Source organism: Stegodyphus dumicola, chromosome 2, assembly GCF_044657685.1.
Source record: "Stegodyphus dumicola isolate Sdum_Otavi_A_Nest chromosome 2, ASM4465768v1".
NCBI lineage: Eukaryota > Metazoa > Arthropoda > Arachnida > Araneae > Eresidae > Stegodyphus > Stegodyphus dumicola.
This window is the reverse complement of record NC_140769.1, coordinates 180,761,212-181,294,634: the sequence shown is the minus strand read 5'-3', so window position 1 is coordinate 181,294,634 and position 533,423 is coordinate 180,761,212. Positions and strand designations below refer to the sequence as shown.

Here is a 533,423-nt window from a genome sequence, read left to right as displayed (position 1 = left end):
CATATCCTGAACCAGATTTGTCTCATCTTACAGATAATAGACTGTCTAAATGGCAAGTTATTACCAAGTTCATTCAAGTTATTTGGAAACGTTGGCAAACTGATTATTTAAATCATCTACAACAACGCACCAAATGGTTTATTAATAAAGAAAATTTAAAGCCACATGTACTTTGATTCTAAACTAATATGTGGACTGTATAGCAAAAGAACTAACTAATTTATTTACAGTAATTAACTATTCAGATCTAATACATGCTCTGGCATGTTGCTTAGCCGAATCCAGATGGCCAAGTGAGAGTTTCTCTCCCTATCCAATAGGTGGCGCTATATTCTAACTTAACAGGTGGTAAACAGTTTAAACTGTTTCATTAAAAAAAAAAAAAAAAAAAAAGAGAGAGAGAAAACAGACTTATATATCTTGATGTCAGTTACCCCCAAAAATGCGATTCCAGTATATTCTTCGAGTTGGTGCGAAAAACCTATTACTCATGCGGTTTACGGATTCAATGCACTGTTAAGCGAACCGAATAGCAATTGTAGCACCATCTGGTGAGTAGCCTTTAAGCGACCGAAAAATTACATTTAAATGTAGGAAGAAATGAATGATTTATTCTACTTTTTTTTTTTTTTTCCACAGGTCATTGTTGCCACTTTGTGTTTGAAAAGAAAGCAAAATGCTCCCGCTATCTTTCTGGTTATGGATCTCTAAGAAAGATTATCAAACTGCCAATGGAAATTCGTTTTTATGGTCTGAATCAGTAACAATATGACTTATTTCGGTGGTGTTGGTGTATTTAATTATGGCAAAGCACACGAGGGCTATCTGCCTAAAGGGATGGATGCCTTTCGTGGAGGACTTTCTAAGGGAAACTGGCTCGTATACACGTTACACATGGGAAAAACCACGAAAACGCCCATGCAGCCAGCCCGTTCGCGGGATTCGAACCTCAGACCGAACTACCAGTGTTCAGCGTCTTTACCGCTCGGCCGCTGGTGGGCCATTGACTTATTTCGTGTCATCGAGCCCACCAGCCGCCCGTCGTTAAATACTAGTACTTCAGTCCGGGGTTCGAATCCCGATGAATGGGCTTGGCTACATGGGGTTTTTTCCTTGTTTTTCCGTATGTGTAATGTGTATACGAGCCAGTTTCGCTTAGAAAGTTTTGTACGAAGACATTCCTCCCATTCGGCAGATAGCCCTTGCATTCTTTGCCTAAACCTAAAACCTAAGTCCGTACGTAGTTACGTATATCGAAAAAAAAAAAAAAAAAAAAAAAAGTCATACCTTAAATTTGAATTACCATCCTGAATAAGAAGCATTTTTTTACAAATATTTTAAAGCAAAATTTAACAATTTAACTTTTTTAAAGAAAAAGTCTTTAATTGTCATCTGACGTGTGTCTTTTGATTCTGAATCTTAAGCAAAGTGCTATGGATCGAATTCAATTCTTGAAATGTTTTCTCGCTTCACACAAAGAAATTTCTGAGGATGTCAGTACAGTAAACATTTTGTAAAGAAGGTGAGATTATTTCATCATTTTTTCTACATCCCTGCTACTTAAATGTTCATCTGGTAAAATGTTTTCAATCAGTTCTTCAAGTGTATGTTAGTCTGACGTCATTATATTGGCATATCAGCTTATGCATTTCTTGATTGTAACGTGTAAGCCAGTAGTTTCCAATCATCTTCATCCATAATCACAGTTTCATTATTACTTTCATTTTCAACACTTTCATTTGAGTCTATTCAAAAATCCCTCTTTAATAAAGCAACTTGAGTAAAATCATATCCATAGCCTTGCAAGGTTCCTCACTGTGTAATTCTAAGTTACTGTTGGAAGTGAAGAATCTTAAGAACTGATAAGCGAATAATCGCTTGAGGTCGTGTGACAGGAAACAACAAGTAAGAAGTAACCCTTTATTATTCCAACTAAAGTTTAACAAAACTCCATCTTGAAGTGTACAATAAAGCCAACACTTGGGCTTGAAGAAACTAAATTAAACTAAACTAATCTTAACTAAAGAGATATAGCCGAAGCTATCAAAATTCTAACAGAGTTGGCCCCATAACTTTAATAGGCTGCGAAGCTATCAAGGGCCTAAAGTACGGCCGAGAGTAATAATAACTTACGAGAGAGTAGCCTAAAAAGGCGGGCGCGTGCAGCCGAAATACCTCTCTCTCAAAAACCGAAGAAGTTCGCGGTCAAATACCACTCTTCCTCATTATATATTCAGACGTGATTCTAAAGCCGGAAGTGGCCGGAAGTGGTAAGCTAAAGTTAAGAATCGATAGGAAAGGAAGTTTAACTCAAAATTTTTATAAAAATTAACATAATACTTACAGCCTAAAGAATAGTAACGTTTCTCTGTGTATATCCTGTAGTTTTATTTTGAAGGGCTATTTGAATCAACCTTTGGCTGTAGAGCATTTTCAAATTCTTAATAACATCCAGATCTAAACGTTGTGTTACACTGGTGCAGTTTGCTGGCAAGAAAACAACTTTTACATTTTGCAAAAATTCTGTCGTTTGAGGATGAACTATATTTTTAAAATAAAATTTGCGTTTTATCTCCTCATAGTTTTTGTCTGTTTTCTTGAGCCATTTTGTAAAAATACTTGTAATTATCTATGCTTTCTTATTTGCTTTATAATCAAACATGTTAATGTTTGAAGCATCTTTTTGTGATTTTCCTTGAAGAACCTTGATTTCTGTGATTTTCTTATAACTAAAAGATACATTTTCCCTGTAGCAGCAGGATTTTCACAAAGTAATACAATGAGATTTCTTTACTTCGCTTAGTTCCATGACACTGATCACCTAGCCAGAGTCATGATGCTAGTTCCACCCTAAGGTTCTGGCAGGCTTATGTTTAAAGAAAAGAGCATTTTCATAAACATTGAAAATATATATTAATTTATATCCATCTATTTGGAGGAGAAATTCTTGAATCACTCTTCAACCGACTCAGCAGAAACGCTTTTTGATTCTCCATTTATTATATGACATCAGATCCCACTCCACAGTTCAAATTTATGCAGCCATCCAGTTGAAAAGTAAGTTTCCATCAATTCAGTCGAAGTACTATTTCTTTTGATTTCTTGATTAATATGGAGCCATTCACTGGAATACTAGATGAACGACATTGATTGAAACATTTTAGCAAAATGGCTTTGGGCTCACGATACTTTCCGTTTTGGATACGTAATTTTTTTGAAGCGGACTGTCCACAAATTTCTACTATTCCTTAGCTTTTTTCTCTCATAAACAACTGCTTTTAGTGTTGTCACATGAGCATCCGATTTCTTTGCTAACTCTCGTCAAACAGTATTCTCATCAAATTCTTTTAAGATTTGAATTGTATCTTTTAACGAGAGTGACCTATTTCTTCATTTAAGTAACATTTTGTATCAATTAATTCTACTCGACCTAGTTTACTTAACACGCAATCTTGTTCAGAAAAAAAAAGTAACATTTATTTTTCCTTCCAAGTATTCCCTTTTTAATGAATTGGTTTTACCCTAATATTTCATACCTTTGTCTCCTTCTCCTATTCCCATTTCTGAAAAAAAAAAAAAAAAAAAAAATACCTGAAAGGTGGGGCAGCAAAATATAAAACCAATGCAGTAAATCAAGCAGAAGCAACATATAACCAAAGTTATGCGACGTATAAAAGCAATATTTTAGTATTAAAATAAATAGAACTGAATCGGAACCAAGGTGAGAAGACGTATACATGTGAAAGACGTATAAACGAGAAACGTACAAACGGTGCTCCTCTATATAATAAAATACCAGCACCTCAGATATTAATACTGTCTTCTTACTCATCTACATGCTCTTTTCGAGCATATGCAATTAAATACGGGAATAGAATAATAATAGTAGATTATTTTCTGAAGATACAGGAAATTCACTTTTCAAACACTGAGCTCACTCTTAACTAATGATTAAAGGTATATTGGCAGCGCAGTTTAGCTATTAAAGGTTTATGTGCTATTAAAGGATTATAAGGTGTTTCTGCCACCTTCTTAGCATGCCTACGAGGTGTAACAGTCAGCACGCTTAGCGCGTACTCGAGAGGTCCGAGGTTCGGGTCCCGGCGAAAGCATTGCTCATTTGCACGTTTCTCAGCATCAGAAAACCTAATATCTCTACGGTGGTGCCCGAACTAAAAGGTGGTGAATGATGATTCTACACCACCCGGATTTGGCGATTGGGTGCCCTAATCCCCAGTCGCCCTTTAAAAGGGGATTATATAAGATATTTCTCCAGCCTTCTTTGCATGCCTTCGTGGTGTAGTGGTCAGCACGCTCGGCGCGTATTCGAGAGGTCCGAGGTTCGAATCCCGGTGAGGGCATTGCTCAATTTTCATCTCTCCTGCTTCAAAATAATTTAATGTCTCTACAAGATCAGAGACTATTGACGTATCCCCAACTTCTTTCTAAATTTGCCTTTGCACTTTTATCCAGCATGATCTTCTTATCCTCATTATTACTGTGCTATCAAAGTTTTTCTACTCTTAAAATTCTCATTTATTACAAAGGGTGCCCCAAAGCGTGTTATTAGCGCTAGCAAAATGAATGATTCTTATTTCTGCCGTTCTTAAAAAAAAAAAAAAAAGAAAAAAAAAAAGAAAGAAAGAAATGTTATTCTGTATGAAATATGAAGAGAACTTCCTTTCTCACGCGTCTTTTGCGATTAATTTAAATTCAGAATCTTTGTAGGAGGAGTGTGTGTATATATATATATAAATACATATGGAGAGTGATATGTAGGAGGAAGAACTCGGAAAAAATATACTAATTAGACATATATATATATTCCTTGTTTTTAAGAGTATAAAAAAGAATATGCTTTAGTCAGCTCTTTCTATCTTTAGAAAAAGATACATTCACGGTTTGCCATTATTGACCAAATAGATAAAAAACTTTGCATTTAATTATAATTCGTTGTATTTTTATTTATGATTCCCAACACTGTTCAAAAATACAAGGTCCTGTTTTAACTCAAATCACGCTCAGTCTTTTCGCAAAAACTGCTATTAATTTATTTTGCTTCATCGGTGTTCATTTCTATAACCATGTTTCTCAATATATCATCATAGAATACGTAAAAATATCGAGTCAGCTTTTTCCTATATAGAGGTTTTTGATTTGAAAACAGTGGCAGTCTAAGATAAAATTTTGCTTCCTTTTATTCTTCGTACCTGCACTAATCTTTTCGTTTACCAAAAAGTTGAGAATACCGTACACATGATTGATGCAAAGACAAACTTTTATGTATGAAAGCTAAAGAATTTTTGCACAAAATTATCTGTTCATACCAAGAAAGAAGTCTTTTCCTTTTTTCAGTCACTGGCAGTTGTCACATTTCACATTTCTGACGTATCACGTGACTAATCTTGATTTTGCTGGGTTTCATTTTTAGCTCGAGAAATGAATCATTATCACCCAGGTAAGCGATTCTCAAAGTGCAATCAATGGACGCTTATGGGTCTTAATAATCAGAGTTTCTCGTGTGTTTTCCAAACCCAAATTTGACTTGTTATTTAAATTATGAAAAATATAACGAAAATACGTCGTAAGTTAGTTTATGTGCCTAAATGTATGTAGCACAGTGCATAATACTTAAAAACTCCATTTTTCAATCTAAAAATAAAATTCACCAAACATGTTTGGTTTTAGAGTACTTGCGTAATAATACTGTACAGTATTAAGAAGTACTAGATATTGCCTTTCTAGAGATTGTTGCATATGATCTCTTTGTCGAGGGTTTTTTAAAGCGACGTTTGAACTCATAAATACTTTTCAGCCCAAAGGGGCATTAGCCTAGAAGGGCGATTAGTCTGGGAACGGCATTCTGAGTTGGTTCTCTATAAATGCACATTTCACTTTTCAAACTGTTGCCACCAAATATTATCGCCCGTATTACATTTAAAGAAATTAAGTAATGAAAAATCTACAATTATGTATACAATGCGAGAAGCATTGTATACAAACAACGGTACCTATAGCCCTAAAATTTTGAATAACGTAACCTTCCACCCAAATATGGGCGCCTGGAAGCCTGAATGTGGAATTAAGAATGTGTTTTATTGTCAATTTTATATTTTGTAAAACTTCAACTAATTTTTGATTAATAAAGCGAGCAATTACAACTTTGTATGGAAAAAAAGATATTTTTATCTCCAGTGCTCGATACTATATATCGGAAATTCCAAACATATGCTATTTTTAAATATTTTTAGCCCAAAGGTACATTAGCGCAAATGCTCTCGAAATATGTGTGTAAATGAAAAAAAAAAACCCCTTTGGAAGTAATACAAAATCTGATTTTAAAAGATTATTAAATTTTAATAATATTTTTAAACTGTTAAAATTTAAAAATTTAATAATTTTAGAAAATTATGAAAATTTAATTTAGTTCTTTCAGCTAGTAATTATTTTAGAATGTAAAATATTATAAAAACTTTTGAATAGTTGTGACCTGTCACGGATATAAAATACTCTTCATAGAGATAAAAGAAATAAGGAAACTCCTAGTTTAGTTCCGGACCTGATCAGGCAGTATGATCTAATTCTCAGTTTACTTCAAATGCATGTTTTAGTTTTTTGCGATTTTTTGTAATTTTTAATTGGTAATTTTTTTCCTTTTTGGCCTTAAGCAATGAGATGTGTATGCAAGAGTTGTACATTTATTTGGTAGCATGTGTATTTAAGCTGTTATTTATTTATGTATCCAAATTTTAGTGCGATAAATATGACAAAAAAATAATTTTTAATTTCCTAAATAGGTCCAGTTACAATGAACAGTCAAAACAATTTTTTCAGAAAATATTTTACAAAATTACTCTGATTTACTCTCAGATTAGTTGAGTTGCCATTAAATTATAAAATAAGCAACTTTTCTTGGTTTTACTCTCAATTTTAAGTCTAGACGATTGGCTAGGAAGATCAGGGAGTTCTGAAAAAAAAAAATTGTAACTGGCTGAAGATTTTAATATCGTTAAGCGCTGTTTGTTGTTAAAAGCAGAACAGCGTGCATGCACGACTGCAACTTTTCGAGACAAAATTAAGCAAAAAAAGGATCCCCGTTAAAATGAAGCGGGAGGGAGAGAAAATCAGAAATGTTTTTCTCTTCAAAAGTTAGGTTCTATTGCTCAAATGATTTTAAAATGTCTAGAAACTCTAAAGCTTCAGAATTATTTCAAGAAATTAATTATCTTAACATGGAGGAAACAAATACAAAAAGACTTACGTAAAAACGCCATCTCGGCTAATGTCAGTGTGGAGATGCTGTAACAGTGGTATCAATTACTAAAATTGTCTTCTCTAGGCATCAGTCATTAGAACAAGCAGTCCTGGATACTATAAGTTCTGTTTTAGTTTGGTTTAGTTTATTTAATTCTGGAAAACTACTCATAGGCTATCTGCCTAAAGGGAGGACTTTCTAAAGAAAACTGGCTTGTATACACTTTACACGTGGAGAAAACGCTGGAGTTCGAATCCTCACCGAACTACCAGTCTTCAACAACTTTACCTCTCAGAAGCTGGTGGGTTCCTTATAAGTTCTAAATGGAAAGAATGCTAGTTTGACAAAGATAAAATAAAACTGACTTGCCGGATGTTCAATTACAAGTGACTGAATTATACTATACTAACAGAAATTTCAATAAAATAAGAGGGCGTATATAAGAAAGAGTCGGTTTTCTTCTCTTATTTAGGTAAACGGATTCGGAGATGGTGAATATTTCTTTGCTGAAAATCTTCTAAAAAGATAGTCTTCAGCAGAGACAGCTACAATTTTCAATTATATTGAAATATTTTTGTGCACACGAAGCCTGCGAAAACGCTTTTTACACTGGGAGGAATATAAAACACAGCCCGCAGAAGTCGACAATTCTATAGTTCAAAAATCAAAACTTAAAGCGAAGAATCAGTGAAACTCAAAGTTACGATAGTTCAAAGAAGAAGAGTTCGCGACACTATCGAACTCTTGCTAAGTTATGCTATCAAAATTTTATTTTTCAGGAAAGTTTAACAATTTCACTCAGCCGAGAATGGAAGCTATATGTTTGGTTACAAAGTAGGGATTCAGTTACGTCGCAAAACGCAATCCTTACAAACAAGTAATTCCTAAACGCAATCTGGTATACATATTGTTGCGTTATTTTCTTCCTTCACTTCACGTTCGCATGGGGTTCGTGTGGATTTGGAGTGAATAACGACGACAGCACTTGATGGAATATCGAAACGCACTTTATTTAGCAATATTAATCAGGGCAGCTCCAAAGTCACATTTTACAGTCGTCGAAGATCTACTATACACTCGCTGGAACAATCAGCGACACAGCCTTCAGGTTATCAGGCTATAACGGTGGAAACAGCATCACTGCAAAGCACCAGAGTACAGCTCCCGACTCTACTCGGTCGTTTTCGGAACTCCACGTACTCTCGAGGCTCTCCACGCTGCAACTCGTGATGTTCTCGACGACACACAGAGCACAGCTCCCGACAATTCGGTTCAGTCGTTCCCGGAGCTCAACATACTCTCTCGACGATGGACTAACCGCGATACAGTAGGAAATTCTTTTGGTGCATTCCACGACCCACTCGGCATTCGCTGATGGACTGTCAACTCGATCGACTCCACACGGTCTAACTGACTCGATACACTATCTCGCACTCTCTCTCCGCGTACCGTCAGGGTTTATATAGTTTTTGGCTTGTGTTTGAGAACATTCTGGGCTAAACCGGTAAGATTACGTTCCAGAAGATTCTCCATCCGTCTATGTCATATTGCCAGTTTTGTCGCCAGCTGGGCGATTTCTCGCCAAATATGGCAATCCTGCCTTCCCTTGCCATTGTATGGCAACCCTAAACCTGTTTTGCGGGGAAGCTATCTTACCGCACCTGGACCAAAGAATTCCAATATTCTTTGCCTGGACATTTCGTGACAATATAATGGAGATAAATTTAACTTTTGCAATAACGGGTACTAAGAGAAACGCAACTCTCTCACCGATATTTCGTCTAGACAAAAATGCTATATCCTTCGCGCAGGTATTAAAAGTTTTGAATCTGTTTACAGAATGACGAAGAGGGAAATAGAAATTGTAAAATTACACTTTAAAATGTTAGTATTACACGAGTGAATAAATTTTTTCTGAAACCTGCTGTGCTTCCAAGGAATTTCATTAAAGTCTACAAACTTACAATATAAGATAACAATTCAGACAAGATGATAAAGAGGAAATTGATCGAACTATAAAATATATTCACAAGTTATTTAAAGAAATTCTCTATGAATCAAGAAAAACCTTTGTTGGATTTTCAATTATTTAGACGATATAAAAACTGTAAGACTTTTTTGTGGCAACTCTCTTCGGAAGTCTCAAACGTAGAAGGTAACCGAATTAAGGCTACATCAAGCGGTCAAGGAATAAAATATCCATGTTGCTGTATCCCATCCACAGTGCACAATATTTCTTATTTGGACGTCTTAAGAAATATCCATTGATTTTATTGGCAAAAGTCTACGAAGCAGGCATAAAAATTGCTTGTTTTAAAACACACTTCGGAAATGACTCAAGAAAATGTAGACCAGAACATAAAGATTAATTTAACTTATCTTTATTGAGATTTATCCTCATTATACGTAACAAAAGAAAGTTAACGAAAACAAAATTCAAGAATTTGCCGAACTTTCAATTTATTAGTACCTCAGTTTGTAAATGAGTTGTGCCAAGATGACGGTAATTCACTGCAGTGATGAATATAATGATGAGGACCTCTTTGTGGGTAAAAATAGTCTTTCTGCTTTTGGCTAAAAATGCGCTATATAAAAATATAATATGCATATAATTTAATGCATTTAAAATAAATTTGTAAAATTTAATGCATCTGGGAAATGAGACCGAGTTTCGGGTTCTCTAGCCTCAATGTGCGGTGCTCTTAAACTTAAAAGCGTTTCTTGCTTTTCAAGTTTAAGAAGCTCTACCTTAGAGTAAGTTTAATTTTTCTTGAATAAATACAAAATTCAATTTTTATTTTTTTAAATCCCAAATTAAAATATTTTACATTAGACGACAAAACTGCAACCCTGAAATCTGAAAAGACAAACAAACTGAAAAGAATATATGCTGAGCAAAAAAAAAAAAAAAAAAAAAAATTATGTAGGTTAAATGCATAAAATTTGAGAGTTATGCAGTCCCGAAAAAATTTCATAAACCGTGTTCATAACATAATTAAGATTTGCAAATAGAATTTGACCTCTAAAAATAACTTAAGTTTCAGATTCTCGATCATAGATGGCAGCACGGAAAAATAATTCTTAAAATTTTTTTTTTCCAGTTTGTTTCAATATTGTCGCTGTTCATTGAGGTATCTCATACATTAACACAAATAATATCAGTTCATTTGAACAGAGATGATTTTAAAATTAATTTCAGAAATTTCATTAACTATGATGTTTTGCGTCTGAAATTTATTTACTCAGACTGTGACAAACTAAACTCGATAACAATACCCCATTTTGTGTTTCGACTCTGAGACTTGCATAACAAAATACCAGTATACGAAAATCAAAGAATAGATTAGATGGATGGCACATTGTGAATCTTAAAAAAAATTACGAAAATGTTGTCTTTTTCCCCCATCAGGAAAACATTCATAAAGAAAGCAAATTTTTCCCTAGTAGTACTTTGATCTTCACCGCTTAGTTTACATTACGAGCATTGAAAATCTCTTGGAGGAAGAAACGCCAACCAGCTAAGCAGTCTTCTAACAATAAAACAAGGATGGTCAACTGATGATCCGTGTATTACATACGGCCCTTGAAGTCTTTTTCAACCGCCCACAGCTTAAGTTAAATATTTTTTTGTTATACTAGTATTACTCACCGTGAACTTCCTTATGCACGCACATTTTTATACTTTTTCTACTCTTACAATAAATATTCCCGTTCACTTGAAACACATTTTAAGAAGATAAATGCGTTACAGAAAAATATATACTAAATAGCGTTTTAAGTTTCTTACACGGGTTATTTTACATTTTATGTCAGTGCGGTTTAATCCACAAAATTATTTACAAAGGTAATTTGAAATTAACATGATTTCAGCCTAAGAATAACACCGCATTTCTTCAACAGAATGATGGATTTAAATTTAAATTCCAACCGAAATACAAAGGTAAAATCCACGAGAAAAAAAAATTAATTTGAAAAATTAAATATATAATATTAAAAGAAAAAGAATTCATTAAGCACACATATAACCCCCTTCCATTTGTCAGAACAATATTCCTTCTATAAAATATAATTGCATTAATTCAGCTGTAATTAAAAAAAATGGTGGCAGGGGCAAACTTACAAGTCTTGGTGGCATCAAATTTAATTTTTAATTTTAATGCATTAGTATTATATTTCTTCCAGCAAAAGAAATAAAGCCATAAACGTTTAATGCCTATTACTATCTGACGAGCTATGTAGAAAATAAAGATTCTGTGTTTCGCGCAATGGCATATACATGCCAAGAGACATGGATAGATGCAGAATAGAATAATGTAACAATTCCGAAATTTCTGTTGCACAACAATATTACTATTAATTTAGAGCTACTTAAAAACTGAATTTTCATATTTAATAAACTGAGCTTTTAAAACGCTATTAAAACTATTTAGAAGAGAAAAAATAAATTAAAATTATTTTACTATTACGCCAAATTTCAAAACGCGCCAGTACATAAATTCACGTATATCTTGGGAAATCTTGAACAGAAAACTCTACTTTTTTGCAGGTATGCCTAAAAATACATCTATTTTAAAGTGATGATGAAAATTTTATGGGCTATAGTTTAAAAAATCGATAAAAATTACTAAAAAATACAAATTTTAAAAACAAATCAGACAATAATGGCGAATTTTATTTCAATTGAATTAATTTCGAACAGTGAAAGAAGTAATCAAATAAGTTTAATAAAAATAATAATTAACTTATATATACCAAATTAAATTAACTCTAAGGAGCTAAAATTTTGAGAATTTTTTTTTTTTTTTTTTTTTTTTTTTGAGAGCTTGCGCACTACACATTATAACATGTTCATTGTTCAGCAGTGAATCAGTGAATCCCCTCTCGTTAAAAAGCACATGATTCGGACAATGTTCTACTTGGCGTGAATCATATAGGTGGAATGGTTTGAGCCAAAATATTGTGAAAGTCTATGGGAACTCCGACCTCCTCTCAAAAACTACTGATGGATCCAGTTTACCCAGCTGTTCAAATTTTATATTTCGAAGGTCATGTATAAAAATTTATGAAATTAATAATGCATTAAATGGATGACGATAAATCAGTTCATACGACGATAAATCAGGATGACGATAAATCAGTTCCAAAATCGGTTTTTTGGAAACATGAAAGAAAGCTTAAATACCTCCTTCTTTATACTTTCTTCTTATCTTCATATTACTGGGTCTTTGATGATTACTAGAGGAAAAAGTTGAAATATTTTCTTGTCAGTCCAAAAGGACAATTTTCCCAGAATGACTATTAATTTCGATTTGGCATTTTGCGTTGATTTACTACAAGCGCTGTTTCACTTTTCAAATAGTTGCCACCAAATATTATCGCCCTGCATTATATTTAAAAAAAAATAAATATTGAAGAATCTCATAAATGTATGCATGTTTCTCGCATTGTGATAAAACAACGATACCTAGAGCCATCCAACAATAACGTAATCCTACTGCGAATATGGCCATCTGGAAGCCCAAATTTGGAATCTGTTTGATTATCGATTTCATATTTTGTAAAACTTTAACTAATTTTTGATTAACAAACTCAAAGATTTCAAAGTGAGCAATGGCAACGTTGTACACACACAAAAAAAAAAAAAAAAAAAAAAAAAAAAAAAAAATTTTATCTCCAGCTCGTGAGACTGTGTATCGGAAATTCCAAAGATATGCTAAATGTAAAATTATTTTGAGAGATTCCTCTTGAACTGAATTTTATTGTTTAACTGCAAAGAACATGATATTTAATAAATAAAGGTAACACACAAAATGTTAAAAAAGCCCCTTTGGACGTAATTTAAAATCTGAAACCTTTCAGACTTTATTTTTATACCATTACAATTGTGGTGTATTGTAGTGTAAGAGGAATAGCTAAAAATCATGGAGGTAAGAAAGGACTTGCTTCCTACCTCCATGCTAAAAACTACTTTTTGTTTGAACAAAACTTGTGTCGGTCACTTACAAGAACTGCTACAGCACTGGTCTTCAAAAGTGAGCTTAAACCCTATTGATAAAATATTGTATTCTGGGTGCAGGAATTTTAGCCTCATTGCTTAAACCTTGCAGCTTCCTGTAGTAAATTTAGTGAGTAATTTTTTTGCTTCCTATTCTTTTGCATGTAAGACATAAAATAAATCAAACTGGTTTGCGCATAAGTTCTGTAGCTATGTTTTTTAAGTTTCAGTCGAAATTATATTAACTTTTTAAATCAGTTTTTATCCTGGACCGCTGAGAAGGCTGTTAACTGAAAACTGATAACTAATTATCCTGCATGATTGAGAAGGTATGTATCACAGCAAAGAAGGGATTATCTCGGAAGTTACTTCTGCAAACAATTTTTCAAAGACAAATCTGTGTTTAGTTCATACAGGAGAAGTACAATGCAAATTATCTGTCTATTGAAAATTTTTCATTGCACTTTTGTAATTGAAGATATTATGTTAAGGAGTTACAAACAAGATCAAGACTAAATAATTGCACTTTAGTGCAAATATTAATTTCCTATTGACTGTTTAAAAGCCTACTGAGAGGGAACAGACAAGATTAATAAAACAATTAATTCAATTTATCAATTATCAATTACCGTATCTCATTGAAAGGAAATTCTTTTTTCATGATATTTTCAGAGATATCAATTTAGAGATACAAAAAAAAAAAAAAAAAAAAAAAAAAAAAAAAAAAAAAAAAAGGTCTGATAAACGTACACTTGTATAGCATGAAAGGATACGGTACGTTTTATCACGCAAGAGAGCAGGAAATATAAAATTTAGTGAGTAATTTTTTTGCTTCCTATTCTTTTACGCAGTACTAAAAACAAAAAACTTCTGCTATAAATAAACATTTCCTATATTATGATAGCTCTATTTTTATTTTTTAACATAAATAAAAGGATGAAGTCAAGTTTATTAATAAGTCTAATTTTTCCAAAAATACCCATTTTAAAATTATCTCTGAATTTTATGTGTGTTGACTATGGTATCTTTTTAACTGGAATATGCACTAGTGCGATGCTTTTGAATTATTTACTTTTAATTTGCAGACCTTTAGGAAAGAATGTTTAATGTATATTATTTTGTGCGCAATTATTTTTCTTGTAAGAAAAGCCATGTGACAAACAATCAGCTAATGCTCTTCGGCGGTCGCTGATACTTAGACGACATCCGTTGGCTAGCTGTCAGGATATTTAGCCGATACGTATATTTAGTCGATACGTGTATTTGGCGACCGGAACACTGAGCCGACATGGACATTTAGCTGACAGGATATTCAGTTAACACAAATATATAACCGACAGGACATTTAGTTGATATGGCATTTAGCCGACGCACGTTATTTAAATAAAAACATGACATAAAACATTAAATAATTAAAAAAAATCTGAAAGTTTTCAGATTTTAAATTACGTCTAAAAGGGTGCTTTTTAACGTTTTGTGTGTTACCTTTATTTATTAAATATCATGTTCCTCGCACTTAAACCATAAAATTCAGTTCAACAGCAATGTCGCAAAATAATTTTAAAATGAGCGTATCTTTAAAACTTCCGATACACAGTTCCGCGCGCTGAAGTTGAAAAGGTTTTTTTTTTTTTTTCCCCCCCATAGAGTGTTGTCATTGCTCGCTTTTAAATCGTCGAGTTTGTTACTCAAAAATTCATTAAAGTTTTACAAAATATGAAATCGATCATAAAACATATTCCAAATTTCAAATTTGGGCTTCCACATGCCCATATTCGCAGCAGGATTACGTCATTCAAAATTCGATGGCTGTATGTACAGTTGTTTTCTCACAATGCGAGAAATAGACATACATTTATGCAGATTTTTCATTATTTAATTTCTTCAAATACAATGCAAGACTTTAGCATTTGGTGGCAACAGTTTGAAAAGTGAAACGGACATTTATAGTGATTCAACGCAAAATCGCAAAACGAAAACAATAGTCCTTCAGGGACAAAGCCCCTTTGGACTAATAATATAGAAATATGATGAAACTATAAATAGATATTAAGTGTACTAATATAGATGAGTGTTAATAGAAAATAATCATTCGACTTCGTAATGATAATAGTAATTTAGATTAACGGCCGTCACAAGATCGCAGATGCTCGTTTAAATGCTTTGCCAGTGAAAAAAACAATTTGCAAATATTTGACTAAAATGAGAATAAAGACTTGCAAAAAATTGAGATCTTTAACATCGATTTAGAACAGATTAACAACCATATTTCGGTCCGTGTTCGAATCCCGGTGAGAGGGCTGGCCTCATAGGCGTTTTGGTGGCTTTCCCCGCGTGTTACGTGGATATTTGCCTAACGGCAGTACCTAGAGCCCTCAAATTTTGAATAACGTATTTACTTTTCCACCCGAATATGGGCATCTGGAAGCACAAATTTGGATTTCGTTTTATTATCAGTTACATATTTTGTAAAACTTTAATGGATTTTTGATTAACAAACTCCACGATTTCAAAGCGAGTAATAGCAACAATTTACGAAAAAAAAATATTCTTATCTCCAGCGCGCGAGACTGTGTAATGGAAATTCTAAAGATACGCTCATTTTAAAATTATTTTGCGATATTGCTGTTGAACTGAATTTTATGGTTTAACTGCGAAAGTCATGATATTTAATAAATAAAGGTAATATACAAAACGTTAAAAATGCCTCTTTGGACGTATAATATCTGAAAACTTCCTTTTCATTTTTAAATGTTGGTCATTGTTGGCAACTTTTCAATATCCATGCAGTGGTAGTAACCACAGAGCAGCACTGGCCGTTCGAAAAAATTCTGGAACATTCAAAATCCGTTACTAAATATTTACATCATTTTTAAAAGTAGTAAAAATTTTTTTGAACAAAAAGAAATGTTTGAAATAGGCTAACGAGAATTTCAAAACTTTGACACAATTATAAGATATTACTATAATTGTATCAATATTACTTATAAATAAATAATTCTGGTCGCTCCTGCTTTATGTGCAGAAAAGCACATTTTTACGATATATAAATTTTAACACTTGCAAGATGATCGCAAACTTTTTCTTTGGGGGGTTAAATTATAATTGCTAACTGACTTTAATGGGAGTAAACTTACATAATAATAATAATAATAATAATAATAATAATAATAAAAAAAAAAGTAATAAAAAAAAGAGATACCCCGCCCCCCTCCGGGAATAAAAGGAAGATATTAAAAGATTTTAAAAGGCTTCTGGTTCAAATAAAGAATCAAGATTTAATTTAGGAAAATAAGTAACAATTTTTCTGTTATTTTAAGCCCTATGCATTCTTCCAGAAAGAATAAACAAGGATAAGGACCTTGTTTATTCCCAGGATAAAAAAAACCTAGGATAAGAATTTTGTGCTGCAGTGAAAATCTAGTTCAAGATACGAGAAAAAATTTTAATTAAGAAAGAGTTTACCAGATATTTTGCCTAGAAGCACTAATCTGACTTTTCCCACGCAAATACTGTAAGTTTATACGGATATCAAACTTAATCTTAAATTGTTTGATTTATAAACGGTGTACAGTAATCAGACACGTTATGTTTTTCTTCTGAAGCAGTTTAAGGTATTTCTCCCGCCTTCTTAGCATGCCTTCGTAGTGTAGCGGTCAGCACGCTGTGAGCGTATCCTAGAGGTCCGTGGTTCGATTTCCGGCGAAGGCGTTGCTCATTTTTCACATCCCCTGCTTCAAAATAATCTAATGTCTCTACAGTAGATAAAAAATAATTCATGTTTTAATTAATACACATTAATTACATTTGTTGAATTAATACACATATTTGTAATGCCGTTGGGTAAAATTTGTGACACAACATCAACACAGCACGTTACCAATGTATTTGTTGGTTCTGCTTCCCAATAACCGTTACTTATCTTAGCAGGGCTGCGATAGTAAGCCTCAGCAAAGGAAACATTATGTCGTTGTTATAATGGCAATGAGTTCTTCATTACAGTTTGAAATTAATTAAAATCATTACACATGCACTGCAGTTTAAAAATTTAAATTACTGACTGTTAAAAAAAGGAAATTTTGTTTAAATTATAATTATATTTCAAAAATAAAATTACTGCTTATTATTACAGAAATCGCATTTAAACGACAAAGGTGCCTGATTTATACGATGCTATATTTGTTCTTTGTGTTCTCGTAAAAATGAAGAAACTGTGTAAACTAAACTTGTTATGAATTACAAGTCAGTAAAGCACTTTAGATCCCGTTATTGCCTTTATTCTTATATACTCTGTTCGGTTGTGTTTGGCTCCTTCCGTAAGAAAAATTATATAATTGTTTATTCTAAGATAAAGGTTCAGCCACCTTTGGACCTCTTTCCATTCCTGCTCTGACAAGGGCGTAACCAAAAATGTTCTTGGACAGTGTTCTCAGTAATCGAACTCTGTGGCATAAAATTAACGAAACAACATAAAATATATTTTTTATAATATTTTCGCAGTCACTGAGCAACTAAACGAAATGATGCTAATGAGGCAACTCCCGATGAATATTAATTATTTTATATCTAATCTCCAGTTTTAGCATACATCTAAAATTACTCAGGGAAAGAAAACTAAAACTTAAAGATTAGAATTGATACTCAGCTTACAGACTCTGTACTTCTAGATTCTGTCCTAATAAGCGATGGAAAAAAAAATATGAAAATTTTCTACATAAAGCTGAAGAATGGAAAGTATCAAATATTGTCTTTTTTTTTAAACTTTTGATTGGCTTGTTTCAGACATAAATTTTTAATCAATAATTGTCACTGTGCCTGTAGTCTCGCTATTTTGACAATTAGTTACGAGTTCCATTGATCATTTATACGGCTGCATAGTTATTATTTTCTGTTTCGATCCTTATGTTGGGCCAATTTATAATCTCTTTTGGCGTATTGCGTTCTTCTAATACAGATTAAATATCAAAATTCCGATATCTCCCTCTAGAATTGCAGACTAAAATCCTTGAAACGTCCTTGGACGTACGAGTGTCGGGTTTCACTTTAGTAGGGAACCTGATATGCTCAAGGATAGTGACAAGAATACGGATACTTTTGAGTTAATTTATTATTAAGTATATTCAAGTAATTTTATTCTCCAAAATTTTAAATTACTTCTAAGAAGCCTTATTTCATTTTTGCCTGCAATTACTCCTATACTGCTGATATTTCGGTACTCTTCTGTTATCGGGACCAGATTCAGAAATGTATTGTTACGAATCTTTTTGTATATGTAAATAATTTTAACGAAGTTATGTTTAAAACTGTAGTATTTTCTGTGTAAGGTAACACGAAAATCTGAAAAGTGGATGTTTTTCCGGAAAAACAAGAATATAGGGGCAAGTGTATTCAACACTGCGGTAAATGACCGACATTTTAATCCGATCTCTGTGTAACTGCAACTGAAAAACTATCATTGATTCTATATATAACTGTAACCGTATCCAGTCCTCATATGCCTCCCAATAATTTCTCTCGGCAATACGTGGGAAACTATATAAGACGGAGAGAGCATCATTTTCTCAGTAGTTGTTTAGTTCAGCGTGAGTTAGGAGTATTGCGATATCTCCGTGTGAGCTTCGCTCTTTAGATTCGCTTCCCCTTGCGTTGTGTTCAACGTTCTTAGTACTTGAAGTGTAACTACTGATTGTAGTCTGTGTAACTGTGAAAAGCTATAAGAGTATTTTTGACGAAAGATCCAGAATTGTAAAGAGTTTGTGATCATAAAAATACATTTTATTAAGCTATTATCTGTTCTGCAGCATTCAGTCTATTACGAACCGGTATGCGTCACAGTATGTATGTATGTATGCACTACGCATGTATGAATGGATGCATTTATTTATGTATGCCTGTATATCTGTACATATGTAAGTGTACATATACGCACATACATTACATACATTACATGCATTTCTGAATCCGATTCTGATAGCATAAGAGTACCAATATTTCTTAAAGCATGGCATGCAACGTAACATTAAGTTTGCGACTTTTACGCGAAGGGAAAAACCATAAAATTAAAACAACGACAGAAAAAGTATTTCGTTTTCTAATTTACATCATTTTATTTTAATAATTAACTAAACCCGTATGATGCAGTAAATAACTAATTTAATACGTACGAAAGGTTGGTGCCCCCGTATAATGAGTAACTGAATCACTTCATCCAAAAGTTGAACAAAAAAGGGAAAAAGGCATTTAAAATTTCAAAGCTTTCATCCTTATTTATTTATTTAAAGGGAAAAACTCTTATAGTGTATTTCGAAGTTATATGGTTATATAACGTCGGAAATTTAAGCAAAAATTTTAAAAAGAAAAATCTCTCTAGGGAAAGCATAATCAACCTGAATCTGCTTGATATGCTTTAAAAAGTTCATAAATTTTAGACTTCATATTTTGTAGTGATTAAAGGCAATAAAATTAAGAAATTGTTTCTCGTAAATTTGCTACCCTATGTTGGCGAAGTTTATAGCGAATAGGATAGAGATTATCGGAGGATAAAAATTTTCCAAATCTCGCTTTTAAATATAAATATCTTTAATTTCTTAGTTACAATCCAAATTTTCTGACTTCTCAATTCTGAAATCCGCTTAATATATTTTCAGGATAATATTTCCTCGGCTTTCTGCAGCTTTCATCGTAAGACATTTCAAAATTATTATATTTTTTTATTTTTTATAAAACTTCTAATTTTTAAAAGTAGAGTAATAATACTTTAGAGGAATTATAAAACATTTAAAAATCACTATAAAATTATATTTTGCTGATGAAACAAATTTTATTAACAGCCAAATAAAAATGGTGTAGTTACAATAGTTATTGACAGTAAAAGTAAATAATTTTTTAATATTATTAAGATTTCAGTTTAGAAATTTGCTATAAACTATGTAAATATTTGTAAGTATTGCTATCAGTATCAAATTTATTATTACATAAATTGCATAAAATGCAGTATTTATGAGTTAAAAAATACCATAAAAGAAACATAATAAAAGTTCTCATCTATAAGAGACAGTAGTAAATCCACAGAGTTGTTTCAAATCAAAGACATTATTCACTAGGTTAAAAGAAAGATATATAGCATGAGACAAGACACAGTCTCCGAAGGTCGTAGTCTTTCACAGTCGAAGGAAATGAATGCAGAAGAGCTGGAATTCGAGAAGTTCAATACATTCAACTCGCAACGCGCTGCTCAGAAGTGCGTGCGTGAAGAGCCGAAATTATCCAAATGAGCAAAATTTCGGGTGGTATCCAAAAGTGAATACCCCCGGGTGCAGCGATCTTGAAGATGCGGGGGAAGGAAAAAGGCCCTGGCGTGTCTGTTCGTCGTTCAGATTTCGATCGAAAGCTTTTCATTCCGAGAGGGATACTGAAGTCATTGTACTCAAGCAGCAGATCGTCCGCTACAACGCGGGCCGCAAGGGTCGGCCCGCTTGGCAGTTGAAAGGAAACCGTATTTCACGCTTTTGACCTTGAACTCACCCCTACTTATTGCGGATATAAAAAGGAGGGATGATATTGTTTTGTTCCCTTTGCTGTAAAAACAAATGCAACCTTATTTTTTAAGTTACTCGTAGTTTGTCTTGCACAACATTTCCGCTGCTCTCTGACCTGTAACTTGGTTGTGATACTATTTTAACTAGAGATCACATTTGATGCGAATATCATTTAAGAGTAAATGCACTGAGCAATGCAGACCGAAAATTTTATCCGTAGACACAGAGGATTAATATTGTATAAAATACCAAGGAATAATATTCTATCAAATACAGAGGATTAATATTCTATCAAATACCAAGGACTAATATTCTATCAAATACAAGGAAAAATATTCTATTAAATACCAAGAATAATATTCTATCAAATACCAAGGAATAATATTCTATCAAATACCAATGGAAAATATTCCATCAAATACCAAGGAATAATATTCTATCAAATATCAAAGAATAATATTCTGTCAAATACCAAGGAATAATATTCTATCAAATATCGAGGGAAAATATTCTATCAATGTTGAATACAATGTTCAATCTTGAATTCCTGCAGTTTTCAGACACGCATTGATTCAGAGAGTAAATTTGGCATGGAATCGTTGGAGCTAAACCTCAATTCGATAGTTTGCAAAAGCTTTTTTTGAATGGCAATTAGTATTAAGTTGTATTACCTTATGGAATACGGATTTCAGTTAAATTATCAATGATTGAAGAAACCATCAGCTGACTTAAATGGCAGGAAAAATATATGAACTTATGTTCTAATAATCTTCTCTGTTTTTTCCTGTCCGTACTTTCCGTATGCTTAATGAAGTTTGAGAATATAAAATGTGCAAAATTTTTATGATACACGCAGTTTATAAAAGTTATATTGAAACATGAGCTATTGTTCATTTATATTTATTATTTTATAGTATTTAGAACAAATTAGGCTAACAAAAAGAAAGAAAGAGTAAATTTATGATAAAAGAGTACCGAGGGTATTAAAATTGTGGATATTTTTTTTAAATATTTTATTTCTTTCAATGAAATCACAAAGTTAAATTTTTTATTCTAGTATTTTGGGATAACTATTTCTTTCCTGTTTCGTGAATGAATAAATATAGAATAAATATAGAATGACGTGGCCATCACATCATTTCCTTGTACGAACTATTATATTATTTCGTTTTTTGTTGCACTTCATTTAAGCTGATTTACTCGAATTTCGTTAGAGATAGATTTCTAATTCAATCAATTCAATTCTCACTTAATGGCAAGGTAAAAGTACATAAAAACTCAAACTTAATTAAAAACTGAAAAATGCAGAGAAACCTAAAACACCAAATACAGTAAAGAAAAGTTTAATTTTTTTCAATTAAAGAAATTCTCAGGCCAAAATAAGCAAGTTACAAATTACGACAAGCCAGTGGGCAGGAAGACAAAATTTCGCTGCACAAAACTGAAAGTTAACTGGTCATACTGGGCAAAAAGACATTTAAACTGGTGCACCAACTGACTTAATTCACTATACTACTAAATGTAAACAAATGGCTGCCGCCTCGTTAGGCTTAGGCAGTTGAATTTATAAACTGTTGATAATTCTACAACTACTGCATGCAGATTAGGCATAAAAAGTATAAAAACCTTAACCAGAATATAAGGACAACATCGACACTACTCGGCAAACATAATTCAATCACTTTTAAAGCAAATATGCACTATTTACCAACATATAAGAATTAAAAAGCTGAGTTCATATATATATATATATATATATATTTCTTTAGTAAATATATATAATATATTTATTAATAAATATTGATTTTATTATCTCCTAATATAAATTTAGTAAAAGTATCTAAAAAGAGTGAACCCATATGTAGGAAGTTTAATTTCGAAAATTGTGTTTTAAAGTAACTTGAATGTAAATTGTTAAAAATGTTTTACGGGGACTTGAATTAAATCATGAATAACAAAATTTCAAACTTTGAAAAAGAAATTAAATTAAAAGCAAGTAATTATCGCTATTGATCGGAAATTAGTTGACTTTTCAAGGGGAACAAACCAACTCCCGTTCAATGAACAATAATTAATAATTACGAAGGTGTTTCGTCTTTTATTCAAGTAATAATTGTTATGCCAAACTGGCAAATTAAGTTAGGCCAAATAGTTCCGTGAGAAGTGATGGTATTTAGAACCTAACCTAAGTAGAGTACCAAAGAACTCATTCTGAACTAAGCATTTTCGCTATTACAAATTCTGAGTGTAAAGCAATTTATGTAGTAAAATTGATAAAATACTTGAGTAAATGAGAGTAAATTTGTCCCATATATAAATTTCAACGTTCTACGGCTATTCGTTTGAGTTATACGAGATATGTACGTACAGGCGTCACGAAAAGATCCATTTTACGATCCGTTTTGGAAAAAATAGTCCTTTATTCTGTCTCTACGTACAGACGTCATGCAAAAAAATCATCCCAATCAAATCGGGAATGGTGAAAATAGATATTTCAGTTGATATATGATACCCAGAGTTTTTCGAGATTACAGTACTTCCTTTACTTCGTACAAGGGAGTAAAAATAAGAAAAGCTTGCAAATGGAACTTGCAAAGTCAAATTTGAACTTAAAATTTGACTTCTTATTGCAACCTAAAACATGAGCTGATCAAAAAATTTATTTTTTAATAAAGGGAAACTCATTTGAATATTCATCAAAGAATTTTTTTTTTTTTTTTTTTTTTTTTAAAGCGGGAGCAACGAGGAATATCTTTGATATAGAATCTACAAAAGGTCGAGCAGATTCTAAATTCATCAGACTGATATTTGCTAAAATATATACTTGTAAAAAATCATACAAGCATTTCAATTTTCTTTTTAAATAATGTTATAATTCTATCTGATGAAATCAAATCACCGGCATTAAATAATTTAAAGTTCAACTAAAAAGCTATTTCGCTTTTAAAAACCTGAACTTTTTTTTTTTGTATTACTTTAAGCATTAAAGATATAAAGTACGAGGTATTAAAGTATTAATTATTACAGGGCATAAGTTACTGCTCGAATAAAACAGGAAAAAAGAAATATATTTAACATGTTACTGTTATAACCGAATTTTATTGTTAACAACAGACTTTTAATTTTAGATGCATCCTAAGTAGAAAATTAGATACAATAGTAGAATGAAGCTAAAGAAAATTGACTTGACTTTAGAAAAAATGCTGTTTCAATTCTTTAACGATTGCTAAAAAAAATGATAAAATATGAATAAAAATACTTGAATAAAAATTTTACGCTGCGATTACGCTGAGAGAAATAAATTCACATTCAGAGATATTTATATTTTCTGCACCGTCGGTAATGTTTTGTCATGAATTTACATTTTCGTTCTTTTTCTTATATTCATTCAAATTCAAATTTCATTTTTAAGATTTTCATAAATTATTGTTCTTTTCCTTTATATGTCATTGACATCAGAAAGTTCTATAGAATGGTTTATCTTATTCTTGAGTCATGGTGTGTTACCCCTTTCAGTGACCTAGGGGATAGTTCACTGAACATAGCAATATTGCGATCAGTGCAAATCTCGCCGAAAAGGCCCGGTTGTAAGGTCATTTACCTATGCTAGCATGAGTACTACACTCCAGTTTCCTCACAATTTCCTTCACGAAGCCTTCTCCTTCCTTAGGCGGATAGTTTCATGTCTGCCTTCCGGATAGTTTCATGTTCTTAATTTGTTATAATCAAACAAACAAATAAAAAACTACGATACGTCTGTTACGGTAATCATCGACACTACTCGACAAATCGCCAGTTTTTGAGAGTTGCTGCTGTTCACATAACATACGATCTAACCTTCGAATTGTATATATTAATTGTTAAGGAAAAGAAATGAGTCTTTGAATAAACTTAAGTGAGACTGGCTCTTTAACTTCAGGGTGGAAAAAAGGGAATTAATTCTCTGAGATTAGTTTCAAAATATTCTTAGGATTACGTTCCCCCATAATGGTCTAACGGGAAAGCAAGAATTAACACGCTATTTGAGACGTGTGCGAATGCTTATATCTTCGAAACTACAAATTTTGCAATCAATCTAAATACATCACTAGACAGATGAAAGAACAGATTAGCAAACAGACGCATTTTTTTTTTTTAATTGGAGAAAGGGTATACGCATAGTAACGAGTCAAAAATAGCGAAATTTTGATGAATTCAAAGCTCCGTGCGCGTGAGCGACTTCATGTGAGTGGCGAGGTCGCTTGGTAGACAGTCGGGCGTAGACAGTTAGTGTGTTCGAGTGGTGTTTGCTGTATTTTATTCTATTTCGCCAAGCTAGTGGTGTTGCGATTTATAGAAATTTGATGAGTGTAGAAAATTGTATACCAACAGAATTTATAGTTAAATAGAACAGTATACAGGATTCAAAAGCAGGCGATATTTGCATGGTTGATGTAATTGATAATGGAAAGTCAAAATTTATTCTAGCATCCATATATATTCATCCAACTGTTAATTCAGGAGATTTGAAAATGTTCTTGTTTAGTGCTTTGATGAAATATTCGGAGACTACTTTATTAATCGAGGAAGATTACTGTAGATGCAGTTGGTCCTATTATTGTGACGGCGGATTTAATGTAGACACCAAAGAAATGAAAAGGCATTTAATTTTATGAAACGCTATTTTAATCTCAATACGGTGCCAAGAATTTTAATCTCAATATGATGCCTACTATCCAAGTACACTTGGCAATTCATTTACAGATTTAACATTTAGTAGGACTGTATCTGAATACATCTTATAAGGTATTTCTCCCGCCTTCTTAGCATGCCTTCATGATACAGTGGTCAGCGCGCTCAACGCGTATTTGAGAGTCCCGTGGCTCGAGTCCCGGTGAAGGCGCTGCTCATTTTTCACGTCTCCTGCTCCGAAATAACCTAATGTCTCCATAGTGGCGCTGGAACTAAAAGGTGGTGGATGACGATTCTCCACCACCAGGATTTAGCGATTGGGTCCTCTCATCCCCAGTCGCTGTTTAGAAGGGGGAGTATATAAGGTATTTCTCCCGCCTTCTTTCGCCGCGTGCTTTCGTGGTGTAGCGGTCAGCACGCTCGACGCGCATTCGAGAGGTCCGTGGTTCGAGTCCACGCGGGGGCATTCCTCAGTTTACATTTTTTCATGCTTCGAAATAGCCTAATGTTTATACAATCTTAAATTGTGTATCTTATTTCTCATATCATCGACCAATTTTACATAGGGTCATTTTGAAAGAATAAATGTAATAAAAAATAAAATATATGAGTGTGTAAAATCTTTGTTGGTTTTATTTGTTCTATATCCTCATACTTCTATTAGTAATCTTACGCTTTAAACAAAAGTGGCTGTTTAAACTAAAAGAGAAAGCCTACCGTCATTTTTTTTTTCAACTATAACGTCGTAAAAGGGCGACGTAATGTCAAAAGAAACTAGAATTAAATTTTAATGAGAAAAATCGCCGAGTTCACTGAGTGAAAAATTCCTGAGAAAATCTCGTTACTAAATATTTAGTTACAGAATATAAAGCAGTTTTTATTTGTCCAAATTTTGGTTTCCTTCTGCTTTTCTTCTATCTCACGCTGAATCATTTCATTCTGCCACAGAAAAAGCATTTCGTTCATTTAATGTTGTAAAGAATATTAGATGTTTTCATAGCTCAAAATGAGAAAAATCGACTATGCTTTCCCCGAGAATCGAACCACTGAATTTTCAGCTACTAGCTGGATATGCTAACCACAACAGTGCGAAGTGCGTAAAGGAGGAATGTCACGTTTCCTTACCTTCCTCATCCTTATCATAAATCAAAAGCCGACTGGCGAAATCAGGTTCACTCAGCCAAATCGAGTGACGAGTAGTCATCTATTACGCTTTAATTTGGGAGATACTGCAGAAACTTTGTTTTTGCAGATGGAAATATAAAACTTCGGAGATACTCTTGCTGAGAGTCGAACAGCGATCTTTCAGTTGCCAAATAGATGTACTAACAGGATGATCTATACTTGACTGGCTGTGTTAATCACTACACAACAGATATATACGAAAGGCACACATTTCAGATCTTTATAAAGTTAATTCTTCGTGTCTCTTGCTCAAGAATTCCCTTATTTGAAAGCTTTTTATATTGAAAAATCTTTCTCCTCCTATTTTTGATGACGCTTTTAAAAATTTTCCACCTAACACTATAAAATTTGCTGTTAAAAACAATCAGAGTAATCTCGCTTATCAAGGTTTTCCCTCTCTGTTTCTCTGTTAACTATAAAATTTCTCAGATTTTCCGGATATGGAAAATGCAAATTAAACTTTGCAACTAATTTTCTCTATTATGCATGCAAAGCCACTAAAATTTATGCCTTGACTCATTTGCTGACTCGCGACCCACTGTTTAGAAACCACTACACTAAGATATTGTTCATCTTATGGAGCGATTTACATGAAGTGTTTTTTCCCGTTTTGAAATGTTTTGGGGGAAGTTTAGTGTTGTCGATTCATCTCGACCGAAACGTTCACGCCTACTTGTTTCACAACTAAAGAATATCAGTTTTCTTCTGTCCAGTTCTCATCCTATTAGAAGCGTACTTTCCCGTGCTGGCTTTGTTTTTAAGAGTTTGTCTTCCAAGCATGAAAGCCAGCCCTCAAAATGATAAAGAAAAAGATTCCAAGAAAAGGCTCTTTCCGATTAGAAGGACTCCTCTCTCAAAATAAAGCCTTCGATTCCAGATATATGTAAAAACTAAACTTTTGTATCGTAATTAAAAGTAGACCAAAATCTTAACTATTTCGTCTTTTTTTATGGTATAATGCAAGTGTTTTTAAGCTATGGATGTACATTAGCATGCTATGTGTATAACTGTCAGTATATATAGTATGTATATACATTTGTCTTCACATATGCTACAAAAAATAAAAATATTTTTGACATTAAAAATGACAGCTTGAGATACTAATTAACATTTTTCCCCTTTTTTTTCAGGTGCTCTCATTCCCTCATTAAATGTGCAATTTCTGTGGTCTGACAAAACTCACTCATGATCACGGCTACCACACCGAGTCATCCTAATCTATTAGCAGGTTACCAACCTTGACAACTATCTAATTACAACCGCAAGAACAAGTCAGATTAATATCCAAATAAAATGGATTAAGTCATTTATGACGCACTACAGTTAAAAGTTTATAAAAAATCAAAAGCGAAGTTTTTTTCTTACAAAACGTTTCTAAGCATGAAGCTGATTGTGCTGGTAAGTAAGATCAAAATTACTTTCAAAACGAGATTTCTAAGTTCAAAACATGGCCAAGGTATACTAATAAATTCATAAATCACTTTTTAGGAGTACATCATCTAATTTTGAGAACAGACATAAATTTCAGGATTTAGGAAGAACTGGTTTTCAATAAGATACCTACGAGCTCTCCAGCAGAGCACAGTAAACGTTAAACTTCGTTTTTAAACTATTAAATTTACCTAAATTTCCGATTTTAGCGAATATTGTGACACAGAACCAAGAAAATCGAAAGGTAAGTTTAACTTAAATCTAACTTTCAGTAAAACTTAAGAATAATTATTTTCACAGCTGTAATGATGTAGGAATTTAAAAGAAATTAACAGATTAGATAATTTAATTGTAGCAAAGAACATCAAGGCTACTATGTACAGAAATACCTTCTCGGAGAAATTCACGATATAATTTAATGATAAGGTGAGCATGAAATAATAAATAACACATTACGCGTGAATAAAACTAATGAAACCTCATTCAGCCAATAAAACACGGGAATGGAACTTGGAGTGAGTTTTCCCGAAACTTCAGCCCTTCAGCCACTTTTCGGCCAAAAAAGAACATGAAATCTGAATTTAAACAGAAGTTTTGAAAATTTTCAAGAAACAAACACAGATTTCATATCGTGACACTCAGCCATTCATTTACCAATTTGCATAATTTCATGTATTCGACATCTAGGAATTGTAGTTTCTATTAAAATTTTAGTATATCGCAATCTTATTGGCGCTAACATTATTCATGAAATCACGATAACATACATTGCATTAAATAATTATGCATGAGTAAACAGTCCTGATATTAATCGCACAAACAATGTCCTTAATATCTTGAAATGTATTTAAACATAAATTAATCTTAAACTTTTGAACTCATCGCTAAATGCAAGAGGCTGAAGGTCACATGATCCTGAAAGCCAATAGGCTTTAATTAACAGAGGCGTTTCTTGTTTTCACGAGAGTGAGTATAAATCCTGTTTAACAGTTACACAACTAAATAAGTTGGTTTTGCCAAATCCTGTCCATCTTGGATACAAAGTCCAAAAGTAAATTAAGCACTACCACAATTCTTGGTAATAATCACAGCACTAAACACGAACACACACTGACTTGAATAGGTACTTGAGTAAATGCGGTTAAATACTTCGTAATAATAAAACTTGGATAAGAAAATAAGGTGAAAGACAATATTTACAATATATACATCACCACCACCTGAAGTTGTAGTGTATTGAACGAGGTCGTTTGACAACATTCTCCTGTGTAGGGTCACATTCAGTAAGATTTCTGATGGCAGGATAGGGAAAATTTGACATTCTCATAAAAAATATGAGCAGTAGTTAGTATTTCCTCCTGAATGGGTCTAATTTTTAAATCATCATACAGTTGGGAATTTCTAATAAACCACGGAGCATCTATAATAGACCTGAGTATTTTATTTTGCAGAACATTCATTTTCTGTCTATTCGTTTAGTGGTCCAGGCTGGGACTGCGTAAAGTAAAATTGGTCGGATAAGAGTAACATAAAGTGTGCGCTTTATATTCAGATTGAATTTCGAGTTTCTTCCAATTAGCGGATAGATGGCCATAAAAGCTGCATTTGCTTTATTAATCGTGTAGCTAACATGTTCATGAAAGGAAAGAGTTTTATCCACATACACCCCGAGATATTTGTAGTAACTTGCAGTGGGAATAGGAATACCGTCAATTTTAATATCAATATTTAGTTGTTGATTTTTCTTGTACCTCCGGTAGAGCACTATACTGCACTTGGAAGGATTAAATTTGATTTTCCACAGTTTGCACCAAGCGTCAACTTTGTTAATTTGAAATTGGAGTTTATCCACCGCATTCTGGGGGTTTCGCGAATTTGTGAGAATGACCGTGTTGTCGGCATATTTTAGCACTTTACTTGAGAACGGGTGAAGCATATCATTAATATAAATTGAAAATAATTTAGGTGAGAGGACGTTACCTTGCGGGACGCCTTTATATATGACTTTTTTACTTGGCAATGAGTCCCCACGTCTTACTTGAAAGGTTCTCCACTTTAAGAAAGAAATCATTAATTTGAGAAAAGTGTTTGGCAGAATAAAGTTTGAAAGCTTATAAATGAGGCCTGCATGCCACACTCGATCGAAGGCTTTCTCAAAATCGAGGTAGCATGCAGCAACCCCGTTTTTTTTTCTGGAACTCTTGCGCTATATATTCAATTAAGTTGATAATTTGGTGGGTAGTAGAATGTCCGGAACGAAATCCGAATTGATTCGGGTCGATGAGATCTAATCTTTCCAGATGCTTCGTCAGCCGGATTCTCAGAATTCTTTCAAAAATCTTTCCCATTACGGGAAGTAAACTGATGGGCCTGTAGCTGTTCACATCACAAGGATTTTTTCCCGGTTTCAGAAGGGTAATTACTAGAGAGTGTTTCTACTGATGCCGAAAATGGGCAAGTCTGATACAAGCATTAAGCATTAAAAATGTTGCAGAGCAGAACAATACAATTTCTTGGGAGGGTTTGCAACGCTTCATTATTTATATCATCGAAACCCTTCGCTTTTCTTTTCTTTAATTTTTAAATAATTTCTTTTACTTCTGTCGGGGATGTAAATTTAACAAAATCTGAATTTTGCCTACTTTTGATACTATCAACTGATTGATAAATCTGATTTTCATGATCTGTATCTTCATCTGTGTGCCTCTCCTAGACCTTGCTGCGGTTTAAAGAAAAAATTTCTGCGCTTTCTGCCTCGGAGTCATGAGTTTGCTCCCTGAAGTCAATCGGTTGTAAATATCTTGTCTGTGTGCTCCTCAGCGATCTAGCAATTTTCCATACCATGTTGGAGCTTAGATCTATGTCTTCTAGTAATGTATCCCAGCTATTGGGCCCTGTGTTCGATAATTTCCTGCTTTATCTTCCTCGTGAGATAGTTAACAAATCGTTTATCTCTCGGGTTCCTAGTCTGTTGCCATTGCTTCCTTTTTTGGTTTCGCTGCTTGATTAAATTAATAATATGCAAAGGGAACTTCTGATGATTATTTTCTCTGCTATTAAAAGGAGCTTTTTTAATGGCGCTTTGAATTTTTGAGTTCAGGTCGTGGACCATATTTTCGAAGTCTGCACAGTGATTAATGGAGACTTTTTACAAGGTATGCTAGTAAGATGGCTTCTGAAGAGAGTTCCAGTTGACTTTTTGCTGAATTTTCTGAAGCGGTGGGTAGAACCCATAAAAATCGAAGTTAATTGGCCCATGATCAGACGAAAGTTCATCTTTAACTTCTAGTAAGGGAGTTGCAGTGATATTATTTAGAATATTGAGGTCCAAAATATCTCCGCTTCCATCCTGATGATACCTGGTGGGAATATCCGGCGCGATAATTCTTATGCTGGAATTAAGTGCATAATTACACATAATTCTTCCATTTCTGTTATCATGTCTACAGTTCCAGGAATAGTGCTTGGCGTTAATGTCCCCTGCGATCAACGTCGGTAAATTGGAGTTTGTGAGAGCGTCTAAATCTTGAGCTTTGAGAATTCTATCCTGGGAATGGTAGACCGAAATGAATAAAAACGGTTCGTTAAAACCTGAGTAAACTATTGCAGCGGTTTTTTCTATATTTCCTGTGTCCGGAAGATTGAATCTTGCATGTTTAAGGTGTCTTTTGACTAAAATTGCTGTGCCTCTGTTGTGTTTGCGTTCGTAACGAAAAACGCTGTAGTCCAGAATATTTGTCTGGTTACTTGACTTTAGATGGGTCTCGTTAAGCATCATAACATCGATGTTGTAAGTATTCATATAAGCGATGAGTTCTTGCATTTGCTTATGAACGCCGTTAGCGTTAAAGAACAAAATTTTGAGGAAGCTTGCTGTAGCTGACATAAGATTTGGAGAATAATTCATATTTGAGCCATTCCGACGACGACGATATTTGAGTCATTCTTGATAGCGGCCATTCCGACGTCAAATTTTTCAAATATGGTCTTTGTAGACTTAAATTTATTGAAGAAAAGTTTAACATGCCTTAGTTGGGTCTTTAGCCACTCGAAAAATGAGAGAGCGTTTTGATTGATTTCTGGAGCATTCCATGAGTGGGAGGTTGTTTGGGATCTCCTTTAAATTAGTGCTTGGAAGTTTTGGGAATTCTTCTAGGTTAAGATTAAATTTCTCTTTTTCCTCTTTTTTCTTTGCCTCTTTAGCCGCTTTTTCTTCCTCTATTCTTTTTTGAATGTTAACAGGATTCCTTTCGCATCCACAGTAGGACGAAACGTAATTATTTTCGCACAAAACGCAGATTTAGGAATTAACATCTTTTTTATTTCTACACAAGTAAGTTTTATGATTTTCCGCACACTTAAGGCATCTGGGCGTGTAATGGCACAGGTCCCGTGTATGCCCGTACCTTTGGCACTTATCGCATTGCACGGGACCTGGCCTTGATTTATAATTTACTACTTGAACATCAAGCCCTCTCAGCTTCTTAATGTCAAAAATCTTTTCCCCTTCCAGATTTCTTTTAACTTCATCTAGGAATACTGGGAGTTTAATAATTTCTCCATTCTTTTTCGTGGTAATTTGGCGTATTTTCTCAATTAGGATTCCTATATCTTTTATTTCATGTTTTAGGATTTCAATGTCACTAGTTTTTGAAAGTTTTTTGATGACAGCCTTTATAGGTTTATCAGAGTTCATTTTAAAGAAGTGAAAGGTTATTTCACGCGCTTTAGGAGTTTAGTGATCTCTCTATAATGATCAGCTTCAAAAACGCGGATAGTTAGTCTTCCACCTTTTAGATTTCCATTATATTTCTTTATGTTTAAATCTTTTTCGAATTCCTCTTTTAGCTTATCCCAATTCCCAGCGAAATCGGTAAGAACTATAGGAGGTATGTGACCAGCGGTCTTTTTTGGGGATCTCGAACGGCGTATCGTCCTAATCCTCATCCATGTTTTCCTCTGCACCTAATTGTTCAAATTTATTTTTTGAGACGGATATTAAGCCTCTGAGTTGGATAAACTACGTTTATGCGTAATTCTAGGTGTGAGAAAACCATCCTTGTCAACTTCCTGCTTTTTGCGAGTTTTTCCGCTAGAGCTTCTAACAAGTGTTTTGGCCTTATCGCTACTTGCGGAAGCTGACGTACCTGAGTTTTGGTTATCGTTATTTGAAGCTTTCATTTTTGCTTCATTTTCTTGAAGAATCTTAATAATAGCGAGGCCTTTGCTGAGTTCGTTTAATTTCTCTTCTGAGTTGGGGCAATTTGCTTTTTGAATTGATTCGCGGCTCTCCATTATTTGACTTTTTATTACCTCTGTTACCGTGAAAGACCGAAATTGGAGAATGTCGACTTTCACCGGAGAATATCAACATTCACCAAATACGTCGGTGAAAGGTCGAATATTTCACTACATCCTTGTATACTCGGACCCTCACCGGTGTATGTCGACGATCACAGATATGCTCTGGTGAAAGTCGAAAAGAGAGGTCATAAAGTGCCATAATAGTTTAAGTTGTTGCAATAAATAAGATTTGAATCACATAATTTAGTAAGTTTTTTATTACTGTTATTTTATTTTCTCATTTAGAACGTACTGAATAATTAAGTAAGTTTTTAACTTCTATTATTTTCCTTTCTCATTTTGAATGTATTGTGTGTTTTAGGTTCTCATCTTAAGTTCTTATTTCAAGTCTCAAGTGCGTTTATTCGCGACTGAATTACGGAGAAGAAAATATAACATTGTTATATGTTCAACATTCACCATTAGTACATGGTGAATGTCGACATTGACCGGTGTAAGTCAGAAATAAGAGTATTTGGAAAAAAAATATTTCGGACATACACTAAGAGACTATGTGAATGTTGACATTCACCGGTGAAAGTCGACATTCTCCAGATTTCGGTGTTTCACCGTAACACCTCTAAGTCATTGGTTTGCTTGCGACTCTCATAAATCTGCGCTAAAAATTTAAGAGCATCCTCAGTGCTCGTACTCATTGTTAAACCTAACACTGCTGCTACCTGGCTGCGCTGGCACTGCAATACATAATAGAGAAACAATAAAAAACAATCTTACCAATAGTCTAGATGAAAGTTGTACTCTCCGCTAAGGTTCGACCAGGATGCTGAAACATTCGACCTAGTCACTAAGTGCTCAGCGATCGAATGAGCTACTGACCTACACACGGATTTTATTCATTATGTAGCCGAACGTTATTTATAAAACGGTGACCATAGATGTGCTGCTCATACATTATCATTGACGTCTCGGAAATTATCTATAGAATCATACAATTCAGATCAGAGCAGCACAGTTCTAACCAAGCTCTTTGGCTGTCCTCAGTGTTCTGTTTGAAGCCATTGCCGTTAAATATTATCCCTAATACCAGAAGCATTCTGTATTTACACTGGATGTAGTCGAGCTAAGCCCATTACAAGCAAAGACGATTTTCTTCTTGTGGACAGAGGATTTCGGCCAGCAGAACTTAGGCCTTAGCAGTTGGTGAAGACAAATATCAATCGGAGCATCAAACAGCAGGGGAATACAAGTAATAGTAGTACCATAGATGGATGTTATAGACATCCTTTTCCTTCGTTAATATACTATTATAGTTAAATAAGCATTGCTGTACAAAGAACAACTGTAAAAAAATAAGGTTTCTCTCGAATCAGCTTGGTATATAGAAGTCACAGAGAGTTGTTCTGTGTGGTACATCCATCTGGGATAATTTTGTATGCATAAGCTTATTGCAAGACTCGTTCTTACAATAAAAATAATACATTTTCTTCAAATGTATAGGGTTTACTAGACAACATTCATAGCAGCGTTTCGAGTCATAATTTGACTGATGGAGTTGTGCCTAAATTACTTCAGATTACAAGAAACGTAAGATCATTCCTCTCCATCCCGAAGCTCAGCAGGACGTTCATCCAGAAGTATATCGCAGTCCAACAATACACACTCAATCGACGTAGCCTTCAATGCAGATGGATTAAATGCTTTTATTAATAATGAATGCAGCTTTTATAACATAGTGACGTCGCCATTTTCGTATGCCTAGTTTTTTTATTGTATTCCAATTTCCAATGTTTTTGTAAACAAATCGAGATATTTCTGCCTTAATTTTAAAATATGCATTTCTGGAATTAGTCTGCAATAGAAGAAATAAACTGAGGTAAAATTCCTGCAGGAACGCAGAATTTCGAGGCAAAATCTGTAACGGGAAAATAAGGAGATGTGTTTAGTAAATAGCAGGTGTTTCCGAAGTTCGTGCGAAGACTGCTGGCTGTCTGCAGTTCTCTTTTTTTTTCGGGAGGGGGAGCAAAAGTAGATCGCTGTGTACTTAGAGAGAACAGCTCAAAGAAATTACAGAACAATCTAGATACGAATGTAAGTGTTTTAGTTTTTATTCAATCACATAACTCTTAAGTTTGCCAACTTACGATAAATATCGATAGTTTCTGAACCTTTTTTTAAAAAACACTTCAAAAAAGCTCTAATCAAACAATTAGGTTCAATAATTAACAGTTTTACCACTTCAAAATTTAAAACAAAATTAAAACAAGAACTTTTTTTTTTTTTTGTAAAGTGCCGTGCGCTTTATTTAATAGTCATTTGCCTTGCGCAACTACAATGTCCGGAAGAGGTGGCCATTTCATTATGGAAGCACCTAATAAGTGGCTATCGTTGCCTCCTATGAAGAGACGGACAGTTACAACCATGCCTCTTCCGGGATTCGAACCCGGCCCCATCGCTACGGCAGTCAGGGTCACTAACCATATACTGGCTGAGCGGCTAAAACAAAAAACTTACTACTCAAAAAAAAAAAAAAAAAAAAAAAAAAAACTTACTACTTCAAAAATATCCCAACTCTTAATCGGTTAAATTAGTTTTATTTTTCTCCCCAGGGAAAGTTTTCAAAATTAAGATATTTTTTGAAATTATCATCACGTTTTTAAAGTAAACAAAAACTTGCGTAATTAAGCATACTTAATAACAGTAAGCTGGTGATAATCTAAAATTTCTTTCACTTAATAAGCTTCCTTTCTGCATGCCTTCGAGGTGTAATGATAGCAAATTCGGCGCGTATTCGGGAGGTACAGGTTCGAGTCCCGACAAGAACATTACACATGTTTTGCGTCTCCTGCTTCAAAAATACGTAATGACTGTACAGTGGCGCCCGAACTAAAAAAGATGATGGATGATGATTTTTTCCCACCAGAATTTGGCTGTTGTGACCCTAATCTCCAGTCGCCCTTTAAAATGGGGAATATATAAGGTATTATGTCTCTCCTTCCAGCATGCTTTCGTGGTGTAACGGTTAGCACACTTATTCGAGAAGTTCGGGTTTCAGTCCCGGCGAGGGTATTGTTGATTTTTCATGCTTTCTGCTTTCAAATAACTTAATGACTCTACATAACATACAATTGCATTTCATCTATCATAAAAGATTATTACGTTTCAAATGTTATATCAATTTTAAGAAATGCAGAGCGTCATAAATTGAAGGGTATTTATGTACTCTAACAATTTCATAGGTCAGTTCTTTTCATCAGTATTGTAGTCTTACAAAATTTTGTAAAATACTAGACGTTATATATTATCAGTGTCAAAAGTACATGGTTTTTATTTACAGATTGAAAGTGAAAAATAAGCACAATTTTATTTCTCAAAATAAAATTTTTCTTTCCAGCGACGTATGCGATTTCTTGACGTAAACTTGGCACTTTCTTATATTTTGCTGCAATACGTTTAGAGGGCCAAAATGTTAGAATCTGTTATATTTAATGTTAAAATCTAAAATATTCTAACATTCCATATTGGTACCAAATGGTAAATAGAATAATGATGGAATGAGCCAAGTAAACAAGTATAATTAGACAGAATTAAATTCATTGCGTTGTGTTGGTGTAATAATCGAATGCTGTTGATGTTTTAAGAATAATTTTTCTTAATCAAATGCTATAAAGTAGAAAAATATTTCTGCTTACTCTTTATACTGCGTTGCATGAGGAAGAAAATAAACAATATATCATAAGTGAACTTTGATTTGCTCGTAGCTGCTTAATATTAATCATTAGGGCGTGCTAAAGGCCGCCGATAAATCACAATTTTCACGAAAATCTTTAACAACTCTCGACAGTTTTGTAACACAGCTTCAGAATATAAAAGGTTCAGATGCCATGTTACTATCTTAGTCGCTGAGTCAATCTCGCAATTACTCTTATTAACAGCTCTTGAAGAGGGAAATTTCAAAGAAAAGATATTTTAGTTAAATTCTCCTCGCTTATTACTTTTAATAACAGGACGAAAATTTCTTAGCCGAGAAAAATACTTGATTACAGGCGTCAGCGCTTAACGGAAGAAAATGCCGGACACATGCTAGCTGCATATGTGTATTCACTTTTCCCATATGTGTAAAGTGAATACACATGCTAGTATTCACTTTACATATATGGGAAAAAACAATAAAGAATCTTACGTGTGGCCCATTCGCTAGATTTAAGCTTGAGTCGAGCTACCAGCTGCCAAATACTTCAATGTCCAGCCTCAAGGAGGGGGTGGCAAATTCTTTATACAATTCACTTTTATAAGCATTCTATAAATATTGGTTTTGGAGCCAAAAATTGCATTTAATCTTTTTATTTATAATTAACTTGTTCAAAACCGTTATAAGACCGTTCAAAACTGTTAAATATATTATAAGACTTACAAATAATGACCATTTATTAGGAATTCTCACGTACTGTAAAAATTAGTTTTATAACAACTTATAAAAAATAGTACATGACTGTGATAAATGGGATTGTAATATTTAACAAAAATAAGTGGCAACAGTAAGACAGAGTTCTAAAGCTATTTAAAGTGTATGGAATTAGAGATTTGTAGTTTTATAGAGTTGGATGAAGCGGATGTAATGTTCTATTATGTAGCGAAAATTCTCCTGATATTTCCGTGTTAATGTGATTATAATGTATGTTTAAAATATAACCTTTAAAATATCCCTTGCCTCACAAACGGAGAATGCGAAAAGAAAGCGAAGAGAAACTACAATACAACGCAAGCGACGATTAGAGAAAGAAAAACAGCAGCAGGTCAAGCATATGTCGCCTTAAGTCGTGTGAAATCATTAGATGAAATATTAATTGAAGAAGTGGACTGCTCGAAACCTCACTGGAAAGGTTCCTTGCAATAATGAAGCATGACAAGAGATGGATAGAATGAGAAATTATAGACCACCATCAGCTTCATAAATTAAAAACGAAAAAATGTTAATAATGTTAATAAAAAGGAACTGAAATAAAATTTTTCTTTGTTGATCTAAGTAGGTATTGACTTATTTTTTTTTTTTTTTTATATTACTTGTTGATTTTTAAATGCCCATGAGCTAAGGTGCCATAAGCCATTGGAGAGTCAGTATCGTTTGTCTTTAAATGCACTCAGACTAACTTTCGTCATTTTCGCGGTATCAATTTTATGATGTTTCGACTTTCTTCATTGCCACTGTGCATTGTTCATTACTAAACAGGAATTTCTTGTAATTATAACACATGATAATGTTCTTCACAGTGCCTCTCGATATGCTTTCAATGGTTTTTTTTCTCTTTTCTGTCGGTTATAGTGGTACTCATACATTTTCGTCCTTAATCGTACAATTTCGATAGCAAGAGCACCTGAGAATTCATGTATAAGGTATTTCTCCCGACTTCTTAGCAAGCCTTCGTGGCGCACGCTCGTAATTGAGAAGTCCGTGGTTCGATTTCTGGCGAAGGCGTTGCAAATGTTTCATTTCTCCTGCTTCCAAAAAAATCTTAATGTCTCTTAAAGTGGCGCCCGAACTAAAAGGGTGTTGGATGATGATTCTCCTCACTCAGGATTTGGTGACTGGGTCCCCTAAAACTCCAGTCGCCCTTTAAAAGGGGGAATATCTAAGGTATTTCTCCCGCCTTCTTAGCGAACCTTCGTGGTGTGGTGGTCTGCACGCTCAGCGCGTAATTGAGAGTTCGTGATTCGATTCCCGGTGAAGGAGTCGCAAATTTTTCATTTCTTCTGCTTCCAAAAAAATCCTAATGTCTCTACACGTCTTCCATTTTTCCTAACACGTTTTCTATTTTTAGATGAATATATAAAAGGGGCTTCAGGGAAATAAGGTAAATCAAAGTATGAGAAATGAGTTTTAGGGAAATTAAATAAATCAAAGTAATGTCCATTATTTATCATGTGTATATCTACGACATTTCTCTTAATTTTATAAAATAATGAATCCGTGTCAGTGAGCGGCAATTTTACCTGCAATATATCTTCTTTATGAAATCATACTGAGATTTATATATAAGGGTTTTATTAATATGCAGCCCCAATATATATTAGTCGGTTTAATTCAAATGTTGTTTTCTCTATATTTACTGCTGCAAAATCATCAGTAAAAATCGTGAAAGCTCTAAAAGCGGGAGATCCGACAAGTTTTTCCATATACATTTCATTAAACACTAATCATATATCAACCCGATTTTTCAAGTTTTCTATTGTCTTTCCAAACACAAAATTTTTATTCTTTTAAAGAAGTCTTTTCCAATTTATTTATTCACCAGCCTTCGTTGCTGTCTGTTGAATTCTCAAAATGTTTTCATCTCATCCACGTTTTTTGCCTGAATTCAATAACTCGATGATTTTTTTCAAATTAATTCCCAACTTAACATATGGTTTTACATCTTTTGAATGGAATACATACATCTTCTTATCACAATCACTGGGAATAAATTTCTTAAATTTCAGGGAAATAAAATGCGAAGATCTTTTTGCAGTGAGGTGAAAGCATTTCAGCAATGATTTGTAATTGTTTAGGTGCTAGAGGGTAGTTATTGTGAAGATCAATAAAATTCGTCTAAAATTTAGATCATTTTAGACAAAGCATCTATTATCTTTACAGTTATATTCTTTAGTATTTCACCTATGACAAATATATTCTACATACATAATTACTTAATGTGATATTAAAAGCAAATATCTGTAAACTTTACATATACATCCCTTCAGATTTTACGTAAGAAAAATATGCTCTGTTTGCAGAATTACTTGTGCAATATTACAAGCAAATAATCTGTGTAATAACTATTGCAGATATAGCATTTGGAATTTTACATAAGAAAAATAGGTTTTACTTACATAACTATTTGCTGTAATATTACAAGAAAAAGATCTGCAACCCTTACAGGCATAAGCCTTGCAAAATTACAAAGAATGTATCTGCTTACCTGTTACTCAAATAACCCGTGTCATCCCAGTTACCATTGAGCGTTTTTAGCAACCATACAGATTTTTTTCACAGTGGACAGACTCTTTGAAAATTTAAAATTAGCAACCTTGTGTTTTGTGTAGATTATAATTAAAACTCTATCAATTTTGAGAGCGAACAAGCTTTTAAATATTCCTCCCATCAGGACCTATAATCAAATAACAGTAACTTCATGAAATATGGTGAGGTATAACTGCTGAATGAGATGTCTCCGGGTCGATTCTAGATGTGTCAACCTTCATGACAAACAATGAAATATGCGTACATGATCAAAGGTACCTTCAGTTGAAATTCGTACTTTTCAAACAGCAAACATTTTTCTTTTTGTGAAAAGGATCATGAATTTCTAGGACCATGAATTTTACAGTTGTGTATGAAAAGACGAACTTTTCTGTATGGGAAATCGTTGCAAATAACTTGGGTTGTAAAAAACAACACCATCATGTTTTGTCAAAAGAAATTAAAGTCTGCTAATATTTTTTTCTTCTTCAATGGCTAGACAGCCCTAGGTGGGCCCGACGTTTTCCAGAAGTCTTCTCCAGGCATCTCTACTTTTGACAACTGTTTTCCAGTTTCTAACTTTTAAAGTATTAAGATCTTTTTCGACACAATCAATCCATCTTAGTGGGGTCTGGCCCGAGGTCTATTTCCCATGGGCTTTGACAGAAAGATAATATTTTTTATGGAGCAAAAATATCTTTTACATTCTTACTCAAAAGTAGCAAGCTCACATTAACATCATTTACTTCCTTTGTAATATGCGATGGGAAAACTTCTTTTTCCAGATCAAAAATATTAATATAAAAGATCTTTAATTTTCCAAATTTTTCAGTTGGATATACAGACAACAAGAAATCAAGTCCATTTAAGTTCAGTTTTTCCATTGTTTACTTTCACAGTTTAGACTGTCTAGTTCGTTGAGAATTCGAAGATAAAGGGCGAATAGTTGCTAAAATGGAGCAAAAAAAGCACTTTCGATCATCATTTTTAACATTAATAATGGCTGGTTATTCCGTACTTTCTCTAGACGAGGACTGAAACTAAATACAGAGAACAGTTGAAATTTTGTGACATCAGCAATTAAAGAGGTTATGAAATTCATTACGCACACACTTCCTTTTTTTCCAAAGCTCTCAAAACTTGATAAAATCTCTTCATTAACCCTCGCTAAGGTTACTTCTGAGCTCAGATTCTTGTAGGCTTACAAAGCAATCACTTTTGAAAATGAAATGCAGTATTCAAATTCCCGATGGAGTTATGGCTCTGAAAACGCTCTTCAAGTACAATATGTTGTTTAATGTTTTTTTTTTTTTTTTTCCTTTTTCTCTCCTTTCAGAAAGTTAAATCTGGGTTAGTTTATCGAATAAGTTATGTGGAAAAGTATTCAAAATGTTATTTTCATTATCCTTCGAATTTATCTGGAGAATATTTAAGATATCATTCAGAACTTTAGTGAAATAACATGGTCTTTTCGCCCCTATAACCATTTTGTCCAATTTTTCTACCTCCTTATCACCTGCAGAGGAGTACCTTTTCCACAGCTTCCCCTCTGTCCTTCTAATCTTATCTCCACATACCTGTTGAAGGAAATACCTATATCATCTAATTTTCCTTCAGTTATCATTAAAAATAATTTATTGAAAACTTGGGAAAATTGTTTTTACACACACACACACACACACATATCTATGTATATTTCTCTCTGTGTATGTTTCAGAAAGATTGTGCTAGTAAGAATGTATTGTTAGGTATCGCGAAAACGATTATTGGGTACTAATAATACACATAATATATCGCATTAAAAACATCTTTTATTAAATTTTATTTACGTTAACTAAAAAAATGTCCCAATTGTTCTGGGTGAAGAAATAATGAAGCGTGATTTTTTCCCTAAGATTTAAGTATTTTCTTTTGCAGACGTATACTGGATCACTTTTAAAATGATGTAGCCAGAACTAATGATCACATTGAGAGTGACATTCCAAGTTAAAATAGAAACGCTACCGGTCCATATTTAAATGTATTTTCATTGATTCGACTTCAAAAGCGAGACCAAGCAGATAGTGAATCAATCGTGCTGATCCTAAATTGCGGCAATAAACCACGGAGATCCCAGTTGAAATGTAGAGAATTAAATGAAAAATTAAATATTTTAAAAGAAAAATTATTAGACAAAAAATTTTATTAGAAAATTATGCTGATGTTGTGAGTTGATAAATTCATTTATAAGCCTAGGTGTTGAACTGTTAAATAAAGTTGCATTTTTTTTTTTTTTTTTTTTTTAGTTTCATGTCATAGTTTTGCAGTTTTCAAACTTTACTTGATTTTTTACAACCTACTATAACTGAAAATGCTTTTTTACAAAATTTTGAGCATAACAATTTTAATCTTAATTTAGATAATTATTAATTTACATAGTATACGAAATGTTAAATCATAAGCAATAAGAAAAGCTGATGAAATGTAATAACATCAATAGATTTGCAAATTAAACTTCCACATACTACATAAACAATGCTTGCTTTCATGCAATGGTAAGACATTATTTTTTACTCCCATCATATGTTTTTAATGTCAGACGGGATTAGTGTAGAGATACATTTCGAGAATGGTTATTCTAAATACTTACTGAGGGAAGAAATAACTATTTGATTAGCAAAATGTAACATTTTCTTAATATCATAATCTAGTTACTCAATGAAAAAAGATCTTTTATTTACTAGACAATTAGTTTGATTTTGTTCAAAACTCTTGATAAAGAGTTAGTACCCTAAAAATTCCTGAGTTTAGAATAATAATAGCTTGAAAATCCTTGTTTTAGAAAAATTTACATACGTTCATGCAAAATAACTTCTTGACGAAGGATTCGCTACTGGGAATTTTCGATATATGTCACGTGAATATGACTCATTTTCTCGTAAAAAAAATTCCATGAGTACAGTTTTCTTGCTAGGTTGACAGTTTTCGTCTCTCAAAAATTAATCAAAACTAATATTCTTCAAAGGTCAAATCAAAAATTTGTTACTTTTTCACTTTCAGTTTTAAATTATGTATCGAATCAATATACAACGTGGTCATGAAAAAATTTTCTCAATATACGGACCCTTAGCGGGCTATGTCCTCAACCAATCAAAATTAACTTCAGATATTGTTATTTGAAGGTATGCGTTTGATCTTGCGATGATTTAAAATAATATTTTACGGTTAGTGAAAAGATTTTCGAAATTTTCAAAAGGCAACACCCACTTTTTTTTTTCTGCGCAAAATGATCGGAGCACTGGAAGAAAAAAAAATGGCGTTGGAAATATATACGTATCACAAAAGTTGCCAGCTTAAAATATCTGGAAAAAAGATAACATCATAAAGGTCCAATGACAATAAAAGACAAGAGAAGAGAGGGAAAAATCTTTCATTAAAATTAAAAGTTTTCACGTGCCTACCTTCGCAGACGATAACGGAATGTATGCGAGAAATTGTTGAAAAAAAATTTCTAATATTGTTTTTTTAATCTTAATTTTTATTAGCATTCTTCAACGATATTATAATTTTATATTGCAGTTTTTAATAAACTCGTAATATTATTTTTAAATTATTTTAAATTAATTTATTTTAACATTCATTTTTTAATCTATTTTATAAATTTATTTTGATAAATCATTCAGGTTCAATTCAGAATCATGACTCTGTTGAAAATTTTTCGGTTGCCCCTTGAAAAGACCAAAGAATTTTCAGCCATTTGTTATTTTATTATATTGCTCTGTTTTTGTTTAAATTAAAATTTTTCTTTCTTAGTTTGCTGTTGATCATTATTGATTTAAATGTTATCCGTTGATTATCCTGGTAACGTTTTAGCAAGATCGCTGCAATGTTTCTACCTACTTATATATATATATAAGATAAAAAACGTGTAAGATACTAACATGTAACATACAAGATACTAACTTCAATTTCAATAGTCTGTTAACTCTTTATTCTAATTTGGATATTTTTCTGTTTTATCTTAGAAACTGTAATAAACCTATCTAACTATACATCATTTCAAAATTAATAGCCATTATATGATTCTTACGCTTACTTAATTTTAACTTGCATAACATTAATATACATAAGGCTTCAGATGTAATAATTTTTTCAAATTTAAATATTATCCAGTATACAAAGCGAAACTTAATTGATTCCTACCCATAACTTTTCTTTTGTCCTATGCATTAATTTTGAACACATCGCACTTTCTCTCTGCTTCTCTGTCTAGCTAAATTGCCTCTCTTCTTACCACAGTATCTAAAAATTAAAAAGGTTCTATGAACAAGCGTGCTTACTGTAGATATTGCTCGTAAAAGTTTAGAATATATGTGAATGGGTATTTTTATTGTATGGGAGGTTTTATATCTATTGCGACATGTTTGTGTTTCCTACTTAAATAGGATGGCAGTGTTTTCCAACATTACCCTCGTTTGTTTTACTCTTGTTAACTCCCGCTGCACTGAAGAGAAATAAATTCTTATTACCATTAATATTGTTACAGTTTTTGTATTTATTTAGCTATTTTTAGTAGAATTTATAATGAAAATTGTTTTATATTCCCGTGCAATGCAGCACGAGATTTATTTGAAGAGAAAGCTATGGAAAAATTAAAATACAAGAGCACGCGCAGTTAACATTTTAATAAATAGCTATCTCGTAATTGAACCCTTTTGCTATCCAGAAAAATCGAGAAAATACCAGAATGTTCTCGTGCTGATTAAAAAGCTTATAAAAGCTGAAGGAAAACATCTCAATTCAGTTGTTTACTTATTACTGTGATTGATTGTAGCGAATTCGCTGTGAGATCGGATTAGCTTTCTCTGTGTTTTTTGAATTCGAGTTCTATTTATATTTTAGTAGTTTAAAATATAACTACTGTGAGATATTTCGATATTGTACGAATATCTCTGAGGAAATTTCAGCATTTTGTTTTATTTGTTTTAATAAGAATAAATTTTATTCACTTTTCATCTGATTTATGCATTCAATTTATTACGTACCCGTACGCACGCAACAATATTTAGGGTTCTTCTTGTATAGAAGTATCTTGTATAGAAGTATCTTCTTGTATTAAATCAATGTTCTTCAGACACTACTAAACTGACAAGGGAGTTATCACTTTAGTCTGGATCAAAATATCAAAGTCTTATTAAGATCAAAATAACCTTTTTATTAACACTTTAAATTTAACAGAAGGCACCAGTTGACCTACGGAATGAAATTACGCCACGTGCGGGTTATTAAAATAACATAAATTGAAATTCAAGTAATGTAATCGGAGATTATAGAATGTAATCTGTTGAAGTTGGCTCATGTAATTAACGTTGCCCTTTCAAAGTCAGCTAACACAATCGTTGAAGCTAGCAAAATGGCACCAACTTTATTAGAGCTGTATATAAGACATGAACTGCAAACGAAGCTGCCAGAAGCTCTAAACCATTTAACGCTCAGTTTAAATATTCTACAACTAATTTTTACTCTGGAGAGGACTACGGAAAGAAGAAATTATAGTAAAGTTTCAAATCATAATAATTAACTAATTAACATAAAATCCCACAAATGCAGCTGTGAAATTGCACGTACAGTGATTCACACTTGTTTTCGGACACTTGAGCTTATCTGTGTTATTCACAAATATCAGTTGCTAAATATGAACAAAATGAATTTATTTTCTTCGCATATATGCTATTTATCATCTATTTAAAACCTGCTTGTTTTGAAAAAAATTCTTAAAAAAGTTTCTGGTGGAAATGAAACTTTTTGAAAATTTCCTGAAAACAAACTCTTATAAGTATTCGGACATATTATTTTAATGAGTAGTATATATTTAATAAAAGCATGATAACATCGGAATATTCAATATTTCGCTGAAATCCTATAGCTAGAGATACGCTTCTCGTGGATTTTGGAATGGGTTCAATTAATGTTTTAACGTAAAAATGTTCCATTTGTTCTATTACTACGTATGAACTGCTTTTAATACAGTTTGCGAAGAAGTATGATGTTTCCTTATATTTTTCTCCAATTCACTCCATTCATGTTTCAGAAAATTCAACTTCAAAGAACATGGAGAAGTTTTAATAACTTCAAGATAGTTGTATAATAACTACAAGCAAATATTTAGAGCTATATATTTAGGATAGTTATCCTGATAGAAATTGTGGTGCATACTTTGCATTCCAAGTTTTCTTGCAGATGCTTTCTGGTTTAAATAAAGATTATTTATATAATTATACTATATCATATTATTTTCGATAAACATTAAATTTGTTATTCCAGAAGCATCGAAACATCCCTAAATTATTATGCCTCTACCGCCATCCATAACTCTAAGCAAAAAGTGTTTCGAATTCACGTCTTACTTCAAATTTTGCCACATATTAATTCCTTCTATCGGATCCATATACGTTAAATATTGACTTCTTTGCAAATATAATATTATTTCCAATGTAATAAAACTTTGTTTACTATAGATTTGCGAACGCAAGGCGCAGTTTCATTGTTATCTTGTTGACAAAGAATTTCCTTTTTATTGACCTCCCATTGTATCCATATGACATAAGTGACTTTTCTCAAAGCTTCAGGGTTGACTTTTATTGCAAACCGTTTTCCTGAAGCTACTGAAGGTTTTACACAATTAATTTTTCAGTCATGTTTCATTTATCATACAATAAATCTGCGATTCTTTGGTGTAAGCTTAGAATGGGCTCAGACTTCAGCTCATTTTCAGTAGTTCTATGCGATTTTCACCATTTTATTACATCAAAAAGTATTTAAACGCTTAAGATAAAAGATGTTTTGGATGGTTTCTAATACCTTTTGATATTTAAAAAGGGAAATTATTAAATTTCCAACAGAAGTGTTCATTAATTTGTAGCGTCTTGTCAGGTTCACTTCATATACGGAATTGTTAATACAAGGTGCTTCCGTAAAGTAATCTGACGAATTAAAAGACCAAGAGATAAAATAAAAATCTGATGCGGACACCACATGACTTTCTAGTACAGCCTATTAAATTAGACACATTTTTTTTGCTGCATTTCATTAAAATTTATTTCCTCGAATTTCATTAGCGATACCTTTCGCGTTCAATTAATTCAGTTCTCACTTCACAGCAAGGCAGAAATACATAAAAATCTCAAACATCTTCATTAAAATTGTAAAATATAGAAAAAAAATTACGAAGTGCAGTTAAACCAGTTTAAAAGAAAATTAAAATTAAAATTAGAGTTTTTACGCAAAAACAAGCAATTCGGCCAAGAAGGGCGATTTTTCGGTGCACAAAACTCAAAGTTTACTTTTGTTCCCACCCGGCAAAAAATGACTAAAAATGCAGAAATTCACTTAGTTCGCTATTCTACTAAAGAGTTTCTAATTTAAACAAATAACGGCTACATTAGGCTTCGTAGCACTTAAACAACTTTTAAATTGTTGACAATTCTACAATTGTTGCCTACACATTAACTAAAGGCATAAGAACTATAACCTAAACAAAAGATCAATATAATTCAATCACCTTTAAAGCAAAAAAATGCTCAATTTACCAGTATATAAGAATAAAAAAAAACTGAGCTTACCGAGCCAGGTAACAGAGTGAGTATGTATATATATATATATACTTTTGGGGCGACCGATTGCAACCAAAAAGGGAGGTGCACAACTGCATGTTATAGCAGGATTGAAATTTCAACATGTTGAGGCTACTCGTTTTTGAGTTATTCGAGATAATACATTACGTACGTACTCTCTGAATCCATTTTAAACCCATTTTACAATTCGTTCCCAAAATGAATTCGTTTCGTTTTGGGATTCGTTTGAGTCCTTTATCCTATCCGTACGTACAGATGTACATTCAAAAACATCCTTGAAATGGATTCAAGCGATGTCAAAATGGACATTTTTGTTGTTGTAATATGATACCCGAAATTTTTCTCGATTACAATACGACTTTTACTTCGTACAAAGGAGTAAAAATAGAAAGTATAAATATATGTTTAGAAAGAGTGACATCTCAGCTCTTGTTGAAGCCAGTTTAAACTGATTATTTATTCATCTGATGACCAGAATGCCGGAGTCATTTTCATTTACGTAGAAGACATTGAACAAAAAAAAAAAAAAAAAAAAAAAAAAATTGCTTCGACAGGGAACAAGGTAATAACATTAATTTTTGTTATAAATTAGGTTAATCTGGTACCAAAGCGTTAGATATGATTCGAACAGTATAGCGCTTTAAATGTGGGCACGAAATCGTTGAAGATTAACCAAAGATAGGACGCCTTTCGACTTTAAATGTTAGGAGTATTTTGGGAACGGTTAATTCCAATTCCTATAATAGTGTTTCGATGACCTGGAGAAAAGTTTAAAAAAAATTGTAAACCCCTCTGGCGATGATTTTGAAGGAGATAAATTTATTTTAAGGTTAGTAATCTTTGTCTTATTTATAAGAAATTGATCAATGAATATTTTGATGATATTCATTTTATAACAAGCAAGCTTAAAATAGAGAAAAAATAATATGTTAGAAATAAATTTGAATTGCGTGTTTCAGTATTTAGTAAAACATCTAGGCAAATAAAAAAGAATACAAGTGTCCGAAAACAAATGTGAGCCCCTGTAAATGTAATTTTGGTTACTTTCTAGTTAACGTCATTTGTTCTGCCATCTCAATTCCTTGGTCGCAATGTGGTATGTTAAATTCCTGATGCCGCTGCAGAGATTCTAACTCGAATTACAATACATTTCGTACAGTCTTGATCGGAAGCTATTCAGTGAATCACAATTAAAAAAGTAAGCAAATTGCTTAAAATAAATCTGAAATCTTTCAGATTTTACATTACGCCTAAAGAGGCGTTTTTTTTAACATTTTATGTGCTACCTTTATTTATTAATATCATGTTCTTTGCACTTAAAGTATGAAATTAAATTCAACAGCAGCATCGCAAAATAATTTTAAAATGAGCATATCTTTAGAATTTTCGATACACAGTCTCGGGCGCTGGAGATAAAAATGTTTTCTTTTTTTTTTTTTTTTTTTTTTTTTTTTTCCCGTACAGTGTTGCCATTGCTCGCTTTGAAATCGTTGAGTGTGTTAATCAAAAATTCGTTAAAGTGTTACAAAATATGAAATCGATAATAAAACAAATTTCAAATTCCATATTTGGGCTTCCAGATTCCCATATTCGGTGGAAGATTTCGTTATTCAAAATTGGATGGCTCTAGGTACCGTTGTTTTATCCTAATGCGAGAAACATATATATACTTATGCAGATTCTTCATTATTTAATTTTTTTTAATATAAGACAGGTTGATAATATTTGGTGGCAACAATTTGAAAAAGTGAACCGACATTTACAATGAACCAACGCAAAATGCCAAAACGAAATTAATAGTCCATCAGGGCAAATTACCCTTTTGGACTAATGATAATTTTATCTCTATAAAACAAAATAAATAGGATATCGACCAATTCGTTTAACTTTGTTATATATTTATATATATACTTCATAGTATATATATATAAATATTTAATACTTCGTAGAAATAAAAACATGTATCTGTCTATCTATAGAATGAAAATATATGTATTTACTTTCAAATGAAGGGAATAATTAATTAATTATTATTTATATAGAAGCATAAAATTGAGTAAATAACATTGCTTTAATTTCTATTGGATTAATATTAAAAAGCGAAACTACTTTGATTAAGAAAAACAAAACACATAAATGTCCTACCAATTAACTAAATTTAATTTAAAAACATTTCCTCATAAAATAACAGAATTAACAATATGATAGATATTATTAAATTTTTACATTTTTCAAAGAGAGAGATTTTGCAATAAATTTATGATTTTTATGAATTTTCTAAAATATATGATTTTAATAAGTACGTAAATAAAAAGAAAAAATTACACACATATTATAAACACATATAAATTAGCGAAAAAGGCCTATATTTTCCTTTGCTTCTAAAGAAAAACGAGAGATCCATGAAATATATTTTGAGATTTTTCCTGCCAACACTAGTAAAGTTCTATTATGCTATAAGCTAAATTTCCTCAACTTCAGGCTTAAAATAAAAAAATATTATACAATCGTTTGCCATTAGAATATTTAAAGGTATTTTTAAGTTCCGAGCTTCGAATCGTTTCAAGTAGGTCGATGAATAAAAGGGCGCTGCGTCATTCCGGCATCACCCTCTTCAAATACGCAAATGATATAGGGATGAAAGGTTAAAAAAATAAGAGAGAAAGAGAATAAAAAAAGTGCCGGAGAGGGAGAGTTTTGTAGGTGAGAGCGGACACGGCCAATTTCACTTTTCGTGCGGTCGGGTATCGGCCACCGAATGGGAAGAGTCCACCGGTGGTTATTGTGGCTCTCAGCTGGGCGGGAAGGTTTTCGACCGGATATTGCTCCGGAAACGGGGACCAAAAACCAGACGCCTCGGATCGTCACTCTATGCCGACCCTTCACACAAAAGGGTCGTCTGTCGGACAACGCCTCCACCTATTGGAAAGACGCCGCCTTCTCGCTATGCAGTTCTGTCAGCCGTGTTTGATAAAGCGAAAGCAATCGATAAACAAACAAGTGCTTCTTTCCATTCTCCTTCCCGTAATGTAACTTTTTCATTTAATGACAGGGGACATATAAACAAGGTAAGTTGAAATGAATGACGACAGGGAAGAATTCCAGGATGGTGCCTGCTCGTTAACCTCTCTGGCACTTGACGGTTTTGAAACGTCACTGTGAGAGTGATTAGGCGTAGATCTGCGAAGTGTAACAGTGTTCCACCAGTTTTGGTTTTACGAAATATAACTTGAGTTCTGGACCGAAAACTGCTTATCTATTACCTCTTTCCTAACAAATGCATTGTAGGAAAATCTAAATAACTTTTTCATTTTTTTAAAATCAAATGCATATTTAACATACAGATTTAAGAAGGAATCTTCAACATACGAGCATTGAAATTTTACCACTCAGGGCTAAAACTGTAATCTACAAGAAGCAACAGAATTTGCGTGTTTGTTCTTACTCTTTTCCCAAATGATTAAACCATATAATTTCTTGAAATTTAAGAATTTTGACAGGAATTAAAATTAAAAATAAAACTAATTTCTGTCGTTTTAACAAAATAATGTTAGATTTAAACAGTTGGAAATGATGCAGAATATAGCAGAACTGCACAGCAAAATTTGGGGAAAACATTGATGTTTCAGGAAGAATAGGATTTTATTTGTTCATTTATTTATTTTTTGACTACCTATACCTTTAGAAAAGACTGTCGTCATAATCTAATCAGAATGGTCTTAAGTCGATGCTCAAAATTAGAACTATCCGAGACTAAACCTTACAACCCAGGGTTTTATTAATAAAATAATATTGTTGCGTGCGTACGGGTTCGTTACGAAATGAATGCACAAGTCCGATGAAAAATGAACAAAAATTTATTATTATCACAACAAAAATGCTTAAATTTTCTCAAATTATCATGCAGTATTACACTATCTCACAGTAGTTATCTTTTAACTACTCAAATGTCTAATAGAACGTAATTCAAAACAGCTAAAGAACGCTAATCCACGAATTCGCTACAATCAACAACAGTAGTTTTCTAAACAACAACAAACTAAGCAACTACTACAAACTGAGATGTTTTCCTCCTTTTATAAGATTTTAAAATCACGCGCTAGAATTTTCCAGTACTTTCTTGAAATCAAAAAGAGATATTTATTTATTTAACGCACGCGCTCTTGTATGTTCAATTTTCCGGCTTAGCTTTCTTTTAATATTCGTCACGCGCTGCACTGCGCGAGAAATAAAACCATTTAATTTATAATTGAACTAATATTAGCTTTTTAAATACCAAATTCGTAACACTGCCCCCTTCCCAAGGACTGCACGTCCCGGACAGTACAATCCCTGGACAGGAAGCTAAACTTACAACTGTGGCATAAATGCAACTGAGGCATAAGCATTACATTACAATATCAAACAACATGAACAATAAATGCAATAACTGACTTAAACAAATCAAATGCTATCAAATACTAAATACAAAACAAATACTAAATACATATCAAATACTAAATGCAAATCAAATACTAAATACAAATCAAATCAAATACACATTTAAAAACAAAAAAGACCATGGTCTGATACTATTTACAATTATTTACATTACGTACTATGGCCATAGTAATGAGCTAACCTGTCGTAATGAACGACTTTAGGTTTAGAGTTCGAAGACTTACGAATCCGAACCACGACGTCATTCAGCCTTTTTAGGACTGTGTACGGGCCATCCCAAGGTGACTGTAATTTCGGACAAAGTCCTTTCCGTCGAGTCGGATTCCACAACCACACCTTGTCTCCTTCGTGGAATTGATGTTCAGTAGCTCTTGTGTCGTAGCGGGTCTTCATCTTCTCCGTCGCCAAGTTGACTCGCTCTCGTGGAAAGTTGTGCATCACTTCAAACCGGGCCTGGAGATCTTGAATATATTCCTCAGACGATGAAGGAGCATCCGGAGGGCGACCAAACAATAGATCACAAGGCAGACGAAGGTCACGACCGAAGAGCATCTGTGATGGTGAATAGCCGGTAGTCTCGTGGACAGCACTGCGGTAAGCCAGTAAAAACAGTGATAATTTCTTGTCCCAATCCTGTTGGTTTCTGGAAACCACTAATGAGAGGTTATTAAGGATGGTTCGATTGAACTCTCTACCATGCCGTCCGACTGGGGATATAATGGCGTCGTTTGGGTTTTGTCAATGCCGAGTAGTTTACATAATTCTTTGATTACTGCCAAAGTAAAATTCCTTCCCTGATCGGAATGTAACTGAAGAGGCACTCCGAACCTGGAACTCCAGTGCTGTATCATTACCTCAGCTACTGTGACAGCCTCTTGATCAGGAATAGGATAAGCTTCAGGCCACTTGGTGAAGTAATCAATGACAACGAGTATGTATTTGTTGCCATCAGCAGTTCGTGGCAGACGTCCCAGGATGTCAAAGGCGATACATTCAAAAGGCGCCCCTACGTTGTAACGTTGCAGCTTGCCTCGGCTGCATCTCCTCGGTCCTTTCCGACCTGCACAGGCATCGCAAGATCGGCAGCACTTTTTCACGTCATCTTTGCATTATTCCAGTAAAAGCGCTCACGAACTCTCTGCAAGGTCTTCATTATTCCAAAGTGACCTCCTGTAGGGCTGCTATGTAATTCTTTAAGGACATCAGGAATGCGGGATCTTGGAAGTATCAGCTGCCATCGGAACGCCTTCCCATCATCCGATTCGAATTTCCGGTATAAGATGCCGTTTCGAATGTGAAGTGAATCCCAGAGTGCCTAATATTGTTTGGGTGTAGGACTACAGATAAAAATGTCCTGCCAGGTAGGTTTTCTGTTTGATGACTCCAATAAATCAATTATGGGTTTAATGTCCCGGTCTTCCAGCTGGTCTTTCATGACTTCATCATCACTCCACGGTTCTCGATCAGCCGATGTTGATGTTGTAATTTGTCTTGCGACCGGAGTCAGCAGCTTGTATTTCGCTTCCACCCTGGAACAATATCGGCAGCTTTCTTGGCAAGGTCTTCTAGACAGGGGGTCGGCGTTTCCGTGTGATGATCCCTTACAATGACGGATAGTGATGTCATATTCTTGGAGTCTCTGTATCCACCTGGCTATTTGACCCTCAGGATTCTTGAAATTTAAAAGCCAGGCCGATGAGGTATGATCCGTGCGGAGGAGGAATTTTCTCCCGTATAGATAATGATGGAAATGTTCTACAGCTTTGACTATGGCGAGCAACTCTTTCCTAGTGACACAGTAATTCCTCTCCGGTTTAGACAGGCACTTGCTCCAGTAAGCTACAACATGTTCTTAGCCGTCTATTTCTTGGGACAAAACAGCACCGACACTTTCATTGCTCGCCTCCGTGTCGAGAACATATGGTCTGTCGAGCTGAGGATACGTCAGGATTGGAGCAGATGTTAAAGCTTCCTTTAAATTGTTAAATGCATCCTCGCATTCCTTTGTTCACAAGAATCTTTGCTTGCTCTCTGTCAGCTTGTGAAGGGGTCTTGCGATGGAAGAAAAGTCCTTTACGAATCTCCTATAGTAGGTGCAAAGCCCTAGGAAGCTTCTCAACTGATGGACATTTTCGGGACATTTCCAGGATTTAACGGCTGACACCTTTTCAGAATCCGTGCACACACCTACTGCAGGGATGACATGTCCCAGGTAAGTCACTTCCTTTCGGAACAATTTGCATTTAGCGGGACTGAGCTTCAGATTGGCCTCTTTCAGTTTCTGTAGCACCTTTCTAAGATTTTCTAGATGCTCTTCAAAACTCTTTCTGACGATGATGATATCGTCCAGGTATATCAGATAGGCTTCGTAGGAAAGACCTTTCAAAACAGTTTCCATAAGGCGTTCGAATGTTGCCGGCGCATTACACAGTCCAAACGGCATCACCTTGAATCGCCAAAGCCCTTGACCCGTAGTAAATGCCGTCTTTTCTCGGTCTTCAGGGTGTATTTCTACCTGCCAATAACCACTCTTTAAATCAAGTGTTGAGAACCACTTGCTTCCAGAAAGAGTGTCTAGAATGTCGTCAATTCTAGGAAGAGGGTAACTGTCTTTCTTCGTAACCTCATTCAACCGGCGATAGTCGACGCAAAATCTTGTTTAGCCGTCTTTCTTTCTGACTAGGACGATGGGAGATGCCCATGGACTTGCTGAAGGCTCGATGACATCGCCTTCTTCCATATGCTTTAAAAGTGTTCGTACCTCTTCCTGTTTAGCAAACGGTAGACGTCTTGGATGTTGCTTGATCGGGGGATGATCGCCGGTATCGATTCTATGTTGTGTCAAACTGGTTCGACCTACGTCAGAAGACGAGCGGGAGAAAACAACTTGAAGATCTTTAATGACGCGATCGGCAGAATTCTTCTCTTCATCGTTTAATTGCCCATTCTGAAGTAACTCTGATGTAATGCTTTCTGAAGACACGGACTCTTGGATGTTACTCTTTCTTTCAATGGTGGTTACTGGAGTACATGCTGCAACCACTTCACCTTTCTTAATAATTCTCACCTTCTTAGTTATATTGGCGACTCTCACCGGGATAACCGTTCTGGACAGGTCGACGAGTGTTTAGGCTACAAGTACTCCTTTTGGGCTATTACAGTTATTGGGATATTCTATGATGCCGTAGCGGAAATTTCTCTTTTCGGCTATGGATCCAGGAAGTAAAATTTCTGTTCTTGCCGGTATTGTGATATTGTCTTGTGCTATGATTTTATGGACAGGTTTAACTTCTTCATCATTAACTCCATATAACGCTATGTCCTCAGATGTAGAATGCAATTCGTTATTTTTAAAGTCCAAGGAAAAATTGTATTTCCTTAGAAAGTCCAATCCGAGTATGCAAGAATCAGTGATCTCTGCTACATGTGCCGTGTGATGGTAAGCGGCACTTTCAAACATGATGTTAACATTTACTTTTCCATCGATGTCGATCTTCTCACCGGACACAGTCTGTAGGGTAACGCAGGGCGGCGTCCAGATAAGTTTGCTTCGCAGTTGTTGAGCCAAATCTTTTCGGATGATGGCAACGTTGGCTCCTGTATCTATTGTCATATTGCAGAGAACTCCATTAATATATCCTATTATGAAAAGTCCATTACTGCCGCCTCTCACTGCAGAAATCTGAAGCGCTTTAAACTGGGGCTTTTCATTATCTGGCAACCTTCGCCCCGCGAGATGGCCACTAATTAGTTTCCCTGCTGTTTGTTAGGAGCGGTCTTAGCATCCGTTCCCTGGAGTGTTCTGCAGTTTCGTCGTATGTGTCCTTCAGCACCGCAGTTCCAGCACTTTACGGTCGGTTTCTAGTCACCAATATTCCGTCTCAAGGCGTTCAGTTGTCTAGTTAAATCGTCTAGACGAGCAATGACTTGATTCCCTGGCTCCTGGACTTGAGCAGCTCTGACTGGATGGCAGTCTCGACGGGTGGCTTGCTGGGCTGCCTCAAATTTCATGGCGTACACTAAAGCGCTTTTCAGATCTTTAACATCCGCCATTCGCAGTGTTTCTCTATTTCAGGGTCCCGGATGCCATCGATGAAATATTGCAGGGACAGGATTTCTTTTGTTTCTGTCGGGCACTCGAAAAGGCGTGATGTGACAGCCTTTCAACATCCGTGGCGAGCTCCTGAAGTGTTTCGGTGAGCTTCTGTTGACGGGATTTTAATTGGAGCCTGCTGTAGTCTTTTAAACATTTCTTGCCGAAGCGCATCTCCAAAGCGCCGGATAGAGCTTCGAAATCTAGCCTTTGATTTTCGGGAAGCGTCTGCAGGATATCCGCTGCGTCTGCTCTCAGAGAAGCGGCGAGATGACAGGCCTTAGCTTGGGAATCCCATCCATTCGCATCCGCAACGATAGAAAACTGGGTCTTATACACTTGCCAGGATGTCTTCCCATCATATGTGGATAGCTTCAGAGATGGACGAGCAGACATCGGTAAGAATTTAAAATCATCACTCTTGCTCCCTGCCGTCGCTACGAATTTCTTTAAAGTTTCCATTTCTTTGGCAACTGCAGAAACTCTCTCATAAATTTGTTGTTCGATTTGGTGTTGGACGGCACAAACTCTTCCTTCAATTCGTTCCTCCACAGCAGAAACTCTCCCTTCTATTTGTTCTTTGACGGAGGAGACTCTTCAATTTCTCCAACCTTACTTTCGACCGAGTCTATTCTACCTTCTGTAGCCTCGAATTTGTTTTCTATTACGTAGGTAATTTCTTTTTTCATTTCCTCTTGACCTGCTTTCATCTCGTCTCTAACAGATTTCATCTCGTCTTTAACGGATTTCATCTCCTCTTTGACGAATTACTGTCCCGTTTTCATTTCTTCCTGTCCCACTTTCATTTCTTCCTGTCCCGCTTCAATCTTTTCCTGATTAGTTTTCATCTCTCCTTTCATTTCTTCTTCAAACGATGCAAACGCTGATATCAACTGCCTTAATTGCTCTTACATCGCTCTTGTTATTGGCATTCAAACCCCACTTCTGACACCAAAAATTGTTGCGTGCGTACGGGTTTGTTACGAAATGAATGCACAAGTCCGATGAAAAATGAACAAAAATTTATTATTATCACAACAAAAATGCTTAAATTTTCTCAAATTATCATGCAGTATTACACTACCTCACAGTAGTTATCTTTTAACTACTCAAATGTCCAATAGAACGTAATTCAAAACAGCTAAAGAACGCTAATCCGCGAATTCGCTACAATCAACAAGAGCAGTTTTCTAAACAACAGCAAACTAAGCAACTACTACAAACTGAGATGTTTTCCTCCTTTTATAAGATTTTAAAATCACGCGCTAGAATTTTCCAGTACTTTCTCGAAATCAAAAAGGGATATTTATTTATTTAATGCACACGCTCTTGTATTTTCAATTTTCCGGCTTAGCTTTCTTTTAATATTCGTCACGCGCTGCACTGCGCGAGAAATAAAACCATTTAATTTATAATTGAACTAACATTAGCTTTTTAAATACCAAATTCGTAACAATATGTTATGTTTACAGCATGGCTCTTATCATATTTTGGCTTCAGCATTCTGTCCTGAACTGATTTTTTATGTGGGGTTGTAGCATATTATTATTATTATTATTATTATTATTAGTAGTAGTAGTAGTAGTAGTAGTAGTAGTTTTATTATTATTATTATTATTATTATTAGTAGTAGTAGTAGTTTTATTATTATTATTATTATTATTATTGTGGTTGTTGTTGTTATTACTATTATTATTATTATTGGTATTATTGTTGTTATTATTATTATTATTATTATTATTATTATTATTATTATTATTATTATTATTGTTATTATTGTTATTACTTTTATTGTTATTACTATTATTATTGTTGTTGTTGTTATTGTTGTTGTTGTTGTTGTTATTGTAAGTGAACAGCCCTGATCCTCCTAGCCATCACAAGCCGGCCGTACGATCAAAAAATGAGACTGTCCAGAATAAAAAATTAATTAATTAAAAAAATAATAATAAATAAGAAAAAACATATGAAGTGCAAAATTTGAGTCTCAGTGCCGAATTCTAATTCTGTCTTTCTTCGTATTTATAATCTTCATTAGTGTCTCTGCAAAATTTTTTAAATTTGAATAGTTCCTTTCAAAATCTTCCTTAAAATTCTTTCTATATTTCTCTCTTGCACTCCGGGTAAGCGTACATTCATCGACGAAGTGCCTGACGTCCCCAGACTTATCACAAATAAAGCATTTATCATTATTCGGTAGATGGAACCGATTAAAATAAGCCGGGAAACGCCCAAGATTAGTCAGTATCTGATTTATATCAGCATTATTTATAATATTCATCTTCTTATTTAACTTTATATTTTTCATTAAATCTTTTTTCTGATTAGACGTCTCCCAGCAAAAATTCCATTCTGTTATAAATCCAGTTTTCCATTTCAGCAATGGTCTTTTTTCTTGAATCTTAGATATCAAAATTATCGGTCCCATTCAAAAGTGCCGCCATTTTAGCAAGGGTGTCTGCTCTTTCATTTCCGACAATTCCATTGTGTGCTTTCACCCAGTGTAATTTAAAAATGTTTTCTTTAAGCCTTTTTAAACAAGTCTTTTATTTCATTAATTAGTCGATTTTTATGATCTGGTTAGACGAGCGCCTGAAGCGCAGATAGGGCATCAGTATAAATATTTATAAAACAACGAACTGTTAATTTTTTATGAATCCAATTCAAAGCCTCTGCCAATGCGTATAGTTCTGCTTGATAAACCGAATTCATTGGTTTAAGTTTTATTCTCCCATTGTCTATAAATTGCCACAGATCTACCCACGCCCCCATCAATTTCAGAACCATGTGTAAAAACGTCTATTTCGCCGCCAGAAGGAAACTCAAAATCATAAAATAATTCAAATCGTCTCATTGGGGGAATAATATCCTCATTCTCTTATTGAAAGGCCTTACTTGTGAGTACTTTTTGTCCAATTTCAGTATCAACAATAGCATACTGTTGCATATAAACCTATATACTGTTGCAATTGAACGGGCATTTAGGTTAAAATAACACGCCGAACAAATATTAAGTTAGAAGTCGAACAACAAAAATCTGCGTTATATTTGCAAATATTTACAGGACTAGTTTATGGTTTTACCGAACCATCATCCTTAGATGTCAAAGTGCAAATTGGTCCTGATCCAACACCTAAATATTGCGGGGATATAGTAAGTGCAGATTAAAATTAATAAAGATTTGTTGAAACAACATAGAAGGAATAAAATTATGGTTACCTTCCTTATGTAACGGTAGCACAACTCAGTGCGTAAAACTTCAACTCAGTTACCCTAATAACCCATACCTTAAGTAAGATTTTCAATAGGAACCCTGTTAACGTATGCCCATTTCCTTCAAATGCAAGACAGAGAATCACGCAAGCTTTTGAAGAATCTGAGTTTTATTAAATATTTTCAATCATTTCGTTAATTTTCGTCAATTATAAATAACCGTTGGATTTTTTAACAAAATGATTATAAATTCTACTCATTTGTTTTTTTCGCGTGTTGTCTTGCACATAATATATGTTGCTTATTTTGTATTTATCAGCTTTGCTTATTTAGAAAATTGATGATCAGATAATTAACATATCAACCATAAATTTGAAAAGAATATCAAATTAACAACAGGCATGTTGTCATTAGATTGAAAAGAAAATCCTGTCGTATGGAATTCTACGCCATCTTGTCAGAAAATGAAGGATCGTGTAAGAATTATCATTTAAATTATTCAGTTAATTATGCTTTAGATCTTTACTATCGTTTCTCCCTTCCGTTTCTCTATTAGAATGCAAATTAGTTGTGAGTAAGCTGAGGTAGTTAGATTGTAAGACAGAGCGTGTTTCTGCCTCTAGAAGCTATGTTACTAGGCTTTTGCTAGCTCAGATAATATTCCATTCTTCGACTTTGCATTATAGTGCTGACATTTAAATACTTACGCCGTGCGGGGGGGGGATGAAGCAGTTCTATTCTCCCGTTCTACTGGACCGATTCACGAAATTCAACTTGCGTTTTTCACATCTCAAAAGTGCGACTTAGGACTTTTATATATAGCATTGTTCTAATATAGATATTTAGACACAAAATTGGACTTTTTCTGAATTTCCTTATTTTGATTCTGCGACTCAATTTATGCCAAACAACCAAGTTTTTGTAAAACTCGCAAGAGTAATTTTTAAAAAATTAGTCTTAATCCTTTTGTCCCTCAATATTAATTGAATTTGATATATATTTATTAATATCTCTTTTTTTTATTAAACTTACTTGATTCCTACTTCCAGAATTGGAAATTTAGGTTCATTCCAATAAAATCCGCCCATTTTTTTATGATTTATTTTTTAAATTCTTATTTTTAAATAATTTTATGATATTTCCGAAAAAAATTTGAATCATAACCTATCAATTTTTTACCATCATCTTAAAGTAGATGTATTTCTAAGCATACTTGCAAAAAAGTAGAGATTTTTTATTCAAAATTTCGTAAGATATACGTGAATTTACTTATTGGCGCGTTTTGAAATTCGAAATATTTGTTATAAGCAATAATAACGCTAAATGTAATTTAGGCAGTTTGTCAGACTTATTTGAAATAATGAACGATGATTTTTTCCGCTTGCTTACGATAAAAAAAAGGAAAGGAAAACAGGTTGCTATAAATTAAGAAGTTCGCCAAGTGAATTACGCCCCCCCCTTTTTTTTTTCGCAGTGTTCATTGCTACAAATGGTTGGCTGATTTGTCGTCCCTTTATGTTCTAGTTCTGATTTAATAAAAAAGTTTGTTTTAAAAACCTCCTTCAGATTCTATAGTTGTGTCCAGACACAGCGATAAGTCGCTGTCAGAAGTTTGATACTAGTTTAGACTCCCCAAACACTTTAAACTTTATAACATGGGCAGGAAATGTCTACTAAGCGATCTGTACTTTTTTATAGGTTTGAAAGGTTCTATCACTGCTATATATTCTCTTACAGCACATTGGGAACCGATATAAAACTGAAATATATAATTCCTGAAGAATCAAAATTCTAGTCTGAATCCTTTCACTAATTGCTTTAATAATTATTGATAATGAAAATTAGTAATCAGTCAGTCAATTTGCTTTTATTTCCCTGCTTCACCTACACAAAAAGCACTACTGGCCAAAAACTTGATCATCTGCATAATTAATTCTTTTCTTAACTGATATTTTATGAATTTAACACAGTTAAGGCGTTTGGGTACACTATCCTTTATTTAGCACAGTTTTATTAAAGAATCATAAGTTAAAATAACTACTAAATCTTTATTTAACAAGTTAGAGAGTTTACTTAGCTCAGATAGAATACAAACAAAATACAAATAAAAGTTAACAATCTTTACAAACATTTAAATCGAGGTGTTGAAAGATAGAACTTACAAGAGATTTATTTACAAGTTTTAAATTTTAAATAGCATCATGCTTACCGATTAGGCAATATTATCAGAAGTATATTCTTAAAAGACGGTAATATGCTGAAACGAATGAAGCACAAAATCTTTTTAAGACTTCTTGCATCTGAAGATAAATAGAATCCTCTCTCGCCAATATATATCGTTTGGCGTTCGTGTTTTTTTTTTTTTTTTTTTTTTTTTTTTTACGTTGCCGAGTTTTATTATGCAAAAGTGACAATAATTTATTCTAACCTAAACAATCATAAATATTGCAATATAAATACAGAGTAGAGGCTACGAAACATATTACTATATATATTAAAAGTATTACATACGAAATAAAAATATATGAAATTCACATATTATAACAGAATTACATGACTTATTGTAATATTTATATTACACATATATTAGATTTATATGTTAACAATTATCTCGCATTCTTTTTAGTAAATGATTCTCTGACACCTTCAAAGTAAAAATGAACTTGAAAATTCATATTTAGATTTATATTTGGCATCAGTGCCTTATAAAAGAACATACTTCTCTTATCTTCCAAAACAGGACACTTATAATTAAGGGCATATGTTCAAAGACAACCTTTCCACAACAAAATATGACGTTATGACGTTAACTATGGAGCATTCAAACATTCATGGGGAATTTGCTGTTATTAACGGCTAATTAAGAAATAAAATAGCCTGTCTTTATTTTTAGTCCAAAGGGACTATTATTTTCGTTTTGCGATTTTGCGTCGAATCACTCTGAATGTCCGTTTCACTTTTCAAACTGTTGCCACCAAATATTATCGCCCTGTATTATATTTAAAGAAATTAAATAACGAAGAATCTGCATAAATGTGTGTATGTTTCTCGCATTGTTATAAAACAACGGTACTTAGAGCCATCCAATTTTGAATGACGTAATCCTATTGCGAATATGGGCATCTGGAAGCCCAAATTTGAAATTTGGAATTTGTTTTATTATCTGTTTCATATTTTGTAAAACATTAACGAATTAACAAACTCAAGGATATCAAAGCTAGCAATGGCAACGTTGTACAGAAAAAACATTTTTATCTCCAGGGCGTGAGACTCTGTATCAGAAATTCTAAAGATACGCTCAATTTAAAATTATTTTGAAATGCTCTTGAACTTAATTTTATAGGTTAAGTGCGAAGAACATGATATTTAATAAATAAAGGTAACACAAAATGTTAAAAAACACCCCTTTGGACGTAATTTAAAATCTGAAACCTTACAGACTTTTTTTATTTATTTTATTTTCTCTTTTATATCAAATTTTAGAAAATTTTTTAAGTTGACCTTGCCCTTTTTGCTTGAATACCATCTGTCTTGCCACACGCATATTATCTGCTTTTAAAGATGAGTTTTCAGAGCGTTTTTTGAGACTAGTAAATTTATACAAATATCCTCTTTAGCGCTACACATTTTGCTGCTTGATCAGCTAATCCACTGACCTTCGTCTTAAACCAACCAGATACTATATACGTCTTTCCGTTAATGGGTGCCTGTACATCTCAAAAATAAATAAATATATTTCGAAAGCACATTTCTGAAGCTTAGCTATGACAGGCTTTTGTGGTTTGTCATTTATAGTAGAAATTCAAGCTTTAATGCCAGTATTTTAACTATTTTGACAGAAAACTTGCTAGCATTTTTTATATAGGTAATTGTACATATCTTCTACTCATTTATATTTAATCATATATTGACTGTTTACAGTAAAGCTGCTATTTTGACATAATTGTTGCATCTGAGATCACTCGGTTGCATTGAAAAGTCCTTTAAATACTGCATTTTCTCACTTCTGGTATAGTTCACACATTATTTGAAAAGTATTTACTTCACCAAGAACAGTCTTTCTATATTGCATTTAGTCTTAAACCGTCTTTAGTCTTTGATAGTTTCTGTATTGTTGAAAACAACCTCCGAAACAGAGCACAATGTTTTATACACTAACTTCCTGGGCTCTTTCAGATCCTTAAATAATCCTCATCCTTATACAGATCAGAAACCGTTGATTTCTGAGAAAGTTTCCGATTGCATGTTTCTTGAAGAAGAGGTATAAAATATTACCTGTGTAGTTTTGATTTACCAAAATATTAAAGACAAATATAGACTGCAAAATGTGCATTAGTTAAAGGGAAAACTGAACATCTTTTAGAAAAGCAGAATCTGAACCTTCTTCTTGCCTGTACACTGAAACCTAATAAGACTGAGAGATAGTTGTTCTCTAACCATGGCTAACTCTTGGGTTTTAGTAGTCATCGGTTAGTTTCATTGCTCATCTGTGAGTGCTGAACTTGGTAAACTAGGTATAAATTATATTTAATGTTCTTTATTTATAGTAAAGCTGGTGTCCGCCGATAACATCGTGGCAAAAAACATCGCAGACGAAAACGTCGAGGAGAAAACAACGCAAGGCGAAAACATATCGTGCTACAAAACGTCGTGGGAGAAAACTTCGCAAAGAGAAAACGTCGCAGTTCTAAAACATCTAAAAAACATCGTCGTCGAAAATAAAGCGGTTGAAAAACTTCATAGTTTAAAAACATCGTTATCGAAAATATCGTGGTAAAAAACAAAGTATCTACAAATCATCGCATGACGATAACATCGTAGACATGCTTTTTTCAGGTTTTAATAACTGTAAATGAATATTTCCATAAAGATTTGTGAGCGCAAGATGTAAAGAAGAATAATTTTTACTTTCACATTTGTTTATTAACTAATAAATGTTTGCTGAAAAAGTAAGAAGGAAACTTAAGCATAGAAAATTAAATGCAACTTATAGATTATACTTTTCATGAAAAATTACCAGTAAAAACTGTATAAAAAATGATTTATTAATGGCCTTTGTTAGTTAACTATGTCGGTTTAAAATTAAGTGCTATAAGTTGCATTAATTTTCTATGCTTAAGTTTCCTTCCTATTTTCTCAGCAAACATTTATTAGTTAATAAAAAATATGAAAGTAAAAATTATTCTTCTTTCCATCTTGCGCTCACAAATCATTATGGGTATATCTATTTACAGTTATTAAAGCATGTCTGCGAAAAGCGTGTCTGAAAAAAATCATGTCTGCGATGTTATCGTCATGCGATGATTTGTAGATACTTTACTTTTTACCACGATATTTTCGACAACGATGTTTTTAAACTGCGAAGTTTTTGAACAGCTTTATTTTCGACGATGTTTTGTACCACGATGTTTTAGGACTGCGATGTTTTCTGTTTGCGATGTTTTCTCCCACGATTTTTTGTAGCACGACGTTTTCGCCTTGTGTTGTTTTCTCCGCGACGTTTTCGTCTGCGATATTTTTGCCGCGATGTTTTCGGGTGTAACCAGTAAAGCTATACGACAAAAGGAAATTTGCAAAAAACCACATTAATCTGATTGTTGATATTCTGGCTAATATGCATAGTTGCTTGCGTATGATTTCGTAATGGATTAAATGCATACAGAACTGATAATAGCTTGATAAAATTAATTTTTGCAAAAGAAACACTTTACAGTTCTGGAACTTTCCACAAATGTACTCGTACGCTCTTCTCATCATACAAAGCACACTTCAAACAAAGTTAATAACACTTCAAAATACTAATAACGTTAATGACACAATGGAAAGCGCATACAAAGAGCGAAACTCGCACGATGTCTCGATACTCCAAAGTCAGCTCTGAACTAGAAACTGAGAGCTGATTCTTTCTCTGGTCTTATAGTTTACCACGGCCAGCTGCATATAAGGGCCGGATGTACATACGAATCAATTACACTCATGTCCATAAATTAAGGATAATTCGGAGTCACGCGGAAATCGAACTCTAAAATAAATATATCACCTGTAAAATCACTACACACATCTTCAAGAATCATATGCAAATTTCAGGAAGTAACCAAATGACACAAATGGTACGTCACAATGACGAGAGTGTAAGAGAGTGATACATAAGGAATACAGACAAAGAAGTAAAATTGTTCGCTGGCGCTTTATAAGAATTTCAGTGCAATAACCGAATAGTTATGACAGAAAGGACGCATTTGGATGATTTTTTACGTGGTAGAATTATCGGCCGTCTGGAATGTGGGCGTACCCAACTGGAAGAATCAGACGAACTTGGAATTGCAAAGAGTGTCATCTCCAGACTTTGGCAACGATTCGAAGATGATGGTAATGTGAGTAGACGTTACAGCACAGGTCGCCCCAGAGTTACAATGCCGAATGAGGACCGGTATTTGGCAGTTACTGCCAAAAGAAACAGGCGGAGCATAGCCTCAGACTTGTCTCGTCAGCTCTCTTCAGCCACTGGTACGACAATTTCAAGTCAGACCGTGTACAAACGCTTAGGGCAAATTGGTCTATATGCTCGTAGACCTGTCAGATGCGTTCCACTTACTGCAACTCACTGTCGCCTGCAGTTAGCTTGGAGTAGAGAGCATGCATTGTGGACACCGCAACAATGGGCTTGTGTGATGTTTTCCGACGAGTCCAGGTTTAGCTTGCAGTCTGATTCTTGCCGGACTTTCATATGGAGAGCTCCAGGTACCCGTTACCACCAAGAGAACATCATCGAACAACACCGTTACAGTGGTGCAGGAGTGCTCGTTTGGGGTGGAATTATTCTGGGTTCCAGAACTGACCTGCATGTTCAAATTGGAACCATGGCAAGCCTAATCTATCAGGACGTCATTCTGGAACAACATGTATGTTTGTTTCGTGGCGCCATGGGCGCACAATTTGTGTTTATGGATGACAACGCCCGTCCTCACCGTGCAAACATCGTAAGCGAATGCCTTCAATCGGAGGATATCACCCGTATGGACTGGTCAGCATTCTCACCGGACTTGAATCCAGTAGAGCACGTGTGGTACATGCTTGGCCGACGAGTTGCAGCCCGTCAACCTCCTCCTACATGTCTACTTCGGAGAAGTAGACATGTAGGAGCTATGGAACTTCGGAGAGCATTGCTTTTTGAGTGGTGTAATATCCCCCAAGATCAGATTGATAATTTGATACTCAGCATGCCTAGGCGTTGTACGGATTGTATTGCATCGTCTGGGAGACATACAATATATTACCAATCATACTAACCATGTAATATTGCTTTTTTGTAAATAGTTTTTTTTTTTTTTTTTTTTTTTTTTTTTTTTTTTTTGTAATTTGCTCCAGGGAGACAAAATCGCTAATTTTTTTAATAATATCAAACATATAGCATATTTTTTTTGCTCTTTACCTTTTTTTAATAAATAAGCTTTACAAATAAGTCAAATTTGTTTTGCTTCTAACTCTTCCTTTGCCTGATTTTGCTTTATCCTTAATTTATGGACATGAGAGTAGTTATTCACTTACAGTACCAGTTACAGTTATACAGGAACCGCACCAAAATGTCGCCAAATGGCCGGTAAGTTTGGCGACTTCTTGTTAAATTTTGCGAGAAAAATATTAGCCAAAACCATTGTCATCTTGGCGATATCTCGCGAATTTAGCGAGATAGTTAGCGAGTTGACCTCATTGTTAAATAGACTTACCTCTGCAATCGTATTTTTCCGGCATCGCTTCAAATTTTCAGGTTTTTCAAGTTACATTATACAAAAGATGTTAGAATTTCACACATAATTTCATTAAAAGTATTTTCATGTATACAAAATTCGTAACAACATGTAATATTCAAATTATTTTTAGAAATGAAAAGTTGGAATTCATGTTTTAGTAGTCGAAAGACAGTAATGCTATCTGGCTTCTAAGCAACGACGGTTCTAGGAGGAAAGAAATCTTATTATGCTCAGCCTTGATGTCTTCGCTCTTGTTGTAAGAGAAACCTAGATTTAATGGACCAGCTGATGAAGCGTTCCTTAACAAACCCTCATAACCGGAATCTACATTTAAATTGACGAAATTTTAGAAATAAATGGAAAGGCAATGACTAGAATTGAAAAATATAATAACTAGGCAATTAAATCTCTCAATGTAAATACAAAATTTAAAATGTATAGTTTTTATTGTGGGAAAAAAAAAATTGCATTTTGTAGGATAACAGCAATATTTTGGAATAGAGTTGCATGTTGCATATAGTAGGCAATGTAGCATAATGAAGTAATGCCTTTTTCAATGATTTTGTTTAGGGATTTTGACATTGTTGAAAGAGAGTTGTGCTTGCAATCTATCATGGCTACTATTTTCCTATTGAAATTCCGTAGTGACGCGTAATAAGTGCCATACATTTTCTCTTCACTGTAGCATTTCGCTTTTATCTACGGTCTGATATGCATAGATATCTAAGCTATTATGCCATATTTGCATTCAGAGAAGACGCTGACCTATAGATAATCACATAATAAAGGAAACCCCAAGATATCTGCTCAGATTAAATTTGTTCTTCAGTCGGATAAAAAGCAGGCAATAGAGTTACATATGTAGAACTTACATAAACAATCATGCACAGATAGTTAACATCTTGCAAGAAACTTTTACTAAGTAAGATATCTCAGCAGAGGACTTCCGCAATTATAAATCACAGGGCAATTCACAGAGGTTTAAATTCATAACTTTTATTCAAAACCACAATGTAAAGATTTATAATTTGTTGTAAGAAGCAGTTTGAAGATAGTTTACAAGTTATAAATAATGGATAAAATATACTATTTTTCACTTCTTTTACCTCCTAATTTAAAAATCCTCGATTTATGTTGTTTCACAAAGTAATCTAAAGCAGCGTAAATTAATATATAGTTGAATATCATGTTTACGTTGTATTAGGTAATATTGTTGAGATATTTTTCATTTTAACACATTTTATACGAGAACTACATAATATTGTTTCACACATAGAATAATGAGAGCATCTATACTGACTAAGCGAAATCAGTTTAATTTGCATAATATTTAAATTGGCGAAACTATACCATTACTGACAGAATGTGTACTTTCAAATTATCCAAAATTTATTTTAAAAATTCCGGCTTGCAAATTGCACTGATAACACAATTTAATGTTTTGTCTGTAAACGGAACTGAAAGTGAGTTTTATAAATTTTTACTTGTTGATTTCAATTCTGTTTGTTCACAAAACCCTTTTTTTTCCACCCAAAATTATTTGACTTGAAATTTTATATATAGGACTGCTATAACATGTAGATGTGCACCTCCTATTTTGATTGCATTTCGGCTGCACCAAAAAAGTATATAAATATATGTATATATATCCACACTGTTACTTGGCTCAGTGAGCTCAGTTTCTTTATTTGTATATGTTTGTAAATTGAGCATTTTTTGCTTTAAAAATGATTAAATTATGTTGTTCTTATCTTCCGGTTAAGGTTTTTATGCCGTTAGTTAACCTTCATGTTATAGTTGCAGATTTATGAATAATTTAAAAGTTGTTTAAGTATGGCTAAGCCTACTTTTTTTTGCTATAGCAGCCATATTTGTTTACATTTGAAAGTTAGAAGAACAGTAGATTTGTTTCCATTCTAGAGAAACTAAGCTTCGCAACAACAAAGTAACGTCTTCTTTCATTATTGCGAATTAAAGTATGCTTAATCCATTCTGGAATTATCATTAAAGTTATTAAATTATCCCATGTATTGACTCAGCATAGCGTCCGCAGCTAAGTCAGTTTCTACTAATTCAATGCCTTTTTGCCGAGTGAGACCAAAAGTAAACTTTGACATTTTTGCACCGAAAAGTCTGTCGTCTTCTTGCCTGCTGGCCGAATTGCTTGTTTTTGCGCGGAAACTGTAATTTTAATTGTAAAAATTTTTTTAACAAATTTTTAACTGCATTTGGTGTTTTATATTTTTCTATATCCTTAAATTTTTAATGAAGATATTTTGCGTTTTTATTATTTTTGCATTGCCGCAAAGTGAGAACTGAATTAATTGAATGAGAAATAAATCTCTAATGAAATTCGAGGAAATCAACGTTTCATATTAGCAGAAAATACAATCGCGAGTCTGTTTCGGACAGAGGAGAATGTTTACGAGTAGCACATGCGTATTAGGTAAGCAGCGCTGAATCCTCTGAGAAAAACTGTTTATTTTTTATTTATTTAATTTCTTTCATACATTATTTTAGATTTTTTATAGTATTTGTATAGAACATGTGACAACGATTAGATAATTCTTCAGATGATATAATTTTTTTTCGTTTACAGTTATAAAATGAAGGAGATGTAACGCTGTTAAGTGAACGTAGCGCCAGAATATCGCAATGGTAAATAAATACAGTGCATTTTAAAAAGCGCATTTTATTCTACTGGGGTTTATGCGCTATCGACGAAGTAGATTTAATTCAATTCAATAAGTTTAAATGAAATGCAGGAAAAAATGCGTATCATTTAATATTCCGCGCAAGGGTGTCATGCAGTGTACGCATGACTTTTTTAATAGTTTGAGCTGTATTTGGTGTTTTATTTTTTTCCGTATCTTTCAATTTTTAATATAGATATTTTGAATTTTAATGTATTTTTGCCTTGTAGCGAAGTGAGAAGCAAGTTATTTGAATGAGAAATATATCTCTAATGAAATTCGAGGAAATAAGTTTAAATGAAATGCAGGAAAAAATGCGTATATTTTAATATTCCGTACAAGGAAGTCATGCGGCATACACATCAGATTTTTTTAATTTATTGAAGTACTAGATATTTTGTGCTACATTGCGGCCCGCGTAACATAGCAAATATACGCACGTGACCTGAAAAATAAATGGTTGATTATGGAGGATTTAATGCCGTGCTGATACCCTTTATGGATCATGTACTGGCTAACAGAATAACAAAAATGATGAAATATATGGACAACACTTTGGATTTACTATGTATCTTAAATTTCACAAAAAAATATATATACCAATATTTATAATTAACTCACCTTAAAAGAAAACGCTATCTAATGATCATAAAGTGTCTATTGTATTACTTAAATAAACTTGTGCTTAAAAAGTAAGCAACAACGACAGAAGAAAAGGTACGAATGTAAAAAGGGGAATTAAAATATACAATTTGCATATGGAGGTAGAGGTTGCATCGCCGAATGCAAATAGGCGACCAAAATAAGCATAAAGCGCAATCCTGCAATCACACCACAACGCCGTAGAAAGAGGCGTACCGAACCTATACATCAGTTCGCAAGCAAAGATAATTCCGTGTAATCCGAGATACCCAAAGCGGAAAGCAGGAGCCGAAGACACCCTTTGCAGGTGAAATGCGTTGGAGAGCTATCGACAAGTTTCAAACTCATGCAACACTATTCGCTGTTCAAGAGAGCTGAGTGTGCATCATACTGTCATCAGCAGGCCGTAGAATCGTTACAAAAGGGATCAAAACCCCTGTAGAATACATGAGTATGAACGCCAGAGATACACAACTGCAGGTGATCGCTTCCCGTTGCTATGTGCAAGACGCCCTAGATCACTAACACCACGACAGCTGGAGTCGCATCTCTCAGGACGCTCCGCATGTTACAAGACTGCCCATCCCGCCAAAATGTGTCATGTCGACTACATGAACGTAGACTGTACGCCCGACAATCTGTAGTTTGTGCTCCTTTGTACCCACTGCATGTCAGAGCGCGGTTGAATAGGATCCGTGAACAGTTCAATTGGACACCAGTAGGGCCATGTACTGTTTGAGCCTCGTTTTAACATCCAGAACGATTTCCGAAGGGTAATGGTATGGCGAGAGCCAGGGACACGCTTCGGACACCAAACATTGTCGAAAGAGACCATTACAGAGGAGGAGGCTTACTTGTACGGGCTGGGATAGCAACGAAAGGCTGTACAGGCCTCTACACGCTTCCTCGTGGTTCCATCACAGCCGTCCGATATCGCGACGAAATTTCTACCCCTTTTGCGCGTCCGTTTATCGCTGTTATGGGTACCGACGCGATATTTATGGACGATAACGGCAACCCGAGTAGAGCTCGAGTGGTGCGGAGTGATCTGGAAAGTGACACCATTCCACATCTGTCATTTAACATTTTACTAGATCACCGGACCTTAATCCCATAGAGCACGTGAGGGACATGTATGGACGACAGACAGCATGTCGTAGTATGCCGCCAGGCACCCAACGCGAGTACCGATATACAATACTACAGAAATGGGCGCTGCTGCTATAACAAATGATCAACGGCACAATTGCCAGCTTGCTTCGTCATCGACAAGCATGCTTTTCAGCTAGAGGGTGTCACATTCGTTATCAGCGTAATATTTTAATAGCACATTCTTTCGACCTATTTCGACTTTCGCGATGTGATGGTCGTAATACATGCTTTTTTGTATTTCTTCGCTTTATTGTTTGCTATGTGGTAATTATTGGAGAACACCCAACTCTTGGATGTATTTCACCCATATCCATTAAGCAGTTCCATATAAACACTCATTAAACTGTTTTGAGCAGGAGCGTAGTTTAAAGTAGATGTAGCCTCCAACTGCAAGTGCTTAGCTTTAGCAGACCATTTGTTAAAAATGCAAACATTATATTTTTGCGCATATACAGTGAAAACTTAAATTTATTTTAAAGTATTTTAAAAGTTTTTAACAATAATTTGTGCATGTCATCTGCAATTTTTCCCGCAACCTCAGTAGTCACGCATATTCTATTCTTCAAAGAGGATTGTTTCTTGAAATTCCTTACGTAATTCTTCCAACAGGTAAGAAAAAACTAAAACTTGTTTATACTATTGCTATGATCTTTCGTTTCTTTCCCTGATTTCAGTTTACTTCTGCGAAATCAATTGAAAACTACATTGCAACCATTAAAATTGCTTCGTCATTTGAAAGAAGCCCACAACAAATCTGAAATTTGTATGAAAGGTAGAACGGAAAAGATTAGTATTTCATGACGTGAGCATATCACGGGTAAGAGCAATGACACCTCGAAATGATACAAAACAAGAGATCGAAAATGGCAGATTGTAATCCATACTTTTTATTCAAAAATCATATTATCCCTCTCTTTAAGAAGAAAAACTCTTAACAAGAAGGTTTAAAGTTCCATTATTGGAGAATCGTAACTTACCGATTAACATACCGCACAAATGCAGCTCGCAATGACTGAAATTCAGGAACTATTGTGATATTTTCACTCGACGTATTGAGGAAAGCCACATAGAACAACGATCGATATTCTCAACGGCTTCCTAATGCCTGAGACGATAGATATATTGACTTGATCGCTGTTAAGGATTGTGCGGCTATATTATTTCCCTGAGTCAAAAATTCGGTGCATTGCAGAGCACAAAGTGTCCACACTTACGAAACGAAAATATCTACAGCACAGCAGATTCTTAGCAAGGTGACCATTGTGTTCGGTTCCCTTGATGCTGCAATACAGGAATCAGTACCTACAGTGATGCATTTAACTAACGCACATAGTAGATGCATCAATGGCATGTCTTCTTTTCTACTTTTGCTTACAATATCATAATTGTTGCTGAAGTTTTGATGTCCGCGGCTGTGCGAAAGAACGTCTATGTACTCTTTGGCTGTGCCAAATACATACTCTTTGGCTGTTGTCATATCTTCGAGGCCTCCGTCGCGCAGAGGCAGTGTCATAGCCAGTGAGGTTGTACCGAGGCGTGACTATTGCTAGTTGAAAACTCCTCTTGTCAAGAAGGCAATGGGATTGCTTTCTGCCCACACTGTTCTGCCCATCTTCAACACACAGAATGTTCGTCTCCTGCTTTGGTCGGTGCGTTCAAGTGTCTCCAAATAAAAACATCTAGTATAGTGATGCAGGATCTACTGAGCTTGGATGTCAAAATTCGGAGAAACACTAGCTTAACTCTGGTGCCATGTCACATATAGAAATATTAATAACATTTTTATATTTGCAGCCCTAGCCAAAAAAAAGAGTTATATTTATGATATTTTTTAAATTTTTATTTTTGATATTTATTTTTTAATTTACATTTAAGAAAAATAATAAGAAAATGATAATCAAATGATACGAAAACACAAAAATATATGGGCAATCGGTAGAAAAATAGATAGATATACGTAGTAATTAAAAAAAAAAGCAAAACATATATTATTCATAACGGTCGTGACTTCTTGTTGCTGAAGTGTTTTTGCTAATTTCTGGACTATAGGTTCATATTTTGTGCACCTCAAATCCAAGTAAGCCTATTGACATCTACTAGCCAGTTTTGTTTTTCTACATATTATTAAGTTCAAATGCTATCTTGAAAATCTGCTACAAGTTGCATCGCTAAATCGTCGGTTTGCACGCATTGTGAACATTAAATGGCATATTTTGTGCACTTTACAGCCAAGTATGCATATTGTCATCTGTTAGTTGATTTCTTTTGTTCATCTTAATATCATTTAATGCTGAGAACAGTCTCATAAAAGTATGTTAATGGAAACATTGTTAGCAAAACGATCGCTAGATGTTTGTATGCAGTTAAAACTATTAGGTAATCTTCTCTAAGCTGTCATAATTTTTTGTTCGTAGTTGCACTCTACTTCGTTTTTTCAACTATTTCGTTCCAGATTTTCAAGTTTCAATCTTAAATCCCGCAAACAGTACGCATACTATCTTGAAAATTACATCTCTAAATCATCAGTTTGCATCCACTGACAATTATTGAATTCCAAAGTACTGTGAACTACAGCATCCGAATATTTAATTATTTTAATGGTTATCTAAATCGGCTTGCAACATTCTAAATTGGTTGAATCTTTCGCATGACTTTTTAAGTAATGTGTTTACTACATTCTGGTGTATATGTATGTATTACATTTCACTCGCTGTTTTGACATTTTCGAAATGCTTTTTTATCCCAGAAAAATACATCTAAGTTTTAGTTTCTATAGCTCGCTAACAGATTTTAAGTTTAGTCACAAAAGATTTGATGCATCTAAACATAATTTCAATACCTTTGCCAAAACCTTATAATTTAGTTCATTCATATGAACAGAGAGATCTGTAAAAATCAGCAAATTGCTGACCTACTAATGATCACTGATTTGAAGAAACTTTGCTTTATCCTTACCCTTAATGAATATCTTAATTTCTACAAAGCACTCCATAAATCATTTAAGTACTTTACTTTGATTCAGCTACCTTACATTATTGAACTTCATCAGCCAAGTGTAAGTTTGATTAATTCCCTGTATTTGTGCAGGAAGATGTCGTTTGTGTGTGTGAGGACGATCGATCAGCTACAAAATTCACTATTTTCATTCATTGAAGGCTTTTGTATGCTGAGCAAGGCGGTGAGAAATGCAGTGACTTGCTGGGGATAAATTTATGGAACATCTTATGTATTTAATTATTTAATTCGATTGACTCTTTCAGAGGTATATCCGCCTAGAAATGCATTTCTTCCTTTCATCGATATTTTTATTCAATATAGTTATGACAATGATTAGTTTCAAAATGTCTCTTCATATTCCCATATTCTGTTTACTACCGTTTCATTACGCAGTGTGTTCAATGATGTGTTGTTTCTGTCTATAGACCTGTACATCTCGGTACATATGTCTTGAAATGGTTGGCTATTGTACTTCTACTTCCTTTAGCAACTGATCTTGTTTTTTAAATTTTGGAATTCTTATCATAAAGCTGAAAGCATAAATAAATAAATAAGGATAAATCATGGAAAGAGGCTATATTGCTTTACACAACATTTTTCTTCTTTCAACTTTTCAAATTTAACTACATTTTGATCATCATTAAGAGAGCTTAAGACAAGAGAAAAAGTCTGCAAAAGGAATTTGGATATAAAGCCACTCCCCCCAAAGAAAATCATTTTTTTTCAAGGTTTTTGCCGATCCTAATTCGGATTTTTATCTCGGAATCTATGAAGGTTTTGTGATGTTCCTAAGGAACTAAATTTGAAGACATTGAATTCTTAATATTTTTCACTAAAATTGATAATTTCGGAGATACAACAAGACATGTTTAAGCATTAAAGAGGCAATGAATAGAAATTAATGTTTTTAAGTTACTCTGTATATGTTCGAATCGAGTTGTTCTCCGTTTCGAACTAAGATAAATACTTAACACGTACACAAAATTTCACTGCATTTGGTCAAATAGTTTTTGACTTTTGTCGACAAGAGATAGAGCAACAGATAGAAAAACGGACTGACAAAAATGGGAGAACGTATCTTTCGTAATCTAGAGGCCTGAAAACATAAAGATTTGCAAAATCTCCCCATATGATTAAAATATAAGGTTCTCATCTAATAACTTTTTGCAGTGTTGTTGAAGCCACACGTATCTTTCGTACGTATCCACGTATCTTTCGTGATCTAGAGGCCTGAAAACATAAAGATTTGCAAAATCTCCCCGTATGATTAAAATATAAGGTTCTCATCTAATAACTTTTTGCAGTGTTGTTGAAGCCACACCTAATACAAAATAATTCGGGGACACGATGTATAATCAACAAATATATGGTGATGTAATGAACCGTCCGACACTCAAAATGTCTCTTAGAAAATACTGTATTTTGTCTTTCACTTTTAATGAGAACTGCAATCGAATGCATCCATCTGCCAAGAATGCACTCGAGGTAAGCGTTATATATGTTCGTACCTGTTAACAATGGCAAGGTCATTGCAAAAGACACGTATTTTTGTATTGCATTTCAGTCAACGGCATCTTGTGTATAATTCAAAATGGGTTCGCGTGTCATAGGTTTGCCATGACTGGAATGGCTGTAGATAGACTGAAACGGCAACACTCAATAGAGAATACCATAGATGAACTTTGGCACTGAAGTGAAGCTGCATGAATACTCGTTAACTCCCTTCCAATGTTCGTTTGACTCCTTTCTAGACTGTTTAACAATTTCTATTATTACCAGAAGCGAATGCTCGAATTACCATGTTCTTTGTCTTAAAATTAATAAATATTTTAATAATTGTACACTTCTATTACAATGTTTTAATGCAATAGAAAACGGATTCTGCTGACAGCTTTCTTTCATGACGTACATGACGTAGTAACTTTAATGACCACCAGTATAAAAATCAGAGGCAAACGCTTTATTTTGTACCTAAAGAAAACTTTATCTCAGAATAGCTTAAAATTTGTCTATTAACATGTTTTCTAACTTACAGAGCAAAGTCATCAATAATATTCATTCATAATTATAAATAATCTCAGTAATTAGGACTTAGAAATTCTTGACAGTTCATCAATCCTTGTTCATTTTTATATCCTTTTTCCAGAAACTGATTTGTTACTGTAAAATTAGTACAAGTAACTTATTGAAGTGCCGCCAAGACAGTATATTGCTTAGGGAAGCTGATTGCGATACTAAACTGCCGGGGTTCAAAGCCTGGCTGTAACTGTCCGTCCCCTTCATAGGATTAGGATTAGGAACGGGGGACGTGGGCACCAACCCTTTACCGTTATGGTTAATTGGTTTAGCGCTACGTCCTCCAATATCCAGAGCAAGGCCAGAAGAGGCCACAAGTCAGACTCGCACCAGACGCCCAGACCCAGCACCCTATTCATCCGGGTAGCAGTCCAGCCGAACAAAGTGCCCTCGAGGAATACTTTAAGCCAAAATGCAGGGTCCAGTATTAATTTGTTTCCAGGAATAAAAAGTACAGTGCCAAACAAGGGCAGAATCTTTACATAGGTTAACATACAATTACATAGTTGATCACAATAAGATTATAGAATTATGACATTATAAATACCTGGAATTATCCACCAAACAGTCCCCTTCATAGAAGGCAAATTTAACCCATCTATTAGATGCCTCCATAATAAAGTGATGACCATCAATTCTGGCCTTAGTAGTGGACAAGCTGAAATTGGCTGAGGGCCCGCGATTGTTTTGTTTAAAAAAAAAAAAAAACTTTTTTAAGCTGTTAGAAAATTTTCCTGCTCATCATGTAAATCTTACATGCGGCTATTACTGACATAAAGCTTCGCCATTCCTGATATACATATGTACTACGACTAATTGTAACTAGCTTTGATCACTGGGAATGGAGATCTTGCTCTTCCTTACGCTATGATCATTACTAAATGTGTAGCAATCAAAGCAATCAAATAAATATACCCCATGTCGATTCTGTGCAATTCTAATGACATTTCAATCACATATCTTATTGTTCTTTATAGAAAAATAAGCAATCTACTTGCAACGAATTGCAAATTTGCTAAAATACGCACGCCGGTAAATTTGTTAAAGGTAATTTTTGAAGCGTGAAGAAAAGTGGAAAATTTTTTTGGTTAATATATCAGGAATTTAGGGATTCAAACTTTCCCCGATATCACGTAACCGAGATAACATTCACTCGTAAAAACGGGTTAGGTGATTACCTGCCTTCCGATTTTATTTCCGGTAAGCAATCGCGGTTGACCGTGAAAATGCAATTTTTTTCGCTGCGGGAGAGGATGATGATGACGTTCGTTTGACTTCAATACATGCTACTTTTCTAGCTAAATAGTAATACAATAGCAGCTGCTGTCGCAGACGTTTTCATATTAATGAAACACGACACATTTTTTTCCAATATGGCGGATTATCTCATTTAAATGTCTAAGATTTCAAAACCCAGTCGGATTATGGAAAAGCAAATGTATCATTATTTTCTAATCTAGATTTTGCCTTCTATGCTGTTGCAGTTACATTTCATTCATACAACAGTTATTTTCGTCGTTATATCTTACAAGAAACTTTCGCCAAAGGAAGACTCAGAAAAGGCTCTTGCTTCAATGATGCTCCTCTTCTTCTATTAAAAAAGACTTAAAAATTCTGAGAGCTCTAGTCATAAGAATAAAAGGAAATTAATAGCAATATTTTGAGAAAGTTAAGCTAATAATCTTATGTACGCTTCAGTAAAATACTTCGTTACGTGTGATTAGAATGAAAGAATTCTTCGAAATTAATGTATGCTTTGGTTTAAAACATGTCATCGGTTTTCCCTATTTCACTTAACAATATATACATCACTCCTTGTAATAAGATTATTCACGTTGTTGATGATTCACTTTGAATCTTCTTTTCGATTGTAACTAAGTTTTATTTTTCATGAACATTATGAAATATATCTTTGTTCTCGAAGATTTCGCAAATAATAGTGTTTACCTTTCAAATATGAAAAGTAGCTTTTTGCCAAAATTCTGAAATATGGAAGCCAGGAATTCAAAGTTCCAGAGAACCAAGTTCTTATTTCCTAGTCATACTTTTAACTTTTTACTCATCCTGAAACATATTAGGAATTGAGAACTTCCAGGCAGTTAAGTCTATCTTACTGAGACTATTTGAAAATCTTTTCAAACAGACCGAGACATGCACGTACTTACATTAAATAATGTTAAATTCATATTCAGGAAAGAATTTTCGATTGCTATGCAGTAGTTTAGCTACTTCCTTAGTAAACGAAAATTAGTATATTGTGGCTCACATAACGGAGAAAGTGTGGCATTCCTTACGTTAGTTATGGTAAAATATTTTTACTTCATCTGGCATAGGCATGTCACTTACAAATTTATTAAATTAGAATTCGAACGTAAAACTATTTTTATGTCACCTACTTTCCTCAAGAACAGATCTTTTGGAATCAAGAGTACAGTTGAAAATCTTCACGAAAAACTATCAAAGCTGCGACCAATAGGAATCAATTCTTGGTCCAGTTTAGTACCTGTATTAAAGCAATGATTTTTCCTGCTTTAATAACGATCTACTTTACATCACAGTATGCTATGTGGATTATACTGCCATTATGTAATTCTAAATGATTAAATATGCAATAGCCAGACTAATGCAGAAAATTACCCAGACTGACGACTTGTGAATAATAGAAAATCTTTAACAATGCATACAAGTCTCAACGTTTTGTAATGAGAAATCAAGAGAGATTATGTCAGCAGCATGCTTTCCAATAACACAACCTGCAGCCTGGCGTATATTCAGTTAAGATTTCAATCGATTTCGAGGGTAAATAGGTACAGATCCCTCTTCGTGAGGAGCAAAGAAATCTGAAGAAAGTGTGATCTTGGCGTGTTTCTCTTCTGTTTTCAACATGCTCTTTCTTTTCAGAGTAAAGTGCCGCTGATAGCCGCTGGTTCTTGCTGCAGGATTTTTTCCCAAAGATGGATGACAGAATGGCTGAAATGATTAAGATTCAGGATCTCAATCCTGTCTCGCCATTTTGTGCCTTTTGGCACCGCTTGATGAGAGTTGCCAATATCCATTATGCAAATAATGACACTAAATTCTTCTAACATTGCTTCTGTTTGGCTAATGGAACTCAAACTAATTGTAACTGATTCTTGCAAAACTGAAGTTTAGTTTTAGGAATTGATTTCGTCATGATATCCGCAAGCATTTATTCTATTGAAAGATAAGATAGGTTTATAATGTTCTTGTTAAGGAAGTCATATATATGATGAAATTTCGTACTACGCGAAGATTAAAACTTTTAGCGGTAAAGTTGGGGGTAGATTAAAATCTTCTGTTAGTTTTAACAGCCACAATAACGCTAGTGTCCCTTGTTGAAATCCAAAATATTTAGATTCTGAGGATGCAGAGACACGTTTGTTTTCTTGAAAACCACGAAATAAAATAGCTACTTTGCAAAATTACACTTGTTGATGTGGATTTCTATCTTGACTATCTTATCCCCGGTCAGCATCTGACTAGACTATAAGATTTTTTTCTATTGTTACGGTTTTTGTATTTAGTTTGCTATTTTAGTAGAATTATAATAAAAGTGTATCATTTCCCCGTGCAATGCTGCGCGCGATGAGTTTTAAGAGAAAGCTACGCCGAAAAAGTAAAAATACAGGAGCACGCGCATTTAACATTTAATAAATAGATATCTCGTAATTGTACTGTTTTGCTATCCTGAAAAATAGAGAAAATATATTTTACCAGAATATTCTAGTGCATGATTAAAAATTTATAAAAGCTGGACGGAAACATCTCAGTTCAGTTAAGATAACTGTTGTTGTTTACTGTAGCGAATTCGCGGCGAGATCGGATTAGCTTTTGCTACATTTTTTTTTATTGTGTTCTATTTAACGTTTTAGTAGTTTAAAATATAACTACTGTGAGATATTGTGACATTGTACGAATATCTCCGAGGAAATTTCAGCATTTTGTTTCATTTCTTGGGATAAGAATAAATTTTATTCACTTTTATCGTCTTCTGCATTCAGTCCATTATGAGCCCGTACGCACACAACATTATACTCAGAGAAATATGTAGAGGAAGATATTTTGTTGTGTTTAGATATCTAATAATTCTTTTTACAGCATTCCAGTCTTTTTGACATGGATTATTGTGAATTGAGGCTGTAATATTTTATGTTGGGATTGACGATACGTACAAAACTTCCAATAGCTTGGCGAAATTTATTATTTGAAGATCTGTTCAGTCACTGGGATTTTTATTTTTGGAAGCAAGAGAGATTGAAAAATTAACAACGCTTTTGCCGGGAGTCGAACTGCGAACCTCTGGAATACGCGCCCAGCGTGCAGACCACCACACCGTGAAGGCGGGAAAAATATCTTATATACTCCCCCTTTTAAAGGGAGACTGGGGTTTCTAGGGGAACGAATCGCCAAATCTTGGGTGTAGAGAGTCATCATCCACCACCCTTTTAGTTCGGGCGCCAGTGTAGAGAGAGATTAGGTATTTTTTGGAAGCGGGAGACTTGAAAAATTAACAACGCCTTTGCCATGAATCGAACCTCGGACCTCTGGAATGCGCGCCTAGCGTGCAGACCACCACACTACGAAGGCACACGAAGAAGGTAGGAGAAATACCTTATAGGTTGAAGATTTTCTTTTTTTCCTAGACTATAATAATTTGTTTCCATTGGCGTATTGTATTGTACGTTTTACTTTTTCTAGCTGAAACTGTTTAACAAACTAGTTTATCTTTTTTTCTGAAATAACAGATAACTTCTATCTTCTTGCTGATTTATTTCCATGTCTAAGAAATATTAGCTTCACATAAATGTGTTATTTGATAGCCATTAATTACTTGAAGAAATGGTGCTTTTCCTTACTTGTTAGAATATTATTATTATAAACTTATTAGAATATCATCGACATATACAATGATATTGATTCTTTTATCACGATCCCCTTTCCTGAAAAGACACGGGCTTACTTTGCTTTGACTGAACCCAATATTCTTGAGCGTATTTTCCTTTTCTGAATTCAGAATTTAGCTATTTGTTTGAAAATATAAATCGATTTCTTTAATTTACAAACTGTTTTTTTTTTTTCTTCCGGAGCTACGAATCCTTCTGGTTGTTCCATGGATATATATCTTCATTTAATTTGCTTTGCAGAATAATATTTTTACATCTAATTAATGAACGTTTGCATTATTATACGCAGCTCATCCTAAAAGCTCTAATTGCGGTGTGTTTCGTACTACTGGAGAAAATGTTCATCATAATCATTTCCGTATTTTTATAATCCGTATTTATTTAATTTATCCGTATTTTTGTACGTATTTTTTATTCGTATCTTTATTTATCCATATTTTTGTAATCCGCATTTTCCATATTTCCGTAGTAAATCCTTTGGCAACTGATCTTGCTTTGTGTTTTATCTTCTTACCCGTTTCATCGTAATTCGGTTTTAAACACCCATTTGCTGCCTACCGCGTGTTTCCTTGGTGGTAAATCTATAAGTTGATAAGTATGGGCGTCTTTTAGAAACCACACCATTTTTTTTATCTCTTCTTCCACCACCTTAATCTAAACGTCGTGTCCTGGTTCCGGAAGCTTAAAATTGCTTCAAAGCTTTCTGGAACTTTATTTCGAGTTAATGTTGAAGCTTCGTTTCCTGCTTTATCTGTTTGGAGAATCTGTTCGGGGGAACACCTTTAGTTGTTCTACTAAAAACTTTTATTTTTAAATTTATTTTCCCATGTTTAATTCCTATGTTCAGATACTTTCGAATCGTCTAGAAATATTTCTTCATCCTTCTGCCAGATATCGAAAGGAAGTCTGATTATTATCAGTACTGTTTTGCACGTATTTGTAAGACATTTTTTTTTCCCAATGGCTGACATTTGCCTATAACGGCACTGGTCACTCCTAAGGCCAGAAGTGGTGGCCATTTCATTGTGGAGGCAGACCACCATTGTATCCTCTGAAGGGACAGACAATTTTACATCCATGCCTTCTCTGGGATTCGAACCAAGGCTCTTTGGTATGTCAGCCAGGCTTTCCTAACCACTATACCGTCTGGGCGGCTGTTTGTAAGATACCAGTAAAATTTAACAGTTAGCTTATTATGATTTTCCTTCGTCCTGTATAAACCCTATATCCTTTGCTTCGTAAATCGTATCCTACGACTATTCCTTACTATGTATTGTTATCCAGTTTTCTTGCTTTTTTTTTTTTTTTTTTTTTTTTTTAAGTCCAAAGGGATTTGAATCCCGAAGGCTATTAGTTTCGTTTTGGCATTTTGCGTCGGACGGATAAATGTCGGTTCACTTTTCAAACTGTTGCCATAAAATGTTAGAGTCCTGCATTATATTTGAAGAAATTAAATAATGAAAAATCTGCATAAATGTATGTATATTTCTCACATTGTCATAAAATAACGGTACATAGAGTCATCGAATTTTGAATAACGTAATCCTCCAACGAATATGAGCATGTGGAAGACCAAATTTGAAATTTGAAATTTGTTTTATGATCGATTTCCTATTTTTTAAAACTTTGACGAATTTTTGATTAACAAACTCAAGGATTTCAAAGCGAGCAATGGCAACGTTGTGCAGAAAAAACATTTTTATCTCCAGCGCGTGAGTCTCTGTATCGGAAATTCTAAAGATATGCTCGTTTTAAAACTATTTTGCGATATTGCTGTTGCACTGGATCTTATGGTTTAAGTGCGAGGAACATGATATTTAATAAAGAAAGGTAACACACAAAATGTTAAAAAACGCCCCTTTGGACGTAATTTAAAATCTGAAACATTTCAGATTTTTTATTTTATTTATTTATTTATTTATTTATTTTTTTGTTCATATAAAAATATGATTTACAAGCAAATACTGCTAAGTGGCTTAGATTTGATTTCCTACTGCTCCATAATTCATACGGTGTTTTATTCGTAGCTTTACTTGGTAACATATTTGGAAGATATGCAGCAGTAGCTGCTATTTTAGCCTAGAAGTAGCCCTTAGTCCTTTGGGTAATTTTAAATTTTAAGTTTATCAGCATTGCCTTTGTCATTTCTATTGAAGAATGGTGTACATTCTGTGCTTGAAGATAAGGAACCAAAAGTTTGATTGAAAAACCACCAAGTTCTTTAAATCTTTTCAGTATATTTATTACGGTATTCTGTACCATTATCAAACCCGAGAAGTTTTATTTTCTTTCTAATTTTTTTTGTTGTTGCCGGTGCAATGCACTCCTTAAGTTTATCTGGTACTTCGTCCTTTGAAGCAATAAAATAAATATGAGAATAGTATAACGCGAATAGTTATCAATGGAAGCTGCAAAATATATGTTCTCTTTTAAGCTATCAGCTGATATTGGTCAATACACATGTCTGAATGCATTAAATCTAGTTGATTTTTATATCTAAAACCCGTTTTTTAAATAAGGTTTTTCTATTCGTTTTGCTTTAGTACAAATCGAACATTCAGTACGATGAGTGCATTCTGTCCCTCATATCAACTTGTCTCTGTCCGTCATATTCCGTCAATCTATCATATTTCCCAAGTGTGAGTCTATCATCTTTCTCAAGTTCATCTATATTTCTGTGATCTAACCATTGATGCCATTTTTGTATGCAGTTTGCATTAGAACACGATGCTGCATTAGAAAAATATATGTTCTCTTCGACTGAGTTTATTCCTTTTGATAGTGCATTTATTACTAACAAATGTAACAATACAACCTTTATTCATACACGATTGAGACTAAAACTGGTAAATACACTACGTCTTATTTAAGTAATCTACCATTTAAATTTTGAGTTTTCAAATAATCTTCGCTGAAACCACGAAGAAATTAAATTTAGCACCATTTGCTACTGCTACTGTCTGCTTATTTGATTCATTTAAAACTGAGAAAAAAGTTTATAGCACTCGTTATATGAGTTGAGGCTTCAGAGTCAATAACCCATTCTTGCATTTTGGGTTATGTTCATGTTCTACTTTTAGAACTTGATTTAATTGGACTTCCGAATTCTCAGTTTTGAGGCCTTTCTTAAGATATTTCTTTTCTTTAACTTGATTTAATTATATATTTATTATTATATATTAATTGAAATTCCGAGTTATCAGTTTCGAGAACTTTCTTAAGATATTTCTTTTCTTTAACTTGATTTAATTATGTATTTATTATTATATATTAATTGAAATTCCGAGTTCTCAGGTTTGAGAACTTTCTTAAGATATTTCTTTTCTTTAACTTGAATTAATTATATATTATTATAATTATATAGTTGACATTTTGTGCGTTTGCTATTTGGCATGTGTTACTTTTATATTTTTTTATTATTTCCTTATTTTACTGTTATTTACAACTGTTTTCGAGGAAGTCCTACCGTTGTGTTTTAAACGAAAACACCCCCTTCTTACATGATTATGTCAATTACAGTAAGTACGATATCGTGTACCATTACATTTTGATATACCTTCGCTTTTATCTTTTAAAGCGTTTGTCTGCTGAGTTTCAACACGTCTGCAGTATTTGTATATTAATTTATTTTTAACGTATTCTGCCAACATTTCAGTTTCTAATTTACTGACTATAGGGGTTTTTAACGAGTTGTAAGAACTTGCCAAAGATTATAGTAAAACTGCTATCAACTTATTTTCTTTAATTTATTCACCTGTACTATACAACTTTTCAGCCAATTCTAATAGTACCTTAATTGTTCTTTCATTTTTAAATTTTCTTTAAATCTAAAAGGATGTAATTTTCTGAGAAGAAGCAGTTTGTTTCTCAAGCTAATGTACTAATGTAATATACGAATGTGCTGCAACCCTCCTGATCGATAATAATCGGCCTCATGGTTAACGCAGCACACCCAGCACAAACAAGCAAAAATACAGTTAAAAACATCAAACCTAAATTCTCAGTATTGTTCTACTTCCATTTAGAAAGTTAATCAAATCACAAGTGTAAAGTAAAAGATTTAAGGTACAGTAAAGATCAGGTTGAATGTCCTGTTATTTTCGTTATGCATTTCACTTTTTTTTTTTGCCGAAACAGATTTAGAAAATGTAATGCAAGAGCTAGGCGCGATGTAAGTTAACGCCTCAACGCTAAACTAGATTAATTCCATATCGTATAAAAGTTTTAAATAATAAAAGCTTCGAGAAAAGTCAAGAGAGTTTAGAGTTCCTTTAATAGTTGATCAATTACTATAAAGTATTATCACAGTATTACACTTATTATTTTCTTCATAGTCAGAGCAACCTCAGCGTCTAAACATTTACGATCGACTGGCGTTTTAGAAAGATTTGTTGCTGATTGATCGGTAAAATTAATATAAGACAGTATTTAGAATTGTATAGGCAATTTTATCTCCAGGGACAATGATTCGTATTTACGGCGAGTTTTCAACACATTCGAAAACTGTTCGCAGAACACAATATTACAACAATTTATCAGGTTTAATTTATATATATATATATATATATATACAATCAGGAGGTAGTTATTAGAGCTGATTCAAATAATTCTTTTCCTGCAAAGTGTTCTACTTCATGACCTCAAAATGTGTTTTATTGGATAGAGCTTCGAGGAATTCTACAAATAAAGATCGAGGAAAAGTATCTCATAGGAAACATCTCCCTAATGATAACGTTAATGAATGATAAATCCCTAATTAAGAAAACTGAAGCTGAATTAATAAAAGAAATGCCAGGAGAGCAATACATCTAAAGTGTGAAGCGAATGCAAATCGTGTAGGAACTTTGAAGGAAAAAGAATCAGATATAATTAAACGCTGTGCACTTAAAATCACAATAGTATGAGAATGCCGGAAATTTCACTTAAACGGCAATAATATCTGTCATTTTTTCGGCCAAATAATGCCACCTATTGATGATTGAAAACACAAAGCATGTTGGACAAAGCTATTCCAATATCGTATTGCGAGTACATGGTGCATAAAGTTTGTGAAGGTCTTTACACGTACGAAAAATTTACAAATAGCCAGCTTTTTTCTCTATATATCCAAAACTGGAGAAGATTAGCAATTCTTTCAACTAGGCCACTCGATACCACACCTGCACAATGAATCCCATCTTAATTGCACTTCAGTTCTAATAATTACGTCATTATAACGATGCTTTTGACTAATGTGTAAGACTATGGTGCCGGAGGTTATACTTCATTGTTTAAAAACCTGAGTGACAAATAGCCATACCCTTCCATTAAGACCGCCCACGTTCCGAGTGTAATCCGGATTAACTTTGATCGATAATGAACGGTAAGATTTCTTCTCGAGATGCGCCCAGCACACCAGGAAAAAGTGGCAGTACACGCCTTTCCTCCCACCCCAATTTTTCCTGCCATTTATTTGTATGTATACTGGAAATCCCACAGAGTAGTCTTTCATAGAATAAATTTCATACGTAACTGAACCTACGCAGTTTACCGAATTTCGAAGAAAGGTTTAGGCGATGCAATCGAAAAGAAATGAGTACAAATGACCGTCCTATATCATTCTTCTGAAATTGATGTGTTAGAAATGTATCTTTTTTCAATCATAAAGAGAGGCCGTAATAAGATGGTTCAGTACTGATGAGAGAACAAAGCTATTCGCTCGAAAGCAGAGGGTGACTGTTCTTTTATCAATAAAAATCAACGAAGCTTACAAAATGGCGAGTACATTTCAGTCCTACGTGAGGCGATACAAGCGTACTTCTTGGTCAATTTTTATAAGCTAATATATAATTTTTAGCCAATAACGTGTGCGGAGAAAAAGCATATCTTCTGAACACTTTTTGAAACTTTTATTTTGTTGTAAATACATAATACCTCTTCCCGAAAATATTATATTGCTTATATTTGAAGTTATTGAATGTGGAGTTCGTATTCCACGGAAATATTTAAAAATCTATCTACGTGGATTCTGATGACTTCAGTTATAATTATCAGCGAATGCTTTATTCGTACTTTTAAGCTTGTACAGTTAGCTTTCTTCTCTAACAATGTATTGCAATTATGACACCCTAAAAAATTATAAAGCGATAACGAATATCACAGGGTTATTGTAGAACAATAATTAGAAATCTATGATATGATTCGCGTTTATAACAGTGATATACTTGCATAACGAGAATTTTTTAAAGAAGCACTCCATTAACTTCACAGCGAGAGAGTAAAATTGAAGTATGATGCAAATTACATGAGATCAAAGAATTTCAAATTTCAATTCTAGAATAATTCATTCATTCCTATTTTAAACATGAGGAACTGAGCATTGTTTTCTCAAGCTTCTTGTTTAGAAAATAACATTTTCACTTAGTAAATTGATATCTTTAAAATGATTCGAAACTTCTATTCTTGCTGCAGTTTTAACAACCGTAATGTTTATTTTCGGATGTCTTGGCAGCGTTCATACAGTTAAAATGTTTGCCTTTGCTTTATTACTATATTCTGTAAAGCATTGCATTTTCATTTTTAGATACTAAAATCATACTTCTGAGCAGTAGGTTATAAAATAAATGGTCAAGTAAAATACTATGCAAAACAAGGTTATAAATGGTGCGAACACAGAAATTTAACTTTAAAGGGACAAGAATTTACCCTTTATTAAGAGTCCTTAATTCTGGAGAAAAACATTTTATTCTTTAAAAATATTTCAGGCACTCATGTTTATTTATTTCAAACGCCTATTCAAATTGTCAAATATAATAAAAGAAGTGAAAGGTAGATAGAAAAATGATGAAATTATAAAATTAATTCTTAAAACGGATGTGCAGGAAGAAGTAGAATTACAACCATTTCAATGACACCGTCGAACTACTACACTTTTCAAGCTTTTAAGAGCTTTTCAAGCTTTTAAGAGCTTTTTTAAGCTTTTCAAGCTTTTGAATCTAGTTCAATTAGAAAATCTGGTATGTTTACTGGCTACGGGAAAGTCCGAGTAGTCAATAAACATGTCAATTCTATCATTAATTGTCTAAATAAAAAGTTTATAAAATTATTTTAGTTAAATAAGTATAAAATTTATATACATGGTTAGGAAATAAAAGCTACAAGTAATAAAAAGTAATTTATTTTTTTTTAGCCCAAATGGGCGATAACCCAGAAGGTCAATTAGTCTCAAAACGGCATTTTGCGTCGAATCACTTTTCAGATTATTGCCACCAAATATTATCGCCCTGCATTATACTTAAAAAAAGTAAATAAGGAAGAATCTGCATGAATGTATGTTATGTTTCTCGCACTGTGAAAAAATCACGGTACCTAGACACATCAAATTTTGAATAACTTAGTCCTCCAACCGAACATGGGCACCTAGAAGTCCAAATTTCGAATTTGTTTTAATGTCTATTTCATATTTTGTAAAACTTTAACGATTTTTTGATTCAAAAACTCAGCAATTTCAAAGAGCGCAGAGGTAAAACTATAGGGAATAAGACATTTTTATGTCGAGCTCAAAGGACTGTCTATGGGAAATTCTAGTTATGCTGCTTTTAAATAGTTTTAGCCCAATGTGGCGTTAGCCCAAATAATCCTCTCGAAACGCGTATGTGTCTGTAAATAAATTTTAAATTTTTTTTAAAAAACTCGCGTTTGAGCGAATAAAATCTGAAAGCTTTCAGACGTTTTTTATTTTAATTATTTTTTTTAACCTGGCTGGATAAGAAGCCAAGTAGGTAAGGCCATTTGAAATTCAAATAAATTATTGGTTTCCAGTCCTTTGAAATATTTTATTATCATGCATATTAAATGTACAGGACATACAGGAAGTAGATGTTGATTTCGGTAATATCGTAAGAACATTTCGTACATAAACTAGGTAGTAAAATATAATTACTTAGTATAAGTGAACAAGTTAATATAAAACAGTGTGAGCAAAGCCCATAACTACTTAATTGATAAATTTCTGAGCTAATCTTGCGGATATTATGCTGCAAAAAATGTATGATTTGCGAACGTAAGATCTGATTTCAAATATCTTGTCTAAATTATACACTTTTTGTTTAAAACTAAGCAAGCAAAATCGAAATCTAAAGGCACCATTTCAACATAATGTTGAAATGTTGAATGAGAAACGTTGAGAACTGTTGTAGCAGAAATTAAAAGGAAAATGAACATTACAATTTACTTCCTTATATCTGATTATCTTAAAACGCTTAATACTCAATTATGGGATTTAGGAAAGTTAGAAGTTATTATTTCATTTTCCTTTTCTATTTCTGAAGGTATTGTTTGAAGATCTCTACATTTTGATAGCTAGCAATCTTATTTTCCCTTAAGTAAAGGTGAAATTCATGTATCAATTTATTAGATGATAAAAGCACGTTAGAATGAATCATAGAAAACACTTTTCCGGCTATACTGATATTCAAGATCAGATACATTTAAAAATAGATCCAAATAATCGAAGATTTTCGTAAAATTATGTCATGATGCTGTTTCTTATATATATATATATATATATAATTCCTTATAAAAATTCCTTATAAAATATATATATATATTTTATAAGGAACTTTATCTAAAAATTCACTCTAGAAACTCTAACTTATGTTAAAAAATTGTTCTAAACTTTTACCATTTAAACAGCCACGTGGTTTGCTTACAGTTGCCTTTAAAAAAACTCCTTGCATTAAATCTCCTAATTGGTCATAAAATGCTTCTGTGTACAATTTTATAAAAATATATTCTTACGCAAAATAAAAAAACTAAATTATTAGCGTACCTATCTATATATTAAATTTAATAAAGTAATGTGCTTACAGGATTTCTTAGTAATTTCAATTCCCAATTAAAAATTTTTATGAAAATACTATTTTCCTGCTTGCGGGCATGATTCTCTGAACTGGCTGATTAGAATTTTTCTAGAAATTAGATTATTTTTCTTTCTTATATAATCCTATATCTAAATAAAATATTCAATTATTATGCTTCGGACATGTGTACTTTAGTATATATATTTAGGTAGCAGGTACATATATTTTCATTCTATAGATAGACAGATTTATATTTTCATTTCTACGAAGTACTAAATACCTGTATACCAATTAAGTTAAACGAATTGCTAGTTATCTATTTGTTTTGTTTTATAGAGATAAAATTATTATTAGTCCAAAAGGGTAATTTGCCCTGAAGGACTATTAATTTCGTTTCGGCATTTTGCATTGATTCGCTATAAATGGGGGTTAACTTTTCATATTGATGCCATCAAATATTAGAGACCTGAATTATATTTAAAGAAATTAAATAATGAAAAATATGCATAAATGCATGTATGTTTCTCGCATTGTGATAAAACAACGGTACCTAGAGCCATCCAGTTTTGAATAACATACGTTTTCACTCTAATATGGGCATCTGGAAGCCCCAATTTGGAATTTGGAATTTGTTTTATTATCGATTTCATATTTTGTAAAACTTTATTACAAATTTTTGATTAACAAACTCAAACCTTTCAAAGCGAGGAATGGCAACACTATACGGGGGGGAAAAAGTTATATCTCCAGCGCAAGAGACTGTGCACTGGAAATTCTAAACATCCGCTCGTTTTAAAATTATTTTGCGATATTGCTGTTGAACTGAATTTTACGGTTTAAGTGCGAAGAGCATGATATTTAATAAACAAAGGTAACACACAAAACTTTAATAAAACACCCCCTTGGGCGTAATGTAAAATCTAAAAGCTTTCAATTTTTTTTTAAATATTTCCCATTTTTATATATTTGTAATATTTTAATATATAGAACATAGAGCAAAGGAAGAAATACAGTGGCAAGGACATTAAAAATTTAATTAACTAAATTTCACGATTACAAACGAGTTAGTAGATTATCGGCAAAATGCTAGGCAGCATCAGGTATTTCTGATGTTTAAAATTGGGCCTCAGCAAACAGCATAGTAGAGATTTTAAAGCAATTTCAGGAAAAGTAAACGCAGTTTTCTAAAAGAGGAAACGTAGCATACATTGGATTTTTTTTCCTTTAATAAGTAGTAATTTAACAATTAGTAGTCAAGAACTAGTTTCATAGCTTTGTGCCGTGAAATTATACTAGAATTCCCATCATTTTAGGAATAAAATAATTTTTCTTTATTTTATACCAGAAAGCTGCTTTCATTTTCTTTATAAATTACATATCGAGTTAATTTTAAAAGATTTATTAGAAAAGCGAAAACTGATTTATGTAGTGCCATTTTGTAAAAGAATGTAAATCCACCAAATTTTACTGAAATAATAATTTAAGAATTCTTTTTTTGTGTGTATGAATTTCTAAACCAAAGAGGCGTTAACCCAGAAGGGCTATTAGTCTCGAAAAGGCATTTTCCTTCGAATCATTATAAACACTGTATCAGTTTTCAAATTATTGACACCAAATATCATCGCTATGTATTATATTTAAAGAAATTAAATAATGAAGCATCTGCATACAAGTATGTATGTTTGTCGCATTGTGAAAATAATTATACATAGAACCATCAAATTTTGAATAACATAGTCCTCCACATGAATACGGGCATCTAGAAGCCCGAATCTTGAATTTCAAATTTGTTTAATTCTCTATTTCATATTTTTTAAACTCTAATGAATTTTTGATTAAGAAACTCAACGATTTCAAAGCAATCAGTGGGAACACACTGTACGGAATAAAATATATATTTGTATTTCTAGCGCGAGAGACTGACTGTTGGAAATTCTAATGATATGTTGGTTTTAAATATTTTTAGCCCGAATGCTCTCGAAACGTGCATGTATGTGTAAATTTTAAAAACGCCCCTTTGGGCGTAATATGAAATCTGAAAGCTTTCAATTTTTTTAAGCCTAAAGAGGCGTTAGCCCATTAGAGCTATTAAAACCTCTAAATGGCATTTGTGTTGAACCACTTTCCAAATTGTTACCACCAAATATTATCTCCCTGCATTATCTACATTTGAAGAAATTCAATAATGAAGAATTTGCATGAATGTATGTATATTTCTTGCATTGTGAAAAAACAACGGTACCTAGAAGCATCAAATTTTGAATAATATAGGCCTCCACCGAATACAAGTATCTGGAAACCCGAATTGTGAATTTCGAATTTGTTTTATAATCTACTTCATATTTGGTAAGTCTTAAAAGAATTTTTCATTAAAAGCTCAACGATTTCAAAGCGAGCAGTGGCAACACTGTACGGAATAAAATATTTTTATCTCCAGCGCGTGAGACTGTCTCTCGGAAATTCTAAAGATATGTTGTTTCGAAACGTGTATGTGTGTGTAAATGAAAAAAACGTGGCCGTAGTATAAAATTTTAAACCTCTCAGATTTTTTTGTTGTGCTTCGATAATATTCTCTCTATTGAACAAAAATTTATTCCTGAGAAAAAAACTTGAAATTGAAGATATGCTTATTGATTACTACATCAAATGAATTATGCAAATCATAATTATTCTCTAGTTATTTCACATAAAGCTGGGAATCAAAAGCGTATATTTCACAGTTTTACCAAGTGAGCCACGATAATATTATAGAAACCAATTTTTGGGGGGGCTAGTTTGTCGTTAATATTTGTGCAATGATTAAGCGAAAACAATACCACAACGCAATCCAACACGATATTAACCTCGTCCACAATTCTTATCCACTAATCCTCTGGGAGAATTTAGAGAAAATAACTGCATTTTGGTCTAGAGAACTGAGCTTAAATGTGAAATATCTTCCTTCATTTATCATTCTTTACAATGAGATATTCTTCAGAAGGAGCAACTGAGACAGGAAATAGATCCACAGTAATTTTCAAATACGAAATCAATCATCTTTTGAGACTGAAAGCAATAGTCTTAAGGAAAACATCTGAAACTTCTTTATGTCCTTGATTATTATGCACGTTTTCCGGCTTTTCAATGGGTAGGAAATGAGCCGCAGATAACAGCCTTTCGCAAAATGTCAAAGTAAATCCTTTCGGACATAGCTAATTAATGTGACGGAGAATAACATATAAAGACTGCTTTGCAAGATATGAGATTACTAATCAAAAAAGCAAGAACCACTCAAATCAGAACACACTAATACTCCGATTTAAACTGAATGAAAAAAAAGTTAGCGAAGGTTAAGCGAATCAAATGTAAAATAAGGTTAATTGCATTTTTTAAATTGTCATATGAAGTATTTTAAATAAAAAAAAAAAAAAAAAAAAACACAAATGCAGTAAAGTTAAAAACAGTATTTAACAATGAAATACCTACTTCAAAATTTAAAAAAATTAAAATTAAATATTAATTTTATTAATTATTATGCATACATTAAAATCTTGCCGAACAGATTTGCGGAATGTGCTTTTGCGTACACAGTTATCTTATAAGATATTTCTCTCGCCTTCTTGGCATGGTGGTGTGGTGGTCTGCACACCACGAAGGCGCGTATTCCAGGGGTCCGTGGTTCGATTCCCGGCGAAGGTATTCCTCATTTTTCAAGTCTCAAGACAAACAAAAAAACAAAAAGAAACTCATGTCTCTACAGTGGTATCCGCATTACCTGTTTAATCTAATAGCTCTACATAGAATTATTGGACTTGGCAACATCACACAACACAGCGTGGTGGTGCGTGTAAAGACTGTGATTTATTTTGTTGTACAGTGTTTCATTGTTGTACAGCGTACAGTGTTTCATTCTATTTGTATAATTCTGTGCAATCTAATATCTAATACTCTACAAGCATAGTGTATCTGATCTCGCATTGTGTATCTATTCGTATTGTGTATCTATCTGATTTCGCATTGTGTAACTATCTATAAGTATCGTGTATCTAATATAAGCACTGCGTAACTACTCAAAGTATATAAGCATTGTGTATATTGCTTGTACAAGTTCAAGCAATCTAATAATAAAATCTAATACTCTACAGTGTGTCTGCATGACTTATGAATGTTTTATTAATTATGTTAACATAATTATGTTTCATTATGTCATAATTATGTTAAGTGTTAGTAACATTTAACTTTTGAAACAATTTTGTTTCGTTATATGTTTTACTTGTACAGTGTATGCAAGCTAATATCTAATTTCTGTTATTCTATAATGTGTTTACACGTTTTATATGTGTTATATATTTTATTTTATATGTGTTTTACACGTGTTTTGAATATGTCTTAATATGTGCAAGTGTATGTGTTTGTATATGCTGTAATTTGTGTCTAACAAACTATGTTGTCACAAATCATTCGCCTATCCATCAAACTTATGTATAAGACGCCCCTCTATGACCATGTACAATTACGTAAAATTCTTCAATAGACTACCGAGGGGGCCTCATGAGGCTCCAGGAAGTTGCTGCCACTAGATACGGGAGGGCACGGGACATATGCCTGTTTACCTCTGTTAAACACCAGGCGTCCCCGTCCTCCGTCACTTGTCTCTACAGTGGCGCCCGAACTAAAAGGATGATGGATGATGATTCTCCACACCCAGGATTTCGCGATTGGGTCCCATAAAAACCCGGTCGCCTTTTAAAAAGGGGGAGTACATAAAGTAGTTCTTCAGTCTTCTTGGCATGCTTTCGTGGTGTGGTGGTCTGCACGCTGGGCGCGTATTTCAGAGGTCTGTAGTTTAATTCCTGGCGAAGGCTTTGCACACTTTTCATCTTTCCTGCTTCCAAATTAAGCTAATGTCTCTAAAATCTTAACAGTTTTATTAACCTGACCTGTTACCATTAACCTGACCATGGTTTTTCACATGTGTAACGTGTATATGAGCCAGTTTTCCTTAGGAAGTCCTCCTCGAAGGCACTTCTATACTTAGGCAGATAGCCCTCTGGGCTATGCTATAATGACATAAACCAAACCACACCTATTAATCTGACCAGCGCGAGAATTTTAGTTATACCTGGTATGCTGCAGAGCGTCAGCGCGTTGTTATAGCCCTCTTTAACAATTGAAGATTCATTCATTAAAGAAGACAGACATTATTCAGAACAATAAAACTTGAGCTTCTGCTAATTCTCGATAATGCTCTACGACACGGTGCTGAAGCTCTTATAACACTGCATTCAAACGTAAAGGTTTTATTCTTTCCACAAAACACCATATCCTTAATCTGGCCAATGGATCAAGGTATCATAATATTCAAAACCTGTTATGTCAGGCATGTTTGCATATCTGCAAATAAAGAACTAGACAAAGGAAAAAACGAACACTAATAGCGTTTTAGAAGCAATTTCAATACAAGTTACCACAGAGAAATGTTTAAACCCACATAGGAACAAGTGATTTCCTCAACAGTGAATGGTTGCTGGCGTCAGCTCTGGTCAGAAGTTGACAATAATTTTAATGGATTTCCATCGATTGAAACTGAAATCGAAACAATCGTACAAATTTTAAAATCATTAAGTGGCGAAGGATTTTCAGATGTAGAAGAAAGGCAAATCTAAGAATTAGTCGAGAATGACGGTCATGAAAGTTCAAATGAAGAATTGGATGATCTTAATATGAGCTGACAGTGAAAAAACGATACAGAAAGAGACAAGGAGCCTTTAGCGTAACAGAAATTAAGCGAATAGTTATAAAAGTCACAGGAACTGTCTGATTTTGTAAAGGAGATTGATCCAAATGGAGAAGGAAGAGGACACTTTATTAGAAGTATTTAAAACATTTACTCCTTACCTCGAAACGTTTAATGAGTTGCGTTAGACATCGTCTAAGTAAAAATTACCAGATGTTCAAAAAAGCAATTGCATAACGTAACTACTTATTATGCAGTATAAGATATCCTTTCGTTTAACATTTGTTTCATTTTTTCCCTTTTAATTACAATAACATTTAAGTTTGTATAAATTATACATACTTTCTTAATCTGAAATACATTAAATTTTTTCCATAGAAAGTTAGAGGCCCACCAGCGGCCGAGCGGTAAAGTCGCTGAACACTGGTAGTTCGGTCCGAGGTTCGAATCCCGCGAACGGGCTGGCTGCATGGGCGTTTTCGTGGTTTTCCCCATGTGTAACGTGTATACGAGCCAGTTTCCCTTAGAAAGTCCTCCACGAAAGGCATCCCTCCCTTTAGGCAGAGAGCCCTCGAGGCTTTGCCATAATAACACACACACACACCATAGAAAGTTAATTTTTCTCAACACCTATGTGTTAATGACGTAACTTCCGCTTCCACAAGGTTCTACTATACAATAACACAAGACTTCATCAACTGTTTGGTAAATGCTATTAAATCAAGAGCAAAGTTTGCCTTTCCGTCAGTACTGACCATAAACCAAGACGTCTTTTTTTTAGTCCAAAGGGACTATTGTCTCCGTTTTGCGACTTTGCGTCGAATCACTCTGAATATCCGTTTCACTTTTCAAACTGTTGCCACCAATATTATAGCCCTGTATTATATTTTGAAGAAATTAAACAATGTAGAATCACCATTAAATGTATGTATGTTTCTCACATTTTGATAAAACAACGGTACCTAGAGCCATCAAAATTTGAGTAACGTAATCTTTCACAGAATATGGGCATGTGGAAAAACAAATTTGGAATTTGTTTTATTATCGATTTCATATTTTGTAAAACTTTAACGAATTTTTCATTAACAAACTCAAGGATTTCCAAGTGAGTAATGGCAACGTTGTACAGGAAAAAACATTTTAATGTCCCAGCGCTTGAAACTGTATCGGAAATCCTAAAGATATGCTCAATTTAAAATTATTTTGCGATATCGCTCTTGAACTGAATTTTATGGTTTAAGTGCGAAGAACGTGATAATTAATAAATAAAGGACACACATAAAATGTTAAAAAAGCCCCTTTGGACGTAATTTAAAATCTGAAACCTTTCGGTTTTTTTTTTTTTTTTTTTTTTTTTTTCTTCAGAAAAAGGAGTCATTTTGAAATATCCGTATATTTTAATTTCAATATTTTGAGATTAATCAACTGAGAAACAATGCTAATTTATGTTAAAAATAATGCTTTTGTCGAAACATTTTTATCAAATTTTCAATAAGTAACAATTAAATGTTATTTCTGTCAATACTTTTCCCCCAGAGGATTTGGCTGGAAACAATCCCGGCGTTCTGGCTAGGTTGGTACCTATACAGACTTGAATTCTAGGGAAAAATCAAGTCTTCGCAGTGACTAGAACCATCAGGCTAAAATATTTTTCATAACAATAAGTTCTTTTTCATCAAATTTTTAAAACCAATATTTTTCTTCTTCTTTTTAGATTTAAAAATTTAACCTTTTCTTTTTTTTTCCCAACACCTCGATTATTTTTCATGCGAAAAAATTATACCATAAAACTTAAATTGTGGTTTCTCTGCGTTATGTGTAAACAATAATATTTTGTTTCGCAATATCGTTTGCTCATCAATGGCCAACAGCTTGCAGTGACAAGTCTTCGAAAAGAAGCAACTTCGCTTAAATCATCCTTGACAAATAGGATGTTTAGTGTTTCCTCCTGATCCATCATCCGAAAATCTCGTGCATTATTTTTTTTAATTGTGTGTATGCCATGTATGAAATTGTTGATTTATAACAATAGATTATTCCAAAACAAGCTAAGATTTAACGAGCATGTTTACGTAAACACAAGTATTCAAAGGCATTTTTGAATATCGCGAAAAGTCCTTCAAGTAAAAGTTTCAGAATATTGTGCTGTCAGAAGTCGATTTTATGCATTGGTTGTTAGCTATTTTGCAGACATGAATCAGGTGTTGTTGAAAAATTATTTTTAGATCGTTTTAGAAATGTTTCTTTAAAGAAAACATAAATAAAATAAAAAATTTGCAGTCTTGAAAACGTATCACGGTCTACCACCTGAAAGAGAAATTTATCATTAAACCTCCAAAAATATATAAATAAATAAAATATGACAACAACATTTAATCTTTTATTGAATATATTTAAAATCTACTGCTGTCATAAAACTACATCTTTGAATAAAATTAAAAGATAAGTAAAAAAAGAATTTCAATTTAAAAATCTCCGCTTATTTCCGTATTTCTTTTTTGAATGCAAAATTGCATAGAAAGAAAAAAATGTCAAAATACTATTAGAAAAGTATAATACCGTTTGAGAAGCATTAAAAACTTAAATTTACGCATTTCGTTTTTTAATGTTACTCGGTTTACGGGCTTGCAATGTATATATTATCATAGAATTTTATTCTAAACCATTCAATATTATCCTGAATGCAGATGACAATAATTACAAATAAAATTCGAATTTTTATAATCAACACCCATATAAATTTTACAATGAGGTACTTTTTATAGTGATAAATGAAAGGATCTTATTCGTCAGCATTTGGAAACAGCGTCTATTTATTTCGAAACAAACTGAAAACTGCAAACACCTATAAGAGAATTTCCTTTATTTAGGAAGTATGCTTCTTCGTTTTTAAACACTCAAGATGATTCCGAAGAGGTGGAAATAATATATTATAATGGTTTTAGAATGGTTGTGTGTTCTTTTTTCTTAATGGCTGGGTGCTCCATTTAATAGACATTAGTCTTAGCCACTACAAAGGCCGAAAGTGATGGCCATTTCATTATGGAAGCACCTCATAGGTGGTCACCATTGCCTCCTACGAAGGAATGGACAGTTACAACCATCTATGCCTTCGCCCGCACCCCTCGCAACTTCGATTCGAACCCGCACCCCTCGCAACTTCAATAAGAGCACTAACCAGTATACCGGCTGTGCGGCAGAAGTGTATTCTTTCAAGTTTTATTCAGCTCCAAACGACTTCTGAATTCTTTTTATCAATTATTCTTACCATTCTAACTGAATGAATACGGAAAATAAACTATTACTTATTCTATCGTTTAGGAACAGGAAATCGAAAACGATCTAAATTATTATCTTCTCTATGGAATCTTGAGAACTTCACATGTAAAGGTATTTTCTCTAATTAAATTTTAAAGTGCAACGAGCGCTACCTAGAATTTACGTTCTTCATATGAAAAGTTAATTATTTATATTCACAGAACTCTAATCCTCTCTAATATTAAAGCTTCTGTCATGAATTTATCTGCACTTTTCCCTCTTCAGCCAAAAAAAATTAACTGGAAATGTTTAAAAGCTATTAATGTTTAGATTACCTAATTAATCTGCAGATTACCCAATTAGTTTTCTGACAAAGAGCTGGGTCATCTTCAAATTAAGAGTTTCCGCACTTTTTCTAGGCCATTACCTGATTTTTTCACTTTAGCAGTAACACAACCATAACCATATGACCGAAAACCTGAGCCACCGTTTTGAAACTTCTGTATAGAAAAGTTCATTTGGTCATTTTAGCAAAATAATCAAGATTCACCTGCCACTACGGGAAGGCATCACACCTTGAAATGTATAGATTGCCCTAGATTTATATTACACATTAAGACAGCAGCCATGCTTTTCCATTATCGACAATAAAATGCTGAAAGTATTTAGGTTAGATATAAACGTTTCCAACCCCAAAGATAAGAAAAATTCGTTTTCCAATTAATTCCTCTTGTAGATACGTAATAGCACTATAAAATGAATAAATTTAAAAGTTTTTGTGAAACCGTCTGCGATCCTTTTTAACTATTTACTGAATGAATGATGAGCTAGCTTATTTTCAAATGTTTACGATTGAATATCGGTTTCTGATTAAATTTTTGGTTAGAAAACTTAATCCTAGAAAAATAAAATAGTTCTTGTATCATATGTATCTTGATTCCTCTCTTTCGTATTCTACAGTTAAAGAATGTGTAAAATAGTTTCTGACGGGCAGACCCAGGTCATGAATTTTGACCTTTGGGCCAGAAACATCAGAAAATGTTACTTGTGTCCAGGAGGAAATGTTAAGGAGATTAAAAATGAAGGATATAGCAGAAAGATTGAATAAACAATTGTTTTGCACATGTGAAAGCTTTTACATGAATGAAGTCTGTGCAAAACGGGTATCCGATTTCTTTAATTTATTAATAATTTGATTTAAATTTTTTAGAAGATAATTTGAAAATCTAAAAGTTTCTATCCTCGTTTTACATCAAGACATAAACCTTTGGACATAAATTTAACAGGTTTCAGTTTTCAAAATATAAAGTCACTCGCCCACATGTAGGTTTACATACAAAAGGGCAGTCTCTTCGATGTGTGCATATATGTAAATATATTTAGGTGTACAATAATTCAGTTTAAAAAGCCTTAAACATAGCAAATAAACCAACACATGTTTCTTGAGTCACAGTTCATTAAGCAATGTTTGTTTCTTGTATCTATTTTCCTACAGTTCACTGTTATATTTTTTTTGTCACATTGAAGATACTGCTAAGTGAACATTCTTAAATTATTTAAAACATTTTGCCAGTCGTATTAAAAAATACCACAATTTTTAGTGTTCATTTTAATGGCAATAAAGGACTGTCCAATATACTTTTCTATCTTAGTACTTTCACACTGCTTCTTTGACAGTAAATGTATTTTTCACTAACATTTATTTCGCACTTGTTCTGCGCTTCATGATATTATTTATTGCTCTTGCACATCCTTCAGTTTTAACGCAAATGCTTCATTTTCATTAATTTTTTGCACAAGAAATTTTTTTACCATTTTATGGAGCTTAAGGCTTACATGTAGTTTCCTCATAAAATTAAATACATTTAAAAAATGTATTTAATTACTGTTTTATTGCAAATTTTTAATTTTTGTAGTTATTTATTTAATAATTATTTTCTTAAATGTTAATTAGATTCTCATTAAAGCTGACTGCAGAGACTTGTAATTAAGATAATTGAAAAAATGAGGAGTTAATAAAAATAAAATCTTTCATGTCTTATATAGATATGCACAATGTGATAGAAGAAAATCGATGGAATTTATCTGAAGCCCTTTTTAACTTGCATGTTTTATCATGAAATCATAAACAGATCTTGCATTAGTGATGAATAGAAACGACGTCAACTGACACATACAACGTTAACTGTTCACCTTAGATGACTCATTGTTATATGTTGTGATATTACGGCGCAGACTACCTGAGCTTTAAAAATACGGAGGATAATATTATCAAGTTTCCACATAACCAGTCGAGAAAAGTATCAAGAAGAAATATATAAAATCTTAAGAAGAGTATCAAGATATAAATAGATCGATGTGTAAAATAATCTAATTTTCCACCGAAACAAATTTAACATGCGCAGAGCCCTAAACACTGCTCTGTCTGAATCCTTTACATACAATATTGTAAGAACTCGGAAACAATACTCAGTGATCTTAGATCTAATACCTAACCAAACCGCAGTACATAAATTAAGAATCATTCTTTGTCTTTTAAAACGCTGAATATTGCTAGTTCGACTGGGTTCGAGACTTAGTGAGCCGGCTGTCTACAAGATTAATTTTCATGATTTTCCCGAATGCGAATACGAGCCCATTTCCCTTAAAAAAAACCCTTCAAAGTACGTATCTCTTCCCTTAGGCAAATAGCCCACATAACCTAACCTTTGTCTGCCATAAATATGCTGTCCTATCTTTAATTCCAAACATTAAATTATCATATTCCTGAGAGAATTTATTTATGCAAAGCGTCACTGGACTAGATATGTCATTAAGCACATAAGGAGTTTTGAGCGGCCTTTCTCTTCTAGCAAGCTTAAAAAATACTCAATTCAGTGAAATCAATAGACTTTCAATAAAGGATATAATGACATGTAGAAGAAAAGCGTTTCCTGTGCAAGATTTTAATCATTCTTAGGACTTGTAATTCAACAATTTGTAGCATTACATGCAAATGGTAAATGAGCAAGTTTGTATTAATCAGAAAACTCCTATAAAATTCTTTTATATAAAATATATATAATATATATATAGAATATTTATATAATATTCTAGATAAGAGTTTAGCATAGACCAGTGCGCGAGTACTGTAGCCTATTTTCTTTTGGATCACAGAAATCCTAGTTGATTGCTTCTAAACTTAGTTAAAATAAGATCAGTAAGAACACATCATGTTATAAGATATATTAGTCAATAGCTATTGCAAGCCATTAGTCACCGAAACAATTATTGAACAAGTAAAAATGTAGTGTAAAAATAGTAAATCCTTGAATCTAGATCAGCGGAGAAATAAGTCCTACAGAATTTCTGAATGATTTTTTTCCCACTACCAATCGGAACATCCGAAGTATTCATTACCCACAACCAGCACTTTGGCCACGCTCAATACTTGGAAAAAAAAAAAAAAAAAAGCAAAGCAAAAGTCCAATGGCAAACAGAGTGGGATGAACGTAAACAAGGCCGCTGCATATACTACTACTACACGCAAGTAGAAATCAAACGCAACATCATTCCCGCAATTAACAAGATTTATTACAGGTCATAGTTCCCTTTCTCAAATATTTTAATAGACTCGGCGTCAGCAACATCGAACTCTGTTCTGTGGAAATATTGGTACCTCAGATCTTCATCTTACCATCTGCCCACTTACCAAAGCACGCCACCTTAAAATCTCTTGGTAATCAATCTTATGGTAAAACATTATTAATGGCAGGGATCGGCCAGTTATCGACAAGCTTGCAAAATTCTAGCCCAACCAATGCCTCGTTGCATAATTTTTCCCCTCTTTTTTTGGGGGGGGGTTAAAGGAAGAGTGAACAGTACCTAGAGTAATAATTTTTTAATATTCAGTCAGTTTGTTTCTAGAACTCTCTGTACTATCACTATATTTGTGTGTCTCGCAACATATCTTTGTAAATTTCAGTCAAGTTTGTGAAGTGGTTTACTTTGCAAATCGTAGTTGCGATGTGTACTATTTTAAGTGTATGCTGTGCTGTAAAGTAATTTGGATATCTGATGTAATGTAATAATTATGTAATTATGTCCTGATTCACATCAATAACAATACACTGAAGTGACAAAAGTCATGGGATGCCTCCTAATATTTTGTCGGTCCTCCTTTTGCCTGGCGAAGTTCAGCAACTCGACGTGGCATGGATTCAACAAGTCGCTGGAAGTCCCCTGCAGGAATATTGAGCCATGCTGCCTCTATAGACGTCCATAATTGTGAAAGTGTTGCCATTTGCAGGGTTTTGGGCACGAACTGACCTCTCGATGATGTCCCATAAATGTTCGATGGGATTCATGTCGGGCGATCTAGGTGGCCAGATCATTCGCTGGAATTGTCCAGAATGTTCTACTAACCAATCGCGAACAATTGTGGCCCGGTGACATGGCGCATTGTCATCCATAAAATTCCCATCGTTGTTTGAGTACGGGAAGTCCATGAATGGCTGTAAGTGATCTCCAAGTAGCTGAAGGTATCCATTTCCAGTCAATGATCTGTTCAGTTGCACCAGAGGACCGAGTCCATGCCATGTAAAAACAGCCCAGACCATTATGGAACCACCACCAGCTTAAACAGTGCCTTGTTGACAACTTGGGCCCATGGCTTCGTGGGGTCTGCACCACACTCGAACCCTACCATCAGCTCTTACCAACTGAAATCGTGACTCATCTGACCAAACCACCGTTTTCTATACGTTTAGGGACCAACCGATATGCTCACGAGCCCACGAGAGTCGCTGCAGGCGATGTCGTGCTGTCAGTAAAGGCACTCGAGTCGGTCTTCTGCTGGCATAACCCAAGGAAGACAAATTTCGCCGCCCTGTCCTATCGGACACGTCCCTCGTACGTCCCACATTGATTTCTGCGGTTATTTGACGCAGTGTTGCTTGTCTGTGAACATTGACAACTCTACGCAGACGCCGCTGGTCTCGGTCGTTAAGTGCACGTGGTCGGTCACTGCGCTGTCCATGGTGGGATGTTATGCCTGAAATTAGATACTCTCGGCACACTCTTGACACTGTGGATCTCGGAATGTTGAATTCCCTAACGATATCCGAAATGGAATGACCCATGCGTCTAGCTCCAACTAGCATTCCGCGTTCAAAGTCTGTTAATTCTCGTCGAGCGTCCATAATCACGTCAAAGCCTCCTCACATGAATAACTTGAACACAAATGAAACGCCCTGCCAAAGCACTTCGCATTTATACATTTTCTACGCGATACTAATGCCATCTGTATATTTGCATATTGCTATCCCATGACTTTTGTCACTTCAGTGTATCTTTCAATGTTATTTAATGTATCTCCTAATGCTAAATATGCGAGGAAGCGAGACAATATCATCTAACCTCTTGGTAGAATGATGATGTCTCCGTCTCGAGTCAACTACCAACCGGATAGTGATACTTGGACTTGACGAATCTTATGGAAAATATCTCCTTTACTGAACAGTGTAAATCAAACTACGTGAAAGTATGTAATGATAAATAATGTGCTTTGCTCTTAGGCTCAGTAGTTAGTAACAATAAATCTGTAGATGCTACATATTATCTAGATTTGCATATTTCCAACAAATATGGCTCTTTACTGAGGCATACGCACCATGCCATTCTAATTAAGAACGCAGAAAGCATCTCTGATTTGCACTGTAAAGCTTGAAAATTAAAAACCGTTTGCGTGTTACAAGATGGAAATGAGTTTGTTAGTTTTGACGAAGCATAATGAATTTTTATGATTGAGCAAAACATTGTCAGGTATTCTTACGAAAACGTTATTGAAGCATTTAAAGAAATCTTCCTAAATATTTGCGAATTTAACAAGAACATGCTTTTTTACTCGCCAACCTGATTTCGAAAAACTGGAACCGTTCACCATAAGAAACGAAGTGGTCGCCCCTTTCTTTGGCTTTCGATAAAACGGACAAAGTCAGAAATAAAATGCAATTACTAGTAAAGAGTATGAGAATATTTCATTGCAATCAAATTTATGCTTTGCGAAGTAATTCTAAATCATAAAAATTCGTTCCGCCAAGCAAAATCTCATTCCCATCTTACACACACACACAAATAAATAAATAAATAAAATAAAAAATAAATAAATTAAGCTTTTTAGAGCTAAAAGTAAAATTGCAACAGACATTTTAAATGATAAATTATTTGTAACAGTATAGGGGTGTAATCCACTGAAACATTTTGCAATTAACATCCTTTCTTCATCCTTTCGACAGTTTTTGAAAGTTGGATGTGTGTGAATTTTAGATCAGCCAGTATGTATTCCTTGTTTACAAATTAATTAATAAATAATATCGTCAATTAGTGTACGAAAAACATTTATTTCAGCAAAAGGTGGTTCACTGAGACTGGAATTTAATTCAAAACTCCTGCATGCTTTTCGAAAATATTTAAAATAAAACTATCTTCAGCTCATCAAAATAGTAAAACAAGTTTTATTTTTATGTGTAACAATTTCGAGCTAGAATTTTAGCGCCTGTAATCTCAGGAATATTGAAATTACCCCGACAGCCAGCATAATATGCATCGGGATTTTGATTGTCGAAAATCACAGCCATTCTTGAAAACAATCTAATTTTAAAAATTATGAACTTTCCATTCGTTTATCATTCATATTAGCTAATTATTCCAATTACACTATTTTTACATATACGCACCTAAACGATGTTTAAATTTCGAATGTACGAGTACGTATATTATTCTGTCTTTCGAATGTTCGAATGTACGTATATTATTCTGTCGAGAAGGTATATAGTTTGTAATAAAATCTCTGTCAAATAGGTCTGTAACAATGAAATTAACTTCCCCTTCTTTTTCTTTCTTTTGTGTATGTGCATTCGAGCTTTTCCAGACGATCTAATCTACTCGTACCTCGTTAAAGTTTATTTAAATCATTGCTGAATGGTATGAATGGGTGTATCTTGCTAGGCCAATGATTCGTAACTTTGCCTTCCCTCTTCCACCTATCTAACGTTCGCAGCAAGTGATATCTTTATGAAAAATATATTTACCCTTATGTTAAGTGAGTGATATGACAGGTCACTCAAGGATACAAACCATTCTTTTTTGCGCTTTCAGAAATTCCGAATAAATTTGGCCACGAAAGATTGCTGTAGGTATTGTGGAAGCAATTTCTTTAATACTATAATTACCTATAGTAGCAAACCGAAATCATATAATTCATTTCCCGAGAGTGTAGGAAGTATTTTAAGAGGAGCTATACTGAAATGAAACAAAAGCATATCATGGCTAAAAATTGCATTTATTCACAAAAATAGCTTTCAACGACATTAGCACCACGATACATTTTCATATTACAACATACCTCGAATTTTTAAATTAAACAGATAGGAACCACGATGAGAAAATTATTAACACAGAAATCACGTCCATTTTTTCACATCATCCATACATCTGGCAGACGATTCTATTTACACAGCCAGACTCTCTTGAAAAAACGAGGACATGGAATTAAGAACATATTATGAGTTTGAGTTTAAAAAGACAGAGAGATGAAATCAAATATGTATTAGTTATAAATTGTCTTCATTTAGAAGATTAATTGAAAAAAAGATGCTACCCGAAAAATGAAAATGTAATATTGAATCCTGGGCTGTTATTGTGTTTTTTGAGACTCTCAGTCAAAATATAATGCAGCAAAAATTTTGCTGATCATATTCTTCGAATTTTATAACAAATTACAATGACTTTCTTGCTGCGATTTCATTGACCTGTTCTTGTGACATATTAAATGTTCTTAATTCACTGTCTGCTAGCTTTTGATCGAGAATTGTTTCTTACAGTTAGGGCCGGCGCCAGACCGTGTGCAACCGATGCGACCGCACCGGGCGGTAGAATTAATAGCGGCAAAATCTTTAGATTTTAGAAAGGAATCTGGCGCAGAATTTTGGAGTCGCGAAATTTGCACCGGACGGCAAAAAGTCTAGTGCCGACCCTGCTTAGAATTCATACAATCACATGCATACACACAAATATGTACAGATAAATATATTGTAAAATACAAATTTGATAGAAAAATTAAAAAAGTATACAAAATTAAGTAAGTGGGAGTAACACTGTAGTGATCGAAAAAAATTCTGAAATTTTTGCTCAATAGGTATTTATGCATTTTGGAATAAAATTATTCTCTACAAAATTTAGACAAGCTTTCTGTTCATTTTTACGAGACTTGTAAAATATATTTTAAAAAAAAAACCCGGAATTAAGTAGAAGTATTCTTAACTTAAATTTCACAAAAATGTTTTTGAAAACAGGGCACATAAAAAAGGGACAATACAAATTAAAATATTAAAAAAGTACACTTTGAACATGTAATAATAATAATAATAAAAAAAAAAGGTAAATAAAGAGCATTTCTAGTTTAAAAAATTATGGCGTTTCTACTTTATAAAGAAGTTTGACTGAACACGTCACTGGGTGGGATGAATCTCAATCCAAAAATTAAAGCTTAAAAAATACACATTTCGAAGTTTCTTCTAATACATTTTAAATAATCTAACAATTAAAAAAATTAAATACAAAATATACACGTAACCACATTAAAAAGTTTAAAACGTTTATAAATTAATACAATTTTTTAAATGCTAAATTAATAAGTGAATTGCTATTAAGCTCTTAAAATAATTTAAAAAAATTTTAATGAATGAACGTTCAATATTTTAAATGCAAAAATGAAATCGCAGAATGCGAATGAATATGCAATCGTTAAGTAAAAAGCCTAAAATCATGAATTATTTAAACTTCAAAATTGGCATTAAAAGTTTAAAATTTTTTAACATTCAGCAAAACGTCAATCAAAAGTAAAATATGCAAACTTCAACTGGGCCTGGCCCTTTAGGAACACGATAAACTTCAGAGAAATAACTTTTAAAAACTCAAAAGCTGATTCATTGCCATTCGAGTACATTACGCTTCCTTGAGTATAACTGTTGACGAGTGTTCACCCATCCATATGGAGAAAGTAATATTCACTTGTGAGGAGGTATTACAAATAAAAAATAAATAAATAAATAAGACATTCTTCAGCAAATGATTGAGTTCAGTGAAGGAAAAAGAAAACGTCCGGACACAGTTTTCAACAAAATGTTTTTCACTTGTTGCAGTGCGAGATATAGAAGCATCATTGTTTTTTTTTCCGAGATACGGATTGCACAGCGGTAACAGAAAATGGTGGAAATCTTTACTTTCCATTTTTCCACCTGTTGCAGACAATATTTCACTGCAGTCTTTAGTTCAACATTTTTTGGACACATAGAATCATCACAAAACAGAACACCTATATAGTACAGGAATACTCTTAAGATTAAGATGTTTAAAATTTTCCAGTGAGTCCCCAGCAAGAAAGATCTGAAAAGTGTTCCACTGGCACATATACGAAATCACTAGTTCATTGAATGGCAAGGTGAAAATTGGCAAAATGTTTGGATGAAGGGTAAAATTCTTAAAGTTTCTTGCCGTTGAGATGTCCACATTCCGTTTCAGTTGTTAGCATTTTAATTAGAATAGCTTTTGGAGATTTAACTTCAATTTACCAAAGATCTATAAACTTAGTTATTTTTTTTAATTTCATCTTCTTTATGACACTGTTGGTTATATATAACAAGCATATTCATAGAAAAATACCCGTTTCTTAAACGATTTCTTTTTCAGTGAAAAATCTAACTTCACACATTCTTTTGCCCTTCTGCGAAACTCTTCAACCTCTGTGGAGAAGAATTAGATAGGAATTCAGAAAATTCATCATCCAATACTTTTTCCTTGGAAGCATAGATAAATTTTTGAATCAAAATAATTTTTGATCCACAACTTGTAATGTAGTTCATTTATTTACCGACTTTAACTGATGCATTTTCGAAACTATCATCGATTAATCATGAATCAAGTGGACTGTCAGGAGACATCTTGATTAAAATCGAGCTTCCTTTATGCTTTTCTAAGAGAAGGGAAAATGTATAAACAAAAATAAATGTCTTAAAATTTTTTAAAAAATAAAAAAGATGATGATCGCCCAGAAGAGTCCATAGGATTAAAAAAATAAATTAAAATATAAATAAAAGATCACAGCATTGGATATTACATATCTTCCCACGTTATAACGTCCGATCGAGCCTGTACTCAAAAAGTTTCTCAACAAAGTCCGTGGCGACGATATAATCCCGCAGGATTATATAATCCCGAGTAACGCGCTGGGAATGAGAGGGTACGTCTCGGTATTTTTCATTCATAACATCACGCAGCACGTCGCGCGAAGGTCGCACGTTGAGGGAGCTGAGGCCCAGCTGGAGTTCGCACAGTAGTTGTGTCAGATGATTCTCGACTTCACGGAAGGCGTTGACGAACTGTCCACCATGGAACAACTGGTCCAAGATAATGCGCTCGATGCCCACCGCAAAGAACTGCAGGAACTCGAACGACTTGAGGAAGGCTTCCTCCTTCTGGAAAGACAAAAAGGAATCGATAATTTAAACCTTATAACGAAAAAAAACAACAAAACAAAACAAAAAAAAAAAAAAAAAAAAGAATCAGCATCTCAAAGGCCATAACACAGTGAGCATTTCGAATTAAAAAAATTCCTCTCAGCTCTACTGATCAGAATAGACGAAAATGGCATAACTGCAGAAACACTAACCGAGGTATTTTTCGTCTTTTGATTGGCAACCAAGCTGGGTCTTCGAGAGGTCCAAGCTAGTTCCAAGTTTTCCGAAATATTGTCCAGTGTGATGGCCTTAAATATACAGCAAAATTAAAAACATACTTTAATACATGTAAGAAGTTCATAAGAAATCATTCGCATTTGAAGATTCTGAAATAATCCAAACTCTGAATATGATTTTAAAACTATAAAAAATTATTCATCTGACAGAATTACTTGACTTAGAAAAGGAAAACGGTCTTTCAAAATGCCCATCTTCTAACCTAACATCAAATATATAACTTGTCATTTATTAGTTGTCAGCCTGTTACAGTAGGTAAGCATTTACAATAAATTAATATTATTTGATGATGTAATCTACTTAAATCAGTATTTTAATAATCGCACATAAATGGCATACGAGAATATTTGTCTCATTTGGTTATGAGCAACAGTTTCTGAGCAGAAAAAGGACCCCAAGTATCATACCATAATTCCTGAATAGTGGAATATTTCAATTCTCATAATTTCTGAATTAGGCAGCTTATAAAAGGAAAACCATTTGATCAATGAATAAAATTCTTGCACTGGAATTATCAAGGCACTGAGTAAATTTACACCGTTCATATTCGAATTTCGAATATGAGTCTAATTTGAAAAAATCTTCGAAAAACGTAGAATCACTTTGAGTGCATAATTTGGTCGCAATAAGCTCTTCCAGAATGAGTAACCTCTGTTCATTTTCAAGTTTAAAGTCTATAGCCAAATCATCTATTATAGTAAAACAACGCTACAGAATTTGCGTGGAGGAGAGCATGTAGAGTGAAACTGGTTCAGATATTTTTTTCTCTGATAATAAAAGTATAAAGAATCTATAGCAATAAGCTTTATTTTGAACGAAAGCAAATTGAGAAGAAACGACAGGGTTCAGAAATTATATCTATTCAGTAGAATATCAGTCGCTGGAGTAAAAACTAATTGATTAATCTGAGATAATTCGTCTCTTTTAAAACATTTTAAGTTCAGATCGAGAGCTGTATAACAACATGGAACAATGATTGCAGTCTAGCTAATAGTTCATAAAATTAATAAGATATCATTACGTCTATCATCGAGCCATATACACTGTTGATCATTACACTGGAAATTACAGTGGATGCACTGGAAAGTCATTTAATAAGAATAATATTTATTTTAGAAACACCTTCTTGTGGGAGGATGAAATTAAAACTGCAGGCAGTTTTCAGGTACACAACAGCCTAGTATCGGTAAGCCACGCACCCATTGGACAGCTAGGCAACGTACAGTCTCGCAATGTGATACTGAAAAATATAACGACAGTGGCCCCCGAAGATATAGCATAGCGATGGGTATTAAAGCCTCGATAACGTGAAGGTGGCTTGTCAAAATACCAAATATACATACTAGGTATAATTGTGATGTTCACCCAATGGCATTTCCACGAGCTTGCCCTGTAACACAATGAAAAATATTACCTCTTCCGATTGCTGTTTCCATACATGGATACAGCCATCGTCGTTCTCTAAGCAAAAGCAGGAAAGCATCAAGTAAGCCGAAGCAGTGATTGCTTGGCTGGCAATCCATATCGCTGTAGACATCATAGCACTTTACATGGGGATACTTGATGTTTTGCAACACACCCAATCTTCTAACTCAGGACAATTTGTGTGGCTGTACGATCTCTAACAGAGATGCGGAAAAGTTGTCCGTCATTTCGAGCACTTATTCGCGAAGGATATTCAGGTCTCGCCCTTCACTACATTTGGCCCTTCTTAGACCTATCGTTTATAAATTCGTCACTGGTTCTTGACTAAAAGCGAATTTCTCGTTACGATAATCCGCAATCACGGTAGGTTATAGTTCTCCCAAGATCGTATTTTGAGACGAGATACTACGAGTTTCTTTTTCTTATACAAAGCATAACATGACCTCCAACATAAAAAAGCTGTCAGTAAATACATTTTCTGGATGAAAAATCGGCATTTCTATCTGCCTTCATATTGCTGCAAAGTGCCATTAGGTTGGCTGGTAATGAGCCCATGCTGGGAACGTTTTATCATTTGCAAATTCAACTTGCTCTATCTTGCAAATTTCAGGTTTACTGTGAACTTTTTTTGTCGTTCTTTTAAGGTTTACTGCGGACAGTTTTAATTGCCAACAGCGTAATAATAATAACTATGCTTAGCTTATTGAAAAAAAAAAAAAAGTAAATAAAACAGCTTGAATAATATATAACCCTAACCATCCGAACTAAAAAGTTCTAAAGACTGTGAATTTCTTATTAAATAGTCATCGGAAAATCAAAAGACAGGTAACATCAGGGTCGGCGCTAAGCTTTTTGCCGCCCGTGCAAATTCTGCCACTTGCTTTCTTATTTCTAATTTTAAGAGTTTTGTTGCCCCCAAGTTCTCGCCCGATGCGACTGCGCCAGTTACACCGGCTCTGGAGCCAGCCTTGGGTAACACAGAATATAAAAGAAAACTATGAAAAAAAAGAGATCCTAAATCTAAGTGTTGGAAGTGCAGTGAAAAGAGACTAAATTGTGTAAAATCATTTTTTTCATCTGAGAGGCGTCACAGAAATAGTGGAATTCAATTTCAAGACACGAGTACAGTTGATTAATCCTATTCAACTGTTTTCTGTCTGAAAGTAAAACAACTGATCGCTTTGCTTTTATTACAGATACTTCCAAAAATGAGCACTATTTTTCATGAACACAGTATTATAAAAAATTAGCGTTTACACCAAGATGGCCACAATAAGAGTAATCCAAGTATGCTGCAAAATGATTGATTTCATTTGACTATCCGGGTTATCTACTTTAAGATGAATTTTATAAGAAAACAGTGATTTTTGTATGAATATAGGATAACTTAAGAAAAGTTTTATGCCATTTGCTCCATCCTTGAGTTTATAGTTATTCTTATACAGATTTCAAACTAATTTACTTCCTTCATATTTTTTATTTCAGAATTCAACACTATGAAGGTAACTGCGATCTTTATTATATCCCGTTTTTATTTTATCTTTTTGGTAAACGAGACTTGATAAAAGCGAAAAATAAATAGCAATTTTCATATGATTTATTGCTGATAAATCAACAAATCATATGATTAAATTTTGGGTCATTCAGTTAATGATTCAATTACCTATCTATTTTTCTTTTTTGATAAAATAACTCGTTTATCACGAACAGGAAATATGCTGAAATGAAGTAAATTTTTCTCGTCTATAAAAGTATTAACCACTAACATTAATTCGATTGCTAATACAGAATCAGTGTTACTTTCGAGTAATCACTATTCATGCATTAAAGAAAGTAACTTACTGTAATGGCTCGGAAGACACTCATGTTTGTAGGTGGAATCTTTGGCAACCAGTTTTGGTTCAGATCTTGTGTGCCACTCACATAATCTGAATCGTAATAATAGAACTTCAACTGAAAAAGAAAAAAATTATAAATTCTACAAGTAATTTTATAATAAATATTTAATAACAATAATTTTATAATAAATGATAATGAAAGTACTAGCTAAGTGCATTACAAAAGAATTGTCTTCAGAAACAATGTCTTCAAAAGCAGCAAAATCTATGCAAACACAAAATTTGCAACATCGTAAAATCAAAACCAGTAGTTCCACCATTCAGTTATAACCCATTAAAGGGACAAAAAGTACCAAAGTTTAGCATGTTGTACCTCCGTCGTTTCATCTCTCTTGCTATTGCCAATTTGTTCTTCAAGAGTAATTTCGTTTTTCTGATAAAGCAATATCAGCAAGCCGAAGTACATTATCACGTACTTGAAAACACACATACTTGAAAAGGACGCACCTTTTGAACTCAAATTTTGCTTCGGTTTATAAATTAATAGAAATTGTATGAAAATTAATATGAATTGTCTGAGAGTAATAAATCAAATATCAGTTAGTTCGATGAATAAACATGGTATAATACAGAGAAAGTCGACAGCAGAAAATACCATGCCTTTCCTTGTAAAGGTCTCATAATCTGGAAGCTTATTTATTTGTGAGTCTGGTTATGACATATAATGGTAAGGCTGATGTTTCAGAGACCTCATCTTGGCCCTCTCTACGCAGAGTAACAGTGTGCCATTACCATTCAAGTCACGGTATAACGTCATTCATAAAACAAGAAAAGCTTAATAAAACACATAAGATGGGGAGAGAAAGTGGGGTCTCCCTCACCTAGGTCGGGGTCAAGTAGGTAGCATAGATGCGACACCTCGTATGCTGCTGTGGACACATTTTTCTTCACCTCGAAATTAAAGATATGCTATGCGAAAGCGAAAAGACGCCCTTCGATATTGTAGCAACTGAGGAGGGTAAAGATGGTTTCTGAGAAAAGAGAGGGGGAGAAGGACAATAAGAACACTAATTTTACGCAAAACGTAGCACTTAATATGCTGGAGGTCGTGCAGTCTTTTCCAACCACCTGATGACGGTTTAATTTTGAACAACTCTTGAACGGTGAAAGTCAAATAAGGTAATGATTTTGATCAAGTTTGAAAAATCAATATCAGACAGAATTCGATCAATTGAAAAAAACAGATCGACAGTACATTTTTCGGAAATTCAGATTTCAACGATAGCCTTAGAACTGAAACTGATTTTCTAAAAACTTCATTGTTATATAGATATGACTACTGGTGTACTGAGATGTGTAATAGGGTGCTAGAGACATCTCTTATTAAATACAATAATAGTGGGTATATTTACGAAAATTATCAATTGAATTTATCATAAATCTTACGAATTTGTTTTATTATAAATTGTATCAGGATTATTATTAAAAATGAAATAAAGATATAAATAATTAACAAATACATGCATTTTTCTTTCAGTTATTCGAACAATATAATGAATTTTAAAGATAAATTAAAGATCTTACGCCATAGCTAACAGTAACATATCTGGCTTTCAGCAATTTACCAGACCGCGTGTAATACGTACGAAAGACCTCCGTGGAATGTCAATGTATGTCAGTGCAGCCGAATTCCAAACAAGCATGACATATGTCTCGGGTCTACACTACCAAAGAGGCCTCCAAATCTTCCTATATATAACATATGTGAAATTTCATGTATACTTTCAATTATAAGATATCTATTTCATTGAAAAAATCAGGAAGAATGCCTTCTTAACAATTTTGTCCGGACCTCCAGTTTTCTGAACTGGTCCGTCTATGTCACTTTTTTTATATGAAATCAGTTCCAATCTAAAGCGGAATTTCACTTAATTTGAGTTTAAAGCAATTGGTGCAACTGACATATAAATCTCACGAATAACATAAACTCCCAGGCAGCAGCCTGAGTCATGGCCAGGAATCGAATTTAGGGTGGGTTTACCAGTGTATTTCGTGATTTCAAAACTTGTTTTCTAATCAAATTTACAGCTATATTTAAGTAACATTATTCATAATTACTTAAAAAATACTTTAATGATAAGTAACACCTTACTCTATTAATTTAACGATAAAATTTTTTAAAAAGAACTATAAGCTAGAAAAAGAAGCATAAAAACAAAAAGAAGCATTACAACATTAAAAGAAGAAATGAAATCAAGAAGATTAAAGACATTTATGTATGAAATTTTTCATCGTACCTTAACCAGGTGAATGCAGGAACGCGAATAGATAACACTTATATTATACCCATGTAAATAAGTTACCACTCTTTTAAAGTATATATTACGGAATTCGCTTTCTGCTGCGATATTTTGGAACAGTCCTTGATCCAAAATGTCCATTTAAAATATTAAATATCTTTGATAATCCACGTGGTGGATGTAACCGGTCTATTAATGATTTTGTTAAATAGTTCAAAACCCAGTGGAAGTTTCCAATGATTTTTTAAGGAGATGGAATATTTTACCCACTTAATTTTAAACTATAAACTGAGAGTGTAGATCGCTGGTCTAGACAACATTTAACGTTTTCTTACAGCTTCGTACAAATAAGTTTTTCACGACATTCTAAATTTTAGACATTGCGCTATTTATATAAAGTAACTTAACACTAAGACAAATGAATAAAACGTTAACATTGAATGTGCTTGTGAAATGTTTTATGTTTAAAAGAAATAAGTTCACTTTTATCTACCGAATAAACTGTATCCAAGTGCTACATTTACATTTAAAGAAATGAATGTGGTTACGTGCTTTTGGCTCACAACCTGTTAACACATATTCAGTGGTTTAACGGTAGAACCGGTTATAGAAAATTCCAATACATTGACACCCTCAGTAGCTATAAAAAGCCTTTATTTGCATTGAAATCATTTCCTGAATTTCATCATCTTTGGTTTCATCTCGCATACACGCATGTTGACGTCACAGTAAACCATCTCACCATTAGATCTTTAGTGGTTACGTCATCTTCTACCGTCAGGAATTTGATTGTCATTCATACTTGCTATTGAGCTAGGGCGGAGAAATATTTAAAAAATATTTTGGACTTAAGAACTGCTTAAGAGTCTATGTTACCTTACTTTCTACAAATAACAAGAATGATTATTTTATTTATCACTGCGATAAGTTAATCATTTAAACAAAATATGTTTCTGAACTTTTAATATTCATCAATGGGAACAAGGTTCTTAAACTTTTTAATGTTCGTGTACACTTCACATGAATGATTTTTATAAACATTTGTATCATTGGTATGCTTCCATGAAAATGTTTCTAACGCAATGTATTATGTACCTCAGTTAGAGAACTTATATTATTCTTCTACCTGTGCATGGTAATCTGCATATTGTTATCATAAATGCACATCAAATATAACATACGGATATACAAACATTTTTTGTTCCTTATAGAAATTTTTTCAAGAAACAAAGCAGTTAATAATGAATTCTTTTTTATGCTCAGAAATGAATAATGTCCTAATAATAATAAAATGCTTGGGAAAAAAAAGGATTTGTTAAGAGAATAAATAAAATTTAGATTAGAGTGCTTCTCTCACAACACTTGTGTGTCCTAAGTTATATATAATATTTCAAAAATTAACAAATAAATTTTTTATTTAAAATAGGAAATAAATCTCTAGTCTTGAGTATTATTCATTCTTCTGTATATTTACATTTGTATATTTGCATACGTATAAAACTGTCATTTGAGCTGTTCTCCGTAGCACAAATGGATTCCTAAACTGTTTATATCTTTCTAAAACTGTTCATATCTTGAAGGTTCGGGTGTTACTTTTCATATATTAGTAATCAATTCCACAGATTCATACATATCCTCTTAAAGGTATAAACTGTTTTCTTTTTACACTGCTTGCCCAAAAGTTCTTGTAAACTAAACGACGTGTATCTAATTCACGATATTACTTACGAAACGTAGTATTCAAGGAACATGAGGAATACATGACTTTTAAATCCACTTCAGGAGTAATAAGCTTTAATGAGGAAAGAAAACTTTACCTATATATATTCATTGAAGAAAATTAATCTATCGATATTTCTATTGATTCAAAATAAAATCGATTGACGTAAATTCAGAAATAAAATAAATATAATTTATTATTATTATTACAACTTATTTAAGGCATTCAGTCGAAAAATTAATTTACAAATAACTGCAATTTAGACACACTAGAAGACATTTTACAGGAAAAACTCATGCCATTAAACATGAAAATGTTAGACCTCCAAGGAATCTGTTTCTCGTGTAGTTCATTCATTAATCATAGTGTCTTGTTAATTTTAATTAAATTTAAAAAATGGGTTTCGCAAGAGATTATTTCAAGTAAATCCTTTGCTTTAAATATGATCACGGATACTGTTTATAATCAATGTGAAAACAGTCCGAGTGTCTAGTAATAAAATCCTATTGCTGCTTATAAAGTAACTTATATTCTAGCGGTGATAACGTATATCAGTTCTTTATCAGCGCCTAAAATGGAACTAGTCATCGGAAAGAAATAAGAGTAGAAATTGTCTGAAGACAGAAGGCATCGACACGCACCGTAAAGAATAGTTAAAGATGCAAGTGAGGCTATTTCAGGTGGTCTCGAAATCCGACAGAAATTTTTACCGAAAAATGATTGGCAGCGTTTTCCGGTTCCTCAAAAACATTTTGCTCCAATCTTTTTTTCTCCCCCCCCCCGCCCGCCCGATATAGAGAGATGCGCGTCATGAACCTCGTTCGTGTTGAACCTACGGCCAGCAAATCTGACAGTTTAAAAGCCGAAAAATACAAACAAACGAAGGGGGGTTGTTCTTGCAGCAATGGAGCTATCAAATCGAACACAACACTGCCCACGCATTTATGACAGGTAGAGAGGGATTCGAGCCCCCTCTCCTCCTCTTAGGAAATCGTGGGAAGAAGGTCGAGGGCGGTGGGGAGATGCATTAACTCGTACGAGATAACCTGCAACAGCTCTGGCTACCCACCCACAGGGGTCATGTGACATCACAGGAGACCGACGCCTGTGACGTCACGGTTCGGCGGTAAATCGGTGACTGAGTCACTGGGTCGTTGGACATCGTTATTCAGTGGTCAACAGCCTCACCCTCGCCGCTGCTGGATTCATTACTGCGCCCTGCCTTTAGCTGATCGCCATGGCTTCTGTTTCCATGAATGGGTGACAAATGCTCATCCAAAAAGAAAAGCTCCGGTTGCAGTCATTCACCTCAGATAGTTAAGACCTTTGATTTTGTAGGATCCTAACAAACATGTTGAGCATTAAACCTTCAAAAACTACGTTTTCGATTGCCGATTGAGGACTTCTACGTGCGTTTTCTCTCCGCATACATTTGAGGACGAAATTCACAATTCTAGTAAATATAGCAAGGGCTATAAAAAATCGGAAAGCGGCTAAATACAAAAAGATCCCCTTTGCTAGAAAATTGGATTCTGTCTCTAATTGGAAATAGTATTTCAGCCAGAATATTTTAAGATCCAAGACTAATATCCCAATACTATGCTTACCATTAGGTGACGAGATTCATTATTTAGAGAAATTTAGGAAAATTTCACGTCTGTAACTACTCTGCACACAGTTTCACAGACAGAAATATGACTTTTCTTTTCAGATACTTCTGTAACAGTTTCTTTCCTTATAGTAAGGTTTAGAATCGAACAAGACTCGTGTTTCTTGAAATGTAAATTAGATATTAGAAAAGGTTATATTCTTAAATAACTTACGGAGTATTGTCGGACTATCAGACGCATAATTATCATAGAATTGTGTAATTTTCCATTATATATACTAAATAAAAGTTTATTCAGTCACAAATTTAAATGTTATTCAAGCTACAATAGAAACAGAGAAATGTAGAAAAACTTGAAAGCTAGAAAAAAATTAAGGGATTCAATTAAAAAAATAAGCATTCATATAAGCATTAACCAATTATAAGACACACATGAACAAAAAATAGATAAAGAAACAATAAAATTAATTGATTAGGGGTCTACAAGTTGGTGAGAAAAAATTCCTGTTTTAGGGGAAAATGAAGAAAATTTACCTAAAATAACTATGGACGAGTCAATACAAGATGAAAAAGTGAATAGCCACCAATATTGTTTCTACAAACCAAAATAATACAATGAACAAAACTATGCTCTAAAACTAAACTAAGAAAGATTAAGTTTTATCAAGTGATTTTATTTCCACACAGAATAAGGAAGGTAGATTCCTTAGAAGATCAAAACTGGGATATGCTTCTTCCGAATGAACATTGCTATTAAAACATGGACAGTAATTGCAAATTTAATAAAAAAATAGTAATCAAACATTTATTAGGTCTCTACATCCGCACTTACTAAGGAAGAAAAATTATTCATTCTACATAATGATAGATTTTTTTAAATGTTATTTTCATTAAAATTAACTACTTTGAAAAGAATCAAATCTGCCTGTGATTTAAGAATAGTCTTAAACTTAAGTTAAAGGCAAGAAGAGCAAAACTTGGAGAAGTCAAAATTTCAGTGAGATTCAGAGTTTTCCTACCTGCGGATGATTTTAGACAAATTGCTCACTAGACACAGTGCCAAGAACGGTTAACTATTTGAATATCAGGAGGGTGAAGAAGGATCCTATCTCCTCTTTGTTGTCTGAACGATCGTCTGTCCAGTGGGACGTGATGGAGCGACACCCACGCTCCAAAGAACCCGTTCTTAATGATTATGGCACATTATTTTAATAGCTCCTCTTCGTCCGCTGATGATCTGCAAATAACACAAGCAAAGCATCTGGCACCTACTCACACTGTTGCTCATTCTGGGGCCTACGCGCCCATCGGGAACTTCCCGGTTGCCCGTGGGATTCTGACTCTTTCCTCTTTTCTTATTCATCCCTCTAATTATCACGGTTCTACAGCTTTTCTTAATTTCAAAACAAACTATGACTGTTGACTGATTAGCTGAGTAATTACCGAAATGACAAAGCGATCTTCACTTGCAGTGCTTAAAAATGTATTTAGCTTTAGGTGAAAATTGTTTATGCAGGTACGAATAAATGCATTAGAATTTTGCAATACCATCACAAAACTTAACTTTTTTAAATTGTTGTTGATTTAATCGGCCAAACACAACATCTATCCCTGAATGCTTAAAGTCATAAAATAGGAGGTTCTGAACTCTGAAACTCCCCTTGTCATGCAATTTGGATTCTAATAATGCGGAAAAACAGTAAACGAACAAAAACATGGAATTTTTCAACAGTGTGCAACCAAATATTAGTCTGCTTTCGGAAACTTCAGCTACATTTTCCCTGTTAAAGATATCAAAAATATTACAAACGGACCAGTTTATGCAAATATATTAATATAAAAATGTTATTTCACTCAATTTTGTTAAATCAAACATTCTTCAATAATGGCATAGGTAAACTTTTTGTAATTAAAATTTGGAGGACTAATGAGAAAATAAAGAATTCGTTGAAACAGTCAACAATCGCAGATTTTAGGGCCACCGAATTAGCTTCTTTTTTATCATTTCAATGACAAAGATTAATTAAGTACACATCGAAGTTAAATCGGTATTTAACTGTAGTATCGCCCATAAGCGAGATTTATACCTAGCCATTTTCAGCATGTCGAAGCCGAAGAATTCAAGAATGAACATTCCTTCATGTAAATATATATGTAAAGGTAAATAACATGAATGTTTAGATATGAGAGATCCTTAGAGAACTTTCCTTTCTAATTCGCTTAGCTGTTTGGGTGCTGCTTTTATCCCTGAAGCTACTGAAACTACATCACAAAATTTTACTCAGTATTAAAAAAAAAAAAAAAAAAAAAAAAAAAAAAAAAAATATTGATCACAAATAAATGTGAAAGGAATTAATGATCTTAAATCAGTAAATGCGTCTTCATTCCGAATTTAGCTTTTAAAGTTATATGCAATGATGTTGTTCTTTCTAGAGTGAATTTTCTATTAACACAGCAATAGCCTTTCTAGTCTTGAGCTATTAAGAAAGGTGGATAAAAAGACTGAATATTGGAAGCGTTGCTTTAGATCCAATAAAGCAGAATAGTTACATGGAAACTTTCGAAGTTGTCTTTATGTACAACGTTAATATCAAATAATATTATTTATGAAGTTTCTACAAAGGTAGCTTCTCCAAAGCAGCAATATTCTAAACTGTGTAATCATAAACGGTTAATTAATTAACTTAGAAGAATTTCCTTTGATCCCTTTTATAATTTTTCCTTGATCTAAAAACCTTATATCTACTTTCCATGTACTTAGTTTAAAACTGTCATAAGATATTTTTTCCTATTACGAGTATAAAAAATAAAACTCCGGTGTCGGATATCGATGAATAGACAAACATAAAGATGCGTTAAAAACGTAAAACTGCATTTTTAATTAGTAAACAGAATAAGCCTCGATACTACTTCTTAATAACATTTTGGCATTATTAATGTTTATGAGAGTTCATAAAATAGCTTTTGTTTGAATAGTAACTTCCATTCAGCGGTTTCATTTTTACTTACAAATGTAAATACTGCAGTTATTTATTACTCAAATTATTTCTGATAAGAAAAAATAAAACCGCATTTCATATGATAAAAAAGGCTACCGTATGTTATGTAAAAAATTAAGGGATTCAATTAAAAAAATAAGCATTCATATAAGCATTAACCAATTATAAGACACACATGAACAAAAAATAGATAAAGAAACAATAAAATTAATTGATTAGGGGTCTAAAAGTTGGTGAGAAAAAATTCCAGTTTTAGGGGAAAATGAAGAAAATTTACCTAAAATGACTATGGACGAGTCAATACAAGATGAAAAAGTGAATAGCCACCAATATTGTTTCTACAAACCAAAATAATACAATGAACAAAACTATGCTCATATAAGAAAGATTAAGTTTTATCAAGTGATTTTATTTCCTTACAGAAAAAGGAAGGTAGATTCCTTAGAAGATCAAAACTGGGATATGCTTCTTCCGAATGAACATTGCTAATATACTCCGAAATAATATATAATATACTCCGAAGGTTTTCCACAGTTTTTGGAATTAAAAATGGTCAAAATACTAACGACTTCGAAATTGCATGTGAAAACATGGATTTTCACCAATATGTGCATATCTTTTTCTCGTGCGAGTGCTGTTGATGAACAAGCGAAGGTTGATAGAAATTCGAATAATTTTCTGCAATTTTGGATTTTAATTATTTGGGAATTTTACACAAGTTAAATTTCACAAATTTTAGAAACGATCAGGTATCCCTGAATTTAAAACGAGGTTAAAAATGGCCAGCATCTGTTCCCAGAGAGAAGTGAAAGACCCCCTTTGTTTACATACAGCTTAAGAGTAAAAAATTAGTTCATTTTCTTTTTAAATGGTTTGCAACAAAACGCCCAAAAAATTTAAATTCTTTCGGAATAGATGCACATAATTAATCGAAAATGACTCCAAAGTAATATTTTTTATTCGAAACCCGTGCTCAGTAACAAAATTTTACCTATTTTAGATTTTATTCTTTTAATTTATTCAATTATTTTCTAAAACTACAACAAAATTTATTGCTCTCAAGGTTAAGTGTCGCACGGTATCTCACATATTACAAAGTATGCAGTCGTGCAGGCTTTCTACAGCATATCAGATGAAAATAAATAAATAAAGGAATTTTGATACGTTAATTTAAATATATAAATTATTTAATGTTCATATTTCCCAAAATGGTCGGCTACGTTTTCCAAGCGAAGCCGGGCCAGCGCTCTGAAACGTTGGGGAGGAGCGGCTGTCCAAAACTTCCATGGTTCGAATGACGAGACGAGAGTATCCGAGAATGATATATCGCTTCGATTCGGATCTCCACTGTTCCGGAAATCAAACGACTCCGTTCACTCTCTCCTTTCCAGCCGTAGTGGTGGGGGTGGGGGAAGAATTCAGAGGTGAAACGAAGTGAAACAGATCCGGTTATCCGATCATAGAATATATATATTCAATTCACAGGGTGGAGAAAATAACAAACGGGAAGACAAATTATGGAAACTGTTGTAAAGATAAGTATTGCTCTTCGATCGGCTTTTATTTGTCGCCGAGAAGAGAAATGGTCAATTATTGCTGTGAGATACTTGCTGTTCATTTTTAATGAAAGTCAGCATTACTTTCACCAGAAACAAAGCCCCTGTTTGTGTCATAATTCCCAGTTTTCTAAAATCTTAGAAATTTGCATTCCTAAAAAATTACATCTGGAGTACTGTCGAAGTCCTCGATGAAAAGAAATAATTCATTTCCATGGCAAGGTAGGGCAATAAGAGTCCATGAGCAAGTATACTGCAGCAATTTCATGGAGCTTTTCCACCATTCTCTCCACTCTGTTTCATTTATCTTCGAATCATTCCTACCACTTTCCCCCCTAGCATTCGAGTCTAAAGAGAAAATTTACATCCGACTCTTATTACAGGTATTTTGTTTTCGGCGGGGGGCGTTAAATATAATATTTTGATTAATTAACTATCATAAAGAACTAAAGGTTTGAATAGTTACTTGCTTTTAAGAAAATTTTCATATTACATTATGTATTTGCATTTAAATCATACTATCATCTAAAATTGATTCCGGAAAATAATTATTGCTATTTCTTACCTTTTACAATTTGACCGCTGATGAGCCTCTTTTCTTTAAAGAAAAAAAGAACCCCTTCCTCGAAATTCCATTTTTAATAAAGAGTTATTTGTATTTTGACACCATGTTATTTGTATTTTAAGAAATTTTCAAGCCAGTCGCTGTTTTCACATTCAACAAACGCACTGAAATGTGTTAACACTGATGCAGAAAGTAATTACATTCAACTTGACATTGACGGTTATTCGTTGTATAATAAATCGACCTGAAAGAAATGGTTTTGAATAAACAAACTATTAGTGCAGACATTGTTCTGCTCGGCATTTCCTGAGAGTACGCTAAGATCAGATATTTGTCAAGCATTTTTGTTTTGTACCTTTACGATATGTTGTATCAGAATTGGTGATTTACATGGCTAATTCACGGATCTTTAGGCGAGCTAATTTCGCTTATTTACACTGCACGGCACGATTAAAAATCAACTCTATGAAATTCATAACAAGATCTGACATAAAAATTAATGATCTCAGATTAATTGAATTTTTGGGATCGAAAGTTGACTGGAAAAATTTAGAAGTTATTCCATTTTTATTAATTACTTCTACGAAGTAGAGGAAGCATTGTAATCGAGAAAAATCTCGGGTTTCATATATTAAAGAAATATCCATTTTGACTCTTTCCGAATCAATTTTAATTACTTCTTTGCTTGACGTCTGTATGTACGGACAAAATAAAAGATTCTTTATTGTAAAACGGATTGTAAAATGGATCCAGGATGGATTTTTTTCGTGACGTCTGTACGTACGCAATTAGGTATGTATGCATCTGGCAAAACTCAAAACGATTGAATAGAACGTTGTAATTTTGTATACAAGACTGCTATAATATCTAGTTACTGACTTCCCTTTTTATTACAATCGGAAAATTATTAGGGAATTTTAGCCTTCGTGTGTTTTGTCTAAATTAAATGACTTAATCCAGATGATAAATCAGAATTGCAATACAGCTTTTTTTACAAACTTTTCTCCATTCAAAAGGTTGAATATGCATTTTGACATATGCATGTAAGATACGATCTTTTATTCCCCTTCCCCTTTTTTTACAGTGACTGACGGTGGAAATATTTCTAGTATATTATTACCGGTAATTCCATTACATTTAAACTAATAAAGGTATTCGTATGGTTATTCAGAAATGACTTATGAGTGTCAGCTTCCTATCCATTGCGAGCTTAGGTGATCTCAGATCTATTTCGTGTTGTCTTCTAAAAAACTCAAAAAGAAAAAAAAAGAGAGATCAGATGTCAGCCACTTATTTCCTTTAAAAGTAGATCTCTTTCCCTTAGCTGAATTTAAAGCAACCTTCTACATATTTTATTACATCATTTGATGCACTACTTAGAGAGTTCACTCAGCAATTATATTCTCGTAAAAGAATAGTTGTTATAATGAGATGCCATCTTAGAAATCAGTCTGCCTGCATATTGGTAGCATTAATACTTCTCAGTCGCATAAAATGCATTGCATGATCTTAAATCTTTACAATATTCAGTTATTACAGTGCATTAAAATTAAGACTGTAATTTAATTACTATTCTTTCCTCGCTTTATGTATTTTCCGTATAATATACTCCGAAGGTTTTCCACAGTTCTTGGAATTAAAAATGGTCAAAATACTAACGACTTCGAAATTGCATGTGAAAACATGGATTTTTCACAAATATGCGTGAGAACATGTATTTTCACCAATATGTGCATATCTTTTTCTCGTGCGAGTGCTGTTGATGAACAAGCGAAGGTTGATAGAAATTCGAATAATTTTCTGCAATTTTGGATTTTAATTATTTGGGAATTTTATACAAATTAAATTTCACAAATTTTAGAAACGATCAGGTATCCCTGAATTTAAAACGAGGTTAAAAATGGCCAGCATCTGTTCCCAGAGATCGATAAGTAAAGGACCTTTAGGCACTCATTTATCCTATTTGAGGTAATATAAATGTAGGAAATTATTCAAAAATTTTCACTGGATGTTAAACCTTTTTTCTTTAAAGCTTGAAGAATGTATTACAAAAATTTTCAAATTTAAATAAATAACTATTTTAAAAATATATCAAATAGACATAATTATTCCCTTATTTTCAAATTCCAGTGTAACTCTGAATTCTAATAAAAATTTGCAGCAACCAATCACACTGACCACTTTCGCTATGTTCAAATTAATGTGCAGTTTTCTCCCTGTAAATTCATGTTCATTTCTTAAGGTAATATCCATTATGCAGGATGTACGCGAAAAATGACTAAAGGCTTTAGTTCCTTAATGAATGATCCCAGGCATGTGACGTTTAGTTATGAAGTTTCTCTAAAATGAAGCAGAAACTACTAGCGCTGGATGTAGAATAGTTTTGAAAATATAAACATTTTATTTTACATGTTCCCCAAAGCGCAAAGGGTGTAATAAAATTAGCAAAATGATTCGTACCTTTCCTTCCATAATTTAATGAAATATGTGTATTAATAATTTCTCGAGGAAACTGCAAAGTTAATAACTAGGATAGTTTCATCTTATATGGTTTTACTAACCACCACTTTTTTAATAACTCCCCGAAGGAAAACTTAGAGCTGAAATTTTAAAGAATACATAATATCGACAGAAAGCTTGCATTGTAAAGTAATCTAATTAAAAAAAAAAAAAAAAAAAAAAAAACTTCTTTTCTATATCTTTATGAATTTTCCCATTAAAGTTATAAAAGATTTTACAGTTACTTTATTAAACTATTACTAACATTTTTCTTATTCAGCCTTTTGCTCTTACAGACACAATAGAAAAAGTTACATTTTTTATGTGTTTCCTAAAGTGTTCTAATATTCTATCAGATATCAAATTCTCTTCTTTATTTAGAAAAAACTTTGTAATTGATTGTACACGCCGTTATGATTGATATCCGAGCCGTGATTGTTATCCGAGCAGCATCGAGCCTTTCTGAAATCCAACCCTATACTAAGGTTGAATTTTGCTACCTTCAGAAACCTTTAAAATTTAAGCGAGCCTTGCTTTGTTTGCAATCAGGATGTCTCGATGAATTAACTTTATATGAAAACAACTAGCTAAGTAGAAAATATTTCTTTTTTATTAACGCGTTATAATAAAATATTTCTTTATCATTTCATTACTAACACTAACTTTTGTTTCACCCACAGGTCCGTCAATGACCATAAATTCCAATCTTTCAAAAAGCCCTTTCCGAACACTAGAGGCTAAACTTCATAAAATAATAATAATATTATAGTCTGAGGATGTGATTTTTATACAATGAGAAAACTTCATAAAATAATCCAATGAAATATGCCACGTAAAAATGGAAATAAAACCACTTTTGATATAAAAAACATTCAAATAAACATAGCCAGCTATGACATTTATATTTTAAACCATTATTTTGCAGACATTCGGATGAAATTTATAGTTGCTTCTTCGTATTTCCATGTTGTGTAAATCAATGTCAGCCCTCAAATCATTAAAATCTATAAATAGAACTTAATGTCATTTTACGAGGAACAGAATTTCACCATTTTTTTTAGTTCTGAATAATTAAATAAAACCATCTTGTCTCAGCGAGGAATTATAATTACTAGTACTTCGGAGTTTTGCTCAATACGGGAAAAATCAGTCACACTTGTAGAGGAATTTCCTCTTTAATAATATGCTAGAGAAAACTAAAACTTTTTGTCGGAACATACCATTATATAACGCCCTCTACTTTAAACGCAGCAAATGTCAGTCAACAAAAATCTTATTCAGGTTAATAATAAAAGAAAAGCGAATGAAATAAGAGGAAACACACAATCAAAGAACAGCCTGTCTAAGTAAATTTAACATTGGAAACAAATTCGAGTACAATGAACGAATTCAATGGATTTCAAGTAAAAGAGTAAAAAACTCATAAATTAAACGCTACGTAAACAATGTTGGGTGGAACAAAATGAGTGTGGTTTCTAATTCCGTAAATGCTTTTTGAAACCCACAAATCATACTATTGTGGTATGAAAGAGGAATCCAACTTAAATTTGCCACATATTATAATCTATGTCGTCTACAACTGGGTTATTACCGATGGCGTAAGTACATAAAAGAAGAAGAAATTAAAATAGTTAAATCTTTGACCACTCATTCAAACAATTAAATAATAAAATTGCATTTCGAATTTTTAGTAATTTTAACGCGAAATGGTTGCTTGTTTTCAGTTCTAAATTAAGTTATGATACCAGCTTTCGAATAAAAGCTTTGTTGGAGAAAGGGGAGAATCATCTGTTGTCCTCAATATTTTCTATTTATTTAAAACTTAAATGTGTATATAAAAAAAAATTTAGCTAAGATAATTAAGCTTGTGTAATCTTTTGGTCTTTTTACTTCCTTGTACGAAGTAAAAAGGAAGTATTGTAATCGCGAAAAGTTTCAGGCAGCATATTTCAACGAAAATATCCATTTTGACCGCTATCGAATGAAATTTAACGATGTTTTTGCGTGATATCTGTACGTAAGGACAGAATAAAATACTCTTTTCCTCCAAAAAAAATTATAAAACTCCTTTAAAATGAATTCTGAAGAGAATTTTTCGTGGCGTCTGTACGAACGTATGTACGTACGTACGTATCTCTTTTAACTCAAAAACGAGTAGCCTCAGAACGTTGAAATTTTGTATATAGGACTGCTATAACATGTAGATGTGCACCTCGTATTTGGGTTGCAATCGGCTGCACCAAACGTATATAAATATATTTATATATATATATCCACTCTGTTACCCGGCTCAGTGATCTCAGTTTCTTTACTCTTATATATTTGTAAATTGTACATTTTTTGCTTTAAAAATGATTGAATTATGCTGTTTTTATCTTCCGGTTAAGGTTTTTATGCCTTTAATAAATCTGTATGCAATATTTTTAGAATTATCAACAATTTTAAAATTGTTTAAGTGCCGCTAAGCCTTTTTTTTTTATGGCGGCCATTGATTGTTTACATTTGAAACAGAAGACTAGTGGATTTGTTGCCAATCTAGAGAAACTTAGCTTCGCAACAACAAAGATAACGCCTTCATTTATTATTGCGAATTAAAACATGCTTAATCCTTTCTGGAATTTTTTCGAGGAAATAAGTGTTTAAGATTTACTTCGTAATTTTTAATACAGATATTTTGAGTTTTTATGTATTTTTGCCTTGTCGCGAAGTGAGAATTGATTTAATAGAATGAGAAATACTCAATCGTCTGTGAAAAACTGTTTCTTTTTTGTTTTGTTTGCTTAATTTCTTTTATTCATCGTTCTAGCTTTATTATAGTATTTGAACAGAACATGTGGCAACTATTGGATAATTCTTTAAATGATGTAAATTTTGTGCATTCTGAGTTATAATATGAACGAAAGTGAACTGTTAAGTGAACCTAGCGTTAGAGTGTCGCTATGGTAAACAAATAGATTGAACTTAATAATGCATTTATTCTATTGTGGTTTATGCGCTGTCGGCGAAGTAGATTTAATTCAATCCAATAAGTTTAAATGAAATGCAAGAAAAATGCGTATAATTTAATATTCCGTATAAGGAAGTCATGTGGTGTACACATCAGATTTTTTACGTTTTCTTATAGCATAAATGTTTTCGTAGTAAAGGTCTATGCATCATACCCACACGTTAGTTTTAAATGCAACTACTTAGTTTGTTGACAGCTAACAAGGTCTGTTATTTTAAATATAAGGTTATTGTATAAGTGATTCTTGCTTTATAAACACTAAGCTAGAAACAAGATAAGAGACTACCGTAATACTCTCATGAAGGATTTTCTTAAATTAAAATAAAACAGCAAATAATTAGATTGACTGTATATAAGAAATATTTAATTAATAAACTAACTACATTGGCCTTTGATTCCTGCTTCTGAAAGAGCGACAAACAAGCGGTCAGTTGTATTAAAGAAAACTATTTCTTCAAATAAAATCTAATGAGCAGTAGCATAGAAAATACACAAAAATGACCTAAGATCAACGGAATTTTTAATCGGAAGTTTGATGTGAGACTGTTATATCTTATAAATGACCATTTCTTCTGCGGGGCAACTTGTATATAGTTGATCGGTTCCTCACCTAATAACATCTGACTATATTTTCGAAATTTTTTTTCGATTTGCTTTAGTCTTTCCGATGCTCTAGCTACAGTGTACACCATAACATTTCATTTCATGAATTTTGTGTCTCGTTAACCATCAAAGTGAACACTAACTTGCATTTTCAGCTCACAAAACACCACGACATTAAACTAGTAACAGCCTTGCTGTGAAAGAAACCATAAAGTTGAAAACACCAAAGCTATAGTTTCTGACGAGACTTAAATTAATTATTCAATTAAATTCGTGCTAGCAAATAGCCAAAGGCTATCAGCTTTGAAAGAAGTTAATTCTAATGGATATTTTATCTAAATTTATTCTTGCTTCTTTCTTAACAGCAAGTTTTTCTACGCCTGTTTGATTATTTTAGAAAATCACGTTTTCTGCTAAATGTGATTAATGTATTAATAGATGTATACTTTCACTAATAACATCAAAAAATGTTTAGATACTTTAAACATGCATTTCAGGGATGTTTAGTAATATTCAATAATGTTAACTGGTCAAAACTTTTAACATCTAGAGAACGTTACAGGAAAAAAGGGAGAAAAGTTGGATTACAGTTTGCATAGATTCAATTTACGTTACAGAGGATATTGTTTTTATTTGAATCAACTAAAATATTCCATACAAAGATGAAAACTGAAACTGATTTGAAGAATACTAAAATTAGTAAGGAACTCAGAAACAGACTATGAGAAAAGAATTATTTAATTTTTTTAATGTTGAAACATAACATGGTCCAGCAAAACGATGATCACAAAACGAAATCGAAAGCCTTTTACAGGCTAGTGAGGCACTCAGGGTATAGTTCTCGCCTGGCCTGTCATGGAATTTACGGCTTGTCTCCGGCCCAGCAATTTGCATGCGTAATTCCACCATCGGAACGCAATCGGAACTAATGGCTAAAGAAAATTTTCCTCTGCGTGCAGACTTCTCATATGACTCTGGAATAAAGCTATCTGTCTCACTTGCACTTAAAAGGAGAAGGTACAAGAAAACGAAGCATATGCAAATTTGTTATGTAGTACTGCGTTTTCAGTACTTGTATATCTAAAAATAATTCTACTAATATATCTATTTAACGTATTTTTGTCAAATATAATAAGAAACTATAGGAAACCATCTGCTTTTGATAACGTAACCGATATCTGATTCGTAAACTAAAAATCAATGTTTTTCATTATTTATGCATTTTTAGCTATGGCAAATTAACAGCGCTTAACACTTTTAATCATTAATTATGTTACTGAAAATATCATTACTTTAGATTTGTGATTCAGCTCGATGGTATTTATTCAGAGTCCGACAGAGATAGTCTGGGGCCCTAGACGTCGGTGGTCCCAATAAGTAATTTCCTGGTTTTCATGAAAAAAAGGGGAGGTTGTGAGATTCTGTTGGATATCCCTACTCTTAAAACGCTTAGTTCTTGGGAGTCTAAACGGTAATTAGGACCTGAAGGTATTTCAGCTTCTCGGTTATATGTTGTAACTCAGAATTTGTTTTTATTCCTGTTAATACAGCAAAAATAAAATAATAAACTTCTAATAAATCAGCAGACGTTATAAGAATCAGAACCAATCGTATTTGTTGTTGAAAAATTCAGTATTTATTGGGATGTATACAACTTTGCAGAGGCTTTTAGCAGTTAAATTTAGTATTGGTTTTGCAAGATATGTTTTAGTGGAAAGCTTTTAAAATGTCCCTTACGATGGTATCTCTCACTGGCTTATATTCACGTTACACACGAGTAAAAACCACAAAAACACCCATGCAGCTTATTCGCTCGCCCCCCGAGGTTCGAACCCCGATAGTAGTATTTTATAACATACTGAAATATGTGACATTGTTGCAGTTTACTAAGGGTAACATAAGTTTCCCATATTCTACCGTTACAAAAGTAATTTTGCACGAAATATTTTTTCTGTTGAAATAAATTGTCTAAAAAGACAATTCTATTATTTGTTGCTCTTTCATAATAATAACTGCTGTTATATCTATTTTATTGTTCTCTCTTGCATAAAAGGAATTTCAACGCGCATTTTTTTTTTTTTTTTTTTTTTAATTGTGTTTGACTATTTTAGTAAAAATTACTGTCTCTCTCTTCCAAAAAATACTTACCTGTGAAGGTGTTACATGTAAATAAAATTCTTAATCGATTTTCAAGTCTGAAAATTACTCTGTTGGTTCAATACCGTCAATAAAATACTAAATATTTAGTTCTCCGACTACTGAATAACCTCGTCTCCGATCGATTAAAAATGTGTTTCATTTAAATAATGAACTCGTTTAATTGTTTAATGTAATTAGTGTTCTGAAAATGACAGTAATAAGGACATCATGGTGAATTCTGAAGAAATCTTATAATATACAAAATAATGTTAGTTTTTTTAAATCATGAAAAGTTTCTAAATTACAAGTAATGTTTCAAATAAGTTTTCCAAATTCTGCATGAAATAAAATCACCCTTTTCTATGATTCTATAGTTATCTATTTCAAGTCGTTATCATTTAATGCACTACATATTACATGATGGCTGCTATATTATTAATTTTCAGATATCTGTAGCGAGTAACGATCGGTGCAATTTGCTTCAACGTATGCGTTGCAGCTTCAGGACACTCACACCGCCTCTCGACTCATCTGACAGTTTTCAACACAATTGATCTGTCGGTATTGGGACTGAAAAGGAGAGGAAACACGGGAAAAACAAAGACACCAACAAGGCAGGGGGAGAGATTTTTTCCCCTTTTTCAGGCGTTTTTCGGAGCGCCCGGAATGGACTAAGGGAGGGTGAGAGGTTGAATTTTGATGTGACAGACCGAGACCGAACCTATTGTGTTATTAAGTAATAACGTTCCGCTTGGCGTAAGCGACACTTCTCGGCGCTGGAGACAACGGGAAATATTTCTCTCTCCGCCTTTTTTTTATCGCTCCCCTCGCATACCTGGCGAGCCTCGGGCACGCAAGCCTGTCTCCGCCAACAGGAACGGAGGTGATTTTCGCATTAAACAGTACTCACTGCGATAACATTGCGACTAATCTTACTTTCATTCACCTTAATACGCAGAAAGAGAGCAAGATCGCCGGCTGCAGATTGTATCAAACTTCCACTTACTTTCAGCCACCATCCAAAGGAATCGAATAAGTACCCCTTAATGTGCATCGAGAAGATTTTCAGGTAAAAAAAAAAAAAAAAAAAAATAGAAAACTGAAAGATAGTGACGTTTCTAGTGCGGCAGGAGAAGTCAAAGCTCTCCTGCGGTTAACTTTCATGTGTTTAATGAATAGCGATTTTCATATACTGAATTTATCGCTATCTGGAGAAACTTCATTCCTCTCTTCTAATGGTTGCTTATCATTCGCCTGAAAAATCGCTTTTGTTCTAGTTTTAAATTTTAAAGTCATGCAAGTTTCAGGTTTTGAAAATGCTCCTTTCAGGTCTCCATTTTTCAGCACTCTGTAAAATGCTTTGCTCAAATATTTTTTAAACTCATTTCTGATATGAAATAATCTGTGTTTGCCTGATGTTGACCCTAACATTGCGAAACCGACAATAAGGTGTCAAAGATCAAATTCAAAGGAAGGAGGCACTAAAAATATGAGATTTCTTAGATTTCGGACAGTGAAGTAAAATAACAATCAAACTTTCACGATTCATATTTTAACTTTCTTAAACTAAACTTTCACTAAATTCATATTTTTATGAAGTTATTTAACTAGTGTCTCAATTATGAATCTTGGAATTAAGGCCTGTAAGTCCTAGGTTTCAGAAAAAAAAAAAAAAAAAAAGCAGTGTGACTAATACTGCGCTTATGATACCTTTTCTTCTCCGGGGGTGTGTCTGGTACTCATTAGATACAAGGCTCGATGGGCTAGATACCGATGAATATCGACCTTCGTAAAATCTCGATAGAAAGCATAGCACTGCTGTTACTGAATCAAGTAATAGAACTTTTGTGGTATTTTAGATGTATCGCAGTTCTAATACTTTTTGTCGTTGAAGCTTTCGTATTTTATTGCTACAGGAAATACGCGACGGCTACTAATGAAGAGAATGGCTATGACAGATTTCCCAGTCCTGTAATGACATTTTATTATGATCGTAGCTTTCAAACAAGATTAAAACTTTAGCTGAAGAAATCAAAATAAAAGTAATCTTTTGTCCGAATTAACTAACTAAGCATCTTGACAAATTTTGAGGCATTTCATTTAATGTTAGTATCAGATTTTTCAAATTGCCATCATCAAACTTCCGTAATTTGCAATACTAAATGAAAAAAAAAGTCAAATTACGTTTTTAACATAGCAGTGTGAGATTTTTAAATTTCGTATTTGTAACATTCTGATTCAACGCGCTTTGCGACAAGAAAGTTTCAACAAATAGTATCAGATAGATAAAAATGGAAAATTAACGTTCTGAAATAATTTCCACTGGCTCTCATATTTTCACGATGGAAAGCAACAAGTGAAAGTATTATTTATGTACCTCGATTACAAAAGTCGCGAATTTAAGAAAGATATTTCTAAACCTGTAGTGTAAGATTTCCAAAAGAGATGAATGAAAGGGAAACATTTCCAAAGGAGAAAAATTAAAATTGTACCCATAAAAGAATGCTTATTGGATTTCACTTGAGTATATTGAAATAATCGAACTTATATCCTACATTCATGTAATATTCGAAGAGGAGACAAAATGTTCTGAAATTTTATAGGTCTTTATATTTTTAAACGTAGTAAAGCCCTCGAAGGTACTAACTGCCTGTAGCCATCAAAAACGAATTCAATAAAGACTGTTTGTCCGTATTTAGCACTTCGGCTACTGATGGATCTTAGTTTCTGAAACGACCACAGAAAGTCTATCAACTTTTTTTTTTTCATTCACATCAGAAAAAAGGTTACATTGAAAGGAGGTATAATTTTTTGCCTATTTGTCATGAAAAACTTGTAACATGGCTTTAAAGTTTTATTTTTCAAACCCCACAAGGAGAGAATTATACTCTTCTTTGAACATCGAACAGCAGTCGAATGGAACTAAAAAATGCAGTAGTCCGATCGAATATCTGTCAGACTATAAAGCAATACATTCCAGTCCTCAACAGCCGAATGGAATGGATCGAAAATTGCGCGGGCTGAAACACGCACGTGCGCAACGGACGGTTTCTTTACCCTTGCCGATCGTTCTCATTAAGACTCAGATCGGGCCGTCCTTTCTTGTTTTAGTTATTTTCCTAAATCTCTCTGGTAAGAAGGAAACATCGTCCGAGTCAGGTGCATAGCCGCCGGGCAGTCACGATGACGTCACAATTATTCTTCGCATTAACCCTTAATTGCGTGGCGATCCATATGCAGGTCTATAGATTTTTCACCAATCTTGATCTTGGCCCGAGATGTGTAATTTTTTTATCGTTATTATTTTCGCTCTTCACGAGAGACTTTTTTTCTCTCTTTTTATCTTACACAAAGACGCCTCTCAATCATCTTAGATCTTTGTCATTGGAAGTTTTTTTTTTTTTTTTTTTTTTTTGTTTTGTTTAGGCACTGAATTTAGGTGCTGACTTTTTTTTTCCTTCTACCGAACTAGTTTGATGGAGCAGTCAATCCCGGACATTTTAAGGTCAGCAGCATTTACTTTAATTGTCTTCTAACAGCCCGCCCCCTGATTCTTGCACGCGAATCGGAGCAATATAAATGTTCCTTTAAACTTTCTTTCAAAAATAAGGTGCATGAACCATTGGCTTAAAAAAAAAAAAAAAAAAAAAAAAAAAACAGCAAGAAAATTATTCAATTGAAATTATTTGAGGCATCATCGTTGTATGACTAACTAAGCATTCTAATCTAACTAATCATTCTTTCGTCTGCACGATGAAATAAAACGTAAGCAGAACTTAAAATTTCGATTCAGAGTTTTCCGAATTCAGAAAGTGAGAATTTTAATTCGACCTAGGAGTATCCAAAGAATGAGGGAAAGGTCGTTTAAAGCTGTTTGAAGTACATAAGAGATGAATAAACTATAAAAATTATTAAGGACAATTATTCCTGAAGATCCAGAGAATTGAAGAATGTGCTATGGCAACAGTATCAGTGCAGCATAAACTTTTACCAATAAGTTCTGGTTATCGAGAAAAAAAAATCTAAAATTGTGGCTTGAGACACAGCAACAGAGCCGTTTTTCATCAAGTTTCCCTTCAACAGAAATTATAAAATTTTATTTAGATATTCCAGTGTAGCCGCAAAAAAAGTGTGAAAGTGATCCATTTTCCCGCCGAATTTTATGACTTCGTAAAGCAAACTCCATGAAAAAAGTTTTTCTTCCCCCCCCCCAACAGGTCTTCACACTGCCCAACTAACAAAGTTATTACTAATTAATTTTTACTTTTTGAAGCCAATGTGTAACCTAATTGCGTAAAATAGGAAAAGAAAGATAAATAGAATTGTAAAACATAAAAGCAAGTAAAGAAAATGCAAATAATAAAATAACTAATAAACAGACTAATTAACTGGTATACCATCAACAAAAGCAAGAACATGAAGAAAAATTAAAGTTATTAGTGAACACAAATACTGGCATTAGAAATATCTTTTGTCAATTACAGTAAAAGGGAAAATGTTTATAATATTATAAATTAGATCATTTTAAAGGACATGAATGAAATTAAAGTTATAATTTTATGTTTGCATCTTGCTTTAGAAAAAATAATGAAATCTGAAATGGACTAGAAATTTAATATAGTTTAGGGGAGGGCAAATAACTGTTCGAAGCCAAAGTATGACAAAGGCGTGCGAGTTTCTTAAAGAATTTTTATAGCAATGATTAGGTAGTAATATTCAATTCTTGTGAGTTAGATGCATTATAAATTATACTAGCGTTAAAAATAAATTAAAAATATATGTTCATTTCTTTAATTGCAAAAATTAGGTAAGCTAGATAAAGTTTAAGTTTGAGAGGTAAATTAAAGAATTTGTACCTCATTTAGTAGTAAAACTTTGAGATATGGCAGATCGAAGACTAGGTTCTAATGTTTTAATACCAACGCATAAACAACAGAGAAACAAATATATGAATGGGGTGCTCAAAATGTAAAGTGTCTAATAAAATAAAACAACATTTAATAATTTTAAGGGAAAATTTTAAAAAGTAACTAAAGGCTTAACATAAAATCTATTACAACTGCAGAATTACACTAAATTATTTACCTATAAAATCATAAATTTTAATGAATTTAAATTATTGCACTGAGAAGAGCCTCTAAAATTTATCCAGGAAAGAAGAATATGGAAAACTGCGCTACAAATTAATGTATCTCCTCTCTATATTTCAGATCCAGTAATTAATATGTCATTCTATTCTTGGTATAAATCAGCTCTTACTAAATATATATATATATATATATATAAAGATAACTTGGCAAAAACTGTTTATTTTTATTTTTTTTTTTTTAAATATATTTGGCTAATGGTTACCCCCAAAAAAAAAGCCCTCCTATTCTCTTTTTCATATCTTGATGAGGATCGCATTCTCCTTACCATTTTTTTGATTTAAATGGTTTATAAGCTTTATTGTGTATTTATTAATATTTATGTAAATGGTAAATGAAGAAATGCTTCTACTGGTTTCACTGCGCTTGCATGAAACCTACATTTAACTTTTTCAGGCTTTTGGGTTCATGGAACGGTAGCCGATTTTGCTATGTTAGACGGTAGCTGGTATTGCCTTTTGCCATGCAGCCGATTGTCTTCTACCAACCCACCAGTCTGATGCCGAAAAGTATTCTCTAAAGCCTTGAAATCCCTTCCGGTTGAGAAGCTGCTCTATGGCAAAATGGCTATCCGCAGAAGAAAGAAGAAGTCACTTTTAGTTATGGCGACAAAATTTTACTTATTTTTAAATATAAAATGCAGCACTGTTGCGTATTTTATCTATTTATTGTGTAAAACATGAAAGAAAATATTGACTAACAGCATATATTCGAAAATTTAAATAATCTCATAAAATAAACAACAGAATTTTAGATTCCACTCATAAAGTGCAGAACAGATTTTGGAAATGAGAATCAGAATGTTAGTTAACTTTTCATGAATGGATTAGACTTCATAAATGGATTAAACATGGCAAGCAGGGATAAATCTCAATCTTCTAAACTTTTTACGATTTCGAACACAATACTTAGCAGTCATGCTCATAAAGATTTTAATGCCTAAGCAACAGTAAGCACAGCATCACATGCAGTGAGATATAATCAGAAAAAAGAATGGCATAAATGAAAGACATCTTTTTCAATTCCTAAAATTTTAATGTAATTTCTTACGCTCGAATACCAAATTCTGGCTTATTCCTATTTAACACTAAATAGACGAAATACCTACAGAAACATGATAGTTCTTGCCTGGTTTCATTAGAAAGCTTGTGAAAAGCATGTCTCGGCAGGAAATCTTGAAAATGCAACTGAAAGTTCCGTGCAACCAGGCTATCAGTCGAGACGATCTTCAATTCATCTTAATGTTCAGGCAGACATAAATGGGCGGTCGTCCCATTCATTGCTCCAAAGGACGGGAACTCACGTCGCGCCCTGGGGCTGAAATTTGCATGACGCAACATACTCGTAGAAAAGGGGTGGAAGGACAGAACTCCGCGAGACAGTAGATAAGGGGGTAGGTAGTAGTCGGGAAGGAGAAGTGCGGGGTACAAAAGGAAAACGATAGCAAGCGATCGTGCTTTTGGTCACGTGCGTCGGAACTAACTGCGGCTGACCTCCGCATCTAATAAACCTGATTTGCACACCTCATCGGACTTGATGAGTCGCTCGGGAACAGAAATCGAAGAGTACTCCAGTTTTATTAACCTCTGCAGGCTCGTAGGTGGAATGATCAAATTTTTCAAAGTCCGATCCATGCATGCAGTTCATTAACAACAGCTACTCAGAAAACTATCATAACTGTTCAACCACAATTAAACAGCTGAATTACTTAAAAAAAAAAAAAAAAAAAAAACCTCTTCTATAATTGTGCAAATTTACATCGAGTTTAGTGAAAAAACTCGTTAATTTGAATGATGCTTTTTACAAGCTTGTTGGATGAGAGAAAAGCCATATTTCTGTTTTTAGCATGAGATGAAAATTTCATCCTTGTTTCCTTTCTCATCTCATTTAAACTTATCCAAATAAACACACCACTAGGAGGCTTTAAACCTTAGCTGCCTACAGTGGATTTATCAACATCCGAGATACGATTTCGTTTCTCCCCAGATAACTGTTAGAAGAAAGACTCTACACTATCCCTTTAAAAAAATACCTGTCACATTCAAATATTCCAATGATGTATATAGGGTGATAATTTCAAACATTTACCAAAAGAAATTTCATATTTCATGTTATGTGAATAATCTGTTATGTTGAAAAAAGGTGTTGAGGTAAAGGTTTGAGCAAAACTGCAAACATAACATTTTGAAATGCTCTAAAACAGGGGTTCTCAAACCTTTTTTGCCCCATGCTACCCTTTCACCACTGCTAGAACATCATTCCCCCTCCTTTCCAAAACTCAAAAAATAAATGTATAAATTTATCTATATTCAGATGATTCTTCAACGTGTTTTGTAAATTAAACAACAAAAAGTGTAGAAAATTTTGATAAATAACAAAAAACTTCAGTAAAATTAGATTTTGTATTCATAAACTAAAAATAAATATTTAGCAGATGAATAAAAGGCTGACAGCATTCCTCCCTGAAACTATGAAATCCCCCAGGTTGAGAACCCCTGCTCTAAATATCTATGTGTTCTGTTCTTACGAATTTTTATTTTCATAAATAGATGCGTTTTTCTAATGTTTTGTGCACTGAATATCACACCTTCGTCAGAAAATCCTTCATAGCGATGCACTTAATGAAACTACTCTGCCGTCCAACCCCATCCTTCGAAAGAACAGTAATTCCAAAAGCTGCAAATTTATGTTGAGATTCATAAAAAGTGTGGAAGCTAACACATACCGAAAAGTAAGATTCTAACCTTTTGCTTCGATAATGAAAACATTCACCTGTTATTATAGTTATTACAGATGAATATGCAAAACAAAATAATTGTCTTAAAAATAGCAAACCAGGAAATAGGTCGAAAGATGATGAATTTATTCCAATATTCGGTATCTCCTTCGTTAAGAAGTATGAATTTGGCATTCCATCAGCCCCCCTTGGATATCTAAACGAATAAATCAATAAAATTCCAATAAATTTCGAAGTAAGAGAAGGTCACACACGCTTTTAATCAAGACTGTGACAGCCCTCGATCTCATAAACATGCCCATGAATCAGTCCCACCCGCGGTGCTTCATTAGAAAACCATCGCAACCCCGTGCAGCAGAAGCCGTCACTTCGTTGCTATGAATGTTGACATATTTTTGCCTGCTCTGGAGCAGAGGAACAGAAAAGCGAATCTAAGGCAGAAACATTTTGTTCAACATTCCTCGAAAACAGAATGGGCAAATTACTAAGTTTAACAGGAATGAGGGGAATGCTAAATTTCAACAATGATTTCACTAATGATAAATAAAGGGAAAACAATTCGTATCTCTTGATATATTTCAAGAAAATTAATTTCATAGTGATACAATGTAAATTTTGACTACAATCTGACCTGCAGGTTTTAAATATACGCCCCTTTTTCTTTACTTCTCCTAATTTAACACAAAATCTTAGAAGTGTTAGGTGACAACTATGAGTGCCGTGAAAACTCGATTTTCCATCACTCTTTTAACGATTAGTTTCTATTACCTTAGAGCGACTGAAACAGTCCGTCGGATGGATGTAATGAGCACAATGAAATACAATTACTGCATCATTATATATAGAACAAAACGCTATAGCACTACTTTAATATTTGCATATTACTGTCAAACAAAACAGAAAATATTTTCCATAATAAGTTAAATACTATATTTAACGCGCTATCGCTAGAGAACTATTTTGAGTTTAAATTTCATACATTTTATTACAAATAAAAAGCAAGCTCAGAGTTTAAAATGTGACAAGTTTGCAATTCTAATGCTGATTTTTGTCTGTTGTGTACTAAAAATATATATATATAATACCCATTCTAGAGAAGGTAGTGATAGAAAGAATTTCCATTATCCGCCTACTCCCTTATCCCTTACAGTGACAGTTACAAGAGTGAAGAATAATCAAAGTTTTATTTTATTCTTTGATTAATAATAAAAGCAAAACGCTTTTATGATTTTCTGTTGGTTTGAAAGTCCAGTTTTTAGATTTGGGATTTTTGTAACCTCCTTAATTTATATGTCATATGGGCAATTTCTGATTACCCTCCATGTTTCAAACTTCAAGTATACTAACTTTTAGTAGCGTTCAAGGGCTAAAGGCAGAATCTGAAAAAAATATCAAATAATGATGTCCCTTTTTATGATTAAATTAGTTTTGTAAAATTTAGATTTTTTTCTGGTGATCTATAAGAAATTTTGAATTATGTATTTTAAAAAGCGAATTAGATGCAAATATAAATACAGTATGCTTATACAATTAAAATGAACTTCATGGATTACATGGTATCAATCAAAGACGAGTTTAAGATCATTTGAATTTTATTTTGTAATGTGAATATTTTGGTTAAATTAAGTTGTTAAGAAAATCCTCAAACAAAATTAGTAAAAGCATTCATGGAGATATGGGGAAAAAGAGAATAATTATGGAGAAATGCCCTCAAAATATGTAGCCCATTGAGAAATACTCTTCATCAAAGAAGGAAATCCTCAAAGAAGATATTTTAAAAAGAAAATAAATAAGGAACATTTTGAAAAGGCATATATCTCGATAGTTAAATATGTTAATCAGGATCAAACACATTTGTTCTCTTTTTTTTTTGCTTTAGTATTGCTATTTACGAAATATGATTGAATAATACATGTATTGCCTTCTACAAGAAGCGTTTTTTGAGTAATTGTTACTTTTTTAAATACAGATAGTTACAATTTTTTACAAATGTAAGTCATATAATAGACTTCACTAAAAACGGTTTGCGCTTTTGATTTACTTTAAAGTCATATTTAAGAATTACAAGAGTTTCATAAGGTAATTACAAAATAATCATTGTTTTGTATATATTAAAATCTTACATTTAAGATTTTTTATCTTCATTTCACAAATATAGTCAGAAGAACAGCGTTAATTTATTTCTCTACGTCGTGGAGCTTGAGAGTAATACCAGATGCTTTTGAAACAGTTATGATTATTCGCGGCATAGTAATTGATAGTTATCTCTTTAGAAGATAGGGATGTGATTATGGTAATTTTTTCTAAGGAATATCGCATTACATTTCAAATATTGCAGGGGAAAAAAAAACCATTCCAGCGCCAGGAAAACTCTCCTAACTCGCAGAAAACCTATTCTGGCTCGAAAAGGATAAAAAAATGTCTTTAAACGGTGTCAAATGCCTTAAAAGAGAGCATGCACTTTGTAAGAAACATTATTAGTATTTCAACGATATATGTTGTTCTTGTTGTCTTGTCCATATATTTCATGGAAGAATGGTTGCCAGAGATTCGTGAAGGGTGGACTTCTACTTCCTCTCCAATATTGAAGGAGAGCACCCCGGGGGATCGTCTGAAGGGCTTCCAGCCCTCTCTCCTTTCACCAAACTACATGAGAGGACTTTTGGCTCGCTATATATTTAGAATGCCCCCATGCCGCAAAGATACTATACATTTACAAACATCCATACCTTCTGCGGGATTCGAACTCGGGCCCTGTGGACCGCGGTAGACATCCCTAACCAAAGGTCAACACTATACTATCAGCGGTATCGATATATGATAGAATATATTCCTGCAATGCTTAAATCTCCACGACCCCTTCAGTGTTTATAATAAATCAAATTCCAAGGCAAAGCGTCTATGTACAAAAATGAGTAAGCTAGAATTTTTAGCGGGGCTTCAAGCATCAAAATTTTCACAAATTACTTATATTTTGTCGAATATCGTGTTGCAAAGAGAGAAAAGAGTTATAAACTTATCCGCTAACAATAAAAAATTAAGCCTTAGTTAAAATTCGTAACTCCATTTTTCATTTTTTTGGCATTACTTCAAACCAAGAAAGATTTTCAATACTACCCCCCCCCCAAAAAAAAAAAAAACTCAGAAATACTATCAATCAGTCTATCATCTATAAAATTAATTATTGCTTGCTAACTAATATCAGTGTTGATTCAAAAACAACTTGTAGGGCGCACAGCGGTTTGGCACTGTATAGGTTATTTGAATATGGCTTTTGAGATTGTATAATTTCGGTGACTAAATGACGTGAATAAATTTTAGAAAATAAAAATAGTTTCATTAAAAAATTTATTTATTTAAATCACTATGATTATTAGTTTCAGAAATTTTTCGCGAACTCTTCAAGGCGATCGCCCTAACCAACTTTTATTATACTCGTCAATGTATTCAGCGGAGCGCAGAAACGTATGGCTGAGAGAGACTTCACAAGAATTCACTTGGTTTCTAAACGTACCAAAAACTAACCGCTAGGAATTTTCTCCCCTAAGTAGCAAAAACAAATGCTCAGAACATCTTTTGGGGTGCACCCACCTGGCTCTGCTGAGACGTGAGAGAACAAAAGAAAACGATATTATTTCAGTAACGAGAAAAGGAGAATAAATATCGCGATTTGAAACAATAAAACTCCCAGAAAAGCCACCCCCGTGTCTACCAGGAAAGGGGATGGAGAAGGGGTATTGGTATGGGCACCGCTTCCGCCTTGAAGGAGTTATGCGAACTTCATGGCCACTTGAAGATCGCGCAAGTTTCGTAGGCGTCACGCTCGGCTGCCCCGACGCTACATAAAAAAATATGTATTTCAACCGATCTCGATCCTTTGAGATTAAAATAGTAGTAACTATAGATCCGCTGCTTGCTGCTTAAGGTTGACCACATTGAAGTTTACATCTCTGAATAGGTTACTGCCTCATCCCGAATGCCTTTAATGCCAAATCCTGTAGTAAAAAAAAATCAAATTTTATGCATTACTTTAGGCCTTACAATCACAAATCTGTGATTTTTAGTGATTGAAAGGGACCGTAAACAAAATTAGTTTTTAGCGTTTTAGTAGCTTTCTTTTGATTTGCATTAGTATCATTACTGTATTTGACAAATGTTTCTTCCTCGTCCTGAATGTCTTCAACTGAAGTACAAGTATGTGCCTCTGTTAAAGTTCGCATCAAAGCTATATCACGCGGATAAAACTTGCAGTAGGTATGAGGTAATATCACTCAGAATAGCGCAGTTCACGAGAATTTGAGCAAAGAAGGTTGAGTTTCTTTGATCAAACTCAGAGCCTCATTTTGCTACAATCATCTTATTTGTTAGATTTCTCCCTTTTTGACGTCATTCATCTCTCTTATGACGATTTTACGAGTTAACGTTTTCAGACAATTCAAGTTATCCAAAATGACATGACGGTCATTTTAAGATGAATACTAAATGAGTTATACCAAAAGGATAAACCAATGCCACTAGTTATATCAGGAACGCTGGTACAAGTGTGTCTGTTCTGACGGCTCTTACATCGTGTGTGTGTGATTATGTCAGAGCCTCGAGGGCTATCTGCCTAAGGGGAGGGATGCCTTCGTGGAGGACTTTCTAAGGGAAACTGGCTCGTATACACGTTACACATGGGGAAAACCACGAAAACGCCCATGCAGCCAGCCCGTTCGCGGGATTCGAACCTCGGACCGAACTACCAGTGTTCAGCGACTTTACCGCTAGGCCGCTGGTGGGCCGCTCTTACATCGAAGACGAATAGTTCTTTTCTTATATTTAAAGTAAAACATCCTCACACGAACGTACCTCGAACGTTTTGAACATAAGAGTATTATTAAGAAGACGGAGTCCCTTCACATTGGCGCAAAGAAGTTTGCTGTATTCTGAATCTGACTCTCCTCGAGGCTGAGTTCATGTACATCGAGAGAATTCATAGTCCAGATTATCGTTACAATTTGTTGAATATATACTTTCGGTTTAAATCTTCATTGAGACAATACTCATCACTGAATAAGTGGATTAGCATCAAGGAGCACTTGCAGTTCGTACCCGCTGCTATTCTCAGCAGAAAAGGGAACTGAGTTTCTCGTGTTTGATCACGTATAAGTTCTAAACAAAGTCATTTCTTCTTCGAGAACTGCGCATTTTGCCTTAATTAATCATAGACTGCAAAAATCTGACATTTATTATATCACGAACCGCTACGAAGAACTGAAATACTGTCAAAGCAGACCATTTAGTATTTTCTGGCTTTATCTTTGAAATTTTTAAAATCGGAAAGCGGATCATTAATTATTTTCTGATTTAACTCTCATTTAGTTGCCCAACACGAAGTTCTTAAACTTAGTTTTCCAAAATGCCACGTTTCTGTACTGTTTAAAAAATTCAGATTTTAAAAATTACGTCCAAAGGAGCGGTTTTTTTTTTTTTTTTTTTTTTTTTCATTTTTTTGTGTTACCTTTACTTATTAAATATCATGTTCTTCGCACTTAAACCATAAAATTAAGTTCAAGAGCAATATCGAAAAATAATTTTAAAATGAGCATATCTTGAGAATTTCCGATACTCAGTTCTAAGCGCTGAAGTATTTTTTTTTTTTTTTTTTTCCCTGTACAAAATTCCCATTGTTCGCTTTGAAATCCTTAAAGTTTTACAAAATACGAAATCGATAATAAAACAAATTCCAAATTTTAAATTTGGGCTTCCAGATGTCCATATTCGCAGGAGGATTACGTTATTCCAAATTGGATGGCTCTAGGTACCGTTGTTTTATCACAATGCGAGAAACATGCATAAATTTATACAGATTCTTCATTATTTAATTTCTTTAATTATAATACATGTCGATAATATTTGGTATCAACAATTTGAAAAGTGAAACAACGCCTGTAGTGAATCAACGTGAAATGCCAAAACGAAATAAATAGCTCTTCTGGGGAAATTGCCCCTTTGGACTATATATAAGTCCTCTTCAAGTAAATAATGTAAGAAATTAGGAATAGATGCATGCTATCAGCATCTTATTTTAGGAATCGGAAAAGGCAGAAATTGGCCCTTTCCACTGTTGTCCAAGGGATTCAGTAATTCGATAAATATTGAGCCATTTTAACAATTTTATATATATTTATGTACATATCATTGGCTAAAATAAAAAAACCTATAGGTACGTAAATATTCCCGTAAAATGTAACCAAAAGGAGGAGGGTCGAAACTCAGAAGAAATCTAGCCTAATTAAAGGAGGGCAAAATAATTCGAAACAGCTAGTTTTTTCCTTTTACAACACTAAAATTATCTAATGCCTGAAAGAAGGATGCCATAATGAACTTAACGGACTGAATTAAATCAAGTTATTATAGCTAAACATCATAGCTCCGCCCATTTGGAGTGATGACTTCGTGTAAAACTTTCGGAGAAAAACTGGTTTTTCTTTACGTTATACATGAGGAATGAGGAAACTATGGAAATTTAATGCAGCTCCAGTTCGTTCAACCGCTGAGAATACAACGTAAGACAAGGTATTTAGATTTCACAGTTTTGATCTCTTAGAGACTTTTTTTTGATTGCCTATTTGGATAATTATTAAAGATTTTATAAAGCTATTAAGATTTTTAATATTTCAATTTTTCAGAAGTGGTGGTTTTATTTATGTAAATTTATTTGAAAAATATATTCTTCTAAACTAGCTCACATATACGATATTTAGTTTTTAATATATTCCTCATTACGATCAGTTGTAATTGGAATTAAAGAACTTTAGTTGCGTTCTTGTCGTTGCTAAATATAAGATCATTAGTGATAGAATAGAAATAAACTTAACAATCTTTTAAGGCTAGTTCCTTTAGAAGAAATCCAATGAATTACAGCGAGAATCTAAAGCCTGCGTTACTTCAAACATACTGTAGTCTCTGTTCTCTTAAAATAAAAATAAAAATAAATAAAAATGTCAATGGTAACGACTGCTATGAAACATGGTCGAGTCCTCTAATTTGCTAAAATCCTCTAATCTCTTTTTTGCATGATGATGACACATATTTCCAGTCATAAAAGAGGTACTCGTAAAAGTACTTATATTAAAGTAACAAACTGTAATACAAAATGTTTAGCTATTTGTTCACTGCTATTAGATATTTTTAAATTAGAAACCTGAAGCAAAAATTACTTTCTAGAAGTGATAGTAATTTACAAATTTAATACACATTTATGATAATGCCCAGATGATGATATTTAACAGACTTAACTCTTTTACTCTTTAAAGATACTGTGCTACGGCAAATTGATTGGAAACACTCTTCGTGTGAACTACTTCATAGTTTATTTTATAACACTAAAATTAAATTTTTAACTCGAATTAATTCTGTAGTCTAGATTTAAAATACATAGTATTAGGAACAGGTTTTTAATGAAATACACAATTTCAAATTTTATTTGTAAATATGTCATTTACAAAACAGTTTCAATTACTCAAGAACAGAGTCAAGTATACAAACAGCAACGAGACCGATTCTACCGAATCTATGGTGCTGGGAAAATAGATATATAAATCTCATACTGGCATCAACCAGTTTTTAATAATAAACTAATTGATGTTTTTTAATTGTATGGTATCGGAATGATAGAGATTTATATACTTCTAGGAAAACAGTCTGAGCTTTCAGCTATTTTTCCAGGACGCTTTCATAAATATAACCACCTAAAAATATATTAAAGATGGGAAGGAAATTGATCTTTCTCATTTCATATTTAATCAATCGATTATAGTGTGATTTAAGTATATAAAAATTTATTCGGATAAATACGTTTAATAAAATATAATTATCGTTAAATTCAGTTTCCTTAGTCTATGGTTACAGTCAGAATTCCGAATGAAATTGTGAGGTTGTGGGGGGGGGGAAGAGTAATCAGGAAAAGATTGGCTGTTAAAAATAAGTTGAAATAAACATATCAGGAAAAAATATATTCTCAATCAAACGATCATTAGTAATTACTGTTAAGGACAATTATGTTTATAAATTATAGTATCATGAAAATGTAACTTGTCGTGCAAGGATTTCAGCAGGAAGGAAAAAATTAGTTTAAAGAGAATGAAAACAAGCAATTAAAAAAAATTATTAAGTCAATTTCTACTTAGGTCAACAAAGAAAAAAATTATTTACTTTTTATTAAAATTAGCCCGGGAGAATTCCCAATAAATGATCATTATTTGTAAGGCTTATTATATATTAAAAAACCGTATATCTTTAGTTCCGATAAATAGGAATAAATAAGTAGGAATTGACTTTAATATGTGAAAAAACTGTATTAACATCAAGTGTCATCCACTGCAACTTTAAAAAAATGTATTTGAACTTGAGTGAATGAATAAAAAGTATTTTATTAACGATTGAAAATTTGAATAAGATATAGAGAGAGTGTGAGCTAATAGTAAGAGTTTAAAACATATATAAATATGTTATTTAAGCCTTAAGATACTAGAAGATTATGCAAAGATCGCTCTGACGCCATCGCGAGAATAATCAGCATTCTATTGAACGGATATTGGCCCACATCCATCCATCTCACGTGAGAGGACAAAAAGTTTGGCTCTAAATATCCATTACAGAGTTAATGAGTGATTATTCACGGAGAAAAGAAACGAACTGTTGACTTCATCGCTATTTTCATGTCCTCACCTTATCTCCCACGAGCCACGTGCGAAGAGAAAAAAAATTCTCGCTTTTTATAGCCGCGCGTTCTCTCGAATGAAGGGCTGGCCTCACGTTGTTACCTCACGTTGATACTCAACGCGCATTTCTCGCCAAAACATCTTTCGAAAAGGGGAATAAATGCGCCAAAACGGAAGCCGGCAAAAGAGTTTCTTTTTCCGATGCAAGAAAGCACCTATGTCGCGCTTTTTAGTTCGGTTTCTATTTTCTTTTTGTCTGAGGGGGGGGGGGATTACTCGATTAACTAAACAACTCTCGTTGGAAACTTTTAAAAAGAAGAGGTCTTGGATTGGCAGCTAAAACTGCAGTAATGGAGAATCACTTTTTCTTTAGCAAGAATCGCAGGTTTTTGGGCCCTTTTATAATTGATTTAAAAAAAAAATGTAAATAGTGTGCACCAGAAATAAAAAATTCTCTCAAATGTAAATTGCATACATCATAAATTCTTGTAAAATTTGGGAATTATTTATTACTCTTTCACCGGGGAAGGGGGACAAGGTTCAAGAAATTAAAAAAAGTTTTAAAACACGTAAAATGTTGTTCAAAATCAGTGTCAAACTTGTCTGAAAAATAATAAAATACTTTTAAATGAAATTTTTAAAATATTATGGAAACAAATGCGGAAAGGTATATGACTATAAAATACTTAAGTAATGCCTTGAATATTTAAGAAAGTGAATCATGTTAAAAAGTACTTATTATTCAAAAACATTTATGAGTTATTTATGTATTATAGAAAGTCTTTATGGTGCGTTTCCTAAATAAAATTGTTTAACATTTATGTTATACAGGAGTAGTACAGCTCCAAACTCTCAAATAAATATTTTTTTCTACCATCAAGAACAGAATCTGTTATGAAGAACCATTGTTCAACCAACTTATCCAATCCGTCCCTATGGCATCTCACAAGTTTTCTTAATTTTGATTTTTAATAAGATCGGTTACATTAGAAACTAGCGACAGCATGACTGATGAAATTGTTAATTCATTCAAAAGGCGTTTTTGCAGTTATTCTAGTCTGTAGTTCAATTAATTTTATTGTGCCTATTTCATGACCTTCATATTCATTTAATCAGTACTTAAGCAGAAAATTAAAAATTCTGTTATTCAGTCTCCACTTAATCATGCAAAACTAGCAACTTAATTATTCTTATGCAATATATGAGAGAATTTATAATTAAAAAAAATAAGCAATTGTCAACAAGACTTATTTAACATTTCTCCGCTAATCCATAATTGCAATACCATATTCTTATTATTTCAAACTTGTAAAAATCGCATAAATAGGGAAATTAAATAAGAACGTTTATTAAAACAAATAAATTCCTCGATATTTGTCTGTATTGAGTCTGATGACAGTGAAAAGAACGTTCTAAAAAAAAAAAAAAAAAAAAAAAAACCGGACCGGCTCAAATTCAGGTTACACAGGCGAAAGCAATGAAAACTTCATACAATCAACAGGTTTACCGCCGATCAAGATCGAAAATAATAATAATAATAATAATAATAATAGCATTTAAGTTTCTTATTAATTTGATTAAGAAAAGATCTGGCCAACAAGGGCCTAACGAAGGAAATTATGTATTAATCCAATAAGTATTTCAATTTCAACATGTTATCTCACCTATAGATTTTCGTAATGATTTTTTTTTCTTCTTCTTTTTTTTTTTTTTCTTTTTTTCTTTTCTTTTCATTCTTAACTTGTGTTAAAATTTAAAAATGTGAATATTTTGACCTTATTTTGAAATTAGTTAGCTATTTAAATGGTTTTCTTTTTCCCTTAATTGATAACAATTTTTCTTTTTTCACTGAAATAATTCCTATGCGACAAATTTTTATATATTTATTCAGTCTTACTCTATGTAGTAAGTTATCTGTTTTAAAATTTAAAAATTCGTCTTCGGTACAGCTGAAAAGAAAGAAACTAAACTGAACTAAATTATTAATACGAAGGAAAACATGTCATAAATTGACGGTAGAAAATAATGCAGGCATAGTTCAAATATATAATCCAGGATCATGAAAAATTTCAAGAAAGTAGTATCAAAATTTTAGAACAAAACTATTCATGAGCAACGATGCACGTAATATACACAAAATAAGTACAATATTGATAAGTCTAGGTTTTTCTCATTTTAATAACGTAATGCATAACTAGAAATAACATTGTAACAATGAAAGAGAAACCAATTTAAAAAAATGGATGGTGATAGTAATAAAACAATGAAAGACATAATTTTTCTTACGTATATTTATAAAAATAATATAATACAAGCAATATAGATCAGATTAATGAAGTTTACGGTGTGCGAACATTTAAAAAATGCATTGAATGTCTGGAAAAAACAAATTCATTTGTAATTTTGCATATTTATCGCCCAGAAGGTACAATCAACATTTTACTTATAGGAACATTTTAAAACTTAATATTTCTTCGTTTTTCTGTTACTATAAACCCTGAGATTTCTGATTATGGTTCTATGAGTTTACAGGTTTGCAGAGACGGATTAATATCATTAAAAATTTAAAAAGGTATGCTCTAGGGTTTTTTTTTTATTATTTTTTTTTATCATATTCTGTGAAGAAATGCCTTTTCTGTTTTCAATACGTCTTAGGTCCCCAATCAACATTTATCATGAAGTGTTTTTGTTTTTCTAAGGAAGTGCAGTCTATTGGATTTAACTGTTAGTTAAAAAATCTGTGAAGAAAATTTTTAAAAAGTAATCGTTGAGTTACTTTTGGATAACCGTGTATTAAGAATTATGTATGAACTTAGTACGTAGTAGTATAACAAAGTGAGGATTCAAATAATGCTTAATGAATAATGATTTTTGTATTCGGAAAAATTAGCAAATACCGGGCCCATACAGAATGTGCCTACTGCTGGAAGGGAATTTTCTGAGTGGGTATTCTTATTCATTTCTGCTATTGATCGGAACATAACAAATGGACTAAAATCATTTGCTGCTGAATTCATCGATATTAGATGGTCTGTATTAATAACACTTTATGAGTATTATTAATATACTCACTGTCGATCCTAACAGCCTACAGCTTACTATCTGTAAGCTGTTAGGATCTGTAAGCTGTTAGGATCATATGTTAAAATATGTAACTTTGGAGATCCTACAGCTTAGGATCAATGTAGTGATGCGTAGATTAAAATGTATATCTTTGGAGATCCTACAGCTATTTAAGTTCTTGAAATAAATTTTCATTTATTTATTTATTTATTTATTTTTAGAAATAATTGATTCATTGCTAGACAAAAAAATAGGTAGAGAGCGATCGGTTTGATCGTAGATATCGAACCAAGTCTCCATGGGGGGGGAAAGGGGTCGAATGATTCACACACCGTAAACGGCAGATGAAAAGAAAGAGATGTACTTACGAAATTTTCCTTGACGTTCGATGCGTGCTGCTTCGCTATGCGCGCGCTCTCCTTGACGAAGGAATATATCTGCGCCATGTCGTGTTCGCCTTTCACGTCCGTCTCCGGATCGTACACCTGTCCCTGTAGATCGCAGGGGTTGATCCAGCGTGGCTTGCGTGTGGTTGTGGGCAAAGGCCGGGCAGACGCCGGACACATGGCCAGGAACAGCAGGAGCAACCGGAGGAAGATGGTGTGTTGGCGAGTCCTCTGACAGGAAGGGGCGAGCTCTGTAACAAAGGAAAACGACAAGGCTTGGCCGATGAGACGAAACTCGAGAGCGCGCTGCGATGGGGCATCAGCGATAAAATGCATTAGTTTTTTTCACGGATGAAAAAATAAATCGCGACGATGGGCAATAAGTAGAATAGATATCCAAATATCACTGGGGTATCATCTCGTATATGTCTGGAAAATCGCCCCTTGCCAAATACCACGAGCGGAAAAAAATAGCCGCGACGTCTCAGCGTCGACCGCTCGTCGTGGTCCGACCGACTCCGCATCGAACTTGACTCGGTCTGACGCTCGGCCGGCACAGCGAAACTACCGCAAAGAGAGGCATGGTTGCCCGAACCGGGCGAGGTCACTTCACTGCCACTTGTTGATTCGCCGCCGACTTTTTTTGTTTTTCTTTCTTTTCCCCTTTAATCAGCCCAGAAGTCCTCGCGCTCAGGGAAAAATCGGAAAACGCGCATGCAGCGGATGAGGATGACTTTTTGAATGAGGAGCGGGCGATCGCACGCGCCGGTATAAATACCCATTCACTAAAACACGGTTAAGGGGGAAGGAGAAGTGGGAGGAGAAGAGCAAAGTGGTTTCGCTTTTTTTCCTGCCCCCTCCTTTTCGCAGTCTCGTTTTCATTGTTTTGTTCCTTTTCTCTTCTTTGTTTGTTTTCTTGCTCCCGGACTCTCCTGACAGAGTGCGAGAAGCACGTGGGTTTTCGAAGGAAGGGTTGCCGAGAGCTTCTTCGCAGATAAAGACTAGACTCTTTTCTCGCCAAATCGACCGCCAATCTTGCCTCATTAGCCGGCAAGTGGGTCAGGAGGAATATGAAAATCTAGACGTGCCATTCTTCACACACACACATATTGCAGGGGAAAAAAAAAGTTACGCACGTTTAAAATCACAGGATGAAGATTTGGACTTTATCTACGAACATAAGTCAAATGTGTTTCCCAAATGAACTTTCAAATTTCCTGTCATCATGAAGCAAATTAAACAGACTTTTCTTAGTGCAAAGCACCCAATGGTTTGCCTTCCGTAATACACTGCCATGAAGAAGTTTCTAAGGGAAAATTGGTGATGTTGCTACCTACATGGAGGAAATAAAATCCTATACAGGCGAGAGACAGCCCAATTAATTAGTAAGGCATCTTAGGTAAAAGCCGAGAAAGGACATGAAATAAATATGCGGTGTATTAACTATTAGTGTGGAGGAATTTAAAAAAAAATGCTTTAACCACAGCAATTTCGAAAATTTTGCTTTTAATATTAAAAATCTGTCGGTGGAGCTGTGATGTTCGCATTCGTTAAGTAAAATTTTGATAATTGTTACCTTGATTGTTTTTATTATGTCACTGAAAATTTTTGACGTTCAGTCACATAGGACTACCGATGGGTTTTTGCTGAAAACTGAATCATGCTTAAATTCAAATGAGAGAAAGAGCCCGAAAAGAAAGAATAATTTATAAAAATCCTATATTAATGAAATGAGATTTCATTTTTTGTAAATTATACTGCACTGATAAATATTACCTTAAATAAGTTAAATGCATAACATAAAAATAATTTACGAATAAAGGTTCAAAGTATCAGTTTCTGTGCGAGGGACCTTATTTTTACATTTTATTTTTTCTTTAAAAACCAAAATGTAAGTATTTAAATTTTCCAGCAAGAAAGTTTTTCTCTCAATTTTTTCTTTTCCCAGAGAACTTTATTATTTGAACACTTTCTTTACTTCAAAATGAAGAAACAAGTTTTATTTCATACGGTTTATCGTTATTTCCATTGATTAACTTCATGAAAATGAACTGTGTTGGTAGAAAATCGAGATTTTCATTAACTAACTTGACGCATCTAAACTTCGATTTCGTAGCAATTAATAGCACATTGCGTGGTTTTATTAAATTTTGAAATATATATAAAATTTTTAAAAATTTTAGAATTTTAATTTCTAGCTTTACCTCTTTATCGATAATACATCATTTTCATCCACAGTCTATAAAACTTATTTAATTTTAACCAATATAAAAATTTAAGAAAAAGTAAGTTTGCACCTCAGCCATCTTGTTTCTCTTTTCTTCCAGCAAACTACTCGTCTTTTTATTACAAAAAAAAAAAAAAAAAGTAAAGCAGTATCCAGCATAAATTTCTTCCCATGGAACTTCCAATACGAGTCTGAAAGCAGACATGAGAGAAACATTTTTTAAATGGCTGTTCTTTCAAATTTAGGGCAGAGAAAGATCTCTTTAAATTTTAAAGGTAAATCAAAAGAGTCTGAATTGTCTGAAGTGGATGTTTATTTACTTGACTAACTCTGAATACATGCTTCTATTTATGTATGTTTATTGAATTAAACACTTCAAAGCGTTGAGAAATTAAAACAAAAATACAAACAGGAAAGCAAGCTGATCACCTTGATGCTGACCAAACGCTGAAATGTAAGCAAAGAATGCAGGAACATCGAAGATGAACTTTCACAAATTCATTCGCTAGGCATGTATACAAAAGCACAGTATCGGTAATTAAAACAGCACTGAACAACCACAAAACAATTGTTTGACACAAAATTAAAAATTGCAGACGTTGAAGTAATCCGCTTCATCTGCGGTTAAATGATTATCTCCTGGATATTCTGTCGTGTTTAGATAGATGTCTTTCTTACATGATATGAATTACTTTATACATAGGCTTCAACGTACGTACCATTTGAAAATCAATTATTTGCTTATTCATTGGTTATAATGTAATTTATCAAAAACAATTACCTAAAATAATAAATTGACAATTCAGAGTGCAGCCCTTCATTACGTTAAATCAGGGTTTTAATGAATTCTTTAGGTTTTTAAATGACTTTTTAAGTGGTTTCTGATATGAAATGAAAATATAAGCATTTTAACAATATTGAAACATCAATGCAAATAATGACGCACGTATTTGTACATTGCATAATTTATTCCGTCTGTAAATTGAAATAAAAAAGGTGTTTTCAAAGTATTTAAAAGAATTTATTTATATGAAGATGAATGATGCACTGAAACCGAAATTTAATTCAAATACTTTAACAGTCTCGTGTGTTGATAATTTTAATTCCAAATGTAACAACTCATTTTCTGGGTCAGAAATTTCGACACTTATAACCAAATAGAAATCAAAATCGATTGCATACCTAACGCAGTTGGTAAGGTCAGTGACAACAACCACAACTCTACATACCGTCTGAATCAAGGAATTCGGTTGTTTTTTAAAGTTAGTTCACTATTTCGTATTTCTTAATTTATATGCATGAAACTGCTACACCTTTTCCGATATATTCAGTGAATTTTAAATGCAATTTTAGAAGTTTTTTTTTTTTTTTTTTTTTCCTTTCTTTTCTTTTAAGGCAACAGAAATTACAACCCATATCTATGACGAATGTGGAATGTCAGCACGAAATTTTGTTATTGACCGAATTTTAATTTCATACTCACTTACATATTATAAGTTCATGTTTACTTTGGCAATGCAATAACATTAGAACAACATCTTGAATGTTCTGGATGACACAAACCAAAAAACTTTTCTCAGTCATGGGTAAGTTTTGGATAATGTCGAAACTACTATTCGTGACAAGATTTGGGGAAAAATTTTAGTAAGATACAAGGAAAATTAGATTAACATCTTCTTTGATCTTCTATAAAAGTACTTTTAGTTTATTAGATCTACGTTGCAATGTGCATTTAATGAAGCATATCAACTTTCTGATTAAATCAATGATGAACATTATGTTATAAATGTAGCAAGCATTGCATAACGTAGTTGCAGGTCAAGTAGCTATAAGCGAAATTCCGATAATTTGTCCGACTTTCATTTTCCAGAAACTAAACAACTGGATTATTATTTTACCTCCCTTTCTTTCTTTTTTCTATATGTTACATAATGGCACACTGCCCTAGAGCGCATTGTAGTATTTTTTTAAATCAAATATTCAGCAAACTCCGAGAAAAATTTTATTTAGGCGATTAAAAAGTGAAACAATTTTTTAGCTATTTATATTTTAGCTCGTATGGAACAACAAATGAAATCTGGGGCCGCTACCGAAGGCGAATTTTAAATTAATGTTCTTAAACAGACACTTAAGTGTTAAACATAATCATTCTTAAGTATGTCATTTCTATCCTATTACTTCTATAGTTCCTTAAATTTCGTTACTATACCAAAACAACTTTTTCACATGTGCACTAAAACCATGAACTTTTAAAAAATTAATATATTTTAATATATATCTTTTAGTCTATAGAAAGCGGCAAAGCAATAAGAGAAAAAGATTACCTACTCTAAATATAAGAAAATTATTTTTTTTTCTAACCAGCGCAATAACGAAGTAAATGAATACATACGAAGATATTTAAAGGCGTTTCAAATTCACTTAATGATGAAAATTTAGATTGATTCATTTGAACTCCTGTTTGGTTTAAAAATCTGATCTCATTGTCCTTTGAAGTTGCTAACAATGAAGAATTACATCCTAAGATTTAAGAATCCATGAGTGGTAACAAATGCACGATAAATTTAAAAAAAGAAAATCGAAAAATTCTCCACCAAAATCTGAAATCCACCTCAGTCGATTTTGAAGATTGTTAGAAACTCATAAGTATGCTGTATAATTATATATATATATATATAATTATATATATATATAATTATATATATATATAATTATATATATATATATATATATAATTATATATATATATATATTTTTTAAAAAAATTGCAGTTGTTTCCAGTAATAATCCAGTTGTTTAGTTTCTGGAAAATGAAAGACGAATTATCGGAATTTCGCTTATAGCTACTTGACCTGCAACTATGTTATGCAATGCTCGCTACATTTATAACGTAATATTCATCATTGATTAAAACACAATGGCGCCACTTGCTTATTCTTGTCCAGGCTTTCTTATCTTATCTAATCATTATTTCCTATCTTGTTCAATTGCGGTTTTGCAGCTGAGGATGGTGGTTCGGTAAAACCATCGAAACTAGTCCTGTGAAAATTTTGTAAATATAACGCTGACTTTTGTTGTTTAACTTGTGAATTAGTATTCATCATTGATTTAATCAGAAAGTCAATATGCTTCATTAAATGCTCACTGCAACGTGGATCTGATAAACTAAAACTTTTATAGATGATCAAAGAAGATGTTAATCTAATTTTGCTTGTGTCTTACTAAATTTTTTTAAAAACGATGGCTAGTTTATTTGATTGTCATCTAACAATAATTATCTATTCATAAGCATGTCAGATCGAACAAATCTACAGTGTCGGACAACCATGGGTAACTCGGCAGTTAAATATATCAATATTATTACTTTTAAGCAACTGAAATTCACTAATTAAAATGCAACTGAATTGCACTAATAAATGCATACTTAAAAATATAATGGTTGTGAATAAAAGGTGAACTAAAATATACGTTTAACAGTAAATTAATATGAGTTATTTTTCTCAATTTAAAAAAGTGAATAATTGTGAATTAATGTAGTTCATGATTTAACATTTTAAAATTTTTAATGAAACTAAAATTAATAAAATTAAATTTCAAATGAAAATAACTTTAAAATTCCTTTAATATTTGAGAAAATAAAAACTCTAGCTATGCACGCGAAATGAATGAAAGAATGGCGTGAATTATAGGTAATCCAAAAGGGGGGTGATTTTAACAGTACGTTCTAAAATTTCTAAAAGATAATTTTAGACAAATTGTTAGGTATGTCACTTTAGCAGCGTCGTGTACCTTAAAAAGAATGCTTACCTAAAGGAGAAAGACGTAGACTTCAGTGAATTCTTCTGCCCGACGTTTTAAAATTTTAGAAATACCTGATAAATATTATGTAATTAAATTTCTGACAATCCTTCATTGTGTTACATTCAAACTTAGCTTTTCTGAGCGTTTTTGTGTTCCTTTTCATCGTAGAATTGCAGGTAAGCAAATAACTAATTAAAGCCAGAGTGAAGAACGATCTATCTTAGAAGAATAGCCAGGATTTTTTTATTTAATTAATTTTGACAAAAGTAAATAAAAACAATAATCAAAATATTGAAATATGCAAATTGAAAATATGAAAAAAAAATTTTTTAAATATGAAAACCTTTATATTACGTCCAATAGAGCTGCTTTTTTTTACACACACACATACACGTTTCGAGAGCATTTGGGCTAAAAATATGCAAAACCAACATATATTTAGAATTTCCGATGAGTCTCGCGCGCTAGAGATAAAAATGTTTTACTCCCTACCGTGTTGCTACTTTTCGCTTTCAAATTGTTGAGTTTTGAATCAAAAATTCGTTAACGTTATAAGATATTTCTCCCGCCTTCTTGGCATGCTTCGTGGTGTTGTGGTCTGCACGCTTAGCGCGTAATTGAGATGTCCGTGGTTCGATTCCCGGCGAAGACGTTGCATATTTTTTCATCTTGCCTGCTTCCAAAAAAAAAAAAAAAAAAAAAAAAAAAAAAAAAAAAAAAAAAAAAAAACCTAATGTTTCTACAACGTTTTACAAAACATGGAATAGACAATAAAACAAGTTCCAAATCCCGCTTTCCAGAAGATCATATTGTGATGGAGGACTACGTTATTCAAAATTTGATGGCTCTAGGTACCGTTGTTTTCACAATACGAGAAACATACATACACACATGCAGATTCTTCTTTATTTAATTTCCTTAATATAATACAGAGCGATAATATTTAGTGGCAAAAATTTGAAAAGCGATTCAACGCTTTTAGTGGACTAAAAATGCCGTTTCGAGACTAAAGGGCCGTTTCCACTGGAGTTTATCTGAGCTAACGGAGACAACTGACGTAGCCGACTCATCTCCAAAACCAATTTTTTTTCCATAGAGCAGCAAGTTGAAAAATATGAACTCAGGGAACCCTGAATTTTAACTCTAGGCATAGCGGAGCTAGACGACACATCGAACTGACTTGGTTAGCTCAGGCAGTTATTTTTCAACTTGCTATCCTATTGGAAAAAACTGGTTTTAGAAATGGCTCGGCTACGTTAGTTGTCTCCGTTTGCTCAGATAAACCCTAATGGGAACGGCCTTTCTGGGCTAAAGCCTTTTTGAGCTAATAAGTTGAAAAAAAAAAAAAAAAAAAACTTAAATTTTTGCATATTTATTGTCAAAGCGAAAAATGAAATTGCCACTCAGCGAAAATGAAATTATGCAAAGCACTTTTTTAGAATGGTATGCAGTACTATTATGAACTCCGAGTTAGCCTTTTATACTCAATAATTTAACTTATTAGTCTAGCAAAACTAATAACTTAAATTTAAAAAAAAAATTAAGGCTTATAGTCTCTCACAGAATAAGAAAATTTTTGGCAAATTGGCTTAAATTAATATTGCATAAAATTTATAGAGGAAGAATCTCTAAATTTCATGTATTTTAAACGTACTTGTAACTGATGCAAATACGTTTAAAAAAAATAGTTAATTTACAGCTACAGTATACTTTCAGTCGAAAAGCAATAAAATTTAAATAATCATAACAAAAAAAACTAAGTCGTTAATACACATGCCAGTGACATGTGTTTCACTAACATTTGTAAGTAGTTGATGTATTGCATAACCTTGTGTTAATTATTATTGAGTTGATTGCATACCACTGTTGAAAACTTGCATTTTTCTTTTTCTCTAATTGTTTTCAACAATCCCATTTCAACCTGAAGCAATTATTTTTCATCTCCCAAGAATTGTTCTTCGCCTACGAGAATTCTGAAGATGAGATTTTCTGAGAAATACGCGAGTTCGCCAAACCGATGCCGATATAAATTCGAAAGTTCGCCAAATCTGGCAAACCTTCTTAGGCCAATATGCACATTTGACGTTGAGCTGGAGCTACACGTCACAATCGGAAGCAAATTTTTCGGCTCTTTTATTGGAAGTCAAGACATGACGTCCGGCAAAAAAAGGGGCACGCGAAAAGGCGCGCAAAATGAAGTGATTTCATTGGAGAAAAAAAATTATTTCCGAGACTGTGATGTCATGAATGAACAATTTTCACTCCAAGAATTCAGTTTTCGAGGAATATCATCCTGCTTAGATAACACACAGCGGCCGGAAAGAAAAAGGAATAGGAAATGCAGCATTTGTCGACATTTTGTTGAATTTCTTCAACAGAAAGAATTTATGGTATTTTGGGAAAAACATCCAGATCAGTATCTCAAATTTTCTATACGCTGCTTGCTCTCAGATAATAGGAAAGAACATCGAATTTTTCCTTCATTTCATTTAAATTATTTTTAAAAAAAATTATTTCCCTTCTTCACCGCTCATCTCGACGAAGAGTTGTACGAAGGATAAAACTAACACACTTTCATTGCCACTCTCATAATGCGAAAACCTGACCAATGATAATATTCCGGTAATAGACATAATAGGATTTAAAAATTTAAATATAGTTGTCGAAGTACTTTAAGCATACAGCTTTCTCCAAGTTTTATCGAGTGAATTTACAGCTTCAGGTACGATGAACAGTTCTTTAGTTATTAATAATTTAATAAATTTATTTATTTTTAATAAAATATAATAAAGATTGTACACAGAACAAAGTATATTACAAGAATAAGTGAATTAGAGCGAAATTTGATCGCAGAAGTGAATAATAAATAACTTTAAAAACAATTTTCCGTAAATTATGCTAATGGCGGAAGTTATATAAATTGCTTTACGGAATTTTCAGACAAAAAATAGGTTGTTAATCAATGATAAAACACCTTTTTTTTTTTTTTTTTTTTAAATCAAACTAATGAATACAATAAACGCATCTGCAGATTTTGGGCTAAAATGATGCGCCAAATAAAATTATTTGATCATTTCAAGGCACACAAGGATTATCTACCTAAAGGGAGGCACGCCTGAGAAGGATTTTCTAAGGGATATTGCCTCATAGTATTTACATTATACATGGGGACAATCCAGCCATACAGCCAGCTGAAATACCAGTATACAGCTGCTTTAACCACCCCGCCACTGGTAGAGCACACACCAAATAAGATAAATTTAGACAATAAAATATCAAAAACTGGCTTAAAGAATTAAATTTTTAATGACAATTCAAAGTTTTCTTTATCGTCGACTTCCATTATTTTATCACTTCAATTTACATACAAATGTCATTTTAATTCCAGAAATTAGGGTATTAAAGTATGAACAAAAGCAGGGCACTTTTCGAAAAAAAGTAAAGGAGGAGAGACTTACCGTATCCGTCAAACTTTGTGCCTTTTCAAAATGTTATGACTTTATTGATGGATGCCAGATGCTTTTAAGATTTATTATTATGTCAGATTAGCATTTAACTAGAAACTAATTTTGTCTTTCTTCTTGAATATTACTTTGGCAAAATTCTAAATACTACTTGCATTTAGAATGACAGAACATTGAATTAGATTTAGAAGCTAAATAATTCTTACTACTTTAATTAACTAAGAGTTTCCCATCCTATATTAAAAAGATTTTGTATCACACTCTTATAAAATTATTATATTCTTATTTTCATATCATAAAAAGTCTCAAATGTTTAAATCTTTGCCCTCTTTAAGGAAAAAAATAAGGGGGGAATGAATTAAAATGCTTTAATGAATGGAATTTAAAAAATTTTGGGGTACTTTTCCGTTTCGCCGGCGCAAATCTCGCGAAGCAAACTGTATTGGCAACCACAAACAGTATACACATAAAAATGTTAACAAATGTTAGTTCTAAGAATGTTTTGTTTTTAAGGCATAAATATTTTAATATCGTTTAAAATTTTGTAAGAAGCTAATGAAGACAAGAAATTTGTAAAAGAAAATTAATTTAAGAACTTACTACCCTTTCATGGGTCAATATCCTGATTCACCGGTTCATTTCACGTGACCCCCAGTGATCTCATCTCACGTAAACTACGCTACAAAAATCTAATTCTCTCAGTAATTATCAACATTAATTTCAAGTTAAATCTTAATTTGGAATACAAGTTTAAATGCAAGAATTATTTCAATTCGTACGAATAGTTTACTCAGAAATTATGTAAAACCGCAGTGCTTTACTTTGCTAGTGCATTCTCATTGGAATTGATGAATTTAATCCTTAACTTTGCCTTTTCTATATTTTCGCCTTCGGTTGAGCGGTGTGATTGCATCCTAATTGACTTAATAACCGCGAATGGCCTTAAAGCATAAAATTGAACTATCTGGTAAAAATTTTATGTAATTGTATGACAGTATAGAAAGAAACAATCAATCTGATAAGAAACGGCTGCTACTTGTTTTGAAAATAAGGAGTAAAAGGTTACCAGCGAGGGATATTCTGTTTGGCACCATTTGTACCATTATTGACGACTTTAATCGCCTGCCCCGGCAAAACGAAAAAGTACCAATTTTTGTTGCTGGATAGATTTAATTTTTTTTTTTTTTTTTTTCTCTTAAAGAAAACTAAGACATAATTTTCAAAACCTCATTTTCTTACTTTATTTATTAAAACATTATTATTTTTAGAAAACGGTTTCTTCACTACAAAGCAGAAAAACATAACAGTTTGAATATATCATAATTCAATAAATGAGTCAAATTTAAGTGGAACGAAATTTTTGGCACGGCTGTAAATATCAAAATCCCGGTTTCTTTCAGCACGAAATGCATTCAGTGCCTGACCCTTTATTACTCTGAAGTTTCTATTTAAATAGTCCGTGCATTACTAAAAAGTATGGATTAGCAACTTTAAAAAATCTGATGTGTACACCATATGACTGCATTGTACGGAATATTAAATTATAAGCATTTTTTCCTGCATTTCATTTAAACTTATTGAATGAATTAAATCTACTTCGCCGATAGCGCATAAACCACAATAGAATAAATGCGCTTTTTAAAATTCACTATATTTATTTACCATAGCGATAGTCTGGCACTAGGTTCACTTAACAGCGTTATATCTCCTTTATTTTATAACTCGGAACGCAAAAAAAAAAAAAAAAAAAAAAAATTATATCATCTGAAGAATTATCTAATCGTTGTTGCATGTTCTATTCAAATACTATAATAAATCTAAAACGATGTATAAAAGAAATTAAACAAAAAGTTTTTCACAAGATGATTCAGCGCTACTTAGTTAATGCGCATGCGCTACTCATTAAACATTCTCCTCTGTCCAAAACAGACTGATGACAGTATTTTCTGCTAATATGAAACACTTGTTTTAGAGACGTACTTCTCATTCAATTAATTCAGCTCTCACTTCGCAGCAAGACAAAAATAATATATAACGCACAATATTTTTATTGAAAATTTAAAGATATAGAAAAACATAAAACACCAAATACAGTTAAAAAAATTAAGATAAAAAATTTGCAATTAAAAAAAGGTTCTATGCAAAAATAAGCAATTCGGCCAGCGGTCAAGAAGGTAGATTTTTTGATGCACAAAACTAAAAATTTACTTTTGGTCTCACTCGGCAAAAAGACACTGAAGGCGTAGGCGTACAAACTGATTTAATCTGTTATGGACGCTATGCTGAGTTAATATATGAGGTAATTTAATAACTTAAATGATAATTCCACAATGGATTAAGCATGGTTTAATTCGCAATAATAAAATAAGACATTACTTTATTGTTGATTGTTAGTTTCTGTAGATTGGCAACAAATTCACTATTCTGCCAAGTTTCAAATGTAAACAAATATGGCTGCTTTGGTAAAAAAATTAGGCTTAGACGCACTTAAACAACTTTTAAATTGTTGATGATGCTACAACTATAACATGCAGGTTAACTAAAGGCATAAAAAAGCTTAACCGGAAGATAAGAACAACATAATTCAATCATATTTTTAAAGTAAAAAATAGACAATTTACAAATATATAAGAAACTGAGCTCACTGAGCCAAATAACAGAGTGGATATATACTTATATACTTTTGGTGCGGCCGATTGCAACCAAAAAGAGAGGGCTTTAGTATAAGAATTCGGTGCCCCTTCGATTAGCAACAAATTTTATTTAATTTTGACAATGAAACCTCATTTCTAGTTATCATGATAGTTTTAATTTGTTTTTAGCTTCCTGATTTTTTTTTTTTTTTTTTTTTTAATGAAAAACGTTTGATGGACAAAGGCAGTGCGCAATATCTAGTTTGTGGAATTCTCTGATTTTTTTTTTAAAGGAAAATAGGTTGATGTGTACATGGACACAAGAGTTTGTGCAATTCTTTGACTTCTTATTTTGGTTTTGCGTAGCTGCCGTCTTGAAACTGTGCCCTCCTGGCGCTGATCTTGGCGTCAAAAAAGAATCCCCAAAAAACAAGGGGCACACAATTGAAAACTTTTACCAAAGAGAAATGCACATCTACATGTTACAGCAGTCCCAGATACAAAATTTCAACGCTCTGAGGCTATTCGTTTTTGAGTTATGCGAGATAGATACATACATACCTACGTACGTACAGACGCCACGAAAAAATTCTCTTCTAAATCCATTTTAAATCAGTTTATAATTCGTTTGGGGAAAAAAAAAAAAGAGTCCTTTATTCTGTCCTTACGTACAGATGTCACGCAAAAACATCGTTAGATTGCATTCGATAGAGGTCAAAATGGATATGTTCGTTGAAATATGGTACTCGGAATTTTTCGCGATTACAATACTTATTTTTTACTATGTACGAGGAAATAACAAGGGATGTTTGCACCAAAAACAATTTATTTCCTTTAATAAATTTTTAAAGGTCAACCGTCATTCTGAATGGAATTGCAGACTGTCATAAGTTATTTGCATCCACATCAATATAAATTCTTTACTCTCAGTAGTGATCGGAAAAACAAAACAGAGAATTGATTGAGTTTTATTAAATTGATGTTCTTTAATCTTTTATTATAACCCACAAAAGTAGAAAGCTTAAATGTTCTTAAAGAATTTTAAAATAATTTGTTTGAAAGAAATGAAGTACAAGCAATTGAACATACATAATATTTCTGCTCGGTAAATTATAAATATTCAAAACATTTCTAGATTGAAAAAACTTCTTTCATAGAAACAAGTTACTTTGGAAACAAAGTACTAAAGTAAAAAGTTTATTAGCTTTTGAAATGAGCTATTTTTATATTTTCCGGGAAAATTCTAAAGCTTGGTTTAAAATACAAAAAAAAAAAAAAAAAAAAAAAACCCACAATGTTTTCAAGGAAAAATGGAGGAAAACATTTAGGTCATGTTTAGCACCAAAAGTCTTAGTTATATTTGGGAACAATTAGCTGATGCATTTATTATCTAAAATTAGTAGATAATTATACAACATTTATTACAACAATGTCTAATGTCAAAAAAATGATAAGAATCATGAAAATTAATTCAGAAGTATCAAATTTGCAATGTGAGATGCTAACTACTTGGTAAAAAACACAGCAAAATAAAAGATTACATACAATTAAAATTGGTTCACAATGTTCACCTACCCTTACTCTTCAAGCCAGATATTTTCATACTGAGATCTTGTATAACTGTCGAATCAGTTTCATGAGCGAGCTCAGCTCGTCCAACGTGATGGCCAAACAAAAGAAAGAAATTTTAAACGAAGAGAATTGGATATCAAGTTTTGCAAAGGGATACAGTTGCGGGCAAAATATTTCCCGATATTTTTCCAGCGCGCGGCGCATAACAGAGAGCATATTTCCGTAATCTCACCTATGATGACACGTGCGAGTTGCGAATTTTTGTTTCATTTTTTACAAAATGGCAATGCGTGAAATTTCAATACCGCATCAGATTAAAAGTTTTGTGTCTTTACAGATGTGCAAAACTATTCATTTCGTTAGGATTCTCTTATCCCAGTTACGTCTATCCAGAATGCACGATAACTGACTATTGTAGTTGATTACGTTTATTAAGTAATAATAAATAAAATTTCTAAAAAGAAAACGGGCATTCTATTATTTTTTTCTAAAAATATATTTTTCATTTATTTTTAGTGGCATACAACGCCGTATCATATCACAGTAAATTTTAACTATCAGTTTATCAAATGTTACCTGTGCATATAATTTTACTGAAAAAGGAAAAAAAAAAAAAAAAAAGATAGCTCGTTTATTTCGGTAGTCACAAACACTTTGTGATTGTGGGGATTTTTCTTTTTGGCGGGGAAGGGCGGCTAAACAAAGAAAGTTATTCTTTGAAGAGCTCAGTTTTGTCTTCGGCAGAGAACGCGTAACCAGAGTCCAGCAGATGGATTGCGTCGAAAACATACAACTCAAAAGCAACTCAACAAAGAGTTGCGGTTTCCAGAGGCATTCCCGCCAACAAGCTGGTGCACATTTCTTCAGGAGCAACCATGCGAGACTGCACAGGAAGACCACAGACGCACGCTTCTGACTGCCTACCGCATGCGACAACACGTTTTGCTAAGTAATATAATGAATGGTGCCGGTCTGGGACCCAAATCAAAAAGCAGCTAAGATTATGTTTGTCAAGCTACTGCAACCGTGTCTTTCAAGCACAGCCGATAAATATAGTAGATCATAATTGGAAACTAAGTATTTTGTACAGCTAAGCAAAACTTCGGAAATTTTCATTTACATATTGAATGATTTGTGCAGGCATTTCTTTTGAAGCAAATGCAGAGTTTCCGCCAACATTACTGTAACATATAAAAGTTAAACTTAAGCAAGGTACATTAATTTTGCAAAATTAGGATTCACGCTGTTTACTTTCATTTTATTATACGAGTACATATTTACATATAACGTTTAACGGAACAGAAATTTTACTTTTACCAAACTTAAAGATGAAGAAGAAAGTAGCTGCGCCTAGTTCGTAAATATATTTCTCTGTTCTAAGTAATCTCATGAAAACCGTTCATTAATATCGGACTCCAAAGTTTCTGTTAGAAAAAAAGCTGTATATAATCGAAGGATTTAGATATTTTTTTTATATGAAAATATCCCTGCATATTGCGTGGAAATCTTCGTCGCCGGAAACTGATTACGGGCATGCTATTGATAATCATTTTAAACATACTTTCGAGTCAACTTTGGTTGACTTACGATGGGTGGTGTATTTTTTTGGTGTATTTAATTATGGCAAAGCACACGAGGGCTATCTGCCTAAGAGGAGGGATGCCTTCGTGAAGGACTTTCTAAGGGAAACTGGCTCGTATACACGTTACACATGGGGAAAACCACGAAAACACCCATGCAGCCAGTCCGTTCGCGGGATTCGAACCTCGGACCGAACTACCAGTGTTCAGCGACTTTTACCGCTCGGCCGCTGGTGGGCTTGACTTACGATGGGTTCTATACACGTATAAGATCCAATAATAATACGGGCATAGCCAGACTTAACTTAACGGGCAATAAGTTCACTTCATTAACGAAAACAAACTGGCCCACATAAAAGTTCCAGTATATTAGTAAAAATAGAAATATTAAGTAATTCTTTTGTATAAAATTAATGCGTTTAGATTTGATTATGAATATTGTTCGATTAGATTGAGCTAAGTGGAAGCTATCTGCGTAAAAGGTAGAGAGAATACATTAATGCATGGCTTTCTAAGGGAAACTAACTCGTATTCAAGTTACACATTGGAAGCAATGAGAGTCTATGCAGCCAGTTCATTCATTGGAATTGGTTTGAAACTAAACTTCTGTAATGAAATAATCAAGCATAATTATTATTCGATTATTCCAGCTCTACAATTAGCTTTTTGCAATATACCAATCAACTCTATCTGACTGTTTGAATATTTTCTATCTTTTTCATTGAAGGCACTGCGTCATAGATAAAAACATTAGAAACGTTTGTAGTTTGAATTTCAAAGTACGGTCGCTTGCTATCTAACAGATCGCCGATTAATTCTGTGTTTTTAAATTATATAGATTACACTCACTTAGAAGACTCTCCTCCCCCTTCAAATTACTGCAACGCTTCATTAGCTAATTGATGGGTAATATTTTTGCTGTGATCTCTATATTCTTCAGATCGAATATTGAAGCTCGAGAAGAATAACTGTTTTTACATTAGTACAATTTCAAAAGAGCGATTTTAACGCTATATACTACGTAACTTAGCTATAGAATTTCAAAATTTTCTACCTGTTCTATCACTGAACAAAGTAAAGCATAGGGATTAGATGATCAAACACGAGAGTGCTTTATTTTTATTTAATTTTCTCAAAAATACATCGAGGGTTTACTTTTCCGTAGCTTCTCGATGTTCAACTTCAGAAAACTAGAAGTCAATAATATTTCGCTATATAATTAGATTCTCTTAGTAACTGCTGTGTGACTTTTCTCATTTGTCTGACAGTAATATCAGAACATGTGTGCGTGATTATGGCAAAGCCTCGAGGGCTATCTGCCTAAGGGAAGAGATGCCTTCGTGGAGGACTTCCTAAGGGAAACTGGTTCGTATACACATTACACATGAGGAAAACCCCGAAAACGCCCATGCAGCCAGCGCGTTAGCGAGATTCGAACCTCGGACCGAACTACCAGTGTTCAGCGACTTTACCGCTCGGCCGCTGGTAGACGTAATATCAGAACAAGCCAACGAAATTCATCGCTGCAAAGAGAGCAAGATTGCGCCTGTCATTGGCAAGTGCTTTGAGCACCATTCAGGTGACAGTACGACTTCGCTCAGTTCCGCCCCCAATTTTGATGGAGAGCAACCCCCGAATGGGACGGGTCTGAGGGTCTATCCACCCCTCTTCCCCTACCACCAAACTTTCAAGTGGACTTTCGGCTGGCCATATATATAGAATGCCCCCCCCCATGCGGCCAAGACACTATACATTTACAAACATCCATGCCTTCTCCGGAATTCGAACCCGGGTGTTTCGATAACGCAGTACGCTCCTCTAATCCATATACCGTCTGCGAGGCTTCTCTTAGTAACTGATCGCATTAAGCTGCGACATTAAATTTTCTATGAAAGATCTTGAAGGAATTTCAGAGTATCCTATTAGAAAATCTTTATCCTGATTCGGGGGATGCCAGGTATATCCGCAACACTGTCTTCAAGCATCCTGAAATACATCCTATTAAAAAAAGACTTCGCGTATCGCGGGACCTTGCAAGTTGAGTAAGCATTTCGTCAAGTACGGTATGTCCGCTTCCGGACATACTTCTCCCGATACGGGAAACGGAACAACCCCTTCCGAAGCACACATTCCGCGCATAGAGATCCTGCTGCCCGATAAAAACCACAAAAGTGTCGGCTTATCGCACTCATGGGACAAGAGCGCCACCGGCAGATCATTCTTAGCTTATCAGCCCTTTCTTGGAGGACGGTATTTATGGATTTTGACACCTCTGACAGGTACACTCGTATGCGCTCCCTTTCATTGCCTCCTTTCTTTCAAGTGAAGGTATTTACGGTTGCTTCCGAAAAGGTACTAACTATAATAAAAGTGGCTCGTACTTTTTTTTAAGCAAATGCACTTAGCTGAGATTTTAATCTTTATCAATTCTTAGTATTCGAAATGGCTCAGTTTACAATACCTTTTACATGAATTTCCAAAATCTACACTTTCACTACACTAATGAGTTCATTGTCAGAAAGGTATTAGAGTAAAGATGCGTTTTGAAAGCATACTACATTTAATTAAAAATTTCGAAAATTAGCTTTCCAAAACAATATTCAAAGGAATGTAGCTTTAACGCTCATCACATTTCACTTTACTCGAAGTTGCCCAAGACAACACTTTGCTATCCTACAAAATAAATTTTAGCCAAGATTTTTAGTGAGATTTATGGTGATAAATAAGAATAATATGTAATTAAAAGCGCAATATTATATAGGTATTCTTTTTAATCGAATCTTTTGCTTTTAAATGAAAACGTAAAAAACAGTCATAATTCTTAATTGATTTAACATTGAAGTAAATTTCCGTGTTCCTGTTTCTCACTAGAAGCGCTTTTATAGAAATGATGCTATCCGCATTTGGAACATAGAATATATGGCCTCACCAAAAGCGCAATGAACCAAACAGTTTTTTTGCTACAATTTTTCGCAGAATAAAAGTTGATCAGTTTTTAACAGACTTTAACTCAATTTTTGACTGAACATGGCAATTTTAAGAGATGTTTAAAGTGATTTAGACTTGCTTCAAGTGCTTTGTGCAGCTGCGGTAGTGGCGATGAAGATGAATATATACTTCTTGGAATTCGCCATCCCCTTCGCAGTGATTTTGTACATTTGTTTAATTATTTTGTTAATGCTACAACTTACTTGTGTAAACCTCGTGATATACTTTGTGGAACATGAGAAATTGAAATTAGAGTTAACAAACAAAACAAAAAATATTCGTAATTAAATGCATAATATGCATGTACTGCGGAAGAGAAGATCATTTCCAAGTTTTTAATAATAGCGAATAGTCGAGACATTAATAAAAGAAATTCAAAAACAGAGTCTAATTTCTCAAATTTCTTCAAGAAAACTGAGCCTGGAACAGATCACGTCAGTTTTATCACCTTCTCAAGGTTCATCCCAAAAAGCACCCGGGGAAAAAACATTTGTCATGTTGCATTTAGATATGACACCTTGTCTTTATCAGAAGTTATAAAATGACGCCATTCGTCTTATCTTTAAAATGGCCTGAATGATGTTATCGAGCTCATTCATTTCCTCTCAGTTTTCATTCAATTAGTTTTAAAAGCTTGCATATAGCAAAATATAGGAAATTCCTAACATATTCATAAACGAATGCATTTTTATAGATATTTTAAAAATTAGTCTAGAATGTGTGGTTTTAAAATTAATCTAGACTGTCTTATAACTATAAAAGGTGTACTTTCATGTCTTTTACCAAAAAATCTTTAGTTTAAAAGGGAAGTATTTTGTGGATCCTCGCTTTTTAAATTCGCAGTCTCTTTTTATGTTGAAAACCCATTTTGACATTCACAAATGGAGAAAGAATTTTGCCAAGTAAGCATTCGATGAATCAGGCATGTTTTGTGCTCCAGTGAAAAGCTTTTAGAATCACATATAAACAATTTTGCGATTAGCATTAATTGCTTATAGTTTATTTGCCGTAACTCCATAAATTTCTATTTTATTCATAACATTGCAAAGGACGACATAAAATTAAAGAAAATTAAATTATTTTACATATACAGTACCATTCTCTTATAACGAGGCTTGACTTAACGAGAACCCGGATTTAAAGAGGAAATCGAAAATACTTGGTTGGTACAATGTTAAGTCTATAGTAGTATAACTTTTTTTTTAACGATCAAACTTCGGTTATAACGAGCAATATTTTTGTGATTCATAAAATTTGTATTGACTTCCATATCTCCAGCTCAGCTAATCCTTTCTTGGAAAAATTTCTTTACAATTCTGATGTCAACCGGAAGTTAGCCACGAGTCATAAATCCTACGAACACCTGACGGCGCCCCCGCTTTTTATATCTTGGGGAATGATCAGGACAGAGTTTTTACCCCCGAATTCTACAAACGTTATCCAGATTATGGACCAAGTTATCATCAGAAGTTTTAAATCAAACTTTCGTAAGCATTTAACTTTTATGCTTCTCGATAGAAGACAAAAAGCTAGGAATAACCTCAAATGCTAATGTAAACGTAGTCGAGTGATACATTTTATGGACGATGCATGGGAAAAACGTTACGTCAATGCACATTACCAATTGCTTGATACGAAATAAATGTCGAGTCATAAAATTAAGTTGATTAATGTAATAAAAAAACTTCAGAAAACATACTATTTTATTCGGTAAGCGTAAGTTTGATTTAGTAGCCATCACGGCTTTTCGGACACGTGATTTTCATACACAATTTCATTGGCTGTCACCAAATATGTCTGTAATGACTATATATAGTCAACGGTCAAAGTGCACGCCATTTTTAAAAAAATTTACTCAATTCGTAGATTTATTGCCTAAGCCAATGAGAAGACGATACCATACCCCGCGACTCTCAAATTGGACCTTGATTATTTTTGCACTGTATTTTTATATATGTATATACGTATACAGTTTAAATTTAATAAAGAACTTTTTTCATCTACCATGTTATCTGCTGTAAATGTAAAAAATCTCCACCCCACGATGGCTAACCCTCACAGTGACAATGCAGTCACTCTTTTCAAAATTCATATCCTGTCCTCTGGACTTCTTCAAAAAAATGTTTTTACTTTCAGGATCACCTTGATTGACGACAACTGGCAAAAAGCCTGCAATTCCACGTAGACTAGACCAGTATATAGTTGAAAATGGAATGGTTCACGCCTTCTGGCGTTAGTGCCGCTGACATTCGGAGATAAATCTCTTCATGTAAACTCGCCATTAGAAATGTTGTTTGTTAATTACACTGCATTTCATAATGGGCAAATTTCATATTTTTAAGAGAATTTTCATGACTATAGATTAATAGATTCAAACTGTAACAAAGGGCTCAAAGCAAAGATCTGTCGCGGCTGACGTGGATTTAATACCACAAATGAGCTAAAAAGAGTAAAACATAGCATTGTGTGAAAATAACGAAATAACACACATATTCCATTTTTATATTTATTAAATATCTCAGTTTATATATTAATAAATAAATGAATAATATATGTTCATTTAAAATAGCACAGCATGGAATTTGTACTGGGTGTCTAAGAAAGTCATTCAACACCTGGAATTCATTCAACAGAAAAAATATCCTATGGACAAGCAGAGAAAATATGTAGCCTAACAGTCTCTTAGTCCGGTGACAAAGTTACGAGACACTAGGAGATCAGTAACGAGAGAATGAGCAGGCTAGCTGTTTCTTGATCCTCTTTTCACTGGCCATCTTCTGACGAACTCCGGTATCAGCTAACAATCAGATCGTTTTTTCACAAATTCTGGCCTGAGGATGTTCTTCTACGGGTACGCAGCACTTCGCTGAATAAGGAACTTATAGTCTTCTCGCTCGAATACACAGTCGACATTCTATTCCGAGATACCTTATATGTCTCTGCTGTATATTAAATTAAATAGTTTCATTTTTAAATTTTACTTATTTTTCTCAACGTTCCTATTGAATCAAAAATCTTAGTTGTAACCGATATTATGATATAGGAGGAAAATAGGTAACAGGCATAAATGTTTAAAATGATCCATTGAATTAAAAAATGGGTATTTTTTACCAAACTAATGAAACATAAGCAGCCCACTGAAAGTGAGCTCTTCTTAAATATTTTATGAAACAACATATAACAAATTACAAAGACAATTATAAATTAATAATTATAAAGAAAAATTAAATATCGGAAATTGAGTCAGCTCGCAGTTGCTGTACTATAATTCGTGACGTGTCATGCATGCCATGAAATTTGGAATAACCAGAGTTTTCTTATTTTTTTTCCCGTCTGGTAACCAGCGGATTACCTAAAACCGCTCATTAACTCTAACAGATTATTTACTTCGCTTCACGCTAATCAAATATTTCTAGAAACATAACAGATTACACACGACGGCGGAGCATCCTGTTTCTCAAAAACAAAATATTCATAATGTTCAATAAAAGCAAGAAAGCAAAAATCGTAATAAAATTACCCGAGACCTGTCATTTCCCTGTTAAGTGCGGCACAGTCACGTGACACCTTTTTGTAGTGGCTTCACGTAGGGACCCAATTCATCGCCTTTTGCATGTGAATGATGTCGGACATCAACTCAGTCGTGATATCAGATGATTTTTGCGCGTAAAAGTGACTCTCAACCATTCTGATCTTTTTGAAGATTGCGCCATTTTGGGCCACAATCCTGAGCCACTTCGATATTACATTTAATTATATTATTAATTTATTAACAATTTCTTTAACGTAAAAATTTATCAACAAATAGAGAAACAATGCTTACTAGTAAAAGAATTTTATGCGTAATAATAATAATAAATAAAAGAAAAGAATTTATTTAGTATTTATAAAGAAAAACACCTGATAGAAACCGCGAATCTTTGAACTAAAATCTTTAATTCTTTGATTTAAAGAGAAAATCGAAATGGATATTTAAGAAATTTCATAGTTTCTCGAAACAAAATCTCCACCTCCCGAGTAATGGAAGTTGGTAAAATTTATTATATCGAAACATTTTACAGCAGTCTCCATATTTTTCTTTTTTAATCTTTTGCTTAAAAAAAATGTGCGTAGTTTTAACTGAAAATAGAAGTTTCATTTTCCAACAATTATCTGCCAAGTTTTCCAAACTATTTCGCTGACAACAAGATTTCTAGTTGCAGTAATTTTTCAACGAAAAATAAGAAGTTGCTGATGAAAAAATATATTCATTTGAGAATTTCTAACTAATCCTGCTTACGTTGAGAACTTTTAAGAAACACTGATTCATACGTTGATACACTGATTACGTTGATTTTAATCAACCCGTTGGGAAAGGTGGGAGAATTGCAATGCAAGAAATCACGCCGTTTTGTTGGAAATTAAATTGGGAATGAAACTTAATGTTAGCGGTTCGTCTATCCAGCCAGTAGTAGGTCCGAAGACTGGAACCCGTGATTTCTTAACATGATGAGCGAATATTAGGTAATGCGTGGTTACGGCTTTTCCTATGCGATAATTTCAGTATGACTCAATGCAATCATCTTCGTTTACTAACGAAACTTGTCGAAATACTGTAATTTGATTTCAAAGCAATTCTTAAATTTTAGATTTAATTAAATTACAGTATATATAATCAAATTACAGTATGTATGTATATAGAGATTTTATAACGCATATATTTTCCCAAAGAAGTTCTTAAATTAAAAACATTTCATTTTAACTTTCAAATATGAAACCTGGTAAAAACAGCTTTACAACATTAGTTTGCTCCAATTCGTTGTTTTATAAGCATTTCTGGAGTATAAAGATTAACGGAAAAGTACTCAGATGTAAGAATGATACGAATATCTCTTAGTAATTTTTTAATGAGAACTTGCTTTTAAATCTAAAGCTAATTTTTGGTAGCCTAGCTGGAAATGGTGCTATAATTCCTAGCGTGTTTCTCCCCTTTTTTATACAAATTTTTCCCCAAAAAATCGGAAAGGAAAAATAATGCGAATAATTTAATTTCCAAAGGACGCATTTACAGTAAGAACATAACAAATCAAAAGCAGGTATTGATAAATAACAACAATATTATTTCTTTAAAACAAACAAACCTATATTCCAATTAGAATACATATTTCATGTTGTCAGAGTATTAACATTACAATATATAATAATATACTTTCATTTACACTTTCCTGTAACATGAATCTCTCCCGTTTTTATTGTCTTTCTTAGGTCTCATATCATCCATAAGTAATTAAGGAAGATGAATGTCTAGCTGACTCAGCGAAATCATATGCAATACCAGTTCGTGTTTGTTTCGCTGTGACTGGCTGTTTTTTGCATTAGGTTAACATGAATGCCCAACGGTTAGAAAGGAAAGGTTCTGCATGACCTTCGCAGGTAGCTTAGGAAGGTTTGTAGTGACGAAAGAGTAAGACGAAAACTATCACTACGAGGATGAATCAATTTTAAAATTTAAGGCAGCTAGTTCTCTGAACTCATTCAAAAAAGGGAAAATTACACGAATATTTTTAATATTTTGAGAACCTGACGCCGAAAATCTAGGAAGAATAATATGCGAGAAAATACGACACATTAAATAATCAGATTCCTCATTCATAAATGAAATCCTAACAGAAAGCAACTTAAGTAACAACTTTAATAAACCCACGTAATTCTTTATAAATGAATGAATAATGTTGAAAATTATTGAAACACAAAATGGTGGTGAAGTCAAAACAATTCACTTTCTCTACCGTCAGTCTGACATCGCATCGCTCAAGAGGGAAAATTTCGCTTGATTGAATCAATAGATGGAGTTTATGGATGGGAAGAAAAATCTCACTAGGTGGGATCATTATATGAAAAGAAAATTTACAATAGAAAAATCCATACATGATCAAAACATAATAAATGAATAATATAACACTAGAGAGTTCCTAGACGATGAATATAATTCTTCTGTGTGAAATAATTTTGAGTACCAAATATCACCCCCCCCCCTTTTCTTGCATGGCCATAAATGGGGAGAAGACTTAGTTTGACGATAATACTTAAAGTAAAGTGAAATGTTAGGAGTTATTTAGTTTTTCACTTTCTGAAATATAATTTTTCTTCCAGCTTTTCACCTCTGTTTGAGACGATATGTGTATGATCTTATCAGTTTTCTAGGAGTCGGCTAAGATAGCCCTCAGAATCTTTGAAGTGAGTCATTTTTTTATAAGAGGATTACAGTAGCAGCAAATACATCTCTGGTTTAAATAATTCAGCTGTTATGTGGAAGACGCTGTCCCCCATAATGATTGACCAACTGTATCGATAAGCAGATTCGATACTGAAGTTCTTGTTTATTTTAATCTTTTCTCCTTCAACTTAAATGGAAAGGAGAGACGGATTTTCCAGACGCTTTTAGAACGAGTTTTTCAGAATTTTGCTGTTGCTGGAAGGTCTTACTGCTACTTACTCTTTAATAACAGTGGTTTGAGTTTTTATAAATTGTCATTTAAGGTACATGAACGCCTATGTGTACGTAATTTCTTTCTAAATATTTGCTGTCTAAGAGATATTTCACATTCAAAAGAATGTAAATTACATAAATATGTTAATAAATAACAACAAAAGAGAAGTAGAATATATTTTGTATCCACTAAAAGTAAACGAGGATTCTACGCAAAAATCGTGTGGACAGTGCAACATTATAAAATTCAAATGACCTTCAACAGACTCTCCGGAAAGTCACAGCTTATTTTGTAAGAATATTTTAAAATTAAACCAAATGACTTAATGTTTCAAACTGTTATAAATTAAAAATATTCCTAAAATGTTCGTCGAATAGTGCTTCTCATCTGTTGCACATTAGCGGTCTCCATTAAATTTCAAATCACTAAACTGCTTAACAGAATTTTTTTTTTCTCAACATTCGTGAGATATTTTGATGTACTCTGTCCTGAAAGAGCTAATGAAATCAAGCGAAAATTGAAATTTATCCGATCCCAAACTTTCCTTTCATAAAACCTCAAAAGAGGAAAAGACTCGAGAGAGCACTTTGATATTACATGCATGATAGAAATCCCAAATTAAAATGCTAGCTGTAAACAATAACTTATGTATCCCGTTAGAATGAATGAAATAAAATTAAAGTAAATAGATTTAAGTCGAAAAATTCAAAGTTAAATCTACTAATCCTTGATAGTGCGCAGTATTTTCAGGATATTATTTATTTTAATTACTGATTCTTCTCTATTGGGAGACAAAAGGCTGGAGTTTTTAGGAAAAACCTGACTTTTAAGCAGTATCTAATATCTTGGTTTAGTAAATTAATTACGAAAAGTAAGCATTGTATTTTCAATAATATATTTAGATGCCCGTGATCTGTTACAAGACAAATGAGTTAAAATAATAATTCTAAAATGGCTACCACATGCAGTTACTTACAAGATTTCGATTACGTTTAATACTACATAAAAATATAAAAGTCATATTTCATTGGTAGAAGCATTTCAAAGTTTTTCTATTTATTGGCTGGAGGAAACGCTATTAGGTGGGCTTAATATGTTTGATGATCGTCGCAGAGTGAACAAGCTATTAACTATTACCCACTTCTTTCACAAGATAGTCTTAAATGAACTCTGATAAATAAGTCACTAAAACACTTTTCAAGAATTCAGAGTTATATTTCAGTTATAATTATATTTTTATATAAAATAATCTTTGCAGTGAGAGATAATAATAAAGAAAAAAAAAAAAAAAAAAAAAATCAAGTGAATGAAAAGTTAAATGCCCTTTTTGCTGCGCAGCTGGGGGCAAAACTATCAGAATAATGGCACGTGTCTTTCTGTGCTTGCGGTTCTAATGAGTTTGCCAGTTTCCAAGTGATGATGATCTTATCGCACGCACCCATTTCATCTCCACCCGTCTCACCCAGCCCTTTGCGATGGACGGACAAAGGGTTATGCATGACGCGGCACGTAATAAACCCGACCTGTCGTCCAGAATGAACTTGAAAAGAAGCATCGTTTACCTTGCTTCAGCTTCTATGATTGCCTTCACTAGAAGAAAATTACATTCAATTTTTTGTGGCTTAAGGATGTCAGTCTTAGTTAATTATTAAATTACCTACTACAAAGCGAAGCTCTTAAAGAAAAAGGAAGAAAGAAAAGGATAGAAATTAAGATTATTACATTTAATTAAAAATTGTGTAGATAACCGAAACAAAAAAATAAAACAAAACCTAGGCCAGTTCTGATAGTTTTCTGTGATTTTAATTGTTTACGAATTAGTTTGTCTTATTAAAGATTAATTTGTACGGCGTATAACAAGTATCGATCCAGTTCGTATTTTTATATTTGCATATATTTTCTATAGTATGCATCGGTACTGTAGAACAAAAATTGTTCACATTTTACAGTCACTAAAATTTGTGTAGATAGTTTTGTATCAATTTTGAGACATAACAAATTCTAAAGCCCATTATTTCCGCAGGAGAAAGCCCTTTAATTTACATAATATTTCCGCCCCAGGTAGATAATTAAACTTGATATGCTTTGTATTCCACTTACCTGGGAAAAGAAATCATTGCGTAATTAAATGTACTCTTTCCGTCTCATATCATACTTCCCAATGCTGAAGCAGCGGATATAGCTCTCTGGGCTAATCTCTGACTAAATTTGTCAGTAGGAATTGATGAACGGAAGAAGATAGCTTATCTGAAAGACGTTTCCTTCATTTCAAGATTTAGTGGCTGTAAAACAAATCGGTTTGCCCATAATAGTTAGCTAGTATTAACATATATTGGCTTTATTCATTTCAAACTTCCGCCTCTATTTCCTTTCTTTCCTCTCAGAATTAGCATTTAAGAACAAAGTCTGTACATGAGTACCAAAACAACGAAATAGTAACAATTAAAAGGCGATCATGTCATTTAGATCTATAAAATTTGATTTTAATAATATTATGGAAAGATTTTACTATCCTACACAGGATTGTTCATCAGAGTCGGCGCCTTTCCCAATGCAGATAGATAGGTTTGCCTTAACGAGATTACGTTAATATTTTTTTAAATATACACAATTAGCTTATTGGTATCAGAAGCGTCTTTAGTGAGGTTATTCCTGTCCTTCCCGCATATGCCAGAAGTCACAGATTTGGAAGACCTGTTTACGAAGCCAAGCAGCATAAGATCGTCGTTTCTCAAATTATGATGAAGCACTGCTGATGATTGTACAAAGTGAGTTATTTACAAGGTAAGCTTAATTTCCAAACATTATTTTAATATCGGCCAACAGCAACAAGATTATTTGTTGAATACTTGCTATTTGAATCGTAGCTTTTATGCATTAATTTTCATAAGGATATTAATAACTATTAGCTTGGCAAGAAAGTAAATTCTATATGCACAAATGGATAGCATTATGTTTGTTTTGTTATTCTTCTGACAATTTTATAACTATTTTTCTTTTGAGATTTGGCAGCTGACGCTTTTGAGTTGCTAGTCCCGCTTCCAGGGGGGGGGGATAGACGCAGAGAACTCTGCGAAGCTACTGGCTAGGATCTGTACATAGGCAGTCTCGGACACGGGGGTGTAAAATTTATAAACCTGGTAGTTCTGGTGGCCACGGAAAGGTCACTCATTGGCCTGCCCGGTGGTCTGGCGAGTCCTAGAGCGGTGTGGCTCTAGTAGCCCGGGGGGGGGAGGGTTAACGCCTTCGGGTTCGCTGGGTAATGTCCCACCGCGACGGCAGCCCGAGCGACTATCAGGTAGCAAATCTGACGACCAGTGTCGCTGTACGAAATTATTGGAGCTTAGTTGAGCTGTGATGTCGCATCCTGCGTATAGGCTCGACCTTTCACTACTGGATTGTCATGTATTTTGAAGTTAACAATATTCCTAGAATGATAAAAAAATTCAGTAATAACGATGGCCTCAAATAGCATTAAGTTGAGTTTTTTGGCCGATAAAAATCAGAAGTTCTGAGAGCGTAGAATCATGAAGTTACCAGAAAGATGGCAAAACATCATCGAACAGAATGGAAGATATTTGACCGACTAAAGTTTATTTCTTAAATATAAAAATTGAGTTTTACTTCACATTAAAAAAAATTACGTGTCAATCAGATATAATTGAGAAAAGACATTTATGACCTCCATGTGCATAACATTGATGCAACAAATGCAACATGGTGGAAAATATGCTTCAAATGAGACGGAACTGGAGCACGAATAGAGAATAAAGTTCTACGGAATGAAGAAAAAATAATTATTAATAATTATACATAACTAGATGTTAAATATACAGGAAGTATTGTAAGTAGCAAGTCATCTGCTTTCTGTGATATGATCATTAACCGACATGTTGTACTTATATGAGAGCTCGAGTTCTGTATTGAACACACACTTTTGGTTTAACTTTTAGATTATTTCATTGACCGTTAACTCCAAATTTTGCAATAGTCGTTTCTCCAAATAGATCTCTAAATATTCTTATTTTATATAGCATTGTGACAGAATTCTCAGTGTAGCATTTTCTCTTTGGAGCAGTGTATTGTTAGCTACATTTCCAATTTGTTACCTATATTTTTACATATTTTTCTTATAAAATGATGAAACAAATTATTATTATTATTATTATTATTATTATTATTATTATTATTATTATTATTATTTTTTACTTTAGAAACATTGAACATATAGTTTACTTTTTTACTGCACCGTTAAAGAAATTAGAATTATTTTTGTGTACAGCAAGAGAAGAGGGGTAACAATTTTAAAATACTGACATAAGATGCGAAGTCTTACCTAACCTAGAATACGATCATACAATATGAAAAACTAGAGAATCTTAGAAAAGCTATATACTACCTAAGACAAAAAGTGGAACAGAAAGTAGACGTTAAATTGAGATAAAAATTGGTAAATATAATATATATGAAAAAAAGAATGAAAATTATTATAATTTTAGAAAAACTAGATTTTTTTTTTCCAAAAGAAGTAAACTGGTTAACTGGAAAGAAAAAGTAAACTGGTTAGTAAAGCAATAATTCGCCTCTTACCTGGATGCTAGCTGCGACGCGGAGTAGTAGTAGATTTTAAAATTAACGGGTTGTGCAGAGATATTTCTTGCCAAATGTTTGACAACAATTGGGTTGATTCGCCCACATTCTGAGACTGTCGGAAACATCTTCCTGTCAGATTCTAAATGAACGTTATGGGGAATAAAACCATTTATTGACCACAAAAGTATTTGGAAGCACGATGATAAAAAGATTTTAGATGAAGTACTGCTGCACTGCCACAAGAACAATACGGTTAATGGAAAACCATTTGGCTTCTGCCCTGCAATTCCACAGACGATGCAATAAAACAGCTTTTAGATGCTAATGGGCAGGACAGTCATAAAACAAATTGATTGGTTGTCTCAATGGATATTAAAATAACATTCGACTCGTTATGGTAGCTGGACGTAGTCGGAGGCTTAGTTGAATGACATAGTCAAATGAGACATAATCAGCTGCTCGAAAGAGATCCTGAATCTGATGCACAGTTTCTCCCAGGACCGCTAGGTAGAAGTCACAACAGACAGTGACGTTATCAAAGTCAAGCTGGAGAGAAGATGTCCCCAGGGGTCCTCTCTAGGGCCTACACTGGAATCTTCCAGGGAACACATCATTGCAATCTACGAAAATCAACAAACTATGGGAATTCCGGCTTACGCTAACGACTTCCTGTTGTCATAGCTGGAAATAAAGACATTAGAGTGAAAACGGAAAACGCGATCAACACATTTGCAAGCTGGGCAAGACAGCACAAATTAACTACCGCAGAGGAAAAAACTTAACAGCTATACGTATATGCAGAAAAGGGGTTCAAAACAGAAAATCCATGTATGAAGTTAAATGAAATCTGTATCAAAAGAGTTAACAACATGAAGTGTCTAGGAATTGCAATAAACAATACACTTCCTTGGATACTACACCTCAAAGAGCTAAAGCAAAAACTGAGGAAGCTTGGAGGCAATTCGAGGGCAAAGAAGTAGGAGTCCAAAACATACAAAATATTCTAAGTATCCCATCAGATTACAAACCAAATCTTATCTGGGTTTCCACACATGTGGGAATCTCTGTGAACGAAGTAGCTGACTTACACGCTAAATCTCCAACTAATGATGCTAACCGACTCGAAAACCCAGTAAGCAAACCCAGTACGCAATAGTTATAATTAAAGAGAATTACCCTAAATTATATAGGACAGGAGGGGCAAAAAAAGAGTGGATGGTGAAAATACAGAAAAAAGGACATGGACACATTCATAAAAGCTCATGGAGACATTCCCAAAAGTTTCATGTATTAAAAAGGCACTTAGTGAGACACAAACCCAGTTTTACACTGGCCATGGTTCCTTCTTCAATTACCTTTATAGATTTGGAAAACGAGACACAGACTCATGTGAATGTGACACTCATGTGACACAGACTCATGTGTCATGTCATGTGAATCCAAATGATTACCTTTTCAACTGTCCGACCACAAAGAATGAGAACCTAAAAATTCCTAGCAGTGCCTACTGGCCTCAGTAGGCTGAGAATACATGTGAAAATAAGGAGACCAAACGTAAGATTGAGGATATTATCAGACTCTGTCCAGTAAAATATTAAAAACGGGAATGCCCTAGCAGTTTCGGCGGCACAACACATTTTACTGCCTGGAACGGTGAACAGTGCTTCGATAAATCATTATTCGGTGAAATGCAGCCTAGCGCAGCTAATATGAAACAAAACTAACTCTCAATTATTAGTAAAGCAACAATTGACTCTCCATTTACAGCTACCACACCCTTAATATTAGTTGCAATAACTCAGGGTATCACCACAAAGGCACCAGGAGTATCAGTCTAGCATCATCATTTTCTGAGTTAGCTATGTTGAGTTACAAACTACTGGGATGTAGCATAAATTAATCAGTTCGTAATCAGTATAGAAAAAAGCGTTGTAAGTGTGGATACTTACGTACTAAACGTTCAATTACTATCACTACTACTCGCATTTGCTGAAAATACTTTTTAAATAACGGACAATCATAAAGAACTTCAAGGCAATACAAATGTCTTAACTACTTTAATTACATATATCTCTGTAACAGAACTGCAAATATGGACTCTGTAATGTTTCACGCTTTTGCTTGAACTCAATCCCACCATGCGCATAATGTTAATCAGGCTTATTGGGTACATAGGGAGGCACTTTGGAATCATTAAAGCTCATGTAAATATCACGTAAATATTGTGTATGACAAGAAGCACAATATTTACGTGATATTTACATGAGTGTTAGTTTATAGTGTATTAGTTTATAGTACAATGAATGCACTCATCAGAACCTTGCATATTTATGTAGTAAATCTTCTGTATATATGTTATGAGACTTGGGTATTTATGTCCTGCATTCCGTAAATCTTAGTCAAAATAACGAACACTGCCTATTTTCGCATTGAAGTTTCCCATCTGCCAGGATGACAATATACTGGAAGATATTTACTTAAATATCATGTCATTGGTCATCCCTAGTGGCTCACAAGTCTGTACAGATGTGTTTGCGGATACTAGTGGGGGAGAGATTTTGTTCTCTGAATCGCCTGTTTGTAGTCCTGGAGCAGTTCTGTGTATGTCGCATGCTGGATCGTTGATACAGAAGAATTCGAATGCTGTGAGAGAAACACAATTATCCTATACTTACATATTGTCTCGCTACTCTCTTAATGCTGAAACAAGCCGTTGTTCGCCTATTCCAATCAGCACCGTCAACATGTTGCCTCCGCCGCATAGTTCCGAAACAAATGTCTTCCATATACAAATGATTCTTCAATTAGCTCGTCCAGTCTCTTTCATTTCGATAGCAGATCCTCCTTCAAATTGTGTTATATGCTCGTAATGAACGCATTCGTCGAAGAGAAATTCTTAAAGATCTAGGTGGAATTTAATGGAAATTTTGCCCCTGAAATCAAGTTTCGCTTATTAATACACCTCCAGGATGCTCAATGCATTAGAACTTCGGCATTGGAATATCGCATTATTGACTTCATTGAATGCTAGACTTTAATTACCTGCTGTTAGGTTTAAAAGTGTTTAGATACGAAGTTGCATTACAATCCGATTATTATTATTATCATGAGCTGATTTTTTGTATATTATAGTAAATATTTAAAAAAATTCTTTGATCTTATATCACGGATGGTGAAAGTTAATGAGCAGAGAGAAAGCATTGCCTTCAAAAATATTTTATAACTTAAAAAAAGGGCCAGAGGTAATGTGATTATAATGAATTAGTAATGTTTATCTATAATATTTAATATATCTATATTATTTAAATCACAGTGCCCGGAACATAAGACGATTTATAACCTTAAAGGGTCTTCCTAAAAATTCTTCTGCTTCATAAACCTATCCAAACATTTAGGAGAAAGACACAATAATAGAATCTTTAAACTTATCTTTTAAAACTAACGCTAAAATGCATATTTTGTTAATTCGTAAGGAACTGTCGCCTTCCCCACGCACATTAATTTTTAATGTAATATTTAGCACGTTTGACTAGCGTTCCGGAAGCCGGGAAGATATATATATATATATATATATAATCACTATATATATATATATATATATATATATATAAGGCACAGCCTCATTGCCGCCTAAGCTGAAAAGGAACACACACTTAGGGTCCCAGACTTTAGGAGGTCTCAAATAAACCATCTTGTAATTTCTCATAATTCTGCCTTTTCTAATAAAAACCAGGAAAGAGAATATTAGGGTCCTCTGAAATCTACTATGCTTAAGGAAAAGACTTCTTAATCAGGTTCTGATATGACCATCTTTTTTTTCTGTTCCCTTTTTTTTAAAACGCCTTCAAAAACGCAGACGCCGTTTATCATGAGAAATAAGGCAATCTATTCCGCCTTAGAATATATTATAAAGTTGGATGAAACCGATTACACTGTATGAACTTCTTTTCATGTTAAATATTTAATAATAATTATAGTCATTAATAATATGGGCAGAAGTGATTTGGCTTTTTCTTCTCTCTTGTTTGGAACACGTGAGGCGAATTCATCATGAAAATGCATTCAACAGAGAATAAACACGCGTCAGTTCTCGCGGTCATACTGACGCACAAAGCAAAGTAGGTGAGAAAGAGCTTTCCGACCAAGCGATTCTTATCTCGCGCTGCATGACGTCATATAGCCAATAGCCCTCCAAGGGTGCTTCTGATTCTTGCCATTCTTTTTATTGCTACAACAGCCATTAACGCATTTTTGACAAGCTGTACTGTCTGAAGAGTAAGGCAAACGTGATTCCGGACACTAAAGTCCGAGGTATTTATTGTAATTCTAATAATATAATTCAAATTATATTAACGAAATCATATATTTTTCCCCTTCCCTTACGAATTCCAGAAGATATCTCAGTGAAACGAGTTCAGTTTTTTCCTAATATTAAAATTTTCAAAACGAAATAAAAGTAACTCATCTATGCAACATTGTCATTAATTTTCTTAAAATTCTCCTATTAGACTATATTATATAAAATTAGGAGTCAGGTGTAAAAATGCAGAATGCTTAGTACTCTGATTAAATAATATCCGACACTGTGCATCTTAAAATAGATGCTAAATGTAAACAATGAGACCTCTTTCAATTAACTGAAACATAATTAGAAATATAACAATTAATAATTAAATTCACCAATTTCTGATAGTTTTGTGTTTGAGGGTAAATTATAGAAAATGAAGACTAAAAAGTCTCCAAAATGAATGCCATAAATATCTTGCTTGTACGCATACGCAATTTTAATTTTGCTTCGAAAGTAAACTTTTACATAAGGAAAAAATAAGTGGTAGTAAAAGGAAAGAAGCGATCATTTTAAATTTAAAATTAAGCAAAATTTTACTTTAGACTAATATTGGATTTTTGGAAAATCTCTATGCGTTTCGGAGACTAACATGTCGCTGCATTTAAGAAGCTCCATTTTTTTAGAAATAATTGCGAAGTAGGCGAAATAAAAGCAAATAGTAAAAACAAATTAAGATTCTAGCATCATTTACTGAAAATTAAGTCACGGTCAATAGAAGTATAAGTGAATTATTTACGCACCTATTACTGGAGTCTACCCATATGAGCATTTAGAATAATGTGCACTTAAAAGTACTTGGATGTCTACCGTCATGAGTTTTTAAAAGTACTTTGAATAATATCATGCAACTACTATAAGATTCTAATTTCATTATATTAAGTTGATAGCAATAAATATTGCTAATGAAATGCACTAGGTAACGATACTTATTGAATATTTAAGAATGAGTAAAGACCAGTTTACACCTGTCCGAGTGACCCCCAGCGAGCCTCTCGTTACGACTTCTTTGACAATGTAAACTCTCACTTCGACCGAATACAAACGTTCGTTTGTATTCGACCGAATTCAGGTTTTTGATATTGTAGAAAAAACATAGAAGAGAATTAAATTAGGGTATTGGATTCAAAATATTTATTTTAAACATATTTCTGAATTTTTTTAATAAAAAATTAAATTATATGTTATTCAACTGCATAATAAAATAATTCAGTTATACAATAAAAATAATTCAACTACCCAATAAAATGGCTTTCAATTAAAAAAATAAGGAAAGTGCAAACAGTTGATTTTGTTGATATAAATTTCGAAAAACCAGTTTTTACTCATGGCCAATTATACCTAATAAAATATAAACCAAAATTTTGAAATTTTATTTATAGACTTTCCTTTTTATTTGAGGAACAAATTAGATTTTATTTACAAACGATCAGTTGGAAATATTAAAATAAAAATCGCCGATAGAACGCATATGAGGCTATTACTAACATGTTAAAATATGAGTGTGTTGGAGAGTTCAAGCAAAAGATTAATAATTTTCACTTAACCACATGCACAGAAAATGGCATCAAACACTTCTGGAATAAATATGCTGACTGTGCATTTTGGCACTCGAAATAAATAAGAAAACTGTAAAAGTCACTCGTCCCAGAAACCGAAACGCTATTTGCGTTTTAATTTTGCCAGCAGAGAATCTCGAAAGAATGTATTTTGTTCTCTTTTTTTCTGAATGAGTGACCATTTCCAACAAAGTTTCAAATTATCCTTCACCCATTCTGAAGAAGTTTTTGTAATTTTGGATATCCTCGCCCCGAAATTCATTTAAAAGTTGATTTGATGCTCCTAATTCATCACGGCGAGCTATCTAGTCACGCTTTTGATTTCCTTTCCTTCTTCTCTGCCCAGAAATTAATTCGTTGGAAACTGCTTCGCAAACTTCAAGCATAGTAAGTGCCACGTCGGTATCCATTTTGCAAACAAACGGAGGGATATGTCAGTCTGGCTCGTATTGCTGTAAACAGTCTATCAGATTATAGGTCCGTTCACTTGGTTCGAGACGCTCGGACGAAGGGTTCACCGAAAGTCACTCTTAGAGGTATAAACTGACCTTAAGTGAATATTACGGTGATTTATTTAAAGGATGACATAAATACGTTATTGAAATGCAATACATTAAATTCCTTTTATAACTAACTGTATTTCTTCATGACTGTTACGAAGTGAATGCAACTTTAAAAATGCAGCATATTTACACTATGAGTGTCAATTAAACCCATTATTCCTATTTGATGGCATATATTAAATAACATTGTCTGCCAGCGTATAAGATATGGTCTGTCTTTTTCAAAAAATATTGTCTCTGAATAAGGTGCATTAAATCATTTATGGAGCATTAGCAATGTTCCTGACGACTGGGTTTGGTTTGGTTTATTTGATTATAACACAACATGCCTAAAGGGAAGAGTGTCTTCGAGGATTACTTTCTATGGAAAAACGGCTACAAGGGAAGAAAATCATGAAAACATCCATGCAGCCAGCCTGCTCGCCAGTATATCAAACACAGGTACCAGTGTTCAGTGACCATACCGCTCGGCTACTGATGGACCATTACAAATGGGAGGGCAACGAGATTTTTAAAGCCAGTGTTAAGTCGGGTCTTGAAATCTGTAATGAAGAGCTACCTAATTTGAAAGAAACTTATTCTACTTAAAGAATGCAAATGGTGATAAGATAAACAATGATTAGGTAATCATATTATTATTATTGTTGTTTTGATTATTTTTGCAGCGTGTATTTGAATAGTTTCATTTCTCTCCCTGAATACACTCCTTTTTTGCCGGAGGAATTCTTTTAAAAATAATCTTATTGAGATTTTACATGCAAATATAAGAATTCCTTCATATCTTCCTCCATGCAAATGAATTCCTTCATGCAAATGATAAAATTTTCCAAGGCTAATGAGTCATAGCGTGCGTTACTAGCAACAACGCTTGCTGTAAAATGCTCATAGATGGAATCGCTCTGGAAGGCGAAGCGGCTCTAATACGAGGAAAAATTGGACGGCTGTACAACAGGCTCGAACTTCCCAAACGGCATAATTGTCCGCTATCCAACGTGCTACAGTATCTTCAGTACTATCCGTGACACCTTTTACCATGTCATTGCGCTTGTTTTGCGTTAAGGTGATGTTGTTTTTTCAGAGGCTTACAGCAGCCTTTAAGGCATCCGCCCTAAAGGCCGCTGTAAGTTGTATTAACCCCACAACATCGAGAGAGTCGTGCAATATTGTAGTAGCCGATCATCATGGCTACCAACCAAATGGCATCGCATAGTATTCAGCGACGAATTTCATTTACTTTGGAGCAGATGATCATTGCATTCGGGCCAGAGCCAACGATCCCAACTCAGACGTTGTTTTGCAGAGGCACACAGTCATAACTCTTGGTGTGATGGTAAGCGTATTATATGTTACTACACCAGGTCGACCACAGTCATCCTGCAAGCAAATTTAACAGCTCAACGGTATGTTGATGGCATTCTGCTGCAGTTTGCCTTACCCTTCATGGCACGCCATCCTGAAGCCATTTTCCAACAGGATAATGCTAGATCCCATATGACTGTTATATCTCTCGACTTTCTTCCAGCTGCTGATACTCTTCCTACGTCAGCAAGGTCACCATACCTTTCTCCAATTGGACATGTATGGGATATGGCAAGCCACCAGATTCAGGCATCCCAAAATATAAATGATACGGAGCAACACTTGTGGAATATGTCGGAGGATGAGATTAGGAACCTTTATCACTCCTCAACGTTTACAAGGATAAGGATAAGGAACGCATGCATCGCCGCCAGGGAGGGGTTTCATCACTTACTTATTTGAACATTCAGTGTGCAATTGATAGCCATTGATGAGTCTTGTGGCCTTGAATTTTTAATCATTTCATTCGCTGTGTATGAGTTTTATGCATATTTAATTTCAATAAAAGCATCAGTCACTTTCTTCATGGCTCATTGTTTTTTCCCTCAAAAGAGTAAAGAAAGTATATCTGATATTTCAAAGCATGAAATTATGGTAGTTTACTTTTCCGATGAAATGCCATAATTTCAGAAATATGCTAATATCATCCCTTTCTCCACCACCCGGAAAAAAACATATGTATGATGGAAAATGGGTTACTGACTTCGAAGTAATGATGACTTATAAACGCTGTTACATTCTTTCTGAAGCTCAGAGCTGATTACGAAATAATTCTATACTTAAAGAGCATATTTCCAACTAGAAGAGTTTGCGTGACGTATGGCATCATCAATGAGGTTTGCAGAACAATAAACAAGTGCGGTCGAGAGGCTCATTGAAACATTGGTATGACATCGGTCGAGTGTCACGACGCTGCATTCGCGGACGTGAAAATAAATAAATAAAAAAAAAAGATTTTACTAGATTTACTTATTAGGAAAACATTCATAACTGGAAGTGACAGACTAGAATCGTGAGAGATGTAATTAATGAAAATAATAACTTGAAACAAAATTTCTGACACTGGTTCATTTTTACTGCATGCAGAAGTAAACAACATATAGTTTTGCATTTGGCATGAATTAAAGAAGGACCCTTCAAAAATACTGTGTAACTTTAATCTCTTTACCGTGTATCTGATGATAAGTAGTAAAATCAAAATTAGTTAAGGGCCCACCAGCGGCCGAGCGGTACATTCATTGAACCCTGGTAGTTTGGTCCGGGATTCGAATTCTGCCGAACGGGCTGGCTGCATGAGCGTTTTCGTAGTTTTTCCCTATCTATGACATTTATACGAGCCGGTTTTCCTTAGAAAATCCTTCACTAAAGCATCCTTTAACTTAGGCAGATAGTCCTCGAATGCTTTGCCATAAACAAATAAACCAAAATCAGTTCAAACAAAATTTTTTATCTTTTTTTATGATAGTATATTAAAAAAACGCATAAAATGCCTTTTTAAAATGTGTTTGTGGAAAGGAATTCTCAATCACAACCGCAATTTTAGAAGAAAATTAGTGAAAGAAAAAACATCTCAGATAATTCACAATTTTTATATTTATTCTTTCAGATTCATATATTGAAATTTTATGAATGCTGCTTAGTTCTTGAAAGTTATTTATATATTTTTTAATAAAGTAAAGGAGTTGAATAAATAGTTGCCCTCTATAGTCTATTAAAACATGCATAATAATAAATAAAGTTAATAATATTTAATAATATTTAATAATTCCATACTAATAGGAATATTTAATAATTCCATAATAAACCTGAATGATATTTTAATTAATAAAAAATTAACATTAATATTATTATCATCAAGAAATAAATTATCCTGTAATATCTCTCAATCTGAAACCCATTCGTTTTTAAAAACTGTATAGCCTAACGAAAAATTCGACTAGTCAATTGTTTTAGTGTGGGAGAAATAAGTGGCAAAGAAATTACTTATTTTTCACGCAGAAATTATTAAAAAGTAAAATATTCTCAGCAGAAATTTTTTGAAAAATTTGATAACTGATCATTTGGGAAAATTTTTTAAAAGACTGTGAGGAAAAGCAAGCACACATACATCAAGGCTGTGATGTAAAAAAGATAATTAAGGATTAAAGTAGTTTCTCACTGTGAGAAGGTTACCAAAATACATACTCTAAAATTGGGACATTTTACTCTCCACCTCAATACTTTCCAGCCTACATGGATGCCCATTCCAGTTTGAACATTTTCTTTCCATTATTTTCCTTTTTTCGCTTAGTAATTCCATATTATTTTGCGTGTTGTTTACTAGAATCAAAATATTTAATAAGCCAACAGGTGAGTCGAAGACGAGCGACTGTATCCGAGCGTGGGTCTCGGAGACCGATCCGTTCCACGAACATCACCGCCCGATCATTTCGGCGGATCGGATTTCTCCGAATCCGCCAATCGGTCTCCGAACCTCTACGTGTAGCAGCAGAGCGGCACACGGTTTATTCTTCTGCGGAATTTCTCTTCAGGCCCACGCGAGGAAAAGTGGGGAAATGGTGCGACCTTCCCGCATTTGCATAATTTGTCGACGTTCTCGGAAGCTGTAGGTCAGACAAACGTTCGAAGAATAGTCACTCAGTCAGGTAATGGCGCGGCCTCTGGTAATACTTTCGAATGACGGTAATAAAAAAAAATAAAAAAAGTCACAGAATTGTTTGCATTCGTGTAACTCTTTTAGGGAATATTAATTTAAACATCTTCCAAAACAAATTTGACGAAAGTGTAATTACATCCAAAAGCGAAAAAAAATATTACCAGCCTATTATTGTACAATAGGATGACAAACAGTAGTAGCATTGTTTGTTTAACAAATATAATAAAATTTAAAAATTAAGCATGAGTTCAGTTGCTTATTTGAGGAAATTATTGCTGAAAATAGGACCTTTTTCTTTTCTGAAAGGATAATATCTCCAATAAGAAATCTCGAGATATGTTTAAATATGTTTTGTACAACAACACTAATTTACAAATGCGACAAAATAATCCAATGTAAGAAAGCATTCAGTGAACATATTATCTAGACAGGATGTCTTAATACAGGTGTCCCATGATAAAGATACCGGCGCTTGGTTGAATATTGCTCGAAAAGAACAAAAATCTTCATAACGGTTCCTGAGTGTAAAGGGTGCCTATATAAATTTCGAACTTGAAAAAAGTAACTTTGCAAAAAGTGCGGCCATCTTAACATGCCGAGACACCGCCGTAATGAAGTAGGGTCTTAGTTTGCTACTCTGATTGAAATTTTTACTTCCACATCGATTTTTCCAGCTTAAAGGTATTCACACTTATAAAGATTGTTCTTCAAGAGGTAAAAATTGATATGCATGAGAGTGCGGGCATCTTAAAGGCTTCTGTTTTTTCAAACAATTGCCGACATACATAAGAGAAGCTGGCAACTTTATGACAGGGCATCTTTATGAAGTGGTCCCGTCAAAACATGTTTACCCCCAACCCTATTTCCATATTTGCGAATTATCCTCTTTCTTGTCATAGAGCGACTTCAGGCTATTTTCTTCTGAAAGGAAGTTAGTTTCACTTGCAAATTATGAGCTTCACTGAAGATATCAGCTAAATATTATTAAAAATAAGTAAATAATTAAAGTTAGAATAGTTACATAACTATTTAGTGTTCTTACCCTGATTTCTTTGACTCATATTCAGAAATTATTGTTATCAGCTCCCGAAGTTGTTTAACTGATGTTCTTTAATAATTAACCAACAAAATTCTTAAAATTTTCTGAAAGGGTACTTTAAACTATTTATGATACATTGATTTGGCTTACACGAATTTACTTAATATTTAACACAATCTAAATATATTTAAAGAATTAAATAAAATTTCTATTACGTATTTTGCATTTAGCTTTTTAATATGACATACAAATTTCATTAAACAAAGGCAATAAGCAAATACAAAATACTGCTCGAAAAAAGATTTCAAGCGGCCTTAAGTTGATAGATGGCATTAGTTTTTGTTATTAGTTGAGCATTATCATCAATGGAGAAATTTTTTAATAGATAAGAATTAGATACTTTTTTCTTAGCTGTTTTTAATAATTATCAGTACAACTTAATTCAAGTGCTTATACATGCATTTGGTCTCTTATTTATAGCAGTTTATTATACGTTTTACTTCCTCTCCCAATTATTACTGCTCAGATGCACTTTTTTATGCTCTAAACCCTATATATGTTTGGAACACTCTTAGGAGGACAACTGCAAGTCGCCTTTTTTTTTATGGTTGCTTTCTTCTTCTCAAGTTCGATTGTTTGAACTAGCATTGAGAATGACTTGTGTTTTTATTATCTTGCACATTTCTTATTCACTCAATAACTTATATCCTGTCTTTTTTCTAAAAATAATTTGTAACTATTACAAGACATTATTTATAATTACTACTAATGCCCGTCTAAATCGGTAATTTTTAAAGCCTGTTATAAAAATTAATGAACTATTAGTTATAACTCAGACAGTGCTTACCATGTCTTATGGATCGATCTCTTATGGATGTTGATTAGAGAAGATGAACCTCCAATCCTGAGAGATAATCCTCCTGCCTGTTATGCTAGATATAGACAGCAGCACTAAGGGTTTTATTATCTACATTCAACATTGACGTCTGGACTACAGGATGTTGTGAAGTTAAGTCTGATTTATAATACTATTTTTGATAGTATTATTAATCAGACTCTCTACTATCTTTCATAAAAAATCCTCACCTTTAATCATCATGTTCCTTAAACATTATGATAAACTGGGGTGCAGAAAGGAGAGGATGTTCGCTAAGTTCTGCACATCTATCCCTGTAGTAATGGACATTTGAAGAGGCGTAATTGTTCAAGTACCTCTGAAGCGCAAAAGTGTTCTCCAGAGTTTTTAATCTGGGTTAGATCGGGTCTTGAATTCTTCAGTTAAAAACTCTTAATACTTTCATGTCTTCAATCAAGAAGCTAAAAATCATACTTTGTTAACAAATGAAAAAGTAGTTCAATCAGTCAATCAATCTACCAATCAGTTCGTGAAGTGATAGAGTTCTTATAATAGCTCGATTAAATATAGTAAACATAAAAGTGTTTTTCATTAATACTTCACCAGTCTTTTCCGCAATGGGAGGCATTTATAGACTGTTTACTGACTCTGAAGAAATATAAAATTGAGAGTTACTTAAAATATTTTAGAGTCAAGTTTTTCATTATAAGTCTAACCTAAAATTTAGCCAGGCAAGGAACAACAAATTGAGGTGTACAATATTTTTTCTTAATATTTATAAATTTGATCGAAACATTTACGGCATCCTCGCTTTGAAAATAATCAATTATTGAGTTAATATTCTTTCACATATAAGAAGCACGTTCTACGATGCTCAAAATTAAGAGAATTTTCACATTTTGTCGATTATGCCTAGAAATAAAGAATAGACTTTAATAAAATTTGGTATGACCATAGAGTGATGTAAGATAAAAGAATAAACCGTACAACAGCCATGCTGCACATTATTGTGCGTAAAGTTTATATGCACATAAAAGTCTGAAACAGAGGAGAATAAAAAAAAGGAGATATAGGAGGCTAATCTGCTCTCACAATTATAACAGCTTGATTTCAAACTCTAAATGAGGCAGTTTATGAGATCTTGTATCAAGCTGTCTCACTGCTGCAGAAAGTTGCTTTTAGGTCAGTTCTGGGAAAGGTACGGTGAGCTGCAGTTACCCTCATTATAGCTTGCCAGACATATTTTACAAAGTTTAGGTCTGGAGATCTGGCTGACCAATCCTTTCGGTTATTATCCTTGTTTCCAGAAGGCCATCCATCAGATTGGACCTATTTAAATCGTTATTGTTCATAACAGCCATAAATAAAAGTTAGCTAAGAGCCAATCAAAACATTGAAAAGGCAAATACCGGGCTTTAGACTCTCTTTATATTTTGCAGCAGTCATAAAGCCTTTGCTATAAACATAAAGACTCCCGTGTAACACAATACCTACCCAGACCAGTGAACTGCCATACTGGGATCTTTCTCGAATGCTAGAAAAATGATAATGGTTCTTGGCTTTTTTTTTTTTTTTTTTTTCAAATGATGATATATCTATAATTAGTGCTTAGACTGAATCTGGTCTAATCTGTGAAGATAATGATCCCCCATTGGATTGCATGTTCCAATGTCGATGTTCTTTGCACTATACTAAGTCGGCTATTTTGTGCGCAGAAGTAGGAAGAAAGTAAACAGACGAGATCTTAGAAGACCTATGTTCGGCTTTTCAGAGCTGCGGTTGGCTCTCAGCTCAATTTTATATGCGACGACATTCATCCATACAGGGCAAATCTTGTAACTGATTTTCTGGAAAGTGAGAATATTAACCAGTTAGACTGGCCAACCAGACCTCCAGCTCTACACCCTATATATGTTTGAAACGCTCTTCGGAGGACAACTGCAAGTCGCCTTTTTTCATCTAGAACCTTTCAGGACCTGAAACGTTGTTGCTAGAGGAATGGGATCTACTGCCACAGAGATTAATTAACTGCCTTATTTCCAGTATGAAGATATATTGCGAGATCTGTATTCTTATTGAGAACAATATCCCCTATTAATTTCTTTTCTTGCCGCATCTTATAACCTCTATATTAAGTATTCTTGTTCAGATGAGCCATGCGTCCAATCATATGTGCCATGAGTGTTGCGTAGTATATTTTTTCAACAACCCATATCCTTAACAAGTTTTAATAAAATCACTTATTCATTCCTAAAAAATGAAAATTCTTATAAATTTGAACTTTGCTGTAATTTAATAGTTATATCAGCGAGTTCCTTTTAATTGGTAATTGCCTTGGGAGCAAAATTCCGCTATCTAGCTCAAATAAATGTATAATGTTAACTAAATTTTTATTAACTAGAAAAGGGGAAGCAATAAAAATCTGACAGTAATATAAAAGGCCATCTGCGAATAAAGGTGATAGTTTTTATAATGTTAAATACATCTGGGATAAATCTAAAACTGTAGAAATCTGTTGATTCAATTATTATTTCATATCTGAAAAAAAAATCTTGCGAATAAAATTTACTTAGTAATTTGTCATTTTTATAATTTAAAGAAAATGTTTTATGTGTCTTGGAATGTAATATAACAGTATTATTACTATTTAACATTTTATCCAGGTTGGCAGGATTAAGATGATCTGCGCAAGAGGTTATATACAGATCTTTCTATACATATATCTGTGTTGGAACTATAGATATATAACGTATTTAAGTTTGCCATATTTCTTTTGGTTAACTACAGCCGTTAACAGTAACTCATTCCTTCAAAGATTTAGTTCGAACTGTATTTACTTGAAGTGTCAATTAAAAGAAGACAGACATATATCTTACCTTAGCACAGTATTACAACATCAGAGCCTTCACTTTTGATGATATAAGTATTGCGCACGCATATTGTACAATACGTTTTTAATAAAAGACAGCTTCTGTGTCTAGAGACTTTTATCTCCGAATACGTTTTTAATAAAAGACAGCTTCTATGTCTAGAGACTTTTATCTCCGAAATGTATATTTTATCATCATATGTTGCATTGTATCCCAGAAATTATCCAATAAATCCAGAATCATATCATAAATTAATTAACTCAGATTAATTAACCCATAAATTATTTCAAATTAGAAATGCACTCTTTTTGGCACACTCATTCGGCAGTACACATTTCACCAGAGTTTTTACTTGTATTTATAATTAAACTAACACAGTTTAGAAATGCACTCATTTAAAAAATTTCGTCCTTAGACTGTTCTCGGCACATAGCGAATAATGTGCTTCTAATAATTACAAAAGTGAATTGGAGTTGAATCGACAAATTCTGAAGTTCCCTTTGGGGGAAAAAAAAATAAACATTTGGTATGCATTCCTACGATATCTTTGAAGAAAAGATTTTCCATTATAATATTTAGCAGTTTTAAAAGAGGAAATATAATCTATTTAATGTTTGTAGAAAGGATAAACTAGACTGGATGAAATAAACAAATGGAATAAAGAAAAATAAGCGAATAAGTAAGGTTAGTAATAAACGCTCGAGGAAAGAGTTTGTACCATTAACTCCTAAGGAGTTCAGAAGGGGAGGGGATATTGTGGGTTGCCGAAAAATAGCGCTGTCTACTAAGTGGATAGACCCTCCAATGCAATCTCCATAAAAAGAAAAACTGAAGAATAAAAAAAAAAAAAAAAAAGAAAGAAAGAAAGAAAGCCGCAATGCGATTATTGTGTTGCTGAAATGAGTCTTACGAGAAAAAGCGAACCAAAAAGGAGAGAAAGAAAAGTAGTCATAAATAAATATACATGTGTAAAAAAAAAAAGGAGAATCGACATCCGTCTTCAGGGGAAGATGAACAGTAGAAGCGGGAAATGAGGCAGCGAGTGAAAAACGTTGCATGACAGCTTGTCAGACGGTGTGTTTGTTCCGAGTGTGGTTTGTACATTTTCAAAGTGCGGAGGAAGACAGGTAAGATCGTCTGTTGAGGTTTCCGCTCGATTGGAAAACGGATGCTTGTGGGAAAAAGGCTAGTTGACCAGATCGGAAACACATTAAGAAAATGTTTTCTAAAAATAAGTTATTGGAAGCAATGTGTCTTTGGTTTTAATTTATACACAAAGGGGAAGAAGGAATTAATTAAAAAAGGGGTTTCAACACGCTTGAGAGAATATTTAGCATATTTTACACTTAAATTAACACTGTTTTACAACTTTCACCTTGTATTTTATTATTTAATGAGGTGTGCTTTACTTACTTTTTTGATCATTTTATTACTTATAACAAATAAAAAATTTGTAATCGCTAAATATGGTATTTTCCGGATATTGTTGATTTTCTAAAAATGGATGGCAACCACTAAGATAGTAATCAATTAGTGAAAAATGGTGCTTCTATTTCCGAATATCAATCACAAAACCCATCACATTTCGAGGAAGAAACATTAACCTTTTAACTGTCATGCCCGAGATTCACTGGTGTTCGAAAATGTCACGCCCGAGTATTTCTCGGGGTAATTTTTTTTTTTTTTTTTTTTTTTTTTTTTTTTGAGTGCATCGTATTGTCATACCCGAATATATATCGGGAGATGTTTATTTCGGCTACATTTGGTTTTTCCAATAAAAAAAAATTTAACAATTTGTGTACCCAAATCATCAAAATAACTTGACAGTTAAAGGGTTAATATCCTTCTTCGGGCAGCATGATGCAAGAGACTTTTTATCTTAGAGATTTATTTACTTGTATATTTCATTTTGTTTTCCACATGTAATAAATCTCTTCGCTTTGTTATCAACTTCAAGCAATGTTTATGATTATACCTTTTCAACTTCAAACTGAAATGCAGTTTTTGCACATACTTTATTGGCAATTGCAAAATGCAGACCCGGTACTATTAACATTTCCTCGAATATTTCTTTCCTAGAGTTATTTCATTTCCAAAAATTATTAAATATTTTAAGTCCCATATTACTCCCCTAGAAAACTCTAAAATTGCATCAGAAAAGTTCATGAGCTTTCATGAACGTAATTAATTGAGCATTTCACAATTAAAATACCTTAATATACATAATTTTATTTTTTACTAATATATGCTTTTAAAACTGCCGTGTAACTCTTAAAGTACATTTCTGAATACTTAAGTCTCCTCATTCCGACCTTCAATTTTTTTTCTCGTATGCAAATAGTTCAATATTATTACGCATTCTGCTTATTTTACCCCTGAATTACGTTTAGATTCCTTTTTCTTTCGGGGCAGGGAAACGCTTTCTACCGACTTTACCATTGAAAAATGCATCAATCCAAAGGCGTCTAATATTACCTAATTATGACAGTTTTTTATGAGTACAAATTCGCATGCGTGATTTGGAGTGGTAATATTTACCTTTTATTAACTCCAGAAGTTAAAATATTAAATTTAATAGCTAGAATATTAATTTCCCCACTACGAGCTTTGTTTCTGAAAATAAAGCTCAGATACACGACCCAGTTAAAAAAACAGAGAATGCGATTCTTGCAGCCACCGAATAAGAGACATTGCTTCCACTTGCAGTGATTAGTAAAAGATTCAGTTTCGTATGATCATTTTTCTCGCATTTGAAGGATGGATGTGAAAATGTCAAAAGTCAAATAGATGGTTTTCAGTTTACTGCTGATAAAGTTTCCGTTCATTCACCTGTAAAGAATTTCAGAAGGAATAGAAAATACTTTCTGAAATTCCTAATAAACTTAAGTTAAATTTGAAGAACAAGGTACGTACTTCATTTTGCTTTTGAGAAAACTGCTAAGAAAATAACAGCCCTCGAATAAAAAGTAGTGAAATTACCAAAAGCTAGTTAATTTCAGGAAATCAAAGTCAAATTCTTCGCAAATTCATTTGAGTTACCGAGATTCTGTAAGTTTGTTACTTTCATTAACAATTAGAGATGATAATAATATTTTTCCCCCCAGAGAACCAAAAATCAAGTCTAGTATGCAAATATCGTATGTTGGTAAAACAGAAGCTGTTCCAACTTCATTTAAGCGAAATACTTGTTGCATGCCGCATGTTCAAACGATGCAAAGAAAAGAAACATTTAGCTATATCTTGATTAATTTTTAAACGTGTATCAAGATCTCTAAATGGTATTAATTTGTACTGAAATAGGTTACAGATCTCCATATCTTTCGGCATTTTAACATTTCGCTTTAAATTTATGATTTTATATTCTGCGTTTTAAATTTTCAGATATTGCTCTAAAATTGGAATTAGAAGTTTACGTCTATTGGAAAATAGCTCTTTATCAACTTACTGATGAATTTGCGAGGAGAGGGTAGAAAAATGCTTAATAATAATAATTAAAAAACATGAAAATGATATTAGGTTAGAATTCTGTAAAATTTCATTGAAAGTGAATACACTAGTTACGGAGGGCATGTTTGTTGAGATTTTAAGAATTCAAGATAATCAGGAAAAAAAAATTAAGAGATTGGCATCAAAAAAGGTTGTTGTTTTTTTTTTTTTTTTTTTTTTTTTTTTTTTTTTTTTTAATTCGGAGTTTAGATATTTCTTGACAAAACAAAATCTTCAAGCAAAGATTTTATTTTAATTGTGAAAAAATTCTCAGATTTATAAATTTAAAATTTCAGATAGTGGGAAGAATAATATAGCAAAAATAGGCTTCTTAGATCACTGTTTTCAAATATGTTATATGCTATTGTTCTATATCTTTGAGGACATTTTAAAATGCTTTAATCTAAAACAAACCTAGGTGTTTCCCTTTACTGATGCGTTCCGATTTGAGACAGATGAGACCCCCATCAGTGAGTGAGTATTTAAGAGCCGAATTCCACCCGGCTTCGATTCCAGGCAAACTGTCTGGTTGCATGACTGGTGTTCGTGGTTTTCTCCATATATAACGTGAATACGAGCCACTTTTCCTCAAAAAGTCTTCCACTAAGGCATCCCCACCGCTTAGGCAGATAGGCCTTAACTTAACCCTAAGACAAGATGGTTGTAAATAGCACACTAAAAGCCTAACGCAATGTGTTTCTACTGTTAGAAATTTTGAACACTTTTAAACATTTCAGAAATTATTCAGTAACTTCTTTTGCATTTAAGTATACTGAAGGCACTGAAAAAACTGTGTATAAGTACGATTGCTATCTTGAAAGTTGCTACAGCGACAGTTTGCTAATACAAATCATTTATGATTTGTATTAACTTCTATTGATAAAGTTTTAAAAAATAATGACATCACATATCAAAGATCTACGTACTAGATTGAAAATTGAGATTACTGGCAAGACTATTAAAAATACCACTTACTCCTAGAACTTTAAGCGTGCAATAGAAATAAAATGATTAGAAAAATAAACTTCTTTCCTACAGGGATGTCTCAAAAGATAGTTTACAAACTTTATGTGCTGGTCTTTCGGACCGTGAGCAAGTTTTACATAGGAAGTTATGTCCGAACATCAAACTGTCCGGTATTACAGCAACGTGATCGACCCGTAGAGAAAAGGAGTCGATAGAGAAAAGGAGTCTTTATTTAAAAAGCCAGTACTTTAATACCCGCCAGAAAACGTTATCTATAATTGCTTTGAGTAGTCCTGAGTAAGTATGATATGTATTCATATCTGAATTCAAATGCTGAGCCCATTTACAGTTGACAAAACTCTAAAGCTCATTTCCGTCGGACATTTTCTTTCCTGATTTATGGAGTCTTGCTTTCGAACAATCCCAGGGGACAAAAGCCATCTAAAAATACCAGGACTCAATTTAGAGCTGTTGATAAGAAATAGTAAAGCAAAGAGAAGAGATTAGATGCTAATCTTTATCTTGAGAACGGTATGTTTTCTAAAATAGGACCTCATGAAAAGTTATTGCATTTCATCTATTACCAAAGAAAAGAAACCCTTCAGACCCAGTGTACCACATAATCATATAACCGAAAAAATAAATTTATCTCCTCGTTGTCCATTAATCGGCTGCAGACGGTCAAGAGATGTCAGCAGAATGCCCCATGCCATTCTGACCGAGGTATGATAGATTGCCCACTTTAACAGCCAGCGGAAATTACTTCCAGCCGCGTAGGCTCGCGGAATTTTTGGTGTGGAAGAATTGAAGACGGTTTTCCTCTGTTTCTGAGCCAAAAGTGAGCAGTTATTGCTGATGTTTATTCCACCGTGAAAAATGATAAACTGCTCCACTTATTTCTAATTATCAGCAGTGAATTAAAATATTCCTCTAAAATATAGGTAGAAAATATTGATAGAAAGTCAAAACATTGCGAATCACTAAAAATACTAACAGCTTTTTAGAATTTATTGTGAAATACATATGCATAACTGAAAAAGTTTAGAATAAGGATTTGGAAACTGATGTCTGAATAAGCTCAGGGCTCCTTTACAAATATTTCATTACTCAAACTTTGAAATGAAATAATAAACTTCGAATGAATGAAGCTAAAAAATAACGCAATTCATATCACAGGAGAGAGAAAAATGTGAATTCCAATATCGTAAAAAAAGTGTACTTGAACAAATTGAAATTTGTTGAAATCACTTATAGTGTTCAGAATTTTCAAAATAGAAAAAAATATGTGGAAGTATAACTGCAAGGGAAGTAAGGCTATAAGATTTAATCAAATCAAAATATTCTGTACAAAGTGACTTTTGTACTTATTATGGTGAGGCCAGTCAGCTGAGATTTTAGCATGTTGACTATTGAGCTTCACCTTTACTTATGCTTGTCAATTTTGGTGCAGAACCCCTCAGAGGCGAAGACAAACATCTCGTATTCCTTTTTCTGTATCACCAGACAATTGCCAGGACTTCTGGCTCGATAGTATTTTAAGTGTCCTCATATCATAAGAATTATACAGTTGGAGACATCCATATCTTCACTGAGATTTCATGCGGGTCCAAGGTTACGGCAGCTAACTCCTTTACCACTAGGCCAACAGGACGGTTGCTTAAAGAGAATGAAGAATAGCCAGCAAAAGGGCCGCGATTAAAATGTTAAGATAAAGGAATATAGATGGGCCATGATGGATCTTTAAAATGCATAGACACACAGTTAAATTACACCGATCAATAATAATAGCTCTGATTGCCTCTAAAAAAATATATATTTTTGCACTGTTTTCTATATTAATCAAAAGAATGTCAATGGCACTTACTCTATAATTTTAATTACACTTAATCTCAGGTAGTATACTTTGAGTGATTCTTTTATAGCCCCTGAAGAATTTCTTAGCATATAGGAACTATAAAAGAATTATATGCTATTCCTGGTCAACCATGTATATTCAGTGAGTTATTTAGCAAGGACGACTGGGAAATAAATGTGTTTAAGTTTTTGTTTTTAACTACTGACTCATCAGTCAGTCCATGATTTCGATCTTCTAAAACTACACTTAAATAAATGTTGCTTCAAACAGTATATGCAACCTTTTATGGTAAACATATGCAACCTTTCATTGCACTGTTTCGCATATTTCATGCCATAGTCTTGACAGAAATTTGAGTAAAATTTATAAAAATTCCTCGTACTTCCTTGGTATGTAAAGTAACGTAAACTATTGGATAAATAAGAAATTTTTTACCATTTTCAAATTTATTTAATTTTTCTTTACATTTAATTTAGTTAGTTGATTACTACCGGGTTCAGGTAGAAACAGGCCAACATCTCTTTAGTACTGACTAAACTATTGCAACACCCAAGGCTTTGCCCAAAATTTTGAGAGAGAATGCCCCGGGGGGAAGATGTTCGAGGATCTTCCACTCCTCTTCCCCTACCCCTAACCTCTCGAGAAGACTTTCGGTTTACCGTGCGTTTTGAGCGCCTCCTTGCCGCAAAGAAACTGTACGCTTACAAACATCCATGCTTTCTCTGAGATTCAAAAAATCTGGAACGAATTATTAGCTTTACTAATCTTACTAACCCAGCATTCAGCCCTAGTGAGCTCATCCAATTTGATTCATTTATTGATATTTGAAAATTACAATTAAAAGCTTAATCTGTGAACTTTCTCTTCACATGCTTTTCATATAATACATTACTATTTAAGCATGATATTCTAAATTGTTTAGATTAAACAAGTTACCGCCAAATACTTTTTATACTAATACTTTGCTATTTTAATAAACGGTAAAAAAAAAAAAATCTGTCTTTAATTTCAAACAGGATATTTAACACATTTTGAAAGATACTCGCATGCATTTGCATAAAGCTTAAATTATTCTGAAAAAGTGTTATGAAAGACTAAATAAATTTACCAATGAATTAAAAATTTTTACGTTTACTTAATTTATGATATATCTCAGTGTATATGTCCTTGTTTCATAATTTAAATCTTATAATTTATGACGAAAGATATAAAGCTTACTAATTTTACAAAATGGATTGATTTGCAAATGATACGTAAACAATATCTGAAATTAAAATTAAGTAATGCAACACTTTGAAAATACAAAATTAGAAATGCTTTCGGACATGTTACATTGACGAGATACTTTTGAAAGGGAAAACAATTTTCATCAACAAACAGATCTTGTTACATTTAGTCCTTTTCTAACAAATTTAATGTACTATACTAAACCCGGCGCAAAGTTTTATGCTATAAATGCAAAAGGAAAAAAAAAAATATTCAAAGTGAAAAAAGTGCATGCAATTATAGAAACAAAAGAGAAGTAAAATTCTGTTTATACATATTTTTATACTTCCATTACCGTCTATATAACAATACACATCACACAATAGCAAATAATAATAATAATAATAAGCAACAAAAAAAATAATAATGCACTTTTTCCTTCCTGAGTACTATCCACAGGTACACTGCGGGAAAAAAATGGGGGGGGGGACAGTTCTATACCTCTCGTTCTACTGGGCCGATTGACGAATTCAAATTGCGTTTTTCATGTCTCGAAAGTACGACTTAGGATATATAATAGATTTATATATATCGTTATTCTAACTTAAGTATTTTGACACAAAATCAGACTTTTTTCTGAAATAACACATCAATTTTTTTTCCATATTTCGATTCTACGACTCAAATTAAGCCAAAGGGACAAGCTTTGTAAAAATCGCACGAGTGCTTTTTAAAAAATTAGCTCTTAAAATTTTAGCTCGTCAATCTTAATTGGAATTGATATATATTTATTAATATTTCTTTTTTTTATTAAACTTACTTAATTTTTTCTTCCAGACTTCGAAATTTAAGCTTAATTCAAATATAATTTACCCATTTTTTATGATTTATTTTTAAAATTTGCATTTTAAAATTTTTATTTTTTAAATTTGCATTTTAAAATATTTTTTATATATTTTTTGAGAAAGTGCTTGTATTAAACCTATAACATTTTAAACTTCATCTTAAAGTAGATGTATTTCTAAGCATATCTGCAAAAAATTAGTTTTTTTATTCAAAATTTCCTAGGATATACGTGAATTTGCATTTTGGCGCGTTTTGAAATTTGGTGTATTTAATATAAGCCATAATAACAAAAACGTGGCTTACGCACTTTGTCAAAATTATTTGAAAGAATGAAAATTGAACATTTTCTATTTTTTATATCGGGAAAATGAGATCTCAGTTTTCCTGAGAAAAATGTTTTAACGCAGAGGCTGAATTAATTTAAAATTCTGGTGTTAGAAATCACTTCACGTACGAGTTATTTTGAGTCTTAATTAAATATTAATTTTATTTTTTTCATTAACCAATGTATTTTCAAAAGAAAAAAGAAAAATATTGCAATATAAAAATTTAAAATTACTATCTAATAGCTAGAAAAGTTACCGAATTAAGTTTCCAAAATTATAATGCTAACAATAATAATAAACAAATAAATAAAATGAAAAATTGTGAAAATCGTTAGATTGACAGGAAATTTTAATCTTATTATGAAATGCAGATTTAAGATTACAACTGAGACGATTTTAAGTAATCAGTTACAGTAGATCTGCTATTTTTAGAATTAGTCCCTAAGAAATTCAAGATATCGAACACGAAATTTTATATTTAAAATCAAATATTCTAAATGTAAAGCTGAAAAAAAAAATTCTTTGATATTATTTAATCGTAAATTAACACCACTTGGAGAATTAGTTATCTATTTAGTAAAGAAAATACTTAGTTATTGAAGACATACTAGAGCATTCATTTCACTGGATTCTCTCATTCACAAGACTTGAAAAAAATATCTTACTAAAAGGACAATACTTTCTTTTTCTTGAACAGGAAATCCGTGATAAATAACTCTCAGTTGTATCCTTAAGGTATTTAAAAATTTAGATTCAGAAGAAATAAAATGCTTTTTAAAGCAAATCTGAATAAAAGAAAATAATTTTAAAATCACGCTTTTATTTTAGTTCTAATTGCAATGAATATCAGATTAGGTGCAGATCAAAGAAAAGATGTCATTTATTTACACTTGTTGACACAATGACGCACTGGAGAAACGGTGTAGCACCAGTGTGCCTAGGTCAGAGACCCTACCCCTTGTCGAATAGATAGGTAATTTCAAATGCTGTCAAAACGGAACTAGCATGAGATAACTAATTTTTTAAATATTAGGAGATAATATAATCAATATTTCTTTAGTAAATAAATTATATATGTATATATATATAATAATAATAATAATAATTTTAAAGTTATAAGAATGGACAGAAGAGGAAATAAGTTAAATGGAAATTTTTAAAAGCTATAGTGTGCTCCAAGTTTCAAGACCTAAGAATGCCACCTGGGGAAAACTGAAAAAAGGGGGATTGAGCTGGTGTTAACCTAATACAGGAAAAACATACATAACATTCATATAAATATTAGGTAAAAGTGTGAATTTCTTGGTGCACAAGTGAAAAAATTGAATACCTTAATTTTGGTAGAATGAGCCAGCAGAACCTTAATTATCAACACAATATAAGAAGCACATAACACATTATTTACAAATTAATCAATATGGGTACTAAGTATGGCCATAGGCCATTTACTGTAATATGGATCATTTACATTATACATCACATTTAGAACCAAAAACACTTTCAAATATTTCAAATAAAATAAACATCTTATCAATAGCGTGTCTGCAGCTTGAAGCTCAGGCATTTTCCCGAAATCTTTCTAATAATATTAACAAATGAAAAACCCTTAAAAATATCAACAAGTTCCTTAATGAATTTAAATATAACATTAAATACACGGGGGGCTTACTTCTGTAGGTTTTTTTCTTAATACCATTCTTATCGGTAGCTTTTTTAGCACTTTTGTCAGGCATTCTGTCATTTACAGGTGTTGACACAATAATGAGCGGAAGAGCCCTAATATTTTGCCTATGCCATTCACTTTTTACTCCTCCTAATATTTAAAAACTTTCGAAATGTATTAAGATCTATTTATTTCTTACCGTGTCGTTACTATGCTGTTAAAATATTAGAAAATCATAATCAATAACATGCTATAGCATTGAAGCTGGTAAAAAATATTTTAAGGCAAAACTCAAGCCTTGCTTGGTGTAGCGCGGTTTAATACTTGTACTATTTCTATTGAAAAAAAGATTAGTAGTTTTATTACAACTATTCAAAAGATAACAGAATATGTGAGAGGTATATACTCTGAGGATCTCTTTTATTCACAACGAAAAGAAACAAATAGATGCATCCGAAAGTTTTTTTAATATCGCATTTAATCATTCTCACATTCTTGAATATAAGTATTGAGGCAGAGGTTAGATTACTGTCAATTTTTGTCTAAGAAAGAAATTTTGCTGTTTTTTTTCACAATGTTTAATTATCTTCTCCCAAATTGGAATTTTTTGCATCGTAATTGTAGTAAGTTTTAAATAATAGGTGTTCTCAAGACAATCGTCAGTTGAGTGGTAATTTTGCCTAATGTTCGATTACAGCTGCAAAAAAATTGGCTTCACTTTTTCTATTTAATTTCCTCATATGTAAATAAATTCCCTTAAAGTTAACATGCATTTATTTTACAGACATCATGAATATATCTTTTATGAAGTAAATAATCCTAAAATATTTTCCCTTTAAATATATACCTATTTTAATAACTTAAAAACTTCAAATATGTGCATTTCCCCATACTTTTGAATTATTTTTATCGAAGGAAATGAAAATGCAGGGTAAAAGCAGTTTTCACTAATGATTTATAAGAGCAATTTTGATTAATGCTAGTTAAACATTTAGAGCCAAACGATTTCACCAGGGCTACAGGAATTTCCTTATCAGAAACCTCCAGTAAAGATCCTCCTGGTGACCTATTATGATCGAAAAGGAATAATCCAAAAGGAATTTTTTCTGACAGACAGATATTCAACTCCAGATTTTATAGAAAGGCATTATGAATAGACTTTTTTCGGGGAATTTGGCGCATTATGATCGGAAAAGCTCAATCGAACATTGGCTTATGCTGCAAGACAATGTGCCGTTACGCATTCTCGTCAACCAGTTCTAGCTATGGAAGGTATCACAATTCTCAACACACCCTTATTCATCATATTTGGCATATTCTTAAAGTGAAGACTGGCTTCAAGGTTGTTTCTTCAAAATTATTGAAGAGATTCAGGAGATCATAACGTCTTAAGCAATATTCCAAAACATAAGTTCTATTAAGGAAACCAAGCAACCATATGAACATGCGGAACATTTTATAGATTTACAGGGATTCTAACTGAAGGTCAAGAAGTAAGAATGTTGTTTTGGACAATTTTGTATGAACTTAGTTTTAAAACTTTGTATTTGCTTTCTGTTAAGAAAGTAAATGATAAATAATCAAAATCTTACAGAGCATAAAAGATGTACTTATTCTTAAATATGTAAAATAATCATAAAATACATATATTTTACGTATGATATTATGATGATGCTAAATACTGGTACATGCGCAAAAATACAAATCATGTTGACTGTTTTTTTAGTAGAACAAACAATTGGTCTGTTGATATAATATTGAAACATGGGAAATTTAGAATAATCTACGTTAATGGCGCTGCTCGAGTCACGCCTTTATCAGCATTATTGATCACGAAATCTCATAGTAAAGAAAATATTATATGAATTATATAAAATCAAAATAAAATATGAACTACAGATTAATTAAAGCAATATCTACTTTTGTTCTAATAGCTGAATTTACTAAGCAATTCATTTACAAAATGAAAAGTGCAGAAGAGCTACAGAGAAGCTGTCTGAAATTATGAAATAACTATTTATATGCATAGAAAATTTGAATAAAATAAATAAAACTAAGAATATTAAAAATAAAATAAATGTTATAGAGAGGAAAAAGAGCAAAAAATGATAACAAAAATGGAGAAAATATAAATAATTTTAGAGACAATTTCCTATCTTTTAATACAATCTGAATACACATTTCCTTTATTCGAGTAACTTAAAATATAATAACTTTTTAAATGTATATATATCAGACAAAATTGCAGTTTTCTTAAGAACGTCTTAATGCAGATATTAGTTATAGTAAGAAAGTAAAATTAAATAATAAAATTGTTCAATATAATGTTATGTATGATATGTTGATTAAAAATTGGATTTTCTTTTATTGATAAATTGGATCTTTTGACGCGAAGTTTGTAAGTTGTAGTCTTCTAAAGACGTTTTTTAACGAAATCAGAGCGATTGTCTTGCTTCTGTAAAGTGATTGAATTTTCAATTAAAATGATCTTTCGCTTTTTTATGTTTAGCAAAACACTCTCGACTCTCCTACAATGTATAATTTGGATTGCCACAAAAAATTTAAAAAATGACGGTTGACCGAACAACAGTGACATTATATACCGCTGTCAGAAAAGTGGCAATGTCTGAACCTTAATTCGATGTTTTTAGACTGAGATTAAGTTCTTGGTTTGTGTACGATAAAGTTTTAAAATTTCTCGTAAATCAATGCAGTTAAAATTGAACACAACTTACCGATAGCCATTGATTTTTTTGGTCCCATCAAGTGATCAGAGAAAATAAAATTAAAATCCACCTGAGATAAATAAATTTTAGAGTAAAAGCACTAAACCAGAAAGGACTTTAATAGCAGACAGACTCTGCTTGACGTTTCGAATGCTACAGGTCAAGTCAAACGGTCTGCTTCATTTATAAACTGACAGCGGACTTGACTCTATTTCAAAGGGGAAGTCGAAATCCATTTCCTCAGCTCCTATTCTTTTCTTAATAGCCAAAGAAAAGGAATTTCCGTATAAAGGTGTGCATGTGCTCAGATAAGAGCCGCTCTCTTCGGGTGTCCTTCACTGATGTTCGCAAATTGAGACACAAAGGGGGTGGTGCGGAGTGTTTTCCCACCGCGTCTGCCTTAACAAGATCGTTCGCTGATGACAGGGATCTCCGCCTGGAGGGACATTCCAGGAGTAAACAACAGTATGGAAACCAAGGGAAAAAATATTAGCGATTTCCGGTGGCTTCCACTCCGATGTCGTTAAGATAACAGCCGCAAAACTGCAAAAAAGTCAAAAGATGACCGCTACCTTAAAGGAGGCGGACTCGGTACTCAGGTGGGTGGTGTCCCCCTCCCTCCCGTTACTTGTGCGGTATGAATGCCATCGGAGATTTTTCGCCACCTGGTATTCAAAAACAAATGCTTTCCCCCCCTTCCCCAACCATGCCGGGAAGATCACAGCTCCCGATATCATGATAAGATAAAGTCGAGGCAGAAGTCGGGACCTCATTTAAATCATTTAGTTAATTTATTCTCTGTTTATTTCTTTATTAAAAAGCCTGTTGGCTCCGCACTGTCATCAACTAAGAGTAGTTGTTGATAACACGGATAATCCTTTACTCGATGACTAAGTAGGCATAATTACCATAGTGACCTTTCCCAATCCATTATCGGATCAACCACAGAAAACAAGTAATAACGAAACATCATTTGTGCCAACCTGAAAACTATCTGGGGTTGCACCATACACAAATAGTTTATTTCATATCTGCTATAAAACGTTTCCTTTTAGTTTTCATGTGTCCGATACTTTTCCTAAACATTTACTTGAATTTTAGATATTTTTCGAAAGTATAGACGATTCCAGAAAATATGGATAATTTATGATACAACTAATCAATCGAACGGGCAACTACATTTTTGCTTCGAAAATTACTTTAGAAGTTTTTTTTTTTTTTTTTTTTTTTCTTTACCAGAAAGCCCTTTCTGGTAAATGAGTGAGATTTAGCTTGCATGTTCTAAGGATATTTTTTTTTTTTTTTTTTTTTTTTTTTTTTTTTTTGACAGTGGTTGCTTATTTAAACATCTTGAAGAAATATTTATTGTTTCCAAAAAGCGAATTTTTCATTGGCTACCTTAAAAGAAGTATTTGTTACAAGATTCTGCGTAAGAAATCCATTAAATAAATGCACTCTTTAGTCTTGAATAATAAGTCTTTTCTTTATTAAATTAATGCAAAAGTCTTCAAAAGGCATTTATTTACGATGAAATAATATCACAGCAACTCCAAGGCCTTAGCATTTAGCTTACTAATTTTGAACAGTTCATTTTAAATATAAGATTTTATACTCTGCATCTTAATTCTGAGGAGGTCTAACCATTAAACTTGTAGGCCTATCGTAACGTCTTAGCTAAAAGTTATTTCAGGTACTAAACTGAAATCTGCATTCGAAGATCAGACTGTATTTTCTTTATAACTTTTTATTTTTCCCTCGCTTTTTTAAAACATTTTATTATTTTTTTTTTATTTAATCTTTTAATGGTAACTCTTCTGGCTGTTAAATTATAATATAAATTTCCCAAATAGTAATTTTTATGGATTAATATGGCTTATTTCAAGTCATGTCATTATATGCTGCGTTGCTAACGCGTCAGATGGGAAGAACTGTACGCCTGTAATGAATGAGAGTCCTATGATTTATAAAGAGTTTGAAAACGATAATATTCAAACATGATTCGTTTGAAAGCATATTGGATTCAATAGTAAAGGCATAGCCATTCATTTACATTTCTGTCCCGTACAGCTATATCTCTGTATCATGTAATTATAAAAATTGTTACAGGAAGCATTATGCAGTATCAAAGAAGAACACGTTGAGTTCCAGGCGATTTTGATCTTCTATTACTTTAGTTAAAGAATATGATAATTAATGATATTAAGCGCAATTATCCCACCTTGAACATCGGTTATTTGTTCTCATTTAACAGTAATCTCAGTTTAAATTGTATTCATTATTATACTACTCAAGGAACCATATTCTTTACAAATAAAGACCACAAAAGATGGTGGCTGCAATCGACTTGAGGAAATGACTTGACGACTTGACTTGAGAAAGAGAATTACAACAAAGTTGCTGCATTCATTATTTTGTTCTATTAGGCTATAGTGTTCTTCCCTTTTATTTATTAACTAAATATGAATGAACCTAGTGAACTGCTAGGTGAATAATCGCTTATGCCCATAAACAAAAATGTAAAACTCAAGAAGGGTTAATTACCCTTTATTGCTCACAATAAAGATATACAGTTGGCCCCTTTCTCAGGGCGTACAGCAAAGCCTCCACTTGGGCTTAAAAGTATAAGGAATAAGAACTTAACTAATGACTCACTAAAGAGATTTAGCCGAAGCTAACACAAACCCCTAAAAGCTTAAAAGGTTTAGGCTTTAGGCCCCAAACAAATAGTTGGCGCCTAAATATCGAATCAGCTAGCGAAGCTATCAAGGGCCCGTAATACGGTCGAGCATAGTTACAGAGAGGTGTGGCCAAAAGGTAAACGCGCGCTAGTCAAACTAATTCTCTCTCTCTCTCTCGAAGTCAGTAGAACTTCGACTTAAATACTGCTCTTTCTCATTTGCATTTAAGGCGATTCTAAAAAAAACATTCTGGTACGGAATTTGTTAGCTGAAATCAGGAGAGATACGAAAGGAGCTTAAAAAAATAACTGTTATAAACTTAGGATAAACCTTAAAAGGCAAACTAAAAGGAAATTTTACAATTCAATAATAAGGTTTTATTATTTTGTTTATTGAAAATTACAAGTACTATACCAGATTCTTTCGCTGCGACTGTGGTATAAGCAAAACAGAACACCTGAAAATAATAACAGAAATCCAAGTGTGTAGAAAACAAAATATCAAGTGTGAAGGACTGATATGCTTTGTTTCAAATTTAATCTAAATCCAACCGTTCTATAATACAAATAAAGTAAAACATTTAGCATTTTTTAATCAAAATTTATTTATAATTCAATAGTAATATCGTATTTAGTGAAATACTCTTTAAATTATGAAAGCTGCATAATAATTATTTTACGGTTTACTTTTATGTCGAATTATATTACCAAGTAAATAATATGATTTCCTCACATGGCGAATACAATCAAGAACTTATCATATTTATCATATTTTCATTTTTCACATTCATATTAAATTTTTATTTGTTACTGCTATGAATGTGTCTAAATATTATCCACCGCAAAAAATAGATAAGTAAATAATTAAACATAAAGTTTTAATAAATACTTTTGCGCTATTCACAAAACAATTGCAAAAAGACCAATATTCTATCTTTCGTCTTGAGAACGTATATTGATGGAGCAATCGAAATAAATGAAAAACCTTTTCGGCTTTTTGAAAATAGCACCTGAATATTCTTAGCTCTACAAGTTTTATTCGTTTTGACTTTATAGTTCCCTGTAAGCTTATATTCTCTTCATAAAAAAAAAAAAAAAAAAAAAATTAAACATCTGGGGAAAAAAATGCTATATTATCTTTCAGGAAAACGGTATGCAAGGATATAGCACAGAGCAAACATGAAAGTGGAAAAAAATACGCTTAAAATTTTTTTCTGAAATACAAATTTTGAGGCATTTTTATTCTGTGGCCCGTTTCTCTGCGGCTACTCTAAATTTAGTAATAAATGATGCAATAAAAAGTTTGTGGAAAACCTCTTTACTCTTTTTAACATTATCTTTGTGAAATATTTTATGTTGTTCTTTAAAAACTAGTCAGTTCTCTGAGACTTAAAAGTACTGTATGCTTTCAAGAGACGAAAAAAACTTCTTACGTTTATCTGAAACAGTAACTTAATACGTGAAAACAAATTAAAATAACTGAACTTTTAAAAAATGTTCTTTAGAATATTAGATGCTAATAACTTTACTATTACATATTTCTTGATACGTATAAAGGAACAAATTCATTTATCTCTCTCTATATATGTATTTGGCAAAACTGTGAGCTCAGCTTGGAAGACATTCCTTATAAGACCAACTTTCACGCTTTCAGAACTAAATTGGCATAATTGCAAAAGATTATATTTTCTGTCCAAACACACAAGCAAAATGTTTTAAAGCATAATTCTCTTATGACAGGTTTAGGTTCTTTGATTAAGGCAAAGTAACTCAAGTACCATTTGTCTATAGGGAGGGCATGCCTCCGTGGAGGAATTTTTAATGTTAATGCGTCAACCCAGTACTCTCATATTCAAACTGAATGCAGACGCATGCATGATTTGAAAGCTGCTGGCAAGCCAAATTATTTTTTCCCGACAAAATTTCAAAAAACTGAATTTTAGCTTAATTTAAAATTTCTCTTACGAAATATTTATCAAAGCATACATAAACAAGAATAATAAAGCGAAAATTTCAAATTTATTCTGCTTATTTTCTATTTTCAAAAACAAAAATATTGGTTACATTTCATTCTCGCAATTGCTAAATATTAAATTTTCCGACTGACATTTATTTCAAATAATTCTTATATTGTTGAATTAACCACTAAACAACTTACTATACATTTAAAATAAAAAAAAAATTCTGAAAACTTACGAAATTAAGATATACTAACATGCCGAACAAGTATTAATTTAGAATTCAAACAACAAAAACTAGCGTTATATTTGCAAATTTTCACAGGACTAGTTTCGATGGTTTTACCGAACCTTCAGCCTCAGCTGTCAAATTACAAATGAATGAGATAAGATAAGAATCGTTGGACAGGAGTTAAGCTGTTGGTGCCCTCTATTGATAAAATAAAAAACTAAAACATAATTTCTTTAAAGGCTGAAGGTAAAGATGGATTAGAATTAAGGTCGTTAACTAGAATAGAAAGATTTTTTTAATGTGAAACGCCTTTGTAAAATCTAATTCATCAATGGAAGATGTTTTTTGAATAATTTTTCGGACCAACAGCGCTGGGCAACAGAGGACGTCTGTGTTTTCTTTTTCCTAACACGTGCCTCATGTTCTTTATTGCGAAATTTTAAATTTGGTTTGACCAATGTAAGTTAAACCACACTGGGAAGGAATCCTGTAAATACTCAGATCACAAGAATTCAGATCCGGAATGGGGTCCTTAAGTATGGAACTGGGAATTTTATTGATAGGAGAATAAACAAACCGAAAGTTAAAGTTCTGTAAAATGCGTACAATTTTATAGCTAAATGATGGAAAGAAAGGAATGCCAACAGAATTCTTATAATCACCTAAACCAAGAGTATGCCTTTTGGCGTGTTGAAATGAGATTTTTTTTAACTGCTTGGTTAATAACGTTGATTGAAAAGGTGAGTCCCTATCAGTAGCAACTACGCTTAAATAATTTAGTTCTTGATCAAGAGTCAGTTTGGAAGAGGAAACCTGAAGTGCAAGGAAAGCAAAGGAATAAATTGAAGTTAACTTTTGTTTAGTCGGGTGACATGATTTGAAATGTGGTAGAAGGCAAACTGATGAAGTTTACGGTAAACAGTAATACTGAAGTTGGGTGTGTTACGTGTGACCAAAATGTCAAGGAACGGAAAAAAATTACATATCTCAAGTTCAAAAGTGAACTGAATAGCAGGATGAATGGAATCCATTATTGAAAGAACTTTATTTAAATCATCTTCATTACTGTCAAATCGCCTACGTAGCTGAACCATACCAGGAAGTTTAAAGTTTCAAATAATTTTGATTCATAATAATCAGCCAGAATAGGACTGAGAGGGCTTCTCATGGCTAATCCCTCAATTTGCTTGTAATACTTATTTTGGAAAACAAAATGAGTTTGTTTTAGAGTTGAGCGAGGGAAATTAGCTCATCACTTTCGATGCAAGACAACTGAAATTCACGAAGTCTGGTTTCTAGACATCTTAATGCATCCTCCACTGGAACATTGGTAAATAATGATTTTACATCAAAAGAAACCATGAGTAAATTTCTAGAAAAAATGCTTTAAACGATTTTTACAAATTCTATTGAATTTGTTTTTATGGTGTTAATGTTATTATCTAATAGAGCTAAAAATTTAGAAACTAAATATTTAGCTAACGGATACGAGGCAGTGCCTAAATTTGATACAATAGGGTGGAAAGGAATACCACCTTTATGAATTTTGGGAAGAGCCTTGGTGGGTTATGAATTACTTTCGACCCTTTTGGAAGCTCAATCATATTTGTCTTCTCCGTTGAAATTCAGTTTGTAATTTCTGCCTTCCACGCTTTCAGGTTTATTTAATGCATGCTTATCTTTCCCTTCAATAACGGTTCTATTGCCGCCTCCAATAATTATGAAATCGTCCACATAAGCTTGGAGAATCACATCTTCCCAAGATCGAGTTCTAGCGACGTGTTCACAATTACTTTCCATAGTTGGAGCTTGTGTAGCTTCTTTGAAATAGGATTTTCAGATGGATACTTTATTTCTGCTCCATATTATTTATCTGTCATTCTTCAAAAGTTCAAACATAATTTTCGGACACTTTAAGTCTGTAGGTATATCCGAAATACTGGCCACTACAAATTATTAAATACCAACATCACATCTAGAGAGATTATTCTAGTTTGCCATTTTCTGTGGTGACTACTTTTCACGATCTTTGCAGTATTATTGACAGCATTGGTCTTTCCTTTTCCAGTGCAAACACGTATTGTAATGGATTCAATATACCATAATTTTTAAGAGTTGATATGTAAGCTACTGCCCTAATAGCTTGTCCAAGATCTTCTCGCATAAGTACAGCAGGCAGATTGGACGGTATGTACCTGAGTCCGACTTATCCTTTCCTTCTTTGGGGAATTAACCCCTTTACAAGATTTTGGAAAATACCCCAACTAAAAACACGAGGTCGTAATTTCTAAGAAAAATTCATACAGTTCTTGTACAAAGTCTAAAGTTATATTATCAATATCAGGTGTTCTTCATTTATTGACTGTTGTTAATATTTCTACGAAAAATTTCCTCGGAAATTGAGATCATTTTTCTCTCCTTGGTATATGGACTTTATTTTTTCTCTGTCATTTTATAATCTTCTTCGTCAGCAGAACAGTCTTCATTCGGAAAGTGATGGTGTGTGACACAATCAATAGTCTTTTGAACATTGTTTTTGGACGTACTGTCGCTCTTTTCGGTTTCACGAAGTCTGAGGGTTGACAGACTCTTCCCTTTGGCTACTGAATAACAGGCACCAAACCGAGATGCTGAAGATAGGTTCTCTCAGAAGGAGTTTCAAGTATTGATCTTTGCTCTATAAATATTACGCTTGAAGAGTGCCTTTTTTTTTTTCTTTTACAGATCTATCTATACCTCTTCCTTTCAAAGATGCATGTATAAACTCTCACATAACAATATATAAATTGAGAGGATTTTAGGATTTATCGATGGAAAGAGATGTATCATTCTACAAAAACGATGAAGTGGGAGACATTGATAAACACTTACTAGAACCATCTGTACCACTAGATTTTTAACATCTAAATTGCACCCTCTGAATACTCTTTTCATAAACTTCACTTTAAGATTTCATACATTATAAATTAAGTTTGCTCCTTCTACCATTTTTAACTAAAGTGACTCATTTGCCTTATTCTAGACATAGGTTTGATTCCTACCTTAGCTGTAAAACTTGAGATAATTTTCTCCACAACGTTCTTCACTAAACTGATCCAGCTCCCCTCTCCCCGTAGCAATGCGATGCTTCAATCCTAGTAATTTTCATCAATATAAGATTAGATTATTCGAATATGGCAAAGCCACGAGGGATATCTGCTTAAGAGAAGGGATGTCTTCTTGAAAGACTTCCCGAGGGAAACTAGCTAGTACTTACGTTATATATAGAGGAAATCTACGAAAACAAACCACGCAGCCATCTCGTTCTCCTGGACTCGAATGAAAACCAAATCGAACGATTAGGTACTCAGCGGCCTCAATAAGAATGTTCAGTACTTAGGTAATCAATTTATAGCAGTTATAAGGGATCATTTAGAAAATTCTAGCCATTTTTTTACATTCAGCTAATCTTATTCTGTGTATGACAATATCATAAACATTTTTTTTTGTTTGATTTCATTCATTCAGTTTTGTAAACATTTGAAATCTATATCTTAACACACTCAGAACTAGACTACATAGACTATCGATGAAATCTTAACCGTATCACAAGATGCGGCGTATTTAGATTGACCAAGAAATTGTTGGGCAGCTTTAACCACAACCGCAGACAAATTAGACACCAGAATTGCGTTCTTAAATATTTCAAAGTAAATTTCATCATATTATTTTATTTCAGGGGAAACGATAGCTGCTCCAAATAAGTTCACCAACAGCATTATAGAGTCCGAGTATACTCAATAATGATGTTTTTAACAAAGGCTTCTTTTTTAACACAGTTTTAGTATTTTATGAAAGTAGAAATTTAGTTTCATATTTTCATTCCATAGCTTCATTGATTACTAGGACTAACTATATTAGGTGTAAAATATATTTTTATGATTCCCTTAACGATTGGTTAAAGCAGATCTTTAATTTAAAGAACACTCCTGACAATATTTTTCCTGGTATTTGAGAGACATTTCTTTCTTTCCTATCTTCATTACTATACAAAGTGTTCAAAAAATAACTACAGGCTCTATTTCTTTAAATATTGGTCCTAGATACGTACTTCAGGTTTAAAATCAATATGAGAATTTCCTGAAAACAGTTTGAGCATTTGAGAAAAAGAAAAATTATGAAAATATTTTCATGTTCTATGATCTCCGTTTTGCAAAACACTCAACTACTAAAACGTGCACTGTGCTTTAATACGTTAAATACAAAACCTTTACATGCAAAATTCATGTAATTAGTAGTTTCATAAATTGAGCTAAACAGCGCTGTACCTCAAACGGAACGTTTGGAGTATTGCTGTTTTGAGCTTTCCAGGCTCATCCTCAGCTCAATATAATAGCGATTCCCTATTCTTACTAAGTAATTAGCTCTTCGTTAGTGTAGCCTGCCCAGTCTTGGCAATTCATAGGCTTACTAAGTAATTAGCTTCCAAGGCTTTTTCGCTTGAAGTAACAATACCTTTCATTACTTGTTTACTATTTTTGAACTCGGATAATTTCCTCTTTAAATATTCTTCAGATTTATCCTTTAAATTGCCATGCTTAGATTCAAGATGGCCTTCAAGAAACGATGGTTTCATACTTTGAATGGATCATATTTTACCACAAACAACACATCGAGGTTCAGGATTCCTTTCACCTCCATTCCAAGTAAACCCAAATAATAAATAACTTTCATTATATTTTTTATAAACAATTTTTCTTTTCTTTTCAATATTCTTAGTGCTAGTAGATTGTCTTGGATCCATCACCTGTGAATCATCCCATTTCCGCTCAGTCAATTCAAGCCATTTTCCCATTTTGAAAATCTAGGTTTGTTTTATTATTTTTTCAAATATTTAAAAGCACAGTATAGTACGAGTTCTTCCCCCCCCCAAAAAAAACCAAGATATTCTCAAAATGCGTAGAAAAGTAAGAAACACAAAGCAAGAAGACAAAATACCTGTTGTTAGAGACGATAAAGTGTAGACAGGCTAATAAATCGATCAAATCTAAAAGATTAACAAGGTACTATTATCTTTTTATAGGAACTTATTTTTATTTCCTATTAAATACAACATCCGCATAACAAATTTTGTTATGCCTATGACTAAAAGAATATTTGCGAAAATTATTATTTTATCATTATTATTATTATTATTATTATTTTACTAAAGTCTGTGAGCGGCTATTGAGCTTGAATAAAGCTCAGATCGCGTAAATTTACGAGTGTAGAGAAAAACCTCGTAGGATTCGGGAGTATTTAATTTTTGAATTTGGAGTAGTTAAAAATACTTTGTTTCTTTGCGCAACACCTATTTTTCTCTCGCGTACCGCCAGTGGTACGTACCACAGGTTGAGAATCGCTATTCTAGAACATTTGCTTAGCAAACCAGTAAGAATACGTGCTTTTACCAAGTATGTCCTTGTTGTCTAGGAGTAGAAGTAGTAGTAAAAAGTCTTAGTTATCCTCAGCTCAATGTTATCAAACGTTATAACTAATATATTAAAACTAGCCTCGGATACGCACACAACACGAATAATAATAATTTGTATAACTTCTGTATGGAAAAAATAAGACTAAGTAAAAAGAATACCGTTGATTGCATTTTTATTTAATCACAGTAGACTTAAATGATTAAAAAACGTAGAACAACATTGTACGAATATATTGATATACTCTAACAGTATAGTTAAAACACCAATATATCCGTTATAAAATATTAGTATATAATAAATATTGATATAATCCATATAAAAAGCAAGCATTTCCAGAATTGTTTTCCCGCATGTTGCATTTGTACTCGTATGTAGTACTACGTTGCGATTTGATATTGACAATGTGAATTTAAGAAAAGCTTCAGTTTTATGAACAACCTAAAGCATCACGAGAAATATTCAAGTAATAAGTTTATTTTCACTTTATAATTTACAGAAAAAGTATAGTCATTTACTAGGTATGTACATAAATAAAATATACATAAACAAAACATTCATTCGCAGTAATATAAAAATGTCAGCACTTGTTCAGAAGAATTCCATATTTTCCTTTTCTTCCGCTTATTGATTAAAAATTACTTAATTTTTCTTAAACATTAGGCGGCAGAAATGAATCTGATTTTAAGGAAATTCATGTCGAAGTGAATCGCGTAATACTTATATGTGAAGTACATTTTAAAAGTTAAGTAACCTGTTTTATGACACTATCTTTTCTGTATTGTTACGTCTTCACCGATAATGATAATAAACAAATATTCGAAAAAGAGGGGCTGCAGGTATTATTTCTTTAATTAATGGATGGGCTTTATTTCTTTATTGATACTTTCAGTTATTCAAGATTTCTTTAAGGTGGAGATTTCTGTGAGTACAGTTCTCGGCCCCAAAGGACTTTACTGTGGGGTTAGTTTTCTCTAAACGGAAATAGTGTAAGGACCTCAAAAAGAAACAATTGCAGTTTGTAAAATATTCATTATGAAGTTCAATTCTTTTACATAAACAGTGTTCGTCATTAAATTTGCTGCGAACCCTTTTATTTTTGAAGAAATCTGTAATATGTATCTCAGCAACTTTTGCACGTAAAGAAATGAAACTTCCAAGTTTTAACTAATTACTACATAACGAATTCGTACTTTACGAGCTTCCAATATAAAAGATTTTCTTTTGCAGGACCCACCCACTCCAAATGTGGAGAAAGTTTTACAACTCTGAAATTTCTTTAACGGAATTTAATAAATTTCAGTGATTAAAAGAATATGTCGAAAAGCAGTAGTTAGAAAAATAATGTTCATGCCTCCCTTTTCCGAAAATACCTTGCATAAACAAAGAACAATTCCATTTTAATTTTTTAATGTGATATTTTCTCGTCATTCTAAAACGATTCTTTTACAGAAAGTATACCTGAATCATTGATTTGAAAAAAATTCAAAACGCTCATGTCCTGCATTCAGAAGGCTCTTCATAACCTTTCAATTTTATATGATTACAACATATAAAACAGTAAATAAAATTATGAAGATATGGAACCAAATGCGTGGTACAAGCATCACCTGGTAGTATCTTTAAATGCAGGGAGATTTTAGGATATCTAGCAAAAATGCAAAAACAAGCACAGAGGACCAAAATAAGTAGATTTCGAAATGAAATAAGAACAAGTATGCAGAACGTATAAACATTTCTGAATCTAAGTGCAGAAATACCAAATTGAGGTAGCAGACGAAGCTGTTGAGGTAAGTATGTAAAAATAGTCTGCACGCGTAAATTGTTATTTCTCAAGCCGATTTCGCTACACAAACGCGGATCTCACCGACATGCATTTTATCAAGGGGGGGGCCTGGAGATAGAAACGGAGCAACTGTCAATGGATGTACAGTACAGAGACCGATTCCTGGATAGGCAGCTGCCGAGCTGTGAAGCATTTGTGAGTATAAACCCGGAACAAAGCGAGAGTGGATGCAGATGCTTGCAGTCGTAATTGTGACTAAGGGAAGACATCCTAGAATTCTTGCTGTGGAGTAATTGTAGTATTTAACATTTAAAGTAATCCCGCTGTAAGCTCAAGAGTTGTTGGGTGTTAGCCAACCAGTCATTTGATGGACATTAAGAATAAACAGAGGAAGAAATTCATCCATATATTATTTGCAAAAATTGAAGCCGTTAAAAACCGGAGGATTTTTCTTTCTGTGTTATCATTGCTCGTTGCTACTTGCAGCAGGCTACAACAAATCCCGAGTTCCAGTCGTACTTCTCATTCACTACACCATCTTTCTGCAATATATTTTCCCGGAATTCCTTCACGATATTCTTTAAGCTGCTTGCGCACGAATGTGGCTCCAGCATGATGGGAGCCAGTTTAATATAACCACCACGTCAGAAAACATATCGATACTACGGGTGCTTTATTTGCCCCCCCCCCCCAGTGGATCGCCTATTTTTTGGCTGCCACGATTACCAGATTTAAATTCATGTATTTCCTTCCTCTGTTTCTTCATTAAGAGTATAATTTTACAAAAATCTCCGAGTCCGATGAAGATCTAGTGATCAAATTATTAGTTGTTGCTGAAATGAGGGCAAAATTTCGGAGGTCGTTGTTAATATTAATATGCTAATTCACGCAGCCTCGTAGTTAACATTCGTTGTCTGTGTAACTCCCCACAGTTAATCAGACTTAGTGACCAAACATTCAAGTACCTATTATAAAAAAGTTGAATCATTACAGTATTTGTTTTCTTTGCACTTTGATAGTCTCTCTTTCTTGCTTGCTGTTACTAACTTCTTTATTTGTCACTTACACAAGCTTTTTCCGCACACATTCCATTGCCAAATGCCTTTCCATTATTCCGAACTGGATTGTTACACACTAAAAAGATAATCAAATACTTAACTAAAATGTAATACACGATGGGAGCGATGTTATGTATTTAATTTGACTCTCAAATGCTAGTGAGACATCACTAGCTGAAATCACTTTATACCATAAAAGTCACCGGCAGTGACAATAAAGATGAAGTCAGTACTGACCATCAGCGTGTCACGGCAGTAAATATGTTAATATAATCACCTTAAAATGGCTTAAAGCCCGAAGCTACATTTCGCCACTCCACATAAGAGATAATCAAACAAGGTCTCACCTCCACTTGAGACTCCACTCATCGCTTTCCCGCCTCCCCCCCCCCAATCGTTCTATGATTCAAATTAACGAAACTGTAATTTATCGGTTCGCTGCGATGGCCTGCGGTAGCAAATACCGTCAGAGAAGCAGCCCACCCAAAAGATAAAGACGGGGTGGGAGATAGCATACTGCACTCCCTATCTCTGCGCTTTTGGGGTATTGTCGTTGAAAAATGACACGACAATGTACCGCATAATTCACAACTGTAGGAAGATAGAGGAGGGGGATGAAAATTTAGGTGTTTCGGAGTGTTTCGAGCACTGGGGAGGATGGGCCGCAGGAGGGAAAGGGACACGCCTACCCAAACATCGGTATGCTTTGGGAGATAATTGTCTTTCCCGTCAAGGTGGCCCATTTCGCGTCTGCATCCTGATAGCGGCACAACGAGGTACGAAAGCAAAGCGATGGATGAGACAAAGTTTAAGGGGGGGATGCACCTGAAGATCAAGCGGACGTAAAAAGCAATAAGAATGTTTTTTGTTAGAACATGTCTTCAGATCTGATTTTTCTCTTTTAACAAATACTTTTTCGATTTGGCTTGGGAAAGTGAACACTTGATAATAAAACCCAATTATGGCTTTAAAAATGCCCATAAACATAGCAGAATTTTTATTGGGGAAAAAGTTTATTTAAAAAATATTCGGAATACTTTGAAAAAGTTAAATGTGAAACAACCTAATATTTACAAGAAAATTTCTTGAAGATAACCGAAAATAAATTTGATGACTTTTTCAACATGTATTTTTGGATCGAAATTATATCTCCCTTGAATTTTTATTAAATCTTAGGGAGCAACTACTAAACAAATAGCGACTAACTCGATAAGCAGCACTTATTATTAAAATATAATGGCATTTCTGTTCGGACATCTAGCACCTCATAGACCATATATAAAGTTAAAATTTTAAACCAATTCTGTTGCCAGCTGTAGTTTTTTGGCTATAATAAAATGTGACTAGATCTACCTCAGCGTGATCCTTGCGAATTCTTGCACAGACTTGAAGATGAACACAAGTAGGAAAGGGTGTAAAAAAACTCTTTTATTGAATACAACAACATTTAACAGATAGCATAGACTTACATGCTTACAAAACACTCACCACTTGAGACTAGAACGTGAAAGATAATGTAACACTAAATATAAAGCTAAAGAGTACTGCGAAACCACACAAATTTAAGTTAACAGATTGACTCAGAAGCCTACACCGTCATGATTATGATTTGGCGTCAAGAATGCGTAACCTATATTAAAGTTAACAGCTGGATGAAGACTAACAACGCGCGCTTACAGTAGCGAAATCTGTTTAACCTTTTCGCTCCAACAGTTTAAGAACTCTCGTTGACTAACTCATTTACACCCTGGCGAAGAAATGCAAGCGGAATATAAGAATTTAGGAAAAGAGCACAAAATAAAATAACTGTTGGTAAAAATAATCAGAACCATATAAACTACTCTTATAAAATTTTCTGCTTTCTTAAAGAAACTTTGCAATCGGAAGTGCATGCCTGTGATCAAATGTTAAAAAAATTAAGCCTTCTGTCACTTTCCACGAACACCCTTACAATAAAATGCATGATGCTTGATTCTGCTTTTTATTAAAGTAACTATAAAGATAAAACTCCAGATTTAGGCACAATCTTTACAAGATTTTTAAAGCTTGGAAGTTTAACCGGCCTTCTTGTTGAAAAGTTATGCTAGACATCTTAAAATCTCTAACAAAGTATTTCGATTAAAAACTATCAACTAAAAAAAAAAAAAAATAAATAAATAAAAAATCGGTCTTTCTGAGGAACTGTGGAAGCGAACAATTAGGCTTATGCCTGGTCTAGAGGCACTTTAATAATAAATGGATTTTTTTTCTCTATATACCTATATACCCGAGTCATATAAACAACACTCTCTACAATATAAAAAAAAAAAATCTGATGTGTACACCACATGACTTCCTTGTACGGAAATTTAAATTATACGCATTTTCTCTTGCATTTCATTTAAACTTATTGGATTGAATTCAATCTACTTCCTCGATAGTGCGTAACCACAATAGAATAAATGCACTCTTTAAAATTCAATATTTGTTTACCATAGCGACACTCTGGCGCCAGGTTTAAATCCATTGACTTGCTATTTACGGAAATGCTACATTCAAAATGAATTATTTATAGTACTCTACTTAATTTGGCTATAAAACCTCGAGTTTTTAAAATACAATAACTTAACGAAACTATAATTTCGTCCTTTACTAAATTTGCCAGTTTGGCAGCATCATTCTTACTTGAGTAAAAGACCAAACACCTTCGCATTTATTAATTATTGTTCATTGAACGCAGGTTGGTTTGTTCCCCTTGAAAAGTCATCTAATTTCTGATCAATGACGATAATTACTTGGTTTATAAATTTCCTTTTTCAAAGTTTGAATTTCCTTTATTCATGATTTAAATTCAAGAAACTAAAATTTTTTTCGGAATTATTTTCCACGATTTAAATTCAAGTACCTTTAAAACAATTTTTCGGAACTAAATTTCTTACTTCTGGGTTACTTCATTTTGATACATTCTACTAAATTTATATTAGGAGATAAGTGACGGAGGGCGTGGGCAACATCCCTCCGTCACCACCCATGATGGTCAATTGGTATAGCGCCACGTCCTCCCTTATCTAGATCTCCCTTATCTATCCCTTATATTAGGAGATAATATAATCATTATTTCTTTAGTAAATAAATCCAGAAAGAGGTATAAAAGAAATTAAACAAACAAGAAAGACAAAGAAACAGTTTTGCACGGACGATTCAGTAGTTCTCATTCAATTAATTCAGTTCTCCCTTCGCGACAAGGCAAAAATACATAAAAATTGAAAATATCTATATTAAAAATTACGAAGTAAATCTTAAACACTTATTTCCTCGAATAAATTCCAGACTTTATTAACCGCGATTTAATTCGCAATAGTAAAAGAAGGCGTTATCTTTGGTTTTGCGAAGCTTAGTTTCTTCAGATTGGTAATAAATCCACTATTCTGCTAAGTTTCAACTATAAACAAATATAACCGCTATTGTAAAAATAATTAGGCTTAGCCGCACTTAAACAACTTTTAAATTGTTGATAATTCTACAAATATTGCATGTAGATTTATCAAAGGCATAAAACCCTTAACCGGAAGATAAGAACAACATAATTCAATCATTTTTAAAGAAAACAATGCACAATTTACAAACATATAGGAATAAAGAAACTTAGATCACTGAGCAGAGTAACAGAGTGGATATATATGTACATATATTTATATGCTTTTCGTGTGGCAGTTTGCAACCAAAACAGGAGGTGCACATCTACAAGTTAAAGCAGTCCTATATGAAAATTCAACGTACTAAGGCTACTCGTTTTCGAGTTATGGGAGATACACACATGCATACGTACGTAAGCCCAGACGCCACGAAAAATTCTCTTCAGAATTCATTTTAAATCAGTTTTATAATTTTTTGGGAGAAAAGGGGTCCTTTATTCTGTCCTTAGTACAGATGAACATCGTGAAATTGCATTCGAGAACAGTCAAAATGGATATTTTTGTTGAAATATGATACCCGAAATTTTTCGCGATTGCAATACTTCCTTCGTACAAAGATGTAAAAATGCACAAAATCAAATATGAGTCCCTCGTATTCGATTGTATGGTAAAATAATTTGATCATCACATTTTCACGCCCACATTCCATTACAAATGCTGATTTCGCTCTCTTCTACTTGATTTTATGTTTTTGCCAGTTATTTTTTTATCATATTGAACAAGTCTTTCTAGTGACATTTCGAAATCCTGGAAGAAACCAACAATTTGATTGTTTCGTGATATAGGATTCTTGTCATGGTCATAGGAATTATTCAATATTAGATATAAACGAAACATGATTGAGAGCAGAAGAACGGGCGGAAGAAAGTTAAATTAGTTCTTTACTGTATTACATTATGCGATCGCGAACATATTGCTAAAGCATGTCTCCCATCAAACTGAAATGATCATCTCACCAGCATACACATTTATCAATGATTCAGTTATCTTTCTAACAGAATTAAATTCATGAAGATCTTTGAAATTTTTATTTTGTTTCATGCTGAGAAGACTGTACGGAAATTGTATTGTAGATATAACGTACGGAAATTTTAGCTTCTTTTAAGCTTTAAGTTATTTTATCACATGTCTGGCAACTTGGATACTAGCCAAACTGCACAATAAATCCATAGCTTTATGTGTTTGACACGAAACTGCCTCATTACGTTCGGCACAGAAAAAATTGGTATTCGGTTTCTTCCAGGCAAACAGTGTCAAAGTAACTTGCAAAGTCTAGAGCTGGTCTACTGTTACTAAGCAAGGTGTCTAAACGATAGATTACTATAAACAGTGGCTTAGGTTTAAGTTTAGTTGATTGCGGCAAAGCGTACAAAAGTTATCTACCTAAGGGCGCATATTACACATAAAAAAAAAAAAAAAAAAACCCATAGAAATGTCCCTGCAGCCAGTCTGTTCACAGGATTCAAACCCAAGTCATCAGTGTTGACTTGCAAATCATCAAATCCAGTCATCATCATCAAACCAAGTAGTCATCATCATCATCATCAAACCAAGTGTTGAGTGATCTTATTCACTCGGGTACTAGTGAGCTGCTATAAACAGTGACAGAAAAGCCTGCAAGTGCTAAAGTTGACGTGATGATAGAATCTTTAATAGCAAACACATATAGCAGTGAAATGCACTATTTAATCATCAAAAAGGACCTTCCCGTTCCTATGCAATTAAATCTTGTTTTATTTTGTTGTGAAAAACGCTAGTCTAGATCAGTGTTTCCCAAAGTGTGGTACGGGTACCCCCAGAGGTACGGTAAGTGTTTGGTGGGGGGTACGCTTTGCACTGGAGTTTGGTGGGGATATGCTCTGCACAGAGCCAGATTTAGACTTGATAAGGCCCTAAGCCATTTGAAATATGGAGTCCTATATAAAGTCTGTTGTAATATATTTTAATACTATTTATACTATATTGAAATTTTTTGGGGAGCCTTCCCTAAGCGATAGCTTGTGTAGCTTATACGTAAGTCCGGCTCTGGCACTGCACCATCGTTAGCTACGCCTAATTATACGTTCTCATGAGTCAAGACAGTTTTGTGAGGCGTGAGATGGTCCGCTGTGACACGGCGGGAATATGCCACACTTCGCTAAAGAAACATTTTACTTCGTTAATAGTTAGTGGCTTCTCCAGGCCCTGTGTATTTTTAGTTTTTGTGCGATTTTTTTTATAAGAAAAGTTTATGTGCTTTAGTAAGTCCCACTGATTTTGAATATTTTAATAAAATATCATTTTAATTCCTAACATAGGTTATGGATTGCTGGTTGAAATCTGGAGCTACTACACTAAAAGAAAGTAATGATTATAATAGCAATTAACTAACAGGAAATAAAGTTGACGACGAATCAAATTCAATTCTGAAAGAACCTGTTAAGAAAAAAGCAAGAAAAACTCGCAAGTACGACAAATCCAATTTAAATTTGAATTCTCATGGACTGGAGATGAAAATGAGCCTGTTCTACTTTGCGTCATTTGTTTTGAAAATCTAACAAACGAAAGCATGAAACAATCCAACTTAAAACGCCATTTTAAGGCAAACTATAATCAGTAAAATGTTAAACCCATAGATTTTTTTAAAATAAACTTAACAATTTAAATCGGTTTCGAAAAGTAATGCGGGATTTGACAGGAGGTGAAGAAAAAAAAAAAAAAATACTAGAGACTTCGTATCGCGGGTCGCTTTTTAATGCTAAATGTAGTGTAGCGGAAACCACTGGTGAAATTTTAATGAAGCCTGCAGCCAAGAAAATGACAGAAGTACTGATAGGAGATAGAGCGAAACAAACTTTTGACCATGTTTCTCTCTCATACAGTTCATACACGAATCATTGATATGTCTCATAATGTGAAACAGATGTTATTATTTGATATTTCTCAAAGTCATTATTATGCATTGCAAGTCGATGAGTCCAATATATTATTGCAAATTTTACAAATCTTATGATTCTTATGATGGTTATTAGATACGAAAAAAAATCAAGAAATTCATGACGATTTTTTATTTTGCCAGGCTTTATTAGATCACACAACAGGGGAAGATATCTTAAATGGATTAGAGTAAATTGAAGGGTGCCCCTTGGTTTATCGCTAAGTTGTTGTTTCATTTATGTAACCTGAGTAGTTGAATGCTACGAGAATCCCTATTATGACGTAACTGGTTGCGTGATTGCAGTGAGTTTAAATGATGGGACGGATTTTGGATAAGAAGTACTTTGTTATTTTCTGGTTTACACCGTAAAATGTCTGAATACTGTAAAATTAATTTGAAGTTTCTGTACGATTTGAAACGAAAGGGAAAAAAGCATTAATTGACTGGTGTGTAAATGAAGGTTTTCTTAGTTGCCATTATAAGTGTCCTGTTTGTAAGAAGGAAATGCCTATGGTCGAACGTCGGAGGATACCTGCACTACAGAAGATATTTTTTACTATTATTTTTGTGAATTTATGTGGCAACGCCAGTACACAGATTCTAGTTCAGATAATTTTTGGGAGTTTTTGGATGCTTTTAAGGAATTTTGTTTGACTGAAAAACAGAGGAATTTATAAATAAGGTAAGTGGATATTGTGTAGTGCTAAGATGAATTTCCTTTTTCATGTTATTTCATTGTTTGATTTAAAATGTAGTTTACTTGAGATTATATATTTTTGTTCGCTGCTCCTTTGACTTTTTAAGTGAATATAGATCGATGTATACACGGACAAAGTCTAGGGAGTGTGCAATTCTCTGATATTTTTTTCAAGTGAAAATAGGTCGATGTGGATACCGAGTTTGTGCAATTCTTTGACTTGTTATTTTGGATTTGCGTAGCGGCGATTTTTGGCGCAAATATCACCGCTACACAAGGCCAGATTAACAAGTCAAAGAACTGCACAAACTCGGTGTCCATGTACCCCCCCCCAAATCGCTAATTATCCCCAAGGGGCACCCTAAAATATATTTTTACTTTTTAATGTTATGAATAAATGCAAGAGAACAAAATTTGTTAGAATAAGCACAGATGGAGCAAAAGGTATGGTCAGAATTAATAAAAGACTCATTGCAAGAATTCAAAATATTGCACCATATGTCATATCCACACATTGTATCCACAGAGAGGCTTTGGCAGTACGTAAGATGTCTACTATCTACAGAAAGTTCTGGATGAAAGCATGAAAATCGTTAACTACATTAAAAACCATCCTTTGAATGCACGACGTTTTTCGCAAATATGGGAAGAAATCGGAAGTAGTCACATTCAGCTTCTTTTTCTCACCAATGTCCATTGGCTATCTTACGGGAAAATTCTAAATCGATTGTTTAATTTAGACATGAACTAGATTTAGACTAGAATAATTTCTTAATGATAGACCCGAGTTGAGAAAATGTTTACATGACTGGAAATGACTTTGTAATCTAGCATATTTAGCAGATATATTCTCTATTTTAAATTGCCTCAACTTATCGTTACAAGGCAAAGAAATTTCGTTGTTTCACGTTCAAGATAAGGTGAAAGCTGCCATCGCAGAACTAAATTTATGGCAAAAGAGATTTGGCAATGGAGAAGTAGACTTGTTTCCTTCTCTTCATGAGTTTATAACAAGTTCAACTAATTGATGCTGATACTCTAAAAGGCATAACACAGCATTTGGAGAGTTTGCAAGTGGGCTTGAAAAACGATTTCTCTGATTTAAACAAAAGTATTGAATGGATAAGATATCCGTTTAACACTAATACAACATCCATGCCAGAAGATATGTCGCATGCGGAAGAAGAGCAATTGTTGGAATTAGCTTCAGACGGATTTCTTGAAAAATAAACATAAGGAGTGTACTTTAACATCATCCTGGTTACAAATGGAACATGTGTACCCGGTTTTAACAGAACATCTTGAAAACATCTTGAATTTTCTAACTTCATATTTATGTTAAGTTGCTTTTTCAGCATTTGTAGACATTAAAAAGGAACAGACTATTGGGCAAGGAACTGTATCTCAGATTAACATTAACAACCAGGGAACCAAATTATGCCGATCTGTCATCTCAACAAAAAAATTTCATCTTTCTCATTAGTCCAAATAAATGTTATTTATAATATAACTTTTATTTATATGTTATGATGAATAATATTATTTTTGCTTTCTTATTATTTTTTGTATGTCACAAAAAAGAAAAATATTGTTGCGTGCGTACGGGTTCGTTATGAAATGAATGCACAAGTCCGATGAAAAATGAACAAAAATTTATTATTATCACAACAAAAATGCTTAAATTTTCTCAAATTATCATGCAGTATTACAATATCTCACAGTAGTTATCTTTTAACTACTCAAATATCCAATAGAACGTAATTCAAAACAGCTAAAGAACGCTAATCCGCGAATTCGCTACAATCAACAAGAGCAGTTTTCTAAACAACAACAAACTAAGCAATTACTACAAACTGAGATGTTTTCCTCCTTTTATAAGATTTTAAAATCACGCGCTAGAATTTTCCAGTACTTTCTCGAAATCAAAAAGAGATATTTATTTATTTAATGCACGCGCTCTTGTATGTTCAATTTTCCGGCTTAGCTTTCTTTTAATATTCGTCACGCGCTGCACTGCGCGAGAAATAAAACCATTTAATTTATAATTGAACTAACATTAGCTTTTTAAATACCAAATTCGTAACAATATATATCTTGATTGTTATTAAAATATGTCCATGTTCTTGACGAGAGGTACTCAGCTTAGGGGTACACAAATGTCAAAAGTTTGGGAAACACTGGTCTAGATCATCAAAAGCTTTAAAAAAAAAAAAAAAAAAAAAAAAAAAAAAAAAAAAAAAACTTTGTTTCACTTATTTTAAAATACTGCAAAAAATATAAACTCAGTGGCGTAATAGCCCTAGTTGGCCAAGGCCAGCAGTGCCCAGAAATCTGCTTTCTTGACCGTGAGCCCCGGGGTGCATAAGCATATGCCCTGAACAAGTCATCAGCTTGTCGCAGGACCCCCAGTGTTTAGTCCCCAAAAGAACTTAGTACTCATTTTATCGACCTAAGTGATAGGAATCAAGGGATGAAAAGGGTGAGTCGACCTTGCCCAGCCTGGGGTTCGAACCCCGGACCTCTGATGCTGCTGCGCGATGCGTTAGCCACTGCGCCACCTGGCCTGAAATACTGCAACTTTGCTTTAATTATATCCAAGAATACCATAAAAACGTCATCAGATTTTGGAAAAAGATTTTACTGAAAATTTAATTATTGCTGATATTGCACATCAGCTTCTTTATTTTTACTAGCAATGTTTTCATTAATATTTAATAAGAGTTGCGAATTATTTTTATAATTTTGTCTTATTAAATGAACGAAACTGACGCTCAGATATCAGTGACAATCCTTGCGTGATAACTTGAGCGATTCGCTCATTATAATCGCTATTTTATGAAGATATGAATACGTTATATGCGTCGGTAAAAACGCGCATATTCAAAGCAGAGACAGAAATCTTTCCTCTCTAATTCTATTTCTGGCGAACTGCACGAGCCATTCGTAGGCCGGGATGATCACATAGAAACCACTCACATCCTACCGATTCCACGTGGTCTTCGTGTTGAGCAACTTAAAAAAAAAAACTGAAGGGAGGGAGGGAGGGAGGGAGGGAGGGAGGGAGGGAGGGAGGGAGGGAGGGAATTCAGGAAGGAAGAAGCAGGGAAAGGAATACGCGAATAGAAAAATCGACTAACAACAATTAGTCTATAAATAAAAAGAAAAGGTAGCATATTAAAAATCTGCAGCTTTCGCGAAATTATTTTTGACAAAAAAGCCAAACAGCGATTTCCTTTTATCGTCAGTAATGTAAATGAAACCAATTAGATCAGGTAAATGAATACTAAAAGACTTTTTGAAATACATAGCGAATATATATGCAAGTATATACATTTATATATATAGTACATACATATAAGGATACATTATATTCAAGTTAAAACACACTGAGCGAGCTTACTTTTTTCTTCCTTGTATAAAGTAAAGAAAGTATATTGTAATCGCAAAACATTTTGGGTATCATATTTCAACGATTGACCATTTTGACCGCTCTCGAAAAATTTTAACTATGTTTACGTTGACATCTGTACGTACAGACAGAATAAAGGACTTTTTTTTTTTTTTTTTTTTTTTTTTTTTCGTTTTGTATAAAACGGATTCAAAAGAGATTTTTTCGTGATGTCTGTGCGTATCTACGTATCTCGGTTAACTCAAAAACGAGTAACTGTAGCATGGTGAAGTTTTGTATATGGAAATGCTATATCAGGTAGTTATGCACCTTCCTTTTTTGTTGCTATCGGCCGCACCAAGCATATATAAATATAATATTAATTATACACAGGGTGTTTATAAATGAAAGGTGTGGTTTTAAAAAATAATAATAAACCGATGTATTACATTATATGGGCAAACTTTGTAACATAAGCAGCGGCAACTGCAAGTTTTTGTTGCATTAATTACAGTCCTTCAATATGTGCATCCCTGGTCACACGACACATGCTATTCAAAATCTTCCCATACTCGGTGTAGCACGTTCGCTGTGACGATCTGCAGTGCATGCTTTATCAGACCACAAATTTCCTTAAAGGACACGGGTATTGGCGGTACATAAAACTTGGTCTTTAAGAAACCATCAAAGAAAGAAATCGCATGGTGTTAAATCCGCGGAACGGGATGGCCAGGGAAGAAGGTTATAGTCTGTTGCTGCAGTACGTCCAATCCAGCGCTGGTGAACAACACGATTAAGACGCTCTCGTACATTGCTGCGAAAATGGGGCGGAGCACCGTGTAGTTGAAAAATGTAATTATCATAATTGGTGTTTAGCTAGCGTAACAACCAGATTTCCAGCATGTCTAGAAATATGTCACCGATCACAGTTTCTTGTTCGAAGAAAAATGGGCCATGCGTTTTCAAGCGGGACACCGCACAGAAAACCTAACACGAAACTTCCGTTACACTGAAACCACAGATCTGAACACCTCAAAACGGAGCACATAGAAAGTCTTTCCTGTTGCGGCGCCATTTTGGAAACTGACGCTGTGGCTACGCAGTAAGCATGGCAAGCAAACAGCAGGTAGCACATGAAAAAACAAGACAGTTGCCAATATTTATATTGTAGGTTTTACATGAATAAGGAAATACCGATTTATCATTCATTTTAAAACCGCTCCATTCATTTTTAAACATCCTGTATCTCTCTCTCTCTCTCTCTCTATATATATATATATAGCCACCTTGTTACCCGGCTAGGTGAACTCAGTTATTTTATTCTCATATATTGATAAATTGTATACTTTTGTATTAAAAGTGATTGAATTATGTTGTTTTTATTTTCCGTTTAAGGCTTTTATGCCTTTAGTTAAGCTGCATGTAGTAGTTGTAGAATTATAAACAATTCACATGTTTAAGCGGTGCTAAGCATAACGAGGCCGCCATTTGTTTACATTTGAAACTCCTAGTAGAATAGTGAATTAAGTCAAGTTGGAGCAGCAACTTCACTATCTTTCTGCCGAGTGGGACCAAAAGTAAACTTTCAGTTTTGTGCACCGAAAAATCAGTGTTCTTGCCAGCTGGCTGAATTACTTCTTTTTTCGTAGAAACTATAGTTTTAGTTGTAAAATTTTTTTTCAACTGTTTTTAACTGTATTTGGTGTTTTACATTTTTCTGTATTTTACAGATTTTAATGAAGGTTGCGTTTTTATGAATGGTTTGAGTTTTTATGAATGGTTTGAGTTTTCAATGAGCTTAGCGGCTTACTTGCTGCGAAGCGAGAACTAAATTGATTAAATTAGAAACATATGTCTCATAAAACCCGAGCAAATAAGTTTAAATGAAGTGCAGCAAAATATAGGCATAATTTAATCGGCCGTACAAAGAAGACATATGGGTGTTCCCATGAGATACTTTTCAGAAACATCTACTTACTTTAAAATTTTAAAATTCTATATTGGACTTTTATATCAGAAGAAGCTACTTATTTGTTTAGCTAAGTTAATAAAGCGTCGTTGCCATTATTTTATCTGTCGTTTTTAATTTTCTGATTCCTTTTTAGATATTTAAACAGCTTTTGGCCAGCTGCTTTCGATGCATTAATGTACTTTTAAATAATAGTTTTAACATATTGACTCAAGAAAGAACTTACTTCCTCCCCTCCACTTTCTAAATTTTCTCAGGAAATATTTTTGCTTCATTTCTTTGACATTTGTGAATGAAGCTTTTATTAATTAAAAACTAATTCATATTATTGCTAATTTGAATTAATTTTCGCTTGATTAATCTAAACAATTCTTTAGATCTGAAGCATTCAAATATCAGTAATGATGTTATGAAGAAAATGATGCTTACCTAAAACGGAAACTTCAGATTTAAACTTTTTTTTTTTTTTAAATCTAAAAGGACTATCAGTCTTGAAACGTTATTTTACGTTGTTTTACTTGACCTAAAAATGGTAATGAGTCCACAACTTCTAACAGACGTGAAGCGAATCATCGCTATGTCTTGAAAATTCTTTTTAATGTTTTCATTTTAACAGAGTTTAGAATATAAACGCACTTTCTTGTGCTAACAAAATCAGCCACAGCTCGTGGTGATGCAATTAAAGGAACAGTCAAATTCAAGTTAAAAGGTCAAGGACTACAATTTAAACTTCACTCTAAGCTGGCTAAGTAATTCTAAAATAAACTCAGTTTAAATATTAGCTGACTCATTTATATGCTAGTCAGTAAACGGAAAATAAAAATTATAGTATAGACTAGCAATCATAAATAATTGGTTAATTTTAATAACTTTACAACGTAATACTAATTTCAGTCATAAAAATAACACATTAATTAATATCTTATGCTACATTTTTATGTTATAAAAACCTTCCTTTTCTTCAACTGAGCTAATAAAATAAACTTATCATATATTTTAAAATTCGTTTCTGGAATATTTTTATGAAGTTTTTGCGAGATTTATGATAAAAAAAACTTAAGGTAATGAATGAGCAAACGTGCTTGGACATTAGCTAATATTATTTAGATATATTTAAAATTAGGCACAAAAAGCAACTCAAGTTTAATAACTTTATCAATTTCGAGGGTGATCATACACAGGATCCTCTTTTTCAGAAGTAAAACAATTTTTTTTGAGGTAAATTTATAAAAAAGCTTTTCTCCCGAAGAAAAGAGACCTCTATTTGATTGCCCTGAAAATGATAGAATTATTATTCAAAATCTATACCAAGCTAAAACTGCTTTTTTGCTTAATTTTAAATTTCCATTGGAGTGTTTTTTTCCAGGTTAAACATTTAGATTGCTGCAGTAATAAAAGCAATGCACTTATGGGTAAAACCATTACTGGTAGCATTCAGGTTTCAAAATTTAGATCCATAATTATGAACCAGAGAATAAAAGTGTGGAACAGAAACAACTCCAGCAAGAAAAACCGAAAATCAGAAGTCCACAGAAAACTGTGCTTATAGTTTTTTAGGGCTTACAAGGCCTTATATTAGAGCATTATCAAAATAGGGGCACAACAATTAAAAAAAAAATTCTTTACAATGAGGTCTGCTTACTAATAAATTAAAACAGCAGTTTAAAAGAAGTGTTAAGAACTATTTTTGAAAGGCGTTGCATTGCTGCATGAAGAATATTCATATAGTACTTTTATTGCTTAAAACCTCCCCTGGGGTAGTTGAGTTTTACCCGACAGTTAATCCATTACATTGCCTCTATTTCGGTCTAATCAAAGGACCAGCGATTCACCTCAGACTAAATAAAGGAATTGGTGCAATGTCTCCCAAAGCAGTCTTTTCTGAAAGAACCCCCCCCCCCCAAAAAAAAAGTTTAAATTAAGTCCAAAGAGGCGTTTTTTTTATCATTTTGTCAGTCGCAAAATAGTTTTAAATTGAGTATATCTTTAGAATTTCCGATACAGATATCGCGCGTTGGCGATAAAAAGGTTTTTTTTTTTCTATACAACGTTGCTATTGCTCGCTTTGAGATCCTTGAGTTTGTTAATCAAAAATTCGTTAAAGTTTTACAAAATAGGAAATCGATAATAAAACAAATTCCAAATCTCCAATTTGGACTTCCCCATGCCCATATTCTCAGTAGGATTACGTCATTCAAAATTCGATGCATCTAGGTACCGTTGTTTTATCACAATGGGAGAAATATACATATATTTATGAAGATTTTTTACAATTTAATTTCTTCAAATATAATGCAGGACTCTAACATTTGGTAGCAACAGTTTGAGAAATTAAACGTTCATTTATAGTGAACCAACGCCAAATCGCAAAACGAAAACAATAGTCCTTCGGGGACAAAGTTCCTTTGTACTACTAATAATAATAAAGAACTTGGTGCAAAAATGAATTAGGTGAGCTGAGAAGTAAAAGGGGTATGTTGAAAAATGATACTGACGAAATTTTCTACTTATGTTTAAATAAAATTTGATTAGAGGTTATTATTGTCATTGAGGTTATTATTATTGTTTATTATCTGTATAGAATAACAGGGTAAATTTTCATTGCTTTTCAAATGCTCAGAAAAATTTTATAACTTTTGGAAATAAATTACCTCATTAAATTAAACAAAATAAAGCATTATTTTAATTAAAAAATATCAGGTTTGAATGCGTCGATAGAAATGCTGCCGTTCTATGAAGCCACTCAATTAAATTTCCTGTTTGAATAAACTGACAAATTTTTACTTTTAGTTTTACTTTGCCAAGGATCAAGAAATATTTCTTGAAAAATTCATAACATTAACTACAATTTTTGACTTTTTTCTCTTAAAATTTATATAACAAAATATTCATGAAAATATATTTTCTGTAACATACAAAAATTTATTTTATCAAAGTCACTCTAGTTAGTTCCTTAAAAAGCACGAAATAATAATAATAATAATAATAATAATAAAAAAAGAAACCTCTTACGTATAAAGAAAATAATGAAACATTTCAAAAATTCATAAAAATAAATATTACGCAATCGATATTTTTATTTCCAAGCAATAAAATCTGGAAAACTCCTTCATTAAAAAAAAAGATTTCACAAACTTTCAATATGTCCACTTCTCTTGGTACGGTAGACATCTGTCCGTCATTAGAAGATTTAAACAGATATAGCAACTGGAAGCTAGCCAAGTCTCCATTTTAATTAATTATGAGACCATTTGTGAGAGTATTCTCAAACCAAAATTTGCTACTAAATTTGATGGAACATGAAAATACAAGAACATGACTCGTGAGAGCGATGGCTACGCTTTTCAGATTTAATACGATGTAACTTTTTTGGGGGGTGGAGATTTGCCAAAGATATTGCTTTTAGTGTCTCCAGTCTGTCGTTAGGCTCACCAGAGCCCAAGCGGTAAAGTCGCTAAACACTGGTAGCTCAGTCCGGGGTCCAAATCCTCGCGAACAGGCTGGCTGCATGGGCGTTTTCGTGGCTTTCTCCCATATGTAAGAACTAGTTTATCTTAAGTCCTCAACGAAACCATCCTTCTGCTTAGGCAAATAGGTGGTGCTTTGCCGCAATCAAATAAATATTCTGATAGGCATGATTATGGTAGAGATATCAATCGTACTAGCAATGTGGACACACCGTCCGTTTGTGATATTTTTAAAAATAAAAAGAACTTTATGACTTAGCCTCTGTTTCAGTATGCAAGAGTTTGGTATCAGTCGTGTACCTTACTTTTTATAATTCTTAAAATGGTTCACGGAATTATAAACAATGCTAGTGTATACCCATAAAAACAGTTGTAGGAATGTGCTTCGAACAAAGTAAAACAAAGTAAAAGTTCAGAAAAGAAAAAAGAACTTCAGAAAAGAACTAAAAATATTGTGGCACTTTATTAACAAAATAAATTTATATGGTTTGGCTTAATTTGTTTGATTACAGCAAAGCCCACGCGATTTATCTGCTTAAAGGAAGGGATGCCTTCGTTGGCGATTTTCCAAGGGACATTAACTAGTGTTTACGTTAATGGGGAAATTGCATTTATGTGGGAAGCTAATGTTCGCAGAAAAACAAATAATTTTTAAAAAGAAAAGTTTTATTTTATATCCACAGCATTTCATATTACTCCTATTTACAGAAAACGAAAGGTCACTTTTTGTTCCAATAATAATTTTTAAATTATTAGTAAAATTCTTCAAGAATCACCTGTAATCTAGTATTCACCAATTACAGATCTAAAGATATTCTGTTTGTATGACATGAAATAAGTGATTCAAAGAAAACAGATGAGCATGAAATCGTCAGGTAACGAAAGAAAAATTGACGCGAATAAAATAATTTATCATTAAAGTTGCAACATCAGCAAAGGCGCATTCCTGATCGATTCAAAAACTTGCGTGATTGCTTAGATAATAGGTAATGTATTAATGGATTAACAATGAACACATAGTGCAAATTGTGTATGAATAATATAATTGTTTGGTAGAAATATAACAGGAGGAAATAAGGCGCCGCTGGATACTGGAATTATGATGATTCGTCTTGCTTGTTCTCAGATAGCTTAAGTTATGTTTAGTAGAAAAATTACCAACTATGCCAGCAGGTGTCCGAATGTTATCGTGAAAGAATTGTGGTATGCTGATATTTCTTATTATTTTCCCTGAAAACTGTTGTTCATGTTCAATAAAATTTTAATAAGCTATACGAATATTGAACTGGTGGATTGAAGGGGGAAACCAGATCATTGATGCAAAGGATCGCAACTTTCCGTCATCTCCGAACAACAGGGAAATTACCTTATGCACATGGCTGGTAATCTTTATGATCTGATTGTGCGTTTCCCTAAATAAGGTAGTTTCCTCTCTTACGATGAGCTAGCGGTTGTCATGTGGCTGTGCGATTCTTTAATTGCAATCTCTCAATGCCTGGTTCGAAGTTACTTCCGACATAAGTAATTTTTGCAAGAAGCCCATTGTGTCGGGTATCTTTTACTGTTCACTATAGATGTCAAACGCCTAAAATTCTGTTTAAAAGAGACAGATGAAGGAACTATTAACATGTCATCGTCTTTTAAGACGAATCCCGCTTTTATAAAGTACCACACTGGTTACACTACCGTGCGGAAGTACTTTAGTGATAGATTAAATGAATAATGCATTTTACCATAGTGGTCCTACGTCCGATGTTGTGGTATAGCAAAACATCATATTCCAGTCCTAGCACACATTCTCGATACCTTGAGCTGACACTCTTAGATCTCTGAAGCGGCTGCACGTATGCTGCACGTGTTTTATTGGATATGTCGTATAAATGGTTCTGCCAGTTGATGGGAGGATAATATGCGATCATACATCAAGTCCTACAATTTCTGAGTGGCGAAAATGTTCCATTCTTTTCTTGGCTGGCATGATAATCGCATTTGAGATAGGAATATAATCTTCCTTAAGGAGGAGAGAAGTATGTAGTTCTAGAGTGAAGCCAAACTTCGAATAAAAATTTAGTTAATCCCGGTTATTTTGGTCAGCAGTGGTTAATAATAACAATTTTATTTCAGCCTCGTCGGACACTAAAGACTATTCCGCGATGACGAATAACGACGTATGTAAGACACAAATTTGCAATATCTTTTGTGTTTAATTTTGTAGTAGTACAAAAAACGCGAAATTCAGGGAAAGTTAAATAAAGGAAATGTGTGATAGCACTCTAACACTAAAAATATTCGAAAATGTACACTGCGAAAAAAAAAAAAAAAATAAATAAAGGGACATTTCTATATCTTCCGTTCTTCTCGGCCGATTGACGGAATTCAACTTGCGTTTTTCATGTCTCAATAGCGCGACTTAAGATATGTATTAGATTTATGTATAGCGTTTTTCTAATATAGGTATTTTGACACAAAATCTGACTTTTTCTGAAACAACATACCAACTTTTTTCCATATTTCCGTTCTACGACTCAAATTACACAAACTACTAAGTTTTGTAAAAATCGCACGAGCAGTTTTTAAAAAATGAGCTCTCAAAATTTTAGCTCCTCAGTGTTAATTGAGTTTGGTATATATTTATTAATCTCTCTCTTTTTTTTTATTAAACTTATTTGATTCTTCCTTTCACGTTTCGAAATTCACGTTCATTCGAAAAAAATTCACCCATTTTTTTAAGATTTATTTTTAAAATTTTTATTCTTAAATAATTTTTATAAATTTTTCGAAAAAAAACTGTATTATAATCTATAAAATTTTTAACATCACCTTAAAGTAGACGTATCTCTAAGCACACCTGAAAAAATTACAGATTTTTATTCAAAATTTCCGAAGGTATACGTGAATTTATATATTGGCGTGTTTTGAAATTTGGCATATTTGTTGAAAGCGATAAAACATCAAATGTGGTTTAGACACTTTGCTAAAATTATTTGAAAGTAAGAACGAAGTGGTTTTTTTCCGCTCATGCACAATGTAAAAAGATAGGAAAGAGGTGCCTTTATTTTCGCTCCGGCATAATGGAAGGGGAAGGAAAATTGGTTGCCATATATTAAGAAGTTCGCCAAAGGAATTATTCTTGGCGCAAATTGAAAACATTGCGCAAAGATAAATTTTTGAATATCTCCGTAAATTTCGCACCCAAATTTTACAAAATTTAATATCTAAGCATAATTTGAGTCGTAGAATCGAAATATTGAAAAAACTGGTATATTATTTCAGAAAAAGGTTAGATATTGTGTCAAAATACCTATGTTAGAACAATGCTATATATAAATCTAATATATATCTTAAGTCGCGCTTTCGAAACATGAAAACGCAATTAATTTGAATTTCTTCAATCGGCCCAGTAGAACGAGAGATATAAAACTGCCCCCCCCTTTTTTTTTTTTTTGCGCAGTGTACCACTTGACTGAAGTCAGACACTCAGACACGTCATAAATATTTTCGTACAATTCAGTCTATTTAATTTATTTTCATTATTGCTTTTTTAATGTAAAATAATCCGGTCAGTGTAAACAGTCAAAACAGACAGAGCTTATCGAGTCAGAATCGCCTGGAATTACTTAAGAACGGTTTGAGAAAGAGAGGGTTAATTGAAAATGTTATATTTTTAGAAATAATTAGGTAATTAAACGTTATATCTGCACAAATAATGTTTTGTTCTTCTTATGACACTTAAATATTTTAAAATCTCTCAAAGCTATTCATTTTTCAAGACTTAGTTTTTGTTAGACGGCTGTAATTGGTTTTAACATAATTTTTTAATGCGCTCATTCATTTTATTATCAGTGGCGTAGCAAGCATAACTGGCGCCCGGGGCAAAATACCTTTTTGGAGCCCCCCCAAAAAAACTTTCAGTATATAATGTATAGAATATATTCGCAATAAGAAAATAATGCAAATATTAATAAAATGCTGAATCTGCCACAAAATACTCAAAAATATATTAAGAATAGTCACTACCTAACTACACTAGCCTTGAATTCGGAAATGCATCTGTGTCGGCGAAAAAAATCAGACATATGATGATCTAGAATTAGGTAAAAAGGTGTTATTTATTTTATATATTTATATAAGTGTTTTTAAAAAGTACAATTTTTAAACAATTAAAAGTTTAATATACATTATAGATAAATAGGTATGTGGCAACTTGCCTACTACAACTCAACTGTGCCAGTCTGGTAACCCATAGCAACCAAAAACAAAATAATATTTGACCAAAATTGGTTTTTCAAAAATTGTTATTACTGCTTTGCTTGATAAATTATTCTATTCAATTGTTATAATTATTTAACGATCTGTCTCAAAAAATTGTACTACCATAATTGGTGACCCGCATTTACTACGAATAGCAACCTTCAATGTTGCACGAATATGGAGTTTATATGTCAAAATTCTGAGCACCAGTAAGTTATTCAATGTGATGAGATGCAAGTAAGACATTTCACCTGTGATTTCAAGCGTTGTGCCGCATTCCGGTGAGTCAACATATTTCTGTCATAATTTCAGCGGATAGTATCGTCTGCTGCACTTGAGCTGCCAATTTCTCTGATTTCAAGTACAGAGAAACTGTGTCAATTTGAGCCTGTAACGCCACAATACCTGGACCAGGAACCTGCACTGCGTGTATTTGCGCAGAAATAGCCAGCTCGCGAATTTTATCAGCGATTTCGGGAAGATTTTTAAGGGGCTTGCTACTGGCCGCTAAAATGATTTGCATGTTAGATATGAGAGTCTATTCATCCATAATGTTTTAAGAATGTTATCCGTTAGGTTACCGGAGGCTAGGTCTGACATTTTAGACAGCAATTGAGAAGGCCTTATATCATCCAACTGTAAATAGTGCAACAGCTGCTTGATTTTAACTGTCTGGGATTCTTCATAAAGAAAAATTAATTTTTTTTTAAAGATTTGTATTTGTCTGTCGCCAGTGGATTCAAAATTATTTCACGAGCTGATTGCAGTACCTCTGATTCTAACGCGGCGATCTGTGTATAAAATGGAGTTTCGTCGGCAGTAATGTGACTCAATTTAAACTGTGCATCCAACTGAATGAACCATAACGATGGGTCTCGGTGACAAAAAGGTGGTGGCTTAACTGCCATTCACGCCAATTGTGAAGCAGCATCGTTGTCAACCAATTTAGACTAATCAAATATGCACAGTAATAATATGTATAGAAAAATAATCAATATGTATATAGTGACACAGTTCCTTTGTACTTGAAATCAGAGAAATTGGCAGCTCAAGTGCAGCAGACGATACATATATCCGCTGAAATTATGACAGAAATATGTTGACTCACCGGAATGCGGCACAACGCTTGAAATCACAGGTGAAATGTCTTACTTGCATCTCATCACACTGAATAACTTACTGGTGCTCAGAATTTTGACATATAAACTCCATATTCGTGCAACATTGAAGGTTGCTATTCGTAGTAAATGCGGGTCACCAATTATGGTAGTACAATTTTTTGAGACAGATCGTTAAATAATTATAACAATTGAATAGAATAAATATTATTTTGTTTTTGGTTGCTATGGGTTACCAGACTGGCACAGTTGAGTTGTAGTAGGCAAGTTGCCACATACCTATTTATCTATAATGTATATTAAACTTTTAATTGTTTAAAAATTGTACTTTTTAAAAACACTTATGTAAATATATAAAATAAATAACACCTTTTTACCTAATTCTAGATCATCATATGTCTGATTTTTTTCGCCGACACAGATGCATTTCCGAATTCAAGGCTAGTGTAGTTAGGTAGTGACTATTCTTAATATATTTTTGAGTATTTTGTGGCAGATTCAGCATTTTATTATTATTTGCATTATTTTCTTATTGCGAATATATTCTATACATTATATACTGAAAGTTTTTTTTTGGGGGGGGCGTGAAAAAGGTATTTTGCCCCGGGCACCAGTTATGCTTGCTACGCCACTGGTATGAAATAACCATATAATCCTAATATTGAACCTTTTTGAACAAAAGGAAATAGAAGAGATTATAAAGGAAAATCATAACGTTTATAAAGATGGGAATATGCAAATTTTGTCTGTGACGTCAAAAACTATGCGTTTTTTTAAATAAGGAGTAAGGAGCGACCTGCAGTATTCCTTTTTTAATAAGAGATTAAAAGCAATTGGCATGCGTTGAATGCTTCGTAGCAGTGAATATACGATGTCTCAGCAAGATGACTTAGTTGTATCGGTAGCCAGGAAGGCCATCAGTCGTTTACAGGAGAGTCAAACGCAATCCATTGCAGCGGAAGCGTTAGAATTTTCCCAAAATGTCATTTCCAGATTATGGAATGGAATTTGGGAAACTGGATATGTTTGAGAAATTCGGGACAAGGTCGTGTTATCGTTTTAAAATAAGAAGCGGGAGATATACGTGCATTTCGTTTAAAAAAATAAAAATATATCTCTGGAGAAATAAAGTGGTCAGGGAGAACGTTTTGGTTGATGTACTGCAAACATTTTATTACACATTTTATCAGACAAATCAAGAAAAAAAGTGATTAATTATATTACAATAGTTATTAATTTTAAATATATTTTTCAAAAATCGATCTAAATAAAAACTGAAATTTTCCGGAAAATCTTGTTTGGAGACCATTTGACGCCCCTCTACGAGCGGCGCCCAGGGCATCATGTACCTCCTTGCCCCCCCTCGCTACGCCACTGTTTATTATAAACATACTAAAATTTAATAGAAATTATGCATTTCAAAGCAAGTTATGCATCTCTATGCAAAGAGTCGTAAAAACAGAACGGACTTCCGGCGAATCTTAGCTTAAATTTTCTGAAAAGCAAATTATAAAAAATTTTCCAGTAGCGTTTCTTTACTAGTTTGAAGTAACTTTACTTCAAATAAAATTATTTCGTAGCGTTGTATTTATTTATTATAATTTTTTAAAATTTTCATTAAGTTAGATATCGCTTGATGTAATTCATTGATCATGGATCAACGTGATTAGAGCATTATGGACAGAAAATTACATTTATGCACGAAACTCGATATTAATTTCTTAACTTTTGAAACTGTGGGTCATTTACTTTATGAAAAATCTTTATTGATGCCTCTCTTATGCTTTATACAAAATCACTTACAATTTAATTCAGCCAGAACGTATTTAGAAACTTACACTGAAAATACATTTCATATATATGAATACATTTTGATCTTAATTATAAATATTTGTGAATATTTCCTTTGTGCACATCTGGCTGAATGTTGTTGCAATATATAAATCTTGTGTCTGAATTTTGCTAAATTGATGCTCAAGACATTAAAATTCATTTTAAAAATCAGTTTTGTGTAGAAATATGTATTTCAATAGTAAAGTGAATAAAACAATTTGACATTTAATGCGGTTTCCCTCGTCTACAGAATTTCTATCCAACTCTCCTCCACATCCATTTTAGTCTCAATATTACAAGTGTAAAATATATATCCACTTTGGTTTACGGAATCTTCTGCTTTGTCAGCGACAAAACAGAAGATTCAGTGAACCAAAGTGGAATGTGAGAACAAAGGAATGAAGAAATCTACCTCAGCGGACGCAATCAAAAGTGAACGCTACCAGTTTTTTGGTATATGAAATGGTTCCAATTTAAGAACCCTCCTCAATGCAACCCCTCCTCGTGAGAACGGATTTCCGGAAGGTAATTCCTTCGTCCATGCTCATCCTGGTGACCGCAAACACCACCGCCCCGACTCTACTCAAAGCTTTCCGACGGGGGGAGATCGTCTCCTCCCAAACAAATAAAAAATAAAATAAAAATGAGAAAGTCAATATAAAAAACAACCGTCTATCCCCACCCATACCTTAAACATACTAGTGAACAGAGCGGCCTGTAATTTGCTCGGAATTCCTGATCCCGCAACTAACGAAGACGTCTACACGTCAACGGTAATCATGGGTCCCATCATTTAGGGCGCCCTTTTAAAGCTGCCGACAAGTCCGGACCACCTCTTGAAGAGCATTGCCACCTGCGCCCTCTCTCTGTTTCTTAACTGTAATTGATAATTTTGGTTGAACACATACTCGGAAGAATATCGTAACCCGCAATATAGGTTTTGCCTTAAAAATATAAGCACACATATATATGCATACAGATTTTGTATGAAAAATACACACATGAAGTAAAATTATATTTAATGATACAGGCCTGAAGAGAAGCATATAAAGTTAAAACGAGGTTTTTTAAAAATTACAGTATCATCAGCAGCAACTGCCTACTTTGAAATAACTAAAGTTAGCTCTTTCCTGTTAAATAGACATCAAATTTTGAGGAAATCATAAACTGACAAAATACAGACGTTGTTTAAGCCAAATATTGCGGCATAAACTGCAGCAAAACTTCAAAGAGAACATAATGTAAATACTACACATTATCTTTCATAAATTTTGGCAATTACTAGAAGATACTTCAAAGATGTTTCAATTTCATAAACCATATATACTGGATAACTGCTCAGTGTTTTAGATAATAATGTTTAAAGAAAAGAAAGTTTCCTAAGTTAGGAAACATTTAAAAACTGAATGGCAGATGTCTCTTTGGCATTCTTACTTTTATAAAAATAATTTAAAAACAACATGTATAATTGTATCAGTTCCTCAGCGAATAGTTATGATAAATTGAAAAGGATAATGCATTCTAAATTTTATGCCAGAAAATGCGCTTCTCATAAGAACTTTGAAATTTATCAATAACAGCAGAGGGGAAAGTTTGAATTTTCGGTTGTATTAGAGGTACTGATTTTAAACATTAGGAATAAAGGACATAAATAGAAGCTACACCGATATTCAAAAGAGGGCAAATTGTTGATGGTCATCTGGTGGTGTACCTCTTTGCAAGTTAGAAGGCTTCTTTCTAAGGCCACAGTAATCAGGCTCTGTCTAACATACCTAGAAAAACAAAGAATTTCGTCAAGTCGTAGTAACTGCTGAGGTAAGTGGACGTCTTCTGAAAAGAATGTTAGAGTGTTAAATATGTATGTATGTATGTATGTATATAAATTTAGTTAAATCTAAATACCCCTTTTAGGAATTGTAGTTTGCCACTGAATAGATCGAATATATATATATATATATATTTTTTTTATTTCAAAACTTTTGTTGCTCTAATGTTAACAGATTTTAATAACTAACTCCTCTCTCTTTTTTTTTAATATATTTTAGATAAAATGTTCATTTATTGTTTTTTTCATATATTGGTTTGCTCTTTTACATGCTTTTTGGACTCGGGCCACTTAAAATTAATATTCTAAAAATTTTAAGCTTTTTTGCTTGCTAATCATTTTGATTCAACAAAAATATTTTAACCTGCCCTGTATGGTTTCAAAATTTTACGTATGTTTTTATTTTTTTCATGCATTGGATCGTTTATATTAGCATATTTTGTTTTTTAGACTCGGTTTACTTAAAATAAAATTTTATACCTTATAAAATTTGTTTATGTTTTTGATGCTATAATTTTAGAATTTTTTACACTACTTACTCCGGCCCATAGCAGTTTGACTTATAAAGTTGTAGAGACATTAGGTTATGTCGAAGCAGAAGACATGAAAAATGAGCAATGCCCTCGCCGGGAATCGAACCACGGACCTCTCGAATACGCGCCGGGTGTGTTGACCACTTCACCACGAAGACATGCTAAGAAGAAATATCTTATATAAAGTCACAGATTAATTTGATTGTTTTTATGTGATTATTTTAACTTTAATCTGTGTCTCTGTTAGTTCAGAGATAGGCTGATGTATTTACTTCTCTCATTGCACCAACCCCCTTTTGACGAAACAACGAAAGATGTAAATTTCTTTTTTTATTTATGGTTTTAACATGTTTTACTACTTTTCTAGCAATTTGATATTATGCTTCTGGTTTTTGCATACGATATATTCCGAACTGAATATGGGTTGAATTTTAAACGTATATTTATTTTGCATTATATATATATATATATACAGAAAAAAAGCTGACATAAACTTGATTTTTTAAGTTGCTTTTTTTACAGTGATATGATAATTATTATCCAAACCGGAAAAGAAGGTAATATTGGATAGCCACACATAATTTAATGCAAATATGTAATTAAGAGTATTTATCATCTCTCTTTGTAAATATGATATGCTATTAACAGCGCACTACTCCTTTTGTGAATTTTGCTTTAATTCTGGCATTACTATTCTGTAACTAACACAAGAGGTTAATTTAAATTTTCTTAGTCGCATTGTAGCTCAATTACTTGAAGACTTTTGTCTTTTTTTAGAGCTCTTTTTCGTTTTTCTCATCTTTTAGCCGGATTGTACTCTTACGATAACTTCGCACTATGACATAACCATCTTGGTTTTTTTTTCCTATCACCCTGAAAACAGGACGCCATTTTCTTGTTCAACTACTTTTCCGTTTCTTGTTCAACTACTTTTCCGTTCCGTCGTTCTTGCTCAACTACCCCCTTTTCAAATGAACACCAATAGTTTGACGCCTAGAGAGCGCGGATCAAAACAACAGTTTTTACTCGTTTCTATTTCATGCAAATTTCTATTTCTGTTCTCCCGTTCGCGATTGCGCTGAGCAGAAAAGGCGAACTATATAGTTGTGCGGATGGTTCGTCCCGACGAAGACGGAGAGAAAGAGACGAAGAGAGAAAGGATAGTCTGTCTTCCAGATTCTGATGGTGCTGAAGTCTGACCTCCGTGCTATGCCTGTCTGATGCTGTTTGCCAACGTAGCCAGTAGCTGTGATTCTCTTAAGCGTGGAGCAGAAACGTGAGGCAAAGAGGGTTAATAAGGAACAGAGAAGTGGAGATTAGAATCTACATAAGCATTCTGGATTATCTATCTACATAGCCAAATATCTGCCTATATGAAAACGACTGTTAAGCAGAATCAAGTCACATTGTACCAATCTAGTACATTCGTACGTTATCCATTGTATAAGTTCATTAATGTGTTAAAGTTTGACATGTATGTTCATCTACGTTGTTAAAACTTAAGGACAGAAGTTACTCATTAAATCTTATGTTTAATTTTTCAACTTGGTGCAGTGTATACTTCTGTAGCAGAGAACCTCGGTTTTACACCCACGCATAAACTCTCAAGGTTCTTCAAAGAACACCAAATCTTCAAATACAATTTTCGCCTAATGAAGCGATTCTCCCTTTTAGCACAACTTTTCCTGCTTTTTGGTACAACTCACAAACTGAGTACCACAAATTTTGGTGACCCTATTTACACGCGTTTTACTATTTGAAATTTTTCCACCATTTTTGTGTCTTTAACTAAGGGGAGCATTGCTATGCCGTTAAGTTTTCTCTCTCTTTGATGTCTATATTTTTTCAGTGTTTTGTTTTAGACATAATTAGTTTTATAACTTAGCCTTTGTATTTAATTTTTCAGTAGCTTATATACTATTTTTTACATTTGTATTTTACTGCTGCTTGATTTTTATGTATTTTTGTTTTCTTTGAGTATGAATACATGCATATAGGGGAAAGATCCGACCTCATTTGAGACTCATTTGAAAAGTTATTTTAAATATTATGATAAAAGACTTGCAAAAGCGGTTTTCAGATGGTTCAGAAGAACGAAACATGTATTCCGTACTCATTCATCAACTGAGTTTAAGACTTCAAAACTCTTTTTTTCCTTGACAAGTTCTGTTTGAAGCGTTAAACAAAGGAGACCAATTTCTTTTATTTCTTTTTTTCGTGCATTTGCATGGTACTTTGTACTATTTTCGATAAAATTTTCGACTATACTTATATAGTAGTTTTACTGATTTTCTTTGGATTCTTTGTTTTTTTAAATTTTTGTAGCATTCAATAAATGTAATTTGGTAATTTCACCAACTTGACGGAGATAGGATATTACCTTTATTTTTGACATTAAATTTAATTTTATTTCCAACTTTTTACTTCAGTTTGAAAATGATCATTTTTATGTTGCAGCTTCAGCGCAGGTTATCCTTTTAATTTTTCGAATGTAGTTTCTACTACCTTGATTATTCTTAAGCGTGTATATAGTATATAAATGTAAACTGACGAGTACTCGATTTAGATCAGAACTCAACATTCTTTCGAACTCATTTGTATTTGTAAAAACTACACTTTCATCATCTTCCCCACTTCTAGGATAATTTATACACGGAGAACTGTCTTAGACGGGAAAGATCCGGAGTTTCTCATGTTCGTATAGTGGTGTCCGGATTTGGACTTGTTGCGATTTCTTGAGCATTACGAAGGTCTGTGGGGACATTGATATCTTTGTACAATCACGTCATTGTCAAAGGCTATTTATGTATTTTAAAAAATCAAGTCCACGAATTTCAGTGTCTCAAAAAGGACGTAATGTATTAGGCATTATATCACTATTATTAGGGTGATAATACTTCAAATCACACCACAAAATTGGTGGCAGAACAGTTTAAAGAGCATGAAAGTGAATATTTTCCATGTTCTGCACAATTCTCTGATCTCAACACCTATATCGATTATTCTAGCTGCTTTATGAATAGAATAGAACTTAAAAATTTTCACCATCTCAAAGCATAAGAGGCTTTATTTTACAAGAAAGAGTGGCTAAAAATCCTTTAACGATTATACAAGACTTCTGTCGGTGATTTGCAAGAAACCGTGTTCTTTACTGATGAACTCTTCTTCAGATTTCAGTTTCTGGTCCTTTCCTCAAGTATATATTATTATTGAAGACACGAATGTCTTTTAGAACCTCGAACACGAACGATTAAAATTTTATTATGGAACAAAACATACCAAAGGTTTAGTTTCAAGAAAAGAATGATGTATTAATGCATTAGTGTAATACAATTCGGAGGATGGGAGATTCTATCTCTAAAATGTGTATATATGCATCTATGCGAATACAGCAGGAAACAGTATTTATGTCGATGCAATTGAATCATGACGGGCAAGCAAAATTCTTTGTAGCACAGGAATAAATAAAGAAGAAACAAAGTAAAAGGATTCGATTTCGAAATCTTAACTCCCTATTTAACTCAAAAGGGACTAACTAGCCCCGAAATGGGATTTTGCGTTAGTTAACTATAAACGGCTGTATCACTTTCCAAATTGTTGCCACCAAATATTATCGTCCTGTATTATATTCATATCTTATACATTGTAAAAATTTAATGAAATTTTGATTAACAAACTTAACAACTTGAAAGAGGGCACTGGCAATACTATTCGACATAAAATACTTTTAGCTCCAGCGAGACTTTTGGCATTCGGAAAAATGAAAGATATTTATCTTACAATTTTAATTGACAAACTCGATTATATAAAACCAATATGTAGACGCAGCCGGAAATAAAATACTTTTATCTTCCATGTGCCAGCTTTTTGTCATTCAGCAAAGCCTAAGATACTTTCAAATTTAATCTGGAAGGCTATTGAGTGATAAACTAGGCAACTTCAAAGCAATAAACACAGTTCTTAATATATTTTTTCTACTTTTTAATGTGATCGATTTAAATAAATATGTATTAAAATCGTGAGATGTCTAATTAGAACTATTCAGTATTTTTACGAAATTACACTACCTAGACTCATTAACATCATCGCATACTTTTTTTTTATAACTATTTTAGGTGACTGGCAGTGCGAGCGACTAGTTTAAAGAAATTATTTTGTGAATATAAAAATATGTGAGGAACCTCTAAAACTCTATCGGGAATTCTAAAGACTGTTTTTAAATATATTTTTTTTTTAAATTTTGCTCTTGAACTGAATTTTATGTGGCGTAAGTTATTTAGTAAATAACATCAGCACATAAAAAGTTAATTATAAAACAGAAAAAGTTTTGTTAGTCATCTTACTAAAGAAACTAAATATTGAGAAATGACTGAAAAAGTATAAAAAAGAATGCCAGATCTTAACACTACATAGGGAATTCTGAAAATACGCTTCGATGCGGCTTTTAAAAATTTTGTGATTTTGCTGCTGAACTGAATATGGCATAACTGCGAAGAAAACAATGCTTAATAATAAAGATTAAAAAAAAAGTTTAAAAAAAAATGCGCATGGGACCAACCCGTTCACAGAGATTTGAGTTCCCAATATTCAGCAAATTTAATCCAGTTGGCCAATAGTGGGCCTTCGCGCCCCTACAGAAAAAATGAAATAACTTCACGAGGGGCGTTAAAAACAGATAAATAGTGAAGCTTGAAATTTAAATATTTCTCTATATAAAGCATGTAATATTAAAATCTATATCCCCTTATTGTTTGCTTACTTGGTTAATACACTAGCTAGACAGTGATGCACACAAGAGGTCTATTTAGTTAGTGTCCTGTAATTTATTACACAAACTTATTTTGAAAAAAATCTTTAAATAGTTTATCATAGAGTATTCGTCGGTAATTATCTTTGCAATTAATTCGTGATTCAATTTACATAACAGTATTAATAAGAGTACATACCACACTTTTACTTTAGTATTTCTCTTCAGCAGACAGCAGATGTTTGAATAAGGTAAATACAATAATTTTCATCCCTTATTGTCGCCTTCTCTAAGACGACAATGTGCTCCGAAAGGAAATTGTCCGGTACCATGGGTTATAGTCTTAGAGAGAGAGGGTTTATTTCAAGAGACATTGATCTGGTTACAATATGATTGTAATTTCCATTCGTTTTAATGTTATACTTTCTTATTATCTGAAATATATTTTAATTTGATCCTGCCGAGCTTACAATCAATCAGAATTTACACTCACATTAGATTATTAATCAATGAAATACTTTTTCGCACATTTTTAATTACAATTCTTTTACGTAGCTCCATTGCGATACGAAGCAGACATCTGTTTCTTTCAACTGTACTGAAAATATCAGATCCCTGTTTGCTACATTTGTATTATTCTAAATTTTTCAACAGTACCATTAAATTAACTTCGCATAATTTATACAATTTTGATACTAGAAATGCATTAGAAAAGCCTTTACAAATTTTTTGATTCTTACATTATGTTGTCAACCATAAAACATCAATCAATTCACCTTGATAATGAGTGGCTAACTGCGCGAAATATAAAGTCTTTAGATTCTTCTCTCTGATTTCTGCACAATCAGTTCTCAGAATTCTCAGAGACAATTAACAAAATGTAAAATCTTTAATCTATTTTACGAATTTTATCAACCAGTAATTCCTAAGCAAACTGGACAATTTAAAAGCAACCAATCGAGTTCCTAATGATTTAAATAATTATTCCATTTTTAATATATTTAATAGATATTACACTAAAGTATATTTAAACTGCATTATAACCGACTGATAATTTTTAAGAATATTTGTAAAGTTATTGTAATGAAGCGTTATAGTACTTTCTGACGCCATATATTAAGGACATGGTACAACAAAATAGTTTGAATTTTCTAATGCTTTTAGAGGGGAGTAACATTACTAGTATATTTTTGCTTAAATTGATACTTCTAAAGCAGTGATTTCATCAGCGTTTATGAAAAAAAATGTTTTTGATAGAAAAATTTGGGAGGGTGAAGACTTACAATTATTAAATTATATCAAGAAAATTCTTTAAGGAGATTAAAAGCAAATAGTAACAATGATATGTGGATTACGTAAGTAATAAAACACATGTGTTTAACAAAAATAATTATATTAAGTAAACTTTTATGCGGAAATTGCACGAAATAAATTTAAATGAATTTCATTTTAAGAATATAAATCATTCCTAGGATTAATTAAAAAAATCTATAAAGCCTTTATTTGAAAATGCGGGCTGCAGAATTCATTTAATCGAGCATTATCGTTTACTCTCACTAACAATATGAAATGATTAAGTACTTTTTGATTATTCATTTTGGCATAAATTATACAGCTATACATTACGGGCCAGCGATATGTAACTTCCTTATCTCTACTAACTGCTACTCTACTAAGAACTTCACATGTTTAACTTCGTGAAACTTTAAATAAAATTATTATATTTTCTTTGATGGAATTATTTCCTGTTAAAGCTTGATGTGAATGTTTATGGAATTAACTAATTTGAAATATATATTATAACATTAATCTTTAGAAGTATCTTATTCCAGAGGCGGTGTTGAAACAATGTACCACTTCACTAGATGAGATGCTTCTCACTGCAAACATTGAATTAACTGAGATATGGCGACGCTTTGAATAGTAAATAACAGGTTATGACCATCATTCACCCTCAAACAATCGTTCAACAACCGCTTCACTCAGCACTATCAAAGAAGGGAAAAAATATGAAAAGAGAAAACAATAATCAAAGAGAAAAGTCGCATCAAAATTCGCGACACATTCGCTTGTTTTCGAAACCATACTTCCGCCGAAAGATGAAACACGACCAAGCTGATAAAGAGAAGGAGAAAGTTCCAATTTCCTCGCGTTTGACCTTGCCGCTGAACAGAATAAATTTGTTCAATCTTGTCCGAATCTTGTAATTTCATCATGTCGCCAAAACTTACGATAAGCATCGACGTCGTAAAAACAATTTTCGACCTATTTCGGCGGCATTACTCTCAAATCCATGTAGGCTTTAACTTCTCAAGCCCGTAATTGAAAGATGCTCGCCCCTAATTATCCATTAAGAATCGCATCCTAGAATAACGAACATGATTTTCGCCCCCTTTTCCCTTCATTTATTTTATTTATGCTTTTGTGAGCTTAGTTTCTAGATTAGAATTTCAGGAGATTAGAAGGAAATGGCTATATGGGTTCCAGAAATCGCCAACGTATCTTTTTTCTGAAATTGAAAAAAAATTTCTGAATTGAAAAAAAGAGCTGTCACAAATCACAGCTGAATAACTATGATTTAATACGATCTTGCTTGACTTCCAAGTCACATATTATACTTGCCCAATTTTGTCGCTAGAATCGTAAGATTTAATGTGGTTATTTTCCCACTCTTTGCATAACCCTTACTTATCATATGTAAACCTAGAGTAGGTATATAAATTTGACATTCAAGAGTGGACACATGACATATCCTATCAGGAAAACAGTCATATTATAATACAAATATTAAAGATATGAAAAGATTGTTTTGACCAAACTTCAAATAATAAAACTAACTTTAAGATAACGAAACAAGCTTTAGAAAAAAAAAATAAATAAATAAAAGCGTAGGATCTGTGCCTATTCCTTGTTTGAATTCTAGGGTTAAAACGTGCTCTCCTCTCGTCTAAGTTTCTCTGCATTATATAACTCCATGGAATCAGTAGTTCTGTGACACAAAAAGGAAGGATTAAAATTAAAGTATGAAAGATGCCACATATAATAGTCAACGATCGAATAGATATGATCGTTAAATACTGGTTGCTCATTCCGAATTAGGTTCTAGGTAAATATATTGGCTGCACGGAATATTTTCCGCATTTAACATGAATAAGAGGTAGATTCTTTAAAATTCTACTACGAATAATTCTTTCAGATATAAGTAGTTCTCAAGTGCTCTGTCATAATTAGTTTATGCAGCTAGAAAGCCTCGAATTAGTTTTGGCACGAACCTTAAATTCGATTGAATATGACTCTGCAATTGTATCTTATTGTAGACAATCCTAAAGTTTTAAAGAATTTGGATTTGCTGGATTTCATAACAGTAGCAAGGCATATTGGGGGTACGTTTTTATGGAAAGATTAGCATTCGGGTAGGTTAGTTACTGGAATATGACAAAGCACAAGAGGGCTTTGTACCTAAGGAAAGGAATTCTATTGTGAAGAACTTTTTAAGGGAAACTGGATCATATTCACGTTATACATGGAAAAAGCACAAAAACTAGCCATGAAGCCAGCTCGTTTACCTCGGACTGAACCTGTCAGTATTCAGCGGTCTCAGTGCATAGGCCCACCAGCTGCCCAATGGGTTACATTTGTGGAATTCCTGCGGGAAACTATCTGATATTTAGTTAAACCGTGAAACCCTCAGGTACCCCTTTTATTCACAAATTATATAATTTGCCTCTAACTACTAATGTTTTGAGGCTTTATCCATTCAGCTTTGGTCGGCACAAGATCATGAAGGAAGTGGAACTAAATAACGTGGAAGCTGAGTACTGAATTCTTTGAGAGTCGCTGTGGAACGTTTTTGTTAAAATCTAACAACTAAATGATAATCTGGACAAAGAACTAACAGAGGAAAGGAAATCTGACTCCAAAAAGCTAGCATCGAAAACATTAAAGAGGCTACTAATGTAGGCTTCATAACATGGTTCTTTAATGTTTCAAAGGAAGATAGGACTCCAACAGTAGATCAAATCAAGAGGCTATTACGTTTTTTGTAAGATGTATCTAAGTAACAATAATTTAAATTATGACGGCTGTTATGCAAAAACTGAAGGGAAAAGTTGCACATGAGAGATAGTTTATGGAAGTGATTACAAAATGAATGACGTTAGGTTTGTTTAAATATCGCAAAGCACTCGAGGCTGTCTGGCTAAGGGAGGAATGCCTTCGTGGACTACTTTCTAAGGGAAACTGGCTCTTATACACGTTACACAGGGGAAAACCAGAAAGCCGCAAGCCCGTTCGTCGGGATTGGAATCCCGAACTGAACTACCAGTGTGCAACTACTTCTCGACCGCCGCTGACCCCTAAAGTTCTCAAATATAGTTTTTACTCTCTTCAGTTTTATATATATTCATACACTCATGTTTGTATCGAGGAAGATGAGACAAAAATTGTTTTTTTTTCCTCAACTCTTGAGTTGTAAAGAATATATATATAAACACGTAATAAGAATAATAAAGAATATATATATAAATTACGTGCACGCTTAATTGGTCTTAAAATTTTATATCTTCTGGTCAAATTTCCAAAAAATATATTGCTTTATACTAAGTTTTATAGAAATAAAACCATTGCTGCAATATTTCCTCTGATTCTTCGCAACTAAATTAGATTAGAAAGAGCGGAGGCTAATGACATTATTTTACAAGAATGCTGTCTTAGGATCTTTAAGACTCGCGAGGTAAAACCACTGATGTCCATCGACAGAGATTTTGGGAAAAATGAATTTTTATTTTGCGTAACTTCAGTGGTAAGAAAGATATAATAAAATCATACAAAAAATTCGTAAACAAAATTTGTATATGTATACACAAATTAAGAAAGAAATAAGTTTTCAATTTTATTTAGGAGACAAATTCTTTTCCTAGTTTTTTTCTCTCAGTTTTCGGAACACAAGTCGTCTTTGCTGTCATAAATGGTTCTTCTTCAGATAAAGTTCTTTTACAGGTCTTGAATCTTTTTTTTTTCCTGCTGTTTGTTTTTGTTCTTCAGCTATCTTTCCGATTTCCTCCTAAGCATATGAATATCAATGTATCACAGAGACTAAAAGTGTTCCTCTTTGGCTAACTGAATTTGATGTTATGATATTAAATGCAGAATTAAAAATATCTTTGAATTTATCATATCACATTGGATTGTTAGTTTGTAATACGAGGTGTGACACACACACACACAAACCAAAAAAAAAAAAAAAAAAAACCGCTGAGACTGGTCCAATAAACATTGCACTTATAGAATCAGTTCTCCGTGACAGCATCACCTTTAAAGTAGTCCTCTTCAGCATTCACACACTTTTGCATTCGGTGCTTTCATTGCTAGTAACAGTTCTGCAACGAGGTTTTTGGAAGGCCCTTCAGGAGATTCTCCGTTTTTGCCTGAATCTCTTCAACTGAGGTAAAATGGCTTCCCTTTGAGCAATATTTAACTTTAGGAAATAGAAAAAGTCGCATGGAGCCAAATCAGGTGAATAAGGAGGGTGCCCCATCACAGTAATGTTTTTGTTGGTCAGAAACTGCTTGACAGATAAGGCCATGTGAACGGGTGCATTGCCCTGGTGCAACAACTATCCATCACTGCACAACTGTGGCCCTTTTTTCCCTAATTTTTTCACGAAGTCTTTTTAGTACTTCAGTATTGATTAACAATTTGACCACTGGGAACCCACTCAGTCATCGCAATTTCATTCGAAGAAGACAATGAACATTGCCTTAAATTTTGGCTTTGACATGCGTGCTCTGTCCCTTACCCCTGAAAACCGCTTATGCCATTCAAACACATGTGCGCGAAACAAAGTTTCATCTCCATAAGCCACAGTTAACTTTGAAATGTTTCCTCCGTGGCTGATTTCATAAGTTGCACAAGAAACTTGATGTTGATTCGCTGTTCGGTTTTTACATTAGGCATTTTTTTTCCGGCAGGATGCAGTTGCACATGTTTACTCAATGACGCAGTACTCCCAACTGGTGTGATCGTTTAAGTCGAAACTGGCCAGATGGATTAGAGGAGGTGTGTGGGATGACGTCACTAAAACAGTTGTTGCCAGCTTCGCTCTTTTTTTCAAGCTACACACTTAGTCTCATTTTTCGTGTGTCACTCGTATGTTATGTAAATTTGTGATGTTTAATATTAAAATTTAATGTTAAAAAATATACCTACGCTTTTTATGAAGGAATCATGAGACTGTTTTCCCTTGAGGAAGCTGATAAACTCGATTATTTTATAAATAGTTTCCTTAGGCATTGCATGTTTTGGTCTGTATGTTTTCCTCTGCTGTTTACTAGTGTTCTTCCATCAACAGCTAATGCTTCTCTTATTTTTTTTATCCTGATTTTTTTGTAGTGTCGTGAAATGAAGCAAAGGCGCTTGTACAAACTTGCCCACCCCTACACTGCCCGTCTTGGACGTAATATCCTCGATAAGAGTAAAGCCATTGTATAAAGTTTCCTCATTTTCTAAACTAGAGGGTTGGCCCCTGAAAAAAAATTTCACGCAGTCAGATCCTACTTCACGTGTGGTTGTTCTTAAAACTTTCATAATATTGCGGATTTTTCCGGTTTTCTTAGGCTTCTTCGCAGAAAACTCGGCTACTGAATCCGAGCCTGAACTGGAATCTTCACTCTCCATGTTCAAAAGCACTACTGAAGAACTGAAGGACGTAACCAACAGATCGTCGTTGCAAGAGACAAGAATAAAATTGAATAAGACTGTTAAAGGAAGTTGGACCTAAATGGTTCCCTCTTGGCACATGGACAAAAAATGTTTGCAATAGGTCAAATCTTTTTTCGATTACAGTTGCGGACAGAAATATTTTCCTCTGAAGCGATTCATAGCGTAGAAGCTGTTCCTGTTGCCTGTTAGTTCGCATTATTACTTCAGTTTCACAAAAAATGGACATAATTGGTTTTTTTCTTCCCCGGCTCTTAATTTTAGGTTGCGGAGGAATTTTAAGAGAGGCGCACTTCTAATAAATCTTCTTTCGCCTCTTTTGCAGAAGATGGTGCTATAATCTGGAAAAGTTTGCGTGTAATAATTTAGAAAATGGCTGCGTCATAAATGCTAAAGAGAGATGTAGATGAGTAAACTGGTAATTCAAGTCAAATATTAACCATGTTGTCGACTTAATGCATTTTATTTCTGGGCAAAATAATGCTTAAGTATCACATTCTGATTATGAATTGCACGACATTTAACGCCATTTGTGCTGCCGTCTTGATTACACGCTTGCCTATTCTACATTTTATAATAATATGATTGATGAAAGTGAAAGGCAAGCGGTGAAAACAGGAAGAAAGCAAGAGTAGCCATGCGATGCATCAAAAATGAAAGCCTGGTACAAAAGAAAAAAGTTATGGCTTGCAGTTTTTTTGTTGGTTATTTAAAATTTCTATATTGGTTGTATGAGTTTCAGTTTACAAATTATCTGCGTCACTAGCGTTACTAGAGTCAATAGATGGCTATAAATTTAAAATGAACACAGTTAAATTAAAATGAAGAATTGAGGACTACTGCAAATTAAATTTAGAATTTCGATTTATATGTTTTTTTCTTGCAGAACTACACACACCTATCTTACAGATAATTTTTACTTTCTGTCCTAAAAATAGTAACTGCTTATAATAAATCCCTCTAAACTGTGCCGTTTTCAAATTAATCTGGGGCATATGATTCTTGTTTAATACTAATATAGTAGGCTCTTTCATAAAGGCTTCAGCCAATCATAATATTCAAATATTTTAACTGAAACTCAAACAGCTAAACAAAACGAAGTGAAACCATAACTGAATCAGTTTTAACCAAATGTTCATTGAAAGGTATGAATGTTCAATGTCATTTCACTATTGCGAGCTTCCTGACGCTTATAGTTGCTGCTGTATTTTTAGCACCATGTAGTTGTTTCTTTTAAAAGTTGATGACACAGCTCAAAAAATGTTTACGGAGAGATGATGCATGGTGCATAGAGATACTACAGCAGTCTTTGCCATTCTAATATTTCTTTATTTCCGTTGACAAATATATTTAAAACAAAAATTGGCGCAGTAAACACGCCTGTTTTTGAAGAATTACATCAGTATCTTTGAGATTTTTGTAAAAATATATTTGAATAAAGAAAAAACAACACCTATTAGCAAGCTGGCAGTAGGAAAACTGAAAGAATGCGATGTGTTTAAGATGAAAACTCGGCTTAGTTTTGGTTAAGTTTTATTTCTATTAATTTCAAGTTTTCTGTTTGCAAATTTGAAATTATTTTTTTCTGAAGCCATAATGTAAGAATTAGGTGAGGAAGATTTATTTTAAAATGGCGCAGTTTAGAGAAAACTATTATAAGCAGGTACTATTTTTAGGATAAAAAGGGAAAATATTCAAATTAAAAGGGACAGTTAAGGGACTAGTGCAGCTTAAAATTATCAGATTGTTTTACCTAATAAGAGAGCTTCATTAAAATATGTTATGTAATGTAAACACGAGTCAGTTTTTCTTACTCAGTGGGATTACTCTACGAAGGCATCATCCCTTTGGGTAAATAATCCTCGTATACTTCTCCCCAATCTAAATAATTAAATCAAATCCATACAAAATGTGTCTTTAATGAAATTTGGTTCAGCTATTAGAAATTAGAAATGGATATCTTACAAACTTATGCAACTTATGTTTCCTAAATAATTTTCTGTTAGCTGATATTTCTCAGTTGCACACACATCTGTTGAGACACTTAAGATAATGTAGCTACAATCAGTACAAATCTACCGTGCTTCTTAAAAAAGTTGACGTGAGGAAGTTATTAATAATTTAATTCCAAATTAAAATAAAAACTTTTAAATAAAATATTTTGCATTGTTTCTACGGTCATTGTTACTAACCAAAACACTAAAAAGCACTTCTGCTTTTATTTCATTGAGAAAATCGCTTACAGAAAAGGAAGGGAAAGAAAGAGGAAGTTATTATCGAATCACCTGCATTCGTTTATTTTATTACTTTTTTCTCACGTAAGAGTATATACTCCTTCGAGTGTACAAAACTAAAATTGTGCTCCATTTAAAAACGACATAATCCTTAAGAGTTTTTAAGAATTTTCAGGCTTTTCGATGTTAATTAAACTAATTACTGGATTCACAACATCTGCCTCAGTACTGTAATTCCATAATATGCAGTAAACAAATATTACTGCATTTTGAAGCTCAGATACAAATATTCTCTGAACAGCTTAGTTTTAAATATGTTTTGCAACGCCATATATTGTGCACATTCGAACACCGATAAATCAAATTTATTTAGCGCATTAAGCCTCCATATAGTTTTCATTTTGAACATAAATCCATACATAATTTTCATTCCGTAAGTTGCCACTCAGCGATTTACTGAGCAATGCATTGAATTTTCTACTCTCTCGATTACCGATAAGCTCGCCAAACAGCGCAGACAACGTATAAGCAAAAAACAATAAGATCTCTTTTTTTCTTTACTATGATCGCCATCAGGCTTATTTTTCCTTAGCCTTCTGATAAGTCCCAAATCAGGTGGTGTTGATAAGTATCAGATCGACCGGTACGCGCCGCTTCCTTTGAGTGGGCTTTCCCACGCACTAGGAGGAATTAACAAAATAAATAAACAAAATCTCCCCCACCTCACGGACACCATTTTTTTCTCTTTTCCTCTCCCCTTCCCTTCACTCCCCGTTTAATTACGTCAAGTTTTCTCCTTTTTATTCTTCTTGTTATTGATGTTTTTCTTGAAGCATTGAGTTACGGTGTCTAATTTTACGTAGAGTATGCGACGAAGAAAATTCGGCATGCCTTGGCTTGAACGCTCAAGCATGGCTTTATTTCCAAAATTAAAAGTGCCAGAGCGCTGCGGTTGGCCACTAAGAAAGGCGAACAATAATAAATACAAAAATTATAAATAATGTAATAAATTGCGAATAATTAAAATTGAATAAAATCTACAGATCTAGTTAGATAAAAGTATTAATAAATTAAGCTAAATGTATATTGCCTCCGAAGGAAATTGAAGGGAAAGCAGCTCATATTTACGCTAGTTAGCAGAAATATAACCATGCAGCCAATTCATTTTGTAAGCACAAAATGAAGCATACGAAACCAGAAGGTGACTATGTTCAATCATTCTGATCCATTCAACTGCCAGTTAAAGCGCCTAGACTTTTAGAAAATATGGTTTCTTTTTTCCCAATAGTTTAAGATTATTTATGATATACAGCTAAATAATTTTAATGAATATTTCATAAATTACTTTACTAAAATAGTGCATAGTATATAGTAATAAATGTATGCTTTAATAAAATTTATTACACACTTACAGATTGTTTTATTATGCTTAATTATGCCTTTCTGAGTTGCTGTTTATTTTTACACATCAAAAGTACATAACAGCATGGCCACCCAGAAGCTATGGCTTTTTCGCCAATATTATACTACAATTAGGATTCATAATAGCTGTATTAGTTTCTGTCTAAATCATGGGTGTCTAAAGTGCTGCCCACGGTCGCATGCAGCCCCAAAGTCCTTAAAATACGGCCCAAACGCAAATTATGAAATTATTTAAATTTAGACATTTTTATTAAAAAAACAAATGTTCGAATTTGATATATATATACAATCGATTCATTGGCATTTGCTTTAAAATAAAAATTTAAATAAAAACATCTTAGTATGTCACGATGCAAACTGCATTAGTAAATGCAAAGTGACATTCAACTGAAAGAAAAATTTGAAACTGTTTCTTTACTGGAGTTTTATAAAGATTACCTACCCCACGATAAATATCCTAATTTTCAAAATCATACTTTATTAATGTCTTCAGCTTTTGGCAATACCTATATTTCTGAACAATTATTTTCAAGAATGAAGCATACACAAAAAACAAAAATACAACAAAGATCACTGAAAACATCTTGAAAATGCATTAAGAATTGCAGTCTCGTCTATTGAAACCGATATCGATTGGATAAATAAGACACAATAGCACGCCGAACAAATACTAATTCAGAAGTCAAACAACGAAAATCAGCGTTATATTTTCACAGGACTAGTTTCGATGGTTTTACCGAACCACTATCCTCAGCTGCAAATGCGCTAATATTAAGAACCATTCATAATCTTTCTTTAATATTAGAGATTTACATATTTAATTTTGTAATCAAATAAGAATGTCTCTTTATGCCAGGATCGCGTTGCTTAAATATAGAAGACAGGAATCGATGATAAATGTTTTCCGCTACTTTATTTATATACTTATCTCTTTGTATTCAAGAAGCCATTCTCAGTCTCTGGTCTCGATATTGGGGAATGACTACTGAGAAGCGACAATAAAAATCATTTTAGTTATTTTTTAAATTTCATTTATCCAACCCCCCAATAGATTTTTTGATCGTCTACACTTAACTGATAATGAAATACACAGGAAAAAGGAAACAAAAAATAGATACAAAATCCAATTCAAAGAAGAAGGTATTAGAAAAACTACCATTTGAAATCTTTGTATTACAACTTTTATTGCTGTTTGAAATTCTTTGCCGTAAATTTATTTTAACTTCTGAACATTAACACGTCAGAGAAAATTCAATTGTTTATAACCTTCCTAAATTCTATAAAGCAAATTTATTCGTATAAATTGTGTGTCAAACAATTAGTTCTCTCATGCGACTTTATTGCTAATAAGACAATGTTATTATGTAATGATGTTTAAACTACCCAATAACAAGTTAATTTTTAGTCCAAAGGGACAATATTTGCCCAGAAGGACTATTAGTTTCGTTCTGGCACTTTACGTTGATTCACTAAAAGCATTATTTCACTTTCCATACTGTTGCTAGCAAATATTATCGCCTTGTATTATACTCGTATTTAAAGAAATTAAATAATGAAGAATCTGCATAAATGTATGTATGTATGTTTCTCGCATTGTGATAAAACAACGGTACCTAGAGCCATCAAATGTTGAACAACGTAACCCTTCTGCGAATATGGGCATGCGGAAGCCCAAATTTGAAATTTGTTTTATTATCAATTTCATATTTTGTAAAACTTTAATAAATTTTTGATTAACAAACTGAAGGATTTCCACGCGAGCTATGGCAACGTTGTACAGAAAAAAAAAAAAAAAAAAAAATCTCCAGGGCGCGAGACTATGTATTGGAAATTCTAAAGATATGCTCATTTTAAAATTATTTTGCGATATTGCTCTTGAAGTGAATTTTATGGTTTAGGTGCGAATTACGAAATTTAACGTAACTTAATTTAAAATCTGAAGCCTTTCAGTTTTTTTATTATTTTAAGCTTCTTCTGGAATTAATTACCAACTATAAGTGACTTGACTAGAAAAGAAACACGCTAATGTGACAATCAAAATCGTAAAAACAACCTTGTATTTAGCGTAAATCTAATGAAACACTCAATCGATTTCGAGGGCAGCTAAAGGTCCCTCCTCATCAGGAGGAAAAAAAAAAAAAATTCTCCTGATGAGGAGGGACCTTTAGCTGCCCTCGAAATCGATTGAGTGTTTCATTATACTTACGCTAAATACAAGGTTGTTTTTACGATTTTGATTATAAGTGATTTATTCACCTACAATGAAAGTTCTACACTAAAAATTTAATATTTATACTACTGTCAGTCGCTAACAATCTGCCTCAATACATGAGTGATAGCTGAGAGTAACCTCTCGAGTGCAAAATGATTAACTCCATTATGCGATAGAAATTGAGCTTGTTTTCGCCTTTATTGAACTGTATTTGGTTCTTACTCCAGAAAATAAAAATTATGGTGCTGCCGCTACTGAGCGAAGCAGTCCAAAAGTAAATAGCTTTCTATAACCGAAATTCTACTCGACTTTCGCCGAGGACGAGAAATGAATTGCGTGGAATATCCTCTGAGGTTTCTTTGACCTGGTGTTTAATCCGCGAGGCCCAATGACCGACAGACCACGAAAACTCTCCCTATTCTTCTATTAATGAAGGAGCCGAAACAAACAAAGCAGCGCCATTTTTTAAGGCTGATACCATAAGAATTGTCACGCAGGAGGAGAGGCGATTTGCGGGGATTAAGAGTTCAATGAAATGGCCGAAAAATCTTCGATGCTAATCTTCGAGAAGAGGGCGACAGTTTCCGGTTGGACTCATCTCATCTTGTGCCTTCGATTTGTTTGCTTCCGAACAGAGGTAACTGCTCTTGAAAATTGCAGTGTTGTTGTCAGATGCAACAAAAGGGCTAGGAATAAAGATACCTCGGGGCACTGGTCGCTCGGGCTTAGCTAGTCAACTATGAAGAATGCAAAACCTAAACGAGAGAAATAAATAAATAACAAGGATTTACCTGAGATGTCTTTCTTTTTTCATCTATAGTTGGAAGTCAGCCCCCCTTCCCCCCAAAAAACCTATTGTCAAGAAATATCAAATAGGTTATAGCCAGTTGTCTGTATTCAGTATTTAAGTTCTTTTTAAGGGCAGTTTACTAACGACCTACTGTTTAAAGCATCCAGTAACATGAAATTCATTATAACAACAGCGACTTCTTCTCTTAAGCCTCACAGGTCGTCCATCGGCACTCATTGCATGATAAATTATCAAGAAATAATATCATGCAATTAGCAAGTTTTTGATTCTATTTAAGTGCAGTATGAAATCACAGCAGGCAAAATGCATTCGGAAACGTAACCATGTAACTTTCTAATTGCTTATATATGCGAGTTTATTTAAGTTCTGGTTTTTCCCACTTATGTCTTTTTTGATAGGATTAATTTTATTATTATTTTTTCAGTAGGAACAATTTTTTTCAGAGCTCTGTTTCCAAGATTCAGCTTTTAAAATATTTCTTTGTTAGTTTCTTTCTAATTCTTAAAAATATTAACCTTTCTAGCTTAATATTTTTAATGGTCGGGCGTTTTATTAAATAGCCATTAGCCTTGCGCCACAACAAGGGCCGGAAGCGGTAGCCATTTCATTATGGAAGCACCTAACAGGTGACTACCGTTGTCTCCTATGAGGGCATGGACAGTTACACCCATAATATCTTTATTAGAAAAGAAATATTTAAAAAAGTAAGTTTCAAGTTTTCAAAAAATTTTTGCTAATAAAGAGATCCGGCATAAAAGATTGTTACATAAAAACACAGTTTATGATTATATTTACATATCGCTCATGCGCTGCGCATGAAGGATATGTAATACTATTTACAATACGTGAAATATTTAACATATTCCATGATTTGATGATCATCAGTGACCGACAAGTACTTAGCTTTTGCCCTCTCCATGGCCAAAGTATGATAAATGGTGGATAAAAATTAAGCATGCCACAGCATATTCTGTATAGCTATGGTCTGATTAACTGAATCTCACATGAAGATAGGCGATTCAATTATGAAATCACAGCTAGAAAATTTTACGGCAAAAACGTTTTTTCACTTTTATGAATTCTCTCCTTATTAGCAGCAAAGTGTTATTTATTTCTAAAAGGATGAAATCAAATTGGATACAGAAATAAACGGCCATGTCAGGTTTAGAAACTGAGATGGAATTCCTTTTAATTTTAAAAATTCCGAAGACATTCTACGCAAAACGTGGGAAATATTTTGTACTGGAAGACCATAAATTATTTATCCAAGATATTAAAATACTTCAGTGTAAGAATTAAATAGTAAACTTTCAAGAATAAAGATGTATTTAAAGCAGAAAGAGCGAATTTTCCTTCAAAATAGAGTATTAATTAAAATGATGTACTCTATCTCAGATGACAGTAATTCCATGTCAGTTTCAACTATGCATTAGTTTGATATGATCCAATTATATATTTAATGTATAACTTGTAGTCTATTAGGTTATTTCGATGCAGGAGACAGGAAAAATCAGCAATGCCTTCTCTGGGGCTAGAATCTCGAACCCGCACCGAGTGTGCTGGCCATTACACTACGAAGGCATGCAAAGAAGGCGGGAGAAATACCTTATATACTCCCCCTTTTAAAAGGCGACTGGGGATTAGGGGACCCAATCGCCAAATCCTGGTGGTAGAGAATCATCATCCACCACTCTTTTAGTTCGGGCGCCACTATAGAGTCTATTAGGTTATTTTGATGCAGGAGACATGAAAAAATGAGCAATGCCCTCGCCGGGACTAGGACTCCCGAACACGCGCCGAGTGTGCTGGCCATTACACCACGAAGGCATGCTAAGGAGGCGGGAGAAATACCTTATAAACTACAATGTCTAAAGTATATCCATGAAACGCCTCCGAGTTTTAGAAGACTACAGAAAGAAAGAGCTAACGTGATTGTGATTTCGAATAAACAGATGCTTGTGGAAATGGAAATCACGCAAACATGAGATTTGTTTGCTGCCATTTTTCAGCAACCAATACCTTTGATACTATAGACAGCTGCCTAAAACAAAAGTGTCAAATAAGAAAAAGATAATTAAATTTATTTTACACATTCCTTGTAATACAAATTAGAATTCCAAAAACACTGGACTAATAAAATTTGCTGTGATAAGCATCAAAAGTGGCCACCCAGAGCAACTGTTATACGGCAAGGCATAGAGTCATAGAGAGTTGGATGACATTTGAAATATTGCAGTCCAGACAATTATAATTCGTTGCCACAGTTAATCTTTTATAGCCGCTAGTTACCTCTGTCATGCCAGTGCATGTGACACCATATATTAGACGTGTTCAGCTAGGGAACGAGCAGATGAATACGTCGACTAAAGAATACCCATAATCTGCTATACATCAAGGAAATATCAGATGCAGATTGCAACGTATGTTTGCCTTGCTGGAAGTGGCTTTAGTATCCTCATGAAGATATGAATTAACGCATCTATAATGACATACAAGCCCGCACCGTCTCGTATAAGGCCATGCACTAGAAATGTCTCTGGACCTGTCTGAAGGTGTAAGAATCTAGCGAGCACTCTGTAAGATGGAGCACGTACTCTAGCACATCCATCATAACGCTGAATGCAGAAGCGGGATTCTCACATGCTTTATGCATCCATGTACGTCATTCAGCCCACCACTATAGCTACAGACACCTGTGTTACACGTTGAAATTAAGCAGAGTGAGCCTGCACATAGTTCCATTAAATCCATATTGGACACATCAGTTTAAATTTTCACGAAAGTGGTTGGATTTGACCAACATGAGCAGCAGTTTGTCGGTATGATAATCTGCAGTACCAGTACGCTGTTATTCTCCCGCAATGAGGTTAGGTAAGGTTAACTGATTGATGCTAAGGAACTCGAGGGTTATGGTCTCGAGTTGCTTAGCATCAATCCCGAAACGCAGACTTTAGAACTCTCTCTTTCAAACCCCCAAGGCTGAACTGAGCAAAACTGAACCGGCCACTCGTCAAACCACGAGTCTCGAAGGCCATCAAGGGGAGACAAACCATATACTCCGTGGTTCTCGCAGAAATGTTAGCCTACTCGGATGGCCTAAGCCACGAGAATTCGGGACAGCAGAGGCTGCCTTTTCTAACCGTAGCACACGGGTCCATATTAATGTACCCTAGAGCAACTACTGTCATAATAAAATACTAAACCAGTTTAGGGAGGGAATGTTATGGGGATGGTGTGGTATATCGAGAACTATCGATGTGGTATATCATAATCGGACTAAAAGCTGGCACTGCGCCAAGCATCGAAGCGCGCGCAGTAATAAGAAAAAGACTGGAATGCGAGTAGCTGTGGATATAAGTGTGTATGTGAGTGATGATATATTTTGTATATATAATAAAAAGTATCATGTAGTTTAAAAGAGTGTATCTTGTGAGTAATTACCCACTAAAGGATACACAACAGCTAGCGACGAAGATGTGTGATTAAAAAAAATGTGCCTAATGCAGTCTCAATAAGGATATAGGGGATTCCCCGAAGACTGCTCAAGGTAAAAGCTTTCATAATAATTTTTTCTTCGGAAGATCATGGAGCAGCTTGTAACTGAATTAATAGCGCAGAATAGAGCTCTAATGGAGAGAATTTCTTCAGTTATTACTCCACAGATGGACAATTCGAAACTTTCGGTTCAGTTTGAAAAATACAATGAACACGAAGAACAGTTTGATTCGTTTCTGGAAAGATTCGAAAATTATTTAGATATACAAAATATTTCACAGGATAAGCATGGTAAAATACTGATTTCTAGTTTGTCCGGAAAAATGTCTCTTAAAAAACTTGCTGGCTCCTGATAATCCTTCCGATAAAGAGTATGATTTTTTAAAAACAACATTAAGAAATCATTGAAATCCTAAGCCACTTATAATTCCTAGCAGACATATATTTTAAAATCGAAAGCAGCACGAGGTGGGAAACAATTAGTAATGGCAGAGTTAAGGTCACTTGCCATACCCTGTGCTTACGATCAGAATATATTAAATACGATGCTGCGGGATGTATTTGTTAGTGGGCTTAGAGATAGGGCTATTCTGGATAGAATTTTTGAGCAGGATAATATCAGTTTAGATAATACATTAAAAATAGCTTTGGCAATGGAAAAAACTTTAAAAGGTGCAAATGAAATAATTGGGAAACCAATAGAAATTAAGGAATTTAGTGCCAGGAATAAAGCTAAATCTAAGTCAGTCGCTCCAAAACAAGAGTTTGAAAAACAAAACTTCGCAGCTAAGAATGCTAAGGGCAAATTGTGTTCGCGATGTACGGGGACTGAACATGATAGAAATTCTTGTAAATTTACGACAAATATCTGCAGATTTTGTAAGAAAATTGGGCACCTTGAAAGGGCATGCTACAACGCTAAAAACGCTGAAAACATGAAAGAGAAAAACAATTAGATGTAGGAAAGGAAAACACAGTTCCTATAAAAACATACATTCCAGTGAGGTGAAAAATAGAAAACCGTCCATAATGGTTCAAGTGAATATAGAAGGAAAACCGGTAGCTATGGAACTGGATACAGGGGGGGGGGGCAGTATCGGTAATGAGTTTAAAAAATTTCCGGTAAATTTCGAAAAAGAAAATTAAAAATACAAGCCCGGTATTAAAAACATATAATGGAGAAAAACTGATACCTTTAGGATTTACTACAGTTAAAATAGAATATAAAGGTCAAAATAAAAACTTAAATCTTTACATTGTTAAAGAAAACCTTGATACAATATTTGGTAGAGAATGGCTTTCAGAAATAAATTTAGATTTGTCCTCAATAAAGCCAATTTCTGTCTCTCAAAAGAGTAGTTTAAATAAATGATTCGAACAATATAAAGAGATTTTTGACGGAAAATTAGAAGAGATAAAAAAAACTATGAGGTTCAACTTGAATTGAAGCCAAATGTTTAATCAAAATTTTGTAGAGCTAGGCAAGTACCATTTGCGTTAAAGGACCGGGTAGATGAAGAAATTAATCGCTAATCGCTTGGAAAAAGAGGGTATAATCGAAAAGGTTGAAACGTCGGAATGGCAACTCCATTCCATACCTCCTTAGTACCAGTAGTTAAGCCAGACGGTTCTATACGACTCTGTGTCGACTACTCGGTGACAGTAAACCCAAATATTGTTACGCATCAACACCCTTTGCCAACCATAGAGGAAATACTTTTATGTTTGAGCGGGGAAAAGCATTTCTCCAAATTGATTTTAAACATCCTTATTTACAAATGAAAGTACACCCTGAGACCCAAAAATTGCTAACAATAAACAAACAGAAGGGATTATATAAATGTAAGAGATTAATGTTCGGGCTAAATGCAGCGCCGGCAATCTGGCAACGTTACGTAGACGGACTATTCCACGGAATGGAAGGATGTAAAGTCTTTATGGATGATGCGCGGATAACAGGGGCAGATGATGACGCACATTTAAATACTTTAAAAAATTTCTTCGAGAAATGTAAAACTAACGGAGTGAAATTAAATTTAGAGAAAAGTAAATTTTTTCAGGAGGAGATAAAGTTTTTAGGTCATAAAATTGATGCTAATGGTTTACATAAAACTGATAAAAAAATATCAGCGATTGCAAAAGCCTCAAGACCTAGAAATGTCCAGGAAATTCAAAGCTTTTTGGGATTGGAAAATTTTGCCCTAAATTAGCGACAATCGCAAATTCCTTATATCAACTAAGAAAAACTCAAAATGGGTTTGGACGAAGGATTGTCAGGAGGCTTTTCTAAACATTAAAAAAAAATTGTGTTCACAAAAAGTTTTGATGCATTATGATCCAAAATTGCCCTTAATATTGGCAACTGATGCATCACCAGTAGGGTTAGGTGTGGTATTTTCTCACAAACTTCCTGATGGAAAAGAAAGACCAATTGCATATGCTTCAAGAACACTGACTGAAACGGAGAAAAAATATTCTCAAACCCATAAAGAAGCTTTATAAATCATTTGGAAAATTTTTTTTTTCTGTACTTAAAAGGCAGGAAATTTACATTAATTACAGATCATAAACCTCTTGTTGCAACTTTCGGCTCTAAAAAAGGCATGCCAGTTTTAGCAGCAACAAGACTCTTACATTACGCTTTGGCTTTACAGTCATTCCAATTCGATATTATTTACCGTAAAACAAACGAGCGTGGTAATGCTGACTTTCTATCACGATTGCCGACGAACTCAGAGCAACTGTCTGTTCAGGATAATGTAACTATTTTTCAATTACAGCAGACTGAAACTCTTCCAATCACCGCCAGAGATTTGGCTAAAGAAACCGAAATAGATGCTGAACTCAGTTCTCTGCTACGAATACTTCAAGGCGGCGGTGAATTAAAAGGAAGGGAGATGGAGTACAGTCTCCAAGATGGCTGTATAATGTATGGTCAACGCGTTTGTATTCTAAAACGATACCCTGATAATGTTTGAAAGAGTTGCACACTTAGGGACTGTAAAGATGAAAGCAACTGCTAGATATTACGTATTTTGGAATGGTATAGTTAAAGATATCGAAAATACTTCCAAAAACTGTTCTGAATGTGCAAAACATAAAATAGATCCTCCTAAGGTAAAAGTTCTTCATTGAGAGTACCCGAGTGCTCCAATGGAACGTATTCATATCGATTATGCAGGACCTATTTTTGAGCACATGTTTTTGATAATCGTCGATGCTCACTCAAAATGGCTAGAAGCCTATCGAATGAAATCAAGCTCGACTTTCAAAACAATAGAATGTTTACGGGACTTTTTTGCACTATTCGGGTTACCAATATTGTTAGTGAGTGATAACGGGCCACAGTTCACTTCACATGAGTTTAAGATATTTCTACAGAGTAATGGAATCAAACACAAAACTACAGCACCATTTAAACCATCTTGTAATGGGCAGGCTGAACGGTATGTGTTTACAGTAAAACAGTCTTTAAGAACAATGCAAAATTATCCAGGAACTTTGAGACAAATCTCAGTAGATTTTTGATGCAATATAGGAAAGCTCCAAATTTAACTACTCTGCAGAGCCCTGCAATGCTAATGCTGAAGAGGGAAATTCGGACAAGAATAGATTTATTTAGAGCAGATCTCAAAAGAAGAGTGGAAGACAGAATTCGAAAAGAAACCTACGAGTTTGCAGACCGAGGATTTAGAGTAGGAGATAGAGTGGCAGTAAGAAAATATCGCCAAGGTAATAGACGATGGAGATTTGGAACCGTTCAATCCAAGGATGGGCAGCTTCATTACACCATAAAGCTATGGTGAAGATATATCGATCAGATGCGTGATGGAGGAACCGTAACAGATGAGGGGTTCATACGTCCACCTCCAGCTCTCGTGATTTCCAAAGAGCCTGATAAGAGTGGAGTTCCAGAACCATCCAAAGATAATAGCCACCAGACAGATGAGTCTGTGTCGTCCTACGAGTCCAAAATTGTACCAGATGTTCCATCCACTGGACCTGTTGCTGATACAACCAGGCTACCAAAGAAACCAGCAGTGCCACAACCTTTGCGTCGGTCCAGTAGAATTCGACGTCTCCCAGATAGACTGCAGTTATGATAAAGGGGGGAGGGATGTGGTATATCATAATCGGACTAAAAGCTGGCACCGCGACAAGCATCGAAGCGCTCGCAGTAATAAGAAAAGGACTGGAATGCGAGTAGCAGTAATTATGAGTAGCTGTGGATATAAGTGTGTATGCGAGTGATGATATATTTTGTATATATAATAAAAGTAGCATATAGTTTAAAAGAATATCTTGTGAAATAATTACCCACTAAAGGATACACGACAGAGAGAACCCTAGGGAGGGAAACTGATGGGGAGGGATATCTTCGTAGATGACTTTTTAAGGGCAACTGGCTCTATCCATATAAGGAAAACTACGGAAACCAGCGATGCAGCCAGCCATTTAGCCGGGATTCGACCCCATGTCCAACTACCAGTGTTCAGCGACTTTGAACCTCCCACGACGAAATTCGGATACATTTTCCTGTACGTTTCTTCTTTTCGCTCGACGAATATTATGCTTCGAGTTAAAAATAAGCGATTTTCATATGGAAAACATGCTCTTACTTCTTCTGTTTTACACTGATTTTAGATAGCGTCATAGACTAGCCTCCCATTAATTGTATATGCTTTGCATTGCTGATAATTCTCATGTCTTAACATGCTCTTTCTCTCATGTAGATCTCACGTAAATCAGCAGTGTCCTTCGTTGCTTTTCAATTTTAATGGTTAGCAGTGTAAAACTGATCAATTATTCGCTAAATAAGTGTAACAGGAATTCAACTTAAAAAGATATCTAAGTAAAAACAGGATGATTAATTGATTTCTTGGCTATAAAAGGCAGGATTAATTAGTATTCCATAGCTGGCCTTTTACATTACTATATAGGATTTTACATTTGGAGATATGTTTAGGATACCACATCCGCGACTCATTTGCCTACAAGGTCTAAATGATCCGATTAGCTGTTATTACGGCTCTAGAAATAATAATGAAAGATATAAAGCATATACAGGAATAATCTGATTGGCTTGTCGAAATTATTCATGTGACAGAAAGAACTAAGGATAATTATTGTTTGCAAGAGAATTTTCACTAGTTTCTCATCATGATTTATTTATCATTCTCTGCAAATTTTAAAGTAGAGCTGTTTGAAATCGTGTCCGTCATTTTTAAATATCCCTATATTTGAACACAGCGGTATAGGTAAAAGGCGGTTTAGGTAGATTTTGGGAGTTTGGTTTATTTGATTATGGCAAAGAGCTCGAGGGTTATCTACCCAAGAGGAGAGATGCCTTCGTAGAGGATTTTGTAAGGGAAACTGGCTCGTATACACGCTACACATGAGAAAAACCATGAAAACGCCCATGTACACAGACAGTTAACTGGGATTAAAATCTCGGAGCATACTACCAGTGTTCAGCCACTTTACAGCTCGGTCCCTTGTAGGCAACCACATTTTGCACGTGATCAAAATAGAAAATGCCCCAAATGTACATTAAAAGATTGCAGATACTCTATACCTGGTACCAGATAGAGCCTGAATTCTCCAAGTTTTCTAATGTAAAACTTTCTAAGATTCCAAAAGATGAAATTATAAATTTTGTATATCATTCTTACTAGAAATAGAAAATTCAACGGAGTGACTGTAGAAGCTGTAATAAGACATTATGGCTCGAGTAAAAAGATATTAGTTTAGCATTAATACAAACCTAATCTATTTTATCCACATTAAAAAAAGCAGTATGTTTATAAGCATTCCATATTGCAACAACAGCATGCCAACGAATGTAAACATATAGGAGATTTAGAAAAGAAATCGATAGCCAAACTAAATAACACATGACGTCAGAAACTTCTCTTATTAAATACATTAACGTTTATAAAAGTTAACTTTAAAGTTAGCTAACTACTTTTAAGTCAACTACTTTCAATTTAACTACTTAAAAGTTAACTACTTGGTTCGTATAGAAGTCACATTTGCGGGAGCAAATATTCTTTTAATAGTTTTATTGCCTTTGAAAATATCAGAATAGTGTTAAGAAGCATGCTGCTTTCAAATGAATAGGCTAATTATTTTGTTAAATAGCATACATAGTATGGGTCAAAATGCTGTTGACTTAAAGAACGTACAGAAAATCAGAATATAGCATCTCTCGAAAAGGAACCTATATTTTTAAAGATAATTCCGAGACAACCCACGCCTCTGAACATAAGCAAACTGTAGTTTGAAAATAATCGCATTTTACAAAGTCACACTGGATTGATTGCAGTTTAAGTTGACTGTAACCTTCACTTGTTTCAAATAGTACTTTCCTACCATCTTTGAGTGTCCTTGTTGTTTGCTTGCGCAGAGGTCACTGTCAACTACCGTACAGTCAACAACATAAATTAGAGTCAGTTATTGCATGATGATGTCATCTAGGCCATAACGTCATCACGTAGTAATTCAAATCTTAAAAAAAATGGGTTCATCTTGTAAAAAGCTCCTCAAATTAAATCTTAAACTTTGATAGTAGGTTAGTTCTAAATTCAGTCTCATAATGTTAACAATTAAATAACTAAAAGTGGATGATTTAAAACTTTCATATTTTAAGAATAACGGTAGTTTTAATTTTTTAAGCAAAACTACTTCATTTTTAATTATGTAAAAAAAAATTATTAAAATTGCAGTCAAACATTATAAATAAGATTCAATTAGTGGATGTCTCTAATACTTCTTGTACTTATTCTTGAAGTGATTAACGTGCTTTAACTTAATATAAGTTTAACGCAGTATATATCATTTTAAGTGTTTCTATAAAAACCAGAATACTCAACGGATTTGATGCCATTACCTCTCTTTATTTACTAGGTACAATAATTTACTATACAAAATAGAAATCGGCCTATTTCCTGTTGCTAAGAAGGTTTTGTCATGTATTTCAATATTCATTCCATTTATCTCTAATCTAGCAGTACTTCATCTTATCAAATTACAGCCTTCATCACTTCTTCTTTGCCAGAATGGATGAATTAGAGACTACGCGACTGATAAAGATACTGAAAATGTAATAAGAGAATTTACCTAGACCAAGCATTTTCTTCGAGAAAAGCAGGTATCTTCTTTATCATTAAAAGTACAAGCATCCTTTACCCTACTGTTATCAGTTTGATAAAACATGTATTCGATCGATCGTGAACGGCGATTTTATCAATTATAATTTCATGCAGGTTAATTCAAGCTGCTCATGAGAACACTGAGTCTAGCCAAAGCTCAGTAGATCAGAAACTCGCTCCTCAAATCCCATGAAAAATATCTTCCTTTTTTCATTTCAAACTTATTTATGCAATAAGTGATTTATTTTACAGGCATCCTCGAGTAATTTCAAGTATTACACCTTCAGAGAACATAAGACTATTTCATTCAAATCAGCGAAATCGAGAAATCAGCAAATTTCAAGAAAGACGATAATTTTTGGATTACAGTTACTAAAGGACCAAAAATTTGTTTTGAGGATTAAACAGCTGTAAAGAGAACAGCATTTTACAGACAAAAGAAAATTGGTGCTCATTTGCCTGGAAAGTATTCCTATGACAAATTTTTTTTTTCACTCAAATCACTTAAGATTCCAACAGTCCTCTCTCAAAATAAAACATTGCATTGTGAAACGAGGATATTGTCTCAGAATATGCTTAATTGTTTAAACACACGAACTGACTTCACGCACAAATGATTTTTTTTCTCTTCCGACGCCACTCGACCGCGACTTCAACTCGACGTAAGAATATAAGTTTTACATACTATATCCAGTCATCGCTTAATCTGATATTTTTTCTCCAAGGGAACTTTAATCAACGAATTATGACTCAACTCGCTCTTGAATTCTAGAAAATTATATAATTTTTAATTTATAAGTGCAATGCAATAAGAGCAGGGGTCGAGTTTTCGTTCATACTTTGATATTACAATTTTTATCTATTCATGTTATCAAGCATTCTTATTTATGATAACCAGCAGGTCTTTTCAGTTGATTACTCTAGTGTTCTTTTTTCTCTGTTTTTATTTCCTTGTACGCAGTAAAGGAAGTATTGCCATTGCGAAAAATTTCGGGTATCATCATATTTTCAAAGGAAATATCCATTTTGACCATTTCCAAATCTATATGAACGATTTTTTTTCGTGACATCTGTACGCAAACAAATAAAATAGACAGAATAAAGGAGCCTTTTGTTTTCAAAACGGGTTGTAAAAAGGATTTAAAACGCATTCAAAAGAGATATTTTCGAGATATCCGTACATAAGTACAATTGTATCTGGCATAACTCAAAAACGATTATCCTTAGAATGTTGAAATTTTTTATATGGGATTGCTATAACATCTAGTTGTGCACCTCCCTTTTTTATTGCAACCGGCAGTGCCAAACATATGTACATACATATTCCTCCCCTTATCCTGTCTAAAAGCCCAGTTTTTATTTTCGCAATCGTTTGTCGTAGTCATATACTTCTAAAGGCAGAAGTGTTTTAAATGTCGAACATATTCATGTTTTGGCTTCGACAAATTAAAAAAAAAATTCATTTTGGACAAATAACGAAACCTAACTTTGAATGTATTCTTCCCGATTCCTATACTTTCAAAAGTTTTACTCTCGTTATGAAAAAATTACAAGAAGTTGGATTCCCGTAATAGAAAATTTGATCGGGCTATTTAATTTCAAAATTTGCAGTTTTTGATGTCATTTTCACCTTGCCTTCGAAAGTCGGTTAATTAAGTTAGAATCATTCGAGAATCTAAGTTTAAACGAAGTGCATCAAGGGGGGGGGGAAGTGTATAATTTAATAGGCTGGTTAAGAAAGTCATGCGGGTACACATTAGATTTTTTATTACTGTCTGATTTAATTTTCATTTCTTTTTCCCATAAATATATGTCAAAGACAGTCAATTAAAGTATTCCAAGAGAAAGAAGTGCGAACAATGAATATAATTAAACAGATGAAAAATGAATCTTAGCAGTTTTATCAGTCTCTTCGACAGTTATCTTCTAAACTCCAATAACTTAAATCATAGTTCTTACGAAAGGGAAAGAAACGCTCAAGTTTTGGCTTTTGGAGGTATTTCAAAGACTTGAAATTGAACAAAAATTTGGCTCAGATGCAAAGAAATAGTTGCAGTTACAAAATGATAGTCTCTAAATGAAGGCCCAGATTTTTTTCTGTCGAAAGTATTTATCGTTATCTTCAAAAATTTATATTATCCATATCTCTGAAGAGACATCTTTTAATAAGGAATGATGCAAAGGTCTGACATTAACAGACGTCTCACCAATTTTTTCAAAGTAGGGAGAAGTTAAGCAAATAAACCCACTGAGCATAGGTAGTTCGATCCAGGATGGAATCCCGCGAAAGGCCAACTTCATGGATGCTTCCATTACTTCCTTTTATGGGCAATTTGAGTATGAGAAATTTTATCAATGAAAGCTCCTTCCCCTTGGCCAGATAATACTCCTTTGCCTTTCCATAATAAATTAAAACAAAAACAAAACATTTGCATAAAAAATTGAGTTTTAAAAAATGATTTTAATGATTACTTGGAATATAATACGAACGAATGTTTTACCAATGTGGACTTTTTTCAAAATCAATGTTTAAGAGAAATGCACGGTATTCTAGCTTTTACATGAACTTCTACACACATTTAACAGGAAAATTGAACAAGTGTTATTTGTTGAAAAATATGTATAAAAATATTTTTAAAAATTGTTGTGTAATAAATTAGTTTAAAATTTAAATAAAATATATTTACAATTTTATTAATAAAATTAATAATTATAAATAAAATAATGTGATAATCATGCATTTGTTTTTCAACTCTTAATAATGATTTTTAATATTTCAGCAATGTTTTCAAAAATACGAGAAAACAAGCGCTAGCGCAAGCTTTATCTGTGTATTTTTCCATCTAGACTACCGAGAATTTAGCTTTCAAATGACGCAAATTCAATCCTAAAGAGTCGTTAATTTCAAATAAAATGGCATGATACAAAAATGTATTTTACTGTCATCTGATTAAGACAGCCTAGAATCATATCGTATTTTGAAATTTATAGAGCCTTCTTGTTTGAAATCAAAACAATTTAAGATTAATTTTACCTAATTTTAAAATTCCTGTGTCCAGCTGTAACCTTTGTTCAGTAATCGAAGGGGAGCAGTGAAGATATTCCGTAATATTCTGCCACAGAAATCAAATATGTATGTATGGCTAATTTTTTTTTCATATGTTGTCTCTCCAACAGGAAATTATTCGCAGCATACTCGTATTTGTCATACTGTAAGCTGAATTCTCTTTCTTTGATGAACCGAGCGGCCTTTGTAGGCTGCATCACTCAACTGTCCCGCTATTATGTGATCTTGTTTAAAATTTAAACTACAAAGAACTTAAATTATGGCTAAAATTTTCTGTTGGTAGAATTAATTTTGATTTAATCTCTTTTCTAACCAGTGTATAGCTTTGGTGCAATATAAGGATTACGGGATCTTCAGTTCAGAGATTCAGAAAATTAAAGTGCATTAATTGAATTAAATGAAATTAACCGAAATCACGAAAGTAATTGAATTAACTAATATTAAATTGAATAAATAAACTGAATTCATATGCATTAAATTAGTTGAATTAAATAAAATTGAAAAGAATTAAATGTTTACGCAAACAGTGTTGAAAATAAGAAAAAATTTCATTGCAATAGCTTCTTAACCAAAAGACGTGAAATAAGTAGAATCTTTAAAGACGTAAACTAGTTTAATGATGTGACCTGGAATAGGATTGAGAAATTCGTAGCCTACCTTGCAAATGCGTTGGTCTTTGAGGACCGGGATTCCCCCCTCCATATCAATATCTCATTCTTTTACTTTGGCCGATGGAGCTGATTTTTGCAGATGAGGATATTAATTTCAAGGCAAAAATATGGTGGGTAAAAAAAATTTCTCTGGTAGGGAGGGGGATTACTTTTTCTTAAAGCAGCTGGTATTTTACATGCTCTCTGTCGAAATTTAGTTGTTAGCAATTTAGCTCACGGTGTTAAAATTTAGTGCTCTATAGCGATAGCGTTTCAGAACTGGTAATAAATAGTAGGTAGTCGAAATATGCCAGCATAATATCTGTTCTTAGTTCTGCATAGGGCTGGAAGGAGTTAAAAGGCGTTTAAGATCTGCATCTTTTTTCAATGAATTAAAAGCAAGAGTTCATTTTCCTCGTTGTGTAATATAATCTTGCCCAAGAGCACAAAAACAAAGTGACATGTTATACAATCTGTTGCAAGTATGTCGCGAAAGAGTCTTTGAAACCGCAGCGGTCCTCACCCCCATATAGTAGACATGCTGGAGGTCAGGTTGGCTGATGACAGGGCAATCTCTTCCCAAAGGGATTCTCTCTCGGGCGGTGGCCACAAAGTGTGGTCGCGTTTCGCCGCGAAGGTGTGGTGACCGCTACGTCACAAACTAGGTCGATACGTCACTTCCGGAAGACTTCAAATGTTCCTGTTCCATTTCCACGAAACTCCTTGTCCTTCGAATGACGTCACAGAATGAAATATCAGTTGACATTGATTGCAACGGGACAATGATTTTGTGGTTTACTTCGTTTCCACTTTTTCGATTTTATTTGCTTTCATCAACTCGACTAAAAAATGCACGTGTCGAGGTCAGACAGAGGTCACATGTCTTTGGGAATTTTACGAACGCAAATAAGAGCACTTTTAGGATTTATCGTGGCTCCTAATGTTTTGCTAGAAAGCAACCGCGCGTAACCGTTTTCAAAAATATTTTTCGGCGTTGAAGTACGGAACGATTAAAACGGTGGATTACGTCAGTCAAATCTGTATACTACGATTCAAACAAAATTTTCCTCTTTCTAATAGTGGCCTCTTAAGGTGAAGAAATAAAATTCAAAATTAAGGCCTCAGTAGATAATTACATTACACGGCAAATAGGGAAAAAACACCAACAATATCTAATAATTTACCAAGAACTGATACTTTCAAGGCATTCCGAATACTCGGCAAATACGGCACAAAATACAGATGAAACAAACAGGCAAATTCTGAAGGCCTTTAGAATTTCGTATATTATTATTGTTGGAATTAAAATTACATCAAACAAGTAGACCAGCTGAAATTACATCAAACAACATAAATCGATTTTCCGGATTCCATAATATATCTAACTCCAATTATCCAATCGTAAATATCTGCAAATATAACCTTTCTACTGCATTTTTTTCCCCTTCGTGTGTATGTATTGTAATATTTGCATGATTTTATTTAGCTGTTTGTTGATTTTAGGAAGAAGTTTTAGAATTTATTTGAGTGCAATTTAATTTACGGCCACATATCTTACTTTATGGGACTGGAGACCTTTCAATTCAGAAAACAAACCGTTTAAATTGTTAAAATAGCTCAACTAGAAAGCGAAATGCGAACAAATACGCTCCTGACACACCTGGGTGACATATAGCGATTTTTTTATCAACTCGGCGACTATCTTAAAGATTTTCTCGGAGCCGGTGCAACACCAAAAAGCTATGGCTGCGATAACCAAGATGAGCGAGTTTATTATTCAGCTCCGATACTTTGTGGTTCAAAGTGACTTATCTGCACAGCGTTTTACTCTACGAGTGATCTTGGTTATTTACGATTTTTCTCGTGTTAAAGAGAAGATACACCGCTATAGTAAAATGCACTAAAATGTTAAAACAAGTTAGCTGTTACAATATGCTTGGTTAAATACGATTAAAAGTAAAATTGCAGGGCTGTTGATGATTACTAATTTTAAATCAAAGTTGTTAAAGAGAAATTAAACTGAATTGAATACAACTGGAATATTATTCCCTCCAATTAACCGTAATAACAAAGCATACAGCTTCTTCTTATCAGTATCTTTTCAGCCATCTCATGGTTGAGGATTAAATTTAATTCATTTAAATTTTTTCTTGATTTAATAATTGGATTGACCATCAGTTAATAAAAATCCTTCAGTGAAAAAGAGTGGAGGATGACCATATTAAAATATCTGATGTGAACACCAAGACTTGCTTATATGGATATATGTTACTTATGTATTAAGATACGCATTTTTTGCTGCATTTCATTTAAACTCATTTGCTCGAATTTCATTAGATATATTTCTCATTCAATTATTCTCATTTCTCGGCAAGGCAAAAATATATAAAACCTCAAAATATCTTCATTAAAAATTGAAAACTATAGAAAAACATATCACTAAATAGTTAAAACAAATTTACAATTATAATTAGGGTTTCTACCTCAAAAACAAGCAATTCGACCAAAGGACCAGAAGGCATATTTTTTTGGTGCACAAAACTGAAAATTAACTTTTGGTCCTACCCGGCAAAAAGATACTGAAATTACAGAAACGGACTTAATTCACTATTCTACTAAGTTTCAAATGTAAACAAATATGGCTGCTATGGTAAAACATTAGACTTAATCGCACTTAAACAAATTTTAAACTGTTAATTCTACAACTGTTGCATGCAGATTAACTGAAAGCATAAAAACCTCAACCGGGAGATAAGAATAACATAATTCAATCATTTTTTAAAGCAAAGAAAGCACAATTTAAACTGAGGTCATTGAGCCGAATAACAGAGTGGGTATATATATATATATATATATATATATATATATTTACATACATTTGGTGCTGTCGATTGCAACCAAAATAGGAAGTGTACAAAACATGTTATAGCTGTCCTATATACAAAATTTCATTTATTCTGAGGCTACTCGTTTTAAGTTATGCGAGATACATGTGTACGTACGTCACGAAAAGCATCTCTCATGAATCCATTTTAAATTCTTTTTGCAACTCATTTTGGGAAAAAGAGTCCTTTAATCTCTTCTTACGTATAGATGTCACGCTAAAATATCGTTAAATTGCATTCGATTACGATGAAAATGGATATTTTCGATGAAATATGATGCCTGAAACTTTTCGCGATTACAATACTTCCTTTACTTCGTACAAGAACTATTATAGGGGTTAGTCACATAGATTTTTCGAAATAAAAAATAAATTATTTAAATTCATTAGAGTACAGCAAAGAATGGTTATCTGTCTAAGGGACGGGAGCAACAAACTCTCGAAGCTTTTAATGAAGATGGGAATTTGGAACTATGATGCCCAAAATCATTATCTCGGTGGTCTTATAACGCTTTCGCTTGTGATGCGCCGAAGTTCTCGTTTGGGGTACGAGGATCTTCACGCAGTTCGTCTTACTCTTATCGGGTACCACGAAGGACAATGTAATGACGTACAAGTTTGTATAAACTGTGCTTCATGCCAAGGTGTTACAAAAATTGGGTTAAAAATAAGAGAAGCTTAGTCCTTTGATGGAAAAGCACCGATAAAGCGCAAAGGAAAACATAGAATGCCATAGGAAACTATTTCTAAAATAATCGAGTTTAGCAGATCCCTCAAGGGGAAAGAATGTCATTTATTCCTTAAAAAAGTAAGAAAACATACCTGCTAGAAGAGTTAAACATCACAAAATTACACGATATGTACAAAACAATGTGAATAATTCAGTGTCGTGTGATAAATTCAGATATATCTTTCATTCTGAATTTAACATGGGATTCGAATACCCGAAAAAGGGCCTTTTTAGCTTTTCTGATACATTAAAAGCAGAAATTCATATACGTGCGAAAAATTTTTGCTGAAGGTAAACAAAAAAAAAAAAAAAAAAGCAAAACTGATTCAAGTTTTGAAAAAAAAAAAAAAAAAAAAAAAAAAAAAAAAAATGAAGGAAAAGAACTTCATTTGAGGAAGAGCCAGTTGCGACAGTGAAGAAGATTTGTATTTCCAATGTTAACAGAAGAAACTGGGGAAGAAAAATTTTAATCGTCTTAAAAATATTGAAAATTCGTTTCTCTCCTATTTCATATATATATATGAAATATAATTTTATCTTGCACATATATATATATATGCAAGATAAAATTATATGAATCAGAATTATTATATAACTATAAACATTAATTCTTCCTAACTATACTGCTGTTCGTGAAAATTTAACACCATGAAGAAACAAACTGAACATACAGCTTGTAACGCAAAACAACAGTTAAATTTGCAGAGCAGTACAAGAATACTAAATGCTCCAAATTAATATTTGATAAAGCCGCCATGCGTGTTAATGTGAACTCGTACTCGTCGGGGATTTAAATCAAACGACTGTTTAACGTGTAGCCGAGGAATATCTTTGCATAATATTTCAAACCAATCCTAAATGTAATTCGGATTAGCTATAAGACCAATTTTACGAGCATATAGCCTGCTCACGAAATTTCAAACACGCTCAATAGGAGACATTTCCGGTAAATTTGATTATGAGGCTACATGGTCTTTCTGTAGTAGCCATCATATATATTATTTCAGTAGTAAAATTTATTTTCTCTTCCCGCTGATACAACGGAGCTTGTCGAATCTTTTCTCAGAGAACCATGGAAAAAAATCGAAAGATTAAAGCGATATTATCATAAACTGACACATACTGGAAAATCTAAAAATAATAAATTCTGAAGAATTTCTTCACAAATTATTAGTACCAGCTAGGCAAGACAATTAAATCAGTTTTTAAAATAAATCAAATTAAAAATAAAAAATTAAGAACTGTACTTACTGTATTACTATACACTCTAATCGCTTAGTTTGTTAATCAGCAAGAGACATAAAATTTGAAAATTAAATACTTTAAGCTTTATCGAATGACAACATACTAGTACAAGTAAGTCAAAAAAACTTTATTTCTGGCAGGACAGGACAGCAGCAAGGGTAGAGCACAAACACAGCAACTTAGAAAAATCTGGTATATCCCTGGCACACTAACTAACCCCGCAATGGGCTGCGAACGTACTGCATTGCAAGTTAATTGAATTTCAGAGGACACAGCACGGAAACTATTTAAAATGTTTAATTTCGAGCATAGGCAATGCATTGCTCTTAAACTAATTTGTTTGTAAAAAAGTCCTTAAACTTTCAAAAAAGCATGAAATAAATAAAAATCAAATTCTCAATTAAAATTTGGACTTCGAATTTCGAGAAGCGCATATTCTAGTGAAAGACTGAGTGTGCTCAAAATTTGGTGGCTCAAGGTTTCTAGTTTTCCTTTATTTGGATTACGGCAAAGCACTCGAGGGTTTACCTGTCTGCCTAAGGAAAGGGATACTTTCGTGGAGGAAGTGGTTCGCATCCGCGTCACACATGTGGAAAACCCTAAAAACACAAACGCAGTCAGCCAGTTCTCATGGAATTGAATCCAGGATGAACTTCCAATGTTCAGCGACTTTAACGTTCGGTTGCTGGTTAAACAGCCTGTTCAGAACTGACAGTGACATAATTAATTTCTATTTTGAAATAGCAATATTATATGCATTTGTAACGTATTCTAATGTGCTCCCTCACCCCCTCAAAAGCTACTGACAATTATAATATAATATCTTGATAGGAAGAACCAGAAAACTCCTGAACTCGATGTACTTAATATATGGTATCAGAAACGTCTGTTAGTAATTTTACTAACGGTATAAATCTTAACAAATTTTCAAACTTTAAAATCGCTTAGCAAATCAGAATGAAATGGAAGCTGTGATTCGAGCATCAAACATTTTGGTAATAATATTTTTACCACCTTTAAATGCCAAATGGTTCTTAATTACAGTTTTAAATTTCTCACTTTTTATACTGAGGAGATAGCTTCATACTGCCTTAATCTGAAAAATAAATGGTATCCTATGCCACATGGAGACAGGCAAGATACTATTCCGCAAAACAAAAACAGAACTACCTTCTTGTTTCATACTTTTTATGACTGAAAATTAAAACTTTTACGGTTCTATTGAAGGTAAAATGCAATAAATTAATTGTTGATAACTTTAGCTTACACATAGAAAATTAAGGTCAGATGCTCAAGTACTCATCAGCAATAATGCAGACAGTGAGTTTCTCATTTCTAGCTGGCTGTTCCTTGACCAGACCATGTGGACAAGTGATATTATAGTAAAATATGCCTGCTTCTCATTCGTGATTCAGAATAATTAACTAGACTAAATGACCTCAAATTAAGTCATCACACCCTTAAATACAATGCCCCTTACCTTATTCACACCATTTTTAGATTATAAATGTAAAAAAGAGCTTTATTATTACATATGGAAGCAACTCACACAGAAGAAATTATTTCTTTAATTTAAATTGAAAACGTAAGGGAATATTTACATCTCTCTTAGCTGTATAGAATCCTAGAACTTTTTTCGTGTGTGTGTGGTAAATTTTTTGCGTTGTCATATCTTCTGTTAAGCAGAGATTCTAAACTTGAAGTCCAATTTTTAAGGGAATTTATCTTAATACGCAACGTTCCTTTCCCAAATATCCATTAATAAATTTAAAAAAAAATTGAAAAACATTTAATAAAATTTAAGTACTAAAAACTTAGATAGATAATTTGAGTGAAATTATATGTGAAATTGTTGTATTTTTTTCTGTATAATGTAATATGAAAATTTAAAGAAACAATGCTCTGCTGTAAAAATACGAATACAAGCGCAAGTCTATTTAACATTGAGTAAATAGCTCTCTCGTTAAATTAGCTAGATGTCGCCAGGCTAGCAACAGCTTTGGCGACTGATTTTGTTCCCAAATTTGGCGGGAAATTGTCAAAAACCGCCAACTTGGCGACATCAAAATGTTGATCCATGTCTAACTGTAATGGGTGTAATTGAATAACTGTAATTAATGTTCTGTGTAACTGTAACCGTATTTCGCCCTTATATGACTTCTAGTGATTTCGAGAAGCAATACTAGAAATATCTCGGAGGCCGAGTAAAATCTATATAAGACCAGAGAGAGTACTAGTTTCTGCTTAGATGTTAGTGTTTAGTTCAGCGTGAGTTTGGAGTACTGAGATTTCTCTCGGTTAGCTTCGCTCTTTAGATGCGCTTTGTACTGTGTTGTATTTAACGTTCTCAGTTTGAAGTGTAACTACTGATTGTACTCGATAATACTGTGAACAAATGTACAAGTATTTCTGTGGAGTGTTCTAAAACTCTGAAATGTTTCTTTTGATAAAATAAATTTTATCAAAAGAAACACTTGTTTAAGAAGAAGATAAAATGAAATAGCAACATTAAAATTACCTTTAATTAAAGGAAACAAAACATTTACTGATTTAAAAATGATAGAATAATGTCTATGCGAATTTCTTCTTTTCTAACAATCAGTTACAGTGTAACTACGCAACTATCTCAATTTCTTTCTTGTTGAGTTGTTGAGTTTCCTTCCATTGAGGTCATCGTTACTGAAGATCTCACATCCATTATTAATTATTATTTTAGGAGGGAGACAGAAAGCGCTTCTTAATGGGACTTAAATAATAGTAACTGCCGTCAGGCTCGAAAGAAGCAAAAATTAATTTTAGCTTTTTGGCGTCTTATTGTCTAGACGCTAGTGCAGGTTTGTCAATTCATTTGGAGTTCCCAGTGCTTGGTTCAATGTACGAGTAACTTGCTCACTCTGACAAAATTTTATATATTCTTCTTTTATATTTATTTATTAAAATTTAGATCATGTTTATTTACCTAGTATCAGAATTTTACAGGTAAGGCTCGTATAATGTATCATTAGATTTTCAGAAATGTCAAAAATTAGTGTTAAAGCATATTAAATTCAAAAATTAAATATTTTTCATAAAAAGGAAAGTATATTAAAAATCAAGGTATTAATTTATTTTCTTTTCATAACTCTAAGAAGTATTTCTATTAAAAGAATCGGTAATAAATCAAACATGTATGCAAGATGTTCTAAACAAATTGCACGAGTAAGCTTTTCTTGAAAATTTTGGCTCTAAATTTATTTATCGAGGTTAATAAATGCGTCAAATAAGATAAATTTTTAGATAAAGATAATCTTTGTCACGCGATACCTTCAGGAAAGTATACGAAATTCAATTTTGTACCTCCCGAAAAGCTATATGCATAGGTAAGGGAGGTTATGTTTTCTGTCCAAAATTTCGGAAGGAGTTTTCAGGGAATCAGCACAAATTTGGCTCCCCACAACATGATTTTACTACTTTTACAATGATGTCTGTCTGTATGTGTGTGAAGACCTTTTCGTCCACCTTAACTCTTATATAAAACTTCCAAAAATTTCCAATTTTCACACTTAAGCTTTCTGCGTTCATATAAAAAGCCAATTAGATTTTGAATAAAACAGAATTGGAACTTTACAGGAAGGTACATAACGGTCTTTAATGGATAACGGAAGTAATACTTTACTTGTAGCCCGTAACAGTTTAAACAAAACTATATCAAAATAGTCCAAAACTTAAGATTTCCATATCCGTGGAAACAACATACTACATTTGGGGAAAAACTGATAAAACGGAAGTGCTACTTTACTTGAAGCTCTGAACAGGCTTTCGTAAGAAAATCTGTTAGAAGATAATCCGAAAGTTCTCAGATTTGGTACTTACAATAAGTACGTGCTTAAGAGCAAAAACTATAATTATAAGCATTGAATGTCTTCTTGGAATTAATATGAACAGCAGCCATAATAAGCTCCGACAAGTTCTCGTAATGAAACAATTAAATGTATTAGACGCTGCTCTTCAGTTCTGTGTTCGTTTCACTTTTGTGTCGAATCAATTTTCGAATAAAAAAATGTTGCAACCAAATGTTAATGCCAAGTATTATTTTAAAAGAAATAATGCAAATTTATTTTGTATATTATTCCTTTGATGTATTATTTCTTTCATATAAAATTATATCGAAAAAAAAATAGAGAGAATAGCGAATAATAGACTTATTTATAGCGAAAATAATAGAGAGAATTTAAAAAAAAAATGAACGGCTATACTTAACTGTAGTGTTTATAATTAAGAATAAGTCATAAAATTTATAAATAAATTAAATTTTACTTACAAACAATACTTGGACGTTATAGTTTACTTAAATTTCTTTGCTATTCCGCCATTTGGTGGAACGTCATGTGCTGGCCTGGCCACATCAGATACTTTTTTTACAAGCCTTCAATACAGTTTCATTAAACTCTTCTTGATCCAACTTTATATATATAATGTATTTACTAAAGAAATATTGATTATATTATCTCCTAATATTAATTTTAGTAGATATATATATATACATATATAGGCAGTGTGAAATTTCAAAGTATGCAAAACTAAACATGAAATTGTTGAATGAAGTTCCATAAAAACGTTCTGCATTTTATTTCTTACGAATGGCAATTTGAAGGAAAAAAAGGGTTACATATTTAAGTTTTGCTAACTACTTTCATTCTCAAAATTTAGATATTTACATTAAAAAATTTGAACGCATAGCTTTCAGTAACAATACCTCTACATTCCCCCAAATCTTGGGTGAAGAACATGTAAATAATTTCATTTGCATGATGATTTAATTTTATTCATTTATTTATATTATTCAACTACCGATGCTATGGAGGATTCTTTTCTCTCTGTCATATTTGTTCCTACAGAACTAACTGTATAAAAATTTAAAATACGAATATTTTTACTAAATGAAAGTTTTGGGGAAGCTAAGAATAAAACGGAAAATAGTTGCAATAAGACAGTCCAAGTGGCAAAATTGTTGTAATCCGTACGGCATAATTGTTGTAATACGAAAACCTTCATTTCTTAAATTTTAACATGTGGATTTTGGACCAACCTTTCTTAAGCTATTTTAAGTTGTCCAGTCGAGATAGTGGTTAGTGATTCTGACTGCCGTACCGAAAGGGCCCAGGTTCGAATCATGAAGAAGGCATCGATGTTTGTAAATATAGTGTCCGTGCGCTATGGAGGCACTCTAAATATACGGAGAGCCGAAAGTCCTCTCGAGAGTTTAGTGGCAAGTGAAGATAGGTAGGAGACCCTCGGACCCATCCTCTCCATCAAAACTGGGGGCGGAACTAAGAAAAGTCGTACTGTCACCTGCATGGTGCTCAAGGCTTTTGTCAATGACAGGCGCAATCTTACACTCCTTGCCTCGATGAACTTCGTGGGCTTGTTCTGATGTTACTGTTAGATAAGTCACAACAACTGATGTATTTAATCAAGAGATTTTTTTAAATACCTTTATATCAACGTTAAGTAATAAATGCTAACTGCTTTTCAGCTGTTATAAGCAAAGTTAAATCCAAATGTCTTCTGCTTAACAAAATAAGTTCCTGAGTTTTCTGTTGATTTCTAGAATCTGCTATCTTAGTCACCCCCTAAAAATAAATTACTTTCATTTAATCTTTTTTCAAGCTGTTATTTATAGATTTTGAGAATACGTATTCAGCATTTGTAAATCCTTTTCACGAATTAAAATCTTTATTCGGTTGATAAATCTTAATTAAAAAAAAAGAATACAATTTATTTGGCTTGGTTTCTGCATGCTTTTAGAGTAACATTTTGAGTTTCAGCGCTTCTTTCTGTGCTGTTATTCACTGGTCTGATTTGAATAACTCTGATGTGATCCTAATTCTCTCAGTTTTCTAACAGGGTTATCTAATTGCCTTTTTTTTTTAGACTTAATTTCAGAAAACTGATGTTGTCAGTATGGTTCGTGTCATGGAGGGGGTTTTTTTTTTTTTAAATCTTTTCCTGGCTTTTTTGAATGATAAAATTACTTGTACGAAAATTACACAAAATCGTTTTGTATTCTTCAGATAATAAAATATCTTTTTCTATAATCATATGAAAATATTTTACTTTAGTATTATGAGTAATATTTTATTTTTACATCTCGAAAGAGGATTATTCTTTTCACTTAAAATATAAAAGCCTGTTCGGGCAAAATAAAATCTGTAGACATGTTATTCATGCTTCGAAAAGTTACGGATGAAGAGACCGAGAAGAGTATATTAAAAAAAGCCTCTGTCATGCCTTTCCATTGCAGAAACATAAAATCTTTAAATTCTCTTGCACGTATTCTCACTCATAGAGGATTCTGAGAGTATTGGCATTCGAGAACGCACAAGCATAGTATCTTCTTCAGCTTGAAAACTGTTGTACTTCAAGCCTGTTTTAAATAAATTGAACTTAAAAAGCAATGCATTGCCACCAAGAAACAAAAAAAATCTTTAATTTTTATCTTCTGTGCCATTTCACTCATAGCTGTCTCTCAGCATACTGCCATTTGGCAAAGCATAAGGTATATTGGGTGACTTCCAGTTTATAAGATAAAATTATGATTTTAGAACATGAAAATCAAATACGAAACTTATTGTATAGAAATTAAAGTAGTTATCATACTAATGCCCGAGTGTACAGATCTTGTAGTCGGATACCTATGGCAAGGAGTAGTGTTTTTGCTTAATTTCAGACCTTGCGTCGTCATGTTTATTCTCCAATTGCTTATCTCCTTAAATTTAGAGTTTTATTACACTTCAAGAAAGTATTAAAAATTAATCTTAGTTTGTGACAAAAGAACTGGGAAATATAAAGGCTGTTCATAAAAAAATTGGAAATTTTAATATGATTTTTAATATTAGTATTTGATATTTGGGGTAATATGAAATAAAAATATGAGTATGTTTAATTAATCAGTATAAAAAGTATTATGTGATTTTAGGTTGAGTAATAACAGCATTAAAATTTCAGAGTAATAAAACCTAGGAACGTCCTCGGATCGAAGATGAGATAGTTTGTTGTTTCAAAATTTCTTAACGAATGAGATAGTTATTAAAAGGATATAGGTAGTAAATAAAAATAGAGGGACAGACACTTTCCCAGAATTACGTTGGTATCGGTTTGAGCAAAACCTCAATATATTTTAATGACATATTAGTCATTTTGAAAAAGACATACCGTTTAGTGGAAAATCCTTATGCTTGGTGAGCTAGCTGCCTAAGGAAAACGATGCCTTTAGGGAGAACGTTCCAAGGAAAATTAGCTCGTACGCATGAAGAAAATATGAAAAATAAACCATGCAGCCAGCCCGTTCACCTGAGTTCAAACCTAAGTACGAACAACCAGTATCCAGTAGTCTTTAATCGTTTGACCACTGGTGGAGTATTCCTGGAGTGAATTTTCGAATTCAATATAGTAGCAAATTGTGGCTAATATGTTATAGTCAGAAAAATGAGAGAATGAGATGTTATATATATATATATATTGAAGAGTCATAAGGTTTTTTATTGCTGGAGACATAAAAATGTGCAATGCCGTCGCCGGGACTCGAACTCTGCAGACTTCCCGAATACGAGTATGCTTCCAATTACATCACGAAGCCATGCGGAAAGAAGGGAAAAAATACCTTACAATATAACTTAACAAATGTATGTATATAATAGAAATATATATGCATATAATATAAATATATATAATTTATTGTAATAAATGACACTTAAATTAATTAAAGTTTCGTAGAGATTGCAGCAACATCAGCAATTTTGAAGAATTGCTAAAACTAATAGCTGAATAGCTAATTCAGGTAACACCAGTGAGAATTTTACTGTTAAGCTTATACATAATGAACATATTAAATGCGCCATATTACGAAAAATTATGATTAATACTTCTGCTTTCTTACTAAATTATTTATTCTCAAGAATTTGATAATATAAATATGCAGTTTCGGATCATCAAAGTTATTCGATTGAGGTAAATACGAATTTTAGCTTGGTTTTTGAAAGGTTTATAAATAGCTTATATCTTAGCCTCCAAAAATATATGCGTTCCGTGATATACGGGTTCAATCAACATGGCGATTTAAACACTTAAAGCAGCGATGGGCAAACTCCGGCGCGCCTGAAGATTCTACCAGGGACGTCAAAAGTTTTTAAAATGTATTGTATTTTATATATCTTTTACAGATCTTCTTTGTCGTATGAACAATTTAAATATCAAGATGGAAGGAAGAAAATCTATTTATCACCGATATCTGGACCCCTGTTCGAAGGGTTTAAACTAAAATTTGATCTGTTTGCTGGGTAACTAGCTGAGAACGACTTGTCTCGTTTCTTGAGGTTAAATTTAATACAATCAGTAAATGAAGACAAGCTTAACAGTTATGAAGATACGCTGAGAAAGCTGCTTTTTTGAGTTTGAACGCAGACTCTAAGATTTCAGTTCCATTCAAAGTAAATTGTGAAGCAGTAAAGACGGATTTGCAGCTTGAATTAATCGAGTTACAATCTAGCAAGAAGGAAGTCAAGAAGTTGTTTCTTAATGTTTCAGAATTAGGTTTACATTATTGTTGTCGAAAGCAAGTTTTCTAAATTTAATATCTTCCACTCAAAAAATTAGTGCCATATTTGCTTCATCTTATATATGTGAACAAGTGTTTCCTGCCATAAACCTTAGGAAGAATTCTATTAGAAATAGACTGAGAGATGAGCATTTAGCATCATTTCACAGAATTAATACACGGAATTTGTAACCTGAATTTAAGGAACACTTAAAAATGCAGTTTCATTCATCGCACGAATATTTGTATTGTAATACTTTTATACTCTTTTTAAAATTTTAGAATAAATTTTCTGGTTCTCTATATTTTTCACTTTCTTGTACGAAGTGAAAAAAAGGTATTGTAATCACGAAAAATTCCGGGTACGATATTTCAACGAAAATACACCCATTTTGATCGCTATCGAATGCAATTTAACAATGCTTTTTCATGACATCTCTACGCAAGGACAGAATAAAGGACTCTTTTTCCCCAAACGAATTATAAAACTAATTTAAAATGCATTCAAAAGAGATTTTTTCATGGCATCTGTACGTACGTATGTATGTATGTCGCATAACTCAAAAATAAATAGCGTTTTTGAGCTGAACGTTGAAATTTTGTATGTGGGACTGCTTATATGTGCACCTCCGTTTTTGGTTGAAATCGGCCGCACCAAAATGTATATATATATATCCACTCTGCTAATCGGCTGAGTGAACTCAATTCCTTTATTCTTATATGTTTGTGAATTTGCGTTTTTTTGCTTTAAAAATTAATGATTTACCTTGTTCTTATCTTCCGATAAAGGTTTTTATGCCTTTAGTTAACCTGTATGCTATAGTTGTAGAATTATTAACAATTTAAAAGTTGTTTAAGTGTGGCTAAGCATAATTTTTCTTAATCGAAACAGCCCTATTTGTTTACATTTGAAACTTGGCAAAATATAGATTTGTTGCCAATCTAGAAAAACTAAGCTTAGAAACAACAAAGTAACGTCTTCTTTTATTATTGCGAATTAAATTATGCTTACTCTATTCTGGAATCATCATTTAAATTATTAAATTATCTCATATATTGATTCAACATAACATCCACAACAGATTAAATCCGTTTCTACGCCTTCAGTGTCTTTTTACCGAGTGAGATCAAAAGTAAACTTTCAGTTTTGTGCACCGAAAAATTGTCATCTTGCCCGCTGTCCAAATTGCTTGTTTTTGAGAATAAACTGTAATTTTAATTGTAAAAAAAATTAACTGTATTTGGTGTTTGATGTTTTTCTATATCTTTCGATTTTTAATGAAGATATTTTATGTCTTTATTATTTTTGCCTTGCAGCGAAGTGAGAACTGAAATAATTGAATGAGAAATAAATCTCTAATGAAATTCGAGGAAATAAGTATTAGCGAAAAATACTGTCGCCAGTCTGTTTCTGACCGAGGAGAATGTTTACGAGTAGCGTATGCGCAGTAGTTAAGCAGCACTGAATCCTTTGTAAAAAACTGTTTATTTTTTATTTGTTTAATTTCTTTTCACACATCGTTTTAGTTTTATTATAGTATTTGAATGTGGGACCGATTAGATAATTCTTCAGATGATATAATTTTTGTACATTCTGAGGTGGAAAATGAATGAGATATAATGCTGTTAAGTGAACCTAGCGCCAGAATATCGCTATGGTAAATAAACATAGTGAATTTTAAAAAGCGAATTTCTTCTATTGTGCGCTATTTATGCGCTATCGACGAAGTAGATTTAATTAAATTCATTAAGTTTAAATAAAATGCTGGAAATATGCGTATAATTTAATATTCAGTACAAGAAAATCATGTGGCGTACATATTAGTTTTTTTTTTGGGGGGGGGATCCCCTCCCAAAGAATTTTACACATTACCGATTTAAAGGATAAAAACCACACTAAAAAATTTTTGGCAAGTGCGCATACATAAGCTAGTAATAAAATGACATGATTTACACGCTCGGTAAATGAGTAGCAATTACTTCATTGCTTGAATTCTTTTGTCTTTTTGTTGAATTGGTTTATTTGCATGAGGTATTAGTGTATTTGCTTTACAAAGCACTCAAGAGCTGAGAAAAGTGTCTAACAGCTTGTGAAATACGTAGACACCAAGCAAACGTTTTTAGTATTTAACATTGAAGTAATAATACATTACCAGATGATTGAATAAAATTTTAAATCATCTGAAGAAGTCATTAAATCAGTCGTCAGCATTCAAAACTAGATCAGCAATCTGTAACGCAAATTGAACAAACGTTTTATGTCAGTCAATTTGCTTGTAGAAAATTGATTCGCATTTAAGAACAAATTCTTGTAAGTCTGAAAAACAGAAAAGTGCTTTTTTTCAATATGTTTCTCTGAAAAAGCAATGAGAGGAAAATGAACTACGTCTTTGAATGCTAGATTGACAAGGTCGTCGATTTTGTATCGCAGAAGGGGCGTCAAACGTCATATTTTGAAAAATCCATCAAAAATGGCATTTTTTCCCACTTTCTTTGTCGTTTCACTGACCCAACAGATTTATGATTTCCGCGACGGGCAACTTTATTTTCCATGCAGTAAAAAACGGAAGCGAAGTTTTCACCTTTTTGAGCCGGAAATACACGCGTGTATTTCCGCGTCACATGTCACTTATTTTTTCTAAGGAATGGCAGAAGTTTCGTCAGGAAGACTGCAAATGAAAGCGCGATGTGATTCGATTGTTTTTACTTATTTATCACTTCTTCGGATGCGAAGCGCGTTTCCTCACCAGCCGAAAAAAAAAAGTATTGCCACTCATTTGGAATTAAAAATATGAACTTGGAATATGCTTTTGAAGATTCCAAATTCAGTATTCGGAGAGCACAATTCAAATGTAAAACTGACTTTTTTTACACATATTACAATACGCTTTCCATTTATGCTGCAGTTATGTTAATAAGCTTCCCGTTTTTGTGATACAGGAACTTTATCTATCAGATTGTAAGGATGTATTGCTTTAAAAGCAGATATTTAGAAAGATACTCTTAATGATACTTTAGTATTTTCCTTCATCAATAAAACAGTTTATAAAACATTTATGCTTAAACTGCATTCAATGCTTGATATATGTGTGGTGGATGGTAATCATTTCAAAATGAAGGCGGATGTCTCATCACAGACATTTTCATCCGGATTAAAACTGGAAAAAAGAAAGAAATTCATGCATGGAAATTTGGTAAAATAATCAGCTGAAATTGCTAAAGTTTTATATCAGTCACTGAAGAAATGCTAACAAAACTTCCAAGGGTTTTTTCTGTCTTGAAATGAAAACAAATAAAGCAAATAGCATTTGCAAATTTCTGAAAAGTGTATTAGAGCGAGATTTCAAATCTGATAATGACAATCAAAGTAGTTACAGAAATAGAAAAACATCTGGTACCGTATTTTGTGGGAACCCCTGAAATTTTCGGATTGTACATTCAAATTTGTTCTCAGAGACCAATGCGCTGTGCAGGTGACTTATAATTAAAGATACTTAAAATAAAATTCAAATTAGTTACGCTAATTTAAATAAAGAAAGAGGACAAGCAATAATCCTCAAACCAGTAATAAAAATTGAACTAATATTTAATAACAAATTTATTTATTTAATAAAACAATGCCCTATAAAATATGGAGATAAATACGGACCCTTAGACAAGCTTTAAGTGTAAGTTTTATACTAAGTAACTGTATCTTAGGTTTCAGCTCCGTTACTTAGAATATACATTTGCATCATAGCGATACCTATCCGTCTGAAATTAGCATTACAAGCATCTCAAACTTTACGAACACCCCCTACTTTTACTGAAGGCTTCTACCTTTTTCATCAGTTAAAGAAATGCAGGAAAAAATGTTCCTTTTACCAAAAACGTTTAAAAGCAAAATACATTTCAGCCTTTGTCTTATGCGGTGAGTGAAATATCTGATTATGATTTACCATATGTGTTTAAGCATAGTTTCTGCAAGGTGTTTTTACTGCCTACTAGAAACTCTGCGAAAGGAAGTGTTAGTATCCGCAATCACGCATACTGTCCCTTTTTAAACGTTTCACATCAAACAAGAAAACAAAATTCGACTTTCTGCAACGAGCCAATTAAGCATAAAAAAACCATTTGACAGCTGATAGTTTAGGGTCAGTAGAAATGAAGCGTTACACGATAGAACAACGCGTTTTCATTGTTGAACAATAATTTAAAAATAGTGAACGCCTGGCAGCAACAGTTCGAAAATTTCATACAAAATATGATCGGAATAATGATTTAACTTCGTCAACTGTGAAGAAAGTAATTGAAAAATTCGGGCAAACTAGATTAACTGGTGATGCTAAACCCATTGTTTGTCCAGAAACAAGCCGATCAAATATCAATATCGAAGCAGTGTATGAAAGTGTTGGTGAAAGTCCAGGAACACAATTTGGCGTCGTGGACAAGAACTGCTAATTTCAACTAGCTCTCTATAGCGTATACTCACCGAAGACCTTCGTCTCCATGATCACAAATTCAATTGACACAACAACTGAAGCCTAATGACCATACACAGCGAAGAGAGTTCGTTGAATGGATTATTGAACATCATTAAGTGGATGCTGATTTTTCGAACAAAATCATTTTCATTGATGAAGCACATTTTCACCTTGATGGCTTTGTTAATCGTTAAAATTTCCGCATTTAGAGTTCAGAGAACCCACATGTGATTGTAGGAGAAAAAAAAAATGCATCCTCAAAGTGTCACTGACTGGAAACATCATTGGATCTCTTTCGAAAAAGAGCTGGTCAAGCAAGGAATACTGGTGCTCGATATCGAGACATAACACAGTTCTTTCTGCCTAAACTGGATGATACTGATGTGGACGACATGTGGTTTCAACAAGACGGTGCCACATGCCATACAGCCTGTGAAACAATTCAATTACTACATGAAGCATTTCCTGGTTGGGTACTTTTTCGTTTCGGTGATGAAACTTGGCCCCCTAGATCGGGTGATTTAACACCACTGGATTTCTTTTTATGGAGTTATTTGATGTCAAAGACCTATGCCAACAAGCTCACAAGTAAGCGTGCATTGAAGGAGGTGTGTATTGGTGCATTGAGAATACGGCAAAGCACATTAGGGCTATCTGCCTAAGGAGTGGGACGCCTTCGTGGAGGACTTTCTAAGTGAAACTGGCTCTCGAAAACACGCCCATGCAGCCAGCCCGTTCGCAGGATTCGAACCTCGGACCGAACTACCAGTGTTCAGCGATTTTACCGCTCGGCCGCTGGTGAGCCGCATTGAAGGAGGAAATTCAACTCTGCATCAAGGAAATTCAGCCACATTTATGCAAAATTATCATGGAAAATTTCGACAAAAGATTGCATATGTGCCAGCAAAGCCGTGAAGGACATTTGCCCAATGTGTTATTTCATACATAACCCTATTCTGTGTACTTTACTATTCAATAAAAAATAACAATTTAAAGAAAAAAAAGCGAAAAAAAGGAAAACAACACTCCTTCAGGGATAAAGCCCCTTTGGGAAAAAAAAAATCTGAAAGGTTTCAGATTTTAAATTACGTCCAAAGGGGCGTTTTTTTAACATTTTATGTGTTACTTTTATTTATTAAATATCACGTTCTTCGCACTTAAATCACAAAATTCAGTTCAACAGCAATATCGCAAAATACTTTTAAAATGAGCATATCTTTAAAATTTCCGATAGAGACTCGCTGGAGATATTTCTTTTTCTGTACAACTTTGCCATTGCTCGCTTTGAAATCCTTGAGTTTGTTAATCAAAAATTCGTTAAAGTTTTACAAAATAGGAAATCGATAATAAAACAAATTCCAAATTTAGTCTTCCACATGCCCATATTCGTAGGAGGATTACGTCATTCAAAATTCGATGGCTCTATGTACCGTTGTTTTATCACAGTGAGAGAAATATACTCGTACATACATTTATACAGATTTTTCATTATTTAATTTCAACAAATATAATGCAGGACTCTAACATTTGGTGGCAACAGTTTGAAAAGAGATTTGCCGTTTGTTGTGAATCGACGCAAAACGGAAACAACAGTCCTTCAGGAACAAAGTCCCTTTGGATTAAAAAAACAGTTATATATCTCCCGTTCTACTGGGTCAGTTGAGGAAATTCAAATTGAGTTTTTCACGTCTCGAAAGAGCGACTTAAGATAAGTATTAGATTTTTAAATAATATCATTCTAACATATGTATTTTGACACAAAATTGCACTAAATTCTGAAATCGCATGCCAATTTTTCCCATATTTGGATTCTGCGACTCAAATTATGCCTAAATACTAAATCTGGTGCGAAATTTACGGAGAAATTCAAAAGTTTATCTTGGCGTATTTTTTTCAGTTTTCTCCAAGAATAATTTACTTGGCGAACTTCTTAATTTATAGCAATTTATTTTCCCTCTTTTTTTTATTGTAGACTAGCGGAAAAAAAGTCATCATTCATAATTTCAAATAATTTTAACAAATTGCGTATTATCACTTGGTGTTATTATCGCTCAAAAAAAGACGTCAAATTTCAAAAGGTTACAGGCGAAAACATCGCGGACGAAAACGTCGTGGAGAAAACAACGGAAGGCGAAAACGTGAGCAAAAACATCGTGGGAGAAAATATAGCAAAGAGGTAAAAAATACCATTGTGGTACAAAATATCGTCGTTGAAAATAAAGCAGTTCAAAAACTTCGCAGTTTAAAACATCGTCGTCGAAAATATCGTGGTAAAAAATAAAGTGCCTACAAAAAAAAAAAAAAAAAAAAAAAAAAAAAAAAATCATCGCATGACGATAACAGATCGCAGACATGCATTTTTGAGGCTTTAGTATTTGTAAATGGATATTCCCATAATGATTTGTGAGGGCAAGATGGAAAAAAGGATAATTTTTACTTTCATATTTTTTATTAACCAATAAATTTATAAAAAAACTCAACAAGAAATTTAAACAAAAAAAGAAATAGTTTTCACAGTACAACGCAGTATCCATTATGGGAAAAAAAGGGGGAAGTTCTATATCTCTCGTTCTACTGAGCCGCCGATTGACAAAATTCAAATTGCGTTTTTCATGTCTCGAAAATGCAACTCAGGATACATATTATTTATATATAGCATTGTCCTAACTTAGGTATTTTGACACAAAATCGGACTTTTTCTGAAATAACATACCAATATTTTTTCCATATTTCGATTCTACGACTCAAATTATGTCTAGATATTAAATTTTGTAAAATTTGGTGCGAAATTTACGGACAAATTCAAAATTTATCTTGACGCAACGTTTTCAATTTGCGCCAAGAATAATTCACTAGCGAACTTCTTAATATACGGCAATCCATTTTCCTTTCCCTTCCATTATGCCGGAGCTGAAAAAAAAAAAAAAAAAAAAAAAAAAAGGCTGCTCGTTCCTACCTTTTTACGTTGAGCATGAGCGGAAAAAGTCACATCGTTCCTATTTTCAAATAATTTTACGAAGTGTCTAAACCGTATTCGATGTTTTATCGCTTTCATCAAATATGCCAAATTTCAGAACGCTTCAATATATAAATTATCGTGTATCTTCGGAAATTTCGAATAAAAAACTCATTTTTTTTCAGGTGCGCTAGAAATACGTCTACTTTAAGGTGATGTTTAAAATTTTATAGCTTATAAAAGTTTTTTTTTTTGAAAAATTTATAAAAATTATTTAAAAATACAAATTTTAAAAATAAATCTTAAAAAATGGGGGAATGAACGTGAATTTCGAAACGTGAAAGGAAGAATCAAACAAGTTTAATAAAAAAAAGAGAGAATAATAAATATATACCAAACTCAATTAACACTGAGGAGCTAAAATTTTGAGACCTAATTTTTTAAAAACTACTCGTGCGATTTTTACCAAACTTTGTAGTTTGGCATAATTTGAGTCGTAGAATTGAAATATGGAAAAAAAAATTGGTATGTTATTTCAGAAAAAATCAAAAAATCCTATTTTGTGTCAAAATACCTACATTAGAACAAGGCTATATATAAATCTAATACATATCCTAAGTCGTGCTTTCGAGACATGAATGACGCAAGTTGAATTTCTTCAATCGGTCCAGTAGAACGGGAGATATTGAACTGCCCCCCCTTTTTTTTTGGTCGTAAACATCTTGAAATTGCTGTGCATATGGCCTTCTATATTATTGCTATCGTTTTTCTTACAAGATGTCATTGCTTATAATTAAATTATAGAAGGTATTTTCATAGGCTACCTTATTTAATAGCAGCTGGCAATAGTGAAGGTGTAAGACGTGTCATTTGCTGCGTATTTACGGTTTATTTGTATTATTGTATACTGGATTTGCATTTCCACACACGATATTAAAACCTTTTTTTATAAGCTTCTAGGATTAGGCAAAGTGGATGTATCAAATTATACAAAAAAGAATAATAAAAAGAACTGAAGAAAACAAGACCTATATCCATATGTAAACTTTTAAAAAAGAATAATGAAAAGGATCTAAAAAACGAAACAAATGTAACATATGAAAATTTGTAAAGTGTGTATTGGTATTTGCTTGTATAATATTACGTTTTTAGCCACTGTTCAGTTATATGTGTATTTTCAGAGCCGATCTATAGGTTATACTCATCATTATCATTACAGTACTCATCGTTATAAGTAGATCTATAGGTTATACTCATCATTATCAGTCAGCGACTTCTATAAATCTGTGAAGACAGATTTATAGAATTTGGTTTGGCTGCATAGTGTCTCAAGGGTTTAATATTTTAGCTACTTTCACTGACTATTGGTATTATGGATTATGACTATTGGTATTGGTGGTATTGAAGTACTTTATGTCTGGTCATGTAAGCAGTTTGTGGGAATCGATCCTTTCAGAATATGTTTTGTTCTTGGGCACTTGCATGCAATGATGGCAGTTGCATTTACTCTTCCACAGTGATTTGTGTCTATTATACTATGTGCAAAGCATTTTACTTCATGAAAAGATTTTGCCCTTCACAGAACCGAAGCAGCGATGAATGTTATCAGGAAAATTAGAAGATACTTTTGGAAAGAGTTAGAAAAGCAGTGACATACGGCTACTACATTCTAGCGAGTTTGTTTAAGTGTCTATTAGTTATTTACTGCTAATACTTTCTAAGTAAATAATGGAAACCTGTCACTTGTTCTTGCTTCTGAGCATCGTGAGAAGCTTATTTTGCGGTGTGATCTATATAATCATTGTCTCTTAGTCGGTGTGGCCATCCACATGGCACAGAGTTGGTCTGCTGTGGACTGGGATGTGGATCAAAGTGTGCTTAAGTTCTAGTGCTACAGGACTTTTACTCCGGGTTCCAACTGTTGCTAAAAGGCTCAAGGTAAAACTGCTATATAGGTTCATTGCACTGTTGAAAAAGAGCATGATCGCAAGCTTTTTTACGAGCTCTGTTTGGAATACATTTGATACTGAGACTTAGTTTTCACCGCCATGTTTATATTTCTTTTATTAAGGGAGCAGAAGTCTCAACCCATGACATTTTTAGTTTTCAAACCATCGAAATCACATTTATTTGTAATATGTGGATCTGGAGATTGTAGGAAGGCTTTTCTGACTTAGTTTAGTTAGATAGTAATATATTAAAGCTTCCTGCTATTCATAATCAAAAATATAAATATATTCTTATCCCCACAGGTATGCCCCCACTGTCCACAGTTGTATTTTCATCTAGTTGCATTTTACAAAATTAGGCTCCAAGCAATCTGGCTGCGGAGGAGATGCTTTTATTGTTTATCTCGCAGACATATGAGAACCTGAGTGAAATGCAATAATCGCCCTAAGAGTTTACTAATGGGCTTTGATAGATTTGTTGATGCATTCTAAGTTTTTGATGCCAACAATAATTAAAAATTGAGAAATCAGTGCATTTACGGAAACAGAATAAAGGTGAGGGATCTACATTCAGAATCTCTAAATGCATTAAGTTTTCTAATTATGGTCAAATCCCGTCTTAGCAAACCCGATTTATAACGATCTCCCGGATATAGAGAATGAATTTTTAGATTCCTTTCGATTTGCTACCCACTCAATATAGTTTTAAATGACTATATCAAACCATCGCCCACGTAAAAAATCGGATATAACAAACTTTATGGAATTTTTCGACTGCAACGTTTTTTAAATATTTTCTCGTAATTTCTTCCGGAATATCTGCAAGTTTTAATTGAAAAATTATTAACACTTAAAAGTTATTGCGGGAGCGGAAACGGGGAAGACTTGTATTTTGAGAGAAATGTCTGAACATTGACCTTTATGCAAAGTAATTTCTTTTGTAAAATTAGTAACATGATTCGCCAGTGAAATATGACCATTTTTCTTATAAGATCGAATATAGCGTGCCAAACATTTAGTTCTTTGAAGTTTCTTACAGTGGAGTCTGAATATAGTACTAAAATCAAAGGTAGAATTTTACCAGCTATTTACTTTCAAGTTGATGTGTTATTTTGAAGTTACTCTTAAATGAGTTAATAACTGCTGCAGTAAATGCTACATTAAAAAGGTGATTATTGATTACACGTTTTCATGAGCTATTCATAAAAGGAATGCTTCACTTGGTTAATTTGATACATTCGTTGACTTAGATTATTGGCATAAAATGCTATCTCCAGAAACAGGTTATGAAAATTTACTTGTAATTCTACTGTGCATTTATTTATCTTTATTATACTCTGTATACTTTTGCTGATCATCTCAAATTTCTAAAACCTGCTTCGTATCTCAGAATTTCAATTACCTTATTATTATTCCTTCGTTATATGATAACCAAAATTGTGTTTAGAAAAGATAAGAGTAAGTCAAACTGACCATAATTATTCTCTTTCAGCTTTCGTAGTCTCATATTTTGTGAGTTGTTCTCAATTATTGTTTTACTTATATAAAAATGAATGATTGTTTGCTTTTCTTTAATACAAGTCTACAGTTTAATTCCGATCTTTATGAAACTTGTCACACTTGACCTTCAAAACAAGAGAAAGGTCACTGTCTACATAAGATTTTTCAAAACCCAGCCCATGGCGTTGGCAATGTAGATATATATATATATTTGGACAATTTAACGAACTTTAGATTAAAAAAAAAGGTTTTTGCGTTGCCACTTTGCAAAGCCCAAGATATATATGTTTTAAATTTAATCAGAAAACTTGGAGATACAAAAACATTGTGTTGCCATTCAGGAAAATGCAGTTATATGAATTCGTCTCGAATTTAATAAACTCTGCTACTTAAGAGATATGAGTTGCCCCTGCCCAAGTTAAAATATTTTAAAGTAGATTATCATTCATAAAAACGTGAAATATTTAGTTTTTTACGTATTATCATGCATGTTATTGCATCACAGGCATTTTCTTTGTTTTTTGAAAGGGAATTTGTAATAGTCATCACAAAGCACTACTTTCACTGTGAAAACAATTATGTTGCCAAAACGAAAATCGATTGCTCGATCTACACCTCTAGCTCGAAAGAAAAAGGCACCAAGAGCTTTATAAACAAATGAGCTACGGAAGCAAGATTGGAAAACGTACGAGTACTGACTGCTCAAACCTATTCGTCTGAAACAGACGGGCTACGGCAAGCAGACTGGAAAACTTTCGAGTACTCATTGCTTGATCCCATGAAGGTAAGAAAGGAAGGAGTGGCCAAAGCGGCATTAGAAGCGAAGCACTGCTCCGAAGCTTCGGTCACCAGATGGGGTGTTTTTTGTTTACATTTAGAAGCTCGCTTGACAGCGCTCTGATAGTATTTCGACACACGACAGTTCCATACAAATCGAAAAATGGGACTCTTCCGCATAAAAGAAACATTCCTAGTATGATGGATAATAGCAGTTTGTATAGTTTAGCGACATTTGCGCAAAAATCACATCTAGGTTATTTTTCGATAACTAACAACAGCGATTTTAATTATGAATTTGTTTTATAAAATTCTAAGATGTTGAACTACAAAAATATAGATTTTAGCAAAAAATTTATGCCTAAAGAATGAAAAATACCTCACCGTACCTTTAAAATTGTATACATTTTTCGATACCCTTAATACAGTATTCGCTACTTTTATTTTATGTTCCAAACGCCAAAATGTTTAAAATAAAATAATTTTTTTCACATCCACATATTATTGTAACACGTACTTTTTAAAATTAGTGTAAATTACTTTACTCGAAAATTAGTGAATGCACAGAAATTAAAGATTTCCACATGCCGGAAATGAAAAATATGAAATATGTATGCGTATTTATGGATGTGCTTCCAAAAAACATGTATCTGCCTTTAACAAAATACGTAAATATTTATTAAATTATTTATAAATGTATTTGAAATGAAGGATTTATTCATTCATAAATAACTGTGAAAGTTACTGTGAAGAAATCTAATTATTAAATGTATCTAAATTTATAATGATTATAAATATTATCTAAATATATAATAACCTTAACATTGAATTGTAAACATAAATTGACATCCTGTTGACAAATATGTTATAAAACTATTTAAGCAAGAACTGTTCGGACTGGAAAGCAATCGATTAAGAGGTATTGTAAAGCAATTTCTACGAGATGCGTACTTAAGAAAATAATAAAGAAGAGTTTTGGAATATGTATTGTTCAAATTAAGGGTAAAAAAACTAATAAGTATAATTAAAAGAATTATTCCCCTTACATTTTATAATAAGTCAGTTACAAGTTTTAAATAATATTTAAAAAATAATCCTTATTTTATTCCCTTTCAGAAATATTCAGAGAAAGTTAAGTACTATTTAAAGTATTTCGCTATTAAATTAAAAGATGCTCTAATTTGAAACGGACCGAATAGAGCATTAATTATAAATTGACTTATAGTTTTCGATTTAAAAGATGCTTTAGAAGCTAAAAAATTATGTCATATTTGAGAAAGTATTTTAGGAAGAAGTTCTGTAAATAGAAAAGAAATAAATGCATAATTTTAATAATACAATAAACTTTGATCTTAATTTTTGTAATTCTTAACGGAATCAAATCGAATTACGTGAAATTTTTTTCTAATGTAATTAACGAAAACTTGTGAAAATATTTCAAATTAAACCATTCTGAGCAAACTGTTCTGTGAAAAGTATAGCATTTAATTTCGTTCAGAATGAAAGGTTTAAAAATGTATTCTTTTCATATACTTAGGACTCTTGAGTATTGTAGAAAAAGAAAATATATGCATTTATATGCATATTTACGACGTAATTACAAAATATTTACATCCGATCGTGTCAAAACCCATTGAACTCAATGATAAATCACCCAATGTTTTGGTCACCAAAGAAAGGATCGCCAGTGATTCAAAGCAGGGTATGGGAAAACCGGTTTAGGGCCACTCCATCTAACTTCCTACCTCTATGCTTGATCTAGATGAATACTGCACACCTATTTAAATCTTGGTGCATTCTATTACGATGCTGATAATGATTACAGTCTTCATCCAAGTGTGGTCAGTGAAATGATGGATAAGTTATGCATGCGTTGGAGAGCCCTGAGATTTACGAATGAAACACCAGGAATGTGCTGCGCGGGTGGAAAAGTAAAATTGCCAGAATTAAATTCAGCACCCGAATCATCATAAACCTTGGTACCAGGCGACACAAGCTAATCGAAACATGCAAAATACGCATAAAGAAAAAAAAATTATAATAAAATTAAAGCACAAACGCTTTCTTTCCTTTAAGTAGCACTGCAGAGCATGCCGGGTAACAGCTAGTGCTTTATATTTCAGGCATTACTTCTACGGAACATATAAAATTATGTATCTAATTATTGATGTATACAAACCTCCATAAAATAGTAAAGGCAAACATATTTGCGCATGCAATTTTTTTTATGAAATATCTGAGTACCAGTATTAATTTCTGAATAGGAATTTTTGTATTTTTCAGTCAAATGTTTTACCTAGTAACGAAATCATGTTCCCATTTGAGCACTAATATACTGAATAAAAAAACTTTGTTTTATTCCCTGTAGAGTGCCAAATGGAAAAAAGGAAACTAAAGAATCAGAATAATTGGAAATTACATGAATAATATTTGCAAATAGTAATACCTAGACATGGAGTTGCAAATAGTAATACCTAGACATGGAGTTTCAAATAGTAATACCTAGACATGGAGTTTCAAATAGTAATACCTAGACATGGAGTTTCAAATAATAATACCTAGACATGGAGTTTCAAATAGTAATACCTAGACATGGAGTTTCAAATAGTAATACCTAGACATGGAGTTTCAAATAGTAATACCTAGACATGGAGTTGCAAATAGTAATACCTAGACATGGAGTTGCAAATAGTAATACCTAGACATGGAGTTGCAAATAGTAATACCTAGACATGGAGTTGCAAATAGTAATACCTAGACATGGAGTTGTAAATAGCACAATTCAAACATTATTACGCAGCCAAGCCATTATTATGCACATAATATATGACATAAATAAATTTTATTACAAAGATTTAGGCTTCAAATACTTTTTCACAATGATAAGGGCATTTCTAATTTGAAAATTTCTCGTGCTTCATGGACTAGTAGCAACAACTGCGCTGAGAATCTAAATAATGTTGTAGGGATGGAAAAAAGTGAAATTACCTCATAAACCATTTTATGTCCAGATAATTTCGCATATATCAGAAAATCGGAATTATATTATTAAAACTATTTTAGGCAAGCATTCTTGAGCATTTTGTCAGAGAGCAAAATGAATAATGCTCTTTTCTACTCCTAAAAATTTTCCTTGTTTCTTCCAATCACAGATCGACAGTCTCTCATGTTAAATGGATGAAGGCATTTCTATACGGAAGTCGGGAAGGATCTGCAACGTCCTTTGTCTAGAAGCCTTCTCTCTGTGACGTCAACTCAGCTTTTAAAAGCATCCCTTTGGGCGGTGTAATCTTTGACATTATCTGGAGTGTTTGCCAGGGGACACAATGAACCATTGTGAAGGGTGCTTTCAATAAATTAATTATGAGATTATGACATGCTCTGGAGTATCTCATAGTGACGTTGATATCCTCTTTCTCCCACCCCTAAACGAGATCCCAATCGGCATCCAACAACTCTTATCATTATAAAAGGAAAGGATACGTTTGAAAAGGGTTCATTCCTCACAGAAATTTGTATTTGAGAAACTGGGTATACATTGAATTTTATCATTCCCACTATTATGTTTTATTCCTTGTACGGATACCTGACAACAGCAGTAGTTAAGGTCAGAATTCAGTTAAGATTATTTTTGCCATTATTTTCTGTTTCAAGTACAGTAGCATTTTCCAAAGTGATCCTATATGGCGATACAAGGCATTTTAGAGTTAAAACTTCTAATAATATATATTTATTAAATACTTCTAAATGATATTTTGATACTTCATACTTCAAGCTGATATACAGTTGTTTAAAAACCTGGTATGTTTGTAATTTAAACACCAAAATAACAGACTCAGATTTTAGTTACAAGAAACATTTATTCTCTAAATGTTATATACGTAAAACAGGACTTGTAAAAACTCTGAACATCAAAAACACTAATTTGACGAAATGTAAATCAGTAGAAAGAAACAATGTTGCTTCAATGTTTTTAAAAAAATGCACCATGCATTGTAGTCAACTAATAAACCAAATATTTTACCGTTTATCAGATTTATCAATATCTTGGTCAACAAAACTCTTTATCCGGCTTTTATTTTTACAATCGTTGGTTTTAGATATATGTTTCCACTTACAAAAGTGTTTTAAATGGAGCAAATAATCATTTTCTATTATTTATAAATTTTAAAAATCAGGTATGTAAAACATTATTAAATGTAACTTTTTATACACCCCGGCCCTTATATTTATGAAAATGTTACACTCATTATAAAAAGTAATTGTATAAAGGATTCGGTTAATAAATAAATCAGAATCATTAAAGGTTCTCTCCCCCCCTTAAATACCATTACATGATATTCTTTTGGGATTTACTAGTTTCTTAAATTTATAATTTTATGACGTTTGGTATCCGAAAGAATTTTCACACAAATAATTTGTACATTTTCAAAGTATAAAAATGCATCATTATCACTCGCACGAAGTTTTATAACTTTAGAATCATAATCTGGCAACCATAAAAAAATTCATTAAACTTGAAACAATTTTCATTTTTAATTACTGCAAATGCAAAGGGTGTTTATACATTTTAGAACGATTTCGAGTCTGTTTAATTAAGGTTTAAATTGTACAAAGTAATTTCTTTTTTAAATGTTCGATCTGATAGCCATTTTTTTCTGGACTAGTAATCTGCATCGTGATTTCCATAACAGAAAGGCTCTTCGTAAAATTTCCAGAGGTATTAATTTCCATTCTTCTTCATTACATTACAGAGACTAGACGTGCGTTTAGAAAGAGCACTTTTCAAGAAAACAAAGGCACAATAGCAAATGGGTGGTGAGACGTCCAGGCACTTCGCAGGAGTACGTTGAAAAGGTATATATGCAGTACCTTCAAGGAAAGCATATGTACTTTTCGAAGTGTGACTTGTTGCTTTGCCACGATGAAGTTTTCACTCTTTGAAAATCATTCGATAAAGTAATCGAAATATTTCTATAATTATCGGACTAGAAATCATTTTTTGAAAGTACGCTGAATTTATTTTAACACTTTTGTCACTCTTCTAATTTTTAATTTCCTACTGCAAGAGAATTCTGCCACAATCCTAAACCCCTTAGTGAAACCTTCCTTGCATTAACTCAAACAGGTTTGCACAATTTCTTCTCTTCGTTTTCGATAATAGACAAACCTTTTCTTTATTGCAATCATTTAGATTGTAGTGTAATTAGGTGTTCTTGAAGCAGGAGAGGTGAAAAATGTGCAATGTCCTCGCCGAGCTCGAATCCTGGACATCTCAAATACGTGTCGAGTATGCTTCCAATTACATCACGAAGGTATCCGGAAAAGAGGAAGAAAATGCCTTATAAGGTAAACAGATGCTTATCAAATGCCATAATGTATTTCGATTTGTCTCCTACTAAATACTTTTCATGCAGGGTTCTACAAATGGTTTTGCTTTTTACCACATGCATTGCAAAAACTGGTGAACATTATGGTTTTTAATATTTTTAAGGTAATCTTAGTTTATTATTTTATTTATGGCTACTACAGGTGTATTTAAAGACTTTGTACTTGATTTCTGCGTCAGTGGATTTTCTGTTGTTAACCAACGGTTTTACTTTAGAAAGATTAGAAATAGTATGTAAACTGCGCAAAAAAAGGGGAAGGGACAATTCTATATCTCTCGTTGTACTGCGCCAATTGACGAAATTCAACTTGCTTTTTTCATGTCTCGAAAGCGCGACTTAGAATATGTATTAGATTTACATAAAGCACTGTTCTAATTTAGGTAATTTGACACAAAATCGGACTTTTTCTAAAATGACATGCCATTTTTTTCCATATTTCGATTCTACGACTCAAATTATGCCAAACTGCCAGGTTTTGTAAAAACGGCACGAGTATTTTTTTTAAAATATTAGCTTTCAAAATTTGCTTAAAATTATTCCTTTATTGCTTAAAACAAAGTTCACAGACGGTCCTCTCTCAGGACATAGAGAAAAGACTCTACTTGGGCTTGAACTCAAGAACGCTAAGAAATAAAACTTAACTAAAAAGATATAGCCAAACTATCACACTTCTACAGGAGTTGACTCCTTAACGCTAATAAAGGGCGAAGCTATCAAGGGCCTGAAATACGGCCGAGTGTAGAAATAGCTTAGAGTTTAGCCTAAAAGGCGAACGCGCGCTGGTCAGAATATCTGGCTCTCTAACGAAGTTAATACTTGTTGTTACTTTAAATAAACTTTAATAAACTTTAAATACTTGTTGTTACTTCATTTGCATTTAACCGCGATTCTGAAAACAGCTGGCAGGAAATTGTAAGCTGAAATTAAGAAAGATAAGAAAGTTAACTAAAAATTAACTGTTAAAAACTTAGGATAAAACCTACAATCTCTTTTTTTTTAAATTAAACTTATTTGATTCTTCTTTTCATATTTTAAAATTTAAGTTCCTTTCAAATAAAATTCGAAACGGGAAGTTTGCGTCATCGCCTTCGTAATGGTGCACCAAATCTAGAGGTCCGCACTTCTAGCGTGTTTCGCAGATTGACGCCCTAAGGGAATAATCGACGAGTGCAGCAATTAGCATATGAGAAGTGGCACAGAATATTGGTATCCCGAAGACATTGGTATTCCGAGATAATCTTTCACCATGTTTTAAATTTGTACCCTTACAAGTTGCAATCAAAACAGCTCTTATCAAATGATAAAGCTAAGCGATATTGAATTCGCAAATTGGGCTTTGTCGGAAATCGATGGCAATCCACAATGGCTGCTCGATACCTTGTGGACAGGTAGAGGCTCAATTTTTATTGCATGAACCGTCAACACCCATAACTTAAGAATCTGGGCAAAGGAGAACCCATGTGCTTATATTAAACAGCCCCTACATTCGCTGCGTTTAATTGTTTGATGTTGTTTCATACGTTCATTATTATGTGCAATTTTTCTTCGAACAGCGCTGTGCAAAATCTGCTGGAAGAGCTACTTGGAAAAGTCTACTTGCAACTGCTACAGGAAAAAGTGATAAGGCACTTACTTTTAACATAATGTCTTTGTCATACTGAGGCTCATGCAAGACAGGGCACCTCCTCATATCCCAACCGAAGTGGAGACATTCGTAAAAACAACTTTCAAAGAAGAGCGATTAATTAGCTGTAATTGTAGAAATGAGTGGCCCTCGCTCACCATATTTAACATCACTTTATTTTTGGTTTTGTGGTTATGTCAAATCCAGAGAGTGCTGCAATAGCCTATCTCAGAGGTTGGCAACCTGCGGCTTTTATGATATAAAGTTACGGCTCTCAAGTTCCATACGAAAAAATTAATAATTTATTATCAAAACCCTACAAAAAGAGAAGATATATTTTTAAGTACCTAGTTTAATTTAAGTTTTCACTTGAACTATTGTTTTGTTCTTAAAGATGAGACTCCGTGACTATATCTTTCATTTTTTCATTTCAGCCCCAGCATGACATCTTTAAAAAAAACTGAATTGAAGAAGAAAACCAAGAGGATTGGACGGAGTCGTTTGCATTCATATGCAACACAGACATTGTCTAATTTGCCATGAAAAACTCGCATAAAAATGAAGTCAAATTTGGAGAGACACTTCACTACAAAACATAGCCAGTTTGTTGATAAATATCCAACTGGTGACGCACGAATAAAAGCTGTTGAGAGCTCCAAGAAAAAAAAAAAAAAAAAAAAAAAAAAAAAAAAAAAAAAAAAAAAACAACAGTCAAGTTCTATACTAAATAACTGGGCGCAGTCTTCCAATAATGTAAATCTGGCAAGCTTTGCAGTATCATTAGAAATTGCAAAAAGAGGAAACCCATTCACAGATGTTGAGTACGTCAAAGATTGTTTTATAAGTACATCTGAAGAAGTTTTTCATTTGACTTTAAAAACAAAGCAGAAATCATGGGAAAAAATCAGATTTGCCATTATCTGCAAAAACAGTATAGCATAGAACTGCTAAAATGTCTTCAAATGGAACACATATGAAAGACATTCAACTGGCTTCTGCCTTATCACTTGCAATAGATGAGTCTTGCGATATAAAAGACACGGCACCAGTTACCCTTTTCGTCAGGTATATGTCGTCCCAAGGTCCAAAAGAACTGCTAGAATTGTTACCGCTCTCAAGGCATAGTCGAGGAGAAGATATAGCAAATTCTGAGCAAAAATACTTGGAAGGCAATGGAATCGATATAAATAAAACCGTTTCTATAGCAACTGATGAAGCCGAAAATATGACAGAAACACGTAAAGAAGTAACACCAATTCTTCAGAAAAAAAAATAAACTACGAAATTCCAACGTTTCACTGCATAATTCATCAAGAAGCGCTTTGTGCCGAAAAATTTCTGGCCGAAATAGTTGAGGTCATGATCTTGGTAATTAAGATTATTAAAGCACCTTGACGAAATAGATAGCCAATTTTCTGACCTACTTCTACACAATAAAGTGCGATGGCTTTCCAGAGGTAACGTATTGCAACGTTTTGCTTTGTGCTTGAGTAAAATAAAAATATTTCTCAAAAAAAAAAAAAAAAAAAAGTATTGACCATCCCGAATTGGGCGAAGACAAATGGCTGCAAAAATTCAACTTCATGGTAAATACCACAATGAAACTAAATGAACTAAATCTAAAGTTGCAAGGAAAGGGCAACCCAGCCTACGCCTTTCTTGAAGAAGAAGTTTGTTTCGGAAAAAAAAAAAAAAATACTACTTTTTGAAGACATGAAGGACGGTAAATTACTTCCTTTTAAAAATCTAAAGCAATATGGCGATGAGACCAATACAACTATTGACACAAATTACTTCAGCATAGCTTTAAAAGCCATGAAGGACGGATTCGATGAGAGATTCGAGCAATTCAAAACAAAAGCACAACACATGAGATCAACATTGAGCCACTTGGAATTGATGCTGGATCGCTTCAAATGCGATATCTGGATTTGAAAAACCAAAGACTTGTGGAGTGGTAAGTTCACAGACCTCAAAGAGTTGGAGGTCCAGAAATGCATGCACATCGCGCAGCACAAGTGGACAGCTATAAATGAAATTCTGCGAGTTGAGGCCCTTATATTCGGCGCATGGAATTGTCTTCAGAACGCTACAGTGAGATGAAGAAGTTGACATATGAAGTGCTGACAATCTTTGGATCGACATATTAGTGAGAGGTTCTATTGCATGAATATAATAAAAAGTAATGTTAGAAGTCAACTAACAACTAAAAATCTAGAGTAGTGCTTGAAACTTAAAACAAGTTATAAGCCACGTCTAATGAAACTTTCAAAGGTCATGAAAAGCCAATGCTCCCATTGATTTAACTATCTGTATTTGTATTTTAATAAGAATAAATATTTTCCCGTAATTAAAGCTGTTTATTTTAAATCAAAAATCAAATACATATAAGTAAATACTATAATATTGAAACGAAAATTTTCAGTGGCTCTTTAAAAACTGAGAAATTTTGTAAACTGTAAATGTTGGCTCTTCCGTTTCAACAGGTTGCTGACCCCTGGCCTTTTCTTTGGTGCAGTTAAAAGACACCATTCGTCACAAAAATCTGTTGCATCCATTCGGATATGCTACATGCTGCAGTTAAGAGTGTTGTAACTCGCTTGCAAATTGTAATCTGTAATCTGTGGTGATGGAGGATACATACAATAAGGGTGATGTAAACAATTATCTGCATGCAAATAAATATAGTTTTTTTTTTTTTTTTTTTTTTTTTTTTTTTTTTTTTTTTAATGTGCGATATGCTCTTGTACAACGCCCTCTATAAACGGAAATTTTAACTTTTTTTTCCTTTACCAAAAAACATCCCCTTTCAGGAGAATAACATGTTCGCAAACGGCGTTCAATTCAACCAGTTCTTTCCATTTTTACGAACTTTTAAAATATTTACAGATTTATGGGACTATATACATACAAACGTATGTACACTGCGCAAAAAAAAGGGAAGACAGTTTTATATCTCCCGTTCTGCTGCACTGATTGACGAAATTTTGATTTTTTTCAGGTCTCGGAAGCTCGACTTAAGATATGTATTAATAGATTTATTTATATCATTGTTCAAATATAGGTATTTTGACACTAAATCAAACTTTTCTGAAAATTTAGTTAATCCCGGTTATTTTGGTCAGCAGTGGTTAATAATAAGAATTTTATTTCAGCCTCGTCGAACACTAGAGACTATTCCGTGATGACGAATAACGACGGATGTAAGACATAATTAAATTTGCAATATCTTTGGTTTAATTCTGTAGTAGTAAAAAAATGCGAAATTCAAATAAAGCTAAATAAAGGAAATGTGTGATAGCACTCTAACACTGAAATATTCGACAATGTACACTGCGGAAAAATATCTCCTGTTCTACTCGGCCGAGTGACGGAATTCAACTTGCGTTTTTCATGTCTCAATAGCGTGACTTAGGATATGTATTAGATTTATATATAGCGTTGTTCTAATATAGGTATTTTGACACACGGACTTTTTCTGAAACAACATACCAACTTTTTTCCATATTTCCACTCTACGACTCAAATTATGCCAAACTACAAAGTTTGGTAAAAATCGCACGAGCAGTTTTTAAAAAAATTAGCTCTCAAAATTTTAGCTCCTCAGTGTTAATTGAGTTTGGTATATATTTATTAATCTCTCTCTTTTTTTTATTAAACTTATTTGATTCTTCCTTTCACGTTTCGAAATTCACGTTCATTCGAAAAAAATTCACCCATTTTTTTAAGATTTATTTTTAAAATTTTTATTCTTAAATATTTTTTATAAATTTTTCGAAAAAAAACTGTATTATAATCTATAAAATTTTTAACATCACCTTAAAGTAGACGTATCTCTAAGCACACCTGAAAAAATTACAGATTTTTATTCAAAATTTCCGAAGGTATACGTGAATTTATATATTGGCGTGTTTTGAAATTTGGCATATTTGTTGAAAGCGATAAAACATCAAATGTGGTTTAGACACTTTGCTAAAATTATTTGAAAGTAAGAACGAAGTGGTTTTTTTCCGCTCATGCACAATGTAAAAAGATAGGAAAGAGGTGCCTTTATTTTCGCTCCGGCATAATGGAAGGGGAAGGAAAATTGGTTGCCATATATTAAGAAGTTCGCCAAAGGAATTATTCTTGGCGCAAATTGAAAACATTGCGCAAAGATAAATTTTTGAATATCTCCGTAAATTTCGCACCCAAATTTTACAAAATTTAATATCTAAGCATAATTTGAGTCGTAGAATCGAAATATTGAAAAAATTGGTATATTATTTCAGAAAAAGGTCAGATTTTGTGTCAAAATACCTATGTTAGAACAATGCTATATATGAATCTAATATATGCTCCAAGTCGCTCTTTCGATACATGAAAAACGCAATATTAATTTCGGCCCGGTAGAACGAGAGATATAGAACTGTCCCTCCCCCCTTTTTTTTCGCGCAGTGTAAATACGTACCAGGTGTCACGAAAAAGTCTCTTTAAATTCATTTTATCATTCATTTTGGAGAAAAACTTAAAACTCAAGAAAATAATTTTTTTCCCCATCTACTATGCATTGGTTTTGCCAGATCACTTTGCTCTTATGTGCAAAGTTTATTGCTCCGTTTTTCGGATTTTAAATTTTTCCTTCTTCAAGACACGAATAGGAATCAAAAGTAAATTGGTAAAGACCCCAAAGGACGAACTCCTCTTAAACAAGCGATGGTCTACGTGGAGAAAAACATTCTTATTCTGTCCGTATGTACAGACGTCACGCGGAAAAATCTTCCAAAAAGCTTCGGGAACAGTTAAAATAAATACCTCTGTTGAAATATGATACGCGAAAATTTTCGTGATTGCAATACTTCTTTTACTTTTTAGTAAAGAAAGTTTCCTTTTTTTTTAGTACAAAGAATTAAAAAGGTTCTGCAATTGATCTTTTGCAGCATGACTTTCGCTAGACTGAGGAATGTTTTAATGTTAATCTTCCTTGACAGGACTCAAGTAAACTCAGACTAAGAAAATCTCAGTGCCACAAAGATATTTTAGGGATTGCATAATATTATGCGATTCCCTTAATCCTAGTCTAGAAATTCCAGTCTGCTTTTTGTACTGAGTGAGTCATCATTTGTAATAGAAAATTATGTAGTTGCTATCTGTTTAAGTGAAAGAATGATTTCGTGAGAGACAAACTGATTAAAATTACTTAAATGTCCATGCAACAAAGCTTGTTTGCCAAGATTTGAACCCGGATCGAACACCTAGTGTTCAGAGATCTTATCTCAGCTACTTGTGGACTCGCATAATTTGATCTGACACTATCATTTGCATGATAGTGTCAGAGGGAACTTTTCAATGCTGATAAATTCTGGTACTTTGAAGTCAGACATCAGATCGCTTTTGCGAAGACGTCTACATCCTGTTTTGACTATGTCAGGATGATTTCCTAGATTTACGAAAGTGCCGAATTTGGCTTAATGGTCAGATATATGGTAAGAAGTTTCATTCTCATTTCTGTAAGAATGTATCAATAGTCAGGCAAATTAATGCACATATGTAAGTATGCTTCTTTACCTGGAATTAAGAAATGTAATTTTTTTCTTTGCAATGCACTTATTTCACTAAATCTTAATTCAGTTTATTACACACGTACTAGACTTTGGCCCTATATTGTTATGATTTAATTTTAAGTGACTGGCGATGCTGTCATTTAAGTGCGCATTGCAACTTAATTCAAGATATATAGGATAAGTCATCAGTAAAGAATACAAGAGTACTCTCTCTTTTACTTTCTTTTGACTACGAAAGTGAGAAAAAAGACTTCTTAATCTTGTCTCAAGGTGATGAAAAACAGACCGGGTTTCCTTACAAATGAGAGACGAACAATCTAGACGCTTGTCGAAAATTATCTCAAGCAGTAGCCAATGGTAGGAGTATTGATTCTAATTATGAAAGAAGTTGTTTATATGCCCAAACACGCAGCCAAGGAGAAAAAATAGACCATCGGGTTATTTACATTATAGTTCGTTCTATAAAGAACACTTCTCAATAGCGTTCGCATCTTCGAAATAAACTAAATAATTGAGACTATTTTTTGTGTGTTGGCATCAAACCCGTTTGCTTTGAACTTCGAATGTTGTTCAGGCATAAATAAGAAAGCAAGATGTAGTAATTAAGTAGATAACTAAACATGGCAAAGTAACCACGAAGAGATTTACCTTCCGGTACTATCATCATAAATGTTTCTCAAAAGGCTGGATGCTTTACTGGTTAAAAATCAAGTAATACCTCATTTAAATATGTAGTTCGAGTTTACTTCTAAAATGAATTACTCAATCTAATGGCTTGACTCGGACTATACAAGAGTCAAGTTAAGTTATCACTAGCTTAACAAAAAATACAAGCAACGTAATAAGTATTAAAACAAAAATATTTTCTTCTATACAGCTAATTACAATATCAACTGAAGAGCCGCTGCGTATAATTATAGCTAGTCTAAAAAATTAACAATGACAACTGAATTGCGTCATTGGTATAAAACTTGGAGCTATCTAACAGAAGTTCAAATTCAGCTTTCATTTATCGAACGATAAACACAGTTTTTCCTAGCGTATTTTTCCTCTTGCGTATTTATAGCGCCAGAGTATGAAATTTTTTTAAATATTTGCGTAATTTTCCCCTTCCTCGGTGTATTCAGAAAACGAACATTCCTAAATTTCAAGATTTGTTCGCCTACGAAGTGAATGTTTTCGTCTCGCTAACAAAGACGAACCTTCGAAAACTATCTGTGCAGGTCACGCCGAACATTTTCCTTCTAATGCTGAATTTCGTGTCCGTCTAATGCAAGAACTGACACATGACGACTAAAAAAATCTGAACTCGCATTCAGTTTACAATTTCACTGAGTCAACGACTAAAACTGCGTCCTTCGGAAAATAAAGTAGTCACATAATTCTCCCCTTCTGTCGATTTTCGGACAATAAAATTTATTAGCATGAAAAAAAAGGGGTAAAGAAATATGCTAGGAAATACGGTAGTTCACGACCAGAGGAAAAAAACTTCGCATAGTAAAAAAACATCAAGGCTATGATCCTAGAAGGAGATGCTAGATTAAGCACAAACTGGTTGTCAAAAATTGGTGTTATTTGATGTTCATGTTCAAGTAAATAAACTTTGCATAGAACTCTTAGTTTGCGACTTATGTGACAGAAGATAACAACAGAGCAGAACAAGAATTAAATGTTAAGAAACCAATATAATTGCAAAGGGAATTCCAAAACGTTTTAGATTAAACTGTGGTTATTATTTTTAAATGTTTTGATAAAATGAATGATTCTCAAAAAACACAAGTAGCCAAAAAAAAAAGCAAAATTTTGGTTTGTAAAGTATACTATGATATTTGTTTCCTGCGGATATTAAAAATGCTTGTTGCGGTATGATGTTCTTTTCTCAGTTAAAAGCTGTGTATTCAGGCTTGGTTATATGCTTTGAAAGTTTTTAGTTTTTTTTAAATATAATTAATTATATTGTCTTCGATTAATTTACAAATAATAAGCTTAAAACTGATAAATTATTTACAAATGCTAATATTACAAGAGATACTGAAGTAATGCTCTGGCTCCAGTTTCGCATGAAATGGGTCCTTCATCAACAGATAAACAACAGCTGCATTTCTGTTTTACATGAATAAAAATAAGAGTGAATAAGAATTAAATATTGATGCATAAAACAAAATAGTAAAAAATTGAATTTAATCCAACAGAACGGCAGAGGCTATTGTTTCAGAGAAGAAATGAGTTCGTGAAGGTCTTTCCAAGGAAAGAGTTTATATTTACGTTGCACGTGGGAAAACCTCAAAATAATGTCTTTCAGTGAGCCTGCTGGCCTAGATCCGAACCCGCGTTCAACTGCCTTACCCACGCGGCGAATCATGGGAGTCATTTGGACTTGAAAAATTGCTTTGACACAAATGAGAAATTAAAAAGTATACGGTAACTGTACAGCGGGTTTTACACATTTTTAGAACGATTTCAATAAAGAATGAAAAGAAAGCAAATGTTTCGGAATAAAAATTTCTGGCAATAGTTTAATATTTGAATTGAGAAATATCGCCTATTTCTTTTAAATTTATTCGTCTTTCAATATATCGCACATAAGCAGGCTGTGGATTGAACGATATGTTTTTGTACTTTCAGAAGAGAAGTGTTTCTATTCTATATGTAAAAAACATTGTGAAATGCATGGTATTAAAATTTCGAGGAGCCAAATAAGTAACATGATTAATCGGAAAAAGGGTGAACCGTCAATCATTTACTTCTTCATTGAAAGAAGACCCCAAACGAATATCTGAAAAAAAAGCACGTACTTTGAATGTTACTAAAGTTAAAACTTTGGTAATAAGAGAAAATCCTACGCAGAAATTAATTGCAAAAGTTTTAAATACATCTGTAACAGCAACAAATATAGTACCAAGATTTACAACTTAAAAGCTAAAAAAACCAAATATTGTTCACCAGCTTTTGCAGAGGCATGAGGTTCAGCGCAGAACAATTTATCGAACCCTGTATGAAAGCTATTTAACAGAAGGTAAATTAAAATGCACCGAGACCCTTTAATGGGTTTACCTAAATGACCACAGGAAAAAAATGTTAAAATCAACTCAACGAGATATCAAGAAAAAGTTTTATGTTCGACATTTGCAGAAGAAGCTATATTTCTTTATCTCGATGACTTTCAAACAGAGAAATTTCAGAGGCAAGGCAAAGCAACAAGTCAAAACTTCGAAAGTGCGTATTCCTTGAATAAATGAAGACTGATACAGGTATTGCATATATATCTTTTCAGCGTATTCCTGCAAAGTGCTCTGACGTTTCACCCATGGGATATTGTGCCTTTATTCTCTTAAAAAGAGCTCTAAGTACAAACTCATCACAATTGATGGATTCTGAAGAGTAGAGGAAGAGGAATAGGAGTCAGTACCCCTGAAAATTTTATAAAAAGCCTTTCTGTCGTAGAAACGCGATGCAGATTTGTAGTCTAGAAAAAAAAAAGGCTATCAGATCGACCATTAAAAAATACTTTTACATTTTAAACATTAATTAAACGGCCCCGAAATCGTTCTAGAAATGTGTAAACAACCTCTATATTTCTCAGTTTCTGTTTCCATTAAATTATAAAATGATACAAGAGTATCTACGTTCATGCAGACGTCATTTATAAATAAAATGCAAAGAATCGATCATCGTCAGCGGATAGTCATAAAGTAGAGCTACTGTTGTAAATCTAAAGATATATACAATGTTTAAAGACACTGTATAGTAGTACAGGTTCGACATAAGGAACAACGAAATTCAATTCTCTTTTTGATATTTAAAGAGAAGATATGTGTGAAAGAAGCTAGAACTCTTTCTGTCTCATTTTTTCCAGACTAACCTTGTTTCTGTATGAAATGCCCCGTTCTTCGAACTTATTACAAATATTCTATTTTTCAAGTATCCTTTATGGGATGGAAAATCTGTGGCTTTTGAATTTTTTTTTTTTTTTTTTTGGTAACTACGGAACAGGAATGTTACACGCATGTTATTAAAAATAATAATGGGTTAGTCAACCCATTATTATTTTTAGTAACATTCTTATAAGTAGTATTTAAAAATAATAATGGGTTCACTAACCAATTATTATTTGATGAGTTTGTGTGTGAAAAATATTGTGCAAGCAAGTTTGAAACTTGGAGTGAACAGGAAAACCTTGGAGTGTCAGAAAAAATGGTGTGAAATATTCATTCGTATAAACAAGATATATACTCTCAGCGGCCATTCTGAACAATTTACTGGAGGCTGACCTTTAGTCCAGTCTCAAGAATGTGGGCTCGACTCCAGCGTAAGTTTTTTTGACTTCTCTTTACGAGTGTAATATCGGTGGTTCCCTGTGATACATCCTGGATAATGATTTCGGATGACCAACAGGTTCTGCCTTTCTCGACGAAGGCTGAAACGAGCAAGCGTCTGAACATGAAGAAACAAAAAAGATATTCTGAGAGTGTGAAATATTTTAACATTTTTTCGCAATGCCAGGGCTAAATGCAGCTATTGAACATACACTGCTGTCCATCCAAATTGCAATACCCAGAAAGACAAGAGATATCACAACAAAATTTATTTAGTAGATAACTTGTTGACCAAGTACCAAATGATTAAATTTATATATAGACTTCTGTGAAGTGTGGTTCCTCCCAGAAACAGTAGCCAGAATAGCCACCATTGTTGGAGATCACCGCTGCCATACGCCTCGGCATTGATTCAAAGAGGCTTTGGATGTGTTCTTGGGGTACAGGAGACCAAGCAGCTTCTACACGTTGCCAAAGTTGATCTGGTGTGGCAGCTTGGGATGTAATCTGGGTCAATCGTTCAGCAACCATGGATCACATGTTTTCTATCGGCGAAAGATCCAGAGAGCGAGCCGGCCAGGAAAGCAATTCAATCTGGCGATTGACGAAGAACCCTTGGACAATGCATGCCACGTGTGGTCGCGCATTATCCTGTTGGAATATGTCTGTGGGCAAGCCCTGAAGGTAAGGAAGAAGAACTGGCTCCAACACCTCGGAGATGCAGCGCTGGCTGTTTAAAGAACCGGAAATGCGTACTAGGTGAGTGAGACAGTGATATCCAATACCGCCACATACCATAATACCCGGTGTAGGACCAGTGTGGCGGTGCATAACGCAGCTGTTCAGCATCCTCTCTCCACGGTGTCTCCAGACTCGAATCCCACCATCGCGGTGTTGCAGACAGAAGAGTGACTCGTCAGTAAAGACAATTTCATTCCATTCTGCCGTCCACATCCTTCTTTCAACGCACCATTGGCGGCGGAGACGTATATGGTTCTGTCAAGAGTAGATAAAGCAATGGACGTCTTGCGGACAGACCACTCTGCTGTGGCGTCGAATGGTACGCGCAGACATTGGCTGATGCGTTACAGACTGAATGTGCTGTGCTATGCTTCGCGATGTGACTGAACGATTCACCACTGCCATGAGCACAATGTTACTGTCATCATGTGAAGTGGTGCATTGAGGTAGATGCGATCGAACATGTCGGTGTGTCATACCCTCCTGCATCCTACGGTGACATATCTGCATTACAGTTGTTTGGTTTCATCCAACACGACTACCAACTTCCCTGAAAGATAATCCACACTATCGGTAGGCCACTATCCTTCCTCTGTCGAACTCGGGTACTTGCTCAAACGATGATCGCTGTTTACTACCAGACATAATTGATCGTTTAAAAAAAAAAAAAAAAAAAAAAAAAAAAAAAAAAAAAAAAAACGAAAGAAAAACACAATTGCCGAACTTGAAATCGTCGAAAACTCCAAGCCTTAAATAGCGCTTTGAAGTGGCGCCACAAGCGGGCGTGATGTGCGTCTGCGCTGAAATTCTAATTATTTGCATATCTCACCTCCGCTAATGCATGTTGTAAATTTCATGTTATTTGCATGCTTCCTTCAGGGTGTTGCATTTACGGTGGCCAGCAGTGCATTTCAACATTAACAAAAGTGTCATAGACAGCCTACAATGACGGTATTAAAATTGTGAAAGTTCTAACCATCGTAAGGATTCTTTCCTGGGATTTCTCTTATGCTGAGTTTTGTTTCCAGATGTCAAAGGGAGGTGGAAGGGAAATTTTCTTGAACAGATCTATAAATCTGATAAATATGGGCTTCACTACACCATACGTTTTAAACTGCAGTTTTTCTAACTAAATTTTTTGTGTCTTATTTTTTTAAAGGGAAATTGAAGTTAATATATGTATTTTCATACCTGTATTTTATTCATATGCTACGTTCAGAAAATAATTTAAAAGTAAGGCTATAGCAGATGGTAGTAATTTTGATAGCAGTAAAATTATCAACAATGAACTGTGAAAAACATCATTCTACACATCTTAATCTTGATTTGATCCAGTATTCCATCAATACCAATTTTAATTTGGAATGTAATATTTAATATGTTGCTAATAAAATGCTGGTAATATTAAAATAAATATTATATTACCTGAGAGGATACCTATTGTGGCTTTTCATCAAAATTAGCCATATGCTTTGAAAATAAAATCTGAAATTTAAGAAATTTGATTGCAGCGAAAAAATAATTCATTAACAATAAACTGTTTAATAAAAAATATAATCTTTTTTTTTAAATGTGCGTTTACTTTTTATTATCGTGCAGATCTGAGTTACTAACTTTCATTACACCTGAGTTAATAACTGAACATACTAGAGACCCAAGTTAAGCACTTTTGAGTAGTTAATAACTTGAAACTAATTAATAACTTGAATACTAGATCCGAGTTAATAACTTTCCTTCTCTCTTTAGCTAACACTGCAATAAAAAAGAATATAATATATAATGAGGGAGGAGACAAACGAATATAATACACATACAATAATTAGTGAATACACATAAAATTAGTGAAGAAATTTTGCTACCACGGTTCTTAAAGATATCTTAAGAACATTTTATTAATTATAATAACGGCCCAAATATTTCTAAAATAACTAATCTTTGTAAAAAAAAATTATTGTATAAGTTTACTTAACTCGAAAATTGTTTATTTTAACCAATGCGTATCGCTATCAGAATTTTTTCTTTTAATAATCTTATTATGATAATATTAAGTAGGAAAATTTTTAAGTTCACCTGAACTGTTTAAAACAAGTTGTTAAAATAAAAAATGTAAATTAAAGATATTTAACAGTGTAGACCACAGTTAATAATAAAAGAACCAAAATCAGGAAATGCGGTGTTATGCGTGTCATAACCGCTCTAAAAATGTTTCGAAATAAATAACTTAAAAATACCCTATTGGATCGTAATAAAAATTACCTTTTCCCCTTAAAATGCTTTATGGAGAATTATTTTTGGCTCGCATGTTCAACTTAGCAATTAAAAAATGTGTTAAAATAATTTTTCTTTTAAATTTTAAGTTCAAAGAAAATACGAGTACCTTCGTCTTAATGCACTTCACGGCATATAAGGCATTAAATTATTTTTATTACAAAACGCCTTCAACATATTAAAATAATGAGATCACCTTGTATGAAATACGCTACTTCTAGTCAATTACAAAAAGCACGGACATCTTATAACTAGGCCAATGCGTTAAATTAAAATAAGGTAAATAAAATAAATAAAAATCGTTGGATTAAATATGATTTTACCGTTTTGGTAGTTTCCAACTAGAAAAAAATTAGATTTCATAAATTAATATTTTCCTCTCGGCTAAAAGAAAAAATTGTAATGAATGTTCTGAATTAAGAAAAGCAAGTTAATTAACCCCCCTCCCCTTATATTTTATTGTTAAGTTACTCAGTTCTTTTTAAATAATTATTTCTAATCATTAAACGACTGAAGGATATTTTTTGTTAGGTCTGCGAACCTCATAATTCAGGAAGAACTTCAAATCAGGTTCTTTCTCTACAATGATTTACAGTAACAGTTACCACTACGTGGTTTTATCACCCGAATGGCATTCTATTTATAGTTAAAATTATTAATAACAAAGGAAAATTGTACCAATGAACTCTTTGGAACTTCAGAACTCTTCCCCCTCAAAACGTTTAAAAGTTCTCTACTTCTTAACGTACGCCAAAATGTAGCGATTACGTTTCACTGTAAAAAATTCAGACATTCTTTTCTTTCTTTAATTGGCCGCTGTTTCAACATCACACAATTATCCTCTGAAGCTTTCGCGAGAAAAGATGAAATGAGTGTATGTGTGGGGAGGATGGCAAAACCAGTATACCTAAGTTTTATAGTTTGGTATCTGGAGTACGTACGATTTTATGATATGTAATTACAGAAGAATACAACCCCATAAATTACACAAACGCATATTTCGTGAGATTCAGAACTAAGATTATCTATCTGGAGATTATACTTTTCTATCTGCAGATTATATATATAAAATCCTTCTGTATTAAATAAATCGATTTCTCAAACCTTCAACTTAAATATTTGATTTATTTTATAAAAATGGTTCGAAAATAGTGGAAAAATTTCATTAGTATTTATTCAAGACTCAGTTTTGTTTTGAGGATTTGCAAATGATTACGTTGAAAGAATGTGATGTTAAACATTTATGAAGTTAAAAGTTTGGATATTTAGAATTTTGTAACTTAATTTCGATTGTAACCAACAATTTGCAATCACTTTACAAAATATAAGGATTTGGAGATACGAAAATCTTAAGGCACAATGGAGCTGAAGCAGGACATCCCTGAAAATGAGTCTTTGGTGTAGAATGCTACATGAATGTAGAGCAACTTTTAGTCAATGAATTTGGGACCATTTTTATTCAATGAATTAACAACAGCCAGCATTTACCTCGATACTGCATTGATTAATTGCATTTGCTTACTGTTGGAGTACCATCAACCAGAGCCCATATGTCGCATGTCAATGTTGTGTGTCATTTATCACAAAAAATTTGAATTTGGCTTGAAATTGTGAATAGTACCGAAGGTATAAGTTATTCCGTTACCAAACAACAAGCTGTTAACAGAAACTTTGTAGATAACCTGTGTTTCACCTTAGAAAGTTAAATTTATGCTTATCATACTTATAATAAATTTATACTCAAAAATTAGAAGAGTAGAATATAAACATTTCTAGCATTAAACAAAATAAACAAAAATAAGTGAAAAAAGAAACTTCTATAGCGAAAGTATATAATATATGACATTTTGTTAACTACGCTAATCATGCGGATATAAGGAATATTGAAAAGTACATTGAATACTAGCAGTATTACTAATAAGAACTACTTGCATTACTTTTCAGACGTAGTACATGCAACTTATGGTTATTTTCAAAATAGTAAAATCTTATGCACCTGGGGTAGAAGCTCATATTGTGACATTTGACTTAAGTTTTACTAACAGTTAGCTTTATAATGATTGTTTCCTTTATGATTTGTTTCGTCATGTACTCCCTCAGTCCAGAGGTCAGTGTGAATATTATTCCAAGTGTACAAAATACCTAAATAAATAAAAAATATAAAAAAGGAAATCCAACTAACATAGTTCTGAGTAGAAGGTGGCAGCTGGCGTTGCTTGCCCAGACATCCGCGAATCCGAGTAGAAGGCAGCTCCTGACGGTATGACGATTGGTAAGTGTTGAAAGATAGTGGTATTTGCCCGAACCAATTGTATGGACATTAGGTTTATTTCGGAAGCAAGAGAGGTGAAAAATATGCAACGCCTTCCCTGCGAATAGAACCGCGGATCTCTGGAATACGCGCCCAACCTGCAGACCACCCCACCAAGAAGGCATGTCAAAAAGGCGGGTGAAATACCTTATACAGTTATCATTGTAAATTCGTGTATAATTGCTCAAATTATAATCCCAAACAGTATCTCGCAGAGTTTGAACAACTAGCTGTCCAACAAGAAGTGAATAAACTATTTTGTATTATTTTAAAGTGAGTAATTATTTTACATTATGTATTTTAATTATTTTGTATTATGTACTTTATTTCATATTATGTATTTAATTATTTGTATTATGTACTTTATTTTATATTATGTATTTTATTATTTGTATTATGTATTTTAATTATTTTGTATTAATTTATTCATCATAAGTTGTGAGGCATAAACTTTTACATTAACCTTTTACCTTGTGCTCCCGTAAGCATTAAGGAAAAGCCATAAGTCGTCAGTACGTAGAGGTAACTTTTAATTGGTAAAAGAAGTATAGCTAAGGTTATTAGATTCTTTTACTTGTTATGATATAACGGATACAATTCTTTGGTTATATACATACTTAATTTATAATTTGACATTTGCACAATTATTGTAATTAATAAAATATGTTTCCAATTTAATACATTACGCATTTTGTACAGACTAGTCATTTAGACAGCCTCTCTTAAAAATCAAATTTACAAATTTGAATAAAGTATAATAAAGCGTCAGTTATTCATCGTCAAATGAGATCGAAGACTTAACCAAAAAAGTATTTATGGACACAGTTTGAACTTTCCTTTTGGCCATTCATACAAATCTTGCGATGTTTTCTGACGGATATCGTAAAAACAAATAATAAAGATTACTCACATTAATTTCATAGACTGAAATTACTGATCTATGAAATTTATATATATTTTTACTGCTGTGGTATTTATCAGGAAATTTAATGCGCTGTTTCTAATTCTGCAATTAAAATTAGTCTTCCAATAAAAACGGAAGGAAGTTGATTTTCGAGTTTCTTTCCTTTGTTTTTTACTTTTTCTGTGTATGCCATATATAATTCCACAACATAAGCAATAAAACTTACAATATATTAAGCTATACAAAAGAAATCAACTTCGAGACAAAAATCTGATAATATTGTAATTATGGACAGTCAACACGAAATTATTATTTACCTAGGGACAAAGTATTACATACAGATAAAAACACAGAGCATTAAGACTTGTATTCGTAGTATGTATCAAACATAATATTTTCGGTTTAGTTCAACTGAAATTTCTGAAAAAACTTAAAATTCCTAAAGAACGCAGGAATTTATTTTTACTGGGCAGGAATGAGATTATCCAAGCATTCTTCTCAGGTAATTTGTGTTACGGCTTTTGAATTAAATTCTAAGGATAATTAAAATTTTTTTAAAAATTCAAGTGGAGAGACATTAGGAATTTTTTGGAAGCAGGCAAGATGAAAAATGAACAATCGCCTTCTCCGTGAATCGAACCACGGTCCTCTAAAATACCGGCCCAGCGTGCAGAACCACTACATCACGAAGGCACGCTAGGAAGGAAAGAGAAATGCCTTAGATACTCCCCCATTTAAAGGGCGACAGGGGTTTTTAGGGGACTCAATCTCCAAATCCTGGGTGAGGAGAATCATCATCTAAAACCCTTTTAGTTCGGGCGCCACTGTAGACACATTAGGATTTTTTTAAAGCAGGCAAGATAAAAAATGAGCAATCGCCTTCGCAGGGAATCGAACCACGGACCTCTGGAAAACCGGCCCAGCGTGCAGAACTTTGAAAGACTTTCAAATGAATTTCTTCAGCCATTTATGTTAGGCATACAAAAAGTCCACGAAAGGCTAAAATTTTAATAAGCAAAAATTATATGTAAATTAAGAAAGAATGAGTAAATTACATGAATCATAGTTTAATAACTGCCATGAAATAAGAAACACGCACTGGCGCCTAGACAACAGAAACACCATTAAGTGTTCGATTGCTCCTACGGTCAAATCTTGATGGCAACTGTTATTTTCAAATCTCTTTCAGAAGCATCTGCTTTTATCTCTTAACTAAATAATTAATGTTACAGATACAGACTGTAACTTATTATCAGAGAACAAAATCAGTTTTGTTACTATTAACATTTTACTACACATTAACGCTTTTTCAGCATATAAACTTTACTAGTATAAAACATTTTATTAGTCATATTCTTATAGTTCCTGGAAACCAAGAAAACAAAGCGTAATATGTATTTTCTGTTTGATTTTTTCTTTTAATTTAATTATACCTGGAATTTCAGGGACATAACCCCGAAGGAAAAAAAGGAGGCAAAACTGTAATTAATCTGCAATATTAATCTATTATTTTAGAATGCGCATTTTTCAAAAGTGAAATTATTCTTATAGAAATATTTTTTTTTTAGTACAAAACACATGAATTATTTTATCTTTCTATAAAAATATTTTAACGCTTCTGTTAGTACTCAGTACCTTTCCTAGGTTTTCTCTTAACGGAATCGGATTTCCAGTAAATGTTTCAATGTAATAAAACAATTTAAAATTCTTTATTAAAAATCGATTAATAGTAATACTATGCTACTATTAATAATACTGAATATGAAATTTCAGCGAATAATATTGACTATGCTTCTTCAGAATTCGTTAATATATAATTTATGATTTTTCTTGCATGATTTGCACTACATTTCTTGTAAAAATGCTTCGTTTTTGTGTTTAATATCGGAAATCTTCACAATAAATGAAAAAGGGAGCTCACTATCATCTGAAAATATTTGATTCTTTAATTATTCTAATGCAAAGCAAAGAAAATTAACAAGAACTAATTTATAAAATAATTTTATTATTTTGATACGTAAAGAAATTTTGAATTCACTCTTATAATTAACAGATAACTTTTTTAAAATCCTTAACACATCCATTGCAACAACCAAAATACATTATTTCCTAAGAGTACAATATAAATACGTGAAGTTGTTATAAGAACATTTAATTAATATGCACTTCAGTGCAAAAATGGAGGTTAACAATAATTTGCAGTATAACTGTATAAGAGCAAAATGCAATGCTAAAACGAAATGAGAAAGTAGGTTTAATAAATGAGAATTAAGTAAACGTGTAAAAATATGGATGAGCTGAAAGTTGAATTGTCCGTTACAGACAGTTATATGCTGTCGAAATCCAGTTGCTAGATATTTAGTGGAATGAGCTATATCATTCGATTGTATTTTATAACATGAGAAAGAAGAAAATTTAAATGAACGTTCATTACTGAACATGTAATTTCCAGCTCCTCAAAATATTAAAATTTATACTGCTCAAATAAAAAAGCATTTCTTATGCTTATAAAACAAGATTAATTTTTCTGCTTTCGGGAAGCAACAGCACTTTTTCTCATTATTATTTCTGAGCAACAGAGCTTTAAACCTCTACTATTAATAGGATACTGACTAAAGCATTACGCAGAATTTGTCTATGCTGCATTATTTTATAAGCAATTAAGTTAAAATTTAAAAAAAATTCCTAAGGACACATACCGTGTCAAGTTTAGTACAAAATGTCGATATCCTTGTCCACGTTTCACTAGGCACCTAGTCAAATGCATATATTTAATTCAAATTTTCGAGAGAAGAATAGATTTAATTTAGCGTAATCCAAACTAAATTCAGAGTTCTAGAATTGCAAAAGAAAAAGAAATTATATCTATAGTAAACGAATGATTAAATTCTAATATTTAAATCTAGTTTGATAATTATTTTTTTTGAATTCAGCACAAATTTTATTAAGAGTTTTTTTGTTTCTTCAAATTTTCTACCTTACAATCATATTTTCATATCGTTAACTTAATAATACTGAACATGAAATTTGAGAAGAGATTTTACCTTTGAATACATAAATAAATCTTAAATCCTTGTAATTTAATTTTCCTTAAGCCTTTTCCTCACTTCTTTCAATAGCATTTTAAATTAAAGGCTAAAAATGTCTATTATTTATCAAACAATTATATTAAAGCGCATTTCTATTTGGAATAAAGAAATGCATTTTGATTTAAAGAAACGCAAAAAAGATCGTGGTTACAAAATTTGTTTAGTGGAAGGGAAAATTTCAATTTTTTTTTTTTTTTTTACCTTTTCTGCTCCAAGTAAATTTTAAGAATTCATATATTATTTATTTGTATAACGCTTGTACGTGTCAGTTACTGTAGTGGTGGTAATTTAAAATTCATTATAACATTTGGTTAAAAAAACCAGAGTAATCCCAGTTTTGATGCTTCCCTGTACATGAGTGGCTATGAGTAATAATAGTTACAACGATTCCTGTATATATTACACCTCTAATGTTTCATTAATTTCTACATCTAAAATTTTTCATTTCGAATTTCTTCTACATACGATATAAGTTTTATTCTTGCATAATATTCTATAAAAAGAAATTTTGCTCAAGCATTTATATCAAAATTTTCCATCAATAATATTATTTAGGGACGAAATAGAAGATTCGATCAGATTTTATCAAAACACACCAACGCAAGGACGTGGAGGCATACCTTCATCTGCCAGAATCAACAAACACGAATACATCATAAATATTAACAAACAGAAATATAATCCTAACAAAAACAGAAAAGGGATTCTCATTAGGAAGATTACCTCAAAAGGTTACTCCTACATTTTCACCAAAGCCATACGGGGGTGTCTGCCCACCTTGACGTCACCCGAGTTCTTCGGGCTTAAAGGGCTGCGAAAATCGGGCAGGAAGATTCGATCAAAATTTTCGAGCAATTTCCCGGATTCCGGACAGGAGGTACCATTGGTCGATGTGAAGTCACGTGATGTAACGGCGCATGGTGGGCGGTGAGAGGGAGCCCTCTTTTGTTTCCCTCCCCCGCGTTGCGAAACTCCGGAAAACACGAATATTGGAAAGCTAGCGATAAGAACAAAGAAGGGGATGTCTCACGAAGATTAAGGGGATCATTTCTGAGAAAGAAGTATCTGATAGAATATGACATCTCATAGCCGCAGTGTTCAAGGCAGAAAAATGAATATTGGACCATAGTTTCAAACTCCTGTCTTTTGCAAATCGAAGCTAACTAAAGGGTTCTAATTTTTTAGTTATCAGTAATTTCAGGATCCGTTTGATATTTATTTTCTTGCACATTATCGTCTTCAACTCTTTTTGTTTGTCAGGTAGAAATGGTCCACCTAAACGGTTTTAACTCTTTAGAAATATAATTTAATGTGTCTCTGAAAAGATGCAAACAAATTTTAACAGATTTTAAAGGGCAACTGTGCTTCAGTCTCTCGTTTTTATCTTAAGATATACTCCATTTGATCATAAAATCTGCGTCTTCTTGATGCAATATTAATTTTTTATTAATCTTAAAGCGAGACAGTGAGAAAGGAAGATAGCTAATCGGTAACTGAATCTATAAATTTCTGCAAAAGAAAAATTGGAAAACTATATTAAGAGATCGAAAATTTTATCCATATAACAATATAAATATGTTGGTGAATGTATTTTAGTGAAATCATGGCTTTCATGAATAGTGAAATAATTGAGAAAAAGAATAGATATTTCTTGTGAAACTTCTGTATAGAAGGTGGATCTAAAAAATCTGCCACAGGTAAAATACTGATTTTAGTTTTATAAATAGAAAACAAAAATATTTACAAACGATTTTATATTCCTATAACTACATTTTCCCGTCTTGAGCAATAAAAAAAATAAAGAGAGAAACTACATTTTTCAGAGTACTTTTAACTGCCTATTTAACAAGCGAAAAATAGTTCTTTTAGCTTTGGTTCTGTCAGCAATTAAACTGCTACTAGTATGAAAACTAGTTACATTGCTAATATAAAAATACAAATTATTATCGCTCTTTGAAATTTTAAAATATATTTTATTTTCTCTTAAATTAATTCCTAAATTTCTTGCTTTAGTTAAATTTTTTGCGTTTGGCTGATTCATTTTATCCTTTCCTAAAAAATAATACTTTTCATTTCAGGCAAGTGAGCTTGGTTAACCAGACAATTTCTTAACCTGTTTGGTAAATTAGAAAATTCAGTTTACAATCAGATCAAAAATATGTATTTGTTCCAAATGCTACACCGAATAATTTTAATTTATTGAAGATTATAACCAAGCATTTGCAGAAAAATATCTTGTACTTCAGTTTTAAATATTTCCATAAATGTGATGAAAGTAATTAAAAGAGCATTGTATCACCAGACGGTTATTATTTGAATATGGCAAAGCACACAAGAGCTATATGTCTACTCGAATATAGAACATTCTAAAGGAAAATGGCTCTTATTCCCGTTAAACTAGAGGAAAACCACAAAAACCAACAGCGCAGCAGCCCATTCGCCTGGGATCAAACCCGGATCGAATTTCCAGTATTAACCGTTTTTAACCGTCAGACAACTTGTGAAACCGTATTAACGGAAAATACTTACAAGCATTCCTGATTTAGTAACATTATAACACCAGTCTTTTATATACTTTTCTTCTTGCGTCAAGTTAGGATTTATGAATCGGGACAACAAAATGCCAAGGTATGCTTCATTATGAAAGTTTACAAGTTACGTATAACTACACTCATGTCCAAAATTATCTTTAAATGCATAAAATTATGTATTTATCAGAAAATGTGAACTACAGTATTTTTAAGAATTTCTGTGGAATGATGAATAATATCATAAGATTTAATTGCAAAAGAAAAAATTTAAGATCACTGCATACGATATTTTTATATCATATGTAGCATGAAACAATAAAAATGGTAATAATATCTTACAAGGAGAATTCATAAAAAAGAATAATTCATAAAAAATTGATCCCCATGAAATTGATATAGAATGTGATCCCCCCATGATTTGTACACACAACTTGTTTTCCCGCTGCCAATAACGTTGTTAACAATTTGGGAAATTAAGTTCCACTTTTTTAGCAATACGGTCTTCAAGCCATTGACATCATTAGGAGCAGGATGTCTCTACGCAACTGATTTTCCAACGTATTCCCATAAGATATGAACAGCATGTTTTGCTGTCCACTGTATTCGCTCAGTGTCTTCACTTTCAAAGAAATCGTAAACGAGGTTTGATCTACGTGGACGAGGGTTATCATTCATAAATAAAAAGTCAAATTCATATGTGCCACTGAAAAATCTTACATAAGTTCTAAGACCTCATCACGATATCTCTAACCGGTCACACATACTTTGTTTCAAAACATGTAGGGGGGCGTACATACATCGATCACTATTCTTTCCAATACCATCACACCTTCATTACCGAATCGGTCAGGTTCCATAAGGTTCGAAAAAATATTTTGCGTTCCTGACTATTTCCAGGTGTAAACACGTACAGAAACAGATGTTAAACTAAACCTCCAAGCTTCGATAAAAAGCACATAGACCATTCGTCTCCTCTCCAGTTCTGATGTTCTTTGCACCAATTAAAGCGATCCCTCTTTTGTTGTGAAGACAGTGAAACGCATATACCTGGCTTTCCGGCATAAGGCCTTTTCCATTAAGGTTTTTGTATATGGTTTATCGTTCCACAACAGTTCAAGTGGCGGCTACAAGCTCTGAACTTAACTGCCAAGTAGAAAACTACCTATTACGAAGGTAGTTATTGCTAGATATTGATCCTGAGAAACAGTTGTTATTCGTTTAGAACTTTATATAGGTTTACGTAACAATTTCAGAGTTCTGAAATCGTTTCTATTGCGTAGAGACTGTTTTGACATAATCCCACTGCTTTTATGACTACTGTTTCTCACCGGTCGATGATTCGCCACTTCAGAGTTTCTTCCAAATGATACTTCGGATTTATAACAAACCATTTTGAGTCCTTAGGCTTTGAAATCAAAGGCAGTATTGCAGAAATTTACTCAGGTATTCACTTTGTTCAATGCCCCTGCTTCTCCATCAGACGATATAACGTCTTGATTTGCATATCAGAAACCATTTGATAATTTTTGATTTGATAATGCTATAATTAGGCTTGTGGGCTTACAATCACTCTTTTAGAATCAAAGTTTTAGAGGACGAAGAATTTCGTAAACATATTTGGTTATAAAAACAAGTTATAAGTTTTAAAAATTGTATATAAAGACATATAATTTCTTCAACAATGAAGATAAAAAAATATAGTTTCTTTCCCTAGAAAACATGAAAGGCTGCCAAAACTGCACTGACTTCAAGATGACAATCACTAAGTACGAAAAGAAGCCTCATAAGTTTATTGTGAAAAAAACATTTGGAAGTAAATCGCCCATATTGGAGTAAAGAGAATTCTGGAAAAATTTCTGCTCAGAACAACTACTTCTGCCCTTCTGAAAAAGAACCTTCATCGAAATCTTAAGCATATCAAAAAGTATTGTTCAAAATCTAGGCATCTTTTTGACAGGCACTTCTAAACTATGTGCTATCATGTGCATATCACCATGTACTCACCGCTCCTTAGAAACTACTTGGTCTGCTTTTACGCATTCAATAGTTTTGAGAGAGAAGAAGTTCGATGTGGCTTTTTTCCCTAATTTTAAATAATATTAAACTCATAATTCTTAATGTGCCAGTAGAAACTTCACATTTCCAGCTTTCAACTGTCAACAAACTTCGGCCGCTGGTGGGGCTTGCAGTTTCTGACAAAGATTTCTTATTAAGGAAAATGTAGAAAAAGTAACGTAATTGGAATATTTTAGAAAATGGCAATTAATTGTTTGTTAATATCTTAGTTCCATTTTGTATTTAGTTACATCGCAATAAACAGGGTAGCTTGGGAGAAATGTTTGGAAAGCTTATGAAGTTAGACACAGCATTTTGCATTTGTTTGCATGATATCATTTCCTTTCAAATTACGTGACAGGATTTTAAATTTACGTGATTTCACTTATAGCACATTTTCGGCGAGTGCATCAACATTGTTTAGTACGAATTCTAAAATTATTCATGCATTTGCTTCCTGTAACTAGTTTAAATGTCTACGATAGTAATTTTCACCATATCTGGCATTTAGTAGCAGTAATAAACAAGCGAAAAAATTTAGAAATTTACATATATAAATTTTTATATACATAAACATAACTTTTCGGTATCATAAATATGATTTTCATCTATTTGGCTGTAAGAAAAGTTGAAGCAATTTATTAAATTATTTTCTTATTAAGGTTAACAGTGGTCAAAGGAATACTGTTATAACATTAAGATTTTTAGCATAACAAAAATATTATTTAAAAAAATTATATTTTGGAACACAAAAATGACGTTGTTAAAATGTAATATTTATTGTTAGAATTGTAAAAACATTTTTCAAAAAGTTTTTTTATACAGGTCATAAATAGAGTAATATTTTTAAAAAAAATATTACTTCTGTTGTAAAATTTAGATGCTGAGCCTTAACACAGTCTTAATACGCTCTTTACATAATATTTTACATCGAGAAACCTCTGGTATTCATCAGTAATTTTTACACCATGTTGAATGTACCATTCAAAATATCATGAACTGAAAAATATAGAAAAACAGTGAGATATTTAAGAGAATATTTGAAAGCTGCTAAATATAATTTTGGAATTTCACAATAATTAGGGAAAAAACTTTGAAAGTAATTAATGTTTCCGTTATTTTTTAGAATAAAGATGAAAGTACTTAACACATTGACGAAATTTCAGAAATAAAAACAGAGACAGGATACTAACCTATTTTAGCGAGCTTTTGTCTCAAATAGAGACATAAACATCCAATTTTAAGGGATCAATTGCCAGACACAGAAACATTAGGCACAGAAAATTAGCTTCACCTTTCTTTAGCGAACGATACGGTGTGCTGTGCGTGTCGTTTTACATCCTCATTCCTCGGTCGACATCGAGAGATAGCTCTCTCAATTCGAAATTTCCGAAGCTTATCAGATTTTCCCTACAATGTTGTTTTTAGTTTTTAATGTGTGCAGGTGGAAAGAATATTTGAAGAACAAACTTTCAACATAGTTGTAAACATTGCTATCGTTGATTTCATGATACAGCGCAAGACTATCGTGATGTTGCATTTATTTCAGGTAACACTCTGTTTAGGAAAGAGGGCGGAATTTCCTTCCAATTATAAAGACCATAAAGAAATTAGGAATGAGAAAGACTTAAAAAACTATGAAGTCTTCTGGATTCGAAAGCAATTGACCACAAGGGGACAGCACATAGGATAAAGTCTTAATTTTTATATAGTACATCAAATAAACTTTCTTCAATGTGATACTTCAGATCCTGCATTATGTAAAACATGTGTCATGTTAAGTATATATAACTCTTAATATCACATAACAATTTCATTAAAAACTACGAAACATAAAGCTCTTCAGATTACTCGATAAATCTAGCTTATTTCCTTAAACATCCTTTTTTCCTATTTGCTTAAAATAAGATGCATCATTTTATAAAAACAGTCCAGATAATGTGGGGGGGGGGGAGGTGGTCCTTTTTCATTATCTACTTATTAAATGCAGGACTTCTGAGAATCAAATTTAGAGAGTAGCTTTAAAAAGTGAAGCTGTTTGCATTAGTAACTAACGATTTCCTCTTTAGTAAAACAGTTATTTACTAAATCTGTAAAGGAGCTCTTTTTTGTTTTTGTTTTTTGGTGATAACATTCATCTATAGCATCTCATTTGATTTTACAACCAAAATTTAGAGAGCTTATATTTTTAAATAATTAAAGCCTAATAAATAGTAATGCTAGTAAGATATTACTGGCGGAACTTTTAATTAATGAGGTATAAACAAATTTTTATACCTGCATTTTTCATAAAATTCTGAATTTTATTTTAGGAATCTTTGTAACTGAGACTGCACATTTAGGATCATCATTATTTTAAGAGAAGGCCTTTAACAACTTTTCTTCCACACTATGCATCTATACAAGAGGAGAAGGAACAGGAATCTAAAAAGTTGGATTTATTTTGAAATAAAAAATACAGCATTTTCTTATCGTTTAGAGAAGCAATGGGGAAAAAAATTAAAAAGAAAATAAAAATTAAATAGTTTACAATGCATTTATAACATATTTTAAAAGGAATAACGTGTTCACTTACATTTTTTGAACGTTAAAGCATTATTCTGTTAGCATTTAGTCAATTCAGTTTTTCTGGAAGCTATATTTCCTGTCTTCATCGAAAACATTTCTATATTTTTCGGAACCCATTTTAGAGATATGTTTCTTCTTTTGCAGAAAAAAAGCATTTTAAATCTCTTAACATTCAAGATAAGAAATTTGTGTCGAAATTACTTTGGGATGAACTCATTAACGAATGGTGCAGTAGGACTGAAATGAATAGTTGTGATGTAAATGAAATATTTTGTTCTTCATCTCTTATTGACGATCACAGGATAAAAATATGGCACAATAGACAAAAACTACCTTTTCAAGATTTTGACAATGTTCGAAACCAGCATAAAAGCGTGCACAAAATAGAATAAATTTACGAAACTAGTAAGGAATTCCAATGAAAAAAAACATGAAATTAAAAACAAATTAATATTTTCATTTATTGAAATTTTATAAATGATAGAATGAACCTATTGAACAGAAAATATTTTAAGGTGTATTTAATTATGGCAAAGCACACTAGGGCTATCTGTCTAAGGGGAGGGATGCCTTCGTGGAGGACTTTCTAAGGAAAATATTTTAAGAAAAGAAGGCAATAAATGAACTATAGTAGCGAAGAGCATAAACATGTGTTTCACGCGAAACTGATGGTTAAAGAGAAAGTTCGTGTCAATGGAGAGAGAAGGCATGTTACTTGGTATGCCTTATGATTACGCTATAACAAACATGAATAGACAATATTCAAATAAAAAGTATATTTCATAAATTATTTACTTCAAAATTGTACGTAAATGTTTCTCTGCACTCATTTGTGCAGAAAAATTAAATTGGAGTGATAAGAACATTTATCACAATTCGGCACAAAACATGCTAAGTAAAGCAGTAATATAGTTTGTGGTACTTACTGATTATCCGCATCCCTACCCAAAATTCATAAATTTACGACTTTGAATAGGAACGTTTGACCAGTCTTACGTCTATTTCAATGAATTGCCGACTGTTTGTTTTACATTCTTCTTTATTTATAGAAGATAAAAACACCTCTTACATCAATCGATAATTATATTTATGATAAATATGTTAATCAAAGATGTCTTTCACAGAGTTTCACTTAATTATAGTCCTCTGTTCAACAACAAATAAAGTGAGCAGCTGTTGTAAACGAGATGTGACTATCTATACTCCAATTTCCGACCCTTTCTAATACTTTATTTGCAATTTTTACATTGTATTTCTATAAAATTGGGCAGTTAAAGATGTACACTATTTCATGGATTGCATTTTTTATAGTTCGACAAAACGCCATATTTCTGTAAAATTATAACGCCTTTTTTTATCACAATTATATGAAAGAGCAATGAATAAAATGAAAAAAAAAAAAAAAGCAAGAAATATAGGAAATAATTTCATCAGTTACCTTTTTTGATGGATATGTTTTAAAAAAACATATTTGGGCTGTTGTTCTCCCATGTACATAGCGATCTATTTTCCTTCAAACAAAGCAGAGAATTGCCCATATTTGGCACTGCAATGTACCGGCGAATAATAAATAAAGCAAATAACTGTTGTAAATGAGCTACGGCTGTCTTCAAACGTTTGTAATTTTTCTCGCTGCATTTCTATAGCATTCAGACGCTTAAACATAACTTCATAGAATGCAAATTTTTGCATTATCTATTCGCAGGGTAAAATGCCATATTTCCGCAGAAACACGATGCCTCTTTTTTAATCAGCTAGCAAAATTCAGTTTGTTACCATTCGTTACGACAAAATCAAATAACTCAAATAATAATAAAAAGAATAGCAATTGAATTTCAAAAACGCAAATCAATTTGCACTTAAGTGTTCTACGCACATACCTGGATCGCCTCAAAGAAACTATTTGCCGACATGCTAGTTTAGGTTAATTGAATACAGCAAAGCTCTCAAGTGCTATATGGTGTAAGGAAAGGTGTGCTTCCGTGGAGGACTTTCTAAAAGAAATAGGTTCGTATTCCTGTTACACATGGGGAAAGCCAACTATGCAACCAGCCACTGGGCTTGGGATCCCAGTATTCAACGGCCTTAACCGCTACGCACCCCACCAGTGGAACTGAAGACAATCACAAAAATTCAGCCCAAACTGAAAAATCATGTATACGCAAAATTTAAAATCGCCCTGTAAACAGAATTATATATCATCCAAAGTTGATTAAATGGTGCTGTAACTTAGCTAGACTTATCAAATGAGATGAATGTTAATACCAACTCACCTTCATCTCCCATTAAAAAATAGGGGCGGAAGTATTATAGAAAGAAACGGAATCTTGGCGGCAATAGTTTCTCTTTCTAAAATTTTGCGCATCGACCTTTGGCAGCACTGTATCGGTTCTCAGTTCTAATCATTCTCGAACAGCCTAACATTTCTTTCCTCTCTGTTGCGTTTCGCTTTTAGGAGGGAAATAAAATTTTTCGTCTCTGCAATATTTTGAAAAGTGTCGGTATAAAAATAAAGACCGCTTATTCTGCTAATTTTTAAAACAAACTTGTTACTTTTTCTCAACAAATACTATGAGCAGTCGTAAGATATTATTTATGAGGCAGATGACAAAGATATTAATGGTAAAATACAGAACGATGATATTGGATTCGCCCTTGGACTCGCCAAGTCAAGGCTTTACTGCCTTGACTTCAGGAAGTTGCTAGGAAATTATTCGAAGTCAGCTAATACTACCAAGAAATATAAACAAACAAATAAAACAAAACTACTACTACTTTATTTTAAAATTCTTTTGGCTTAAATGGACTAATGTAATTTGATCGAGTATTATTTATAACTTATGATTTGGCTCTTGCAGAAATATAATTTGACGCTTACTTAAAAGAAAAACGAAACACTCTCATTATATTTAGCTGTTTTTAATTGATAGTAGATTGGTTTATTCCCCTTGATAACTCCATTAATCTGCGATCAACGACAATAGCTTCTTTTTCAGTACTTAAAAATGTTTACTTTTGATTTTGCATTTTTGAGATTAAGAATTTTTCTTTACAGATTTTTTATGTTTTTAAAGCAAAAGAGGTTTAGGGGAAAATATTTAAAAATCTAACTAAAATACTGTCTAAATTTCTTTTAATGTTTTTGGCTTTAATTGAATTTCAGTTCCTTGGAAATAATATATGAAAAGTTTTCCAATTATAAGTTATTGGCTTATCGCTTTGCAGCTTTAGCGCAGGTCATAGGCTTTTAATTTACTCATTACTTATATATATATATATATACGGTAAATAGATCTGAAAGATGAATGAAAGATCTTGAGCTTTGCGGAGCGGCAAAACTCCGAGATATGGTTATTTGCGACGTCTCAGATAAGATAAATTAAAAATCTTAAAATCTCTCGCGCAACGGCAACATTTGCTAAGAGTCGTCGATGAATAATGCAAGCTAGAGTTACGTAACGTAATTTAATTGTCTAAAATTTTGAAAGGACACATTTCCGACATTAAAAAGTGTAAATTTGCAACTCCGAATAATAAAAAACTAAAATAACATAGTTAATAAGGGTAACGATGCTTTACCAGAATCGATTCAAAAGGCAGAAATTGTCAGCCATTCAAATATTACGCCAGTCTCTCTAGCTTTTTTCATGCCGCCAATTAAAACCAATAATTTCGACAACAACAGAACCCCCAATTTACCATTTGCAAACACTGATGTAGACACATTGTGTCAGGTTTGATATCCTACCTTCATCACTCAACTTTTTTTAAAAGTGATTCCTTCCTCCGCCTACATTTCCTGGTGTGGGAGTGGGGGAGTGGAATTTAAAGGAAACGAGTGAAGGTCATCGGATATTGAAATCACAAAACTAAAAAACTGTTCTGGGCAGTATTCTGAAGAGACTGGAATGCTTTGTAACATAAAGAACAGGGCAAATTTTGTTAAAAATTTATTGAATTGAGTGCTGAAGTGGACTTCTATTCAATTCAGTTTAGTTGACGATTAATGGGGACACCTAGTCTTTATTCATAGTCAACAGATGTTGTCCCCCAATCATCATTAATTAGATTTGTTTTAAATTGTTATTTGTTTAAAATAAAAATAACATGTATTTTTTTAATAATAACCGAGTAAACTACATTTTTATATTACAATATATAGTTTAAAAGTATAAATTTTGAAACATATTTACATGAAAGGGGAACAAAAACTTAAAAATATAACGCAACTGCATTAAAAATAAAGTTCATAAAGTCCACAGTTCGTGGAGTCTATGAAATTTGATTAAACATTCATTAAAATCTATCACATAAATAATCATAATGATTTAATTAAGCTTTTATAACTTTTTATAAAATAAAGTTATTTTTCATGTAAGCTTGTCAATAAAATAAAGAAATTTTTAAAAAGTGAAAAGGCAGCTATTATATTCATATTTTTAAAAGGGATAACAAATATCATTAGCAGAAAGCAGATTTGTAATTTTACAAATTTTAAGAACGATATATCTTTGCTTAGTAAGGGATCTTTTGAAAGAAATGACATTAGCTGCAAACACGAAATTTAATGAATATAAATTTAATATGGAAATTTGTTGTTTCGTTAAGGTGCATTCCGGTATATAATGACCTAAAGATCCAGTGTCCCTCAGAGGCAATGATCAGTTTTGGTAAATCCATGTTCACAGTAAAAGTTTTGAAAGGAGCATATCCCTCTTATATCGCTATCTTGATAATTATGAAATCGAAATTTCGCGATTTGACTGCAACTTTGCGTTTACAGTAAAATTTTGCCAACTAATATAGTAAATAAATTAGTACTAGTACAGTAGAATATTTATTAAAGTAGTACAGTATATTATAGTAAAGTATCACTGTATATTGTAGTAAAGTAGCACAGTAGATTGCAGTAAAGTAATACAGTACACATATTAAAATAATACAGTAGATTATTTATTAAAAATTAGAGATTTTTATTAGACGCTTTAAATACGAGAAGCAAAATAGAAAATAACAAATACAACAGCATTTAAAACTTCACAAAATATAGAAAACAAGTTTTGAAAAGAACTATTTTATCACTTTATTTTCTCCTGTATTTTTTAAAAAAACTCAATTAAAAATTTTTAATGAATAATCTGCTGCACTACTATTAGTTCAACAAATAATCTATTGCGCGCTTAAATAAAATTTAAAGAAATAGAAAACTAACTTCCTTCCGTCTGAGATTTGCCTCTTTTATCTCGAGTTTGGTCAAAAATTGGGTATTAAATGAACAAACACTTCACAATTTAATATTTCAGTTTTTTCGTAGTTGATCGCTTACGAATGCGACTGAAGTAAATACCAAACGCGCTGAAATAAAAATCAAGTCTGAAACATGTTTATCAAGTTAATGCTATATATAACCGCGCATTTTCTCGAGAATATCTCCCTTTTTATTACTAATTTATATTGTTCGAAAAACAGAGAGGGAAAAATTATGCTAGTAATTTAATTTCCACTGAATGCGGTTAGAGTAAGAATATATCAAATGAAAAGCAGTCATGTATAAAGTGCTGGTAACTCTTTAAAAGACACCTACATTCCAATATTAATACATAGTGATCTTAAAATTATAATATCTGACGGATTACTGGCCCACCAGCGGCCGAGCGGTAAGTCGCTGAACACTGGTAGTTCGGTCCGAGGTTCGAATCCCGCGAACGGGCTGGCTGCAGGGGCGTTTTCGTGGTTTTCCCCATGTGTAACGTGTATACGAGCCAGTTTCCCTTAGAAAGTCCTCAACGAAAGGCATCCCTCCCCTTAGGCAGATAACCCTAGTGTGCTTTGCCATAATTAAATACACCAACTGACGGATTACTGAGACGTTATCTGACGGTAAATGAAGAGGCCATGACTCCTTGAGCTCTCTTCAAGCACAGCGTGTCCGGCTTAGTTACCTTTTAAAGCCTCAGGGGAACCTCACATGAATAAATCTTGAAGGTAGATCTTCAAGGAAGACATCAGAGGGGCGGAATAGAAAGACGGTGAACAAAATTCTGAATTTTGAAAAATCGAACCCACCAACTGTAGATAAGGCTACAATGAGCTGGATTGTCTATAACAGAAGCAGAGTGAAACTACACATTTGGAAAGTTTCTTAAGTGTAAGAGCACCTGCCACGTCTGGGTAGCTTAACGAGGAATCTGCAGAAAATGTTTTTCAAATAATAAATGCAAGGGAAAATAAAATGGATGAAATGCGAATAAAAAAAATGCAGATACAAACTGAATACACTGGATAAAATAAAAATAATCAAAGGAAACAATTTACCAGTAAACTAGGCTTTAGAGGGGAGGAAACTATGTGCGATAGTAGAGTGTGTGCAAGGAGAAATTATACGAATAGTTTTTGAATTTTCAAAATTGAGAACCTAAAAAGCTTGGGATAAAAATACGCTGTATAAATGTACAACACCGAAAACTAAAAGATAAGTACCACTCCATGACAGCTGCGATAAAATTCTGAAATTACTTCCCGCCCAGAAAAAGCACACGCGCAAGCACACCTCTGTCACACATGTGCAAAATATAAATAAAGGAATAACAGAAAATTTCACCAATACTTGCACTGTTAGATAATTGTTGTGTTACTTATGCAAGTATTAATTAATCTTTCTCAGAAAACAAATGTATTTTCCTCTGGCATATTTTACCAATGATATTTCTAGTAAATAAAAATGAGGTTAATAAAAGAGGTAAAATGCAATCTTGGGTTTAATTCAAGTGAAACACCGGGATCCTTTCATTTGAATGCAATTTAAAAGTAAAGTGAATTTTGCCCTACTTTTTTTAAGCTCTAAATGATGTGTTTAACTCATAGACTCTCTCTAAACAATTAGATTTAAAATTTTTTAAATCTAATTAAAAGATTCTCTAAACAATGTAAGCTTATTTTTATAAACGGTAAGTTTTAAGTAATACAACAATAAAGTAATGTTCTATGCTAGTGTACGAGCGATTATTGAAGCAGATTATTTTGGTAGATATGATATGTAATATGTGGACCTTGAAACGTCGTTTGAGTACCTAAATGTGTGGCATAAGGTTGCGTAAAAATTACCAGCTTTATTTACATGTGTGACATTAGAAATATTTTAAATACAGTTTATTGTTGGCATTTATAGATTCTTAAGAAGTAATCTGTGTTTTAAAGGGCTCTTTACTTACACTAACTGATAAAAGCTTTTTCTAAAATTAGAAAGTTAATATAAGAAACGTGTGCAATATTTTACTCTGAACGTGATGTTTTCAGCAAAGTAGTTGCTATTTCAATTTAAAGATTTTTCCATTTACATATTCTGCTTTTGAATTACGGCAGTATTATCAGCAAGTTCATCAAGGTTAAAAAGGTGATTAAAATATTTAACCTTTTACTGAACGATTATTATTAGGTAATATGAAAAGAATATGTACAACATCACAGCTTTAATAATTTTTTGCCGTTTACGTTTACTTTAGTGGCTAAGAATGAAAGACGACAAGGACTGGACAGTAACAAACTCGACTTTTAAACTTCAAGCACGCGATGAAGAGATTGAGAGCTTGTAACCCACCTGGATTCGCCAGCCCCCCTCCCTGTTATGAATATTAACTCAACAGCAAGAATATTATTATTACTTTTTTTTTTTTTTTTTTTTTTTTGTTCTGCGGTCTCGTCATAGAGTCGGTATGCGACCTTGACCACCAGTGACTCATGCCTGTCGGTCAGTGCACGTGACCGCTTTGCCGTTGAGTTGACTACATATCGATCGTTGCACGTGGAATCTCGTGTTTCCGAACACGTTCTAAAGTGTGGGGGGAGTTTAAATGCAAAGGATATGAATGGAGACGACGAAAAGTAATCAACTGTTATTTAATTGAAATGATTGGATTTGGTAGCTGAAAATTCGGAAATAATAGGATAAACATTCAACATAAATTTGAAATATTCATCGAAATATAATCAGAGTCTTTCTGGATAAAAAAATCACAGAATAAATACTCCTTACATGTTCAGAAAAAAATATTAACATATGTATGTATTTATCTTAAGGCAATCTAGTAGTTATTGGATCCTATAAATATCTACTCTTGAATAAGGCGATGACTGAGAACAAAAACAGGAATAACATGTAACCAAATGCAGAACATTATGTATTATTTTGAATGTACACTGCGAAAAAAAAAAAAAAAAAGGCCAGTTCTACATCTCCTGCTCTACTGGGCCGATAAATTCAAATTGCGTTTTTCATATCTCGAAAGCGTGACTTAGGATATACATTAGATTTATATATAGCATTGTTGTAATATAGGTATTGACACAAAATAGGACTTTTTCTGAAATGGCATGCCAGTTTATTCCCGTATTTCGATTCTGCCCTCATATTATGCCTAAATATTACATTTTGTAAAATTTGGTGCGAATTTACGGAGAAATTAAAAAATTTATCTTGGCGACTTTTTTTTTTTAAGTTTGCGCCAAGAATAATTCACTTGGCAAACTTCTTAATTTATGGCAAACTATTTTCTTTTTTTTTTCCTTTTTAGATTTTGAATGAGTGAAAAAAGTCCCATTGTTCCTACTTTCAAATCATTTTAAGTGCGTAAACCACATTTGGCATTATTATCGCTTATAACAAATATGCCAAATTTTAAAACGCGCCAATATGTAAATTCCTGTATATCTTATAAAATTTTCAATAAAAAACTAATTTTTCAATAAAACATCTACTCTAAGATATTAAAAATTTTATAGTTTGTAATTCAAAATGTTTTTCGAAAAATTTATAAAAATTATTTAAAAGTAAAAATTCTTAAAATAAATCGTAAAAATGTGCGAATTATATTTGGATTAAGCCTAAATGTCAAACGGTGAAAGAAGAAATAAAGTAAGTTTAATAAAAAAAAAGAGATATTAATAAATATATAAAATTCAATTAACACTGAGGAGCTAAAATTTTGAGAGCTAATTTTTTAAAAACTACTCCTGCGATTTTTACAAAACTTGGCAGTTTAGCATAATTTGAGTCGTAGAATCAAAACATGGAGAAAAATAGCATGTCATTTCAGAAAAAGTCCGATTTTGTGTCAAAATATCTATATTAGGACAACGCTATATATATAAATCTAACACATATCCTAAGTCTCGCTTTCGAGACATGAAAAACGCAAGTTGAATTTCTTGAATCGGCACAGTCGAATGGGAGATATAGAGCTGTCCTTTTTTTCCCTTTGTACAGCTTCATTCAAAACGTAAACTATAAGTAAACTTCAATTAATATTAAACATTAAATTTTTTAAAGACATAGCTTCGACTTTTTCATTTATTCTTAAAAGTCATATGCAGCGAGGGAAACTTTGTTTTAATAAGAATTTATTTAGCACGTGAATATTAAAAAAATATAAACCCGCAGATACTTGCACTGAGTTTTCAAAATATACACGAATCTCTCATCGTGTTCAAGAGCATAAATAAATTCATAGAAAGCTTCTATTTACGTAATATTCCAGAGTCTTTCAGCCTAAATACGTAAAAATAAATTATTCGACCAGAATTTAGGAATTTTTAGAAGCATATCGCCCTTGTGTAACAAAGGGGGGAGGAGCAAATTGAGTAGACTTTATTTCCATTTTCCTCATCTGCAAAAGGAATTTTAATGTTTATTCGGGGTATTCAGTTTTGCAGTATTTATCCTTATAATAAAAAAATAAGGTGAACATTGGTCTCGTAAATTAGTACGTAAAACAGTATTTTATATTTCACACCTACAGCTAAATGTAACGCAAGGGAATTAAAAAGTAATTACAGATCTGTTTATATTCACTTTAACTGTTAAAATAAAACAAAAATATTAAGTTTCAATCGGAAAATTTTAAATTACAGTATAACTCGAAGGGCATTTTCCAACTAAAAAATTTGTATTTTGAATCATCATAAGAAGGTATACCTTCTTATCTTAAATGAAACTTAGACAGTAAGTTAAAAGGAATATACGGTTTAAAAGTTTTCAGTTTATAAGTAATTTCCGTCTCTCTCAATACTTGCCTTTGGGTTGTAACTGATGGCACGTCCAACTAGCAATAGGAAAGATCCGGTATACGAATCCCAGTGAAGGGAAAATGATAAAAACTAAATCTTTTATTGTTAAACAAAATTAAAATTTAACACAAAAATAATCGGAATTTTATGAGTAAAAGGGTCTTCTTGTTGCATTTATTGAAAGATAATGCGACAAAAATAAATGAACAACTAAATGTGCATTATCATTTCAATAAAACTTGCGAAAGTACAGAGAGTAGATTGCAATTTACACATTACTGCAGAATTTTTTCGTTATCTTTAAATTTTTGGCTCATGTTCATAACATAGCTAAGAATTAGTTAGATATTTTGCAGTTAGAAATACATTGGTCGTTTGTAAAGTGAGAAATGAGACACAAACTAAACGCAATAATTTTAGAAAAATGGCCATGGTGTTTGCTGGAAGCACGGCTGCATAGACTATTATGTTCTTGTATGAGACAGCATATAGTCTAAGTATAGTGTATAAGCAATGGCATTGGGCATACTTTATGTGTATATATATATATATATATATATATTATGTATGTATATATTATATATGGTTGTTGTAGGAAATCTTCGAGGATTAAAATAAAATAATCAAAGGTCTTAGAAAATTTATTTAGACACAGGTCAATTTCTTTTTTTTTTTTTTTAAAGAAATGCACGAATTATTTATAAAGATTCTAAAGCCAGCTTAAAAGATATTCATAACAGCTTCAAATTTTTTAATAAACGGAATGTACCGAGAGAAATCTAATACACAACTGCTTAATAATAACAGAGCACGTTAATTATCATCAACGTATAACTACCTGAAGTATATGTTAACCCAGTTTACTATGATTTTACTGACGAACTTCGGTTTAAATAAAAGTTTTTAAGCAAGTACGGTACAATTTCAAATATAAGAAAAACCCAGTTACTTCGAAAATTTAAATTCCGTTGAAAAGTGTACAAACCTTTCAAATAAAAGGAAAAGCAATTCACAGAAGCAGTAATGATTTTAAAGAATTTGTAAAAAAAAAAAAAAAGCTATGAAAAAAATTGTGTGAAAATTCATTTTAATTAAGAAAACTATTTTGTTGGGAACTAACCAAATTCAGTAACGAAGAAAGAAAAAAGAAATAATTTGGATAATGAAAAAGCAGTAGTAAACAATTCGAATCTTCATGCCCTGTAAATGTGGCATCTCCGTAGTTATCAATGAGTGCGGGAAAGTTTCCAGCTGGGCGCACGAACAACCGACGGGTTTCGACCGATGACGTCATCATCGGTCATGACCTTGGCATAGGATCGCTGAAGACAGAAAATGAATGAGAATGAACTTTCTAACGTAAAGGCGAGGTTAACGGAATGAAGAAAAGTTTCGGATCTTTATTAATTATTCAGCAACTGCAGTAAAAGCAAACTAACCGCAGTTATTAAGGAAGTTAAAAGCTTATTTATCAGAGAAAAAAAAAATTTTTTTTTGAATAATCAGAATTCTAATAATTAAAGTTAATAATATAGATTTGAATTTTAAAGAATTGTTCTTTTTCTTCATGATACGTTTTCATTCACGAAATCAGAGTTCATTTTACACGTGGGTATTGAGCAGGGCTAATACGTTCCATTCCCTCCGCTAAAAGAACTTCTAGTGATTATGCATGCTCAAGACTGCCTGGCTAACAGAGCGACAATATTGAAATGGGGACAGTTTTTAAGTAACGAATGTTATAAATTACCCCCCCAAAATATTTGGAAATATATTGCCCACAAAAATATTTGGGGGGTAATTTGCGACATTATAATTTATGACAATATATTCTTTTCTATAAAGTTATTTTTTATAGAAACTAATATTAGCTTTGTATTCACAATATTATGCATAAAATCGCAATGAGCTATTAAGGAATGGTGACTCAAATGACCTGAGAAATTTTACAGTAAATCATTTTTGTATTATTTCATTTCATTCTACTTAAAATATTTTTAAAACATATTTTCGCCTAATATTATCTCCAGTAACGGATGTGATGAATAAACAATAATGGCGGGGTTTCATTTGCACCATCATCGTGTAGAATCTATTTTCAACTTTTCTGATGAAAGAACAGATATTAGTCATGTAACTTACAGAGATTATTAATTAATTTTTTGGAGAGAAAAATGTGAGAAAGCAAGATGCCCTAGCGGGGATTCAAAATATGGATCTTCCAGTTGTTGGCTAAACGTGTTACCACTGAAAGAACAAGAGCACTCACGAAGGAATTCGATCATTACTTACATCCTCTCCCACTTAAAGGTCAACTGAGGACACACATAATGTTCAATTAACAATCAACCCAGTCTAGGTGTTGAAAAATATTTGTCCACACATAAGTCGCTAAATCGATGTTTTTTTTTTAAGCAAGAAACGTGAGAAATCAGCGTTCTCTTCACTGGATTTAAGCGATGGATTTTCCTATTGCTAGCTGGATGAGCTGTTCCTTGTACAACGACAACAGGAACGGAGAAATGCAACAATTCCTTACAAACTAATTTCAGAGATTTCCCGACTTTCCATGTCAGTATCCTTTAAATTCAACAATTTTAATTACATTTATTGCATGCAAACAAAGAGAAATTAGGGATTTTCTTAAAACGCAATGCTTTCTTTTAAATGTTATATGTAACAAACCACTTTTGAAAGATATAAATAATTGTAAGTTCGAAGCAAGGGAGTTTTTATATTCTAATTATTAGGCAACCAAATGAATCTGATATAACTAAAACTATATTTTTGAACAGTCAAACCTTAATTCTAAACTTATCCCTCTTACCGCTTTATGTCCCTACCGTTTTCAATTAACACATATTCGATACGATACATTTATCGCCCCCAAGACACTAAATATCTAAAATCGCGAAATATTAGAATTTCCTTCCTCAGCTCTTTTCTCAGTGACAAAAATGCACTGGCTATTTTGTATTTTAAAGGATTTCTCCGTGTATAATGCAAATATGAGGCATTGAATTTCAGGAAATCCACAGGAAAGAACCCTTCGTGGTGGAGTAACATTCTTGAAATATTTTAAGCAAGTAATTTTATTAACCTGACTTAACCATTCAAAATGCGTCAAATAACTTGAACAGCAATGGTAATATTTTATCAGGTTCAAGATTAACATGTATTTTTAAAACTTTTGCACCACATTTTCTTATTAAAAACATAAATATGTCAGGATGTAGCTAAGATGATAATTAGCTGAGAAGTATGGCAAAGTTTTTGAAGCCCGTCTGCTTTTATGAGGGACATATAAGGATTGCTTTGTATTTACGTTACAATAAGGAAAAACTTCTAAATTCCCATTCGTCTACCTCATTCACCCGACACTAATCAAATGCGGGACAACCTAGCAATGTTTTATGCATTCAGTCTTGAGATATAAGGCAAACAGAATATTTTCTTGGAACCATGGAAATACTCATAACTTTTGAATGATTAAGCGAAATTAAAATTTAAGCGCAGAATCAACTATATATAAAGTACCTAATGTATAACTCTATTTACGTATTATTTAGTAAATCCTGAAGATTTATTACTCTTAAACCCTGAAAATTGTCGAAGATCATGTTTAACATTTCAGCTTCATATATCTTTTTATTCATTTAGCCTTTTATAAAAATTATCGTAATACAGCCGTATGAGTCTTCTTTAAACTTCCATAGATAGTGAAAAGAATTCAATTAAAATATTATGAAAAATAACTTGCTTACTAATACATTTCATTCTTTATGATTTTTTACAGTTATCAAATAAAATCAAAATCTTTGAAATAAAAGGATTGCCTCTTATTCTGAATTCATTTATCGCATGACTATCATAGTTTCATGATATAGGAGAAGAGTAAATTGAAATTCCGGTTTTGCTCGCTTATATCTAATGGCGGCTAAAGATGTTCAATCTATGAAGTAAGTACAAATATAATCGGTATCTAGAAGTTTTTCATTACTGTAAAAATGGAAACATTTTACATAATAGGCATGATATGAAAAAGAAATCAAGTAGAAAATAAGACCTTTCTGAAGCAAACTAAACTGCATGGCCTTTAGAAATATTATTCCTTATTTTGTAAAATACAAAAAGTATATATTCCATCCAAGCAATAAACGGTTTGAGAAAATTCAGAACTAAATAAAATTAACGAAGCACATAAAAAGTTTAGATTGTATCTAGAATCTATCAAAGAATACAATTGTTCATGTAAATTGAGAGTTTAAAACTCATCATGCAGCATTCCAGAATTCTCAAAAAATATGTTACCTTAAAAAAGAGACGAATCCAAAATAAACTTACCTCCAGGGTTCCAAGAGAACCGATAAATTTTGTAAAATTCCATCACATTCCTGGAGTCAAAACGTAAACACAAAATGCGAAGAAAGATTCTGCCATGAAATATTAGAGATAAGAAAAACATGAATCGGGGCTACACACACAGCACGTGAGAGTAACGGAAAAAAAACTGAGTGTGCGCATGTGCGAGAAAAGTTTCGTTCACTTCGAAGAAGAGGGTAAAGTTTTTCGGACTGTCCAACTCTTCAATCGATTCTTTTAATGGGGCGAGTCATCGTATCGATTCAGTTTTCTGGAAAAAACGGACAACCCCTTTCTGAGAATTGTTAGTAAACGGAGAGTCCGAGAACATTGAGGGAGACGTGGCAAAGAAAGAAACATTCCCCATTCCCAACACTGATTAAGTTTCATGAATTAAAGTTAAAACATCTGAGGACAGCTAGGCGACTTTCTCCAAATCTTGGAAAACCCGATGCTGGATAAGCGGATGACAGAGTGATGAATAAGGAAATATCGCATTTTCTAAAATGGATATTTACAATGTGTAGGACTATTAAATTGTTTTACAGTGCTGAATGGGTTGCAAACAAAACGCTTCTTCAGATAGATGAAGTTGATTCTGTTATATCATCCTGAAAAATATCTGTCACGGAGAAAAATAATATTTCGAATTATTCCAAGAGCTGCAATTTTTTCTGGAATCTCGAACTTCTATGTTTTTCTTAAAATTCCTATTAAAAGATTTTGCATGTTCTGTCCCTCGTATGCTGTAAAAGGAAATTACAAAAATAACAAAAATATTTGCTACTATTTTTTCTCAGAAATAATTTTATATGAATTTAAAGAACTAATGGAACATACCAAATTTTTAATTTTCAAATATATCTATTAGAAGCTTAACTTCTGCACAATCGAAAGTATGCTCATCACAAATTTTTTGTATTACAATCATTTTCTGAGCTTTAAAATTTTTCATATGTGACTATGAACAACAAAGCGATAACAATAACGATTATTCGAAATTTTGTGCCAAAGCACAAAGCAATAAGTATTCAATTAGAGAAAAGAAAGCCATTCTAATGCTGGTAATTATTTGATATCTCATCTGTTGCAAATATGCTTTCAATTATGAAATGGTTCCGTAAGAGGTTTCAGAAAAACAATCTAAGTTTAGACCTAAGCTACAAATTAAAGACATATATTACTATCAAACACATTACTTGAGAATGTTGTAACAGAAAGAAGGTGCTATATACAAATTTTTTTTCATAACATTAAAACTGGAATCTGCAAAGATTGATAAGTACGGAATTTTACGGAAGATTAAGGAAAATACTGGAGATCGTACTCTGCTCTCAATCTTCTGTTTATTCATACATTTTATTTTGAAGCATTCAAACAGTGTAATGCTTATTGACAAGAATATACTTGTTAAATATTTGCTAGTAGTTTAAGAAATAGTAGTATAAGTAGTTTAAAAAAACGGACAGATCACGTTACACCAGACTCGCGTTTTACGAACCTCAAGATTATGAATTATACTTCTTATGAAATACTGCACTAGTTCCGAGAGATATTTTTAAGGCTTAATACTCATTTTGTGACTTTCGTTTATTCTTTAACTCATTTTTACAAAGCTGAATTCAAATTATGTAAAGCTCAGTTTGAGAGTAAGCTTGGAAATCTATTACATTAAATAACTTCGTGAATAAAATAAAATACTTTAAATAAATCATAGTTTAAATAAATTAATTAAAACTAATATGAAAAAATATGAATAGTTTTCACAGATTACTACAGAAAACGCAAAATGCATTGTGTTAACGACCTACGTTTCAGAAAACAAAAAGCAAATCTTTTCGAGTGGCTCTCATTTCAGTATTTATACTTGCATCAGAGTTTAAGGACAAAGGAAAATGGACTTTTACAATATTGTACCTCGTGAAATATGGCCCAATTAAAAAAAATCTTGTGTTTCGAGTCAAGGTCAGTGTGCCTACATCTGACCTAGAAATTTCCCTCACAGTAGTTGGCATAGTGTTGCTCTGGTTCGCGTTTGCTTTTTATCTCCTCTTTGAAGTCCTAGCACGCAAATATGCGTGCAGAGCTCGTGGAATAATTCCCAGGAAAAGAGAAAACCCCATTTCTTTAAAACAATATTTCCGGCTCCATGCTCTTAACTGGAAATTCAAGCATTGTTGCCAAAAACCAGAACTGAAAGATCTAATCGCCTATGTTATAGAAATATAAATTTTATATCATATCATTTATCTAGAGGAGGTGATACGTCTAGAAACAAAAAGGAGCTCCTTATATTCTACAAAGGGAATACAGTAATATTGCTGTCGCGTAAGGCATTTTTTGTTTGGCCCGTGATATTTTTTTTAAATTATAAATTATTTTTTAATTTTTATTTCGCACTGGATAATTGTGACGAAGAGAGAAAGTGTCGTAACAATAAGAAATAATATCTACTATTATGGGGTCAGAAATATTAACTGAAAAGGAATAGTTTGCTTAATTCCCAAAGAAACATTTAAGTTGTCTATGTAAAATTAATACGAGATCAAATTAACACAGTTTCTGAGGGGAGGATGAGCATTAATTTTTACAAGAAAATGAAATATTGCTAATGTTGACCTTTTTTAGGAACATGAATACTCTAAGTTTATTAATTGGGGTGGCAGTAGGATTCAAAATCTTGTGCAAATAACATTTTGCGTTAATAGCTGAAATGAGTTATGTACAGCGAGGAATTATTATTAATTGATTTCCTATACGTTCAGAAAATAAATGAAGTCATGTTAGTGTCGACATTTTTACAGTATGGGAAAAAATCAATAGATTTACACTGGAATAAATTTGACCTCCTCCTTTATCAGCATTCTCCTATTGGAATAGAAATATCTCTCAATATTTCTATTGAGGGATATTTGTATTATTGGACACATCCACTATTATATTAGGCGTACTGGCACTAAAGTTTCTCAAAATTAAATTTTTTGAATTTAAAAAAATCGCCAATTAAGCAATAACTCTCCAAATGTCATTCGATTTTTATAAAAGGACATGTAAGGGAAGTCGAAGTTAGGAAAAATTAAATTTTACAGACTGGTGTTTAGCAGAGGTTAGATTAGATTAGAGGTCAGCAGGTGAGATTATTTGAATACGACAAAGCCCCGAGGGCTATCTGCCTAACACAAAGAATGCTTTCGTGGAGGACTGGCTGAGCGTGTTTAGGCAGAGTACATTGCTTCTTACCCTACAAAATTCTGCTGAAATGGACTTTTCTAAAAAGTAAATATTTACCTATAACTTTGAATTTAAATTTAAACTAGATAGTGAAATTTACAATAAATTTATAGTGCCAACTTAAGCATTTATTAAATACATATGCACGGAATTTATTATATTAAAAATATTTATTAATGATAGCTTAATTATGCATTAAATAAAATATATTAATTAATACTGAAATCCACTGAGTTGGCTTCCGAAAATATATTACATAATACTGTATTCACTTTGTAATTTTCCCTTTTTACTTCCTTGTATGAAGTAAAAAGGAAGCATTGTAATCGCGAAAAGTTTCAGGCAGCATATTTCAACGAAAATATCCATTTTGACCGCTATCGAATGCAATTTAACGATGTTTTTGCGTGATATCTGTACGTAAGGACAGAATAAAAGACTCGTTTCCTCCAAAAAAATTATAAAACTGCTTTAAAATGAATTCTGAAGAGAATTTTTCGTGGCGTCTGTACGAACGTACCTCGCATAACTCAAAAACGAGTAGCCTCAGAACGTTGAAATTTTGTGTATAGGACTGCTATAACATGTAGATGTGCACCTCGTATTTTGGTTGCAATCGGCCGCACCAAACGTATATAAATATATTTATATATATATCCACTCTGTTACCAGGCTCAGTGATCTCAGGTTCTTTACTCTTATATGTTTGTAAATTGTCCATTTTTTGTTTTAAAAATGATTGAATTATGTTGTTTTTATCTTCCGGTTAAGGATTTTATGCTTTTAGTAAATCTGTGTGCAATATTTTTAGAATTATCAGCAATTTTAAAGTTGTTTAATTGCCGCTAAGCCTGTCTTTAATGGCGGCCATTGACGTTTACATTTGAAACAGGAGACAAGTGGATTTGTTGCCAATCTAGAGAAACTTAGCTACGCAGCAACAGAGATAACGCCTTCATTTATTATTTAAATCATGCTTAATCCTTTCTGGAATTTTTTCGAGGAAATAAGCCTTTAAGATTTACTTCGTAATTTTTAATATAGATATTTTGAGTTTTTATGTATTTTTGCCTTCTCGCGAAGTGAGAACTGAATTAATTAAATGAGAAATACTCAATCGTCTGTGAAAAACTGTTTCTTTTTTGTTTTGTTTGCTTAATTTCTTTTATACATCATTCTAGCTTTATTATAGTATTTGAATAGAACATGTGGCAACGATTAGATAATTCTATTCTTTAAATGATATAAATTTTGTGCTTTATGAGTTATAATATGAACGAAATATAATACTGTGAAGTGAATCTAGCGCCAAAGTGTCGCTAAGGTAAACAAATATTAGAGTGAATTTTAAAGAATGCATTTATTCTATTGTGGTTTATGCGCTGTCGGCGAAGTAGATTTAATTCAATCCAATAAGTTTAAATGAAATGCAAGAAAAAATGCTTATAATTTAATATTCCGTACAAGGAAGTCGTGGTGTACACATCAGATTTTTTTACTTCCTTGTACGAAGTAAAAAAAAAGTATTGCATTAGCGAAAAATTTCGCGTATCATATTTCAACGAAAATATCGATTTTGACCGATATCCAATGCAATTTAATGATGTTTTTACCTGACATCCGGAAGTAAGGACAGAATAAAGGACTCTTTTCCCCCCAAAAAAATTATAAAACTGATTTAAAATGAATTCTAAAGAGAAGTTTTCATAGCGTATGTACGTACGTACTTATCTCACATAACTCAAAAATGAGTAGCCTCAGAACGTTGAAATTTTGTATGTAGGACTGCTATAACCTGTGGATGTGCACCTCGTATTTTGGTAGCAATCGGCCGCACCAAAAGTATATAAATATATGTATATATATGTATCCACTCTGTTACTCGGCTCAGTGAGCTCAGTTACTTTATTCTTATATGTTTGTAAATTGTCCATTTTTTGCTTTAAAAATGATTGAATTATGTTGTTCTTATCCTCCGGTTAAGGTTTTTATGCCTTTAGCAAATTTGCATGCAATATTTGTGGAGTTATCAACAATTTGAAAGTTGTTTAGGTGCATCTAAGCCTAATGAATTTTGCGATGGCGGACATGTTTGTTTACATTTTAAATTCGGCAAAATAGAGGATTTGTTGCCAATCTAGAGAAACTAAGCTTCCGAACAACAAAGAAATCGCCTTCTTTTATTATTGCGAATTAAATTGTGCTTAATCCATCCTGGAATTTACTCGAGGAAATAAGGGATTCAGATTTACTTCATAATTTTAATATAGATATTTTGAGTTTTCATGTATTTTTGCCTTGTCAGCAAATGAGAACTGAATTAATTGAATGAGAAATACTGAATCGTCTGTGAAAAACTTTCTTTGTTGTGTTTGCTTAATTTCTTTTATACATCGTTTTGGATTTATTATAGTATTTGAATAGAACATGTGGCAACGATTATATAATTCTTCAAATGATATAAATTTATATGCATTTTGACTTATAATATGGACGAAATGTAACGCTGTTAAGGGAACCTAGAGCCAAAGTGTCGCTATGGTAAATAAATATAGTGAATTTAAAGAAGTGCATTTATTCTATTGTGGTTTATGCGTTATCGATGATGTAGATTTAATTGAATCCTATAAGTTTAAATGAAATGCAAGAAAAAATGCGTATAATTTAATATTCCGTGCAAGAAAGTCATGTGGTGTAACGAATTAGATTTTTTTAACCTATTTTCATTCCCTGAAAATCGAGAAGGGAAAATTACATGATATATACGATTTTTACAGTTGCTATCTGATCGGAGAACAAGTTCCTTTAAGTTTTTTTCAAAAGCAATACTTCGAGGAACTTTAAACTATATAGCTTAGCTTCCTAATCATTTCTTCTCATTGACTTATCTATGCGAAATAGAGTTGAATGCATGGCGGTCAGAAAACAGTCGTTCAATTTAGTTCCAGAAGAAAAGTTTCTAGGAAAAGCTGGCCATCCGCATTTTCTGTTCGTCAGATGTGGCATGGATTTAAGTCAATAGATTAAGGAAGAGCTCGATGCTTATCAACGCCAAACAGTATAATTAGATGTACTCATATTAAATCTATTTTGTAAATAATGTGTTTTTATATTTGCATCTTGTAGGTCACTGCCTTCCCTTAAGCTGTAGGTGAAAGTAAAATCTCTTGTTAAAGTTTGCAATTTAAATCTGTAGATTGCGTAAGGTCTTTAAATTCATTAAAGGAGAAAATTGTAGAGCGTCATCAATCCCCATAATATGCTATGCTTATGCTTTACTTTCACGACAGGCATCAACTTCTTGGAGTTTAAACCTGATAATTCTAACTTACCATACAGCCATTCACGGTTGTAGAAAAATTTAGCGCGCTATCACACCACTCATCCGAAGGCGAAAATAAGAGTCTGAGAGATCAGGCAATCAGAGCTTTAAGGTGGCGTAGACTAGCATAATAGGAAAACTTTCAATTTTTAAGTCATAAAAATCATCAGAGTCCTGTCTGAAGAATATAAAACTGATTAGTGAGAAGTTCGAGAGAATAATATCTAATTCTTGAGAATTCATGGTATGAGTATCACGTGACCAGTACTAGCCAATACGGTTGGATCCCCAGTGGTAGGTGTGGTGAGTTCAATTATTTACACTTTGTACAAATAATACTAAAGTCTTTGCCTATCCAGACACTAAGTCCATATTCTTAGTAGTAAACACAAACACAATTTCACAAACACAGGAAATAAATTATGGTTGAACACTTGGATAAATACTAGGATTAAATGCTTGATTAAATACTTGAATAAAATGAGATAAGTTGGATAAAACTATATACATATTTCCAGCTACTACTTTACATTGTGGTGAATTGACCTAGGTCGTTTCAAGACGCTTTCCACAGTGGGATCATAGTTCGTAAGTTCTCTCAAAGTATTTACTGGCGAATTCTCCATTTTCTCAAAAAAGTTCTGAGCATCCATTAGGATCTGCTCCGGTATTGGTTTAATTTTTAAATCTTCATAAATAATCGTATTTCTAACATACCAAGGCGCATTAACCATCGCTCTTAGTATTTTATTTTGCAGGAAGTTAATTTTCCTTCATTCAGTCTTTAACGCCGTGGCCTAGGCCGTGGCTGCATGAAACAAAATTGGTCTAATAAGTGCTAGATACAGAGTACGTTTAATTTTTAAACTAAGTTTAGATAAAATATGCTACTGTAACTAGTGGATAAATGTGGATTGCAGAGGGAAAGACAATGGGGTGATAACTGATTTCAAGACTACGTATTTTGCGCTTTCAGGAGAATATAGAAGTATGCTTACTCCAACAAAAACATATTTCATATTCCTGTTTCTACCTCCTGATGATTGAACCAGCAAGGAGTTGTGTTTTTATATTAGACATGCACATATTTTTTTTTTTAACTTATTTCGATGGGAAGTGGGAAAGCAAATGGTCGATGGCTAGGAATCTGAATATTGAACGACCTTGAAATGCATGTGCAAATATTCTGAATTGTGAAATTTCAAGTAATGTTTCTTTTACAGAGTAGCTCATTTCCTGAAGCTCGGATGCTGAAATTATGCAAATAAAATCAAAAGTTTTTAAACAATGCAATAAAAGGCAGCAGATTTAAATATGCGTAAAGGAAAACTACACGAATAAAAAAAGGTATGTGTTTATAGAAACATTTGATCGTAGTATTAGGTACAAGTAACAGGGAGCAGAGCACCATAATTTCATCATTGATCGTGCAGGTATATTTTTGCCCCAGTTTTGAAAGCGAACAAACACTACTTCTCCACCATCAGCCGCTAGAGAGGACTTTCGGTTCGCAGTATATTTTAAGTGCCTCTTGCCGCACAGACACTATTCGCTTACAAGATCTGTGCCTTTTCCGAGATTCAAACCTAGGTCTATCCGTGAGGCAATCAGGGTCGCTAACCATTGTAGCGGCTGCGCGGCCTTGATCACAATACCAGCAATACAGATATGTAATCTTGTAATTAGTACCAAAAGATTGTATTTCTGTTCTAAAAGTTTGCTGCAGTTAGATGTTTCCTGGCCTGCATTTATCGTCCTCGTTTTGCGGAAGAAGCATTTTTAATCGAAAGTGTATATGAAAAGTTAAACGTTTTAAGTACAGAGAAAAATCAACTTTTTTTCTTTCCAAATGTTCCGATGTTTGTTTAGTCGAAAGAGGAAAAACACGAGGGCTAAATAGGCAATGAAACAGAAGAATAAAAGGCCATTTTAATTATTTATATAACGATTTCTCCCTATAAATGGATGCAAAATATTGTTCTAATTTAATACATTAAGAAAACCTTGTATAACGTATATGACACTTAGATACTGGGGATCTGAAACAGACACACGCATTATTTGATGACAGGTACTTCGGATGACTTGATATCTTATTTGATATTCAAAGCAACTTACCTATTTAATATTAGCTGGACTCTTTAATGGAAGTTATTGGTTAATTTCTGCTGTAAAGGATAGGCTACATATATACATAAAATTGTATATAAGAGGCTTTTTTATAGTCTCCGATTCACTCAGCCTTTTCTTTACGTACGGAAGTATTCTCTAGAAATCTATCACCTTATAAATAATTAACAGTAAAGCTGGGGAGAAGAAGATTTCCTTCAAGATTCTGAAAAAAATCAGAAAATATGATACGAAGACTGAATTAAATTCATTTTCATCCCTTGAAGTACAAATTAAGAAACTCCATCAAGTACTCCAAAAACCTTTTATACATATTACTATAGTAACAATGCATTTAATATATTTCCAATGTTAAAACACCTATAATATAGTTTTCCTATTATTCCTATTAAGTTAATGCACAAATTAAAAGTAAGATACTTCATTTTTACCATTGTTTTATTTTTCAATAATATGCATCATCTGATAAAATTTTTAGAGACATTTACACCATCAGAAATAGCTCATAAAAGGTCTTCTTCACCCTATGATACGTACTTAAGGAGAGAATGATAGTTAACGCTCCACCTAGAAATGAGTTTTTATCTTAAAAGTCTATTTTATTTTATTTATTTTTGCATTAAAGGTATCTAATACTCACTACTAAAATTTTTTAAAAATTGTTTATAAACTATTTTAGAGAATTAAAAATTTCTTTTCTGTACACATTTCAGAATAATCTGCGTCTACTATATTTTATCTTCTAGCTTCATGTTTCATTACATGGTGGTCTCACATTTGACATCCAAGCACCATATACAAGATATGGGTACGGAAAGAAGGGTACAGTAGTATTAATATAGACTCAGAATCTGCATTAGTATAGACTGTGGATAGGAAGAAAGTGGAAAACATTAAGAACTTGTACGATATTTCAATTAGAGTTCAAATATACAGTTTTAAGTCATCATTATTGTGTAATATTATCCTAAATAATATAGTCAGCTTTGAGCTTGAAAATCAGAATCTTCAACTTATGTGAAGTCTATCTTTCATGTTAAAATTCGAGATTTTTGAGAGAGAGAGACAATTGCAAGACTTCCACGGCTCATTTTTTTAATTCTAGCATTTGATGAAAATATAGCGTTTAAGAATTGAATTATTAATAAATATGTTATAAATTAAAATATTAGTGAAAGTTGACCTCTAATTAAATTTATACAATTAGGTTTAAAGATGTTTTAATATAATATAAGAATACAGATGATAGTATTATATTCTCTACAAAAAAGAACTATAGTGAAATTTTATTGTTAAGAAGCATGATATCTAGTATAAAAATATATTTCTTTAACTATTTTAAAAACATGTTGTGATTTTCTAAACATTTGTATCATTATTATTTATATTAATATGTTTATAAAATTATGTGTTTAAGTGGCAGTTCAGGGAGCAAATATTATATTAATAATCTTATTGCTATCTGAAAACTACAAACTCTTACTAAGAATCACACATGTTTCTTTTAAATGGCACAATTTCGATATGCTAGTAAGCATATCGAAAAATATGCAAAGGATTTATAAATACATCTCTGATTATTCAGTTTAACTTTGAGAAGTTAATAATAGCAAGAAGTAATGATTAAGAAAGTATTTGTGTATAAAAATGCAATAAAAATAAATAAGGTTTTAATAATTCAAAGAAGTAAAGTAATATATTAAGTTGTAATTAATCAATTTAATTTCTTTAAATACAAAGCTAGTGCGACTGTTAGAAAAGTTAATAAATACACTTGAAACATTAAGCAAAATATTTTGAACGGAAAATGAATTTTTCGTTAAGATGACAAAAGGCACATTAGATAAACTTAGAAACGGGAAGTTTATCTTCATAAGAAATCTTACTAGGAGTTTCCCTAAATTATGTAACATATCTACTGATGCTGCTCAAAATCATGCAAAAAAATTATGATAAAGGAAAATATTTTAAAGTTTAGATTATTTGAATTTGGCAAAGCTACGAGGGCTTTCGAAATAGAAGGGATGCTTCCGTGCAGGATTTTCTTAAGGAAATTGGCTCGTGTTCAAGTGAAGAAAACTATAAAAACCAACCATGCAGCTACCTCGTTCATCTGGGTTCAAACTCAAAGCAGGTCGAACTACGAATATTCAACGGTCTTAACGCTTCGACCACTGGTGAGGTGAAATAATTTTTATAAAGAAATCGCACAGAATGAAAGAATAGCACTCCATTTAGCAACAGTAAAAAAAGAGTCAGCGACTCACTCTGTGGACAAGAAACTACCATCGACCATATGGATACTTAAAGGCTAAATAAATGTGATAAAATGAAGATAAAACCATTTTCTAAGACAGAAACAAAGTTGGAAAAATCTGTTAGATATGTCCAGATAAAGACATTGGCTGTCTTTGAGAATTTAGTTTAGATGGTAACAGATTTGTTGACATGATTTGGTCAAAAACTGAGAAAACTTTCGGTAAAGCATTCCTTGAAGGAGGATAGTTTTCAGCAGATAGAATGATGATTTGAACACTCTAGGTAAAGCCATTGTTGCCATAACCAACTATTGCATGACATCATATATCAATCCATCTGTATGACAACTTAATTCCACTTAGAGAGTTATTAGGTGGCATGACAAGATGACAGTTTATTACATGCGTTCTGATTCGGCAAAACAATTTCAAAGGGAAATAAATTAAGTCTAACTAAGATGCCAAATCTTTAATTCGGGTAAAACTGCGTAAAAAGAATTTGTAAACCTCTGTTTCAAAGTAATATTTGTAAAAAAAAATTGTAAATAACAGCTATTCGCTGTTAAGATAAAATAAATATGTTATAGTTTAAAATATAATTAACGATGTATTGCACAAGGAATGGTATAACAGCTCCACTAAAAACAGTAATATATTGCACGGATTCAAAAAATCGGAATTTCATCTCTTAAAATCGTTCCTATATTTAAGCTCTGTAATGTTCAGTGTTATTATATTCTGAACTTCATTCTGCAGTAAAAAGAAGGAAAAGATATGCGAAAACATTTTGTCTGAAGCAACGACCTCAACCCTTTTCACTGTAGTCATGGTAATTTAAAATCGATAATTTCTCAGAAAGCAACCTACGTGTTTTTGTTAAACGAAGATTATGAGTTTGGTTACTTAACGGCTGCCTGCCTTTCTGGAACTGGCATTTAATCGTCTAATAAATGGTATCTAATTTTTTTAGTTTCTAACAGAGATGCTATATAGTGAAGCCAAAAAACACATCAAATTATTCCGATACTTCAAGAGGTTTATTGTCAGAGCTGTGTAGCATTATATTTTAAATTTATATTTTATATTATAGTAGCCTACTCATTATTTATTATTTAAGTGATTTAGATAAAGCACACGGACATTATTTGCTGCGATTTGTGTACAGATGCTTTTACGGAAGACTTCTTAACGGAGATTATTTAGCAATAAAACAAAATTAGTCATTTAAAGATAATAAATTCGTTTCGAAAAGACTGCATGGCTAAATATCTTTTAAATTAGTTCTTCGTAAACTCCTATCTCCAGAGAAATGAATCAAATACGTTAAGTCTTCGAATTATGATAATTTTAATCATGCGATGCCTTTTAGCAAAAAATAGGCAATATTTAAGTTTTCAGAGGGCTCCTTAGGAAAACTATCAATGAGAAAAATGTTTTCCACAGAATTAGTAAAACAGAAAGAATTCCTCTTTACACATATAATACACGATATTATTAAACGCTTTTTAGACACCTTCAAATATTACTTAAAGACAGATTATGCATTTAAAATTAGAGAAAAAATTGACCTTAAATTTTGAATAAAAGTGAATCATTTCGAGGCCAATCTGACATCAGAAGAAATTATATTTTCCTTCTCTAGTTACTTATGCATGTTACGTTTTCGAATATAAGTTAGTCAAAAGTCATTTTACACTAAAATACAGAGATCCAAGAGAAAATATTTCAAATCACTATTCGCAGAAAAACCTAAGAAACAAAATGTTATACTCGATAAAATACAACTTCATATGCTACCACTTTATTTTTTATGTTGCTATGTGCAAAAATGCTTAAGCCATATAATTTTGGCAATTTTTAGCGCTAGTTCAGCATATCATGAACATGATTTGTTTCCAAAACAAAAAACATTTCTTAGAGATGTTTTTGATAACTTTCTAGCTAAAAAAATTTTAGTAAGGTTGCCCTAGTAAAAATTCCAATTCTGTAAGGTTTTATTATTATGTGTCATATGATGAAATTAATTGGAAAACCTATTTTATCATTAAACATCTAAGAAAAATTAAGCCAGGAAGATTACAGAAATCCGTACAGTGGATTTGTAGAGAAATAGTGGTATGGAGACAGAAGGCGAGCAAAATGACACCATGTATGATTTCTAAATGGTCATAGCTTACGGGCTCATTAACGGTTCAGTACGTTAAATCCATTAAATGCTGGTATTTGAGTTAGATATCATTATATCGCGTTTTGGATGAGAGTTCTGGCTCCATGCGAGTTTTCTTGACCCTTCAACCACAGTTCGGCAACTTGCAATAAATAAGATTATATTTTAATGGTGCAAAGGTAGGTTGGTGGTGTACTTAAATGCGGATAAGCCGCCTTACCAATGGAGTAAAGTGTCCGCTACTTGGAACAGAAATGAAACCTACTGTTAAGTCCTTATGATCCTGTTATTCCCAAAATAAGCATATTATTTCTAACATAAAGAATTTTTGTGGGTTTTAATGCCTACTGTTGCCTAGCTATTGAAGCTTGCAATAGGGAACAGAAAGTGCTAAAAAAAGGTTCACGAGCTTTCTGAAGAAAAGTTAAATTATATTTTGAAAACGGAATAGACTAATGCTCCTTAGGTCTCTTTTCATCTAGTTAAGGAATGTTTATGTGATTTCGAAAACATTTTTAACTCTGAAAATATTTTCTCTTTGATATGACTAAAATAAATGGGAAATAATAACAGGAAGATGCTACATTAATGGGAGAATCTAGCGTATTAATGTTATTTAGACATAATACTACAGTTTTAGACATATGTCAAATTACCTACTGGACTTATAAATGGCAAGAACATGGTTTATAATCTTAGTTTTTTAGATATCCGTGCTTTGAAAGCTCTGAATTCCTCCAGGCTATGCACCTGAAAAGTGCCAAATTCTGACCTTGAACCTCGGATGCGATAATCGTTTCACTTTTCTGGCAGGTAACCAAAATGCTTCCCACAAGTGGCGGGAGGAGGTGAGTGAGGTGCACCCTTTCCATTTAACTGCGGTGAGGGTAGACGATACTCGGCAGCACGCGATCCGGCGGACTGATCGTGATCGAGGCCAAGGTCATTGTAGCCGATTCATTCCGTCTGAGATGAAGCGTTCCCTCCAACATGGTTTGCGAAAATCAATTATTCTAAAAGGTAGTTCAAAAAAAAAAAATTCTGTGATCTCCAAGGTGATTCAGAACAGCTCTCTCCCTCCCAAAAATGTAATTTCCGTTCTTTTTCCTGGAAGCCTAGGAGCAAATTTTTCTTATGTTTGAGAATATCACTTTAAAGCTAGAAGTAATTTCAAAGCAATAAAATGGCCTACACTTTATCCGAGTTCGACCTACATTCTATCCCATGCCAACTGGCTGGCTGCATGTTTGGTTTTCCCTGTGTGTAACGGAAATACTAGCCAATTTCCCTTAAATAGTTCTCTGCAAATGCATCCTTCTCCTAAGCAGATGACCCTCGTTTGCTTTTCTAATACTCAGATAAGCTAATCTTGTTTTGCGTTCTTAATGTATATTTCATTCAAAATTCTTTACACTTCCTTCTGTTCTAACAAATTAAACAATCTGTTGGATTTCATTATATTAAAAATTCTAAATAATTTCGAAAATTCTTTTCCTTATCTGTTCCGTGTACATAATATATATAAATTTAAAATCTATACCTCTTTTTTGAGGGGAGAAAGGGGTGAAAGAGAGAAAATAAAATTAAACATGAAAACTTCAATCTAAATACTTTACATCGTAATATGATGCCTTAAAATACAGCTTATAGAAAATTTCAAAAGTTATAAATATTAAAATATATATTCAATACATTGGGCCTGTAAACTGCAGGAAGAATATGTTTTATATTCTTAGTTTTAGGCTCTGAAGACTCCGAATTCCTTCAGACTACTCATCCGAGTCAAAAAATGCATAGCCATTTTTAAAAAAATGATTCTATACTACGTAACATACGGCATGGAAAAGATGTTTTATTGATGACGACGAAGTTGCAAAAATTCATAAAATTATCAATTCCATACATTATAAATCATATGTATTAATTAGATACATTATTAAAATTAATTGGTTACATTACATACATTATTCAAAACTGTAAAAAAAAAAAGAATTCTGTTAGAGTTAAGAAAGTTACAGAAAGTTAAGAACTGTGTTTGTTATTTTTAAAGCCCTCAAAATTTTTTTAACAAACTGATTAAATTTGAATGATAAATTTCTTATTATGCCATAGAGCAACATACTGAAAATACGCTATGCGTGAGGGTGCGTAGAAGATAAAAAGATCATGTTTCGCACAAAGAGAATGCTATCATGTTAAATTTTTTGCTTCAAACTTCTTTATGATTTAGAACAAGAAACAGCATATTTGAATCAAAACACAAATTTTTGATTTTGGGCAAACGCGATTTTACATTGCATTTATATTAGCATAAAAACAAATTAAGAAATAACACATTTAAAAAGTTATGAACTGTTTTATTTCATATTAGAACAGTAGTGATTGATGTGTTACCCTTTAGATCAGTATTTTAACACATCGGTAGAAGCAGAATTTTTATTCTTTATAAACTTAACAATAGACTTCACGAAACAATAGACTTAACAATAATGTAGCAATAGACTTAACAATAACTTATAAACGTATCTAGAATAAATTAAATCTAAAATTGAATTAAATTATCAAAACTTAATAAGAAATATACTTATTAAATTACAAATTAAATTATTACCACTTAATATTAAGCAACCTAAAATAGAATCATTAACCAGTGTAATGCTTTTGATAAATAAAGAATCCCATTTCTGTTTTGGAGTGAAATACAACTTTATATATAAAGATATCTAATGAAATTAGTCTATGGAAAAATAATCCAAATGTATCGTAATAATTTAAAAATTACTTATTTTGCTTACTTTGAATGAAATTATTTCTGCACCTTTTAAACATGAAGATTAATGAAACCTCGAACATTTTTCTTGCGATAACGAATAGTTTTTCACTGCAGCCATTCAGTAAATTGAAAATGAGCACACCATTCAATTTTCAGACGACTAGTGGAATATTCATAAATCAAGAAAGGTAAATAAGAACTTGCTGTGATATTATGCCATTGTAAATTAACGCCACATGTATGTTTATTTAATAAAGAAAAAAAAATATGCGAATTAAAGTAAAAAAGGTTTTTTTTTAAACTATTTTCCACTTTATATTTTTGAATTTACTTTTTTTTACTATTAGCGCAGAACGAAACGCATTTGAAACGAAAACTTTCCGCAAGTGAAGTGGAAATAATTTTTATACTGCCAGAACATAAAACTGGCGTAATGAAAGAAGTACCTCTGAGGCATTAATAAAACGGTGGTACCAGTTTTGATAACTATTTGTTGAATCTTTTAGAATATTTTTCAAATTATATTACTAAAATCTTTATCAATGCTACTTTCATACTTCTCAGTGGCAACACGATTGTTGGCAACATCTTATGCACGATTGTTGGTAACATCTTATATTAAAATGCGAGAAGGAGCAAAATGTGCGTAAAACCGAACTTTCTTCGTCGTTCAAGGAAATGAAAAATCCAATTCAAAAACTATTAGATCCAGCGTCACACAAGGAAGTACTGCAATTGCAATTAAATCTATCCAAGCTAATCATGCAATAGACAAAATGCTGTAGAAGATTGGTGCACAAATTGGCGTGTAAAAATCAATGCTAGCAAGTCACAACTTTAATCCTCAGCAAAACTAAGAAAAATATTGTTTTCAAAGATCTCTACCTTTTTCTAGAAGCTGTTCCTTTGGTCTCAAAGGCTAAATATTTAGGAATTATTTTGAACCAAAGACTCACATGGTCCAATCACATTAAAAGTGTCAAGAGCAAAGCCATGGCATAATGTGCAGATTTCTCCCCGTCATTGGAAAATTTTCAAATCATAGCTTACTTACCAAAAGACATATCTATACCACCTGCATTCGACCAATACTTGTAATACTTATGCAGCTCCTGCTTGGAACACGGTCACTCAAACTCAGCTTCATCAATTGCAAGTAGTACAAAACAAATTTCTGCGCATTATTACTGACTCACACTATCTTATTCGTAATGAACTTTTACGTAGAGATTTAAAACTTGAGAAAATTCCGGATTATATCAGAAGATCCAATGAAAAATTCTTCAACAAAGCTGTACAATGCGACTTCGATAATTACTCTCAAGTCTTTAATCATAAAATTCTCTTCGAAGATAGAAGCCTCAAACCACTTTCAGTTCACACCTTCATGGGAGAAGACGACAACTTTATCACTTAGCTCCTCAATTGGTAGCTGCTTATACTTCCAATGCATCGGATTTTGATTGAAGTTCTTCTGTAGTCTGAATATTGTTCTTGGAGATTGATATATAACTAGTGCTGTAAAATTTTTCGCATTGTTGTGATGAAATAGTAGTGTTGGAATTTGGTAGTCTAGGTTGTTGTTGAACTGCTGTCGTGAATTGAGTTGCATAGTTGTAATGAATTGTGTTGTATTGAATTGTGTTGTAGTATTTAGTTGTATTGATTGAGGCTGTTTTATTGTATTTGAATTTGTCATTGGAACCATTGCTGTAGAGTATCTTTCTTATATAGTTGTCATTGAATTTGCATTATCTTGGATACTTCTTGAAAGCTTTGATCGCTCGTCACGTTTTGCGAACTTGTCTGATTGGATTGTCTTGCTCCTTTTGGTACTTCTCTTTTCCCCCTTTTCTCCGTTTTCTCATCTGAGATTTTCTCCACGTCCGGATTTCTTTACGTCATGTGCCCTTGGGCTTTAATTCTGGAACCGGCAACGTTGCTCTTCGCAAAAGCTCGGTCAATTATAGAGTCTAAAATGTACGTGGCATGAACGCAACTAGCTAATCAAAATTTACGTTTATGGAGCATTAAGTATTGCCATACCTTTTTTCTATATTCTCTACACTATTTATATTTGGGATGTAAATGGATGAAGATATCCGGATTTGCTCCAGATATTTCTACCTGTAAAAATTGTTACTATTTAGAGTTGTAAAACAAGTTCAAAGATTTTAGTTAATTTATTTTTTTTTTTCTCTCTCGCATGTTTATTCTCAAAGTTTATGAGAACTGTTAATATAAAAATAGTAACTCGGTATTTGAAAACACTGAAAAATATCACAATGTTTAACATTACACTCATGTCCAAAATTATCTTTACATACCTCAAAATGATGATATTCAATGAAATATCGAATCAATGTGATCCGTATTTGCAGGGAATGTGTGAAACCCAAGCCTAGTTAGCATTATCCAATCAAAAGTAATCAAACGGTTTGTGATATGCAAATCTAGGCGTTATGTTATCCAAGGGTGAATCAAGCGCTTTGCGCAAACTGAATATTTGAGTGAATTTCTGCAACATAGCGTTTGATTTCAGTGTGTAGGGACTCAAAGCGGTTTGTTATGGCTTCAAAGTATCATTTGGAAGAATCTGTAAAGTGGCGAATTATCGGCCGTTTAGAAGCAGGGCAGTCAATCATGGAAACAGCCACATGTCTGAATATTTCAAGACAGACAGTCTCTAAGCTATGGAAACAGTTTCAAAATGATGGAAGTGTTGTAAGGAGGCCTGGACAAGGTCGGAAACGAACGACAACTGCTTCTGAAGATCGGTATCTGGCATTAACTGCCCGTCGTAACAGAAAGGCTACTGCTCGCCAGTTAAGTTCAGAGCTTGCAGCCGCCACTGGAACTGTTGCATCACGGCAAACAATATACAAAAGGCTTAATGAAAAAGGCCTTTATGCCAGAAAGCCAAGGGTATGTGTTTTACTGTCTTCACAGAAAAAGAGGGATCTCTTTAATTGGTGTAAAGAACATCAAAACTGGACTGAACATCAATGGTCCCATGTTCTCTTTACTGATGAGTCGTGGTTTAGTTTAACTGGTGATTCTAAACGTGTTTACATCTGGAGGGAGTCAGGAACACGAAATGATACCTCGAACATTGTGGAACGTGACCGTTTCGGTAGTGGAGGTGTGATGGTATGGGGTGGAATAATGATCGATGGACGTACGCGCCTACACGTATAAGCAGCGGATCTGTGACAGGTCAGATATATCGAGATGAGGTCTTAGATCCTTATGTAAGACTTTTCAGGGGTGCATATGGACCTGACTTTTTATTTATGGAGGATAATGCCCGTCCACATCGAGCAAACCTCGTTGATGAATTCCTTGAAAGTGAAGACATTAAACGAATACCTTGGCCACCAAACTCTCTTGACCTTAACCCGATAGAGAACTTATGGGACTACCTTGGAAGAGCAATTGCACGTATACATCCTCCTCCTAGAGATGTAAATGCTCTGAAGACGGCATTGCTGGAAGAGTGGAGATTAATTCCCCAAACTGTGGTTAACAACGTTATTTCCAGCCTTAAAACATGTTGTGATATGTGTGTACAAGTCAGGGGAGATCATATTCCATATTAAATTCGTAATATACTTAATTATTTTTCTGAATCATTCCTTTTTTTCTTAACTCTCTTTGTCACACTTTATTACCATTTTTATTGTTTCATGCTACAATTTTATATCATATGAGGTGATCTTCAATTTTTTCTTTTGAATTTATGTGTCATCATGTTATGTATGATTCCACGAAATTTCATTAAATTATAAGTCGTATCTGAGAAATCCGTGAATTTATGCATGTAAACATAATTTTGGACATGAGTAAACAAGTTCAAAGATTTTAGTTAATTTATTTATTTTTTTTTCTCTCTCGCATGTTTATTCTCAAAGTTTATGAGAACTGTTAATATAAAAATAGTAACTCGGTATTTGAAAACACTGAAAAATATCACAATGTTTAACATTATTTTTCTTTGCTTTTAAGTTGGGGAATGGCACCGATTTGTAATGCGATTTAAAACGAAATTCTAAGCTTTAAGACTTATTTCGAAAAACAAGATGTTATTTGTATATTTTTAATATTCCAATAATACAACAAATAAGATGTTATAAGCCTTTTTATTATGATCTAATTCTAGAATTTGCATTCTCCAAATGTTTTGATGTTAGCTTTAAGATATTATGAGATGAATGATATATATGAGAATACGCTTTAAGACGTGAGTTACCTACTTCTTTATTCATTTTTACTTTGATTGCTATTTCCAGCGTTAACACTAGCATCAACATCGTGATTGATATGATTCAGAAAGGTGAACAGGAAAAGATGGCGAAAAAAAGAAGGGCGAAGAGAAAAAAATTGCATGTTGCGTAGACGCTCTCAGCTGATCAATATTGTTACGTGCTTACCGGTTCGTAATAAATTGAATGCACAAGCCCCATGAAAAGTGAATAAAATTTATTATTATCACAAATATAGCAAAATGCTGAAATTTCTTCAGAGCTATTCGAACAATATCGCAGTATCTCACAGTAGTTATATTTTAAACTAATAAAAAGTTTTACAGAACAGAGAAAGCTAATCCGATCTCACCGCGAATTCGATACAGTAAACAATAACAGTTTTCTAAAAAACCTGAATTGAGATGTTTTCCTCCCGCTTTTATAAGCTGTTCAACCAGCATGAGAACATTCTGGTATTTTCTCTACTTTTCTGGATAACAAGAAAGTTCAGTTACGAGATTTTCTATTTATTAAAATGTTAAATGCACGTGATCCTGTATTTTAATTTTTCCGGCATAGCTTTCTCTTCAAATAAGTCTCGGGCTGCATTGCTCGAGAATATAAAACAATTTTAATTACAAATTCTACTAAAAACAGCTAATTAAATACAAAAATCATCGTAACAATATTTACGTTTACAAGTTATGTTTTCGAAAACGTGAATAATCGAAAACAGTCAGAGAGATCATTGAGCGGTAAAAAATTTTAGTTCTCTCCGACTTTCGCCAACATCAAAATTGAACATTAAAAAGAGTTTAGTTCTCTCCGTGCACTAGACGAAAATATCGTTCACACGAGTTAGCATCCATATTAACATCAACTCCATGTGTTTGAGTTAACTTCAAAATTAAAACATCAAAAAGTTATTATCAAGACAGGTCTTTGGGGACTGAAAGCAGTGCTTGGACTTTGGACAGGACAAAGGTACGTTTGTTGATAATTTGAATTTAAAGCATTTATTCGTATGTTAAGAGAATCGGGGGCTTAGTAGTATCTACTATTTAAACGAGATGGTAAATAATATAATTGTTTTTTTATAATTGAAGTATTTTTATACTTCTCTACGATAAACTAAGTTGGTAATAAAACATTGCGTTTGGATAGCGGTTTCACTGCTGTTTATAAACATATTATAATTTTTATACAGCTGAAACATCCTCGTATAACACAAAACTAAATCATACTTATTACTATAAAAATCTGATGTGTACGACATATGACTTTCTTGTACGGAATATAAAATTATACGCATTTCTTTCCTGCATCTCATTTCAACTTATTGAATTGAATTAAATCTACTTCGTCGATAGCTTACAAACCACAATAGAATAAATGCACTCTTTAAAATTCACTATATTTATTTACCATAGCGACACTCTGAAGTTATTAAGTTAGGTTCACTTAATAACGTTACATCTCCTTCATTTTATAACTCTGAATGCACAAAAACTATACCGTCTGAAGAATTATCTAATCGTTGCCACATGTTCTATTTAAATACTACAATAAATCTAAAATGATATATAAAAGGAATTAAGCAAATAAAAAGGAAACCGTTTTTCATAGTCGAATCAGCGCCGCTTACCTAATGCGCATGCGCTATTCGTAAATATTCTCCTCTGCCGGAGACAGACTGGCGACAATATTTTATGCTAATATAAAACACTTATTTCCTCCAATTCATTACAGATATATTTATCATTTAATTAATTCAGTTCTCACTTTGCGGCAAGGCAAAAATGCATAAAACTCAAAATAACTTCATTAAGAATTTAAAGATATAAAAAACATAACACCAAATACAGTTAAAATAATTAAAAAATATTTTTACAATTAAAATTAGAATTTCTGCGTAAAACCAAGCAATTCGGCCAGCGCAGAAACAAGCAATTTGATGCAGATTTTTCGGTGCACAAAAGTAAAAATTTCCTTTTGATCCCACTCCGTAAAAAAGACACTGAAGGTGCAGAAAGACTAATTCAATATTCTGCTAAGTTTCAAATCTAAACAAATATGGGTGCTATGGTCAGAAAAATTAGGCTAGCCGCACTTAAATAACTTTTAAATTGTTGATAATTCTTCAACTATCTAAAGCAGATTAACTAAAGGCATAAAAATCTTAACCGGAAGATAAGAACAACGTAATTAAATCATTTTTAAAGAAAAAAAAAAAACATGCAATTTATGAATATACAAGAATAAAAAAACTGAGCTCGCGAAGCCGAGTAACAGACTGTGTCTATATATTTATATACTTTTGGTGTGGTTGATTGCAACCAAAAGGCGAGGTGCACAACTGCATGTTATAGTAGCCCTATGTACAAAATTTCAACGTTCTGAGGTTACTCGTTTTTTGAGTTATGCGAGATACATACATACGTACAGACGCCATGAAAAAAATAATCTCTTCTGAATCCATTTCAAATCAGTTTTATAATTCGTTTGGGGGGGGAAGAGTCCTTTATTCTGTCCTTACGTACAGACGTTACGCAAAAAATTGTTAAATTGCGTTCAATAGCCGTCAAAATGGATATTTTCATTGAAATACGATATCCGGAATTTTTCGTGATTGCAATACTTCCTTTACTTCTTACAAGGAAGTAAAGAATCTACCATGCAAAATTTCCTTATTTAAAACTTTACTTAAAAGTCAAACTGCCCTCGTTTTCAGTAAAAGAAAAGTTTTTGGTAAGAGGTCGATGGTTAGTAAATGTCTGCTAAACAAGAGGATTTTTTACCTTGAGAATGTAATGCCGGGATTCCCAAAGTGGTCGATATCGGTTTCCTAGGGGTCGACATAAACGAAAACTGATTTTGGGGGTCGACGAGGTCTAAAAATAGACTCCTATTAAATTAACACAAGTTCTTATTTAAAACTTTCAAGATAGGTAGGTACTGTATTGTTTATGTTGTGTTACGTGTACTAAGAATAATTAATATTTTTGTAGGAAACAGCATTGTTGTAGTAATGTAAAGGCTCAAGTTCGTACAAGATGAAAAACTCGGCAAGTCTGTGTGGACAAGTTTGTGCAAGATAATGAGTTCGAGCGTACGTCTTTCAGGCGCGTTTTGACTTGCTCTCTATTTGACGCTTACGCGATTTAACACGAACGAATTCATGATCAAGTCCAAACATGTTCCTGATATTTTACTATTTAACGAGCTTGCACTTAGGTTGAAAGTTCATTTGCGTTTTGAAATTCGTTGGAGCTTGAACGATAATAACTCATATAAGTACTCATTTATTTCAAGAGATTACAAAGTTATTACATGGCTAATTAAGTGAAGTAAAGTGACTGATTACTGAGAGTTTTATGATGGTGGACACGAAAAAAATAATGCAGCCAATACATTTTGGACTACTTGAAGTTCGGATTTATTGCATCTCCATCAAATCAACTCTTGCCGATGTGTCTCATATGTGAAAAAGTATTCAGTAACGATGCCATGAAGCCTTCAAAAATAGATGACCACTTATCAAGAGTACATGCTGACAGAAAAAGTAAGCCCTTGTCATTTTTTCAAGCACTTAAAGAAAAACTAGACAAATGGCCATCCATAAGATCGATGTTTGCGTCATCATCTATTAAAGACGGTGATGGTTTACGAGCGTTCTATAATGTATCTTTACTAATAGCGAAGTCGGGGAAACCCCACACAATAGGAGAGCAGCTTATCTTACCAGCCATTGCGGAGGTTCTTAACAATGTATTGCACAAACCCGCGCATGATATTTTAAAGAGAATTCCTTTGAGCAATAAAACCGTTCAGAGACGCATAGACGAGATGGGACGCGATGTGGAAAACATTTTATGCAAGTTCTTACAGATCAACAGATTCTCTCTCCAGTTGGACGAGTCTACATTACCCGGCAATGAAGCTCTGTTGTTAGGATATGTTCGATTTATCAAAGATGAAAATATGTGCCAAGAACTGCTTTTTGCTATATATTTAGAGACTGATAGACGAAAATCGATTTTTCCGGCCGTGGAAAATTTTTTTACTGACAAAGCTATTCCATAGAAGAACATTGTTTCTTTTGCGACTGATAGTGCACCGTCTATGGTTGGTCGTCACCGTGGTTTTATAGCTCACTTAAAGCAACAACTGCCTGATGTACTAGTCATTAACTGCGTGATTCACAGGCAGCATTTAGTAGCAAAAAAAGCTGAGTCCTAGATTGCATTAAGTCTTTACAATATGTAATAAATGCTATCAACAAGATTCGAAGCAATTCTTTGAACTCTCGGTTATTTGCTCAGCTATGTGAGGAAAACGACGAAGTCTTTACTCGATTACTTCTGCACACTGAAGTTCGCTGGCTATCAAGAGGCTCTTGCTTAGAAAGATTTTCAGCCATTTTTGAATCTGTGTTGGAGTTTTTACAAGAAAAAGATCCGCATTTGAAAGAAAATCTGAACAATTGTAAAACAGATATTTATTACTTCACTGATATCTTTGGAATGTTCAACAAAGTTAATTTGCAACTGCAGGGTGACGATCTTAACTTGATTAAAACAAAATCAATAATATCGGCCTTCGTGGGTAAACTAATCCTTTATAAACAAACTTTAGGCAGAAAAGAATATTCGCTGTTTCCGCATTTGTCAAAATTACCAGAAATGCTTCAAGATGATGGCATTTTATTATATGTCACTCACTTGAACGCATTACACAAGGATTTTACGGAGGGGTTTGAGGATCTTTTAAATTTACAAATTCCTCAATGGATAATAAATCCGTACAATACCACAGCCGTAGAAGAAGCCAAAGTGATAATGCAAGAAGAGTTGATTACCATCAGCACAGACGAAGAGCTTAAGCAGAAGTTCAACCAAGGCTATCAGAAGTTCTGGTTGCAACGCAACATCGAAACACAGTATCCTACATTGTGGAATATTGCTGAAAAATACCTTATCGCTTTTCCATCATCATACCTAGTTGAAAAAAAGCTTCTGTGTGGTAACAAACATTTTGACGAAACAAAGAAACCGTTTGAAAATCAACCAAAGTGGAGATTTAAGGCTGCAACTCACCAATATTGAACCGGATGTAGCTAGATTGGTAGATAGTCACCAGGTTCATCCATCACACTGAATGTTTTATTTTCTCTTTGCGAATTAATACTTTTTTAAATATAATTTCCTACCTACTTAAGATTCTTTAAGTACTTAATTTGTAATAATCATTATAAATTAAACTTGATATTTACTGAATTGTATGTCTTTTTATTTTGTTAAATTTTGATGAGAAAATGAAGTTAACTTTACTCACTTAACCAAGTGCAAAGTTTTCCAATTGGTACCTTAGTACCTAGGTATTTTGTATCAATAGGAAAAAACTAAAGATAGGTCCCCCTATTCATAATAGTCTGCTAACTTAAAGCATTGCTAATTCTCACTCTGTCTTCTTCTATCGACCTAAGTCAGAATGAAAAATAACACTCTGTAGCAGCTGTTTTAAGTTAGCGGACCATTATGAATAAGGGGGTTGATCTTAAAAGTAGGTACTTTGCCATGGGGGTCTGAGGTAACCGTTCATTTTGGAAAAGGGGTCACTTGTCCAAAATAGTTTGGGGATCCCTGATGTAATGTCTTCGTAGATGTTCTTTTTATTTTTTTACCTGATGAATTTTTCTTCCTGATGAATGAATTTACAAAGCCTGATGAATTTTTCACTCTCAAGGAAAATTTATTCTTTTGCTTACAAAGGCTTAGAAGTTATTTTGGTATGAATTGTGATTCTTGAAGAAATTACCTGCTGCGGTTCATTTTAGCTTAATTTTGTATATTTATCAAAATTTGGATAATTTATTTCTAAAAGGATGTTAAACCTAACATGGCTTAAAAGACTAACAGACTTCAGAAGAATTTTCATGAAAACTGAAAATTGAGAGACAGTGATGGAATCCGTGCCATCAAACAGTCTTAATTTCATAACTGAGAAAAAAACCGCCTTACAGTCGAGATAAGGGAATAAATCCCATTTGAATCAACAAATTGAAAAGTCAGTTTGAAGAATTTATGGCAAAAATTTCCGATGACTCAGTTCAGAAGTTACAAACTCCTGTAAAGAAATCAAAAATCAGCTACGCGAATGTCTAATATTCATGTCTCAATTTCAAAACTTAGAAATTTAACAAAATGAAATTCATATGGAAAAAATAGAAGTCGTCTTTGAACCAAGCATTTCGTATATTCAGTTTCTGTTCCTAAGAAGCATAATATCCCAACTGTAATTGTTGATAATGTTAAAAACCAAATAAACTCTTACAAACAATTCATCAAACAGCTGGTTCAAAAGTTATTGGTAAACTCAATGGCCAAATATTAAGATATATCGAACCTGATACCAATGTCCGTAGACAAATCAGAAACTCCGTAGATACCTGTGGTTTCTAAGCTGATACCTATGAATTACCTGAAAATATGATGCTCAAAATCATCAGAAAAGATTTGCATATCACAGAAAATTAAAAAAAAAATGATTTAGTTTGTGAATCGTAGAAATCAATATTGCCCTCCATTTTAATGCGTTTCCCACACAGAGTAAAGAACAAATAAATCTTTAATCTCGCTAAACTTAATTACTTGAAAATCAAAACAGAACTCGTAACGAAAAGGCATAGACTAGCGTAATGCTTCCGTAGACAAGAATTTCATCATAGGTCGCTCTACTACACATGCAATCAGAAGCGAAGAAGGTCATTTTTCAAATCGCTGTGAGAGAGATCAACTTAGGAAAAACCAGCGAAATGTGCTCACCTTATCTAGCAATGGCTTGCAGTCAGAATATGTTGTTTCTTTGATGTGATGACTGTTAGGTGTCAGCCACCAGTAGTCACTACATCGAAGAGCTCCATTTCTAATGCATCTCCGACCATTAATACTCGGACGTGGAAAGAATACACAAAACAAACAACTGCCATTCATACGGACGATTCAAAAGCAACAGTAGGAACAGGAAGTTCCTGGTGCGCAAGAGAAGGCCACTTTGTAATCCACATTTTAGCTAAAAAAGCTTCACACAGGTAACTCAGTGTTTCAGGATGAACTCGCAGACTTAAACTTCTAGACTTCACTCTTAGTGATTCAAAGTGATTTACGCAGATTCTCCGTCAAGTTTTCAGGCCACTGAGAGTGGGCGAAGGAGACACGCACTAGTTAAAGCATTTCAAAAACAGCTGCTTCTTGGAAATCTGAGACCATTTCCTGGAAGTTGAGACCAATTCAAAGTTTCAATGGGTGCTGGCATACACTAGGATCTTTAGTAGCTGATGAGTTGGTGAGGAGCGCAGCTAATGAGTCATTCATAAGTTCTCTGAATGTACCCCTTCTTGCCTTATATCTTAATACTATACTCAGATCTGAACTTTCTAAACGATGGAAGAACGATTGGAACATGGCTATCATAGGAAAAAAAACCTGCATAACATGTTTTCTAATGTCAATGAGAGCTTTAAATAGCGAATCTCCTCAATTTACTCAATATCTATCGAGATAATACCCACATATTTCTCGTTTGCGTCGTTTTGGCCTCAGAAATCATGACCTTTGCATCTGCGGTAGAATCAAATAAATAGTTATCCTGATCACTATTTGACTGCCCCTATACTAAAAATTATCATTTGAAGACCCTCCATGGCCCACCAACAAGTATGGGTCAAGGACATAGTAAAAATAAATATGCACTCAGTCGCATAAGATGTTATGCCGCCATTTTTAAGAATATAGCTGTTAAGCCTGGAATAATTTCCTGCTACTACCCCCCCCCCACACACAAAAAAAAAAAGCTGCATCTACGTACATTTGTATATTCTTATTTTGCCTCTTCGTATGGAATATTCGAACGTGCAAAGAATACGGAATAGTTTGTTTTAGATCCCTGTATCACTTACTGTACATAATTTTAACATTTTTGCAATTATACAATAATATACAGCTTTATCGTACGATACCTCTCTATAAATATGAACTTCCTTTGTGATGTGCAAATACATTATTTTGCAACACAAAAATATTAATTTATAGTTCATTCTATGCTTTATTTTCAAGTGTATTCACCTGAATATGCAAGTATCGTCATGTCCACATTTTATCACTGCCCTTTCTGCTATAGTTTTTCTTTTTAATAGTTTTGGTATCTTTATAACAGCGCATCTGTGCATATACGAGTATAAACCTTTTGTTTCCTTCTGTGCATGCAAGTAATGTAATACATAGAACTCAATTGTCTGAACATAATGTATGTCCTCCTTCCCTGCTAGACATGTAACCATTAACTGGTCGACATGTTTCCATCTTCAGATATTCACATTCATTTAGCATGCCGAGGACACACCCAGTGGATATGGCCTTAGCGCCAGGTTTCCTGTAATGGAGCTTTTAGCCTAAAAGCTAATTGAATTCAGTAGGCGCAGATCAGCTTCGGCTCCCCCACTCCTAATTCAAGAAACCCTTTTTGCTCAGTATCAGATCATTTGAAGGTTCGTATCTAAAAAGGTATAAAATATTATTAAGATAGCTCTCGTTGAATCAAAAATTAAACAGAGTATTTTTGATAAAATAGATGTCACTGTGTCTCTTGCATTGACGCCACTGCAGAAGAGTTATCTGAACACTTTGAATTTCCATAAGCACAGTAAGAACAGAAATGTGTCTATCGTATCTTGGAATGTAAATGACTTTTAAGCAAAAAAGAACTTTTTGACATTAGTAAAGATCAATCTCCAAATATTATCTTCATTTTAAGAAACACATCTCAGTTGTTCTTCCAGTGTACTACTTCACAGTTATCAAATTTACAGGGCAAATAGAAACACTGACAGAGGCAATGTCACTATCATTTGTATACGTGAAAACATTGTTCAGTATTGGAATGGCTGCAATACACCTTTTGTTAAAATTACGGTTGTTACTCTCCAAATAGACAACAGGAACATTACTCTAACAAATTTTTATATAAAATTTAACAATATTATTGATAAACAAACCTGAGTGATCTTTGGAAAATAAATTCATATGCTATCATTGGGGGCGATTTGAATGTCAGATATCCTAATTACAATTCGAGGGATTCTAATCACAGAGATAAAGATATTTTTTAGATCTAAAGATAATTTTTACTTCACAAAACCTAAACATTGCATTGCAATACCATCAAATCAACCTACTCATTATCATTATAATGAGTATGCAATAACTGACTTTCCCTTTAACAAAAATCTGAAAACCAATCGATTGGTTCAATACTTGCAACACATTCATATGATCCTAATCCAACCTGCTTTTACAACAAAGTGTTATATTACCACGCGGAAGAACTTCCCTAACTCTGTTGAGTCTATCATCAAAGGAAATACCGGAATTAACAACTTTCAGAATAAATTGAAACTCATTAATGATACTTTCAACATTTTATCTGCCTGTGTCTACAAGCAAACACACTCTCAATCTACCAACTTGTATTCGACAAACTATTAAAATAGGTAACAGGGGTTCTTAAAGGATGGCAAAGTGGAAATGATCTTGCTATTAAAAGCAATAAAATGTATTAAATAACAAACTCTGATATCTACGAATTTAAACAGAAAGGGATCAGCTCAGCTTTTTTTAAGTCTCCTAGTGGAAGACTATGATGAGTCTAACAATCCCACTATGACACTTTATTTAAATTACGAAAAAATATGCAAGTTCATGGCATGGCCAGGCGGCTTGCTTACAGTGTGCAGAGAACAATTTAATTACGCATGTTAAAAAAACTGATTAAAACTAGCTATGCACCCCGCACAAAAAATTTTGCCTTTGTTGTCTCACCTTCTTTAATAGTAAATTTTAAGAATAAACATACGTAAAATCCTCAATGTAAATAATATATAATATTAAAAAATCTAGCAGAATAACATAATAAATCTAGTTTTGAAAATATGCCATTCGAAGGTTACATTACAAAAATTATCAACACCATTTTCAAACTGAATCTTTTTCTTAGTTATTAGGAAAATGCAATTATAATTACTTTTTTAAGAAAAATAGCGCATTTCTTCAAAACTTTCTACCATTAGCTAAATTAGCTCTCTTTCTAAAATTGCCGAAAATGTTATACTCAGTTACATTTGAATTACCATTCCAGCTTCCTCTTCTTTATGATACGAGAAATTTGGATTTAAGGTAAAATATGATACCACACAGCAGCCCCCATCACGTGGTCAACACTATAATTTCCAGCTTAAATAGCAAAGTGTACATAGTCACGGTCTTCCTTGATGCTGCAAAAGTGTTTGACCACGTCTGACACTGTCATAATTTTACATAAATAAAAATGTTTCCAGATAATAAAATTTATTTTATTGGTTTTTACCTCCATGAAGATTATTCAGCTTTTGGACTGGAAATGCCTACGCGTCACTTAGGACAATTAAAGCTGAAATGCCCTCAGTTCTATCTCCCTTATACACAACAAGTAAAATCCCATATTACACTAAAATTCAAGTAGTACTCTTTATTAATGGTACAGCTATTCTCACACAGTCTAACACATTAGAAAATACTTAGTCATCCTCAACATTATCTTTATTAGATTGACTTGATTATGACCTAGAGGTATACGTAATGATTGAAGAATTTTAAACAGTATCAATAAATCAAACGCTGGAAACAAAGAGTCATATATTTAAGCTTCCTGTTGAAAATAAACTCACTTTTAACCTTGAGAAAATGAGAACTTAATATTTCTATAGCTAACTTAAGACCTCAAGGAAATACAGCACATTTTCTTCTCACAATATATAATCATATCACACAATTCATAATCTTAATACTATACAAAACAATAATCCGTGTAACGTTACTTTACGTCTATCCCGTAATGGGACATGCTGCGAAACAAATCTTATAAAACAAACAAATAAAATAAAACCAAGAAGAAATAACCAATGTTTCTTGTTTTATAAGGATTACACAGCGATTTAAAATCAAAACGATCGGAAAGCTCATTTTGAAAACTGTTTGTAGTATTTATTACATATTAAACATCATCAAAAGACTAGAATTTCAATTCAAAATCACAAGAACAGCATGCTTATCCAATTAACACTTTTCTTTATAACAATTAGCATCATTTTAAAGTGGAATTTTGCTGTTTTTTACACAAAGAAATGTTTAAATATTCTTTGCTTGTTATTATATCTGACTGTCGCAGGTTGCAACCGGATAGAGGAGGCTACTTTCCGAACCTTCAAAATCCCGTATATTCATGTACGTAGACGATTTTCTACTTGGCTTTCACGCTAAATGCAAAAAAGTACCCTCGTGTTCTTTGTAGACAGTTCACGCTATGTGTCTTGAGTTAAATGTTGTCTAATAATGACCCACCTAAATTATAAAATACAATATTTATTATGTTAATTTTTATGAAATAAATTAAATCTTAAATCATAACCGAAAATTAGGTTCCCTAGTTTTTGACAATCAACATGAATCAGACTAACCACTTGTTTTATCACTCTGCATAAGAGAAGCTTACTAAAGGAAACCTTCCTAAGAATAAAACTAAATGCCAATGCCATGTATTTGGGTTCTGCAAAAAATCTAAAAGCAATGACAAAATATGATTCAACAACTGACACCGTGTTATGCAATATCTAATCGATATAACAAAATTCCATTTGAGATTTTTAAAGAATAAAATTAATAAATAATTATTACATCCCCGAAATACTAAATCATGAACAAAATTTCCTCTAATTTTTTAACAGAATATGTAGCGCATAAACCGAAGAATATCATTTGGACCTCTTTGATTGAATTATTGTAAAGCATACTTTGAATTACCTGCTTATAGTAGCATATTTTCGGCGAGCTTTTTGCAATAAACTGTCTCTGCATTTAAATTACATTTAAGGAAATCCATAGAAATCTCATTATGGTAGCCCACTCAACTGCTGTGTAAAAAAAAAAAATTATTTTTTGTGTTGAAGACTTTACATCGACTGTTTGTGTGGAAAATCAAAGGAATCTCGTAGCTTCGCAAGAATATTTATTGTGTATGAGCGATTGTAGTGTAATGTTTGTGCAGCGTATCTCCCTCCTGTTATGCAGTGTGTTAAATGCATAGATAATATCATTAGGCATGCTCTGAAGGAAGACGCACTGTATCAATTGTTGCCTAAACAAAATTTTTTCTTATTATTTGTCAATCAAAATTAAAATACTGAACATAATACATGAATGTTGTTACAAAGAACTCTGTTTTCATTTATCGTATGAATATCATAAACCATTCTGTTTACGTGCACTAAATAAAGCTGCAGATTACATAGAGCAACATATTACTCCCAGTAAAGTTTTCGAATTTCGCAATAGGGAGTTTTAAAAATCAACTGAAAAAGCCTGCATAATAGTTCACCAAGAAGCCCAAAAGTAGCGGTGCAGCTAAAACTTACCTACTGTTCGTAAATGAAACATGATTAAAGTAGCTTCATACTTTCTTACTACAAAATTGTAGGAAGAGAGTATAAACTGTTCAAAATAATCCTACATAAGTTATTCACTGTTGAATACAATAACAAGTACTTGCAAAATTAAACGAAAGTAATTTGAAAATCTAAACTTCAAATTATCAGAAAGCATTAAATCAATAGACTGTTGTTCACAAATGTTTCTATGCTAGCCTGAAAGGATTATAAATCACCTGTCAAAATTTATTTGCTGTAGGTAGCAGCTTCATAACTTTCAGCTTTCTAGTATCATTCCAACAAGATTTATTGTTTAGGTTAAAATAATACCCGAATAATGATTAATTCCATGAAGACATTCAACAACAACAATTAGCGTAATGTTGCTGATTCTTGTTTAACTTCTCCAATAAGGATTTATTGTCTCTAGCGTAATTCTATTCAAAACGTCCATTATATATTTTTGAGCTTTCTCGTGCTCCTAGTATTATGTTTCTCAAGTTAGCTGCCCCTTTTTCTCACCGGAAGATTTTCAGAGACTAGAAGACAAGCATACTATAGTTAATGCTAATCATAAAGATTTCTCGCGTTTTACCCAAAACAAACGTTATAACGAGTGATCGCAATCATAAAAATATATTTAATATACAATCGTCAACTGGGAAACTTTTGCGCCGGTCACTGTGATGGAAAGGTTGCTATAACGAGTGGCTGATATAGCGAGCATTCACTGTAGTAACTCAGCTATTACATTCCATAAACAAACAAAGGGTATTTTAGATCATTACAATGATGGAAGTTGTTGTTTTTTTCTGAAGATTTAAGTTTCCTTACATCGTCATACAGAGCCTTGATCATCGCCAAATCCCGCACGGCTCGGTTCTAGGTTTTTGGTTTGGTTTATTCAATTATGGCAAAGCACACTAGGGCTATCAGCCTAAGGGGAAGGATGCCTTCGTGGAGGATTTTCTAAGGGAAACTGGCTCGTATACACGTTACACATGGGGAAAACCACGAAAACACCCATGCAGCCAGCCCGTTCGCGGGATTCGAACCTCGGACCGAACTACCAGTGTTCAGCGACTTTACCGCTCGGCCGCTGGTGGGCGCTCGGTTCTAGGAAACATGGTTTTAGGAGGCAAACAATCATAATGTAAGGGTCTAATCACGCATCTACAGTGTTCCGTCTTTTCCTTTGCTTTTATTATGACATATATATCTTCTTTAGAAGTAAAAAAATAGTTTGACGTACAATTTGAAAATCATAATTTAAAAAAAAAGTATTGTTTGCTCTTGAAGCAGAGGGACTGTAATAAGCCTCAAAATCGTTGTAGGTTTACTAAAAATTTATGCCAAACCCAGATTTCTGGTGTGCGTAATTTTCGATCTCAGACTGCGCTGAATGACAGAAAGAGCTTTGTAATTTTTTTTTAAATCTGCCTCAGGTTTTTTAAAGAATAGCTTAAAGTAAAGGTAAAAATGTAGCATTAGCGTAAACCACTGCAAATAGAAAATGAATGACAGCCGCCAATATGTCACAAAGACAATTTTGTTTTTGTTTTAAATGAGTTAATGCATATTATGAATTAGGTATTAACTTACCAAATAAGACGAACAAACGTTTAGAAATTTTGTCATTCACATATTTTTATTTTGTCATCAAACACAGATGTATTATAAATGGAACAAATTCTGTTGCCATATAAATTTTGAAACGAAGAAATACCAACAATGGTATACCGTGCAGTGACGTGACATAACTTCACCTAACCCTTTGGCAGCGAATTTGAAAAAAAAAAAAAAATTAGCCCGTTTTCTATCTAAGTGAACAAAATATCATAAATAAGGTAAATTTAGCATTTGGAATTTTTTTTTTTTTTTTTTTTTTTTTTTTTTGACAAACGGTTTTCAAGCCAAAGGCTGGGATACATATGTGTCACACGTAGCGATCGACCTACTATACTATAAGCACACCTATTATTCTGGAAAACTTTATTATACGAAATAGATTTTACATCGTATGGTTCAGGATAACGCATTTTTTGCATACACCAATATTAAACATTGGGCAACTCATATTTGTTCTTTTCTCTATGTTCATTTGTGTAAAACGAGCACAACGACGTCTTGACTTTCCAACTATTGGAAGATGATCCATCAGCATTTAGTAGATTCGAAATACTTTTTAACCCAGCAGTCATTTTTAAACCTTTAATGAGACATATATGTGTCCTGTTAGTAATCAAAGGGTTAAAAATGTTACTCAGAGAGTTAAAGATGTTACTAAGGATTTATAATTTTCAAAACGACCACAGGAAGGGGTTTGGTTTATTTAATTGCGGCAAAGCACACTAGGACTATCTGCCTAAGGGGAGGGATGCCTTCGTGGAGGACTTTCTAAGGAAAACTTGCTCGTATACACGTTACATATGGAGAAAACCACGAAAACGCCCATGCTGCCCGCCCATTCGCGGGATTCGAACTCGGACCGAACTACCAGTGTTCAGCGATTTTACCGCTCGGCCACTGGTGGGCCCTTGCCAATATAAAACTTGAGTAGAAAGGTTTATCGAAAAAATATTTACACAGCCTTTCACCAACTGAAAAGATTCTATAGATGCTTAACGAAATTCGGACATATACCTCAAAAATCTAGTAATTAGTTGTAATGAAACAAAAAACTTAGTTTTCCATTTCTGTTTTCTCTTTTAAAATCTTATGGAATTCTGAAAAATCGTCATAATTCCATAATCTCAGTATCGAATTATAGCAGGAATATTAAAGTGTTAATGTTCTGAGTAATTTCCCTCCTGCTGCTTATATAATAAAAGCAAAAATGAAACAGTGGCCGTATTTGGATATACATATTAAAATGTATGAATCTGTAGTGTACCTCAAAAACGGCCTTTACTGTATTGGAAGATCATGTTTTCACTAATCATATTTTAATAATATATCATAATATATCACTAATCATATTTTCATTTAAAGCAATCTGAGAAAAGAAATTTATCCATCAGAATAAAGAAAAAGAGTTTTTTACATGCGAAATACTACTACAACTGATAAATTAAACTACGTTATTCAGAAAAGTTCTGGCATTAAATGGAATACATTTACACCTTACAGTAGTCAAAGAGTGACAACATACAGTAAAGACGAAATCTCATTGGATGAGAAATGTTTTGCAAATTTTTCACATGCAAAATGGCATTGGCCAAGCGATGAATTTGTATTATGACAAAGCAAATGACAGCTCTTTGGATGGGAGGGTCAGGAGAGATGCCTTTGTAAAGGATTTTCTTAGGAATTTGGCTCACATTCACGAAAACTTCCCATGCAGTCAGCCCATTCACGGGAATCTGAACCCGTGTTGAACCGATCGACGGCTGATTGGCCCTCGGCTGAGAAATTGTGTTAAAATTGTCTTCACAACATTTGAAAACGGAAAAACTTACTTTGAATTTTATGTAACAATATAAGATGTTACATGGATGCAGAATAAACCACAAAATAAATTTCGCGTTTAGTTCAATTACCAGCCTTTTAAAAAAGAATGGGTTAACAAGCTTTCTGTTGGTGACCTCAGATAAAAATAGATGACTAATAGACTGCCGCTGAGTTGAAGGTCAAGGTTACTTGTCCCAGACATGTTGAAAACAAACGAAAGCGTAGAATCAACAAAGGTAATTCTGTAGTAACGTGAATATTTCAAGCTAGTAAAAGTATGTTCTATTATATTCTCAGCCTGGTTTTTCCTATGATTTTTATGCGGTTTGTATTTTACATTATTCATGTGTCTCATGAAACAAGATTTGCCTTTGTTGTGGGGAATACCTTGTTTGCCTTTGCTGTGGAAAATTTTCTAACAGAATTAAGCGTTGTAGTGTATTATTTACGAAAACTCCACTTCGATTTCATTTATATTATACCTCAAGATGATTTCGAAAGTTTCGAATTATTGATCAAAATTAAGCATAAGAGAACTATTTGCTTCTGTAACGGCTTACAATGACTCAATTATTGAGGCATTAGGAACTTTCAAACATTTAGCGAAAAAAATTCAGCTATTATCCCCAAACTAAGTATTTCCTATTGTTCTTTGTCTAGATATCACTCTAAATCTATCATAATGAACAACATTAAATAACATCAACAAACAATATTTTAAATATATTGTCCTTAATACTAAATTAAGATAAAATGGTAAAATCCTAGTATACGGTGCAGCCTTGGCGCAATTTTGAAAATTATCGCCAACACCAAAAATGACCCAAAGAACGTCTATGTATATATTATACACTATATACTATCACTATATGCATAGTATATACTATGTATAACTATATATATTCTTTGAATACCCGTTTACTACTCATCGTATATGCCCCGTTTTTACTGCTTATCATAAAAGTCGCCAAAAGTAGCCAAATCCCATATGCACCGGATACTAGGATTAAACCGATAAAATTGTGTTGAGGCATGGCAGTATAAATGTTATAAAACTAACTTTTGCAAACCTTACTTATAAAACACTTCGAAACATGATTTTAGTCCTGCTAAAAAGAAGTTTAAGGTTCAGGAGTTACTTTATTAACATGAATCAAGAAAAAGATCACTTCGATTTCTTTTGATAGGAGAAAAACTTGTAATTTTCATATCAATTGTAAACGAGAGAAAATCTTCTGTATTCGCTGTAAAATTATATCTTTTGTTTATAATATAATTTCGAAATATCGTAAAGCAAATTTGATTGAAACTAAACTACAAAGGAATTTTGTTGATCACAAAGTAATGTGGTTCGTTAAAAATTTTATTTGCAGTCCTAAAATTTAGTTTTCTTTACTAGTCAATTACGAACTGCCCCTTGAAATTAACATATAAAACTAAAATCTGAAATTTCATAAAATTTGAACCTGCCAAGAGCGCATAAAATACAATAATGGCTCCTTTACGATTAAAACATTGGCATAGGGTCATTCAAAATTATAATCCTATCGAGGTTTTTAAAAAAATTGGTGATATGAGAAGAGGCGTAGGAGATATTCGGATCCCTCTACCTCCTCGAACTTATCTTTCAAAACTGGGAAAGAGCCAGATTGGGATGGAGTGCTATTATCATTTGTAAGGTTCCCAAGGCCAACAATAGGAAATTACTTAAAACCACTCTATTGACAATGATAACCTAGAGTGCTTTTTCATAGTATTTGTTTAGTTGAATATAACAAAGGATATGTGTATTATCTGTGCAAGAGGAAGTATTCTTTTTGGAGGTTTTTATTAAGGAATCTGGCTCGTATTTACGTTCCGCAGCAAGAAAACTAGGAACACGGCCATGCAGTCAGCCTGTTTGCCGGGATTCGAACTACCAGTGTTTAGCCATATTGGTTGGTCGTATCGGTATTAGTGTTTAGCCGTATTAGTACATTGGGCCACTTTGCTACAGTGAGTAACCTAATCTAATAAATTCTTTTGATGCAATTTAATTTCTTCATTAGAAAGATACCGAAATTTATGCGCCAAGTTTCACGAGCTTTCTTTTGAGGCAATTCTGAAATTTTGAACAACACTTTATTCATTTTATGTTTAAGTTACACTTTAAAATTTTTTATTTAAAAAAATTGAAGTTGAGTCGAACGGTTTGTCACGTGACCATGAATTCATTTAATATGCATTTTAGGAAATGAAACAACAAAGCGTATAAACATCTAAAGACGAACTGTGCTAGGTTATTTTGCTTCATAAAATTGTAAAAAGTAGAATTACTCAAACTAATTATTTACAATAATAATGAAACATTACAATAAAACATTACAAAATTGAAACAAAAAACTACTAAACAAATTTAAGACGAGCAACAGAAAATTTTTTTAAGTAAACGAGGCTTTTCGAGCTATTAATTACCTTAAGAAGCTTAGAAAACCTTTAATCGAAAAGTAAACGGAGTAATAACCCTAAAACGTAAAGAAATATATTTGATAAACATACACATGACAGCGAATAGTAAGAAACCTTTGATAAAGAAAGGTAAAACATAGAAGCGTTTCAAATTCGCCAAAAAAGGCATTTCAAAATGCTTCAGGTACTGAGAAATAGCACTATTTGTCGATTAACTGAACATTTAATTTATCTGAATCGGATGTTGTTTATGGTTTTGAAAAATCTAATCAAAAACCTTTAAACTTTGATCCCACTGTAAAATATGGTGTGTAAAATGTAATAAAGCATATATAATTGATTAGTAAATCATGGCAAAGCACATGATCTCTGCCTAAAGATGGATGCCTTCTTGAAGGAAGAAAGGCCTTCTTGAAGTAATTTTCTCTTTCAAGAGAAAATTACTAATATTAATACACACACACATACTTACCACGAAAATCTCACTAAAGTAGTCCATCTAGTTACTAGTAATACCATTTAAATAAACTATCAGAGTTCAGAAGTCTTACATGGTCATTAAGTGGCAGCAGTGGCGAGGGAATTTTACTATGAGGGAGCGTATGCCAAAACTTCGTTGCCAAAATTCTGATTATACAATAACTTAGTACGCATAAATTAACATATTGAAAAGAAATTTTAGGAAAATTCTTAAAACCCTTTGAAATTATAAGCATTTTTGCTCAGAATCAGTGTTATGATGATTAAAGTGTCAAACTATGAATATTTTGGTGCGAATATTCTGAATACTTTAGGTACTTCATTTTGGGCTTTATACAGCAATCATAAGAATGTTTAAAATGTCTCGCAAATTTCAGACTCAGTAGCAAATCAAATAATTTCTTCTGAAGATTCAGCCAATTTCGCCTAACGTCAGTGGATACTTAACCTAGTCAAGACTTATCCCAGAATGTATATTTTAGGTAAGAACTGAAAATCTATTAAAAAGTTTTAACGCGTTCCAACGCAAAACCAGTAAGTCATAGGGTAGTTACCGCTTAACATTCAAAACGATATTCGTGAATAGGTTGGTGCCATATAACGCAGTAAATTAGTGTTTTTTTTTTTTTTTTTTTTTTTTTTTTGCTTTTGAGTAATTCAAATATTTGAAAAGTAAAAAAAAACCACATTATCTGACGCTACGATTTTACTGATCGCTAATTGACTGACAAGCAATAAATACAGTTCCAAGATTGATATTTCATTTTTTAAATGATTATGCAGTTTCAGAGACCTTTAGCAATAGATATTGCCAAGCTTCAATGAGAATAACTGATTTTAATGCCTGTAGGAAACTAAATGAATGCATTGCAATTAAAGATAAATTAAATCCAAAAATACTACTAAATAAAATTGTTCAAAAGATTTAAGTAAGTATTGTGATAATTTTGGCATAAGCTAAAATAAAAACAGCATTAGATAATTTTTACGTAGTTTCAGAGTACGGCAGTTCTACTTTTTACTAACAATTCAATGATATTTAGATTGATTATCAATTAAAAATTGAATTTAATCGCCCAAAATTGGTTGCGAAAACGAACAGAGATTTAGGTTATAACTTGTTTCGGCATTAAATTTTCTTCCAATGAATTTTAACACATTCAATAAACGAACTTCATAATTCATGCATGCATAGTTTTGTTAACATGAATATTATTACACAAGACTCCTTACTACTTTACAACTCAAAATCTGTCCTAACTCAACAAAATGTATTGTTATACAAGTAGTCCTCTGAAATTGAGTTAACAATTTTTATATTTTGAATAACTTCCTGTTATTTCCTGCACAACCGGCATTTTTATTCTGCAATATTACAGCACCTTGCATTTATAAGAGATTTTTATTTTTTGCGATCACTGAAAACCGTTTCTTTGGCAACATTACAAGGAATATATTAAAAATATTCGACGAGTTAAAAGCAAATGCTTTGACGATTAGATATAATAACGCCTCACTTTTGATGCGAAGCTCACTAAACGAACTTGCACTTTTATCGTCTCACTATAATTTAATTCTGTTACTATTTCTGGGACTATAAAACAAAAAAAAAACTCTTAAAAGAGTGAAAATTAAAAAAGAGCAGGTGACGGAACAAATATTAATGCAAAAGAATATTTAAAAACTTTAGGAAATTCTTTTTCTATTTATAACATAACCATGAGAAATATTTAAGACACAATAACACGCCGAACAAATACTAATTCAAAAGTCAAACAACAAAAATCAACGTTATATTTTCAAAATTTGAAAATATAACGCTGATTTTTGTTGTTTGACTTCTGAATTAGTATGAGAAATATTTACCAAGAATGGAGTAGTGATAATACTGTAAATATGACTGCAAAGAAAAAACTAGATTTTATCGAAGGTAGACATATGCAATAACTTATAATAACTCTAATGCAGCTCAAGCAGTTATGTGAAAAAAGCGTAACGTTAAAAATTTTAAGCATAACCAGAATTTAATCAGACTATGCAAAATAGGTAATGAAATTTAAAGTGAAAATTATTCTGTTCCAATGCACACAAATTGACATAGCGCATATGAAAGATGGGTAGAAATTCATAATACACAATTCTGTTGTCTCAACAAGCTAAATCGATTAATTCATTCATTTAAAATCATAATTAAAAATTTATCAAAAAGATATTTTACGAATAAGGACTTTTGCTTCCACAAGGTAAACTTGAGAAAGCGAAAACGTACTGAACACTTACCTGATGCAGCAACTGGTCGCTGAAGCCATAGACGAGCCATTCTAGATGATTTCTTCCTGTGTCAATGCCTCTGTTTATCCCAGATTAAAAATGTATTTGTTAAAATATCTACTTTTTTTCCATTATCAGGTTATGTCATAGGAGTTATTTTGATATTAAACAGCGTATTGACTGATTTTTGGGTTCCTGCTAGAAATGTGGTGGAAAATTTACGCCGCTAGTAGTCTGAAGTTTGTTGCCAAACTAAAATAGGTCCAAATGATTTATCCGTGGTTCACATTTTTATTTTCTTCTTCCAGAATGGTCTTTTTTACGGTGTAAATGATTGAAAGATAAAGAATATATAAGGGAAAAATATTTTCGCATTTACAAAAAGAACATTACGATTCCGTTGGGAAAATTATTGGCCTTACACAAAAAAAGATGAATATATAAGCATAGAATGCATAGTGACAAAGGGAAGAAGCAGATGCGCCATTTTGAGACCTGACAATGTCATCGCTATAAACAGAGTTTCGTAATTACCCTAATTTAGCAAATTTTAACTTATGTACACCAAACATGAAATACGGAAAAAACTTACAGCACCCGCTTCTTAGCTTTACCAGTATTCCTGCGAACATAAATTAACATCGATATTTAACATCACCTCCACAAAAGACCAAAATTGTGTGGGATCACAGGTGAGTGATTTCGCTGTACATAGACAGTGATAAGTGGTACTGTAATATAATGGGAATAGAAGTAAATGAGAAACAACTCGTGGTATATTTCAAAATGGAAAGAATCTACCAATTATACGTAGTTCTGAAATATAGTAGATAGAGAAAACCTCCGTAAAGCAAATATAAGACCAAATGGGATCAAAAAGTACTTAACCCTGATTTATCAAACTACATGCTCGCTGACTCACACAGTCTAGAGTTTTGGCTGCGTTACCTTAGGGGATTGTTCCTTACACAAGGACACTTTCACCTCTGATAGAGTTAATAAAGGAGATACAAGAACATTCATATATTTGCAATAAGCAGCATTCTACTAATACTGCATATCAGAAACATTCATTTTCGCAGCGTCCAAAGGTCATGCTAATCATTACTTTATCTTAACACCTTTAATTTTGGGGTATTCCTGTAACAGAATAGGGCCATAAATTCGATCTTTATTCTATATTAAAAAAAATCACGGCCGACTCTGATGACAAACAAACAAACATATGTGGTCAGCAAAGCAAACCATTATGACTATGCCGGACTGTCCTTAGACAAATCACTAGAGCGTTATTGGGAAATGGAAAATCACTGAAGGCTATCTGTCTAGGGTAAAGTGAAGGTCATTTTAAGAAAAAATGGTCCATATCCATGTTAACACAAGGCGAAAACTACAAAAGCAGCCAGCCTTTTTGCTAGAAATTGAACCTGGATTGAATAACCAGGGCTCAGCGACCTTACGTACGGCCTCTGGTAGGCCCCTTAGAAAGAACTGCAAGTGATTTCAATCGTTTCTTCAACCCATGCCATGTGATCTTCAACTTTTATAAATATCAGCGTGCATGGCTTTGAGTGCGATGGATAATAAATTCATACTATCTTTCCATTGTATGTAGACACATCGAAAATCACTGCAAAATGAAGCACAATTCAGAACGATGTTATGACGTAATTAAAAATGATAGCATGAGTTATTCAGAAAGAATATTAAATTAATAATAATACTTTCTTTAATGGAGTGAATTCATTTGTGTAACTTCTAGAACCGTACAGACAGTCAGACTTATCATCTTAGATTAATTTCTGACTACAGTAATAATCACAAAGAAAACGAAGATTCAAAACGAAGATCAAAACGATATTTAAAATAAAACCTATTTATTAACGCGCCAACCTTGCAGTTACAAAAAACTAATAGAATGAAAAAAATCCACAGCTTATGTAAAATGTAGGCAAACGTTCAGGCCAAATTAAGATGTGAAATGCGAGTTAATATATACCAACGGAGGCCTTGCCTCAGCTTTTAAGTATTCGTGAAGCATATGAGGCTTACTGAAGTTAAAATCTATAGATAAGTTCAAGTATTAGGAAGGTGTAAATAGAGCCATCTAAAAGTTCTCTCTCAAAACTCAAGAACTTTGAGTTTATATACATTAACTAATTTGCCTTTTGGCTGAGTTGACGAAAGTAGAAGTAATATTAAAGCTAAAATAATAAGATAACTGGGCTATTCAATATAATTTCCTATATAGATTCTTGCAGAGTAATGAAACAAATTGCGAAAAGGAGTTGAAAAATTAAATTAAATTAAATTAATTAAATTAAAAATTAAATTTTGTCTTTTTGAAGTTAAAACAAAGGAAATTGCTGAAGTAATTTTCCCTTTGACATAAATTTTAACCCTGATACATGTTGTTATCTCTGAACATAAAAGCGTCACTAATCATAGAAAAAATATGGAGAAATATAAAAAAATATTTAGGAACTAACGGAGGATGTGTGGGTAGGAAAATAAAGAAAAAAAAAAAGAGTCCAACACTTTCTGATCATGATCTCATGCTAATATAATTTTAGCTGTTACGCAGAATGTGACAAAGGGTAAAACTTTCCCTCGAATCCGAAGCTTAACTAAGATAAAAGGAAAGGTGGCAGTTGTTGTCTTCCGTATTGGATTACTTCATTCAAAGAAGGTCCGCGGGAAGTCTCAAGCGTTCGAACGAAAAATTTATCCGCTATGATAAACCTATCGCAGTTTCTGTAGAATAAGCCTTTGACATATGGATGGGGGGGGGCTTGTTTTTTTTTTTTTTTTTTTTTTTTTAAACCTTTGTCCAGGGATTTGTTTTCCAGGAAAAGAGGCATGCATTAGAAATTATGATCAATTTTTTAGTTAATTTTGTTCTTAAAATAAAATTTTCGAGCTCAAAAGAATTTTCTTCTGATTCCATAAAATCCCATGGAGCCGTAACACTGTTATTTAGGAAGGTGGGGCGTTCTGGTTAGAAAAGCTTTATCTCAAAAATCAAGAAGTACTGAACTCGGGCTCTGTGGATTGCAGTGCAATTTAAGGGTCACTGCTAGTCTCATTACCACTTTGTAGAGTTCCTCACCTTTATTCTACTAAAGTAAATGTCGAGGAACCTAGTGAACTGTTAAACCCCTATCACATTATGTCTCCGCTACCCGCGACTGGACATCGAAAGGAACAATTCTCAGAACCTGCGCATTTCTAGGAAACCCACGTAGCTAGGTTACCATTTTCAATTAATACAAATACTTGAACGCCAAACAGTAATCGATTATCGCTCAGATTGGGTTCACGTGATGCTTCACAAGCAGAACTTTCCTCTGATTGGTTGATCTCTACGCGGGGCAGAGCTCCAGCCGAAACATTTTCGGCGAGGAGTCAAAAAATACCGCGCAGCCAGTTCATCGATTCCGTGGCTAGGCTGGACTTCGCTTCCAGCTGTGCTCTTTTTTCTAGGAATCCTCCCGTTTAACTCTTTGCGGCACAGTGCGTCCGGTCTGGACACCACTAAAAATTTCTTTCTGTACGCACAGAAAAATTGAATGAAAAAGGATTTATAGGTTACTCTGAACCTTCTTTATTTATAGTAGATGGCAGCTCGACACAAACCGGTCCATATATTTGAACCATGTTTAGTTTTTTAAGACCCTCATTTTTCAAAGAAATCTTCCAGATTTTTTTAGGGTATAAAAGGAATTGTTTGAAAAGAAATTTCTATGTTATTTTTTGGCTGTATGCTAATCTCCTTATTATATATTAGTTTTAAATTTTTACCTTGAAATCTTGCTTAAAATCAAACGGCGAACCCTAGGTGTGCCTAGATCGGGCTCACCAATAATCTAGAACAACTGAGAGTCTGTATTCTTTGTTTCTCCGCATCTCATTGGTCAGTTCATTGACAACAATGTTCGTTTCAGCACTCTTTTAGAACCTCTATTCAATCAGTGGGCCCACTTTGGGCACACCCACAGAATTAAACGATAAGGGCTATCTTCACAAAATTTTACTTGTGTACTCCTCTAAGCCTAATTAGACTGTCTACCTTCTTCTTCTTCTTCTTCTTCTTTTTTTTTTTTTTTTAAATCAAAACTCCAATTTTAAAAGGTAGCGTGCCGCCAGTGCTACCAGAATCTCGTTTCTCAGAAAAGTCCCGCCTAGCAGGGACTGGAGCTAGATGTCATAACCTCTTTAAGCGACTTATCGCTAAGATCAAATAACAGAGCCTGCAAACTAAAGAAGGGTTAACTACCGTTTATTTCACTCAAAATAAAATGAACAGTTGGCCCCTTATTCGGGTTTACAACAAAGCTTCTACTTGGGCTTGAAGTCAAATAAGAAATGAAAACTAACTAATTAAAAGACTTAGCCGAAGTTAACACAAATCTTAGCGTAGTTGGCCCTTAGTTTAAACAATCCGTCGAATATCAAAAGGCACGTAATATACGGCCGAGCGTAACAGCTTCTGAAGAGAATTAGCCAGAAGGCAAACACGTGCTACTCAGGATCCCTAGCTCTCTCTCTCTCGAAGTAAGTTGAACCTTCCTTAAATATACTACTTCTACCTAACTACTTAACTTAGGAGGTAAATCAACGAGACCAACTATTCGGTGCATGCCTTCTTTAGAATACTGGCAGTGAGCACCACGAAGATACTAGCATTCGTGATAAAAACTATGTTATCTGAAAAGTTTTGCGGTTCTTTTAAATCGAAGTGCATTTTCTTTTAATTTATTTGTTACTCTTCAAGAGTGACCTTGTTCTAAGCGGATGTTTAAATATGGCCTTTTCTGCTCCTTTGCCTATTTCTTGCATGTGTTATCGCAGAAGTTTTGTTTCAGAGCAGGGATAAAAATTGAGAACTCAAAAGTTCATTTCCATCATACTATGCTGTTTTATTTTAAAAAAGGATATAAGGTATTTCTCTCGCTTTCTTAGCATTCCTTTGGGGTGTAGTGGTCAGCATACTCGGCGCGTATTCGAAGGTTCCGTGGTTCGAGTCCCGCGAGAGCATTGCACATTTTTCATGTCTCCTGCTTCGAAATAACCTAATGTCTCTACAAGGAAAAATGCTAATCCGGCTTTATATAGAAAAAATAATTTGGGATATATGTAGAAAAAAGTGCTGTTTTTGATGACACAGTTTAGAGGTGGTTTGAACTGTGAAAAGTTCAAAAATTTCAGTTTAATCGCGAAAATTTCAGCCCCAAAAATGATGCCCGTTCTAGACGACCATCCTCTGTATACAAGGACATATTAAAAGAAAAAGAAAAATCAAAATATAAACAGTTCAGGAACTATCAAACAGAATACATATTTCAAAAATTGTAATACATAATCATTTAAAGAAGACTGGTTATGTAAGCAACTTATGATGTATGCGTACTCCATACTTTAACAGAGCAGAATATGTTTATTCGAGTTTTCGTATGTGATTCTTTTCTGAAAAAAATAAAGAAGCTTCTTATACTACATAATAATGTTAGAAGAAAAAAATCACGGATAAGCCAAAATAACCTCCTTTAGTAACATCGAGAAGGAGACTGCAATCCAAAAGAGCAATGCTTTGTATATGGTGAGGCTACAAAGGAATTGTACACTATGAATTGTCGCCACCAGACAATAAATTCGAAAAAATGCTATTCCAAAAGGCATTTTTAGAAACAGAATTCGAAGCAAATCACCCAGAAATGACCAAACTTAGAGGCGTTATTTTCCATCATGACAATGCTAGGCCTACATTTCGTCAAGTATCAGACAACGATTTTGAGTATGGCTAAGATGTTTTATATCACCTCCCACATTTCCTAGTCCTTGCCCTTGCGGACAGGGTTAAATAGAAAGGACTAAGTCCTGCTTTTCTGAAATTACTTCAATTACAGCCGAAAACATCGCGGAGAAAACAACGCAAGGCGAAAACGTCGTGGTACAAAACATCGTGGGAGAAAAGAAAGCAAAGAGAAAACATCGGAGTTCTAAAACATCGTGGTACAAAGTATTGTGATCGAAAATAAAGCGGTTTAAAAACATCGTCGCCGAAAACATCTCTGTAAGAAATAAAGCATCTACAAATCATCGCATGACGATAACATCGCACACATGAGTTATCAGATTTTAAAAGTTATAATTGCATATTCGCATAACGATTTGGGAGCGCAAGAAGGAAACAGGGATATTTTTACTTCTATATTTTCATATATTTGAATGAACTAACAGATTTTTGCTGAAAAGTGAAAAGGAAACTTAAACATTTAAAAATTGAAAATGAGTAGAAAACTCATGCAACCTATAGCACTTAATAAAATTTTAAATTTATACAGTTATTTAAGAAATGTCATTAATAAATTAATCTTTTTTTATAAATTTTTACTGATAATTTTTCATTAAAAATATATGTATATAAATGTTTAGAAAAAGGAAGATAAATAACTGCATGAGGTTAATTAGTTATGTAAATTTAAAATTCTATTAAGTGTTATAAGTTGCATTAATTTTCTACTCATTTTCAAGTTTTAGATGCTTAAGTTTTCTTACTTTCTCAGCAAAAATCTATTAGTTCATTCAAAGATATGGAAATGTAGAATTAAAATACCCCTATTTGCTTCTTGCGCTCCTAAATCATTATGCGAATATGCAATTACAACTTTTAAATTCTGAAAGCTCATGTGTACGATGTTATCGTCATGCGATGATTATTATTTAAGTACTTTATTTTTTTACCACGATGTTTTCTCTTTGTTTTCTTTTTCTCTCACGATGTTTTCTACCACGATGTTTTCGGTGGGCATCGTTACTTCACAGTTCTGTGAATGGCATGGAGTTCACTTCTTTGGAGACTGCCAAACAGCACATCTATAATGTCTTTACGAGTAAACATAATAATATTTTTATAAAAGCAATTTTCCAGCTGTTTAAGAGATAGCAAAAAGTCATATAATGAAATTGTGCTTTTTGATTCAATTTTACCTTTTTAAAGTTTTTGCACTGCTTCATTTACGTTTATCACAAAGAAAAACCGTAGGATATTTTTTATGACCCAATATGTATATAGCAATTAAGCAAACGAGCATAATACCCTAAATTTACAAAATGATTATTTTTGCATATGAAGAAACAATCATAAACTGGCAGTGTTGTTCATGTTCATAATTCCTTAAGGGGTATCAGAAACCCCTATACCGACAATGTTAAATTGGCCATTTTCGATGTACCTTTTCTCAAAATCTGCTGTAGATACAAGCTTGAAATTTTTTCTGTAATTAAAGTATACCTATCTGATTATACTGAAATGTGCTTTTGAAGCATTTTGAATTTTAGAGTAAATTACAGAATATTTTGTTAGGCATAGTAAAATTTAGCACTTTTCTCACACAAAAAAATTAAAAAAATTTTTTTTCTAAGTTTATTACAAAAATCTCATTTCAGTAAATATTAGGGAATCTAATAAATAAGCCATAAAATGTTTAGATACCTGTGAGTAGTAGTTCCTGAGAAAAGGTACATCGAGTATAAAAAAATCACGTTTGGAGAAAAACGCGTTTTTATGTAAAAATCCTCATTGATCAAAGCAGTAGATGACACATTAAAACTAGATTTTTTTTAACAGTTCTGATTTTCATAGAGATTAAAGAATGGTATTTTTAGAAAGATAAAAGTGTAGAGAATTTGAAAATGCAAAAATCCGAAATTACAATTTTTTGAAGATTTTCCCCTTTAAAGTTTTAATGGTCAATGTTTAATTTATGGTGAAAAATCTCGTCAGAAAAGCACACTCTTGCTTCTTAAATTGATTCAGGCGTGAAATGTGTTTTTTTGCCTATAATCACAACATTCAACATTCCAAGAAAACATTCAACATTTTCTACACCAGATAGTTGACTGGACATGAGAGGACCTGTACCTAGACAGATTCGACTTCTGAGAAAAATAATCAGTCTTCACAGGGACTAGAACTATCATTCGGTGGTACGCTCAGGCTCAGCAGGGACCGTACTGGTACTGTCTTGTACTTGTCTTACAATCTTCGTTGTCTTGACTTGCGTTTTATAACCAGTTTCATTATAGCTGTGTGCAGATTTGTTCCCATGGGCTGACTGGAAGGCTTTGTGCCTCCTTGGATCGCCTCTAGGTGTTGGGACATCATAATTGTGTATGAGATTCTTTAACCCTCGATCTACGAGTCTCTTCTCCCTAGCGTACTGTCTATTAAATACTTTTGGGCTTAATTCAGTATATTAGATTCCGTAAGAATCTTGAAATAAAATTTTCAACAACAACAAAATAAAAGTCCTTAAATGATATCTAGAAGAAAGTTTGCCTTTCCAATTTCAAAAGCGACATGAAAACAGCTCCAGAAACTGATCACTCGGGGAATACAGGAAGTTGTCAATCTCTCCAGACAATTAGATTTGGAAATTGATAGTGAAGACTCGGTCATTCACATAACCTCGAGCTGACAATTGAGTAACTTGCAAATAATTTTCGTGATGCAACTGAAGATATGTCCAACTAGCAGGCGTAAGGACCAGAGTCTGAATTGGTAAAGGCATCACTCCCTTCTCTAAACAACCAAAATAAAGTGGCTGCCGAACTAAAATCTGCGGGACGATAATTCGTTACCACCTCGATTCTGTCTTCTCCAACCGTCCTCTAAGTGAGAGAGACTATAAGGGATCTTCTTCTACATCACTCTTACCTTCATTAAATTAGCAGCACGTCCGGCTAGCAATCGGAAGGTCTGAAATAGGAATTCTGGCGAATATCTCTGATTTTTTATACTTGCTGTTTTAAAAAGGTTAAAGACTCTAAAACCTATGAGCATATTGCTTCTGAAAAAGCTGACACCTTACACCCAGATCCACCAGCAAAGAATATTAATTGCAAACTTGGCAGAAAATATCGTATCAACTAAATAGGGGTTATGAATTTTGGAAATGAGCAACGTGTTCTAGCTATAAGAAAAATAATTAACAAAATCATTAGTCGGCTGTATATAAATTTTACATAATAAAAAGAATCACTGAATTGCCAGACGAGTTTGTCAAATTTTATCAAGCCAATGGCATTGATACAACTCCTTTTTATAAAGTACGTTTATTTTAATACTACTCTGCGTGCAAATGTACGAAATCTGCCTTTATTAAATACATTTCTTCTAAATAAATGTTTTTAGCCTTTGTCTTATTTAACTAAAATTCATATATATTTACATGCAGATTAGACCCTAAACTTGTGGACTTTTCTTCGGTCCCGCTTAAGACATAACTAAGAGGTATACTATATTGTTTTTAGCTTGATATTTCGGGTAGCTCAGGGAATCAGAAGGAAGACAGAGCATGTCTGGAAGCCTCTTTCGTCAACGAGAGAGACAACATATTTTTTATCTGATGTCTGATTCAGATTATTGGTTGGAGACGGGAACCTAACTGGCTAAATAGAATTTCAGCTAATGTTCCTGATTAATCCTAGCTACATCAGGTTTTATTTAATCTGATAGAGCTAAGGTGCTCAGTTTAGCTTTTACTATGCGATATAACACAATGTAGCCTTTCTTTTGGTGTCAACAGAACTTTCGTTTCTTCTGTTACTGATATTGCTTATAAATTGCTTATCTACCAAAATAATAGATAAAGTTCTGTCATTAGAAACAACCATAGTAATCTTATCGTCAACATAGTTCTATAAATTGCAAAAAAATTACTCGTTCAAGTTACCTATCCAAGTTATCTTCTTCCTTAGTAATAAAGTTTATTTAGTCCAAGAACAACATGTTTAATATTTTAATTCGTTTGAAATTTGTATTTCTTATCAGTCTGATTTAAAGTGAGAAATTTATATTTCTTATTAATTCGGTTTAACATAATATGTCGATTTAAGCCAGAATTTCTTAAACAGTGTTCAGTCAAGGGTTCTACGAATCTTCCGTGATTTTTTGCCCTATATAACATTCAAGAAGGTAACTGAAAAGAAGCAGTAAAAATTAACATCTCTACAAAATTGACAAAATAGAATAAAAACTTACCTTAACATCCACTTAGTAACCTGGATAGTCGATGTAAAAATGCCGCAGTCCGATGTCGCGAGTTGTGATGGCACCGCGATGTTGTGAGCTGTGATGGATGTGTTGGGACATTTTTTGCTATTTTATAGCAAGTGCGCGCTGGCGAATAACATGGAATCATGGCATCAGAGATTTCCCGTCTTATTTCTTTATTGAATGCTGCGCTTGGAAAATCCTACAAATCTAAAAATACAGTGAATCCCGTATACTATTTGATTATAAAAGGATGCTGCGAGTAGCCAGGTGTAATAATCACTTGCAGATGTGTGTCTTATATAAATTGATTATTTTTTTTATTTAATTTTTTTCTTATTGATAATTATGCTGGTTTTTATAGCTTCACATCCCATACACTCTTTGATATCTCACATCACTCGTTCTCATCGCATATACTCGAAATAAAAAACCCTAGCATCTTTGGGACCATAACATAAACTATAATGAAATACAACCAGGATTTTAATAAGCAAACATTATTTTTTGACACTATACACATACACAACAAAAAGAACCAAAACTGCGGCTACATTTTATCGCCCGCACTTCCCAAATGAAATATTATTCTACCATGTTATCTGCAGCAGATGTTGAAGTTCTCTTGGTGAATCACCGTTACTTATTAGCTACCATGCAATGCAGAGCAAATGGAGAGTGGCTTCTATATTCTGTCACTAAAGTTTTAGAAACCTAGAAATTGCATGAATATTTTGTGTTTTATATTCCGCTATTAACAATATTATGCGCATAAGTAATAATTTAAACTTTATTCGGCTTTAAAAGGTACAGGCAGTGTATTTTTCGTTTTAAAACATGTTTTCGATATTTTGTTTCAGCAAAGAATGGAAAGATGGCTTTAAAGCGTCGTACTGCAGAACCTGACTTTTTTGCTTCGGACTCAACAACTAGTTCATTTGCTGAAGATAATGATGGTAATAATGAGAATGGTGCACATGAAATCACCCCCCCCCCAAAAAAAAAAAAATTAGGCAAATAATCAGCCCATAGCAGTTAATAAAAAAAATTAGGAAGTATCATGAAAGTTATATGTTTTAGGATTCATGAGCAATAATTGCAATCCTCAGTGCATTACACGCAGAAAAGCTCTCCGAGCGGCTCTATGGCTCTAGTTAAAAATGTGTCCTTATTTGCATTCTGTTCTTCTTTTTGTCTGTAATCAGGAAAATTTTCATTACAAATGGGGATCAATCTACTGATGTAGCTGGACTCGCAATATAAATTGTCATTGTGTAAGATTCTCACTAGTGTATTTCTCAGTTACTGTAAAAAGGAACGAATCTTAAGAACTAGTTAGCGAATATTTAAGTTCGTGTAACAAGAAGAAAGAGTAACTAACCCTTTATTATTTGAATAAGATTTAACAAAACTCCGTCTTGGAGTGTACAATAAAAGCCGACACTTGGGCTTGAACTTAAGAGACTAAGAATTAAACTAAAACTAAGATTAACTAAAGAAATATAGCCGAAGCTATCAAGATTCTAATCGAGTTGGCCCCTTAATACTATTTGACTACGCAGCTTATCAAGGGCCTGAGTACGGCCGAGCGTAATAACAGCTTTGAGAGAGAGAGTAGACAAGAGGCAGACGCGCGAAAATCAGAAACTTTGATTCTCTCTAACTCTGCAAGTAGACTTCGCGGTTTAAATACCGCTCCTCCTCATTAGTTATTTAGAATGATTCCAAAACTACGTTATGGCCGGAAGTAGTAAGTTGAAGTTAAGAATTTGACAGGAAAGGAACTTTAACTTAAAATTTAACTGTTAATAAAATTAACATAATCCTTACAACTGTTATGTATTAGCACAAAAATGCATTATTGGAGGTTCCTCTATCATGCAGATCTCTACTAACACGTATTACTGGAGTTGAAATATTTGGTCTTCTAAATTCCCTTCTTGAGAATAAAATACCACAGTACAACTACATTGATTTCAGTACCGATGGAGCAAACGCCATGTCTGGTATAAATTAATGATGCCGTATAGCTTATTAAACATGTCTGAACAAATTGTTCTTGTAACCAATGGATGGTCTATAGACGGGCACTCACTGTAAAATAAATTATACCCTCAGCATAAGGGCATAAGAACTGTACATACGTTTCTTCTTTTATAGGCTGATGTCAGATGGTTATCTCGAAGAAAGATCCTAATCCGTATTTTTGAGCTAAGGCACGAGGTGCGTGCCTTTTTTTTTTTTTTTTTTTTTTTTTTTAGAACATAACTTCAAATTGAAAAGTCGATTATTTGGCAGAAATTGGCTGATTAAAATTGTGCATTTCAGCGATATTTTTACAAAGATCAATAAACAGCTTATTAAAATTTAAAGATTTCAGGTCAAACAGGTAAGTGAATTTACTGCTCACGAAAAAATTCTTGCTTTCTCAATGCACAACCTTCGAATATATCAGCAGAAGAATACCAAATATTTACTGAAATGATATGTGATCATCGTTGCAAGAAGAATGTAAGTTAATGCTATTAGTGAAATTCTACAACGGATATCCTGAATTGTCACAAAAGGCAGTGTTGGCACTTTTATCATTTGCGTCTACTTGTATATTTAAAACAATGTTCTCAGCTTACGTATTGACAAAAAATTAATACCGCAAACGATGTGAACCCAAACCTAATATGAGAATTCAGGTTTCATCTAGTATAAAGCCTAATATCAAGTATATCTGCAATGATAAAAAAAAATGCTATGACTCATATCATTAAAATTTAATGGCTTATACTCATTCTTTTCAATTTATTTCCTTTAAAACTGCCAAAAAAAATTTCTTCATTCAGTAAACTAAATGCCCAAAAAGTCTTCCATATTCATCAAAATTTATCAGTTTTATTAAATGATTTTTAACTGTAATTACAATGTTTTCTAAAGTTTTTTAAGTCTGTTAATATCAGCTCTTTCCCTTCTATTTTATTTTATGGCCAGTATATATTTTTGATTTTTCTCCTATTTTGTTTATTTATTTTAATCGATTTATTTAGATGACTCATTTCTGGCAAAATGATGCAGAATATTTTTGCTGCTCGAATAAAAGGGTTTCGTATCAATCAATTACCTGGCTTCTACTTTGTAAAACAGCTACGGATACTTATGTAATTACGATATTGGAGCGTTTGTGGAATTCGAAGTGCATTTGTTTTGTATTTTTAGTGATTTAAGAAAAATTTAGATATATGAAAAATTTGAAGTAAGTGGCGATCCCATTACTTTTGTTTCTGTTTTAAACTTAACAGTTTGAAGATACTTGTACTTTTGCATAATTCTGAAACAGCTAGTAAAAATGAAATACTATAAAAACCGAAACAAACATTTTTTTTTGTAATGAAGTGTGTTTGCGGAAATGACATGTTGAGGGGGTAAAAGATGCTATTAAAATTGATACATGAAAATTATCATTCTGCGAGCGAATTTCAAGTTGTATGCATCAATAATACGAAAGTACGAAGAAGCTAGAGAGAGCGATTCTCGAGTTCTTGGGACAATTTAAAAACTCATTTTTAATTTACCCTGTTGCAAAGTTGCAAAAGGTCACCACAGCAGCTGCTGCGCTTCGAGGACAGGCCCAGAGTTAATGCAAAGACATCGGTAAATTCTTATTGGGTGAATTAGACAGCAAGATTATAAGTTCGAAGTGTTTGAAATTGTCCTTTTGAAAGTATTCCTGGTACTAATTCAGAAGTCAAACAACAAAAATCAGCGTTATATTTACAAAATTTTCACAGGACTAGTTTCGATGGTTTTACCGAACTATCATCTTCAGCTGCAAAACCGCAAATGAACAAGATAGGAAATAATGATTAGATAAGATAAGAAAGCCTGGACAAGAATAAGCAAGTGGCGCCATCTGTTGGCAAAATCAGAACTAAAACATAATTTCTCTAAAAGCCGAAGGCAAATTTGGATTGGAATTAAGATCGTTAACTAGAACAGAAAGATTTTTATGAATGTGAAATGCCTCTAGAAAATCCAGTTCTCCAATGGAAGATGTTTTTTGAATAATTTTGGCAGCAGAAAAATTGAAAGTGTGATTTTCGGACCAACAATGTTGAGCAACAGAAGACTTCTGTGTTTCCTTTTTTCTAACATATGCCTCATGTTCTTTGACGCGAAATTTTAAGGCTCTCTTAGTTTGGCCAATGTAAATTAAACCACACTGGCAAGGAATCCTATAAATACCCCAGGAATTCATATCCGGAATGGGGTCCTTGAGTATAGAAGTTGGAATTTTATTGATGGGAGAATAAACAACCCGAAAGTTAAATTTCTGCAAAATATGTGCAACTTTATAGCTAATTGATGGAAAGAAGGGAATGACAACAGAATTTTTATAATCTCCTAAAATAAGAGTGTGTTTTAGTGTGTTGAGATGAGAATTTTTTAACTGCTTGATTAATAATGTTGGGTGAAAAGCCCCTGTCAATAGCTATTGCTTTTAAATAATTTAGTTCTTCATAAAGGGCTAGTTTGGAGGAGCAAACTTGAAGAGCACGGAAAACATAGGAATAAAATGAAGCTAACTTTTGTTTAGTCGGATGACATGATTTAAAGTGTGGTGGAAGGCAAACCGATGAAGGTTTACGGTAAACTGTAGTACTGAAGTTGGATGTGTTACGTGTGACCAGAATGTCGAGAAACGGAAGAAAATTGCAAGTCTCAAGTTCAAAAGTGAACTGAATAGCAGGATCAATAGAATTCATTGTTGAAAGAACTTTATTTAAATCATCTTTATTACCTTCAAACAGGGTAAAAGTATCGTCTACGTAGCGGAACCATGCCGGGAAGTTTAAAGTTTCAAACAATTTTGATTCATAATAATGCAAACCCTTTTTATTCAACTTTAGAAATTACAGATGCGTGCTCTTGACGCTCACAAACTACGCCGACCCGGCGGTAAAATAAAAATAAGAAACTAAAAATGAATAATAACAAGTGACTACCTACGAGGCTCTCTAAACGTAACTAACCTAACCTCGTTCTAAGATACCGCTGATAATTCAGCAAACTTCTGAATATTACGTTGCAAGATTTAACTATCTGCCGAGGCAAGCACACAGGCCGAAACGCGTGGTTCTTCAATTTCTAACTAGCCACCTCCACGCTCGTGAAGCAAGAAAGCACACTTTCGAACTCGTTTCCCTTCTATTTAACTCAGAATACTTCCGCTGACTATTTTGAATACTTTGCACGTTCTATTAAAATTTACATACTTTGGCATTGGCAATTCCAGGGGAAAGTAAGGCTTAACAGGAAAGATAGTTTAAACTTAAAATAAATGTTAGTTAAAATAAATATAAACCCTACATTTGCCGCTGCCAGAATTTGGTAAACTTGGAAGTAGGTCCTAGAAACGACCTGTTGAAAAGTTTCCACAATTCTGAACTAAAATTTAAGAGCCTCGTTTACATAAAAAAACTGTTTTCTCACAAAAGGTAGACTAAATTTCTGTAGATACTTATTTAACCCTCTCTTCTTACAGCAACCTTTCCTGGACTTCAGCAATCAATCTGTTCTCTTCCTTCCAGATGCTGGAAGGAAACAGTATCTTTCTAAATACATTATAATTTACACGTTCTTGACACTGAATAAGTTTTTGTTTTTGATCGATTTATTTTCCTTAGTTACTGCTTAATTCACATTCATTCAAGTATTCAAACATGAAATTAACTTTACCCTGGCTCTCCACCATGTGTGGTGTCAAACGGGAATATTCGTGTTTTAATATTGCAACACTTCCCCTAACCACAATGATTTGTTAGAATTCAACGACCAAATAGACACACCTTACTCGACATTCTACAACTCGATGAGCTATTTTAACATTCTTAAATTTCAAGTGTAGGTGGAGAACCCTACAAACCCTACAACATTCATTCTAAATTCCCCCTCAATCATCTTTAGACATGCAGGCTTTCGCTCTAAAGCATGATTTTATCTACAGTTTAATACTTAAATTTGAATTCATTTCTTTTGAGCATTACTTTTAGCATCTAAAATTTTATGCTTCTAGACTAAATTCTACTTTTACATAACTTTTAAGTATTTACGTATATTTACAAAATTCTAATACATGTGATTTTTACAATTTACCATAAAATGAATAACAGAAAAATAAATTTTTACTTTACGCATTCTTCGCCAAGCTGGCGGCACTGAAACTAAATTTCTTATTAATACAAGAATACGAAGTTATTTTATCTTCGGCCAAATTTTGGCTTTAACATAACAGAATTAGTCTTTCGACCAACAGAAACTGCTTGTTCTTAGATTTTCTACTGAAAGAAAATAATACTTTTGCCTTAGCTAAATAAAGTAAAACAAAACTAAGTCTCAACCGAGACAAATTGACTTCCGTCAAAACATAGAACTTCGTATTTATGCATAACATTTCAGAACAAAAGAAAAAAAAATTTTATAGAAGATTTTAACTTATCTTTGAGTTTTCGATGATTGGAACTCCGACATCCTCTTCTGGCAGAACTGCTCCCACGATATGGAATTCAACGACGTCAGTCGTCTCCTTTGTGTCCTTCGAGTGTCGTCCATGTTGATATTTCTTTTTCGCCCTCTGCATGCTGGCCTCTTGGAGTGGTAGTCGTCGGGTTGCTGTCTTTTCCGTTTTGCCCCTGGACGGCTGGTCTTAGCGTCCTCCGGTCTGGAATCATGCTTGAATTTCTTTTGTTGGTGGTGGTCTTTTCGTTCCTCCTGCTGTCTTTTCGTTCTCGTGAACGGCGGCCTTGTTTGCTCCTAACTATCTGGCCCTGGAAGTGGTTTCCTTGACGCAGATTTTCTACTGTGGGAAGTTGTAACTGGTCTTTTCCTGTTTACCAAAGATTCTTTACGCGGCGCCGTTGATTTCCTGCACTTCTTGAATGCTGGAGTGTGACCATTTTTCTTCCTTCTTTTCGGGACCCTAGAATGACTTGTAGAAGGGCTAGGTCCCTCTTCTGTTCTCTGCTTCTTGGGTGGTGGAGCGGGTGGCGTTAATTCTGGAATTTCCACTTCTTTTGCGCTTGAGTCCTGCAAGAAACTTTTATGGATTTCAAAATCATTTTGATTATAATATTTTTTCACTTGGTCGGGACTTGCTTTACAGGTTTCCCCTCTCTCGTTGTTAAGGTACAATACGTCTTCCTTGATTTCCTGTATTACATTGGGGCCTTCAAACTTTGGAGCCAATTTTGAAGTGAAATTATCTGGGGCACTTGATAAAGAAAATTTCCGCTTTAACACTTTATCGCCTACTCTAAAATCTGCTTCACGGCGTTTTCGATCATAGTAAAGTTTCTGTCTATTTCTTGCCGTATCCGAACTTTTAACCGCCTGATCAATAAGATTCTGTATATCTTTTTGTTTGAATTCTTGTTCCCTTTGTTGCACAAAGAATAATTTATCTAGTGGCGTAATTAATTTACGTCCTAAAAATAATTCTGCTGGAGTTTTTACAGTAGTATCATGATCTGCTGTTCTTAAAGCATAAGCTAACTCATTTATGTAGCCATCCCAGCGCTTGTGATGTGCGCTAACATAACTTCGGAATTATTTTTACAATATTTTTATTAACTCTTTCTGCGATGTTTGCCTGTGGTCTATACGGAAACATTTTGATATGGCGTATGCCAAGTCCAGAGCAAATGTTTTAAAAAATTTCGCTAACGAATTGTTTACCGTTATCGCTAATGACTTTTATCGGTGCACCGTATTTTAAAATGTACCTGTGTAAGAATGCATCTGCAACTGTTTTGCTGACGCGCGTTTAAGTACAACAATTTCTGTCCACTTTGAAAAATGATCTACAATTACTAAAAGAAAACGATTTTTATTTAACTCACTCTGGGGAAAAGGACCAAGAAGATCTATGCCTAAAATTTCATTCGGAAATGTAGCGCAAATGTTATTTAAGTACCCGGCCGGGCTGTAATTAATATCATTTATTAACTGACATTGATTGCAGGACCTGACATACGCAGTTACTATTTTGTATAATTGCGGGAAATATACCGCCTCGCGTACCCCTTCTTATAGTCTTTCTGACCCCTAAATGACCCGATGTTGGCGCGTTGTGTAATTCCTTCAAAATGCTCAATCGAAAAGAGGCTGGGATGACTGGTCTATACTCAAAATTTTAGTTTGTTGATTTCGTATAAAACAATAAATTATCTATTATTTCATAGTTTTCTGCTCTACTTCTTATTGGGCGACATCTGTATGTTCAAAGATTTCGCGGTCTTTTAAATAAGCATAAATACTTCCAAATTGAGGATCAGCTTTCAATTCAGCAATAATTGTTTCTCTAGAATCTAAAATTTTAGAAGTCAACACAGCGCATTTGAGTTCATTCCCTTCATCGTCCAGTTTTATTCGGGATAGTGTATCAGCTGCATTATTTTCTTTCCCTGGTTTATATTTAATTATTAGATTATATTCTTGAAGTTTTAAAGCCCATCTTATTAACCTGGGCGTTAGGTTTTTCCCCGAGTAAAGTCTACCAACAGCCGCATGATCCGAAAAGACTGTTACTGGCGCTTTGCCGAAATAAACTTGAAATTTCTGTACAGCCATTAATAAGGCTAATGTGAGCTAATGCTCTCTGTAGCTGTATAATTCCTTTGCGTAGAATTTAAAGTTTTACTAAAAAATTCCAAAGGATGGCCATTCTGCATGAGAACCGCACCTACGGCATAGTCCGACGCATCTGCTGCAATTTCCAGATTTTCGTCCCCTTCCGGGAATTTCAAAACAGGGTAATTGATGAGTGCTTCTTTTAACCTTTCAAATGCTGTATTTGCTTCTGCTGTCCACGTAAACTTACTTTTTTTTAATTGCTAACAACGGTTCAACAATGTTCGCAAAATCTTTTATGAACGACCGATAATAAGAACATAACCCAAGGAAAGAAGAAAGTTTCTTGGCGGTATTGGGAGGTGGGAAATTCTTGATGACTTCTATTTTTGAATCTGAGTTTCTATACCCTTTTGCGAAATTTTATAACCCAGATATTTAAGTTCTTTAGTCGCGAACTTGCATTTTGAAGCGTTAATTGTAAGACCGGCCTTTTTTAATAATTTAAAAACCTCTTCCAAATCTTTAATATGTTGGTCCAACGCACTACTCGTTATAATTATATCATCTAGATATTTTAAAGTCGATTTTCCTAGGACAGGCTTTAGAACAATGTCCATAGCTCTTTGGAATGTTGACGGGGCCCCACACAACCCAAAGGGCATGCGTAAAAATGCATAAGTGCCCGATTTTGTGATAAACGCGGTTTTATATCTATCTTCAGGTCTCATAACTATTTGATAGTAGCCAGACGTTAAGTTGAACGTAGTCATGTATCTCGTTGACTTAATCTTTCTAATAATTTCCTCTATTACCGGCAAAGGGTAAACCGGGAACTTAGTAATACTATTAAGCTTTCTGTAATCGATAGCAAACCTCCAAGTCCTTTTATCCGAAGGAGGGAAATCGTTCTTTTTCATACATAGTACGACTGGACTCGCGGTAGGGTTTAGTCCTACAGGGTTTATCGGCAGTTAGTTGTATATCATGCGTTACAATTTGACAGTTACCAGGCCGTTCTGAAAACAAGTTTGAAAAAGTACTCACCACTTGCTGGATGGCTTGGCTTTCATGGACGCTCATATGGCTCAAGTCTAGATGAGGTTCTTCCACTGGCTACACCACCCTCCGATCCATCTCCAGCATGATCGAATTGTCCTGAAAATTTAGCTTGTCTTTCGCGGCCTTTAAAAACTCCATGCCTAAGATGACTGGACTCTGCAAATTTTTCACCACAAAAATTAATACTTTAAGGCTTTCATCTTTTATCTGTATTTTTAATGATAATTTCCCGATACATTGACAGGTGTATCGGGTTTCTGTGTTTTTATTTTTAAATAATTGTAACCTATTAAAATTCTTCTTGAAAAATATATCACTCATAAAATTACCTTCTGCCCCTGTATCAATGAGGGCTTCTACTGATACATCGCCAACCAGGACTTGTATAATTGGTAATTGGGAATTCTTTACCACGACCGTGTTTAAGTATCTTCTTGAGGGTTTTTTCGAAACTTCCGGGGTCTGGACCCTCGCTTTTACAGGCCCCTCTACTCGTTTAAAGCTTTCCTTTCAACTTCAGTCTTTTGGGTACGCGGACGGTTGTTTTCAAATTTCCTTTTTGCGCCTTGACCTTTGAGCTTCGATGAGTTGGCTTGATAGCTCTTTCCCCCATAAGAGCGATTTGGATGCCCCTCTAGATTTTCCCGCTATTCTTCGGTTTGGGAACTTGACCGCCAACTCGAAGAGTTCTGCAAGGTGCTTGGATTTCGGATTTCGAAGTAATCTTGAACAGCAGGTAGCAATCTTGGTAAGATTATTTCAATAATCTCCGCGTCGATTTTCTTCCCATACAGCATATCCGTCAGTTTAATTTTTCGCAGAATAAAGTCCGTCAACTCTTCTATATCCCGTTGATAAAAACTATACAGTTCGTCTTCTAGCCTTGCTCGGTCTTTCACTATGGGGAAGGCCTTTAATAACGATTTTTGAAATTTTCAAATGTATATGTCGGGCCTCCGAATTCCTCTAATAAAAATTTGCCTATATTCTTCCACCATAGCGAGGCCTGTCCTCTTAGTGCAGATGTGGCGATGGCAACTTTTTGTCTTTCAAGCACAGGGTAGAGCTGGAAGTGATTTTCGAGGCCTTCTAGAAATATCGCCAAAGAATTTTTTCCGTCGAAATTGATGTTTGGCTTGATTGACGCTCTCATCGTCTGGACCAGGTATCCAAATCCTTCCAATTGGCCTGCCATTTCTTGTTGTTGTCCAGCAGCTTCCATCCAGTTTTCGGCCATTTCAGTTCGACAAGTGTTCGGGCGCCAATGTAATGTTGCGCGCTCCCAACCTGCACGCAACAATAGTGGTGACTGCTACGAACTGGAAAGTACACAAAGTCTTGCGAAGGGTTTAAATTCCTTTTTATTCAACTTTAGAAATTACAGATGCGTACTCTTAACGCTCACAAACTACGCCTACCCGGCGGTAAAATAAAAATAAGAAACTAAAAATGAATAATAACAAGTGACTACCTACGAGGCTCTCTAAACGTAACTAACCTAACCGCGTTCTGATATACCGCTGATAATTCAGCAAACTTCTGAAAAACGTTGAAAGATTTAACTATCTGCAGAAGAAAGCACACAGGCCGAAACGCGTGGTTCTTCAATTTCTAACTAGCCACCTCCACGCTCGTGAAGCAAGAAAGCACACTTTCGAACTCGTTTCCCTTCTATTTAACTCAGAATACTTCCGCTGACTATTTTGAATACTTTGCGCGTTCTATTAAACTTTACATACTTTGGCATTGGCAATTCCAGGGGAAAGTAAGGCTTGACAGGAAAGATAGTTTAAACTTAAAATAAATGTTAGTTAAAATAAATATAAACCCTACAAGCCAGACTCATAAATGGGCTCTTAAATTTTAAGAACACAATTCAATAATTAAACGTACTCAAGGGAAGTAAAATGTTGTACCGGATGCTCTATCACGAATTAAACTGGATAATGAGGGGGGGAAGTGAAATTCGTCATTATTATTATTGTAGCCGATTCATTTTTAAATAAATTTATACCTAAGTATGGAGTTCCACTTAAAATAACATCAGCAAACATTCGTAAATCATGTTCTTGAGGATGTGTATACAGGTTTTGGTGTAAAACATTTTAAAATGATTCCTTATCGACCGAAGTCAAATACTGCAGAGAGGGTGAATATAGTCATAATCATCTGCAGCTATGTAGGAAATTATCCCCAACGTTGAGATGACTGGGTCAGTGAACTCGCATTTGCTTTGAGAACGGCCAGATATCATACAACCGGGATTACAGCGGCTGAATTATTTCTTGGCAGGAAATTAATTACGCCTTTCAATAAACATTCTTTTTGGTTGTTGTTGCTGTGGAAGAAATTTGTAGAAATTTTATATAATGTAAGATGGCAGACATACAAAATTAGCGGATGAGGCAAATGGAAATTCGGATATTGAAATCCGTCGGGTTATTAGAATATTCCATACACTGATTGAAATATTCCGGAAACTTGGATATTGAAATCCGGTGGGGTGAAACAAAAATTTTGTTATGACAAGAAAAGGCGAGAAGTTGGTTTTAAGGTGAGAGTACAGTCTTGAAAATTATACATTCTCTTCCTTTTGCACCAAAAGCAAATGTTGGAAAGCTTTCTAACAAATTCGAAGGCTCATTTGTGATTGAGTGAATAAGGAAAACAGCGGTATTTTTGAAAGGTCAATATCTTGAATGTATGAAAGTAAATATAGACCAGATCTAGCGCTGATATGCCACTGTTAAGATAGGTGATAGTTGGACCATCTAGCTATGCGGTGAATTCAATGTCGACGTTCAGAGTACTCAGCAAAGGAAAAGGCAAAATTCGACAAGTCTTAAGAGAATAAAGTTATGGGCAACGAGGACTAAGAATAAAAAAAAAGATCAAGGAATTTATCTTGATATCAAAGGAATGTATAAAGACCTCTCATATGTGGAGATCAACCTAGTGCTAAACAACAACTGTTGGAATGTCAAGGAACTAGATGCCCAGTTATAAACGAGGTTTACAGCGACAGGAAATGATCAGGTCAGCCAAACCAGAATCTACTTTGCAAGCAACCACTGAAAGAGGAGTCAGGCTAGCAGTCGAAGCTCCAAACGAACCAGAGGAGGTCTCCCACGGCACATTGTTAAGCAAAGAAGCGGCTTGCTAAACGTGAATTTCTACAGTTCCAACTTTAATCTATATGAATAAAGGATTGTTCACAGGAACGCAAGTCACAAACGAACGACCAGGGGAATCTTCGACATAATAAAAGGGACATCTGTATGCATAACACCAATGCTTTACCGTTCTTGAAGGAATTTCTTCGGAAAAGGATGGAAGATTTTCAAAGAAACAAAGATAAGTGAAAAATTACTTTATTTCATTAAATATTCAGTTCATTTTATATTTTAGTGTAACAGTTGCTATGTTATGTTGAATTTTGCCTCAAGCAAAGACATCCTAGTTTTATTCAACAAGAAGCATTTTCAGTTTAATTACTCATCTATCTTGAATGATTTTTATTTTGAGTGTCAACCCGATGCTGCGATTTTAGTCCAAGAAACCGAGTTCAGTAAAGTTTTGGCCCAATTGCTGAACAAATAATGGCAACTTCTTTTCATATGATTCAAATTGAAAAATTAAATAATCTTTTGAATCTCCAAACTGAGTAATCTTTTGAATGTAAATGAATTTTAATGTTTTCCATGAAGTATGTTTTGTTAACAATTTTGTAAAAGTTAAGTGTTCTGAAGTTCTAATGCTGTGTATGGTAAATTTAAAATACCAACTAACAAATTACAACGACTTGAATTAAAGAAAAAGCTAGAATAGTGTAATTTAGTTAAATGTTAGGATCGCCAACCAGCACTTAATAGATGAAAATTAAACTTTGAACATTAGATACAGATTCGTGAATTAGAATATTTATGAGTTCTAGTGAATCAAGCTATTAACACAGTAGTGTTTTGGTTAGCAGGTAGTTATTGAAACTTCGCACAATTTTACACGAACTTTCACTTATTACATTGCTGGACAGTAGGGATAATAATATGAATTTGGAGAAAGCAATATGTTAAAAAGCTTTAAATTGTAAATGGCAAGTTGAAAAGGGTAAATGTTAAGATTTCTTCGCTAAACTATTTTTTCTTCCAGATTCCTAGATGGAGAGGAGGTATGAACTGAACAGTGATTGCATATTGTACAAGGAAAATTCCAACTTCTGTAACAACTGATATTTTAGATTTAGATATTTAAACTTGATTATTATAAAGATCGGCTCATATTATTAGATTATTTGTAAAGATCAATTCATATTAGTATAATATGAATTGACCGTTCTTAATTATTTGCATTGCCACGAGCTGTGTTTATCCCAGCACAAAGTCTCTTTATATTCAAAATTCTGTTTAAATCAAAAGGTTATTTTTTAATGTTCCTAAGAATTTATCGTTCTATTTCAGACACAGTGATAACGCAATCACTCTCTATATGTGTCTGTTAGGGTTTTAGAACTAAAGGAGAGCATTACTAGACTAAGTATAACCATACAATCTTTCTATCTTGGAGCTTTTTCTAGTGTTCTTCCAGCTGTTGGCATACAAATTTTGTCCCAGTATGAAAAAGTGCCAGCTCATTTCAATAGTAGTGTTAGAAATTACCTCAATACTGTTAATGACCCTTACTATATCCGATGGTGTAGATCCTTCCTTGGTCTTTACCATCACTAGATTTGACATGACAGATTTCTACTTTGGGGGAAGGGCACATTAAAAGCATGATATACAAAAGTCACACTGAGTACGATAAAGATCTGGAGTCCAGACTGTCATGTGCTTTTGGAAATGAGAGTGAAATGCCTGAGATCCTAGTTAATGTATGCTAATCCATGCGCCGCCTTTCTTTTTTGTTGCATTACAGTTATTCGTCGTGCTTCTGAGCACCTTATTTCAATGATTATTTCTGCATACACAATCCTCCTATTTTTTTTTTTTCTAGCCACCAGAAATCTCAGCTTGTCGTCACCTGTCCTCCCTTCCACCTGCCAATTTATGTAAATATTTTAGAATTATCCTGAAATCTCGCATTGGGGTGGGGAAGAGAAGAAGAAGAAGGAAATAAGATGCTTATTTAATAGCGAAAAAATAAAGAGGAAGCGTCATCAAGATGATATTCATGACCCAAGACCACATTTGTGATTACAAACGTAAACTTTTCATAACTGTACAAAACTGTTTCCATAAAAAAACATAAAATATGTGCCTCATACATTCTAGTCTAGGTAACACAGCTTTATGTGATGTATATTTTTCTCCATCCAGCTGAGGAGAAAATAAAAGATAGGCATTTTAAAGCCGAGATGAGGTTTAAAAAATTTTCAGAGGTGATTTTAAAGATACTTCCTGGAAATATTTTAGTCATGTCTTTAATGAATAACAATGATGATTATTTCTCTTCCGAGGAGAATATATTAAGGGTGATGAAAAAATCAACACATATAATTAAATACGTATGTTTTTTTTAACACTACTTATCCCAGGCTTCGTTGAACAGATATGTAGAAAAAGTGAAATGAAATTCTTAGATATATCGTAACCAACCAAACTTAATTCTTCAGACAGTTGGCTTAGGTTCATCTTCACTGCAGGACAGAAAAACCGGCCTTCCAAGATGCTGTCCATCCTGTCGCCATTCAGTGTTAAGATTGTTTTCGTATTTAAAACTACTGATTGGCAATGCAGCAGCTGGGAGTGTGTAGACGAGAAAGCTGTTTTTTGGAGCGTTTCCAAAGAACAGCGACCCCACAAGCAGTTCCACTTTTTCCCACGATTGCATCCATCGAATCCCATTATAATGCATCGACCAGCACGTGAGCAGAAAACTTGGCGAGATGCTTCCTCACGGGCAGGAATGGGGCGGAAAATCAAGAGCAAGACAGGTCCGCGCGAAAAGCGGCAGACTGCGCGCCGCCGAAGAACTCATCGGGGACGCGCATCACGTGCGCAGGCGCGGCCTCCTCACCTAATAACAGACTACTGGTATGCGTTCCTCGCTCACGGCCGATCTCCCCACGCACCTGGAATCTTCCGAGTAGAATACACGAACTGCGGTAGGAAAGGCTAAGTCGACCCGCACTTTCAACTCACGACCCTCCCGGGATGCCATAAAGCCATTTATTGTTTTACAAGCAACATCTCTTAATGTGAATGGTTATAGCCTCCCTTTAGTTATTTTTTTAATTTATTCAATTTGTCAAAGCAGATACTGCAGGAAATTCAAATAGGTTATATGATAATCACCATCTTATTTAAACACTAGCCGCTTGGGCTGTCTGCCGTCTGAATTGATTATTATAAGAAAGAAAAAATATATAATGATTTTAATGTATCCAGCTACTGTAATTTCATGGATCCAGCTAGTACTTAATAACAACAGAGAGAAACTGAGTTTATTGCTTTTAAATCGTTTAGTTTGTTTATCAGTAACTGTCGGATTAAATTGGGAAGAAAAATTAAATATCTTACGGTTGGCTGAATGGCAACACACTGGCATGTGGAAGATAAAAAAAAAAAGTTATTTCGCCCAGTGGCGGCGAATTTCTTTTAAACCGCTGATTTCTCTGATTAAATTTGAAACGTAAATATATCGAGTGACAACAGACTGATTTGAAATCGCTGAGTTTGTCAATCAAAAATTCATTAAATTAGCATAAAATATGAGCGAATATGAAATGAAAAAAAAAAAAAAAAAAAAAAAAGAAAAGAAAAGAAAAGAAAAAAGAAATGTAAATTAAGAATTCAGGCTTCGAGGTGCACATATTCGAGTGGAGGATTATTCGGATTGAAAATTTAGTAGCTCTAGGGGCTGCCATTTTACCGCAACGCATGGAACATGCATGCATACATACAAACAGACTCTTTATTATTTAATAAGAGATAATTTTAAAGGCTTGATTTGTATAAAAATTTATATGAGATTCAAATTTTAAAATTAAGTAAAATTCAATTTTCAATAGACATCGGTTTTAGAAAAATATTCTGCGCGTTTTGAGAGACAATATGAGACATAAAAGTCCCGATGCGTTTTTGTTCTTTCTTCAAAAATAAAGTATTGTCTCAGTAAGTCCAAGCAATTCAATCAGATGAAGTGAAAATAAAGATGTGTTGGGCCACTTACAACATACGGAAAAAAAATCCTTTTTCTTCTTTGAGCAAGTAAAAGATTTTAACATAAATCAATAATTTTAATCACCTTAAATCGAAAGTAAATTTGTTATCTGTATTAGCATATTTTTTATTTAGTACAAAAGCAATAGTTAACACAAATTGCAATGTTTAGTACTTGATGATTCGCAAAATATTGGAATTAAATCCAAATTTATAGAAACTGTAAAATGATGAAAAAAATAAGTCACCTCTCCTGGAAAACAGTTTTCTTTAGTATGGTTTATGATCATTTCGGACAGATATGCATGTTAATTTCATTGACTTTGCCAAAGGGTTAATGAAGTTTCGTAGAGTTGTAGACCACTTTTCTAAAAGTGCACTTTTCAGCTCCTGGTGGGCCTCACTTTGTACTCGTTTTACTAATTTCATGTAAATTTCGTCTCTCCGTGCTCCTGCACATATGATGACGTCACGTTTGTCATGTGCTCACCCATGTCTAATGGGATTTTATTGCAAAGACACTGTACATAATTAATTGCATGCACATGTAATCAAGAATTATTATGTTTATTTAATTTCTTCAATTATGATCCTGTTAACGTATTCCTATTTTTAATGCATTAACTCATGACGAAATGCTATTACTACTTATATTTGCAATGTATGAATTCTCCTTTTGCACTCTGAATGTCTCTCTCTTTGGAGAATTACTATACAGAGATATCACTTCCATGAGCCCATTGGGCACCATCTCAAGTGAGAAGGAACTAGTCACACCAACCGTTTGATAGTCCCGGCTTACAGAGGAATTTGGAACTCCCTTCTTTGCAGAATTTTTTTTCTCCTGATAAAGAAGGAATGTATCTATCCGCCCTCGAAATCGACGCAGTTCTAATTAAATCTCCGCCAAACACAAGGTTGTTGTTTTGCCTCATTTTAAGTTTTACTTTGGCGTGTTTCTCTTCTCAGTTGTATAATTGTTTACTCTTATCCTGTGTTATTTCCTATTCATTCCTTGCACATCCTCAAACCATGACAACAGATCACTAGTTTGCAGATATATGAAAATATATACGTAGCAAATAAAAGGAAAAACATTGCTTAGTACAGTACAACTCCAATTATCCGAACTCCGATTATCCGAATTGCTTTCAGAATTTAAGAAACAAAATTAAGACGGAAACGTGGTGTTGGATAATCAACGATTTCAGAAATTTAAGAAAGCAAACCTACACTTTAAAAGTTCGTGTCAACTGCTTGAAAACAAAGAAGGAAATTTTTCAAGAAAATCAATGAAAGCAGCAGCAAACAGAAATTTAGAAGATGTCGTTTTCAAGTGGTTTTTGCAGCAACGTTCTATGGGAGCAACTTCGACTATCTATCGGACTTCAACATCAAGTCCGATTCTTTTGTGAAAAAGCTAAGACCTTAGCTCAGAAGCTTGGGGGTTTATCCTTTAAGGCAAGTAACGACTGGCTAAGAAATTTCAAGTGCAGGCACGATGTCCGTCAAACAGCTTACTTTGACCGAGATGGTCAGCATGCCTTTCAGCACTTGTAAATACTGTACAGTACGCTATAGTATAACATGTACGTAAAAGTGTTGCCTTTCCATTTTAATCAATTAAAACCTCTTTTCTTTAAAAATAGTCTTTTTTTTTCAACATACAGTAATTAATTAAAACGTACGCAGACCTTTCTCCGGAAAAAATCCAATTATACGAATGGGATCCAGTCCCAATTGATTTGGATAATTGGAAATCTACTGTAAATAGCATCAAACTGCATACTACCAACTCCAAACTCCATATCACATTAAAAACCGTGCAAAAGATACGCAACTGAGATTTAAAATTATGGCTTTTCGTCTTCGTTCTTTGAATTTATTATCAACTGCTTATCATTTTTTTTTTCTGACAACTGGTTCATTTCTGTTCAAAAATTATTATCCAGACGCTTAAAATTTTCATCTGGGGAATTTTTTCTTTCCTTAAATTTTTCAGACGTGGCATAGGAAACCGCTGTCTTTTTTGAGCAGCAATGTATTAATATTGCCGGTGAATATTTTAATTAGTTACTTACAAATTTACTGCTTCCTCCTTTTATTTGCGTTTTCAAACATCTATGAATTTGGTCGCTATATTTGTAACAACTCAGCATGAATTTTATCTGTTTGTATATATACGCACAAACAACAGAATTCGAGTATTTTGTTTGTTATACTTAAATTTGCGCTGAGTTTTTCAGTTCCATAGATACAGTACAGAAACTACACTTACAGGTTTTAAATTTATCTCTGTTCGTTTTTTAATACCGTCTCACACGTTTTTTATATCGTCTCACACGCTTGGGTAACGCTACGACAAAAATGTGGAAAAGGCCTTTTCATTTTATTCAGATAAAAGTTTAATAGAAGGAACCAGCCAGCATTTATGGCTTAACGCAAAATGTAAGAAAATTTAAATTGGATCAAGTTAAATATAAATTAGCCAAAAGGCTACAAAGATATAAATGCGCAAGTTGACTGGAAAACCTAACATTAGCGTGACAAATCTAATGGCGAGAATAATGGAATGCCACAGGTAACCAGCTCGCACGAGAAATCAAGTAGCAAACATGGTTTTCAGCAGGCGGAACACGCTCTTGTTTCACTTTGTTTCATGCTCTTGTTTCATCTATTGTAAAAAACCCTTTAAATACTATTTCTTTCTGCCTCATCTGAGTATGCTCTAACTAGAATTTAGCTTTCTGGCAGGAAAATGAAGTGCGAAAAAGACAGTTAAGGTAATTAACATAAAATAATTGACCAGTAAAACAAAATAAATCCTTACACCTGAAATTAATAAATTTGAAAGTTTTTAATTGGCCAGAGGTGAAGTTTAACATGCACAATCACGTCTGTCCCTCTCTCGCTTTTGCAATTTTTTTGCTTGGCTTAGTCATAGCATCTCAAAAATACTCAGACGAAAATATATCATAAGATCGACTTGGTCAACGGCCTCCTGTTGCTGGTACACCTAAATAAAGTTTAAAGTTATTTATCGGGTTTTCGACAAAAATTTATTTGGGGGCCTGGGGAAGGAGAAATTGTGTCTTTCTATCTTTTTTTGATGATTTGAAAACTATTCGTAAAATGCAGAGGAAATTAAGCGTGCATATTCGAATTTTTTAATTTAGGCATTCAGACTCATTTTGTCTGACTTGACCAATGTTAAATTGGGCAGAACAAAAAGACGCAGAGGTATATTATTCTGTATACTCGTGGCAAGTTAAAAGCTCCGAAGGCATGTAAAGAAAATCAAGTAATAAAAACCAGCAAAGTAATACACGCAATGCACGCGAATAAAGCACAGGTATATTGATTTCGATTTAGACTCAATATTGGCTGCAAGATAAAATACCATCATTTTCATTTAACAGAGCAAACTTAGCCACACATGCGGTTTGTAGTATTACAGCGAATTAATATTATTCAAATTGTATTTAAAAGGGAAAAAATTTGATTACTGAAATAAAAGTTTTTTTAAATGTTTGTTGAAAGGTTAAAAAATTCTGTACAGTTGTTGATTTTTCCCAATTTTGGTATTTGTAGTTCTTACCCTGGTACATTTTAACCACTAGATGCTGCTCGTGGGCTTCATTTGGGGTAACACCAAAGTATCATAACATCGTGTAATTTCAGATCTACATATTTTTAAACTTGCATACAATTTATCATCGTATTATCAGGCGTGCAAATAAATTCGTGGATTTCACAATTAATAAAATATAACTTTGTTTTACGTGTCAAAACTTTTGACCTTCTCTCTGGGGCAACGCCATACATCATATTTCTCAGGCAGTTTACAGTTAGAAACGTTCAGCGATTGTGCTTTGAAAACAGTTTATGGTGAAGTCCATATAATAATACTGAGTACAATGTGATCTAATCGTACACTATATTCTTCTGTATGTCAATTATCGTGGCGAGGGTGGGAAATTAAGATAATAAAGAAATTTTTAATATTTGTTTTGGATACTGTGCCTTAAAATATGCATGAAAAACTGCTACCTGAAAACTTCAGATTGAAGTCTAATACTTCAAAGAATTTACCATTAAAATCTTAAAAATTTCAATTTTTTTTTAATTAAAACATAGAAAAGTTACAATTAAAAAGAAATTGCAACTTGATTTGGTTATGCAGATTTCAGTATAACGTCTGAAATAATTTTAATATGATTAATCGCTATAGACCTACTAGCTTAAAAGCCGTCCCTTAAAAACTGAAAGTATAAAGCATAATAAAATATTATATTTGATATGAGGTCTTCGAATTGGAAAATTTAATTAATCGAAATAAAAGTCACTAAAATAAAAGTAATCGAAATAAGCCTAGAGAGGATACAAGTATACAGATATAAAGCGAAATGAGTTCTGAAATCAGTTCAGATAACTACTTGTTGAGCTATCGTATTAGATCTTTCCAAGATAAAAGTTCCTTTTTTAAAACATCGGGGTTGATTTCATTCCACTTCAGTTTCACAATCTTCCAGAGTCCACCCAATGCTTTGGGATACTGCCCATAAAGAGCTCTTTTTAAAAGTCAGAATGCACAGTAATCCATAGGAGACACATCAAGGAACTTGGGTGGGGTGCATTTAAAGGAATTAGTTTCAATTCCGGTTTCACTTATCACTTATCATTTTTTTTAAAATTTTTTTAAGGGCAGCAGATTATCCTGGTAGCCTTATCCTGATGGACCTTAACACAGTGATGGTAGTTTGGAGAGGGAATTTCTTCTTTGAAAATAAGTGTTAAAATATTTCTGATAGTAATCCGAATTAATTTGACATTTTTTCTACTTATATATCTTACTTATATTTTTTCTACTTATCTACTTATATCTCTCCGTTATAAGAGAATCCAGTAATAGCCATAAAACATTTAGAAAACTTTTCCCTGTTTTCTTTGAACCAACGTATTAAGTTTTTTTTCCCCTCTTTTTCGGTATTAAATCGATCTTTTCCTTTTGCAATCAGGTAAGTATATCCAAGCCTCATTAGTTGTAACTATATATTTCCATTTTTCACCTGCCAAAATAATTTTTATACGGCAATCTGCACATAGTCTTACGCCGAGAAACATGTTTTGTGGTTAGGTTATGGAACGTCATGTTTTTTTCTTTTGATTAGCTTTAAATCAGATTTTATAATTTTGCTCGCAATTTCTACAGAGATATTTAAAGATTTTACAATAGCTCTTTGGGGAGGGGGCTGTATTTTCCTTTAAAACATGAGATGCGACTTCAGATTTAAAAAGAGCTATTCATACCTTTGTTGGGCGAACATTTTTTGCCTTTTTTCCATTCAGATGTAAACTTTGACGTTTCTTTCCTTTCATATTAATTATGTGGCTTATTTTACGTGTAGGAATATTAAAAACCACGCTTTTCACATCTTTTTTAAATAATTGAACAAGAATATTTTTCTTCGGACAGCGCAAAATATAGCCTTCGATTCATTCTTTAATTTTCGGAGATATTTTAAAGAAAAGAATATTTTTAATGCTGCAGACGGTAATTAGATCTTATTCCAATTGGATGCCAGTCACGTTTGTGTTTTAAAATTAATATTTAAATTCATGGAGAAAATCAAATTTGTTACAAATATGTGTGAACACTTTGAATATAATGATCACTTTCCATGAAACCAAACCGATTAAGGCATCTCATAAATGTTCCATGCCAAGTGCCGAATTGGGTGAGCTCTGGAATGCCCTTTTTCAGAACAGCATCAACTTTTGAGATCAATAGGAACACTTTTCTGCCTATAATTACATTGTTCTACTCTAGCTACCATTTATTATAAAGAGGTTGACGTGTAGAAGATTTTAGATGAGAATCTGGAAATTTTATTTTAAAGGTATTATATTTATGATTGTTACTGCTAATTTTGAAATCTGGTGAGCTCTGTCATTGCCATATATCCCAGTATGGGCCGGTACGCGTTGCAGCTTCGATTTCAAGTTATTGGGCAAAGAGAGTAAAAGTTTTTAATATGTCTCATTATGATGGTTTCTGCATCGATTCCATTAATCACTTTGAGGCTTGATGAAGAGTGATATAGATGTTGAAGTAAGAACCAACAAAGATTTAGAATCTCAGTGTCGCTCGCAAGGCAGCTAGCTCCGCTTGAAAGACAAAGTTACTGCTATTGAGTTTTCTGGCTCATATGCTTACTATGCTTGTGCCATTCAGGATGCAAATATCCACTTCTTTGTTCCTCACAACTGGAACCATCGGTTTGGATCGCCGTTATTGTAAATGTAGCAGGTGCTGTCCGTTCTGTTATATAATACAAATTCAAATTCAGCTAGTTGGCAAAGTAGCAGGAGAATACTTTCTTCACAATCTGTATGAAAAAATTCTTTATTTCAGAGAATACAACTCACCTTCAATCTGAGCGCATGCACCATGGTGCGCTTTTTCTGAACCACTAAATGTAGAGGCGGAATACCCTCAAAAACATTCAGAGTACTGGAAAGGAAAGTACTGTAGCCTCGGCAGATGTACAAGAGGATGATGCGCTAGAACCCTCCATATAAAATGAAATATTTTTTCTTCCCACAGAGACTCCATGGAATGCAATTCTTTTTGCTACCATCTGATCCCAGATCTTGAGCATCTGCGATGACATCCTTCCCAAGAAATCGATGTAATTCTATACAAACTGTGAGCTAATTTATGAAGTTTTTCTTATGTGTCTGATATGTGGTTGACAATTTATACGATAACCAAGTACTTGAGTTGCCCCACAAATCCGATGTTTTAGCGTGAACTTTGATATATAGAGTTCCTACACATCGCTTTCCTCGCTTAATATCATGGCATGTGTTTTGGTTGCAGAGATCACCAGTTTCTGTTTCAGCGACCAATATGTTAGTAGATCCGTGGAGGTTTGAGCATTTTTCTTGTACTTATTCGTTGCACTGTCGTACGCGGTGAGGTAAAAAAAAACCTGCATATGCAAATACTTTAGTAGCATCATTTTCAATAAACAATACTATAAGATATTTCTCCCGCCTTCTTGGCATGCTTTCATGGTGTGGTGGTCTGCGCGCTGGTCGCGTTTTCAAGAGGTCCGTGCTTCGATTCCCGACGAGGCCATTGCTCATTTTTCATCTCTCCTGCTTCCAAACTATCCTACTGTCTCTACAATACAACACCATTTCAAGTGCTGAATCTGCTACAGTGTTCCATAGCAACAGACCCAGACAGGATCATTGACGGCAGCCCCTATTTATCTGAACTGTGTAGACACCTTCGTGAGTTGTGGCCTTGACGTAGCGTTTACTTAAGCAGCTGTAGATACTCAGGCCAGTCGATGTCTATTACTCTCTTAGGCACATCATGACAGTACAATGAATCCAAGGAAACTGAGGCTGCGTGCAGTTCACTACTCTTGTTTTGTGCTATAATTGCGTTTAGGCGATTCAGAGCATGATCTATTAATAGGGAAGCTCTAAATTAGCACCTGTTCATTCAAAAGATGTTTGGGGTTTAAAGCGTGGCTCAGCCTTTGCAAAATGAGTCTTTCAAGGGCTTTTTCCATAGCGGGAAGGAGCCGTATGAGCCGATACGACTTTTCGTCTGTTCAATGTACGGATGGAAAGATCCACATATGGAGTTTTGCTACCTTTTAAGAAAAATATCTTCTGTAGTATTAAAGGGTATAGGGAAATTTGCAACATATTCTCAATGGCAACCGACTTGAATGAAAAATGAAACAATAAAAATCTCATTTCGGGACTAATAGTCATTTTTGGCTAAAAATTAAGAATACAGTACTACATATTTCTTTCATACCAGTAGCCAGTATAGTGGATGCAGGCCTAAATCAAAATCTATTATAATTAGTAATAGTTATGGATAGTAGTTGTATGGTAGTTATATACACTGAAGAGCCAAAACATTATGACCATATACTCATTAACGCGCCTGCAAAAACACTGCAATTTGGCTTGGCATGGATACTACAAGTTCTTCGTAGATAACTGGAGACAGGCGTATCAAACATTTAAGCAGCAGTCGTGTAAAGCAGAGGTATTCTGACACGGTGGTATTGAGCTCTGAGCTGGCACTCCAAGAAGCTCTATCGGGTTAAGATCCGGAGAGTTATGTTGCCAGGATATTAATTGGAATTCATCCTCATGCTCTTCGAAGTACTTCAACACAATTCGAGCTTTGTGACATGGGGCGTTGTCCTGACGGAAGATTCCATTTCTAGTTCGGAAGACAGGCACCATGTAAGTATGCAACTCATCCACAGTAAAGGTCAGATAGTCCGCAGCTTTCGTGGTTTCTTTTACCATAACAAAGGGTCCAAGATCCGCCCGTGAGAGCGTCTTTTGAAGCATAATATCACTACCACGAGCCTGTGTATGAGCTACTGTAGGTGGCGAGCAACTTTTCGCCTGGAAGACGACGTACTCTGACATCGAAGTGAAGAATGAGAAATCAGGGTTTTCCGATCAGGCAACTGTCGTCCACTCATCCATGGTCCTGTCACGATGTTCTCAGCCCCACAGAGGCACACGAGTTTGACTTCCATTACTCAGCCCCGTATCCAACAGTGTCCGCTGACCAGTGCGTTCCGAAACACTTGCACTTGAACCTGGATTGCACTAGATTATGAGTCAGCTGAGTCATTGTCTGCACCGAATTTGCTGTACTAAGTGGGACAGTTTCTAGCGTCCTTCTTCTTTGATGACACGTGGATATCCAATACTGCTGGTTTCGCCGTCATTGATAAATAGTAACAATGGCAACTCGTGAAAAACCTACCAGTCGTGCAGTTTCGAAGATTCTCGTTCTGAGTCTTTGGGTCATTACTATCTGCTCTCTATTAAATTCGCTTAGATCAGCAGCCTTTCCCAACACTCGCAAAAGTAAGTGAAAGAATGATTCTTTACCTTCTCCGGCAGCAGTTAAATACCATTTCCACTTAATCATGTACCCTCCATATCATCTAGATGAGTTCATTGAAAAATGTGGGAATTGGAATAATGTTTTAGCTCGTCAGTGCATGTGGTAGTTATATGCAGGGTGTTCAGATCAGTTACAAACTTTCAGGAGAGATAGGAAACACCTAGATGATGAAAAATGCATAGCAATATATGGTCGGAAATGCTTTCCTGGCGCGGTAGCGGTGACACAAAACACAAGAAAAGAAGGACAAGAGCAGGGTAAGAATATACGTTTATTTTAATGCAGCGGAAATCAAGAAATAAGAAAAAAAACTGACGATTATCATCAAAGAAGGTGTTCAAAATTACGTTCAATACATATCCTCAACGTAATATCGGCAGAGGTGGTTCGGTGCAAAGACCAGCAAAATCGTCAGACCCACACTTTAGTCTTTGACTACTTCCTCTTGGGAGGGGCGGTATGTCAAGACATTAGCGCACGAAATCCCCATTAGAAGTACTCTGGAACTTTTTGAACTCATCGTAGCAGCTGGTGAAGTCCGGTACATGCTCGGTTATTTTCCAGAACATCAGATCTTCCATGTGCCGGAGATGTGAGCCTTGCATCAGGGTCTGGGAACATAATTTCTAACACCCACTTTGTACACAAAATCGTTGTCTATTTTCATTTCTTTTTCTTGTTTTCTGCTTTACCAAGTATAATAAATATGTTTTCTCACCTGATCCAGTTCTTCCTTTCTTGTTTTTTGGTCACTAACGAGCCAGGAAAGCTATTTCGACTATGCATTGCTATGTGATTTTCCATCGTCTTGGTGTACTCTGTTTCTCCTAAATGCTTATAAGTAATTTGCTGAAACATCTTGTATATGATAATTGTGTGCGTAGTTTATTTAGTGTTTAAAGAGTGTAACATTTAAGTAACATTTTATGTAAATATTCTACATAAAATGTTACTTAAACGTTTACTGTTCATTCTGCAATTTTATTTATTAAAAAAACCTGATTTTATATATTTATAACGGAACCACAGTATCTAAGCAACTTTTTGGCGTACGAACTAGGAATTTTCTTTTAACATTTTTCTAAATTTTGCAGCTCAATGCGCAAAGATTTGACCACATAGGTCTCTTATCGTTTGTTCTTTTTTCTTTAATTATATATATTAATGGTTATATCTAAGCGGTGTAACCATTAAAGTTATAAAAAATAAAAAAATATGCCATTTAATTTTCGAGTACTGATTCCAATTTAATGTCTGAAATAATTTTTAGCTAAACGGTTCTGATTGTCCTATTACTTAAGATGAAATATAAAAGAAATCATGTATTTAAAATGCATTGTTAAAATTTTACAGAGTTTTTACAGTAATACCTTCGTACATGTGATGACAAAACAATAAGTTAATTAAATGTATGGAAATGTATTTTAATATTTCTTTTAATTTTATTATTGAACTTTTGAATAAAATTGAATATATAACACAATTGAAAAATATATGATGGTGTTTCCATTTAGAAGTTATTTGCTAAAAATGTGATTATTTCCTCATTCTTTCGAAATGGAAGCAGTAATCAAATATAGGAGGTAATCTGTAATGAAATTTAAAATAATTTCACTAATTGTATTCGCATACTGAGTGTAAACTGCATTTGAAAATGCTAAGTATGGCAGATTAGGATGCAGTTTGTCTGATGAACTGCTATGAAATATTCATATTTCACGATAATTAATTTTCGTAAACAAGAGTATTTTTAACGACTATCTTCTTAATTTTTTGTGTATTTAATGATAATTTAAAGTTATAATTTACACAACTACATGCTTTAATCTTGTAAACAGAAGGTAGCCGTAAGTTTCGAAAACTAGGATGTGTATATACATATGTATATATATATATGTTGAATGATCTTAAATTAATCGTAATTAAACTTCCTACATATGGGTTCCCTCTTGCCTCGATTACGTGAAGACTTTAATCTTTTATAAACATATACCTTTTTCCCTTTCCGAAACTTTGAACCAGTTCTGTTTTCGCGCTCTAAGATTTTACAGAGAGCAGTTTCTTTTAGAAGTTTCTTTCGTCACCATTTTGGGTTGATGATCACCCCCTCCACGTTGGTAATAGTTTTACAGATCACACTCAACCATTGACAGCCCCCGCACACAAAATATAACAGGGCAGGTTATTTTGAACACATGTTAAAATACATTGTTCTGCTATTGTACAGTTTGAACCTTATCGCATACTTTTTCCAGGACTAATAACAAAATTTCGGCTTCTCCAGAGCAGTTTCAATTCTACTTTCTTTAGCAAGAACACCGTTTGGTCATCTTTAGAATCCAGTTAGATCCCGCATAGAAGGTCGTGTTAAGATTTTCAATAAGTTTGCGTTTTTCTATTTTTCCATTATTGTTACAAATAGGTTTTCAATTTTTAGCTGTTTAAAGCTCAGATTTGACCCTCTTATTTATAGAAATCTCTAAGTACAGGTTTCGCTTTCTTGGTATTAAAAGTTTAGTTTAGCATAACTGGAGAGTTTCCAATGTTTTAGTTTGTTTAAATGACTATTAGTTTTGCTCTTTATTTATACTTGGTTTAGAATTTCGGAATAATATATATTGGTTTCAGACCATTTTGTTTCAATTTCAGTTTACATAATGTAAAGTTCTATGGTTTTTTAATTGCCATTTTGACAGTATGTAATTCCCCCCCCCAAGTGTTTCGAAAATGTGTAGGGAAAATCCTGGTACATTTGAGATTCGAGTTTTCGGTTTTATATGAATTTCAAATAAAAACTGGATTTAATAAAAATTGGATGAATAAATAATTGGATAATAATAATTAATAAAAATAATTTAATAAAAATTGGATGAAATCTTTTTACGGTTTTCGATCTCAAATGAACCGGAAGAACGAAATATATTAATCGAATTTTATGAAGCCTTAATTCATTTCCCATGATGAGATCTGAATTGGAGTTTCAATAAAAGGAGATTAATTTTTATTTGTCTAGCTTTGCATATTTTCCCCTTCGCATTTTTATTTTTCGAAATTGGTCTACTATGAATTCTCTCTTTAATTAGATTAGTTTTAATATTGTGTTAAACCTCTTATACACGGTTGCAATTATTATATTATAGAGGTTTTGCCTTGCTTTTATTCTAATTTACTAATTAATTTAGATGACTTAAGTTTATATATATATTTTTACAGTTTTAAAGTTTTTACTTTTTGTCATATATATATATATGACAAAAAGTAAAAACTTTAAAACCTGTTTAACACAAAGACCCAAAAGAGTGAAATTCGATCATTCGTTCATTCGTGCAGACTTTTAATGCGATAAAACTGCTTCATATGAGAACTAAGCCTTTTTGATTTCTCAAATCGAATTTCGCGAAAAGTAATTAAAAATAATTTTTATTATTTTTGTACAATATGTGAAGTAAAGTAAACATGGAAACATAAATTGCATGTCTGCAACAATGGTCTGCGATATCCAACTTGTTGGCCCTTTTGTATATCACATATGAATGCAGAAACTTTGCGTAAGTGTACTGATTTAAAAGTGGAGTTACTGGAAGTCGTATTAGCTGATTTTTTTTTTTTAATCCAAAAACTAAATTTCACATAGTAAAAAATCAATCAATCAAACACGTTTTTCTGGACGAAAATCGTGTGGTATGTTTCACTCTAGAAAAAACAGAGAGAGGGGGTAAGTCCTGGCGAGGGGAAAGAAATCATTACTTGTTGAAGTGAGAATGCAATTCTGATAGATTAGTACCGTTTTGATCCACGTTAAGGTCGGATCTCACCGTTTTCATTTCGGATTCAGCCCTTTCGGACCAAGAGCTGTCCATTCATTTATTGAATTAGTCCAAGCAAACTGAGTGAGCAAAATAATCTACTCAGATAGCTAATTGTGAGTATTTTATACATTCAGCAAAATACTCGTATAGATTCTTAATCAGATAGTATATTTAGAGCTTTCATAGTAAGCAATATTTACAAATACCAATACGTCATTACTAATGACAGCAAACTATTAAGAAATATGTAATTTTCAAATGACGCATTTTGTGACACTTCTAAGGCATACACTGCTATAATTCAAAAGTTTAATTTAAGAATATAATATCTGTTGTTCGCTTCTGCCACTAAATCATTTCCAACTACTTTGAATCCTTTCCGATTCAGAATGAGTGGAACTACCACATTGATGAACGTCAAAAATTCGAATAGATGCACATACATACTTAAATTTGTATGAAGATTAAAAGTTTATTTGTTTTTCCCTTAATTTCTATAAGAAAAGAATTCAATTAGCTGAGTAATTTATTCCAAAAATATTTGTATTTTTGTTCTTTACAAAAGGGGAGACTGGCTTTTTATTGAAATGTATTAGATATTTTTAGTTAAAGTTAATTAAAAAGGAGGATTTACTTTTGCATCTGATTAAAATTCAAGAGCTTTCTTATAAATATCAGATGAAATTTACTAACGTATACGAAAAATCTGTCAAAAACTTAACCACATCATTTACAGCGTCACTAAATTCAGGCTTAACTACAAGTTTCAAAGTACAGCTCGAAATAGATGTAGTAACACAGAACAATTTTTTAGAGCTTGAATTTTTTGTTTTAGTCGTAGGGATAAGGTAAGAATTTCAAGAGATTCTCCCAGAACATAAAAAGCGAACGCTGATTTCCGCAGTGCAATTTGTGACCGCCACCTCAACTTAACAATTCGATTAGCTTCCATTTTTCTCGCTCGATTTTTATCTCCTAGAATCGTATAATTTGCGCTCTTAATAGATGCGAGTTGTGTTACTTGTAAATCATAAGCTGGACCACACCTTTCTATCTGATCTTTTATAGGGTCATGACGTCATTCCTTTGCTATCAGGGCAAAGGAATGACATCATCATTGCATTCTCAAACAGTTCTCAAGATAACATTCATCAGAAAATACTACGCTTTATTTCAGACTGAAACAAAACAGTCGTTCCCTTGAATAAGCGAACACATAATAAACATAAAATACTAATTAAAAAATATTAACGATTTTTCCATAAATGTAGACGGAACTTTGAATTTATGATCCATGACGGAGGGACAAATAGTTCTAGAATTGTTATAATCTGGGCAAATATTTGACATCATCCGTCAAAGTTTATACACTACAAAACAATTGCAATATAATATTCTTATGGAGATCACTTGATTACTTTCAACCGATATTTTGCAAGAAGCTTCTGCACTTTTATTTTAACTTTTATATCCAGTCACTATTGTTACTGCTTTCCATACATAAACACCATCAGCACTCAGAAAAGATACGCTACAAAGTTAAAATATGACAAAGCATTTGTAAGATTATTATTATTTTAATTAACCAGTTAATATGATTAATATGATTCAGACCTATTCTATAACTTCTTTTTTTCCGTTTCCTCACCAGAAATGTAAATTAGTTATAGAGTTTTTAAGCTGAGGTTTTTGACTTGTAAGACAGAGAGTGTTTCTGCCTCTCCAGGTCACACGTTATTAGGTTTCGCCAGGAATTTAAGATCAGTTGCGTAGTTTTTGGCTACTTAGTTTAAATCTCGAACTTGGCTGTTACTTTAAGCTACATTGCTACAAGTGGTGATTGGTTTTGTAAGTACGAGACGTACATTTTATTTAAAAATTCTGATTTATTAAAAATGCTATTTTAACTTTTTCATGTCTCTTTTGTTAACTTCAGACACAGCGATAATTCGCTTAAAGTCTGTTAGGAGTTTAATACTTTTATATTGTCAAAGATGGTCAAACACTATAGAGGCTGCTGGCATATTTTTTAGGCGATTTTGCTTTGCTTTAAAAAATAATCTATTTGAAAAAAAATTAACTACAATTATATTTTCGAAAGTGTACATTATCGTCTGCTATTTGGCAGTTTTGTTTTTGTGCTAAATGGCGCTTTTAAAAAAAACCAGTGGATGGAAGCTTATGTTTGTACTCTTTCCGAAGAAAATTATTCGTATCTAGTTATTAAAAAAGTCGTGAAACCCATGGTGTTTCGTATCTAAAGCTACGATAGGTAATATTGTCAGCAAGAAAGGAAAAAAACGCAAAGTTTGGCTTCAAGTGGAAAAATGGTTCCAAACACATACTCAAGGAAAAAACGGAATGTTCCGAATATTGCAAAGGTAAGACGTTTAATGCTAAAAAAATCCAGCAAGTCAACATACAGTTGCAAAATCATTAAAATACTCAGTGTCAACTATAAGCAAAGTGATTCATGCTGATTTGAATCTTAAAATTCCAACAAAACATAACGTGCATCGTCTTTTTTCACGACATATCGCCGAACGTAACATGCGCTGCAGAATTCTTTAGGAGAAACATTTATTCGGATAAAAATCGAAATTCTCACAATGGATTAATCTTATGTGTATTCAAACGATTGCTATCAAAAGAGATCCATTTATTATCGTTAAGAGGAGAAAATCATCTTAAAACACGGTTCAAAGAATCTAAAGTAAATTTTCCGAAAGGATTTATGCTGATCTTCCATATAACAGCAAATTAAAAATAAAGAGAGTGGAGAAAACTGTTGAAGTCAGCCTCACATATTATCAGGAACATATTTTATACCCAATTTTCAAATATAAAATATCTTCTCTTTACTCATAGTGCTATCAATCAGCAGGAATGCATCAAAACAAAGCAAGCAGCCACACATCAAAATCCACTGTTAATTTCCTGTTAAAAAAATGGAACAAGAAACTGGTTTCAAAAGCAGTACCCTTCACTCATATCCCTACTAAATCTCTGGATGTATAAACCAAGAAGTTTTGCCCTTTCAGACTTTTAAAAAGCGGATTGTCAAAAGGTCGACTTACAACCCTCCTGGGACTTTGAAAAGTTGTTCAAGAGGAATTGGGAAAAGTACCTCTTCCGATACTACAAGAGACTTGACTGTTTTAGAAATTACTGCATAGAAATATAGTGAACAATAAGTGTTATCAAATAAAACATTTAAAGCACAAAAATTTTAAGTAAAATATTTCTGTAAAAACAATGAAAATCGTCTAAAAAAACATGCGAAAAGCCTCTGTATACATTCTTAAACAAAATGGAAAAGTAATCGTGTTTAAATGTACCAGAAGTATGTAGAAGAAAAGGGCAGCAAGCACCAACATGTCTAGCACTGGTTTTAGTTTTCAATTCTAGCTGTGATCGTGTGCAGGGTATTCCTGAACTCATGGTACCTATTAATTCAGAAGTCAAACAACAAAAATCAGCGTTATATTTACAAAATTTTCACAGGACTAGTTTCGATGGTTTTACCGAACCATCATCTCCAGCTGCAAAACCGCAAATGAACAAGATAGGAAATAATGTTTAGATAAGATAAGAAAGCCTGGACAAGAATAAGCAAGTGGCGCCATCTGTTGGCGAAACCAGAACTAAAACATAATTTCTCTAAAAGCCGAAGGCAAATTTGGATTGGAATTAGGATCGTTAACTAGAACAGAAAGATTTTTATGAATGTGAAATGCCTCTAGAAAATCCAGTTCTCCAATGGAAGATGTTTTTTGAATAATTTTGGCAGCAGAAAAATTGAAAGTGTGATTTTCGGACCAACAATGTTGAGCAACAGAAGACTTCTGTGTTTCCTTTTTTCTAACATATGCCTCATGTTCTTTGACGCGAAATTTTAAGGCTCTCTTAGTTTGGCCAATGTAAATTAAACCGCACTGGCAAGGAATCCTATAAATACCCCAGGAATTCATATCCGGAATGGGGTCCTTGAGTATAGAAGTTGGAATTTTATTGATGGAAGAGTAAACAACCCGAAAGTTAAATTTCTGCAAAATATGTGCAACTTTATAGCTAATTGATGGAAAGAAGGGAATGACAACAGAATTTTTATAATCTCCTAAAATAAGAGTGTGGCTTTTAGTGTGTTGAGATGAGAATTTTTTAACTGCTTGATTAATAATGTTGGGTGAAAATCCCCTGTCAATAGCTATTGCTTTTAAATAATTTAGTTCTTCATCAAGGGCTAGTTTGGAGGAGCAAACTTGAAGAGCACGGAAAACATAGGAATAAAATGAAGCTAACTTTTGTTTAGTCGGATGACATGATTTAAAGTGTGGTGGAAGGCAAACCGATGAAGGTTTACGGTAAACTGTAGTACTGAAGTTGGATGTGTTACGTGTGACCAGAATGTCGAGAAACGGAAGAGAATTGCAAGTCTCAAGTTCAAAAGTGAACTGAATAGCAGGATCAATAGAATTCATTGTTGAAAGAACTCTATTTAAATCATCTTTATTACCTTCAAACAGGGTAAAAGTATCGTCTACGTAGCGGAACCATGCCGGGAAGTTTAAAGTTTCAAACAATTTTGATTCATAATAATGCATGTAGATATTAGCCAGGATGGGACTGAGGGGGCTTCCCATGGCTAATCCCTCAGTTTGCTTGTAATATTTATTTTGGAAAACAAAATGTGTTTGTTTCAAACAGAGTTGAGTGAGAGAAATTAGCTCATCAATTTCGATGCAAGAGAAATGAAATTCGCGAAGTCTGGTTTCTAGACATCTTAATGCACCCTCCACTGGGACATTGGTGAATAATGATTTTACATCAAAAGAAACCATGAGTAAATTACGAGGAGAAATGTTTTTAACCTTTTTTACAAACTCTATTGAATTTTTTATGGTGTAAATGTTATTGTCTAATAGATTGGAAAATCTAGAAACTAAATATTTAGCTAATGGATACGAGGCAGTACCTAAATTTGATACAATAGGGCGGAAAGGAATACCACTTTTATGAATTTTGGGAAGAGCATATAATCTGACACAATTCGCAACAGATGGGATAAGCGAATGTTTTAAGTTGCTTGAAATGATTTGCGAAGATTTGATCGCAATTTTTATTTTGGATAAGTCCGAAGGTGAAGGATCTTTAGGGATCGGATTATATGGTCCTTCGTTTAAGAGTTTAGTGACACCATCGATGTAAGTGTTCTTATCCATGACGACTATCTGGCCAGCTTTGTCGGCCTTTGAAATGACAATATCCGGGTTAGAATGAATCTCGCGCATTGTAGCTCTTTCTCTTGCAGTTAGATTTGGTTTCAAAGGTTTATTATTGAATTTCACATTATGAGCGATAAGATGCCTAATCATTTCTTTCTGTGAATCTGAAACTTTACTGAACTTGAAAGCTTTTTCGATAGGAGCCAAAATCTTTGGAATCGAGGGTTTACAGGTTTGTGAGAAGTTAAAATTATATTTTAGAATTCTCTCTTGTTCTTCTGAAAGACTAACATTAGAAAGATTAACTATTGACTTGATGTTTACAATGGGAAGATTTTTTGAACTACTTGAACTGGAAGACTGTAAAAGAAGTTTTTCGAATTTAACTGCAAGGGTGTTTTTATGACGGTTAACTGCATTCTCCGTTCTAGACCAAGACTTTTGTTCAAGGGCAGTGAATTTTGGATATGTTTTAGCGAGTTCCAGATGAAGCTTATAGAGTTCATGTTCAATTTTGGACAATTGTTGACGTGTATCCCTTATCACGGACCGAAGTAAGGCAAGTTTGCAATTTAACAGAATTCTTGAAACGCGACTCGAAGGTTTTTGATTAGATTTGATTTGAATAAAATTGGGGATCAATTTTTTACATTTACATTTAAGTAAAAAGTCAAGATGATTCAGGAATTTTTGCCGTTTCAGGCGTAATTTAGTGAAACGATTAACGGATGAAGGCATGATAAACAATGCAGAAAATCAAACTAAATTAACTGAGCAATAATAAAGTACACACAAAATAGCAGAAAAATCCCTCACTGAAATGAATAGAAAACAAAATGTTTGTAAGCAAAATGCATGAAATCAGACAAGCAAAGCACAATATCCAAATGTACAAAACATAAACAGAACTTGAAAATTGCAAAAATGTACTCACCGAAACTCCTACAATCACAAAATGGCGGCCACACCACGTGCAAAAAAGAAAGCAAAATGTAAGCCTGTTTGGGGCTTCTATAATTAAGACACAATAACACGCCGAATAAATACTAATTCAGAAGTCAAACAACAAAAATTAACGCTGATTTTTGTTGTTTGACTTCTGAATTAGTATTTATTCGGCGTGTTATTGTGTCTTAATCATGGTACATATGTTAGGGAGTCATATAACACAACTGGACAAACATAGTTCAACCATACAATCTATAATTCGAACTCAATGAGTAAGGCACTAGAGGGCGAGACGTCCTGAGTTCTGAAATAAGAAGAAGGATGTAGACAGAGACAGAATGGAAGAACAGCACAATTGAAAAAAAAAAAAAAAGGTTTTATTGAAGAAAAGGAAATTAAATCTCTAATCTCAACAATTGTTGAAAATGTCGCCCACTGACAGTAACGCAGGTTTAACACCATTGATGGGCTAAATGCCGTACACACAAGGCATCTTTCATATAGTTCCAGCAACTAACCAGACAACAAAATTTTCATTGGAATAGCTGGGACTTCCATCATAGATGAGATTTTTCATGTGACCCTATAGGAAACTATCCAAGCGTGATAGATCGGGTGAACAGACTAGCCAATTTACTGGGCCCCCAAGACCAATCCATCGTTCCGTACACTCATAACGTAATAGGCTGTTACCGCAGGCGTCTTTTGATGGCGTTCAGTAGTTCTGGTAGCCCCTCTCGAAAACCGCAAGGTATGAATATGCTTCCAAGTGACTTGGCAGCAAGTTTGGACTAATCAGATGGTCCTACACGACTCTATCCCCAAGCATTTACTCAGAAACCGCGTTGCAACAAACCTGAGCTCGTAGTATGTAGACTATTAGTTGCTCAGGCATGATTGCTATGAATATTCGATATCCCTTCTAGCTGAAATGTACATTCGTCAGTAAATAACATATGTGTTGAAAAATCCGGATCCACTGAGGTCTGTTGGATAAACCACGTGGCAAATACAAGGCGTGGAGCTAAAGCCTTATTTGACGGCCCCTGAATACTCTGCATACGGTATAGTTCATCTTTCTTCTCGAAATACTCGCTACATCGTCTGATGGGATACATTAACTGCTTGCTACAATGCCCGCCTGCTACACTGAGGGCGCTCTGTTCATATCCTGTAAAATGTTTTTCAATATTACGTAGAGTTCTGCTGTGTCCAGAAACTTGTGTCAATGTCCTGCACAGCCTACCATACTTGAAGCGAGTATCGCTCAGTCTCGAAAAAATGTTAAAATAGTCTTTTTTATTCAAGTCAAACAAAAAGAAAACCCTTTTTGTGCGACAGACAAACTTCTGGGAATTAATATTATTTAAATTAACATAGCATAAATTTATTCTATTTAAAGTAAAATAACAGAAAGTTAAATACAAATGTAAGTAACCTAGTCTGAGGCTATACCACATAATAATCTATTTAAGTTGGCTCAAGTACTTAACGGTGTGCATTTTAAACGTGAGCTAGCAAAACACTAAAGCCGGAATATAACTTTGACGTAGCTGGCAAGTAATAGAAACGACTGCCAGAAGCTCTAATCTAAACATTAAAAACCCTCAGCTTTACACAAAACAGCTAGTACACAAAACAACTAATTTGATTTGGGTGAGAAATACGGAAAGAAGCCATATAAAAGGTATAATTCATAATAATTGATTAAATAACATAAAATACCTTACAAATGTACAAAAGAAACCATTCCATGTGAATCTACCTTGCGTAAAAAGTATCGTAATAATTCATGTGGTGAGGTCTTAAATTAAATCAGATCAGAAATGAAACGATGATCCTCTATAGTATGGAACCTCTATAGTATTATGGAACTATATGTTTCTGTCTACCTCAGTACTATGGAACCAACAAATGAAGAGTTTGAAATTTTCTTAACTGACATCAGAAAAGATTGGGGGCGAAAAGAACTAGCTTTACTACCAAATTGTTGACTAGAAAGAATAAAGGATAGCAGAGTTTTGTTATTCTTAACCAATGCAGCAACCTATGTAAAAAGAATACAGAAAAAAACTCAAAACCCTCTTCCCATCCATCCATATTTTATGTAATGTGACGGCAAATAATTTATATAAAATCGCCAAATAAATATCTTTTCGGAAATTGATCTTTTCGTTTCGAAATAGAGGAAAAAATAAGATTTTATAAAGATCCCTACAGGAGGAAAAGTCTGAAGGGAAGATCGCTAGAAATTCCCTTACCACTTAAGTCCACTTCCACGCAGAAAAGAAACACCCTCTATTACTACAATCGAGATAAATCGCGGAAAATTTTTACAATCGGTCCAAAAGGAACTAAGCGAAAAAAGTTATTAAAAATTATCGGACAAAAATATAAGAAAGTTATCACATCGAATTAAGATTTAGAGCGTATTTAAAGACAATAAATTAATTTCTGGCTGTAATTTTAAAACTAAAGTTTCAATTTTCTATACACAGTATCCGAAAGGAGTCATAATTTTGAGTTATAAAAAATAATGTGAAATATACAATAGGAATAATGTTTTGTAAAAAAAGGGGACGAAATAAGTTATTATAATCTTACTGGTAGAAAATTATAATCAATGAATAACAACATAATTTTTGTAAGCAATGTCGACGATAATTTATATATAAATACAAGTATGTGAGATAAAAAGTATCATTAATAAAAATTCTAACCTCAATTTGCAATAGCCCCTTAATTCTCTATTAATCTCCCTTAATTTGGATATTTCCCTTTTACAGCCTTCACATAACGTTGGAGAAACAGATAATATGCAAATTGAAACTCAAAAAACTAGCCAATGAGAAAACTGCGAACCGTAACTTTTCGTTTTGAACTAAGCTTTCATCTTTGAATACAGTGGATTTTTTCTTTTTGCTTCTGTCTACCTAGACTGCTGCTGTCTTTAAAATTACATTTGAATATTGTAATTAACAGTTTTCACGATGAAAGATGTTTGTCAAATAGAAATAAAAGAACTATTTTAATTTCACATGTCTGCAACTTGATCTACACTCATCAATACCCGTCTTCTGCTTTCAATAACTTCATTTTTCAAATAAGTTTCTAATCTTGCATGGCCATTTCATTACTTTAATGACTGGGAGACTTTAAGATACAAATAATAAATTTCGTGAAATATCTTATATTTTAAAATAAAATAAATACGTAAATCCTCATTCTAACTTTGATTTGCTGTTCCCTGTTTAATTCTCAATTTTAACTCTAAAGTTTTCCCTTCTTTCTATCCTTTGCCTAATGCTGGTGAGACAGATAATTTACATAACGGTTTATCCAATATCCAATCGAAATTAATTCGAAACTAAATTCTGAAGGAGAAGTTCGTCTGGAACACATAGCATTTATTTTTTCGCTTTCTGCTTGTTTTACTAGCTAACGCCTGCTGCTTCAAATTATAATTTGTATATTTGTACATATTATAATTTGTAAAGATAAAGTTCTTCACGAATAAGTGCATTTATGGTCCTTTTATTTATGCTTGCTTATCAAAATGTTTGTCAAAGACAGAATAAAACGAATATTAAAACTGGCCATATTGTAGGATCGAGTCTTCTTTGCTAACATACACTACAACTAGATCTTAAAAAGTCTATATTGCGACTTCTTGTAAAGACTCGAAGATAAATACAACAAGGAAAGGGTGTAAAAGACCCTTTCATTGAACACGCTAGTTTACAAACAGTACAAATTTATATGCTTACACAGTCACCACCACTTGTAAGGAACTTAATGCAACAACTAAATTTAAACTTAAGTAGTAGTGCAATAGTACACAATTCGATTTAACCTAGCAGGTTAACTCAGAAACCTACACCAGCGATGTACTGATTTCTACGGCAACAATGCGAAACCGAGATTCAAAGCTCGACAGCTGGTAGAATTAACAACGTGCTTTCTCAAAGGCGAAACCACGCTCTGACTATCTTTCCGCTACTTCAATTTAAATTACTTTCGTCTTCATCCTAACTAACTAACATCCTGGCCAGGAAACGCCAGAGAAATCAAAAGCGCTAATTTAGAGTCATTAGCTTTTTCTGGAAGCAGGCAAGATGAAAATTAGCAAACGCCTTCGCCGGGAATCGAACCACGGACCTCTGGAATACCGGCCCAGAGTGCTACCGTTACACCACGAAGGCACGCTAGGGAAGTGGGAGAAATACCTTATAAGGTTAACAAGTTAAAATAACCATTAGTAAAAATAATATACTTCACAACATGACTGCAAGTTTCTTCTTTTCGCATTTACATTTACGAATTATTACATACATATATTTAATATTTTTTGATAATAATGCTATTTGCAAGTTCATTAATCATATTTTTTAGGCTTTTAATAATAGGTTTTTAACTATTCATATTAATAAATGTTTTCTTTAAATGCATATTTTAACAACTTTTAGTACATCTCCCGTTTTTTTCGCCAATCTTTTATCTTTATTTCGTTGGTTTTGTTAGCTTAAATAGTAGAGCTTTAGTAATTACAATTTTCTTGTTTTAACTCAACTTATCTGATAAAGTGACATCACATTATCTGCTAAAGTAATTTCTTTATAGTTTTTTTTTAATTTACTTTATTCAGAATTAAAACGTGTCATTGCAGTTTTTATTTTCTATCAACTACTTCATTAAGATATTTTATCCTCTTGTCTTCTTTCAGCTGCCTAAAGACGTATCTCAAAAGGAGAGATATTTTTTTCTCGATCTTGTTCTATTTTCTTATTTCTTAGATGTGATTAAGAACTCAGAATATTCTTCTGGGAGTGAAAACAAGGAAAGGAAGTTGCTTGCACCTGAAAATGTACCTGAAATGATTCTTCAACTTCATTAGTATTCATTAGGCATCTGAAGAATAGTTTTCATCTACGAGGTAGCGGAAAAAATTTGAACGCTCATTAGAGAATCTGACAAGAGCTGAAGGCGGAATAGGTGTGTATAGTTCATCATAACTGATTTTTGCAAGCTATTCAGAGATTTATTCAATTCACGTCGAACGTTAAGGGGTAATTTGTAATGAAAAAGATGTGCGATAATTGTCCAAACTTGTTTCTGATGAAAGGCTGCAACTCTGAAGTAAAGAAATAGCATTCTCTTATATGGAATCGCAAAGTGCAGCATATTTGAGCAGAAAATTTCAAATGCTTGATTCGCAAACCCATCTTTCGTGCATTAATTTCTACCTAAAAATTTGAAAAAAATTCTGTTAAAATTAATTAATACATTTTAATTCAAATGTTGTTAAAAACATCTATTAAAATTTATAAATTGCGCACTTTTTTAAACAATATAACCAGGATTTTATTGCATACGTATTTATTACCTTATCATATTATTATCGCAAAAAAATTCTGCAAGGGAAATTTATCTTTAGTCCTGCACTGTATAGTCATCAAATGATTGAGCTTATCTTACTCTTTTCGCATTCAAAACAGAACATTGCAAAACTAATATAAAAATACTTGCAGCATGTGTTTTTAATTAGATATATCACGAGCTAAATACACTTTTATTGAAATCAACTGGATTAAAAGGTAATATTTTTTGCCCAAATAGACGTTAGCCCAGAAAAGCTACTAGTTTCAAAACGGTATTTTGCATCAAATTACTTTAAATGTCAGAATCATTTTTCAAATTGTTGCCACCAAATATTACTGCCCTGTATTATATATAAAGAAACTAAATAATGAAGAATCTACATAAATGTATGTATATTTCTCGCATTGTAAAAAAATGACGGTACCTTGAGTCATCAAATTTAAATAACGTAGTCTTCCACCTGGAAGCCCGAAATGGGAATTTGTAATTGGTTTTATTGACTATTTTATATTTTATAAAACTCTAGCGATTTTTTTCTTAAAATAACTGAACAGTTTCAAAGCGAGCAGTGGCAACAGTGTAGGGAATAAAACATATTTATCTCCAGCGCACGAGACTGTCTATCGGAAATTCTAAACCTATGCTGTTTTCAAATATTTTTATCCAAATGGCTCAAATGGTCTGAAATCAATTTATCTCAAATGGTCTGAAAACGTGCATGTGTCTGTAAATGAAAACAAATCGCCCGTTTGGGTGTAATATAAAATCTCAAAACTTTCAAACTTTTTAAACTGCATTTTTTGCTTTTAAAAACAGATTAGTTTGCTGATTAATAACAGGCAAATTAAATATAAAAGAGCACTAGCTTACGTTTTTCCGAATGGCAACAGACTCAAATGAAAAGTGAAATAAAACATTAAAGTGAAACAATTTAAAATCGCGCTTCGAGACCAATATCCGTTTTAGGCTAATAAAATGTGAATCTAGAACTTCTGGGATTCTGTATCGTTAAGAATCATACCAAAAGTCTATATGTTAAGATTTACGAAGGATAGTCAAAAAGTGAATTACTCTCGTCTGAAAAAAAACGGTATACGAAACCTATGGGGAAATTCTGTTGTTTAAATATGAAACTATACGACTAAAACTACAATTATGCATAATCACTGAGTTTGTTCAAACATTTATCGTATGATGACTCAAATATCTTTATTATTTTGTCCGAATAATTACCAACTTTCGATAGCAATTTATGTCTCGTACAATTTACCGGAATGATATCACTATTTCGTTAAGTTTTTCTTTCAGAAACATGAGCACACGAAAGTCGCAGGGAGCGAGATCAGGGATAACGGTGTTTCTACAACCCCCACTGGAAATTTCAAGGAAATTCAAGATTAGGACAAGGCTCATCATTTCGCGATATTCTGCTGCAAAATCGCTTTATCACTATATATTTCATGCATTTGGTGATAAATCTCAATAAAAGTATTCTTTGCTCTTAAAAAAAGCCAAAAAGTGTACTTTTAATTTCTTTGGAAGCCAGTTACAGATGATAAAACGTGCTCACCATTGATAACAGCCGATCTGTCAATTGTCATGGCGCAACCGCTATTTCACCTTGTAGAGTCTCGCCCTTTTAGAGAGCATCTACTATGTCAAGACTCTTGTGTAGACACAGAAACGTAATACGGGTGTAAAAAACCCTTTTATTCGGAACTTTATTAGTTGAACAGAAGGCACTTTATATGCTTACATAACCAGCCAGAATTTATTACGTATCTTAGAAAAATAATAATAATAATAATAATAATAATAATAATAATAATAATAATAATAAAAAAAAAAAAACCTCAAATCAAACTAAATCTAAGTCGAAAATTAGTTAAAGGATAATAACAAACGCGCAAGTCGGCTCAAGCCTACGTTGGCGTGACAAGCACTGTTGGCAAGAATAAAGCAAAGCCGAGAACAGAATGGTATCGCAGAATTTCAGCTAGCAACGTGACCTTCAGCAGGCGGAACACGTTCTAGCTAAGCAAACTAAAACCTTCTTTTATATACTATCGATTTCTACCTCATTTAAATACCCGCGAATTAAAAATTGCCTTCTGGCAGGAAAACGGAAAGAGAGAAATGATAATAAAAGTTACGTAACATATGAAATAACTGACTAATTGAAAAAACACCTTACAACCTTTTAAGCAAATTATAGGCAGTGTTAAAAATTAGGTCCAATACAATTTACTGGATAAGTGCAACTCACCTTCTGATTTACTTACGTATATATATACCTTAGTTATTTATTTTTATTTCTATTTTTTTTAATTACCTTCTAACTCGCATGCCAACAGCTTTCATGTAGTCACATTCCACGAGTTTTACCATATGTCGATGCATCTAATTAAATTCAAATTTTTTGACAAAAGTAAAAATTTATGCTATTATTGAGAATTAATTGAGAATTAAGAAAATTTCTCTGATTAACCAGATAATCGATCCCTGGTATACTAATCGACCGTATTTGCCATTCATTTGCATAAGAACACCATGTAAACAGAGCAATCAAAGTGCTGTAAAATATAAAGCAGAAATATTATATTTACAGACCTAAAATTACATCCTCTTGCCACTTCTGTTAAAGATATGCCAACACAATTCTGTGCATTCATTTAAAATACACACAGAATATGGACTTGATACATCACTAAACTAATTTGCTGAAACTATTATAACGTCTCTTATTCTTTGCAAACGTAAACTAACGAAAGCTAGCGGTTAGTATGAGGAATTATCTTTAAGTATGACAAAGTCCAGAGAAGGGTGTAAAGAACCTTTTATTAACTCAATATAAATTTCACATATGCCACCGACCTGTACTTACAGGAACCAACACACTATGACTTCACTCAAAAGGTAACATGTAACACAAAATAAAATAGAATTAAATTAGTCCAACGGCCTTTCACGGGTTACTTAACTCGCAGGCAGGCTCTGACTCGTAAAAATCGGCATAAACAAGCCTCTTGGCTGGAAGCGCTGAACGCCACAAAAATCTAATCGCTAATAAATCAAAGATATAAACGTGGTCTTCAAGTAGGCATAACACGCTCTAAAATCTTCTTCAAAAACCTTCCCTTAAATACTACTTCTTTCTACCTCATCTGAATATAGGCGCGCTAGCTTATTAATAATCTGGCAAGAACACCTAGTTTGCAAATGAGATTAAAAGAAAAATTGCTTTAAAATAGAAAAAAAAATGTTATATAAATTAATTGAATCCCCACAATGTCTTTTAATTGATCATATCAATCTATAGCAACAATAACATAGTAAAAATATTAACAGTGTAGGGTTTATATTTATTTTAACTAACATTTATTTTAAGTTAGCTTTCCTGTCAAGCCTTTACTTTCCCCTAGAATTGCCAATGCTAGAGTATGTAAATTGTAGTAGAGCGCGCAGTATATTCAAATTTAGCAGAAGTAAGTTGAGTTTAAATAGAAGGAAAACGAGATTATAGGTGTGCTTCCTTGAATCGCGAACGGGAAGGTTGCTAGGTAGAAATTTAAGAACCGCGCGGGTGGGCCTGTGTGCCTATCTCGGCAGATTTTGTTGGATCTCTCAACTGCTTAATTAGTAAGCTCGCTGAATCTCAGCGGTATTGCAGAACGCGGGTAAGTTAGTTAAGATCTCAGAGCCTCGTGGATAGTGATCTCGCTATTTATTCATCCAGTCACTATTTTTTCAGTTTTACATTCTGTTTCAGTTAAACTGCTGGGTCGGCGTAGCTTGTGAGCGTCAAGTGGACGCAGCTGTTATTTTAAAAGTTGAATGAAAAGGGCTTTAAACCCTTCTTACGTGTCTGTGTAAATTCACACTTCGTAGCAGTCATTACCACAGTTGCTGACAAGTTGGGGCCACGCGATATTACAACAGAAATAAAAATTAACCGGAAAACAATTGATTAGATATTTCATTAAGACAATGAATGCTTGAATGTTAGTTTCTTCTGTATTCTACGCAGAGTTTTCCATTATGCTTCTTGATGTAGTCTTAAACTGGAAATCAAAAGCAGAAAGTGATATATTGCAATGCAGGACTCTAACATTTGGTGGCAACAGTTTAAAAAGTGAAACGGACATTTATAGTGATTCAACGCAAAATCGCAAAACGAAAACAATAGTTCTTCAGAGACAAAGCCTCTTTGGACTAAAAAAAAGATGCACAATTAGATGTTGTAACGGTTCCAGATATAAAATTTAGCATTCTACGGCAATCCTTTATAAGTTATGCATACATACATACATACATGCATACAGACGTCGCGAAAAATATCCCTTTTGAATCCGTTTAAATCCCTTTTGCAATCCAGTTTTGAAAAAAAAAGAGTCCTTTATTCTGTCCGTACGTGGAGACGTCACGGAAGAAAATCGTTCAAATGTGTTCGGAAAGGGTCAGAATGAATATTTCTGTTGGAAGATGATATCCTAAGTTTTTCGCGATTACAATGCTTCCTTTCCTTTACTTCGTAAGGGAAGTATTGTAAGTAAAATACATAAAAATTAAGTAAATTAGTAATTAATAGCAAATATTTATTGCCTTAAAAATTTAGATAAATAATCCTTAGAAGTACAGGTAGAGGAAACACAAATTTCTTGCAGAAATAGTTTATATCGGATTTTCGAGAGCTTTCAAATTAACGGTCTCAAGTTTCTTTAGTGTTCCTTAAAGTCTATGGACGGTACTGTGTACTTGTACTTCGATATTCAAAGAATTCACGGAAAATGATTGCAAAAAAATATTACTGGGTCACTTCCAAAATAACATCCATCAGAAACGCATGCTTTACTGCTCCTGACATTCTTAGATTCTGACATAGACCGGCAGTCGCTTCATTTTGGATAGCTTGTAAAAGAATCTAAGATTTTTTACTCAAACAAAGTGATACCTCGCTAACTAACAGAAAGGCGTTTTACGTCATATGTGTTACAGCACGAATTATGCTGTTCCCGGATAATGGCATTTTACATATTTTTTCTATAGACAGCGTGCTAATGCTCCTCAACATACCAAATTCAACTACTGCAAGTTTCACGTACGTAACATAACATTTCCGGGAACGTTTTGAACAGAGAAATGAAAGAAAACATTTCCTAAATACTTAACCACACTATTAAGAAAATTCACCTGTCCGTAAAGAGCGGTAGACTCAAAGAAAGATCCTCTTATACTAAATTCAAGATGATGACCTCATACCTAAGTTTATGTTTCTCACACTCCGGGAGGCAACAAATGATTAACGATGTATTATCCTTTACACCCACCACGCTTAGGAGAAACTGATCCTCAATCAATCACCACAGAAACCTTGTTCACTGATATTATTCTTTCATTCTACTGCTGACATAAATAAACTACTCGAATAAAAATTAATTATAGCTTTAGGTATCGCCCACTTTTGTATTTGCATATTCCAAGGCTATCCCACAATTTCGACCAATTCTGCACTGATTTCGAACAGTAAAGGGAAAGGATTAAATTTCCCTCCGCGATCAGCGATGTATCGTTTTTACTTCCTTCTTCGAAGTAAAGGAAGTTTTGTAATCCCGAAAAATTTCGGGTGTCATATTTCAACGGAAATATCCATTTTGACTGTTCCCGAATCCATTAGGACGATTTTGTTTTCGTGACATAGGTGGCTCTTTTTCCCGAAAAGGATTGTAAAATGGATTCAAAAGTGAATTTTTCGTGACGTATGCATATATTTATCTCGCATAGCTCAAAAGGATTAGCTGTAGAACGTTGGAATTTTGTATATGGGACTGCTATAATATATAGTTGTGCACCACCCTTTTTTAATGCAATCGGCAGTACCAAACGTATATTTATAAATATATGCCCATCCCATTACGAGGCTTAAATGTCTTTACCCGGCGTTTATTTTCTCAAGCATTGGTCGTAATCATATATTCCAATTACAGAAGTGTTTTAAATGACGACAATGTTCATCTTTGCGCAATGTCATATTTAAAAAAAAAAATTTCATTTTGGACAAATAACGAAACCTAACTTTCTACACTGATTTCTAAAACTACTCTAAAATTAATTTTCGACAAATAGAAAATTTCATTGTGATCTCCAGGTCTCCAGCAAAAACAACGATTCGGCCAGTGGGCAGGAAAACAATATTTTCGGTACACAACATTGAAACTTAATTTTTGTCACGTTGGGCAAAAAACGCACTGAAGTTGATGCACCAACTGACTTAATTCAGTATTTTACTAAAAGTTTCAAATGTAAACAAATAGCGGCCTCGTTAGGCTCAGATGCACTAATACTTTTAAATTGTTGATAATTCTACAACTACTGCAAGCAGATTAACTAAAGGCATATATACCTTAACCGAATATATGAACAACATAATTCAATCAATGACTTTTAAATCAAAAAATGCACAATTTAACTACATAATAAAGTAACTGGACTCAACGAAGCAGGTAACAGAGTGGCAATATACATATAAATATATATATATAACTTTTTGATGCTGACGATTGCAACGGAAAAGGGAGATGATTTAGCTAGCAACTAGATGTTTTAGCAATCCCATATACAAAATTTCATTGTTCTACGGCTACTCGTGTTTGAGTTATGCAAGATACATACATACATACATGCGCAAGTACGAACGTACAGATGTCATGATAAATCTCGCTTAAATCCATTTTTAAATCAATTTTATAATCCATTTTGAGAAAAAGAGTACTTTATACTGTCTGTACGTACAGATGTCACGCAAAAAGGTTGTTCGAATGGATTCGAGAAATGCCAAAATGATACTTTCGTTGAAATATTGTACCGGAAATTTTTCTCGGTTACAGTAGTTCCTTTACTTCGTACAAGGAAGTAAAAATGAATCAAATAGAGAGATGTATCAAATCAAGTTTCCAAATGAAATCAAGTTATAATTTGGGTCACGTGACACTTTCTTGCGAAAGAATATGGAATTTAAATTTTATATAGGCTAGGAAGGAAAATTATAAGGTAAACTAAACTATGGGAGATAAGTTTCTCATAGTCAAATTAGTCAAAAAATTATTTTCTTATATAAACAAATTTATTAAAATTTTTAGGATCCACATATAAATATTGTTGAATAGATTTCAGGCTATACGTTTAATGAACTCTTTTGCAAAAATGGTCACAAAACAGAACCTTATTTTGATAGCTGTTTGGTATAATAATTGCTGGTGCTATGGTACGTGTAGTGAACGTTTAGAAACTGCTGGTATAACAGCATACTCTCCGATAAACAACGCGTTGGCGTATATATGCAAAATACTTTGAGGAAAAAGGTTATTGGCACAAAAGAATTGGTAACTTTATACTAAAGATATGACATTTAAAAGTGGGCCATGATGTACTTTCATTTGTTATTTTTATGCAATTAATTAGGAAAGAATAAACCGCAGTTACTGGAATTAACGGAAAGAGGAAAGATTTTCTTGTTGAAATTCAAGCACAGTTCTTAACAACCGCGCTAGGACATCACAAAGCTGTCCTACAGCTATATATATACATGTCTGGAGAAATGAGATGAGTCTAGGTAACTCATGAGCACTCTGTAAAAGTACCTCGATGGAAATTCGAGATCTTGAAGGAAATTTGGCAAGTAAAAAGAGGGAAAAAAATTGTTAATTAAGTTCTTAAAATTTGCATTTAGGAAACTAAGCTCCCAGTTAGCACCAAGCTTATTCTTTTTTATCGAATACTAGATACTGCACTTCTTCTTTCACAAATGGCATTTAAATGAGATCTGTCATTCGATTTCACTGCCTTCTCTTTGGGAATATGCTCTCTACAAACCATACAGGTGGTTGATTTCAGTCGATATCATTTCTTATTGAAAGCCCAGTATATTTTCGAGTAATGCATAAGCATCTGGTTTATTGACAAATCAAAAGTAAAAAAATACGAAGAGTAATATATATATATATATATATATATATATCACGCAATATACTCTTTCCACAATCATTATAACGAGAGGAATTAAGGTGAGAGTTTTTATTCCATCTCAAATCCTGCTCTGTATAAAATATTCATCCAGTATACCAACAGATGAATTTCAGCGATCTGAGGCTTTGGAATTCTGGCGATCTCGTTCATATTATAAATTACTAATCAAATATTTTAATTGTTCAGTCTCCAATAACGCGGTGTTTGAAGTACAAAATAGCCTTTCGCCAAGTATGCACACCATAGAGGAAAATTCTCGTCACTTTTCCTTATCAAGAAAATTTAAGATTTCTTTTCGAAGTCACTATATCTGCGTTCAGGTTAGTATGCCTCTTAATTTTTTATGCTTTATTGAAATATTCATTCCGTACTACATAAACTGACTAAGAGCGTCAAAGAGAACTAGGATGGATTGTGATTTGTCTTGAAGAACATAATATTTAAAAGCAAAAAATATTTACTCGAAAATAACAAAATTTAACATGACATTATTAATTATGCAGAACTCCCTTAAAAACTCATCTCTTGTTGTAGAAGAGGATTATACATATGAATAAGGCTCACGTTTGTGTTTATATCGCGAGAACTCAAAAAAAAAATATTTGAATATGTGTGGCAGCTGTGGTATGTCGCTTGTCTGCTGTTAGAAGAATAAAATAATGTCGTCGGTTCATATAGTCTTCGCTTCTGTTTTAATAAATGAATTCTAAACAACTTAATTTCTAAATTCCATTATTATTTAAGACTTTGCTAATCCATTATATGGTGCAACCGATATTTTAAAAAAATAAATAAAATAACAAAAAATAAAAATAAAAATCTGAAACGTTTCAGATTTTAAACTACGTCCAAAGCGACTTTTTTTTAACATTTTTTCTGTTAACTTTATTTATTAAATGTCACGTTCTTGGCACTTAAACCATAAAATTCAGTTCAAGCGCAATATCACAAAATGGTTTTAAATTGAGCCTATCTTTAGAATTTATGATACAGTGCCTCGCGCGCTGGAGATAAAAATGTTTTTCTGTGCAACGTTGAGATTGATCGCTTTGAAATTCTTGAGTTTGTTAATCAAAAATTCGTTAAAGTTTTACAAAATATGAAATCGATCATAAAGCAAATTTCAAATTTCAAATTTGGCCTTCCACATGCCCATAATCGCAGTAGGATTACGTTATTTAAAATTCACTGGCTCTATGTGCCGTTGTTTTATCACAATTCGAGAAATATACATACATTTATGCAGATTTTTCATTATTTAATTTCTTCAAATATAATGCAGGACTCTAGCATTTGAAATGGACATTTATAGCGAACCAACGCAAAATCGCAAAACGAAAACAATAGTCCTTCAGAGATGAAGCCCCTTTGGACTGAAAAAAAAAAAAAAAATCTGAAAGCTTTCAGATTTTACATTAAGCCCAAAGGCGCGTTTTTTTTTTTTTTTTTTACGTTTTGTATGTTACCTTTATTTATTAAATATCATGTTCTTTAATCAATATTATATATCATGCTAAATATCATATTATTGCCCCTTTGGACTAAAAATGTTTGAAATTCTTTCGCTAAATTTTCTAAATAGTCTGGCATATTAAAGTGAAAGGTTTCGAAACAAATTTTAAGCTTATGTTCAGTATGTAGACACATTAGGAATTTTTGGAAGCAAGAGAGATGAAAAATAGCAACCGCCTTCGCCGGGAATCGAACCACGGACCTCTGGAATACCGGCCCAGCGTGTAGAACCACTACACCACGAAGGACGCTGGGAAGTGGGAGAAATACCTTATATACTCCCCTTTTTAAATGGCGACTAGGGTTTTAGGGGACCTAGTCGCCAAATCCTGGGTGCGAAGAATCATCATCCACAACCCTTTTAGTTCGGGCGCCACACTTGTAGAGTCATTAGGATTTTTTTAAAGGCAGACAAGATGAAAAATAGCAAACGCCTTCGCCGGGAATCGAACCACGGACCTCTGGAATACCGGCCCAGCGTGCAGAACCACTACACTACGAAGGACGCTAGGAAGTGGGAGAAATACCTTATAAGTATGTAATTGTTTTCATTGAATAATTGTGGGTTACATATTTGTCGAACATTGAGATGATTTATATGTCATATGACTTAATTTAAATTAATTTAATAGCTTCTAAAGTACGTATTATATTATCATTTTATGCTTTTGTTTATCATTAAAATCAATGAAGGAAAGTAAAAAAAAAAAAAAAATATGTAACTTAACAACAATGTCACTTTTACTTGCCCTGAGAAGAATAAGAGAAAACTATCCAGTTATCAATGGTCAGGATACTATAAGTTCTGCACTTACTAACTGCAACAAAGCTTCAGTTGAGTCACATTCTATTCTCCTTGAATCCAGGAATAAACATCTTATTCGCGACCGTTTAAGAAGTATTAGCTGCGGATTGACAAAAAATAATTAAGCTTCTTTTAATATCTTTCTCTAATTATAGCAAAAGATGGTAATTTTTTCAGTTTTCACTTTTCGACAATTCCCAGGTGTACAGTAACCAGGTGCTTTATGTTATTGTCTGGCTTTCCGTATTGTTAAATATCATTGGCCAACAATATTTAACTTTCTGCTTGCTAAATGAAAGTTAAGGATTCCTTCATCATCTTCTCTTCCTCAGACGTGATCTCGTCCAAAACATCTAGCTGTTGCATGCAATGGAAATCCATCAAGCTGTTGCGGTCAGCTTCTAGCCATGTTCCTCTATAAACCCTTGAATGTTCCCCTCTTTCAATTATAGTCAGATATTTTTCACAAGGACACAATTTCACCAATAACTGGCGTGTCTTATTCATGAACGAATCCCACAATGTCATGTCTAAAAACTCAATAAGACCACCATTTTCTTTAAAAAAAATTATGATTCTTTTGAGATCTCATTCCAGGTTGTGTCAGTAACCCTGAAGCCATTTACGATGTGAAAAATAATGTTTTGAAATCTCTTAGGCGAGGTTTGTTCCCCCAGTCACCTCGAAGCATTATAAAACGGTATTTTGGTGTAAAGATTTTTAAATTTCGATAGTGTTTTAAATTCATGGGTTAGAGAAGTGGACTGCTGCTTAAAAGTTGGGACCTGGTTTTAATGAACTCGAACTCCTTTATTAAAAGTTGCCTTTAAAACCTAGAGGATGTTCGGAAGCATACCAACAGGAATCTAAAAGACAGATTCTTTTCTAAAAGGCATTTGTTCATTGAAGGCCTGAAGACATCATTAATCTACTCAATGGACAAGATATGAATGACTCAAACTTTACTATTAGACTTTCGTATAGCGTTTTACTAGTTCTTTTGCACTGCATTTCTTGGAGAATCCTGATTTCTTGAAATGGTGCACGAACAAAGGCTTGATTATAGAGTTCCTGCACTAACTAATAAGAAGAGATGGTGACGTTCTTTTATGAGCTTACAATAGAGTAATAGATTCTCTTCTATAACGTATGTTCTTCTTGGTATCTTTTTATAAAATAACGCCACATCTCATCTCACTTAAAAACTTTCAGCAGCAAGCAACAGGAACTCGACAGCGAATGCCTCCGCTGCCACAAACTCTCAGCCGCTCCATAAGCTATAAGCAACGGAGGACGTGGATACTGTCCCTTTACCAAAAGGTTAATCGGTATAGCACCACGTCCACCTATATCTAGAGCCTAAAGAGGAATCACAAGACGCCACGCACCAGGCGCCCAAACCCAGCGCCAGATTCAACCCGGGGGCAGTCCAATAGACCAAATGCCCACGAAAGACAGTCGCAACAACCGCCCAGGCCCCACATTTATTAATTAAAATAACAAAAGCATGCGGGGCCAAAAAGGGCGAGTTTTGAAAATAAGCAAAAATTTTACAATGGTGTAATACACACAAATATAGAATATACATAAGCTAAAGTACAGTCTGATGTTGGGCAGCCCAATAATATACAATGAGTAAAATATAGACAGTAGAATTAGACTTAATGACAATATAACATAAAAATAGAGAACATAGTGACATAATGAATGTAAATGATTACAGCAATACACAGAGGATATACCAAAAGAAATAAAAATAAAAGAATACAATAGCCATCAGTGTGTGACTGGAAGTACTGATACATGGGAAATGCGTAAAGCATTCAGAATTTGACTTAATTCAGAAGACTAACAACTGGATCGGGATACATTGCATAGCCAAGTACATATATTTGACAAAGCAACATATTGAAAGTAAGTGTAATAAACTAGATATTCGCTATGACAAAGTCATGTTATAATACCGCAGGTAGTGATGTGATACAGAAGAAGTAGGTAGCGTACAATATAATTTGATCTCGATACGCATTCAATCCCTATAGTACAACAATAGTTAGGAAAAAGGAATATGTTATACAAAATATATTTAGCATGCAACTGTGTTTAAGATATACAAAGGTCGATATATTGGTTACTAGCAATCATGGTACAGGATTCGTACCAAACTTAGTAACAGAATGCAATAGCGGTACAATACAATTGATCACGTGGTATTGTGGGAAAAACATGCAATAAGGCTAATTATACGATTATGAGGAATAAAAATAACATATTTAGCCTGCATAAAAGTTAACGAATATAAGATACCATACAATACTATACAATATTACAATACAATACAGTACAAAAAAAAATTAACATATTTAACCTGTAGTAAAAGCCAACTGATATAAGATACTATACAATACCACAATACAGTACGATACAGTAGATACAATACCACAATACAATACGATACAGTAGATGCTATACAATACTATACAATGAAAATACAAAATACATTCAGTGTTGGTGACACAAAAATACATTTAAAATTGTCATGACACCAGTGATCCTAATGCAGCAAATAAATTGATGCAGTTACCTGCATAAAAGATAACTAATATAAGATACCATACAATACTATACAATACTACAATACAATACTATACAATACTACAATACAATACAATACAATACAAAAGCTAATTAAACGATTATAATGAATAAAAATTAACATATTTGACCTGTATAAAGCCAACTGATATAAGATACTATACAATACTAAACAATACCACAATACGATACGATACAGTAGATACTATACAATACTATACAATAAAAATATAAAATACATTCAGTGTTGGTAACACAAATATACATTTGAAATTGTCATGACACCTGTGATCCTTATGCAGCAAATAAATTCATGCAAACAGTTAAATGTGTTACTATACATTTGCAAAGGATAAAATATAGACTAAATTATGAACATATATTATACCTTGAAAAACACAAAATACATACAATGTTGTTATAAATACAATGGATATATTTAAAACAATGGACAATGGTTGGATATATTATACAATGAAAATCTCTAGCGACCCCAATACATTCAGTGTTATTATTACACAGAGAATTAAATGCATGATATTACATGGGCAATTAATGAAAAGAAGACAGTAACAGTATAATGTATAGCCAAATATGCAAGTATATGGTATACCGATGTTTAACAGCAACTGGCAAACAATGTATCATTAATACGCACAACTAGATATGCCAAGATATTATATACGATTATACAGTGAAAAACGCAAAATACGTTCAATGTAGATATTATCATAGTGCATTATGAGAGAATACAGACAGTTATATGTATGATAATACATTTGCAAAAGATAAAAATATAGACAATAACATTATTATTCATAGGTAAATATGCAGATTTAATATATTCAGATATTTAACAGCACCTGGTAAAAAATGTACCATAAGTACATTGATAGCTGCTATGGACAGCAAAGAGATTATTAGGACGGGACATATGCAACAGATAAATATGCGAATTCAATATATTCAGATATTTAACAGCACCTGGTAATAAATGTACCATAAGTACATTGATAGCTGCTATGGACAGCAAAGAGATTATTAGGACGGGACATATGCAACAGATAAATATGCGAATTCAATATATTCAGATATTTAACAGCACCTGGTAATAAATGTACCATAAGTACATTGATAGCTGCTATGGACAACAAAGAGACTATTAGGACAATACATATGCAACAGATAAATATGCAAATTCAATATATACAGATATTTAACAGCACTTGATAATAAATGTGCATATGCAAAAGATAACATTATTATTCATCAGTAAATAGGCAAATGCAAGATATACAGATACTAAACAGCACCTGGTATTAAATGTACCATAGGTACAGGGACAACTGTTATAGACAATATTACCTGATTGCACTTAGAAAAAGATGCTGAGAGAGAATATACAAATATTTGACTGCTGCTATACACAGCGACTTATAACAGATGGATTATAATAGATTACAATGGTTACAAACACTTCAGAGCATAAAAGTAGATGGGTAATACATACAAGCAGTTGAAGAAGTTGAATCATATGTCGATATTATAAGGCACAAAGATCAAGTCCCAGATTCATCAGTTTGTCAATTAAACGGACTATCTTTTTGACTTGATGCCGTTGCTTAATCAAAAAACGACTAAAGGCAGTCCTATCCGTTGGTGGAAAAGGAATATGGAATTCAGTAGTAAGTGGACAATCGATTAAATAGTGTTCTGGATTGCCCAGTTGTCCACAACTACAGAGTGCTGAGGAAGAGAGTCCATGTCTCTCGAAATATAAGGGAAAAGGCCCGTGGCCCGTAATGTAGAAGATAGCTGTGGTGGCATGATTAATCGGTCTAAATCTACTTTAGGGACATGGGCAAATGCTCGGCGACCAGTTTCCTCCGAACTCCATGCATTTTGCCACAAGGAGATGGCTGTGAGAAGTAAGTGACGCTTTAGATTAAATACTGGGCGTGAAACCGTCAAGGTCTGTGTTATCTCGTAATTCTGTGCTGCTTCTTTAGCAAGCCTATCGACAGTTTCATTACCGTAGTTCCCCACATGAGCTTTTGTCCATTCTAAACAAATGTGTAGATTTTTATGTCGAGACAAGCTAGTTTGAATGTCCACAATAATGGGGGATGAATGCAGAGGATTTAAAATGGCATACAATGTGGAGAGACTATCGATAAGAACATAGGAATGTGAATATCGATGATTAATGATTGTTTGTATGGCTTGTCAAATAGCAATAGCCTCACTCTGGAAGACGCTGTTAAAAGAAGACAGATGACATTTCCACTGGTGAAGAGTTGTTTAATCTTGCAGTATGGCTATATATGCACAGCCAACCTGATCTTCCAATTTGGAGCCATCAGTATAAAAGACCAGATCAGCATGAGAAACTTGATGACTCGGTTTGAGATTAACTTTAACTACCGTTCCATAGAGGGAGGGGTGTTGATCTTCTCTGTTTATTGCTGCTTCGTAATCATAGGAGGAGAAAGAGTGATCTCCAAACTGAACTGAACAGCCAAGTTGTCTAATCAACTGATAAGCTGCGTCCTTTTCAACCGCAATAGGTAAAGGCAAGACTCCAGCTGCAACTTCAAGGGCGTTAGTTGGTGATGTGCGGAAGGCACGAGTGATATTTAAGAGAAATGGTCTCTGTATACTATTTAAATGTCGGACTTTGCGTCCTTGCATTGGTGCTGCCCAAATTGCAGCACCATATAAAACAATCTTTTCAGTTACTGTTGCATACAAAACTTTAAGAAGATGTGGATTTAAGCCCCAGTGGATTCCCTTCATAAGTTTAAGGCGTTGAGCAATCACAGCAGTACGCTTCTTGAGATCTAACACATGGGGAATCCAATTGAGATTGTCGTCGAAAATAATTCCAAGGTATTTAAGTTCACGTTTAATACGAAGACGCTTGCCATTTATGGTTATTCTCGGCTGACGAGTCATAGAACCACCCTTCTTAGGAATGATCAGAATTTGCGATTTCTCTTCAGAGATTTGCAATTTAAAATCTTCACATCTAGTCTGAAACAAAGAACAGGTCTCCTGAGAGTTTGCTTGAAGTTGATCACGAGTCCTACCTCGCACTATGAACGCGGTATCATCGGCATAAGTAACCACAGTTGTATGTTCAGGCCATAGCTGCTTAAGGATAAGATTGTATGTTACATTTCAGAGAAAGGGGCTCGCACATGAACCCTGCCGGCACCCTCGAGTCTGACATCTATGTACCAGGCCTCCATTATAGGAAATGATCAAATGTCGATCGGACAGATAATGTGCAAGAGTATTATATAAATTGCGGGGCAATTGGCATCTCTTAATGCATATAGAACTGCCGGCCACCACAGCGTATCGAAGGCGCTCTTTAAATCCACTGAGATAAACGCTGTGTGGTGGCCGGAGAACTTATTGCGCAGGATGGTCTCTTGAACTTCCTTTAAAGCATGCAGTGTTGATCTTTTGGTGCGAAAACCGTATTGAAAAGGACACAGATAATTTGTTGAGTGCAAATGAAATCTCAGTCGTCCCATAAGAAGTTTTTCAAAAGTTTTGCCAAAAGCTGACAAACAAATAGGGCGATAAGAATCGGCTCGGGCTGGATCACGGTGTTTCTTTAAAAATAAGATCACCTGGCCAATTTTAAAACATTGAGGAAAAGTTCCACTGAATAGCTTATTAAACAGGCTTTGGAAGAAACTGAGATTGGTGCTAATAATCAATTTGACAATACGATAGTCAACACCATCTGGACCAGGTGCGCGCTTATTAGGGAGTTGGCGTAAGACTTTCCGAATTTCTTGAGTAGTAAAAATAACATCGTCTGGTTTTTGAAGACTAGAAGTTTGATTTCGAATAGTCTGATGAAAGGAGGAATCAGTTGAATTATCATCTGTAGAAAAAACCGTGTCAAGGACTTCTGATAGAGTTGATTCAGTCAGGTGACTATTAGGACTAACTGTAGGTAAAAGATGGAAAGTTGCTGGCTTAAACAGCTTGTCGGTCGCAATCTTATGATGAATACCATAAACAGATGTTGTCTCAGAACGAAATTTGCGCCAGTTAGTTAATTTGGCACGTATAATCATTTGTTTGTAACATGCTCTTTCCTGTCGGTAAAGAAGCAGAGTATTGGAGCTGATATTATTTCGACGCTCTTGCTTTAGCCGACGTCGAAGAGCTCTACATTTTTGTTGTTGAGTACGAAGCTGAGCATTCCACCAATTTAATGTACATAACTTCTTAGTGGTACGAATAGGCAAAACACTATCACATACTATTCGAATGGTAGCCATAAGATCACTAGTAAAATTTTGTAGATCTTCACGAGAATGCAGAGATTGAAGACGAGAATGATAAGAGGCCAAATTGGCTTGAATGGCTGCAGTAAACTGTCTGACCTATCGGCCAGGTAAATTATAACGACGTATGATGGAGGTGGCTGTAGTTCCCGCGAGTGAAAAACGTATATAGTTATGGTCTGATAGACTTAGACCCTCAATTACTCGCCAATCTTGAAGAAGAGAGGCCATAGGCAAAGTAGACAAAGTCAAATCTGGCCAACCATGTGAATGTTGACGATCAAAAGTCGGAGGAGCATCATGTGAATTATGTTTCACGAGATTAAAACTGGATATAAAATCTTCCAGAAGTCTACCCTTTACGTCCGTAGTAGCATATCCCCACGAAACATTATGAGCATTAAAATCACCAGAAAAGAGCAAATTTGGAATTTGAATTGAGGTCAGTAAATCTTGCATCGCAGAGAGCACAGAGAGCACAGGTTCGATTTCTGAAGACGGTGAGGAATAAATGGAAACCAGGAGGACTGTCAGATGATGAACTTCCAGAAGAACAGCAAGAATATCTCGCTGCGCAGTGACAAGTAAAGGAGACCAGGAGGGATTACAATAATTGCACGGGGTGGAAGTAAAGGATATTCCTTTTGATATAGTGTCCAGTGCAGTGGAAAGCCAACCGCCTTACCATTTAGACAATACGGTTCCTGGATTAAGATGAAGTCAATATGCTCAGAAGTAGCATATTCTACAGTCTGTGCCGTCACAGCTCGAGCATGTTGAAGGTTTATTTGTAGACATTCCGTCGGTAAAGTTCGTTGCAGAAGAGTGGCATTAAGATCTTTTTGTATATGATCCAATGAAGAATCAGATACTAAGTTACCTGACGCTAGACTATAAGGATTGAAGTTAGTAGTCTGTGTTTGCCCCGATGAGCTGGACGCGACGCTGATACTCTGGACAATCGGGGTGGTAGGCGGGATGGGCGAAGTCATATCTGGCACCGTAACGATTATTGGCTTCGCCACAGTTGATACATTCAGGTGTTTGAGCTGTGCAATCTTTGAGCCCGTGATCTCCTGCACAGTAGGATCAGTATTTTCGCTTACTTTTACATTCTGTTTGCACATGGCCATATTGCTGACAGGAGTAACATCTTTTAATTCCAATAAATTCAGTGGTTCTGTGAGCTTGACAGCCGACGAAAATTTTTCGCCGACGCATGACCGCAGCAAAACCTGGGGAGTCACATTTAACAATCCATTTAATGTATCCTTTTCGTCGTTCCCTGAGACGGAATCGCATCGTGAATGCTGTTTCTGGCAATCCCGTGGCTCGGCTGAGTTCTGAAAGTACTGTTTGTGGTGTGATTGATTCCGGCAAGTCATGGATAGCAATTCTTGGTTTTCGTCTGATTGGTCTACTGACATCTGTTGGTACATCAGAGCGCGTGAGTTCTTGTTCGAGTGTCGCAACATCATCAGGGGTTTGACAGAAGACCTCCAAACCTCCGTTATTTATTTTAGTAATACGATCTATTCCAATTTTAAGTTGTGAGAGAGGAACTTTGGTATTAAGCTGTTCTTTAAGCGTATCACTAGTAGTGTCAGCTTTAGGACGAATAATAAGGCTAGGCTTTTTAGGTCGTCGAACAATATCCGCAAAAGATGGAGCAGGATTTACGGGACATTATAAAGTAGTAAAGAGCAGTAACAAAACATAGACTAAAAGTGCAGTGTCCAAAAGTCACTAAGAACGATCAGATTAAAATGTCTATGTGACACGTGATAACAGAGAATAATACAAGCAAAATTCCTGTATAACTAATCAATATACACAAAGTAATGTTTAGACAGCAGAATGACTAAAATTTTAACTGACTCAAATACATATCGAGGTATATTATCAGCAGTTATAATAGCAAGACACTAAATATAGGCAGAGATTATAGATTTGAATCATCACAATATGAAACAACTAAGTCTAAAATTAATTAAATTACATAAAAAAAAGTGAAACAATGCTTAAGGAATATTATAAGACAGTTGAGAGATCAAGAAATATACTTAAAACACTATTTTAATCAATACAAATGTCAAAAAACGAAAACCGAACGCTTGTCGAGTGAGATTCGACAATAGTCTAATGACGAGAACTGGAACTCGACAAAAAGTTCAGCTTCTCGACAATGTTAAAAATTTCGCGAAAAACAACTGCCAAAAGGACAAACCCTTTGGAGCAAATACATATGAAAATACATTAAGCCTATTTAAATACAGGGTGAAATTTAGCATAAGTGCATAAAAACATAGCTATTATATCCTATCTCGTTAAATATCAATACAAGATTATATTAAGTAATACAAAAAGATAGAACTTAAAATTTAACACATTTTGAACAAAACCCGGTATGAAAATCACTAAAATTTGAAGAGTTATGGATTTTTGAAAACAATTGTCTAATCTCTGGACTTTCAAGCAAAATTTCAAGCAAAAAGTTAAGCCTACCTCGGTGCCACGTGTTTGGCTGGCGGGAACCTTCCGTAGGGGAGGCGGCGAGGTAAGTGAACAGAAGTCCGCTGAAATTGCAGCAGCCTATAATCCTTTGTTACTGCACTAAAACACTTATATCTCCTAAAAATGGTCACACACACATAAACAAAGTATCCACGCATGCAGCAGATATTCATACACACTTTAAAACCAACGGCGCACTTTCGGCGGCAGAATTTCCAATAGAAAATCTCGAAAAAACAGGAGCGAAACGACACACGTCCGATCTCTCAAACATATGATGGCTCAGTAGTCCTCAGCCTCTCCATGCTTCACAACATTATAGATGCCATTCCTCCTACTAAAACTATCAAACCACCCTTGCTGCTCATAAGGCCTTCTTTACGAAATTGGCGTACAAGGCCCTTGTGTCTTCTTGCAGATCAAGTTCTGAATCATGTTTATCACTGGCTAGTTGCTTTTCATTTATTCACGCAAGAAGCAACATTTTTTTTGTCTTCTGTTGCATTTAGCCCCCTTATTTCTCACATTTGTTTCTTCTGTGGACGTCACTGCTGCAGTATATTCATTCGAGAACAGGAAACAACTTTATCTGTCATATTAAGTTGGTTGTGGATATAATTAGAAAAGCGGAATGATGCATCATGACCATTCCCTAAGGTAAAAGTATGACCATCTCCCTTTAGGTAACAGTATGACTAATATTAAATTTTAAATGTACTTTATTTGAATTTTGATAATTTGCAGTCTAAAGTACATTCATATGTTAGCGAATAATGAAGAGCGAATTTGCAGTCTAAAGTACATTCATATGTTAGCGAATAATGAAGAGCGACATACTTACTCAAAATAATGAAAGAATTAGATAGATTAAAACAAAAGAGAGTCGCGTTGAGAATAGTTCTTTCCAAACAATTGAAGAAAACTGAGGACAGTTTACCAACGAAAGATACAGAATTATGCGAATTGCATGAATTTTTATTAGAAACTAAAAGAATTAGGCGATGCAATTCATTCTGTAATCCATATAGATTCTTTGAAAGCGGTTGTAATTAGTTCCAAGGAATATCAGGAAAAATGTTCTCGAACCATTAAACGAATTAATTTAGTGTTAGGAGTAAATGACAAAACAAGTATTATTAAAGATACTGAAAAAAAAAAACATGGTAGACTGCGAAGTGTATAAAATGCTGTAAAACTTCCAAAAATAGTGTTATAATAGTATCCTAAAAATATTGCGCTAAAATATAATATCATCCTAAAAAATTCATAAAGTTTTGAACAGTTACTAAAGTACTATAGACAAAACGAAAGTCTTAGTAAGATAGAAAAACATTATATCTGTGGCACTTATGAATAATCTTCATTAAGATTAAACAAGAAGAATTATAATGAGAGTATAAAAACTGTGAAGGAAACAATAATAATTAGACAGGTCATTAAGAAGTTGTTATATCTAGAACCAGTATAGAGTTCAAACATCCTTAAAACTTTACTTATGTTTTATGAGGAAAATGAAATGTAACTCTAAGTTTAGAAACACAAGGTGTTATGAAAATTTCGTTTGGCCAGTTATACATACCTATGTTATTAAAATTTATTCGAAAGTTCGTTCTGGAATTTAATTGGAGAAATCAAGCGAAGAAATTAGTGCATTAGATTTGTTGAATGTCATAAAACATAAAACCGAAAGTCAAGTCGTGAAGCGTCAAGTTTACTGATGCAAGAGAAAAAAATACTTGCCTTTACGTTGTAGGGTTTATATTTATTTGAACTAACATTTATTTTAAGCTATCTTTCCTGTCAAGCCTTTACTTTCCCCTAGAATTGCCAATGCCAGAGTATGTAAATTGTAGTAGAACGTGCAGTCTATTCAAATTTTAGCAGAAGTAAATTGAGTTTAAATAGATGAGAAACGAGATTGTATGTGTGCTTCTTGAATCGTGAACGTGAAGGTTGCTAGGTAGAAATTTAAGAACCGCGCGTTTCGGCCTGTGTGCCTATTTCGGCAGTTTGTTGAATCTTCAACTGCTTAATCAGTAAGCTTGCTGAATCTCAGCTGTATCTTAGAACGCGGTTACGTTAGTTACGATTTTAGAGCCTCGTAGGTAGTGATCTCGTTATTTATTCATCCTGTCATTTATTTTTAGTTTCACATTTCTGTTTTGTTAAACCGCCGGGTCGGCGTAGTTTGTAAGCGTCAAGTGAAAGCAGCTGTTATTTCTAAAGTAGAATAAAAAGGGATTTAAACCCTTCTTACGAGTTTGTGTAATTTACAGTTCATAGCAGTCACTACCACTCTTGCTGACAAGTTGGGGACTCGCAACACTATATTGGCGCCCGAACATCTTACGAACTTAGATGGCCGATAATTGGATGGAAGCTCCTGGATGTACAACTGGATGTACAACTCCAACAGCAAGAAATGGCAAACCAGTTAGAAGGATTTGGATGCCTGATCCAAACGATGAGAACATCTATCAAGCCAAACGTCAATTTCGACGGAAAAAACTCGGTGGCGATATTTTTAGAAGGCCTCGAAAATCATGTCTAGCTATAGCCTGTGCCTGAAAGACAAAAAGTTGCCATTGCGACGTCTACACTAAGAGGACAGGCCTCACTATGGTGGAAGAGTATAGGGAAATTTTTATTAGGAGAATTCGGAGGCCAAACATATACCTTTGAAAATTTCAAAATATCATTATTAAAGACCTTCCTCATAGTGAAAGACCGAGCAAAGCTAGAAGCCGAGTTGTATAGTTTTTATCAACGTAATATGATGAACATACAGATGTCGCCGCAATAAGAAGTAGAGCAGAAAACTATGAAATAATAGATAATTTATTGTTTTATACGAAATCAACAAACGAAAATTTGAGTATAGACCAGTCATCCCAGCCTCTCTTCGATTGAGCATTTTGAAGGAGTTGACGAACTTTATTTTGCGAAAAGTTAAGCTGATGGATATGCTGTATGGAAAGAATCCTGACACAAAGATAATTGAAATAATCTTACCAAGATTGCTACCTGCTGTTCAAGATTACTTCGAAATCCGAAATCCAAGCACCTTGCAGGAACTCTTCGAGTTGGCGGTCAAGTTCCAAAACCGAAGAATAACGGAAAAATCTAGAAGGGCATCGTATTCTCAAAGTCTCCGAAGGCAATACTCAAATCAACAGACCGGAAACACAAATCGCTCTTATGGGGGAAAGAGCTATCAAGCCAACTCATCGAAGCTCAAAGGTCAAGGCGCAAAAAGGAAATTTGAAAACAACCGTCCGCGTACACAAAAGACTGAAGTTGAAAGGAAAGCTTTAAACGAGTAGAGGGGCCTGTAAAAGCGAGGATCCAGACCCCGGAAGTACTTAAACACGGTCGTGGTAAAAAATTCCCAATTACCAATTATACAAGTCCTGGTTGGCGATGTACCAGTAGAAGCCCTCATTGATACAGGGGCAGAAGGTAATTTTATGAGTGATATATTTTTCAAGAAGAATTTTAATAGGTTACGATTATTTAAAAATAAAACACAGAAACCCGATACACCTGCCAATGTATCGGGAAATTATCATTAAAAATACAGATAAAAGATGAAAGCCTTAAAGTATTAATTTTTGTGGTGAAAAATTTGCAAAGTCCAGTCATCTTAGGCATGGAGTTTTTAAAGGCCGCGAAAGCCAAGCTAAATTTTCAGGACAATTCGATCATGCTGAGATGGATCGGAGGGTGGTGGAGCCAGTGGAAGAACCTCATCTAGACTTGAACCATTTGAGCGTCCATGAAAGCCAAGCCATCCAGCAAGTGGCGAGTACTTTTTCAAACTTGTTTTCAGAACGGCCTGGTAACTGTCAAATTGTAACGCATGGTATACAACTAACTGCTGATAAACTCTGTAGGACTAAACCCTACCGCGAGTCCAGTCGTACTATGTATGAAAAAGAACGATTTCCCTCCTTTGGATAAAAGGGCTTGGAGGTTTGCTATCGATTACAGAAAGCTTAATAGTATTACTAAGTTCCCGGTTTACCCTTTGCCGGTAATAGAGGAAATTATTAGAAAGATTAAGTCTACGAAATACATGACTATGTTTAACGTCTGGCTACTATCAAATAGCTATGAGACCTGAAGATAGACATAAAACCGCGTTTATCACAAAATCGGGCACTTATGCATTTTTACGCATGCCCTTTGTGTTGTGTGGGGCCCCGTCAACATTCCAGAGAGCTATGGACATTCTTCTAAAGCCTGTCCTAGGAAAATCGACTTATTTAAAATGTGCTTATTTAAAATATCTAGATGATATAATTATAACAAGTAGTGCGTTGGAACAACATATTAAAGATTTGGAAGAGGTTTTTAAATTATTAAAAAAGGCCGGTCTTACAATTAACGCTTCAAAATGCAAGTTCGCGACTAAAGAACTTAAATATCTGGGTTATAAAATTTCGCAAAAGGGTATAGAAACTCAGGATTCAAAAGTAAAAGCCATCAAGAATTTCCCACCTCCCAATACCGCTAAGAAACTTTCTTCTTTCCTTGGGTTATGTTCTTATTATCGGTCCTTCATAAAAGATTTTGCTAATATTGTTGAACCCTTGTTAGTAATTAAAAGAAAGAAAAGTAAATTCACGTGGACAGGAGAAGCAAATACCGCATTTGAAAGGTTAAAAGAAGCGCTCATCAATGCCCCTGTTTTGAAATTCCCGGAGGGGGACGAAAACCTGGAAATTGCAGCAGATGCGTCGGACTATGCTGTAGGTGCTGTTCTCATGCAAAATGGCCATCCTTTGGCATTTTTTAGTAAAACGTTGAACCCTACACAAAGGAATTATACAGCTACAGAGAGAGAAACATTATTGGCTGTACACAAATTTCGAGTTTATTTCGGCAAAGCGCCAGTAACAGTCTTTTCGGATCATGCGGCTGTTGGTAGACTTTACTCGGGGAAAAACTTAACGCCCAGGTTAATAAGATGGGCTATAAAACTTGAAGAATATAATCTCATAATTAAATATAAACCGGGTAAGGAAAACAATGTAGCTGACGCACGTTCTCGTATAAAACTGGACGATGAAGGAAATGAACTCAAATGCGCTGTGTTGACTTCTAAAATTTTAGATTCTAGAGAAACAATCATTGCTGAATTGAAAGCTGATCCTGAATTTGGAAGTATTTATGCTTATTTAAAAGACCCCGAAATCTTTGAACATACAGATGTCGCCCAATAAGAAGTAGAGCAGAAAACTATGAAATAATAGATAATTTATTGTTTTATACGAAAACAACAAACGAAAATTTTGAGTATAGACCACTCATCCCAACCTCTCTTCGACTGAGCATTTTGAAGGAATTACACGACGCGCCAACATCAGGTCATTTAGGGGTCAGAAAGAGTATAAAATGTGTTCGCGAGGCGGTATATTTCCCGCAATTATATAAAATAGTAACTGCGTATGTCAGGTCCTGCAATCAATGTCAGTTAATAAATGATATTAATTACAGCCCGGCCGGGTACTTAAATAGCATTCGCGCTACATTTCCGAATGAAATTTTAGGCATAGATCTTCTTGGTCCTTTCCCCCCAGAGTGAGTTAAATAAAAATCGTTTTCTTTTAGTAATTGTAGATCACTTTTCAAAGTGGACAGAAATTGTTGCACTTAAACGCGCGTCAGCCAACACAGTTGCAGTTGCATTCTTACACAGGTACATTTTAAAATACGGTGCACCGACAGTCATTAGCGATAACGGTAAACAATTCGTTAGCGAAATTTTTGAAAACATTTGCTCTGGACTTGGCATACACCATATCAAAATGTTTCCGTATAGACCAAAGGCAAACATCGCAGAAAGAGTTAATAAAAATATTGTAAAAATAATTCGAAGTTCTGTTAGCACACATCACAAGCGATGGGATGGCTACATAAATGAGTTAGCTTATGCTTTAAGAACAGCAAATCATGATACTACTGTAAAAACTCCAGCAGAATTATTTTTAGGACGTAAATTAATTACGCCACTAGATAAATTATTCTTTGTGCAACAAAGGGAACAAGAATTCAAACAAAAAGATGTACAGAAACTTATTGATCAGGCGGTTAAAAGTTCGGATATGGCAAGAAATAGACAGAAACTTTACTATGATCGAAAACGCCGTGAAGCAGATTTTAGAGTAGGCGATAAAGTGTTAAAGCGGAAATTTTCTTTATCAAGTGCCCCAGATAATTTCACTTCAAAATTGGCACCAAAGTTTGAAGGCCCCTATGTAATACAGGAAATCAAGGGAGTCGTATTGTACCTTAACAACGAGAGAGGGGAAACCTGTAAAGCAAGTCCCGACCAAGTGAAAAAATATTATAATCAAAATGATTTTGAAATCCTTAAAAGTTTCTTGCAGGACTCAAGCGCAAAAGAAGTGGAAATTCCAGAATTAACGCCACCCGCTCCACCACCCAAGAAGCAGAGAACAATAGAGGGACCTAGCCCTTCTACAAGTCATTCTAGGGTCCCGAAAAGAAGGAAGAAAAATGGTCACAGTCCAGCATTCAAGAAGTGCAGGAAATAAACGGCGCCGCGTAAAGAATCTTTGGTAAACAGGAAAAGACCAGTTACAACTTCCCACAGTAGAAAATCTGCGTCGAGCAAATCACTTCCAGGGCCAGATAGTCAGGAGCAAACAAGGCCGCCATTCACGAGAAGAAAAAGACAGCAAGAGGAAAGAAAAGATTGGCACCAGCAGAAAAAATTCAAGCAGGAATCCAGACCGGAGGCCGCCAAGACCAGCCGTGCAGGGGCCAAACGGAAAAGACAGGAACTCGAAGACTACCACCCCAAGAGGCCGGCGTACAGAGGGCGAAAAATGAACGTCACCATGGAGGAACCTTGAAGAAATCAAAAGCGGATATTAACTTCCATGAACTCTGTAACTTGGGATCAATTTTGCCAGAAGAGGATGTCGGAGTTCCAAGCATCGAAAACTCAAAGATAAGTTAAAATTTCTTATAAATTTTTCTTTTGTTCTGAAATGTTATGAGTAAATACGAAGTTCTATGTGTGGACAGAAGTCAATTTGTCTCGGTTGAGACTTAGTTTTGTTTTACTTTATTTAGCTAAGGCAAAAGCATTATTTTCTTTAAGTGTAAAATCTAAGAGCAAGCAGTTCGAGTTGGTCGAAAAACTGGTTCTGTTATGTTAAAGCCAAAATTTGGCCGAAAGTTAAATAACTTCGCATTCTTGTATTAAAATTTAGTTTCAGTGCCGCCAGCTTGGCGAAGAAAGCGTGAAGTAAATCTTTATTTTCACTTATTCATTTTATGGTAAATTGCAAAAATCATATATATTAGAATTTTGTAAATATAGGTAAATACTTGAAAGTTATGTAAAAGTAGAATTTAGTCTAGAAGCATAAAATTTTAGATGTTAAAAGTAAATGCTCAAAAGAAACGAGTTCAAATCTAAGTATTAAACAGTAGAAACAGTAGATAAAATCATGCTCTAGAGCGAAAGCCTGCATGTCTAAAGATGAATGAGGGGGAAATTAGAATGAATGTGTTTTGTAGGGTTCTCCACCTACATTTGAACTTTAAGAATGTTAAACATAGCTCATCGAGTTTCAGTATGTTGGATTAAGGTGTGTCAGATTTGGTCGTTTGAATGCTAACAAATCATTGTGGTTAGGGGAAGTGTTGTAATACAAAAACACGAAGATTCCCGTTTGACACCACACATGGTGGAGAACCAGGGTAAAGTTAACTTCATGTTTGAATATTTGAATGAATGTGAATGTAAGTAGTTAATTAAGGAAAATAAAAGGATCGAAAACGAAAACGTTATCCAGTGTTAAGAAAGTGTAAATCATAATGTATTTAGAATATACTGATACTTATTCCTTCCAGCATCTGGAAGGAAGAGAAAAGATTGATTGCTGAAGACCAATTACCAGAAAGGATCCTGTAAGAAGATATGGTATTTTAATCATCTACAGAAACCATTCTAATTGTTTTAAACAAAAGTTTGTTTTTGTAAACGGAGCTCTTCAGAAATTGCCTATAAATGTACCCACGACTGCCTATTTTAATGCTATTGAACATCGCGCATGCATCTTCTGCAATGAGTCCCATAGTTCGTTTTATTGAGATAAAATCCCTAAAGAAAAAAACGCATAAATTACTTAACTAAAATAGATGCTTTATTTGTTTTCTAAATTTCACACTTATAAATCCTGTAGGAGTAAAAGTATCCTTTTAAAATTCAAATTTACATAGCACCATTATGTGTCATTATGTGCGAATAATTCAGACCGTAACAAAATGCGAACGGTTTCAAATCAAAATATAAAAAAATGACGTGAAAACGCGCAAGAAACGCTTTCTGTTGTTCCATGCACTAATTCATGTAAGAAAAATGCTTTATTGCAAACATGCTCAGTACATCTCATTATGCTTGTAGATCTGAGTTAACTAACTATTGGTTGTAGTGGTATGCGAAGTTTTGTTCAGGTTAGTGTAATGAAGAAATTGAACTTAAAAATTATTGGAGAAGAATGATTGTCTATTTTTTATTCAGAATGAAATGGGCAGTACTTAAAACATGTAAAGTTGTCGAATTTTATATTTCGCGTGTGAGGCGAAAGAATAAAAAAAAAGTTAGCTATCTCATCACTAATGCCATTACCGCTGCACAGATGACAATACCGTGAAGAAAAATACTGAAAATGATAAATAAGTACAGATTGCGAACTGCTTGTTAAGCTAGAAGAAGCATTGGTATTCTGATAAGTTATTATTCTGATTATTACTGGATGAAGGCAAGGGAAAGAAAGATTCAGTTAGGGAAGGAAATGTATGGGATTTCTGTTAAGTTTGGTAGGTTCCAGTTGGCTTTCCAGCCCCTGAATCTGAATGATCTGGAGCCCATGAAACACACAAGATTAAAAAGAATTGTGAGTTTTGAGAAACGTTATCAGATGACTGTGCTGTGGCCACAAAAAGGATCATTCTCTAAAAGGTGGCCAGGGTGTACATCTCACAGGAGTGCCTCAACCTTTCTTGATGAGTATGAAAATCTTACTACAAAACATTTAAACATTAGGAATGAACTGGGATGACACCTTGCCATCAGATATAAACAAGTATTAGATTTGCTGGAGAGCTGATTAAAGGTGCGCGAGGATTTTTCTCTTCCGAGAAAGTATTTTATATTTGTGAAAAATCGAATGTTATTCTCCATATATTTGATGGATAATCCTAAACTGTACGGCACGGTAGGATATTTTAGATACTCAATTCAAAAAATAACATTTGCACTAGTTTCATCACTGCGAAGGATCACGTGGCTCCCTTGAAGCCTATGACTTTGGAATTGATGCCCGTTTTAGTAGGTGCCACTTGCCTAAATATTCAAAAAATTTGTTTCCTGAACTGTATCATCAAACATTTCTTTCAACTGATAGCCAAATAGCTAGTACTATATAAAGGGATGTACCAGAAACTGGAAGCCTTTTGTATGAAACGGAGTTTCCGAAATTCAGTCACTCACTAATCCTGAACGGTGGTTTCACTGCAGTGGGAAAGAAACGCTGTGGACCTGATATCTCGCAAAGACTGTGCCTTTAATCTTGTGATTAGTTCCTTTTCGTTACAGAGACCTACTTAACTCTTTCAGCCTGGAAGTGTTTGTCCAGTGAATCAGCTAAGGGTATAGATGAGAAGAGCAATCTGAACTAGTAATGGACGTAAACCATAAGCTCTCATCAACTTTCTATTCATGATATAGAAACTTCGACATTATTAAATTTAACGCGTTTCACCAGGCTGCTATAGGTGTACTGGGTGGAACTTCCACAGCGAAAACATTTTTCGAAAAATATTCTAGAACATTCCAAACGAAAGCTCCCAAATAAGATTCTCCACATTTACAATTTACTCAATTAACTCAGAACTTGATTCACTTGGTCTTTTGCATTAAAAAGGCAGACTTCAGCTCTCTGATTTTGATTTCGGAGGGGAAAATCCATGAATTTTTAGGAAGAAGTGTCTGGTCAGTTTCACGATGTTGTCCTTGTACATGACGATTGCTTCCCTGAGAAACTTTGTACAATACATAAAATAGTAGAAAATTATCCTAGAAGAGAATGTTGCGTTCTCTCCTGTCTCAAAAATAAGTATCTCTTCTTCCCAACAAGTAACTTAAAGAGACCAGTTCAATTTCTGTAAAACCTTGTAGTGTATAATTATCAGTAGAGGGTATAATAATTTCATTTTGTTGTGTAGCATATCAATCTTTTATTCCTTATGTCTATTGATTGTTGTTAAATACGATTGTTTTAGGTTATATGATTATTGAGAACTTTGTTTTCAGTATGATTTATTTATGTTTCATGTTTAGTAATCAACCATATAAGGTTTTAGTGAGTTTAAACATTACTTGATTGTTATTTAATAATGTAATGTATTATGTATTTAGTTTGTGTGAACATATGCGTTTACTGGTAGGGAGCGTTGAAAGAGAGAAAGAAGATGGCGCTGCTTTGCAATGAATGTAAACAGGAGAACGTTTTATTTCATAGAGTACTGGCAGATGAATGCTGTATAATGTAAGAAAGAGAAGGGAACCGTGAATCGGTTTATTATGTAGTATAACTTTATGGAAGTTGGTCCACCTTATAATAGGAAAAATGTAAATAATGCATATAACATGGTATAATAAAGGAAAATAGATAAAGAACCAACTGATGCTGTTTTTATTGGATGGTCCGTCTAGTGGTGTTGTTTTCAATATTTAACTTCCACCGCAAAGTTCTTCGCAAACAGTCAAATCACAAAATCTGCCTTAAACCCGTATGCAGAAAAGGGTGCTTCTAATATATCTGACAAAAAATGCAAACGGAACCAGAATAAACAGATTTTATAATGGAATATCCGTGTGTGCGTATATGTGGAAATGGCGCATGTAAATAACCTCCGTATACCCCCGTATGTTGTCCGTATAACCTTCCATACCTCCGTATGTTGGCATATACGGAGGTATGAACAAATCATGTAAGTGAGAAAGACAGTTAACGTCAAAAGAAACCAATATTTAGATTATTCAACATTTTAGAATAAATGTTTGATGTACAACGCCAAAGAAACAAGATACTCAGGGTTTGCGCATGGACAAAAAAGATCACAGGTATTTCACACAGCAGCAACTGACAGTCTCACTACTACAGAGACTGTTCACACATTTTTTAGACGATGTATATTGTATTCACAAAACTAAATTACATAAAATTCTTGTGTTTTAAATGTTCTATTTGACATCCCTTATTCTTAACTATCTTTCGACACCGCAATTTCCAGGATAATAATGCCTTTTGAAGTGGCAGAAGAGGTATTCTATCCCATTCCTCCCGAACAGCTTTCCAGAGTCCTGTTAGGGTTTTGGGACAACGTTTGGATAATGCAGTTTTTAATAGTCCGAAAGCACAAAAATCCATAGGTGACACATCGAGAGATTTAGTAGGGATATCAGTGAAGGATATGGCCTTGATACCAGTTTTTTGTTCCATTTCCTTTAGGAAATTTGCAGTGGATTTTGATGTATGACTGCTAGCTTTGTCCTGATGGAGTCTCACAGATTGATGGCACTGTGGGTAAAGCGATGGTATTTCATTCAGAAAATTAGCGATAAAATGTGTTTCTGTTAGTATTTGGAATTAATCTTGACATTTTTTTGCACTCTCGTTATTTTTAATTTGCCATTATAAGAAAAACCAGCAACAATCATGAATCCCTTAGAAAAACTTTCTTTCGATTCTTTGAACCATGTATTTAAATTTTTTCTCCCCTTTTATGATAATAACTGGCTCTTATTTTGTTACAATCATTTAAATACACCCATGCTTCATCTATTGTGACAATTGTTTTCCATTTTTCTCTGGATAAGTGTTTCTCATATAGAATTCTGCAACGTGCCCTGCTTTGGAAGAAGTATCAGGTTCAATGTTTCTTCTAACCTTCTTCGGAACATACAATGACCTGACTAGAACAGAGAGCTTACTAAAGCTATGTTCACTAATTGTAGTAAGTAGACAGGATACAGACGAAGGGTATACAAAACCCTTTATTTTTTCTTTATATACAGTGACTTCCGTACTTCGGAATACAATGACCCTCCACTCGGGGTCTAACTTAAAAGATATCAAAATAAAACTAAACTCTAATTTAACTTTAGAATAAGATTGGCCTTATAATAACAGGAAGCGTATGTAGCACAGAGACTGTGAACACTACAATACGTTTAATTTATCAAGAGGATTAAAACCTCTGGCCTGGAAGGCAAAGTAGCAACTGCGTAACTTCTAAGGTAAGCGGCCTGCTTCGAACTCACGGCTTCCTCTCTTCTGCTTGGCAAAAAGGCCACACTTAAATACTTGGCGTTCGCCAGACAACTTTGCATAAACTCCTTCACGCTTATAATTCTGGCCGGAAGTAGAAAATAAGAAGTGATAGTAAAGATTTAAAATAAAATAAACGTTAGTAAAACTTAAGATCCTTACAGAAGACGATGCACATTGCGTTTTTTCGCTTTCTTAAGATTTAAATCAACGTTTATCATTTTATTTACAGTGTACACCGAGCATTTTAATGATTTTGCAACTGTCCTTTGACTAGGGCGATATTCTTTTAACATTAAACAACGTACGTTTGCAATAGTCGAAGATGTCCGTTTTTTCCTTGGATACTTGTTTGGAATTTTTGTCCCACTTGAGGCTCCAATTTGACGTTTTTTTTTTCCTTTCTTGTTGATGATATTACCTATCGACGCTTTAGATTTCACAAAACCATGACTCTCACATCGTTTTTGGATAATGGAATATACATATTTCTCTTCCGTAAGAGCGTAAATGTAGCCTTCGAACCACTGCTTTGTTAAACTCGTCATTTTGAATAAAAACAAAACTTTCAAACCACAGACGATAATTTTGACTTTTAAAAACATAGTACAATTGCAATTACTTCTTTTGCAGCAAACGATTTTTTATTACCGCTTACCAAAATCGTCTAAAAAATGTGCGAACAGCCCCTGTATACTTTCATCGGAATCAAGGGTCTTTTGTAGATTATACTCTTAATGTGTCTCCAGAAGAAGAAATTCATGTATGCCAAACTTGTGATCGTGATGGCCAAGAAGCATTTAATCCCGTCTGATACAATAATGGTGCTATGCAGTACCTTCTCCTATCCTCAACACGCCAACAAGAATATAATGATCTACCCGTTAACATGAATATTTGGAGATTCAACAGCTGGCTACTCAGGAATCATTCTCTGTATATCCTGTGAGTAGCTCTAGTGTTTCCATCGGCAACTCATATACAAAATGCATGTGATGAGTTCAGTAATCATGTAGCAGTGTATATCGATTGAAAACGTCGGGAAGAATGACGCCAGCGAACCGCTTTCACACACTGATCTCAACAATGCCTTTCCGTACACACATTCCTTTAGAAAATACATTCATTTTTGCCCCTCTGCTTGTCTTTGTGTTTTTACAAGATATTTTTGAATCATCCTGTATGATAGTAGTCAGAAATATTTTTTACAGTCACTGTATATAACAAACACTGAACTATATTTTCGCTCTTCGTCTCTCTTCAGAACAGAGAAAATCTTCTTCGAATTTCTTTCTAGAAAAAGAGTACTAATTCAAATCTTTAGTAAAAGCAAAATTTCATAAAATGAAAATTCATAAAGGTTAGGTCACCTGTATAGGATAATTTTGTTTAATGAGATTAAATAGCTTACGCACATTAAGAAAAATTAAGTTAAGCAAATACAATAAACAATAAAAATTGTGGCAATTCCTTCATCATAGAATACAGCATATTTGAAACAAAATAAAATTATAAAAAGTATTAGGTGTAAAATTATCAAATTTCGGGAGCATTAAAAGAATTAAATAAAATCGTTTATACAGTGTAGTTTTAGAGAGTGTTAGAGAACTGGCTATTTTTTATCAAGATTTCAGTAGTCTTTGAAGTTTGGTTCAAAATCAGGTTCAGCATCAAACAAAATTACTTTAATAATGCTCAATGTAATTGAGAGTTAGCTCAATTTTCCCCTTCTTAAATTCTAGCTTAGTTTCAGTTTGAATTTCGATAAAAAGATCTAACTAAGAATAATGTTTTCTCCTTGCGAGATTAAATATCAGATATTTTAAATTTCTCACACTTGTTTGAAATTTTTACTAAATTTCTCACACTTGTTTGAAATTGTTACAAAAATGGTAGTTTTAATTAAAATAAAATATGGTTTTCCAAAAATAAGAAAATACAACTTTCTATAAAATTAGAAATCTAGTTGTTTCCTCTAATCCAAACAAATGCTGAATATTGGTAATTCGACCTGGTTTGGGTTCGAATTCAGATTAACGGATGACTGCACCATTACGTTTTGTAGTTTTCCCCATGTGTATCGTGAATCGGTTTCCGACAGACAGTCCTCCACAGACATCCCTCCTCTTAGTCAAATAGCTATTGCAGCTTTGCTATATTCAAATAACCTGACTTAACCATTTAAATAATTATCGTCGAATTCATGTTAAGTATTTTTTAATAACGTAATAATTAAAATGTGTGGGTTTAAAAGCAATGCACCTTTAGCAATTGCATTTTCTTATGTATTTGGAAATTTTTCCTTTTCATAATTCACGAACTAAAGCTCAAAACTCCTCTTTAAGAAACCGCATCAATAAAACGTCGAGCATTTTTGCCGCAAACTTCCCTTCGCTGACCTCAGAATCTGTTAGACAGCCGATAAAATATATCGCACGAGCGCAAGGAGGAGCGGATTTCATTTTTCTTGTTTTTTAAGTTTCTGCTTCCAAGATGAATTCGCGAATAAAGCATTGTTAACAGTTTAATCGACATACGACAGTAACGGAGGTCAATGGTTAACCGCGATGAAAAATTGTTTTTTGATGAAACTTGGTTTCGGCGTCTTTGGAGAGAGAAGCCGCTGAGAAGAACTGGAGTTTAAATCTTGCTTCCCCCCCCACCCTTTGGTGCGGCTGCTTTTTAGTTTGCCAATACATTACCATCATGTCGCCAACATTTAGATGAGTGGTTTTTACTACTCGAATAATTTTTCTTCCCTTCCCTTCCGATAGCCAGTGAGGAGGAGAAAAACTAGAATATCATATTTGAAATAAGCATCTGTATTACAAGCTTTAGATCGATAAAATCTTCATGATTTTTTTTTGGGGGGGGGTTTATTTCTTTATACCCTTCGGGCAAACATGAGCGCTTCCCACGATACTAACCTGAAAGAATGAATTTAGAAAAAAAGTTTTGGACATTTATAGTGAAGCGACTTCCTGGGGTACGCCCACTGTTGAGATAACAACGAGAAGATGAATTATATCATAACTCAATATTGTTTGCAACAAGACGGTATTCAACTTGTTCAAAGAAAGAATTAATGATTAGATTTTTATTGTCTCCGGGAAAAAGATTACATCTGGAATAAAGAAATGATTTGCATCCTGCAGCATGGCTAATCCAGTCATAGAAATTTCATTAAAAAGCATTTGTAATGTCTTTTTTGTTCCTGAAATATTGTATCTATTCTTTCGCCATATATGCTTTATTTGTGGGTTCTTTATGTTCTCCTTATTTGTGTTTCTAGTTAAAGTGTTATACCTTAACTAGAAACACAAATAACTATAAACATAAATTATTATCATTACAGCTACTGGAACTTATCATCATAGTCAAGCGATTTCCATTAAATACTCGATCTTCAATAATTATTAATGCCCGGAGAATCTGCGACTGGTAATTATGATGCAAGTTCTTTTGGTAGTATTTATTTTCTGACCAAGTTGGGTAACGACAGGTGATAGTTTTACCGATTGCTATGCGCAGTGCTACCGATAGTACAGATTAGCTTAAGATTCGACTTTACTGTTTAATACTAATGTTGGCAACTCGTTGCCTTTTTTTTATAATGTTTGTACAACATTCCAACTAGAAAATTTGTCTTTATTAAACTGGTGACAGCAGAACATTGATATAGATTACTTATATACTACACTCACTAGTAAAGATTGATGCTAACAGTTTGGAAAAAGAAATTGGCTTTCTTGCAGCAACTGCATAAAGTTGATGCTCACAACATTCATTATAGTTTTTAGTCTGTGATCTAATATAGTGTTCCATCACTTTTCAGATTTTAGGAAAGCCTATTCCTTTACTTAATGAGTATAGAAATAGCTTTACTCATTAATACTTAACTCCAAATGCTTAATTTACTTAAGTATTTTTGGAGCAGAAAACGAAAAGTTATCTATCCCTTCGACAAGATTCGAACTCCAGATCTTCCCAGTGCCAGTCAGACGTTTTGCCAATGAGCCATCTGCCATCATGAAATTTCGCAGTGGAAGTCGATTCTTAGATTCTCTCTCATTTTAAAAGGCAGCTGGGAAAGGAGGAAAAACAGTTGGTAAATCCAAGTGGTGGCGAATCCGCACGTTTAATCGGCCGCCACTTGTAAAGTCAATTAAACTTTTCGAAGCAGGAAGCGTAATCGTGATCGGGAAAGGCGCAAATTCCTAATAGACTTTATAGAGTCTCACCTTCTGCGAAAGCATAAACCCATTACAGACTCAGAAAGACGTAGGCGATTTATCGCTATATCTTGCAAATTATAATTAAGACTTACAAACGGTGTAAAAGATCATTTTATTAAACTCAGTAATTTAACAGAAGGCACTGCTTGTGCTTACAGAACCAGCCAGCATTTATGGCATAACTCAAAAAGGATGAATTCAAAATTTAACTACACTAAGTGGTAAATTACCCAAAGGCTACACAGAAAGAATGCATGCAAGTTGGCTCAAACCTAACACTGGAGTGACAAGCCAAATAGTGAAAATAACGCAACGTCGCAGACAAACTGCTATCAAATGATTCAACTAGTAACGTGGCTTTCATCAGGCGGAACACGCTCTGATTCAACGTTCTAAAACCCTCTCTTTCTACTTCATTTGAATACATGCGAACTGAAATTTGTATTCTAGCAGAAAAACGGAAAACAAGAAAGACAGAAAAGCTAATTAACATAAAATAACTGATTAATAAAAATAAATAAATCCTTACAACTTTCTTTATAAATGAAATGAACCTTTTTTTCAAAGATTGTTGGAAGATTAAAAAATAATAGCAATTTTTAGATGTTTAGTACTGAATTTAGCTCAGAATATAGCTTTTGGAGATGAACTTACCGAAGACAACTCAATGTTTTTCACTTTTGCTTCCATTTTTAAAAACTTTGTAAAGTATGTTCTTATTCTTGTAGATAAACTTCAAAGGCACTAAAAGGGTGTTTCTGTGTACACTTATGATCTATAGAGGAGGTAATTCGAATGTTTCGAATTTCATGTTCCCATCTGGGTGCACAGTAAAATTTTCGAGTTTCCTCCTTCTAGAATAGGGGTTCTTCTACAGGTAAGGGGGCAATCAACCCTGGAAGAGAATTTTATAGTTAATGGGAGAAAATTTAGTCAGTCTTTTGTTTACCTGCAAAGCAGTTATTTTGAATTTACAAGTATAAAAAGTATAAAAAAAAGTATTTTTATACAAGTTTTGATATTATTAAAATTTTCTATGCTTGTTTTTGTTTAATTTATAAAACACATTAAAAATAATCTAAATTTATTTGCATTTTTTTTTAGTCTGCGAAAAAAGGGGAAGAATTATCTGCCAACAATGGTGAAAAGGGTGCACAGTTGAAAACCACTGCTCTAGAACTTATCTTTTCTCCATAAATGTATGCGAAAGCGTTATATTTGCATATTAATGATTTACCAATTTTGAAATGACTATTTGTGAGCCACTTATTACATCTACTTTTAGATTCAATTAATTATTCGAGATTTCTTCCTCTAAAATTTTCCCTTTCTCCACAAATTTAAATAAAATTATAAGGTAGTTCTCCCACCTTATTGGCATGCCTTCAAGGTGAGGTGGTCTGCACGCTGGGCGCGTATTCCAGAGGTCCGCGGTTCGTTTCTCGGAGAAGGCGTTGTTAATTTTTCATCTTGCCTGCTTCCAAAAAAAAAAAAATACCTAATTTCTCTACAAAACCATTGAATTTGTATATTGATGTATTCTTTCCTAAATGCCTACTTGTTAGTTATTTACTCTATTTATTCTTAATGGTATTTAATTATCATTAAAACGGTGAAGTGAAAAATATAAAAGAAATTAATTTCGATAGTTAAGAAAACAGTTATAACTGTGAAAATATGCATACTGAAAGTTGTACAGAATGCGTAATCACCTCACATTCACCGCATCAATAATATTACTTACACTTCCGTATTTCGCTTCACTCCTAAGCATACTGTCAATAATTTGCGTGGCAAAAGCTGAGAAGTAGGTTGCCAAAGGTAATAAGGGGAGTTATCACTTTTGCGCAACACAAAAAGTGAGAATTTTAACTGATTTTCGAGTTTTAATACGTCAAATTGTTTTGGTCATACATATATGAAATTTTCAGTGTGTCATCTCTATGCATAGATGATTATCTTTCTTGATTTATTTTACTTAATAGTGTCTAAGAATTTGTTTTATAAAGAAAAAACTAACTGTATTTTCCGAAAATTTAAAATTTGTACTGAAGCACTGCGCAAAACTGACAGTAATACAAATTTAGTTACAGTAATAATTTTTATAATTTTGTAATGAGATATCATTAATTATGATTCTTCACCTATTTAAGTTTTAAAATATCAAAGAATATTAACACCATTACAATAAGATCTTAGAAAACAGAAAAAGCATTAAAAAATTTTTAAGTAAAATTATATAAATACTTAAAAAATAATTTTTCAAAGAAAAAAGTAGGTGCGTTTTTTGAGCAATATCATCATGTACTTACCCTGAAGTTTTTCAATCAATAGCTATGATAGATTGTTTTAAAGAGTGCGCGCAAGTATGAAAATCACCATTTTGAGAAAAATGGTTTTAAAGTTTCAAATTTTTTAATATATATTCTCTCAAATAATACTAAAACAGTTTAAAACTACCAAGCTGCAAACACCATACCCTCCTGTTCTTCAATAGCTGTTACTGCAACAAGTTTGGTTCTTTTTCTTGCTCTGCGAGCATGTATTGTAGACGTCTCTGCCTTTATTTCGGCTGACTGAATATGACAGTGATCAGTGTCTGCTGCAAACTTTACTGCATGATCACCAATTCGGTATCCAAGTTCATTCATAGTATGTAATCGCGCAGGTTGACCATCGTTATATATAATAACTGCCTCATTCACTGCTGTCTTAACAATATTATAACCACACCCGTAGTTTTTAGGACACAATTTCCAAATCAAAGCATTCAACAATTCATTTGGATTCTGTGTATGTCCTCCTAAACACTTTTTTAGTAATAATCGCACGATAAGATCTTTAAATATATCTTTGGTAGCATCCATTACAGATTCATTCCATCCATTACAGGTGGAGGAATTGAATTTTTATGTTTGTACGATTTCAGATTTTCACTCGCACTCACTCTTTGATACGTACACCACGAATCCCCTCCTGTTTAGCAAAAATTGTGAGTAGGTTCCACGTCGGTTGAACGTTTGTGGTAAAATATTACCCACACTGCCTTTTGCATATCTTTTACAGAATTGCAAAGTTTTCTAATAGCATTTCTATAATAAATTGCCAATTCGGTTACGTTATCATCCTTAAGGCGACCTTTTCCACTGAGAGTGTTATTGTCACTAAGTTTCTTCCCCTTCATTTCTTGCTTTCTCTTTCGTAATATAGTGCCCATTCTTTTCTGAATCTGTCCGACACATTCAGTTTTACCAATATACATGATGTTAACAGTAAAAATTAAAGCAATCTACGAGTGAACATTCGTAGGCAACTTCGTGTACAAATGTAAACAATCGTCAGGTGATGATTTAAATGCCCGATCTAGCAATATTTACCTCAGAATCGTTTTCTTTATTTCATAATTTTTAAGGTTCTAATTCAAATATCTTTACGCCGTTTGTTTTAACAGACTCAGAAATGTCTACATCTTCTAAAAATGAAAATAATAATAATAATAATAATAATAAAATTCGATATTTTGAATGTGTAAAGGTGATGACTCCCCTTAGAAATTAGAATATACTTCTATTGTTTCCTGAAGATATTTATAAATTTTTAATAATAGAAAGTTGATGTAATTGGTGTAAATACTAATTCTTACTCTTTTTCGTAAAATTCAGTGCTAATAAATTCATGAAGTTTAACATTTCTTTATTATCATACTCGTGTAATAGTATGTATTTAAAAGAGTTGGAAAAGCCAGTGTATACAATAGCTAATGAATTCTTTACAAATGGCACTGAAAGTAGGAATGACAGATGACATAAAAATGATCATAGATTTCTCAAATATTTGCTTACAGAACTTAAAAGTACTAATATATCTGGAAATTATTCATTCTAGAACAAACTTTGTTATTTTCAATACTGTAATCTTGTAAGTATCCATACAATCTTTTATTGAAAACAATTAATTGTTATTAATAATTTAATTCAAGGAATGTGTGTCTGAAGTAAAACTAACAAGTTCTATTTAATTAGTATTTACAGTGCAGCATTTTTAAAAATTTCGTTTCTTACAGCTACACGACGTTGCAAAGACGTTGCAAACTGGTCTGAGAGGTTGCAAAGTGGTCATGGTAACTTTTACGACGTCTTTACAACGTTTCGAAGACGCAAAATATTTGCCTTTGCACCTTGGCAATTTGTCGACGTCGCTGAAATGTCATGATATGACCGCTTTTAGACGCGATCGTTTTAGCATTTTTTTTTTTTTTTTTTTTTTTTCATAATTCATCAGCGTTACTTTTAGAATGAAAAGAGACTAAATCTGCCCTTTCAAGAATCTGAAATCCGCATAAGATATACTTCACAATGTTTCATTACTTTATTTCATCTAAATATATTAATCTAAGGTAGATTCATCTAATGAAATATAAATACTTTTGATTTATTAAATTTAATCAGTACTAAAAATACGTGCTAAATTATTGTTTAAAATTTTGTTAAAATAATTAATACTTAAAATATTTTTTATAAATACTATAGCAAAATATTTAAAAATGAAACTAAGTTATAAAGTAAGGTATTAAGTTATGCATTTTATATATTTAAAAAAAATCATATTTCCGAAATCAATGCAAATCACATGTTAACAATCGTTTTACTACCGAAATATGACTTTATTTTTTATTTTTGAAATAAGAACAAATTTATTTGAATTAATATGCTGACATAATATGAAACATTTTACCGCATACAGTGCAAAAAGGACAAATTTCACGAAGATATGATTGCGCGTGAAAATGCATTCATGGATAAAAATGGGGCGATTTTAAGAATTCCGAGAAAACGTCCAATGTTAAAAGACGATGCATATCCATGCATATTTAACGGCTGTTCAATATATATGACGGAAAACTCACCAACAGTCAGGAGAAGCAGAACGGAAAAAATTAATGGAAAAAGAGAAAGAAATATTAACACTTTTCATGGAAAACGACAAAATTAATGGATTTGATAAATTACTAATAAATTTCAACATAAAATTTAGAGAAACAGTGAACAAAAATACGAAATTTATTACCTATAAAAATTCTGATGAAATGTTTGTTATGTTTTTGTCTATCTCCATGCATTAAAAAATGCTTGGCTTAATCCTATACGGTAGACTCGGGATTCGGCGACATTAACATTACACATTTTTAGCGAGCCCGATAAATATTTTTTTGCAAATATAATCTTGTAAACATTGTTCGTAATCCTATTCAATTGAAATAATTCTTCTAGGCCATTTGAAAAAGATTCTATTAAATTATCAGAAATACCGTCGAAAGGTTTAATGCACTCGTATAACTCGCTGAAAGTTACACTGCATTGCTCTTCAACCGATGGCAGTCCACGTACATTATTTACTGGATGCTTATATAAACGAACATCTTGAGGTTTTGCGCGCTTTGGCTAGCTACCAAATTCGAAGTTAACTGCGCGATTACTTGAGATTACAGCAGTTTTTTCAAGTAATTTGGTAAAGATGTTATTTGTAAGGCTTTTGAAAAAACTGATTTCATGTTTGAAATTGAATTAAGCAATGATTGATATAAATAATATTGCTTATATTAAAAGTAACTCTAATGCACTGTCAATCAAAGAACGCACATTGAATCTTATCATTGTTCTATCCCTATCTACTTACTTCAACTGCCTTCAGCGAGTGAAGTGGCACTGCTGTGAGCTCCTGTTTGGAAGCCTCTGAATTGTGGAGAAATCATCGTGAGAATGCGGAATTTGTTCTTATTTTATTTGTGAATATCTGCTAGAAAATATCGACTGCAACGTGCTACAATGCTAATCGTGAATATAGTGCTCTGTTTTTGTGTTTTATGTGTTTCCGGTGATTAAAATGTTATATTGTAGTGTTTGTTCTCCAATCTTCTGCGGTTCCAGCGGTGGAATATTTGGATACCCTGATTAGCGGTGTGCTTCGGTTATAACGTCCTTAGTGCCATATCGTATATCATTCATATTAATCGATTATTGTATTCATAAAGAAAGGTTGGTACTCAGAATTAATTCATATAAAACCAAAAATTACATACAAAGATAAGGCACTTTTTGGTTTTGCTAAAAATACAATCAATGCAGAAGCAACAACAATTCAAGCTGTTATGGTATACTCATTATTTTCAAAATACAAAGAAATTATTGGACTGATACCAGTACTTAATATGACTACTGAAGATGAATTATATATATGTAAAAATAACAAGAAGCAATACATTAAAATTAATAATAATGCACATTGTTGTCTTTTGTACAGTATGCAGAAAAGGTTAATGATTTTAAACAGTGTATGAAATGTATGATCAAAAAATAGAGTTAGGAAACATTAGCATTTCTATGAAATAGTGTAATCTATAATTATGTGATATTTAATTGTGTAATATTAAAAAACACTAAATATTTTTTATTGATTGCAAATTGAGTTTTATTACTTTTCGTTTGGTATCTATTCTTCCAAACACTGTGTAATTTGCGTTTTTTAAAATATTGACGTTATGTATGTTTATTAGATTATCTCAATAAATTAATGTTGGAAATTAGGTTTTATTTTTTATTAAATTTAAGTATATTCTACTTTCTTCGCTTACTTTTATGTGCTTGTGATAACAAAGAAATTCGTAATAAATAGAAACAAAAAGTTTCATCCTGTGCTAAGATTTACTTTAACGAAGAGCTTACTTTAACGTACTTAGCTTGCTATATTATTTAAATTATTTCTCTACAGTAACAAAAGGAAAGTTATTGATTATAAAAAGTGCATGAAATAATCATTGCAATCTACCACTTTTCTAAAATGTTGAAACTAAAAATAAGTAAATACATTAACATGATTGAAAGAAATGGTGTTAAGAAACATCAGCATTACTAGTAAATACTGCAATCCATAGTTATTGCACTTTTAATTGTTTACTGTTTAAAACCGCAAATATTTTTTATTAATTGGAAATTTATTACCTTCTTTCTGCTATTTATACTTTCAAACACTACTAGTTCATGTTTTTCTTAAATAGTGCTGTCATGTATGATGTTTGTTAGGTTATTATTTCATTTTAGATATGAATATGGGAAATTATTAGATTTAGGTATATTTTTGATCACATTTATTAACTTCTTTATACTGTCTTTCATTCGCATATCTTGGAGATATAGAAATTAATGGTTATATTTTTTACTGTTAAACGCGAATAAATTTATACTTGAGTTCAGGTAAAATACTCATTATGTTACCTTTAGAACCGCTTCCTAATTTATCATGACAGGGGCAATTTTTAATGTCTCTGAGATTTAACAGAAATAAATGTGATAATGCTGTTATAATTAAAAACGCTCTTTTTTTACCCACATATAGATCTTTACCTTTATTTACTTAAAACCTACTATTAATGTTATATATTTATAATAACTACTTTCATAAATACTCTCACTTACATGCGAAAAGATTAAGGAAAAAAATGAGGAAATCTTAAATAAGCGTAACTTAAAATTTAAGTTATTTAAAAAATATAGTTTAAAGTGTTGAAAATAATTTATTTAAAAAATATAGTTTAAAGTACTGAAAATAATTTAAGTTATTTAAAAAATATAGTTTAAAGTACTGAAAATAATTAAGGCTATTATTAATTATGCATATTTAGTCTAAAGAGAAAAAATTGTATTATTTTCTGGTTTTCAGGAAATGATAAAATATTTAAACTTTAGAAAATACAGGTAATACAAAATTTTAAAAAAGAAGAAAAATATATTAATTATTAAGCTTATTTTTCTGCATAAATCAATATGTAACACAAGGACATTTTCACAACGTTTCCACAACTATTGCAAAAAGATGGAATTTTGCGAACATTTAGGCGTCGTTAAGACGTCGCGATACGATGCCTTCACAACTAAAATATAATCTGCAAAATACGCAATAACTACGTCTATCCGACAAAAACCTCATCTGTAAAGATGTAATAAAGACATCTTTGCAACGGTTGCAAAACAATGGAGTTTCGCGGACATCTGGGCGTCTTAAAGACGACATACAACGTTTTTGCAACATGACTCGCGACTAGTTTGGCAACGTCGTTACGATGTTGCCGTGCTACTTGGCAATATACTCATTATCTTTTCCTTTATTGTTTCCGTTCTGATAAATAAAAAAATAAATATCTTTAGCTGCATTATTAAAGATTGTAAATCGCTTTTAGATAGTTTCTGTAACAAAAAAAACTCTTATCAAAGTACATTATGAAGTGAATATTTTGCAAAGATCCCGTTCATCATTGTAAGCAGTTTTATTTTCAAAAGTCGAATGAAACAAAAGTGAAACTAATCCCCACAGGAAACGGATATCTGTAAAAATCACAAGCGGATCAAGCGACCTGAACATAAACAACAGCCTCAAGGGGGGAAACTACTCTGTAGACTCCGTCTCACCCTCTTTCCAGAAAGATTTCAAAAGAAGGCGATAAAAATGGGGTTCATCCACTTGCATGAGCGGCATCTATCTTTGTCGAAGTTTTTCTGAGCAGAATTTATTTTTTGGTAAACTTTTCTCGTCTGGCGCATTTGCAAGTGAAGGCGTGATAAAAACATTCAGTAACTAGAAGCATCGACAAGGGGACCATCAAATAAGAAATCAACCTAGTTCCGTTTGGGGAGGAGATGTTCGTAAAAAAAACTTTCTACTAAGAGAAGTCTTCTTAGACTGTCGATAACTAAACTTATCGCGTAGACATATTATTTCAAGGCACTGCCATTCGTGTGAAAGATAACCTGATTGTGAAAAACAGTGGAGGAAGGAACAGCAGTATTTTTATGATATAATCAATGAGAATAGAAAATGAAACTTTCTTATCCGTATCGCAATTATTGTTGAAGTAATTCTGCAACCACTTCCTATCCTTATGAAGGAAAAGCTGATATGCATATAAGTAGCTTCTAATTTGTTGAATGATTGCTTAATTTCGGTTACAGCCGAAAACGTCGCGGAGGAAACAACGCAAGGCGAAAACGTTGTGGGACAAAAGAAAGCAAAGAGAAAACATCGTAGTTCTAAAACATCGTGGTATATCGTGGTCGAAAATAAAGCGGTTCAAAAACTTCGCAGTTTAAAAACATCGTCATCGAAAATATCATGGTAAAAAATAAAGTACCTACAGCTCATCGCGTGACAATAACATCGCACACACCCGTTTTTCAAATCCCATGCTGACACATTATGTAACTGACTTTCGTTATAACTAACAAATCGACACTCAAAAACTGATTACATGCTATACATGAAAATGTTAACGACACTTTAAACTGAAACAAAACAAAATATAATTTTGACGAAAAGAATATCAGATTAACAAATGTGAAAGAAAATAATTTTATAATTAACTAAGCAATTTTTATAGGGGTAACCTCATGCAGTTATTTAGCTTCCTTTTTATAAGCATTTTTAGACTGTATTCTTCATAAAAAATTTATCGGTAAAACTTTATTAAAAAAAGATTAATTTATTAATGACCTTTGTTAATTAATTATGTAAATTTAAAATCCTATTAAGTTCTAAAAGTTGCGTTAATTTTCTACTCATTTTCAAATTTTAAATGCTTAAGTTTCCTCAAGTTTCAGCGAAATTTTATTAATTCATTCAAAAATATGAAATATAAAAGAAAAAATATCCCTCTTTCCTTCTCGCTCTCCCAAATCATTATGCAAATATGCATTTACAGCTTTTAAAACCTGAAAAACGCATGTGTGCGATGTTGTCATCATGACATGATATGTAGGTACTTTATTTTTTACCACGATGTTTTCGACGACGATGTTTTTAAACCGCGAAGTTTTTGAACCGCTTTATTTTCGACCACGATATTTTGTACCACAATGTTTTAGAACTGTGATGTTTTTTCTTTGCTTTCTTTTCTCCCACGATGTTTTCGCTTGCGTTGTTTTCTCCGCGACGTTTTCGGCGGACACCATTCATTTCTTACGGGCAATTATAGTGATACAATTGATAAAAGCACATGATAGTACATTTGTAACTTATTTCATATTTAGCAAAAGGTCTTTTTTTTAAACTGATTAATTAGATAAATCTTTTTGACTTCGAATACAATAAATCTCTTTCCTTCAGGTATAAAATTTTTTGTTACTGAAAAAGAAGGATATATATATCAGAAAGTTCTCGAAACAAACTCAACTTTCCTCATATACTGCCAGCAGATGACTGTATTCGAAGTGGCTGCTTGGTGTTTCAGTTACAAAGAGTTTATTTCTAATGCATATAAGAAATCTATAGTTTCACAGAGGGAAAAAATAAATATTATTATTATTATTTGGATTGTTGAAATGCATGCTGGGGCTATCTGCCTAAGGAGAGGAATACCTTCATGGAGAAATCAGCTCATATTCACGTTATTCACAGAGAAAAACACGAAAACTCCCATACATCTCATTCTTCGGGGGTGGAATTACCAGGGCTCTGCGATTTTACCGCTCGGCTGCTTGTAGTCCAAAGGAAATAAAATGTTTTCTTTCCCAATAGATAAAGTTCTTTTGTTGTTGTTGTGATTAAGCTATCTTGTCTTATATCAGAACAAGTCTACGAAATTCATCCTGGCAAGAAGCATGGTGGCGCCTGTCGTTGGGAAGAGCCTTGGGCACCATACAGGTGACACTACGACTTTGTTCAGTTGCGTCCCCGATTCTGAAAGAGCACGTCGGAGGAACGGGTCCGAGGTCTCCGACTTTTTTCCGCTATCATTAACCTCTCGTTAGAACTTTCAGCTCGGCGCATATTCTGAGTTCCCCCATGCCTCAGACACTATACATTTACAAACATCCATGTCTTCTTCGGGATTCGAACCTGGACTTTTCAGTACGGCAGTGTGAGTCATTAACCACTATCCAAATTAGGCGGAAAATGTTTTTGGATTCATATTAAAAATCTATTCTGTTCGTGGTAGATACATTTTATTGAGATTGGCCAATAATTTAGACAGTCTTTATTAGCGAAATTTATTAAGGCACCTGAAAGATTTTTCAAGCTATTCATTAACCTTTCTCTTTTTTATATTCTGAAAGTAATCACCAAAACAAAAGATAATAATAAAACTGCAGCATTGTTTACAGAAAAGAAAAGCAAGAACGGGCTTATTTTTAAGGGCATTATTTTTATTCTTTATTTTAGTCCAAAGGGGCAAATTGCCCATAAGGACTATTAATTTAGTTGTGGCATTTTGCGTTGATTCACTTTTCAAATTATTGCCATTAAATATTAGAGCCCTGCATTATATTTAAAGAAATTAAATAATGAAGAATCTGCATAAATGCATGTATGTCTCTCGCAATGTGTTAAAACGACGGTACCTAGAGCCATTAAATTTTGAATAACGTACGTTTCCCCCTGAATATGTGCATCTGGAAGCAAAAATTTGGAATTTGTTTTATTATCTATTTCATATTTTGTAAAATTTTAACGAACTTTTGATTGACAAACTTAACGGTTTCAAAGCGGGCAATGGCAACACTGTACGGAGGAAAAAAAAGTTTTTTTTTTTTTTATCTCCAAGGAGCGAGGCGCATTGTATCGGAAATTCTAAAGATATGCTCATTTTTAAATTATTTTGCTATATTGCTGTTGAACTGAATTTTATGGTTTAAGTGCGAACAACATGATATTTAATAAGAAAAGCTAATACAGAATGTAAAAAAAAAAAAAAAAAAAAAAAAAAAAAAAAAAAAAAAAACACCCGTTTGGGCGTAATGTAAAAATCTAAGCTTTCAGATTTTTTTAATTAATTTATTTTTCTTTAATTCCTAGTACTTCCTAGAAGTAAAAGAAATGCTGTAATCGTGAAAAATTTCGGGTATCCTATTTCAGCGAAAATATACATTTTGACCACTTTCGAATGCCTTTGAACGATATTTTCTCAGGACTTCTAAACTTACGGACAGAATAAATGACTTGTTTTTCCAAAACGGATTGTAAAATGGATTTAAAATGGATTCAGAACAGACATTTTTTAATAACGTCTGTACGTACGCACGTATGCATATAGCTCGCATTAACTCAAAAACGTGTAACCGAAGAACTTTGAGTTTTTGCATGTGGAGCTGCTACAGCATATAGATTTCCCCTCCCGTTTTCTTTGCAATCGCACCAAATGTATATATATATTGCCATTCCTGTTACCCGGCACGGTGAGTCCAGGTTTTGTTTCTTATATATAGGTAAATTGTGCATTTTTTGCTTAAAGTGCTAAACGTGATTGAATTCTGTCGTTCTTATGTTCCGGTTAAAAGTTTTATACCTTTAGTTAATCTGCATGCTGTTATAGAATTAACAGCAATTTAAAAGTTTAAATGGCGCTAAGGCTAACGAGGCCGTCATTTGTTTACATTTGAATTCTTGTTAAATAGTAAATTCAGATGGTGCACCAACTTCAGTGTCTTTTTGCCTACCGTGACCAAAATTCGCTGGCCGAATAGTTTCTTTTCCCGTAGAAATTCTAATTTCAATTGTAAAAACTGTTTTTTTAACTGGTTTTTAATATATATTGGTGTGTTAGGTATCTCTGCAATTTACAGTTTTTAATGAAGATTGAGTTTATATCGGGAAGTGAGAGTTTATATTCTTGTCTTTTTATTGAATATATCCTTGTCGGGAAGTGAGAATTGAAGTAATTGAATTAGAAATATATTTTTAATGAAATTCGAGGCAATAAGTTTAAGTCAGGTGCAGCAAAAAATATGTATAATTTAAAAAAGAGTACATGGAAGTCATGTGGAGTCCACATCAGATATTTTATTCAAGGTACATTGATAACTTCAGAATAAATCTGCAGCTGCACCACTATATTGAAAACAACGCTTTAAGTTCGATCTCATATGAATATCCCGGCATTCCACAGCGATAAAGGTCGCAAACGCCTTAAAGAAATGAAATTTAGTATAACTAACTATTAGCTTCAACACTTAATGAACTAAACAAATTTTTCCGCCTGTGTTATATCAGATAAATCATAGAACAAATTATAAACTGATACGGAACCTTACAATTAACGGGGATTCCACTAATTACATTTTATAATCGGTTTGTCTGAAATATTTATTTTTCATTGGCGTGTTTAGAATGTTAAATATTTATTACGTTGCAATACTTTGAGTATAAAAAGTGTGCGTTTAAGAAAATGTTGAAACGCCTGTTGCAGAGTTGGTCATCTAAATTTTTTAACCATGATAATAATAACAATGATGCTTTCTTTCTTTTCTGAAAATTTGTTAAGAATATTTAGTCTGATGACATAGGTAAAGAAAATTAATTTCGTCATCTGTTTTTGCTTAAAAGAATCAAAGTGCAGTTTTCTTCGTACGAATGCCTTATTGTTTTTTGCTTTTTCTTTTAATATAAAGACCTTTCTAGTTTGTTTATTTGTTTGTCCTAAAAGATTTTGCTTTTTCCACTCCTGTTTCTCAATAATATATGTAATTAAGACACTTCTTTCTGTGATCGCGGTAATTTCAGTAATTAGTGAGCCAATAATATGAGTCTGTTTGTTTACTGAAGATTGTAAATTTTATAGTGTTAAACTAAGTCTTTCTAAAATTTCTTTATCAGCTTTTTACTTTTCTTGCTCCGATTTAGTAGATAAGCGTTACAAAAACAAGACTAAAAGATTCACCCTATTTTTGTCTCACAGTCTAAATTTAAAGACAAAATTCCTAAGTTATGTTCTAACGTCTAGCTGCATGTCCTTATCCTTCGAGAATCAGTTGGATTGCAATTGCATATTTTTGACACGGCATTTTGCATGTTTTACCCGATTTTCTAACCTTTTAAACAACTTTGATTGTTTCATTCTCTAACTTTCTTAAGCAAAATTGCTCTGTAGAAATTGGTACTGTGCAAGAAATTCTGCATTCAAGTTGATGTAAAAAAAAATAATAATAATAAATAAATTAAAATAAAAATAAAATAAAATGGCAGTCAAAGTAAATCGTAAATATTTTATTTGCAGACTTAATTTTGTAAAGCTGGTTTCCGCATTAAAAGAGAAAACATTTCTTGCTTTGAATACTTCTGCTTATCCCCGACCTTTTAGACATTCGAAGCTTTTAAGCAGAAAGAAAACTCCACGCTGCGTCCATATTCATGCGAAGAATAAAAAAATCCTTTCAGTTCAGTATTAAAAAAAACCGTTTTCGGTTAGAAAAGTAATGGGAAATTAAAAAATAAGTAAAGCGAAACGGAAAAAGTAAAACTGAAAACTACCGGCTCGTTAGTCTCTGCCACTCCTCGAAACAAAGCAAACAGATAATTTTCTCCTTTGGTGAACTTCCTGTGTCACGGCACTGTGAAGTCGGAACCACAATTTTTTTCTCCTTTTCGCGGTTCAATTTATCCTTCTTTTCTTCGCTTTATTTTATCACATTTCGGTGCCGACCAAATTACAAGGAGGGGGCAGTAGTGAAACCAACAGTAAAAAATCGCTTACATCGTGTCCAGTCTCACGCCCCTACTCTCAGACCCTCTTCCCATTGGCTATCGCATGACAAGCAGTCGAGAAAAGCCGTCCGAGGAAAATAAGAATGCAAATAAAGAACAAATCTTATCTCACCTTTCTACCTGGAGAGAGAGAGAATTTCTTTTTGTTCTCACCTTCCACTGCGTTTTATTGCGTGGAAGACATGGTCACAAAGAGACTCAATATTCCCTGGTCACACGGGTATGGAATGGATTCTTCGACCCCTGACGCATCACAGATCAGATGCTGGAGGCCCAACCATTTCTCACTGAGGTTACTATAATAGTTATGAAAAGAAGATACCTGCATTTAGTATAAGCTATAGCTATTTGCTAAATCATGCGATCCCGAACTTACTACATTATACAGGATTCTTTTTGACTATTCCGCCATAAACTTACCCACAATAGTATTTACATATCACTGAAATAAACTGGCATTTAAGCATATTCTACCATCAAACGAAATAGACATATTTACTCCGCCCATTTTAATTTATAGCTTCCAGATCTTGTTAAGATAGTAAAGATGTGGTATGCAGTATAATAAGATGTAGTATGCAGCTTAATAATACAATATTCTCTCTCATTATTGATATGATCCAAATGATAAAATGGTTTAAAAAGCATTTAAATCATCGAGTCTTTAAAATAATCCACATTGACTATCAACTATTATCGAATAATGCAAATGAAGTTTAGAAATTTGATTTTTGTAAAGGTTCCTTCATCAATGAATCGAACGTAACAATAACATAACATTTCTAAAGGCGAACGCTAAAACCACTAAGCAAGTGATAAGCCGTAAAATACTTATCTTTTATTCCCACTTACTTCCAAAACAGGAGTGACTTATACATGAAAATAGCTGATAATGCTGAAGATGCTTCATCGGTGATCACGCAAGATCGGTGTTTTTTTTTAAAAAAAATTTTATTTTTAATCTTTTTTATTCTTTTACCAAACTCATTAACAATTTTTGCAGATTTTCCAAGACTGTAAACGTGATGAAAGGGAATTTACCCTTCTTGAATACATAGTACTTTAGAGCTAGGACAAACATAATCAAAACATGTAAGACAAGTTGTTAAAATAATTTAATATTAATTCAGATTAAATACCCTATAATTTCTGATTAATATCGAACTGAAAAAACAATCAAAAAGCAAATAGGAGGCAAATGATTAATTTTAATATTTAATAGATTTCGATTTTATTAAAAAATGGGATCTTGCAGCTTAAAAAAGCGACAAAAATAAAATATTTTCATTCATTACCAGAAGACATAAAATTCGATTTTTGAGACAGGAATTACATTTTAATTATTCGAATTTTCCAAAAGGAATTGATATTTCTTAATAAATTTTAAAACGTTAATGATCGGAGCACTTACCAGGGTTTGATGCTTCGTTGACCTCAAAAGAAGAAGATAAATATCTATCTGAAGCTGACAGCTTCTTTCATGAAGTCTTACAATTTACAATTTGTTCCTCGAAGCAGCAAAGGCAAAATTCAGCCCATCTTTTCATTTCAGTGGTAATTTCTTTTTTATAATTGTTAATTTTAAAATTTAATACGCTAATTTTTATCTTGAATTTCTTAATTTGTTTACTGTTAAACAGCACAAAATTATCTTCGTCTATTATTTCACAAAAGAAAACTTTTATAATAAGATGCATATGGGAAAACTACAATTTTTCTTGCAGAGATTCGCATCATTAAGCGAAAGATAGAAAAAAGGCTATGATAATCTTAACCAGATTGTGTCCTTGTTACCTGAGCAAACCTTCACGGCTGATATTGACTTTATCAAGTTATATGGTGATCATTTTTTATTAAATTAAAGTAGCTTTTTTAGTTTTGTATAAGAACAGAACATGATTTCATACAGTATGAATTTTAGCAAAGTTTTGTTCTTAGAATTTCTTATATTCTAATTTATATCAATATCATCCAAAAACACCGCAATGGCTGAAATTGATGAATGCCGGCGGTTTAACCGGTGTCAAATCCCAGCCAAAGCGCTGGCTGCATTTGATGGTTATTTCGTGATTATTTTTAACGTAGGTGCAAGGTAATTTTCTTTTTTAAAAATCACTTATGAAGTCACCCGCCTTTTAGGTAAATAGCTCTCGTGTACTTTGAAGTATGTAGTTAAATACGCAAGACAAAAAATAATTTCTAAGGTAGTTTATACGCACACGTGTACTTAGTGTGCACATAAATGTCATCGTACACCTCTATGTGTGAATTTTCCCACCCCAGGCGAATATATCTGCATGTATACATATAATCAATAGCATAATCGCAAAAACATGAAAACTTTAATGCTGTGGAAACTTTTTGTTGTCTCGCTTATAAGGATTCTCACTTTTATTTATTAACTAAGTGTTAAGGAAGCTAGTGAACTACTAAGCGAATAATGGCGTAAGTCCAAAAATAGAAACGTAAACTCAAGAAGTGTTAATTACCCTTTATTGCTCAAAATAAAGTTTAACAGATGGTCCCTTTCTCAGGACGAAAAACAAAGCCTCCACTTGGGCTTAAAGTCAAAAATGTAAGAAATAAGAACTTAACTGATGACTAACTAAAGAGATTTAGCGGAAGCTGACACTATTTCTAAACTAGTTGGTCCATTACATTAAATTAGCTAGCGGACCTATCAAGGGCACGTAATACTGCAGAGCGTAGTAACAGCTTAGAGAGACGTAGCCAAAAGGCAAACGGGCGCTAGTCAAGAATCCTAATTCTCTCTGTCGAAGTCAGTGGAACTTCGACTTTAATACTACGGCTTCGCATTTGCATTTAACGCGATTCTAAAAACTCATTCTGGTAAGGAAGCTAGAAGAGATAGGAAAGGTAAAGAAACTTAATATAAACTCTTATAAACTTGGGTTATATCTTACACGCTGATTGAATGGAAGCTTGAAAGCTGTAGAGTTCCTCACTGGGTAATTCTAAGTTACTGTTGAAAGTGAAGAAGCTTAAGAACTAGTAAGCGAACAATCGCTTGAGTTCGTGTGACAGGAAACAACAAGATGGAAAGGTAAAATAACCCTTTATTATTCAAAATAAGATTTGGCAGAACTCCGTTTTGGAGTTGTACAATAAAGCCGACACTCGTGCTTGAACTTAAGAGACTAAGAATTAAACTAAACTAATCTTAACTAAAGAGATATAGTCGAAGCTATCAAAATTCTAACAGAGTTGACCCCTTAACGTTAACAGACTGCGAAACTATGAAGGTCCTGAAGTACGGCCGAGCGTAAAAATAGCTTACGAGAGAGTAGCCTAAAATGGCGGACGCGTGCAGCCAGAATACCTGGTATCTCTCTTACTAAGACCGAAGAATTTCGCGGTTAAATACCGCTCTTCCTCATTATGTATTCAGATGTGATTCTAAAGGAAATTTAACTCAAGATTTAACTCTTAATAAAATTAACATATTCCTTACAAAGTATCTTCAATAAAACTTTTCAAGCAGGACATATTAGTTAGAAATCACAAGTGACTGAGTTTAGTTATTTAATCAGAGATATGCCAGAGTTATTGAATGTGCTGCGGTCTAATGTGAGCATCTTGAGTGTCTAAAAGCGTCTTGAGAACAAGGGACATGTTAAGATTAAGAAAATCAAAGATTGTAACCGGCGATATTTGTTGCATGCTTCAAATGAAATTATCAGATAGTTTCAGTAAATATTACAAATTACTTTCATCTTAGCACCGTTATGGATGTTATGGCAAATCCATCCAAAGACTGCAATTTATTTTCATGACCATATTGCTTCTCAGAAAGCATTAGTTAAATTTATAATGCTCTTTATCCTTCGGTATAATGCAAACAACACCCTTCTTCTCAATGGGAACTGTGGCTCAATAGAAAATTGATGAATTGTGGTACTTGATAATACAATGGAATCTCTGAGAAGGACCTAGCAGATGGTACTAGCTGGACCTTATCGTATCGACATTAAAATTTGAAGGCAGTAATTCAGTGGTTTAGGACTACTCTTTTGTTTTTGACTTTACCTCTTAGTTTTATTGAACACTTATTTCTTTCAAATTTGACGGCATAATTTGGACAGGATGCTTTCATGTTTCAGTTTGTCAAAGGACTGTTTCCAAAGCAATCACAACGGCACTGTCTCATGACATTGGAAGAGCTCGACATGAAATCACGAAACTGAGACAAGTGAAAAGCAGTATGTTTCATTAAGGGTATTTTTTTCCCTAACTCTACTATAAAGTTCGTCTCATGAAACTTCTGCAGCTCAACGTCGCCTGCTCGAGTATTGAGCGAAGTTGTATTAAAATCTGTGTATAAAATTAGATGCATGAAATGAAATTTTGAATTCAGAATTCGGAATCTTTATTATACATGCAGCTTGAAGTGGTACTCGCAATTAAGAATTGTTGCAATTAACCTCGACGTTGGATCTAACTGCTGTTTATGTGATGATAAATATCATAATCACAACAACAACAATAATGACAACAAATAATGGATAGATCTGTCTTAAATAATAAGTGACATGCAATAAACTAAATGATAGGATTTATCCTTTTAAAATAGGAATGTCAAGACTTTCCTGTAATTTCTGTATTTATTTATCCTATGTTTTCTAAATGCTATTTTATGCAGTTGAATTCAAATTTTCTGTTAAAAAATTCAAACTGGGCTTGGATTCAAAATTTTCTTCGTTTTGTATGCAAAACATATATCTAAAAACTACAAAAAATAAGGTTTAAAATGAAGATTTAGCAATAAAATCCTCTTAGATTTAATTTTAGAAATCTTAACTACGAAATTTGTTGTAAAATGAACATTTTCTTTAATATTCATGTTGAGAATTGCATTCATCAAAGTTGTTTAATTAATCGTATTATCGAATGCTCTCCTGAAGTGATTTTTCTGTCTAAAGTTTTTTTCATTTGGTGAATTAGTAATAAAGAACCGTATGAGGTTAAAAATATCATTGTTAATAAAATAGGGAGAACAAATTTTACCGTTTGATTTTTTAGATTGTAACTTAGTACATAGAAGCTGATATAATTTGTATCTTCCTATTCATAGAAGTTGATATAATTAGTATCAAGGTTGATGAAATCAAAAACTGAAATCCATTCTCTAATATTAGTTACAGTTTACAAAAACTTGAGTAAAAAATCAATTCAAGAAATGCATTTTATTTTAGAGTCGAAACTGCAACTTCCGGACGCAAATCTGTTTCCTTCTAGATGCGGTTTCCTGATGGAAAACACTTTCGCTATTAATTTTCTTTCTGTTTTACTAAAAGAATACCTTAGCGGTAAAACGTCGTGGAAAATTGGGATGGGTTGCATTCCAAGTCGGGAACTTTAAGATGCAAAGTTTTTTTTTTTTCAAGCGGGAGTGTGGTTACTGATATGGGAAAGCAGTGGTCATTGCGGTTCACCGCATGTTCGTCAATACTAATCATCCTGGCGACAGCAGGCGGGTTGCGGTTGGTGTAAATGAAGTTAACAGAATATGTAATAGGCTCCAAATGGTACACAAAATTATGCTCCATAAGCTCTTCAACGGCGGGTCATACAGAAATGAAAGCCGCATGAATGAAATGACTCTTTAATTCGCTTTAATAAATTCATTAATTCTTTAATAAATTTTTCTCTCTTGAATTTTATTTAAAAAGCGAATTGCATAAGATTGAGACGTCTGCATTGGTTACGTATGAGCCGATAAAGCGATAAAGAGAAATAAGCAAAATTGTCAAGTTAATTAAAGTTGCCATGACATCTACGATTCATTACTTTAAAAAAATAGCTATTTCAGTTAAAAGCCAGAAACATTTGCAAAATTTTCATTCACTGAAAATTATTAGGAATAAAACAGTACGTGTTTAAAATTGAGATATTAAAAGAAGTAAAATTGCTGTGTTTAGTAAATTATCAAAAGCAATGATTTACCGAGTTTTAAAACATAATGAAAAGCTCGGAACAGTTGATTATAATCCCATTTTCAAAAAAAAAAAAAAAAAAAAAAAATCAGAAAAAGAAAGAAAGAAGTTATTGTAGTAGTGAAACGGGAGTTCATCAAGAAACCGGACATTTCTATCTATCAACTTTCGCTAAATGTCAAGATATTAAAATCAATTATTCATTAAATTAAGGAAGATTCGGACTAAAGTAAAAAATTAAAAGTAAAAGACTAAAATTTATTCAATCACTTCTTTGTTTTTCAGAGACAAAGATAAATTTACCTTCAGGTTTCTGTACTTTATGAAATAAAATTAGTTAAGTTCAATAGAGAGTGTTAAAATTCTCAAGCGTAGTTGACCGAAATTTAAGGTTGCTACACGTTACTTATTTAAAATTTCCACATTGTTCTATGTCTTAAAATTATAAATGAATGACCTAAAACAGCAATAGTATATTACAGTACAAGTGAAAAAATTGACAGTTTCATACACGTGTGTGTCGGATTTGCGCAATGCTTATGGGGTCCCACAAAATTTTAGTAAATATTATGGGGTCCTGGGGGTCGCGAAAAAATCTCAGTAATAAAAAGGGGTGGCGATTGAAAAAAGTTAAAGCCATGGTTTAAATGTTTAAAATATAAAGCGTATTTTCTTAACGTTCGCTGATAGCTTTTTTTCTGGATTAGAAGTCTGCATCAGAAGGGTTTTCGTAAATTTCTCATTCGTTTTTCACTGCTTTCCAGAGTGGTGGATCAATCGTGGTGGATTTGCACTTAGAAAAAGCTCTTTTGAAGAGACCAAAGAGATAGTAATCCATAGATGAAATTCAGGGCACTTCGTAGGAAAATATTGAAAAATATCTATGAAATACCTGCATTAGTCTTAATTTTTTTAAGGAATGCAATGATACTTTTAGAAGTATAACTTGTATGAAGTTTCATTCTTTGAAAGTCATTGGGATAAAGAAGCAGAATTTCTTCCGTAAATACCAGACGTAAAGCTTTCTCTTGATAGTAAATTGGGTTGATTTTTAACACTTTTTCCCCCCACTGTTCTGATTTTTAGTTTCATGTTGTATGAGAATCCTGCGACAATCATAAACCTGTTATGAAATTTTCTTTGCCCCTTTGACTGAACCAGGTTTGTACATTTTTTCTTCTTCATTTTGGGTAATAAAACTGACCTTTTTTTGTTGCAATCACTTAGGTAAACCCATACTTTTTTAAAGGTCACAATGCATTTCCATTAATCTCTTGCTAAATAGGGTAATACAGGGTTCTACAAATTGTTCTGCGTTGAGCCACATGCCTCAGCAAAATCTTGTGAACATTATGATTTTTAATTTTTTTATATTGTAAATCTTGGTTTATTATTTTATTTATTGTTGCTACAGATTTATTTAAAGATTTTGCAATTAATTTCTGTGTAGAAGAATTTACTGTTGTTGCCAACGATTTAATTTTAGAAGCATTAAAAACAGTACTTACCTTTTTCGATTGTAGTGTACTTTCCATGTACATTCCCTTTTCCGATTAAAAATGTTGCTTATTCGGCTCTTATAAAATTATAATACCGTGCATCATTTTGAACTACAGAATAAGAATACTTCTCTTCGGAAAACACAAAATCATATCTTTGAATCCACAGCTTGTTTACATGCGCCGTTAAGAAAGAAAAACAAAATTAAATGTAGTAGACGATAATTCTTATTTCAAATAATAAAGTGTTGCCAAATTTTTTTATTCTAAAACATTTGCTTTTGTTTTAATTCTTTATCGAAATTGTTCTAAAAATGTCCAAATATCCTCTTATGTGTGACAAATGTGTAATAATGTGCATATATCTCTTTATGTGTGACAAAGTAAACATTGTAACAACTGTCGGTGGCGGCAATATAAGATCTGCTGGTTGAACTCAAATTTGTATGTACAATGTTATTGCAAGTCCTGTCCAGTTCTTCTGTTTGCACACTGTCATTACAATGTAATATGATTAAACATATTGGGTTTTATAAGGTATTTCTCCCACTTTCCTAGCGTGCCCTCGTGGTGTTGCGGTTCTGCACTCAGGGCCGGTATTCCAGAGGTCCATGGTTCGATTCCCTGCGAAGGCGGATTGCTCATTTTTCATCTCTCCGGCTTTTCCAATTTACCTAATGTCTCTACAGTGGCGCAAGAACTAAAAGGGTGTTGGATGAGGTTTCTCCACACCCAGGATTTGGCGATTGGGTCTCCTGAAAACCCAAGTCGCTCTTAAAAAAAGGGGAGTATATAATGTTATTTCTCCTGCTTTCCTAGCGTGCCTTCGTGGTGTACTGGTTCTGAACGCTGGGCCGGTATTCGAGAGGTCCGTGGTTCGATTTCCGGCGAAGGCGGTTTGCTAATTTTTCATCTCTCTTGCTCAAAAAAAAAAAAAAAAAAAAAAAAAAAAAGTCTCTACAGTTTTACCCTCTTTCTTTTTCGTCTGTTTTCTCTGTTTGTTAACTGATTAGTTCGTTTGAATCAAATCTTGAAACTTAATTTAACTCTTTCTAACCACAGAGTATTCTTCAAAATTTTCATAATTTCATAAATATTCTTCAAAATTTTCATAATATTGTAACGGCAATACAATATTTCTTAGGAATTTTTTTTAAATCGACGTTTTATTTGTTTAAAATTTAATTCTTCTCACATATCCTTACTTAAAGGTCAAACTAAGCATAGCAGAATTTCCATCTTTACATCATGGCGTAGATAGAAATAAGAATCTTCCGAATGAATTTTTAATTCCTAAAGTAATTTTCTAAGTTTTATCAGCTCCATCCTTTTTTTCTGTTAACAATGGTGGATTTTTAAATCAAAAAGCTTAATTCTTCGTTGTTAGCATCCCCTTAATTTTAAGTGATGATGAGCCGGATTTTTAAATCATACAGAAATTAAATCACCTGAATCCAAGCTTACGCAATCGAATAGACCAGAAAATAATGATGACGTCATGTGTATTCCCTTGTTGAGCTGATTTAGAAGGAATAGCTTTTCTACATTCAGATAAGAAAGGGCATATTAAAGAATGATTACATTCATCTCACTTAAATTTTCTTTCACAGTTATATCCACCATTTTAGCAAAAAAATTACACAATTATTAGCAGTTCCAATGATTTTATTTTTAGTCATAAAAACCAACAATTTTATGTCAGTTAGAAAATTATTTTTTTATCCTTCAGTAAATTTAACTAGAGCCATATAACTAAACTTTATTATACACATTTATCCACTATCAATCATTCATGCTTTATTAAATTCGTAAAAAAATAGTAAACTTTTGAAACGTCTAGAAGTGGTTCTAAGAAAACCCTGTTTTTCTTTGTCAATAAGGAAAATTATACAAAGCAATAATACTAATATTTACTACTGACAAAAACTGCCTCTTTCTCTTTGAATCGCCTCTTTCTGTAACAGCAATAATCATTTACTAAGCATTCGTTTCTCAGTAATGGAGCGTCTGAATAATGATTCTCACTGGATAACCTTTTATACCGCTAGAATTCATTTAAATGAGCTTGCAGCTCACTTTCCAAGCGTGGACAGGAAGAAGCTGCCTATTACTTGCTAATAAATCTTGGGTGGAGAATGTTTACTGCATGTAACAAGCGAGCTGCTCTAACAGGAAAAACTAGCCGGCGAATATTAAAAGGAGACGTAATATACGGCCGAGCGTAACATCTTCAAGAGAGATTTAGCCCAAACACGCGCTACTCAGGTTTCCTAACTCTCTCTCTCGAAGTAATTTGAAGCTTCTTTAAATATTACTTCTTATCCATTCGCATTCAATGCGATTCTAAGAACTCATTCTTGTAGGGAGTTGTAACTTGAAACAAAGAACTATAGGAAAGAACAATTATATATAAATATATATATACATATATATAACAAATTAAAATTAGACGGAAAAACAACCTTGTTTTGGCAAAGATTTTGATATCAATTTCGAGAACAATCAAACATAGGTATCTCAGTTGCAGAAGACGAGACGAAAATTTCAGCAGCCGGAGGAGCAAAACGATTTTATTAAACACGATTTAATAAACGAAACGGAAAGAAATGAGCGGAGCAAAGTGAAAATTAATGTAACGTGATCTGTAGAGAAAAACAGAAATGAAAAGTGGAAAAACTAAAATATAAGAAATTTGAAAGCGTTGAAAAATTTATTGCATTAACTAAAGAAGAAAAATTTTTGATAATGTGGAAGGGTTCAAGGAAATCTAATTTACTAACTAAAAAAACGGTTAATTTTTATAGATCTGAAATCAAACTTATTATTAAGTGTCAAATTGTAATCAGCTATCAAAAATTTCTTTATTTCTGCTTTTAAACATATGATCCATACACTCTGGCTAGAAACTTCAATGCTGTTTCAGTTTAGCCGATATACGTTAATCACTTCGACATGACAGGTTAATTTCACAAAAAATTAAAATAAAAGAGATGGGGTCTTTAAAATAAATGGATGGTCAAATGAACAACGAATTTTATAATTAAATGAGAAAACAACTCTATAGTTGAACTTATGGAGAATCCGAAAAATTTTGTGGCTGACAGAAAGACTAAACTGTATTATGACAGTACTGTTACGATTATGTTTAATTAAAAATGTGTTTTATGATAACAAAAGAGGTATTAGTTGTTTATTAAGTACTATTACGCTTTTTACTTTTTTTTTTTTTTTTTTCTTTTTTGTTATTTATGATGAATTTTTTTAGCATAAATACCTATTAAAACGTGTTTTACGAAATGTAACTTTCTTATTGCATGTTAGTTCGTAATTATATATGTATATGTAAAATAATGTAACACACACACACATATATATAAATATACCGGGTGCGTCATAAATTCGTGCAAAGTTCAAAAATTCGTAATAAAAGAAGGAATGCACGGAAAAACTTTCTGTTTGAGCCAGTATGGTCAGAAAGTCATTGGATTTGTTTATATGTAAAAAAAAAAAAAAAAAAAATGTTTAGAAAAGTAACCTACAAAGAGCACTCACATGTCATATTGAGACGTTTTATTCAAATCGCGCAAACAGAAAATCAAACAGATCACAATAACATGACACTATGCATTTATTTTATTATTTATTTTATAGTAACAGATGTTCAACATTTCCACCACCACCACAAGGTAATAGGAAGTGAGGCGACAACCAAAAATCTGCCGGGGTCAAGTTTGGTGATCTTGAGGGCCACTAAATCTTACAACCGCGACTTATCGCTCGGTCTTCGGTGAAAGATTCCAACAGGAACGTCTTGACATCATTGTCATCTTGACCTGCCGCATCATTTCTTTAATAACTAATTTTGGATAATTTCATATTTTTCTTATCCAACAGGGTAGACATATGTCTGCGAATAGACAGCAATGAATTACAGACGATCATCAATTTTCAAAACTGAAATTTCTAGGTCATACTTGATATCGCTGTAACAGCTAAGGTTGACACCCTAATCTTACAAAAGCAGAGTCTAACTAGTCTGCCAGCTTATGAACTGTAAAAATATTACCCATAAGTTCAAACAAAGGGAAATTTTTACCTCGTTGCTTTCTTTAGAAGGTAAATCTGATGTTTTTCTCTTAGCATGAATTATTTTATATTAAAATGTCATATTTATATTTAACAGCATGCTTAATATTTTGTACGTTATGCTTAAATACACAAGATAAGCATTTTATTATTTTTTAAGGGAGTCCAGATTCTAGATAATTACATTTCAAGCTGTTCCAGGAGGGGCCTAGCCCTATAAGGTATTTCTCCCGCCTTCTTAGCATGCCTTCGTAATATGGTAGTCTGCACGCTGAGCGCGTATTCCAAAGGCCCGTGGTTCGATTCCCGGTGAAGGCGCGTTGCATATTTTTTCATCTCTCCTGCTTCCAAAAAAATACCTAATGACTCTACAACGCGACTAATTCAAAATGCATATTAGTTTTGAATTATAAGATATAATGCTTAATTTATGTTCAAAACTTTCTACATAATTCATTCAGCTTTATAACAATTAAAACCAGATGATTATTAGATAAGTATAAGAAGATAACTATTGGAACTTTATTTTCCCATTACTAGATAACCAACGTTTAGTCTTCTTTATATGCGTATTATGTTCTACTTCAGGACAATGGATATAAGAATCGCGGAAAATTATACAAAAGAAGGCTTAATAAAGAGAAATAATGGACATTTAGGAAGATTATTCTACTTTTTAATAGCTATAAATTTTTAGTTTTTAACTAATTTTGCTAAAAGGAACAAAAATAGTTAAATAAAAGCCCATGTAATTTATTTTTAACATAAAGGAGAAGTAGCATTTATCCAAAGCGTAGGAAAATTAGCAACAAAATATCAAGTTATTTTTTCTGGGAGGATATAATTTTAAAGACAATTAAAGACATATGACTTCTAATTTGCCATTTTGCTATCAGAATGCGCCAAAATTTAATTATGTGCACAAAGGAACAATACAAATATAAAGATGGTAGTTATTAAAAATAAAACAAAATTTGAAAATGCCTTAGGTAATACATGGAGGGTTTTCAGTTGTGATGAGACAGAGAAATGTCTTGTTGAAGGGTAACCAAAAGAGTGCAGACCGCTGCAGGAACAGATGGAAAATTTAAACTGTTCTTTCAACAGCCAGTACAACTAGAGAACTTATGCATCAATAGTGGCTTATACTTAAGTAAATTTAAAATTCTGATCTACTTTTAGTAAATTTAAATTATTAAATGTGTTCTTATTCTACATTTCTGTAGTTAAAATCAACTGAGCCTGTTAAATGTGAGCAGAATAAAAATACTATTTAATCTATATAAAGGCAGATTTTAGTATCCAGAAAGAAAACTTCTACCACATGTTGAAAGTTCAATGCATACACTGCCAATGGTTGCTGTCATTGATGGTCCATGCGAAAAAAGTTCACCCTCTTGCTTCAAGACAGCTCCTTTTGAGCCAGAACGGCAAGGTGTAAAATAAAGAAAAAGAAAAATCGAAGGAAGTTTATCTCAATTGTGACTTCTCCTAAACTGCTTAAGTATTATAACAGCGAAGAAAATAATACTAAAGCTGAAGAAAAAGAGCAACGAAAAACTGAAATAAAGAGAAAGAAGAAGAAAAACGAAGAGGGAAAAAATGGCAGACGGGGGGGGGGAGAAAACATAACCAGAAAAGTTTCATGCGAATCTTTCATTTCTCCTTCATTCGAAACTTCTGCTTCCGGAGAATGGGACGATTCGTTTCATTTGGTGATGTAATTTGATGAGGCAAGGAAATCTGTCTTAAAAGAGTCTGAAATATAGGAAAGGAAATTTATACTTGTAAATGCTCTTAGGAAAAAAACATATACAGAAAATTATAACATGTGATTCTAGAAATAAAGAGCAGTACTATAATTTGTGTTCAAGGGGAGAAGTGAACAAAAACTAAGGACTTTTTGGAATGGAATGGGGAACGATGTTTTTCGTATAACTGCCTCAGGTATTGCTGTCATATAATCATTTTATTTCAGAATTTTATTATTTTTTACAAATTTTATTAATTATGTGAAAGACAATCTATTCCTTAAACGCAACTTTTACTTTTTCAGATCTTTTGTATTTGAATGGCTCACTTCAGGTGAGCCAATATAGATACGTAAAAAATTTGAGTATTTCCACTAATGAAACATGAAGAAGCTAAGTGTTTTAATTTTTCTTATATAATTCAGATCATTTTGTTTGCGATCCGATAAATAACAGCTTACACTATAGCAAAAAAAAAAAAAAAAAAAAAAAAAAAAAAAAATGGTACAATTCTCTGAAGCATCAATGATAACTGACTGGACTCCCATAAATGGCCTACTGGTGTTACGCTTACCTTACTAGATTCCTGTGAGACACAACGTTTGAACTATATGAAAAGTGAGTTAGAATTTTCTCTTCTTTATAGTGACTTCAAAATTAGACATGCATCAGGAGCTCTCTAAAACTATTTTCAGCATGTCTGTTTACCAGAGCTTAAATTGCGCCGGAGCTCAAGGCAGCCCGGCTTCGGTACTTCATAGATTTGGGGATAAATCATAATTCTAGCTGGAGCGCAGCGGTGAAGAAGGCTTCGGGACTTCTTTATGTGATTAAACAAGAATTTCATCAGAAATTTGATCTCGAAAATTTTTTTCTTAATAATAAGTTATATTAAAAATCAATTCTCACTTCTGAATGAAGTCAAAAAATAAATAAGAAAATTAAAATATGAATATTAACTATGGCTCAAAAATTGCTATACAACTTCTCGAAAATTTTTTTCTTAATAATAAGTTATATTAAAAATCAATTCTCACTTCTGAATGAAGTCAAAAAATAAATAAGAAAATTAAAATATGAATATTAACTATGGCTCAAAAATTGCTATACAACTTCTCGTACAAAATGACACTACGAAAAATTAGATTAGGTACACTAAAAAGAAATTACACTTAATTTAGTTGCCAAATTAATTTATGTTTAATTAAAAAATATCCCACAAACTTGAAATAAGAGCATCTATTGCGTTGTTAACTTTCATTTGTAACTGCATTATAATTAGATCTCAGTTTGCAGCTTTTTTTAATGAAACTCTTTGTTAATAAACTTAAATTATGTTATAGAGTTACCTTTACAGTCGGTATATAATTTAGTAATCACCAGCTGAAATTTGTAGTCGGATTCGTCAAATTTCGATCGCATGGTAGAAACAAAGCGAATTTTTTTGTCAAAACAGTTGTGAAAACCGGAATCTTTATCAAATTATTATTTAGGAATAGTTATGTAAAAGTTGCTAACAAACAAATTCTAAGAATAACTATAAAGTTATATTTTCTGTTATGTTTTGGCCCTTACGTCAGTTGAAAAGACTGCATGCATGAAATCACTGAAAATTTCGTCGACATTTCGACTTCCGGTACTTGAACGGTCTATCTGCCTCAGGTTTTCTACGTTGCCTCCACATATAAGGTCAATATACAACCCTTTCTATTAAGATATTCCACGAAAAACTCCCTTTTCAAGGGAGACAGGTTAGAAGAATTTTGAGTTGGTACATTACCTTATGCTCCCCACATACTTGTGCAAACTGTACTATAAGAAGCCAAGATTATAGCAATAACTGAACGGACCGAATGGTATCTAATACACCAGAATTACGGAGACTGAACACTTAATTTGCGAGTATTCCGAAAATTTTAATTCTTAACGGTTTCAGAAAAGTTTTTCACATTTTCAAAAAAAGGGCAAAAGAATAAGTGTGGTACACAAATAATTCTACTTCCTCTTCTTCCATTCTACTTCTTATAATCATATTGAGAAAAGATAGCATTTATGTATACTTTTTCTTGGCCAAGTAGTATGCTAGCTCTTTCATTTACCATTTTAGTGTAACTATAATTTTTCACTTTCTATTAGTACCTTAGCATGGAAACATTTCATTTTCGAAACTAAAAATGATTATAACGCCACATAGTTAACTACTTCACTGTTTGCCCCTAGACAGGCTTTTCGATTCAGAAAGTGTCTTCAGCCGTTAGCATGGGCTGAAGATGGGGTTTAATACGGCTGACATGGGGTTAAATACGGATGACTGGTGATGCTCATAAACAGCACATTCTGATTTGGGAGACATGCCCTTGATATCTAAATATGTGAACAATGGAATATGTTTAAAAAAATCGTGCACTACACTGATGCGGTACTTACAGTACTTACAAATGCACAAGACTGGAGCAGATACACGCTATTTACAGATACGCTGATGCTAGTTATTACAAGTACACAATTCCTACACTTATGCCTCGCATATAGGTGCGCGAACGATATGAGCATATGTCAGAATTTGAGAGAGGTCGTGTAGTGGGCACAAAGAAGCCGGTTAGTCTTATCGGCGAAAAGCTCGACATTTGAGCAGGAGCGAATTCACTATTAGACGATGTTGGCAAGAATGGGTGAACCATGGCCGCACATAGCGTCAAGAAGGAAGCGGTAGGCCTAAAGAAACGACAGAACATGAAAATCGTCAGAGCGGCACTCATATCCCCAGATGCATTATTATCATTAAATTGTACGTGAAACTAGCGCTTCAGTGACCGCAAGGACCATTCATAGACGGCTCACAGAAAGGGGGCTGAGATCACAGCGCCCCTTGCGCCGACTACCATTGACCTCTGTACAACGTCAAGCCTGTTTGCAGTGGTGTCAGGCTCGTTCGCACTGGAATGTCACTGACTGGAGTAGAATAGTCTTCAGTGATGAGTCCCGCTTTAAACTGAGCCCCGATGACCAGCAAAGGCGAGTCTGGAGACACCCCGGACAGCGGTGTGATACCAACCTGACTGTCTTCTGGCAGACAGGCCGATAACCAGGAGTGATGGTCTGGGGTGACATTTCATTTCATAGCAGGACCCCTTTGGTTGTCATCCATCAATCTTACAGCACAGTGGTGCGTCAACGAAGTTCTAAGGCCCGTTAAGTTGCCCTTCATGTCACGCCACCCTGGGCTTACACTTCAGCAAGATAAGGCCCGCCCCCACACTGCAAATGTTTCTACTGCTTGCCTTAGTGCTTGCCGAACATTACCTTGGCCAGCGAGGTCGCCAGATTTCTCCTCTATTGAGCACATTTGGAGCATTATGGGCAGGGCCCTCCAACCAGCTCGGGATGTTGACGATCTAACGCGCCAGTTGGACAGAATTTGGCACGATATTCCTCAAGAGGACATCCGCAACTTCTATCAATCGATGCCAAGCCGAATAACTGCTTGCATAAGGGCCAGAGGAGGACAAACGCGTTACTGACTTTTTCACTTTGTGAAGCTCTATCACTTCAATAAATCATCCAATTTTTCTCAAACTGTAATCATTTGTTTTTCTGTACATGTACATCACTTTTACCGATTTTCGTTCCATTCGGATAACTCCTTCATGGTGCGTCGTTCTTGTTAGATATTCCTTCCTTCCTTCAGTTGCAGCAAAAAGGGTCATAAGTTATTCGAAAAAAAAGTATTATTCCAAATGACGCCGTTCGTACTGGTTCGGGTAAATGAGGTTCTGCTACGTATGGAAAAAAAAAATATATTACATTAAAGGGAAAGTTTCGGAAGTAACTGAAAAATTCATTAGAAATAAATAGAAGGGGAAAAAAGACATTCATCATTTTATTCTATTTTTTAAATTATATAAACTTTATCATAAATTCTTTTTATCTTCTGAGATTAATGTTATTATAAAGTTTTATTTTTAAATGATAAATATTAAGTAGCTTTTCATAGTTTTTAACAAAAATTACGTATGTTTTACTTTTGCTACAATGAGTCCGTTTTTTCTTTCCTTTCTTTTCCTTTTTTACTTATTTATTTGTTTATTTTGGTTACTAAGGCTCAAGCCTGTGCACAAAGCTTAGGGAGCCATATTTTAAGGCATCCCCAAACGTTTCATAACTTGCTTTCATTTCCATGAGGGGAAAAAAAATGGTGGGTACTGAAATCGCTTAGAATCGAAATTCGTTTGCCATACGTGTAAAAACTTTTTCGAAATAAAACTGTGTTTGCTTATTTCATGTATTTTCTCCACCTACCCATCATGAATAACACTATTTCAGACACTCCACATCTTGCTGCCTCTCCTGGTCTTTGGCCTTCATGTTCGATTCTCAGCTAGTGACGTCCTGTGGTCACTCCCCTATTTCTCCAATTCTGATACCTCCTGTCACCCGATCCAGACATTTGTATGTCATGCGCCCCTTGGGCATACTAGTCATGAGCCGGACACGTTGCATTTAAATGCAATATCTCGGCACAATTAATAATGAATGAATGAATGAAAAATCCGTTTAAAATAAATTCACAGCAAACGGCGAAGGAATTTTTCTTTGGAAATACATATTTTAGACTCTTAATTCTAAAATCACGTACAGAATATTGATTTTAGATATAAGCTTTTAGTTCAGAATTTCCAAATCTGTTTGGACAAATATACATAACAGTCTATGAGATGCTATATTTTATAACAAAAGCATAAATAAAAAAAGATTTTAATAAACAAATTAGTAAAAATGTGATGCAATAAAGTGCGCGTGTGTAGCACCGTTTTCAAAGAAACTTTTCCGATTATTTTCTATCAAAACAGACAAAACATATTGCTAAAATTTAACACCATTTTATTTCCCTTCATTTTATGCATAATCCTTATTATTTAATCCTTTAATTCTTATTATTTTTATTCGGATTATAGATTCACATTAGGGAAAGGGAGAGGGAAACACGTGCTACTGAATGTGATGTCGAATATTCCTGTACTTTTCAAATCCTGGCGCCATCTATTAACAATCAAAAGAACTATTTTTATCGAAATTCATGAATTTATTTAGAGTGGATAAATGAGTGTTGGAAAATGATATTTTAAGAAAAATAATCCACGAAACTTTATGGAAAGTTAATTTCAAACATGTACGTTATACAATGTAACATGTACGTTATACAATCCAATACACATGTACAAGAAATGTTAGCATAAGGAAATAAAAGGAAAAATATAAAACAAAAACTCGATGAAAAAATAACTCATATTGAAAAACAGACTGCATACATTTTGCGGTAGTTTTGATGTGATAGCATTTTAATGAAATTAAGATCCAAATTCCTAAATGCCTGTATCCCAGTATTAAAATAAAAAAAATCTGAAAGCCCTTCAGATTTTATATTACGCCCAAAGGGTCGTTTTTTTCAACGTTCTGTGTGTTGCCTTTATTTATTAAATATCACGTTCAAGGCTGTTCCTAGGGAGGAGCAGAGCGTAAATGTACACGGGCGGCCAAAATTTAGGGGCGGCCGGACTGTCTTCGACACTACGCCTAAATATTTTAAATTCAGTGTAAGTACTTGTTATATGCAAGTACTTTTTATACAGTTTATCATATGTAAGTACTTAGTATGAAATAAAAATTTTATTAATCATTGAGCTTTTTTTTTTTTTTTTAATTTGGGGACCGCAATCTTAGGAAAGAATGCCGACAGCCGATGGCCTAGGAACGGCCCTGATCATGTTCTCACTGAATTGAACCATAAAATTCAATTCAACAGAATACTGATCGCGCGCTGGAGATTTTTTTTTTCCCGCACAGTGTTGCCATTGCTTGCTTTGATATCGTCAAGTTTCTTAATCAAAAACTCATAAAGGTCTTACAAAACGTGAAATCGATTGTAAAGCAAATTCCAAATTCCGACTTCCAGATGTCCATATTCGAGTGGAGACCTACGTTATTCAAAATTGGATGGCTTTAGGTACCATTGTTTTATCACAATGCGAGAAAAATACATACATTCATGCAGATTCTTCAATATTTAATTTCTTTAAATATAATACAGGGCTCTAATATTTGGTGGCAACAATTAAAAAAGCGATTCGCCGTTTATAGTGTATCAATGCAAAATGGCAAAACGAAATTAATAGCCCTTCTAGGAAAATTGACCCATTGAGCATCCCCCCCCCAAAAGAAAAGAAATCTGAAAGTCTTCAGATTTTACAATTATGTCCACGGGGGCTTTTTTTAACGTTTTGTGTGTTACCTTTATTTATTAAATATCATGTTCCTCGCACTTAAGCCATATAATTCAATTCACCGGCAGTATCGCAAAATAAATTCACAATGAGCATATCTCTAGATTTTCCGATACGCAGTCTAGACACGCTGGAGATATATATATATATATATATATTTCTCCATTCAGTGTTTCCATTGCTCGCTTTGAAATCGTTGAAATTGTTAATCAAAAATTCGTTACAGTTTTACAAAATATGAAATCGATAATAAAACAAATTCCATATTATAGCTTCCAGATGCCCATATTCGGTGGAGGATTAAGTTATTCAAAATTGGGTGGCTCTAGATACCGTTGTTTTATCACAATGCGAGAAGAATACATACATTTATGTAGATTCTTCATTAATTCCTTTAAATATAACACAGAGCAATAATATTTGGTGGAAACAATTTGAAAAGTGAACCGACCTTTATTGCAAATCAAGGCAAAATGCCGAAACGAAATTAAGAGCCCTTCTGGGCTAACGCCCTTTGGGCTAGAAACAAAATTACTTAGCTGCCGTGAGCTTTGTGTCTATCCTCTGCAAATTAGTTTCTTCAAAAACTCTCGTTTAAAAAATCCTGAACTTTTGCTGCTCAGCCATGAGTATGATTAGGTACCCAGGATTGTCCATGTCAATCAAAAACGTCTGATAATTCTATCGAGGTAGTTTCAGTCTTTTTTAAGTGCCAGAAGCTACATACGCGGGTCGAAGGATAGAACCGCTAAACACAAATAGTTTGACATAGGCTCAAATTTCTGCAAGCAACCTGATAACAAAAGAGTTTTCGTGGGGTTTTTTTTCATGTGTAAAGTGAATACGATCCAGTTTCGTGTACGAGCCTTCGTGTCTAAAGTGAATACGATAAAGCTTTCTTACTTAGCTGTAATTATGTTTATGAGATATACCCTGGGAAGATGTAAAATTACCCTTCTGATTTGTCTATACTATTCCACATCGTTATTTAACTGAAGATCCCAAGGCACAAAAAAATATTTTAAAGAAAAGTGACAGTCAGTTTTGTGGGTTATTATGTTGGAAGTCTGTCTGTAAAAATACTTCAGAGTGCTTAAATATATCCACATTAAAAAAATCTGCAAATACTGCATCACTGACATTAATTCTAAGACTCACCCCTCCCTATGTCCTCTGCTGGATTCTGTGATTAGTGCTGAGGAAAATTATCTTTTACCAGCGAGAAGCATACTACCGTAGAAACTATTCTCAACATCCGATGTGACCATAGATGTTAAACAGGGTCAAGCTCGGACATTTTCTTCCCTAACTGAATTGACTTCTAAAGCCGATCCTAATTTACACATAATAACATATTTGTATGTATGAACTTACAACTTTAATTGATGTTTTATTTAATGCTCTTTTTTTTTGCTCAGATTGGCGGGACGGAGTTTCCCGTTTCCTTCACAAGCAGCTCCAAGTCCACCAGCGGCCGAGCGGTAAAGTCGCTGCCCGATGTTTGGATTATGGATTATTCAGTTATGGCAAAACACACGAGGGCTATCTGTCTAAAGGGAGGGATGCCTTTCGTGGAGGACTTTCTAAGAAAAACTGGCTCGTATACACGTTACACATGGGAAAAACCACGAAAACGCTCATGCAGCCAGCCCGTTCGCGGGATTCGAACCTCGAACCGAACTACCAGTGTTCAGCGTCTTTACCGCTCGGCCGCTGGTGGGCCCAGTCTAAGGCTTGAATCTCGCGAACAGGCTGGCCGCATGAGCGTTTTCGTGTTTACCCCATGTGTAATGTGTACAAGAGTCAGTGCTTTGCCTTAATCAAAATAGACCAAACCACAAGCAGTTTTATTAACGAAAAAGTATTGTTGCTCAATAATGTAGTTAGATCTCCTCAATTTCGCAAAGCCCAAGATCTAATACAGGATCACATTTTAGCAGGCAATTGAATGTTTGATCTGTATTATCGCCACATGTTCACTCTTCAACGTACCTCATACCAAACCGAATCATGCGGAATGTAGTAAGATTCTATCATGATCCGTAATAATATTATTCACACATTGAATTACTGTTCAATGCTGCAACATTATTTACGGTTTGAATGAATCTGTAAAACTTCCTCCTTGGGACCTGAAACTGAAATTTGGTGCAGTCGTGCTTTAACGGGTTTCCAACGAATATGCATTTCCAACTTGGACGCTGAATAATCTATAATATTATGGAGAAAGGAAGTAATCTTACGAATTAGATTGGCTGAAAAATTGAGTGCAATCAATTTATAAATAAGTCCCCGCAACCAGGCTCTGTCAAACGCTTTTGCAACATCAAGGAAGTCTGTATCTGTTCAGTGTTGACAGATCGTCGAATTTTTCGCAAATTTGTTACTTTTGAAAAACCTGTGCTAATTTTTGCAATTTTGCAAATTTCCGTCCACTCCATCCTTGTGCTACTTTTTTTAACATCTAATAAAAATCATGTGTGTTAATTTAACGTATTATTGATGTTAATTTATAATTAAATATAGTAAATTATTTAGGCTTAAATAAAACTTAATAATTGGCAGTCTTGCGATGGTAGCCTATGATGCATATACATTTCAGTACCAATAATAGTACTTGACATTTCAATGTGTTTCAGTGATTACTTTGTTTAATATTTTGGTGATCTATGAATGCTATGATCTTTGAATTCCAAAGTTTAAGTCATATTACATGTTATATTAAGTAAAATACGAATTTTGAAATACAGAAAAAAATTTCAACGCTATTTTTCAAAATATTTGGCTTAAAATACCCATGTTTGAGAACTGGCTAGAAGGAATGAAGACAGACAATGCAAAAATGTATTGTAAGTTATGTAAATGGAAACTGACACCGCACATAAAATTCATTTAATGGTGTAAGTACTTCTTTAAATCATAACTTTTATGATTAAAAATGGGCGGTTGTCATAGAATGTGTTCACTATATTTATTTTATAACATATTTCTTAAATAAAAAAATTTTAATAATACATTCTAAACAAAACAGAGTCAAATTTTTAAAAGGTGAGACGTGAAGGTCTGTTCATCATTGAAATTTTCATCTTATTATATTTACAAAATTCTAAGGCATCATTCTTCATACTTTTCACCTTATTATAAGTCCATACAAAAATTCAATATAAAGCTCAAAGGATCACACTTATTTACGTAGTACATCAATAATTGTTTTCTTTCCCATGCTAATAATTTCAGCTTAAATAAGTTATACAAGTTTCCAATATATATATATATATATATATTGGAAAAACAAAAGTATATATATTAAATAAAGGATTTTTTTACATGTATCCCTTTAAAAAAAAAAAAAAAAAAAAAAAAAAAAAAAAAAAAAAAACTTGTATAACTTATTTATATATATATATATATATATAATGCACATAATTTCAAAAATGTATACCGAAACAATTGTAAAATTTATATTTGAGCTGCTTCACTTCTATGTAAAACCTATTTAAAGATATTTCTTTGAATTCATGTACCCTTGATTATGTTGTATAACTGATACATAGACCAACTCCGTAAAAACCTTATACGAGAAAAAAGAAGAAGAGGAAAAAAATATGTGTGCTGTGGCTGCACTCAACTAATCTAGGTTTAATAATAGTTAACAATGACTTTACATGAAACATTGTGCAGAGTGGAGTTTTTTATTACTTTCATGAGTTGATTTATTTTGTTAATTTTACTGTTCATTGTATCGAAACGTTTGAGCTATGTTGTAAAATCTAGCAATAAAATAATTGATCCATCTTCATTTCATCTTTATTTAATATTATTTATTTCGTTTAATCTCATCGTCAAGTATCAAAACAGATATAAAACTTAAACGTTGCATTTATTCTCTATTTTTTAATTCTTTAAATCTCATTTCTCTGCAGTTCATATCGCTTCATGCTTTCGCTTATTCAGTTTTTTAGAGAATCGAAGGATTACTATTAATATTACTATTAATAAAAGAAGAAATATAGCAAACCGAGTGCAAAACAAAATTTATACACGTTAAAACTAATAATATAATACTAATAATGGCCATTTTATTGTTCTATAAGTATTCTTTTTAAATCAGTTTTTCTTCTAGTTCTATAGGAATCACGCCTTTTCGTGTCCCTTGCGCCATATATTTGAAATTCACTCTCCTAATTATAATATTTCTAAGAGCTAAGCAACTGATATGCCTTAAAAATCAAGCAATACCAGATTTTCAAATAACAAGACACAAATTTAACATGGAAAGAAAGTATTTTTTACTAACAATCAGAATCTAGTGAAAAGCATTAGAAATTAACGTAAAGCAAGAAACGATGAATGAAAAAATAAACCAACTCAAAAGAATTAGTACTATTACAGTATTAACAATCCAAACGGAAGAAAGTATCTAACAATTTCTATGAATAAATTAACCGAAAAATTAATTAAGAATAAATAGAGATTTAAACAATGAAAAGTTAGCAATCTGTTTTAAAATTTTCATCATGTAATATAATGGCCAAGAATCAAATTAAAATCCGTAACCTGCGGAACCGTCGGAGACTGACTGTCTACTGACATCAGAGGCCATATGAGTTTACGTACCTATGACTTCTAACACTGAACCTTTTAGCAATTGGCTTCAGTAACAGTGCTGGAGACATGAAGAGGTCGTTGTTATGTTTTACCTTAAATCCAAATTGCTTATCTGGTAGGAAATAGGTGGAATGATAGTTTGAATGAAGTGGGATGTCACTTTTCTGCCATTTTATAAAGAGAGCTAATTAAGCTAAAGGGTCAATAATTTTCAGGAAAAGTGTGATTTTGATTTTGTCCAAGAAAAGCAACTACGTTTCCAATGACTTTTGAAGTGATGGAGTTTGAGAATGACATTAATAAATTTTGCTATGCAAGTTGTTGTTGTCGTGTCTATATTACATGGTAGAATGGTTGCCAGAGCCTCCTCCAAAGAGAGGTTGGATTTCTATTTTCCACTCCAAATTTGAGGGAGAGCACTCCGGAAAAAGGGGGGTGCCTTTTAATTAACAGTGTGAATCTCTGGGAATTCTGAATTTTCATACTGATATTTGAGGTGTGAATTTGGCTACTCAGGTCTTCAGCTTTTTCAATTTAAAAATACAGTCAATGCGATCTTCTGATTTAATCCGTTAACATCGACACTTTAGAAAAACTGTATGCCAATATTCTGAAAAAGCATTCGAATATATTTGGACAGGAAAGGAAACCATTTTGAATACCGATTATCAGGTGATCCTTTTTCATACATTCGTTATTATCTAAATTTTTAAGTTATTATGCTAATAATATATTCTTGCAGTACTTGAAAGTACATAAAAAAGCACATGAAACTTGCGCGAGAGAATTACCTTATATATTCTTCTTTAAACATGCATTACTTTTCAAGTAAAAAGAAGGTTTCTCTCTATTAACAGCACATATATACACATTAAAACATAATCTATGGCATATATTCTTTCACATCGACAGCTAATGAAAATGCACGGAGTCTTTCCTCTCAAAATTAGCGCCCGCCTGAAACTGAATTTTTTCCTGTTTTTGAATCGATAAGATCCTCCGAATTTGTTATTCAACAAACAACGAATTTCAAAAATACGTTCCTCGATTCGCATTTCAAGAGGCCCAACACGTGTTGTCTGCCTATTCATTGATTAATATTCTCAGTTACGAAATTTGCGTCGCCTTGAAAGATTCAGTAACCACTATCGGGACTACAGTAACTGTCACACGTGATAGCAGCAACATATACAGTTACAAATTAGAATAACAGTGCAAGCTATGACGAGGAGGGGGGGGAAATGAAAAATAAAACCCCGAATTCTTTAGGGTTATCTCTCGGTTCGATCTTCCGTAGCAGAAGCTACAGCGATTCGGTTCCGACTTTAATCGAAGTGAAGAATCTTAACAAAGAATCCGCTAGCTAAAATATTAGTGGCCCCTGAGTTTTCTCACGCACTTCAGTGCTAGTGCCAGGGGTCAACTAGATACCCCAAATATTTCCCTCCCCCTTTCTATGTAAGAATGAAACATCTTACTCAACCGCTGACAGGTAAAGATCAACTTTTTTGTCTCTTAAAAGTGTTTTTTGTCTTTTGGAGTTTAAGGCGAGAAACTTTTTTTTTTTTGTCTTTTGGAGTTTAAGGGGGCAAGAAACATAAAAATTGTTTGTATAGTAAAGGAACGTGCAAAACGCTATCGGTAATACTAAGGCTTAACTCCTTTACATATGTGTGTGTGTGCGTAAAAAAAAAAAAAAAAAAAAAAAAAAGGTTTCGGAATTTCAAAAATTAAGATTATACGAGGGCTATCCAGAAAGTAGATTACGTTTTGGAATAAAAAAATAAACAAAGTATAGGAAACAAATTTTATTATATACAGATGAAAGCCACACTCAAATACTACTTTTCTACATAGTCACCATACAAATTAAGGCATTTATCGTAGCGATGTACGAGCTTGGAAATTCCTTCGTCGAAAAATTCGGCCGCCTGCGCCTTCAACCACTTCGTTACCTCTTCTTGCAGCTGTGCGTCGTCATCAAAACGCTGCATAGCCAGCCACTTCTTCATTGCTGGGAATAGGTGGAAGTCGCTCGGTGCCAGGTCGGGACTGTACGGCGGATGAGGAAACAACTCCCACTTAAAAGATTCAAGAACTTTACGAGTGACATTTGCCGTGTGGGGCCGGGCGTTGTCGTGAATCAACAAGATCTTAGAGCTCAACATTCCTCTGCGCTTGTTTTGAATTGCTCTTCTGAGTTTTTGGAGAGTTTGGCAATACCTTTGATAGTTTATTGTAGTGCCTCTTTCCAGGAAGTCCACCAAAATTACACCTTTTCTGTCCCAAAAAACAGTCGCCATCATCTTCCTTGCCGACATTGTTTGCATGCATTTCTTGGGTTTTGGGGGAGAACTTGTGTGCCCCCACTGCATTGATTGCAATTTCGTTTCACAGTTCACATGTTTCACCCATGTTTCGTCACCAGTAACGATGCGATCGAGTAAAGAGTCACCATCCTTATGGTAAGCGTCCAAAAAGTTCAACGCTGCAGCCATTCGCTGATTTTTGTGGTCCTCTGTCAAGATTTTTGGAATCCATCTTGCACAAAACTTGTGGTAACCAAGCTTTTCGCTGATGATTTCGTGCAACAAACTTCGCGAAATTTGTGGAAAACTCAAAGAAAGTTCCGTTATTGTGAAATTTCGATTTTCACGGACTTTAGCATCGACTTTTTCGAGAAGTTCGGCGGTCACTATGCTGGTCCCACTTCGATCTTCGTCGTGAACATTGGTTCGGCCATTTTGAAATCTTATGACCCACTGACGCACTCCACCTTCAGTGATAATGTTGTCCCCATACACTTCACGAAGCTGCCGATAGATTTCTATCGGTTTACAGTTTTTTGCAGTCAGAAACCTTATTACTGAGCGCACTTCGCAGCTCGCGGGATTTTCAATTAACGCAGACATTTCAAACCGTCACAGTATCTGAACGGAGCACAGCACGAACCTCTCACTAGCACGGCTAGATGCAGACTGAGCTGCGCAACGCTCTGACCCCAAGATGGCCGCGCTAGCCCCGCCCCTAGCGGACACAGACGGAAACGTAATCTACTTCCTGGATGGCCCTCGTAACTGTTACAGTTGTGCAGCATGTTGCGAAATTAACTAAATAATCAAGGGATAATAATTAAATCAAATATGCTTGCAGAACCGTTTTTGTGTTAATTATTATCCCAAAGGGGCAATTTGCTCAGAAGGCTGAAGGACCAGAAGGCTGGCATCTTGCATTGGTTCACCATAAACGGCGTTTCACTTTTCCAATTGTTGCCACTAAGTATTAGAGCCCTGCATTAAAGTAATTGAATTATGAAGAATCTACATGAACGTACGTATGTTTCTCGCACTGTGGAAAAACAGCGGTACCTAGAGGCATCAAATTTTGAATAACGTAGTCCTCCCCTCGATTATCTGGAAGGCCAAATTTGGAATTTCTTTTATTGACACTTTCATATTTTAACGAATTTTTTATTAACAAACTCAACAATTTCAAAGTGAGAAATGGCACCACTGTACGGGTGGGGAGAATATCACCAGCGCCCGAGACTGTGTATCGGAAATTCTAAAGATATGCTCTTTGTAAATTATTTTGTGATATTGCTGTTGAATTTAGTTTTATGGTTTAAGAGCGGAGAAAATGATATTTAATAAGGTAACACACTAAACGTTGAGAAAAACGGCCCGACTTATAAAATCTGGAAGCTTTAAGATTTTTTTCATTTCTTGATTATATATATATATATAATCAAGAAATGATTCGATTGTATGTATTTATGTATATGTATATATATATATATATATATATATATATATATACAATCGAATTCAATTTAACATATTGCCGAAGATTGGAGGTGAGATTCGTTAGAACGGAATTATTCCTTTAAATCAGAGCAATGAAATACCCCAAAAAAGTGAAATATCCATTTGAGCTGTAAACCGTATAGGTATGTATTATTGTGCTGTTTCTAAGACCGGATCGAGGCCCAGTGGCGCAGTGTCTAGCGCATCGCGCAGCAGCACCACAGGTGCGGGACTCGAGCCCCGGGCTGGGCGAGGGCGACTGAGCCTTTCATCCCTTGATTTCCATCCTTTGGGTCGATAAAATGAGCACCAAGTTCGCTTGGGGACTAAACACTGGGGATCCTGCGACAAGCTGACCACTTGTTTAGGTCATATGCTTACGCACCCCGGTCAAGAAAGCACCATATATTTTATTCCCCAATATAACAAGGGAATTCTTAAAAGTACGTTTTACGTAATAAAAAAAAAATAATCTAATAATCAAATCTATGTTTGTTTCGAAAAAGAAAAATTAGCTAAATTTTATTTATAACATTTCGAAAAGCGTTAAATACTCCATCCTTAGAAATGTTTTTGCCATTTCGAAAAGAAAAGCTATCTGAAAATGTGATACTTTATACTACCTCGTCGCTATCAATACCACTTCTAATGCTTGCTTTACTGGCATCATATTATACCCCGAAGGTCGATAAATCAGTATCGAGATATATACGAGTATCAGTATATGATCTAAAAGCTGATATATCTGCGAAATATCATTCCACCCTTCGACAATGTCCGTAATATTCTATGATAAGCAGATCGTAGGAAACAAAAGACCTGTGGCTGACCCTCAAATTAGAAAAAATGAAAACATAAATTTATCATGCTTATATGTAACAGTTTCTTCAAATTAAATACGGATTTCGAAATTGTAGTTATATAGGGTAAATTCTCTTTAAGCAACAGTAAAATGCCTAAACAAAAGATGAAATTAGTTTCTAATTTATTTGTAAATAAAACTACATCTGTTGCGAACTAAAGTGAATTGAAGTTGAGGTAGAGGGATGTCAGCTTCTAGAATGTATGAGAATCAGAGTTAGTCCATAGTTTTGAAGAGTGAAGGAATGTTTCTAGGTTTATGTGTCTTCCTTCTATGTGTTTCATGTGCTTCAATAAAGAATTTCCATGTTTTTTTTAATGAGTTTTGTTTTCTGGAATGACTTCCCCAAGTTTCCGAAACACCTGCTTCATGTACATGTAAACACCTGCTTCATGTACATGTAATTTTGAGTTTTCGTTCTCAATATAAGAGTGTACCTTTTGTTGGACCGGTGTTTTGAATTTAGAACTTTGAAATTTGAATTTTCCCCTGGAGATGGATTTGAATACGTTCATAAGAGAAGGACTGAGAACGTCATTTACTGTCCTGGAGAAAACTGTAAATGAGTTGGTTAAAGAAGTTATATATATCAATGAGGTTTCATTTTAAATCTGCAACTTATTGATAAGTTTCCGAGACTTGAAGATTATCATCATTAATTATCAAAAGTTTACTGAAGACTGAAGATGGCAGGAAACTGGGAACCAGTGGTTTAGAAGAAGCTGAAACCTATAAGAAAGGAGTATTTATAAACCTGCGATAAACTGGAAGAGCAATTGCAAGAAGCTTCTGCAGCTAGAAATGCAAAAATAAAATACCAAAAGTTGCGCTTAAAAAATTCTCAGGTGTCCCAAAAGATTACTTGTATTTCTGAAGCCTATTTTAAAAGAGCCGCAGTCTGTGGAGCCAAAATCGAAAGCTGAGCGTCTCATTCAGAGTTTTCCGGTAACAGCGGAGAATTACCCGAAGTTCATCGAATAATTAAAATAACGACTTGGAAAAAATTATCTGCTTGTCCAGATTTCCGTTCATGATTTATTAAGCATGAAGAACGCTGTGATTGGACAAACGAAGGCCACTTTGACAGCTGTATATAACTAACTGAAAGCTAAACGGAAAGTTTTAGGAAGAACATAAGAAATGTTTGAGAATGTTTTATAAAAATTCCATTCGTAAGAAGCTGAAGAAAAAGTGTTGCTTAAGTGGGAAAGAAGGAGAAATTACGAGTCAAGTGATTTCAAGACCTCCCGTACTTTGGAACAACTAATTAATTTTCTTCGTCAAGACGTTCAGGCCCTCATTTTCCTAATCCCTTGTTTCCCAACTTAAGATAATCTACCCCATCATACCTTAGATAGTTCCCCATACCTTAGATCAGTGGTCGCCAAACTTATGACGCTTCTGAGCTACCGCACCGTTTTTTAAATTCTATTCTACTGTGAGCTATCAACAAAAAGACTACCAACATTGTTTTTTAATCTTGCATTTGTTTATTGCCCATTAAGTTACATTTCTAATAAATATGAAATCAATTTAGTTTTAGTAATAAATAACAAATGTAATAACAGATTTTTTTCAATCCGACCTATTAACTTTAATGAGAATTATGGAACTCTTTTTTTGTCATCAACAAGTTTTTTAATGCTGGGGAGAAAGGTAGTAGCTGCTTTGGAATACAGCTGCCATTCGAAGTGTTCATCAATGAGTCTTCAGTTATTTTTAATAAATTTCACTCTGGAAAAAGAATCTCACACAGATATGTAGAGCTGAACATAGAACCTTTGTGACAAACCTGGACAGAAATTAGTATATTTTATAGTGAAGTAAATGAAAACTTCTGATTAAAAAAAAAAAAAAAAAAACGGCAACTATGATAACAGGACTTCGGAAGTATGCACGACGCAATGGACATCTTGTTAGTATATTTAATTACGTAACATGATATGCCAGGAATATGTAATTACGTAACATGATATGCCAGGAACAATGTATTCTTCTTTAGGCCCAATATTTTCAGAGCTTGAAGAAAGCGATTTTACAGATAAATCATTTTGAAAATCAATCAGTTCTAACTCACTTTTCTTCTTGAAAATCAAAATGCTCCATGACACGAGTAGAGAACTTTTCAGCATCATTCTGTACAAAAGGCTATTTGACATTCTGTGCAACAATTGAAATCATTTCGTTGGAAGTGTTTGTTGTATTCACTTTTCGATTCATAAATAATTTCAACGTATTGTTTGCTGTTGTAAGGAGGTGTTGAAGACCCTTGCTTGTCAAGGATTTGTTTCAAACAGGCAAAGTGTTTGTATTCACCTTTGGATGATACTTTTCCCCACAGTTCCGGATCTTTTCAGAATAAAGCAACATCTGAAATTTGTTTAGGAAAAATCTTTATCCTTACCTTAAAGCTGCAAATTAAAGATATTTAACTTTTCGGTGATGTCTGTGAGAAAATTAAATTCATGCAGCCAAACCAGAAGACAGAAATTTCGAAAAGCTGTTTTCTTTACGACACAAGTTTATAAATCCCTTCTTCCTGCTTACCACCGCAGGAGTTCCATCAGTTGCTAAGCCCACCAACTTATTTATAGGAATATTTTCAGAGTTGACAAGATCTTTAACTGCTACAACTATTTTCTGTCCTGTAGTGCGTCCTCTTAAAGATATAATCTTTATCAGCTCCTCTCCTATTTAGAAATTATAAAAAGCCATTCTTGAAACAAAAAGGCCAACTGAGCTGTCAGAAATCACCACTCTTCGATTCCTCAGGCTGGTTAGCCCTAACTCTTATTTCTGCACAAATATTTCTTTCGGACGCACAAGTTAGATTGGGATGAAACTCTTAATCCACAACGATCGATGATTCGGACTCGTTTTCATGGAGATTTAACTTCGCTTAGTTAATTAAAAATTTCTAGAATGATTTGATTGATAAGATACAGTTAAATGCCTTTTATGATTCCGTCTGAACAGTTATTTATGCTACATCTTTTTCTGAAAAAGAAACTATTGTAACGTAAAACTATTGTAAACGTAAGTTATTGATACGTTTAAATATAAGAGTTGCACCACTTAATATGCAATCTTCACCAAGATTAGAATTATGTTCTGCCTATGTTAGAAAACCTGTTTTAAAGCAGTGACGAAATGTCTGAATGTTCCTGCTAGTAACTGTTTTGCAAAGTCAGATTCTACTGTCACCTACTACATTCTACTGAATCACAGAGATGGCTTCTAGCCAATCCAGAGTCAAAAATTCAAACCAGCTAAAGAAGAGAGCAAATGTATTTCCACTTTCGCTAAAATAAATTATGACTCTTTTCTTTGCAAATTTTCATCTTAGTCAAAATTATGCCGCTTATTGTTTAAGATTTATCAGTAACTGTTTGAAGCACACTTCAAAGAAAACAGGATTTCTTGTTGTTGGAGAACTTAATAACGCGAGTTTTACAAACTTTACAACCTTCTGAATTAACTGACGAAATGTCAAGCTTAAAGAATGGAAAATTTTTTAAATCAAACAGCCGAACACTATTCTTAAGTCCATTCTTAGATGAAAAAGGAATTATTAGTTTTGGAGGATGATACAGAAATTCAAATATTTTGGAAAATCAAAGGCATCCCCGTACTCATTCCTCAAAAACATTTCATTTTTAAACTCATCATTAGACATTATCACGAAACGTATACAGTTCCTGCACTTTTGGTTTGAGTATGGCAAAGCACACTAGGGCTATCTGCTTAATGGAAAGATGCCTTCGTGGAGGACGTTCTAAGCAAAACTGACTCGTATACACATTACACATATGTAAAACCATTAAAACGCCCATTCAGCTAGCCTCTTCGCCTGGAATTGAACTCAGGTCGGAACTACTGGTGCTCAGCTAGCTCGGCCGCTGGTGGGCCTCCTCCTCCACTTTTACTTACTATAATAAAGCAAAATGATTAAATTGCGCCACTGCTAGATCTGCAATAAGAAAAGTCATTAAAAATTGTGTTTTTGTTGTACATATCATGCCCAAATTGCAAAACAAATAATGACTGAGCTACCATTGTCTAGCATTAAGCACATGAGCTTTTGTTCAAGTCGGAATGAATTTTACCATCCCATTCATAATAAAACACAGAGCAGTTCGTGGCTTTCAAGTGTTATGTTTACATTACACGTGAGCAGTTCATCTTAAAGTCCTCGAAGATCTTTCCTCTAAAGCTTATGTGGAAGCATTAAAATGATTTATAGCCGGGACAGGGAAACCAAAGGAAAGATTTAATTACTGTGAGACGAACTTCTAGGGTACTAGCAAAGAAATACGCAAAGCCTTCTTATTATGTTAGCAAAATGGACATATCCATTCTTTACTGACTTCAGAAAACGTGAAATCAAATTACATCCCTTCAGTCGCACCACATTTTGGAGGACTTTGGGAATCCTCTATAAAAATTATGAAGTATCACTTTCGAAGATCAGTGGGAACTAGCTATCTGATCTCAAATTCACAACATTGAATTGAAGCCTTTATATTAATAACCCGATGACCCAAATGGCATTACTGTTCTCACACCTGGATAGTTCTTCATTAGTACTCTTACATTCTTTGAGTGAAGAAAACGTCTGGTGGGAAAGTAAGACAACTAATTTTCCAAAATTTTGGAAAAAACAAAGCCAAGAATATCTCTCTGAATTACAACATCGATGTTAAGTGGAAGAAATCTCACGAAAATTTGTAAATCATTTAGTGCTGGAAGGAAGAAAACGTCCGACCTCTTCAACAAGAAACAGGGTAGATTAATTCGTGTTTATTCTGAACATTAACACCATTGTTCAAGTTGTGGACATTTGGACTGCCAATGGAAAAATAAAAAGACCAGTCGTCAAGCTCTGCCTTTTGCCTGTCAAACACTGCGAACTTTGAACCTTTTTTAGAACATTAGCTTTATAAACACCTTTCGTTTTTTGTTATTTTGAAATATTTTCATAACTTTCCACTAATATTTTGCATAATGTTTAGGTCACCTTGTGTTTTCCTTTGAAGCTCTCGGAGTGCTTCAAGGGATGCGGTATATTATTCATGCAGCTGGCACTGTTATTAAGAGCGCAGTTTATTTTAGTTAATCATGTGACTATTCGTGCTTTGCAAACGAGAGTATGTATGTTTTATTTCTGTCTGCGATTCGTAACTTTTTGGGGAGCTAGAAAATAAAAAACGCAAATTCTTACAGTCCATTGCTTATTATTGTCATTTCGCATCGCACCGACAAATGGTTTTCTTTACCAAAGCTATGGTTCTCTCATTAGAAATAATAATTTAATATTTGTTAATGGATTGGTTTTGGTTAAAACAATTGTTTAAAATAGGAACACTACCTTGGAGAAAAATTATCTAAATGCGGCAAACCCTGAACACAAAGTGCTTGTAAAGCCCCATTTACACTAGCGGAACTTTGAGCCTAAGAAACGCAGGCGAATTTGAAGACTCGTTTGAGAGGTTTTTAACAGCAATTTTTTCTTATTATGAGGGAATATTTAACTCTTAAACTTTTGAATAATGTTATAAGTTAGGCTGCTTATTTAAATGTGTACATATTCAGTTTCAGTTTAAAAAAAAAAAAAAAGAGTAACATTTTCGACATTTAGTGAAGCTAGCAACTTCCGCGTGCATTTCTTAGGCTCAAAGTTCCGCTAGTGTAAATGGGCCTTAAGAAGCATATGTTACAAGCACTGAGGTAACTCTGAGCCTAATAATGCGTTTTTCCATGAAGATACATCCAGTTACGCAGATACTCATTTTTAAAGCTAGTCTGAAACTGATAAAGATGTAAAAAAAAGTATCAGGTGTTACTAAAAAAAATAAAATTGAATTAAAAAAAATATAACCAAGAATTTTCAGAAAAACTGCAGCTTACGAAAAGACAATCAAATTACACACCCTTGATACATATACAGAATGGGCTTATTCTTTAAATAATTACAAATTTTCATAAAAGAAGAAACATTGATGAAGAATGATCCCAATTCGGATTGTTTGTCAGGTTAACATCTTTTGCGATATGCCTGTCTTTGCGATTTCTGAGGACTTCGAGTGAACATTTCCTCTGTCCCGGATGTTGAGGGGATGTTCCCAGAGTTGTAGCTAGGATTTTCAGCGCCCAGGGACAACTGAAGATTTCGCGCCCCCTACTGCTTGCCAAGGATGGAAAACATTTAATTCTAAAATGTCGTAACATCAGTTTGGCGCCCCTTGGATTCTGCGCCCGGAGACAGATGCCCCTCTCTAGCTACGCCCCTTGCGTTTCCTAACATGGGGTATAGGACCTGTGGCTACATCCGATGTGCTTCGAGTGGCACTTACTTATGGTCTTTGTATCTACCGAGGTACAAGGTCTCTTCACACTTTGACACTATCTCTGTACTAGTACCACGGACTAGAGTTGTACGATCTAGTTATTATTACTATCTAGTTATTACGGAATTATTGAACGAATGACAGCGTTCTGGCGAAAACGGAACGGCAGTTCTTTAGCAATTCACTGAGAGCTGTTGCTGGGGAGCGTGCCAAAAAATTTGTTTTCCTCTTAATGTTAACACTGGCATTCTTTCTTTTATTATTTACCGAAAAGTCTATGACCTATTTTTTATATGTGTGCTTTTGGTTTTGCTTGTGCTCCATCTAGTATTTAAAAAATAA

The 533,423-nt window shown here is 33.4% G+C and overlaps 1 protein-coding gene, 1 non-coding gene and 1 pseudogene across 5 annotated transcripts; 2 read left to right on the top strand and 1 right to left on the bottom strand.

Moving 5' to 3' along the window:
* The first annotated feature begins 25,852 nt into the window (after nucleotides 1-25,852).
* On the top strand, nucleotides 25,853-25,925 carry TRNAA-CGC (transfer RNA alanine (anticodon CGC)). Its single transcript has one exon. It is a non-coding gene; the product is annotated as a tRNA-Ala (tRNA).
* A 47,534-nt stretch (nucleotides 25,926-73,459) lies between these two features.
* LOC118189568 (U4 spliceosomal RNA) lies at nucleotides 73,460-73,540 on the top strand (annotated as a pseudogene).
* Nucleotides 73,541-107,084: 33,544 nt separating this feature from the next.
* Nucleotides 107,085-395,989, bottom strand: LOC118189566 (uncharacterized). Of its 4 annotated transcripts, none has more exons than XM_035360186.2 (5): nucleotides 395,783-395,989; nucleotides 152,856-153,124; nucleotides 113,843-113,953; nucleotides 110,491-110,586; nucleotides 107,085-110,296 (listed from the first exon to the last, which is right to left on the bottom strand). In XM_035360186.2, the coding sequence occupies exons 1-5, from the start codon at nucleotides 395,820-395,822 to the stop codon at nucleotides 109,952-109,954; spliced, it is 861 nt and encodes a 286-aa protein (XP_035216077.1). In that variant the 5' UTR covers nucleotides 395,823-395,989; the 3' UTR covers nucleotides 107,085-109,951. The 4 variants fall into 4 exon arrangements, with proteins under 4 accessions (XP_035216077.1, XP_035216076.2, XP_035216078.1 ...); XM_035360185.2 differs by lacking the exon at nucleotides 395,783-395,989 and adding an exon at nucleotides 338,687-338,835; XM_085811487.1 differs by lacking the exon at nucleotides 110,491-110,586 and having other exon boundaries at nucleotides 110,034-110,296; nucleotides 395,783-395,984.
* Between the last annotated feature and the right edge of the window lie 137,434 nt (nucleotides 395,990-533,423).

Bases quoted from the DNA above. Each gene is read 5' to 3' on its own strand.
- LOC118189566 (XM_035360186.2), bottom strand. From the start codon at position 395,822: ATGGCTCGTCTATGGCTTCAGCGACCAGTTGCTGCATCAG. The intron at 113,954-152,855 runs GTAAGTACATCT...TTTCTTTTTCAG, and splicing joins CGAACGTCAAGGAAAATTTC to TTGAAGTTCTATTATTACGA. The intron at 110,587-113,842 runs GTAAGTTACTTT...TGTATATTTAAG, and splicing joins GTGTCTTCCGAGCCATTACA to GCCATCACACTGGACAATAT.